General features: G+C 39.7%; 5 protein-coding genes, 2 long non-coding RNA genes, 1 other non-coding gene and 3 pseudogenes across 32 annotated transcripts in view; 4 read left to right on the top strand and 7 right to left on the bottom strand.

Moving 5' to 3' along the window:
• Positions 1-59,238: 59,238 nt before the first annotated feature.
• On the bottom strand, positions 59,239-391,257 carry STAU2 (staufen double-stranded RNA binding protein 2). 9 transcript variants are annotated; one of them, XM_078352633.1, is made up of 13 exons: positions 391,176-391,257; positions 332,501-332,660; positions 307,648-307,783; positions 253,015-253,174; positions 251,663-251,770; positions 249,884-250,096; positions 235,722-235,859; positions 229,955-230,086; positions 217,598-217,658; positions 194,787-195,094; positions 169,810-169,923; positions 61,468-61,556; positions 59,239-60,329 (listed from the first exon to the last, which is right to left on the bottom strand). In XM_078352633.1, exons 1-13 carry the CDS (start codon positions 391,227-391,229, stop codon positions 60,236-60,238), a joined length of 1,767 nt encoding a protein of 588 aa, XP_078208759.1. In that variant the 5' UTR covers positions 391,230-391,257; the 3' UTR covers positions 59,239-60,235. The 9 variants fall into 9 exon arrangements, with proteins under 9 accessions (XP_078208759.1, XP_078208760.1, XP_078208762.1 ...); XM_078352634.1 differs by lacking the exon at positions 391,176-391,257 and adding an exon at positions 390,604-390,717; XM_078352636.1 differs by lacking the exon at positions 332,501-332,660.
• Positions 391,258-402,747: 11,490 nt separating this feature from the next.
• Positions 402,748-408,439, top strand: LOC108588653 (leydig cell tumor 10 kDa protein homolog pseudogene; annotated as a pseudogene). Its single transcript, XR_013527890.1, has one exon. The product of XR_013527890.1 is annotated as a leydig cell tumor 10 kDa protein homolog pseudogene (transcript).
• A 538-nt stretch (positions 408,440-408,977) lies between these two features.
• LOC103791227 (uncharacterized) lies at positions 408,978-486,679 on the bottom strand. Of its 3 annotated transcripts, XR_013527888.1 has the most exons (6): positions 486,549-486,679; positions 480,816-480,944; positions 477,345-478,277; positions 472,979-473,105; positions 433,189-434,114; positions 408,978-409,111 (listed from the first exon to the last, which is right to left on the bottom strand). XR_013527888.1 is itself a non-coding variant. In XM_054246663.2 (5 exons), the coding sequence occupies exons 3-5, from the start codon at positions 477,350-477,352 to the stop codon at positions 433,422-433,424; spliced, it is 828 nt and encodes a 275-aa protein (XP_054102638.2). In that variant the 5' UTR covers positions 477,353-478,277; positions 480,816-480,944; positions 486,549-486,679; the 3' UTR covers positions 433,084-433,421. The 3 variants fall into 3 exon arrangements, 1 of the variants encoding a protein (XP_054102638.2); XM_054246663.2 differs by lacking the exon at positions 408,978-409,111 and having other exon boundaries at positions 433,084-434,114; XR_013527889.1 differs by lacking the exons at positions 472,979-473,105; positions 477,345-478,277; positions 480,816-480,944; positions 486,549-486,679 and adding an exon at positions 450,178-450,322.
• On the top strand, positions 426,769-433,346 carry LOC100403374 (thyroid receptor-interacting protein 11-like; the record flags this gene model as incomplete). The annotated part of the gene is given in 8 exon segments (XM_035276785.3): positions 426,769-428,784; positions 428,786-428,869; positions 428,947-429,821; positions 429,823-430,025; positions 430,028-431,118; positions 431,121-431,211; positions 431,214-432,416; positions 433,222-433,346. Coding segments are annotated over 8 exon segments (5,688 nt in total), but the record flags the coding sequence as incomplete, so codon positions are not given.
• On the top strand, positions 452,558-453,764 carry LOC144579817 (phospholipid hydroperoxide glutathione peroxidase GPX4 pseudogene; annotated as a pseudogene).
• Positions 463,723-465,926, bottom strand: LOC144576495 (phospholipid hydroperoxide glutathione peroxidase pseudogene; annotated as a pseudogene).
• A 4,500-nt stretch (positions 486,680-491,179) lies between the features above and the next one.
• Positions 491,180-492,551, bottom strand: LOC144579713 (uncharacterized). Its single transcript, XR_013527891.1, has 3 exons — positions 492,474-492,551; positions 492,267-492,340; positions 491,180-491,314 (listed from the first exon to the last, which is right to left on the bottom strand). It is a non-coding gene; the product is annotated as an uncharacterized LOC144579713 (long non-coding RNA).
• An 8,249-nt stretch (positions 492,552-500,800) lies between these two features.
• Positions 500,801-504,911, bottom strand: LOC108588558 (uncharacterized). The gene is made up of 3 exons (XM_078352473.1): positions 504,830-504,911; positions 503,428-503,461; positions 500,801-501,253 (listed from the first exon to the last, which is right to left on the bottom strand). Exons 1-3 carry the CDS (start codon positions 504,909-504,911, stop codon positions 500,959-500,961), a joined length of 411 nt encoding a protein of 136 aa, XP_078208599.1. The 3' UTR covers positions 500,801-500,958.
• Positions 504,912-511,136: 6,225 nt separating this feature from the next.
• Positions 511,137-515,403, bottom strand: LOC128929906 (uncharacterized). The gene is made up of 2 exons (XR_008477193.2): positions 515,288-515,403; positions 511,137-512,788 (listed from the first exon to the last, which is right to left on the bottom strand). It is a non-coding gene; the product is annotated as an uncharacterized LOC128929906 (long non-coding RNA).
• Positions 514,006-514,146, top strand: LOC118148748 (U4 spliceosomal RNA). Its single transcript, XR_004735651.1, has one exon. It is a non-coding gene; the product is annotated as a U4 spliceosomal RNA (small nuclear RNA).
• A 15,868-nt stretch (positions 515,404-531,271) lies between the features above and the next one.
• UBE2W (ubiquitin conjugating enzyme E2 W) overlaps positions 531,272-576,716 on the bottom strand; it is a 91,611-nt gene continuing 46,166 nt past the window's right edge. For 13 of the 14 annotated variants that reach the window (XM_002759002.7, XM_002759003.7, XM_078352648.1 and 10 more), the window contains 5 exons: positions 571,472-571,563; positions 564,965-565,067; positions 552,883-553,038; positions 548,054-548,129; positions 531,272-534,804 (listed from right to left, as the gene is read on the bottom strand). In XM_002759002.7, the coding sequence (XP_002759048.1) occupies positions 534,791-534,804; positions 548,054-548,129; positions 552,883-553,038; positions 564,965-565,067; positions 571,472-571,563 (441 nt within the window). In that variant the 3' untranslated portion in view covers positions 531,272-534,790. Of the gene's footprint in view, positions 534,805-548,053; positions 548,130-552,882; positions 553,039-564,964; positions 565,068-571,471; positions 571,564-572,112; positions 572,275-576,716 lie in introns of those variants that run through there. The other variant, XM_008982789.6, reaches the window with a different exon arrangement.

Here is a 576,716-nt window from a genome sequence, read left to right on the forward strand (position 1 = left end):
TAGTCCCAGCTACTCAGAAGGCGCAGGCAGGAGAACCACTTGAACCTGGGAGATGGAGGTGGCAGTGAGCTGAGATTGCACTGCCACTGCACCCCAGCCTGGGCAACAGAGTGATACTCTCTCTAAATAAGTAAAGAATATAAATGAACAGGTAGGTAAGCACCAGAAGCAGGATTTGAACCTCGGCCATCTCTGTTAAATACTGTGAATAGTGCTTGCTTGCTTGTTTGTGTGAGACAGAGTCTCACTCTGTTGCCCAGGCTGGGTGCAGTGGCACAATCTCGGCTCACTGAAGCTTCTGCATCCTGGGTGCAGGAAATTCTCCTGCCTCAGCCTCCCAAGTAGCTGAGATTACAGATGCCCACCACCACACCATCAATATCAACTGATGATCATTTCTAAATCCATTGTTTCACTAGGGACTGCAAACTCATGATTTTCTCATTCTGTCATTCTTTCTACATTTATTAGGGGAAATTCTTACATAAAAATGATGTCTACCTTGTTGGCTCTTTGGGTACTCTGAAATATAATTCACAGAGGAAAGGTGGGATAGATGCTTGTCCTCTCTGTCAATTTTTAGAGAAATGAGTTGATACCCAAACATCCTCTAGTGGTGATCAATGAGGGGTCTCTTTTGATCATCATGAACTCATGGATTTCTACATTTACTACCTTTCCATATATCGCAGTCATTATTCTTCCGTGATGTTAAAAATGAACCATCTTTAGCCAGCAGGACTCTCCAGCTGGCTTCTGGACCAGTTTTTTAGAGCTCTCCTGCTTTCTGGCAAAATCACATGTGTAAAGCTCATCTTGGACACATCCTAACCCAGCAGGAATCAACTATTTCTCCAAAGAAGTCATGTTTATTTTACTGTTCCGGGCAACTCTAAATGATACAAAAGGAGTTAAAGAAAGGGAATTAGAAACACCAAGATGGTCGGTAGGACAAAGATGTCACCTTTTTGGAAGGAAGACAGCAAGGTTGAAGAGGCTCTTTCACGGCCCTACCTGCTCTGCTCATCCCTTTCTCTAAATCTCTGCTCTTCTCTCCCTTTACTCTTAGGACTAGAACTCTTGCCATTAAGGGCAGGTGAAAGTTCAGCCAACTTGGAACCCTGAGGCCCCACCTTACCTCCCTTTGTGAAGAGCCCAGAGCCTTTGTCCAAAGCTGCATCACTCCCCACCCAGCCCTTCCTGAGCCAACTCCCCGAAGTCTCCAGAAGAACACAGTCGGCATCATCCTGATGACATCAGGGAAACTCCTCATTTCAAGCAGTTTCTCCTTCAGCTGCAAAAATGTGCAGCGGTAGACAGGGTGTGGGTTCTTGAAGTCTCCGCAGGAAGCAGAGTTGTTTTCTCAGCAGCCCTCTGAGCGCATCTTCTAAGGGTGGCCAACTGTGTGGGAGCTGCAGGAGCTCAGCCGGGTGCAAGCCCTCCCATTCCCCACCCCGTCCACCACCACCACGCCTGGATCCCACAGGGAGGGCAGGACCCCACACCACGTGGTGACTGTTAAGGAAAATAGAGCCAGGTGGGAGGGATGCCTGATACCTCCTGGTATTCCTGAGTGTTCTCTGTCTCCCCCACTCCCACTCACGATGAATCTCACTACATTTAAACTTAAATCATCATAAGAGAGTCCCCAAATGCCCACCATCCTCCACTGCTATGATCATGAATCTAGAATGAACATTTTATATCAATGCCACAGTCCCCTGGGACCATCAGCCAGAAATGTTATCGCAACTCCCTCGCTTTGGCCCCTGTTCCCAGAAGGCAAAGAAAGAAGGGACCCAGCTTCCTAGCACCCGGATGTCTACTAATCCTGGCACACAGCTCGAAGCTCAGTTACATTAAAGGTGGGCCTAATGTCACTAAGATGTGTACCTGGACCTATGGGTTTTCCATCAAGCACCTCTGTCTTTTGAAAAGTAGGTAATTTCTCTACCTCTCCTAATTCCCATTTTCTGAATCTGTGGCACATTAAATGCATATAAAAGCAAATACAGATGAAGGTATCTCCATGTCTGAAAGGTAGTCGACATGCATGGCTGGGTGCTTCCCTGTGTGTGTTGTGTGGTCCTTTCAGCAGTCCTGTGGATAGACATTGTTAGCCCCACGGTACAGTTGAAGTTGAGAATCCCTAGAGGTTAAGTTACTGCCACAGGTCACATGGATGGCAAGTGACAGAGGCAAGACCCAGCCTTGGGTCAGGTATGAACATCGGGAAGACTTGGATCTATCTCCACGTGTGTGATTGTCACACCCAGACCTGCACTGAAGCTTACGCTGGCTGCCATGGGCTGTGAATACCTTTCCTCAGTCAGGCACTTTGTGTCTATTATCTCATTTAATCTTCGTTCCATTTTATAAAGTGGCTTCTAACATGCCCCCTCTACAAACGAGGCACCTTGTCTAATGTCACTAAGATGTGTACCTGGACCTATGGGGTTTCCATCAAGCACCTCTGTCTTTTGAAAAGTAGGTAATTTCTCTACCTCTCCTAATTCCCATTTTCTGAATCTGTGGCACATTAAATGCATATAAAAGCAAATACAGATGAAGGTATCTCCATGTCTGAAAGGTAGTCGACATGTGTTAGCCCCTGGAATCACCCTGCTAGAAGGCTAGAATCTGGGATCCAACATAGTCCAGCATTTAGCAGAGTGTGCTGCTACTCCAGGCTCCAGAGCATTCTAGGTGCCATGGAACATTTTACATTTTGATATGGGCATTAGAAAAAAAAACAACTAGCGCACTAAGGCCATCATTTCAAATATTGATTGGGATAAAAATATGTTAACAAAAAGTCATTGAAAATAATAAGGACTTTTCTGTCACTCAGGCTGGAGTGCAGTGGTGTGATCTTGGCTCACTGCAACCTCCGCCTCCTGGATTCAAGAGATTCTCCTGCCTCAGCTTCCCAAATAACTGGGATTACAGGCGCCCACCACTACACCCAGCTAATTTTTTATATTTTTTGTAGAGGGTGTTCCCCATGTTGGCCAGGCTGGTCTCGAACTCCTGACCTCATGATTTGCCCACCTTGGCCTCCCAAAGTGCTGGGATTACAGACGTGAGCCCAGCCCAATAAGAAGCTTCTTGTGAGTGATTGACAGATTTGACAAAAATGCAAACTGTCGATGACAAGCCTGAGAAATTCATGTACTCCAAAGCGTAATGAGGGAACAGTCCTCCTGACATCTTTACATGCCAGGTAGTGTCCTGGCCTTTTAGAGAAATAGGGATAGCAGTTGTAAAGCCGCACTGGGTCCCCCAGCTAGAATCGTCCATTGCTGGCTTTTGTCACTTACTAAATAATGGGGTCATGGTTTCCTTTTCTCTGGCACATTAAAAAGGGCGTCTTTTCCACTTCACGTAGGCATCTGATGAGATTTACCAAAACCCTACCTTTAACGCTGGGAGAGTTTATGGGAAAGAGTAATCCGCCCCAAGAATAAACAGTAAATGGAATGACGATTTTCTAGGAAGTGCTGTGTCTGGCTGCGGCAGAAGCAGCAATGAGCTAAGGGAGGTTTTTTGGCAGCCCTGGAGGGCTATTGAGAACTGCGAGCTGTGATGAAGAAAGCATTCATCCGTTTCTATCTCTGTGGGAGTGCCTCCTGTGAGGCATCGGGGTGTCTGCCTTATCTGGGGATTTCCTGTGGCATTACAGAAAATGATGCAGGTTTGCCTCCGTTCCCCAGTACAGGAGGTGAGAGGCTGGCCTGGCTGGGGTGAGATTCTCACTCATGGTCATTCTCACTGAGGTTGGCTCAGAAATCTGGGTGAAATGATTCACCCGCTGCCTTGGCATGGCTTGGAGGGCAGCTTAAAGCTGAGTTTCCAAAGTGAAGCCCCTTTGCCCAGGAAAACTCATTTCTGTTCTCTCTCTTCCTGAGGACAGGCTGTGGTCAGCAAGCTCAGTGGTTCATGGAATGTACACAAGAAACTGGTACTCAAAGCTGGTCGTGGCAGTAGTTGCAGCAGCAAAAGACTGGAAACAGTCAGTCTGTAATTCAGGAGTTGGCAACTGGCTTATGTGACGTGATGAAATATAATGCAGCTATTTTCAAAAGATGCCAGTACACCTCTGTCATTGACAGTGCCGGGTCCAATATATTTCGATGGAAAAGGTGAAGCAGGGAATGATCTGTAGAGTGTGATTCTATCACCTTGTACAGTACACCTTGCCTCTGGAAGGGGTGCAGGACTGCTTGATGAACTTAGGGTGGGTGGGGTGAGAGATGGATCCTTTCTTGATTTACTGTCCTATAAGGGGCAGGGGGACCCTTCCCTGAATAGGAGAGGACCGGTGGGTAGCTAAGCTTACTCCCAGGGCCCTCGGGGAAACCTGCTCCTTTTGCCGTTTTCCAGGACTGGGGAGAATCCAGCCTTGGTCTTCACCAGCAGGCCTCACCCATTGTCTATGAGGTGGCAAGGTTCACTGTGCCTAGAGGGCCAGACGCCACAGGGTGCTGCTGAAGAGGATGGTGCCCATTCTATCTCCATCTCTCCCTGGGAGCAGGGCTGCTTCCGCTGCCCTCTTGGGTGTTGGTATCCTCCATCCTGCGCTTGAGCTCCCCAGGGCCCACTGCAGCTCCCCCAACTGTGTCCTTCAGTCCCATCAAGTCTCAACCTTCAGAATCCTGCTCTCCGCGAAGGAACCAGTGCACGAGCTCCATGTGTCTCTGTCAGGCAACACATTTGCATTTTAACTGGAATTTTCTGGGGGAAAACTCCTTACCAGGAACAAGCTCCATCCAGGTCAGGTGTGGTAATAAACAGTGAGCCCCCCCAACGAGAGCACCTGCAGGGGTGGAGGCCACGGGGGACTTCAGACAAAAGGGCATGCAGATGCAAAAAAGGTTTGGGGGGAAGCGAGTCTCCTCCATGTGGTCAAAACAGACCCAGCAGGCACCACCTCGGCACTTGTGGGAAGGTATGCTCCTGGGAACCAGAAAGCTTGGACTTAGGGAGGGAAGAATTGGGTTGGATTCCAATCTTGTCTCCTCCCTCTACCCACTAGAGGACCCTAGGCAAATCAGTCAAGGAACTGTCAACTCCTCATGAGTAAAACAGTGATAAAAACAGTGCCTTCATGTCAACTTAACTTGAAATTGGAAAAAAAGAAAAAAATAAAAGTTAAAAAAAATAGTGATGGGCACAGTGGCTCACGATTGTAATCCCAGCACTTTGGGAGGCCAAGATGGGTGGATCACCTGAGGTCAGGAGTTTGAGACCAGCCTGGCCAACATGGTGAAACCCCGTCTCTACTAAAAATATGAAAATTAGCTGGGTGTGGTGGTGGGCACCTGTAATCCCAGCTACTCGGGAGGCTGAGGCAGGAGAATCAGTTGAACCCGGGAGGTGGAGGTTACAGTGAGCTGAGATCACGCCACTGTACTCCAGCCTTGGTGACAGAGACTCTGTCTAAATAAATAAACAGTGCCGTCATGCTAACCTATGGGATTCTTATACTAACTAAGACATGCTGGAATTTACTTTCCACATTGCACTGGCTCTGATGAATGTGATTCAAATGTCTACTCTCTCCTCCCTGAGGTGGCAGTGTGGCCTGATAGCTGGTGCCCCTCCTGCCTTAGGGGGCCCGTGACACTGCAGGGAGCACAGTGGTCAAATGCACAGACTCAGAGGCCAGGCAGGTGTGGTCCACCTCTGAGACTTTAATCTCTCAGGACCCCAGCTTTCTCATTTTAAACTGGAGATAATAATATGACCGTCTACACAGACTGCAGGGAGGATTAAACACTTGTAAAAGCAGGTGAGCAGTGTGGACTCGGATTGGCCCTGTGTGGGCTCCTGGAGGGACCACTGAGGCGGAGTGAAGCAGCCGGTCTCTACGGTGACCAAGCTGTGGGAGGCTGCCCCAAGCACCCCAGTATCGGAGAATCCTGCTCCATTTCCTAGCAGGAGTGAGCCAGGCAGAAGCAATGCGTGACTGGTGGTTCCTATCACACTGATTCTCTAAAGTTACAATGAATTAGTCACAGATAAAAATGGTCAGATTCCAGGATTCGATGCTTCCCTTTCTTTTTCAAAGCAAGGATGAGGGCTGAATGATAAAACAAGCAGTAGGGTATTTAAAAGAAGCAAGGCTAGAAACTTTCACAACCATTTTTCAGGATAAATAAAAATCAGTAGAATAAAACTATTCTAAAATGAATTACATTTATGAAGCTATTGAATTCTGAGAAACTGTCTCCTGCCTATCTGGTGGGGGCCAGAGGATAGCCCACGAATACCGGGGCTTCCAGTGTCACTCAAACAGCCCTGACTATGTCACATATAATTACGTTGGTCCTGGATATAGAAGGGGAATACAGAGAGGAAGGAAATTGGCCTCAGCAGTGAGGGGGATGCCACATGCTGGGGACAGGGGCAGCAGTATATCCTTTGGGACTTTGGAGGAGGCCCTGAGTTGTGAGGCCAGGAATGAGGAGGGAAAGATTCAAGGAGTGTGTGGACTATGAGTCAGACAGAATGATGAGAAATGAGGCTTCCTCCTAGGGAAAGATCTTTGGTACCAAAAAAAGGTCCATTGTAAGCTTCGTTAGATTTAGGAGATGGGCTAGAAAAGCACGAGAAAAGGAGAATTGTAGCTTAGAAAGCAATTCATATGGCAAAGAATTCATGGGTAAGGTCTCTTGGCCAAAGTGGAATCAGAAGCTCTCAGTGCAACATCTTCCAGGGAAGCTGGGGACCTGAGGCTTTAGATCACTATGCCCATCCGACACACAATCAGACAAAGGGTATGTTTGGACCAGGACCCAGTTTACTTTCCAAAATGAATTTGTTGGGGCTGGGTGCGGTGCCTCACACCTATCATCCCAGCACTTTGGGAGGCTAAGGCAGGCAGATCACCTGAGGTCAGGAGCTTGAGACCAGCCTGGCCAACATGGAGAAACCCTGTCTCTACTAAAAGTACAAAAATTAGCTGGGCATGGTGGTGGATGCCTGTAATCCCAGCTACTCAGGAGGCTGAGGCAGGAGAATCACCTGAACCTGGGAGGTGGCAGTGAACCAAGATCACGCCAATGCACTGTAGCCTGGGTGACAAGAGCAAGACTCTGTCTCAAAAAAAAATGTGTCAGATGTTCTGACCCCATAATATGTCCTCTACACTGAAAGACAGTTCACAAGAACTGTCAACCGAACTTCAACAGAAGTACTTTGTGGGAGTGTTTCCCTGATCAACAGGAGAACATTATATATAGACTTGAGACACAGACTGGGTTTGAGCTTTGCTTTGCTGTTTTTCTTTTCTTTCTTTCTTTTTTTTTTTTTTTCCTAGTAAAAAACTAAGCAAGAGCTGGGTGTGGTGGCTCATGCCTGTAATCCCAGCACTTTGGGAGGCTGAGGTGGGCAGATCACAAGGTCAGGAGTTTGAGACCAGCCTGGTCAACATAATTAAACCCCATCTATACTAAAAACACAAAAATTTAGCAAGGCATGGTGCTGCGCACCTGTAATCCCAGCTACTCAGGAGGCTATGGCAGGAGAATCACTTGAATCCAGGAGGTGGAGGTTGCAGTGAGCCGAGATAGCACCACTGTACTTCAGCCAGACAGAGTGAAACTCCGTCTCAAAAAAAAAAAAAAACTAAGCAAGGGGGTACATTTATAACCCCCAAAGGGAAATTCTATGCAACAGCAAATGTAGGGACATTTGCAGTGGTAGGTCTGGCTGGGATGCCGGGGGACGGAGCTGTTTCCCACACAGGTACCAGTGGCTCCTGTTCAAGACAGATCTGAAGTTCAATCAGCAGCCACTGTCACTGATGGGCTCAAAAGCTCAAAAGGACCAATTTGGAGGGCAATGCTCCCAGTCAGTCATTCACCACGAAGCCTTGGGGTGAGTGGACCCCAAAAGATACATCCTGCCCAGAACCTGTGAATGTGACCACCTTAGTCTGTTTTCTGCCATTCATGACAGAATACCTGAAACTGGATAATTCATGAAGAAAAGGAATTTTATTTCTTACAGTTATGGAGGCTGAGTCCAAGGTTGAAGGGCTGGGTCTGGTGAAGGCCTTCTTGCTGGGGGGTACTCTGCAGTGTCCCCAGGTGGCACAGGCCATCACATAGCAAGGGGGCTGAATGTGTTAATGTGCTAGCTCAGGTCTCTCTTCTTCCTCTTATAAAGCCACCAGTTCCCCTCCCACAGTAACCCACTAATCCATGAGCCTATTAATTCACTAATCTATGAATGGAACGAATCCATTCATGAGGACAGAGCCTTCACAATCCAACCACCTCTTAAAGGCCCCATCTCTCAATACTGCCACACTGGGGATTAAGCTTCAACATCAGTTTTGGAGGGGGCATTCAAACCATAGCAGTGACATTACTGAAAAGCATATTTTATAGATGTAATTAAACTATGTGTGAGATCATCTTGGATTAGAGTGGGTCTTAAATCCAATGACAAGTGTTGTCTTAAGAGAGGAGAAGGTGATACGAAGGCGTAAGTAGAGATTGGAGGGATGTGTCTACAAGTCAAGGTATTGCCATGAGCCACCAGAAGCTGGAAGAAGCAAGGACGGATTCTCCTTAGATCCTTCAAGCAAGGGCCACGCTGATTCGGATGCCTGGCCTACAGAACTGTGAGAACAGAGATTGCTGTTATTGTAAACCATCTAGTTTGTGGCAATTTGTTACTGGCAGCCTCAGGAAGCCAGTATGACCCCCTAGATTTTTCTTCAAACAGCATTCAACAGAAGATGTTAATTTGAAAGGGGTTCATTGGTTTTTAAAGGAAGTTCCCCCCTCCCCATTTAAATTTGCCAAGGGTCAGAGAGTTTAGGCCAAGGAGAGAACAGAGGCCTTGGAGAGAGAACAGGAAAACAATGGCTCTGGAATTAGAGCTTCAAGAATGACTCTGAGCTATGCAGTTGGAGGGGTCACTTCACCTCCTGCTCATCCGTCAGCTGGGAATATTATGAAGAAGAGCAAATTAGATAAATTTCAGGAATGCACAATGTCAACATAACAAGTTGGCTGGGTCCCCACCATCACTCTTGCCCTGGGGGGGCCCTGCTGGAAAGACCCCCTTGCTAAAGCTATGGATCAATGGCTATAGAGTTAGTGTGAGCTCTGCAGGCAGACAGCCCAGGATTTGTGTCTTACAGCTTCGTGACCTTGGCAAGTTCCTTCCTTGAGCCTCAGCTCTTCATCTATATGGTTGACACCTAAACTAGGTAAATTCATAGAGGCAGAAAGTAAAATAGGGGTTACCGGGGAGTGGGGAGGGAAGGATGGGGAGTTATTGGCGTTAGTGTTTAATGGGTATGGGTTTCTGTTGGGATGATGAAAAAGTTCTGTAAACCAATAGTGGTGATGGTTGCCTGAGACAGCAAATGTACATAATGAGACTAAAGTGTGCACTTGAGATGGTTAAAATAGTCATTTTTATGTTATTATAATTTTAAAAAGCAAGTTAGTGGTGTTTTCCATCCCAGGGCACTGTGGCAGTAGATGACCAGGTAGCCAGTATGGTGGACAAGCCTGGCCAATGGGCTGGCTGTACTGGCTCAACATTTGCATAAATGGAACCTTAATGATATAACCCCAAGAAGAGACTAATGTGGGATTTCAGGATCATAGAAATTTCAGGGCCCATGAATCATAGGGATTTCAGGGCCCAGGAAAGAAAAACCTGCTGAATAACTTTGAGTAGAGGAGAGGGGTAAGGGTTGAGAAACTCTTCCTGTGCCCTTCTAAGTCCAGCAGTGGCCAGGCACAGTGCCTCACACCTGTAATCCCAGCATTTTGGGAGGCCAAGGTGGGAGGATCATTTGAAGCTAGGAGTTTGAGTCTAGCCTGGGCAGCAAAGGAGATCCTGTCTCTATAAAATAAATAAATAAATAAAAATTTTTTAAAAAAGAAGAAAGTCCAGCAGGTAGGTGGAGACTTTTCCTTTTCCTTTGCAAAACCAGCCAAGAACCTTGGGCTACTCTTGGATCCCTTTGCTCTTTATCCTCCCATTCAACTAAATGTTCCATTTTTGGCTCAATTCCAAGTTTATGTTCGTTTGTCTGGCCTGGAGCCTGCTGTCTTCCAAGGAAGTGCAGTCTTGCACTATCCGCTCTCTCTCTCTCTCTCTCTGAGGAAGACAGATGGATCAGCAAATCGTGGGCTGGAGACAGGAACTCGGGCCCCACCTCCGGCCTGTCAATTCCAAGCCTCTCAAAGTCTTTGTTGTACATCGCTGCCATGGCGACTGCTGGGGACAACACCTGGCTAGCAGAAGCCTGCCAAAGCCCACTGCAGCAACGGCAAGGGACGAAGAGGGTATTTCCGGGACAGTTAGTGAGCAATTAGAGACCGGGGCTAGAGCCGAGCCAGCCTGAGCAGTCGGGAAGTTTTTGACCCAGAATTTAAACCACAAAGGCTGAAAATATAATTTTAAAAAATCAATATAATTGCTTTTGTAAGTGCTAAACACTGCAGGACTCTTCGTAAGTTACTTTCTGATTCTTTATTCCGGGGCATGGTGACCAATAAGCATGCTGGCCTCCATTCCTGGCCCTTCGTGGGGTTTATAATTACAGCAGATCCACAGAGAGCTTGCAAACACCCTGGCCCGGTCAGGCGGAGACCAGCTGTTTGCACACAGACCTCGAAGTGAGCAGGGCTTGCAGACAGTGAAACATGTTCTCATATTAACGTCTTTCTCACAAGCACTGCCCCCTACGCTGCTGACACAGTCAGAGGAGTCAAAAGTGGCTTCCCCGTGTGTTTCTCCATTGCACTCCCCGTTATTTAAAAAAACAAGGAGTTTTAAATTTCACGTTCTGTGATCTAACTTCCCATTTCCCACTCACAAACAAATGACATCTGGCCACTCTCAACAATAAACTTGGAAAGATGAGACATTTCCTGTTAGTTCTCCATGTAACCCCTGCTTAAACTTTCAAATTCCTGAAAGAATTGCCTGAAAAATAAATGGATCATTAAAAAGTGAAGAAAAGGGAGAAGGGGAGGGCTGGGGACCTGCCAGGAGAGCCTCTGACAGTCAATGCTGATAAGTTTTTAGCAATATTCTGGCGTTTATTTTTAAAAACATGTTTTAACACTGGGAGATGAAAACAGATTTGTTATTCTGTACAACACTTTGTGGAAATCGCAATTGGAAAAACCTTCCAGGCTGCTAGATCCAACATCACAGCTAATTGCTCAATTCCTTGAAGTGGTGGTAGAAAATATTATTTTAAAGTCCTCATCTGTTTTTTAGCACTCTGCTTATCTAGCCACCTAATTCCTAAGAAATAGCATATGGTCTCACAACTTCAACAGTTACACAACCCCCCTATCTTTCAAAGCTACGTTTCCAAGACTGGATTTTCTTCCTCATCTTCAGCTGCCAGCTGGACATTTCTTCCTGGAGGTCCTGCCCTTATCTCCCATTCAGCATGACTAAGGCTGGTTACTCTGCACCAGCCTCCCAAACCCAGCTCCCCTCTCCGCACTTCCTCTTTCTGTCAATGATAACAGCTTTCTCTAAGATCAGGCTCAACCTATGGTGATATCGTGGAGGCCTTGGATCTTCCCCTCTCAGCCCATATACACAGCGATCCATCCTATCACATTACATGTGACCTTTCTTTCCGTTCCTACAGCCACCAACCTTGACAAGTCCAGTGATTTCCCAACAGGTGTCCCTCTTCTGCTTTCTGTCCCCATCCATCCAGGCAGCACCCGACAGCTAATCCATCTCATAGAACATTCTAATGCACCATTTTCCTGCTCAAAATCTTTCAATGCTTTTGTTTTTGAGTCTTGCTCTTATTTTCAGGCAGGAATGCAATGGCTCAATCTCAGCTCACTGCAACCTCTGCCTCCCAGGTTCAAGCAATTCTCCTGCCTCAGCTTCTCCAGTAGCTGGAATTTACAAGCATGCAACACCACACCTGGCTAATTTTGTATTTTTAGGCTAGATGGGGTTTCTCCATGTTGGTCAGGCTGGTCTTGAACTCCCGACCTCAGGTGATCCGCACTCCTCAGCCTCCCAAAGTGCTGGGATTACAAGCGTAAGCCCACCGCGCCTGGCCTTTCAACGCATTCTTAACATAAGGCTTACACACAAGGTGGGCTTCATGGGTGTAGGACCTGGCCAGTCGCACAGGGCCCCATGCTTGGAAGGGCCCTGCACTTGGTTCGATCTTGAAATCCTTAATCATTTTTGAACAAGGGGCCTCATGTTTTCATTTTTCACTCAACCCTGTGAATTAAGTAATGGGTCCTGCTTACATGCTGAGTCCAGAACCCTTAGCTTGGCATTCAGAACTGTCACAGTTTGGCTGGCCCCACTCTGTAGTCTAATGAGTACATCTGGATTCAGCCCTCCAGTTCAGCCATTCATACTGATAATTTACTGTAACTGAGACATGCTCATTCCTGCTTCCAGCTCTTTATTCATCCAGTCATCTCTCCCACCATGCCGTCCCTACTTTCTCTCTCTCTCTCTCTTCCTCCCTCTCTCTCTCTCTCTCTCTCTCTCTCTCTCTCTCTCTCTCTCTCACACATTTCTATTCTACTTGACCAAGGCTGTAGGAGCCCACCTCTTGAATCAGCATGACCTGGATGTGTGACATGGAGTCAAAGGAAATCACTTTGGAACTTTAAGGTTTAACGACTGTACCATTTGGATTTCAGACTTGCATGGGGCCTGCAGCCTCTTTGTTTGGGCCAATTATTCCCATTGGGAATATGTGTATTTACCCCATGCCTGTACCCCCATTGTATCTAAGAATAACTAACTTGCTTTTGATTTTACAGGCTCATAAGCAGGAGGGACTTGCCTTGTCTCAGATGAGACTGTGGACTTGGACTTTTGGGTTAATGCTGGAATGAGTTAAAACCTTGGAGGACTGTTAGAAGGGCATAACTATGTTTTGAAATGTGAGGACATGAGATTTTGGAGTGGCCAGGGGAAGAATGATGTGGTTTGGCTGTGTCCTCACCCAGTTCTCATCTTGAAGTATAGTTCCCATTATCCCCACGTATTTTGGGAGGGACGCAGGGATAGGTAATTGAATCATGGAGGCAGTTACATCCTTGCTGTTCTCCTGATAGTGAGTTCTCGTGAGAACTGATGGCTTTATAAAGGGCTTTTCCCCCACTTTGCTCTGCATTTCTCCTCACTGCTGCCATGTAAGGACGTGTTTGCTTCCCCTTCCACCCTAATTGTAGGTTTTCTGAGGCCTACCTTGCCATGCTGAACTGTAAATCAATTAAATCTCTTTCCTTTATAAATTACCCAGTAGCAGGCATGTCTTTATTAGCAGCGTGAGAGCAGACAATCACACTACTCATATTTGAAGATCCTCCTCTCCCATCTTCTCTCCCTATACTATTTTCCCCCGCAATGGCGGTCAGCCTCATTTGCCTTTTATGCTTATTTTTCTGTTACCTTCTTCCTTTATTTCATAAGTCTTATTCTCCCAACCAGTAAATATTTGGGTACAAGGAGCATGTTTTGTCATTGCCATCCCAGATAAACAGTGCCTTACAGCATGCATGGTTGATAGTCGATTGCAGTGAGGGTATTAGGTAGTTTCCACTTTACATATGAGTAACAGGCACGACATGGATTAAAATTTGCTCAGGCAAATCATAAAAAACTGGAAATGGTCATTGAGCAGCTCTCTATATTATTTTCATAAATATGTACTAAATGCCTGCTTCATGCCAGGCTCTGTCCCATGCTCAGCAATAGGGAGGCAGCTGCAGAGTGGCCAATCTCACTGGATCTGCAATGAAATGCCAGGGTCACAACTCCAGCCTCATCGGCTAGGAGCAGTATGGTCTTGAACAAGCAACTTAAATTCTATGTGTCAAATTTTTCCATCTGAAAAATGGGGATAATAATACTGAAAGCACAGACAAGGAAAGAAAACACTGATAAATAGGATTTCATCAAAATTAAAAACTGTGCATCGAAAGACACTGTCGAGTGAAAGGACAACCTACAAAATGGGAGAAAATATTTTCAGATATTTTCCTATAACTCAACAACAAAACCACAAACAACCAACTCAAAATAAAATGGACAAAGAGGCCAGGTGCAGTGGCTCGCACCTATAATCCCAGCATTTTGGGAGGCAGAGGCAGAAGAATTGCTTGAGACCAGGAGTTCAAGACCAGCCTGGGCAACATAGCAAGATGCTGTTTCTAAAACTAAAAACAAAGACTTAGGTGTGGTGGCATGTGCCTATAGTCCTAGCTACTTGGGAGGCTCTGTGAAGCAGAACGAATCTCTTAAATCTAGGAGTTCAAGGCTTTAGTGAGTTATGATTGCACCACTGCACTCTAACCTGGGTGAATAAACAGGAAAATATGCTCAACATCACTAGTCGTTAAGGAAATGAAAATCAAAACCACAATGAGATAACACGTCTCATCCATTAGGATGGCTTTCATCAAAATGGTGGAAAACAATAGCAAAGACATGGAATCAAACTTGATGCCCATCAGTGGTGGACTGGATAAAGAAACTGTGGTACAGAAACATCACGAAATACTACACAGCCAGAGGAAAGAAAAAACGATGTTGTTTGCAGCAACATGGATGCAGCTGGAGGCCATTGTTCTAAGTGAATTAACACAGGAACAGAAAACCTAATACCCCATGTCCTCATTTACAAGTGGGAGCTAAACACTGAATACACAGGGATGTAAAGATGGGAACAACAGACACCGGGGACTAATAGCGAGGGGAGGAAGGGAGAGAAGTGAGGGTTGAAAAACTACCTTTTGGATATTATGCTTGCTACCTGGGTGACAGAATCATTAGTATCCCAAACCTTAGTGTCACACAGTATACCCAGGTAACAAACCTGCACATGTACTCCCAAAACTAAAATAAAAGTTGAAAAAAATGGCGGGAAATAACAGATATTGGCAAGGATGTGGAGAAAGCAGAGCCCTTGTGCTTTGCTGATGGAAATGTAAAATGTTGTCCCCATGTGGAAAACAGCATAACAAGTCCTTAAAAAGTTAAACATAGAATTGCCATATGATCCAACAACCCCACTTCTGGATATATACCCAAAATAACCCAAAGCAAGGACTCAAACTCTCTGAATACTTGTACTAGTAGCAGTATTAATTCACAATAGCCAAAAGGTGAAAGCAATCCAAATGCCCCTCAATGAATGAATTGGATAAATAAAATGTGTATCTATGCATACATAATATATATGCACACATACATATATATGAATATTACTCAGTCTAAAAAAAGGAATTAAATTATTTTTCCCTCCTCTACTCTGGAGGAAGAAAAAGTAATGAAGTTCTGATACATGCTAGAACCTTCATGCTAAGTGAAATAAACCAGTCACAAAAGGACAAGTATGATTCCACTTATGTGAGGTACCTAGAGCAGGCAAATTCATAGAGACAGAAAGTAGAATGGTGGTTGCCAGTATCTAGGGGGAGGACAAATGCACAGTTATTGGTTAATAAATATGAAGTTCTCGTGTGAGATGGTAACAAGACTGGAAATGGTTAGCGATTATGGTCGCACAACACTCTCAATGTATGTAATGCACTGAATAAAAATGGTTACAGTGGTACATTTTATGTGATGTATATTTTAACACAATTTAAAAAGCCTAGGTAATAATAGTCTACCTCACAGGCTGTTTTAAAGATTTAATAAATATTTGTAAAGGGCTTAGAAGAATGCCTGGCACATACCAAGTTTGGTTAAATAAGTAGGTGCAAGGGTAAGACCAATCAATGTAATTCTAGGTATTATTTCCCCAAACTGAGGCATGCTGCTGCCAAAACCCTACGATCATAAGATATTGCCTTTTTTTTTCCCCTCCAGTCCATGTAAGTCCCACTTTTCTCTGCACTTCTGATGAGGTTTGGCTGTGTCCCCACCCAGATCTCATCTCAAATTGTAGCTCCCATAATTCCCATGTGTCATGGGAGGGACCCAGTGGGAGGTAATTGAATCACAGGGGTGGGTCTTTCCTTTGCTGTTCTCTTGATAGTGAATCAGTCTCATGAGAGCTGATGGTTTTATAAAGGGGTGTTCCCCTGCACATGCTCTTTTGCTTGCTGCCATGTAAGACATGACTTTGCTCCTCATACACCTTCCGCCATGATTGTGAGGCCACCCCAGCCATGTGGAACTGTGAGTCCATTAAACCTCTTTCCTTTATAAATTACCCAGTCTCAGGTATGTCTTTATTGTCAGTGTGAGAACGGACAAATACAACTTCTGCAGTAGTCAAGTCTGTAGCACCTCTGTCATCTTCTACTTGTTTCAGCATGTTAGTCCTGTCCACTCAGGCTGGCTGCAGGTTTTTGAGGATAGAGACAAAGCCATGCATCTCTGTACAGAGCTTGGCAGTGCTGGGTCCATTGTCACCAATAAAGAAACAAGTGTCATGTAGTAGATCCTCTGAATTCAGTTCTGTATTTGTGGGTTATCAGAATAAGGTAAAAAGGGATGAAAGGAAAGGTGAGCATCTGTCATACAGTCTTCCCATGGCTCATTTGTTCATTCATTAGTAGTGAGCGTGATTATTTTCCTATATACCCTGTTATGAAATAAAATAAATTAATTTTCTTGTAGCTGATCTGAATTTCTAGCAAGGCTCCCTGTGTAGTAGGAGAAATTTACTTGCAGTCAATCTAGAGTTTTCCTTCCATCTCCCCAGGCTGGATCTAAGAGCTGGAGAGCCTTCCATTGCACTACAGCTGGGGAGGGGAGCTGGAGCTGGAGGCCCAGTCCCAGGTGTGATCTAACCTCTATGAAGGACTTGCTGAAACATTCCGGGCTTCTATGGCTGGTCACAGCTGTGCCCACCCACTTTGCCAGCCTAGAAGCCTCCAAGTGACTGTCAGGTCCTTGTGCACTGAGGATACCACGGCCAGCCTGAGGGATGTTCTGCAGTTGGGCCCACAGAGCAGGCTGTCTGCTATTTATGACACCCTTGGGCTCACAGGGAAAGCCTACAGCTCCTAGGTGAGGCCCGCACAGCCATGTCTGCTCTGGGGCCTCGGTTCCACCTCCTCCTGGGTTTAACCAGAGGCTGGGGCTCAGCTCTCATCTCTCTCAGGTTTCTCAGACATACCTGGGATGTGGCTTATGGTAATGATGTGGGAGAGAGGTCAGGGGGCTCATCCATGCTCTCCTGGCCTCTCACTTCTCTGCAGGACATCTAGATCTGATTCAAGCAATACTTGTCCTAATCAATGGTTTCTGCCCTGAGTTTCCTCAGAAGCTCTACCTTTCCAGTCACTCATTTCCCAAGGCAATCAGCTCCATTCTGTGGCTGCCTAAGTGAGGTGCAGCAAGGGTTATGAGGTAGAAGAAACTGTTGGGAAGAGCAAATGTTAATATTTTTAAATTATGAAATGTCTCATTCATTTAGCAAATATTAATGGAGCACACCTTCTACATGATGGGCACAGTGCTAGTGCAGGACAGACCGCAGAAAGAAAACTGGGGACATCACTGCCCTGTGGAGCCAACAGCACAGTGCAGAGCTTCCAGTCCAGAGGCAAAAAGCTATGGATCCCTCCTGCACAGAAGAAACTCTTAGCTAGCGCTTCAGAAAACTGCAATCTCAAAGGATTTAAAAAGGATTTCTTAGACACATTCTATTTTTTTTTTTTGACAGAGTCCTGCTCTGTCACCCAGGCTGATGTACAGTATGTTCTGGGCTCAGTGCAGCCTCTGTTTCCTGGGTTCAAGGGATTCTTATGCCTCAGACTCCTGAGTAGTTGAAATTACAGGCATGTACCACCATACCCGGCTAATCTTTTTTTTTTTTTTTTTTTTAGTATAGATAGGCTTTTGCCATGTTGGCCAGGCTGGTCTGGAACTCCTGACCTCAAGTGATCCACCTGCCTTGGATTCCCAAAGTGCTGGGATTACAGACATGAGCCACCATGCCCAGCCTGCCATTCAATTTTTATTATAAGTAAGAACTAAAAGAAAAGACAGCCCCTAGAAGAAAGAAAGCATTGCATGGGTCACATTTGTGCACTTACAAAATGTACACACACAAATATGTGGTGAATAAAATACTCACCAGACAGAGAATAAAATGTCTCTGAGCAGTGGCATTCCACTTCCTTCAACTCTCCTCCATTAGGATGAAGCTGCTTGGAACTGGGGAAATGTGTGTGGGTGCTGCTGCTTCCCTGATCCCCTTTTTGGAAATAAAGGGATGGAGGATGGGGTCCTCTCACTGGCCGGTGTGTTTCAGTTCCCAAGGCCTCCAGCACTGGGAGCAGTCAGAGAGGCCATGGGCATCAACTCAGGGGAAGAGAAAGTTGAACTACAATGAATAAAGGAAGCCAAGCCCTGCAGTGCCCGGGGGCCAGCCTCAGGGTATCAGGCCAGCGTGGTCCCCAAGAAAAACACTGCCCAGAAAGATCCTCATGGAGGGGCAGGGGACAAAGAATGAAGGAGGCCAGCTACATTCTGAGACAAGCGGAAAAGAGATTGTGAAACTCCCTGATGGCCCAATACAGAAAAGAGGGGTTTGCTTCTCTAATGCCACAGAAATGCATACAGAAAATACTATGTTTTTACTCTGATTTATTGATGATTGCAAAGGAAAGGCATGTTGATTTCTGGCTCTCTGGTGATATGCTTTTGTTGACGGAATTTTTTTTTTAAGACAGTACAGTTGACCCTTGAACAACATGGGTTTGAACTGCACAATCCACTGAAATACTCAGGTTTTCTGCCACCTCTGCCACTCCTGAGAAGGCAGAGCCCACCCTTCCTCCTCCTCAGCTTTCTCAGCGTAAGGAGGATGAGGATGGAGACCTTTATAATGATCCACTTCCACTTAAGAAATAGCAAATATATATTTTTCCTCCTAATGACTTCCTTAATACCATTTTTCTCCAGCTTATCTTATTGTAAGAATACAATATATAATACATGTGACACACAACATTTGTACTAATCGGCTGATTACATATGGGGAAGGCTTCTGGTCAACAGTAGGTGCTAAGTAGTTAAGTTATGGGGGAGTACAAAGTTATACACATATTTTCGACTGTGCTTTTGGGAGGCCTGGGCGGGCGGTTGACCTGAGGTTAGGAGTTTGAGATAGCCCGACCAACGTGGCGAAACCCCGTCTCTACTAAAACTACAAAAATTAGCTGTGTGCAGTGCCACACGCCTATAGTCCCAGCTACTCAGGAAGTTGAGGCAAGAGAATTGCTTGAACCTGGGAGGCAGAGGTTGCACTGAGTGGAGCTTATGCCACTGCACTTCAGCCTGGGCGACAGAGGGAGGCTCCATCTTAAAAAGAAAAAAAGAAAGAAAAGAGAATGAAATGTGTAAAATATTTATTTAAGGAAGCCTGCATTTTTCTCAAGCAGTTCTTGGCAGCTTCTGTGAGAATCATGCCAGAAGAACACGGCACCATTTGTCAGTGTTGGCTGCGTGGCCCTGGGCATTGCTCGATAGTGGAGATGAAGATGGGTAAGGCAGAGCCTGGGTCCTCGAGGAACGTACAGCCAACAGGAAGAGGAAGACACTCGGTGAGGAAGAAAAGAAGCCTATGAGGAAGGAGTAAGAGGTGCCCAGGTTCCTGGAATAGTGTGCATCCTTCCACCTACTCACGCTCTCCAATGGCTCCCATCTTGTTTTGAGTAAAAGCCAAAGCCCATCAATGGCCTCCAAGACCCTGCTCCATCTGCCTGGCTCCTGTCCTCTCAGGCCTCATCTATTGCTCTCTCACTGCTCTCTTTTTCCCCTTCTTTCCTCCAGCAAGCCCACCACACTGGCCTTCATTGCCCCTGTGAGACTCTCCTCCCATCCCAACATCCTCCATTATTCCTTCCTGCATCACATATCCCCCCACAGCATATGGGGACCCTCAGGGGCCCACGGACCCCACTTTGAGAACCACTGAATTAGAATTTGCTGGGAGGTTTATTAAAATCCAGCTCTTCTGCCTGACCCTGAGAGATGCTGTTTTAGTAGCTCTGGAGAGGAACCTGGAACTCTGTATTTTAACAAGCAGCTCAGGGCTAGGCACAGTGGTTCTACTTGTAATCCTGCCACTTAGGGAGGCTGAGGCAGATCACTTGAAGCCAGGAGTTCAAGACCAGCCGAGGCAACACAGTGAGATTCCTTCTCTACCAAAAATTAGCTGGGTGTGGTAGTGTGTGCCTGTAGTCCTAGTAACTTGGGAGGCTGAGATGGGAGGATCAGTTTTAGGCCAGGAGTTCAAGACTGCAGTGAGCCATGATCACACCTCTGCACTTTTATTTTGAAACAGAGGGAGATCCTGTCTCAAAATAAAAAAGAAATAAATACATGAAGCAGCTGAAGTGATTCTAATGACTCATAATATGATCCAAGACCACTTTTTGCAACAATAATGAGAAGCCATTGAAAGGTTTTAAAATTGGGAGTGACAAATTAGATCAGGCCTACAGGGAGCCCTGAGGGTCTTAACTCTAAAGAAAGATCCTAGGAGTCTAAATCAGATGCCAGAAAACTACACCCTGGCAGGTGAAATCCTGCCCGCCACCTGATTTTGTAAATAAAGTTTTATTGGAACACACAACCACATCCATTGTTTTATATATTGTAATTGTCTATGGCTGCTTCTGTACTAAAATCACAGGGTTGCATCCAGTAGTACCCCCTTATCTAAGGGAGATATGTTCCAAGACCCCCAGTGGATGCCTGAAATCCAGGCTAGATATACACTATGCTTTTTCCTATATGTACATACGTCTGATAAAGTTTAACTTATAAATCAGGCATAGTAAGAGAAGGACAACAACAGTATACTGTGATAAAATATTTTATCATACTATACTCACTTATTTTTGGATTGAGGCCAGGTAACCACAGAAAGCAAAACCATGGAGAAGCCGGGAGCTACTATAGTTACAACAGAGTGTAAGGTTGGCAAAGCAGGAAATAATTACCTGACACTTCCCAGAGAGAGTCTGCTGACTTCTAGTCTAACCCAACGGCTGGAAGGCAGGGAGAAAAAATGATCAGTATTTAGAGCCAAGAATAGAGGAGTGGCTGGGATGCGGTGGGGGTGGGGAAGGGAGCTGAGCCCTGAGGATGGGTCCTGGCTTTCTAGCTCAGCCGGCAGGGGGAAGGTGACAGCAGCAGATGAGGTACATGTTTTTGCAGGAAGAAGCCCAGAGTTGAGTGAGGATGGTAAGTATGTTTGGGGACACATATTCCATATATTCTCCAGGCTTAATGTACAGCTTCATTGAGGTTTTCTGTACTTTATCCCTATTGCCTTGGTATTCGCTTTCAGAAATAACACTAATAGCTATAGCAGAGGAACCCTAGGCACTAAGAGAAAATGTGTTATCTCATTCATCCTCATCACCCTAATGAAGAGGTACAATCATTTTCATTTTACAGACCAGAAACATGAGGCTTATTGGTTAAATAACTTCTTCAAGGACAGATCTGTCAGACTCTAGAGTTCTAAACATCACCTTCTGTAAACTTGAAGATCCGCGTGCTTTTTGTGGTTTACAGAAACACTTTTTAAAAGGCCACTGCTGAGTACAGGTAATGGAGGATCCTGTTGTGGGTATGTTTCTGTCCAGTTTGCCTGCACTCTTTGCTTCGTTTCTAAGTCAGTTTCTGATCCATAACAAAACATTACACTTAATCCCATCTACGGTAACTGAATATTTTTATTACTAGTTGTTGTGGAGCCTCGCCAAGGCTTTTGATAAGCTAAATAAAATAAGCTCCATCCAATGGTAATTTTTCCCCCTCATTGATACCATCACAGCTGGAGGAGGGGATGAGCCTCGGAGCAACGGAAACTTCTGCAGTCAAGGTCTAATCCTCGCTGCCTCCCACAGCAGCATGGGAGCGAGCACTTTAGAAAGGAAATGAAATGCCCCCCAAGCTGGTGATGGTCCCACTGAGTTTCAGCACAAACTCTACTTTCATCTCATTAAAGCCTGAGTTTATTTCGCAGCCAAGAGGAAGAAAAAAGAAATATTGCTCAGATGCTGCATTTCTTTTCCGTCTTAGCTAAATAGCACTGCAAACCTGCTACCAAGCAGTGAAAAAATGAAGAGAACTGGGTTTATTTGCCAGGTTACTTCAAGAAAGGCCATAGAAAAAAATCTCTTGATAACTTGGGATTACTTTCCTACAAAAGCTCAAGATTGAAAAGAAAGGAGGGGCTGGGCACTGTGGCTCATTCCTATAATCCCAGCACTTTGGGAGGCTGAAGCGGGCAGATCATGAGGTCAAGAGATCGAGATCCTGACCAACATGGTGAAACCCCATCTCTACTAAAAGTAGAAAAAATTAGCCGGGCGTGGTAGCACACACCTGTAGTCCCAGCTACTACTTGGGAGACTGAGGCAGGAGAATTGCTTGAACCTGGGAGATGAGGGTTGCAGTGAGCCGAGCCACTGCACTCCAGCCTGGGCAATAGAGCAAGACTCCACCTCAAAAAAATAAATAAATAAAAAAGAGAAGGTAGTAACGAGAAAAGCAGTAAATAATATTTTTTAAATAACACAGTAAATGATAGTTCTAGAAGACATCCACTTCCAAATTTGTTACAGTTAAGAGCCTGCCCCAGTCGCTGACTCCTCCCTTAACTCTTCCCTTCCAGGCTTCTCACTGCAAATAAAACGAAATTTGAACTCCATCCTGTGGCCTATGATCACCTAATGATCTGGCCCTGGTCTCCACATTGGCTTCTGTGGGATCCTCAAGGCCACATCCTCTCCACCTCAAGCTTCTGACTCTCAGACCTCTGTCTAGAACACGCTCTCCTGCTCTTCATTCTTGGGGTCTTGGCTCCAGCAGGACTCCTGGAGAGGCTGCCCGGAAGTGCTCAGTCTCTCAGCAGCCTCGGGTTTCTTTCCTTGTAGCATTTAGGACAATCAGCAATATCTTGTTTATGTGTTGGTTTAACTGTCTCTTTTGTCTGCTCCACCAGAATGCAAATTTCCTCAAGTTAGAAACTGTGTTTGCTTTTCTTCTGATAGATCTTGACTAGAATAATGTTGGGCACATAGTAGGCATTCAAAAACTATTAGCTGAAATTCCACATCTTTGCCCTTACATTTTATTTTGTCTCATTTTTGTAATTCTTTGAAAAATCTGTGATATTTCCCAAATTAATGTGTAAGTTTAAAATAGTTTTAATAAAAATCTCAACATAGTTTTTCATAGCCCTTGAGAAACCAATTGTAAAATTCACAAAGAAGAGTAAATGTTTAAGAATAACCAAGATAACTGTCTCAAAGGGAAGTGGAGTAAACATGTACTGCATGAGAGATCAAGATACATTACAAAGCTAAGGTAATTGAAACAGCATGGGAGTGGCACAGGAACAAATAAAAAACATAGATCAGGAGTATAGACATAGGACTTCGGTGCATGGTAGAGTTGATGTTTCACATCAGTGGGGAAAGAGCATTATTCAATAAATGGATCTGGGACAATTGACTAGCTGTGTGAAGGAAACAAAAATCACCATTTTACACCACACACCCACACACCCACACACACATACACACTTCACACACTTTGGATGGCTTACCACCTAAGTGTAAAAAATAAAACATTAATATTATTATTAGGAGAAAAACATTATTAGAAAATGTAGAAATTCTTATTATGATCTTGGTAATACTAGGGAAGTAATATTAGGGAAGGCTTACTAATCTAAGGCCCCAGAAATAGAAACTATAGAGGAAAAAAATGATTTTTGACTACATCAAAATTAAGTCTTCTCTCCAACAAAAGGCATCATAAACAATGTTAAAATTTTAGCAACATGACCTGGCTTGGTGGCTCATGCCTGTAATCCTACCACTTTAGGAGGCTGAGGCAGGCAATCACTTGAGCCCAGGAGTTCGATATCAGCCTAGGCCACATGAGAAACCTCATCTCTACAAAAAATACAAAAATTAGCTGGGCATGGTGATGTGTGCTTGTAGTCCCAGCTACTTGGGAAGCTGAGTTGGGAGGATCAATTGAGCCTGGAAGGCAGAGGTTGCAGTGAACCAAGATCATGCCACAACACTCCAGCCTTGGCGACAGAGCAAGACTCTGTCTCAAAAAAAAATTGGCAACATGGTGAGAAATTTTTTTTTTATATTTTATGTAACAAAGGACTATGAAAAAATTTAGGATATAAATTAATAAGAAAGAGACCATCAATTAAAAGTGGTCAAAAAAATATACACAGTTTTAAAATGGAAATATAAATGACCAGTAGACATATAAGTTACTCAGTCTCCTTAGCAAACAGGGAAAGGCAAATAAAACAATGAGATGCTAGTTCACACCTATGGGCCTGGCAACATTTAAGTCTGATATTATCTAGTGCTGGTAAAGATAGGAGCAAAGAGAAATCTTCAACTGAAATGTTTCAATTGTAGGTTAGCATACTCTGCCCTTTGGGGGCAGTAATTTAACAGTATGTGTTATAACCAGAGTTCCCACTCTACCACCCAGCAATTACAGTTCTAGGCATCTTCTCTAAAGAGACCTGAGCACATGGAGGCACATGCAAGACTGTCAGTGCAGCATTGCTTGTTAATGTGAGAATTTTAAATGTATATCATGGGGGAAATGCCTACATAAGACAATACACAGTACATTAAGAGAAATGAATTCGATCTATAGGGATTAATGCAGATAACCCTCAAAACATATTGCTAGGTGATAAAAACAACCTTCAAATTATATATACAAAGTATGGTCATCAGTTATACAAAGATACCCACATGAAACAATACTATGCATTTTCTGGGGTGCATATAAGTGTATGCAAAGCGGTGAAAGTGGTCTGGCTGTATACCCACCAGTTCATGACCACGGTTTCTCCTGGAGAGAGGAGAAATGTAAGATTGTGTGGCAAGGTGCTTGAAGGAGACATTTGCTATGTGCAGTGCTCTATGTTTTTAGAAAGATATATTCATCTATCTCTTGTGTAATTGAAATGGTTAGTAAAAAAAATTTGCATTTAAGAAAATAAACTAGTCTTCAATGAGTTGGATACAGAAATTGAGAGTAACACATTAGAAAATTGTATAGCGATTTGACATTGCCTCAGTCTCATGCCTTCAGTCTCATGATCAGTGGGCTCGTCTCAAGAGTGTAGGCCAGCCGTTAAGCTCAGCAAGAGGTTTTCCCAAGCTGGGGACACAAGAGAAAGGTCAAGAGATTCCAAGTCAGAGCAGGATTCAATGCATTGTTTATATGAAGATGGAGCAGGCTCCTGAGAAGGAATGTGAATGGCTTTAGTGGCTGAGGGAAGGTCCTGGCTGATGGCCAGCAAAGAAACAGAAACTCCAGTCCTGCAACCGCAAGGAGCTGAACTCTGCCAACGGCCTGAAAGAGCCTGAAAGCAATTCCCTCCCTGAGCCTTGAGATAAGCCCAGCTGACATCTTGATTTCAGTTTTGTAATACTCAGTGGAGCCCAGCTGGCCTTCTGATTTATGGAACAGTGTGCTAATAAATGGGTGTTATTTGGAAAAAACAAACAACGACAATAAAAACTAGAGTAAAACACCATAATCAAGAATATGTTTTCCTGGGACCAGTCTGTCCCAAGTATTAGGAAGTTGGTACCCACATAGCCCTTCCTTCTGCTCTGTTTTCTTTTGTTTAAGCCTGTGGTTCTTAACTGGTATTGGGAAGGGGAGTGCTCCCTTCCCAGGGGATGGTTATTGTTTTTAGGAAAAAAAATTTGTAGGCATTTGAGATCATCACAATGACTGGTGGAGGTCTTTCCTACCACTTACTATGAGCATTGAAGAGGCTAAACCCTAAACATCTTATACAGTAGGCACTATGCTGCCCCATGAATGGTCTTGCCAGTTGAGAAACATTGGCTTGAGGTGAACCAAACTGAAACTTACAAATATTAAAAGGTCTGGGATTTTCTTTTTTGTTTTTAATCCACAAATGTAAAATTGGTATGAACAGGCTGCTCTTCTGTGCAGCTGGAGGCTTATCATCATCTAACAAGACTCCATAGTCGCTGAGCGAAGCTTACACATCACTTGAAATCAACAGGAAGGAGGGAGGATTAGTGCCATTGGTGGCCAAATTACAGTCCTATTTACTTGCAGGTTGGTGTGAATTTACGAGGTAGGCCACGGGCAGGGCGTGAAACAATGAGCTGCTGCTTGTGGTGTAATAGATTTGCTGCTGAATACGGGTTACTGGGAATGGAAACTGGAGTCTGGAGAAGGCACCACAACATCCTGGGGTGCAGGGCAGCATGTTGGCAGCCTAAACTCAGCCCCACAATAACTCAGCCCCCATGGGCAGTCGGGCCAGAGAGATTTATAGACCCCAAGGAACGCATGCAACCAAGGCTGCTCAAAGGAGGCAATACATTGTGAGATTCTGACTGTCAAATAGCATGTTGGGGTTTCTTCAGTGGTCCCAAGACTTAGAGATTACATCTTTAACACATCAATAACTTAGCCTCTGGTTAGCAAGGCTCACTGGGGCATGACTAATCAGTGGATGAAAGTGTCTTTGTGGGGATTAACTTTAATGAAAAGAAAAAGGATAGTTATTTGGGGAGTTTGAAATCTTCCATAAATCAAAGGGAACACTGACAAAGCAGGTTCATAAGGTAAGAATGAAGCCATTGTGGGGAAAATTAAAGAACAGCTACTTTTTATATAAATCACAGATCAGGGCTACATTGGTTGAGGATTCCATGGGAACAGGACTGTTTGACTTCTTCAGGTGTAAAGGGGGTGATACTTGGGGAAGCTCCACTCTGCTTAAGGAAAAGCAGATGTCCTGTGTCCTTATTAACACCTTCCCATTGGCTTCCAGAGCATCTGAAAACTGGCTGATTAAATCTTTGAGGGAGTATGTCCACTTATTCCAAATGCAGCTTTCAAAATATATCCTGAACCTATCCCTTACCAAAGGGCCCTATCATCCAAAGTCTATTCAGGACACCATGGGAATGACTCCATGAAGCCCATGGATTGTATAAGAAAGATGATTCTCTGTCTCCCTGAGAGCCGTAAGAATGAACCAGAGATGGTCTCCCCTGTAATCCAGTGATCAAGTTTACTCCACCAGTAATGGCTGACATCATGCCCCTCTGTGGATGCCCTGAGAGGAACACATCACCAATGTCCTGTTCCTGCCAAAACTGTGTAACCTAAATCTAATCACAAGGAAACTACCAGATAAACCAGGTTCAGGTAAATTCTACTAAACAACAGGTCTGTTCTCTTTTTTAAAATGCCAATTTCATAAAAGACAAAGAAAGTCTGAGGAACAATTCCAGGTTAAAGAGATAGGATGACTAAAATGTAAGGTGTCAACCTGGATTGGATTCTTGTCAAGGACAAAAAAGTATTTCCATAAAACAGCACTGAGACAATTGCTGAAATGTGCAGATGGCCCACGCTTTAGATGATGGTGCTCTATCAATGTGAAATTCCTGAGCTTCATAATTGTATAGTGGTTATGTAACAGACTATCCTTGTTTCTAAGGGATACACATGGAAATATTTTGGGGTTAAATTTCATGGTATCTGCAACTGACTTTCAAAAGGTTCAGAAAATGACTTTCATGTATGCAGAGAAGATGAGAGAGAGATGCAGCAAAACATTAACTGACAATCGGTGACTCTGGAAGAAAGGTACCCAGAAGTTCATTATACTACTTTTGCAAATTTTGTGTAGGTTTGAAATGTGTTCAAGACAAAAAGTAAAAAACGGAGCCAGATATGTTGAGGAACAGTAAATGCAGTGTAAATGCATAGAATCTTAAAACAGCAAAAATGCAGTAAATGCACAGAATCTTAAAACAGCAACCTTTCTAGCTGAGTTCTGGTTGTTGCAGTCAGAAACAGTCTACCAGGGAATGTGTGTAGCATGAAAGAAATGGTTCAAAAATTTCCATTAAGAATGCTTTTGGGCTCAGCATGGTGGTTCACACCTGTAATCCCCAGCACTTTGGGAGGCCAAGGTAGGTGGATCACCTGAGGCCAGGAGTTTGAGACCAGCCTGGCCAACATGGCCAAACCCTGCCTCTTCTGAAAATACAAAACTTAGTTGGGTGTGGTGGCGGGAACCTGTAATCTCAGCTACTCCGGAGACTGAAGCAGGAGAATCGATTGAATCCAGGAGCCAGGGTTGCAGATGAGATGAGATGAGATCACACCACTGCACTCCAGCCTGGGTGACAGAGTGAGACTCTGTCTCAAAAAAAAAGAAAAAATGCTTTTGACTTCAAGTTTCTTACAACCCAGCTTGAGCAAATAGGAGTCTAGCCATTCTCGAGCTGGGGAGGAAGCTTCCAGACTCCTCTCTTTTCACTGTGCCATTTTTAGTGAATTGGCCTTTTGCCCGTAGATGCAAAGTGCTTATAGCACTCCAGGCATCAGTTCTCTCCAGGAGGGAGGAAGATAGAAGAAGAAAGATGGAGCAACACCTGTTCAGAAAAGCAAAAACTGTCCCATAAACCTCTGTGATGCAGTTTTGGTAAATGTGCTCAAAATACATCTGTTCTCTGGTTACCCCTTCCCTTGACATGAAGTTATGGATGGTCACGTTTCAAAGAAAGATAACTAGAAGCCCAGGGCCTGGGATCAGTTCTGAGGTTCTGTTTTTCACTCTGTAGGTGTCACTCAGCTTTTCTGGGCCCCAATTTTCTCATTGCAAAATGAGAGAGCTTTCCTTTCCAGCAATAGCGATCTATGACTGAATAATCTTTGCGATTGTTGAAGGGCGCTTTTGTCTGAAGTTCACAAAACTCTGACTTAAACTGGCTTCGACAATTAGAAAATTTGCTATCTCACAAAAGAGGAAGGCCAGGTAGGCCTGGACTCAGGGTGTTTGATTTAACTGCTTAAAAGCAGCAAACATCAGCCTGCCCGGTTCTTTCTGCGTCTTGGCTTCATCCTTACACAGCTGATGCGGCTATTTTTGGTGGTGGATCCAAGATAAGACAGTGTGCATAGGAAGAAAAACAGTGTCTTTTCTTTCGCTCTCTTAGAGGAGATGGGTGATTTCCTCAGAAGCCTCCTAGCAGATCCTCTCATGGCTTGGTTTGTGTGTGGGTCCTGAACCATCATTGGCAAAGAGGACAAAATTATATACGGTAAAAGGTTTGGAATGGACAAATAGGTACAAACTCTGTGTCCTCCCGTGGCAGAAGAGAGTGAACCTACTCCCACACAGCCTTTGGCAAGGGCTTTCCCTCATCACATCATGACCTCCTAAAGGCTCCACTTAATGCTTTCACATTGGCCATTGAGTTTCAACATACAAATTTTGGGGAGCACCTTCAGACCATATTACCCCCCCACAAATTCATATGTTGAAATTCTAATCCCCCAAGGACAGAGTATTAGGAGGTGGGGCCTTGTGGGGTGATTAAGTCATGGGGGTGGAGCCCTCAGGATTGGTTCGTTATAAAAGAGACCCCATGGGCCAGGTGCAGTGGTTCATGCCTGTAATCCCAGCACTTCAGGAGGCCGAGGTGGGTGGATTGCTTGAGATCAGGAGTTTGAGACCAGTCTGACCAGCATGGTGAAGCCCCATCTCTACTAAAAATACAAAAATCAGCTGGGCATAGTGGCACGTGCCTGTAATCCCAGCTACTCAGGAGGCTGAGGCAGGAGAATTGCTTGAACCCAGGAGGCGGAGGTTGTAGTGAGCAGAGATGGCGCCATTGCACTCCAGCCTGGAGACAGAGCAAGACTGTCTCAAAACAAAAAAAAAAAAAAAAGAGAGAGAGAGATCCCAGAGAGATCCCTTGCCCCTTCCACCATGTGAGAATCTTGCCAGGAGCCGGCAGTCTGCAAGCCAGGAGACAGCGCTCACCAGAACCCAAGGGTGTTGGCGCCTTGACCTCGAACATCCAGCCTCCAAACTCTGAGAAATACATTTCTGTTGTTTACAAGCCACCCAGTTTGTGGTGCTTTGTTATAGCAGTCCAAACAGCCTAAGACGCGGTCTGTGTAGCCACAGGGGTGATTACGGTTTGTTTTCGTTTCTGTAATCTTTAGCTATATGATCTTAGTCCTACACATTCTTTCTTCTTACACGTATGATAAGAGCTACAAATCTGCCTCAGAACATTGACATTGAGTCCCTGCAGTGTCCCATCTCTAAGAGTCTCCCTTTTATATCTATGGGTTTTCCTATTCTAATCATTCTCTGCCTACCTCAAGAAACAAGCATCCTCTAGGAAAATTTGGGGCTCTTCTCCCTTAAAAATGACTTTCCTCAGAGAACCACAGCTGGTCTTCCCTGGACACCATGAAACACACTGTCCAAACCTTCTTCACTCCCGCCAACAATGACCGTCTCCCCAGCTATGAGATGCTGAAGGAGGAGCATGAGGTGATGCTGGGGGCACCCCATAACCCGGCTCCCCTACATCCACCATGATCCACATCCGCAGCAAGACCTACGTGCCGCACCATGTCTTCTGGCCCCTGTTCAACACCCTCTTCATGAACTCCTGCTGCCTGGGCTTCATAGCGTTCACCTACTCCGTGAAGTCTAGGGACAGGAAGATGGTTGGTGACCTGACTGGGGCCCAGGCTGATGCCTCCACCACCAAGTGCCTGAACATCTGGGCCCTGATTTTGGATGTCATCATGGCCATTCTGCTGATCATCATCCCAATACTGATTTTGCAAGTCTATCAATAGATCGAGAGGAATCATCCAGGCCAGGGGCTCTGCCTGTGACCTGTTTCCCACATAACCTTCCATTCCTTTCCTGCCCTGGAGCCAAGTCCTGTATCAGCCCTTTATCCTCATGCACTTTTCTACAATGGCGTTTAATAAAGTGCATATGTTCCTGGTGGGAAAAAAATGACTTTCTTCGTAGCCTAATCAATATCCTTTCTCTACTTAGTTTTGATACTCTCTCAAGAGTACTTAATGACTTGGGGTGAGTCTCAGTTTTCCATTTCTTATATGGAGCTCAGAATGTCAACTTTATCGACTTGTAAGGATCAAATGTGACAGTGCTTTGTAAACTCTTAAATTATATATTGATATCAGTTATTACTAAAAGGAGGTTACATTATCAGTTGTAGTGGTAGGAACCTTCAAAGAAGGGTTTAGCTTTGAGAGGATTCAAGTCTAATAGACAAAGGCCTGCACTGATGTTATGCATAAGTGAAGTAGTTTATACTCTAGGGACTGGGGAAAATGATGAGGCAAAGAAGTAGCCCCAACAGCCTCCTAAGGGCCTATATTCCACCATTTACTTTCATTGTTTAGCCTAAGTCTTTGGTTACTCTTCAAATACAAAAACTCAGTTTCAGGGTTTTTGGGGGACAATCATTTTTGGCATGTGTGCTAGGAGCTATGGATGCTAGGAGCTGGGACCAGAGGAGTAGACAGATGGTAATAATATCTTGCCCTGAGTGTAGATGCAACCATGTGATCAGATTCCGGAGTTTTGGGCCTGAAGCTATGTGGGGAAGCTGAACCTTGGATTTCAGTGCTGAGCCGAGACTCTTCAGGTACAATGATGCCTGGTCTTGCACCAGGAACCCAGGCTTTGCTGGTGGTACTGGTGCCAGAAGCAGCTTGGGTCAAAATGACAATGTCAGTACTGTTTCGGTCCCCTCAGCCTCCGCATTCTGATCCTTCTCTTCATGAAGAAAAAATCCTTTCTTGAAGAAATGTTGCTCAGTATAGGTCTGCAGGTGTCCCAGAGAATAAAAACAATGAACTCACAATCAAAAATCAGTAAACACATGAGAAGATAAACCACTTTCAGTGAGAGTAAACAGAAACAATATACAAGAGATTTTGGATCACAGGGATTAAAAATATTGGAACTGTGAAATATGCATAAAATGTGTTTTAAAATAAAGACTGCAATCACAAAGATAAGTAAGTAACAATTGATATCAGGACAAGGCAGATTTTGAAATAAATATATCACTTATAAAAATTAAAAATATAAAATTTTAAATGTAAAGCCGAATGGAAGGGTTAAATATTAGACTAGACACATCCAAAGAGAGAATTTGTGAAATGAATGCTATGTTGGAAGAAATTACACAGAATACAAGGCAAAGAAAGATTGTCAGACTGGATTAAAAATGCAGGAATAGGTTGGGCACAGCAGCTTATGCCTGTGATCCCAGTACTTGGGAAGGCTGAGGCAGGAGGATCACTTGAGCCCAGGAGTTTAAGACCAGTTGCACGCAACATAGTGGGACCCCATTTCTACAAAAAAATAAAATAAAAATTAACCAGGCTAATTAATGTTCCCCAGGCTGGTCTTGAACGCTTGGGCTCAATGATCCTCCTGCCTCAGCTTTCCCAAGTGCTGGAATCACAGGCATGAGACACTTTGCCTGGTGCATTGTGACTTTTATATTATAAATATTTTACCACAATTTTCAAAAAGTGAAAAAAAAATTCACTAGTAAGGCAACAACTTGATTTTCAAATAGTCAGAGTTTTTAACTAGACATTCACCAGAGAGATATGTAAGTGACCAGTGAGTACAGGAAAAGATGCTGCCTTTAGTTAGCCATTATGGATATGCAAATCAAAACCGCAATGAGATACTAGTACACAGCCACTGTGATGTCTGTAATTTTAAAAATCAACACTACCAAGTGTCGGTGAGTATGTGGAAAAACTGGAATTTTCATATATTGCTGATGGGAATATAGAATTACACAGCCACTTTAAAAAACAGTTTGACAATTTTTAAAAATTAAAACATATACTTAACTATATATCCCAGCAATTTTACTATAAGTACCTACACAAGAAAAAGTTGTCCACGCAGACTTGCATAAGCAGCATCATTCATCATAACCAAAAACTAGAAACAACCCAAATGTTCATCAATAGGTGAATGGATAATGTCGATGTAGCCACACAGTGGAATAAGAGCAATAAAAACAGACACACTACCGATGCACAAAACAACATGGATGGACCTTAAAACGCTAGATTCGATTTTTTTAAAGCCAGATACAAAAGTCTGTATAATGCATTTGTATGAAATTTCTAGAAAAGGCATATTCATGGAGATCAGTGGTTGCCTGGGGTTGGGAGTGAGAGTACATATTGGCTAAAGCAGGTAACCAGGGAACTTTTAGGGGTAGTGGAAATGTGTGGTTTCACAGCTGCATATATTTACATGTATCAAACTGTACACTTGTGATGGGTGAAATTTATGGTATGTAAATTACATTAAAAAGCTGTTAAAAAATGAAATAGATTGAAGAGGTATAATAACCAAATACAAATGATCTTTGATTAAATCCTGGATCCAAAACCAAAACTTATTCAAGGAAATTTGGGGACATTTATGGAAATATGAATTTGGGCTCTAAATTAGATGGAATGGTCATTTTTATAGGTATGATAATAGTAGGTTATGTAAGAGAAAGTCTGGCTTAAAAAATGTCTGCTGAAGTTCTTAGGGATGCAGTCTTATGATTCTACAACTTATTTTTTTTTCCTTTTTTTTTTTGAAATGGAGTCTTGCTCTGTTGCCCAGGCTGGAGTGCTATGGCACACTCTCGGCTCACTGCAACCTCTGCCTCCCTGGTTTGAGCAATTCTCCTGCCTCAGTCTCCTGAGTAGCTGGGACTACAGGTGCATGCCACCATGCCTGGCTAATTTTTGTATTTTTAGTAGAGACGGGGTTTCACCATATTGGCCAGGCTGGTCTCGAACTCCTGACCTCATGATTCACCCACTTTAACCACCCAAAGTGCTGGGATTACAGGCGTGGGCCACCACGCCTGGCCCTACAACTTATTTTGAAATGACTCAGAAAAAAAAAGAGAAGAGATAAAACAAATGCAGCAAAATTTGATGTGAAAACAGATGAAGGGCAAATAGATGTTCATTGTATTAATATTCAAGTTTTCTTTAGATTTAAAATTTTTCCAAATAAAATTTGAGAAAAGAACAAGAAACCCATGCGTATTCAAAATAATGAAACTACGATACCAAAGAAAAGTAGGAGGTATTAACAGTAGACGGGGTGGGGGGAGAAAGATTAATTACAAAGGAATAACATTTAGAATAACAGCAGATAAGAGTAACAATTTTTTAAATTAATTAATTAATGTTTTTAAGAGACAGGGTCTCACTCTGTCACCCAGGCTGGAGTGCAGTGGTGTGATCCCTGCAGTCTCCACCTCCTGGGTTCAAGGCATCCTCCCACCTCAGGCTCCTGAGCAGCTGGGACCACAGGTGCACACCACTACACCTGGCTAATATACATACACACACACACACACACACACACACACACATACATATGTGTATAAATATACACATATTTATATATATATATTTTATATATATATTTTATAGAGATGGGGTTTCACCACATTGCCCAGGCTGGTCTAGAACTCCTTGGCTCAAGCAATCCACGCAACTTGGCCTCCTAAAGTGCTGTGATCACAGGCATGAGCTGCACCCAGCCTTGATATTTTTTAAGGTTTGAGAGAAAATAACTTAAAATCTATATTTGAGCACCCAGCAAAACTATCTTTCCCAAGAGAGTGAACTGACTGCACAGGATGTCTAATAAGAAACATCTAAATCTAAAAGACTGTGTTCCAGCAAGAAGGAAGGTTTACCCATAAGGAGTTTGAGATGGAATGCTGGGAAAGAAAAACATACGTGTAAAAAAATCATAGCAAAAATTGTCATGCCGTGTCACATTTGCATGGTTAATAAAAGGACAGATTAAGACCCTGGACCATAAATATATTGGAAAGGGATGTTTGAAGGGAAAATATTCTGAGATTGTTGCATTCGTTTGGGAGGGTAAAATATAGTTTAACTTTAGACTTTGTTAAGACAGATGGGCATTGTAATATTCCAGGAGAAACTACTAATACAGCAAAAGAAAATATAAATTCCAAACTAGTAGAAAGAAAAGTGGGGGGGGGGAGAAAAAGAACCAAAATACCTAATCAAACCAAAAAAATATCAAGTTCAATAAAACAGAACAAAGAAGCATAGAAACCCCGGGAATTACAGACATTTAAAAAGCAAGATGGAGAAACTAATTCAAATGTACTGCCAACCAAAGTAACTGGAAATGAAGTACATTCATCGGTTACAAAAATACACATTGTCAGATTGAATTAAAAATAATTCAACTGTATGTTGTTCACAAGAGATGCACCTAAAATAAAAGAACATGGAAAATTTCAAAGGAAATGAATGGAAAAACATGTGAGGTAGATGCTAACCAAAGGAAAGCTGGCATAGCAATATTAATATCAGGAAAAAATAGTATCAGGACAAAACCATTTTAAAGTGTATATGAGGATGGGTACCGTGGCTCACGCCTGTAATCTCAGCACTTTGGGAGGGTAAGGTAGGCGGATCACCTGAGGTCAGGAGTTCAAGACCAGTCTGGCCAACATGGTAAAATGCCATCTCTACTAAAAATACAAAAATTAGGCGGACATGGTGGCAGGTGCCTGTAGTCCCAGCTACTCAGGAGGGTGAGGCAGGAGAATCGCTGGCTGGGAGATGGAGGTTGCAGTGAGCTGAGATCGCACCACTGCACTCTAGCCTGGGAGACAGAGCAAGACTCTGTCTCAAAAAAAAAGTGAATATGACAATAATGACTCAGTTCAACAAGAAGATAGCAATTCTAAACATATAACTAGAGTCTCAAAATACATAAAGCAAAAAGTGATAGAACTATATGAAATTTATAAGCTCATCTTGAGAGTGGCAGATATCAACGCATTTCTTAAGTATTGATAGACCAAGCAGACTGTATATGTTTATGTGTATATATGAAAAAAATATGTAAAAAATAGGAACAACTCAAATAACAATACTCTAACTGACATATATAGGGCACTATGCCAATTAAGGAATATGGAGTCCTTTGAAGAATATAAAATATTCACACAAATGGATCACCTAATGCAAGTCTCAATGAATGTCAAAGATTTCTGTTTATTTTTCCTTATTGCAGTTAGTTAGAAATCAATAACAAAAATATAAATAATTAAGAGAAAGATACTTAGATCTAAACAAATTAGTAAAAATAATATATGGCAGATATTGTGGGATGTAGTCAAAGCTTTACTAAGAGTGATATTTAGCCCCACCTTTTTTTTTTTTTTGAGGTGGAGTCTTGCTCTGTTGTCAGGCTGGAGTGCAGTGGTGTGACTCCAGTTCACTGCAACATCCACCTCCTGGGTTCAAGTGATTCTCCTGCTTCAGCCTCCCAAGTAGCTGGGATTACAGGCACATGCCACCACACCCAGCTAATTTTTGTATTTTTAGTAGAGACAGGGTTTCACCATGTTGACCAGATGGTCTTGATCTCTTTACCTTGTGATCCTCCCACCTCGGCCTCCCAAAGTGCTGGATTTACAGGCGTGAGCCACTGTGCCCAGACTAGCCCTTAAATATTTGTATTAGCAAAGCAGAGTCAGCCAGACATGGTGGCTTATGCCTGTAATCCCAGGACTTTGGGAGGTTAAGGAGGAAGGATTGCTTGAGCCCAGGAGTTGCAGGCTAGCCTGGGCAACATAGCATGACCCCCATAACAAACAAACAAATAAAAAACCTTAGCCAATAACAAAAGAAATCAGTGCTGCATGTGGAAACTTGAAAAGAAAAGCAGAAAAGCTGGAAGTGTCTAATTTAAGAAGTGAGAAGAACAAAATAAATCCAAATGAAATAAGATGATAAGGGTAAAAATAAATACGAGGCAAACATACAGTAGCAAAGATCAAGAAGCCAAAGTGTCTGCTCTGTTCTGAATGTTTGCCCATCCCTCCACAGCCTGCATGCGGATGTTGATACACACTACATATATGTACATACCATCAGAATATATATACACACACTACATACATGTATATATCATGTATATATATATACATACAACAGTTTTTTTATTCACTCACTGATATAGATATGGTATGTACATATATGTAGTGTGTGTGTGTGTGTGTGTGTGTGTGTGTGTGTTGGACAGTTTTTTTATCCACTCATTGATTGATGGGCTTTTGGGTTGGTTCCATATTTTTGCAATTGCAAATAGTGCTGCTATAAAGACGTGTGTGCAAGTATCTTTTTCGTATGATTTATTTTCCTTTGGGTAGATACCCAGTAGTGGGATTGCTGGATCAAATGCAAAGCAGTGATACACCCCCATATTTAGGATAATGATGGCTTCTGTGGAGGAGACCTGGGGCTCCTGGATGGAGAAAACATCAGGTGTATGCCTTATTGGCAATGTCCTAGTTCTTTGGGTGATTGGGCCACATATTTTCATTATATAAGGAATCTGTATAAACACATAATGTGTGTGTGTGTGTGTGTGTGTGTGTGTGTGTGTGTGTGTGTGTTAAGGTGATTTTTTTCAAATTAAAAAAAAATTCTGTGGCCGGGCACGGTGGCTCCTGCCTGTAATCCCAGTACTTTGGGAGGCCGAGGTGGGTGGATCACTTGAGGTCAAGAGTTCAAGACCAGCTGGTCTACACAGTGAAACCCGGTCTCTACTAAAAATGCAAAAAATTAGCTGGACGTGGTGGCTGGCGCCTGAAATCCCTGCTACTTGGGAGGGTGAGGCAGGAGATTCTCTTGAATCTGGGAGGCAGAAGTTACCACTGCACTCTAGTCTGGGTGACATGAACAAAATTCTGTCTCAAAAAAAAAAAAAGAATTCCACAATGTTTTGATATGGGACTGCCCTTTCTCTGTGCAGCTGCACTGCATTTCTTAGAAATCACAGGGTTAAGTGCCCAGGATCCTGACTCTACAATTATTCTGTGGGTTTGAAACAGAGCGTGTTTTACCAGGCCAAGAGCCCACCCTCTGGCACCCCTCCTGATTCCTTCTCACTATTCATCTCAATCAGTCTGTATTCAGTGGCCTTATAATGTTCCAGAATTTTCCATGAAGATAATTTCCAGAAGAATGAGCAGTGTGGTTTGGACAGCAAACTCACTGGCTCACTCCCTGCCTCTACAGGACTAGCAGGGAATGATCTGGCCATTCTCACCACCTACATGACCTGCCCAGGCCTTAGAGCTCACCAGCCTCATCTCCCAATGTCTTGGTAAAAAGGGGGAAGCCGCAAGCCACACTCTGCCTCCTATAGCTGAATTCAGTCCTCACCACTTTCTAGCCTTGGGCACTACACAGCAGGCTCCCCTGGGCTCTCCACACAACCACCAGTGCATGGAGAAGGGGTGGTACTCAATGGAGTCCTGGCCCAGACCTGTGACCTAGGCTGACCTTACTCCAGAGCAGGACCCTAGTCCCACACCTAAATCCGGCCCTCCACTACTTTTGTAAATAAAGTTTTACTGGCACACAATCACACTCATGTATGCATTGCCTGTGGCTGCATTCTTGCTGTAATGGCATAGTTGAGGAGTTTTGAGAGACCCTGTGGCCCACAGAGCTATTTACTATCTGGCCCTTTTACCAAACCGGTTTGCTTACCTCTACACCATTCTGCAGTGCTGAGGACTCTGTTTACCCCTTAATGGGGAGCTCCCTGTATCAGACCTGGTAGTTGACAAACACGAGAGGCCCCATGGGGGATGAGGGTAGTTGTGAGTGACTTTCCTCACCTTAGCCTTCAGAAGACTTGGGTTTGGGTCCCTTATCTGCCACTGATTGGTGAATCACTGAATTTCTCTCCACTTCATCTACCCATCTGGTAGATGGAAAAGACAATCCCTGTGGCAATACCAGTCACTCTGCCTTTCCCAGTGAGGATCAGATGAAATACTATCTGTCTGAGCTTCTCAAACTGAGAAGCACAGAGTCAAGAGCAGCAGCTCTCCAACCTCAGCAGGCATCAGAATCACCTGGAGGGCTTGTTACACCTTAGCTGAGGGCTCCGCCCCCTGAATTATGGATTCAGTAGGTCTGGATAGGGCTGGAGAGAATTGCGCTTCCCTGAGAATCTCTGCCCTAGTGAGTGGTGCTTTACCATGGCTGCACATTAGAGTTACAAGAGAGCTTTTAAAATCCACAAAAAAGTAAAATACCTAGGAATACAGATAACCAGGGAGGTGAAAGATCTCTATAAGGAAAACTAACAAAACACTGCTCAAAGAAAGCAGAGATAACACAAACAAATGGAAAAATAGTCCATGCTCATAAATAGGAAGAATCAATATTGTGAAAATGGCCATTACCACCCAAAACAATTTATATATTCAATGCTATTCCTGTTAACCCACCAATGACATTCTTCACAAAACTAGAAAAAACTATTTTAAAATTTATATGGAACCAAAAATGAGCCTGAATAGCCAAGGCAATCCTAGGTAAAAAGAACAAGGCTGGAGGCATTGTGTTACCGAAATTCAAACTATGCTACAGGGCTACAGTAACCAAAACAGCATGGCACCAGTACAAAAACAGACACATAGACCAATGGAACAGAATAGAGAAACCAGGAATAAGGCCACACACCTGTAACTATACAATCTTTGACAAACCTGACAAAAACAAACAATGTGGAATGGACTACCTATCCAATAAATGGTGCTGGGATAACTGGCTAGTGTTAGAGACAGAATGCTTGTTCCTAGGTACCACAGGCATTTAGAAACTTAGTATTTAGACAAAAAGTTTTCTCAACAAGTCCATTTTATTTTCTGCAGAAAGGGTACTGCTCATCAGCAGTCTTGCCACAAGAGTGCAATGAACAAAGGAAAGGCAGGCATATTTATTCCTTATGCATTGGGTTCTTACTGCTGTGTCCAATCTCTGTTGGTTGGAGCCAGACCTTACAATTTAAAACTGAACCCAGTTGGCTAATAACTTAAAACTTTTCTAAATAGGTAAAGGCAACAGAGAACAAAGGAATAGAGGAAGTTGCTTGTGAAAGCACTTAGAAAAGTAATAACATTCCTAAATAAGGAAGGGGCATAGGCTGCAAGCTGGGACATGCCTGTGAGCATGTCCAGCACAAGTATCTTGGTTAAAGTACAAGGACATAGAATATACTTATTCCTTTATTTCTGACAGTTACATAGGATAGGGCTTAACAAAGAGTTGTTAGCAAGAAGCAAAAGGCTTTGAAGAAAAGTAGTCTTTAAAAGAGACTATTATTTCTAACATTTATTATTATTCTTCTTTAACAAGAAGGAAAACTTTGAAGAGGAACTTTTTATTTTCTCCAACTAGCCATACGCAGAAGACTGAAACTGAACCCCTTCCTTATACCATATACAAAAATCAACTCACGATGGATTAAAGACTTAAATGTAAAACCCAAAACTATAAAAACCCTGGAAGACAAGCTAGGTAATACCATTCAGGACATAGAAACAGGCAATGATTTCACAACGAAGATGCCAAAAGCAATTGACACAAAAGCAAAAATTGACAAATGAGATTTCATTAAACTAAAGAGCTTCTGCATAGTAAAATAAACTATCAACAGAGTAAACAGACAACTTACAGAATGGGAGAAAATATTTGCAAACTATGCATCTGGTAAAGGTCTAATCCAGCATCTATAAGAAAGTTACAAGGAAAGAAAACCAGGCCAGGCATGGTGACTTATGTCTGTAATCCTAGCACTTTGGGAGGCCAAGGTGGGCGGATCACAAGGTCAGGAGATTGAGACCATTCTGGCTAATACGGTGAAAACTGGTCTCTACTAAAAATATAAAAAATTAGCCAGTCATGGTGGCATGTGCCTGTAGTCCCAGCTACTAGGGAGACTGAGGCAGGAGAATTGCTTGAACCCGGGAGGCAGAGGTTGCAGTGAACCAAGATTGCACCACTGCACTTCTCTCAAAAAAAAAAAAAAAAAAAAAAAAAAAGAGAGAGCGAGAGAAAGAAAAGCAAACAACCTATTAAAAAGTGGGCAAAGGGGTCAGGTATGGTGGCTCATACCTGTAATCCCAGCACTTTGGGAGGCCAAGGCAGGCAGGTCACTTGACCTCAGGAATTCAAGATCAGCCTGGTCAACATGGTGAAATCCCATCTCTACTAAAAAAAAAAAATATTAGACAGGCATGGTGGTGGTGGGCACCTGTAGTCTCAGCTACTCAGAGGGCTGAGGCACAAGAATTGCTTGAACCCTGGAAACAGAGATTGCAGTGAGCTGAGATAACACCACCTGTACTTCAGCCTGAGCAACAGAGTGAGACTCCGTCTCAAAAAAAAGAGAAAGAAGTTGGCAAAGGACATAAACAGATATTTTCCAAAAGAAGACATACATGCAGCCAACAATCATATGAAAAAAATCTCAACATCACTGATCATTAGAGAAATGCAAATCAAAACCACAATGAGATACCATCTCACGCCAGTCAGAAAGGTTACTAGTAAAAAGTCAAAAAATAACAGAAGCCAATGAGGCTGTAGAGAAACAGGAATGCTTTTACACTGTTGGTGGGAGTGTAAATTACTTCAACTATTGTGGAGAATGGTGCGGTGATTCCTCAAAGACCTAAAAACAGAAACACCATTTGACCTAGCAATCCCACTACTGGGTATATACCCAAAGGAATATAAATCATTTTGTCATAGAGACACATGCATGTGTATGTTCATTGCAGCTAATTATCCACTATAATTCCATAGCAAAGATATGGAATCAACCTAGATGCCTATCAGTGGTAGACTGGATAAAGAAAATTTGTTATATATACACCATGGAATACCATGCAGCCATAAAAAAGAACAAGATCACATCCTTTACAAGAACGTGAATGGAGCTGGAAGCCATTATCCTTAGCAAACTAACACAGCAACAGAAAACCAAATACATGCTCTCACTTTAAGTGGGGGCTAAATAATAAGAACACGTAGATGGAAACAACTCACACTGTGGCCTATCAGGAGGTGGAAGGAGGGAGAGGATCAGGAAAATTAACTAAAGGCATTAGGCTTAATACCTGGGTGACAAAATAATCTGGACAACAAACCCCCATGCTGCAGGATTATCTATGTAACAAACCCGCACGTGTACCCTTTAAGTTGAAATAAAACTCAAAAAATCCAGACACCGAGGTCACCATTCAGGACAATTATATCATAACCTCTGGAGAGGGACCCAGGAATTAGCATTTTCTGAAGCACTTTGGGTGATTTCAGTACACAGCCAACATTAAAAACCATTGACAGAGAGTATTAACCAGTGACACGGGGAGGAATATCTGGGTCTTTTTCTTGTTTATTTATTGATGCTATGAGATTTATACTTTTAAAAAATCAGATTGAATACAGATACATTTATGAAATAAAATGCAAAATATGCATGAATTTTCAGGCATTTTCTGTTTGCAATAAACTGCTTAGGTTACATCCTGCTACCAAAAAGTATCTTGCATTTTGAAAGAAGCTGAGGTCAAGCTGCCTTATCCTGAGCAATCTTTGTCCAAATCCCTACACAGATGTGTATCCAATGCAGCCACTGACAGCATCCCTAGGGCTACTTTCTCTTGCATCCACTAAATCAACTTCCTCCAAAGTGCACTTGCATCTATTTCTCTTCTCCACCATCCAAGCCACCGTCCCCTCACCTGTATCCTGCAATGGGCTGTTAATGAGACTTCTGGCTGCTCTTCCCTACATTGCCTACCAACAAGAGCAGTTTTACAAAACGTAGAGCCGGCATGTCTCTCCCTTGCCCCAAAACTGTCAGTGCCTTATCCTTTACCCAGAATAAAATCTAAACTCCTCATCTGGTTTATAGCTCCCACCCACTGCCCACCTCCACACTTGTTTCTTGATTCACTCTCACTGAAATGACACAGGGTTTCACTCAGCTCCTCAAGAACCCAAGTTCAGCCCCACCCAAGGCCTTTCCTCCACCCCAGCACTCTTCCCCAAATCTCTGCATCCTTCAGGACTCAGCTGGAAAATGCTGGCCCACGAGCACTTCCCACCACCTTAACTAAGGGAGGCAGGCACTCCCCACCTACATTACACTCCATCGCATGGCCTCTTTCACCTTGTCTCTTTCCTTATAACAATGATCATAGCTTGTAATCATTTTCTTTTCTTTTTCTTTCTTTCTTTTTTAGATTGTCTACCCCTCCAGAATCAAAGTTCCTTTAGAAAAGGAACTGAATCAGGGCTGGGCACGGTGGCTCATGCCTGTAATCTCAGCACTTTGGGAGCCCAAGGCAGGTGGATCGAGACCACCCTGGCTGACAGGATGAAACCCTGTCCCTACTAAAATACAAAAAATTAGCCGGGCATGTTGGTGCACAGCTATAGTCCCAGCTACTCAGGAGGCTGAGGCAGGAGAATCGCTTGAACCTGGGAGGTGGAGATTTCACCCAGTGAGCCGAGATTGCACCGGCACTCCAGCCTGGTGACAGAACAAGACTCCGTCTCAAAAAGTAAAACAAATAAAATAAAATATAAAAGAAAAGGAACCGAGTCTCTTTGTTCTCCATCCTGCCCCTAAAACCAAACACTGGTCAGTCAATATTTACTGCATTAAGGTTACTGTTTTTATCGACCACCCTTGACTTCTCCCTCTTGTCACAAAAGTGACATGACATGCAAGGGTGCAGCACCCATGTCCGTGGTGGGGAGGTGGGAGTGGGTGAGGCTCAGGCTCCAAGGGGGCCACTGCCCTCATTCCTGACAACTGTGGCCAGGTAAGCTCATGGTTGCCGGATCCAGATTTTTATGTGATTTTAAAATCTTGGCAACTAAACTAAAATTTAACAAAAACCCACTGGGAGGCCAAACAAAACACACAACACATCTGTGGGCTGTATTCAGCCCGAGGGCGGCAACTTCTGCTGAAATCCAGATGGACCGAATTTCTCCTCTAATCTACCAGTTCAGTCACCCTATCAAAGGAGGAATGAGGTTAGATGTGGGTCGGTTATCAATGTTTCCTAAAAAAGAATAGTCCTTTGAACCATGAAGTTGCCTATGAACTTCAGGGGCTGTAGGCTTGGTGATGAGGCAAGCTTGGCCAGCCTGTCATTCAATCAACATTCCTTCATCCCTGGTATGTGCCCAGGACCAGGCAGCCCTTTGAGTAATGGCTGATCAAAGCCTCAAGCTGTGCTGCTTCCAGCCAGGCTCCAGTGCACCCCTTCCCCACTGTGGCCCCACCGAAGACCAAACTTTACTCCTGACCTGACCCTTCTCCCCAGCAGCAAAACTCGTATCTCCCACCTCACATATCCCCTTCCTGGCCCCTTAGAAACCTGCTTGCCCTCAAGGACACCACCTCCTACCCCACATCCTTGTCAGAGGAGATGTTCATCCTTCCAGCTTCCCCTTCTCCCACAGTGGCAGCCCTTAAGGTACGTGCCATAGTTTGGGGTAGGGGGTGGCCAGCACAGTGGCTTTGTTTTGTTTGCTTCGTTTTACTATGATTCCTCCATCACCTATCTAACTTTCCATCCCTCTCTCCATCCATCAATAAGTGTTTCTTCCTGATGCATTTCAAAGCAAATTGCAGACAGTACCCTTCACCATGCACATCACTAATATTCAATATTTGTTAGTGTTTTTTTCTTTTGAGATAAAATTTGCCTTCGATGAAATGCACAAACCTTAAGCGGATAGTTGCTAAGGTCTGACAAAGGCATACCCCTGGGAAACCAAACTCTTGTTGATATACAGAAATTACCATCATCTCAGGGAGTTCCTGAATGCCCCTTTCCCACTCACTGTCCCCACCCCGTCCCCCAAGAAGCAAGCACTGTTTTATTTTTCACCATACTAAGTTTGGATGATTCCAAAACTTCATATAAATGAAATCTTGCAGCATACACTATCTCGTGCAAGGCTTCACACAGGGTAATGCACTTGAAACTCACCCGTGGTATTTTGTATATCTGTAAGTTGTTCCTTTTTATTGACGACTATTCCATTCTATGTTTCTCTGTTTTCCTTTCTATGGGCATGTGGGCTGTTTCTAGTTTTTGGCTCTTGTGAACAAAGCTATTCTGAGCATTCGTGTGCAGGCATTTTGGTGTTCATTTCTCGTGGGTAAATACTTAGGCGTGGAATTACTGGGTCACACAGTCAGTAGATGCATGTGTCACCTGCCTGTGATGGGGATTTCTGTTTGATCAAATGATATTGGCAATCACTACTCAGTTTCTTCTGTGGGCCAGACTTGGTTGGATATCTCCAGCAAACGAAAGACCAAGAACTTGCCCTCAAGGTGCTTGTAGTCTAGTGAGCAGGACTAATGAGCACATGGCCACTTAAATGACAACACCTGGGACACGGGGCTCTCCATCTGCTAAAGAGAGAATGAATGAGGATGCCCAGCTGAGCCTCATGTTCTGAGCAGGGAGAGGTCCCAGCTTCCAGGAGGACTTCTTGCAGGAAGCAGTACTTAAGCTGCACCTGGAAAGGGAGGCTGAGAACTGGGCAGGGGGAGGAGAGTCATGCTAGGCGTGGAAGGAAGGAAAACCTGGGGGCAGGAAAGGCCCAGGTGTGTCCCAAAGACAATTGGCCTGGCCTAGAAGGGCCTGGGGAGTACAGTAGCCTAAAATCAGGCTACAGGATGTTCAGGGCACAGATCTTTGAATGTCAGGGTACGTTTTATGTTTTGTTTTGTTTTTTGAGATAGAGTCCCTGTCTGCCACCCAGGCTGAAGTTCAATGGTGTAATCTCCGTTCACTGCAACTCCCTACTCCCAGATTCAAGCGATTCTCTTGCTCAGCCTCTCGAATTGCTGGGATTACAGGTGACCACCACAATGTCCGGCTAATTTTTTGTATTTTTTTTTTTAGTAGAGATGGGATTTCTCCGTGTTGGCCAGGCTAGCCTCGAACTCCTGACCTCAGGTGATTCACTTGTCTTGGCCTCCCAAAGTGAGTTTCAGTTTTTGAAAGACTCTTCTTCTTCCCCTTGTAGGACACAGTAAACTGAGTTATCAGTCCTTTTAGCCCTCAAAACATCCAGACACAGCTATGAAATGTTTACGTTTCTTAGAATTTCCAGTTGCAGAAAAATGATTCTGTCATTCCAACACTGCTCCAGTGACATCTTGGTTTTACTTCTTAGTTTTTCAGTTAAGTGGTTAAGCTTCACAAGAACTGCATAGAGCTGGGAGTCTCTTTTCCCAGGATTAAACGGTTCCTACAATTGCTTCTTAATCACCCCCAATTTGGGGCTTCATGCCCTGCTCTCTGCTCTGTGCTGCCTACAGAACTGAAGGCTGGAAAAGCAGGATTTTGGCCACAGTACTTAAGTGAGAACATCTCTGATGCTCATGTTCCATCCTCAGCAACCTGGGCCACAGAACAACATGCTCCAAATGACCGGCATTGTCTTGAGGCTTCCACGTGACAAGAACGAGATTGTGCTTCAGGGTTTTTGCATTCTTTTCCGGTAGGACAAATCGTCTCTGGGCAAGAACAAATGTCTCCACTTCTTAAAGTCTGTGTATCTTTTCCAGACTTAGCAAAGAAACTACCAGCGATGAAGCCTAGCTGGGTCTCTGACTCAGAATCCTATAAAGAGACTTAGATGGCCTCAGGCAGGAGAAAAATCTGTTGACCAGCTCTTGCAGAACTTACAACACACTTGGGTTGGCAAGGCTCCAAAGTGACCTTCTGATGTGATTTGCCAGGTTGTAGAAAGTGGGCCGCCTTGGGGAGGTGCTCCCCCGAAGAAGAAATGGAGGACCACCGTGTAAATATCCAAGGTACCTGCAGGCCTTCACACCACCATTTATTCTATTTAGAAGACAAACCTTGCCGAAATAACTCAGATAGGTTCCCTGTGTACAAACCTCAGCTTTCATCCTGCTGGAGAGTGCGGGGAATAATTGCCTAATTATTTATAAATTTCCTGAGGTGGCCAGACAGCCCACAGCTAGAGGGCAGCTTGCATGGAGTTGTAGAACCTTTATGATTTCCTCTCCTCTGCCCCTATCAAGTAGACTGTCCCAGTTTGCTTGGAGTTTGTGGTTTCCGCACTGAAGTCCCATATCCCAGGGCACCCTTCAGTCTTGGGCAGACTGGAACAGTTTGGTCACCCTGTAAACAGTAGCAATCCTAAAAAGCACTTTCTCTAAATAAAACTTGGGCTTTCTAGAGTGTTGGTTAAAAGAATTCTCAGAGGTATGGGCTGACAGCTACTGCCCCAAATCCACAGCCATCTTGTCGCCTACCAGCGGTGGCTGAGTGGGGCACAGCCATGACCCTCTTCTAGCCAGACTGTCAATAACTTGGGCCCTGGGCCCTGGAGGATGTGCCGGTGAGTCAGGGGGAAGAGTCAGGACCATGGTTTCGGCTGCAAAGATTGTTTCTGGATAAGTTTCCAGTCTTTGAATGAGGCAATAGATCTTACATGTTTTATTTGTAGATTTCAGAGGAAGCAAATGATCTACACCCAGTAAACCTGACTGTGACCTGCAGTTAGCAGGTCAGGTCATTGCAGGCCTTTGGAGGCCTTTGTTCTGTGCTGGATTGGGAGAATCTGTCCCCTCTCCCACCTAGAAGAAAGATTACACAGCTTTGGAGGGTGATTTGTTGCACCCTGCAGAGTGAAAAGGAGACAATTCAGCTATGTAGGTTTTATTTCTGGAAGGTCATTCTCTTTTATGCCTATTCCTCTCCATTAGACTTGAGGGATCTGAGATTTTTGCCGCCAAGGAGGCCGCTTTTGTCCTCCACATATGTGAGTGTTGCTCCTCAGGCAGCAATCGCAGAAGCCAGTGCAGATCAGAGCTCTGAATGATCCCTCCCCTAAGCCGCATTCGAGATATTGTAGAAGTTTGGGAAATCCCATCGTTCCACAGGTATTGGGCCAAATAGTCTGAAGCAGATGTCGGTCTAAACACAGATAAAGAGTTCTAGGAGCTGCCTCCTATCCTCTATCCCACCCCCCACCACACACACTTGATACTGTGACAATGCACCTTTAACAACATTACCAATTGACCTCGAGGAGGCAAAGCTGAGCTCAGCGCCCACGGCTCTCAGACAATTGTGGGCATCTGTCCTCTCCCGCTCATGCCAGCCAAGACACACAATGTGTTCTACATTACGGACTAGACAGGGGGTCTGAAATACAAGGAAATAATTCAATCTTGTAGGCTGGGGTGAAATTGTGAATCAAAAGAACAATTTATGAGATCATGCAAACCTGGATGTGAAATTAATGCCACACGGGATAAGCCACTGCAGACCACCTTGTTTGATTTTATTTTTTCTTAGGAATAGGGTCTTCATCCTGCTATCATTTATGCTCCAGACACTAGAAAAACAACCTAACCCTCTTGCTAGAAATTCCTGTAAGTCTGATGTGTGAAGAGTTATGACAGTAGTGTGAGCTTGAGACAAATTTTGTCCATTATAAATGAATTCACTGTAGTGGAAGAGACTAAGCATGTTTATTAACAATTATCACGACCCAGCAAGAAAAGTGGAACTTTGGCCAGGGTAGTTGAACCAGAACTTTTCAAGTCATTTGTTTCAAGCTCAAAGCCCTGGTCCTCAGGACCCCACTCTCCTGGTGAACTGGCGTTTTCTCTGGGCTCCCATGAGACAAAAAGGAAGCCACTTCAGCCTTTTGCCATTCCTTCCTAACCTGCCACACAGGGTCCAGGAGCCAAAACCAGTCCTGGTCCCACCCTGGAGGAGCTCAGGACTGAGGTTCTGAGGGGTTCGGAGCAGGCCACAGGGCTGAGCATGGTTCACAGGGCTCCGGTAGCTGCAGAGACTCGAATCCATGGTGCTGAATAAAGCCACAACCCCATAGTTACTGGGATCAAGTGTCTTATTATGTCACTAAAATTGGCCATCAATGCCAGAAAGAATGGGAACCCAGCCATCTGGGCCCACCTACTCTTGGCATGGGGCCCTGTCCTATGGAGACTGACTGAAACACAAAATCACTGCTGCCTTCGGCCGTCCAGGTAAAAGTGGCCCCACCCCAAGCAGCTCCGCTAACCCATTTGTAGCAGGCCCTCTCTTCTCCAGGTGGCTTTTCCCAGTCCCTCTGGGCCTCCACCCCACACCTGCGCCATTCACTGCACTGGATGCCCCTACAACAAGAAGACAGAGAGGCCAAAGGAACACCGGCTCCCTTGAGCTACTGAAAGAGATTGTGGGCAGGATTGTATGCCGCACAGATGGATGCTAATGGGTAAAATTTGCTTTTGTCCGTTTAGTCCAACAATTGGGTAGCAGCTCTATGGAAAATAAAAATGAAAATGGTTCTGGTTATCTACAAACCATCCCCACACTTAGTGACCCAAACCAGCAACTCTTGCATCGTTTCTCAAAAGGCCAGGTGCTGACTGGGCTCTCTTGAGGGCATTTCTGCCCCGTGTGATGTTGGCTGGGGCTGAGGTCATGTGAGGCTTTCTTAGACTGGCACATCCCGGGTGACCGCTCATTTGACTGGCAGTGGGTCCCAGCAGTGAGTCTGGAGCTGAGCGGAGGCTGCTGACCACAGTGCCTACGTGTGGCCTCTCGTGTGCCTTAGACTTCTCATGGTGACTGGGTTCCAAGAGTGAGAGTCAGAAAAGGGAGCGCCCCAAAGAGGAAGGAGGCAGGAGGCTGGACTCAGAAGGCTGGTCCTGAGATGGGCACAATGCCACTTCCACTGGGTCCTACTGATTTAGCAAGTCCAGGGCCACCCCAGCTTTAAGGGGAGGGAAATAAACTCCACTTCTTAGTGAAGAGAGTGACAATTTACAGCCACCTTTAATCCCGCGCCATAACCTAAAGTACAGCCTTTCCAGAGAAGACAATGTATGCTAGCCCGTGCCCACACGAGCCTATTCTTTCAACCTACGCAATTCTTGCCAAGGGTCCCGAAGCCAGGCTGACTTCCCATGGACTTTAAAACCAGTATTCCCAGCTTAAGCAAATGGCAAAACCCAGTATCTACAAAAGATATAAAAACTAGCTGGGCATGGTGGTGTATACCTGTAGTCCCAGCTACTTGGGAGGCTGGAGAGGAAGGGTCACCAGAGCCTGGAAAGTCTAGGCTGCAGTGATGCAGTGAGCTATGATCACCGCACTGCACTCCAGCCTGGGCAATAGAGTGAGACCCTGTCTCAAAATAAAATAAAATAAAACCAATACTCCGCTCATAGCTCTTCCCTTGAAGTGGATACACTGTCCTCAGAAGGTGAATCAAAACAGGCGGAGCTCAGACCAGAGCCACCAGAGCAAAGGACAGCTCATTGTCAAGGTGGGAAGGAGCCTCCCCCTTGGGGCACCTGTGTTGGGCAGCACCCATGGGCTGGGCAGCAGCAGTTGCCATCTCCAGGGTCAGCCACCACACTCCCCAGTCACAGGCCACTGGGGAGGCACTGATCTGACGGAGAGTCACTTGTTTTCAAGTTCCTGTGAGCACTGACTCCTACTACAGCATGGACAGCCCAAACAGGTGCCAGCACTGGGTGGCGAGTGGGCAGAGATCGCTGACAGCAGCATCGTTTCTTCCCTCAATATTTGGATGCACACTGCCATGTTGTCCTCTAGAAAAGCCACACCAATTGCTAATCCTTATATCTAGTGTACTGGTTTAGCTAAAACCTGGACAACAGTGGGCTTAGGACTTAGCTGGAGGAGCTGTCTAGCATCCCAAAGGAAAGTCAGGCTCCCTTCCTTGTGTCCTCCTCCTCCTGTCAAAGTCACCCATGACCTGCTGGTGCCAGTCCTGACAGGCACCCTTCCATCTTTGCTCGCTCACTCACCTCCTCATTGCTGTGATCAGTGCTCCTGTCCACCCCATTCCCCATGGCTGGCCTTTCTCATTGCTCCGATTCCTTCTCAGTTTCCTTCATGAGCTCCTCTCTTCTGCCTACCCTTTGAACATTACATAGATATGTCCCAAGGCTTTGCCCCAGGCTTTTTGCTCTTCTCTTATTCTAAGGGGGGAACGCTGTAATTATGTCACTCATTACCACCCAGGGGCTTACTGCTCACAGATACCCATTCTTCAACTTAGATGTCCCTTTCCACGTTGCTTTTTGTTTGGGTTTTTGTTTGTTTGTTTGAGACAAGGTCTCGCTCTGTCACCCAGGCTGAAGTGCAGTGGCGCCATCACAACTCACTGCAGTCTCAACCTCCCAGGCTCAAGCAATTCTTCTGCCTTCCAGCTGGAACTACAGGTGTGTGCCACCACCCCTAGCTCATTTTTGTATTTTTTTGTAGGGATGGGGTTTCACTCTACTCAAGCAATTCTCCTGCCTCAAGCAATGCTCCTGCCTCTCAGCTGGAATTACAGGTGTGTGCCACCACACCTAGCTAATTTTTGTATTTTTTTTTTGGTAGAGATGGAGTTTCACCATGTTGCCCAGGGTAGTCGTGAACCCCTGGCCTCAAGCCATCCTCTCACCTTGGCTTCCTAAAGTGCTGGGATTACGGGTGTGAGCCATAGTGCCTCTCTCAATGGTCGATTCTACATCCTTAGTTACCAGTGACGATCTTTCTTGGAATGTCTCACAGGCATGTCAGACTCAACAAGTCCAGACTTGAACTCCTTGCCAGCGTGCTTTCCCTTGGATTTCCTGTCTCCATGACTGGCATTGCCACTGGGCCAGGTCCCCACGCCAGGGCACTGGAGCCAGCCTGGGGGACCTTCCCATCTATCTACACCCCCATATCCATTTAGTGATGAGAGCCTGTTGAGCCTGCCTTCTTTGTGCTTCCAACTCTTCCTGTCCTCCCTCTCTGCTACCATTGCCCTCATTCAGACCTTTATTACCTTAAACCCTTTGAAAGCACCCACTATGCAGTGCTCTCTGGGTCTCTAATCTTTTCTCAGTGCACCAAGACACAATGTAGAAGGATGATGCAATGGCACCATTTGTGACCAGATCAAGTCACAGACAGTGTGTTTCCCATACTGGCCGGGAGCGATGGGCTATTTACAGTTCCTTCTCTTTACCTCTAAAAAACATGCCAACAGACACCAAACCCTGCGTGGGCCTGATATTTCAGAACCACCTCACCAGCCGTGGTTTCTCTGACTCTGGGGCTGTGTGTGTGCCTTCCTGGGTCATTGATAGGCTTCTTCTCCCAGCTTCCCCTGGCTCCCTGGGGAGCCTAGGTCAGGAGGCACAGCAGGAGGTGTGTGGGAAATGTGTCATCACTTTTTCAGGAATATTCTCGGACCCATGCATCACACTCACAGGCCCAGGACGCATTTGCTTTGTGGAGAAGGCATCTCAAAGATGATCCTAGGGTCTGGGTGGCTCACAGGACTCTCCTGCAGTTGCTCCCTATTCTGGGTCTGAAATCATTCAGTTTGGGGTAATACTTGCTTGCATGCATGTTTTTTGGTTTTGGGGTGGGTTTGAGATGGAGTTTTGCTCTTTTCACCCAGGCTGGAGTGCAGTGGTGCAATCTCTGCTCACTGCAAGCTCTGCTTCCCGGGTTCAAGTGATTCTCCTGCCTCAGACCCTCAAGTAGCTGGGATTACAGATGGCTGCCACCGTGCCCAGCTAATTTTTGTATTTTTAGTAAAGACGGGGTTTCACCATGTTGGTCAGGCTGGTCTCAAACTCCTGACCTCAGGTGATCCACCCACCTCAGCCTCCCAAAGTGCTGGGATTACAGGCATGAGTGACCACGCCTGGCCATTACTTGTATGCTTGTTTTATGATTGTCTTTAAGAAACCAAAATTTCATGAAGCAAAGCAGCTGTGCCTTGTTCATCTCTGCCCCTTTCTCTTCTTAGCACCTGGTTCTAGTTTCTGGCACACGGTCATTGATCAATAATTATTGACTAATTCATTGATTGGGTTTTGGTCAATCATAACTTACGTTTATTGAGTACTTACCTGTGACACATACAGTTCAAAACACTAGATATATTAACTCATAAAATTAACTTATTGAGTCCATGTAACAACACCGGTATCCTCATTTTAGAGCTGAGAGTGAGACTTGGAGCAGTGCAGGTAACTTACTAAACACACAGAGTGAGTTAGAGGGAAGGCCACGAGTTGAACCTAGGCAACTGGATTCTGGAATCCAACTCTTAACCATAGCCAGCACTGCTTTTGTGGTACAAGGTGAATGAGGATTATGCATCAGTAGCTGGAGAGGTTGGTGGTGGTGAAAGTGGTGTCGTAGGGGGGATGTTGGCTCATAAAACCTCAATTATCACAGTGATTTACCCCAGAAAAAGGAAACCTGTGAACTGGATTCCTATAGCTTTGGTTGTATTAGGTTGGCCAACCCAGGTCACAAATTAGAAAAAGCAGGAGTCTGGGTAGACATTCTAATATTATTTTTTAGACAGGGTCTCATTTTGTCGTCGAAACTGGAGTGCAGTGGCATGATCTCAGGTCACTGCAACCTCCACCTCCTGGGCTCAAGTGGCCCTCCCACCTTAGCATCTGAGTAGCTGGGCCTACACGTGTGCACCACCATGCCTGGCTAATTTTTGCAATTTTTAAGAGATGGGGTTTCCAAGGCTCCATGTGTCCAAGGCTGGTCTTGAACTCCAGGGCTCAAGCAATCAACCCCACCTTGGCCTCCCAAAGTACTAGGATTATAGACATGAGTCACAGTTCCCGGCCAGGACACTCCTTTCTATATTAAAGCCTGGGTGATTGGCCCAAGTGTCCCCGTGAGGCTTATGAGAAGCAGAGAAGCTGAAATAATTCCTTTTGAAGTGCATCGATTTCTACCTTCTTACATTTTCTCTCCATTTTTCATTCCTATTTCATCTCCCCGTTGAACTGGAAGCTTTTGAGGGTAGAGACCTTACTTCAGGCTTCATTTTCCTCACAGTGATTAACTCAAGGATGGAGACTCAATCCATATTTGCTGACTCACTGATAGACTAGAATTTGGTTAAGTTTGGAAATTGGAAGGCAAGATATGGTTCACCAGACATTTTCAGGCTAGTCATCTCTTCTCTTCCTAAGACAGAGGGAGTAGCTGCAGCGGAGCTGAAGGCACACACAGCTGCTGTGCATTATGTTGTGATGACTGTGAAAGCAACTCTGGTTCCATACCAAAAAAAAAAAATGTAAAGGTGCTGACTTTTTCTGATGTCAGACATAACCCATTGGCTAGATTCTCCTTGGACTTAACATCCAGACCCGGTCTTTGCCACAGATGGAAGTTTATTAATTACCCTGAGCTGGTGAAGCAGGATCTAGTTCCTTCCCCTGCACTCAGAGAATTAAGAAGGACTAGTGGCCAAACACTACTCTGGAAAATTACTACCGACGTAGGAGATTTTGTGCCAGGCTCAAAAGGAAATGGAAGATTTTGACTGCTCATTCCTGAGCTAAGGAGAAGGCATTTAAAGACTTACCTGTACGGAACACTTAGTCTGCTCCCATCACAGACGCTTTCTCCAGACCTTCCTGTTTCCTCGTTCTTCTCCAGTGCATCTTTTTTTTTTTTTTTGAGATGGAGTTTCACTCTTATTTCCCAGGCTGGAGTGCAATAGTGCAATCTCAGCTCACTGCAACCTCCACCTCCCCGGTTCAAGCAAATCTCCTGCCTTGGCCTCTGGAGTAGCTGGGATTACAGGCATGTGCCACCACACCCAGCTAATTTTCTATTTTTGGTAGAGATGAGGTTTCACCATGTTGGTCAGGCTGGACTTGAACTCCTGACCTCAGGTGATCCACCCATCTTGGCTTCCGAAAGTTCTGGGATTACAGGCATGAGCCACTACGCTCAGCTCCAGTGCATCTTGGCTTCCTCATCCATTTCCGTTTTCAATTCAAATTTCTGATTCTTTCTATCATCTGCCTTCTCCCATCACCTCAAATAACCAAGTCTCCCTTCTTCTTTGAAAACTTACAAGCAAAATTCGAAAGAGAATTAGATCAAGTTTGCCTCTATCTTTCCCAACCTCAGTTGTAAGAATCAGAAAGTTCCTTCCAGTTAAAATCCACTCAGGCTAACAAAGCAGGGAAGTGGCCTTTGGTCTTTGGGTCTATACACAACACGGAGGATGAACAACCAGTCCACTGTCTACGTTTCTCATTATCCCTGTGTGCCTGAGGAAATGAGGCTTTTTAAAAATATACTAATTTAAGATCTGTGGAAAAATCTCAGTTTTTATTCTAGGTAATTTTATGACTCACTCAGGATAGTTCTGTTTTATCAGACCCTTGAAACTAAAGACTGAAAGGATTAAACAAAATACTACAGACTTCGCAAACCTGAGAGCAATCTATGACATTTAGGAGAAATAACTCCTTTAAGCTTCACCATTAATGTTGAAAATAAGAATTTGCACACAGTTATAATGAGCTTTGTCCTCTGAAAACTGTGGGAAGTAGTTGAGGCAGATATTTATTGGGTTGTCTCCCAAAACAGTGATGATCTCTTCTCTGATGATTACTCCACCGTGCCGAATAAGGGTAGGCTTGGGGCAGCCATATTTGTGCAACGTGGACTGGAGTGAATGGCTGGTTCAAGACGGGTCAGTCAGTGGCTCCTTCCTAAGACAATAGGAATGAAATCAAAAGAGACATTCGGTGTTTCTGCAGGTGGCTGCAAACGGGTTCTATTGGTAACCATGTTCTCTGATGTGTGTACTTGAGAAGCAGAGGTAGCTTACAGAAAGACAGAAAGAGGAAGAGAGGGAGAGGGAGACAAAAAGCCTGCAGAACTAAGAGAGAACTTCCAGGTTTCCCCACAGCCTTCCACTTCCTGGCCCCAGTTTCTTTCTACATTTCTGCCCGTAGGTTCTGTAAATCATCCCTCTGGCTTTATAATACATTTCCCCTTGCTGGTTTGAACCGGTTTTTATAACTTGAAATCAAAAGAATCCTAATTGATATGAGTGATATTTTTCTTCCAGGTATTTGATTAAAAATTCATATGTATTAGAGACAAAATTTAAATATAAGCATACCACTATCGAGGTACTAACAGAACAGCCAACGGGAAGATTGGTCTAGAGCTGCAGTGCTTTTAGGGGGTCATCATTTAATAACCATGGAAACTGAGGCCCAGGAAGGCCACATCCCTTTCCAAGGTCACATCTATGTCCAAACCGGGCCCCTAGACTTGACTCCTAGACCATTACTCTTTCGCTAATACTTCTTCACTTTGATTGAAGTATTGTATTTACATTCACAACTTGGGCACTTTTAAAAATACTCCATACATTATCTCTAGTTTTTGCTTGAAAATCTGAAACTGGAAGATGCTAAATGACATCAGCAAGGCTACACACTAATGGAACTAGAACTAGAAGCTTTCACCCAGGCAGGAGGCTCCGCCCAAGAAGCCAGATTTCTCTGTCCACGAATTCAGGTCAACGTTGTTGCAGTTAGATGGGCAAATCTATCAGGCAGAGTTTTGGGGGCCATTCATCTATTCAACAAACATTTATTGAGTACTTACTGAATTAAGGTGGGCATTGTTCCTGGTTCAGGAGATATGGTGAGGAATAAATTAGGATGATTGGTCTACTGAGTGTTGGTGAGCTTAAAGAGCTTTAAACCTAATATTTATGTATGTGGGGAGGGGGAGTCTATGGATGTTTGGGCTTTGAGTGGCAGCAAGAGTTTACCACTAGAGTGTAAGTTCCATGAAAGCAGAACTGGCTTATTTGACAGTGTCACCAGAATAAATACCATGGTGGCCAAAGCATGGTAGGGTGAGTGAGGGAATGAATGTGACTGACGCAAAGAGTCAGGGAGGTAAGCAACGACTACAACACGGTGACTCTGAGTACAGAAAGTTCAACTGTCCAGGCTCATCTCCTTAGCTGTCTTTCCCAGTTGCTAGAGCGTGGCTTCTTTAGAGTGAAGTTGTTTTGTTAGTGTATTTATTTTCTGAATTTCCAGCATACATAACAGTGAACTGGGGATATAGTCAAGGAAGCTCTTGCTCCTGTTAAGAGGTTGGGACATAAGAGGAACGCTTCCCCAACGTGGTAACTTTTAAACAAGTCTTGACAAGGTGAGAGAGAACTTGGGTAGTGTCTGCCAGAAAAAGACAGTTGGGTTTGATCAGGTCTAAGGCAGTCTCTGTTTTGACCCAGTTATTACTAAGTCCCTCCTCACAAAGACATGCACATGTGATTGTGGAAACAGTGGAATGTATCCGGGATTAGAATGAAATCTACCAGCCGATAGAAAGAATATAAATACAGAAGTGGGAACATGGGGGAAGCATGGTTCCATAGGTCCAAAGTCCGCTGAAGTGAGGGTTTTTTTGACTTGCCATGTTCTTGATTAAGAAATGTCACAGTTCCCCTTGGATTGCAAATACAATATCTGACCAACAGTAACACCATTGATTGCCATGGGTGCCTGCCTCTGTGTCATGTAAAAAAAAACAGTGAGATTTAACATTCATTTCTTCATTGAGTGTTGAATGATAAATCATCCATTCGTTCATTTATTCAATGTATGATTTCTACATTTATCTGGTGCGTATATTATGGTGGGTCAGGCTGTGAGCAGCTTAAAGATAAATTCACACAGGATTTCAGCTTGTCAGCTCTGTGTACAAAAGTGTTAGGTCCTCTATCATTCTTGGCCATAGTGGCAGGAGGTGGCCTTTGGAAATTAAAAGTACAAAACAAACTTTAGGCGGTTGCAGTGATAACCCACCTGCAGCAGGATTTAGATACCAGCCAGCTGGTCTGGACCACGTTTTCAAAGTCACTAGGAGTCCTGAAAACCTCTGTATAATAAGGTAGATTTTTCATTAAGTTATTTTTATTTTATGGTGCAGGAAATTGGTTGAAGCTGTCAAAAAGAATCACTATTAAGGATGCTTTCTGGAGAGAAGAATGCTAGGACAGCTTATCAGAGGGGTCACCCCAGGAAAGGGGAGGGATGCCTGTCACAGCCTGATGGGTGGTGTCTCCCCGTTGATCTCTGGCAAGTTGTCCTGGAAAGGATGGTCTGAGTTCCAAAGTGCAATATTATATTTCCAGTTAAAATGTAAAAATAAACCTTTTTCATAAAACACATTGGCCTCGGCATTGGAAAGCAGCTACAAAGCCCAGTGCTTTGATTGAGGAAAGCTGAAAGCAGACACTGTAATTGATAAAGGAGATAAGTCAATCTGTGTCCTTTAGAGAATAATGAGTTCCATTTTTCATCAAAAAGATCTTCTTGTGCCGAAGAAACATACTTTCAATAAATCTACTTAATGGTTTCCCCTCTAATGATATATAACATTGCTCTTCGGAACCGAGTGTTGCAGCGAGTCCCTGCCAACAACTGCAGGCCACCCATCATCTGCATTGGTAATTCAACCCAAAGAAAACCCAGGCAGTTCCCAGGAAGTGCTGCTGTGCAGGGGAAAATACCCAAAGGCCTTGCTGGGCTCTGTGAGCAGGTAGAGAGAGGATGGAATTTTGTATAAATAAGCTATCATTAAGCTGGAGCTCTTATGCAAATTTCTATTCCCTCACCGCCCTCGACCACTGCTGTATTCACGGATATATCAGTTCTAAGGAAGACTGTGTCAGACAGTTCAAGAGTTAAATCCTTCAGACACTTGGGTTGTGAGAACTGATTAGCTGTGTTTGTTCCTGGAGCTCACTGCTCTCCTACAGACCTGACAGTCTTGGTGTAGTTCGACGTGGACTGCAGGAGGGAGCCTATGTTTATTGCGTTGGGTATACTGAAGATCCCCTTCAACGATCCTGCCCGAAGCAGCCCCTTGCCCCATTGGAAGGTCTAAACCTCAGGTGACGCAGGCCTAGCAGAAGAAAGGGCTCCTGCCCTTCAAAGGGAATGATTTAGGGCCATCTGCACCCTGGTGTCAGGCAGCAGGACTGAGTTTCTATCCAGTTTATCTGTGTGAGCCCCACCTTTATAAATGTGCTGCTTTTTTTGCAAGGACCCAGCTTTATGTAACATAACCTATTTCCTCCAAGGGCACCCAGCCCTCCCAATACTGGCGGACTTCCCCACGTGGGAATCATTAAAAACATCCCTAGAGTTATTTCCTTATGTTGCTGTTTGTTTATTCTCCAGTCGCATGTGAGTCAGCCAGATCATGATTTGTGGCAGTTTTGCTTGTGAAATCTTACATAATTATATTTCTATTGTCATGTTGGGTCGAGCAGTTAGACCATATAGTGTTTTCTCATTGCACAACGTTTGCAAATCAATAAGGAGAAAGCCTGAACAATGTGATGACGTTGGCCAGGAACCTGGCCCGAGTCACCCAGAGGCGGCTCTGCAGTTTCGCAGGTACAGCCTATCTGTCCTCTAATTCCACTGTTGGGCAGGGTGACTAGGCTGGGTGGTGGCCTTTTGGATGGGTTTCACGGAGGTGATATTTAAAAGATGAGAGTGAGAGAACGAAAGAACAACAACAGCGCTTCACACAGAAACCAACCACATTTTTACTGCATTTGCTCCACGCTGGATTCCAACATGCTGGCCCGGAGCGTGGCTGGCTGGAAGCAACTCCAACAGATTTTCCCTTCCCCGCCATGTACATTATTTATTTTTTATCCTACTCACTGTCCCTAGTCCAGAGGCAGTTACGAAAAACACTCTTGATGCAAACCGTGAGTGGCTACAACACACGGATGGAGGTGGGCGCGATTCCCACAACTGGGAGTGGATCTGGGAAAATGATATATAGGGGCAAGACGCCCCCTTACTTGCTAAGTGTATACGGAGCTCAAAACCCACAACTGCTTTGTTTTGTTTTCAGTTCCTGGAGTATGATAAAACTACTTGCTCCTAACATTAGTTTGTATTTTTCATCAAATATCAGACCTGATTTAAAACATGTTTGTTTGCATACATCTTTTCGTAGTGCACCTTATAGTTATTCATACTGATATAGGATGAAGATAATTAATATCTGCCTAAAAAGAGGAACGATGTGACTCTGTATGAAGACAACAACCATCACATTCCACAGCACATCATTGGTTAGTTTTCAAATTGTCAAGCATTATTTAAAATGAGAGAGAATATAACTGAACACAAGCACCACGACAAAACAATCATAACAACAGAACCGAACCCAACTTCTCTATTATTAATCATGTTAAAATTTTAGCTCTGTTTCTAACACTTTTCTTTACTTGTTATTTTAAGCTCCAGTAGCAGGATCAGATTTCTGCTGCCTCTGGGCAAATGAGTTATGATCTGATCTTGAGTTCCAAGGGAAATGCTCAAAGTTTTATTTTTCCCCAGTTGAATAAACAGTACCATGTATATTATCTCTTGTGTTAGAATAGTGTTGTCTTCACATAAGACTCAAATAATGGTATTAGTCATTCATTTCCCTGAACACAGACACCCTCATGCGTGCTGACAGGTTTATAAGGATGCGGTGGCAGCCGCGGGTTCTGGGAGCTGCTAGACGGCCGAGTTTGATTTCTTGCAGTCCTGAGCGATGGAGCCCGGGGCTGCCTGGTTATTGTCCGCTTTCTCTCTCAGATGCTTGGCTTGTCTGAAAGATTAATACATTAACAAGAGCTGAAGGTCTGGGGTTGCACATCTTCAGACATGTTTATTAGCAGATGGCACAGAGGATTCAAAGGTCACCACAAAAGTGACATTTTAAAGTGAAACAACAATATTTATGTTCAGATAGTCTACTGATGAGATCATGTGGAAATGTTTTTGATTAAATTAGCTTATAAATGGTTGCCAATCTATAGAGAACTTAACATGCCACGTCTGTTTACCAAATGTTTTCTTCTCACGCTCTCACCTTCTAAATATTAGTGACCAAATGCTGTTTTATCTTATTTAAAAAATGTTTTTTGGTATGCTCATTTTAACTGTAGGATCAGCGTATCTGGTTTTTACTCCCCGAGTTGACTATTTTTATTTTCTCTTAAATCTAAGGATGTTGTCTCTTGCATGTGTTCTGAGATCCCACTTGCTATTGTTGCTGCTTTGAAAGAGTTTGAATTCTACTATGTAAATAAAACCGATTTCCTTTTTTTTAGTATAAATTGGGTCTCTGGAGAGACCCCAAATTCAGTCTCTTTGATGAAACCTTCTGTTCACATCTCATTAAAACAAAGCTATGAGCTAAATTTCAGAAATAATTATGATAGCTGCATTTTTGCCTTTGTAGCCCTTGGAAGCCACGCTTTGGTGGCAATGTGTGCTGGTGTTTCATAGACAACAACGTGAAAAAACAAACGCAGCTAAGGAGGGGGCGCCTCCTCTCAACTTCCTTTTCTTTTCTCTCGGCTTTGCCCATAACTTAGCAGGCGGAGTGTGAGTGAAAACTTTTACCTCGGAAAATGGCTTAACCAGACAATGCTCTACAGTACGAAGTGAAAACCAGTCACTTCGTACTGTAGAGTTTTGCAAGTCTCTACAGTCAAGACAACACACAAGTATTTCCAACAAAGGCAACGAAATGCAAAAACAATGATCGATTAGTAGGTTAAAACTTTCACAGACACATTACCCGAGATGTATATGGCCTTATATATTGTTTTGCATTTTGGTAATTGTGTAAGATGTAGATACTATTGTCTTGACTTTTTAAAAACATGATTATCTTTGTCTTATCTTTTGTACAGTTACAGAATTACAAATGAAAGGATACTGACAGGGGATTTACTCACTTTTCAAGAGGACCTTTGTCGATATTCATTGTTCCATCGATTGGATCCAATCCTTGTTCAGAAAATTGTTTCAAGGCACTTAAGGCTGCCTAAAAATGAAAAAAGAAAACAAAACATGGAGAGCCATTCACTGACTTTAATATAATGAACAATTAACTGTGAAAGAAAGCTGAGATAGAAAGACTCTCGTTTCCATAAGTCTAAAGAAATGCTTTTTTTGCATTGTTTAGCGAAAGTGCATCAGAAAGGCTGCATTACCAGGCAGCATTGTATATACATAGCCGGAACTAGAAGGGCTTTATTTCAGTCTTCTGCCTTATCCCTTCTCCACAATTTTGCAAACTTGTGATGTTTTTTCTGCTTCAATGGTGACATTGCATAATTTCTTACGTTACTGAAACTACAAATTCTTTTCCCTCAGACGTAACATCCAAATTTTCCACCTTGAGTATTCTTTCCAAACTGAGCATAAGGTATTGTTCAAATTTATAGACATTTAGCCCCAGTCAAGCTACAGAATGTCAGCAGAGGAATGGAGAGCAGGTCCTCGTGCAGTTTGAGGGGATGGATGGTACCATGGGATCCTGAAAGGATGAGGACAGAGAGAAAGTTCGGGCTGGTCATGCCCTGGGGAGACAGGCCTGCTGGGCAGAGCCTTCCAAGGTGTTGATAGGCTCGGAGTGCGTGGGAAGCCGCAGGGTGTGAACAGGCTGGTGGAGCCTCTCTGGATAGCTGGGAGGCACCAAAAATGCCATGCTGATAAGATCTACATAACATGTTGACACTCTTGTGCACGTTCCAAACTGTTATTTCTTTGAGGAAGAATTTGGGTTTTCCTCCCCTCCCCCAAGCCTGACACTGCTGAGCGAGATTGGAAGGCTCTGTTGAGTCTGAGATGGGCGTGAGCAGGCATGGCTGTTTTCACATTGGGGCATCCTGCTGGGTCACACTTGGGGCATCTGTGTCTTGTCAGCTGCCTTTGAAAACGAGCTAGTTCTTGGCAGTTTCCCAAACTTTTATCTGCCAAGAGCTCCTTTTGGGTAGCTAAGTGCCTGATTTCCTTTACATTTTTTTATTCAGAATATATTTTGGAGGTGTAATTTTTTTAGTTGATAGACTTGTGAGGTTACAGAAAACTTGGGTAGGTAGTACACAGAGTTCCCATATTCTTCCCTCCCCTACATACAGTTTCCCCAGTCATTACCATCTTGCACTGGTATAGTACATTTGTTATAGCTGATGAACGAATATTGACAGCTTCTCATTAACTGAAGTCCATGGTTTACAATAGGACTCACTCTGTGTGGTATTATAGTCTATGGGTTGCCTAATGGCATGTGTCCACCATTAGAGTAGAATACAAAATCATTCCACAGCCCTACACATCCTCTGTGGCCCACCTGTTCACCTTCCCCCACACCCTGCCAACCCCTGGCAATCACTGATCTTTTTCACCATCGCCACAGTTTTGCCATATAGTAGCTGGGATCATATAATATGCCACCTTTTCAGATTGGCCTTTTCACTTAGCAATGTGCATTTGAAGCTCTGCTAAGTCTTTTACTTTTTTTTTTTTTCTGAGACAGAGTTTCACTCTGTTGCCCAGGCTGGAGTGCAATGGCATGATCTGGGCTCACTGAAACCTCTACCTCCTGGGTTCAAGCGATTCTCCTGCCTCAGCCTCCCAAGTAGCTGGGATTACAGGTGTGCACCACCATGCCCGGCTAATTTTTATATTTTTAGTAGAGATGGGGTTTCACCATGTTGGCCAGGCTGGTCTCGAACTCCTGACCCTAGGTGATCCACCCGCCTCGGCCTCCCAAAGTGCTGGGATTACAGGTGTGAGCCACTGCACCCAGCCCCTCTATGTCTTTTTGTGAACGACATGCCTTTTCATAAATGAGCTTCATAGCTCCTTTCTCTTTATTGTGGAATAATGTCCTATCCCATGGATGTACCACAATTTGTCCATTCACTTATTGAAGGGCATCTTGATTCTTTCCAGTTTTTGACAACTATGAATAAAGCTGCTATCAGCATCCATCTGTGGGATTTAATGTGTAATATTCATAATACTTTTTCTTTCTTCTCTCTTTTCTATTTTTTTTTTTAATCACAACTCCTATAACCAAACAAAAGTCAGCATGTGTCCTTTATTTTCCTTTAGATTACTCCTTCCTTTTGAATCTTTAAACTGGGCTTCCTAGTTCAGAGGTGCTAATGTGAATGCCCACGCAGGTCTGCAGCCCTGGCCTGAGCATTTCCAAGCAGGAAGATGCAGTGCTCACGTCTTGGTAATCATCATAATCTCTGTGGACCAGTAGCGCTGCAGGGAGAAGGTCGGTGATGCCACCCCAAAGCTCCTGATCCTCACCCATGTTCATGCTGGGCAACAGCTGAGTAGGTTATGATGGGAAGTGGGCACTGACTTCAGTGGGGTAGGAGCCGTGTGGCCACCTCCCTGGGTACTATTTTAGGTTGAATTGGGCTCTTCTACATTCATATGTTGAAGTCCTAACCCCCAGTATCTCAGAATGTGGCCTTATTTAAAAAGAGGGTTGGTACAGATGTAATTAGTTAAGACGAGGTCATACTGGAGTAGAGTAGGTCCCTGATCTAATATAACTGGTATCCTTCTAAAAAGAGGAAATTGGAATACAGACACACACAGGAAGAACACCATGTGAGGATGATGGCAGGGACTGGAGAGATGCCACAGCAGCCAAGGAAGGCCAAAGATTGCTAGCAAAGTACCCAAAGGAGAGGGGCCTGGAACAGATTCTCCCTCACAGCCCTCAGAAGGAACCAGCCCTGCAGCACCTTGATCTTGAACTTCTAGCCTCCAGAACTGTGAGACAATACATTTCTGTCGATGAAGCCGCTTGGTTTGTAGTACTTTGCTCCAGCAGCTCCAGCAAATGGTAGAGGGTCCTCATAGTTTCTCTCTAAGGATAGCAAAATCTCAGTCTCTCTCTCTCTCATGTTTCCCTGTATTATTTTTTATTTTTTGTTATAAAAAATGGTTTTGTTTTTTTTTTCGAGATGGAGTTTCGCTCTTGTTACCCAGGCTGGAGTGCAATGGCGTGATCTCGGCTCACCGAAACCTCAGCCTCTTGGGTTCAGGCAATTCTTCTGCCTCAGCCTCCTGAGTTTCTGGGAATACAGGCACGCGCCACCATGCCCAGCTAATTTTTTGTATTTGTAGTAGAGACGAGGTTTCACCATGTTGACTAGGATGGTCTCGATCTCTTGACCTCGTGATCCACCCACCTCGGCCTCCCAAAGTGCTGGGATTATAGGCGTGAGCCACCGCGCCCGGCCTAAAAATGGTTTTTTTGTCATAGAAAAGTGAGAATATATAGACAAGCAAAAAGAATGTAAAAATATCCACAATCCTGCTCACCATTCACAACTTGTGGTATGTCTTTCCATACCACTTGCTTTTTTTTTTTTGACAGAGTCTCACTCTGTCACCCAGGCTGGAGTGCAGTGGTGTGATCTCAACTCACTGCAACCTCTGCCTCTTGGATTCAAGCAACTGGATCAGGGACATAGCCTACCTCCTCCTCCCAAGTAACTGGGATTACAGATGTGAGCCCCACACCTGGCTAATTGTGTACTTTTAGTAGAGACAGGGTTTCACCATGTTGGCCAGGCTGGTCTTGAACTCCTGGCCTCAAGCGATCCACCCACCTCAGCCTCCCAAAGTGCTGGGATTGCAGGTGTGAGCCTCTGCCCCTAGCCTCCATATCACTTTCTATCCCCTCCCCACGTCTACAAACTTTAGTCTGGATCACATCTTCACACCATAGGTAATCTGCTCTTTTTTTTCATTGATAATACTTGTACACATTCATGGGGTAGGTAATGATGTTGCAATACACATAATGCACAGTGATCAGATCAGGGCAATTAGCACATCCATCATCTCAAACATTTATCACCTCTTTTTGTGGGGTTCATATAATGTCCTCCTTCCAGCTGTTTGGAACTACATATTATTGTTAACTATAGGAATTCTACAGTGGTATAGAGCACTAGAACTTATTCCTCATATCTAGCTATAATTTTATATCCTTTAATAAATTTCTCCCTATCCCTCTCTTCCCCCTGCCCTTCCTAGCCTCTAATATCCTCCATTCTACTTTTTACTCCTACAAAATCAACTTTTTTAGCTCCACACATGAGCAAGAACAAGTGGCATTTAACTCTGTGTGCCCAGCTCATTTCACCTAATGTTGCCCAGCTCCATCCACATGGCCAGGAATGACAGGATTTCATTCCTTTTTACAGCTGAATAATATTCAGTGACCGCACAGTATCCTGTCGACTTTATATGCCCTTGTAGGTTTAGCCAGTCCTACTGTTGGACATTCAGGCCAGTTCAAATTTTTAAGCTGTGACCAACACTGCACCAAACTTTCTATTAGTTGAATCTTTATGCATAATCCCAATATTTTCCTTATGATAAATTCCTAAAAATTGCATTTCTGAGCCAAAGATGAAGCCCATTTTTAAAGATTCCCACCCCCCCCCCCTTTTTTTTTGAAACAGAGTTTTGCTCTCATTGCCCAGGCTGGAGTGCAGTGGTGCAATCTTGGCTCACGGCAACCTCCACCTTCTGGGCTCAAGTGATTCTCCTGCCTCAGCCTCCGAGTAGCTGGGATTAAAGGCATGTGCTATCATCCACGGGCAATTTTGTATTTTAAGTAGAGACGAGGTTTCTCCATGTTGGTCAGACTGGTCTTGAACTTCCGACCTCAGGTGATCCACCTGCTTCAGCCTCCCAAAGTGCTGCTATAACAGGCGTGAGCCACCATGCCCGGCCTTAAACATCTTAATATGAGCTCTCCATCTACCCTTGGAGAGGCTATGCCAGCAGCAGCAGTGGGAGGAGGGTGTTATTCTGGGTGCTGCTGGAATTACCTCTCAGAACCATTTTGTGGCTCAGAGAAGCAAACCTGTTTTGTCATTTTTTTGGTCCCACCTTATTTTAATGTATTCATCCTGGTTGTTGACCTTCTTCACTAGACCTGGCTTTGTCTAAAGTTTTTCTGTTTTCAAAAATTAAACTCACTCTCAAAAGACTGATGTTTGGACAGTTCTCCCCACCCTCCCTGCAAGAAAAGAATTCACAGAGGAATTTGACTCTCATGGAACTTTGATTCAGTGACTCTGAGGTCCTTTCAAGTCCTGAAGTGCTGAGGCAGCTATGCTGAGAGCAGTCCCAGGTGTGCACGTGCCCACGGGCTGGGCCCATCAACCGGGCCGCTGTTCCACTTCACACATGTGCCTGGGATGCAAAAGGCCAGCCTTGCTTACTTGTAGGCTCCAAGGACCAATCCATGCCAGACCTTTTTCCAGATATTCCCAATTCACAAAGTGGGCTCCTGAACTTGGAGTTATTTGTGTATTCAACAATTTGAACAAATGACCAGCTATTTTGTTCTGATCCATTAATATGTGAATTATTGGCATAAATGCTGTTATTTATCAATTTCTTCCTAAATGGACAATTACATTTTTAATTCTATTATTTTTTGTAATACACTGATAACTTACTTAACATTTTCTGTGATGAAAACATTTGAAATATATTCTCAGAGCAATATTGAAATGTACAGTATCTATTCTTAGATCTATTCACCACATTGTGCAGATTTCCAAAAAAATCAGACTTATCCTTTTTATCTAACTGAGATTTTGTACCTTTGACTATCGTCTTCCCATTCCACCTGCACCCAGCCTCTGTGCCTACACTACTCTCTGCTTCTGCCAGTTCGATTGTTTTCTATCCCACATATAAGTGAGAACATGCGGTATTTTTCTGTTTGGCTTATTTCACTTAGCATAATGTTCTATTCATGTTGTTGCAAATGACAGAATTTCCTCCTTTTTAAAAGGTGAATAGTATTCCATTGTGTATATATACCACATTTTCTTTATCCATTCATCCGTTAATGGACATTTAGGTTGATTCCACGTCTTTGCTGTTGTGAATACTGTTGTAATAAATGCGGGTGTGCAAATAGTTCTTGACATCCAGATTTCAAACTTTTCAGGTAAATACTCGGACGTGAGAGTGTTGGATCCCAAATGCACTATCACAGAGGGCTACCAAGAGCCAGGAAATGGAACTTTGCAATGTGATATCGCTGAATAGGGTTCCTAAGGACTCTAGGGCTTCTCAGTCCTGTTTTATTCCTAGCAAGAACAAGACAACAACTAAAAATGATTTTTTAAATATTTTTAAAAATCGTTTCTAGGCTACTTGTAGCCTGTTTTCACTAGGTGCACTGGGAATACTTGGTTCTTAGTGTGGCCTAAACACCAGAACCAAAGGATCTACTTCACCCAGACCAGGACCCATGGCACCTGCTCTCTCCCATCGGAAGACAGCTGCATATATGAGACAAAGACCAGGTCTCAGGGAGCAGCTTCAGTGTTTTAGCTCTTGCAAAATCTCCTGGATGACTTTATCAACATGCCAGGCAGGTCCCCCATGTGCTGTCAAAATGATTGTCATCACTCCAAGAATGTCCTATAGTCTGGAATGGTGGCGTGCTTTCTCACTTGACACCATGAACGGATTTTCAAAATTCTTGTGTGGCTGCTCTCCTCCACAGGTATGCTTAAAGGCTTCCAAAGGACAGTCCATTATCTACCTGATCAGATAACTCAACCCACATCTCACTGATAACCCTGCATACAATAGCTTATAATCATGAGAGGGATTTCTTTCTAATTGATAAGAGGCAGTGGTGACCGATTTATCTTAACCTGTGTAAACAGTAATAGCTACCATTTGATGAGCATCACTCCGTCCTTGTCATAGGACCAACCCTTTACCTGCCATGACCTGAGGTGTTATCACAGCCTTGTGAGATAGTTCCTACCCATTAGGAAACAGAGGCTCAGAGAATTCAGTAACCTACTTAAGGTCACTGTGGTGGAGCAGAGATTTGAAACCAACATATATTCTTGGTCAGATCTCTCTCTCTCTCTCTCTCTCTCTCTCTCTCTCTCTCTCTCTCTCTCTCTTTTTTTTTTTTTTTTTTTTTGAGACAGGGTCTCACTCTATTGCTCAGGCTGGAGTGCAGTGGTGTGATCACAGCTCGCTGCAGTCTAGACCTCCCAAGCTCAAGCGATTCTCCTACCTCAGCCTCTCAAGTAGCTGGGACTATAGGCAGGCACCACCATATTTGGCTAAATTTTTTTGATTTCTAGTAGAGACAAAGTCCTGCTACGCCATCCAGGCTGGTCTCAAACTCCCAAGCTCAAGCAACCCTCCCACCTTGGCTTCCCAAAGAGCTGGGATCACAGGCATGGATCATGTCTCTTATTTCCTCCAAATTTAAAACTGCTCACATTCAGCATACCCTGTTTCAGCAGAGCTTCTTTTAATATTAATATTTCAAAATTACTCTTATTACCTCTTCCATACCCATTCTGTTAATTGTTTCTCATCAATAATTACTTGAGGTAAGCTCAGAAAGTTATCTCCACTTTCTAGAAAGGGATTGTTTTGTGGGGAGCACACGGTTTCCCGTTGGCAGTCCGCTCCCAGCCCTGGGTTGGCTTCCGAGGCTTCGCTCAGCACCTCTGTAACACTTGCAATTTTGGCTAAAACTGAATGACTAGAGTAATTATTTTGTCACTTGGGTTTTATTACCCAATGGCCACAAACAAGACTACTGGATTCTTCCTTTCTTCAAATTCTGAGGGTCTTGTTCCCTCTACTTGTCTCTCTTCTCCATTTTTCTGAACAGACTTTCATTTCTTACCTTCCTGTGGCTTCTGGCAGGAGGGAGAAGCCTCAGGGTTTTGCTGGGTGCGTGACATGTAGGACGTGGCAGCGAGAAGAGGTACTGGGATTGCAAAGGTGAAGCGAACAAAAATCAAGGGTGAGGGTTTAACTGTGATGTACAGAGAGCGACAAGCTCAATACCTTCAGGAAAACAGTGGGCAGAGCTGCCCGTGTACCCCTCTCGCAGGTACGGGCAAAACCCTTCAGAGCGACTGCCTCTGCTGCTCGTCATGAGCTCAAGGAATTAGGGCTCTCCTCTCACACTTCGTCACCCCCTACTTTCCCAGAAACGACACTTTACAGATTAAGGAATGGCATGGAAAGAGATGAGTTTGCTTCTCTTTCTATAGGAAAACGTCCACAATAGGATCACGTCAGTACCTGTAAGAGCCAGGCTACCTTTAGCAAGACCCAGGTATATACTGAAGTCGGCAAGCAGAACGAGCTTTTGCTACCAGATCGATGATTTCAAAGAACATATAATGCAGTGGCTTTGTGAACAATCACTAAAATTTAACAGTCCACAAAAATGTTTTACTACACATCTCCAAACCTGTCCAGAAGATGGTAAAATCAACAATAGCCTCAGGTTTAAACTAGAGGCCAGTTGCTTTAAAATTCAAAAAATGATAAACATGCTGTATAATGTTAAAAGACACTCTGGAGTGAGGGAAAAAATCAAATAACCTTCATTTTGGAAACCTACTTGAAGCCTAATTAAGAAGCAAGCTCTAAACTTTATATTTACTGAGAGAGTAAATTGATAACAAGGTGTTCAAATCCTACGGTCTGCAGCTCATTTTCAACATGGACAATTTGCTATGTAATAAATGTAAAGTAATCTTGGGGAGTTGTGGGCAGGAGGCAAATCTGGGTTCCTTAATGAGGAACATCCTGAATGATGCTTAAATCCAAGCCGTGTAACTTCCCACATGCTGAGGATTAGAGAATTGCAAAGATACACTAACATAAGTATCCAGAACTCCCCATAAGTCTTTGGCCATAAACAAACAGACAACTAAATGATTTCATTTCCAAGCTCAGAAGACATTTTCCTGGCAGATCAAACCAACACATTTAGCATCTACTTGCATGTTACCGCAGCCTAACTGGAATCCTAAACTTAGCTTTATGACAGTATGTTCTAGGATTTTGAAAAAAGAAAGAAAAGGTACATCTAAAGCAATAAATGTAGCTTCATTTGGAAGGAAAAAATTAAACAAGTTTTTTAGAGAAGTGCATGACATTTCCTTTCCTTATTTCTGTCTTTTCAGGTAAACACATATTCATTTGCATGTGATTGTGTGCGTGTGTGTGTCTGTGTCCCTTAGAGAAAAGCATGTGTATAGATACACAGAAATATTTTTGTCCCCCGAAGATTTTACAACTGTTTTGTGAGTAAAGCCCCACAGATCCTAGAACAGATGTCACTACCGTTTCATGTATCGCTTGCTTTGCATGTAGTTATAGCAATGCCAGAAACATGATGCCAATAAGATACTTTTCATGCCTATTTGTTGGCCTTCCTTTGTGCACACACGCACGTGCACATAGAATGCCCATAGAATGGAGGTGAGTCCAGTCATTTTTGTAATTTCTTACTTTCACCTTGTCAATTAGCAATCTGCAAATAGTGTTGAAACCAGCCCTGCTTCCTTCTTCAGAATTAAACAGTTTGTAACCACAGTGTAGCAGCATTTGGCCATTCTCTGAGAGATAACAGCAGGCTTCATGAGCAAAATGTGGGTATTAACCTATCCCCTGACATGTAGTTCTCTGTGGGTCTGTGAGCATTGATGCCCAGCGCATCTTTTCATTTTTTCTTTTTTCATTTCAGACTTCCCCGACCAACGTCACATTCTGGTTCCCAGAAACAGACAAATAGTTCCCATTAAAGTAGATGGTAACCAAACGTGTCTAAATGTGGCTTTCATTTTTTAAGTGTTCAAAGTTTTGGTTTGTTTTGCCCTCTCTGCCCGAAGAGCTTGTTTATGTTGAGCTCTTCCTGGGAGCTGATCTAGCTGCTAGATTCACCCCAGAATGCACACAGTGGTCATATATGCAGTTCATTAAATCTGTCTCCTTTCACAAGGAAATGAGAGGTTTCAAACGTAAATGTCTTCATGTGCAGGTGAGTATTCTCCTAATTTCTCATCCCAACAATCTCTGATACTGATTCTATATTAAATCATCAAAATAACTCAAAAACCAGGAGGTTCTTCAATAAGCTTGAAAGTCTATTGCCCAAAGTATATGAATATTAATGTTTCTAAGTCATCCTTTTCTCTCTTTGAAAGGTTGGTAATTAAATACCATGTACCATGTCTCTTTTTATATAAAATAAGAGAAACCAAAAACAGACGTGTATGTTTCTAAACTTACCACATTACGACAGGCTCTTCAGTCTATTACATTTCAGATGAATCAATGATATGACCATTTTTTTTTAATAAAAAAGGATTATATTGAACTTTACCCCATTTGTTTCCCTGTTTTCTAATAATTTTATCATAGCCTGCACTTTTTATTCATGCTTCCACAATCCTCTCAATTCAGATAATTTCCATAAAATTGGTACTTTCTACTTGTCTATTTCTAAAACTTACTCTCGGAACAAAGGAGCATCTGCCTGCTAAGGTGATGGTTACTCATGAAAAAAATAGAGTAGGTGGTTGGAAAGACATGCAGATTCTAGACAGTTGCCTCAGACAAAGAACAGGTGTTTTAGCTCTAGAATTTGGGGAATTCACTAAAATTGAGCACTTAAATCAGACTTAGCCACTGCCTTTATTTCTGTGGTCAGGCTCTTAGAAGGGGAATGGCGTAGCTGCTAGCCTTGACAAGCAGAGTGGAACTGACCGCAGGAGTAACTGCACGGAATGTGTTCTGTGCTTAGAACAACGTTCAGTGCAGCATCCTTGCTACTAGGTCTTCCTCTAACCAGGCGCTTCCTGTTTTCTGAATATTATTCCTTTTCAAATTCTGCTTTTTTGTCCTTTACTTAATTTCTTTTTTTTTTTTTTAGACAGGGTCTGGCTCTGTCTCCCAGGCTGGAAGTGTAGTGGCACGATGTTGGCTCACTGCAACCTACACCTCCCAGGTTCAAGCGATTCTTGTGCCTCGGCCTCCCAAGTAGCTGGGATTACAGGCCGGCATCACCATGCCTGGGTAATTTTTGTGTTTCTAGTAGAGATGTGGTTTCTCCATGTTGGCCATGCTGGTCTCTAACTCCTGGGCTCAAGCAATCCATCTGCCTCAGCCTCCCAAAGTGCTGGGATTACAGGTGTGAGCCACTGTGCCTGGCCTATTTAATTATTTTTTATTCAACACAAAGTTCCCTTTGTCATGGGGCTTACTGAAACAGAGCTATGGGTACATCCGTCTGCTGCGAGGTACGTGTCCACACAGCAGGCTCATCTGTGTGGTGGGCAGCATTGCAGGCTCACTCCTTGTGGTGGGCAGCATTGCAGCCCCCCAGATGCCTACATCCTAATCCTCGGAAGCTGTGAACACATTACCTCCCATTGCAAAATGGACTCTGCACATGAGATGAAGGTATGAACGCTGAGGTAGGAAGGTTAGCCTGGGTTCTCCAGGAGTCCGCTTCAAATGACACAAGTCCTTTAAATCGGAGAACATTTCCTGGCTCTGGTCAGAAAGAAGGATGTGGCTAGGGACAAAGGGTCCAAGAAAGGCAATGTTGCTGGTTTTGAAGATGGAGGAAGGCGGATTCCAGCTTTGAGAGGTCACTCACATTCCTTGTGTTGAGTTAAGAAATGTGAGTGGCCTCTAGAAGCTGAAAAAGGGAAGGACGCGGATTCTCCCCTAGAGCCTCCAAAAATGCACTGCTGACGCCTGATTTTAGCCCAGTGAGAACCTTGTCTGACATCTGGCCTACAGAACTCCAAGATCATACAATTGTGTTGTTTTAAGTCACTAGGTCTGTGGCAATTTGTTAAGGCAGCAAGAGAAAACGAACAGACTGTTGCTGTCACCTGAACAAGGAAGGGAGAATGCTTGGCATGTGGAGTCGGTTAGACCTGGATCAAAACTCCACCTCCACTGCAGACCAGCTGTGTGTCCTTACGCAAGTCATTTTATCTCTCTGACCGTCTTTTTCATCATTTGTAAGTTGAAGACTACATGAATACAACAGATTATTTCAGAGGTGAATGCCTTGACCCTAGTGGTGTTTAATGAATGAAGGTTTTCGTTACACATCTTTCTCTCTTTTGCTCTCTTGAGTCCAACATCCAGTCATGAAATTCTTTACACGCCCTTTCTCACTCCATGTTAAGTTCAATTTCCTTTGTATTTTTCTTCATTCCTTCAGCCTGTTGCTCTCTCACTGGTCTTCCTAGGATAAAATTATCATTAAGCCAGTCTTTCAATCAAAAGCCATTAGTAACTCCCAGCCCTACAATCACATTCCATATCTTTGGCCCAGTGTTCAAGGACCCCATTGGCTGGCCCCATTCAATCCCACAGCCTCACCGAGTGCCAGTCCATTTCCCAGAGTGTGACGCCCCCAACCCAGGAGACCAGTCCCCAGCCAGTCTCCACCCAGCCAGCTAGTGTGGAGATGCCCCATGGACCTTCTGCCCTGCTGAGGTTGGTGTGCCCACTGTCTCCACACCTTTGCCCCTGCAGTCTTTTCTGCTTCTCCAGGTGGATGCCCCTAATTCCCAGCCTGTCTCTCTTTGGATTCTTAACAGTGCTTGCCATTTGCCTCTCTAAACTGTGAATTGCCTTTGATGTGTTTACATCTTAACTCCCAGGTAGCTGGTCAACCCTTGGCTGGCGGGGTCACTTCCCCCTTTGAAATCTCCACAGGGTATCTACAGAACATCCTCAAAAAAATATTCCTCAGCTGATGACCATTCACTTCTATCTGAAGTTCCCCCAGGCAGACAGGTGCTTGCAGATGGGGGTCTTATTCTGTTCTCTCCGTTCTCAGAGTCAGCATCTTGCCCTGGTTGGCTTTCCTCTCGGCAGGGTGTGCTCCACATGTCTCTCCACCTCTAACACACCCCTCCACCCCACCTCTGGTCTCTGTGGCCAAAATGCAGTCCCAGGAAGCAGGACTGGGTTGTATCTATCTGTCCAAGAAAAATGTAGGAGCCAAATAATTTACCTCCAAAGAATATGGATAATAGTTACTGTTTGTTTGAGATGTTAGTCATTTGAGCTGTCAATCATCCGTCATCTTTGAGGTCTGAAACACGTTCTTTGCTCTCTCCAGACCAGTCTGGGGTCTGCAAAGGAGAGGCCTGGGAAACTTTATCTGGGAAAACTCCACCATTGGGGTTTTGCCCAAGACCTTGGTGGTGGCATCTCCTGAACCAGAGGGACCCGAGGGGAGCACCTCTCGCCTGAGAAGAGCCTGGCTTTGCAGGGCAATTATGGCAGAGTTCTGCCTCCACCCCTCACCCCTCACTGCTTGGAAGGTCCCTTTGAGATTTCTTGGTCCTCTTATATTCAACTCCAACAAAAATGTGAAGCATTCCTGCTGAACATGGGCACAGACAGCTCTACTTAGGAATTTCATTTTGGTTTGAGTAATTGATAAAACCTTACATTATGGTTATTTCATCATTTTTGCTGCACTTAACGTACTCCTAGAGTGCATGTGGGAATGTTGGGGAGAGGGGGTGATGGTCAAACAAGATAACCTTTCAATTTCTGTTTAATTCTGAATATTGGTTTTATTGAAATAGAGGTCCTGGCATAAAAGACAGTAAAGGCAGGTGACTCACTGGTCCTCTCAGTGGGTGACGGATGCAGCAAGCCTGATGTTTTTCTTGGGACATCTGGTGGCCATCCTAGTGGTAGGAAGACAGCAAAGATGGAGCCAGAACAGACCGCTCCATTCCAAATGTGTCTCCTTAACCTCTTACATCTGATTTTACACGTTTATTCCTATTTTTCTACTTTTAAAAATAAAAGTTCTAAATATTTGCAAAAGTACAAAGGACAATAATACACTGAAGCTCCCTCATCCATCATCCACATGAATTATCAATATTTTGCCAATTTGTGTGTGTGAGTGTGAGACAGGGTTTCACTCTTGTCACCCAGGCTGGAGTGAAATGACACTCTCTCAGCTGACTGCAACCTCTGCCTCCCAGGTTCAAGCAATTCTCCTGCCTCAGCTGGGATTACAGGCACGCGCCACCACGCCCGGCTAATTTTTTGTGTTTTCAGTAGAGATGGGGTTTCACCATGTTGGCCAGGCTGTTCTCAAACTCCTGACCTCAGGTGATCCACCTGCCTTGGCCTCCCAAAGTGCTGGGATTACAGGCGTGAGCCACCATGCCTGACCTATGTTGCCAATCTTGTTTCAGGTGTCTCACTCCATATTTTTCCTGTAATATTCCAAATCAAATATCAGATAAAGATACATGCCATTAACACACCTGATAATATCAACTCTAAATCCTTTGTATCATCTAAATACCCACGTGAACATTTCCCTAATAGTCTCAACAATGTCCTTTAAAGTCAGTTTTTGAAACTACATCCTGACAGTTCACACACTGTGTTTGATTGATCCTTTAAGATCTAGGAGTCCTGTGGTGGGCAGGATAATGGCCCCCAAAGATGCCCATGTCCTAATCCATGTTACCTGTGATACGTTACTTTACCTGGCAAGGGGACTTAGGGTAAGAAGCTGGAGGACAAGTAGCCGGGACTACCCAGGTGGGCCCAATCTAATCATACACATGCTTAAAATTAAAGAACCTTTCCCAGCTGAAGGCAGAGATGAGGACGTGCTGATGGGAGAAGGATTTGAGGGACGTGTCATTACTGGCTCTGAACATGGAGGAAGACGCCATGAACCCAGGAATGCAGCAGCCGTTAGAAGCTAGAAAGGCAAGAGAACGGCTTCTCCCCTAGAGCCTCCAGAAAGGAACTCACCCCTGTGGACACCTCAATAGCTGCAGCGAGTCCATGGGATTTCTGACCTGTAGAACTGCAAGATCACACGTTGGTGTTGGTTTTAAACCACGACATTTGTGGCAATTCGTTACCACAGCCATGGAAAATGAATATACAGCTTTTAAAGAGGGACTGAAAGTCACACTGAGGTGTAAGGTTGGTGTTGGGTCCAGGGAAAGGGGAGAGTCTGGCTGAGATGCCTGGGGAGGGGAGGCTGGGCCTGAGAAGAGAGGCCGAGGTGCCAGGGGGTCCTTGGTTGCCTCTGCCCATTCCCCATGGGCCAGTCAGGCAAGAAGAGAAGAGCTCACCCCACTCCTGCAGAAGGAGGATCAGGCCACCTGCCCGCTACACCCTTCAGCAGCCTCCCCTGCACTTGGAAGGTAATCACACCTCTTCCCAGGGCCCACGCACCATGCCCCCTTCACTGCTCTGCTCTGTGCTGGGCTCTTTTCTGTTCCTCTCCTGGGACAAGCTCCTTTCCACCTCAGGGATTCCCACTGGCTGGTCCCTCCAGCCATCCCTTCTCCACCAGCTACTCATCAGCTCTAGGTCTTAGCTCAAGGGAGGTCTCCCCCAACCACTCTGTCTAGAGTGTTGGCCCCCAAAAAATCACAGCACTGTGCTTATGGCACTTGTCTCAGTCTGTCATTATTTCCTTGAGGGAGGGGCCTGGCCTCTCTGACTCACCACTGGGTGTGGCCACACATTCAACAAATACTCATGGAGAACCAGGCACCACGCTAGGCGCTAACAGACTGTCACCACCTTTTTATGGCATGCATCGCAGCAGGGAGACAAGCAGGACAGCAATGGCAGTGGAACCAAACGGCTGTGAGGAAAGGACATATAGCAATGGCACCAAGAGGTGTCCCAGAGAGGCAGCATTTGGGGTGAGCCACAGGGAGCTGGGGTGCAAAGTCACTCAGATTGGCCGCAGCCTCGAGGGTGAGTGGGAATTGAGGGCACCGTGAGTGTCCCAGGCAGTTTCAAAGTGCTGATGTAGAAAAGAGCAGTGCCTTATTCTGGGGAAGGCTGGGCCACATCCAAGGGATGGAAGCTGCAGGTAAATGGATTCAGGCTCAAAACAGGAAGGAGCCTGGCATCCGGCAAGGGCATGCTAGATGCTAAGACTGGGTGATACCCACTGCCTTGGGCCAAATGGCAGGTGGCTGTGCAGGCCTCTCATCTTTCAGGCTCCCTGATTCTCAGAGTTAGGCCTGCTCACAGGGACAAGGCCACACAGGTAAACAGCACCAGCAAATTTGCAACGTGAGAAGGGCTGTTGGAGACTTGGTGTTTAGAACTACCTAATGTGCGGTGAGCGTAGTTTGCTGGTGGAAGCTGTCTTCGCACTGTTAGGAGGACCCATTTGTACCTGAACTTTGCCACTAGTCGTGTAAGAAAGCCTCTATACCTGGTTCCTCAACGTCTCCGTTTAGAAGACTGCATCAGCAAAATCATCCTACCATGGGGATTAACTGACGGACTTCTGGGGGATTCTCCATGGACAGTACTGTGACGGACTTCTGGGGTGTCTGGACTTCCTGCAGGGTTCTCCATGGACAGTACTGTGACTGACTCTTGGTGCGGGGAGAATCCCTAAATGTAGCATCTGTTGACACACCCACCCTGGCTGTGGTGCAGTTGGGAAGATGCGTGCACAGCTGGTGCCGTGAGCTGGCAGGAGCTGCGCCAGCACCCCTATTGCATGCAAAAGTCAAGCACTATCTTCAGTTCCCTGAATCCTGTGTAGAGGCAGGACAGCAAGCTGATTAAGAGGCTGAGATTTGGCTGGGAGTGGTGGCTCATGCTGTAATACCAGCACAGGGAGGCTGAGGCGGGTGAATCATTTGTGGTCAGGTGTTTGAGACCAGCCTGGCCTGCATTGTGAAACTCCATCTATACTGAAAAATAAAAAAATTTGCCTCGTATGGTGGCGGACACCTGTAATCCCAGCTACTCAAGAGCGTGAGGCAGGAGAATCGCTTGAACCCACCAGGTGGAGGCTGCAGTGACAGGGGTGGGAAAGAGGCTGAGATTTTAAGATGAACAAACTTGGGCTCAGTAGCAGCTATGCCTCTTACCAGTCATATGACCTTGAGCAAGTACAAATCCTCATTAATAAACAGGAAAGCGTCTTCTGCTGATAAAACATTCACCCTGTTCTAAGGACTTGTCATCTCCTAACTCACTTCATCTTCACAGTAACTACAAGTTGGTTCGACTCTCATTTGCAGTTAAAGACAAAGAGACCGAGACATAGAGGAAGTCATTTGTGCAAGCCCCTATGGCTTGCTCCTGATAGATCTGGAATGTGGACTCAGGCTGCCTGTCTGGAGCTGAATTCTGAACTACCTGTATCATCCCACCTCAGTCCAGGAAGAGGATGTGTCACCTGAGTGCTCAAGATACAGCGCAGGTCCTGGAACCTCTTAACAGCGAAGGTCAGGGTGCAGGACCTGAGAGGGTGTTAATCAGCTGCTTCCATTTTTTCTTAATATTGAAAGACTAGATTTTGCTTGACTTCTGGGACTCACTGCCATCCTGCTTTTCCTCCTACTTCGGCTCTCAGCCTCCTGTGTAGCTGGCTTTTCCTTCTTGATTTTTCAAGCCCATCCTTGAATCTCTCATCTATCAATATTCTCTCCCTAGATGATTTCACTGAGAACAATGGCTTAAATCTCTTATAAATACGGATGGCCCCAAATTCCTATCTTTAGCCTGGCCTCCTGCCCTAGAGTTCACATATCCAACTGCCTAGTGGATTTCTCCACTTAGATGTCTAATAAGCATTTCAAAATTGCCTGAAATGAAACTTGATTACCAACCCCAAACCACTTTTCCCCGAGGAAATGGTGTACTCGTTCCACCAGTGGCTCAGGCAAAAACCCTAGCAATCAGCCTCACTTGCTTCCATTCTCTTTTATTTCCCACATCAAACCCATTAGCAAGTTCTGTTGGTCCTTTTTTGAAATGCACTCAGAGTCTGCTCACCACCAGCTCTATGGCTCTAGCCCAAGCCACTGTCATATCTCTTGGAGGCCCAAGCTGTACCTTCCCAACTCGCAACCCTGTGTCCATCCCTACTCACCCAAAGCTAACCCTTTGCATATATCCAGTGATGTTTTTAAAATGTAAATAAGAACCGGTGGCTAGCCTATTCAAATCCTCCAAGAGCTTTTCATTCCTCTTACAACAAAAGCCAGACTCCTGACTACAGCCCCAAAGCCTTATATGATCCTACTCCAGGATCATCACCTGCGATGTGCTCCCAGCCCACAGATCATCAGCTACGATGTGCTCCCAGCCCCAGGATCTCCAGCGCATCAGCCTGTTGGCTCTTATTAGAACTCCCTGAGTTCACTCCGGTCTCAAGGATTTTCCTGTGATTTTTCCATGTGAGCAAGTCAGTTCACATGACTTGCTCCCTCACTGTATGCAGGTCTCTTCTCCAGTGTCCCCTCCTTGCGACCCCTGGATCTAAAGGTGTCAAACCACCCCACTCATACCCTTATATTCTCATAGGTCTTCATGCTGCCTCACTTTTAGCAAAGTTTCTTAAAATTTTATTGCTTCCTAATATTCTATTATATATTTAACCATGTACTTGTTTAGTATCTGTGTCTCCCATTAGCAAGTAAGTTCTGTCAGGCGTGGTGGCTCACACCTGTAATCCCAGCACTTTTGTGGGCGGATCACCTGAGGTCAGGAGTTCAAGACCAGCATGATCAACATGACGAAACCCTGTCTCTACTAAAAATACAAAAATTAGCCGGGCATGGTGGTGTGTGCCTGTAATCCCAGCTACTCAGGAGGCTGAGGCAGGAGAATTGCTTGAACCCCGGAAGGCAAAGGCTGCAGTGAGCCAAGATCATATCACTGCACTCCATCCTGGGCAACAGAGCAAAAGTTTGTCTCAAAAAAAAAAAAAAAAAACAAAGAAAAAGAAAATAAGTTCTATGAGGGCAGAAATTTTCTGCTTTCTTCATTGCTGAGCGTTAGCTTAGATCCTCCATACTTATTGGCTGAATGATTGAAAGAACAAACGAGTGGTTAAAAACAGTACCCATGTGCAAGAATATCTAGCCACCTCAAAGCCCCCTCTTACATACAGTTTCATTAATTTTCAGAAGTTTGGAAATTAGGGAGCAGATTATGTCCCCTGTTTACAAACCCAGAACGAATCATTCGCTTGATGTTTAAAGACAAATCGGTCTGGGGTAAGGAGCTGCTGCACTTTGGTCGGCCTTTCAAATGAAGTAAGGTAAGTGTTTATGTCTCTAAAATGTTTTAAATTTATGTCAATTATATTGTCACAACTTTGGAAGAAACTTTATTGGGACTTTAATATTTTTTTCTAGTAAGTATTTTTTTTTAAACTAACACAAATGCAAAGTCACTCTCAAGTTCAAGAAGTAAATTATATCTTCTTTTAGCTACAACTGAAAGGAAAGCACATCACTAGTAATACCACACTCGATTTGGCAATTTTTAGAAACCCCATTAAAAGTAGTGTTTAAAGTCTATACTTAAACATTTCAAAGAAGAAGCTAGTATCCTGATTTCTGCAAAACATCTTCATTAAGACAATGTAATCATACAAAGAGATTTACTCTGTGTTTGAATAATACGGTCACAAGTGGTCCCCCTTACCTACCTCCACCCCCAAATGAGAAGAAATTTAGTATACTCATGGGGATATGAGTTAGGCCTGCCAAATACTTTTGGAAAAAATTCTCCTAAATTGTTTCTAGAAACTGCTAGTACTGTAAGAGGGTTGACACATTCTAATATATCCTAACACAGTTTTTTTTCTAATTGCTTGGCTGCAAATGAACATGTAAGGTTAAAAGCATAAGAATTTATTTCATGATCAGTGATGGAATCCTAATCCATCTTAAGCTGCATGCATGACAACTGGCATTTCCTAATGTGTATTACGAAACAGAGAATTTTTTTAAATTTTTGCCTAAGGGTACATTCCCTTTCAAAAGCAGAATATTTTCTTTTGCTTTCTCAAGATATCATGCTAAACTTCATTCTTGATGGTTCATCTATTAAGGAGGCAAAACAGAAGGGAGAATCCATGATAGATTCATAAATTTAGGGCAAAAATTCCAATACTCAATTTCAAATCAAAACCTTAACTTGGGCAAGGGATGTTATATCAACTAACAGCATTCTTTAGAAATGCCTGACATTCAATTGGATAGAATCATATATTGAAATAGATTGTAGGCATATTATGAATATTTTTCCTCTAGCATCTGGTAGCATCAAAGCCCAGGAGCGAAAAAAAAGAGTGACTGTGTCAGAATTAAAAAGCTGCCTCTTTAGATAAATATGTGGAAAGGATATGAATTAAGTTATCAAAAGGATAGAAGAATTTGCTGAAAGTAGGAGGGGGAGGCCATTTCTAAAAGCAATAAGCTATTTGGAATTTGGCAGCATGCAATTTAGTGCTTTGTATAGCTAGTATTATTAGGGTAAAATGACATTTCAAATGAGGAAAATGAATGAATGAATACACGCATAGAAAGCAACAAGGCAATAACCTGATTTGTAAATGTAAGTAGTACTCATAGTATTTGAGATGTAATGTGGGATGAGCCCCAAGGGAAATCAGGCACCTTCTCTATGAAGAAGCCTTTTTGGATTTGAAAAAAGTATCAGCTGGGCTCAGTGGATCATGCCTGTATATACAATGTTTTGGGAGGCCAGGATGGGAGGACTGCTTGAGGCCAGGAGTTTGAGACCACGTTGGGCAACACAGTAAGACTGCCTTTAAAAACTAACAATTAGCTGGGTGTGGTGACATGTGCCTGTAGTCCTACCTATTGGGAGGCAAAGGTGGGAGGATTGTTTGAGCCCAGCAGTTTGAGGCTGCAGTGAGCTGAGATTGCTCCACTGTACTCCAGCCTGAGTGACAGAGTGACACTTGTCTCTTAAAAAAAAAAAGTAGTGACTTGTGATTTCTGTGCCCTGGATACTAGTGAAAGTAAACTAACTGCTAAACAAACACTCAAGAATCTCAATGTTTATGAAAAGCCCAAGTGGGTATTCCTGGGCAGTGGATCCTGGTCAGTCAGCGACCCAGACTCCTTCCATCTTGTGACTCTGCTCTCCTCCAGGCTAGCATTATGGTCCTTTCCTTTCAGCCAATAGAAGAGAAAATAAAATGGAAGGTAGTGCATATTTGGATATTTTGAATGAAGAGTGAAAGCCTTCATATTCCATTGACCAGAACCCAGTGACACAACCATACCTAACTCCATGAGAGGCTGAGTAGTGTAGCTGTGAGCTGACAAATCTGAGGGAGCAGGTGTGAATAGTTTCTACTGCAAGTGGTACCATGGCATTGTACTCACTTCTGAGGAATTTCTGTTCTATCCCTCCATGGTAAATTGTAAGTTCCTAGAACAGGACAGAGTTAGGTCTTATTTGTCTTGGTATCTATAACACTAACACTGGTATGGAGTTGAGGCTCCATCTGTAGTCAGTGGATGTGGCTGCCTGGCTCACAAAGCCCAGCAGGGTGACCTGGAGATGTTAAGACTGGTGTTCTGTGTTTTTTTTTTTGAGACGGAGTTTCGCTGTTGTTACCCAGACTGGAGTGCAATGGCGCGATCTCGGCTCGGCGCGATCTCGGCTCACCGCAACCTCCGCCTTCTGGGTTCAAGCAATTCTCCTGCCTCAGTCTCCCAAGTAGCTGGGACTACAGGCATGTGCCACCATGCCCAGCCAATTTTTGTATTTTTAGTAGAGACGGGGTTTCACCTTGTTGACCAGGATGGTCTCAATCTCTTGACCTCGTGATCCACCCGCCTCGGCCTCCCAAAGTGCTGGGATTATAGGCGTGAGCCACTGCGCCCGGCCAGGTGTTCTGTGTTTTAATATTGCCAAGAAATACTTGCATTTTCCTCCCCTCCTCAAGATAGCCTCCCTGTGAAGACACTTCCAGAGGACACAGGGACCACATGCTAACAGTGGGCTAGGGGCACATCCTTTGTTAACTCTCACAGTGTCTTCAAGCTAGGAGAAGCCTTCAGAGGAAGGCATCCTCACACCCTTCATTTCTAGAAAGAGCTCCTAGAGGGGAGGCTATGTTCCTGGAAGACAAAGAATAGGGTGGAGGGTTTCCAGTGAAACCCAACCTCAAGAATACAAAGAGAGCCAAACTCGAACCAGACGTCCTTATCAGCCAAGAGAGAAGTCAGAAGTTCCAGGTGAGTGAGCAGGACTATAGAACTTTAGACAAATCCAGAATCTTATTCTGTCTCCATTTTGTTTCACTTAAGACAGGAACAGCCCCTGTGTGAGTATTCAGGGACAACAGAGGAAGGGGTTACTGCAGGGCTGCACTCCACTTTGCAGTAAGGCTGGGGGAAGATGAATCCTAAGGAAGAGATGGCGGCAGCAGTCCCTTATTCATTTTTTTATACAAAAGTACAAAACAAAAACCAAAATCACAAAACACAAAACAAAACGCCTAAAACTACAAAACAAAAAAGCACAAAATTACAAAACAAAAAACACAATTTTAAGCTTTATTTTATTATTATATTATTCTGTTTTTTATTATTTTTTTCTGAGAAGGAGTCTCACTCTGTCACCCAGGCTAGAGTGCAGTGGTGCAATCCTGGTTAACTGCAACCTCTGCCTCCTGAGTTCAAGCAATTATTCTGCCTCAGCCTCCTGAGTAGCTGGGATTACAGGTGTGTGCCACCACACCCAGCTAATTTTTTTTGTATTTTTAGTAGAGACAGGGTTTCACCATATTGGCCAGGCTGGTCTTGAACTCCTGACCTTGCAATCTGCCTGCCTCAGCCTCCCAAAGTGCTGGTGTAAGCCAATGCACCTGGTGTTTTATTTTTTAAAACACAATTACCATCAAAGAAAAACAGATAAATTGGACCCTATCAAATTATAACTTATGCTCTGTGAAAGACTCTATAAGAGGGGGAAAATGACAAGATACAGCATGGAGGAAATATTCGCAGACTACATTTCTTGACAGAGGACCAGTGTCTGGACTATATAATGAACTCTCAAAACTCAACAGTGAAAACAAAGAATCCAGTAAGAGAATGGGCAAAGGGCATGAAGAGACATTTTACCAAAGAGGAATTATGGATGGCAAATAAACATGAAAAGATGCTCACCATCACTAGCTATTAAGGCCATGTTATACACCATTAAAACAGCTGACATAAAAAGTTGTGACACCACTCTGTGCTAGAGAAGATTTGGGGAACTGTATCCTCATCCACTTCTGATGGGAATGTAAACTGGTTCAGCAACTCTGGAAAAATAGCATGGCAGTTTCAAAAAAACTAAACATATACTTACCATACAGCCTAGCTATCATTTACCCCAAAGAAATGAAAATTTATATGCATACCAAAACCTGTACACAAAACTAGAAACAACCAAAGTATCCCCAAACAAGTGATGGGTTACAAATGGAGGTGTATGCATCCTGTAGAATACTACTCAGTCATAAAAGAGCAGAAACTATTGATACAACTTGGCTGGACAGGAAGCTGAGTGAACAAAAGTCCATCTCAAAGAGTCACACTATTACAATTCCATTTATCTAACATTCTTAAATGATAAAAGCATAGATATGGAGAAGAGATTCATGATTGCCAGGGCTGGGGATGGTGGGGAAGCAGGGGTGAGGGGAGACTAGAAGGGAACGACAGCACAAGGGGGAACCTCCTGGTGACAAAAGAGTTCTATATCGGGAGAGAGATCCAAGATGGCTGATTAGCAGCAGCTCAGGATTGTTGCTCTCAGTGAAAGCACGGAGAGTGAGTGGACGCCACACTTCCAGACAAATTTTTGTTGCCCACAGACCAGGAGATTCCCAGCAGAGGAGCCCCAAGGGTCGCTAAAGCAACTCTTTTGGCTGGCGCAGCTATTTTGCTGGCGCCCCAGTGTGGTAGTTCTCAGTGCAGAGTATATGGGACTGGGTGCCCTTTTAGTTGGCATTTGGAGCTCCGGGAAGGCAGAGTCGCCCATTCAGCTGATTGAAAAGGGGACTGAAGCGGGGAGCCAGACCAGGAGATTCCCAGGCAGAAAAGCACCATGAATCTCAATGCTGCTGTTTCAGCCAGCGCAGCGAGTTGCCGCAGGGGAAATTACAGATTCTGGCACCTTTTCAGAGGGCGACTGGAACACCTGGGAGAGAGTCAACTGTTCAACTAAAAGAAAAAGAAGAGGCTCTGAAACAGGGAGCCAGGTGATCAAGCTCAGCTGGTCCCACCCCCACACACACAAAAAAAGCAATTGGAAGCGCTGAGGATTGAGAGTTTCACAGCAAGCACAGCTGAACCCGGGAAGGTCCAGCTCTGTGAGGGAGGGATGTCCACCGAAGGAAAACTAAGAAACAGAAAAAACTTCATCACCAACAAGCTGGACGTCTACTCAGAGACCCAATCTGAAAGTCAGCAATTACAAAGATGACAGGTGGATAAATCCACAAAGATGGGAAGAAACCAGCACCAAAAGGCTGAAAACACCCAAAATCAGAATCTCTCTCCTCCTACAGGGGATCGCAGCTCCTCATCAGCAATGGAACAAGACCTGATGGAGAATGAGTGTGATGAATTGACAGAATCAGGCTTCAGAAGGTGGATAATAAGAAACTTCTGTGAGCTAAAAGAACATGTTCTAACCCAATGCAAAGAAACTAAGAACCTTGAAAAAAGGTTTGACAAAATGCTGAAGAGAATAGACAATTTAGAGAGGAATATAAGTGAATTAATGGAGCTGAAAAACATAATACAAGAACTTCACGAAGTATGCACAAGTTTTAACAGTCGAATTGATCAAGCAGAATAAAGGATATCAGAGGTCAAAGACCAACTTGATGAAATAAAACGAGAAGACAAGGTTAGAGAAAAAAGGGTAAAAAGGAATGAGCAAAGTCTCCAAGAAATATGGGACTATGTGAAAAGACCTAATCTACATTTGATAGGTGTACCTGAATGTGACAAAGAGAATGAATCCAAGCTGGAAAATATTCTTCAGGATATTATCCAGGAAAACTTTCCCAACCTAGCAAGGCAGGACAATACTCAACTCCAGGTAATACAGAGAACACCACAAAGATATTCCTCAAGAAGAGCAACCCCAAGGCACATAATCATTAGATTCACAAGGGTTAAAATGAAGGAGAAAATACTAAGGGCAGCCAGAGAGAAAGGTCAGGTTACCCACAAAGGGAAGCCTATCAGACTCACAGCAGATATCTCAGCAGAAACCTTACAAGCCAGAAGAGAGTAGGGGGCCAATATTCAACATCCTTAAAGAAAAGAACTTTCAACCCAGAATTTCATATCCAGCCAAACTAAGCTTCATAAGTGAAGGAAAAATAAAATTTTTGTGAACGAGCCAGTACTCAGAGATTTCATCACCACCAGGCCTGCTTTACAAGAGCTTCTGAAAGAAGCATTACATATAGAAAGGAACAATCAGTATCAGCTATTCTTAAAACATACCAAAAGGTAAAAAACATCACCATAATGAAGAATCTACATCAAACTAATGGGCAAAACAGCCAGCCAGCATTAAATGGCAGTATTAAGCTCACATATATCAATATCAATACTAAATTTAAATGGACTAAATGCCCCAATCAAATACAGACAGGCGAATTGAATAAAAAGTCAAAACGCAATCGGTATGCTGCATCCAGACCCATCTCACATACAAGGATACACAAAGACTCAAAACAAATGGATGGAGGAAGATTTACCAACCAAATGGAGAGCAAAAAAAAAGAAAAAAGAAAAAAAAAAGCAGGAGTTGCAATTCTCGTCTCTGATAAAATACACTTTAAAGCAACAAAGACCAAAAGAGACAAAGAAGGACATTACATAATGGTAAAAGGATCAATGCAACAAGAAGAGCTAACGATCCTAAATATATATGCACCCAATACAGGAGCACCCAGATACATAAGGCAAGTTCTTAATGACTTACAAAGAGACTTAGACTCCCACACAATAATAGTGGGAGACTTTAACACTCCACTGTCAATATTAGACAGATCAACAAGACAGAAAATTAACAAGGATATCCAGGACTGGAACCCAGACCTGGAACAAGTAAACTTAAACAAACATTTACCGAACTCTCCATCCCAAATCCACAAAACATACACTTTTCTCAGTATCACATCACACCTATTCTAAAAGTGACCACAAAATTGGAAGTAAATCATTCCTCAGCAACTGCATAGCATTTCACAGGTTTAAATGAAATATTGGTTGGCTGCTTGTTTGTTATTTTCCTCCCTTATTCCTTCCTGTCTCCATTGTTAAGCACATTTATTGGCATGAAAGAGGTTTTTAATACGCATTTTTAAAATGCATTCTAGCCTGGGCAATAGAGCAAGATTCCCGATCTCTGTCCCTCTTTCTCTCTCTCCCTTTTATTCTTTTTTTTCTTGCTTTCTATTTTTTTCTTTCTTCTTTTCTCTCTTTTTCTTCCTTTCTTTCTTAAAAAAAAAAAGAGTTCTGGGCGGGCACAGTGGCTCACACCTATAATCCCAGCACTTTGGGAGGCCGAGGCGGGTGGATCATGAGGTCAAGAGATCAAGACCATCCTGGTCAACATGGTGAAACCCCGTCTCTACTAAAAATACAAAAATTAGCTGGGCATGGCGGCGCATGCCTATAATCCCAGCTACTCGGGAGGCTGAGGCAGGAGAATTGCTTGAACTCAGGAGGCAGAGGTTGCAGTGAGCCAAGATTGCACCATTGCACTCCAGCCTGGGTTACAAGAGCAAAACTCTGTCTCAAAAAAAAAAAAGAGTTCTGTATCTCGATCACTGCAGTGGTTGCACAAATCTTACACATGTGATAAAATGGATCAGAACTGCAACAAATGTGTTCTACTAATATGAATATCCAGGTTTAGACACTGTCCTGCAGGTCTGTGAGATGTAACCACTGGAAGAGACTGTGTGCAGAGTACATGAGACCTCTCTGTACTATTTCTACTATGTTCTGTGAATGTCTATATCTAAATGCAAGGTAAAACAACAGCAAAACTAGAACTGTGCCTTTGGAAAATATTCTTCAGGATATTATGTAAAATACTAGTAGTATTTTACATTTTAAAATTAAATTAAATTAAAATTTTTTCTTTCTTTTTTTTTTTAAGACAGGGTCTCACTGTGTTGCCCAGGCCAGTCTTGAACCCCTGGCCTCAAGTGATCCTCCTGACCTGGCTTCCCAAAGTGCTGGGATTACAGGTGTGAGCCGTTATGCCTATTTTTAATTTTAAAGTGAATAATTCTCATTGTAAAATGTTTAAGACTATTTCAATGTTAAAGGAAATTCCCCCTATTGTCTCACCCTTCAATCAACTCCAGTCTCATGTCACAGAGAAACTACTATGAACAGTAGGGTGTGCATTTTTCCAGGTATCTTATTTGTTATATTCTTATATACACATATATGGACTTTGTTTTTTTTTTCCTCAAATGGAATCACTGTGCTAATTCCTCTGCAACTTGTTTTTTTTTTTTTTAATGTAAGAATAATACATCTTGAACATCTTTTCATGATACCATAAACAGCTCTCATTCTTTTTAATAGCTGCATGGCATTGCATTGTATGGCTGTACCATGATTTATTTAATCAGTCCCATGATAATAAACATTTAGATTGTGTCCAGTTCTTACCAAAAGTGCTGCAATGGATATTCCTCTACAAACATTTTGTGCATATACTATATCTATAAGACAAATATATGCTTTTGATAGATACTGTCAAATTGCTTTCTTAAAAATTTCTAACAAGTTGTGGGTAAAAGCAGCTTTAAAGAGAACACGAGGGCAGCTGCATCCCCAGGACCTGGAAGGGAAGGGACCCGAAGTCGCCTCGCTGACCACGAGGTGACCCCTGGAAGAACCAGGGCGCCTCCCACCTGCACTGGTGGGGAGGCCAGGCTGATGGGAAGTAAGCAGTCGTGTTCCTTTTCCTCCTGCCTCTGGGCAGCTAGGGGACACTTCATCTTTATCAGGAAATGAAGTGAGATGCTCTAACATGAGAGGATCTACCTTCCCACCCTCTGGGAACCGACAGCAGCATTGGCCTTCCCTCTCAACTCACACTGGGACATCCCCATGAGTGCATACACTGGCTAGGGCATCCAACGATGGGTTTTTAGCCAACATCATCCAATTTCACTTCCTCGTTTCTAACCACCGACCCATTCTGGAAACAATTCTAGTTTGACTTTACACTGGACTAGCCTGGGTGCAAAGTGACTGGACCCTCCCAAGGAGGACCCTGGGCAAAATCCTAAAAAGGGCCTGCCATGCACTGTAAGAGTGTTAAACTAGAGAAAGCAAATGTTGGCATAATCATATTGGCTTACAGGAATTCATGGGTCCAGGTTCATTTTGGGAAAGGATAGGATATTGTGACATTTGCTAAAAGGAGACACAAGTCTTAATAGGGTTGAGGGACACTGATCTGGTCCTGAGCTTCTAGTTGCTCAGAAACTGGGGTCTCAGAGAGGCCATGGGACTGTCCACGTCACAGGGCTGAGAGATGCCCCACCTGGCCTTGAACCCTGGTTATCTGTTTCCCGAGTCTGCGTTGGTGGACAGAGCAAGGGCAATCCGGCTGGAGGGATGGCTCGGGGTTTGTGTTCACCCAGCCCTTTCGGGACGCTGCGTACGTGCACTGTGGGAACGCAGGCGGAAAGCTGGGGACTTCCGCGAGCGCTCGGGGCCAGTGCGGAGCACGGGAATGTTCCCACCACCACGTGCGCGGACAGCGGGTGCTCTGAGGAGGGACGTGCAGCCTGGCCGGGGCTGTAAAGACTTCCTGGACAAGGGCAGCCCGCCTTTTCCTCAAGGATGAGCTGGAGTCGGCCCCGGGCGCAAGAGCGAAGTGATGGGACAGTGCCTAGCGGGGTGAGGGCCTGGGCCAGCAGCAGCTGCCTTGGTGCAGGGACCGCGCAGCTCCGTGTCCCCGCGGTGGGAAGGCGACGGGCAGGGGCCAGGCGAGTTAGGCCGCAAGCATTTGCTGGGGCCGCCACAGCATCATCCCACAGACGGCCACTGAATCAACAGCAGCCGAATCTCTCCGGGTTCTGGAGGCCGAAGTCCAAGAGCAAGCGGCAGGATCGTCCCTCTTTGGCCTGCAGGGGGCGGTCTTCGGGCTGCGTCCTCCCAACGCCTCCCTTCCAAGCAGCACACCTGCTGCTCTGTGTCCTGACCCCCTCTTCTGAGGACACCAGTCAAGTTGGACTGGGGCCCACTCTTATGATCTTATCTCCACTTTACCTCTTTCAAAGATATTATCTACAAATACAGCCACATTCTGAGGTACTGGGGGTTAGGGCTTCAACTGATGAATTACAGAGGTGAGGGCACAATCCAGCCCATAACAAGGCTTTTGTGTCATTTAGAGGGGCACAGACTCTCCCAAGCACCAACTGGAACCAGGACAGCAGCGAGCTCAGATTTGTTTTTGGAAGGCCTGTCTGCCCTGTGGCTGGGGCGGGGCAGTGGGATCCCTGCAAGAGGCCTGCAGGACAGACTAAGCTCCCCCTTGACTAAGCTCCTACATCAGCCTACTCCTCCTTGTTACAACCACTTTTGCTGGTTGGCTCTCTGGACTCCTGAGGCCTTGGAGGGCTTAGTGTAGGGGTGAGGCGGGGAGAGGCCTTTCCCAGGGGGCTCCCTTACTACTCCTGCCTCTCAGGAGGAGCTCTGCAGGGTCCCTGTCTGGGGACCTTCAGAAGGGAGGAGCACCTTCCCTGCAGGGATACAGGGAGGGCCAGATACCTTCCAAGGTATCAGTCCTGGACAAAGGTGACAGGATACGCCAGGCTCGAGGAGGCAAAGGATCAGTGGACAAACAAATGGCCTTCAAACCAACCCAGGCGGGTCACTTTGGGTGCGTGGATTTGGGAGCTCTATGACATTTTAAAACACATAGTAATAAGTAACAAACTTACTTTTTTAGGCACAGTATTAGAAATATTGGAAGCATATTAGAAGTAAAGTTATTCAACCAACTGGAGATCTTTTTAGCCAATATCTTAAAGACATTTATGACTATAGTGAAAACTTCTTTTCAAAATACTGTGACAGCTGTATGGCGACATAACTTAGGGAAATTGCATGTATTTTTATATTATGTCGTTTAGAAATATTCTTCTGTGGAAGATGTCCATAAGTTTCACCCTATTGCCAAGAGTCCATTCAAAAAAAGTTAAGAATCCCTGTTTAACCAAAGCTATGGATGAAATGAGATGGCATTCAAGGAGAGGAAACTAAAGACTCATTTTACCCTCTAGTAATAAGATATTTGGGGGCTAGGACGGGGAAAGAAAGGCAAAGTATCAGTATTCTTCTGATGACAAGTGTTCCTTGATTTTCATCATCCTTCTGAAGCCAAGTCACACGTCTGAAACCTTTATGATGCTGATCATCTCAAGGATCCCTCCACCTTCAATCTTGGATGTGTTTATTTGAAACCTAACAATGTGTGCCAAACCTGGAGAAGGCTAGGGAGTGAGGGATTTTGCTGAAGTCACACAAGTGTGTGTGCTGTCTCTGCTCCAAGCTGACTAGATGCTTCTATTGTTATGGATGGAGACATCTCAGGGTGTGGTTGCCCTAAAGGGGACAGTGAGGCAAGAAGGTGACGGCATTTGTAGTTACCAGCCACCCTCCTGCTCTTTTAGGATGTTTGTGTATACACACCCTAATGCCAGCACAGGAGGATGTGAGACCAGGCCCAGGAAGAGTCTATCTTCACAAATACCGAAGGACCCAGTTATCTGTGTGCTGACCCACATGCTGCCAGACAAAGCCTGTTGTTGGCAGGCGTCATGCCACATCTCTCTCCCAAAGCAACCCTGTAAACGTAATCCTTGGACAGGGCCTTCTCATTTCCAGCAGCTCTTTCATAATTTTGTGCTTTCTACTTCTTGAGATGTTGTCTTGGCTCATCCCACTTGAAACTACGGCCGTCAGCTTCTTTAATAGGGGTCTATAAAGAACTGCCCTAAAATATGCTTTTCCAGTGCACTTAATGTCTTTCCAATTACATCCAGATGTGAATAGCTGAAGGAACAGTTCTCAGGACTGGACAAGATGACATAAATCTTGCAGCTGACAGAGATCCCACTGAGCTCAGTTGGGGAAACTCACAGAGAACTTGTTTGGGGCCAGAAAAGCGGCTGGGTATAAAGACAGATGTGTACACTTGGATTCAAAAAAATATGTTAAGAGAGAAAGCGTTCCTCTAACACAGTGCCTCCAAGTACGGCTGAGGCATGAGCAGGCTGGGCTGCATCCCCCAAACTAGATCAAAGGAGGTGACTGAAAAGGCTTTGGAGAGAGCAGACCAACTCAGCGATGCTTCCTGGTCTCCTTAATTGCTCTTCTCAGGGTGAGGAAGGTGGGCACTCCTGACAGACCTTGCTGGAGGAGAGCAAGAGCTGTTTGTGCAGCTGAGGGCTTGGCTTTTATTTTTTTAATGATCAGGTTTTGTACACTTTCCAGAATGTTCCTTTTAAAAATAGTATATTCTTCCTTCTCTTCTCCAGATGCTAGGAAGTCCAGGTTCAACCCAAACCGTGTCTATTTCAAAGGGACAAAAAAATCAAGAGCCGGAGTTAAAGGAGTTTGGTGGCATGCCGTCCAAGGACTGAAGGCTTTGGTTTTCTTTTACTCTCCCAAGTAATTTTGTTTTTGAAGGTTGGAAAACAAATTCCATGGAAGGATCAGCTGCTGCAGGATGCAGCATGGAGCAGGGCAGGGCTGAGCCAGGACCAGGGCAGACCCAGTCCCTCAGACAGGTGCTGCCCAGGATGGACAGCTCCTGACACATCCAGGGGCTCACTTTCTAGTGTTTCAGGTTCCCAGAGGAGAAATTGAAGGTTTTCTTTTTTCTCTCAAGAGGCTCCCTCCAATTATCCACTGCCTCTTTTCCAACCCCTCTCTCTCCCCATCATGACACCCAGCTGTGTGACAGAGGACACAGGGACTTTTCTGGACACTTGCTCTGAGGCAGTTCACAGGGGCCATTTACAGTGCCTGGTCAGGGCCATTCTTGCAAACCTCTCTGGGGCCCAGCCCACCCAGTGCCAGAGGAGCCCTGTCCTCCTTCACTGAGACCTTTTGCTTTTTCCTGCCATGCATCCCACAGAAAGCCTGATGATGGTGCATTTCGTTGACAATTTTATGACCCTGGCCATTTTCCCCGAAACAGTATCTTTAAAATGGCTCCTCGTGTTCAGGTGGGTGAGAGCAGAGCTGTGCTCCTCCCTCTCCTTCTTGTCGCCGAAGGTCTCTGCCTGGAACAATCACACTGAAGCAGCAGAAAGTGAGCTCTGGATCACAGAACTGCACACATCACTTTGACCATTCCATCCCGAGATAAAAGCCAAAACATATTTTTTAAATTTATGCTTTACATCTTTTAATTGGGCATTGCTTTTCTCAGCGAATTCTAAGTATTGTAAAGATGTCTTCAAAGATAGACAACCTCGACTCTAAAGAAATTAATGCAAATTACAGTGTATCTCGGTGACATACTAATTTATAGCACCGTAAAGGTACAGTTCAAAGCTCCAACGAGCCAGAAGGAAGTCGGTGGATTGATGGTTTGCAGTAAGAAAGGTTTAGAAACAATAAAATGTAACTAGGATTTTTAGTTTGGAAATGAACTAGGGGTCTATTTGTTCCACGTTACTGAGTTTTTAATTTAGATCTGCTGTTAAAACCTAATGCGTTTTGTATTTGTGGCTAGTAAATGACTCTGACTCGATGTCTTCAAGGAAACGTTGAAAAAGAGCAGGCATAATTCTCAAAGATAAGACTTGCAGCTGCAGGTTTCCTATCAAAAAATATAATCTCTAGATCTCACCTCTCAAATGTGGTTACAAAGCAGAAAAGTAAAAAGAAAGAAAGAAAAAAAGAAAGAAAAGAAATGCCTGTGATTTTTTTAAAAAGAGATTGGCAATTATTGCCCTAGAGGCAAAATTCACTTGTAACAGCATCTAAAATATTACGCTGTATTTTCATGAACCATTGCTGGCGATTATGAATCCCAAAATCTGAATTTGAGTAAGAATGTAAAAGCTATCATTTGACGTTACAAACAATAACTACATAAGCATATCTTCCCATTTCTTTGCTCAGTATTCGTGTCATTTACACTCTATATGGACACCTAATGTGCAAATATATTCGGCAAACACACTCTAGATTCTAAGAGCTGTCTGGGAAAAATCAAAGGGCGCTTTGCTACCTACCAAATCCAAACTGGTGAAAACTGGCACAAGTGCTTGGGTGCTTTGAGGCCTGAGTAGCTAAACCAGTTTGAAAATAAATACCATTTTTTTAACTCAGAAAGAGAAAAAAACTGTCTTAAGAGGCAATTAATTTCTTAGGATAGGTAGATTTTTGTTTTCAGTTTTATACCAACAAAAAATATAAACTCTAGTTTGATAACACGAATAACATCTTTTTTAAAAAAGATATAGATCAGGCATTTTTCTTTATTGTTTTAAGAAGGCAAGGCTGGGCGCGGTGGCTCATGCCTGTAATCCCAGCACTTTGGGAGGCCAAGGCAGCAGGCGGATCATGAGATCAGGCGTTCAAGACTAGCCTGGCCAACATGGTGAAACCCTGTCTTTATTAAAAATACAAAAATTAGCTGAGTGTGGTGGTGGGCGCCTGTAATCCCAGCTACTTGGGAGGCTGAGAATCGTTTCAGCCCGGGAGGCAGAGGTTGCAGTGATCACACCACTTCACTCCAGCCTGGGCGACAGAGCAAGACACCATCTGGGAAGGGGCGGGGAAGAAGACAAATGGCAAATGTCCTAGGTGTGGGTTAGTGTACCCTCTCCCGGGGACGACACCAGTTCTCTGAACTGACGACTTGCTCCAGCAACCACTCCACTCCAGAGGGCTGAGCTTCAGGCTGTCACTCGGAAGCATGCCTGCATAGCCAGAAAACAAGTGTGCACTTTTACTAAACATTGTGTTCCTTTTACTCAAGACCACCCAATTCTAAATACATTTTTTCCAAAAACTCAGAATATAAGACTATTTAAAAAATAGTTATTCTTAATGAATGTTATCTATTCATAGAGGTTACTAAAATTATTTCTCAATAGAGCAAGCTGTGAAAAAGGAATTCTGTTCCCCAATCTGGCAGTCACAAATTCTGCACTATACGCTGTTAGTTTTTTAAATGCCACACATTCACATCATTGTGTTTTACGACACATGCCAAAACATTAAACGGTAACTGTGATACGACACTGACCGGACAAATTTAACATTCATGGAACCCTGAATAATGACATCTCTTCCTGGATTATCTGAATTCATTTGCGGCTATAACCTAATCTTTACGATGTTAAGAGAACCTGCCCTCAATTCACAGTTACTTTTGCTGCTTGATAATATTACCATAAAATTGGATGTGGAAGACTTCTTTTTGTGATCTGTGTATTTGTATGGAGGGAGGCTTTCTCAATCCCTGAATCAGAGATGGCAACACACAAGGGCAGTGAAGATTAGGACTCACAGAATGGGGTCCTGGGTCACTCTGTCCCAACAGGACATGCCAATCATTTATCCATCCATTCTCTTCTTCGACACAGAAATAGCAATAACAGACCATGATGATAGCTTCCATTTGGATGGCATTTTCCATTTTCTTATTTTTAAAGAGAGACGAATAACAGTATTAGGCAAGGAAGAGACTATTGAGGGTATTCTTTCAAAGGCGATTCAGTATGACTTCAGCCTACTGAGCTGCAGAGGTTACAGACGTATGGTCTGTAGTTGTATGTTAACACACGGAGATTGTAGCTTTAAATAACTTCATAGTAAAGCCACAGTGGGCCTGTGGCCCCCACAGTACAGTGGTGCCCAGTGAGAGCTGCAGCCTGTGCAGGTCTGGGAGGTGGTGGCTGTGGAGCAGTTGAGTGGACCCACTATTAGGAGAGAGAGGTGGTTGAGGCAGGACCTTGGAGTCCAAGCCAGCTCACGGTTAATGATAGGATTCAGCTTCAAGTGGAGACGGAAACATTTAGCCAGTTCATCCTACGCAGTGTTTGCGGCATGATCCTAGAATTCTACCATGTGCAAGCCTACCAAAAATATGCCTTGCTGCGGGCAGCAGAGCCATCTGGATCCCATCTCCTCAGACAACGGTGCAGGTCACAGAGCCTACTGTCTGCTCTGCTTGGGCTGGCTCTGAGTCTCACAGCTATCTGATGGTAGGGAAGTTTACACTTGCAAAGGCTCAGGAAGGAGAGGTTGTGACGTTGATTTGGGGAACTTAGCAACTTGGTCTGTGGTCAAACTACTACTCTCTCAGGGTCTGTGTGGCCAGGGCTGAGGGCTCGAGAGCCAGCAGTATAAGTTGGGAGTCAAAGGCCATCATGTTTGGGAGGCTCACTGTTGCTGCAACAGACACTGAGAGAAGACCTCTTTTGACCTAGAGAGACTGTGGGAACTGTCCCCACTGGGCTCAGCTCAGGGCAGGTCAGAGCAGCCCAAACCAGGAGTGTGAGGTATGTTCATAATCCTCAGAGACAGGCCCGGGGGTGCTCTGTGCCTCTGCTGAGATTATTCCCTATCCCTAAAAGGCCTTTCCCTCTTATCTTCACCGAAAAAACCACCATCATTTCCTCCCCTTAAATGCTCCCCAAATTCCCTGAGTGTCTGTCCTTTGCACTTCCAGAATGCTTTGCCCATGTGTCTGTTATAGTTTTTTTTAAATCACACTGATAACATGTGAGACTACAATGTGTCTCTGTATGCCACCTGGCCATGGTCAAGGGGAGTCAGGTACATATCTCTCTAGCCCCAGCACAGAACCTAAAACACAGTTGATGTTCAATATATAGGAGATGGATGGATGGATGGATGGATGGATGGATGAGAAGCTGAGGCTTAGTGTCTGAGCGTGTCATCCAAATCAAAGTTCACTGGCTGTTTTCAGAGTTTAAGAAGACAGATTAAATGTCTAGGTCCATATCAGAAAGGGATCCGTGTACTGGCATAAATGAATGAGATGGGACATGCTCTTCAGTGGGCAGACTCAGGCTTAGCAGAGAGACCAATACCCTTAAAACTGTCAGATCTGTGAACTGTATGTGTTTCTAGCTTATTGTCATGGAGCACTGTTCAGTTAAAAACCAAAAGTCAAACAGGGCATAAATAAATGGGCCACATGAGGGAAATCTAAAATATACAGTGTGGTCTATTTAAAACAGGTCCCAGTTGGCGATATAGAAGACTTTAAATAGGGCCTCTTTAAAATAGGTGAACCTGAATTAATCCAGTGTAAGAAATGGAACCTCTCATCTTGCATTACATGGAGAAAGAATAACTGAAATCTGCCCAGAGTTATCAATCATTCATTCAGTCAGGTATCTTTTGAATACCTCCTAAGTGTACAGTGTAGTCCTGCTTCAAGGAGGATATAAAGAAATTGGAAATGTGGTCATGGAGGAAGAAGAGTTTGTTGGGTGGGAGGGAGAGGGAGCAGGTGCTTCTCATGGCAGGAAGGGAGGGGGCAGAACAGTCCTAGTGTGGAGGCAGGAATGGGCATGGGGCCTAAATTCGGAGGTCTTGGGGAGTTTCTATTGCATTCCATCTTACCAGATAACTATTTTCTTCCTATTGTTCCTGTGTGGGTTACGGGGGCTGATAACGTTCTCTATGTTTAGGAGCCATTGATATTTTCTCTATGACAAATTTTTCAAGTATGGAAAAATGTACGTGCAAACACATTTGGGCATCTATTTAAAAATGGAAATATAGGGGCTGCTGGATTCAAATTCCAGGGGTTGTACAGAACATTTTATTAGTAGTGAATCACACACAGTATACTGAGTAACATTTACCAAATGAAACCAAGGTCTTTTAATGTTCCCAAATCTCTAATTCTCTGATACAATAAATATATTGCTACTCGAACATTCTTTTAGCCTGGACATCTTTCTTTAACTTGCATTGGGAACTCTCTGGAGTTTTCCTCCAGTCATATTATATCCATGAATTAAGATTTTTTTTTCATTGCGATCTCGGCTCACCGCAACCTCCGTCTCCTGGGTTCAAGCGATTCTCCTGTCTCAGCCTCCCAAGTAGCTGGGACTACAGGCGTGCACCACCATGCCCAGCTAATTTTTGTATTTTATAAATCCTCTCTGGCCTTTTCTAGCTCATCCAGGGCACTGAAAGGGATAGAAATGATGACTCTACAGTCGGATATCTGTTTTCCAATGGAAAAAGGTAAGAAAAATAAATACACAGAAAGAAATCTCAACAACCAAAAACCACTTCCCTTCAGATGCTACTATAAATGACAATCAACCATCCAATACGCTGTAGGTTGGTGCCCAAGCCCATGCCCTTGGAGGCTGCAGACCCTGCAGGGACCCGATTCGGGTAAGGGGCAACAAGGCTGCCCCCAGGGGCTGTGTGACCTCCACGATCTTACATGTGTAGTTGAATCTTCATCTCGAATGAAACACTTAGGCTTAGGCACCCTCTCATATTTCCATTGGTGATGTTGTCAAAAAGGAATTTCCTTTTATACTGTCAAGCCTAAGAGATTTGGTACAAAAAAGCTATGCTGCCAAAAAAAAAAAAAAAAAATGGGGGAGGAAAAGAACATCTTCTCCCACGTCCCTATGACGCCAAGTTTTTGTCAGAATTTATTTAAATCTGGATTTTAAATACCATTCTTAGTTTTTTCTTTGGTATGATATTTGTATTTGTCTGACTTCCCCCTACTGAAGTTTCCCCATTTTAGCTGTTTTGATTCATATAATTTCCATTAGGATAGGCATGATATGTAAAGTACTTAACAGGTAGGGAGTGCACAGGCACCATCCCAGCAGAATGAATTGCCACGCTGGGCTGGGGCGGAGCCTGAGATACTCCCTTGTTGCACTGGGTGTGACCCCTTGAGTAGCTGGGTCTTTGGGAGGCAAAGGAAGTCTCAGTAGAGGGACCTAGGCATGGGGTTGGTGAAGGGCACTGTGGTCTTAAGGACATAGCTACTACTTACCACTAGCAGATATTGGCAACATGGAAGTATTTCGATATTTTAACAACCTGCATGGGCACACTAAGGCACACTCACTTCAACCTGCTGAATATCACCCCCATTAAGATCTACCCTGAATTTTCATTACTAAACTTGACTTTTAAATTTCCTTCCCAGGAACCTCACAGGAAGAACTATTTCATTAAAATTATCAGCTTTACTTCCATAAAATAAAATTGGTCCTAGGATTGACTTGGAATTTTGGTTTTCGCCATTACAGTTTTCCTCATCAGACGATTCAGCTTCACGATAATGGATATGAATCTCATGGTTTCCACTTTGATCCCTGTTGAGTATTATTCTAAGAAATTCAGCAATAGTACTCTTTTTTTTTTTTGAGACGGAGTTTCTCTCTTGTTACCCAGACTGGAGTGCAATGGCGCGATCTCGGCTCACTGCAACCTCCGCCTACTGGGTTCAAGCGATTCTCCTGCCTCAGCCTCCCAAGTAGCTGGGACTACAGGCTCGCACCACCATGCCCAGCTAATTTTTGTATTTTTAGTAGAGATAGGGTTTCACCTTGTTGACCAGGATGGTCTCGATCTCTTGACCTCGTGATCCACCCGCCTTGGCCTCCCAAGCAACAGTACTCTTATTCCTTCTTTCATTTAATGTACAAGCAGCTTTTTACTTTATCAGTTCTTTGAGCTTAATCCCATTTAGTAAGTTTACAGAAACAAGAAAGAAAGAGAAAAAAGCAGTTTCAGTAACAGTTGCCAGACATTCCTCTCCCAATACTTGTCAAGCAAGCCTCAAGGAGAACGCTAAAAAACTGAGAACAAAAAGAATCTCCCCCGAAGTACCTACAGTGTAGAAGCTTCTTTAAAAAAAAATTCACTAACTTGAATATTATCTCTAACTGCAAACACATTGGCTTATTCTGAGCCCATTTAACAAAGATATGAGAAAGTTACTTCTTGTTACATGAATTTGATTCTTGCCATGTATATTCTCAAGAGGGGAAACCAGCATTTTATCCAGATATATTTGGAACCGAAAAGGTGTAAACCAAGCTCTGAATACAGAAAGAACAGGAAGAAGTTGGTGCTGGTCAGTGGGTGGATGGCACTGGAGAAGGGCGGTGACACTTGACATTAATTATACATCGCCCCATCCGATCCTAGTCAGGGTATTTGCCAAGAAGTTCTTACATTCCTGTGGCCGGGGAACAGGGCCACACTAGAGTTTCGTGGAAAACAACAGTGCATTATAAAACATTTAAATCACTCCAACTACCTACAATGACTAAAGAATTTGACATTTCCATTCAATGAAAATTATTTCACTGAATGGTAGCCTACTTTCATGAAAGTAATCACACTTTCACCTTAAAGGTTTTTTTCAAAAAGAACTTTACTATATTCATTTTTCTTTAACAACTAACGGCTGGTGTTTTAGCGTTAACTTGCCAAGGTTTTTACATTACTAAGGTGGATGCAGAGACATAATGTGAAAAAGAATGATAACATTTAAAGGATGCCCTTACTTTGAGAGTGTATAGTCACAGAAGAGGAGCCAAGAAGCCAAGCTCCTTTTCTAACATGAAGAATAAATTCCTTGTGAATACAGATAATATGAACTATTTCAGATAGGCTTTATTATTAGATGTGCACCCAAAAAAAGCCATACTTTTCCAGTCTATATAAATAGCCTTCGAGAATACATTTTCCATATAGAAATCAGAAACCCCTAAATACATTCTGAGAGCCATCTTGAATGTCCAAACTTTTTAAAAGGGGAACTTCAGTTGGGAAGCATTCTGGTTTCTGGAGCTGCGCTTTTACCCTTCATCCTGGCAGGAAGTGGAGCCTCCTATGTGAAGTTGCCTCTCATTAAGATGATCCCCTCCACAAAGACCTCAATCAACAGCCCTACCATGTGCAGAGCTCCCAATGAAATAAAAACCCAACCTCAAGCTCACGCAGCTCCGCTTCCACATATCGCCACATCCCACACATGCTGCTGTCATCACGCCCACGCTGTTGTCACAACACCCAGCGGGCTGTTACTAAGGGCCCTGGTATGCTACTGAATATATGCATTCAATAGGAATTTCCAAAACATATTTCAGGAATACTTGTCCTTAGTTCCACATCTTCATCTGCTCAATGCGGCCACTGTCTCTGGAAGGAGCAACTCCTATCGGGCACAGCTCTTTTGACTCTTGGGGCCTCCTGCGTCCCCAGCCCCAGCCGTGAATACACAATGGAGATCAGAGGAATGCTGCAGGAGGAATCTAGGGCAGTGCTTAATTGGATCATTCCCCTTCTATTAGACCATTCATACAGGTCAGCACATCTCACTTCACCCTCTCCCTCTACTCAGCAGCGGCTGCCAACCCAAGCTCAGATGCAATTCATTTTGTATCTGTATCTTCTTAAGGTTCCCAAGGTCTTAGCTTGAGGTATCTGACAAGTTATGTGTCTGGCAAACATTCCTTCCAGCCCTTTCGATGCTACAGAGTAGCTGTGGTCTTTATATTCAATCAAACAAAAACTAGAAGAAAATGGGGGAGGGAGGGCAATATTGTTGTTTTGATTTAAGTGGTTTGGCCAAGGTCATCTGTTCCATGCTAGAAGATAGACAGCGCAGATGACTAAATCAGTATTTGGGGGCTCTTAATTCTTGTTAAACATGTATGGTGAATTACTATGGGGGAGGAAAGAGGTTTTGAACAAGTTTATACACATTTGATGACACCTAGCTTAAAAACTCCTTTTCACTTTTCCTGGAAATTGATGTGAGTGACCCAACAGAGGTAAAGGATGGCTAAATAATCACTACCTTGGGCTTTTTGGAGGAAAATGCTTAAGTGGGAGGGATGCCTTGTTCTCTGCTAAGGCTCTGAGTACTCTTAGATCCATGGTCTTCTAGACCCAAGCTGTCTTGTGTATTCTCTAGTTGCTTTGCAGGTCTCCATTGGTGACAATAGAGGCATCATCAGTTGCTGCTGGAATGACAGCCATAATTACTACCAGACAATGTACACAGCTTTATTTTTATATTTTTCAAACCAAAGTCACAAGGAGCTCTAAGATTGTTTTAACATTATCTTACGATATGTTGGTCACATCCTACAGATATCTCATGCTTCTGAGAGCTATTCATTCCAACAGTTTAGCCATTGACACAAGAACCAGCTTAACACTGGGAACCTGACCTGTAGCTCTGAGCTTCTGTTTCTGCCTGCTCCTCTCCTCTCCCCACAACTACTTTCCTTCTTTCAGTAGAGTTCAACAGCATTCACTGGGTGCCAGGTTCTTTGGTATGTACTGGGTACTGGGTGATGATACAGGCTGTAGAGTCAGACCAACCTGGCCTGAGACCTGGCTGGGAGACTTAGGGGAAGTTACTTTACCTCTTTAAGTCTCAGTTTCGTCAATGAGCATCCTCAAATGAGACAATGCACACGAAGTATTTAGCGGAGTGCTTGGCCCACAGGAGATGTGCAGGACATAGTAGCTGTCACTATTACACAGATCTACATGACAGATCACAAACAGCTCATGAGCTAGTGGGAAGGAAAACACGACAGGCCATCTGAATTATTTCCTAGTAAGGGCTAGTTTCAAAGCAGTGATAATTATCCCAGCCTTAGTAAGTGGGTAGGTGGAAGATGGTACTCAGAGGAGTAATACAGGAAACAACACCTGAGCTATATTTTATTGGATACGTTGTGGAAGCCATCCCCTGTGGTTTGAAAGAGACAATCACAAACCTTGTAGAGTCATAAGTAACATGGCAAACATGAGGTGACTTTGGAAGCTCCATATCCTTTCTTCTATGTATTAAATGCATCCACGTGCTAAGGAGATACCACTGGCATCATGTCATGCTGATGGCAGCAAAGAGGTCAACAGATAGCATAAGCACAAGCACAGCAGCAAGTAGGAGGAGTATGGAGACTGTGTAGGAGGGGGAGAATGAGGTGGGGAGAGGCAGAAGCTGGTCAGGAACGCAACCGCGGGCTTTCACCAATCTGTGGAATGTAGGGGAACTCAAACTCAGAGCCTGCAGGGATGGAACCGAACAGTCCCCAAGAACTCTGCACTTGGGACTCTGCCCAGCCGTGTGGCCACACCCAGGGCCCCAGCTTTCTGGTTCCCAGCAGCTCTGCCCAGGCTCTTCCCCTTTGTCAATCCAATCTTCCTTCTTCTTTGTCTGCTTCGATTACCTAAGCCAGGTCTAGCACATCACCCCCTCTCTATCTTTTCTCTTATTAGCTCCCATATAGAATGACTTTTTGTTCATATCTATCAGTAAACAAAACATTTTACCTTATATTATATTATATGATATTATATTATAATTTATTTATTGAGATCGAGTTTCGTTCTTGTTGCCGAGGATGGACTGCAGTGGCATGATCTCGGCTCCACCTCCCAGGTTCTGTAGTTCTCCTGTCTCACCCTCCTGAGTAGCTGTGATTACAAGTGCAAGCCACCATGCCTGTCCTATTTTATTTTTTTGACAGGGTCTTGCTCTGTCGCTTAGGCTGGATTTTAGTGGTATGATCATGGCTCACTGCAACCTCCACCTCCTGGGCTCAAGCAATTCTCCCTCCTCAGTTCCCCGAGTAGCTGGGACCGCAGACATCCACCACTATACCCAGCTTATTTTTGCATTTTTTAAATAGAGACAGGGTCTCGCCATGTTGCCCAGGATGGTCTTGAATTCCTGGACTCAAGTGATCACCCTGCCAGGCTTCCCAAGGTGCTGGGATTACAGGTGTGAGCCACTGTACCTGGCAAATAAAACATTTTAAACCTAAAAAATATGTAAAAGATTTTCCCTAGTCCTGCTGCATCTATGCACTTCAACCCTTGTCTATATTGGGACATGTGAAAATATGTGTCTTTAGTCAAATTTAATGTCTTTATGATTCCTTGTATTAAAAAAATAGACAACTTCTTTGAGTGCCTTTAGTGTATACACACAAAGACTATGGGATTCCAGCGGGCGTAGCTAACGATGCTGAAGAAACCTTTGAACATGTTTTTGCAGAATAATGACCTTGAAGGCAGTCATATGCAGAGGCAATATGACTTCTTCCTTCCAGGATGCCTGCCTGTCTGCCTGCCTCCCCACTGGCACTTGCTGAGGCACAGTGGAGAAGCAGAATCTGGTAGAGCTGGTTTTGACCCCTGGCTGTGTGATTGTGGACAAGTTATTTAGTAGTTATGATGCTTACTAGAGAGTGACAAGATGAATACTCTCCAGTTTGATCTGACTTTGTACCTTCAACGCAATATGCTGGTCTTTGGAAATGAAAATGGCCACAGACCTTGTGTATGGCAAGGTGTGTGTGCTGGACTTTCGCTGGCCTATTTTTACTTTCTTTTGACCTGCCTCAAACTGGTAAAATACAAATTAAAAACAGCATTTATAACAATGTTGTCCAGAAAAATTGTATTCCCTGTATCTACTTCATTTCCTATGTACCAGTTCTGAAGAGTAAATATGGTTTCTGTATGAATTGCTGAGTACTTTTTCATAAAGGATACTGCTTCATAAGAAAGACTACAGAAAAATAAATCACCATAGTTATTACGGAAGCCGATGTTACTAATGTTCACAGTTCAGGTGGCTAAGTCTAAGTGCTCAACGCCTTAGTCTGATGCTCTTCCCATGACTTTGCTATAGGTCTACGAATTGATGTGCAATCTAACATTTGGACCCTTACTTTTATGAAAAGCATGTTTGGAAAAAGAAATCAAGGTATCTACTCCATTTGAGAAGGAGGCTTTCAAACAGGTAGTTTTCTCTGGTTCTGGTTTATCCCATATCTGGAATGAGTAAGTTTCATTTTTGTAAAATGATTTCTGCTCTGTGAGCAACCACAAGGAATAGTCATGAGCTGTGGGATGTATGACGAGATAAGGACAGGACCTTATGTCTCCTGGAACTGACTTGGAGGGATCTTTCATTTTCATGTCTCACACAGATTTGCTCACCTGTGTGTGCTGAGAAGGAAGTGGGGTTGGTGGCTACAAAAGACTTCCAAATGGTGTGAATACATCATGATTCTTCTCACTGAAGGCCAGATTTGTTAGGAAACATTTTTAGCATACCTATTTTTTCTTTTTAGTAAAGAATTTGGATTTTGAGACAACAGTTTACAATTGGCCTGACAGTCTAGCAATTTTTAGCTTTTGAATGAACTTTTCCAGGATATTGCCTGAAGTAAAGGACCCTGTTTTTTTGTTGGTTTGTTTTGGATTTGTCTTTTTGCACACAAGCTCCTAAGAAACAGGCTGGCAGATAGATCAAGCAGAACCCGATTTTGAGAGGCTATCCAATCTTCTAAGCTCAAGTCAAGCTAAAAAATTGGTTCTCAGAAGTCTCCATTTTCCCTCAGAATCGTCTCTGAATGAGGTCCTTACGGCTGCTTACTGTTCTTTTAGATGGTGACACCTATTCTCTATTCTCCTTCACTTTGAATATCATTTTTCAAGCTTTCTGAGAAGCGCTGTTACACTTCTATGAAGAGACTCCAACTGCCAATCTTGAAATATTCTTTGAAATCAGTAACACCAGGTGCTCTGTTCAAGAAGCAAAGGAGGCAGCTCCATATATTATACAATGCAACATTTGTTCGCAGGCAGCACTGGATTTAAATACACACACAGATGCACATGTGCACACATACACAGGTACACACACACACACATACACACACTGCAGCCTTAATAGCTCAGTGTTTCTCTTGAAATGCAAGGAAACTTTCAAAAATAAAGCATAAAAATAAAAGGAAACAGAAGAATCAAAGGAAAGATTTTAAAAGGAATCCAAATTGAATATGTCTTGTAATAACATGCTTAACAGAAAGGAAGCTGGGAGGTTAGATGAAGTTATATCACCAACCTGCAAATAAAAAGATCTCTTTCAGAATGATTAAAGATCTACTCTTTGTAAGCAATTTTAGAGACATGGATTTGTTTTGTGAAATTGTATTAAGAAGATACAGCTAAAATGAGGTCCTTGCCCAATGGAGGATGCCACTATTTTCTCAGCATAATTTATGTACGAAACCAAAAAACATGTAAGAATAAACAGCAAACTGATGCCCTCTATTCCTGCTGAGCAAATACTTACCTTTGAGTTTTTAGAGAGCCTTGCTCATCAAAGAGCGGAAAAATGCAAAGGAGAGAAGTCAGGTGGAAGAGAAATAAGGCAAATAAGCCCACCTCAGCCCATACTGACAGCTGAGCTGGCCCCTCAGCTTCCAGGCCATGGAGGCAGTGAGGCTGAACAGCGCTGGGGCAACCTCTTCAGTGCTCAAGAGTCATTTCCATTTCTTTTGGATGCCTATTTTGTGTTTTCCAGCACATGCAATAATATCGTAGTATTTAATGGCACATTTTTTTACCACAGTTCCTTTACAATATCCTAAAATATAGCCCATCGTCCTTGATTTCTATATTTAATAGGAATGTTTTTGACTAGAAAATGTTATACTCATTTTTTCTTTGTTAGTAGAGGTATTAGAATGCCTCATGTATTATTTTATTTCTTAATTATGTCTTCAAACTAATTATCTCTTTTTAACTAGGCATGGGTGGCTGCATATACTTTTTTGTTTGGGATGATTAACTTCCCACTTTGCTTTTATAGGACAGTGTTTTTAACCTTTTCCTGCTCCTAACCTTCCCCAGGTGTGGCCATTTTCAGTTTGTTGTTACTGACACTGAATACCAATAATTCTATGCCTCCATCCCTGGCTTGCTTGGGTGGAATCCTTGTAACTATACATGGTTACTCCCGTGTGCATGTGCATTGCTTGATTAGACCATATGGGACTTGGTGTCTCCTTCCCTTGTCTTTCATTCTATTGCTGCCTCTTCCTCACCCCTGTTTTCATTTATTACTTATTTCGAGATGGAGTCTTGTTCTGTTGCCCAGGCTGGAGTGCAGTTGTGTGATCTCGGCTCACTGCAACTTCCCTCTCCTAGGTTCAAATGATTCTCCTGTCTCAGCCTCCCAAGCCGCTGGGATTACAGGTGCACACCACCAAACCTGGCTAATTTTTGTATTTTAGTAGAAATGGAGTTTTGCCATGTTGGTTCACCCCTGTTTTCAAAGGCAGCGTATGCTGGTGCAGAGTCATGCCCAGAGGCTCTCATCTTAAACTTGACTAATTCATCAAACACGAGCAATGCATTCTTGCACTTTAGGACAGCACACCTGTAGACCTCACAAATATGAATGGCGATCCATACATTATATTCCTTTAAGCCAAAATACCATGGTTCAATCTCAGAACTGGTTTTCTGGGTTTTAGACTCACAGAGTTACCCACTCATCTTTATTATTTCCAGGTTCTGTTTATCTTAATATGGCTAGAAAATGTGTTCATCCTTCTTTTCACTGGAGTTCTGTGTCTTTAAAAAAAATAATCCCTGGTCTTTGTAATAAAATTCCTCTAGAGGAGAGGTGAAAGGGCTTGAGCAACGCCTTTCTCCCCTCTGGCTTAGTAGAGAGGATGAAGGTTTCTAGGCAGGATGAAAGAAATAATCCAGGAAGGAAGCCAGGAAGAAAAAGGGGGTGGAGGGAAACTTAAGCCAGTGTCAAGAGGTTGGCGAATGGAAGAATGTGACACAGAAGAGGGGGAAAGGAGAAGCCACTCTGATAAATCTCACCATCCTTTCTTAAAGGCCTGTTTCAAAGGCCTCTCTTCCCGTGGAGTCGCCCCGGCCTTTCCCGCTGTCTCACTCTCCCACCTCATCTGAGGCTCCACTGAAATCCCAGAACGTTTTACCTGCGTCTCCCTTACAGCCTTCACCAACTTCTCTTTTGTGCTGTGGATATTTATGTAACTTCCTGTAAGCCCTGACTCGCCATTTAATAAACCATTATTGAGCACCTCTCTGGGTGTTGGGCACTTTCCTAGATGCCAGGGATACACGGGTGGTTGTGGCACTGCCCCAGCTCTCAGGAGCCTCCCAGTCTTGGCCTGGCTCTGGACTACACCACCAGGCTCACTATGGCCTGTCAGGGAAGTCTCCCTGCCTGTAATGGCCTTCCTCTCCTTTTCTCTTGTCTTTCAAGGTCTTAGACATAAACTCTTCAGGAAGATTTTTCTGAACGGTTGAGCTCCTATAGAAGATGCACATGTCTCTTTCAGGACTTATGGGAACATAAGTCGACCTCTTCCATTTACAAGTCTATCTCTGCCAATGGACCCAGAGCAGAAGTCTCACTTTCTAATCTTTGATTCTCCAACTTCAAGAGCTATGCCTCTTCCATGGTAGATAGCCACTCAATATTAGTTGAATGAATAATTGATTAGTTCTTCTCACACTGTCCCTCTGAGGTGGGGTGGGAAAGATATCACTTGTCCCGTTTTACAGGTAGGACAACAAAGGGACAGAGAGCATCAATAACGTGTGTCCTAATTTAAATGATGGTTGGGCTGGACAAGAAGTGTGTCTGCTCTATCCTCCAGGCTAAACAGATCTATTAGAAAACGGTATACCTGTTTCCCCTGTGTCATTTTAGAAAGTGTGTCTAGATGGAGACTGAGTAGAAGGACAGAGAAAAAGGACAGGGGGCAGATGTGGTAGGAGGCCTATTTGGCAAAAGAGAGAAGTCACTGAATCACAGTCACTTCTTGTCATTTCTAAAGAAGACAGACTGGGGGTTAGTGCTGCTGCATGGATTCTATCCACGGTCAAGTGAGAAAGGAAAAGAATGTGGGCTGAGAAAAACAAGGGTGAAAAGCAGATTAACAAGTGGCTGCTACTGGATAAGAACTCATAAAAAAATATCCAGACAGAGGGCACCTGGGGAGAATCAGATTAAACCTTGAATTAAAGCGAGGCTGTTTGACAAACAACACGGTGACCCAGGAAATATGGGAAACTGCTGAGCAGATTTATGAGTGAGTTTCTAATTGAGGTGGCTTGTAAATGTGCAGATATATTTTTGTTTTCTGTAAGGGTAAACGAAAGGCAGGCAGCACAGGCAGATGGAGGAGCCTGACTGATCCATTTGAAGCAAGAAGCCCTGGATTAAGGTCTCTCAAAATGTACAGGCACTGTGACTTTGGGCAAGTGACTCAGCTTCTCTGAACCTTAGTTTCTTTTTAAACAGCGGGTAAAGGCGATGCTTTTGCAGGGATGTGGTGAGATCAACTCTTCTTTTCACTGGTAAATTTGGATTTGTTTTTCAAATGACTGCATTCAGGGTTGGATTAGGTTGCTGGCCAGCTTTCCCAGAGGCTTCTAGGCAGATGTGTCTTCATGTCTCCCTGGGAAGCCGTCAGTTGTGTAGCTATCCCTCACTGCAAGAGAGTTTGGGTTTTCCTTTGGTTTGGTTTCTATAAAGGGAAGAATTCAAGGCAGAAGAAAATCAGGAAAAGCTTTGGATTAGTCAACATAGGCTACAGTACCCAATTCGGGGTAGCAACAGCACAGAAGGAAGGGATTAGGAGACTAGTAAAGCAAAGGCATAGGCCAGGGAAGGTGCATCTAATTAAAGAGTGAATTAAAAGTAGTAGAGGCCAGGCACACAGCAGCTCACACTTGTAATACCAACACTTTGGGAGGCCTAGATTGGAGGATCGCTTGAGGCCAGGAATTTGAGACCAGCCTGGGCAACACAGTGAGATTCCATCTCTACAAAAAGAAATTTTTTTAAATGAGCTGGGTGTAGTGGTGTGTGCCTGTAGTCCCAGCTACGCTGGAGACTGAAGTGGGAGGATTACTTGAGTCCAGAAGTTTGAGGCTGAAACAAGCTGTGATTGCACCACTGCACTCCAGCCTGGGTAGCAGAGTGAGATCCTTCCTTTAAAAAAAATTTTTTTTTTTAATAATAGAGATAGTGGCACTAAGAATCCACTAAGAAATTACTGAAGCAGTGCCACCACTAGTTTCTAGGAATAATAACACACAGGCACGTTTCTGCAAAACTGAGGAGAGATTGAGTTACTTTTTCTAGGGTCTCCCTTTCTCAGCATCTGATGTTACCATTTGCTTTTTACGTCTTCTCTTTAACCTCTGCTCCACTCCCCAAATCCTAATGGTTTTTAGTTCCTCTAAATCAGTACTCCCTAATGCCATTTTATAGTGAATTCTGTTTTCCAAGGTTTTTTAAATCTTTCTTTCCCCCAATAACTCAACTGTCTTATATTTAATTTTCTCAGATTCTCTTTCTTTTTTCTTTTTTTTTGAGACAGAGTCTCACTCTGTTGTTGGAGTGCCATGGCACATCAGGGCTCACTGCAGCCTTGACCGCCCAGGTAGCCAGGACTACGGACACACACTAATACGCCCAGGTTATTTATTTATTTATTTACTTATTTTTGGTAGAGACAGTTGTTTCACTATTTTGCTCAGGCTGGTCTTAAACTTCAGGACTCAAGCAGTCTGCCTACCCAGGCCTCCCAAAGTACTGGGATTATAGGCGTGAACTACTGTGCTCAGCCTCAGATTCTAATTCTTGATTCCCGCTTCTGTGATTAAAAAAAAGGGGGGGGTGGGGCTGGGCGCAGTGGCTCCCGCCTATAATTGCAGCACTTTGGGAAGCCAAGGCGGGTAGATCACCTGAGATCAGGAGTTTGAGACCAGCCTGGCCAACAGGGTGAAACCCCGTCTCTACTAAAAATACACAAATTAGCCAGGCATGATGGCAGTTGCCTGTAGTCCCAGCGACTCAGGAGACTGAGGCAGGAGAATCGCTTGCGCCCGGGAGGTGGAGATTGCAATGAGTCCAGATCGTGCCACTGCACTCCAGCCTGGGCAACAAGGACGAGACTCCATCTCAAAAAAGAATAAAAAGATGTAGGTAGGTTAACACTCTCTTATAATACTTGCATTTTAATAGCAGCCATTAATCCCTGAATGCAAAGTACAACAGATAATATCAGTATGTTTGGGAGCCTTGTAGGATAGAACCAGTGGAAGAGGGACTTTCAGATCATCTGAAATGTGTCAGATGTTACATACCTACACTGTTTGAGCTAAATGCTAGCCCTGTTAACAAAGCCCAGGAGTGGAGGAGCAGGAAGGGAATGCAGAATGGATTTGCCTTTCATCAGTGTGTGGTGTGATAGGACAGGGCGGTAGTGTACTAGAATTGGGTGGAGAGGGACAAATCTGTCAAAACATGAGAAGAAAAACTGATGCGCTAAGAAGAGATGACATTACATTTAAAATAAAGCTTCAGGAAAAGCTATACAGTTGGGTAACACCCAATCAAAATAGTGCTGCTAATGGACTAATGATGAGCATGGAGACATAACTGTGAATTATACACGGAACTGAGGGACGGGGATAGGTGTAGGGGGAACAGGACTGGGGGAAGATATTTTAAGGGTAAATGAAAAGTTGGTCCCACTTAAACCAGGCCAAAGTTACAGAAAATGCCTTTGCTTCATTTATTCTTCAGTAAAATATATTATTTTTTCTCCTATGTGTTTAACTCTAAGTGTGCACTATTAGAAAACCATCAATAAAAAATATGGATAAATGAGGGAATAATTACTTAAAATATAAAATAATTACCAGCTTTACAAAAGAATTTTCTTCAAGGCTTAAGTGCCATTTAAAATAATGTTCAACATACCAAAGAAGTTTTTTGTATGCAGTACAAACTTTAAAGAATTCTATTTCATAAAGTAAGGCTAGCTCATAAAAGAGAGAGAGAAAAGTTTCAGTGAATTTGGTTCAGCATTAAAAAAAAACAACCCAAAAAACATAGACTGCTAACGGATGAAGGAGATAAAGAAATGCAGCCCTCCTTCAGCTGCACCAAGGAGTCATTTTATAGGCTGTGCCAGTAAGCTCCTGTTTCACCAAGAAGAATTCATTAAGTGAGAGCAAGTCAGTGAAAATGAGCTTTATTAAAAAAAAAAAAAAAAAAAGAACTGATGTAATTAAAGGTATTGGTGAAAACTAGCTCAGTTATGAAGGGGAAATGACTCAGCAGCAAAGAAATGAAACCATATACCATAGACTCTTCTCCCAGTTTTAAGTTATTTGGGGAAAAAATATACTCCACACAATAGCCAAGGTGCATGCCAGCATGAAGGAGGAAGAAGTGCTTATATAAAACCTCATTCTTCACATACTAGTGAATTATAGTATTAATGTGCTGGCAGGCCAAGCAGTCAATGAGGACAGTAAGAAAGGCTGAGACGCAGGCTGACCCGGCTTCAGATGGGCAGCGCTGACCTTCATCGGTGCTGTTCTGCATGGTACAGTCTAAACGAGAATATGTGGCCTCCGGAATACTTAAAGGAAGCTGTATCCTGGGGAGAATATGCCTAAGACACTTTGAGCACTCCAATAATATCTCTGTGGAAAAAATGTGTAGGTAAGTTGAATGATAAAATATCCACAGCAGAGTGGCTGTGCAAATACGATTTTTGGAAAAAGAATCATCCTGGCTGGGTGCAGTGGCTCACGCCTATAATCCCAGCACTTTGGGAGGCCGAGGTGGGTGGATCACAAGGTCAAGAGATCAAGACCATCCTGGTCAACAAGGTGAAACCCCGTCTCTACTAAAAATACAAAAATTAGCTGGGCATGGTGGCGTGCGCCTGTAGTCCCAGCTACTGGGGAGGCTGAGGCAGGAGAATTGCTTGAACCCATAAGGCAGAGGTTGCAGTGAGCCGAGATCCTGCCATTGCACTCCAGTCTGAGTAACAACAGCGAAACTCCATCTCAAAAAAAAGAATCGTCCTATCCAATTTTATGTGGTCTTAGTCACAAGGCCTGAATATGGGACAAAAATCCACATGCCTGAAGTTTAAGCAGTGTGCACACTGGGCGTTTTTGCAGACCTCAGATATATGGATATGGGATGGAGCCAGATTGCTGTGTGAGGACTGGCACCTTCTCCCTCGGGAAGCCTTCAGCTCAGTGTTGTCTTGTGATCTGAGCACTGGCCTGGGAGGCAGAGAAACAGCCAGAGGCTTGGATTTGCCAGTGAGGCCACTTGATAAGCCACTGCCTAGTCTAACACCTCCTTATATAGCACCATCACAAGGATTAAGTGCTCACTAGCTAAAAAATAAAATTAAAAGGTGGATCTGAAGGTGCTTTGAGTATTAGAACACAGACCCTCCCCACCCTCGTGCCAAGGATGTCAGGCAGAAAGCGGCGAAGTAAAGAGGAAGATCATGAGAAGAAAGGAGATGGAAGAAGGTTGGAAATTTCCAGCTACAACATAATAAATAACTCATAGTAAAATAAGTTCCAAGTGGGCAGTGCTTTGCAAATGAGAATACCACGTTCTCATACACTCTGTGATTCACATAACCTTTTAGAGAGTTGCTAAGACGAGTGAATAAAATATTGTCTGCAAGAGTGGTTTACGAGCTACAAATCCTTTAATAATTTACTGTGGGATGTGGTCTAAATGGTTAAAAAAAAAATGCACAAAACCTGGGAAGCTTGCAGAGGAATATCTGAAAATGGTTATTCCTTTATCAAGTCCCTAGAGTCTGCAGGCATTTTCCTCTTGAAATGTCTGCCAACATGCATTGGAACTCAATATTCTGGGGTAATAAAAGGAATATTTCACTTATAAAACGTAAATCAAAGTTGAGTGATCAAGTTTAGGGGATGGGTTACTTCATGATCTAATTACTGTGGACTTACTGTGATATGTAAGGAAAGAGCACTAGAAAAAGTCTCCGGTGCATCTGAAACTTTATCTTACCTAGAGAATGAAAAGACCATCAACACTTTCTACCCACAATCTGCGGCTCTATTAACAAACAAAAAGCGAAACCAAAGCTCACCACTTTCTATCTCTGAGCAGTATTCATGGTCGGGTGTCTCATAGCTTTGTTCTGCCACTCCTCAGGTAAATGAGGTGTGTTCTGTTCATCCTAATGGGTGAGTCTTTTAGGGGGAGAAGGAAAAAAAGTAGGCTGGTTTGAATGTAAGTTAATCCTACCTTTTGATATTTATACAGCTAATTTCTATTTAATCTTCCAACAAACAAGTAGTCTAGATGCCAAAGCAGCAGAAAAGGCAACATTTAAAAAATGGGCCAGTCTCCTCAATAGAACTGGGTACACATATTCACCAAAAGATAAAAGTAACAGTGTACCTCACAATATTATTCAACATAGCTAAAATTTAGAAAGGATACATAAATTATGAGATAGCCACATAACTGAATATTAAACAGGCATGAGAAGAATAACCTGTGACTATAAACAGATATAATATCAAGTGAAAGAAACAGAAAACAGATTCAATATTGAGTCACCGAAAAGTATTTACAGTAAGATTTCACTTATGCAAAGTACAAAAACAAGGACCACTAAATTATGTTGTTGGAAGACAGAAGAGAAAAGAGTGGTGACCTTTGGGGAGGGGGTGCGACTAGAAGGCGATGATGGGGTGGGGGCTTCTGGTAGACTAGCGTGTATCCTGAGCAAGATACTGATTACACAGGTGTGTTCGGTTTATGAAAATACATTAAATGTACATTGATGTACACTTTTCTGCAGTATATTGTATTTCAGTGAGAAGTTTTCTGTTTTTTTTTTTTTAATGGAGCAGCCTCTAAGTTGGCAGGATTCAGTTAGACTTCCTTTGACTAGTGCTCTGAGGCCATCTGTTCTCAAACCCCCTTGTTCCCACAGATCAGGATGCAGGTGAGGCACAGAAGCTTGATTTGCTTCGAGGCTTTACAGCTGAGACCTGGAACATATGAATGAGTATTTTATTCTTACTGTAAATCATGAAGCCAGTAAATAGATCTATAAATTCAGTGGATGCTATTTTAGCGATGTGGATTTTGTTCCATTTTTGAGATGTCTTAAAAACCTTAGAGATGTCACATCTCCTGTCCAAAAGAAATCTATAAAAATGGTCTATTAAATTTATTTAAGTCAACGAAGGATTTTCTTACGGATACGTGAGCAGGGTCTCATTTCATACTAATTTAGAAGGTCCCTTTGGAAACAATCATGCTATGACTTTAACTCCCTCATTTCATGGATCAGGAATCTGATACCCAAAGAGGTTAAATGATATGCATATGACCGTGCAAATACTCAAAAGCAGAATAGGGACTCGAATTCAGGTTCCCTGACTTAAACCAATTCACTTTTCATTCTAGCTTCTGGCTTCCACGTTATTGTTGATTCACAGAATTACGAACAACTAAAAAGAGATGATATGAAAGTAAGTGACATGTAATGATACTAAATGTTTACTTCATTGTGATATTCATATTTTCTAAAGAGCAGAGCCAATAAATTTATGTGGCCCTGAGTGATTACTGATTTTTAGAAATTAGCTAACAGCAGTTTAGAAATTGATATGTTAACAGTATCCTGAAAAAAACCGAATACTCTTATATTGGAAATTATTGTTACCAATGGGAGCTATAAGGACACCTTTATTTTCTTATTCAAGAACATACCTTGTCAGAGGAGCATGAATTACCTCGGACCAGCTAGAATAGAATTTATCAGGCCCTTCTACACACATCTGAGGACATTTATCTGAGATGAATCTGGTGTTATTACAGAAGTTCTTGCTGTCTACAAGATCATCGGGATTTCCAGAAACATTTGGATTATTTTTATCTTATGATGCTCTTTCAAGGACTATTTACCTGCTGTGGGTCATTTCTATTTGTAAATGGTAATAGTCACCTGAAATCAAAACTGTATTTACCCATGCCCATTCTGTTTCCCAGAACCTAGATGGCTCTAACTCACTCACTATAGAACAAAAGAAATTCATTATTTTTCAACTGACTTACTTTCTGTATTATGGGTAATGTACTATGACTTTGTATTATGACCCTTATCAGATTAAAAATATATGTTTCCTTGATCATGGCTGTAGAACATTTATGGTCTGGTTCATACACTTCCAATAATAGGAAATGCAAGATTAAACTAGGCTTTAAAAACAACCACTGATGAAAATAAATTAGCAACATAAAATATCGAGGCAGACATTAGTATCTTACCGCATTCTCACCCTCAGGCCCTCAGATCACTGGGTGTAGACTGTACTTTCCTCTCAAATCTGAGGAAGTGGTTACATCTCTCATGGCCCTTGTACCCACAGATGACCACTGGCCAAAGGCCCAGTGGACACATGGAGACAACAGCTCACGAGAGCAGCCAGACTAAGAAGTGACTTGTAAGTACCATGGAAATGCCAGCATAGTGAGAGTCTTACATGTATACCATTCCAGTTCCAAACAACTGCAGGGGCATAATGTGAAGTTAATTCATTCAACAAGTATTACTGAGCACCTCATCTGGCAACTGGAGCGCAAATGAGATAATCCACCTGAAGGGTTTGGCATAGTGGCTGGTATATGATAAACGCTTTGTATAAATAACTACAGGATAACACTTCCCGTGACATTGAAGAACTGGAAGAATTAACCAGGTACGTGGGGGTAAAGTGGAAGAGAGTCGTCAAAGGCCAAAAAGAGCAGTGCCACTTAGGGACACTAAGAGGCTCAGGACAACGGGGCCATCAGGGGAAAGGGAAGAGTTGGGGCTACAGAGATGATGAGCAGGTGGCAACATATGGAAACCCCATCATTCTTGTTACAGAGGTTGGTTTTGATCTTGTAGACAGTGAGAATTATAAAAAGCAATGCTTTCCACACTGTAGGATCTCATCTATTAGTTAGCTCTGAAATAACTTCCATGGGGTCCAACTAGCACTACTTTTTCAACAAAAGAGATCAAAATAGAATATGATAGGAAAGGATGGAAAACATAAAACTTGTTTATATATATACTGATGTGAGTATTGAGTCATGATGTTAAATTTATTTTTTATTGTGAGTCACAGTCCAAAAAGTTTGAAGGTCATTTCTTTGAAAGCATTTAAGCAGAGGAATGATCTGAACAGGCTTGTGCTTGAGAGAATCAATTTGGCTGCTGTGCAGAAAGGACTGGAGGGTGGCAGGCCTGACTACAGGAAGAATAGTTGCCGCAATCAGGCTAACGATGAGAATGCTAACTGAGGGTAGGGCCAATAAAGATGGATAGAAGGTCTACAGAGGAATACCAGGAGGGATACACTGAGGAGGACAAGATTTAGGTGAGGAAGGTGTCAAAAATGCAACCTGGACTGTCTAGGTTTCTGCGTTAGACAATTGGGTGGGCCTTGCCCTTCTTTGTGGCAAGCAAGGAATGCCATAGCAAAAACAGTTTTAGGGACAGAAGATTATTAGATTGGGACATGTTGAGATAAAAAGTTGAAAACATAGAGAATAAGTATAATTCGGATAATTTTATAGAAAAAAAATCATTATATTCCTCTACAAACCAATCATGATCAAGTGTTTATTGTCTGTTGCACTAAAGTGTGGTACTAATGTTAGAAATATATATATGGCCGGGCGCGGTGGCTCACACCTGTAATCCCAGCACTTTGGGAGGCCGAGGCGGGTGAATCATGAGGTCAGGAGTTCGAGACCAGCCTGGCCAATATGGTGAAATCCTATCTCTACTAAAAATACAAAAAATAGCTGGGTGTGGTGGCGGGTGTCTGTATTCCTGCTACTCGGGAGGCTGAGGCAGAAGAATCGCTTGAACTCAGGAGGCAGAGGTTGCAGTGAACCGAGATTGTGCCACTGCTCTCCAGCCTGGGTGACACAGCGAAACTATGTCTTATTAATATATACATATATATATTAATATATCTATATATAGTTATATGTAGAGAGACTATATAGGTGTATAGAGACTAATATATATAATACATATATAGAGAGAGACTATATTTATATATATATATTTAGTAAGAAAATGTAGTAAGTATAGAAGGGATTTGCTAGTGCCCACAATTTGGGGACAAGTTTTTAAAAAGACACTTTCTAAAGCAAATGAAAAGAAGAATTATTAACCATTAAGGGTTGTAAAGATTAAAGACAAAGTATATGAGCACTTATAGAGCACTCATTTATTATACAGGAGTATAATGAATTTTTTTTCTATAAAATTATCCAAATACAGGGGTGTCCAATCTTTTGGCTTCCCTGAGCCACACTGGAAGAATGGTCTTGGGCCACACATAAAACACACTAACACTAATGATAGCTGATGAGCTAACAAAAAAAAAAAAATGAAAAAATACCTCAAACTGTTTTAAGAAAGTTAACAAATTTGTTTTGGGCTGCATTCAAAGCTGTCCTGGGCTCCATGTGGCCCATAGGCAGCAGGCTGGACAAGTCTGATCTAGCGTAATACCTGACACATAGCAGACGCTCTAAAAACAGGGTTTTGCTTCCCTCCACTTTTCTATACCTTGTCACTAGGTCTCAAGATGCAGCAATGCGAACTATTTACATGAGTATATTTCAAGTCACTTGACAGCTAGAGTTAGCAAATGATGCTCTGATTCACAAAACGGTTCATGTTCTTTGTTTTACAAGGGCTGCCAAGAAGTTAATGGGCAAATTCATAAAGCATCACTAGTAAATGTAGAGAAACTCATCATATGCATTTTGTTTATTTCACCTATCCTACTTTTAAGCCCTTTTCTCAATTCCTTCACCCCCAAAATCATTAAGAATTGTAAAAAATCACTTTAAATCTCTTTCTGAAATAAGCCAAAGCCTATAGGCAGGTAGGTAGATGGATAAATACACTAGATAGGCAGAGGGATGGCTGAAACTGATGGATGGCTCTATTTTCAATTATTAATCAAAGATCTGTGAGTTTGGGTAGCTGAATTGGTTCCCTGAACCTTGTTTCTTTCTGTTATTAAAATAATGTATTACACATCAAATGTAGAGAGAAGAGTGTAATGAACCCCTATGAACCCATGCCCAAGTCAACAATTATCAATTCATGTCCAATTTTGTTTCATCTATGCCTTCACCCACTCCTCCAACCCCTGGATTAATTTAAAGCAAATTCTAACAACTACATCATTTCATTGGCAAAATGTTTTAGTATTAATCTCCAAAGAATAAGGACTCATAACTACATTATTGTGATATCTTTAAAAAGTTAATAATTTCTTAATACCATAAAGCATCAGTGTTCACATTTCCCTGAATGTTTCTTCATTTTTTATTTTCTTATTATTTTTTTTGAGACGGAGTTTCGCTCTTGTTACCCAGGCTGGAGTGCAATGGCACGATCTCGGCTTACCGCAACCTCCACCTTCTGGGTTCAAGCAATTCTCCTGCCTCAGCCTCCCGAGTAGCTGGGATTACAGGCACACACCACCATGCCCAGCTAATTTTTGTATTTTTACAAAATTTTTACAACGGGGTTTCACCTCGTTGACCAGGATAGTCTCGATCTCTTGACCCTGTGATCCACCCACCTCGGCCTCCCAAAGTGCTGGGATTATAGGCGTGAGCCACCGCACCCGGCCTCTTAATTTGTTAAAATAATTTGTTTGAATTTTAGATACTGATTATTTCTGAGTCAACTTATAAAACCATTTCTCTGAAAGTTAAATTGAGGACCAGAATAAAACCTTCCCAAGGAATCTTCTCTTCATGGCATGAGGCTCGGATTCCTCTAGCTGTTCATTCAACTTCCTTCTCTCTTCCTGCTTTGACTAAAGCATGCATACACACACACACACACACACACAAACACGCACACTCACACAATGGGAGAAGCTTTAAAAGTTGTGCTACGTTAGATTGTATGAAAATGAATGTTTGACATAAAAATAAAAATAGTGATACAGCAGGAAAAAATGAATAAATAAGCACTTAAGAAAACTAGTCTTAAGAATTATCAAACTTTTAATTAATGACAACTGTCAAAACTTTGAGCAGAATATCTTCCAACAAAGATATACTTAAATACAATGTGTGTGTGTGTGTGTGTGTGTGTGTGTGCAGATCTAAAAAGGACACTTTACTGCACATTTTGAAATAAAATATCCTACTCCAAAGTTTCTGAAGTTTCATATCCATTATATCCCTCAAAACATCTTCAGGAACATAGACATATTAAAATAAACTGCTTAAGGAAAAAAAAAAGAAAAAGCATCCTATACTGGCAGGTGCATCTTTCCTTCTACTGCTCCCGTCTTCCTACTGGTTTCCCTGTCTCCAATCTTTCCCTCCTCTGTGTCATCTAACACATAGATGCTAGCAAAGTTTGTTTTCTAAAACACAGAACCAAAATGTCATGTCTTACTTAAAAGTCTTCCATTGTTCACCACTGTCTGCATAATAGAGTTCAAATTTCTAACACTGGCAACCAAAGACTGATAAAATCTATCCCCATCCAATTCTCCAGTCTTCTATCCCACTGCTCTTTCCACCCCGATATCCTCAACACCCTGGCTATGCTGAAATAGTCCCATTCCCTGAACATGTCTTCCTTATGTCTCCTATGGTGCTGTTCATGTTGTTCTCTCTGCCTGAAGTACAGTATTTCTTATTTACCCAATGTATAATAAATGCGAGCTTGCAATGAAGAGATAAAGGTATAAGACATGAGCTTTGCTCTCAAGAAGCTTACGACCTCATGACAGACAGAGATAACTTTCAAGAAAGGTGTGATAAGTACAGACATATTAAGGTTTGGTGATGATATGAAGAGGGATTTTGCTGTGGACATGAGACTATTAGCAGTTGGAAATACAATGTGCAGAAAACACATGGAGAAAGGAGAGTCCAAAGGATGAATTAAAATCCCCCAAAAGTAGACATGTTGAAGTAATATGTAGCCATAGGATGGTTACATCTAAGAGATAAATGAAAACCATTTCATTATCTACGAGATGAATGAAAATCACAGGTAAGGCCTATGAGAGATTGTAATTGCAAACTCAAATATAATCAGTTTGCTTCTTTTCAGAAGCCTTTGCTATCAAATAAACACGAAATCTGTGGGAACCAAACTAGAAGTGTAGGATGGTAAAGGAGTGTAGGAGGCTGAGCAATCTGACTTAGGCGTGAAGAAAATGAAGCAGTTACTTCCAACAAAGAATGAAGCATGTTAAAGTCCACACTCACAGAAGGAAGAAGTTCAACGTGATGCTAACAAATCAAGGCAGCCTAAACTTACCAGTGTGCCATCCTTGCTGCCACATTCGCTCTGGCATCATTTAAATAATGCAAATACTTTAAAACTCTTTTCATAAAAAGTATAATACATACAAAAGAACGTATATATGCTGTGTTATTTCAAACTCACGTATACCACACACAAGTATTCGTGTACCCACCTACCAGGTTAAGAAACAGAACATTATCAGTACCTTGGGAGCCCTCAGAATCCTCCTGCCCAATTGCCTTTCACTCTCTCCCTCTGAGTGGAAACCACTGTCTTGCCTTTTGTATTCATCATTCCTTTACTTTTCTTTATAACGTCACCACACACATTTTACCACCTAGAAAACACTTGGGGTTTTAATTTTGGAATCCTGCATAGCCAGCGCAAAGCCAGAGTCTAAGAAAAGCGCAACACTGCCATTATATATCAATGGAGCGCTGGGGGAAGAGAGACACTCAGGTTCTCTGAGAAGTCAAATTGCACCTGGGGATTCTGACGCATGCCAGAGTTTCAGAGTCACTGCCTAGAGTCCCTTCTAGTTTCTGATTCTAGAATAAGTATTTGGATCAAAATAAGCCAAAAATAAAACAAAACAAAACTTTCTCTGAGGAGAACCAAAGAATTCTCTAGCTAGAACGAGATTTCCACAACCCTGCATTTATAGAATGTTGCTCCAACCAAACAAAGACTGAGTTGTATGTTAGTTACATACTAGTAACAACTATGCAAAGAACTAAAACGTTTTAAATAGAATTGTATTTCAAAAATATGGGGAAATATTTCCTGCTTTGACTTTTTAGCCGTGATTTTTAAAGGGAGGAAATACTGCTTGTGGTAACATAATAATGAATTTTTGCTACATGTGACCAGTGAGTTTTGGGGATGAATCAGAGCTCAGTATGACTCAAAAATCCCCTCCTCTTAAAACAACTCTACAGGGCAGCACTTGTGTCCTCCTTTAGGTCTAGTACAGTAGGTGGGCCATTTTCTGAGTCAAGTTTCCCTACCGTGCAGTTAGTCTGTGTATAGTCTTTTGAGTGCTATCCCACAGAGGTGGGGTTCTTTTTCCTTTTATTTGAATTTACTTTTATACCTGGAGAGACTCTTTTGCTGGCTGCTGGCTTATACCGTTTGAGCGCCTCCCAGGTGTGGGGCCACACTTGGCACTTCACACCTATTATCTCATCTAATCCCAATTATAACCCTGCTGGGTAGGTGTTGAAAGCCTCATTTCAGACAGGTAGAGCAACTGGCCTGTGGTCACATTGCCAGGAGTCTCTTGGTGAGCTGGCAGATAAACTCCGTGACTCCAGCTCTTGGAGAATTCCCACCTGGGCCACCACAGCTACTGGCTACAACTTCAAAAAAGTAGAGAATAAAGAAAACAAAAAGATTTATGGTCTAAAAAAAAACCTGCCTTTTTTTAGTTGAAAAATTTAATAGACACTTGAACATATTAACAAGTTGGTTTATTTTTAGGTATCTCTAGGTATGAAAGGAATCCAAAGGAAGGAGAAGAAATCCTTTGCCTTGGCACTTTGCAAATTGACTACATGCAAACACACACTCTCAACACGAGCACTCTACGCCACAGAAGCTCTTTTAGGAGACAGTGACAGAAGTGATCTCAGTATTCTGCCCTGCATGTAACATAGGCCACTTATTTGTGTTAAAATGTATTTAAGTTTTATTTTTAACAGACGTCTTTTATTTGGGTTACCAGCTATGTATACGATTAGGAAATTTATTTTCACAGTCAGAGAAATTAAGAATTACTAATTGTGACACAGATATTTTATCATGTAGAAATAACAGGGGGATTATGTTTACAGTTTGTTAATTGATTGAAAACCACTCAAAAGTAAGATTTCACAACTTCATTTGCACGATCATGTTGAGAAATTAGGACCAACTACTGTGTACTTACACCAAGGCTCAGGCGTTAAAGTATGAATGCTATCTAGCTAACTGGGATGACTTAATTGGTGGTTTTCTCTACAAAGAATGGTAAACAGAGCTCTGATATCTCTTATAATTTCCTTGTATCAAAACCAAAAATAATATTTAATATTTGCTTTGCACCTTACACAAGAAATTTTTTTAAAGCCCCATATACAGAGTAATCAGTGGTCAGCAAAGAGTATGCAGGCCTCTAACAGACTCTGCAGGATGGATTTGTTGAAGCTTTTCCTCTGGTCTCTAATACCATAAAAATGGAGTTACAGAAAGAGTGCTTTCAACATGCTGATAAAAGATTAAAAAGAATCACTTGGCCTGAAGGAATTTTAACAACATAACATTAAGGAGAAAAGAAGCTGTAAAATAAAACCAAAAAGCATGTCCACAAGAACACGAAAAAATCAGGGGGAAAAAAAAACCTCACAAATTGCCCAGGCAATCATGAGCAATCATTGACTTGGTTTGTTATAATTTTAAATTAACTTCCCTTAAAATATGTGATTTATATGTGACCATTTACATAGCTCTTATCTATGATTTCAAAGGTGATCAGTTCAAAGCTTAATGAATTTTCTTGATATTGAATTTGTAAACCTTTGAAATCTTATATTTCAGTAATGTACTGTTACCTTAATATTTAAGCAAAGCTGCATGATCTAGAGAAAATTCAATCTCTTCTGATGATTAAATTTCAGTAATTGAACATAAAAACATTTGGAACAAGAAGGACTGTATAAATGAACTGTCAGCATATATTACAACATTACAATGTTGCTTAGGTAAGAAAATGCTCCTTGAAGAAGTTGGCACAATGAGAAGCCAATAGGAAAAACAGAGGAAGTCAGCTATCACTGAAATAATGAGCAGGAATTCCATTAAGGCTCCAGGCCAGGTATGCGAAGGAGGTGTGATTGATATGCAGGACTGAGAGATTAACTGTGTGGGACTTGCTGAAGCCATGCCTACATGCATCTAACATAGTGCTATATTTGGTATCAGACTTTGACTGAAGCGGTGTTTACAGAGTCACTGCTCTTGCTAGTTCTTTTCTTTTAAATGCTAAGGATTTTGTTTCAGCCACAGTGTCAGGAAGGGAGAATTTTCACGAGGCAAAGAAAAACCGCAGTCACATCCAGTGTTAGTCTCACATTAAGATGCAATTAGTGTTCTCTTTTAGTGTCACCAACAATTTAAAAAGCTACATTTCACACCAACACAGAGATGACAATGACCATGAGGTCATCAAGTCCCTGTGTTCCTCTCAGTAGGTCCCTTTGGATACTGCTAATAAATGATAAAGTTTTAAAAGCCAACATAATGATATGATATAAAACCAATTTCAAACATTTGATATTTATAAGTATGGCAGTATGGAGGAAGACATTGGATTGGGATCTAGTTCAAGTTAACGTAACATCCTTGAAATGTTAAAAGACAAAGGTTACTTCTGAATATATTATTTCTATTGCAAATGACTACATCATGGAATAGAGGTCAGCTTGGTAGATTTGGAAATCCTGAATCTTTAAAACATTCTTTCTGGAATAGAAATGAAGCCCTGGAAATCTTGCAGAGTAGACTTGGCTAATGAGGCTTTCTATTACACGACTTGCAATATACTGAGGGTTAAATAATGTTCTACCAGATTCACCTATTACTTACAATAAAATATGTAAAAAAAATATGACAAAAAATCTTAGTTTGTAAGGCAGGTATCAGTCTCGCTTACCAACACCCAAGTTATACAAAAGGATCCCATTTTCCTGTTTATGGCTCCTGCTTTTCACTAGAAGAAATGAACAGTCTGTGATTCCCAGTTCTGCTGCTAGCTCACTGTAAGACCCTGATCAATCAATCACTCAGCACTCCATGGCAATCACACTCAGACACAGGCACACTGGAGGTTAGTTCAAATTACCTACAAAGGTTTCTCTAATAAAATAAGGATTGACAACTGGGGTCCTGACAGAAGAGAAGTCACTTTAAAGTATTTACCTTTTCCATACTTTATTAATTAGTTGGTAATTTCACATCATAATTATACTTGATCCTTCTTCTTAAACCAAATTCAGGTAGATACATTCTAATTTCACAGGCAAAAAACCCAGAACAGCCCCTGTTGTTTGGATTCTATGATGCATTCCTCAACCCTAGCAACTGGTATTACAGGTACTGTTTAAAATGTTGCTTTGTTATCCTGAGAACTACATCCTTACTCTTTTTTTTTTTTTTTTTTTAAAGAGACAGAATCTTGCTCTATCACCCAGGCTGGAGAGCAGTGGCACAATTAGAGCTCACTACAGCCTTGAACTTTTGGGATCGAGCAATCCTCTCACCTCAGCTTCCAGAGTAACTAAATTATTTGTTCCAAAATTATTATCTATATAACACGTAAGCATTGATTCTTTCTAGGACAGGCACAATTCTGTGAATGTAAAAGACGATGTTCTGCCCCCAAGGAGTTTACAATCCAATTACCAAGTGGCCTTGTGAGAAAAGTGCAAAGTGCAAATAGGGCCAGGGAAGGGAGTGATCTGAACCAGCCAGAGAACTAAAATACATGCTTTGGATAAAGGTGGCCACTGCAATGAGATTTCAAGAACCAATACAATGGCAAGCTCGGTAGCTCAGACCTGTAATCCCAGAACGTTGGGAGGTCCACTCCAACCTGGACAACAGAATGGAACCCTATCTCAAAAAAATAAGAACAAACAAACAAAATATAGGCAAAAATAGGGAGAAAGGAATCCAAAATGAGGATAGGCAGAGGAAATAAACAGAAAAATTAGGTAATTTGGCCAAAGCAAAGGACTGTTTGTGGGGCCAGTAGAGGAAGAGGCTGACAGGAAGTTCAGGGAATACCCTTCAGGGTCTTGGCTTCTTCTCTTAAGGAGTCTAGACAGAGGGAAAAACATAGAGGCCAGGCCTCTTTCTATAAGCAACTAACCTTAACTATGCCAATTAGGTACGTAATACAACACTCTTCCTTTTATCGATTGTGTGAACTCAATGAACACAAGAGTCATGTTTTTCCACTACTGAATCCCAGGTTGAATAAATAAGTAAACGAACAAATAACTACATCAATTCATTAAAGGTAAATATGAAAACTTTAATTTTGCTACTAGTTTATCTCTTATTGAAAATAAGTTCTTGTGTAATTTATTTCAAATAAATGAGCACTTGAATAATCCAGCAGAGTTTCTTCCCTCCACATTACTTCCTTCCCAGGTTACTCAAAATGTCGTATAACTAGAGAAATATTCACAAATTTTATATGCAAGAGATGATGTCACAAACTTGTACTTGAGACTGGTTTTGCATGTTATCAACTAGTTATTAGTATAAAGAGAAAAATGGCGACTTTATCAAACATGACAGCTAATTTTAAAAAATCATTTCTCTTTTTCCTGAAAAATATCCATTACTTATATAAATATTTGAGACAGAGTTTTGCTCCTGTTGCCCAGACGGGAGTGCAATGGTGCAATCTTGGCTCAACGCAACCTTCACATCCCGGGTTCAAGTGATTCTCCTGCCTCACCCTCCTGAGTAGCTGGGATTACAGGCATTTACCAGCATGCCTGGCATTTTGTTTTTTTAGTAGAGATGGGGTTTTTCCATGTAGGTCAGGCTGGTCTCTAACTCCCGACCTTAGGTGACCTGCCTGCCTCGGCCTTCCAAAATGCTGGGATTGCAGGTGCGAGCCACTGCACCATATTTTTTCTTTTCTTTTCTTTTTTGAGACAGGGTCTTGCTCTGGTACCCAGACTGGAATGCAGTGGCATGATTATGGCTCACTGCAACCTTTGCCTTCTGGGCTCAAGTGATCCTCTCACCTCAGCCTACCAAGCAGCTGGGAATATAGGCTTGTGCCACCACATCTGGCTGATTTTTTTTTTTGGTAGACATAGTGTCTTGCTATATTGCCCAGGCTGGTCTTGAACTCCTGGGCTCAAGTGATCCACCTCCCTCAGTCTCCCAAGGCACTGGCCACTGTGCCCCACCTGATATGTTTTTAACAGGGTTATTTTAAGCTGGAAACACAAGCAAATATTTTTATAATGGCAACAGGAAACTATATCTATTATTTCAAAATTTCGCTTTCTCACTGGCCATTGAACTCTTGGAATGGTAAACACAGTAAGCTCTTGTGACATCATCCAAGCACAGAAGCATTTTCATGAAATCATGGCCTAAGAACACTCTTGTCCACAAGGCTGCCAGTGCTATCTGTGGGCCAGTTAGGAAAATGATGAAAGAACTTATTTTGAAAGGATTCTCCAGAATTTCCTCTAGGAAGGACTCTGGGACTCGGTGCCTGTAATTAACTCTGGTGGGTAGTAGAAGTGGAGGTTGGCAAATGTGTCTTGACTGGTATGGAAGAGAGGGAACCTGGTCTTTCTCTCCCACTGAAAACCTCTAATAGCCATTGGAAATTAATAAGAAAGTGAAGAGGTGACTTGTGAATTTTCTGTAATAATAGAGGAGGCGCCCAAATATAGCAATGATTAGGATGAAGAATTTGCTTCTTTCTCCTTTTTCACATAAACACACAGAAGTGCTCTTCCATTTGATAAAGAGGGTGACAGATCTTCTGGTTTGTTTGTTTAATGTCCAAGTCTTGCCTGATCCTGCTGCACTCCGCAATTTGAAAAGGAACACTTTTCTTATACATAGTCCACATAAGGCATCTTGGCACATCTCAAGAGCTTTGCACATATCTGTACAAGGCCATATTGTGGCATTATTATCAATATTGAACAATGGTTCTAAGAATCCCAGGACAAATTAGCTTAATACAGATTAACCACTGGTACAAAAGAAGACCAAAATTTGGTATCCAAAAAAGGAGAGGTTAAACTCCACTTAAAAACCAAAAAATAAATTCTCAGGGGTCCAAAGTGGCTCCCGCCGGAGCTCATGGCGCTCGCGAAGGCGAGGTCATCAGTTCAAGGCTAACCTGAGCAACCTGATTAGCTCAAACTGATTGGCAAAAAAAAAAAAAAAAAAATTCTCATTAGCTACAAACTATAATACAAAAATTAGTAAATCACAACCTATGTTAGCTGATTGAAATAAAATATTCGAAAGAGTCAGTAATTCTGAACAGTCTTACATAAATGCTTTTGGAAAGAAATCTGTTTACCATGAACAAAAAACATTTTATGTGGCTCAACTATTTAAGCCAGGCCAATTAGTTTGTTTCATGGCATACACTTAGCACTCAATAAATGTTAGGGAATATATGTGTGAATAAATTAAAAAATTTACCATAAATACTTTTTGTCTCTTGAAAACACAAAGGGGTAATATGATTGCACTCTTTTACATAGTATGAATTTTTAAATAACCTTAACTCGTAAACATAATTTCAAATTCCAAATAAAATGATAGGACTAAAATCAGAAAACAATATATCATTTTCTGAATTTTTACAGTGCTTTTGACACTATGTTTATATTCCAGTTGTGAATGTTCCAATACAAAAGTGGGTTCTAGTTTTCTATTTAGAATACCGAATTCACCATAAAATAGCTTTTGATCAGACAGATCCCAGCATTTATGTCTTGCTGGTTCAAGGAAATAAAGCTGTAATAAATCGCTCCAAAGCAAAGGCAAAATGACCACCCAATTAAGCTATAACTTTAAAAATCACCTTGAGGTTACACTGGGAAGAAATATGAGGAAAAGGGCAATTAAAGATCAGTCTTTTAAATCTGAGGTCTCCTCATTGACAATGAAAGATTCAGTTACTTAAACTGTTTTTCACTGTTTCATTATGAGTTGCTTTTAACAATATTTCATCCCTCAACAGGGGAAATCAGGAATCCTTGGAAAAAAAAAAAAAGCCATACCAGGCTATCAAAATCTTTGCTAAGGAAAATAAACTAATCAAGATTGATCTCCTGGGTCTCTCAGAAGTTCACCAATTCCAAATGTTCTCATAAGTTTCAAAAGAGAAGAAAACAATAAAGCTTCTATATAATACAGTGTTTAATAACTCATTGCGGGGCAGAGGAATTAATGACAGTGGCATTGTGTAAAATACATTGAGCTCTAAATTCAAATAAGTACTCATTTATTTCTTTTCTGAATAATCTAACTTTCTCTTTCCCAGATACTAAAAAGTCTGAGTCAATTTTTTTTTTCTATCAATTCTTAAGGAATTTTCTAGAATAGCTGTAAAGAAGATTGCATGTACTGCTGTTAGCAATAATTTCAGCGGAAGGAATTGGTTTTTCTCAAATTTATTACTTTTTAAAAACCAACAATGTAACTAAAGAAAAAATGTCTACAAAGCAAACAAAATAGTGACTTCCTTTATGTTTAAGCACAATGATCCCTTATTTCCTTTTCAAGAGGCCTTCAATATTAGTTACTGAGAGGGCAAATGACAATGATAAAAAATATTAATTGCATTGCTGAAAAGAGATTATAAGGCAATAAGCTTATTTTCCCTCATTTAAAAATGCTCTTCAGGCTTCTTTTAAATTCCATTTAAAAAAAAAAAACGTAGTTTGCTATAAATGACACACAAATGAGATGGATAAATAGTTAAGTACAACCGATGGAGGTCTTAATCTAATGTACCGTTGTCTGTCAGCTAATCTCTCCTGGTTTAACAATCTGAGTTTAACTACTTCATGATGAATGAGACAGGGTGCAAATGACCTGAGTGTTTCAGCCCATAAAGCAGGCTTAGGGAAATAAAACCTGCAAATTTGATCACCAGACTTAGACTGACCACCATTGGCAATACAGTTAGGGCTTTAAAGGAATTGTCTATGTGCAATATTAAGTAATGAAATTCCAAATCATTTGTACTTGAAGTACCATTTGCTGTAAAGCATCTTACTGCTACATGCAAGATTTGCCGTTACATAACCGAAATTTGGATAGCTCTGAATTCAAAGTTGGTGAGCTAATTGTCAGAGGACCTACTGAGGCTGAGAGTTTTATAGACTCAGTTCTGCAGAAAGTTTCTTAGGAGCATTAACATGTACTCACATTAAGCAAGAAAGACTCCAGTTGTTAACAGCAGTAGGTCTATTGTTCAGGAAGTAATACTTTTCATGAGATTCATTATGAAAGAGAGGGGGGAAATCCTTTTTGGCATTCTGCATATAAAATCTTCTCAGAAAGACATCTGCAGTTTTAAAAAATTCCACCTACTTTTACTACTACAACCTTTGTTAATTTTCTACAGTTCTCTGCTCCAGTAACTTAAAAGTCATTTCCTTAAGAAAACAGATGACAGACAACTTGAGTGACTGATTATATTGTGCCATCACTTTGTTTTTCTCAGAGGCCTTGGTTTAAGAGGATGGATGTTAGTGTAAATGACAGCAAGGGGAGCTTCGCATAAGATTTCACTTCTGTTCAAAGACAAGCTAATGTAACCTCACTGCGGTGCCATCAACTTGACAAATGGACGCCGCGCAACCCTCTGCCTCCCACAGAAACCTGAGAGCCTGATTTACACAATATTCTCCATGTAGATGGAAAAAGACTTCATGCTGCTAGGCTGTATAATGGGTTGATCTGATAATTCTTTTCATGTAATGAAATTTGATAATATGAAGGTGAAAGGCATCTCAAACAACGAAGCAAGCTAATGAACTTATAAAACTACACTTAAGTCTTTTAAAACCCAAATAAACATTAAAAGGGATTTAGCTCAATCCATGTTGAGACAACGTAGCAGTTCTCATGTTTAGCTCTGCAATCAAAGATACATGGCCTTTACTTAGAAGGAATAAAAGATTCCAGCTCTAAGGAGTATAGCTGTATTCAAACAATTCAATATAATCTGTAGAAGTTGCTGTGCCTTATCTTTACCATCAGATTTTGCTGGTCCTCAGTTCTTTACCACAAGAATTCTACATTACTTTATCCTGTTAATTCCTCTGGAAGCTCAACATTTTCCTTCTAAAGTAGGAAATTTCTTAAAGCATTGATAAATAGTGCCATGCAAAATTAACAAATAGTTCATCTGGAGATTTAAATGTACCCTAAACTGGTACAAAAATGACACAAAAATTAGAGCTTCATAAGAAACATACACTTCTGCTTTAAAGTCGTTAAGTTCTTACATATTTAAAGTATGAATGTTTAAAGGATTCTGAAAAGAAATTCATGGTATAGTATATTTTACAGGCAAGGCTGATTTCAAATCCTCTGCAGTAAAACTGGCTGTTAGTATTAATGCCTGGAAATAAACACCATGAATGTAAACTACAATCAGAAGCAGTTTTAACACATGTAAATGTTGAATGAGGTAGAATTTTAGTCTTATATTTACTTTGCTGTTGTCACAAATAAAAAAAGCACTTATGAAAACATTTCATGCTGAAGTGAATGGATTTCAACAGCTGCTGATTTGGTGACATGGAGAACCCCAGAGGAGACATCCTGCTGAATTAACGTTTTGGAAATGTTAAAAAGAAACTTCAAACAGACCTTGTTTAGCAGGCGGTCAAAGCTTTTGCTCTGTGGGGATCATGTGAAGGCTAGCAGAGCAGTCACTCAGCCATGAATCAGACTTGTCAATAGTTGCCTATTTTCTCAACAGGTGACTTAAACAGGCAGGCATACAGTCTATTTCCCCTAACATTTCTGTGTGTACTTGTGCACAAAAAATTGTCCCAGACTTTACTCTGGGATTATTTAGGAAGGCACAGCATGTAGGGATGGGGAAATAGTTGTTCAAGGCATTTAGATGCATTTTTAAAATGTGTACTTTTGCTTTTTTTTTAACTAAAAAAATTAGCTAAGTTACATATAAAATCTTATTTTCAAACAAACTTTTATCCTAAGTTAGAAATTTGGAACAGATTCAATAAAAGAATTATTTAGGACAGTAAAGAATCTAGAAGATAACAAAGATCAAACCCATGATTTCACAGATGGGGAAACTAAGGCCTACAGAGCTTTAAGTGATTTGCCAAATATTTACTTGTTGATATGTTCGAACTAGAACTTCCATTTTCTGACTCCTCAGTTCAAAATTAGTTCACTATACTTATCCTTAAGAAGTAGCCTTCTTTGAGCAATGTAAAAAATACTCAAGGGAAGAAACCATTAAACTGAGTAAAATCTCATGGTTCAGTGTTTTTCTGATTGGGCATGTTTTGATTATTTTCCTTTAAGCTGGCCACAGAGAAAGAGAGTTAATGGAAAATTCCTTCTCCACACCACCAAGATGTAGAGGTGGGGGCTGGGGTGAGAAGAGGCCCAGTACCAAGATGTGTTTTCTACTTTCAACATTTAGGAGTTTAGTGGAAATATAGAGTACAAAAACAATAAAGCATTTCTTTGTTACTGACTCAGATCAGCATTGTAAACTATGCCATACAAGCTGCTATTATGTCAGAAAATTACCAGGTATCCATTAAATGAGCTCAGACTGTTTTCTATTGTTCAATAATTTTTTTAGTTGTTTTGGAAAGCCTAAGTACAGAGTTCAGTGAAAGTTCTCAGAGGTGACTCCACAATCACAGCAGTCCTCATTACCTTAGTCAACCTCTCCTACTGCCTCCATCAATGCACGGTCATTACCAGCCAACGCTAAAATGGAATCCGAGGCTTGGTAAATCACCTCCAATTGACAAGATGCTTCCTAGATAAGTACCCTCTTGAAAATACTTTCTACATGATTCAGAGTTAAAAAGTAGGAAGAAAAGTAAATGCCAATCCCATCAACATACACACATGCATAAATACACAAACCTCTTAGGGTCCAAGTTTACTAATTCTTGTTATTAAAATTCATCTTTTGGAAGTTTAATTCTTCATATGCTAAGCAGGTACTCTAATGCAAACGTTGATGGGAAAGTAAAAGACAGACTGGATTTACACATCAAAATGAAAAATGCATTCATCCTTTGACCCAACATTCCTACATATAGAATGCTGAGGAGATAATTCAACAAGTGAGGAAAGATATATTTGCAAAGATTATCATGGCAGTATTTTTTATCGTAAGACAAAGCTGGAAATTAAACTGGTGGTAAGATAAAGGTATATATACATACTGGATACATGCAGCTGTTAAAAATCACAATTCACTTAATATAAAGCTACTTAATATAAAGCAAAGGGATCAATGCAACAGAATAGAGAGCCCAAAAACAGACCTACACTTATTTGGTCATTTGATTTTTTTTAAAATGCCAAGAAAATCTATTTATGTCAGAATAACTGAATATTCATGTGGAAAAAATAGATTTCAACTTCTTCCTAACATCACATACAAAATTTAACTTGGGGTCTGCCTTAGACCTGAATGTAAAAGCTGAAACTATAACGCTTTTAGATGAAAAGAAAGGAGAAAATCTTCAGAAATCGAGAACAGGAAAAAGTTTCTTAAAGATAATCATAAAATAAAAAATATAAATTGAACTACATCAAAATTTAAAAATTCTGCTCATGAAAACACATTGATAAGAAAATGAATAAGAAAGCCACAGACTAAGAGAAAACATTTGCAAAACATATAAAGAACTCCTGTAACTTAATAATGAAAAGACCTAATTTAAAATGGACATAAATTTGAATAGAGTTTTCACAAAGAAAGATAACTAATAAACACAGGAAAAAGTACTCAATGTTATGTCATTAGGGAGTAACAATTTAAAACCCTAATGAGATACCATTACACACCCACCAGAATGGCTAAAATTAAAAGGTCAATACCAAATGTTGGCAAGGATATGTAGCAACTGAAAGTTTCATACATCGCTGGTGGGAGTGTCAAATGGTCTCTTATATAAAACACACAGCTACCCTATGACCCAGCAATTCCACCTCTAGGGATTGATGTAAGAGAAAAAACCATATCCGCAAAAGACTTATGCAAGAATGCTCACAGCAAACTGGAAACAGCTCAGGTGTCTATCAAAAAGAAAATGAATAAATAAACTGTATTTATGCAATGAAATACTATTTAGCACAGAAAGAAACAAATCATGGATACACACAACAGGACCGAATCTCAAAAACACTTTACTGAGTAAAAGGAGGATTACAGCTCATTTATATAAAGGTTGGAACAACGGTTGCCTTTGAGGGTCGTGTGGGCTGAGATTTGCTGAAAAGGGACATGAAAGAACTTCTTATTGTGATGACAATGTTTTATATCTTGATAGGAGTCTGCGCTGCACAAGCATATGATCAGAACTTGTCAACTGCTACACTTAAGATCTGTATACTTTGTTCTTTATCCCAAAAGATAAAAGGAACCATAAGCAAATACTGAACTCACACCCATGCTAAAGAACTTGCGGTGGAGGGAGTATACAGATATCTATTTACTTCTTTGAAATCCAATTCAAAAACGAGAGGGTTAAAAGAGACCCACTAAAATAAAGAGATGAGATGAAGAAATATAGCAAAATATTAGTTATACAATTTAGGGGGTAGGTGTGTGGGTATTCACTACAAAATTCTCTTTGTCTCTCTTACTCTCTCAGTGTGTGTGTGTATGCATGATGGCAGGTGATTTACAAAGAGCATGTTTAATTTCTCAAAATACCATTTTTCCAAACTGACATTTTAACCTCTATTAATAGACACTTGTTTATTTTTGTACTCAATGAAGTTTAACTTCTTCTAAAACATAGAATGACTGAATAATTTTCAAGTTCATCTATGGCAAATGTCAAAAGAAGACATAAAATAAAACTGGTTCTGCTTGATCAGTTGATTTGAGTATCAAAGTTTTCCACATTTTTAGACAATATGAAAGTACAGCAGTGTTTGTGCCACCTTCTATTAAAAGTCTACAGCATGGCTCAGAACAAAGACTCTTTTAAAAATAATCTATAACAACAGTAAATTGTATGCCACTTGCATTGTAATTAGAAATCCCAAAACTTTCATGAAATATGATCTTAAATTTTAAGGGAAGTTTTGTTAATAAATAACGTTTTAAATTTTGTAGATGACTGATTTGCACGTATGCAGAAGGAAAAGCAAAGTCCTTCCATTTGCATTGAGCCATTAAAATGGAGATGAACCATAAGATGCTGCAAAGCCCAGAAGGTCATGTGTAACTAAGCACATATTATCAGGATTTTTCTATCATATATTCATTTTAAAAGCTTAAACTGTATTCCCATTTATAAATCAATGGATTCTACGGATAAAGAGGGGAGTTTTGATTCTTGTTTGTTTTATTCTTATTTGTTGGGTATGATAGTTTTCATTTTTTTTTTTTTTTGAGACGGAGTTTCGCTCTTGTTACCCAGGCTGGAGTGCAATGGCACAATCTCGGCTCACCGCAACCTCCACCTCCTGGGTTCAGGCAATTGTCCTGCCTCAGCCTCCTGAGTAGCTGGGATTACAGGCACGCGCCACCATGCCCAGCTAATTTTTTTTGTATTTTTAGTAGAGACGAGGTTTCACTATGTTGACCAGGATGGTCTCGATCTCTTGACCTCGTGATCCACCGGCCTCGGCCTCCCAAAGTGCTGGGATTACAGGCTTGAGCCACCGCGCCCGGCCGATAGTTTTCATTTTTAATGGAAACAATAAATCTACTTTGTACCACATTCTAAGATGGTTGGGTGTAAATCCTTAGATCATGCAAGGAAATTGATATATTCAAATTAGTAGTGAGTTGGCCTGTCCAGGTATTTTAAGTACCATGTACATTTCTATATATAAAATTTGGTGACATATAAGGGAATATGCTTATGCTAGTCAGTAATTTATACATATTGAGTATCTATAATAAGTTAATATTATACTGTATAGTAGACCTCAGAAGGATTTCTTCATTTTGCAGGCTGTTAAATTATGCTTTTCCCTCTCAGGTATACAAATCCTTAGCATCAGATAGCAAATAAAGTAGAAGTATTCTGCCACTTAATTGGATTGAGGATTTTTTAATGGTTAATAAGAAATAGTCAAAATGTTAAAGGAAGTTTATCTTAAACATTTACATTTTTCTTCTAACAAGTTATTTTTAAAAACACATCAGTTACTTTGCCAAATGATTTAATTCCTTATTACGTTCAAATAAAATGTCAATAAAAATTTAGACTTTTTATTGCTTAATTTGCCCACATTTGAATATATTAAATATTAAATATTGCCCTTACTTAAATCATAAAGGAATAATTCATAAAGCCAAATATATACATATAATGTATAGTCAACACTATTTATGGATTTATCTAATGAAAAATGTGACTATAAAACAATGATTAAAATATCTAAAAATTATGCATATAAATGAGTATTGTTTTATGAACATTCATCTAGGGAAGTGACAACTGGTTCATATAGTTGTAGAATTCCATTTTGGAACCCTCTCTTTCATGACTATCTACCTCAAGTTTGTAGTCTGTCTTTTGTCTCACCCAACACACATATGTACACACAAGAAGCTGCTCTCTTTTATGAACACATTTTCAGACACAGCATTACTTAGCAGACACCTGCATATAATTTGTAGCTATTTCAAAAAATCAAAGTCACCTCAAATATATACAAATTTCCTATCAAAAGAATGTTTAGAAAATTCCAAAGATGTTTCTGAAAGTGGAAACCTAAATGTATCACTAAAATATGCATACACAGCCTCCCAAGATGCAAAGATGACCACTTTGGAGGAGCTGAAGCTTACTTAGATGCATATGTTCTGGAATGTATATGTGTCTGTGTGTTGTAACTGCCATATTTGAAGGAAGTGTGCTAGAAATGAAAGAACTGTATCAGGTATCACAAAGCCTGGGTTTGGGTATCAGCTCTGCCATTTATAGGTTGTACATGTTTAGATTAATCCCTTTACTTCTTTGGGCTTTAATTTCCTCATCTTTGAAATGAAAGTGTTGATCTAGGCCAGCACAGTCCAACAGAAATATAATGCAGGTTACATATATAATTTTTATAGCCACATCTAAAAAGTAAAAAGAAACAGATGAAATTAATTTTAATAATATTATTTATTTAAGCAACACAGTATATTACCATTTCAACATTTAATTAATAAAAAATTATTAATGAGATCATTTACATTCTTTTGTTTTTGATGCTGCCTTTCAAATCCAGTGTGCATTTTATTCTTAGAGCACACATCCCAATTTGGATGAGCCAAATTTCAAATGCCCAATAACCACATGTGGCTAACAGTTAACATACTGGACAGCACAGACCTAGACAGTTGCTAATAGTCCTTTCAGTTTTAAATTTTTAATACTTTATTATCAAAATTGATATATTAATAAAATTAGCATAAAATTCAGCACAAGTATATGAAAATCATAGATCAAACGCTTCCATGGAACATCTACGTTCATCAGGAAAGGTTCATTAATTCTTATCTGGCAGTTTAAAATTCTGGATGATTTTTTTTCTAACATTGAACAATCATTAAGAAGCAAAGAACTGGCAATTATCTTCTGAACTCAACCTCACAGAAAGTGGATTACTTCATCTATTAAATTGGCTTAAGTCTATTAAATAATTGCCAAGTCCCCATTTCATATTCTGTGATGCAGATTTGGCTTTAATCTGAAGCTTTAGATCTTCATGTAATCATAAGGATCGTAAGACTGGTTTTAAAATGAATAAACATCCAAAATCACGGCTACAGCAATAAACCTTATTTAATTTCTGCTTTGTTTCATGTAGTCAAATTATTAAGATTATTAAAGGGCTTTATTTTAGTGAACCATATTTGTATAAGCAAATCAATATTCAATAAAAAATATCATTATAATTCTTGGCAACTCATTATTGGGAAAGGCCATGTTCATTAAAACAGGTGATACAAAAGCTGATACTCAGGTCGTAATTGAGAAAAACATATAAACTATTAGCTATGGCCGGGTGCAGTGGCTCATGCCTGTAATCCCAGCACTTTGGGAGGCCAAGGTGGGCAAATCACCTGAGGTCAGGAGTTCAAGACCAGCCTGACTAACATGGAGAAACCTCCTCTCTACTAAAAAAAAAAAATATACAAAAAATTAGCCAGGCATGGTGGCACATGCCCATAATCCCAGCTACTTGGGAGGCTGAGGCAGGAGAATCACTTGAACCCAGGAGGCAGAGGTTGTGGTGAGCTGAGATTGCACCATTGCACTCCAGACTGGGCAATAAAAGCGAAACTCTGTCTCAAAAAAACAAAACAAAACAAAACAGCTATTAGCTAGGAAGTATCACTCAGTAATAAAGACTGAAGTAGAACCTACTTTCATCACAGGACAACTTTTCAAGTTATCAGTTACGCTTGCAATAGAAACACTGCAAGTGATTTATCTCCAGGTACAATCATACATAATTTCAACTAGCTTATTGTTTTTTATACCAAACTTTACAGAAATTATGTAAATGTTCTCCCTAATGTTACTATAATCTTTTGAACCTTATCTTTCCCCCTCAAACTTTTAACAGACTAGTAATAACACACTGGAGTGTTTCTGTATCACTATAATTACCATAACAGAATTGCTTGAAGAGAAGTGAATAAAACATCTCACATGCTTTGTCAAAATACAAAAGGTGTTTCTGAAATTCTCTATATTTTAACAAATACACAATGAAAGCTGGTAATGATAAAACATATTTATAGGTGGCAACAATTATATACCGCTCTCTTAATATCTAGCACAGGACACACTGTTTTTGCAAATTTGCCAATAAGATAAAAATCGCATCAGCTGAAGTTCACTTTCTACATGATTTATATTATTTAATGAACATTTAGCAGAGCCAGCCTGCCACATAAGATTACCTTATTTCTGGGGGGAGGAAAATAAACATTGCTATGCTGTAGTCCCCTATAATTCCTCCAGACAATTATCTATTACATGTCAGAGACCAGTGAAGCAAGTAATAAAGGCAAAGGCAAGGGAACTCTGAAGGTAGTATGGCCCATGCCTAGCACATTGCCTGGCATTTAGGAGACAGTCAGTGTTCGTTGAACATATGGCCATAGAGCATATGTACACAGTACAGTCTATATGTGTGTGGACACTGTGGCCTGAATCGGTAAATAAATACACTATACATTTAGTAGGTATGCATGTTTACTTTTTTTGCTAGAAAATTTTGTGAGTCAAAAACTTTATCCTGATTCTGAAGAAGTCCAAATCTAGCTCTCCCTTGGGGTGACATCAAAACTCAAGTCTCTTTACTGCTTTCATCGTTATGTACTTCATTTGTTCATCAAGTATTTGTGTAACTGGCACTATGATAGGTATGGAGCTGACATAAAAAGAAAATCATAAAGACAAACACATAGACTAATAATTACAGTTCTTATTTTGTAAACAAGGGAATTGCTATTTGGGGAGATTAAGAAACGTGCCCAAGGCAACCCAGCTGGTGAGTATATGAACCAAGTGTCAAAGCTGTACCCATATGCTTTTCAGCTATTCCATGAGACATAAATATTGAACTATTAAGGGAATGTGAGGGTTAATTTTATGTGTCAACTTGGCTGTGCTGTGGTGCCCAGCTGCTTGGGCCTACACTAGTCTAGATGAAGATATTTTGCAGATGTGACGAACATATATAATCAGCTGATCAAATAAAGCAGATTACCCTCCATAATGTGAGTGGACCTTATCCAATCAGCTGAAGACCTTAAGAGCAAAAACTGAGGATTCCCAGAGAAGATGGAAGTCTGCCTTAAGACTTTAACACAGAAATCATGCTTGAATTCCATCCTCCTGGCATACCTTCAACTCAAGACTGCAGTATTAACTCTGCCTGTTTCCACCCCACTTACCTGCAGTATAGATTCTGGACTTGCCAGCCCCCACAATCATGTGCAACAATTACTTAAAATCAATCAGTCTCATCCCCACCTACTCTGGCAATACATACATATCCTGTGAGTTGTTACTCTGGAGAACCCTAACTGATACATGGTGTCATGGCTAAACATCAACGTTGAGAGGGCATCAAAATGTGGCCAGTAGTGCACTGCTTGGAAGTGGATAGAACCCAAGTGGACCCAAGATACCAAGGGTAAAGCCCTGGGCACAACAGCATTTAAGGGGCCAGTAGAAGACAAAGAGCCAAAAGGAAGAGATAAGTCAGTCATGGCAAAAGGCAGCTCCACAAAAGAGGGAGGCAATCCTGCAGAAAGGGCAGGTAGGAGGAAGTCTGAGTACAGGCAATCAGTAGGGCAAGGGTGACTGCAGCCAGGGCAGTTGCAACGGTGTCTAGGATGGTAACCATCCTGTATTCACTATATTGTCTAAGAGTGAAGAAGAGGTGAGAAAGTAGAGAAACGTTGGCAATTGAGGAAAGGAAAAAAATAATAGCTCAAAAAAGACAGAATGGTGGAGGTGGAAGACTGTGTTGGAATTAGGAAGACATTTGTAAGTTTAGGGAGAGCTTTCACTGGAGAAGAATATAAAGGTAAAGGGCAACTACTGAGAAAACAAGTCCCAGAAGTAAGATATCCTTGTATATGGGTTCTAGACCACAGGGGTATGGAATAACTAATCAGAAGTGAAATACCTCTGTCGAAGACAAGCAGCGATATGGATTGGTGCTCTCATGGATTGAGCTGACGCTGGGGGGCCATGCCTTTATTTTATTTATCTTATACTTTCTCAGAAAATTAAGAGATGAGGTCATCACTGAGGGTTCTTATTAAATAACATATATGTGTCCAGTACCATATGGGGTTCAAAAAAGCGTAAGACCCATTCTTTGCCAGTCTATCTGTCAAGCTATTTTTTAGTCATGTATATATTTAGTCATTAAGCAAGAAAAAAGTTCAAACTATTCCTATACAGTGGTCTCTCAGAAGCAATGGAATATTGGTTCCAGAAACGCCCATGGATACCAAAATCCACAGATGTTCAAGTCCTTCATATAAAAGGGCATAGTATTTGCATATAATCTATGCACATCTTCCATATACTTTAATTTATCTCTGGATTACTTATAATACCTAATACAATGCCTACACATCACTTCATTGGTATGGATTCAACATACTACTTGACACATGGTAAATTCAAGTTTTGCTTTTTGAAACTTTGTGAATTATTTTCCAATTATTTTTGATCACTGGTTATTTGAATCCACAGATGTTGAGGGCTCACTGTAGTTAAATTATCCCTAGTATTAAGTTACACAGTATTTTGTGGGAAACCTTTAACAAAATATGCTCATTTCTGCCAGTGATTAGTAAAAAAGATATTGTTGGCCCTGTTTTTCATCATTGGTACACTTGTTAAAAAAAAAGTTGAAATGTGATTTCTGCTAGTTATATTTTCAATTTTAAAAATAACCATATGATCTTAGTGGCAATAAGAAGAGACCAGTGTTATATTCCATGATAAAACTGCGCAGTATATTTTGAACTTTTAAATGTTTAGAAGACTAAAGTAAGACTAATGATATGATCAATGTCTTCTGTTTTATTATTTTCTTACCTCTGAATATTAAAGGGATTACCCAAATAATAAGTAATACTTTTTCATCAAAATACAAAGGAATTTGCATAATTTTCTCACATTCTGCTAAACAAGGAGTTGAGTGGTTAGAGGCTAAAATCTTTAAGTTCTCCACTGATGCATTAACTAAACCAAAAAGACAACTTTACTCATTTCAAAATGTTGTATTATAAAAGCAGTCTTCGAAGGCAAAGACAAAAGATTCTACTATGCTTCGATTTTAAAACATAAATAACCAATTTAATGCATCACTAATGATGTACAATAGATGTCTTCTGTAGTACCAATTCAAATAAGAGACTGATGTAATCTGCCAGATACTTCAAAGTAACTAATTTGGTAATAAGAAAATACTTCTTTTGTGCAAACTTTGCTACTTAAAAAAAAAAACTGCAGAAACCCTCCCAGTTGAATATTTACTAAATAAAAGTACTGAACCCTCATTAAAATGTGATTTAATAAGAAAAAGAGAATGACGTACTTTAGGCCTTCAAAATTTATCTTGAGTAACATTAGGCTTTTAAATGGAAATACATCTCTATACAAAGAAAACAGATATTAATGGCAAATTATGATCTATTTTAGAATTGTATATTTATATTCGACATCTTAAAATTTTAAATATCTATTACATTTGTTGGTATTATGTTATACACCCTATATACACACACTCCAGATGCCTTATCTGTGAAAGTATACTAGTACATTTCACTTCTCTATAAATCTTCCCCAGTATGTGTAAGTAAAACATTTCCCAGACTCTAAACCTCTAAAGGTAAAAGCTTAGGTCAGAGCTTCCTGAGCATATTCTACGATGATATTAACATGTTTTTCTGGGGAAAGAATCTTGGACTTCTCTTTGCCTTTGTTCTCCCTTACCCATCACAGAATTCATAATTTTGGCCTTAATGAAAAAAAAATATAAAATTCGACAAGTATTTCCAAAAGCAAGTTTAATAAAATTATTATTTATTGGCCAAGACATGTGTCAACTGCTCTTTTGGCTCACAAATTCAACCAAAATATAAATGTAAATTAAGATGTTTTCAATTATTTATTGCTTCTTCTCCAGGAGCAGCTAATCCTGAGAAAGTACCTATTTGGAGAGGTGAACGAAAGCAGGTTTCCATTTCTGTTAGCCACTTGGGGGTAGAGTATGTGTGCAGAAGTAGGACACAGGAGATGCTTCTTAGGGCTCCTTCTGCTGGTATTCAAAAAACCCAGAATCCAAATTACCTAATTTGTGGAAAGCATTTTCTTAACATTTGATTTTTTAATGGCTAATAATTGGGCAGAACTAACACCCATGAAGTTACAGTAAGATTTTCCTTTATTACATAATATTGTAGGATATATGTTCCCAATTAAATAAAAATTACTGATTTGGACCATTTATAATAAATGTTACCAACAGAACATTATTATGATACCTATTCCACAGAATTGCAGAAGCACCAGAAAAGACATTCCTCAAATGAATTTGCTAACTTAACTCTTGCTTCACCTAATTGTTGTACACGTCCTATACCAGTACATTAGCCATAATGCTTGCAAATTTTCTTAACTTCCCTTGACCCACTGGATAGAATTCAAATTCGTCATCCTGGTGTCTAAGATGCTTCACTGTCTGACCTGTACCTCATGTTCTAACCCTTGTTTCCACTCATATCCAGAGATCAACACTATACCTCAACGAAAAGGTCTGTCAAATAAATGACCTTGTGTCTCCCCACTCAGTGTCTGGGCCCATGTTAGCTCTAACTAGTAAAAGGCCCAAATGCCTTTTATTAAATGACTATTTTCTCTATTTCCTAGAGGGAGCCCTGGTTCATCCTTCAAAGGTCATCTTCAGCATAAAATTTTCTTAGTGCAAATCATTCCTGCCCCATCTCTAAAATTACTTGAGCATGTTGCTTATATATCTTACCGGCCAGCTACATATTGTTGTTTACATTACAGATTTTCTTCTAATTATAATTTAACTTTGGAGGACAGCATCCATTTTTTATACATGCTTAAAATCCACATGGGCACATATTGTCACACTGGCTTACATGAGGCAGATATTCAACAAAGGTTTATTGAATACCTAACTTTTATGTTACCATAATTTTTTAGTTTGGATTTATTCTTATTTGAGCTATCACTGTAGAAGCCAGTGGAAAAAACTGTTATTGCAATCTCCTTTCAAAAGCAAACAATAGGAATGATTAATCTCTTAAGTTATAAATTTGATTGGAGGTAAGAATAGAGATCAGTCTCATTCATAAAAGGAGACAGCAGAAGCCCATAACAAGACTGACGTTGGGAGCTAAGTAAAGGTCTGAATGATAGGTTCCTTCACAGCTGTGGAAAAGACACGCCGCATAGCACAGTGTACATGGGGGATATCATTTGGCATAAAACATAAATGAATACATAGTACACCGAAGTGCTTTATAATGAAGTTTTGCTGAATATATATTTTTTACTACCCTATTGAAGTGGTCAAATTTTAAAACCTCCAAATCAATGAGGCTTAAAGTAATAGCAAGGCTCATTTCCTGGGATGATACATGATTCTCTGTTGGGAGTTCTATCATCTACATAAATTGAGAAGCCTGGAATGGAAGAATTAATAAAATAGGATTTCTTTTCATGGAACTGACCTAAACAGTGAATTACAATTTGCAAATTACTTATCTAAAATAAGAACAAAACACTCGACTGCCTTGATTCTTGTTTAAAAACCAACAGTACTTTTTTTTTTTTTGGCACATAGGGATACTAAATAAATGTTTGTTGATTTTGTTGAATCAATAAATAATGACTAGCTGCTTTTTAAAATTAGAATATTAATTGCTTCTTGAACTTTTGGTTTAGACCAAGTGTAAAATTAGAATATTAAATAATTAAACAAGTGATGCAATGTTAATATCTGAGCAGGTACTTCAGGGAAGAAAGTGAAAATTTGTCTCTTGGCTGAGATTGAGACATGTCCCCGTACATTTTATACTGTTTTCTGGCTTTGTAGGACACCACCTCCAGGGCAACTCGATTTCTCTTTGACAGTCCCAGCGGCCTGACCAACCTTAGAGAGGGAGTCACTTTCTATTAGAATAAAAGCAATAGTCTGCTGCCATTCTAAAATATCTGGAGACAAAAAGACAAAGTAAAAGACATATAAAAAGAAAGAAGAGGGATGTCGCTATTGATGTCAACATTAACATGAAAGCAGACCATTATTTGGTGACCTTAATAAATGTCTCGGGCCGGGCGCAGTGGCTCACGCCTGTAATCCCAGCACTTTGGGAGGCCGAGGTGGGTGGATCACGAGGTCAAGAGATCAAGACCATCCTGGTCAACATGGTAAAACCCTGTCTCTACTAAAAATACAAAAAAATTAGCTGGGCACGGTGGCATGTGCCTGTAATCCCAGCTACTCAGGAGGCTGAGGCAGGAGAATTGCCTGAACCCAGGAGGCAGAGGTTGCGGTGATCCGAGATCGCGCCATTGCACTCCAGCCTGGGTAACAAGAGCAAAACTCCGTCTCAAAAAAAAATAAAAATAAAAATAGAATAAATGTCTCAGGTCATTTTTCCACATACCCTAAGACCCATATAATCAGAAGGACCTCCAAAAACGTTTCAGATTCATGAAAGCCCGGAAGGGGAAGCAACCTAAACTTCTAACAGCTTCCTACCAGCTACTACCAGATACAACAGCTTCCTTACAATAAAACTGATAATTTGGCACCGGGTTCTTCAACACTTGGCATTTCCCAAGTACTCCTGAGACAAAATTATTAACGACCACAGTCGTTTTTTCTTTAGTGTTTCATGTGAAAGAAATACTGTCACAAAATCTTCACATTGCTATCAAAAATCAACCCGAGTTATGGACTCACTTTTCCTTCCTTCATTTTACAGACTTTAAGGACTGCATAGACCATATATTTCAAATACATAGAGGGTTTGAATTTTTCAAAATGACAGTTTTGGGGATGCAACACAGGAAGCAGTGACAACTGCTCCCACAGGGTTAGGAGCCCAGCTGTTCGGTGTCTCTCTGGCAGCTTACTTTTGCCACCTAGTGGGTGAGGCAGTTTCAGAGTCGGGTGTATGTTTCGTATAAATAAGGTTGTCTTTTAAGATCTAATGACCAGCTTATTCAAAAAAACAAAAAAGACACTTGTTTTTCCTAGTGAGGGTTTTATATAGACTTTTTAAAATAACCTTAAATAATTTCTTCAAGTTGGTCTATTCTATGACTCTTGGTTTTCTTTCAAGCAGTTAGTATTCACTACACTGATTAACTTAGAGAATTCAAGGTAAAAACAAAACCTCTTTATACACAGCTCTAATTTGTAACTCCTAAAAAAAAAGGCCTTTTTCTGGTTTCTAGTTATTTTCTATCCCTTGGCTTTGTAGTATCTACAAGATTTATCTTTTGGCTCACTGTTCTTTTTACTCAGGTGGGGACCAAATCTGTATCTTAATCCCTGATTTCTCACTGTGGCGCTAATTTTCAGTCTTCAGCTGTCTACCGAATCATCTCTGGAAGACATTTAATACGGCAAAAAACTAAGTCATCATCTTCCAAAAGAATCAAAGAATGGCCTTTCCTTTTGAGCCAGTGTGGCAGGCTTAATCAGAGCTAGAGTGCAGCCCAGGGCTAAAAATGGCAGAAGAGATTTTTTTAAGCAAGTAAAAATTAATATAACAGTTACACAAAAGGAACAATCAGAAGTCAGGATCAGTTTACTGGGTGGGGTGGGAGGAAACACAATAATGAAGAGAGGTGGAGCAATAATAATGAACAAGAATTGAGGTCGGGAACATGGGAAATTTAAGGCAGGTCTACAAAGTTCAAGTTTAAAAAAAATGGAAATAAGAGGTAAGAGAGGTTGGAGATAGTACCACAGCTCAAGTCCTTAGGCTTGTAAATGTCAAGAGGACCCCAGAGACATGGAAGGTTTGGGCCTAAAAATGCATAGTGACGTTTTTCCACTCTTTCTTCAAAATATACAAGCCCCTAGTTTCCATGGAGAGTCTGCTAAATTTCTTGAAGTTTCTGACCCAAATAAATTATTGCTCATGAAAATTTCCATGATCATGAATGACCTTACAATAGAATTTTAGAAAGCTACTTCTTAACAGCTTTATTAATAACATGAATATACCGTACTATAACGTTCTTCTGATATGGTTTGGGTATTTGTCCACTCCAAATCTCACGTTGGAATGTAATCCCCAGCGTTGAAAACAGGGCCTGGCAGGAGGTAACTGGATCATGGGAGCAGATACCTCATGAATGGTGTAGCACCATCCTCTTGGTGATTAGGTGAGTTCTCAGTTCATATAAGATCTGGTTGTTTAAAAGTATCTGGCATCACCTCCCTCTCCCTGTCGCTCCCATGTCCGCCATGTGACATGCCTGCTCCCACTTAGCCTTTCAGCAGAATTGTAACGTTTCTAAGGCCTCACCAGAAGCCAAGCAGATATTGGTGCCATCTTTGCTGTACAGCCTACAGAACTATAAGCCAATGAAACTGCTTTTCTTTTATTTTGAGATGGAGTGTCGCTTTTGTTACCCAGGTTGGAGTGCAATGGCGCGATCTCGGCTCACCGCAACCTCTGCCTCCTGGGTTCAGGCAATTCTCCTGCCTCAGCCTCCTGAGTAGCTGGGATTACAGGCACGCGCCACCATGCCCAGCTAATTTTTGTATTTTTAGTAGAGACGGGGTTTCATCATGTTGACCAGGATGGTCTCGATCTCTTGACCTTGTGATCCACCCGCCTCGGCCTCCCACAGTGCTGGGATTACAGGCTTGAGCCATTGAGCCCAGCCGAAACTGCTTATCTGTAGAAATTACCCAGCCTCAGGTATTTCTTTGTAGCAACGCAAGAATGGGCTAACACGTTCCATTGTGAGTAGTTTTAATAAATTTAGAAAGCTGTGCAAATGTCACCATAATCTAGCCTGAGAACATTTCCATCACCACAGAAGTTCCCCTATGCATGTCTGCAGTGAGCCCTTGCTCCTATTCCTCGTCCAAGGCAGCCACTGATCTGCTTTCTGTTTTGGAAGATACAGGCTTACCTCAGAGACATTACAGATGAGGTTCCAGACCACCGAAATACAGTGAAATTGTATTGCAAAAGCAAATCACACAATTGTTTTTGTTTCCCAGTGCATATGAAAGTTATGTTTACCTATAAGTGTGCAAGAGCATTATGTCTAATAAAAGTACACACTTTCATTTTAAAAACAGTTTATTGGTAAAAAGTGCTGACAATCATCTGAGTCTTCAGAGTTGTAATCTTTTTGCTGGTGAAGGGTCTTGCCTCAGTGTGGATGGCTGCTGACTGATCAGGGTGGTGGTTGCTGAAGATTGGGGTGGCTGCGGTGGGTTCTTAAAATAAGACAACCATAAAATTTGCTGCATGGACTGACTCTTCCTTTCACAAAGATTTCTCTGAAGTATGCAGTGCTGCTTGATAATATTTTACCCACACTAGAAATGCCTTAAAAAATTGGAGTCTATCCTCTCAAACCCTGCTGTTGTTTTATAAACTAGGTTTGTGTACTATTCTAAATCCTTTTTGTCATTTCAACACTTTCACAGTGTCTTCACCAGTAGTTTCTGTATGAAGAACTTTCATATGCACTGGGAAAGTAGTTTCTGTATGAACAAACTACTCGCTTTGCCTATCCATAAGAAGTTCAAGTTTGATCACGAGATTGCAGCAATTCAGCACTATCTTCAGGTTCCATGTTTAATCCTACTTCTTTTACTATTTCTACCACATCAGTAGTTACTTCCCTCACTGAAGCCTTGAACCCCTCAAAGTCATCCATGAGGGTTGGAATCAACTTCTTCCAAATCCCTGTTAACGTTGATATGCTGACCTCCTCTCATGAATCACAAATGTATCTCAATGGCATACAGAATGGAGCATCCTTTCCAGAAGGCTTCCAGTTTACTTTGTGTAGATCCATCAGAGGAATCACTAGCTATGGAAGTCATTGCCTTACAAAATGTGTTTCTTAAACACTAAGACTTGAAAGTCAAAATTCCTCCTTTACCCATGTGCTGCAAATGAATGCTGTGTTAGCAGGCATGAAAACCACAGTCATCACCCCGCACATCTCCACCATGGCTCTTGCATGACCAGGTACACTGTCCATGAGCAAACATCTTTTGAAAAAAGCCCTTTTTTTCTGAGCATATGGTCTCAACAGTGGGCATAAAATACCCAGCAAACCATGCTGTAAACAGATGAGCTGTAATTCAGGCTTTGCTGTTCCATTTCTAGAGCACAGGCAGAGCAGAGTTAGCCTTAAAGGCCCTAGGATTTTCAGGATGGGGAATGAGCACTGGCTTCAACTTAAAGTCACCAGATGCATTCTCCCCTAATGAGAAAGTCAACCTGTCCTTTGAAGCTTTGAATTCAAGTACTGACTTCTCCTTTCTAGCTATGAAAATCCCAGATGGCACCTTCTTCCACTAGAAGGATGTTCTGCCTCCACTGAAAACTCGTTTAGCATGACGACCTTCTTCAACGAGCTGAGCTGGATCTTCTGGTTAACTTGCCGCAGCTTCTGCATCAGCATTTGCTGCTTCACCTTGCTCTTCTATGTTATGGAGATGGCTTCTTTTCTCAAACCTCAGGAACCAGCGTCTGCTAGCATCTATCTTTTCTTCTGCAGCTTTCTCACCTCCCTCAGTCTTCATGGAATTGAACAGAGTTAGGGCCTTGCTCTGGATTAGGCTTTGGCTTAAGAGAATGCTGTGGCCGGTTTGACATTCTGTCCAGACCACTTGAACTTTCTCCGTATCAGCCATAAGGCTGTTTTGCTTCCTTATCATTTGTGTATAAACCGAGTAGCACTTTTAATTTCCTTCAAGAGCTTTTCTTCTGCATCCACAACTTGGCTATTTGGTGCAAGAGGCCTAGCTTTTGGCCTCTCTCTACTTTTCACATGCCTTCCTCACTAGGCTTAATCATTTCTAGCTTCTGATTTCAAGCAAGCAACATGAAATTCTCAGTTGAACACTTAGAGAATGTTGTAGGGTTATTAATTGGCCTCATTTCAATATTGTTATGTCTCAGGGAATAGGGAGGCCTGAGATGAGGGAGAAAGATGGGGGAATGGGTGGTCAGTGGAGTAGGGAGAACATACAAAACATTTATGAGGTTCACAATCTTATATGGGCATGATTTGTGGCACCCTAAAACAATTACAGTAGTAACATCAAAGATCACTGATCACAGATTACCATAACATATAATAATCATAAAAAAGTTTGAAATATTTCAAGAATTACCAAAATGTGGCACAAAGAGTGAAGTGAACACACGTGGTTGGAAAAATGGTGCTGACAGACTTGCTCGACACAGGGTTTTCACAAACCTTCAACTGGTAAACAATACACTGCCTGCAAAGCACAATAAGGCAAAGCACGACAAAACAAGCTATGTCTGTAATTTACCTTTTCTGGAAATTCCATATATATGTAATCATACAATGTCATCTCGTCTGTTTTTAATGTAGCATGTTAAGGTCATCCTTGTTGTAATATTGATGTAGCTCAAAATAATGCAGCAGTTCCTTCTCATTGCCGAATAATATTCCATTACATGGATATATGACATTTTGGTTACCCATTAATCAGTTGGTGGACATTCGAATTGTTTCCAGTTTTTGACTACTATACATAATGCTGCTACTATTATTTATATACAAGTCTTCATGTAAACATATGTTAATTTTTCTTAGGTAAATACCTTGAGTGAAATTGCTGGATCATGAGGTAAATTTATGTTTAACTTTTTAAGAAACTGCTAAACTGTTTTCCAAAATGGCTGTACATTCCTACCAGCAATTTGTAAGTTTCCTATATAAAGTTTCTCCACATCATCACCAACATATGTTATAGTCTTTTTGAGTACAGCCACTCAGTGGGTGTGAAATGGTGTGTTACTGTGATTTTAATTTGCATTTCCCTGATGGCTAATGACATTCAGCATCTTCTCAGGTGCTTATTAGCCAACTCTATATTTTCTTTGGTGAACTGTGTATTCATATCATTTATTCATTTCAATTGGGTTGTCTTCTAATTATTTAGTTATAGGAGCTCTTTATATAAACTAGATACAATTCATTAATCAAAAATATAATTTGTAAATATTTTCCTCTAATCAGTGGCTTTTTAAAATTTTTAAATATTTTATTTTAAAATAAAATTTTAAAAGCAAGAGGGAGAGAAAACATTAGTGGCTGCCAGGGGTGGGGAAGAGAATAATTGTGAAGGGGTGGAGGGTATATTTTGGGTGATGCAACACTTTTGCGTATTGATTAGTTATATAACTGCAGTTTTTAAAATTCACACATTAGATATTAAAAAGGGTGACTACTGGATGTAAATAATAACTTTCTTTCTTTAAGAGAAAGATACTGAAAAGACAGGAGCCAAATATTTTCCTTACATAAAAAAAATATAGAGTTTATGGTTTTCTTTGGTAGACAGTAGAAACAATTACTGGGGAATTAAAGAACAGTAGGATGAGAGATATCTTCAATATCCAAAAGGTAAAAAAGAAAAATTAAGAACAATTTGCTTATGCAGAAGTAATCTCTTTTTTGTATTTCATCTGATAATTTGACTTGTAATTTTTCTCTTGGAAGAAAACTGTTAGAAATGCTTGTTTTTTAATTTCACAAAATTCTCAGGTAGTAAGCAAGCATTAGAACAATAGAGGGCTCTACAACTAGTTCCATATAGCTTTTTAGTGTAGAAATATGCATAAATCTTTAATAGGAAAGTATATTTGCTTACAGAAAAAAAAATTTGTATAAATAGTACAATTCAAATGTAACACACTACCTATAAACTATGTATTTAGCTAAATAAGTTGTTTACAATAATTTCAAAATATACATATGCGGATGTAGTAGTCTGTTCTTATGTGGCTAAAAAAGACATAGCTGAGACTGGGTAATTTATAAAGGTTTAATTGGCTCACAGTTTAGCATGACCAGGGAGGTCGCAGGAAACTTACAGTCATGGCAGAAGGGGAAGCAAACACATCCTTCTTCACAGAGCAGTAGCAAGAAGAATGAGTGCCCAGTGAAGGGGAAAGCCCCTTATAAATCCATTCATAAAATGGATTTCTCAGGAGAGAAATCCTGAGAACTCACTCACATCATGAGAACAGCATGGGGGAACCTGCCCCCATGATTCAATTATCTCCACCTGGTCCCTCCCATGACATGTGGGGATTATAGGAACTACAATTAAAGCTGAGATTTTGGTGGGGACACAGCCAAACCATATCAATGGATTTGCACAACTGATATTTAGAAGCTCTTCAAATCTATTTGTAAATTTAAAAGTTAAGCAGAATCATCTCTGTCGTGCAGTTTGGAGCTGCAGCAGATCAACTGCCAGTGCCTGCCTATGCGGGCAACATTCTTGGTGACCACCAAGTGCAGTGTGGGCTCATCAAAGAGAGGCTGCTCTCTGGGTTCTTCCTCTTTGGCTACTTGTGTCAGCGCATTAGATGCTCTATCTTATCCATGAAGGGACACAACCTACTGGACATGAAAACGTAAGGAGACTAAACATGCAGTGTTGTGCTTGCTTCTAAGCAATGGAGCTAATCTAGAAAGGTCCACACCAGACTGATAAAGCATTTTGCTTTTGGTTTAGTATTCGCCTTCATCAACATCACTTTTACCATCATACTCCTTCCCCACCCCCATCTTCTTCTTTCCTCTTTAAGAACTTTCAGGTATTTACTAGTGAAAATCTTCTTTGGCAATAATAAACCTTCAAGAAACTGAAAATTTTCTGATTCCTCAGCTGTATTTGCTAACTCACTGTTAGTGCTTTCTTCCTTCCACTGTCATGTCTGTAGGAATAGGTGGCTAGAGACTTAAAGAGTTTCGTGGCCTTGGCCGGGAGCACCAGCACTTCCAGGTTGATGCTTAACACCATGGGGGAGCTCTTCATAATGACTGGATGTGGGACAGGGACAACAAGAGGAGCCTGCTCCCTGTGCTTGTCTTTGCCCACAACCTCATCTCCCACTTTTCTGCCCCTCCCATGTGCGTGGCAGCTGGTGCACCATGAGGTGGCTCTCAATTTTCATTTTCTTAATGGTGTCGTCAATGCACAAAAGTTTTAAATTTTGGTAAAGTCTAATTTACCAATTTCTTCTTTTATGGATCATGCTTCCGTATCTAAAAACTGTTCACCTAATCCAAGATCATGAACATTTCTCCTATGGTTCTTTGAGAAGTTTTACAGTTTTAGGTTTTACTATCTATTATCTGTTTTGAGTTAATTTTTGCATATGGTATGAGGTAAGGCTCCAAATTCATCTTCTTCATATGAATATTTTACTTTCCCAGTACCCTTTGTTGAAATCATTCTTCTTTCCTGATTAAATTTCCTTGAAACTTTTGTTCAAAATTGAAGGCCAGGTGGGGTGGCTCACACTTGTAATCCCAGCACGTTAGGAGGCTGAGATGGGTGGATTATGAGGCTAATAAGCCTATTTGAGAACAAGCCTGACCAACATGGTAAAACCCCATCTCTACTAAAAATACAAAAATTAGCTGGGCATGGTGGTGCACACCTATACTCCCAGCTACTCAGGAGGCAGAGGCAGGAGAATCACTTGAAACCCACGAGGCAGAAGTTGCAGTGAGTAGAAATCACACCATTATACACCAGCCTGGGTGACAGAGCAAGACTCCCTCTCAAAAAAAAATATTTTTAAAAAAGATAAAAAATAAATATAAAATTTCATTTCTGGACTCTCAATTCTGTTTCATTGATCTATATGTCTATTTTACGCCACTGAGTACTGTAAAATTTAAAATTGAGTAGTGTAAATGTTTCAATTTTGTTCTTCCTTTTCGAAACTGTTTTAGCTATTCTGGTCTCTTTGTATTTCCATATACGTTTTAGGATCAGCTTGTCAATATACTGCTGGGATTCTGAGTGGGATTGTATTAAATCTATAGATCAATTTAAGAAAAAAGTGCCAACTTAACACTAAGGATTCTTCTAATCCATGAACATTGAACACCTCTCATTTGTTTTAGATCTTTCTTTTAGCAATGTTTTCTATGTACAAGTCTTGCACCTCTGTGTTTTAAACTGATTCCTAAGTATTTTATTCTTTTTGATGCTATTGTGAATGAAATGGTCTTAATTTCATTTTTGAATTTTTTTCCCAGTATATACAATTACAACAAATTTTTGTATATTAATCTATAAATTGTATTCTGTTTGTAACTGAACTTATTACTTCTAAGAGGGAGTGTGTGTGTTTGTGTGTGTATGTCTGTGGAGGTGGTTATTTTTCAGGATTTTCTACATACAGAATCACATCATCTGGAAATAAAGAAAATTTTGCTTCTCCCTTTCAAAGCTACATGCTGATCTATCTTGAAGTCTATGGGTTCTTTCTTCTGCCATCTCAAATCTGTTATTGAGTTACTCTAGGGAATTTCTCGTTTCAGTTATTGTATTTCCATTTGATTTTTAAAATAATTTCTCTTGAGTTTACTTGTCGAGCCATTGTTGTTATACTTTCCTTCAATCCTTTAAGCATGGTTTTCTTTAATTCCTTGAACATATTTTAGCTGCTTTGAAGTATCTTTCTGCACAGCACATCTGAGCCCACTCAGAAACACTCAGTTTCTACTCACTGCTTTCCCCCCTAAGTATTGGTCACCCTTTCCTTTCTTCAAATATCTTGTAATTTTTTTAAGCTTCAATTTTTGGTACAATATTGTACTAACTCTGGATTTTGACATTCTTCCCTCAGGATTTTGTTCTTGCTGTGGTTTTCTTTATTGGTCCACAAACTTGCCTAAACTAAATCTGTGGAATTCAGCTCCTTCATAGTGCATGGCTGCTTGTCTCTCTACTTAATTTTTTAAAACATATTTTCATTTTTAAATCTGATTTCTTGGGGGTCACTCCCACGTCTGCAGAGCTTAGTGGTCAGCCAATAATTAGTCGGTAGTCATGCTCAAATACCCTAAGCTAGTAAAGGTTTTACCCTCTGCCCTTGGGTCTATGGTTGGGTTGGGAGAGCCCATTAAAAACTCAGGCAGTTTTCCAAGTCTGCCCTGGCATTTACTTTCTGCCAGGCCTTTTTGCATCTCCTCTGCATATGTGCAGATTTCACAGTCATCCAGGGTGTATAGTTAGCTTGAGCCCTCTCTGTTATCTCCTGCTTGTGTTTTAAGCATTTTGGTGAGTTTATATCAAGGCTCCCTATCACTGCACCATTTTCCTGACTCTCCCTGATAAATTTCTGGCTAGTCTGCTGATACCCTGTTGGCCCCAACTAAGAATGTCACCTCAGGCGCACTGAGTTGCTAGCTAGTCTTTCTTGTCTGTTATCGAGATGGCTACTGTTACTCATAATGTTGGTGGGCACAGGGCTTTTCACATTCCATTTCATATTAAGGAGGCCCACTCCATCCGTGAAACTGAGGTTTTTATGGCCTTCTTTACCCTTGTGGAACTACTGTGCTGAGTTGGCAGGTGGAGGATGGAAGAATCCCCAGGCAGAAACACCACAAAATCTTGATCAGCTTACTTGGAGCACTATAGATTTTCTATGATTAAATGATTCTCAATTTGTTGAGTGTCTTTTATCAATTTTCAGAGTCCTTAAGTTGCTGTTTTTGACAATTTTGTCTAGTTCTATTGTTGCTTTTTGGAAAGGGAATTAGTCCAGCTTTCACTCTGTTCTTTTGGTAGTCTACCTTTAGAACTATTTTTAAGAGCTTTTTTTCACTCTTTCATACTCGGCTGCTAATCAAGGCCTGCTGATTCTTCCTCTGCAATGGCTCTCTGGAAGAGACGCTGCTTTTCTTGTCATTTTCAGAGTCACACCCATCAAGGTGATCAGTATCCATTCCGAAATTCCTGTGATAGAAGCCTTCCTCCTCATCAGTCAGTCCTGCATCTGGCTGTTAGATTGATCTTATAGACACCTGCATAATCACAGCCCTTGTTCCTGAATAAAGAATCACTTTGTTGCTAAGAACATAAATTTCATACTGCTCAGCCTACCTTTCAAGAATGTATTCAACTGCCTTGATCTCATGTACAATCATTTATGTCTGGAGCTCCCACCAAGTTGAGTTTTTCTATCCCCACATATTCTTTGTCAACTTCCACTTTTCTACCTTTTCTCATGCTGTTCCCCCTATGTGTCCTTATGATTTGCCTTTCAATTTTTGGTCCATCAACTCCTCAAAGAAGCTTAATCAGATTACTTCTTAAGTTCTTGATCATTCCTATACTCCACAGCTCTTCAATATTCATATGCAGATTTTTAAAACATTTCTGGCACAAAATCATATTGGTTTGCAATTGGTCCTCAATTGCTTTCTGTACATGTTTTATTTTTTCTCCAATTTTTTTTTCCTTTTAAGACTTTATTTTTTAGAATAATTTTAGGTTCATGCAAAATTGAGCACAAGTTACAGAGAATTCTCATATAACTCTTGTCTCTAACTTTTAATTGTTAAATACAATTAAATATTTAGGACTTCTTTATTTACAAAATAGAAAATACTTCTTAGCATCTAGTACAGTGGTGGACATGTAGGTGGTGCTTAAAACATGACTGTTGAGTGAATAAACTAAAATGTTTCTTTATCTTCCATGAAAATTCTCAAAAATCTTTGAAAATGAACACTGTTGGATTTTTTTTCTTGAATAACTCTTACATATACCTCTGAAAGTAGTAGTATTAAAACTATTTAACAGCATAGCATGAAAACAGACAATAAAATTGGACAAGAAAAATTCCTGAAAACGGCTGGGCCAAAATTAGTTCCTAGACCATGGGAAGTCCGAGAGGTCCTGGACACGAGGCCACGATGGCAGGGGGTGAAGAATGAGGCAGCAGCTATTTGCCAAGTGGTATAAAAGTATTTAAACAACTGGCACAACAATATCAGTGGACAGATTGAATGTCAGTCCTGCCAGCAAGTAGATTGGTACTTTCTGGATTTCATAATGGCTATAGAATAGCTGTAAAGTGGAATTCTGTCAACCTTCAGCAGTTTTGGATTTGGAGAGAAATATGAGAGTAAGTCCCTGAAATGTAAAGTGCAGACAAGAATAGTCATAAGCCAGTGTCCAGGATCAGCTAAGATCACAGTTAACAGCACAAGATCACAGAGTACAAAAGTACCTGTAGGCCAAGACAAACCAACAGTGAAGACCCAAGGGAAGTAACCGGAAGTCTGATTAAGTAGGTGGAACAAGCCAAACAGTAAGGAAATTCTAGGTGAGGATCCCAGCAAACGGTTGTCTAGGAAGCAGAAATGTATCAATAAGGAGACTCTGATCTCAAGGCAACCTTCTCCCTGAGCTGAAAAAATTTCTTTTTTTTTTTTCTTCTTTTTTTTGGAGACAGGGTCTCACTCTGTCGCCCAGGGTGGAGTGCAGTGGTGCGATCACGGGACTCACTGCAATCTCCACCTTCCAGGCTCAAGCAATCTTCCCACCTCAGCCTTCTGGGTAGCTGAGACTACAGGTACACACCACCACATTCACTTTTTAAAAATTCTTATTTGTAGAGACCAGGCTTCACAACGTTGACCAGCCTGGTCTCAAACTCTTGGGCTCAAGCAGTATGCCTGCTTTGGCCTCTCAAAACGCTGGGATTACAGGTGTGAGCAACTGTGCCTGGCCTGAAGAACTTCTTATATTTCTTGTTTCTTATGGCAGGAACCTATGTGAAGGCATGACCTCTCTGCAGGTGAGGTTAGATGAGCCAAGGAGGAAGCCAATCAGCATATCAGTCTTTTAGAGTAAGACATTTAAATGTGGGTCTTGATAGGGTAGTGACTCTTTTTTGTGTTTTTATTTTTGGAAATAGGGTCTCACTCTGTCATCCAGGTTGGAGTGCAGTAATGTGATCACAACTCATTGAAGCCTCGAACTCCCAGGCTCAAGCAATTCTCCTACCTCAGCCTCCGGAGTAGCTGGGACTACCGGCACACACCAGCACACCTGACTAATTTTTTGGTATTTTCTGTAGAGATAGGGTTTTGCCATGTTGCCCGGGTTAGTTGTGAATTACTGGGCTCAAGCAATCTGCCCGCCTTGGCCTCCCAAAGTACTGGGATTACAGGCCACCAGCCACTATGCCTGATTCTAGAGCAGTGATGCTTCTTACCCAACAGTAGAGACCCTGACCGAGGTTTGCTGTTAGCAACCTGCTTCATCTATGTTATCACTGTTTCATCTATGAAGGGTAACAGAAGACATTTTTTATCACTACCTTGCCCTTAAAATTTAAATTCACATTCACATATGTTAAATACTTGGGGGTTTAAAAGTGCCTTCAAATTTCTTCCATCAGAGGATACAAAAGAGAAGCCAATTAACTAAAGAGTATTAAAAAATATGCAATCTGAAAAGGCATTCAGTGCCAACTTAGAAACAAAGAGAGCAGGCCAAATAACTATTAGCAATGAAATAATAGTATCGAAAATTTTGAAAAATAACCAGTAACTGGTTTGTCTAAAGAGGAATTTTGGACATGGGGAGAGGCATGACTCAATTGAAGGTGTATTGCTAAGGGAGAGAAGGTTACCGCTTTTCAGTTTTAAATAGTGTAATAAATCATACACAACACCATAATTTAAGTTTATGAGGAAGGTAATACTCTTTAGGTTGTAAAAGTGACCTCCAGTGGGCAATAATGCTCTCAATTCCGTGGCCTAGGGAACTATATTCCATTGATCGTCACTTTAAAAAAGTCTATATAGGCAACAGTTTTCCACTGTAACTTTCACATCTATTTAGCCAATTCTACACATATGGTATTTATTGGTTTAATAATGTATCTGGTTTGATTCATTAGTATTGAACTGTTAACAGAAAGGTTTTTAGAATATTTCCCCAGTGATCTTCAAATCAACATCAAACACAGAGACATTCAGAATAGTAGGACTAATAAATTCCTACCTAAATATTTTTAATTTAGAGGGGACACTGAGAATTAGAATACTGAATTTAAAAGGAAGAAAATGGCCAGGCATGATGGCTCATGCCTGTAATCCCATCACTTTGGGAACCTGAGGTGGAAGGTTCAATTGAGCCCAGGAGTTCAAGCCCCAGCATGGGTAACGAAAAAAAGAAATTAGCTTACTAGGCGCACTGGTGTGTGCCTGTAGTCCCTGCAACTCAGGAGGCTAAAGTGAGAGAATCGCTTATGCTCAGGAGTTTGAGGTTACAGTGAGCTATCATTGTGCCACTGCACTCCACCCTGGGCAACAGAGTGAGTTCTTGTCTCAAAGAATAAACAAATAAAAATGAAGGAACTACCAATAAAGAGCATATATGCAGGTCCGAAACTGAACAAAACTTACTAGAAAATCTAGAAAACACTTTGGGTTCTATTTATATTTTGTCTTCTAAGAGATCATGAACATAAAATTATCTTCAGAGATAACCTGTTATGAAACACCAAGCTACAGATAAACTGAGGTACAGATTAAATAACCACATTTTAAGTCTTTTTTAGTGTGGTAAGTCAGGGTTTTTTAATCCTAAAATTTCACACTTTTTGCTGATTAAAATAGTTGTTATTCATCATTTCAGGAAAAAAAAGTGTAAGAAGGAAAGCAGTAAGTTCGTGGGTTTTGACTCTAGTCCAAAATTATTTTATAGCTCAAATTAATAAGTCACTTATGTGCAAAATATCACTGGATATATGCAACCTCTCAGAAATGTGGTCATGCTGTTCTAAGCATAAATGAAATTATAAGTCAGTTATAAAATACACAATATTCAATCTTCCCACTACCTTCCCCTATAACTTACTGTTGGTTCTGGAAACTGCTTATACATCTGAAATGAAAAAAGTGAAAGATCACTGTGGAAATAACAGAATATTCTTTATTACTTAAAAAAAAATTCAGCTCAGAAGTGTTTCTAAATGGAATTTCAGCAAGGAGAGAAAAGTAACCTTTGCCATAGGCAAACCTTCTTTTAGTGCTCTGATAAATACTAATGAAGAGTCTTATTTATTATTCCTTCAGAAAATAAAACTGGTTTCCACTGCAGAGTAAATAAATTCAAAACTCACAGTCACAACTAATTGTGCTATAAAATGGGCAGTATTTCCAGAAAACTGGCTTCTTTCCAAAAGAGAAAGGATTCCGAATAACTATGTTTAAGGAAATATTTGACACAAAATTCAGAAAGTGAATGCTTAAGACTTCTTCCTTCTAATCCCTGAATTGAACTGGCAAACTTTTCCTGTAAAAAGACAGTAAATTAGGATTTGCAGGCAATAAGGTCTTTGTCATAACTACTCTCTGTCATCATAGTGTGAAAGTGGCCACAGGCAATATCAAATCAATGGTTGTGACTGTGTCCCAGTAAAGCTGTATTATGGGCACTAAAATTCAAATTCGATATAATTTTCACATGTTATGAAATACCATTTTTCTTGTGATATTTTTCAACCATTTCAAAATGTAAAACCCATTCTTAGTTCAGGTGGTGGACTGAATCTGACTCACAGGCCATGGTTTACTGACTCTTATTTTTGTCCAGAGTCTATTTATTTTTAGTCTATTATTTAGGTAGAATAATATCTATCCAGTGGTGAGACGCTCCTGTTGACTTTTCCTGTTGTAATTTTTTTTGAAGATATGATTAAATTCCTTAACTATAAGATATAATTTGTGTAAAATGAAAATTGTATATAATAAAGTTAAATGTCAGCAGGAGACATTTTAGTTCTAAAATCAAGGGACAAGTTTCAGAGGGAGGACACATTTTGAAATATATATTTTTTTAAAAAGTCAACAAATATGAAAGCACTTTCCCAAAACAAACATTAAAGTTGATGTTCCTTTTTAATATATCTATCTTAGCACTCTAATTCAAGTAAACAAAAATCAACTTATATTTTGAAGTTTGGCAGCTTGAGGACCTCCTGGAAGTTGCCAGCGACAGTGATTATACCCAATCTTTCCACACCCCACAGCACTTGGCACTGCTGATGTACAGAGCAAGCAAAGCCGCTAAAGTTCAAAACCTGCACTGAATCTATCTCAAACAAAGAATGCCAGGACTCACTGCAGTGGCCCCTAGAATGATGACGTGGGACCTGTTATTATGCAGTGCCAGTAAAGTATGTCTTTTATATTAGTAAAAAACCTCATTGTCTTGGTAAATTCTTGCTGAAACCTATGATGTTGTGTCTCTTTAGATTCTGAGGAATGCAGTCACGAATGACACTATTTGGTGAACAGTGACTTGTATACTCCATTGCTAGAATAAGGAGGAAGCCCCCGGTATTTGAAGAAAGTAACTTAGGACACCATGAAAAATGTACTCATATGCAAAACAGGTTAGAACAGTAAAAGAAGTTATAAACAGATAAAAGAACTAATGGAGATATAGGATGGACTCCTAAGGGCACTTACATATATTTAGAGTATGTGACTACACTGAGATCAAGCCCTGGGATTCTTTCACAAAAAAATGTCCTTATAGGGCCACCACTAGAGAAAGCTTACTAAGTCAAACATTCTGTTTCTCTCACTAATTTTACCAAGTGAATTCTACCAATCTAATTTTCTTAGAAATTAATTTAATCCCATCCTATAAACATATATCGAGTGCCTCTTAAGTGCAAGAGCATAAACACTGAGAATACTGAAGTGAATAAGACTCCACCCTGGGCCTCAAGGAGGTTACTGCCAGTGGGATAGACCAGCATGAAAAAACATCATGTGAAACAGTTTGACAAGTGTAACAATGGGATGAAGTACAGGTAGAGCACAAAGGAAGCAGAGTTGGTTTTTTTTTTTGAGAAAGAGTTTGGTTCTTGTTGCCCAGGGTGGAGTGCAATGGCACGATCTCGGCTCACTGCAACCTCCGCCTCCTGGGTTCAAGCAATTCTCCTGCCTCAGCCTCCTGAGTAGCTGGGACTACAGGTGCGTGCCACCATGCCCAGCTAATTTTTGTATTTTTAGTAGAGATGGGGTTTCACCATGTTGACCAGGATGGTCTCGATCTCTTGACCTTGTGATCCACCCTCCTCGGCCTCCCAAAGTGCTGGGATTATAGGCGTGAGCCACCGTGCCCGGCCGGAAGCAGAGTTTTAACGCTCTCTTGGTTTGGGGAAGGCCTACTGACTGGAGTGGCATCTTGGTTGAATCTCACAGAACAGTTAAAATTCCCCTATGAGCAAGGAGAGAATGGGCCAGGCAGAGGGAACAGCGCATGCAAAGGTACAGATATCAGAGCATGAAATGCGGTAACTCAGGACCACTAGAGCATAAAGCATGGGTGTAAGTACAGGGTGAATGGTAAAAGATGAGATTGGAGACACAGGCAAAGAACCAAATCAAAATCTCCTGAGATTTCATCCTGTAGACTTGTGCATCCAACACCCATGTGGCTACTGAGCTCCTGAAATGTAATAGTTTCAAATCAGATATTCTAGAAGTGTAAAATACGTACCAGATTTCGAGTATGAAAGAATAGTATCTCAGTAATCTTAAAAGTTGATGATACGCTGAAATGATACTTTAGATATATTGGGTTACATAAAATATTATCACAATTAATTTTAACTGTTTCTTCTGACTTTATAAAATGTGGCTACTAGAAAATGTAAAATTACATATGTGACACTTTATCTCTGATGTAGTAGTCCCTGTGGCCGATTCCTCAACAACTACTTTACCCCAAGCATTTAAACCAGAAGTGGTTACTTCTCTTGCAGGCAACTGGTGTAGAGATGGGCACATGACCAACCCAACCCAGGCTTATAAATTACGAGGGAAAGATAGCTGGAGGGGTTCCTGGTACAGATGTCTTTCCCCAGAACACAAGAAGATCAGCTCTCTCCTTCTGGATGTGGTTATACTGTGCATGACCCAGAGAACTCCTGTGGCCATCTTTCTGAGTCAGAGGATGAAGTGGAGGATGGCAGAGCTAAGAAATGGGAATAACCTGAGTCCTTGTTGACATCATTGAGCTGTTTTATCAACCAACCCTAGAGCTCACCCTTCCTGTGAACTCCCTGTTACATGAGATACCAAAGTTCCTTATTATTTAAGCCAATATAAGTCAGGTTTTCTGACTTATACTTGTAGTCAAAAGCATCCTGGCTGATATACTCCGTTAGACTATAATTACCTTAAGGGCAAGGAGCACAGATCCTGTTACTTAAGACCATCTAGTATTGCAAAAGTTCTGTACATAGTCTACAATCAATATATTATTGTTGTGATAATATGTATTGGGGTAATATGTGGGAAAGCTTTCCCTCTCTTAATTCTAAGATACCATTAGCTGTGAGACATTACAGCCTACTCACGCAAAGAGACTTTTAATTAATCAGAGAATAACCTATAAGCAGAACTTAATAAAAAAGAGAATACCTATTAGATTTGTAAATTGTTATACTTCATGCATATCCTTTCATTAAGAGGCCTGACTTGAATTCTAGTCAAAGCATGCACATTGGAAACAATTCAGCATAATTTTACTAATTGAACATAAACTCTTAAAGGTGGTTTAGGAGATATATAACCTCTAGAGTTTATACCTCATTATCCTGAGAATTAAGCAAAATAATATATGGAGAGCCTAGCACAATATCTAGCATATGGTAAACATACTACATATAGATTTGATTCTTATTTTCCCTCGTAGAATTGCTTCCCAACTTATAATGATTCGACTTATGATTTTTTGACTTTAAATGGTAATACACATTCAGTAGGAACTGTATTTCCAGTTTTGAATTTTCCTGGGCTAGTTGTACGCATCTCATACTCTCTTGAGATGCTGGTGGCAGCAGCAAACTGCAGCTTCCAGTCAGTCACTTGATCATGAGAAAAAACAGCTAATGAGGTAGGCTAGGCTAAGCTATGACATTCAGTAGGTTAGGTGCCTTAAATGCATTTTCTACTTAATTATATCTTAAACTTAGATGGGCTGAAGAGCATTTGCAATGTATGAACTATGCAGTCATTTACTCTATGTGGTAATCTTGCTTTTGTTGACTAGAAATCAGATTATGTCAAATACTAATAAACATATGTTAAACTTCATTGGCTAGTTAATGCTTGGTTAGGTGGTTGATTTACTAATTCATTCTTCCATTTATACGAAGCAATTAAGTTCAAGATTAACCTCAACACAATAAGGTAGGCAGCAAAAAAAACGACAAACTAGAAATTGGAAGCTATAGTGTTTTTACTAAGCTACACCTAACTAGCCATTCTGTGAGATTTGCTGATATTGACAATACAATCAGAATGAAGATGAATAAAAAGAAAACAAAGATAGAGAAGGATGTTTATGACTTTGAGACTGTAAGTAGAAGGTGATTAATGCATTTAAAGGAGATAGACAGGAAAAGAACTCAGTAACATCTAAAAGTGATACAGAAAATGTGTCATGACAGAATCAAGAATAATACTTGCTGAGTTACACCAAGCTAGATTACAACACCCTCCTGCACTATTACTAAGAATGTGGCTCTTAATAACACACACTAACCAATACAACCAATTTCCAAATAGGATATGCTGAAAAATATTGAGCAAAACTCTCACTAGCTCAATCTTAAAAAATAAATGATTGACAAGCTCTAAATTTCCTAAGACAATTGGCTCAGCAAGGACTAAGAGTGTAAATCAGTGACCTTTGCATGTGCCAGTGTCTAAAGGAGTATTCCCACACACACAGTTGCTCACAGTTAGCTCATGTTTGCTGAAGAAATCTGTATCTGAAAATTTAAGCTAAGTTTTTGTTCTGGACAATTAAACTAATTTGAATGTGAATTTCTAATACCGCATTTGTTGTGATGAATAAGGTAAACACGCACAGAGCATTCTCTCCAAGACACCACAGGGACCTCCAGGTAAACCCAGCCTGAATGACTGCCGACTGTCTAGATGAGAGTTCAGGATTCCAGAATGGGAAACTCTGGCCTACAGACCTCTTCCCTAAAGCCAGACAGAAAAGGGCTTAGACTACTTTTTGGAGACTAATAATTACTTTAAGAAGTCTGAAGCATGCCTTAACCAATCACCGGCATTTGGAGAAGCTCTAAACCAGGCTACAGGTTAAATTTAGTGCATTCCAAGGCAGAGCCAACATACCAAAAGAGCACAGGAGAGGCAAGAGGATAGCATCCTTCACATTTCCTTGGAGTCAGGACTGCGTGAGTAGATGATAAAGCAATGCATCTGGTTTTTTGTTGTTTTTTTTTTTGTTTGTTTGTTTGTTTTTGAGACGGAGTTTCGCTCTTGTTACCCAGGCTGGAGTGCAATGGCAGGATCTCGGCTCACTGCAACCTCCGCCTCCTGGGTTCAAGCAATTCTCCCGCCTCAGCCTCCCTAGTAGCTGGGACTGCAGGTGTGCACCACCATATCCAGCTAATTTTTGTATTTTTAGTAGAGACGGAGTTTCACCATGTTGACCAGGATGGTCTCGATCTCTTGACCTCGTGATCCACCAGCCTTGGCCTCCCAAAGTGCTGGGATTATAGGCGTGAGCCACCGCGCCCGGCTTGTTTTTTTTTTTTTTTAACATTAGGTTTAATCAAGTATTATCTACATACAGTAAAATTTACCCTTTTTAGAGTATAGTTCTATGAGTCTGACAAATGCATAGTCATGTTTCTACCACCACAATCAAGATATAACACATTTCCATCACCTCCCCAAATTCCCTCATCATACTTTGTAGCTAATCCCTCGCCATGCCCTAGTCCTCATAACCACTCATCTGTTTTCTATCCCTATAGTTTTGATTTTTCCAGAATGTCATATACATGGAATCTATAGTACATAGCCTTTTGAGTGATTTCTTTCACATTCCATTGTGTAACTGACAACAAGGCCAGTGAGACTGGGACACAACTGATGAACAGGAAGTGGTAGGAACTGAAGTTGAAGTGGAGGGGGCCAAATCAGATAGGAGTTAGTGTGTCATAGCGAAATTTTTTTGCATTTTATAGGTGTGATGGGAAGCCACTGGAAGGTTTTGTGTAGTTGAGTAATGTAATCTGATTAATTTTTCACACCTGTAATCCTAACACTTTGGGAGGCTAGGTAGGAGGATTCCCTGAGCCCAGGAGGCTGAGGCTACAGTGAGTTGTGATTGTGACACTGCACTCCAATCTGTGTGACAGGGCAAGACCATATGTGAAAGAGATCACAGTAGAACAAAAGTAGAAAAACAGAGGCTAGTTTAGTGACTGCTACAGTCATCTGGATTAATAATGATAGTGACTTAAACTAGAATGGTAAAATTGGAGGTGGTGAGAAGTGGTCAGGTCAGAGACATTATTTAGAGGATGAGATACTGGGACAGGGTGTAGCATATGAGGGGTCTAGGGGTTCAAGGAAAGCTCCAAGGATGGTCTGAGCAACAAAGTAATGGTAGTGACATTCACCGGGACAGAGGAAGGAGCAGGAGGCATGGGAGGGGGAGGCAGAGAACAGAGTTCCAGAAATTTGGACGTCATCAGCATATAGATGGTACCGAATCCTTCCCCTCATCATTTTGCATATCTGTATCAACTTCTGATAGAGAAATTTCACTTAAGTCTGTTCTGTTACCCTTTAATACAGTAAGTGAATGCACCAGATGATATATTTAATCTCCACTAAGTTCTTAGAGTTAAATTGTTTTTTAAATAAGAAAATAAGCTGTAAGGCTTAAGTCTAGAGAGTTCTTCCATTTCTTACCTTCGTTTTCTATGCAAGTAAGAACAACCTGAGTTTCATAAGAAGGATCACTTCCAAATTTCACATATTTTTTTTCCTCAGAATACTGTTTGTTCAACTCCATTGGCTCAAATGGATTACGAATAGAAACTTTAAAAAATTAGGCTGGGCGCAGTGGCTCACGCCTATAATCCCAGCACTTTGGGAGGCCGAGGTGGGTGCATCACAAGGTCAAGAGATCAAGACCATCCTGGTCAACATGGTGAAACCCTCTCTCTATTAAAAATACAAAAATTAGCTGGGCATGGTATAGTCCCAGGTACTTGGGAGGCTGAGGCAGGAGAACTGCTTGAACCCAGGAGGCGGAGGTTGCAGCGAGCTGAGATCACGCTGTTGCACTCCAGCCTGGGTAACAAGAGCGAAACTCCGTCTCAAAAAAAGAAAAAAGAAGATTACATTTTTCCTTGCTTTAAAATGTTTCCCTGTTTAGTATCATTTACAAATTAATGGGTGAAAAAGGCATTTAGTGGTCCAAGTTTGCCATCTTATGAGATCAAGTTGATGTTGATATGGTGAAGGGGTACCTTTTGCTTAAATAGACCCTTGGGTTGGGGAGAGGGTAACATAATGTAGAAAAGCCAGAGGGTGTGAAGTGGAGGTTTACTTTGTGTCTCCTTTCCCCATGGAGCCTAATTATCCAAGTACAAGAGAGGAGCGTGATCACACCACCCACTTTGCACCTTTTAGGCCACTACAATAGTGTTTGATGTACAGGATTATTCCTGCCTGTCATTTATTCCAGCCATTTATTCATCTACCAATTCATCACCAACACATTTCCTGGAAGTTTCTTTTTTATCTTAAAATTTCATGCAAATTTATAATCTATAACATAGTTGTATTTGCTTTAATACAAGAAGTCTTTATTATTGAGTGCAACTGACAGTTAGATATAGTATGAGACCACTATGTACAGGTGTGCAAGTGTACACTGCACACCTCAATGGGGTACATTCACACTGCAGTTATTGTGGATTTGTTTATGACAAAACTTTTCTGTCACACAGCAATAAAATGCCTTGAGGAAGAGGCACTTTTTTTCTAATTTGTAAAGGTGTCATATGGGTGAAAAGTAGCCCTGAACTTTGACCTTGTGTACCTTGGTACACAAACTAAGCATAAGCCTGAACCAGCCTCATTATCTTATGTATGAAGAAGCCAAGTCCCCAAGAGGTGAAGAAACAAGGTCCCACAGCTAGTTCAAGGCAAAGCTGCATTTGATCTCAGTCTCCACTGGCACTCCAGTGCTCTTTTATAGCAACATGCCACCTCTGTGGGGGTTGCTCTTTTCAGATGTGTGGGTTACTGATAGGCTCTTTCATTTCTTTGCTCAGCCTTAGAAGAGACCTTTGCAAGACAGGTATCCTATGCTGCTTTTGATATTTGCCTCTAACATAAGTGAATACATAGATAGATATAAAATTAGCTACACTGTACTTGCCTAGTATTCAAAGAGGTGAAGTTGCTAGACTGTAAGCTCCATGAGAGAAAGAACCATGTCTGACAGTCTCCTCATGTATCCTTAGCACCTAGCATAGGGTCAATTTACAGTTTATACAAGGAAACGTAATACTTTTCTATAAGCTAATTTAGGCCATGCCCCTCAGGTTCCTACTGCACTCTCTTCTACAGCTAGAGCATACGTCAATGTAAAAACCTGAGAAGCACTGGAGTGGTCTCTAAGTGGCTTTCCATATTAATATGCTACATTTGTTTATTTTTGGTTGGGCTCATTCAACCTGGAGCAAGAAGATCAGTTATAGAATCATAACATAGCACTGGAATGGATCTTGTAAGTCATCTAACCCAACTCCTTCCTTTAACATAACCAGGAAACACAGTTGCGAGGAAGTAACAGAATCTATCCAGGTAGCTGCAGCAAACCTATGCTATGGTTCATTCCTAAAACTCAGATTTGCTGACCACCAATTACTTGATCTTCCCTAAATATCACAATACTTCCCCACCAACCAACGAATAATGATTGGAAACAGTGTCAGAGACATCATGAACTAGAAAGGTGTGTCCTTAAGAATGTTTTCCAAGGTCTTGTTTGAGTTGGACGATGATAAATCATGAGTTTGAAAAGATAGACCACTTATTCTTTCCAAGCAAGAGGCACTACTGAGATAGAAGAAAAAAAGATTAGTTAGGTAAGACTATTAGAAATCCTCAAATGTACTGAAAAATGGATATAAAACTAGATTATAGTTGTTCCGTACGTGAATGGTTAATTTAGAAAGCATAATTGGTTAGTCATACAGCAAACTATGTATGTCTATTTACTCTGACTCCAAGCCAGAAATTCTATAATCTAGAACATTAGTCTAAAGTGATGATTATTTTAATGAAAAATACATATTCTCTTGTAAACAGGATGTATCTCAAGCTACTATCTAAACAATAAAAGGAATTTGTTTACTAAGAAACAATACACTTCTCAGATTTTTAGCTTTATTTCAGAAATAAAATTTTAAAAACAACACAGGAACTTCATTTCAATAATATTCCAAGTTATGGGACGAAGTTGATGGTTCTGAAAGTTTACACAGCCGCAAACTCTATATATACAGTTTCATACAGAACTGTATGTAACAGTCACGTGCTGCATGATGATGTTTTTGGTCTACAACAGACCGCAAATATCATGGTGCTCCCAGAAGATTACAATACCATATTCTTACTGTACTTTTCTATGTTTAAATATACAGATACCGTTGCATTATAATTGTCTACAGTATTCAGCACAGTAACATGCTGTACAGGTTTGTAGCCTGGGAGCAGGTGGCTCTACCATATAGCCTAGGTGTGTGGTTGGCTCTAGCATCCAGGTTTGTGTAAGTACATTCTGTGGTGCTCGCACAACAAAATCACCTGATGATGCACTTCTCAGAATACATCCTTGTCATTAAGTGACACATCACAAAACTCTTTTCAACAGAACCAAATGAGTATATTACAGTGGGACTCCAGTGTTATCTATATTGTTTTGTTGGCCCCTCCTCTCATATATAACTATTAAAGATAAAAATAACCTGTGGGACAACTATTTCTTTTTTATAAAATAATTCTATATTTAAAAGAATAAAGAACTGTGAACAAGAAGCCTAAAATAATTTAAATCTCCTATGATATCAATTTCCCAACACAAACCATTTTGATTTTTCAAGTCTAGCAGATAGTGCCAGCGAATAATGTATTAGGGAAAGCAAAGCTGCATGTGTGCACATAGCTTCCATTTTGATGGCCTTCCATTTCCGAGCTGGGCCATAACACAGCAAAATGGCAGTGGCATATTATACCTGATCATGGCTGGCTTCAATGGAGCTTCCAATAGCATGGAAAGTCATCTGCACAGGGGCTAATGTCAGACAGGTCACACACTCTTTGCCACTTTGTCTATCACAGTAGTGAACCTATAACAGAACACACGCAATCCACTGAACACCATTTTCAGAGGGGACAAGATGCAACAGATCCTTTTTCAAAGGGTCTAGATTTCAGGAAAATTCAAATAACTTACACAGAACACACTTTAAATATTTAAAACCTTATTAAAACTCTCCAACATCTGGGACTTGAATTGAATCTATTAATCCATCTAAAGTCTTTTTGAGGTTTTAAGGGAGTTTAGAAAAAGCTATACAAAGTGCTTTACGTTATAGCTAGTAGAAAAATTCACAACTAAATGCTACACCTATCTTTCAAGTCCAGATTTTTATAATGCACGATCCATAAAGGGCTCAAGCATAAGCTTAAGTCAGAGTTCATTTGATTCTAATGTAACTTTGTCAACCTGAATTTTCTCTGCTCTTTGACTCCATGTATATGTACATGACTGTCATATAATTGGTGGTGACACTCTTCTATTTCTCCAGTATAGTCCCTATAAAATCACTGTTGAATATGTATCACTATATCATGTTCTGTTTGAAATTTTGACAAACTGAATTAAATTGAAATGATTTGCAATATGCAGACTAGAATAAATGGTCACAATATTATCTTTCATTTAGTTAATTACAACTAACCATTATTAAAACCACATGTAAGACACTTCACATTAGAGGCAGGCTACATGGGGAAGGGGGAAGAGTGTGAGTCCATCTTCCCATTAAGAAAATTTCCATCTTTCCATTGATCTAGTGTCAAAAAAAATCCAGGTTTTTAAAATTGTAAGCTAATAAAGTAAAAAGAGCATCATTTTTGTTATACAAAATTAATGAAAATATGCCTATAGAATAAAAAGGGGTTCCTACTCATTATATTAAACTGGTTTTACTAGCTATAACTTGCTCAATTTGTTAAATGTGTATAGATTTGGGATAAAGGCTTAAGTGAAAGTCTTGAATTTGTGAGGAAGAAACTTAAAACACATACCTGAGTTAGTTCCTTATCTTGAGTTTTATTCTAATTGCTGCATAATGTCCATATATTTTTATTGCAGGATATGGCCTTCATTTATTTTATCATGTACAATACGGATCTGACTGAAAATTACAACAATATGAGTCCTAGTCTAATGGTTTAATAATTCAAGTTTTTTAAACCACCAGGGTTGTTAAGAATGGCCATCATTTTCCCTGGAGGTAAGGAAACTTCCTCCTGGGAATCTATAAAAGTAGTTTAGCGCTCAAATCGAGTCAATATAAAAGCCTTATTCCCAAAGTACTATAAAGATTTTGTTATAAAAAATAGTTTTACCAAGTTAACCTTGGGGAAAAAGATTTGACGACAGTTCTAATTCATCGTACTATACTTCCTGAGCATATTAAAAGCTCAGCCAATGTACATGAGTTCAAGAATGTGGAAGTGTTGTTTACTATGCAGCAACTAGGTATGAAGGGGAAAAATGAAACATCACATAACAGGTTTATATAGAAGCCAATAAATGCTGACACTATAATAACGACAGTTCACAACCATTTATGGTATGGTTAAACTATTAAGTCTGATATAGGGCTATTATAAAACATTTTTTAAAATTTAATAAAATATAATTACCCTTTCGATACCAACTGAGAGTCTGTATGAAAGATATGACAATCCTCTAAATATACAGTGACACTAAACACACTTATATGTCAGCTGACTTACTGCAGCTCTATTCTTTCTCCTAGAGAAATGAAAATTAGAAAGGACAAAAATAGGACAATTCTAGTCAAAAAAATTAACTTTAAACTTTGTTTCCATTGGTGACTCAGATACCACTCTTGACAGAGATAACTTTTCTCCTAACTGTATACAATTCACTGTGAAGCCTGCAAGTACCTAATAAAATACTGTGTCCTGTAGACATTCAGCATTAATGTGTTTACATGGATAACTCATATATGAAAGATCAATGTAAAGGTGCAAGCTAGCACACAGCTCCAAAGATGTCACAGCTCCCAGTGATGTGACAGAGACCGCTAGTTGCCCTCCAAGATTCTTCCACAGTAATTCTTAGCCAGGTACTTAGATGTTCAGAATAAAGACCATATTTTCCAGACTCCCTTGCTGGCCATATAACTAAGTAGACTGGAAATGAAAGAATTATGAAGCAGCTTCCTGGAAACTTTTAAAAGAGATTTTAGGTGCATGCCTTTTGCTCTTCTTTACCCATTTTACCAACCTGCTGTTTGGAATATAGATATTATCAACCTGACCATGAGGACAAGGACCAAAACCCACATGAGAGTAGTGAATTGGAAGGAACCTGGGTCCATGAGGACTTCATGGAACAGAACCATCATGCCAGCTGTAGCCTGCAAGCTTATGGATCTTTAAGTGACCAAAAAATAATCTCTGTATTAAGTCAATGGGCTTTTTATCACTCACAAAAGAACATAATCTCAGTGAGATTTTTTTCCTATTGGCCCAGAACTGACAACAAGACCCATGGCCAAAACCAAAAGAAGCTGCCAACATTTAGGGCTAGGCCTTCCCCGAAACCCCCTTGTAAAACTCAGTACAATTGATCTAATCACAAAGCACACAGAGGAACAAAGAATGGGGAGGAGGTGCATCAGGAGGGAATCATCTGGAATGTCAGCCTGATGAGAAATACAGTATTTCCAGTGAGTGGGTAGCTCTAAGAGAATAGCTAACAGCGAGTGGAAATACCTGCATGAAGGGGAGGCTGACATTTCACTCCTTGGTGGGAGGCTTGCAGAGAACCGAAACTGTAGGCCCCTTTTGAAAAGAAATTTTGACCGAGTTTGCTGTATGTCCCTGGCAGTTTAGAAGCATTTGAAAATATAGAAACTAGGCTTGGAGATAGATGAGAGCTTACTGGAGGAGTCCCAGGTAGGTAGTATACCAGAAAAACAAAAAGATAAAGGAAGATATGATCACTTCCTATCTCCATGGCCCTTGAACGGCACGAGAGAATCCCAGCAGCAGCGAAGGGGCTACTCAGGCCAGCCAAAGTAACACTCACCAACAGAGGAGGTCAGAACACAGACCACTGGGAAAGCCCGAAGGAAAGATGGCTGTCCCTCAGGGCCAGAGGGGGCCACTGACTCAAGAGACATGGACGTAGTGTACCTGGAAAGGCACAGTGGAGGCCACCAGGAGTGAATGAAACCAGGATGAGTAGCAGCTTCCTCTACCCTGGTCACCCTGTAAGCCTCGAGAGCAGGAAGGCCATGAAATAGAGGTCTAGTGTGCAGGAAGGTGTCTCAGAGTCAGGTTAAGCTCCCACCCCACCAACCACAAATGAGAGATGCTGGAGTGAGAGGAGGAGTGAAAGTGATCAATGTATACTCTCCCTGCTCTAAGTCTCTTGAGCTAAAATGAATGGCTTGCAATGGAGGATGTTAACTTGGGGTTTACACAAAGCTAGCCAGAAAACTATGGGATTTGCCAAAGATATTACAAAGGAACATGAATTGGAGCTATGACAGGCCACAGAGGAAGGTGCTAACTGGAGAAATACAAAATCATTCTGTGTTATATCCCCACTGCATTGAGACTGCTCAGTAACCCAGATAAAAATATGTGGGAAAAAACATGAAACTATTGCTTGAGAACCCAAGTTCAAATTAAACGTACTAATATGCCGATAAAAGACCTTAAGAAAAAGTCACATTTTACATCGTTAACCAATGACTCATAAAAACAAGTTACATATGGCTTTACTCAGGCATACATTTTTTTTCTTGGAAATAAAAATATCAGTGTTCATGAAATTGTGAATTTAAAAAAATATGTGAATAACATTTTGAAATCCACCCTTCTAAGTCTAAAAATGCTTATGATTCAAAGCATTTGCAGGAACCAGGAATCTTATAACACTATACTAAAATAATTAGGGCAATAAAATTCCATTCATTGTGTCTGTAACACACAAATCTTCAGAACTGACTGGGTAAACTCTTTCTGCTAGAACAAAGCAGTGTGTTTCTACAAATGTGGCCCTAAAAATTTTGATACACAATGTCACAGGACCTTGATTTTGATGAAAGAAGGATGAATAAAGGTAATTATAGAAAGTTACAAAAGAGTCATCACCCTATGTTTTGTACACCAACAACAAAATCCTAAGGCCCCCCCCCTCCCCGCCCTGACTCAAAGAGGAACCTCAGAGAAATATAAAAAACTGAATTCCCAGCCATGATAGAAACAGGGGTTGGATATGTGCAGTCATTTTAGGCACAACTAACCAACATTAAATGGAGATCATGAGACTGATGAAACATATTCTTTGTGGCAGTAAGATACTAAGTTCCAAACTGACTATTTGCTATCACACAAGAGATAGCAAACCCTGAAGGAAATCAAAATATTTCACCTCTCTATATATTTATCTGACATACTTTAAAATGGCCCTGCAAAGCAGTTTCTTGTGGGGGAAATGCATCTGTAGAGAATCTCCATTAATGTGGCCAAGCACCTGCTTTTTAGGCCTTTCCTGGATCTAAGAGATTAAATGAGAGTCTGGGCTGAGGATGGCGGCTCACACCTGTAATCCCAGTGCTTTCAGAGGCCAATGGGAGAGGTTCCCTTGTGAGACCAACCTGGGTAACACAGGGAGACCATATTTCTACAAAAAAAAACCCTTTTTTTAATTAGCTGGGTGTAGTGTGCCCAGGAGTTTGAGGCTGCAGTGAGCCATAACTGCACCACTGCACTCCAGCTTGGGTGACAGAGTAAGCCCCTGTCTCAAAAGTATAAAAAATTTAAAAAATGAGAGTCTAACAACTTTAAGGTCTGAAAAGAGACATTTACCATCTATTCACTCTGAAGGCTGTTACCTATGAGGCTTCATCTATGTAACAAGAACCCTGGCCTCCACAACCATTCCCTTTATATAAGCATTTATTTCTAAACTGAATTCAAATCTTTAGACAAAGCTTAACTCTTTCAACCAACTGCCAATCAGAAAATCTTTGAATCTATCTATGACCTGTAAGTCACCCACCTCCTCCGCTCCCCACCCAGCCCCTCCAACAGCTTCAACACATTCTGCCTCCTTAGGTTGAACCGATATACACCTTCTAAGTATCGATTTGATTTTACCTATAATTCCTGTCTCCCTAAAATGTAACTCCAGTGCCTAGGGCGCACTTTCTCAGGACCTCTTGAGATCACTCACTGGCTCAGAATAAACTTCTTTAAAAATACTTCAGAGTTTGGTTTTTCTATCTACAATTTAAGATTTATTTTTTATGAATTATATCATTTTGCTGCCTTTGGTATTCTAACATGTGAGCAACCAATCTTAATTTTTATAATGTCATAGAGCTTCTTCTGGATTTATAAACTACTATAAATTGGCATTTTGTTTGTTTCTCATGTCTTTACAAAAACTATTCCACTGAAAGGTGAGTTATAAATTTCAAAAAATAAATAATATGACTTTCTTTGAAATTTGCAAATCTATAATTTTCAAGATAAGTTTCCTAGTTTGATTTGTTGTTGTTGTTGTTGTTTTGAGACAGAGTTTTGCTGTTGTTACCCAGGCTGGAGTGCAATGGCGCAGTCTCGGCTCACCGCAACCTCCGCCTCCTGGGTTCAAGCAATTCTCCTGCCCCAGCCTCCCGAGTAGCTGGGACTACAGGTGTGCGCCACCATGCCCAGCTAATTTTTGTATTTTTAGTAGAGATGGGTTTTCACCTTGTTGACCAGGATGGTCTCGATCTCTTGACCTCGTGATCCACCCGCCTCGGCCTCCCAACGTGCTGGGATTACAGGCGTGAGCCACCGTGCCGGCTCTAGTTTGATTTGTAATCTCATAAACCTAGAAGAGATACTATACTTGAGATGCTATACTAAGTTTCCTAGTTTGATATGTACTCTTCTAAACCCAGATGAGATACTATACTTGTGCATTTTGATATTGACTTTGCCAGTCTAAAGACTTCCTTTTTCCCTGGAGAGAAAATTAGGAAGTATTCATAGAATCACTTCAAAAATTCATAGAATTTGAGAAATAGACCAGGCACTGTGGTTCACACCTGTAATCCCACCACTTTGGGAAGCCAAGGCGGGAGAATTGCTTGAAGCCAGGAGTTTGCAACCAGCCTGGGTAACATACAGAGATGAGACCCTGTTTTTATTTAAATGAATGAATGCATGAATGTCTTAAAATAGATTACATAAAAAGCTAGGTGTGTGTTTTTTTTCATGCTGGTTTAAAAATATGAGAGACCATTCAAATAAAAATTTAAATTTCCTACCCCCACCTCTGAAAAGAAGTTAAATCTAACTATTTCCTGCAGGGCTAAAAGTCCTTGATGTTGCAGGACTACTAAGTATTTTACTAATCTCAGCAGGGACCTGGGCTAACTGCTTGTCTGTCAGATGTTTTTCATGGCTACCCTCTAAGGAACAGAAGAAATGAGGAGGGTATGAAAAAGACCTATGTTTAAAGAAAGTTGCTTATTAGATCATTAAGGAACTATAATAAAGGCCTGTATAGTCATATGTGACATACAGCATAATCACTGTGTTAAAAAAACATATATTTGATTAGTACACTTCAGATTCATTAGCCATGGAGTTGACTTCACAGCAGTAGGTAGCAATTCCACTGTAGCTACTGCACAGAAGCCCTGCACAGAAGAGTGCAGGTAGCAAGGAGCTGAAAAGTGACAGTTTAACACTAAATCTTAGGAGATTCAAAACATGCTCGATTCTTGCAGCATCTGTACCCCAGTTGTACAAAAGACCTAAATCTTTATTAACACAAAATAGCATATTCTTGGCAAGACACAGAGGAGCTTTCTTTCATAAATATTGACCTAAATAAGTAGATTAAGTTGGCTTTAAAACTTTCTTAACTACCAGTTTTTTGGATCACTTGATGACATGCAAATTATTGTATTTATTTGAGTTAACTACAATCAACAGTACAAATCTACATTATGTTAGCTCTATTTGTAACTAATGAATTAACGTATAATAAGTAAACAAAATTAGTTTATCCAGGGAAAGTATATAGAACTGTAGCTGGGTCATGATTAACATTAATAATAAATATCAGATAATCTTATTATTATAACACATCCATTCATAATGTAATAAAATAAATGACAAGATATATAATTATTGAGAATAATATTAATGAGAATATCTGTTACTGTCTCTTCAGTTTTTTTCCAATCCTTTTTATAACTAACACCATATCCACACCTTTGTAATAAAAATGTGAACATATATTTAACATGCTCAGTCACGTACCAGTGTTTTAGTTGATACGTAACATGTTTCACTCTAAATGCAATATGCTTGTCACATTAATGCCTCTAAAGGGACAAGGATAAATAAATGAATGAAATCATTTTACACACATTGAGACACAACTTGGAATTATCTTTTCTCTCTTTCAAAATTCCTGTTTTAGATAAGTTTTGAAAATTACATGCTTATATTTGATAATCAAAATCTGGCAGTGATGTATGAAGATTTATTTTTTTGTATAAGCCAGGGATAAAAATTGTCTAACAAATGCAACAGATGTGTTGTCGGCATTGTTTAGTGGTATAATAACATTCTTACTCTAAGTGACAAGCATGTACATGGCAAAAATCCTAAATATTTGCTCTTTGCTTTTTAGTTTCTGTTAACTATGCCAGTGAAGGTCTAGGGAGACAGCCTATTAGCACATAAATTATACTTACACACACATACACAAACAATTATTTTAGTTTTACATTTCCATCAAAAGAAAATGCTAAGTAATTTTTTTTTTAATAAGACAAGGTTTCACCATATTGGTCAGTCTGGTCTTGAACTTCTGACCTCATGATCAGCCTGCCTTGGCCTCCCAAAGTGCTGGGATTACAGGCATGAGCCACCACACCCGGCCAATACTAAGTGATTTTAACAGTCAGCTTCATGCATACCAGAAAAGGAACTTCCCTCTTTTATATATGTAAATGAATGTATATGGGTATGTCAAAATATGAGTGCATACTGCAAAAGAAGCCACATTAAAAGGGCTTTGTAAAGAACTAACCTTTTAATAAGAAAAAATCTTTTCAACATTAAAGGAAAATTACGGCTATATAGGCAGTCAGTACACCATCAAACTAATATAAATTCTTCTCTCAATGGGGCAAACTCTACTATTTCTAATGTATTAGAACTCTACTGCATTGAATATTACTTCAAAAAATAGGTATCAAAGCCAAGACCTTACAAATTTTACTATATACTGGCTTAATTAATAATAGCTTTTTTTTTTTTTGCAAAAATATTTTAACATGGAATCACAGATTTTTTTTTTCTACTCAGGAATAATAGATTTTTCAAACTGTGTAATATATATTTGAATTTAAAATACAGTTACATTTATAATGACAGACCATTTATGATTTTCACATCCAAACAAGATGAGATAGATTTAGTTTTCCCTATTTTTCCTGTTTAACTACAATTAAAAGCTCTGGACGTTATACATAAAATAAGCATAAGAGGAATCAGAAATGTGGAGAGAAGGAGGAAGGCTAACTAGGGTCTTTGGGACCATGGGAATAATACAGTGGTGAATTCCTGCATTTTCTTTTTGCTTCACATACCCTGAGCTAGGTACTAGAAAAGCCAGCAACTTAAAAATGCCAATGGGTATAGAGGGGAAAAAAAACCCTAAGAAAGTCTGCTCTTTCTAACCAAAAAACCAGAAAAATAATAATATAACAAGATAGAAATCTTTTAGACAGTAACCGCCTTACTCCAGGCAAACACCATGGAAAAAAATGGCAGATTCAAACCTCCATCCCCAATAGCAAAGGTCAGTTTGGAGGCCTACACTTTCAACCTTGCCAGATTGTAATGAGGTGACCCAATTTCCTTGCTAAAGTTGTGACAGAGATGGCCAAATGGACAATCAGGACTTTCATCCCTGTTGGATCCCTGGACAGTCACCTCTACCTGGGAATGATGGGGCATCCTACTCCTCCGTGTCAGGACAGGCACAGTGGAAGGTCAGGACTTTCACCACCGCCTAGCTAGAGCAATATCTCTCCCTCCTAAAATGTCAACAGAGGCTACCTGGAAAATGTGAACTTCCAGTAGCAAGGCAGTACCCCCATTCCCTAATTGGTACAATGTCAGAGGAGGCTTATTGAAACAGAAGTTTTAAGAACACAGTACTCAAAATGTCCACAATTCAGCAGAAAATCACCCTTATACCAAGAACCAGAATAATCCCAACTCAAATGAGAAAAGGCCATCATCAGATGCCAACAAGATTTCACAGATGACAGGCTTATCTGACAAGTATTTAAAGTAACCATTATAAAAATGTTTAAATAAGCAATTATACACACACTCTTGAAACAGATTTAGAAAAACAGTCTCACCAAAGAAATACAAGGTAACTCAGTAGACGGGCTTAATAGCAAAATGGAGAAAACATAGCAAAGTACCAGTGAACTTGAAGATAGAAAAATATAAACTCCAAAAAACAGACTGAGAAAAAAAACAGAGCTTCCAGGGTCTGTGAGATCATAACAAACAATATCATACTTGTGTTATCAGAGTCCCAGAAGGAGAAGAGATAATGAGTGGGACTGAAAAAAAAGGGGTTAAAATTTACCCAGTTTTGGCCGGGCGCGGTGGCTCAAGCCTGTAATCCCAGCACTTTGGGAGGCCGAGGCGGGTGGATCACGAGGTCAACAGATCGAGACCATCCTGGTCTACATGGTGAAACCCCGTCTCTACTAAAAATACGAAAAATTAGCTGGGCATGGTGGCGCATGCCTGTAATCCCAGCTACTCAGGAGGCTGAGACAGGAGAATTGCCTGAACCCAGGAGGCGGAGGTTGCGGTGAGCCGACATTGCGCCATTGCACTCCAGCCTGGGTAACAAGAGCGAAACACCGTCTCAAAAAAAAAAAAAAAAAAAAAAAAAAAAAAAAAATTTACCCAGTTTTGGTAAAATATAAACCTACACCTTTAAGAGGCTGGGGAAGCCCCAACAGGATAAAAACAAACAAATTGACACACAATCAAACTTCTGAAAATTAAAAGCTAAGAGAAATCTTGAAAGAAGTGAGAGAAACAACTCCTGACCTACAGAAGTAAAAGAATGACAGTAGTTTCTCAACAGAAACCACAAATGCCAGAAGGAACTGGCATAATGTTTTTCAAATGTTGAAAAACTGTCACCCCAGATTTTAATATCCAGAAAAAATATCCTTGATATAGGAAGAAAAACCCAAAACATTCTCAAATACAAAGAAACAGAGTTTGTCAGGAGCATACCTATCCTGAAACAATGGCTAAAATTAAGTTACTGAAAAAAAAGAAAATGATAAAAGCAGGAAGAACAAACACAGAAAAGAGTATGAGTATTGGTAAATACAACAGGTTTTCCTTCTCTTTTTGAAGTTTCTAAATTATATTTGACATTTGAAGCAAACACTATAGCACTGTCTAATGTGGTTCTAAAAGCATGTAGAGGCAATATGTTACAGAGTCACATAAAGAGGGCTGAGCACAGGATATCACTTCCATGATAGTCTTACCAAAAATGGACAAACTCAATCTAATCATTTGAAAACATCAGGAGAACTCAAATTCAAGAACATTTTACAAAATAAGCGATCAATTTTCTTCAAAAGGGTTAAGATTATGAAAGACTGAAGAACTGATACTCGATTGGAAGAGACTTAAGAGACATGATGACTAAATGCAATGTGGATCTTAGACTGGATTCTGGACCAGAAAAAGACATTAGTGGAAAAACTGATGAAATTTTAATAATATCTGTACATTAGATAAGAGTTATTATATCATTCTAAATTTCCTGGTACCGAAAATTTTACTGTGGTAATATAACTAGTTACAATAAAGTCAGCACTATTTTTTTTACTTTTTTAAAGTTTAAAATCCCTTTTTAAGGGCCATTTACAATATGAAATAAAATAATCAGTGCTATGAATTAAGGAGATTTGCAGGTAGCCAAGAGCCTGTTAAGAATAGATAATAAACAAGTTTTTCTGTGCATGCCAGAATTTTATATTACAAGAGTCTTAAAACAATGAGAAAAGGGAATTTGTGGGGACTAAATTTTCTCTTAATTAGAAAAACAAAGTCAATGAGGCAATGTGGTACTGTCTAACTCTCATATGGAAAAGAAAAAGTTTCTAGTACAAAGGCCTGTAAACCTGTAATACCAAAAGCTTCAAGAAAAAGGGTAGTAAAAGCTTTCTCCTTAAGTCAAAGTTTTAGAGAAAAAGAGATAATAACATAGGCCTATGCATGAGAATCATAGTAATGGGGACCAAGAAACTCGAACCAAGAAACATCTACACATGCTACTTGATTTGCAAAAGAAATTAAGTTGGTGCTTAAGCTACATATTCAAACTGGTAGCAAATACTACCACCTACAACGGATTCTTTTTTTAGATAGTCCTATTTTTACTCTAGGAAAGCTTTTCTAGCACTACCTCAACCTTCTTCCCTATCATTCACTTTACTGCAAAAAGTATATACTAGATCAGGCATGGTGGCTCACACCTGTAATCCCAGCACTTTGGGAGGCCAAGGTGGGTGGATCACGAGGTCAAGAGATCAAGACCATCCTGGCCAACATAGTGAAAGCCCATCTCTACTGAAAATACAAACAGTAGCTGGACGTGGGGGTGCGCACCTGTAGTCCCAGCTACTTGGAAGGCTGAGGCAGGAGAATCGCTTGTACCTGGGAGGCAGAGATTGCAGTGAGCTGAGATTGCACCGCTGCACTCCAGCCTGGGGGAGAGCGCGAAACTCTGTCTCAGGAAAAAAAAAAAAAGTTTGCACTAAAGTTACCCTAATGGGGAACAATAACCACATAAATATCAACTCTATTAAATTTTTCCATGCAGCATTTGACACCAGTTTTGATAGAGTCAGGACAGACTACTGTCCCAAAAGCTAATAGAAAAGAAAGTCCAAGAAGAAAGTTTGGATTTGAGTCCCGCCAGATTAAGTGCCTCCAAAAATAAAACTCAAAACTATTCAGAGGACTGTAAACAGAATCCAGTCTCTATAATGTATCATTCACAAATGTCAGGATGCAATCCAACATTACTTAACCTAGAATAAAGAGAAAAAGGTGACTTATACTCAAAAGAAAAGGCAATCAAGACACCAAACTCAATACATCCGCTGTTGAAATTAGGGGGGAAAGTGGTTTTTAATGCACCTATGCCAACTATATTTAAGGATGTAAAGGCAAATATATCTGCAATGGATGAATGGATAGAGAATCTCAACAGAGAAACAGAAACTAATGAAAAGGACCATATAGAAATTCTAGAAATGAAGAATATAATTATGCAAAGTAAAACAAAATACTGGATTAAGGAGACAGAAGTCACTGAACTTATAGGTCAATAGAAATTGCATATTCTGGGCCAGGTGTGGTGGTGGTTTGTGCCTGTAATCCCAGCACTTTGGGAGGCCAAGGCAGGTGGATCTCTTGAGGTGAGGAGCTCAAGACCAGCCTGACCAATATGGTGAAACCCCATCTCTACTAAAAATACAAAAATTTGCCAGGAATTGTGGTGGGTGCCTGTAGTTCCAGCTACTCGGGAGGCTGAGGCAGAAGAATCACTTGAACCCAGCAGGCAGAGTTTGCAGTGAGCCAAGAAGGCACCACTGCACTCCACGCTGGGTGACAGAGTGACTTTGTCAAAAAAAAAGAAAAAGAAAGAAATTGTACAATCTGAAATTAAGAGAAAAAACATAATATAAATAATGTCTCAAGGAATCTGTGGGACAATATCTAAAATGCATGTAAATGAAAACCCAGAAAGAAAAAGAGAAAAAAGGAGACAAAAATTATTTGAAAAAAATGGCCAAAAATTTTCCCTAATTTATTAAAACAATAAATATACAGATTAAAGAAAGGAAGAGACACATTGAGTTGAACAGTGTACCCTAAAAGATAGGTCCAAGTGCTTAGCCCTAGTACCTTTGAATGTGACCTTATTTGAAAATAAAGTATTTGCAGATGTAATTACAGATCTGGGAATAAGATCATTCTGAATTTAGAGTAGACTCTAAATCTAATAACAAGTCCCCTTATATGAGACAGCAGAGAAGAATACACACACACACACAGAGGAGAAGGCCATGTGAAGATGGAATCAGAAACTGGAATGATTAATCCACAAGCCAAGGAAAACCAAGATTTGCTGTGGTAGTCACAAAAAGCCAGAAAAGAGGCACAGAAAAAGACTCTTCCTCAGAGCCTCTAGAAGAAACCAACCCTTGCTGATGCTTTGATTTCAGACTTCTGGCCTCCACAACTGTGAAAGAATAAATTCATTTTGTTCAATCCAATGTGTTTTTATATAATCAATTATATAATGAATATCTTACATTTAGAGATTTTCCCATATTTTACATTGTTTTCTTTTAACAGATGTCAAGGTTGCCAGTTAGTAATTAATCAATTCAATGAATATTTGAAAATTGGTAGAGTTCCAGCTCTGACAACAGAAGAATGAATTCACTGGACAAAATATTTTGCAGATATCAAAGTACAGACAAAATAAAAGAAAAAATATTTGAAGACACTAGAATGTCACCAAAATCAGGCAGATAACCACAGCAGATATTTTCCTTGAAAGATCAAAACTTATGCAGTAAGACTTACGAGTTTATGAGTTTTTTTTCAATCTTGTGATTCCTATAGTTCTACTGGTGGAAAACTGCAGTCTTACCCACTGAGGGAGGCAGAGGAAAGAGTTTAGGGTTGGCAAATGAGCTAGACATTTTGGGAAGAAATCCTAGGAGAAAGATGCAGAAGTGGCACAACATTAAATCTGAATCTTTTACCCAAATTCCAGCTGACTGATAAACTTCACATGCACATGGGAGATTTTGGAATGCTCAAGGTAAAAGTAGACAGAAACCAGTGAGAACTGGTTGATATTTGAAAGTCTGCTACTTTTTTAATACAGTGCAGACCTGGTCTGAATGTAGTTCAAATGATTGAACACCAAGGCTTTACAGGTCTGGAGTATTAATGGGTGTGTGGCTGGCAGATCAGCTAGAAATTTAGGGGAGAAAATGCTAGAGAGTACAAAAGGCAAAGAAAGTGGACCCCAAAAATATAAGCATTTAACAGCCCAAATAATTGGCTTTCGCTATTTGATGCAAGCACAGGGAGACCATAACATAAAAAGCTGCAGTTATAAGGTAGAAATACTGAGTAGAGTATAGCAGCTAAGGGATCCCACCATGGGGAAGATAAAGCCTGCAGTTTTAGCTCAAGCGACTTAACCAAAAACCAAAACCAAAATAAAAATATTAATCTGAGGAAGAAATGATGATCCAGAGTTGCAACATGTTATCCACAATGTCCATTTTCATTTAACAGAAACTAAAGACATGCAAAAATCAGGTAAGGGGCAAATCACACTCATGAATAAGGCAGTCAACATAAATTGACTCCTACCAGGCTCAGCTGCTGGGTTTAGTTGACAAGAAACTTCAAAGCAGGTATGATATAGATGTTCAGAGAATTACAGGAAAACATAATCTCAATAACTGTACTGATATGAAATCTCAACAGAAAAAAGGAACTATAAAAAACAACCAAATGGAAATGTCAGATGTGAAAAATACAACAAAATGAAAAATTTATTATAGGGGCTCAAGAGCAAACTGGAGAGGATAGAGGGAACAATCTGGAAGAATCTGTAAACGTGAAGGTAGAACAATAGAAATTACATAACCCAAAAGACTAAAGAAAAATAAATGGAGCCTCTGAGACCTGTGGGAGAGTAACAGAGGTTTAACATATGTGCAACTGGAGTTCTGAAAGGAAAGGAGGAAAAAACTAGAAAACATTTTTGGAAAAAATAGTGGTCCAAAACATTCCAAAAGTGGTTAAAAAAACAACAGCATAGCATTATTTTACAGTTCTAAGAAGCTAAATGATCCCAAACTAGATTAAAAACACTCCTACATGTAGTATAGTCAAATTGATGAAAAACAAAGATAAACAGAGTATCTTAATGCTTTAAGTATTAAGAGGAGAGATTTCTTACACAAGCCTAGACAAAACATAACACATGACGTATATGGTGCTGTAACAACTGGCTACCCTATGAGAAAAAAACAAATTGCAACCCTTACTCCATACCATACATTAAAAATTAACTTTAAGTGGGTCTTAGCATTAAACATAAAAGCTAAAACCATTAAATGTCCATAAGAAAATTTAAGATAAAATGTTTGTGATCTTAGGGTAGTAGAAGATTCCTCAGAGGAGACCAAAAAGGCATAAACCTTAGAGGAGAAAATTAAAAATTTTACTATATTGAAATTGAAAAAGCTCTGTTTTTCAAAGGATCACATTAAGATAACAAAAGACAAGTCAGAGGAAGGGAGATAATATTTGTAATGCAAATGATTATGACCAGAATTTAAAGAACTCTTATAAATCAATAATTATGGGAGAAAATACCAATTAAAAACTGGGCAAAAGATGTAGACACTTGGCAAAGATATACAAATGACCAATAAGCACATGAAATGAAGCCCAGAGCATTTGTCATCAGTGAAATACAAATTAAAATATCAATGAGAAAACCATTATACTCACAAAAGAATAAGACTGACCATACTAACGTGTACAACCCTCATACGTTGCTGGTAGGAATGTAATGTATGTAATTCATTTTTAAAGAATTGAAAGTTTCTTATAAAATTGTATGTACACTTACCATATGATCCAGCAATTCCACTCCAAGGTATTTTCCCAAGAGAAATGGAAACAAATTTCTGCACAAAATCTTGTAAATGAATGTTCATAAACAGCTTTATTCATAATAGCCCCCAAAGTAAAAACAAACCAAATGTCCATGAACAGGTAAACTGAAACAATGTGTGGTATATATGCATACAATAAACTAATTCCTAGCAATAAAAACTACGGATACATGAAACATGCATGAATTTCAAAATATACCAAGTGAAAGATGCCAGATACAAAACTGTGAATACTATATGATTCCACCTATATGAAATCCGTGAAAAGGCAAAACTAATTTTTAGTGCCAGAAAGGATTGTGTGGTTGTCTGGAGGTGAGGAAAATCAGTGGCAAAGAGTCAGAGGAAAATTTTTTTGTAATAGAAAGAGTCCCATCTTGATTATGGTGGTAGTATAGATTTTGGTTAACTGTATACATTTTTCAAAACTCATCAAACTATACAATTAATAATGGGTGGGTTTTATTACATGTAAATTATACATCAATAAGTTGATTAAAACACATGTAGTTATCTCTGGCACAACTGACGACACTAAGTCATGGTTTAAATTTTGCATAAATAATCATAATTAACCTCATAATTAACTAATTTTCAAGCAATTGTTACTTTAGGAGCTTAACACCACTTAAAGTGATTGTATGTGTTCAGATGTGTTCAAGGTGCCCTTGCACCTATTTCCAACCCTCCCCTCTTCCACACTACCATTCTGATGTTAGCTGATTGAGAGCGGAAACCCTGGCTATCATATTCATGCTATATACTCAGTGCCAAGTTGTGTACCTGGTCCCTAGCAGGTGCTCATTACATACTGGTTGAATTCATGAATAAATGAATCCCTTACATGTTAATATGCATCCAGAATATCTTGCAGGCCTTTGTCCACTCTCCCTGGGCAATATTATCTGTTTTTGTGGCTTCAGTTACATATATACACTGATGACTCTCAAATCTGTATGTTCTATGTTCATTTACTGATCACTAGACCCATTTCAATTGCCTACTGGACAACTCCATGTGAATGTCCCACAAGCAACTCAAATTCCAGTTTAAAACGGAACTCATTAACTTCCTCTAAGCTTATTCATCTCATCCATACTAAAAACAAAACTTTGCCTAAAACATCTCACACTCATACTATCTCACTTACCCCCTCAAATGGTCTCTACTTACTTTTCAACACACGTAAATCTAGCTTCCACCCTAACCATTAGGCTAGTGAAAGCATCCTCGCTGAAGCCAGCACAAGAGATCATTTAATTTCCTCAACTGAAGCTTAGAAGACTATACTCTAGATAACACTCCTCCATGCCCAATAGCTCTGTCTTAACGCAATCTCTACTTTTTCTTCCCTGGGTTCATGTAAACCAGTCTAATTGGTCTTTCTATTATCAAGTCTGTCTCTTTCTTGTCTAGTTCATCTTTTACACTGCTGTCAGAATTATTTTTCTGTTAACCAGTCGTATCACTTCTCTTTTTAGAGATAAATCAGTGGTCTGTGTTTAATGGCTAAAAAAATTCTAACTCAATAACACACACATTTTTTCAGCCTCTTCACTAGCCACTTTCACTCTATTTTCTAAAACATTATGCCCTTTTGTCTTCAGTACTCTGATGCTATAATTCCTTTTCTTCTTATACACCTAAAAATTTGAAGTATTCTTTAAAACATATCTCAAATATTCCCTCTGCTATGAACTCTTCCCTAATTCCTTCAGTCAGAACTGTTAATTTCCATTCACAATTCTTGACATCACTAAACCCCATTTCCGAGTTAACACTTATACCAGGTTACACTTACTATGTCATTTATTATATGGGGTAGACATTGCATACAGTATTTCTTGCACCATGCTACAAACATTTAATTATTTTTTATCTGACCATTGTGTAACGTTTGAGCACTGATCCCTGAAGATAGAATTAATTTTTGGTAGTGGTTAATCTTCTTCTGCATATTGGTTTTATTAGCTTGTCAGTCCCCAACTTGACCATAACTCCCCGTGTTCAATATTTAGCATGCTACCCAGCATTTGTAGGCCCTTAATGAGTACCGCCTAGTGTGAGTAAATAAATGTTCCATGTCCTATGCTTCAGCTGAATCAATTCCAAAGTTCAATGGGACGGCATTCTATGGCCAGATTAACTTCATATCCATCTAATTCTTCATAGACATGCTGAAATTACGGAAACCGGTTGACAATGTACTACCTACCACCTATCTTTCCCTTAAGAGTTTTTCAAACTAAACCTAGTACTATTTTCCAGCAATGGTTCAAATGTTCCATTTTAGGACTTGATTCTGGACTGTGAGACAGAGTCTTGCTCTGCCTGTTGCCCAGGTTATATTACGGGTGTGAGCGACCTCTTCCAGCCTGTACTTTTCTTATGCTAAAAAAAAAAAAATAGTAAAGACTGTTTTTTAAATTGCAAGTTTTTCAAATATCTGTTTTCTTTGACAGTTAAATCTGCTTTTTGATGTGACTATGTTAAGATGGCAGAACTTTCTAGAACCTAAAATCCATCAGGGTTTAAAATTGAGTAAAAATAAGTAAACTACATTACTAATATGATGTTTTAGGTATGTAGTCTCAAATATGTATTCACATATAAAATTTTATCTTAGAATAAAATCTAAAGTTCCTTCCAACTCAAAGGAGTCAGAATTTTTTTTTTAAAGGTATTTATTTATTCATTTATTGAGGCAGGGTCTTCCTCTGTTGCCCAGGCTGGAGTGCAGTGGGGTCTTGGCTCACTGCATCTCCACTTCCCTGGTTCAAGCAACTCTCCTGCGTCAACCTCCCAGTATCTGGGATTACAGGCACCTGTCCCCATGCCTGGATGATTTTTTTTTTTTTTTTTTTTTTTGGTAGAGACACCATGTTGGCCAGGTTGGTCTCAAACTCCTGACCTCAAGTGATCTGCCTGCCTCAGCCTCTTAAAGCACTGGGATTATAGGCATGAACCACCACACCCACCCAAGGAGTCAGAATTCTTAAATGGCTTACTCAGTTGTATATATAGTTGGGGGCAGAAATAAATTTATTAATAAAATCTATGACAGAAACAAACCAATATCCAGAAGACTATGGGTCACCATCACACATTAGTCCTAATTACAGGGACTGGTCTTCAAACATTATATGATAGTTTTTTTCAAAATAAAATAAGATTTGTGAGCAAAAATGTACCAGGTATTCTGAAATAATGTATGTAATCTTCACTATCTTATATATGAGTCCATCAGTAAAGGTCAGTTTCCTCCCTAGTTTAACCATGTATCTCCTAAAGGCATGCCCCTGTTATGTTAGAGCAATTTTTTTGAGTGTGCAAAAAATCTTTTACATGCAGTATTCCACATGCTTGTTCTTTCTTAAGAGTTGCCTTGAGTTCTCGAGAAGAAAACAATACACATGAAATTTCTGCCACTGTCATTTGTCGGGGGGAAAAAAATCTCCTTAGTTACAGCCGGATGCTGGAGAAAGGGAAATGCTGGAGTCACTTCAACATGACTTGGAATGAGTGTAGGCATGCAGCTGCCAGACACCTGATGAGTACTATAATTAATTTTATGTCCTTAAATAAAAAAAATCACATCATCACCATTGCCAATCCTATCTAGCAAAAGGAAATATAATCCATCTTTAGATGAGAAATAATTTTTTTCCTTCAAATACTTGATTTTCAAATAATTCAAAGTAGTAAAATTTTCATGTTGAGTTGAAATCTCTTCTGATACAAACAGAAAAGATTATCAGATAGTTCTACTTGAAAGGATGCAAAATGACAATCTTTTTCTGCATCATGATGGCTCACTTCAGATTTACGTTAAAGTTTCTGGGGTTGGAACAGCTCTTACTGTGTTTATATATTACTTATACTTTGAAGTATCTTGTGTTCCTTACTATGTATGTAGGCACTGGTGCATAAAAGCTCAAAATGAGTATCTTTATTAGTGCCTCACAGCAACATAGGGTGGGTGGTTAGTCCCAAATAGTCTCTGCAATAATAATGGACTGCTTTACTCAAGGCCTGCTTGATTCTTACCTGAATTACTGTTACTCATTGCAGTTTTTATATGCACCAGGATTTCTTTCTACAAACACATTTTTTTAAATGGAGTTTAAAATTTCAGCAAAATGAGTTGATCTAAAATTCCACTTTTTTTTTTTTTTTTTTAAGATGGAATCTCAATCTGCCACCAGGCTAGAGTGCAGTGGCACTATCTCGGCTCACTGCAATGTTCGCCTACCAGGCTCAAGTGATTCTCCTGTCTCAGCCTCCTGAGTGGCTGGGACTACAGGCACATGACACCACGCCCAGCTAGTTTTTGTATTTTTAGTAGAGACAGGGTTTCACCATGTTGGCCAGGATGGTCTTGATCTCTTGACCTGGTGATCCGCCTGCCTCAGCCTTCCAAAGTGCTGGGATTACAGGCGTGAGCCACCATGCCCGGCCCACTTCCCCTGGTTTTTATGGAAGTACAGGTATGTGTTATGTTTGAATACCTCATGGAGTTTGGCCAACGTATCAAAGTCTAAAGACACCAGACACACAGGTCAATTTGTATGAACTGGGGCTGCCCACTGGAAGAACAAACCTGAGTGTTAAGGTCACTAAAGGAAGAGCAAGCCTTCAGGAGAGTTCTAACACAGGGTCTTTCCAGGGTCGTTGGAAGGTAGTAGAGGTCAAATTCAAGAGAGCTTTTAAAGAATTTTTAAGATTTTAATGGCAAATCAGAGCAGCATCTGCTGACCAAACCCACAAATATGTTTTGCTCATTGTAGTCTAAGTAATTTCTTATGGTTTTATACCATTTGCTTAATAGCCTAAATAAACATTTGAGCTCAGAGGCAACATGGTAAGTTATGTTTCAATTACAAATTAAAAATGGGGGGAAAACACACAATTGGCCTTCCATATCCATGGGTTATGCATCCAAATATCAAAAATATTTAAAAAGAATAAAAAATACCAAAAAAGCAATATAGTATAACATCATTTACATAGCATTTACATTGTATTATCATAAGGCATCTAGACATGATTAAAAGTGTAAGGGAGGATATATGTAAGTTATATGTAAATACTATAACATTTAATATAAGGAACTTGAGCGTCCATGAACTTTGGTATCCTTGGGGGTCCTACAATCAATCCTTCTGGTAGATACCAAGGGACAACTATATTCCTAAGTGTGGGTAGGTATGTACATGGATGATTTCTTTCTCCATATTCTCCTAAGAGAAATCTACAAAGTTGAACTTGTATTGATCTCCTATCAAAAATAAATACCTTATTCTTTAAAAAAAAAAAAAAAAAGCTGCTGCAAATAGCCATGTTGATGGTAACTATATGTATTGGAAAACATGAGCTATAGGAGAGATATGAATAAACAGAAAGGAGAAAGGTTGATTCTCAGATTCTCAGGGAGACCAGCCGCTCCTACCCCACTCCCACCAGCCCCAATTCAATGTAATCTAAACTAAAGTCATATTGTTAAAACATAAATACTTAAAGACGTCTGTGGCTACAAAAGAAGCCTGCTATCATCATATTAAACTCAACAAAAGGAGGCACATCAGTTGAAATGTATTAAGCATGAATTATATTTGAAAAGGAAGATTTTAATTTAAGTAGACATTCTCATCTTGCTGGAAATGGCATGATTATAATACAATAATGAAATGCCCCTCCATAAAACACTCCTTGATTTTGTTAAATAAACTAATCATAGTTTAAGTAAAACACCGACTAAGTGCTTCTTTATATTATTTGTGTGAGAAAAAAACTAGTGTGTTATACTCTGAAGGTTTCACAAACAACACTGTTTCAGTGGATGACGCTCATAGGAGAGTCACAGAACAGCAAAATGAGATGAAATCCATCTAGAAGGGATGATTTACTAAATAATCCACTTTCATTTCCAACCTAGTTTTTAACGACTAATTTAAACAAAGAAACCACTTGTATTTAGTTATAAAGAGATTTCTAATATAATTAGCATATAAAAGCATATTAAAGAGGTGAAAACTTAGAATAATGTAAAGTACAACATGAAACAAATTCTTTCACTTCAGTTCAAATGCACAGCATTTCAAGAGTGTCTTTTGAATAATAATTTACTTTAAAAAAACTGAATGATTTTGAAACATTTTGGCATTATAATAAAAGAGTACACAACAAGGAACCCTGAAACACTATGGTAGGACTACAAGTTTGAATGAGTTTTTATAAAATGTGTAGAAGTTATAGAAGTATATGATTAGGCTGAATAACAAAGTCTGAAGTTCACAGAACTACTGAATAAAACATTTAAAAGAAGGTAAATAAAATGTATTAATACTTGATAAAACTTGAAAGAAATAAACATTCATTTCTGACAGAGATCTAAAAGGTTCGATTCTAAAATATGATAAAAACTTTAGGTGAGACCAAACAAGAATAAAAGAACTGCTGAGAATGTGCAAGTGTTCAGTCACATTCTGCTCTGTTAAGTCAATTTTATTAATAACTTTAATTGTATATACGTTTTACGTATTTTGTAGATTTAAAAGAAAGGATTTGAGCTTGGATACCTACAGTCAGTTGAGCAAAGTAGCTTTTTGTAATTTATAAATTCAAATTAAAGACTGGGTGATGAAACAAAATTAAAGGTTAAAACAACTTTGTTTTCAATACACTCACATATTTTTACTTTGTAATACAATATAGCTGTCACATACAATGGCTCTAGTAGGCTTAAATCAAATTGCAACGGGCAAAGGAAAGCCAAGGAAGGGTTTACAAAATATTCAATAACCAATAATATCTGTTCAGTGTGCAATAAAATAAAAAAGTTCTAACCTAGAAACACAGAAAAAGAATTTATTGTTTTTAAGTTCCAGAAATAAAAGTAACAGAATATACTGCATATAATCTGTAACAAGCTGGTCCTATAATTTCTAAACTACAGTCCAATTAAAATGTTTAGGTAATAGAAACAATCTACATGTTTTCCTACCAGGTAAATATGCCTGAAAGAGTTACCTATAAAGAAATAGGCTTTAAAACTCTTAACCACAAAGAATCTTTTGCTGTGACATTATGAAGATGGGCTATACATGTGGCTGGACTAAGCCATTTCCCAGAGATTCTGCTCACTGCTTAGCTGCAGGTGGTGGTCCATCAGTGACATAGTATTTCACATGAATACCAGCTCATTCAACCGAAAAAGCACAGTAATATTTTAAAACCATCTGTTTATATTCATTAGTATGTAAAAACCACAATACACAGATTAGGAAATGTGTAATGTGTCCATAATAAGAGTATATTATGTCAGCATAAGCTTTTTAAAAAGGCCTAAGCAATGCAATAATGAGGGAAGCAGACTCTGTGTGTTGACTACAGTGAAGATACGTTAAAATTATAATTATTGTCATTGCCAAGAACTAACAAATAAAAACAAATTTAAAAAATTAAGAAGTTCTGGTAGCACAATTACATCTATGATAACAACAGCTCCAAGCAAAAGACCAATTCAGAGCTTGAATGAAATTTGTGTTTTGTTTCTATGAGAATACAGTGTTACTCTCAGGTATTTCTACATGACTAGATTCATAAATAAGCAGTGAATTTCTTTTCATCACAATTTATTTCTAATTCATCCTATGCAGATTATAGATAGAACTAAAAATTACTTATGTTTTTTTCCAGTACTTTATATAAATCGAGATCTTTTTTTAAACAGTGATTTATTGTGTTTCTTAAGGTAAAACAACAAAAACAAACTCTAAAATTATAACTTTAAATTAAGTGGTTAAAATTTCAGATGACAGAGCCAATAATTCGTAACAGCTTCTTTAAGTTCATATTAATAGTCCAATTAAAAACACTAACAACTACCTGGCAATAGTTTGAAAGAATCAGAAGGGTTCAGTGAAGGGGGGAGGAAAATCCAAACATGCGAAATACCCCCAAACACACGATCTTTTTTTTTTTCATTTTATAATCTAAACTTGTAAAATTTTCATAAATACATGATCATTCTACACAATACAGATCTTGTAGAGCATTTCTAAAGGATATTACAGTTTTTGGTCTTAAGGAATAAAGACTAAGATGGAAAAAAAGATGAAAACAGTGAAATCTGAGGAAGCAATACACTCTCTACACACAAGCAAACTGTAGTTCATCCAGTCAAGTTAGCGGTTACAGTTCAGTACATGATTTTCAAGGCAACTAAGAAATCAGGACACAGATATTTCCCCTTCCTAGAGTTAACAATTCTTTTAAAAGCTCTGATGTATCTATAACGGAGTGTTGATTTTTGTGGGGTTTTTTCCAAAAGGAAACAAAGAATAAACAGGGAAAAAAGTTTCCATCCCTAAATTCACATACACAACAAGTTAAGTTAAACTATATGGTAGTTTTAGACTACCCAGTGAAACAGAATTGCTGGTACCATCTGAAGCAGGTGCTACCCTCCCTAGTCAGTTCAAAACATGATCCAGTAAAACAAATACACATTGTTATGCCTCAAACAACTATAAAGCATTTCATTATTCTTCAAATACCATGTTTAATTAACTCCTAAGGTAACTTTTAGAATGTTGTATCTTAATGGTGTACCTGAATCAATACTAGCAACAGAATTCAAAATTCAAAACCGCTAAAAAGTAAAATCATCATTAAAAAAAGAAAAACTCAATCCTTACGTAAAAAGAGAACTGAGTGTGAAATACTAACACCAAATGTCTGAAGGCAGAATTTTTGTTTGTGGAAGACAGAGTGAAGAGATAGATGCACCTAATCAAGACCAAATGGAAGACAGTGAAGAGTATGAAAAATGTTTGTAAAAGAAAAAGAAGGAAAATGGAGAAAAGTCAGCTAAAGAATTACTAGATAGAACAAAAATAAGATAAAATGAAGCATGTGCATATGGCTCTTTTTTCATGTCCATTGTGTTCCTAAATAACTTAAAATGTAAGTGGCATGTAGGCCACACTAGCAGGCAAGAATGAGCCTTGTGATGGATAGAGATGAAGGATCTGAGGCTAATGAATTGTTTTGTTTTTGTTTTTGCTTTTAATTCATACCTGAAAGCCTTGAATCCTTGCTAAATATTCCAGTTGTTTTGAAGGTTGTACTGGAGAACAAGGGGGAGTAGGAGAACTTCCTTTTAAACCTATGGCTTCAGCTGTAGAAGATGTTCCATTCATAAGGAGTTCCCTGGCAATTGTAGCTGAACTATTTGATGTGGGAGATATACTGAAGAAAGAGCTTGAAGGTTGGTTCATATCTTTGGGTGACAGATAGCCTAGAGTAGTGCCAGAGATTACTTTGTGGCGGCTGGCTTCCATCTCTTGATAAACATCAGGAGACAAATGAAGAATTCCTTTTGGAGCTATAAATAAAATGAAGGAATACTGTTATTACACTTAAATAATTAAGATAGAAACATGTTATAGCATTATTAACTCAATGGCTTTACTTGGTATAGTAACAAAGAAATGAGAAACACTGCCAATCAGGTATCTTTGTCATACTGTAGAGGCATTTGCAGCTTCTATTCAAAGGTGAATAATGTTGTTTCAACTTTCCTAAAATTACAAGTTTAAAAAAATCCAAAAAAGTGGTTTTATTGGGACTTGTGTGTAGCAGGGAAGATATAAAGGGACAAGGGAAACTGATGTGTGGAATTACAATGGGGGAGAAAACTAGGAATCTGCAGTGTCATCACTCTGCATTTTAATATTTGATATCTCATAAAAGAGGCATGAAACCCCAAGATATACAGCTACTGAGGCACACCAGGTAAAATGAAAGCTGAATCCATCCAAATTTATTTGGAGCTATAAATGCAGGTATTCAACAGCCTAGTGGTCCTCTCACCTCCACAAGGATGTCCCACAGACAACTCTAACTCATGAACACCTAAAAAAACAACAGGGTATCATCTCTAAACTAGCACTCTCCCTAACTTGCTTTGCTCATACCACCGTGAGGCTACTCATGACCTAACCTAGACTCCTGGCAACCATCTCTGATTTACTAATAATCAAGTAGTTATCATGTTGCTCAAACATCTCAAGAATCTGACCATTCTAGGGATTATCTAGTGCATTAATTCAAGCCACGCCATGGACAGATTCTGAAATCAATAGGAGTGAGCCTGGGGCTCAGAGCTTTGAGACAAGCAAGACTGAAGCCAAGTCTTTAGGCAACTCCCAGATAAGTTGGGTCACTGGATACATGGTGCACCTCTTTGCATCTCCAGGAAAAAGCTGAATGATGGAGCTTTTCAACTATTAGCTTTGTGCTGGGCTGAGGAGGGGATAGTTATGGTGACCACCACCACCACCCACCTCTGTATTCATTGGCCCCAGGTTGCTAAAATATGCCATGTCCTATCAGCACTCTGAGACTGGCCAGACAGAAGCCAGTCCTCTGGGTAGCCCCAGAAAAGCTAAGGCATTGAATGTATGGTACACATCTTTCCCCTTCCAGGCAGAAAGAAGCTAGGAGCTGGGGGTAGGGGGCAGTTGTACTGATTGTATGGCACTGCACTATAGATAGGGATTATGGCATGAGAGTATGCCAATTAAGATCTGGCTAGCTTCATGCTCACCTGGCACACAGGAGCCTCTTAACTGATTTCTGACGAAGAAAATTTGCCTATAAATATATACTTAAATTGCTGTGCTCCAGGGCTTCCTATTCTACCATCTTGCCAAGGCTAGACCATTCTCTTACTTAAAGGTCTTTCACTGGTTTCTCAATTATGCTATAGGACCCAAAATCCTTAGGACGACGTAGGAAGCCTTTAATAATCTGGCTCCTACTTATCTCTCTATCCTCATCTACTAAATATTTCACAAAGATCCCATGCTCCAGTCATACAGATACATCCAATACTCCAGGCTATTTGATTCCAACACATCTTTATTTCTATTGTTCAGTTACACACATGCACATACTCTCTTAGTTAAGCTCCAACTGCTTTTGTGCTAGTTAAGCTCCAGGTATTGTGCCAACCAATACTGTCCCTGTATCAAGTCATGCTCAGTCTGTCAGGAGAGGAACGAAAACGAATAATACAATGTGATAGGGGTCTCACTAAGGATGGGTATACAGAGCAGTGGGAATGGGAAAGGAGAAGTGCTAAAAGCTCAGCAAAGGCTTGCTGGAGATGACAATGACAGTAAATTTCAAAGGATGAGGAGAACATAGTCAAGGAAGAAGAGGACTGATGGTGGATGGCCAGCAGGAGCAAGGGCAGGGACCTAGAGAATTTGTGTTCTAGGAAACCTCAGGGCATGCCTTACCACAAGAGCATACAGAGAGTAGGGACTGCAAAAGGTGCAGGCAGGCAGGGGCCAAGGTCCAGGGAACTTTACTCTGATGCCATTCAAGTATAAAAGAGTTTTGTAAGTTTTTTTTTTTTTTTTTAAACTTTAAATAGCTTAAAATAATACAGACAGCCCTCTGCATGCTTGAATCCTACATCCCTGGATTCAACCAACTATAAATAGAAAATATTTCTAAAGAGAAACAACAATAACAACAAAACAACATAAGGGAACCCCACACAATAAAAAATAACAATACAACAATAAAAAACAATACAAACTTAAAAACCAATACAGTATAATAACTACTTACATAGCATTTACATTGTATTTGATGTTATGTAATCCAGAGAGGATTTAAAATGTACTGGAATATGTGTATAGGTAATATGCAAACATGATGCCATTTTCTATCAGGGACTTGAGCATCTGTGGATTTTGGTATCTATAAGGAGTCCTGGAACCAATTCCTCACAGATACCAAGGGATGACTGTCTATCAACCCTATTTTATGCATTTTCTTTATTCCTTTTATGTCAGCTTTCGAATTCTCTATATTAACATGTGTTAGCTTTTTATAATCAGGAAGAAATTTCAATAAATTTTTTTACAAGAAAACATTATGTACTGCAAAAACTTAAGATAAATATCATCATCCAGAGGACACTACTTTCAACATTTTGCTTTAAAGATATATTTTTAATCCTGTTTTATCTATGTACTTTTTAGTTGTTGTGTACTGAAAAAACAAATTAAAAACATAGGAACACCATATGATCCTGTCATTGTTTACAAAACAATATACTTCTACTACTAATATTAAACGCATAACATTTCATTATATGTATGAACTGTTTCTTTAAACAATTCCATAATATCGGACATCTAATTTATTGCCAGTTTTTTGCAATTATAATCACAGTGATGAACATTCTTGTAATTCAATCCTTATTCACATAACAATTTATTTCCTCAAGTTAGAAGTGGAATTGCTGGTTGAAAGGATATTTAGGGTTTTTGAAACTAATAAATTGCCCTCCCAATATCAGACTCCCACAGAGATATATGAAAGTACCTTGTTTCCTATTTTGGTATTGGATATTACTACTAAAAAATCTTTGCCAGTGATCAACAGTAAAGAAAGCAGGTCAGTGGTTGCCTGGAGAGTGGAGCTGGTGGGAGGGATAGATTGCAAAAGGGTATGAAAAATCTTTTGGGAAGATGAAAATGTCAAGACTGATTAAACTGTACGCATGATGTGCAGTGTATTATGCTTCAATTATACCTTAATAAAGTTGTAAAAAAAAATTTGCCAATTTGATGAAGTGTCATATTACTGATTTTTGTTTTTTTACTATCTGCATAAACATTATGTATATTTTAATTTAACAAATAAATGTTATGACTCTAACTTCTATACTCAAAAAAAATCAAGAAACTTAACAGCATTACTTCAATATTGTTATTATACAGCACTAATGGGTTTGCCAATAGCAATATTATATAGCAACAAAAATGCTCTCTCCACACTCAAAAGAGGCATTACCTCACAGCATAAGAACGTGGAGTTCAGGCTCTCTTATTCTACAGTAAAGCCTGAGTCCACTTTTCTTCACAAATAAAGAAGATTCATTTCACAGAGTTTAACTAACAGAACTGTCAAAGAAATAGTATAAAGACATAGATTTATATGGTCAAGAACTGAATGACTTTTAACTTGAACATCAGTAACAGTGTTTGGATGGGTCATAATTCACTTAGGATCTTCCTGTTGCAAATTAAGTTGCTTCTCAATAGTATAAAGCTCTAAAAGGAGAATCATGAGTAATTTAGGGTATGCATATTTAAGGACCTTAAATTTATTTTGCCAATTAGGCTTCTCCCAAAAAACTATCCCAATTTATACTTCTATTAGTAGGATGTGACTGTTCTCCCACACTTCTCCCACAACAGGTTTCAGTTACTCTAAATAACCATTGCCACTCTACAGTAATTCGTTGTTAATTTATTTTTGTTTGGTTACTGCTCAGGATAAACTTTTTCTCATGTAAATACTTTAGGTCTGTGCCTTCTGTGACCTCAGTTTTGCTCATGGACTTCAACCACTACACTTTCCTTGCTCAGGCTTATGACATCCGTTATATTCATTAACCCTTTATCTGAAGAGGTCCTGAACCCATTCTGCCATCATCTATCTTTTGTCCCTGATTTTGCCTTTGATGCTCCCATTTCATATAGTCTATAACCACGGTACACTACAATGCAGTTACAACATGGGCACTATTCTAGTACTTTACTTCTCATTTAATTCCTGTAACAATCATATGAAATGGGCATTATTTTTCTATATTAGAGATTTAAAAAACTGAAGGCTGGAGAAGTTATGAAACTCTCCCAAGGTCGTATGGATAATAAACAGCAATGCTAGAATTTGACTCCAGGGAGTCTGTCCCTAGAGTCTAGATGCTTAACCATTACATTAAACAGCCTCCTAAAAGAACAGGTAGGAAACTAAATGCCATCATCCCCGCAGTTCTAAACCCCTAAGGCTTAATCCAGTAGGTAAACTCAATGCCTGGAATTTGCCCAGATTGGCTCCAAGGATGACCCATGTCATGATTGTCCCTAGATGTTCCAGAAATGAGCTCACGAAAATCTCACTGATGTATGTGAAGTTCATACATAATTTTAAAGGTCTAAAGTTGCCAGGGACTGTGATATCTTATAAGAAATGCCAGACTATTGTGCCCACTTGACATGTTTTTGCTCAGTAGGTCTGTGCTTCTTTCAGATGGGTATATGAATCCACTAGCACACAAATCTTCCATCTTCATGGAGCTCCAGTTCTTACTGAGGAGCTGTAGAGGAAGTTATGAATTAGAGATCTCTTAAAAGGTTTTATAAGTGAACCTTGCCTTTCAATGATCACTGATGTCATGACTCTTTCAGAGATGCTGAAGAACATAGCAAATGGTATCAGAGGTATTAAAACACGGCACACAAATGCAGCAAGAATTATAATCTACCACAATGATCCAAATGGTTAATGTCACTCCACTGGAACTCCCAGTTTCTCTGGAGGTCCTTGGAATGAGCATAGCTATTTCACAATAAAATAATTTCTTTTCATTTTCCACGGCAAAGCTGTGAAAAAATCTTTATATTTCCATTGCCAGATTGAATTATGCCTCAAAAATGGTAGACTATAAATCTGTTTATAACTTTCCAAATATCCGATAATACTCAGGCCCACTTTGCCACAGTGAGTTTTTCACAATAAAAAATTCTAATTAGCCGGGCGCGGTGGCTCACACCTATAATCCCAGCACTTTGGGAGGCGGAGACAGGTGGATCACGAGGTCAAGAGATCGAGACCATCCTGGTCAACATGGTGAAACCCCGTCTCTACTAAAAATACAAAAAGTAGCTGGGCATGGTGGCACATGCCTGTAATCCCAGCTACTCAGGAGGCTGAGGCAGGAGAATTGCTTGAACCCAGGAGATGGAGGTTGCGGTGAGCCGAGATCATGCCATTGCACTCCAGCCTGGGAAACAAGAGCGAAAGTCTGTCTCAAAAAAAAAAAAATTCTAATTAAAAATTCTTAAGAACTAGAAACAAGGGGCTTCTGGTTCAAAACAGGAAATGTGAGAAAAGTATGAACAACAGCATGATTATCTGTCTTACAGTGATTTTTAAAAATCATTGGTACGAGAACTGGTAGGCTTCAAATAAGGTCTGTAGTCTAGTTCATTGTGTTGTGGCAATTTCTTGGTTTTGAAAATGTACTATAGTTATATAAGACAACACTACTGGAAGAAGCTGAGTTATGGGTCCATGCAATCTCTCTGTACCATTCTTACAACTTCCTGTGAGTCTGTCATTATTACACTTAAAATAAATTTTTAAACACTGACACAAAAGCACCACTTTATGCTGCTCTGGGCCTCTCCCTCAATATAGAGACCCTGGAACAGGGCGGTACTGGGGACACCAAAGTGGCAAGGACTGGCGGCAGAACCAGTCCTAGATATAGCCCTGAGGATAAGCAGGGCTGGCAATGGCAATGCCTGCTCCTTAACAGCTTTGCTCACGGTATTTGCAATGCACAGGCCCTGGCTCCCCAGGCTCTGGGTGCTTGACTTTTAGCTGCATGAAAGCAAGAGAGATCCTGATGGCAGTGTGGGCCTCATAGCTGGGACCCTGTTCTTTCCTAGGGTGGCCTGAGGCCACATATTAGGTAAGAGTACATGTGACCCAAGGGAACCTACTGGACCACCATGACCACCATAGTCATATCCCTGAAGGTCAGGGACAGACGGAATGCATCCTTGGCGTGATCTTTAGGTACTAGACTGATGTGAGCTACAGAAATCCCCCTTGCTGCTGCCCTGTTGTTGGGATCCAGTGGAACAGGGAGTATTTGTATGTGACTCCACCTCTTCTTTTTCACACAGCTCACTGCCAATCTGGTCTTCCAGCTGACGCCCTCAGACCCTTAGTTCTGCCTAATTTTTAAGCCAAATAAACATTACTTGTGAAACCAAAAATCAACAATGCAAAATTTAAAATAAACTTTTGTGAAAAACTAAAAAGAGAAAATGTTAGCTAAGAGCAAAACAATGAAAAAAATTAAAAAGGTAAAGAATTTGTTAGAGGTTTCTTCTTAAGATCAGTTTTAGAATCACTTGGAAGATAGTTAGAAAAAGACATTAAAAAAAGTCATTATTGAACAGATGAACAAAATGATGTGTTTTAATGTGCTCACAAAGCATAACTCTAACAGTGGTGAAAATTAACCTTGCTCTTACCCTTAGAGTTGAACGGAAGCACTGATTTAGTTAACTTGTGCATTTTATTGGTCCTTTTTTTTTTTTTTTGCCATGTTTAACATAATGATGTATATGAAGGGTTCTTAATTTGGTGAACATTCATGAATAAAATTACTGACAAAGAACTTTTCAGGAAGATATTTGTCTTTTGGTGAACGCAGTGCCAATAGGAAAATGCACTTAGTCCAGTCTTGCCCCCAAAAAGGCAGAATCTCACTCCATGACACAGCATCCAGCACACCTCCAAGAGGAAGAAGGAGGAATCCAAAACAGTAAATGACACATATTCCTAAAACCCTAAAAACAAACAGCAATAACAATGATAAAGGTTTTTTCAAAAATGTTTTAAAGATCAATTTATGATGAACCGGGAAATGCCTCTGGAAAGCTGGTGTACCTCCATCAAAGAAAAGTGCTAGTCAGAGTTTTCAAATCCATGGCTGTTATTTTTTCTTTTAAAACAGGAAAATCAAAAGTATATAATAATAAAGAATATAAACCTGGGTATCATGAATAAATTAATCATTTATCTTTTTTTTTAACCTTACACAAATGCAGTAACTTACACTTTTGTCAGAAATGCTCTTTAACAAGAAGATTCTGGAGCCCAAAATGAGCCATGTAAATCAAAGAACAGTCTGGCACATGGATTTTTAATAGTAATCCAAGGGTCCCTAAATAGTCTGAAATAGGCTGACTTCACAACAAAATAGGGCAGTGCACATTGTCTGTGACTCAGTGTAGTGCAGGGAAGTGATTGGGGAGTTCAGGAATTCCCCAGAAGTGCATTCACCACTCATCTTAGTAATAAGGAAGATTTCGCTTAGTTGGCTTATTTAGAAGCCTTTTTCCAAGGCTCAGTTTTTCAATAAAGACACAACTGTGACTATTTCTACAAAGTAAGACAAAATAGTTGCAGTGAAAATGATGTTTGAGAGTAGCCTGTGAGAATAATAAGTCCTCTTCAATTTTTAGTTTAAGTGGGGTTAAAATGTTGCTCGTAAAACAAAGATCATTCTCCTTGGTTATGTTTCTTCACAGAAAATCTCCATTAGTTATGATTTCCCCTAAGACAGAAAAACACCAAAAAATGGATTATATAAGGCTGACATATGACACAAATGACCTGATCTCTCAGCAGGAAGAAACACGTACTGAAATGTCCACCACAGCAGCTTCCAAACACTGCACCACAGTACTTCTCTGCCAGGATTCCTATCGCTTCCTAGTCAATACCTGCAGAGCTCACAATACAATAACAATAATAATTCTAGCTAAAACTCATAAAGTCCTTACTGGGTTGTTCCAAATATTTTGCATATATTAGTTTAGTAATCCTCACAATGACCCCCAAGAAGTAGAGATTATGAATTTCCGGATTTTACACTTGAAGGCCCTGAGACACAGGTGATGTGACTGGCTTAAAGCCACAGCCAGTAAGTGGCAGCTGTTGGGGCCAATATCCAGGCATCTGGCTATAGTCAGCACATATAACTACCTTTCAGTAGTAAAACAAACAACAGACCAAGAACTACTGTTCTTTATATCTACACATTTAAGAAGCTCTGGCATCTGGATTCTTGAAATATTCTAACACCATGATACAGACAAGAAACTGTCAAGATAATTGATCTTCATTTCTTCATTTCAAACCTATTTTCTAGGCTCAATGAACCTCAGTCTCCCTCTCACAGTAAGAGAAAATATGAAGGCCAGTACAGTGGCTTATCCCTATAATCCTAACACGTTGGGAGGCCAAGGCAGGAGGATCACTTGAGGTCATGAATTCAAAACCAGCCTGGGCTATAAAGTAAGATGCTGTCTCCACAGAAAATTAAAACTTTAGCTGGGCATGGTGGCATGTGCCTATAGTCCCAGCTACTCAGGAGGCTGAGGAAGGAGGATCCTTTCAGCAGAGGAGTCCAAGGCTGCAGTGAGCTACAATGTCATCTCTGTAGTCCAGCCTGGACACACTGTCTCTTTAAAAAAGATAGACAGACAGACATTCTTACTGTGAAACCACCACGAGAAAAATGTAAAAATAATGTACTTGGCCGGGCGTGGTGGCTCACGCCTGTAATCCCTGCACTTTGGGAGGCCGAGGCAGGTGGATCACAAGGTCAAGAGATCGAGACCATCCTGGTCAACATGGTGAAACCAGGTCTCTACTAAAAATACAAAAAATTAGCTGGGCATGGTGGTGTGTGCCTGTAATCCCAGCTACTCAGGAGGCTGAGGCAGGAGAATTGCCTGAACCCAGGAGGCGGAGGTTGCGGTGAGCCGAGATCGCACCATTGCACTCCAGCCTGGGTACCAAGAGCAAAACTCCGTCTCAAAATAAATAAATAAATAAAATAATGTACTTGACCATTTTCATAATTTTGTTTGTGGGGACAAAGTAACTTCAAATATTAGGTTCACATAAAAGAAAGACTTAAGCACAGCCTTAGAATGAAAAAACTTAACCCACAAAACACTTTCTTACAATTCTCCTTATATGATCTAATTATGATTTAACAATTTACTACAAATTATACATTATACAGAAACTTAAAGAAAATTCCACAATATTATGAACAAAAACAACTAACTGGAACTGTGTAAGTATTAAGAACTGGGCTGGGTGCAGTGGCTCACACCTATAATCAGTACTTTGGAAAGCTATGGCAGAAGGGCTGCTTTAGCTCAGAAGTTTCAGACCAGCCTGGCCAACACAGCAAGACCTCCACCTCAAAATTATATTTTTTAAAATAAAAAAATTAAATAGTAAGTACTTACTCAATTTTTAAATTTCTTTGTAAAAATTCACTTTTTAGAACCAGGAAACAAGCAGCATGGCAAAAAAAAATTTACATAAAACACACCTTATTCCAGCCAAATACACACACAAAAACCCTTTTCTCCCACTTTAATCTATGTGCCAAAGGCAGAGAGGGGACTTCACCTTTGTGAAACTGTAACAAGGCTCCCTAACTTCCCTGATATGGTAGTGTCAGAAAAAACTGAGTAGGCAGCTGGGACTTTCATCCTAGCCCTGTGGTGTCAGTGAAGACCATGTAGGGACACCAAACTTCTACCCCTACCTAGCAATAATAGGATGCCCCTTCCCTACCTGGAGTGGTGTCAGGAGAAAAATAAAGGAGAATCAGAACTAGTGCAAACAAGGTCACCTCACTACTAGTGGAGACCATGTGGAGACCAGAATTCCTACGTGATCCAGGGCTGGCAGTCGGGGAGACGGTATGGCTATAACACAGCAGCATGAGGATGACAGAACTGTTCTGTATCATATTTATATTAATACCTTAGTTTTGATATTATACTATAATTCTGTAAGATGTTACCAGAGATAAACAAGGCAAAGGGTCCACAGGATCTCCTTGTATTAATTCTTAAAACTGCATGTGCATCTAAAATTTTCTCAAAATAAAAAGTTTAATTAATTATTTTTAAATTTATTGTACAGACAGGATCTTGCTATGTTGCCCAGGCTGGTCTTAAGCTCCTGGGCTCCCACTTCAGCCTCCCAAAGCACTGGGATTATAGGCATGAGCTACCATGCCTGGCCATCAAAATAAAAAGTTTAATAAAAAAGAAGTCTTGTGTGACACCAGCAAGACGGTAGAACAAGAAGTCTCAGCCCTTATTCCCTCACTCATACACTGATTTAACTATGATATATAGACCAAAATACCTTTCTGAGAATTCCAGAATCCAGTTAGGAAGCTGTAGTACCCCAGATGAGCACAAAGCCAAGAACGGCAACACTGAAACATGTAAGAACAATTTCATTTTACCCACGCCAGCCCCCTAAGTCAGAATAGCTTAGTGCTGGGAGAGAACATTCCAGATCACAACTTCTCCCTTGGAGTAAAGATGAATGGAATGTGCACACAACATTTCAGGCTTTCAGAGGGCTTCCCAAGGGACTGATTTTTGTCTTGCTTCGCTTGGAGTGCCAACAGAACCAGCATATTTTGGATACCTGGAATAGTTAGTTTTCCTAGCACCATTTGTTGAAAACGTAGTATACATACAGGATGGAAGACCATGCAGCCATAAAAAAGAATGAGATCATGTCCTTTGCAGGGACATGGACGGAGCTGGAGGCCATTATCCTTGGCAAACTGACACAGGAACAGAAAATGAAATCCTGCATATTCTCACTTATAACTTGGAGCTAAATGATGAGAACACATGAACACATGAGGGGAACACCACACACTGGGGACTACTGAAGGGCAGATGGTAGAAGGAGGGAGAGGATCAGGAAAAATAACTAATGGGTACTAGGCTTCATACCTGGCTGATGAAATAATCTGTATAACAAACCCCCATGACACAAGTTTACCTATATGACAAACCTGCATTTGTACCCCTGAAATTAAAATACAAAAGTTAAAAAATATATATATACTCAGTGGGTCCTCAAAAAATGTTGTTTTGTTCAACATCATTTTGTTATAATATTGAAGAGAAAAAAAAAATCAAATCCCACCTGGGTCCACGGTCTATGTGGAGTTAGCATGTCCTGCCCATATCTGCATAGGTTTTCTCCAGGTCCTTCAGTTTCAGCCCACATTTCAAATATATAAATATTAGGTTCACTGGCAGCTCTAAGTTGTCCCAGTATGAGTGTCCCAGTGTGAGTGTCATGTTGTGTGTGTGTACACCCACACACATGTGACCTGAAATGGAATGGCATCCTGTCCAGAGTTGGTTCTTGCCTTTGCTCCCTAAGCTGCTAGGATAGGTTCTGACCAACCCCAATCCTGAAATGGAGTAAGTGGATTAGAAAATGACTGACTGAATGAATATAAGTTAATGTAAAATTAAAATCTGTAAAATACATAATAATCATATAATATGGTTTGGCTCTGTATCTGCACACAAATCTCATGTGGAATTGGAATCCTCAGTGTTAGAGGAGGGGTCTGGTGGGGGGTGACTGAATCATGGGGGCAGACATCCCCCTTATTGTTCTTCTAAAAGAGTTTTCACAAGATCTGCCTGTTTGCAAGTGTATAGCACCTCCCCTGCTCTCTTTCTCGCTCTCTCTCTCTCTCCTCCTGGCCATGTGAAAATGTGCTTGCTTCCCCTTCACCAGCCACCATGATTGTAAGCTTCCTGAAGACTCCCCAGAAGCAAAATCCTGAACAGCCTGAAGAACCATAAGCCAATCAAACCTATTTTCTTTATAAATTGCCATCTCAGGTATGTCTTTATGGCAGTGCGAGAACAGACTAATACATTACACAAATGCACAACAATAAACAATGCAGTATGAAAGAGTTCAGTGAACCCACCATATTTGTTATTGTTTTTGAATTGTGTGGTGGTAGGAAGTGCTCCTTACAATTTTCACTTTGCAAACATTCTTTGATTTAACCCACCACCACTATGACTGCCATCACTCACCACACATTGAGTAAACAATTATCTTGTTTTTTTTAATCTTTCTTACTATTGTATGTATAAGCTTATATTTATTTCAATATTTAATATTACAATTTGGGTCTTTATTGAGAAGTCTGGTGATGCTTCTGTAAACACAAATATGTTGTAAGAACTTAACTCTTGTTTGTATCAATCAGCCTATGGTAAAATTGATTTTGTTATGTCATTTCACTTAAAGCAGTGGTTAAGAACTTAGTGTAATTAATTTTTTTAAATGGTAAAGCAGAAAAAAGTATAATGCTCTGTATTAACACAAAATGAAATAAAGTAAAAACAACAATAGTACACTGGTAAATGCACCAGACTGGAGCCCGGCTATCTGGGTTTGAGTTGAGGAAGCAGATACTCTCTTTATCATGCTTTCTTCATCTGTAAAACGAATTAGTCTTAAGGAACTTGAAAATTTCTTTCAGGTCTAATAATCTATGAATCATCTTAACACAAACCAGAAAGCTTGGAATAAAAGAATACACTTGAATAACATCACCCAAAAAGACAGATTTGAGTGTTTTTAAAATTTGACTACTACTAAAGTTTTTTAAATCTTAAGAAAAATCAAGTAATATAGATGGCAGTATCACTGATGTAATAATAGTTAAAACAAACATTTCACATGGTTTCTCAGCCATTTAGTGTTTTTACATGATCCACCCAAATATGAATCTGGTATCTGAAATAATAATTTGAACATTTTCCATGTAATAAAACATTCTAAACATTTTATAAAAAAAGATTCCAGTATACGATACATAAAACATTCTTTCAAAAAATGCATACTTCAGTGGAATTTCCTTTCTTTTTTTTTTTGAGATGGAGTTTCACTCTTGTTTCCCAGGCTGAAGTGCAATGGCGCCATCTCGGCTCACCACAACCTCTGCCTCCTGGGTTCAGGCAATTCTCCTGTCTCAGCCTCCTGAGTAGCTGGGATTACAGGCACGCGCCACCATGCCCAGCTAATTTTTTGTATTTTTAGTAGAGACGGGGTTTCACCATGTTGATCAGGATGGTCTCAGTCTCTTGACCTTGTGATCCACCCGCCTCAGCCTCCCCAAGTGCTGGGATTACAGGCTTGAGCCACAGGTGGAATTTCTTAAAAACACTGTTCTCTTTTTTTCCCTTTTCAGCAAGTGATATATATAGAAATAAAGGTTTTGCCTAGTGGCAACTGCGGAGACCCTAGAGTCAGAAGACATGAGTTCAAGTCTTCACTATCTTTAACTAATGAGTGTCTTTAGATCTGTTATAAAATCAGCTGAGCCTCATGTTTCCTGTTTGTAAAATGTGAGGCTGGACATTCTCCAACCTTATCACACTTAGGACTCCTTATGTTGTTTTTCTTCTATGCAAACCATGCTTAAAGGATCTGTCTTTCTGACAGACTGCATTTATTAAGTAATAAAAAATCATCTTTCAAAGACTGCCAACCTGAGATTCAGAACATCTTGAGGTCTGAATGCAAATAAAATCCTAACCCAAAGCAAAGCAATCTACTAAGAATGATTGTATTATTTCCATTAGTTGCTGAAATACTAATTATGACAACCATTATTATTATTATATTGAGTCCAGCAATACCACACTGAGAATCTCAGGTCTAGATGATAATTCTAAATTCCTAGAATTCTAATTGTTATATGTTATAAACTACTTAAAAGATCATTAACACAGTGGGGAAAAAAGTGAAAACATTAATTCTTTCATTTGTTCAAATACTGAGCACCAACAATGCCAGACTACGCTATATGAGTAAGAAAACTGATGATTTTTTTTTCCAAATAACACTTGCCTCATTTTTGGGGGGTTTTCCTCTTTTTTTTTTTTTTGAGATGAAGTCTTACTCACTCCGTCACCCAGGCTGGAATGCAATGGCACAATCTCTGCTCACTGCAACTTCCATCTCCCAGTTTCAAGCAATTCTCCTGCCTCAGCCTCCTGAGTAGCTGCGATTATAGCTGTGTGTCACACCATGCCTGGCAAATTTTTATATTTTTAGTAGAGACGGTTTTTTACCATGTTAGCCAGCCTGGTCTCAAACTCCTGACCACAACTCATCTGCCCAAGTGCTGGGATTACAGGGCATCCCTCCTTTTCTTATTTGCTAGGGGGTGCGGGAGGAGGGTTGGGTGAGTGGGTGAGAGGGATGGTGGTGTTTATCTTATAAATGGACTTGTCTTTCAAGAAGCAATTTCATCTTTAAAAAGTACTCAAATCACCAATAATACCAAAAAGGGTACAATATAGTCAACAAATACTTTCTAAGGAAATAAAAAAATTAATGATTAATTAACATGATACAAAGAAGTTTTAGGGAGACTATCCACACTGCCTTCCTGAACCTTAATAGCTTTCAACCATACAGTCAGTTCCCTGTTGCTTCTTTTAATGCTTCATAATTGATGCTTCGACTACTGTCACACCTTTTATTTATGCTGCCAAGGAGATTTTTTGTCTTTTCAATTACTTGTACTCCATGTAGTATGTGCAAGAAGATTACAGACTGAGCAATTCTTTATTCACATCTGTTTAAACACACATTGCTTTAAACTGACTCATGTTAAAACATAAGAAAGACTCAATGATTCAGCCGGGTGCAGTGGTTCATACCTATAATCTTAATACTTTGGGAAGCCAAGGCAGAATGGCTTGAGGCCAGGAGTTTGAAACAAGCCTGGGCAACTCCACAAGACCTTGTCTCTAGCAGAGGGAGGAAAAAAAAAAAGGTGGGTGTGTTGGCATGTGCCTGTAGAACTAGTTACTAGAAAGGCTGAGGCAGGAGGATTCCTTGAGCCCAGGAGTTCGAGTTTGCGGTGAGCTATGATCATGCCACTGCACAACTGACAGAGCTCCGTAACAGAGAAGAGACCCCTCTCTCTCACACACACACACACACACACACACACACACACACACACACAAAGACAATGATTAAAACTGGCACATGAATAGTTAGATGAACAGAGGAGAATAGAAAGTCTGGAATAAAGGCAAATTCATACAGAATTTTAGTATACGGTAATAGTGAAGTCTCAATGCAGTGGGGAGTAAAGCTGGGTCCATACTTTCAGTATAAATCACAGATGGATCAAGACTTCAAGATTTCAAAAAATGAAACTACAAAAATTCCAGAAGATAACTTAAAAGAAATATTTTTAATTTCAGAATCGAGACAGTATTATTAATCATACCCAAATTACAAATGCTAGAAAAGCGGTGGCTCACGCCTGTAATCCCAGCACTTTGGGAGGCCAAGGCGGGTGGATCACGAGGTCAAGAGATCAAGACCATCCTGGTCAACATGGTGAAATCCCGTCTCTACTAAAAATACAAAAAATTAGCTGGGCATGGTGGCGCGTGCCTGTAATCCCAGCTACGCAGGAGAATTGCCTGAACCCAGAAGGCAGAGGTTACAGGTTGCCGAGATCACGCCACTGCACTCCAGCCTGGGTAACAAGAACGAAACTCTGTCTCAAAAGAAAAGACTGTTTCAACATGTCACTCAAATATATTAAAAAGAAACACCAAACTTTAAAAGAAAATTCCATCATAAACAAAGAAAACAGAAAAGTATTTTCATGTCATAAAGGCACACAGATGCACATACCTAGTCCTACTAAGTTAAAAAAAAAAAGAAAAAGAAAAAAAAAGACTAATGAGTTTAATTTCCAAATGGACAATAGATATGGTTATGCCATTCACAGAAAACGTATAAAAATGGCTCATAGATATACCAAATATATACTTAGTCTCATTCTTAATAGGAGAAATGCAAAATAAAACTATACTGAAGACCATATTTCAACTATCAGATTGGCAAAGATTCACAACTTTGATAGCACACTGTGTTACCAAAGCTGTAGGGAAATAGGAAATCTCATACATTGATGGTAGAGACGTAAATTGGTGTCTATTAAGAGTATTCTGGCAACATCTATCAAAATTGAAAGTAAACATACTCTGTAATGCAGTAAATCCATTTGTAGGGATTTATCCAACAAATATGCTACTACATATGTAAAATTACTTATGTATGACACTTTTACATGGCAAGATTACTTATAATAGGAAAATACTATAAAGAATCTAAATATCCATCAGTGAAAAACTGATTACATAATAAGAAAGCCCTATACATATCAATAGAAAAGGATCTTCAGAAAATAGTAAGTTTAAAAAAAAAGGTAGAACACAGCATGTCTGAAAGGCTAGGGGATAGAATAATATATATTTGAATTTGTTGGTGTATATATATGTATGTGTGTGTATATGTATATAATTTATATATGTATATAAATTGGGCAGTGGGTTCACGGGTATTTATTATCTTGCTTCGTAACATATAAATGTTAAATATGTAATGTATCAAATATTGCCTATTTTTCTTTATAAATAACAGCAGTTAATGTTTCTTCACAAATTGTAATACACTTTCAGATTTTATAAAACTCCATCTTTCTAGACAAAATTAGGAACATTATTTTCTCCTTATGCTTATTGTACAGTTTCTTTGGTAACCCAGAAAAGCAATTAAATAGTTCTTAATGCTTCAACTTTCCATTTCTCCAAGATATTTATCTGTTTATCATTATAGTCTGCTCCTAGTTTTGGAAATACTAATTTTAAATACCTTTTAATCCCACAGACCTCTTAGAATACACAGCTCACATTAGAAATATCCAGCATACATTTCAGAAATTGAAATTTCATTCAGACTTTAGAAAACTATGTTTCCTCTTCTTTACCTTCAGAAAAGATTCCTGAAGACTTCAGTACACAGATCATTCTGCTTCTCTAGCTGTTTAAATATAATACTTATGTTTAAATTCAGCCAGATTATGCATTTCAGGCCAAAGTTTGCATATCTGTCAGTGTTTTAAATATTCTTGATTTTTTCCTGATTATAAAACCAGTATATGTTCATTACGAAAAACGAATCTATTTTTCCATACGTTTTAGTTAAGCTCTAGAAAGAAACGGGCCTAAGTTCTGTATACTTAGGGCTGATTCCCTTCAGAATGGCAATAAGTCAGAGTCCTGACAGCAGCATATGACGGCATGTTTCCCCAACAATTGGAAGTACCACTTTTAAATCCCTGACAATTTGCATGGATCAGAAATTTCATAACATTTATTTTTAATCTGCACTTTCCTGATTGCTGAACATTTTTTCATAATTTCTTGTCTGCTCTTTTTAACTGCCTTAAGATCTTTGGCTATTGAGGTGTTTTCCTTTTTTTTTTAAAAAAAAACTGACTTTTATGTGTTCTTTGCATATGTTCAATCTGTTGCTATGCTGCAATTTATGCTGCTCGTCATTTGCCTTATTTTCTTATGCTGCTCCCTGAACTTGTTTTTAGCGTTTATGTATATAAATCTATCTTTTTTACTGTATGGTTTTAATCCTTTGCTCTTATGCTTAAAAACACCATCATACTGCAATAAATAAGTGTATCCTAAAAATGCTCATATTTCCATTTTTTAAAAAAACATATCTGATATCTTTTTACATGTAAAAATGAGTCAAGTAAGTTTTTAAAATCATTACTATTTAAATTCATTAAATCTTTCCTGAGAATATTTCAGAAAAACATTTATCTGTGCTAATCTGATTAAAAACTTACTTTCTAATTTCAGATTCTTTTTCCTTTAAATCAATGGATGTTTAAAGACAGACTCAACTGGTATGACTAAAACAGAGGCAAGCTTAACACTACCTCTAACCTTCCTTCCTAGATTCAGTAGGCAAGAAAGGAGAATTTTTGTCAAAGTAAAATTTCAAAGCTTTTTTTACAGCTTGTCACCACTCAGGTAAGTCTAATATACAGTCATCATGTAAAGGAAGGATAATGTCATTCTAAAATATTTGGATCTTTCCTCCTGTATTCAGGGGAGGAGGAGCAATTCCACCGGCAGCCTCATATGGACAGCAATGAGAAGGTGTATGTTCCCATTGCTCCCAATTGCTGCAGATAGCCCTTTGTTTACAGGATCTTTGATTGAAAGTAACCCAGGTATTCAGGGACTGGGTTGCCCAGCACAAGTAACTCACCAATCCTTCTAAATAAGATCACTACAAGCTTGCTACATTCTTACATTTCTAACACAATACTTATGTCTAAAACAATATTAAGTTGGATCACTCAGCTTTGTATTTAAATCCAATTGGCTCCAACTGTGTTAATGGTCTCACTACAAAGTGGTTTCTGCTATGGGAATCCCAAAAAGAATTTGTTCAGGGAACTCTCTCAAAACACTATTAAAGAAAGTACATATTACTCTATTATCTCAAAAGTACAACACTTACACAACAACTATCTCTCCACCACCCCCAACAAAACTAGGGAAAAAAAAACACTAGAAGTTCTAAATATAGTACACAGTATTTGGGAAACCAGCAGGCAATCTACCCAATGTCATATCACTAGGATAATGTAGCCTCCTGGTTTCAGGATGGGCAGTGTTTAATAATACATGTATATGAAACAAAAGTGACAAAAATCTTGGTAAGTCAACTAAGATCCTAAAGAGATCAACAAAAATGCTACTGCATCCACAAGTATTTTTGTCTTTGGTCATCTCTAATGAACCTAGAAGTGCCAGCATATTTCACAGAGGCTAAATAAAACTTTTTAAAGGTTAACAGAAAAATATTTATGTGAAAAATGCCTCCAAATAATCTTTTAGTGGGTGGATTCGGCACATACCAGTGAATACCTTTGAGCTTAGTCCAATCTTGAATTAAGCTACAGTTCACCTTTAAGAAACAATGAACCTACTTTTAAGTAAAAGCCTGTATTAATAAGAAACATGGAATGTGAATACAAAAAGAGATATTATCAGCTGAACTGTATCTAAATATTTTACAAAGTTTTCCAAGAGCCATCAGTAGATCTTTAAAACTCATGATCTTTAAAAAAAAAAAAAAAAAGGGTTAGTCATTCATCTGTAAAAATCTAGGTTTTTATGTGTACACCAAGCATAAAATCGAATTGTCCCACGCTAAACTTAACATAAACCTCACATTACAAAGTTACGTGTTCTTATACGTCAATATAACTATGACAGTGATTCAAAGGGTAAAAACACACTTAGAATAGTCTACCTTCTGCTGCATTTCAGTACAATGAAGAAAGCCTGAGCAGCACCCAAAAATTAGGTCCATATTTTAAATCTGCAGGCAATCAAGCAAGGAAAATAAATTGAGGAACCAGGCTATGTAATCACAATCACTTGAAAATCATTTAAACTATTTTCTAGTTGTAATTGTTAGCAGTTTCCTATGACTGTAGTCTTTTAAAAAATATCTTCCACTTCGAAAATTAAATGCACATGTATATTAATGTTTTTTATCTATTTAGTTAGGTGCTAGCTATGCCAGATTAAAATTCCTCTTTTTCCCCTTTCCAATTCTGCATTCCCTTCTTTTCATTTTTGCACATTATGGTTCCAAGTTAATTACGTATTATTTATCCAAATAATGAGTGGCTAAAAATTTAATCTTTAAAACTACAATTTTTAAGCAATGTAGAGTTTGACAACAACAAAAAACATAGTGAAGAAAGCCATTTCATGATGACAGTGTTTTTTCACAAAGTAGTATGTTACCTTTTTAGATTTTATTCAAGGATAATCATTTTATAAATGTTACAAAATTAAAGATCCTCAACATTATAAATTAGCATGCATAACACTTAACAGAGAAAAGTGAATAGTAAGAGGTAGAATGAGTTGTTCAAGGTCAGACAGCATGTCAGTGAGAGAGCCAGCACGGCAATCTCAAATTCCCGTCTTCCCTCACATGTGCCATCCCACAAGATCCCTGCCCTAACTTTTGCCTGCAAAATGCTACCTCCAGTATTCTTCACAGGACAGAAATCACTTAGAATACAATTTCAAACTTAAGAAACTGATTAGGTAGTAAATAAGTTAACCTAAATATCACCATGATATATGAATTTAAATTAATTTTCAGCTAATTGGCTCATCACCTGAATGATCAATTCCTAAGCATAGACCAACTTCTTCCTAATGTTGTATTTAAGTGACATTGAGCTGGCTCAAAGGGACTCAGGCTTCACTTGTGAGAACCAACCCCTGGAAACTGAAACAGCTACTTTTCAGGGTTGGGCTGCCCTTATCCTCTATGGTAACCTGAGGAAGAGACAATCCAGTGTTCATTCAAAGAACTCTTAGAGCAGCTTCCTCGCCTCCTTACAGCTGGAAAGGGATAACAGAACATTCTTACTTCAAAGGTTTAATCTGAACCATTGTAGACCAGGAATTCCTAAAGCATTAACTGTCTGGTTAAGTTTTAAGCTGGCTTCAAATAGTTTTCTTCTAACTTTATGTCCCAAGGGAACCCGTTATGTATTTTTGCACATTTCTGATCACTTAAACTCATTGGCTTCTTTATGATATTCTTCTCATATCTGCACAAGACAGAAGTATCCCCCACTTTTCATTCCATGAGATATATACCTTAGCAAGTTAAGAAAACAAACACATAAAGCTAGGGGCGAAAACATCACTGTTTAATGATAGAGCTTGCAGGTTATCTATAAAGTGATTTCAAGTTAAAATTGTCAAGTTAATAACTATTTGATTTCTATATTAAAATACATAATATTTATATTCTTTCAAAAATATGTTTAGTGCCAAAATGTAACTATTCAATAATAAGCTATATATTCTTGGACCACCATGTGTAGGCACAAAACATCTGATAGACAAAAGTATAAGAATGGAATTTCTGGCAAGCCTACATAGAATAATATCATTTTTATAAAAGAAAAGAAGGAGGAGGTATGGAAGGAAATCGACATTCATTACGTGCTTACTAAGTAACAGGTACTATGCTAAGTACTTTACATAAAACTGCAATAAATTTGATATTTATTATGTTCCCTCACCAAGTCATTATAAACTAATATATTCAAACATCAAAGGAACTGAACACATACTCTAGGAATCCTGAACTGATTCCATTTTTTCCTTGGGCTATGTGCTAAGCCCATCATACTCATCACCTCTATTTATATAAGGCCAAGGGCTCAGAGGCACATTAATTTAAATTATTCCCAGAAAGCAAACCCAAAATACCATTACCTCACTGAAATATTCTTTTCAAGAGGCTAGTTTTGATGATCCAATAATTCAATTCTTATGAGCATATTTTAATAAGAATTTGTTACTAATTTCATTATACATCAAGAGATGAGCCACTAATATTAAAGAATAAAACCATGGATTATGATAATTTACAAATTTAAGCTTTTTCAGTGTCCAGAGGTTGTAAGGAAGACAGACAGGGTTGGTAACTTCAGTGAAATACATGCTTTTTAGGAAGTGAGGGAGGGTATTAAGAAAAAGTGTCTGAACGTTTAAGTGTATGTTGATAAGTCTATTAGTGCTTTAGATCAAAATATCTTGATCACATACATTTGAAAAAAATCAGTAAACTGATACTGATTTTTAAGTGTTTGACAATACTGTTAGTGGAACAAAACTGTGAGCAATTTTATTCTTACATTTCTGACATTTCACTTAGCAACTTTAATAAAATATTAAAATTCTAGTGACTCAGCAAAATGCAAAAATGCTTATAGCAATGTTAAGTGAAAACAGAATAAAATTTTATGTATATCATAATTACATAAAAACCTGTGTGCATATAAAAAAACTGGAACTCTGAAAGATGATCTGACAGCATAATCAGTTTATAAGTAATTACTTCTATATATTTCTTACTAGGATTTTTTTTTTTTTTGAGACAGAGTCTTGCTCTGTCACCCAGGCTAGAGTGCAGTGGCACAATCTCAACTCACTGCAACCTCCCCCTCCCAGGTTCAAGCTAGCTGTCTCGGCCTTCCAAACAGCTGGGACTACAGGTGTGCACCACCACGTTCAGCAAGGTTTTGTATTTTTAGTAGAGACAAGGTTTCACCATATTGGCCATGCTGGTCTTGAACACCTGAGCTCATGATCCGCCCACCTCAGCCTCCCACAGTGCTGGGATTACAACAACTTTAAAAAAACATATGATCGCTACATGTATTAAATGGCACTTTGTCTGCAATGGCTTAACTATGTTAAGTGTTATGTTGATAAGTATATCTGTGCTTTAGTTTTCCAGCTATTCTGTGAGTTCCAAGAAAGCAAACACCAGGACTCCTTTGTACCCTCCACAATACTTAACACAGCCTGTCAGACCCAGATAGACCCAACTGAGTCACTGATGAACACCAAGCGCAGAAAACATAAAAATGAGAACTTACTATTATTTGTTGGTTCAGGAAACCCAGCCTTCGGACCACTCCATCCTTTGTTTTCCCCTGTCTGAAAGATTAAATCAATTGTTCAAATCCAGAGAAACAGGCTTACTCAAAAAGGAAAAAAAAAAAAAAGGGTAACTAATCAATTCAGCAAAGGCAAAGTCCTCTCACATGGTTATTCTGCATATTCTCTCCATCTCTGACCCTGGGACAATGGCTACAAAAGAAACTAACATGAAGAGTATCGTTTATTCCTTTTCTGCACCTGAATCTATTTCTTATATCTTTCTGCTTTTATCTGAGCATGTACATTTATAATTTAAGGCACAAATAAACAAATATTCAATATATGTATTATATAGAATACAAGTTCTAGCTGATTAAAAAGCAATTTTTTTTTTGAGACAGAGTCTCACTCTGTTGCCCAGGCTGGAGTGCAGTGGTGATATCTTGGCTCACTGCAACCTTCACCTCCTGGGTTCAAGCAATTCTCCTGCCTCAGTCTCCCAAGTAGCTGGAACTACAGGTGCATGCCACCATGCCTGGCTAATTTTTTTGTATTTTCTTTCTTTTTTTTTTTTTTTTTTTTTTAGTAGAGACAGTTTCACCGTGTTACCCAGGATGGTTTCGATCTCCTGACTTTGTGATCTGCCCACCTAAGCCTCCCAAAGTGCTGGGATTATGGGCCTGATCCACCACGCCCAGCCCCATGGTCATATTTTTCTTTTTTAAAGTTGTTCTTATTGAATTGTTTCCTTTACATTATACATCTTAGGGTGGCAGGGAAAGATACAGTGGCAGACAGCAGAAGCAAAAACCAAAATAAAGAATCCTGAAAAGTAAAATGACAGTATGTTAGAAACGACCAGCAGCTTCTTATGGACCAGGGAGTATCTCTTTCTCTAATTAGCTCTTTTATCTCTTTAAAACACAAATTCCTGTCTTCATCCACATTTACCATCTTGAGAGACTGCTGCTATAACCTTTGACTGCAAAATGCTAGCACAGGCATCCGTCACAAAACAGAAATTATTATGTAATAAAATAGACTGATAGAGGTAATAGCTAATAGCTAACACTCAAGATTTAAAAGTGTGGTTACTAATGTGCTAAGTGTTTTGCATGGATATGGATTCTCTCATTTTCATGCTCACAAAAATTTGGTAAGATAAGCGATATTAACATTCAATTTTACAGACAAGCAAACTCGGGTTACAGAGGTTCTGTAATTACTCTAAGGTCATACAGATAACATGTAGAGGTGCCAAAATGTCAAACTACAACTTCCAGCTAGAGGAGAGTAACCATGCTACCTTTGTACTATTGTTATTAGGAGAAAAAGAGGAAGCTGAAGAAAGGAATAAACAGAAAAGTTACAGATGAAGTAAAACTGTGCCATCTAAGAATGAAAAGAAAAACAGTGAGATGAACAACAGAGTTTGGAACTGTTAAGAAGAATGCTCTAGGTACAGCTGGGATGGAAAGGACTACTGCAAAAACAAATGAGAGAAAACAGAAGTAGATAGTTCCAAGGGATGAAAGAAATTTAAAAGATTTTGAAAAGCAGCTAAAATCATTATTCACAGGAAAACCTGGTGAACAGAAAGAAACAAAATATGTTCAATTTTTCTCTTATATTCCTACCTTATTTTTAATTGCATTCATACCTCCAAGACAGAGCCTGTACTTACCAAAGTGCTGACGGTTGTTTAGGTTCTTAGAGAAGTATGTATGTTTCGGGAATCGTGGGGCAGTTCTACAAGTAGCCACAGGATTCTAGTCTATCTAAACAAGTTTTTCATTTTTAATGAGTGGAATTAGTAAAATCTGTTTTATAGGACTAAACCAATTTCTTCTATCTTTACCTTGTTTTTGTTACCTTAATAATATACAATTTATCCAGTTGGTAACATATGATTTTCATCTGAGAGCTATGCCTAACTTCAAAATTTCTTTCTTTTAAAGATCACTGTTTGAAGAGGAAGAGGAAGAGGTCAGGAGAGACAAGGTCAAAGTAATTACTAATGAGAACTTCTCTCTTGGAAAGCAGAAACCCAGCAGACACAAAGCACAGCTCAGTCCTTATTTTCTGTATTTCTTCTATTGTACCCCTGAGATACACACAAGAAATATGAAAGGAGATGATAAGGTTTGGCTCTGTGTCCCCACCCAAATCTCACCTTGAATTGTAATAATCCCCACATGTCAAGGGGAAGACCAGGTAGTGATAACTAAATCAGGGGGCCGGTTCTCCCATGTTGTTCTATTGATGGTGAATGAGTCTGACAAGATCTGATGGTTTTATAAGGGGGCTTCCTCTTTTACTCTGCACTCATTTCTCTCTCCTGCTGCCCTGTCAAGAGGTGCTTTTTTGGCACAATTGTAAGTTTCCTGAGGCCTCCCCATCCAGCCCTGCAGAACTGTGAGTCAATTAAACCTCTTTCCTTTATAAATTACCCAATCTCGGGTAGTTCTTTACAGCAAACAAACTAATATATGAGACAACAGTAGGAGGTAAGTCAATCAAAGTCTGGAATTTGAAAAGCAGATGAACAAGTTGTGGCTAGCTTAACAGATGTGAATAACTGAAACCTAACCTGCAAAGGAAGAAGCTAACAAAGAGCTTACAAACAGTAAAGTGATGTGTCACCCACAACCCTAGAAAGCCTCCAGAATTAGGAGTACACCTGGTACGTTTAAAGATAAATCCTGGAAGGGGCTGAAACAGAAAGATTGGAAGTCTTCTCAAGGTCTTATGAAATCTTCATATCACCTCTTTGACCCCAAGCAGCCAGGTGCTTACCCCTTCCTAATAGGAGTTTCCTGCTGGGAGAAGCTAAAACAGGGAGACTGTGGACACCAGGCACAGTTGAGGGTGAAATCCCTGTGTCACCCTGCAAATAAGGAGATGGAGTTTCAAGGTTCCATACTGAAAAATAAGATTCCCAGCCTCTTTTCTCATTTGCCCCTCAGAAGACACATCCAGGCTTCTAACCCACAAAGAACAGGAAGATAATGCGGAGAACAGAAGAAAAAGAAATGCAAAAAATAAAAATACTCAGGCACATAAGAGAAATACTATACCCATTAAGCAAGAATAAGAAGACATAAAAAGGAATATGAGGAACAACTCTGGGAAATAAAAAATGCAATAGCTGAAATGAAAATTTCAAAGAGGGACTGGAAAACAAACTTGAGGAAATCTCCCTACAAAACAGACCAACAACAAAAACAGAAATAGGTGGAAAAAAGAAAAATCACAAGACCATTCATAAGATTAACAGGCATCCCAGAAATAAATAACAGCAAAAATAAAAGGAAAGAAATTATTAAAGAAATGATATAAGAAATTTCTCAGTTCTAAAGTATATGCATTTCTAGATTATAACTTAAATGTCCAGCACAATTTATCAAATAAACATAAAATACACACATCTCAGAACCCCTGGGAAAATAAAGTCAGAAAAGCATTGAGAGGGAGGAGAAGGGTAAAGGTTTCATATACGGGCTAAAGAATCAAGTGTTGAAATTTTAACAGCAATGCTGGGAGGTACAAGACAAGGGTGCAATGCCTTCCAAACTGTGAAAATGTACTTCCAACTCAGAATTATATCTTAGAAAAAAACTATCAAGTGTGTGGGAAATATAAAAAAAATGAGACCACAAGATCCCAAAAAAAGTTTACTTCCCATGTATCCTTCATGAGGAAGCCCCTAAAGTACGTACTCCGTCAAAACAAGAAAGTAACCAAGAACAAGAGAAACCATCCAGAAAACAGGTAACTCAACAAAGGACAAGAGGCCAAGGAAATTTTCAGGATAATGGTGAAGAGAAGAACCTAAACAGTAGCTCTGCAGCAGGCCTATCAATCAATCTGCAATACAAGAGGAGGATAAAGAGCTCTAAGGGTGGAGTAGGGTGGAGGTTGGGAAAGGAATGGAAAAAAAAAACAACTGCATGATGTGCTTAAGTGGTAAAGGCTTTGGGGATAAATTAGAGAGATGCGGAAAAGTGTATGTACCAGAGTTAAATCCTCATTTTCCAGAGCAGAAAGTATATTTAATTTTCTTACTTTTATATTACGTCTCATAATATTTAAACATGGGAAATCAAGAGATAGCCCAAATTACCCACGTTGATAAATAAAAACATAAATAGTTAAAACAGGTGGTAAAGTAGTTGCCTCTGGCAAGGGGGAAGCAGAAATGGCCAGTGGCAGGAAAGGAGAACAGGATATTTTGCTGTTTTAAATTATAAACTTTGAGTTTTTAAACTATTAATCTTGTATAAATTCTGCCTTTTTATATATGTATTACTTTGAGTATGAGTACTACTTTGATGAATGACCAAATACAAAAAAAGAGTAGTCATGTCTGACTTGCAATGAACTCCAAGATATAAGAAAAACTCTAAGATAGCCTAATGAAAAAAACTCAAGATGCAAGCGTGGCATATAAAAAAAGAGGTGAAGAGAGTATTCCACTTTTCCTTAGAATGTAGAAACATAACAGTGACAAAGAGGCAACCTGAAAAGAAAATCATAACTTTTCTTGAACCCTTCAGAGACTGAGATTACAAGACAAACAAGCAAAATGAATTCTGGAGAGTAACAAATCCTCTGGGAGAGACAGAACTCACAAAACTGTTACAGCTTTGGCAGGGCAGGGATGACTGCCATAAATATAAGTAAGAAGAAAGTAGATGAAATGTTAATAAATTCCTAAAGCCTGAGTATGAGCTAGCATGATAGTTTAGAAAAACTAGGAGCTCCAGACAGGAGTGCTTTTCCATAGTCCTGCCCTGGATTCTCTGGAGGACAACTAGGAGTATAGCTGCAGACAAAAGACAGCCCAATTTGGTGCAGGCATGCAGCTGGTTAGTAGCTGCACTGAGGGACAAGCTCAGAACCTTGCCACTTCTCTAGGGTCTTCTCCAATACAAAACAAAAGGTTTAAGCCACTGGAGGAAGGGTAGAAACAAATCCTATCTGCCTTTGGGGCAAAGGCAGGAAATTCTCTTGTCCTAAGAGCTCAGTAAAGCCTCACTGCTTCAGAAGAAGGATTAAAAGCTCAAAAGCTATATGCTCCTGGGGAAAAAAGATAGAAAACCTACTTTAAGAGTAAGATACTACACCAGTATAAATCAGAAGTCTTCAAATGCTGGGAAATGTACAGGAAACCCTCTCATGCCCGAACTGCCCACAGATCCAAGACAAAGTTTGGTTACCACAGAGAAGAGACCAAAAGCTGAGAAAGATCTACTTCTGAGACCCAGACCCACAGAGTCTGCCAGAAAATGAAGCTGGACAAAAAAAGTCAAGAACTATGACACCCATCACAATCCCAAGATTAAATAGTAAACAACAGCAGTCCACTACAGCATGAAGAGAGATAACCCCCATGCCATAACACAGCAAAGAAGAGACCTCTAACCTGACAGTGCAACAAAGAAGCTATGAAAAACCCCTCTCAAAACCTTACCCTACACAAAGCGCAGGTAACAGTATATCACTGCTGAAGGAATTTGTAGTTAATAGTGATTATGGCAACAACAAAACCCAAAATGAATTCAGTTACTAACTAAACTGATGCAACCTTCCATCCAAAAAATCTGATAGAGAGAGACATATGCTGATTTCTCAACAAATACTATTTGACTTAGCCTCTACTATTTTTCTGTCACAAGGTCCAACACTTGTTCAACAATTATGAGATACCCAAAACTGCAAGAAGAAACAAACTACTGCCAAAACTAAGCAAGTCAACAAAACACGGCCTTGGGATGACCCTGGTGCCAGAACTTACAGAAAGTTATTTTACAACACCTATGACTGATAGGTTGAAAGACCTACTGGAAAAAGCAGACAACATACATGAACATATGGGGAATTTCAGCACAAAAATAGAAACTACAAATACAAAAGGAAATACTAAAGGAAAAATATTAGTGATCAAAACATTTATGTCTTTATTAATAGTGCATTAATTCAGACTGTACACAGCTGAAGAAATATCATTGAACTTGTAGACAAATCAATAGAAATTATTCAAACTGTTTAAAAAAGAAAAAAGAGTGGAGAAAAAAGAAACTGAAAATCCTAGAACTATAAGACAATACCAATGATCTAATGAATGTATAAATGGAACTCCAAGGAGAAGAGGGAGAAAACAAAAAATAAAATATATTTTAAAAGTTAATAGCTAAGAACTTGTCAACATAACTGAAAGCCATCAAATCACAAATCCAAAATGTGCAGAGAACCCTATTCAAAATAAGGAGGATCGAAGGATGACGATGTGAAGGATGAGGAAGGAAGAGAAATAGGAGGAAGAAGAGGAAGAGGAGGAGGATAAAGAAGAGGAGGGCTGGGCATGGTAGGTCAAGACTGTAATCCCAGCACTTTTGGAGGCAGAGGTGGGCAGATCACAAGGTCAGGAGATTGAGACCATCCTAGCTAACATGGTAAAACCCCAATTCTACTAAAAATACAAAAAATTAGCCAGGTGTGGTGGTATGTGCCAGTAGTCCCAGCTACTCAGGAGGCGGAGGCAGGACAACTGCTTGAACCCAGGAGGCGGAGGTTGCAGTGAGCCCAGATCGCACCACTGTACTCTGCCTGGGTGACAGAGCAAGACTCTGTCTTAAAAAAGAGAGAGAGAGAAGGAAAAGGAGAAGGGAGGGAAGAAGGAGGAGGAAGAGGGAGAAGGAAGGAGGAGGAGGAACAGGGAAGAAGAGAGAATAGGGAAGGAGGAAGAGGAGATGGAAAAAAGAGGAGAAGGAAGTAGGAAGAGAAGGAAGGAAGAGGAAGAGGTGGAGAAGAAGAAAAGGAGAAGGAAAAGGAGAAGGAAGAAAAATAGGAAGAAGGGTGGGGAAAGAATGCAGGGGAAGAGAAGAAAGGAAGAAACAAAAGAATCAAACTTAGATACATCACAGCCAAATTGTTGGGAAACAAAGAAAAAAATATTTTGCTTTGGGAGGCTGAGGCGGGTCAAGATATTGAGACCATCCTGGTCAACATGGTGAAACCCCGTCTCTACTAAAGATACAAAAAATCAGCTGGGCATGGTGGCGTGTGCCTGTAATCCCAGCTACTCAGGAGGCTGAGGCAGGAGAATTGCCTGAACCCAGGAGGCGGAGGTTGCGGTGAGCCGAGATCGCACCCTTGCACTCCAGCCTGGGTAACAAGAGCGAAACTCCGTCTCAAGAAAAAAAAAAAAAAATATTTTGAAGGCTGAGAGAGGTGAAAAAAATACATCAACAAGGAAAAGCAAGTAAGAATTACAACAGACTTTACACTGAAAATTATGCCTATCAGAAGACAATGGAGCAAGATCTTTAAAGTACTAAAAGAAACAAGAAACCCAGAAACCTATATCCAGAAAAAAATAACTTCCAAAAATGAAGGTAATTCATTGGAGGCTTAGAAAAGAAAAAGAGGCCAGCCACAGTGTCTCATGCCTGTAATCCCAGCACTTTGGGAGTCCAAGACAGGTGAATCACAAGGTCAGGAGTTTGAGACCAGCCTGGCCAACATGATGAAACCCTGTCTCTACTAAAAATACAAAAAATTAGCTGGGCATAGTGGTGGGTGCCTGTAATCCTAGCTACTTGGGAGGCTGAGGCAGGAGAATTGCCTGAACGCAGGAGGCGGAGGTTACAGTGAGCCAAGATTGTGCCACTGCACTCCAGCCTGGGAGACAGAGTGAGACTCCGTCTCAGAAAGAAAGAAAAGAAAAGTAAAATTTTCTGCTACAGTAGTCACTAAGGAGCAGCAGCCATAGTTCTGCATTATCCCATGGCATGGGTATCAACCAGGGCCCAGCGTGAACAAGAATGTGAGCAAGCTGAGGCAGGGCTGCCACCCTGGATACCTCACAAAAGCACACAAAGTGTGTGTAAGACATCATCTGGGAGGTGTGTGGCTTACCCCAGAGAAGTGGCATACTATGAAGCTGCTCAACGTCTCCAAGGACAAGCAGGCCCTCAAGTTCTTTTAGAAAAGGATGAAAACACACATCTGTACCAAGAGGAAGAAAGAGGAGATGAAGCGGTATCCTGACTGCCATGAGGAAAGCAGCTGCCAAGAAGGTCTGAACCCCCACCCCACTTTATGCATAACAAAACCTATAAAGAAAAAAAAAATGAAGGTGAAATAAAAACTTGTTTGGCAAACAGAAGCTGAGAGAATGCACATCCTACAAATCTGCTAAAATAAGTAATATTAAAGGAAGACCTTCAAGCAATGGAGGGGCATGATACCAGAAAGAAATTTGAATCTACACAAATAAATGAAGAATATTGAGAATAATAAAAATGAGAGTAAAGATAAAATATATTTTCCCCAATTTTAATCACTTAAAAAGACAACTGACTATATAAAGCAAAATTAGTAACAACGAATTGTAGGGTTTAAAAAATATAGAAAAGTAAAATGTATAACCACAACAGGAGGTCAGAGAAAGTTAGAGAGATAACATATGTGACCACATTAGACGTCAAAGAGAAAAAAAAGTAAACAGAGTAAGTGAAAAAAAAAGGCAATTAACACAATGATGAGCCTCAATAACTTCAGTAAGTGCAAATGGTCTAATCACCCTAACTAAAGGGCAAAGTTTGTCAAATTAAATTTTAAAGAGGAAGACCCAATTATATGCTTTCTAAAAGAAGCCAATTTAAAGATAGGCTAAAAGTAAAACACAGGAAAAAAAAATATTCCATGCAAACACCAGTCAAAATAAAACTGGAGTAGCTATATTAATATCAAACAAAGCAGATTTCAGAACAAGGAGTAAAGAGAAATATGCAATAATAAGGTGGTGAAGTCATCAAAAAGACACATCACCACTAACTGTATATGTATATAACAACAAAACTTCAAAATGCATAAAACAAAAACTAATAAAACTGAAAGAGGTAGACAAATCCAAATTTATAGTTGGAGACAATTGACTTTAACACTTGGGCTGTGCCCACGTAGACAGAAAATCGTAACAGATATAGAGCCTGAAAGAAGAAATCAAGAGGGAAATTAGAACATATTTTAAATTGAATGAAAGTAAAAATCCATATAGCATGTGTCCCAGATGTAAAAAATAAGAGAAGAAAAACTCATCTTGTCAAAATTTGTAGAACAGAGCTAAATCAGTGCTTAAAGAAAAATTCACAGCATTAAATGCTTGTATTAGAAAAAAGAAAGCTCAGATGTATACCCTAAGCTTCAAAATTACAAAAGAACAAAAAATTAAAAACAAAAACAAGTGAAAGATAAAATGGATAAAACAGCAGAAATCAAAAAACTGAAAATAGAGAAAAATCAACATAACTAAAACCTAATTGTTTGAAAAGACTCAAAATTCTATAAAACCCCTAGCAAAACTGAACAGAAGAAAGAGAAAAGAAATAAATGATCAATATCAGAAACGAAAGTGAGTATTATTACAGATTCTGCCACTACTAGAAGAGTAAGGGAATGTTATTTACAGATTCTGCCACCATTAAAAGAAAAAGGGAATGTTAGAAACAATTTTATACTAGTAAATTCAGCAACTTAGATAAATAAACCAATTATTTTAAAGACTCAAACTACCAAAGTTCAATTCAAGCAGAAGCAGGTAACCTAAGTAATCCTACTTATTTTTAAAGTCTAAGTTTGTAGTTAAAAAAGTCTTTCCAAAGAGAAAATTCTAAGCCCAAAAGCCTTCACTGATAACTTCTACCAAATAATTAAGAAATATTGACCAGGTGTGGTAGCTCACGCCTTGGGAGACCAAGGCAGGTGGATCATTTGAGGTCAGGAGAGCAAGACCAACCTGGCTAATATGGTGAAACTCTAGCTTTACTAAAAATACAAAAAATCAGCCAGGCATGGTTGTGCACACCTGTAATCCCAGCTACTCGGGAGGCTGAGGTGGGAGAACTGCTTGAACCCAGGAGGCGGAGGTTGCAATGAGCCGAGATCACGCCATTGCACTCCAGCCTGAGTGACAGAATTAGACTCTTTCTCAAAAGAAAACAAACAAAAAAATTCTGTTTTGCTGGTCTTAAAAACTGCTTTTGCCACACTCAACAAGTCTTCTTATTGATAAACCAATATATTCAGTCCTTCTCTTATTTGATCTCTCTGCAGCATCTGACTACCTCCTAGTACTTAGTCATTCTCTATTCCTTTTTTGCAGGTAGTCTTTCCTCCTCTCTTTTTTCCTATACCTTTCATGCATCTTTTCTGCTACTCAAATCTCACCTATTATATTTCTAAAATATCTCCGGAGTCTTTCCCTTCCTCCTCTCTGCCTTCACTGTCACAGTTCAGACCCTCAATATCTCTTACCTAAACAACTCCCCTTGCCTCCTGACTGGCCTTCCTGCCTTTGGTTTTGCTCTGCTCAAATCCATGCTCCACAGTACTTAACAGAACTATCTTTTGAAGAATGCCAACCAGATCAATTCACATTCATGCTCAAATCTTAAATGAGTGATTCTTCAAACTTTCTACTTTGCATGGTAACCGTGACCTCATTTTTTCCTAACTTTCCAGGTTCATCCTCATGCTCTCTAGGCGCTGGGATACTATATTTTGTTATATGGTTAATTCCACACTCCCTCCTGCACTTAAAGATCAGCTCCTTGAGTGCAGAGACCAAGTTTTGGTTATCTTATTATCTTCAGTCATTTTAAGTGTCTGGCATTTAGTGAGTTTGATGATTAATTTTATATGTCAATTTGTCTGGGTCACAGTGCCCAGATACTTGGTCAAACATTATTCTGGGAGTTTCTGCAAGAGTGTTTTGGAGTGAGATTTACATTTAAAGTGGTGAACTCTGACTAAAGCAGATCACCCTCCACAAGGTGGGTAGTCCTCATCTCAGCTGAAGTCCTAAACAGAACAAGATGCTGACCTTCCTGAGCAAGTGGGAATTCTCCAGTAGACTGTTTTTTGGAATGAAATGCCCAACTTTTTCCTGAGTCTCTATCCTGTCAGCTTCCCTCATCAGATTTTACACTAGCCAAGCCACCACAATCACATGGGCCAATTCCTTAATGTATATTCACAGTCACACAGATACAGATACACATACACATACATACACATACACACATACACACGCAAACACACACACGTTGATGGTTCTGTTTTGGAGAACCCCCACTTATACAGTGGGTATGCAAAAAATGTTTTTCAAATTAATGAAATTAACTAATGCTGGTTTTTGTTCTGTTTGCTTTCACTTAATTTACAAATAAAAGTGTCTGTGAGGAGATTTATTTTGACATGTTTTTATAGATAACTCACCAGTTTTAAGTCAATATAAATGTGCTAAGTTAAAACAACATATATACAATATAAGGACTACAGAAACTGGAACACATGTTAGGTTTCATGTTACAAATACTTTTAAAAGAAGAAAAAGTGTTGACCAGCCAGGTTACAAAAACAGAACCACACAGACAAAGGTCTTAAAATCATTCAAAAGAATTGCCTAGAAAACAAAAAAGTACATCTAAGTGTTTTTACAAGATAATTTTGTTTCTAACTCTAAAATTCTAAAATGTGTTCCAGTAGAAACTAAAAATATCTCTGAAATGGAATTCTTACATGAGAAAATGGCCTGGTCTAAAGCATATTACTTTTGATAAAAGTAATTAGTAAGTCTGTTTTGTGAATGTTCATATAAATAAAGTGTTTGATAGAAATAATGTCTACACATCCACAAATAACAAAATGATACTTAATATAAAATGAAAATAAGCCAGTTTCTACCAAGTTAACTGCCAAGTTCTGAATTCAGGGTTCTCTGCTTCCCTTGTAACAGATGTAGGTGTTAATGATGTCATTAACTGCTGCAGAAAAAATAGGGGACCATGAGCATAGGTCTTGGCAAAAAATAAACACCCCATGAGTTCACCTTTAAATTTAAAGTAAATAGAAAAATTAGTTTATAGAGTGTCTGTCCAATATAGTTCCTGCCCTAAAGGGATGTCAAAATTTTTATTTCCAGTGTTTTCAGCTGTATTCCCCAAAAAAAGGCTAATAACCTGTGTTCTTAAAAGGCACAAATTAAGACTGTGTCTGTATGGCAAAAACAACAAGTCAACAAGTTAAAAATGTTAAACTGGTATTATATAAAATATGTACAGCCATAAAACAAACTTTCTGTATTTTCTAATCATAAGATTATAAATCCTCATTAATATCTCATCTTACTCTGTAACTAGATGTTATTTTGTGCTTGGATCATCTATCTTTCGTTGCCTTAGAAAAGTTAAAACTGACATCTAGTTTAATATCAATTAAGATCAAAATTTATTAATCACTTTGATATTATGACAGATAGAATACATACATGTAAACGTAACTCTTACCTTATCAAGTTGATCCTGAAGATTAGTGGATGCTTTATAACCAAGCTGTAATAGCATTGCTTCTGCAGCATTTTTTTTGGCTATCTTTTTATTAGGTCCTGTTCCTGTAGCAACTTCATTGCCTACCTTCACCTGACAAGATTAAAGAAATAAATTAATGGTAATTGTTTTGGTAAACAGGAACTCCTTACATCATAAAGCAATTCTACTCTCCAGCATTTGAAAATATAAAGCTCAGACTAAAAAATGGCAACTAAGATAACATTTATATAATGTTATATATGTACATAGAGAAAAATATGAAAAAAATTGTCCTTAAAATATTGATGGAGGATTTATCTCAGGATGGTAGAATTTTATAGGATTTTTATTTCCATTTACATTTATGTTATTTGATTTTTAAACACTGAATTTATATTCATATAAGCAGAAAAATAAAATTTACATTTAACAGAGTTCATGTTGATTATGACTCCATTTTAGCATTCTTACATTTCAATTAATAAACTGAAAGGCTGAAGTTCATATTGGTGCTATTTAAAATACTGTTCACATGGCAACATTATATAAACATTCAAGTTTACAAAGATTTGTATTAAATAGTTCCTGAAGAGACTCAATAGACAAGTGTTGCTACAACAACAAAAAGAAAAAGATTCATGACAAAGTTGGGTTTACTGCAGGAATGCAAGGTTGGCTTAATATTTGAAATTCATAATGAAAACTATTTGCAAATTAGGAAAAGAAGAAAACTTTCTTAATATGATAAAGGTCATTTTACAAAAACCTACAGCAAACCTCAGGAAACATTATACTTAATGAATGAAACTGAAATTAGAAACAAAACAAGGATGTTTGCTATTATTTCTACTGTTTAACAGTTTACGAAAATCCTAGACAGAGAAAGAAGGCAAGAAAAAGTTAAAAAGAATCAGAAGGGAAAAGAACTCATTATTTATAGATATGATTTCATATATAAGGAATCTAAGAAACTCCACAGATGAATTATAAGGATTCGATTGTAACAAGCTCAGTATGAAAAAGAGAACTGCATTTCTACGTTCTATCAACATTCAAGTAGAAGATGAAAAATATTAAAGGATACCATTTATCTTAAATGAAAATCAAATACCTAGGTGCAAACCTACATAGAAAACAAAGCCTTGTTGAGAAACTTTAAGAAAAACCTAATAAATTGAGTGGTATGCCATGCTCACAGATTGAAGACAATACTAATGTAATGATACCAGTTTTCTTCAAATTGACCTAAACTCAATTAATTAAACTCAATGAAAATTCTATACATCTTTTTACAAGACTTGAACAAGATGATTCCAAAATTTACATCGAAATGTGAAGTGCTAAGAATAACCAAGATCCTTTTGAGGAAGAAAAGGTGGGGGGCACTTGTCTGATATTTATACTTATTATAAAGTCAATATAAAGAAAAATTTAAATTTGACTGCATTAAAAATTACTCCTGTTCTTCTAAAAGTACTATTTAAAAAGGAAAGTCACAATGCAAGGCAAGGTATTTAAAATGCCATATAACAGCAAAGGACTTGCATCCAGAATATATTGGAGGTTCCCATATATCGGTTTTTAAAAAAGCGACCAGAAAAATGAGCAAGAAAAGTGAATGGGCAATCCATATCTGAAAAGTTGAATTGTTTTACCAGATGTCATTTTGTTTAAAAAAAAATTAGAAAGTTTCAATAACAGCTTCATGCCACTTTACTAAACTTCACAATGACAACAAAATTCAGATTTCAGCTATACAGAGTGATACACCTAGCCATACTTTTCTGTCTCTTGTGTAAAGTCCTAACATTGGCTGTTTCATCTGTCCCAGAACACACAGATTCTCATTTGGTATCCACACTTGGGAACTGTTTCTCATTTATTCTCACATCCTTATTTAGAGTTTTGTTTGTGTTATTATTTCCATTACTACTTTTAAGCTTCAGTGAATCACCCAATTTTAAGGAACTGGTAGAATATACAACAAAATGGTAACAAAACACAAACTTAAACATAAACTATGTGCAAATGACATGAAAAAGGAACTCCACTCTCTTTTAACAGTTTCAGTAAAGACAAACCAAATGACAGTTCATATAGCACATGAAACACTGAAAATTTAGTCATTACAGAATTTCTGTAACAGCTATCACAAGTTGTATAGTTCAAACCTGTGAAATATTTTTGAAATATTTCATTGCCTTTTCTTCTAAAACTGGAAATTACCACATTGTGACAAATCAGAATTAGTCTTTGAACCTCACTTTGAGAAGGACAAATCTAGTAGAGTCAGACAAGGTCCTTAGAGCTAGACGAATGCATACCACCTGCCATATCAGTGTCTGCCTCAACACGGAAGGCCCTATGGATAATCTACTCAAATCCCTGACTAGAGCTACCTCTGCTACCTGTTATTTTTTCCAATGCTTGGTTCATTTCCCCAGCTTCATCAGTCTCTATATGTTGTTGCTGGAATCCTTGTTAGTGAAAAGATTAGGTCAGTTATGTCAGAAGCTTCCTCTACTGCTCTGAAGGTCAAAAGGCATGCCAAAGTAAATAGAAGCCAAAGATCTCTGAGCAGTAAATAACTGTAAAACCATTTTAAATCTGTTTTTACATGCTTTCATATCTTACTCACTCTCAATTTTTCTGCTACTTCACCCCTAAATCTTAATTATCTAGCAAGGCCTGATGCCCTCCGGCTCCAGGCTCCTGCTCTTGGACTTATCAGCTGTAATGCTGTTCCCATCCCTGTAATCACCTTGTCTCTCTGTCTGCTAGATTTCCATCTGGCTTATTCTGATACCTTCAGGACTTACTTTTTCTAAAACAAGTGCTTTCCAGATTCATTTTCCCATTTACTCAGCCCTCGCCTCATGCAAATTTTAATGATCGCATGGTTCAGTAGTTTGAAGGAGTTATCCCAAAGTAAATTGTTAATATAATAAGACCACATTGCCAAAGGACTTTCATTCCCTGCTAATAAATACAATGGTCACTCAAAATGTCACTTTATTATAAAAGTTAAGTAAGTATATAAATTTCACAAGTCATCTTCCTTGAAAGGTCACAAATTTTATAACTATTGTAAATAAGGCCTCTATATTTAAATGTTAATTTCTGTCTATAAAGAAGTTTAATTATTTTACTATGCGGTAAATTTAAGACTGCCAAATGTTTATCTTTAAACAGCTCATTTACATAAATCAAATCCTCAAAAACCTAAGACACTGAAAAGTTCTGAAATAGGATTTACCAAAAATTTAATTTTTATTTATATCTTAACAACCTGGGGATCTTAATCACAGGCTGAAAAGTATCATATAACACAGTGTGCTGATAAGGAATTTGTTTAGTTATCATTATTTTCTGCTGGAAAGATTAAAAATACTCCTCACCAAAAAAATGAAAATCTTTAAGAAATCTGCTTTGGAATAAAATACCCAAATAATGTCATGAGAGATTTTCTTTTGTTTATCTAGCAATCAACACAAGTAACTGCATCCATTTTATAATATACAGACTTTTTCTTTGGTAACAGATAAAAATGAACATCTCATCTCTAGATACTTTGCTTCTACATTCAATTATAACAAATGATAACATTGCCTAAGTAGTTTATACAAAAGCCTTTAACTTTGATAAAATTGCTGCAATACTGTAATGAATCCACTGGGGCTTCCAGAAGGGGAAAAAACAATATGAATTCAGTGCGAAAACATTTAAAAGCACAGCCAAATGTCCCCATTTGACTAGAATGTTTATGAATACCCATAAAATGGAAGCTAGCCTAAGATACGCTAAATTCCTCTTTCAAAAGGGGTACTCAATATACTCTGTAGAAAAGGATTTGTTTAATAAAGCCAAAGCCAGTTTATATTCCCAATATATGTCTAAAATTTAGGTGATTTTTTTTCTTCAAGTTTTGTCATTCAAAGTATATGTTCCAGAATTCTTCAAAGCTAAGAATGTTAAGGAGAAAAATAGTGAACTTATTTTACCAGCAAAAATAATAAAACAATCATGTGCTGGATCCTAATAACATCTTGACAATAATGTGTTTACTAACCAGAGAATTCCCCTCATTTTGGATATCTGGGTTCCCAGGAGTGGCTTATCTATGACTACATTATAAGTTTACATCTTCAAAAAAGCCATACAGGCAGGCAGGCAGGCAGGAAATATCTATCAAATGTTTATTAAGGTCCTACTATTTACAAACTACTGTCTTGAGTACTGTAAGATAAAGAAACACTGAAATTATAAATTGGGAGGGAAGTCATAACTTAGCTATACATTGAAAGTTAATCAATACTGTATTTGAGTGCCAAAATGTCTACCACATGGTCAGCACTTAATATCTGTTGATTTTATCTAAATTACATAAAATGTGAGATCCTTGGATTTGACTAACAAGTTTCTTTGACTAACCAATTATTTAAAAAACAGTTTGAGACTAGACACGGTGGCTCACACCTGTAATCCTAACACTTTGAGAGGTTGAAGCAGAAGGATCACTTGAAGCCAGGAGTTCAAGACTAGCCTGGGTTACATAGTAACACCCTGTCTCTATAAACAGCAGCAATAAAACAAAATTTAATTAGTTGGTCATGGTGGTGTATGCCTTATAGTCCTAAGCTATTCAGGAGGCTAAAAAGGGAGGATTTCTTGAGCCCAGGAAATCAAGGTTGCAGTGAGCCATGATCATGCCACTATACTCCAGCCTGGCTGAAAAGACCCTGTTGCCACACCAACAAATAAAATAAAACAAAAAATTAAAAAACAGTTTGGGGAAAATAATAATTTAAATACAGACTGGGTATTAGATGATTCTAATGAATCAAGTCTAATGTAAGAAAAGCTCTCATATTTCTTAGAAATATACACTGAATATGTAAGGCTGAAATGGCATGTGGTTAGAAATTATCTTCTAAATACTTCAGAAAAAGAAGAAAGAAAGGAAGAATGTGAGGGAGGAGAGAAAAATTCATAGCTGAATCAAGTTTGGCAAAAATCTTAATAACTGTTGGTTTGGGTGATAGGCATATTAATGGTCCATTACTATTCTCTCCCCACCTATGGATATGTTTGAAATTATAATAAAAAGTAAAAGAAAAATTTCTTAAGACTAGGGTTTGAGCTGGCAAGTGAAGATGAATAGGTAGGAGTTGAAAAGGAGAGCATTGTAGACATTCTACCTCATTCCCAGCCCATCTGTCAATACACTAGCAGCCGTTCCTCAATTTTCTTGGCCACACAATGCAGCAGTCAGATCTCAGCAATTCTGAATGCCTCAGCCCCCACTATGGTTAGCTAGCCAGCTTGCTGTCTTTTTCTAACTTTCCTGACAGCCCACAAGCTCAGGCTTTTGGTCATGATCCATCTACTACATCCATCCTTCTAAATTTTGTTTCTAATTCCATGTGTCTCCAATTCCCAGTAGTTAATAGACTCTGGCTACAAAATGTAACACAAAAAGTTAAGAGATAGGCATTATATGATAAACTCCATGGTAAATAACCTGTGTGAACTCACAGTCCCTTGGAAAACTCACGTTATCTATTTATTGTAACATGTCCTTGGCACTCAAATGTTTCCACCAAGTCAGTAGGTGAGCCTGGACTGAAGGAATGCTTTAACTGGAAACACAGTTTTACTTTCTGCTATTAAGTCCTAGTCTGCCCATATGTCATTTCCATCCTGGGATTTCTAAATCTTTTCAATAGTTTTAAAAGGTTAGAAATACCTGCATCACAAATTCTCGACGTCGAGGCATTCCTCTTTCAGAAAGCAAAACATAATCTGGCTCCTTTTCCTTTTTGGCCTGTTGAATTTGTGCCAGGCGGCTAATAGGGTTCATCCCTTGGCCATATTCTGGTCCAGCCTAAAAATTAATTTAAGACAATGTTTTAAAATATGCTTGTGAAACTTGTTATTCAATCCTTAAAGAAATGGTGCTCCTCCTCTCCACCACCATACCCAAAACTGTGACTAGAAAAGACAAATGAGTCATTTATGAGTATTTATAAAGGAAAAATCATAAAATAGACCTGTTACCAAGATGTCTGTGGGATTTGGGGCTCAGAGGTATCAATGGCAAGCTGGGTCAACTATGCTTTTAAAATTGGGCAAATGCTTCAGTATACCAGAGGTGCTTCACAATTTCTGTTCATCAAGAAACATCAAAAAGAACGTAAGGGGCCGGGTGCGGTGGTTCACCCATGTAATCGCAACACTTTGGGAGGCCGAGGAGGGCGGATCACGAGGTCAGGAGATCAAGACCATCCTGGCCAACAGGGTGAAACCCCATCTCTACTAAAATATAAAAAGTTAGCTGGGCATTGTGGCGCACACCTGTAGTCTCAGCTACTCGGGAGGCTGAGGCAGGGGAATCACTTTAACCCGGGATGCAGAGGTTGCAGCGAGCAGAGATTGTGCCACTGCACTCCAGTCTGGTGACAGAGAAAGACTCTGTTTCCCCCGCAACCCCACAAAAAAAAAGACCAACCATGAACTGGGAGTAGATATTTGCAACACTTCATTTTTATTTTATCTTATTTTATTATTTGAGACAGAGTTTCACCATTTTATTTTATTTATTTACTTTTACTTTTATTTTTATTATTTTTTGAGACTGAGTTTTGCTCTGTCACCCAGGCTGGAGTGCAGCGGTGCAATTTCAGCTCACCACAACCTCTGCTTCCCAGATTCAAGCAGTTCTCGTGCCTCAGCCTCCCAAGTAGAGGGGACTATAGGCGGACACCACCATGCCTGGCTGATTTTTATATTTTTAGTAGAGAAGAGGTTTCATCATGTTACCCGGCTGATCTTGAATTCCTGACCTCACGTGATCCATCTGCCTTGGCCTCCCAAAGTTCTGGGATTAAAGGCATAAGCCACAGCACCCACTGAAACAAATATAATTTTAAAAAGATATATCTAGTATCCAAAATATTTTTTAAAACTCCTAAAAAGCATTAAGAAAAAGAGAATATAAAAGGGAAATGGCAAAAGAGATAAACATATGCTTCACATAAGGAAAAATTAGCATATAAAATAATTAACCTCTACAACACAGAAAATACATATTAAAAACCTTAGTGAGTTACTATTTCACATCCAACAATTTAGCAAAATTTAAGAAGTCTAACAGCTCCAACTGGGAGTTACAGAAACTTTTATAGAATACTGGCAGTACTATAAATGGGAAAACAAGCTAGCAATATCCAGTGAAGCCTGAGGTGGTACATCCTACCCCCAGCAGCCTATTCCTAGGCACATATATTCCCTAGAAAAGTAACTCATGTGCACAAGCTCATATGTATAGGAATATCCACAGACGCATTATTTGAAATAGAAAAAAGATCTAGAATATTCATCAATAAAAGAAAAAATTACAGCATGTTCATCAATGGAATGGTATACAGCAGTGAAAATGAATTGATTATTGCTGCACGCATCAAGATGAATTTCAGAAAGATAATGGTGAGTAAAACAGGCAAGCACACAATATATATAGTATGATACATTTTATGTAAAGCCTGCTAAAACTACAAAATACTGCTGAAATTAAGATCTAAACAGTCAATACATCATGTTCATGGATCAGAAGACTCAACAATAAGATATCAATTCTCCTCAGAATCCCAGTAGGCTTTTTTCTTTTTTTTGTTCTGAGACAGAGTCTCACTGTATTGCATGATCTCAGCTCTGGAGTGCAGTTCCCAGCAAAAACAGAGGGTGAGTGATCACTGCATTTCTAAATGAATTTTTACTGAAAACAGACCAGGAGATTCCCGGGCGGAAAAGTGACACGAGTCTCCAACGCAGCTGTTTTAGCCGGTGCAGCAGGTCTCCTAACAAAAACTCACACAAATCCAGGAGCCATTTCAACTGACAACTGGAACGCCTGGGAGACAGAGTCGCTTGTTCAACGGAAAAAACGGGGCTGAAACAGGGAGCCAGGTGATCTGGCTCAGCTGGTCCCACACTCACAAAGACCAGCAATCTGAAACACTCTGGACTGAGTTTCACAGCAAGCACAGCTGGAGCCAGGACATCCAGCTCTGTGGGAGGAAGCATGTCTGCCATTACTGAGGCAGTCCACCACTACCAAGGCAGTCCGCCATCACTAAGGTAGTCCAACATTACTGAGGAAGTCTGCCAATACCAAGGCAATTCACCATTACTGATGCAGTCCGCCATTACCAAGGCAATCCACCCTTACAGAGACAGTCCGCCATTACTGACACAGACTGCCATTACCAAGGCAGTTCTAACTATACCCCTATAAACAAAACTGCAGGGAAGTTCACACAGCAGCTGGGCAGAGCCCATGGCAGCTCAGCAATGCCTCTGCTGCCAGACTGTGACTAGGCTACCTCCTTGCTGGGCAGGGCATCTCTGAAAAAAGGCAGCAGACTGACAGGAACTTATAAATAAAGCCCCACCTTCTCGGGGCAGAGCTCCTGGGAAAAAAAGGCAGTTATGAGTTCCACTGAAGCACACATAAATGTACCTGCCTAGGAGCTCTGAACAGAACAACAAGAGCTCACAACTCAGCACTTGATCTCGTATAAGGGACAGACTATCTCCTCAAGCAGCTCCCCAACCCCCATATAAACAAACAGACTCCTCATAAAGGATAACTCAGGCTGACATCTGGCGGTATCTTTCTAGGACAAAGATAACAGAAGAAGAAACTGGCAGCAATCCTTACTGTTCTGTAGCCGCTGCAGGTGCTCCCCAGGCAAGCAGGGTCTGGAGTGGACCTCCAGCAGTACTACAGCAGAGGTGCCTGTTAGAAAGAAAAACTAAAAAACAGAAAGAAATAACTTCATCAGCAACGAAAAGGATGTCAACTCAGAGACCCCATCTGAAAGTCACCAACCACAAAGACCACGTAGATAAATCCACAAAGATGAGAAGAAACCAGCGCAAAAGGATGAAAATATCCAAAACCAGAATGCCTCTCCTCCTCCAAGGGATCACAACTCCTCACCAGCAAGGGAACAAGGCTGGATGGAGAATGAGTCTGATCAATTAACAGAAACAGGCTTCAGAAGGTGGGTCTGAGCTAAAATATCATGTTCTAACCCAATGCAAAGAAACTAAGAGCACTGAAAAAAGTCTGACAAAATGCTAACAAGAATAAACAGCTCAGACAGGAATATAAATGAATTGATGGAGCTAAAAAACACGAGAACTTTGCAAAGCATACACAAGTTTCAATAGCCAAATCAACCAAGCAGAATAAAGGATATCAGAGATTGAAGATCAACTCGATGAAATAAAATGAGAAGGCAAGATTAGAGAAAAAAAGAGTAAAAAGAAATGAACAAAGCCTCCAAGAAATATGGGATTATCTGAAAAGATCTAATCTACATTTGATAGGTGTGCCTGAATGTGACGGAAAGAATGAATCCACGCTGGAAAACATTCTTCAGGATATTATCCAGGAGAACTTCCCCAACCTAGCAAGGCAGGCCAACATTCAAATCCAGGAAATACAGAGAATACCACACCACAAAGATGTTCCTCAAAAAGAGCAACCCCATGGGCACATAATCATCAGATTCACCAGGGTTGAAATGAAGGAGAAAATACTAAGGGTAGAAAGGTTGGGTTACCCACAAAGGGAAGCCCATCAGACTTAAAACAGATCTCTCAGCAGAAACCCTACAAGCCAGAAGAAAGTGGGGGCCGATATTTAACATCCTTAAAGAAAAGAACTTTCAACCTAGAATTTCATATCCACCCAAACTGAGCTTCATAAGCCAAGGAGAAATAAAATCCTTTACAAACAAGCAATTGCTCAGAGATTTCAGCACCACCAGGCCTGCTTTACAAGAGCTCCTGAAAGAAGCACTAAACATAGAAAGGAACAACCAATACCAGCCACTCCAAAAACGTACCAAATGTTAAAGAACACTGACACAATGAAGAAACTGCGTCAACTAATGGGCAAAACAACTAGCTACCATCAAAATGGCAGGATCAAATTCACACATAACAATATTAACCTTAAATTTAAATGGGCTAAACGTCCCAATCAAAAGACACAGAATGGCAAACTGGACAAAAAGTCAAAACCCATGGTGTGCTATATCTAGGAAACCCATCTCACATGCAAGGAAACACAAAGGCTCAACATAAAGGGATGCAGGAAGAGTTACCAAGCAAATGAAGAGCAAAAAAAGCAGGAGTTGCAATCCTAGTCTCTGATAAAATAGACTTTAAACCACAAAGATCAAAAGAGACAAAGAAGAGCATTACATAATGGTAAAAGGATAAATGCAACAAGAAGAGTTAACGATCCTAAATAGATATGTACCCAATACAGGAGCACCCAGATAAATAAAACAAGTTTTTAATGACCTACGAAGAGACTTAGACTCCCACACAATAATAGTGGGAGACTTTAACACTCCACTGTCAATATTAGACACATCAATGAGACAGAAAATTAACAAGGATATCCAGGACTTGAACTCAGACCTGGACCAAGAGAACCTAATAGACATTTACAAAACTCTCCACCCCAAATCCACAGAATATACATTCTTCTCAGCACCACATCCCACCTACTCAAAAATTGACCACATAATTGGAAGTAAATCACTCCTCAGCAAATGCAAAAGAACGGGAATCATAACAAACAGTCTCTCAGACCACAGTGCAATCAACTTGGAATTGAGAATTCAGAAAATAACTCAGAACCACACAACTTCATGGAAACTAATAACTGACTCTTGGATGTTGACTGGATAAACAATGAAATGAAGGCAGAAATAAAGATGTTCCTCGAAACCAATGAGAATGAAGATACAACATACCAGAATCTCTGGGACACATTTAAAGCAGTGTCTCGAGGAAAATATATAGCAATAAGTGCCCACATGAGAAGCAAGGAAAGATCTAAAATCGACACCCTGTCGTCAAAATTGAAAGAGCTAGAGGAGCAAGATCAAAAAAACTCAAAAGCTAGCAGAAGACAAGAAGTAACTAAGATCAGGGCAGAACTGAAGGATATAGAGACACAAAAAACCCTTCAAAAAAAATCAATAAATCCAGGAGCTGGTTTTTTGAAAAGATCAACAAAACAGACAGACCACTAGCCAGATTAATAAAAAAGAAAAGAGTGAAGAATCAAATAGATACAATAAAAAATGATAAAGGGGATATCACCACAGATTCCACAGAAATACAAACCAACATCAGAGATTACTACAAACAACTCTATGCATGTAAATCAGTAAACCTGGAAGCAATGGATAAATTCCTGGACTTACACCCTCCCAAGCGTAAACCAAGAAGTCGAAATGCTGAATAGACTAATAACAAGGGCTGAAGTTGAGACAGCCATTAATAGCTTACCAACCAAAAAAAAGCCCAGGTCCAGACTGATTCACAGCCAAATTCTACCAGACATACAAAGAGGAGCTGGTACCACTCCTTCTGAAACTATTCCAAACAATCCAAAAAGAGGGAATCCTCTCCAAATCATTTTATGAGACCAACATCATCCTGATACCAAAACCCGGCAGAGACTCAACAAGAAGAGAAAACTTCAACCCAATATCCATGATGAATATAGATGTAAAAATCTTCAATAAAATACTGGCAAACTGATCGCAACAGCATATCAAAAACCTTATCCACCACGATCAAGTAGGCTTCATCCCAGGGATGCAAAGCTGGTTCAACATACGCAAGTCTATAAATGTCATTCACCACATAAACAGAACCAAAGACAAAAACCACATGATTATCTCAATAGATATAGAGAAGGCCTTCGACAAAATTCAACAGCCCTTCATGCCAAAAACTCTCAACAAACTAGGTATCGATGGAATGTATCTCAAAATAATAAAAGCTATTTATAACAAACAAACAGCCAATATCATACTGAATAGGCAAAAACTGGAAGCATTCCCTCTGAAATCTGGTACTAGACAAGAATGCCCTCTCTCACCACTCCTACTCAATATAGTATCGGAAGTTCTAGCCAAAGCAATCAGGCAAGAAAAGAAATAAAGGGTATTCAATTAGGAAAGGAGGAAGTCAAATTGTCTCTATTTGCAGACGACATGATTGTATATTTAGAAGACCCTATCATCTCAGTCCAAAATCTCCTTAAACTGATAAGCAACTTCAGCAAAGTCTCAGGATACAAAATCAATGTGCAAAAATCACAAGCATTCCTATACACCAATAACAGACTTAAAGAGAGCCAAATCAAGAATGAACTGCCATTCACAATTGCTACAAAGAGAATAAAATACCTAGGAATACAAATAACAAAGGATGTAAAGGACCTCTTCAAGGAGAACTACAAACCACTGCTCAACAAAATAAGAGAGGACACAAACAGATGGAGAAACATTCCATGATCATGGTTAGGAAGAATCAATATCGTGAAAATGGCCATACTGCCCAAAGTAATTTATAGATTCAACAACTATCCCTATCAAGCTACCAATGACCTTCTTCACAAAACTGGAAAAAACCACCTTAAACTTCATATGGAACCAAAAGAGAGACCGCATCGCCAAGTCAATTTTAAGCAAAAAGAACAAAGCTGGAGGCATCACATTACCTGACTTCAAACTATACTACAAAGCTACAGTAATCAAAACAGCATGGTACTGGTACTAAAACAGAGATATAGACCAATGGAACAGAACAGAGGCCTCGGAGGCAATGCCACACATGTACAATCATCTGATCTTTGACAAACCTGACAAAAGCAAGCAATGGGGAAAGGATTCCCTGTTTAATAAACGGTGTTGGGAAAACTGGCTAGCCATGTGCAGAAAGCAGAAATTGGCCCCCTTCCTGATACCTTACACTAAAATTACCTCCCGATAGATTAAAGACTTATACATAAGACCTAACACATAAAAACCTTAGAAGAAAACCTAGGCAAAACCATTCAGGACACAGGCATAGGCAAGGACTTCATGACTAAAACACCAAAAGCATTGGCAACAAAAGCCAAAATAGACAAATGGGACCCAATTAAACTCCAGAGCTTCTGTAAGGCAAAAGAAACAATCATTAGAGTGAACTAGCAACCAACTGAATAGGAAAAAAATTTTGCAATCTACCCATCTGACAAAGGACTTACATCCAAAATCTACAAAGAACTAAAACAGATTTACAAGAAAAAAAAAAACAAACCCATTCAAAAGTGGGCAAAATATATGAACAGACACTTTACAAAAGACAACATATATGAGGCCAACAAACATAGGGAAAAATGCTGATCATCACTGGTCATTAGAGAAATGCAAATCAAAACTACGCTGAGATACCACCTCACGTCAGTTAGAATGGCAATCATTAAAAAATCTGGAGACAACAGATGCTGGAGAAGATGAGAAATAGGAACACTTTCACACTGTTGGTAGGAGTGTAAATTAGTTCAACCATTGTGGAAGACAGTGTGGACATTCCTCAAGGACCTAGAAATAGGAATTCCATTTGACCCAGCAATGCCATTACTGGGTATATATCCAAAGGATTATAAATTGTTCTATTATAAAGACACATGCACACATATGTTCACTACGGCACTGTTTACAATAGCAAAGACTTGGAACCAACCCAAATGCCCATTGGTGATAGACTGGACAGGGAAAATGTGGCACATATACACCATGGAATATATGCAGTCATAAAAAAATGCGTTCGTGTCCTTTGTAGGGACATGGATGAATCTGGAAACCATCATTCTCAGCAAACTGACACAAGAACAGAAAAACATGCATGTTCTCACTCATAGGCAGGTGTTGAACAATGAGAACACATGGACACAGCGAAGGGAGCATCACACACTGCGGGTCTGTCAGGGGGAACTAGGGGAGGGACAGTGGTGGGTGGGAAGTTGGGGAGGGATAACATGGGGAGAAATGCCAGATATAGGTGATGGGGATGGAAGCGGCAAACCACATTGCCATGTATGTACCTATGCAACAATCCTGCATGTTCTTTACGTGTACCCCAGAACCTAAAAGGCAATAAAAAATATATATATATAAAATAATAAAAATAAATAAATAATAAACACTTCATTTGGCCTCATGTGACACTAACCACATAAAAAATTCTCAATATCATCAGCCACAGAGGAAATGTAAATTAAAACCAAAATGAGATATCAATACCCATGTAGGTGAATATCTGAAATTGTAAAAACTGACTACACTGTGTTAGCAAGGATGTAAAACAACTGGAGTTCTCATACTCTGCTGATGAGAATGTAAAAGAGCACAGATGCTACAACTTCAAAAAACTAAAGTTGACTATATACCTACTAAATGACCAAGCCATACCACTTCGAAGGACTTACCCATAGAAATGAAAGCATATGCTATTAAGATATATATACAAATGTTCATCGCTGTTTTATGAGTTTCTAATTTTTAACAACTAAAAATTAGAAACACCCCAAATATCCACTGACAGGTGAACGAATAATCAAGTGGTGGTATACCAATACAATGAATTATTACCTGCAAAACAAAGAACCACCAATTCACACATGCAACAATAAGGATGAATCTCAAAATAATTATGCTGGGGTAAAGAAGCCAACAAAAATAAGAGTGTTATCTTGGCAAATGAAGGTAGACGATTACAAAGGGGCATAAGGAAACTACTGGGAGCAACAGATGGGTTCATTATCTTGATTGTGGTCACGATTTTACACATGTAAACAAATATGAAAACACATCAAACAGTGCACTTTAAACATTCCAAGTCACTCTATGTCAATTAGACCTCAATAAAGTTGTTTAAAGGAACTAAAAAAATGCCACTTTTTAAGAAAAATAACATTTCTCAATAAGGTTTGAAGCTCTCTGTATGCTCCCCTTCCATCACATCCTCATGCAACCTTCCCTAGGCAACCACTATCATTAGTTTTGCATGATCATTTCCTACCTTACAGTTTTACTATGTTATTTTAATCCTAGCACTTTGGGAGGCCAAGGCGAGTGGATCAACTAAGGTCAGGAGTTCGAGACCAGCCTGGCCAACATGATGAAATCCTGTCTCTACTAAAAATACAAAATTAGCCCGGCATGGTGGTGGGTGCCTAGTTACTCAGGAAGCTGAGGCATGAGAATTGCTTGAACCCAGGAGGCAGAAGCTGCCGTGAGCCAAGATTGCGCCATGGTACTCCAGGCTGGGCAACAAGCAAAACTCCATCTCCAAAAAAAAAAAAAGAAGTAGTAGTTAAAAATGATCTCCAGCAGTTTCTGCAGCTAGATGTTAGTGCCAGTCACTGAGATAAAGAATGCTGCAGAAGAAAGAGGTTTAGAAGAGAACATGATGAATTTGGGCTAAAATTTGATGCACCTGTGAAACAGTAAGTGGAGATGTGTAATAGGCAGCATAGAACATAGAGTATTTGGGAATCATCTACATAAAGATGGAATTGAACACCTAGAAGTAGAAGAACAGCTTAGGGAAAGAGTAAGAGGAAAAAGACTTGAGAACTTCACTGTTGCAATGGTTAAATGAAGGGAAAAGAAAGAGCAAAAGGAAACTTTTAGCTTTTGATAAAATGCTGGTTTCAATTTCTACTTGTATCCTGAAAAATAAAAATTAAATAAATTATAAAGGGAATGAAGAAGGACTGATGAGAAAAGACAAATCCACTTAATTTATAAGTCTAAGATTGAGATGCCAATGAAAAGGTAAAGAGAGGAGCTCTGAGTCCAGCACTAGAAGTAGTATGCCCAGTTCATGAAGATGTTTCCAGTGGCATACTGTCTTTATTTCTGTTTAATTTGACTCTAAGAATGTCTTTGAGTTCCAAGAAAATTATTGTTGATATAGATTCCACAGACAAAGAAGCAGATACACAAATCCATTTAGATAGTGATGGAATTCTGCATACATCAAGAATGGTTTGGGGCTGGGCGCAGTGGCTCTCACCTGTAATTCGAGCATGAGGTAGGCAGATCACTTCAGCCCAGGAGTTTGAGACTGCCTGCAAAATATGGCAAAACCCTGTCTCTACAAAAAATACAAAAAATTAGTTGGGCATGGTGGTATTGTGCCTGTAGTTCCAGAGCTGGGAGGGTCACCTAAGACCAGAAAATCAAGGCTGCAGTGAGCCGAGACAGTACCACTGCACTCTAGCCTGGGCAACAGGAGTCAGACCCTGTCTCAAAAACAAACAAACAAACAAAAAAACAATTTTGGGAGGCCAAGGCAGGCAGATCATTTGAGGTCAGAAGTTCAAGACCAGCCTGGGCAACATAGTAAAACCCCATCTCTGCCAAAAAATACTAAAATTAGCTGGGTGTGGTGGCACATGACTAGTCCCAGCTACTCTGGAGATGACATGGGGGAATCGTTTGAACCAGGACGCAGAGGTTGTAGTCAGCAGAGATCATGATGCCACTGCACTCCAGCCTGGGACACAGAGTGAGACCCTGTCTCAAAAAAAAAAGTGGGGGTGGGGGGACTTGGTTTCTTGCTCTGACTGAAATGAACTACCAGCACCCTTGACAATTAAGTTATTCCTTGGACAGCAAATCTTCTATCATTCTATATACCAATAAGGACAGTCTTGTAAAAACTGTGTCCAGAACATTTGATCTCCAAGATTGGAAAGCTCTGTTTGAAGTCTCGTCTTATAGAGAATTACACTTAAAAAACAGAATGTAAACACAAAGATATTATCAGGGCAGTTGTACATGTTAACAGGATAACCCTATACAGTGAATCTTAAAATCCAGAAGTCCACAATTAACCAGTGTCAAATGGGCACTGGAGTCAGACATGACAACTGGATTTGAAAGCTGACTCTGCTACAGGATCTTGGATAGTTTTCTTAAATATAAAGGACTTCATCTGTAAAGCAGAAATGAATGCTACATTACAGAGTGATTAAGAGAATCAACTGAGACAAAGTGATTGTTTTATTTACTTTAAATAAAACCAAGGCAAACCATCATAGATATTTTTCTCTGCTTCCACTGAGTATAAGGAACTATACACCCTTGATGCATACGCCATATAAGGAAGTGAGGACAATGCTGAAAGTCAGGAGACTACTCCAAGCTGATCCATTTACTGGCACATTATAAGTGTGAACATACTTAAAATTATCTAGATCCCAACTCATTATACACATGTTGTTCTCTCAATCTTACATTTCAGAGGGTATCTACAGGATTTAACAAAAGACAGACATGGCAAAAGTAACTCCAAATGTGGTGTATGTGAGGGAAAATGCAGAAGGCTAACCTAGTCAGGGAGTAGGAGAGGACCTAAAAAGGTCAAATTTACGCTGTGATCTAAAGGATGCATAGGACGGAAATTCTGGGATAATATTGCTTATATACTGGAAGCAGTAGCAAATAATTAAGAATTCAAAATGTTTCTCCTCTCTCCTGCCTCTAGGGAATAACATTTAAATTATCATCTTGCTTTTAATAGCTACAGTTAAAACAAGAGTTAGATTTATATGCTACTATAGAAATGTACAGATCTTTTCTAGCCTAATAGTTGTTGTTATTATTATTATTATTATTATTAATTATTTTGAGACAGAATCTCACTGTCTCCCAGGCTGGAGTGCAGTGGCAGTGATCTCGGCTCACTTCAACCTCCGCTTCCTAGGTTCAAGTGATTCTTGTGCCTCAGCTTCCTGAGCGGTTGCTAAGATTATAGGCACGTGCCACCAGAGCCACCTAATTTTTGAACTTTTAGGAAAGATGAAGTTTCGTCATGTTGGCCACACTGGTCTCAAACTTCGGGCCTCAAATGATCCACTTGCCTAAGCCTCCCAAATTGCTGGGATTACAGGTGTGAGCCACCACATCCAGCCTGCTTTATTATTCTTAATTTATCAAGACTTAGTTTAATAGATTAGATGGAAGTTATTGTGACCAGTTTAGGGCCACCATTCCAACATAAAATGCTGTTCTTCCATTATAGAAAGGCCAAAGATTTTATATATTAATAGATTTAAGAAAACAGTTTACACAGTATTAGATACAAAATACCAATAGCTAATATGTATTACTTATTACAGTAGTTGCATTATCACTAATAACAATGAATACTTAATAATTACTAATGCATTTTGTGTATTGTTTTAGTTAATACTTACACTTATTGTATTAACTGTATAGTTAATACAATCCCATGTAGCAAGGTCAATTATTATTCCCACTTTATAAATGAATAAATATTTTTAAAAGTTAGGTAACTTGCTCAGGGATTAATACTCAAAACTGACTCCAAAGGTCATTCTCTTAATAGCTATATTCTACTCCCTGACTGTATAAGAAGAGCATCTGAAATGAAAGCACCAGTCCTCTTGGGAACCACTATTACTCATAATAAGTGAGTCTATTTGCATTTATTTTTAGTCTACCTTACATATAATATATAATGCCAGTTCAGGGAACGCATTACCTACTATATCTTCTAAGTGAAGTAATGTCAGTATTCATTACAAACAAGTATTTAAGTAGTTATTTTTATATGTACACATGTAGGTGTTTTTAAATACAACAAAGGTACAAAGGTATAAAACTGTAAAAACACCTCAATTGTGCCACTGTGCAATCAAAATAAAAGAAATCATTGAGACTAAATTTATTTCTTATCTGTAATCCTTTGTTTGTACAGTCTAATCAGAAGTCTGCTAAATCAGTGAGGATGAGCCAGCAACTGAAATGCTGGCAATTTAAGGCTTTCTCTAGAAACACAGAACTCTAACTCCACACATGTCATACGTGTCAAGCATTCATGGACACTGTCCTATTTTAAATGCTGATTCATCTCATTCCTCTGATATTTATCTTTTTTCTCTTATTAATGTGAATAAACTCTGATCCAATAAAAGAAAGAGTCATAATATCTTAAAAAGCTGTATTCTCCATATTCTTCTTTGGCAAGGTATACACATCTGAACGAATGACAACAAAATAACACCATCTACTTCATATGGTTGCTATGTGGATAAAATATGACTAAAGCAAAGTGTTGGGACAAAGTCTGGCAGATGGAGTGCTTTACGATTTCCAGTTGCTGTAGCTAGTCTCATTATATTATTCATATGTTTTTTTTTGTATCCTGTTTAAATTTCATGATATCCTAAGAAGTTACTATGTAACAGCCTTGCGTGCAGAAAGAACACTGGATTAGAGATCAGAGCAGTTCAGGTGGTTTGATAACGATTGCTGAATTAAAAATGAGCAAACCCGGCCGGGCGCGGTGGTTCAAGCCTGTAATCCCAGCACTTTGGGAGGCCGAGGTGGGTGGATCACGAGGTCAAGAGATCAAGACCATCCTGGTCAACATGGTGAAACCCAGTCTCTACTAAAAATACAAAAAATGAGCTGGGCATGGTGGCACATGCCTGTAATCCCAGCTACTCAGGAGGCTGACGCAGGAGAATTGCCTGAACCCAGGAGGTGGAGGTTGCGGTGAGCGGAGGTTGCGGTGAGCAGAGATCACGCCATTGCACTCCAGCCTGGGTAACAAGAGCAAAACTCTGCCTCAAAAAAAAAAAAAAAATGAGCAAACCCTTTGAACATGTTTTACAAAATCTTTTTTGTAAAATGAGGGCTAACATCATTTACCTTACATGGTCATGAAGATTAAGGTGACATAAATGGAAAACCACTTTTTAAACAACAAAAAAAACACTATAAATATCTAAGGTATTATAATTATTTGATGAACAAATGCAGGTAAAACAGGTGTCTAAAAAGCAAAACAGAATTGTCATTAATTTAGAGTCACATGTCCTGCCCTGATTTCAGGACTATATATAATCCCTAAGTTCAGGGACCTGCCTTATAGAAAAACGCTTATCTTTAGCTACTATAATATTTATTTAGTAAAACTGACTGATGTTCACAAATATAAACTTACCTTTACTATTGTTTTAGGGCGTTTTTTAAAAAATAGTTTTGGCTTTTCCACCACAGGAAGAGGTGGGAGTTTCTTAAGCTCCTGTAAGACGGTAGTTGCAGCGCGCTTCTTGGAGAGTTTTTTGCTATTTCCTTCTCCTTCTGCAGAGAACTCTCCTACTGACACTCGAGTAACAAAGCTTTTCATATGTGGTGGTCCACTTTCTTTAATAACCTAATAAATATGAGTAAAATATTAAATAATGTATAGGCACTTCAGATGTATTCTCATAGAATGATTTAATATTCATACCAAAATCAAAATTGGTATTATCCCAAAATTATAGTATTTCTTTAAGAAAGCTATTATGAAGGTATTATACTGGGACTATTTATTTATGACACAATGCTAAATGCAGTTGAGACAGAAGAAATCCAAATAAACACATTTGATTCATAGTCAAAATGATTTTTTATTACTTTAAAACTGACAATTCTGATTATAGTTTTTCCATGTCTTAGGAAGCACAAATTTAAGAATATCAAACATATCATTAGATACGGTGTTAGACTGGCCATCTAGAATGAGAGTTTGTATACAATTACAGACATACCTAACTTTCTCCTATGTATGAGTAAGTTACTGGAGAAACTTGTAGTTCTATAAACCATAAGGCACCATGCCTGTGGAAGCCTCTCAAAAACAGCTGATGGATGAAAAACAAGCTGTTTTTGATAGAGATGGCAAAGGCTGTTTTACAGAAAGGGATATTTATTCTTGTGACATGATTTTAAAAAGATAAGTAGGTATGCCAAAAATACCTAGCTCCTAGAGTAATGAGTTACAGATCTGTCAGCTATGAATGTAATGTTCCTAAACCTTGTTTAATCTGCTCTCACTTTTTAAACTATGCCAGCTTTTGGAGGAAATATGCCTTCCAAAACCTGAAGACTCAAAACTTTTAGTGTCCTTCAAAATTCTGACTTATACAAGATACCCTATTAAAGTAGTTTACTATTTAACATTACACTGAAATTTTGTCTTCTAATATTGGATTCCAATTAGGAAAAGGAATGAAAGTACTACCAAATCTCAATAATGCAACATTATTAGGGAGAAGGAATTTATCATAAGCATACTTTCCAAGTAATTTAGGTTTACTAGTAACTTGAATAAATTTAATTTAATCCTATTTAAAAGACCAAATCCTGGCCTGGCACGGTGGTTCATGCCTGTAATCCTAGCACTTTGGGAGGCCAAAGTGGGAGGATCATAAGGTCAGGAGATCGAGACCATCCTAGCTAACATGGTAGAACCCCGTCTCTACCAAAAATACAAAAAAAAAATCAGCGGGGCATGGTGGCACATGCCTGTACTCCCAGCTACTCAGGAGGCTGAGGCAGGAGAATCGCTTGAACCTAGGGGGCACAGGTTGCAATGAGTCAAGATTGCACCACTGCACTCCAGCCTGGGCGACAGAGCAAGACTCCATCTCAAAACAAAAAACAAAATCTACAGGGTACCACAAATTATCTTTTACCCAGAAAATAACTTTTATAATTAAAATTGAAATATCATGTGTACAAAGGCTTAATACAGAAAAGAAAGAAAAATCAGAAGAAATCTGTGATATCATCATGATTCCTATTTTCACCACAGCCTAGATCATTTCATAATACTGAGTTTGAACATATAGAAGCACATTAACTCTTACAGGATACTAGTATACCAGTTAATTTGATTTGTTTAAAATAAACAGAGCAGGGGGAAAAAATGGGAAGATCTCTACCAAGTACATACCTCAAAACTGACAGGCATATTTCGCTTCAGAGCAATTTCAAACACCAAGCTGATCTCAGACTTATTTGCATCTTTGTCATCGTCCATATCCTTTCCTGATTCACCATTCTAAATCACAAAAAAACAGGATAACACTGAATCTTGCCGTTATAACAACTTTAGGTTTATTCTACAGTCAAGATGGCCTATTTAAAATACAAGAAGAAACAACAAACTATAGGCTGTATCTGCGACATTCTCCTGTAACCACAGTACTCAAGGGCTTTGCTGCCAGGCTTTCTGTTATTCGGTTTTGTTTTTAGTTTGTTTTCCTTGAAGGAAAAGCGTTTAATGCAAACTTTGGAAATCTTTTACAACCATACACTTATTTGAGTTTAGCCTACATCCCTAGACCTGGCTCTCTTGTTTTAGAGTTCTCTACCCCCCAATCCCCAACACCCAAGAATTCCTCCACTGGTGTTCTAACGTGATCTATGAGGATGAAGTTACAAAAAGAGTACAGGATGCAAAGCAAGAGCATCCTAGTTGGAACTCTACGTCTGGCACAGGTATCGGTTTACTTTATTCACTTAACACATACTTCTGGAGGGCCTCATGCATGCTGAACCTACTATAACTATTAGAGACAGTATTCCTGCTGTCAAGAGGTGTATGATCTAGTGGGAAAACAGGTAAAGAAATAGGAGCTCTCATGAAAGAGTACAAGCAGAAACATACCTATCATAATCTATCCATTAAGATAAATGTCAAAGGAGAAATAATCAATCGGTTTGGAGAAAGGAAAACTGTAGAGGCTGAATTGTAGAGTCTGAAATAACTAAGTGGAAAAGTCCAGTAAGAAGCTCACTGTACTATGTATAGGACATGCCTGAACTAGAGATACTGTTTTGGAGTCAATCGAGAAAGTAGCTGAAGCCATGAGAATGACTGAGATTACTCAAGAATAGCCTCAATATCCTCATTTGTAAAACAAAGGAGGACTGAAAAATCCATAAAATCTCCTCCACTTTAATCCTTGATTCTAGATTCACACAATGTAATCCATATGCAATAGACACAGTATAAAATGTAAGGCAAATCAATGTTATTTCTCATCATCATATACATCCCCAAATCCCCAGCTGCCTGGGAAGTGAATGCAAGGGAGGAACCAAAGGTAAAGTCATCTTGCAGGAACACGAGTCAGTTATAGAAGACCATCTGAGACGCAAATCTTAGCAGGTCTTCACTCTAATATTCTTCCCTATCAGAACAGATTATTTATTTTAATTATAAAATGCACGGATTTGTCTTCCCAATAATCTCACTGGGAAAGTTTAAAGAAGAGACTGTCACATGCAGCAGCGCCACACCTGAGGCGACTTTTCTGGAATAGGTTCATTCTGTAGTGCTTGGAGAGCTTTCATTGCAGCATTGTGTCTAGCAGCTTGTCGAGTCTTTCCTTCCCCAAAAAATTCATTATTTCCTACAGTGAGCTGAACGTAAAAGATCTTAGGCATTGGGCAATGATACCTAAAATAAGAAAATAAAAACATTAAAGTTAGTTAAATAAAACCATTCTATAATGATTCACAAAATCTATTTTGTTTAAAATGATACCAATTATATAATGTACTATACTCTTAATAAAATTTTAACCTCAAAAATATACATTTTGGATAAAATGTGAGTCGATACATCTACAGATAATAGCTTATCCTGATCTCCATGAAAAACATATATAGAATACAACATTAAACATAAAACAATACAGTAAAAATTATTTAATCATATCATCACAGCAGACTTCCTGGTGAGAAGTTTTCAGTTAGATTTTGACAGAAGTAAGCGAATGGTCTGGTGAAGCTACAACAGAGTCTGGGACAGGCAAGACTGTTCAGGTGACAACATGTAGATTACTGGGCTTTTTTGCAGAAGACAATTATGATTAGAAATACAGGGGCAGAGAAATGGACTGAGTACAATGCAAAGTAATAAGGAGAGTAGATTCAGCATAAGGATAAGGAGTTTAGGCCAATTCTTAAGCAGGGAGTGCTGTATTCATACATTTTACAGTGACTGAGGTAATGATGCATGACTAAAAAGCTGCAATAATGCAGATATGAAGAAATAGCAAAGGTGGTAAGAAGAAAGAAAAACCCAGAAGAAATGAAGGAGAAAAAATTAAGAAGATATGTAATAAAATCCATTAATTCAACAATTATTTATGGAGTGTCTTCTGTATGAGAGGGGACTATGGCAATGAACAAAAACACATTAGAGTAGGAAAGATAAACAATAAGATAAATATGTAGAATTATCTAGTATATTAGAGATAGATGTATGAAAAAGTAAACAGGGAAGGGTTCAAAGGTGTCAGGGAGGTAGGTTTTAGATAGGGTGGACAAGAGAGGTTCCCTTGAGAAAATATCAATTGTGTAAAGACCTGAAGTTAAGTGAGGGAACAAACAAGCCATGAGGGATCTGGGACAGTATTTGCGAAGCAAAGAGAATACCAGTAGCAAGGGCAGCAAGGCAGGAGTGTGCCATGCACGTTCAAGTAACTCGGAGGAGGCCTGTCTGGCAAAAGTTTAGAAAATGAGGAAATAAAAAACTAGGAGATGAAAACTGGTAACCAGATTTCCATAAGGCCTTCCCTACAGATGGCTGTAAGTAAGCATCTTTAACCCTGAGTGAAATGACGAGCCACTGTAAGATTTTGCACAGAGAAGTAACATAATCTGACTTACCTTTGAGAATAACCATCTACTATTCTGAAGATACACTCTAGGGGAACAATGCTGGAGGCAAGGATTATCTACTAGGCTACTGAGATAATCCAAGGGAAAGGTGACTGTGGCCTGAACTAGAGTGTAGCAATGAAAATAACGAGAAGTGATGGTTTCTAGACGAATTTTGAAAGTACAGATGATGGGTTTACCCAAAGACTGGCTATGGAATATGAGAGGGAAGTCAGGGTGACGTCAGGGATTTGGAACTAAGTAACTGGAAAATGGAGTACCCATCTATTGAGACAGTGAGACTGCAAAAGAAATGGGTTTGCTGGGGGTGGATTTCAGCGGCTCTGTTTTGGAGATGTTCAATTATTAGGCCTATCAGCTATCCAAGTGTAGATGTTAACTGGACAACTGAATTTATTAGTCTGGACTTCAGGAAAGAGGTCCAAGATAGAGAAAAAAGTTGGGAATCACCAATATAGGTGGTATTTAAAGGCATAAAACAATGAGAACTGCATGGGAGGGTGTGATAGGAGAAAAGCCAAGCAAGCACAACATCCTTCCTGAAAGCCAAACAGGAAAAAAGTCTGTCGAGGAGAAGGGAGGGATTAATTGTATCTAATGCTACTAACAGGTCAAGTAAAATGAGAACTGAGAAATATGACCACTGAATTGAGCAACTTAGCAAAATAAACAGAATCGATTTTGATGAAATGGTGGATTTACAATTGTAATGCTGAAAAATCACTGGAGCGATTTTTAACTCCAGTGCTAAAAAATGTTTGTTTCCAAGCAAAAAGAAGTGCAGCTGAGGTCCTACTATATTTTAGATAATTACTGGACATCCAAGTAGTGACACTCTATATTCAACCTGAGATAAACTGGAAAGAGCCCATCATGTAGGAATTCACTAGGCAGATGGGACTAATCAATGAAGGTTTACTGAAGGTGAGTAACTAGAAACATTGATTGGTACTGAAGATGCAGATTTGCAAGGCAATAATTGAAACCATGCAAGTGGATAAGCACCTGGAAAGGGTAAGTGTAAAGGAATCAAAAAGGAGCCTAAGGGTAAGAACTGATTAATGCCTATGATCAAAGTGCTAGGGAAACAATAGACAGCAGTGAAGGAGATGAAAAGGGGTCAAAGTTAGAAGAAAAATTACAACACAATGTCAGGGACAGGAGTAATTAACAGAGTCAAGAGAAGGGGAGGAATTCAGAGCATGAAAAAAAGAAACAGTCAATGTTTAAAACACTTAAATTTTCTTTAACTATAGTTTTCTATTAAATTAAGATAAAGCATTTTAAATGTTTTCATTATATGTCATATGTTCTTTAATTAGCAAATATAAAAAGTTAAATTAAAAATCATGGTATTTTAACATGCAAAGACTAAATAGCATTAAAAAATCACAATCTTTTTTGTTTTTTTTGGTTACGATAACTAAATAGTGTACTGAAGTGCACAATTTCCTATCATCTATTTTATTTTAATCCCTTTAATGCAGAAATTTATTTTAATCCCCTTAATGCAGAAACCTGACAGACTATATGAGCAATGCTGCTCATCTTTACTTTGTGTTTCACTAAATTCAATTTTCCCACCTCCACAGAACTTTTGTTCATTTGTAACTTTTGTTTATAAACTTATGTTTATTTTTAACTGGTTCTATTTTAAAACTTTAAAACAGACAACTTGAAATCAGAAATTTACTCCTGAACTGAGATCTTATATGGCAAACTTTCACCACAGAGCAAATGTTTACAATTAATTATAAACTTCTGAAAATAGAAGGTCCACAACTGAAATGCTAACAGACCTTTAACTGCAGTAGAGGGAGTGGGCGCCACTATAATCACTAAGGCCTGCTGACAATTACAAAACTCATTTTGGTTTGCCACAGAGACAAACAAAATTTCTGTTCATTACAACTTTACTGGAATATGATGTCATAACACATAACCATACTGAAACAATCTGCTGATTTTCTGGCCAAAATATTAATTGCACACCAAAGAGCCCTTGGGGCCTCTCCCTTTTTGGTCATCAAATATGGCTCGATGTATGTGTATGTGCATGTACATGGATATATATGTATATATAAATTGTATTGTATAAGTGTCAGAGGAAAAATTAAGTATGCTGCATTTTTAACATAAAAAGTAAAAATTCTAGCACTAACAACAGGAAATCCCAAGACTGGATGCCTGATCTATTTCATTCTGTTTCACTTCATCCTCTTACTTAACAATGATTCTTAATAATATACCCCACATGGTTTGAATATCTTATATATCACATCTCCTCATACTATCATGACAATTAAGATTAGCCAGAGCACTCTCATTAATGGCATCCAGATTGAATTACAGGGAAGATGATGCAGAATGGTTCTTGTGTGTTAGGTCTGGTCTCAAAATACTTATTTCTTTTGGTAAAGAAACATCCAAAATTTATTAACTATACAGATTGATATGTTCTACTTAATGGAGTTCCTTCTATTTTTACTTATTTCAAATATTAGGCTCACTTTTGGTAAGGTACTTGATAGAGTTTGGCTGTGTCCCCATTCAAAATCTCATCTTGAATTGTAATCCGAATTGTAATCCCCATGTGTTATGGGAGGGACATGGTTGGAGGAAAGTGAATGGTTTCCCCCATGGTGTTCTCATGATGGTGACTGAGTTTTATAAGCGTCTGGCATTTCCCCTACTGGCACTCATTTCCTCTCCTGCTGCCCTGTGATGAGGTGTCTTCCACCATGACTGTAAGTTTTCTGAGGCCTCCCTAGCCATGTAGAACTGTGAGTCAAACTAAACCTCTTTTCTTTATAAATCACCCAGTCTCAGGTATTTCTTCATAGCAACATGAGAACAGACTAATACAGTACTTATAAGTGCTGCACGTATTTTACAAATTAGTATATTTACCTAATCAGACAGAGCTATTCTTAAATGATTTTTCTCAAGTAGAATTTTGTGGTCAATGTTTAGATCCTCATAATGACTACTGATAAAAGACGAACCACAAAAACTCACTCACCCAGGTTATTTAAGTTTCAGGGTCAAATGATTGAATTTCCTCCGGATCCCAAAAAAGTCTTGAGATTTGGCCTACCCCCAGCCTCCAAAGTGTAATCCTACTTTCATCAGAATTATCTTCCATGCTTGTTAAAAATGCAGATTCCTGTGATCCAACCCTGATCTGCTGCATCAAGGGTTTCTAGGGATGGAACCATAGTTTTAAGCTGCCCTGCTGACTCTCTGCACAATAAAGGACCAGAATTATCACCACATCCCACAATGTGGCCTATGTGACTTGGCAATTGCTTCAAATGCCATTCAAGAAAGAGACCACCCATATTCCTCACTGCACAATGGTTAGGTCTTTCATATCTCTCTTTCATTTAATCCTCCTGCACCCTGGTGAGACAGGAGATGTTCCCAAGGTCCCCTCAAGAATGTCCCCAAAGAGTTGCTGCGAGTCAAATTTAAGTCTGCCTAACTGCAGAATTCAGAAAACTCCTTATGGACTTTCCTTAAAATCTGCTTTATCTTCTTCCATTTTTGTTCATTAAATTGTCTATCTTCTTGGCAGGCCAGAGAACCTAATGCAAGGGATCTAAACTAAGACCCACTAATAGACTTCAGAGATGTTTTATTGAATGAATGGCTGCTGAAACACCATGACAAAACACTGTGTTTCTGCAGCATGTCAGATCAAAAAGAGACACAAGTGCATGATATAAAATCAAAGTGAAACATCAGAATGATGAACATTATGTGCAACACTACTTAACAGCCTAAATTTGAGAAAGGCTGCTTACAAGGCCTTTTTATCCCCATGCTTCCTTCTCTTCTATCTGCTGGAAGTCTTGCAAAAAAAAAAATAAAATTGTAAATCAAATAAAATAAAATCTTCCTTTTCTTTAGATCTCAAACAAACCTTGAGATGCAGCCTATCTTCAAGATACCACAAGTCAATATAACAGTAAAGAAAGAATGTATATTGATTCCTTTCATTTAATACTTGCCATTCTGTTAGTTTTGTTTTTTGAGTAAAGGAAAGATCTTACATTCACTTATATCTGACTGTTAGTTGTAATAACTTTTTATACCACATATCCTTGCCATCCTCCCTAAAGTTACTTCATTTAAGGCCCTCTTTATGGACTCATTTCCTATTATCTTTCTAAACAACTAAAATCTGTATGTCCTCCCTACCATTCTGTGACTGCTTTATACTCCAACATCTCCACTTTCCTAAGTATCATTTTTACAAGGTGAGAAAGACATATTCCAAATAACATTAGGATTTTTACAAATTGAAAAATAATTACCTCATTCTATTTGATAGCATTATTCATAAATCTCAACCCAGCTTAAACATTCATATCTCCCTTACATACTTACGTCTTAAAATATACGAAAATGCTATCTTCTAATCTAATAAGGAGAGGCTTTGGATTTCTGTGTTTATTTCTAACATTGACTGGAAACAGAAATGTCACTTAACCTTTCTATCTCAGTTTACTTATCTACAAAATATTTGTAGAATTTATGTTTAAAGAACCCTAAAGGCCAAAACTAAGAATTCAAATGACATGTTGATTATTTTGACTCTTTGTACACGTTTGGAACTGCTAACCATTCTTTTTCCTGCTGCAGAAAAATAACAGGTTTTTATCATAAAGCTATAAAATAGTCCTTGGCACATTTTCAAGTTTGTATGTATATAAAATGTCTAGATAGGAGAGAGTTCTTTCTTTATTCATATCTATAAATTTTGAAAAATATATCTTTTATGAGATCTGTTAATTCTTGAGGAATTTCAAATATTAGGACTGATTAGAAAAGATTCACAGGTCAGCTGAAAATATGCTTTAAGAGGTGTATGGATATTCTATTTTATTTGTAGAATTACTGTAAGTATGTTTTAAATGCCTAGAGGAAAATATAGTAAGATATGCACTAAAAGCTAGGATAGGATGTTTTGAAATGATAGAATTATAAATGATGTTCTTCCTTCCATAATTTCAAGTTTTAAAAAATAATATGGTAAACTAGAATAAAAATGGAAAAAAAACATTTAATTGAAGGAAGTCCACACAAAGGTAAATCTGTGTTCAAAATTAAATTTGATGAATTAGTGAAATGACTTATGGAATACAGAACACAAACCAAGAGAATAAGTAACTTGTACTGAATCACTGACAGTAGTGCCATAATCAGGACTATGCAAAGCACACAGTATGTTAGCAAAGAGCCCCATTATTGTAAACACACAATCACCACCCTCAGTCCCATACTTGGAACCAACATAAACCTATTCTTGCCCCTTCTCTAAATGGAAATATAGATAAATTATTATCACATCACCATTATCATAATTAGGGCAAAAACATACAAAGCACTTACTATGTGCCAGGCACTATTCCAAGCATTTAGATACTAATCTGACTCAATCTTCACAAGCCAACTTCATTTTACAGATGAGGAAATTGAAGAATAGAGACATTCAGTAACCTTCCCAAGGCCACCCGACTTGAGCCCGCATTTGAGCCCAGGCAGTTTCACTCCAGAGCCCATGCTCGTAACTGCTGCACTATGCTGCCTCTGAATGAACTGGATAGATGTGCACTATAAACTGCAGAAGTATTACTATAAACTCTGCAGAAGTCATGCTGGACTTGGAATATCAAAGCAACTTAAGTTTCACTAGATGTATGAGATCTGGCAGATTCTGAAGATCTCTAGATCCCTGTATGCCAAAAGTCAAGTGCAGGATATCAGTTGCCAAAGGGAATGCTGGGACACTCTTTAAGTCTAGAGGACCAAGTTGAATGCAAAGTCCTAGTTCCTCTCTGCTCATTCTTTGTCTCCTCTTAACCCACCCATCTGGAGCCCAGGCTTAAATGTTCCCATTAGGGGAATGCAAATCAAAACCACAGTAAGACACCACTTCACACACCCACTAGGATGGTTATGGTTTAAAAACAAAAGTCATAGAGACATGCAGATTGGAACTCTGATACATTCTGGTGGGAATGTAAAATGGTACAGTTGCTACAGAAAATAGTTTACCAGTTCATCAAAAAATGAACACAGAATTACCACTTGACCCAGCAATTTCACTTCTAGATATATACCTAAGAGAAATGAAAACTGGAGTTCAAACAAAAACTTACATGTAAATGTTTATAGCAGCATTATTTCTAACAGTCAAAAAGTAGAAATAACCCACGGATCCTGATGAACAGATAAACAAAATGTGGTATGTTCCTACAATGGAGTGTTATACAGTCATACAAAGGAATGAAGTATAATTACATGCTACAACATGAATAAACTTACATTATGCTAAGTGAAAGAAGCTAGACACAAAAGGGTACATACTCTATGATTCCATTTAGACAAAATATCCAGAATAGGCAAACCCACAGAGACAGAAAGTAGATCAGTGGTTGCCAGGAGCTAGGAAGACGGAGTTTGGGGAGTAACTGTTAATAGGTATGGGGTTTCTTTTGGGAATGATAGAAATGTTTTGGATTAGACCATGGTGATGGCTGTACAACACTGTGAATGTACTAAATGCACAATGAATTGTATACTTTAAAATAATCTTGTGTTATGTGAATTTTATTTCAAAAATCATTTTTTAAAAAAATGTTGATACTCCCTAGGGTTCTATTTTGTTTCTCACTGACAAGACAGCTTCTGTCGGTGATCTCAACTACTCCCATTCACATTCTTGACGGACTCTCACAAACTAGCCCACCAAATTTTGTAAATGGAGGTGTAAAACACTCCCTTTTACACTCTAGGAAGTTACTGACCTGGTCTTCTTCCTACTCTTGTGTAATTGCCAGGGTGTATGTGAATTACATTAATTCAACTAATATTTATTAAGGGCCTACTTCATGCTGGGATGGAGTTTTGGTTTCTAGAGATGGAGGACTGCACTCAGGAAACCATCAATCAAGTAAGTACATACACACACATAGACATATCAACAAATGAGATGGGCTAGAAGAAAAATGAAGCACAGTACAGAAAGAGAGTAACAGGGGCTCCTTTAGACAGTGACATTTGAACACATATTTTGAATAAAGTGAGAATTCTAGGCATGGAAATGCCAGAAAGAAAAAGTGTTCTAAGCAAATAGGACAGTAAGTGCAAAGGCCCTGCAGAAGTAACCTGTTGGTTGGTCAATTTTTGAGAAAGAGCAAGTGTTCCTTGTACCTGACAAGCCCTGAATCAAGGAATGATTAGTAGGAAACGAGGTCTGAGAAGTCACCAGGCAGCAAATTAGGACTTGATTCCACATGATGGAAACCACTGGAAAGTTTTAAGCAGAAAAGTGGCACAATCGGACATGATTTGAAAAAGATCTTGTTGCTATTTACCCAAAGAGAGGCAAGAAGAGAGCAGCTGGCAGGCCACTACATAGTACAGGCAAAGTCATCTCTAAAAGCAGGAGTCTGAATTGCCCAAGAAAATATAGTAGGATTGCAGGCAGTGCTACAATTTCACGTAAGGATTAAGCGGTCATTATTTCAAGGTGGACCAGTTAGTGCAGATGTTTTTCTGTAGCTTCCTAGGAGCAAGTACAGCAGAGTCAGAGGAGCTGGAATTAACCAGTTACAGTTTTGCCAAACATTGCTCCTCATTCCAACTGGGAGGTAGTAGAACACACAGGATTAAGTGGCCACAGGACTGGTGAGAAATGGGTAATCAACTCCAGTGAAAAGCAGACACGCTGAATCTGGCAGGTAAGGAAAGGGTGCACCCACCCTGGAAGTTCTGCTCAATGTCTTCAGGTGCTAGAGGACACCACCCTATTATTTCCTGCCCTCCCTCTAGATGCAGGTGGTCAGACAGTATATGGCAGAAGCAGTAAGGTGCGCCTCCCTGTGGTGGCTGATAAGCACAGCAGTGCTGGAAGTGTTCCGACTTTGTAACTCTGTAGAAGGGTCCCGGGCAGGGTAACCGGGGGCCTCTTTTTCCAGTGTGCTGCCACTGTGTTCCCTTGGGTGCTGCAGAGGGCCTGTCTGAGAAATAAATGGCTAGCACCATGGAAACCAGCAGAATTGTGGAATGACGCTGCAGCAATGTGGCAGGGCAGGGGCGATGCTGAGGGGGCCGTTCCTTGGAGCACCATTTCTCAAGTGGAATCCCAAACAGACAACACCAGAGTCCTCTTAACCCATTAAGAGGACTAGAAACACTTGCTAAAAAGTAGATTCAGGGCTGACTGAAGTGATTCAGGATGGAGTCCAGGAATGTGCACATTATCTAACAGCCTACGTGGTTTTTACACATGCTACAGATTGAGAATGGCCTCCTTACAAGGACCTTCTTCCCTGTTTGTGAATATGAAGGCTTCTGATTCCTGAATATCAACTTTGTACTCATCTGCCTTACAGAGTGCTCTTCCTATCTTTAATGGTATTTTAGTTAATTCTCTCACAGTTTCATAAGAAAAAAACTATGATTTTTCCTATTATTTCCAGTATTTGTTTTTCCTATTTCTTTCCTCAATTTACTAATTTTGTTAGTCCAAACTTACAAAATACTAAATAGCAGCTGATAAAGGATATTCTTATTTCTTACTTAAATGAGAACAAAGCTAGGATATACCCATTAAACCCTGCAACAAAAAAAAAAAAAAGAAGAAAGAAAAAAAAACACTGACAGTGTAGACAGAGGAAAGTATTTTTAGGTTTAGAAAAAGATCTACTGGATTTAAGTTCCAGCTACTAGATCTATAAAGACTTTGGGCAAGAAGCCTTACATTCTATAGGAGCCATCAGTAATAAGAACAATTTTGTCTGTATCAACTTTAAATTTTATTCAAGTGGCAAACCAGTTGAAAATTATTACACTTTTCATGAAATACAGCATACTTGTGTACTGAGGGACAATTTTCAAATAGATATATACGTACACACATATACTTTGCAATTCAAAAACCAACATTTTTTTAAAATAGAAGTTTTGTCTGTGTTTTGGTTTTTTGTTTGTTTGTTTGCTTTTGAAACAGGGTCTTATTCTATCGCCCAGACTGAAGTACAGTGCATGATCACTGTTACACTACAGTCTCAACCCGCTGGGCTCAAGCAATCCTCCTACCTCAGTCTCTCAAGTAGCTGGGACCACAGGCGTGTGCCATCATGCCTGGTTAATTTTTTCTTTTCTTTTTTGAGAGACAGGGTCTCCCTATGTTGCCTAGGCTGGCCTTGAATTTCTGGGCTCAAGTGATCCTCCCAACTCAGGCTCCCAAAGTGCTGAGATTACAGGCATGAACCACTTTGCCCAGCCACTTTTAACTTTTCGATACATATTTATATTAAATACTGCATTCCAGTAATCTAATAGCAGAATCTTAAGTACTAAAAAACTTATGGAAAATATGGCTTATTATTTCTTTGAGTTCTAAGAATATTCCTAATATTTAATTCCAGCACCAGATATCATCTTTGGTTAAGAGTTCTCTGAGAATGCACTTTGAAAACAACTGGTGTGAAAATCTCACAAGTCCTTCCCAGCAACAAAAGGATTCATGAAATGAGCTCTAGAAAATACTTATACTGTCTCTCCATTAAGTCCACAAGCATATGTTTTTGAGAAGTGTTCAAAGTATAAAAAAGCAAGAAAGTACAAAAGATGCAAACATACTGGATTTTTTAAAAGGGGGTTTACACTCTTTTTAGATAAATTAATTTTATAATGTCTGTAATAAAAGATTCAAATGGATGATTACATCTGCACTAAAATCTTCCAAGAAGTTTAGAAACTGTTTGCTTTATTACAATGTCCAGCCTAGGCATCTACTCCAGTGCTTTTGCTGATCAGAATTAACTATCAACTTTGGATGTTTGCCCACTTCATATACTCCCAAAAGTAACATGGAGACATTACATCAGTGGTACTGCAGAAAGATTAATGTGCTTTGTTTGGAGATGCAAAGTAATTATACTTGCTGCATACTTCTAGTACTCTGTCTCTTTCACTCAAATCTAAATGAATTTCGTCATACATTTGCATACAGTTTAATGATAACAATAATGTGTAGTTAATAGACGCTCACTGGAACATAAAAAATTTACTTGGCATTTTCCCAGCTAATTGTTTTTACAGCTTGACTTCACTTTATACATTAGGTGCATTCATAAAAAGGTTTACATAAAGCAAATATTTTCATACTAAATCCCATTTTCCCACTGTTGCCCAATATTAAATCTTGAGTTATATTTCTATAGGAAAATGCCGGCTCCAACACATCATAAAAATTATAATTAAAAATCTAAACATGTATGCCAAGGAATAGGTATATTTAATACATTATTTTATAAAACACTTTATCCTCTCACCTGCAGTAAGAATTAATCTGAAAGATAATCATTGTGTTTCATAGTCTCACGATCATTAGAAGGACATATACGTTTAAAAAAACAACTGCAGGGTTTTAAAGTGGCTTCATAGAAACTAAAAGTAGAAATATAATTTATTCTGGAATTGCCGCATGGTGATGTCCTCTCAGATTTTAGGCAATGCAAGTAGTCTCAGATTATTGACAATAATCATTTAAGGGTCTTAGAAATTTCTTCGGCTGAAAGTAATACATTTTGGGGGTTCATTACAATCCATATCAGATGACTTACTGAAATTATACAGATTATTTGGAGCCAATACCATTCTGACTCGAAGGCCACTTTTCTCTTCTGAGGCAGGGTCTCCCTCTGTCACCCAGGCTAGAGTGTAGTGCTGCAATCATGCCTCACTGCAGCCTTAACTTCCAAGGCTCAAGCAATCCTCCCACCTCAGCCTCCCAAGTAACAGGGACCAGAGGCGTGCACCACCACACCTGGCTAATTTTTTTTATTTTTATGTTTTATAGAGATGATTTTCAGAGAAACGGGAAAAAGAACTTTGCTCAACTACCGGATCTTTTCATACTATTTAATATTAAAAGTGTAAAAAAGGCAACATTTGCTTAAATAGTACAGTACTTGGAACTTTTAGAAAAAACTCTTCCACTTTTAACTTAAAGTACCTTGGATTAACACTAAATAATTTACAATTTTCAGTTATTTTAAATTATTTTTAAAATTTTTCCCGCACAAATCCTCTGGGAAATGCAGTAGGTGGATTTCAATTATCTACGCTCTCCTTTTCCTGCATTGCTGCAGATACACAAGGTATGCTTTTACATCAGTTCATCAGCATGAACTGTGGCTCTTATTCCAGGAAGCACATCAGCTGACAACTATCCAATCCTCTTTATCTTTGCCATGTACCCTGAAGTAAAACACAGCAATGAATAAGGGAGACGATATTGGTAAAGAGACGACACTGATAGCCAGTCTTACTACCACACATAGGAAGAGGCTGAAGTAATACTTAGAGCTTTGAACAGCTAACAGTTCTGGCCTCGTATTATGATGGTTTATTCCTATTCACAATACGAATACGTATATTTTAGTCACACTAAATACAAAGTGTGACAAAGATATTCTTGGCCACACTTTGGACAAAATAGTTTTTGAAGATTTTCTGAAATAAGTCAGTCTTCATGATATCCTACTATTGCCAAAGAGTGGATGTTTACATGAGTTAGTATAATGTAGCAGAAAAAGCACGCGTTTTCAAGACATATTACTCATGGGCTAGAGAGCCAGCTCAGTCCCTTACTGGCTGTGTTACCTTAAGTAAGATACATGCTGTGTTAGAACATAGTAAGCCCAGGAAATCATAGTTGGTTGGCCTCTTCCCTTCTTGGTAACTAAACCAACAGCCTCCTTTTGATATTTACAATGTTTCTATGAAGCTTCAGCATCTCTCAAGCTTTTGGTTATTCCCTGTAAAGTATACCCTTAGCCACCAGCTCCTGGGGGAGGTCCATGAAATATCTGCGGTTATGCTGGCAGAATCTCTAGACTTTCATTTTATATGCTCTGTGGCATCCCTAGTTTCCCATTAGTACTTGTACCATACCAGGGAAAACACCACTTCATGATTGTCTAAGAGATCTGACATTTGGTTCACTGGTCACTCAAGGGTACCAATCTAGGCCAGGCACAGTGGCTCACACCTATAATCCCAGCACTTTAGGAGGCCAAGACAGGAGGATCACCTAAAACCAGGAGTTTGAGACCAACCTGGCCAAAACAGCAAGACTCTGTCTCTACAAAAATATGAACAATTATCTGGGCATAATGGTACACCCTTGTAGTCCCAGCTACTCAGGAGTGGAGGCAAGAGCACTGCTTGAGCCCAGGAACTCAAGGGTCCAGTGAGCTCAGCTTCAACTGTACCCTTGCAATTGGGTAACACTACACTCCAGCCTAGGCAACAAAGTAAGCTGTCATCTCTTAAAAAAAAAAAAAAAAAAAAAAAAAGAGGAAAAAAAAGAATGCCAATGTACTTCAAATACCAAGCAGTGTGCAGAAGATAAGCTCATAAATTCAGATATTATAAAAACCAATAGAAACCAACTAAATAAATCTCTGGAATAATTTACTATAAAATAATGAATAACATTGCTACAATTTTTTAAATTTCTCTTTGTCTTATGTCTTAAAGGCCATTTATTTACATGTTTGGGGTTCTGTTCTATACTGACTGCTCTGTGACCCATCAGTCAATTACAATACAGGAGTCTAGTAACTCATTTATCTTTAAAGAAGTGCATCTTGACCAGAGAACATGAGAATGTCAACAAATCATAAGGAAATAGATAAAGCAAACTGGTCAAGGTCCTTGTAACTCAAGCCAAGAAAAAGCCTGGGAAATTAATGAATAATAAGCTCCCAGGAAACTCAAACTGAGAAAAGCAGTAAGCCATGATGAGACTAATACCTGAGATGATTAAATATATAGTCCAATCATTACTGCCTATGATCCTAAATCTTACCCAGCTGCAAAAGAGAACAGCCAAAGAGCTGAGGTGCTCATTTTGATCTCAATGAGACAGAGGAGGGATAAGGTGGAAGAAAGGAGCGGGAAGAGAGGGAGGGAAAGAGAGAGAGCACACAAGCATGTACAAGAGAACAAGGGCAAAAAATACCTGCTGATAGTAGGTATGATATTAAGAATATTTTATTATATTGTATTAAAAATATAGACTATTTAAAATCCACAAAGACTGATTTGGATTTATAAAAGGTGAGAATATAAGATCGTTTTATTTTCACTTTAAAATGAATATGTAAACAACTAGTAAGTTCGGTACATTTAAAAAAAAAATGTCTTGCTACCTTTACTGATTTGGAGAAAGCCTGCCACATATTTTTACAAAGACAGGATGTCAAGCAAACCAGTAAGTCATTCAAATCCAGTGTATATAAGGTTCCTTAAGTATTTGAGGACACAACATGGAGAGTTCTGAAAATCTGAGACCCACATGGGAGTAAAGAAAGAATGTTAACTGAAGCAAATTTGCTTATTGTTCTCCTGAAAAACTCACTCAAGTAAACAAAAAAAGGTTTGCAAATAAGACCAAATAATCCTATTTACAGAAGATGACACTTCTTATGAGACAAACAGAAACCTGCAACACAATCTGATCTTAAAGACTCTGAGAACTCCAAAGCAGGAGAGTAATCAAGACTGACAAGAACATGACCATGGTAATCTCTCAGGAAGCTAAAATCACCCCAGTTATGCATAAGAAATTCTGGCCAGAAACTGAATACTTCAGAGCTGGTGAACTCATGATAAAATCAAACAGATGAAGAGCTAAACTTATAATCTTAGTTGTCACTTGACTCTTATTTTATCAAAATGTAATTCTAATATAATCAAAATAAGTATATCCTGTTACTTCCCAAATTTAGAAAGTCCAGACTCCCTTACAAATGCTTGAGAACCCTCTATTAGACCTCATAATTCCTCAACAAAGAAAAAAGTTTAGAGTACATGATATGCATGCTATTCCAGTAGTGTTCTAGGAAGGCTACAAAAGGGACTGATTTCTGTTTGTACACAGGGAAAAAGGGAGTCGTATTCACTGCAGCCCTAGTGTATGGTATCTAGCATTGTACTTAGCACTTAAAAGGAGTTCACTAAATATTTGTTAAATGAAGGAGAGGTTATAGCTGACAATTACTGAGTGGTTTACTATATGCTGGCACTGAGCATACAGTAACTCATCTAATCCTCACAATAGTCTGATAAGGTAAATACATATTGTTATTATTTCCATTTTATAGTTGAGGAAACTGAAAGAGAAGATAAGTTGCTTGCCCTAGGTGGGGCCAGGCTTGAAATGAAGGCAGAGTGGCTCCACAGCCCCTTAACCACAATATTACATTACTATATTCCTCTCAACATAAAAGTGAGTGATTACAAGAGAGACAGGACCAGCAAGGGCCAGGTTTTCAGCTATGTGGGAGTAAAGCAATCAGGACTAGGAGGAGAAGGATAAGTTCAAAGTGAAAGTGAAGAAAGAGACCCAAGCATCTAAGATCACCTCCCTCTTCTTAACTTCCACACTGCATTTCAATAGAAGAAAAGGCTGGCCAACTGGCACCTCCTTAATCACCTTCCTTTAGATAGCAGGTATAGTATGGGGGAATCTTTCCAGAAGGCACTGTTTTTACTTAAACAAGATCAAACCCCCTCCTACTCCATCCACCAGGACCCTTTCACCATGTAATTTCTAAAACTGTAAACCCAAGACCCTTTCACGTGTAATTTCTAAAGCTGTAAACCCAAGACCCTTTCATGTGTAATATCTAGAGTTGTAAGGCTATATAAAGGCAGAGCTTCTCTTTGTTAGACAAGCTTGGCTGTTAGACAACTATGTCGCCTTGCTCCCAGCCGAAATAAATCACCTCTTCCTTCCTAGTTTGGTGTTCGATTCTCCCGCTTCAAAAGGATGCATGTGAGATCCTGATGGGGAAATGCTGGGAGTGAATGTACTTTGTGACTATAGGTTCCAAGGACCTCTTAACATTAGGTGTGATCTAACCTTAGGATGGGCTAGATCACTGCTTTCATCTTTGCCTATACACTGAAAGTACATGAGGAGCTTTAAAAAATACTGAGGACTCTGCACGAATTGGGTAAATTTATTTAAAAAATGCTGAGGACAAGTCAGTAAGAAAAAGACCATTGAGGCCAGGCGCAGTGGCTCATGCCTGTAATCCCAGCACTTTGGGAGGCTGAGGTGGCTGATCACCCGAGGTCAGGAGTTCAAGACCACTCTGGACAACATGGTAAAACCCCGTCTCTACTAAAAATACAAAAATTAGCTGGGCATGGTGGTGGGTACCTGCAATCCTAGCTACTCGGGAGCCTAAGGCAGGAGAATTGCTTAAACCCAAGAGGCAGAGGTTGCAGTGAGCTGAAGTCATGCCGCTGCACTCCAGCCTGGGTGACAGAGCGAGACTCCATCTCAAAAAAAAAAAAAGAAAGAAAGAAAAAGACCACTGAATCAACAGAAAAAATAGCACAGGTTGTAAACTTAAGACCACAGAAAAGGAAATAAAAATGACTTTAAGATGATGTTCAACCTCATTCATAATTAAAGAAATGCAAATTAAAATGCCAAAGGGATACCATTCTTCACCTAATTATATTGGTGAAAAAAATCCAAAACACTCAAAACAGCCTCATCTCTAGTCTAGATTATTGTAATAACCTCCCAACTGCTCTGTTAATCAGCAAAATGTTTCTTTCAAAAATGAAAGTCAGATCACATCACTATGTTGCTCAAAACCTATACTGGTTTTGCATTTCATTCACAGCAGTAGCGAGTCCTCACAATGGCCTACAAGGCCTTACATAAATCTGGTTGCCAGTCATATCTCCGGCTTCTTATACCCCTCATCACTTCACTTACTCCTCCTCTAGCTACACTGTCCTCCTTCCTGCTCCTCAAACTTAGCAGACAAGTCTCCACCTTAGAGCCTTTACAATGGCTGAACTCATTCTTCTCCCCAGACATCTTCAAGGCTCACGCTCTCACCTTCTTAAAGTCTTTGCTGAAATCTCACCTCTCAATAAGACCTCTCAATTTCAAATAGTAATTCCCATCCCTTTACTCAAATAGGGCTCTACTCTTCCTATATAGCACTTTTCACTTTCCAATCTATTATACAATGTACTCGTATTTATTTTTCATTGTCTAGCTCCCCCAACTAGAACGTAAATTTCATGAGGGCAGAAATGTCTATTGATGTACTCCAAGTACCCATAAGAATGTCTCACTATGTGTATGCATAAAGTTATATTCTGCAATATCGATACAGCTAAATGTCCATGAATGTAGGACTAAGAGGTTAAATAAATTACGGAGAAATCACACAGTGGGATACTAAACAGTTCTTAAATTTAAAAAGCAGTATTGCCTATTTCCAGTATTGCCAAGCCAACTCTTACTGAACTGATTCTCCTTCAGGAAACCTTAAACTCTGAACAAATTGTGAAAAGCAATCATCTACAGGTACCAAAAAAGTAAATAAAACAGGTGGCTACTGGAGGAGAGTTAATATCTCGAAAAAGGGAACAGCATAGGATGCATTTCTCTCCCCCTTTTTTTAAAATTTTAATAGCTTGAATTTGAAGGCGAGCCCCAGTCTGTTCCATGTGAGATAGCTAAAATGCCACTAGACAACAGTCTTACTGATTTGAAGACCTAGAGATAAGGGCTCATGTTCCACAGCCTCGGGAATATGAAGGAGGAAATCTTAGAAATAAAAAATCTGGAGAGAGAGGGAGCTTCATATTCTATGTATAAAACTGTCTCAATCTCTGTCTGACCCCTGAACTACACACACACACACACACACACACACACACACACACCTGGAACAGATTCAAAGAAACTTAGCTAACAGATTAGAATTTGAGGTACCTGCCATCTAGTGCAGAAAAAAAGAGACGCCAGCCAACTAACTGCCTGCTTAAAAAATTTTGGGGGCAGGCATAGTGGCTCACGCCTGTAATCCCAACATTTTGGGAGGCCAAGGCAGAAGGATTGTTTGAACCCAGGAATTAGAGACCAGCCTGGGCAACAAGGCAAAACCCTATCTCTACAAAGATAAAAAAAAATTGGCCAGCAGGTGCCATGGCTCATGCCTATCCCAGCACTTTGGGAGACCGGGGCGGGTGGATCACGAGGTCAAGAGATCGAGACCATCCTGGTCAAAAAGGTGAAACACCGTCTCTACTAAAAATACAAAAAATTAGCTGGGCGTGGTGGTGCACTCCTGTAGTCCCAGCTACTCAGGAGGCTGAAACAGGAGAATTGCTTGAACCCTGGAGGTGGAGGTTGCGGTGAGCTGAGATCGTGCCATTGCACTCCAGCCTGGGTAACAAGAGCGAAACTCTGTCTCAAAAAAAAAAAAAAGATACAAAAAATTAGCTGGGCATGATAGCACGTGCCTACAGTCCCAGCTACTCAGGAGGCTGAGGTGAAAGGATCACCTGAACCTGGGAGGCAAAGGTTGCAGTGAGCCAAGATTGCACCACCGCACTCCAGCCTGGGTGACAGAGTGAGGGCCTGTCTAAAACACACACACACACACACACACACTCTCTCTCTCTCTCTCTCTCTCTCTCTCTCTCTTCAGAGGAACATAATAGAATCTAGGTCCTACAGCATATAATTTACAATGTCCAGAATATAATCCAAAATTATTCAACACATGAAACAAGAAAAAATGATCCATTCTCAAGAGAAAAAAACTGTCAACAGAAAACTACCTTGAAATGATGTAGATGTTAGAATTAGCAGCAAAGAGCCAGGTACAGTGGTCACGCCTGTAACCCCAACACTTTGGTAGGCTGCAGTGCGTGGATCACCTGAGGCTATGAGTTCCCTGACCAACATGGCAAAATCCCATTCTCTACCAAAAATATAAAACTTAGCCAAGTGTGGTAGCACACAGCTGTAATCCCAGCTACTCAGGAGGCTGAGGCACGAGAATCGCTTGAACCCAAGAGGCAGAGGTTACAGTGAGCCAAGATTGTGTCACTGCACTCCCCTGGGTGCAGGGGAGACTCTGCATTAAAAAAAAAAAAAAAAACAGCAGCAAGGTTATACTGTGTTCAAAGAGATCAAAGAAAATATGCTTTCAATGAATAAATGTATGGAGAATTTCAGGAGAGAGAAGTAACTATAAAAAGTAGCCAAACAAATTCTAGATATAATACAAAAATTTAAAATTCACTAGACAGACATAATAGCCAAAAGCAGATGACTAAGGAGTCAAGATTAATCAACAGAAATTATACTGTTTAGAGAAATTAGAGAGAATAAAAGAAGTAGAAAAAAAATGAACTGAACCTTAGGGACCTGTTAGGCAATATTAAAAAGTCTAACAGAAGGAAGGGAGGAAAAGCAGGGAGCAGAAAAATATTAAAATACATAAGACCCAAAAACTTTCCTTTGGTAAAAGGCATACTTACATATTCAAGAAGCTCAATGAACTAGATTAACATAAAGAAAACTACACAAGACATGTTATGGTTTAACTGCTAAAAACTAAAAAGACATACTATATTTGGGGACAATTCAAATGATGGCTGACTTCTCAAGAGAAAAATATGAGGCCAAGACATCTTTAAAGTTTTTAAAATGCTGAAAGAAAAAAAACCTGTCAACTCAGAATTCTACATTCAATGAATATATCCTTCAAAACTGAAGGCAAAATAAAGACATTCTCAGTAAATGAAAATTCAGAAACATCATTGCAAAAAGACCCACAATACAAGAAATACTAAAAGATGTTCAAGCTGAAGAGAAGTAAAGCCAGACAGAAACCTGAATCTTCAGGAAAAAAGAGAGAGAGAAATGATAGATATGTGGGCAAACAAATTCAAGATATTTTTCTCTTAATTTCTTTAAGATATATAGACTAAAGTAAATAATCATAACATTGTGGAAGTTATGATCTACACAGATGTAACACAAATGACAACTATAGTAAAAAGGATGGTCAGGGAGTTAAATATGCCTGTATGGTTTCAGGGTTTCTAAAATTTTCATAGACAAGTTAGAAAAATAATGCCACTTCTTATACATTGACATGGAATGCTGTTTAAGGTATTTTTCAAGGAAAAAAAAATTCAGAATACTATTACAGAATGATACTTTCTTAAAGTAAATACATATACATATTCAGAGAATATCCTAAAAGGATAATACATGAAACTGGCAGAGGGAAGGGGAAAAACTGGGTAACTGGAATGCAGGGGTGGTCTATTTACATTAAAACTTGAATTTTTAAAATTTCATACTGTATAGAATACAAAAAATTAAATACCCACAAAAATAAAAAAGTAAAGGCTCTGAGAAGTTCTATAATAAGAAAATATTTAGATTTTCCTTGATCCAGCATTTTACAAACCTATATGACTGTAGGAAACTGACTCCTCTCCCTTTTTCAAGTAATAGCTATTTCTATCCCAATACCAGTGACTGGTATTGCTTACATCATATTAAAAAAACACTCTTTAAAATCAATTTTTTACTAGTTGTATCAACTAAATCTATTAAGAATATGACTCAGGTCATTTGAAATACTCTTTTTTAAAAAAAGAGTCCATCAGAGTAACTTTAAATATAATTGGAATTTCACTGGCAGTCTAATAAAATTCCATCCACTAAAGTTCTAGACTTAATATTTTCCAAGACATTCAAGAATTCAGTCACTGTTCTGTGCTTACTTATTTTTAAAAACTCATTAGGTACCCCTGTTATTACGGTCCAAGCTGAATGATATCAACTATTTCTGAAAACATGAAAAATTGCTTGTTGAACCTACAAATGGTTCTATCAGATGCCACAATTTATTTTAGTTGCTAAAGATTAATATAAAATTAATATGAAATATAGCCATTATTTTGATTCAAAAAGAAAAACAAACACACAAATTCTTATTTAAGTTCAAAAGATATTATTTAGATTGTATTACCTTGGTTTTAACAATTTAACAGTTTAATAGTGAAATTTTTTCCTGTGATACACTAATTTCACCAGTTCCTTTGAGTTTTTAAATCCACTTGACAATTTTCTCTAACAGTGTATTTTATTCAATTCATCTAACAAAGGAAAAAGAGCACACAATTTGTGAATACCCAGACATTCCTTAATTATAGAGATTGTATATAATTGTTTCTATGCCCTGTGAAGAGAGGACATGATCCTAGTTTCATGTGTGCTAACAAGGAGAATTACTAAAAGATCAGGTAGAGGACTGAGATGCTAAAATGAAAGACATGGAAGCCTAGCAACACATTCTGGCCTAGCTAACCCTTCCTAAGAAAAAAAAGAAGGCACTAATAGTAAGGTGTTAATAAGCCATACATGGTATCCTCATACTCGACAACCTTCTCAGATTACTCAGGATGAAAATAATCTTCTGTATTACAACTAAAACTAGAAATTACATTGAAAAGGACGTGGTAAGTACCTTAGAGGCCCCTGAATATTTAAAACTACTTTTTAAAAAAAATTTCATGTTTTAGATGTTTGAGCAAGACGTCAATAATTCCATTACCCTTGCTCTGATTTGATAATATTTTTACCTCTCCAAAACCATAAAATTTGCAAAAGAAAAAATTAAACTGCAAAATTATTCAATATTTGGAAACAAAAATGTAACAAACCTTCTTTAAGAACCAATAAGAGAGATATTAAATAGAACATAAATCGATACTTACAGTTTTACAAACTGGTAACAACATTCGAATCAAAGAGGTGAACTATTCTAAGAATATTTATTCCCATTGTGTTAAGAGCAAACTAAATTATGACTTCCTTGGGCCAACTAAATCCAGTAAGAGTAACATTCTGTTGCTAGTATGATCATTTGAAATAATTATTTTTAAAAAGAACTTAGCCTACCAAAGTCAACTTTTTCCCCATCAATCAAGTATATAGGAAAATATAAAATTATTCAAATTTTCTCTTTATTTTACAAAGATACTTCTCAAACCCAAGTGTTTCCTATAACAATAATGACATCATATACTGTTTACTAATCAATAGGAAAAAAGAAGAAAATCAAATGAAATTAGAATATAATATACAACTTTTACCAGAAAAAAAAAAAAGAATAAAATCAACAGGGACAAATAAATGGAAATTATTAGAAGATACCGACTTAAAGAACTAGTTATATATAAAACATAGCTCTCTCTATTTCATATACCAAACTTATAAAATAATACCTAACTCTATTATTCATTAATATAGACCAGGGGTCAACAAACGTTCTGAAAAGAGCCAAATAGTAAATATTTTAGGCTTTGCAGGCCATAAGGTTTCTGTCACACCTTCTCAATACTGCTGTTGTATTGAGAAAGCAGTCGTAGACAATACATTAACAAATGAGTGTGATGGTGCTCCAGTAAAATTTTGTTGTTATGGACACCGAGATCTGACTTTCATATAACTTCTACACAACACAAAACAATCTACTCATTTTTTTTCAATGATTTTTAAATATACAACCTTAGATCATGGGACACACAAAAACAGAAAGCTGTGGGCTCTAGACTGCCAACCCCTGCCTCATCTAGATACATATGAAAAGTAGTTACTAGAAATGCTTTCCAAACATTCTTTTTAATAACTGAATATCAATAATGCATTTTTATTATGCCATTATTTTTACCATATGTAAGTTCTAAAACAGTATAATCTGCCAAAATAATGACTGAATCAAAGCTAAGAAAGCTAAAATGAAGTATTAATATTTTAAAGCCACAAAAAAGAGGCAATAAAAAAAAAACAGAAAAGTCTTGTTTCATTACACATTCCTAGGTCATAAATTTCACATAGACTTAAACTAACTATACAATACTTGCCCACTGAGTGACACAAAGTTATTATATTATGCCAAATTTAGAATTTCATCATTCCAAATGTAATGTAATATTAAAATGTGGCCAAAAAAATCCTGGAGCCTGAGTGACATGATGAAACCTGGTCTCTACAAAAAAAACACAAAAATTAGCCGGGCACAGTGGCACTTGGACCACCTGGTGTCTATTAATGAGGCTGAAGAGGGAGGACAGCTTGAGCACAGGAGGTGGAGGTTGTAGTGAGCCAAGACGGTTGCCACTGCACTCCAGCCTGGGCAACAGAGCGAGGCCACTATCCCCCTACCCCCGCGAAAAAAAAGAATACTGGTAGTTTCATAGTTAACACTGTTTCATATGGTAATACTGAAATGTCTTAGAAACTCAAAGTCATGAAAACTGTATTTTAATTATAGCTTACCTTTAACTAGTTGTTAAGATCTTGAGCAAACCATGTCAGCCAGCATTTCCTAAAGTTTGCCCTATATCCACAGATCATTTATTAATGTCACAGATCAATGGTCAACTGAGTCTGAGAAATACTACACATTGTATACATTTCTAGAAGATTTATAAGTACCTAAGTATATCATAAATTCTGAAAAGTTCTGCAGTAAAGAAAACCATTGGTTTAATCTAGTATTGTCCAAATTTAACTACTTTTTGTGTGCCATACTTATTAACATCAAAAAAAAACCCTAAAATTTCTTAAAACCCACTATAGAAAATTTTCTAATCTCTAGTCAAAATCAGATAAATATCCGTTTGGGTTCTAAATTTTAGACTTCTGTGAGACTAATTCTAAATAGTAATTTTGTGAAAGCTGTTCAAATATTTAGCTTGGTTTACAAACCTGGAACCTCTGGATCAAATGTACTCCTTTATACTCCAATACTATGACCTTCCTCTTCTAGAGCACTTATCTTTAAGAAGAAATCATTTATCTACCCTTCTAGACTTACTCTTTAAGTGGGAGATAGAACCATCCTAGTTTCTTCAACACCTAGGAGTGCCTGGATCACTCACTAAATGTGTGTGTGTTTTTTTTTTTTTTTTTTTTTTGAGACGGAGTTTCGCTCTTGTTACCCAGGCTGGAGTGCAATGGCGCAATCTCGGCTCACTGCAACCTCCGCCCCCTGGGTTCAGGCAATTCTCCTGCCTCAGCCTCCTGAGTAGCTGGGATTAGAGGCACGCGCCACCGTGCCCAGCTAATTTTTTGTAATTTTTAGTAGAGACGGGGTTTCACCATGTTGACCAGGATGGTCTCGATCTGTTGACCTCGTGATCCACCCGCCTCGGCCTCCCAAAGTGCTGGGATTACAGGCTTGAGCCACCGCGCCCGGCCACTAAATGTGTTTTTATTTTGGTTTTGTTTCCAATTCATTGCAATAATCTCCCACCCGATCGACCCATAACCACTCCTGCCTTTCTCCTACTGCTCCTCTACGCAAATGTGGTTAGGTCTCTTCCATTTAAAAACTTTCATCTTCCACTCTTCTGAAAATGAAGACCAAATTTCATAAAACAGCACTGCAGGATTCAGTCTCTGCATACCCTCTCCTGCTTTACCTGTTTTATTACTACTTCTCTTTATTTTATCTGCTTTAGCGATACAAAGCTAATAGAGATGAAACAAAATGGCATAGAGAAAAAAGCAGGGCAGGGGCCTGGGCACTGTTAGGGTAGGATAGAGTGGAGTGGATTGGAGTGAAATGAAAGGCCAGACTGAAAAGGTTACTTTAGACCTTGGCAAATGAGAGGGAACAGAAAATAAATACCTCTAAAATGGGAGTATACCTGACTTGTTTGGAAAATGCAGTCGGTGTGACTGAAGTGAATTTGGAACAGTGGGGAGCAGTAGGTGGATTAGAGAAGTAACAGCGGTCTGGAAGAGTAGGGCTTTGCAGGGTGATATAAATGCAATCGATGCCCATAGTTACTTCTCTCATCTAGATCTCTCCTGAGTCCAGTCTCCTACATGAAACACATATTCAACATCTCCTCTTGGATGCTGTACAGACATGTCTATCCCCAAAGTCTTAACTGCACACCAAATCTGTTTCTTCTCCATACTTTCCCATCTCAGTAAATTGCAGTAACCTCTACCCACTGGCAAATGCCAGAATCCCAAAAGGCTCTCCCACTAAATTTAGAATAGACATGAAATTCTAGTTAAACATCCTCCACACTCAGTAACTATTGCCTTTAATTAATATAGCAAACATGTTAAAGACTCTAATCTCATAAATACAGTACTCCATTAAGTATTACCACCCACTCACATATTACACACATACTGAAAGGAAATCACTTGCATCTGAGTACCAAATCAAGGAGTTCACATTCCTATGGGGCAGAGGCTAGGTGAAGTGGGACACTGAACCTGCGTATCCTCTGAAATGCCTGATGTTCATCTAATACAGAATGGTACATGTACCCAGAGGGTTAGCCCAAAGAGTGTAATAGTTTCAAGCTAAGAGGTAGTCATCATAAAGGAAGAGGTCCTTATGGCCTCTGACAGTATCAATTTAAAAATAGGAGGTCCAGTGAGCCCCATCAAGCAAGATCAACATCCCATATACCTGTACTTGTATATTCTAAAAAGAGATAGGAACACAGACTAGGAACTACTGTTGTGTTTGAAAATGTCCCCATGTTTGTCTTCTGTGCTACTGTGTTATTTCAAGGTGACTAGAAACAAACTCCACAACAAAAATGACAATAAATTATGGTGTATTACTACAGCAGAATACCATGCAAGTTTATTAGTTGTCCACTTAGTTACATGAAAACTCATAATACATTCTGAAGTGAAAGCAAAGTATATGATTTGCATAAATAGATACACTCATATAAAATGCTACAGCTGCACCTCTAGTAAGCCAAAGGTTTGTGTGGGTTTGTCTTAGAAAGCAGGAAAGTGAGGAACTAAGAAGGCAAAACAAAAAACTAGACATGGATTTTGAAGAGTATGTTTTACCAAACTCACTTGACAAATTTAAAAGAAGTGAAATTATACATAGTATATTCACTGACCAAGATAGAATCAGACTAAACATCAATAACAAAGATAACAGGGAAAATCTCCAAACACTTGGAAACCACACTTCTAAAATAATCCTGGGGTTAACGAATTATCAAGGGAAATTTTTTAACTAGATGAAAATAAAATACAATATATCAAAATTTGTGAGATGGTGAAGAGAGAAAAATTCATAACACTAAATACATACATCAGAATTAGCCAGGTGTGCACCTGTAGCACTAGCCACTCTGTAAGCTGAGGCAAGAAGATCACTTGAGCCCAGGAGTTTGGGGCTGCAGTGATCTATGATTATGCCACTGCACTCCAGCCTGGGCAACAGAGTAAGATCCTGTTTCTTTTAAAAAAATTTTTTTAAGTTATAAAGAATGGTCTGAGAAAAAAAGAAAGAAAAAAGGAAACGTCTCAAATAAATATGTAAGCTCGCACCTCAAGAACAAAGAACAAGAAGGGAAAGTAAATCTAAAGAAAGCCGAAGGTAGTAAATCTAAGAACAGAAATCAATAAACAGAAAAAAACTACAGATAAAAGCAATTAAACAAAATCTTGGTTCTTTGAAAAGAATAATAAAACTGACAAACTTCCAGCAACACTGACAAAAAAAGAAGAAGACACAAATCATCAATATCAGAAAAGAATCAGCGATATTACTAGAGACCTTGTAGACATCAAAAGAATAAGGGAATACTAAAAACAATTCTACACACAGAAATTTTACAACTTAAGACAAAATGAGCCAAATCCTCAAAAAACACAAGCTATCACAACTTACCCAACATGAAGATGACTTGAAAAGCCCTTTAAGTATTCAATAAATTGAATTCATAAATTTAAAACTCATATAAAATAAATCTCTAGACATTGGTGCTTTCAGAGAAGAATTCTGCCAAACTTTTAAAGATGTAATGTCAACTTTGCACAATCTCTTCCAGAAAACAGAAGAGGAGAGAATGCTTCCCAACTTTTTTTATGAATTCAATAGTATCCTGACACAAAAAATCAAAAAAAGAATGCCAAAGGGGGCTTAGGGAAGAACTATAGACAACTATCCTTCATGACTATAGAGACAAAATGCCTTAATAGCGTATTAGCAAGTAGAATTTAGCAACATACATGAAGAATCTTAGACCATGACCAAGTATTGTCTATTGTAGGCATACAAGGCTGGTTCAATATTTAAAATTCAATCAATGTAATCTATCACATTAAAAGATCGAAAAAGAGAAATCATATGATCAGTTAACTGATGCAATAAAACATTCAACACAATTCAACACCCATTCATGATAAAAATTCTCAGAAAACTAGGAAGAACATGTCCAATTGGATTTAAAATATTTATTAAAAATCTACACCTAAAATTACACTTGATGGTGAAAGACTGAATGTTTTGCACCCAAGATCAAGAATGAAGCAAAGATGTTCACTCCCCACTACTCTTACACAACACAGTACTTGAAGATCTAGCCAGTGCAATAAGGTAAGAAATGAAACATGTATTAGTCTGTTCTCACATTGCTATAAAGAAATACCTGAGACGGTTCTGCAGGATGTACAGGAAGCATTGAGGCTTCTGCTTCTGGGAGGCTTCAGGAAATGTACAATCATGGCGGAAGGCAAAGGGGAAGTAGGCACCTCTTACATGGCCAGAGCAGGAGGAAGAGAGAAAGGGAGGTGCCATACTTTTAAACAACCAGATCTCATGATAACTCATTCACTCACTATCATGAGAATAGCACGAAGTGGATGCTAAACCATGAACGAGAAACCACTCTCATGATCCAATCACCTCCCACCACACCCAACCTCCAGCATTGGTACAACTGAACATGAGACTTGGGTGGGGAGACAGATCCAAACCATACCAAAATAGAAAGGCAAGCAGATCAGAAACAAAGAAATGAAAATGTCCCTATTTAAAGATGGCATAGTTGTCTATGTAGAAAGAAATATATTTTTTAAATTACGTAGAACTAATACAGCAAGTTCATAGGACACAAGATCAAAATACAAACATTGAAATGTATGTCTATAAATACAAGGAAAGTGACAGTAAAACAACAAGATAAGATTTATTCTAAAATTTACATAGAAAGGCAAAGTAGAAAAACTCAAACAATTCTGAAAAAGAAGAACAAAGTATAAGAAACCACTCTATATTAACACTTACTATGTAACTTCAGTAATCAGCACTGTGAGGAGTTGGCAAAGAGACACAGAGTTCAACAGAACATAATGGAGAACCCAGAAACAGACCCACACTAGTGTGGCCAACTGTCTTCATACAAAGGTAAAAAAGCATTTCAATGGAGGAAGGATAGTTATCTAACAAATGGTGCCAGAATAAGTGGATAACCATAGGCAAAAAAAACCCTTTGACCCAAACATGACACCTAATAAAAAGAAGCTACCTCAAAATGCAAATTTAAATGTAAACCATAAAACTTTTAAAAGAAAACCTTGGGGGATCTAGGATTTGGTGAGGCAATTTAGACATGACACCCAAAGCACACGCAAAGAAACTGATAAACTGGACTTCATCAAAATAAGAAACTTTTGCTCTGTGAAAAACCATGTTAAGAGGATAAAAAGACAAACCATGAACAGGGAGAAAAGGTTTGCAAACCACACATCTAACACAGGATTCATACCCAAAATATATATGAAACTCTCAAAACTCAACAGTCAACAAACCAATTTTATAGAAAATGTGCAAAAGACAGAGACATTTCACCAAAGACACACAGCCAGAAAAACACACATACACACATGAAAAGATGTTCAAAATCCATAGCCATTATGGAAATGTCAATTAAAACCATAATGATAATCACTACACACCTATCGGAATGACTAAAATAAAAATAGTGACAACCACAAATGCTGGGGAGGATGGGAAGAAACTGAATCTCTCACACATTCCTAATTGTGATGCGAGACAGTTCAGCAACTCTGGAAAATAGTGTAGTAGTTTCCTAGAACACTAAACACAAATTTACTACAAAACCCAGGTATCATACTCTTACGTATTTATCCCAGAGAAATAAACATTTATGTCCATACAAAATCCATATGTAAATATTCATAGCAGCTTTATTTGTATACCTAAAAAGCAAAGAAAAACAAAACATCCCTCAAGAGGTGAAGGGTTCAACAAACTGTGGTCCACAGAACACTACTCAGAAACATAGACTACCACTAAAAAAAGTCACATACTATGTGATTCCATTTATGTAATATTCTTGAAATGACAAAAGTATAGAGATGGAGAACAGATTCATGGTAGGGAAGGAGGGGTAAAGGAAAGACTAGTAAGGGACAACATGAGGAAGAGCTCTGTAGAGACAGAATAATTCTGTATCTTTTTTTTTTTTTTTTTTTTTTTTTGAGATAGTCTCACTCTGTTGCCCAGGCTGGAGTGCAGTGGTGTGATCATAGCTCACTGTAGCCTCAAATTTCTGGCCTGAAGCAATCCTCCTATCTCAGCCTCCCAAACAGCCAGGACAACATACATGTACCACCATGCCTGGCTAATTTATTTTTATTTTTGTAGAGATGGGGTCTCACTCTTATTGCCCAGGCTGGTCTCAAACTCCTGGCCTCAAGCAATCTGTCCCACCTGAGCCTCCCAAAGAACTGAGACTATAGGCATGAGCCACCAAGCCCGGCCAAGTTTTGCATCTTGATTGCTACAGTGGTTGCATGAATCTACATGTGATAAAATGAAACAGAACTACAACACACACATTTACCAATGTTAGTACACTGGTTTGAAATACTGTCCTACAAGTCTGTAAAAGGTAACCAATGGAGGAGACTAAGTGTAGAGTACATGGGCTTCTGTGTGCCATTTTTACAACTTTCAGTAAATCTCTAATTACTTCTAAATAAAAAGTTTTTTTTAAAAAAGAAATGAGGGGCCGGGCGCGGTGGCTCAAGCCTGTAATCCCAGCACTTTGGGAGACCGAGGCGGGTGGATCACGAGGTCAACAGATCGAGACCATCCTGGTCAACATGGTGAAACCCCGTCTCTACTAAAGATACAAAAAATTAGCTGGGCATGGTGGCGCGTGCCTGTAGTCCCAGCTACTCGGGAGGCTGAGGCAGGAGAATTGCCTGAACCCAGGAGGCGGAGATTGCGGTGAGCCGAGATGGCGCCATTGCACTCCAGCCTGGGTAACAGGAGCGAAACTCCGTCTCAAAAAAAAAAAAAAAAAAAAAAAAAAGAAATGAGACAGAAAGAATAACTAAATCAGTGGTAATTAGCAGTATCGACATTCTGAAGTTTCCAAACATGTATCTTAAAACTTTACATCCCACATATACTATCATTCCTATTATTTTCTTGAATTTTATTTCATGGTGATTTTTATTCTAGAAAAAAACGTTTTGAAGTGAGGCTTCAACTGTCTTACTTTACAGTATCCAAAATATCCAATAACAAAATTATTTTATAAATGGGTTTTAGAGTTTTGCAGAAACAGATTTATGATCCAATTCTATAACTTACCACATATATGAAACTAAGCAAATTAAGCTTGAGTCTCTGTTTTTTCATAAAATGGGGATAAAATATATACACCTTGGAGAATTACCATGTCTGTGTATACAGAAACTGGCAGTGTTCTACACACAGTAGACTACATAACTTTTACTGTTATCATCTTATCTCCCTGAGGGGAACAGACATTCCTATGGGCAGCAGCAATTTCATGTATTTCCCTTGAATCACCTTACTGCTGTCAGCATGGTGATAAGTATACAAAAAATACCCAACATGCAATTTTCTTTGAACTTTTAACCTCTGTCATTAAAATTACCATTTTTCTTTACTGTAAATGGTTATACCCTGACTTTCTAAAAAGGGTTAGGTTTGGAGTTTTTCAGGGGTGTTTTGTTTTTCAAATGAGTTTTCTTGTTTTGTTTTTTAGAGATAGGATCTCTGTCTGTCACACAGGCTGACAGTAGTACCATCACAGCTCCATGTACCTTCAAACTTGTCGGCTCAGGTGATCCTCCTGCCTCAGCTTCCCTAGTAGATGGGACTACAGGCCTGCACCACCAGGCCCAACTTACTTTTTAATATTTTGTAGAGATAAAGTCTTGCTGTGTTGTCCAAACTGGTCTCAAACTCCTGCCTCAAGCAATCCTCCCACCTTGGCCTCCCAAAGTGCTGGGCCACTAGGCCAGCCTTGAATAAGAGTTTTTTGATGAAACAGTTTCTAAAGGCAGCAAGCCAAGAAAGAGCAGTTCATTGGTGTAATAGTTCAGATCTGGACACAAAACATAGACTGAGATTTCCAAACATTCTACGCATCCCATATTCTTGTTTCTAACTCAGCCAGTGTAAAATATTTTTGAATAGCCAATGAGTGGCATTTTCCAACGTCTCATCATTTCATACAGATAATTATTCTTGCTTACCATTTAAGTAAAGAATCCTATTGTATTTAAATTGACTAACACTGCTCACCATTACCCCTTTCCCAACAGAGCTCCAGGTTGCTGACTCTGATCTTTTAGAATTTTCTAGAAATTATTTTTTATTTATTATACTTTAAGTTCTGGGGTACATTGTGCAGATTATGCATGTTTGTTACACAGGTATAAATATGCCAAAGTAGTTTGCTGCATCCATTGCCCACATCATCTATATTAGTTATTTCTCCTAATGTTATCCCCCCGCAATCCTCCCACCCCCTGCTTTACCTCCCCAACCCTCCACCCCTCAGGCCCCAGTGTGTGATGTTCCCCTCCCTGTCTGTGTGTTCTCATCGCTCAACATCCACTTATGAGTGAGAACATGCGGTGTTTGGTTTTCTGTTGTGTAAGTTTGCTGAGAGTGATGGTTTCCAGTTTCATCCATGTCCCTGCAAAGGACATGAATTCATCCTTTTTTATGGCTACACAGTATTCCATGGTGTATGTGTGCCACATTTTCCTTATCCAGTCTATCACTGATGGGTGTTTGGTTTGGTTCCAAGTCTTTGGTATTGTGAACATTATATTTTTCCATCACAATAGAAAATATTAAAAAGATATTAAATGCCAGCTCCCACTATGTAATTTGGCATCTTCTTTAAAGAATTTATTCTACTAATTCTTCTCCTAGTTCTAAACTCCTAAAAAGAACTATAAAGTAGCTATCAAATAGGATAAATAAACTCAACTTTAATACTGCTTACTAAGTTTCTTTCTCTTACTCATAAATGTCATATTAAAATGTACTGTTAGGGACAGTGCAGTTTGTATAGTATCATCAAGGTATGACAACAGAAGTTCCAAACAAAACACTAAGGTTTTAGACATCTTTGAGAGTACACTACTCAAAGATGCTCTTCTATACCTTTTAACTTTTTATAAAAATTAAAATATATACATCTTCTATGTAACATAAATGTATATGTATATGTATATATATATATGGTGCAAAGATAGTACAAAGTTCCCATATACCCTTCATCTAGCTTTCCCTCATGTTAGCAACAACTAACAAAAACACAGTAACACTGGTCAAAACTGGAAATTCAACACTGGTACAATAGTTTGAAGTAAATCTCAGATTTTTTCAGAGATTCTATCCTTTTTGAGTAACTGGTAACACTGGACTTCCAGGTATGTTGGGGATAACTGAATATCCAGATGTCTTGGGGGAATTTCTATTATTCCTAATTTAACATCGTTCCAGCTGTTCTATGATGAACTTTGATTCTCTATTAGAGCATGGAGTCATGGTAACATTGAATCTTATGTTGAATGGAATCTTGGAAGTCTTTTAGATAAATATTTTTTAAAGTATAAATTATGACCCATTAACAGGTCATGAAATAAATTTAATAAACCACAACTACAATTTTTAATAAAACAAAATAGAAAATATTAGAGTATAATACAGATGTTAAGCATACTACTGCTTCATAAATCTTTTGTTTTAGTGAAATATGTATAAATGTGGATGTGTGTGGATGTATCTATATTTCTATGTACTGAGTCATACTATTTTTAAAAATTCCTTAGCAAAGGTCAGAGTCAAAAATGTTTCAAAAGTCACTCATTCACATCAAACCAAAGAGAGTTCTCTTTAATACTGCTGACAGACGATAACCCCATCTCTAACTAAACACTATTAAAGGTAGAATATTTGCTACTTATATATCAGACAGTGATACATACGTATTAGAAAATTTTCAATGTGGAACTAACATTTCTCTGTTGACTTTTGATCTACAATTCACAAAAAAGGCGAGTTTTTTCCTTCTAAAGAAAAATATTGTGCAATCTTATTTCTTTTTTCTTCCTTTTTTTCTTCAAATTAGTGAACAGACATTGTTACACCTAGAAATCAAAAGTTCCAAAAAGAAAGTTTCCTTTTCAGTTCCCAAGAAGAGACTCTGAAAACAAAGGGCAATAATAGAAGAACAGAAAAAAATATCGTAAAAAATATTGTAAGGACATAAGGACTCTAAATCAAAGAATAAAAGCAATGCCAAGCAAAAAGGTCAAGTCAATAAAGGAACATCTTTGTAGAAATTATATAAATAAAATTATCAAACTCAGGCAGATGATTTCATAGAAGTATGCATTACTTACTAGCAAATCTTCTCATTTTGGAATGTTTTACTTTTTAATTTTTTTAAAACACATAAAGAGGAAGAAAAACTTCACATTCAAATGGAAGAAGAAACCATGCACAAATGAATCCTTTCTGCTTCCTTTAACATACAAGGAAGTGATTTCATGAAATTTATTAAAACTTATTTCTGTCCAATCTCAAGCAAAGTACTTCATCTCGTTAAATATATATGTGTGTAACACACAAACACACACACATATATACACACACAGATATTCACCAAACCTATCCACTATCCACAGTATTCCACTATCTGGCCACTTCATTCTACTCAGGAGGCAGATTCTTAGCAAAATGTATGAAAGAAAAAATAAATTCTTAAGTAAAAATATTCAACAACTAGATAAAACTCAATGTACTCCATGCTTAAGGGGACATTTTAGGGCCTAATTAAAGCCCTGCTACTCTTACTATGCCCCAAATTCAAACTCTATTATCAGTTTTCAAGATAATAGCAATTTAAAAGCATTAAAGAAAGGAGAAAGCACTGCTATGCAAAGGTGCACCGACAAATAGGAAGACAACCTGACTGACAAGAAGGATTTGGAAAGTAACTAAAAGCAGACTTGGGTACTCTAGAAACAGATGTCTAGGATTATCTGGTATAAGGACAAACCATGTATATATCTCATGAGGCTTATGATAATACTTACGGTTTATAAGTCTGACAATGAATTAAGAGAAAGGATTCTTTAAGATAAGAATTGTGGCATTTTCTACTTAAGGATATAAAAATATATATACTCTATAACTTTTAGAAAATTTTCTATCCAAAATTACTGAATTAAATAAAGTTTTAGTTTCCAAAAAAAAGTGAATCCACAGCAATGTGAGGAAGCTGGCTGTCCAGAACAACTGCCCCTGAGGAGTGTGGTTAACTGTAATTCTTACCTTCTTCTTTATTTCTTTCAGGAGTTCTAAGACTATTTAAACCATCTCATCTTTGATGTGAATAGAGGGTAATGTGTTTCTGGGTTGTGGGGAGCAGTATTTAAATGACTTGGAATTACCTGGGAAAGTTTAAAAAAAAAAACAATGGAGTTCAATCTCCCCAGCCAGAAATTCTGATTTAATTAATCAAGATAAAGCCTGGGCATCAGAATTTTTAAAGCTGCCCAGGAAAGCCAGATGTTCAGCTAGGGTTGGGAACCACTTAGGTAAATAGTTTTCCTCATGACACCTTTCGGAATCATTAAGAGAGATACTGTACATAGCATTTCCAAAATTTGTCTTCAAATCCCTTTTAACATGGAACATCTTATAACACTGATTTAGGTAACTCTTCATCTGAAAATCAAGGCAAATATTAAGTTCAGAATCAAGTTGTATAACTTTTCAAACTTAGTAAAAGTTCTAATGTGGTTAGGAAGAGAAACGGGGAGGGAAAAAAGAAAAGGAGGACTGACTTTTATCTTGCTACGACATTTTTTATATTACAAAAATTCCAAATAAAATATTTTAATTTCAACTTAAAACTTCCTAGTTTATTTTAATCATGCTTATATTAAGCCTGGCACTCAAAGCATTTATATGCTGTGAAAGCTAACTCCAAAGATAAAATCGTGCTGCCCTCTAATGGTTCAAGATAAATATTTTTATCTATAATACCAGTAAGGTGACAAACACAATCTTATTATTTTATAAATGAGAGAATTACATTATACACAAGAAAAGAAAAATAAGATTTCAATTTTTGGTATAACGGAGCTCAAAAAATTAACTATGACTGCTATGTTCAAGTTCAAGACCCTTTTAATTGTCCAGGCATGCTTGCTGACCCCTGTAAACTCCCAACACTTTGGGAGGCCAAGGCAGGAGGACTGTTTGAGCCCAGGAGTTTGAGACCAGCCTGAGCAACATAGTGAGACCCCATCTCTACAAAAAATTAAAAATTAGCCAGACATCATGGTGTCCCAACTACTGGAGAGGTTGAGGTGGGAGATCACTTGAGCCCAGGAGGTTATGGCTGCACTGAGCCATGATCGTACCACTGTATTTTATCTAGCCTAAGCGACAACAAGACTGTCTCAAAAACAAAAACAAAAAATTATCAAGCCATTTCTTAAACTACTATATTTGCCTATCCATGCGTAAATCAGGACAAAAATGTATACCTCCTCTGCATTCCATAGTAACCATCTCTAATTTAGTTTCTTTTTCAAATAAATCTATGGCAACAGTGTTCAAGCTTGAATAATCATACTCCACAAAGGAATTTAGAAAATTACACATATGCTTGCATATTTCTTAAAAGTACGTAAAATTTTTTTAAAGGTAAAGTTCTAATTCACATTTTAGTACTTGCAAAGGATGTACTTTCTAATTTACTATAAATATTTACATTTTAAAATAAAATTATGTCACTCTTTTAAGTGTATCCAAAGAAACAAATATCATAGCAAGCTGACATCCACCCTTATCTAATAGAAAAAATACACAAATTCTGTTAAATACATCAGAAATTTTATACCAGTTGTTCTTGTTTAACCTGCATTTTACTGTACTCTCTCCAAATAATTTTATCTTAATTTGATATTTTATAACTAAAAGTTTTTTTTCTCATTCTGCCATAATTCTATCCATCAAAAACAGGCATATTAATTAAAATTATAGAAGTTTGTATTTCCATGTAAGTTAAAAAATATTTTGTGCAATGAGCCATTATTGCTATTAGCAGATAATAAAATAAATATTACAAATTTTAATACAGAATTTTTAAACAAAAAGTAAAATACTGGCCGGGCGTCGTGGCTCATGCCTGTAATCCCAGCACTTCGGGAGGCCAAGGCAGGTGGATCATGAGGTCTGCAGATCGAGACCATCCTGGTCAACATGGTAAAACCCTGTCTCTACTAAAAATACAAAAAAAGTTAGCTGGGCGTAGTGGTGCATGCCTGTAGTCCCAGCTACTTGGGATGCTGAGGCAGGAAAATCGCTTGAACCCAGGAAGTAGAGGTTGCAGTGAGCCACGATCACACCACTGCATTCCAGTCTGGAGACAGAGCAAGACTCCATCACACACATACACAAAAAATTAATGGCTATGAATCTCACTAAGATTTATAGACCTTTTTTTTCTTTATACTGATGTATATAAGAAAGAATATATCTTACTGCCAAAATGGTAGGTTCTCAATTCTACTCTTACTTCACTTATTTCAAGTATAATCACTAAGAAATGTAATTCACATTAAGAAGTAAATCACTCTGAGTTTTGTTATAACAAGGTCGCTCAATTTTTTCTATGCCAAAATTCACATTGTGATCTACTACCAGAAATCATTTTTAATGTTGTGGCAATTGATGTTAGGTCCTCTTACAATTTGTTGAAAGCAAATAACTAGAATACATGACTTACAATAGGATGCATTACACATTTGCTACAATTACTCAGTTTTTCCATTTCTGGGAAGTATTCCAAAACAGTATTACTAGGACTTGTCAAATGATTTTTAATTATACCTACTACTGTTTCCCTTAGCAGTTTAATTTGATATACTCGGAAAGGTAGAAAAACATCAAAATATTGTTAATTTCAGTATCCTACTGCCAAAATAGTATCTGTTTTATAAAATGCTTTTGTCTTATTATATGTTTCAAATATACTTTCACCCAAACCATACAGCAGCAAACAGCTTATTCAATTTATGGTAAACAGCCACTATCGACCAAAGGCCAAATCAGGCTATCAAAAAAAAAACCTGCCTTTATTTTGCAACTCAAATACATTTCAGGCTTAAACAAAAAAGATTTTAAATTTGTCTCCTCAAACAAGGCCCAAATATACACTATATACAAGAGACACCAAAAACAGAGAAAGGCTAAAAAGAAAAAGTGACACTAGATTAATGAAAACAGAAAGCAGTGATTGTTATGCTGATATCAGACAAAGCAGAATTCAAGCCAAAAGGTATTAATGGCTAACACTAGGTATTAATGCTAAAATCTACAATTCTTAAGTGAAATACAACAGTTATGAATACCTATGTACCAAATAATGCAGCAACCACCTGAAGCCAAAAACTACAGGAGATGCAAGGAGATCTAAACAGAAGCGCACAAATACTAAGACATTTTAACACATCACTCTCAGTACAAGACAGATCAAGCAGATGAAAAAACAGATATACAACACTGAAGCAACAAAATCTTACGGAAGATCTTGTGTTGTCTATGTGTATACATGTGATCCTCCATTGGATCTCAAAGAAAGCATGAGTAAGTCAGTCCCACAAGGTAGAGATATTACAGTCTCAAATCGAAATACAACAAACTAGATATTAATAACAAAATTTTAAAAAGCAAAAGGCCTTTCTACTTGAAAATGTTTTATTAAGCAATTTATACATGAAAGGGAAAATACAAACTAGACTGAAAGATGATAATGAAAATACTACATAACAGAAACTATAGTACAAATGTAAAACAATGGTCAAAGGAGAATTCATAACCTTCAACAGTTTTATCACTAAAAGTATTCAAATAAATGAATTAAATTCAACACAAATTTTAGAAGGTATATATTATTGCTAATTCTATATTAGACTTTTTTGCTCATTTTGTTTTTTCTTCTATATTCATATTCATATTAGACTGTAATTTTCTTTTCTGTACTGTCTTTACCAGGCTTAGGTATCAATGACAACTTTATTTGCTAAAAAGAATTCAGACACCAGGTGCGGTGGTTCACGCCTATAATCCCCACACTTTGGGAGGCCAACACAGGCAGATCACCTGAGGTCAAGAGTTCAAGACCAGTCAGGCCAAAATGGTAAAACCTCATCTATACTAAAAATACAAACATTAGCTGGGTGTGGTGGCACACACCTGTAATCCCAGCTACTCAGGAGGCTGAGGCACAAGAATTGCTTTAACCGAGAAGGCAGAAGTTGCAGTAAGCTGAGATAGTATCCCGGCACTCCAGCCTGGGCAACAGAGACTTTATCTAAAAAAAAGAATTCAGAAATTCCTCTTCCATCTCTTACCTTTTTCTATTCTGTATAACATTTAGCCTATCTGGTCTTTGATATTTTGGCAGATAGAATTCCCCCGTGAAACCATGTGGGCCTGGTGCTTTTGAGTTTGTTTCTTCTAACTTTCTCTATTTTTTTTCCAATGGATACCACCGCTTTTAAGCTTTCTGTCTCAATTTTGGGTAACAGTATTTTCTATGAAATTATCTCTATCACCTAGGTTTTCAAATATATTTGTATAGAGGACTGCAAAGAAATCTCTTATACTGTGTTAAAAATGTTCACTGTTCCAAATATCATCTCATTTTGCTTATTTGTGCTTTCTTTTTTTTTCCCTTTGCTTGATTGATATTCAGTGGTTTCTCTATTTCCTTAATTTTAAAAATCAGGATTTTGACTATCAATTACATCTACTGTTTTCTATTCTCTTCATTTCTCCTTTAATCTTCATTATTTCATTTTCTGTACTTTCTTTTGGCTTATTTTTAAACTACCTTTTACAATGTTGAATCATCCTATGTAACAGCAAAAAAAAATGTCTTTTCAGAAGTACGCTAAAGCATTCTTCGTAAATTTTCGCACATTTCTTGATAAGTTTATTCCACAGTTTATCTTCTTTGTTGTTGTTAAAAACGGTGTTTTCTCTATAACTGTATGCCCTACCTGTTAATTGCTTGTATATTTAAGGTTACTGATTCTAAACGTTAATTTTTAACATGCTACCTTACTGAATTATTTTATTATTTAAATTATTTTCTACATTTTATTCCTCTAAATATATCTCTTTTCTCCAATTGCATCAGCTAATACTTGTAAAGCAATGCTGAGCCCTGTTTCTTTGGGGGCTGCTAAAAAAAAAAGAAAGAAAAACAAAGCAATGCTGAATATTTATGGAGGTAGTATGCCTTATTCCTGTTGCTGGCGTTACATAAACTAAATAACCCTCTACTGTACTTTCAAAGCATCTGTGGTAACTACCACTACAACATTTCTCATTCTGAGTTATCATCTATCATCCCCTACTAGGATATGAGCTCACTCAAAAGCACAGGAAGCATCTTGCTGATCTTTGTGTCCACCACCAACTCACTTGTAAAGAACTATTGATTGATTCATTCAATATGCCAGTGTGAATCTATGAATAAGCGTCAATGAATCAAAGAAAAAAAAATGTGTCCCCAAAGAAAAATCCAGAACTGAGAGTGTTACAATTGGTAGGACCATTTCACATCCATTAGGATGGTCATTAAAAAAAAAAAAAATGAGAAGAAGAAGAAAAGAAAACTAGTGTTGGTGAGGATGTGAAGAAACTGGATCCCTTATACATTCCCAAATTGGGAGGATCTAGATTTTATTTTATAAAGCAGAAATGGCCTATAAGATGTAAAAATTGTTTCATTATAGCATGTCATCCACACTCCTTAAAACTAAGGGTTGCACTAAATCTCACATTCTGTATTCTTGCTATAAAAGTCACATCTTACTCATGGTGCCCTGGACTAAGTATTAATAACCTCCTTTCACTTCTACCTCCAGCTGTCTCTCTGCTGCTTCTGCATCTGATTATTTATCCTACTCCTATCTTTAAGCCTTCTTCTCCTAAAACATGCCCAACCACTTACGGCGTCCTGCTTCCTTTCGCTAATTAGACTTGCTTCTATTAAATAATTTGAAACTAATGCTGCAGAGGGGGCAACTGTCTCAACCCCTGATGGCATCTGGAACATTCCTCTCCTCTCCACTCCTGCTACTGTTAGAGCTGCAGAAGACTCACTCTTATTCATCAAGGGGTACTGAGGGAAAAGTGTTCCTTTGAAGCCAAAGTTAAAACTATTTACAAGGCACACTAGTCACACTCAGTAACATGGGGTAACAAGAAATATCTTGGGGAGCTGGGGGCGGTGGCTCATGCCTGTAATCCCAGCACTTTGGGAGGCCAAGGTGGGTGAATCACCCGAGGTCAAGAGTTCAAGACCAGCCTGACCAACGCAGTGAAACCCTGTCTCTACTAAAAAATACAAAAATTAGCTGGGCATGGTGGCGCATGCCTGTAGTACCAGCTACTTGGGAGGGTGAGGCATGAGAATAGCTTGAACCCAGGTGGAGGAGGTTGCAGTGAGCCAAGATCATGCCACTGCACTCCAGTCTGGGCGACAGAGCAAGACTCCCGTCTCGATTAAAAAATATCCAGCACTTTGGGAGGCCAAGGAGGGTGGATCATGAGGTCAAGAGATCGAGACCATTCTGGTCAACATTGTGAAACCCCACCTCTACTAAAAATACAAAAAAATTAGCTGGGCATGGTGGTGCGTACCTGTAATCCCAGCTACCCAAGAAGCTGAGGCAGGAGAATTGCCTGAACCCAGGAGGTGGAGGTTGCGGTGAGCCAAGATCACGCCATTGCACTCCAGCCTGGGTAACAAGAGCAAAACTCCATCTCAAAAAAAAAAAAAAAAAAAATATATATATATATATATATGTCTTGGGAACTTCACTATCATTTATCACAATGTTTCAATAAGAAAATACATTCTAAGTTTCTAGTAATCAACATAAAAACAAACTTTGGAACATGGCCTATTTTGATGATCACCCAAAATCTTACCCAGAATTTATTAGACACAATATTACATTTCCAAGAAATTCTTTTATTGAAGAAACTTCTATAAACATGTAACATAAACTCTCATTAATAGTCACAGCACTTATTTTAAAAACCATACTTAAATGTGTTTCTAAATCCAATGGACATTAAAAACTTCACAAAACCCTCATTGAAAATCAATATTTGAAGAAAATACAGAGAGTGATTAAGTAGAAACAGCTGGTGGATAACCTTGTTTTTTGATTCCTAAGGGAAACCTCCAAAGCAAAGCAGGAAAAAAAATGCTTCAAAAGTTTTTCAAAATTTTTAGAGCAATGAATAGCAACCTATATAAATAAATCTTTTAGAATTCTGAATACTGAAAGACTACGTATTTATGTCAGATGACATATTAAAAAGAGCTTCATAACTTAAACTGTCATTTTGTCCAGATTTTTTTTAAAACACAAGTAAATAAGCATTGCTAAGCAAAATTTTACTCAACTGAACAAAAAATAAAGATACTGGTGAGAGACCGTTGCTTCAAAGACCAAGTAAACCAAGTATAGTATTTGTTTTTCAGAGCTTGAGCAACAGAGTAATAAAACCAGCCTCAAATCAAAGAATAGAGAATGCTATTTATTTCTCCCATTCTAGACAAAAGTTGTTAAATATTTTAATCACTTTAGGAATAGAAGATAGACCCCTTGTTGTAAAGAAAATTGTAAATTCAGTATAAATCAGATTTAAGTCACGGCTACATTTTCCTAAAGAATCACAACAAACTTGAGGGGATACAAACATATAGTAATTACCTTTTTGTGGCTATTTTGCTTATATCCACCTTTGTAGAGAATAATGCTTAAATTTTTAACATGAAGAACTCAAAAAGGACTTCAACTGCATTAAAAATAAGGTATCCAAATGAAAATCAGACTAAAGTCAACCCAAAATTAGAGACACTTTTAAATTTAAGAACTGCCTCTGTTTACTTCTGCTTTTGTTTTTGTTTATGGGGGATAAGAAAAATGTCAAACTTCTGTGACATGAAAAATAATTGTATTTAACAAACACACAGAATATTTGAAACAGTCTCTAACCCAAAATTAAGTGGTAATCCTTGGGCCTGCCTGGCTGCCTCTAAAAGCAGAACAAAGGAGCATCGAGTCCTGAATTTCTGTAATGGTAAATATATCACCAAGTTATTAGTACTTGAATACTAACTCTGTGGCAAGAAAACAAACTAGATATTCTTTGGGAATGAATGTGAGAAAGCTGACAGACTAAAGGTAAAATGAATGACTATTAAGCTAGACAAGGAAGAAGAGGTATGTGTATAAAATGCTGCACATAATTATACGAAGGTCACAGATTTTCCAAAGCTCATGTTTAAATCCTAACTTAATAACTCCTGATATGCACAGTTTTCTAAGGGAGAAATGATTCTCTGGTTACAGTGGCAGTATTATTCCAGGGTCAACTAAATTTTAACACAGGCCAAAAACTATCCGTGTGTAATACAGAATCAGCCATTCCTCCTATAAAGCGTATACCCAGAAATAATAACAGAATCACAGCCTGATTTCACTAATTTTTTTAAATTAAGCAGAAGTAAATTCTTTAAAATCTCCCACAGTTGTACTGGATGTATAGCATCCAGTACAAATACACTGATATTTAAATTCCTTTAAACGAACTCAAAATACTATGGTAAAGTAAGGTAAAGGGCCATGAATGGTCACTGAATACTTTATTAAAACCTAAAAACAACACTGTAAGAAAGAGTTACTCATTCTTCTAACTTACAGGTGAGTTAACTGAGAATTAGAAGTCGAATAACTTGTTCGAATCCACATAGCTATGATTCCAAACTCCAGAGTTTGTAATTGTAACTAAACAAGCTAAACTATAATAAAAGCTAACAATTATAATAACAATTAGTGCACAAAAGCAGAAGCTAAGCAACTGAACCAGCCTATCACTCTGTTCTCAAACACCCTATAAGGTAAATGTTATTCTAGCCTCCAGAAAAACATTTACAATGCTTTGGCCAAATGCCTGCAGAGGCAAAAATCTGGCACTCAGAAATATTTTTAGTCTTAAATAAAATGATTACAAAATGTATTTTTAAAATCCATGTTATTGAGGTCAAATTTACATTTAAAGAAGTGTGACTATTTTATGCTCATAGTTTGATGAATTTTGACACATACTCATATTAACAATCACCAAAATCAAAATATAGAACATTTCTATCAGCCCCAAAAGTTTCCTTGTATTGGATATTCTCACCCCCAAATCTAGGCAATCAAATAACCTCTTTCTGTCACTACGTACTACTTTTACCAATTCTAGAATTCCACAAAAATAGAATCTTATAGTGTCTACACTTTCTTTTGCTCAGCATATTGTTTCTGAGATTCATGTATATTGTTGAATGAATATCAAGTTTTGCTGTTGAATAGCATTCAAGTCATGGTTATGTTACAGTGTAACCATTTACTTGGTGGTAGATATTTGGGTTGTTTCCAATTTGGGGCTACTATGAAGAAAAATGCTACATTCATGTATGTACAAGTCTTTGAATAGCCATCTATTTTTGTTTATCTTAGGTAAATACCACATGGAATTGCTGGATGGTAAGGTAAGTACTACATGCTTAACTTCATAAGAACATGACAAACTCTGACAAGGTGCCTGTACCTGTTGTCAGTCTTTTTAAACTTTAGCTATGGCTTTAATTTGCATTTCCCTGATGACTAATCACTTTGAGCATCTTTTCATGTGTTTATTAGCCATTCTTATCTCTTCTTTATTGAGTGTCGATTCAAAAATTTTGCCCATTTTTGTCTTATTAATAAGTTGTAGGTATTCCTTTATATATTCTGGAGTAAGGTCCTCTTTCAAATATTTGTATTTCAAATGTTTCCTTCTAATATACCTCTTGTTTTCATTTTGTAAAAAGTGCCTTTCAGGTACAGAAGTTTAAAGTTTGACGACATGTAATTTCTCAATTTTTTCATGATCCATGTTTAAATTTTGATGACATGTAATTCCTCAATTTTTTCAATCCATGTTTTTTATGTTCTAAGAAATCTTTGTCTATCTCCAAAGCAGAAAAGTATTCTGAAAATTGTACTTTAACTTTTACATATAGGTCTATGACCCATTTCTGATTTATATTTGTCTGTGGTGTGAAGTCAAAGTTCAGATTCTTTTTTTTCTGTCTGAAAGGCCAATTATTTTATCATTATTTGTTGGAAAGAGTATCCTTTCCCCATTAGCATCTTCACTGGAATTAATTTTAAAGAATTAAATTGACCATATGTGGATTGATCTTTCTTGCCTCCTCAATATTCCAGAGATCAGCAAACTTCTGTAAAGAGCAAGATATAAAATATTTTGGGCTTTGAGGACATATATCTATCACATCTATTCAACTTTGCTGTTGTAACACAAAAGCAACTATGTACAATACATAAACAAGTGACTATGGCTGTGTTTCAACGAAACTTTAATGACACGTACCAAAATTTCAATTTCAACTAAATGTCATGTGTTATAGAATATCATTTTACTTTTGATGTTTTTCCAACTATTTACAAATGTAAAAAGCATTACTTAGCTGGCAAGCCATACAAAAACAAGCAAGTCAGATGTGACCCATGGGCTATAGTTTGCCAACCACTGTTTTATTCTGTTCCGCTGATTCATATATCTCTCCCTATGTCAATATTCTGCTATCTTGAGTATTGTAGCCTTATAGCAAATCTTAAAGTCAAGTAGTGTGGGCTAGCCAATTTTGTTATTTCTTTTCAAAATTGTTTTGGCATCTTCGAATGTCAGCACTACCTTATTAATTTTACCAAAAAAAAAAAAACTATGATTTTGATTATGATTGCATTTCATCTTCACATGAACTTTGGGAGAATTGAAATCTTAAATAATAGAGTCTTCTTTAATTTGAGCGATATTTTATAGCCTTCAGTATACTGGTTGAGCACCTATTTAGAATTAAATAGCATAAAAACATCATTTTCGAAGATAAATTGAAGAAGCTCTTTATCAGATTAAGAAAGTTCTCTTCCACTCCTAGTTTGTTGAGTCTGTATCATTAATGAGCACTGAGTTCTGTAAAATGCTTTTTCTGCATCTAATGAGACGCTCATATGGTTGTTCTCCTTTATTTTATTATCTGATTAATTACTTTGATTATTGAATACTAAACCCATCTTGCTTTCCTAGAATAAACTTCATTTAATCATAACATTATTTAAATTTTGCTGAATTTAATTTGCTATATTTTGATAAGAATTTGTATATCTGGCCGGGAATGGTGGCTCACGCCTATAATCCCAGTACTGTTAAGAATTTGTATATCTGGCCAGGCATGATGGCTCACGCCTATAATTCCAGTACTTTGGGAGGACGAGGCAGGTAGATCACTTGAGATCTAGAGATTGAAACCAGCCTGCCCAACATGGTAAAACCCTGTCTCTATTAAAAATACAAAAAAATTAGCCAGCCGTGGTGGCACACGGCTGTAGTCTCAGCTACTCAGGAGGTTGAGGCACGAGAATCACTTAAACTCGGAAGGTAAAGGTTGCAGTGAACCAAGATCACACCATTATACTCCAGCCTGGGAAACAGAGCAAGATTCTGTCTCAAAAAATAATAATAATACTTTTTATATCTGTGATCATGGGGGATACTGACCTTAAGTTCACTCTTCCTCATCCTTGCTTTGGTAACCTGTTCAAATTTTCTTCTCTGGTTTATAAGAGTTTTTAAAAGACAATTTATTTTTAACACATCTTTGTTATAGGTTTAGGTTAATTTCTCCCAGATAAAAAACATCCTAATTTAACAATACGATTCTATGTAAAAAAATATTTTAAAATTTATCTTGCTATCTTTCAGTTCTATGTCTATTCTATAAAGATATCCACATGAAGTAGTATCATTTTAAGAGTTCTGACACACATTCTACGTGTAAAGCATATGATAATAGAGAAAAGAATACACTCCCCAAACCAAGGGATGTAGTATACAAAAGGCAAAGTTATATATAACTATTGAAACAAATAGGGCTTTTTACCACTTTATGCTTATTTCATTTATCCAAGAGAATTTAATATTGTATACTTGGATGACTTCTTCCTGTTAGGTTGAACATATGAAATTGACATATTTGTAGGTCAAAGAAACGTCAAATATTGGCAGTTTCATATGGTTTAACCTTTAATTTAATGGCCTTGGAACAGTAACCAAAGTGAGCTCACCCAATCGGTAGGTTGTTTGATCAGTATACAAGCACCATCTGGTGGCAGAAACTGAAACTGCAGGTTTGTAACTTCATATCATGCTGGTACAAATACAGTCATCCCTAGGTTATCTGTGGGGAAATGGCTCCAGGACCTTCATCCTACCGATTACAGATACCAAAATCCATGCTTCTCAAGTCCCTGATATAAAATAGTGTGGTAGTATTTGTGTATTATCTATGTACATCCTCCCATATACTTTAAATCACCTCTAGATTACTTATAATATCTAATACAATGTAAATGCTATGAAAACAGTAGTTAAATTGTATTGTTTAGGAAATAGTGACAAGAAAAAAAAAGTCTGTACATGTTCAATACAGATGCAACCACCCTTTTTTTCCTGAAAAAAATTTTTTTTTGAGACAGAGTCTCACTCTGTCGCCCAGGCTGGAGTACAATGGCGTGATCTTGGCTCACTGCAACCTTCAGCCTCCAGGGTTCAAGCGATTCTCCTGCCTAACCCTACCAAGTAGCTGGGATCATAGGCGTCCACCACTATGCCCGGGTAATTTTGTTTTCTTTTGAGTAGAGACAGTGTTTCACCATGTTGGCCAGGCTGGTCTCAAACTCCTGACCTCAGATGATCCGCCAGCCTTGGCCTCCCAAAGTGCTTGGATTACAGGCATGAGCCACCAAACCCAGCCTTCCTGAATATTTTTAATCCACAATTGGCTGGATCCATGAATGCTGAACCCATGGATACAGAACCCAGGGATACAATGGGCCAACTGAATATTCAACATCAATTGTTCTACTTTCCAGTATGCTTTTTAAGAGGGCATTACAAATGAGTAAAGAATCTTGTATTCAAAGTGTGAACAACCTCAGAATAAATAGCACACCAACATCACAATACCTCGCAACAATTTATCAGCCTATATAACGTAAACTGAAATATAACATACAAGCTTTCTTCTTAAGTCAGAATCTTGGCTATTATTAATTTTATTGATAACATAATGAAATAAAGTCAATTTGGATGCTTAAAAAAAATTCTTTTGCCCTATCAAATTTCCACTGATAGCCATCATTATCCGTAAAATTATTTCTGAGTCTCACAAATTTATTCCACAGGGGTACAAGGAGAAACCAAGAAGCCTTAAGTATGTGTCTAACTCTGGCCATAGAAACAAGTAACTTTTAGGCAAAATAGTCCAAATTATTTTCTTCTTGTTTAACTTGCTATAACTCAACACATGTTAAAAGAAAACAACTTGACCAACCTAGCTATAAGAGATTAGACCAAGAATTGGATATATTAGCAAAAGGTAACCTTGACACAAAATATACTAAACACATCTAATGAGGCCATAAAATTGTTTCAAACTGAGTCCTAACAAATAAACATAAACAAATCCTTTGGGGAAGGAAGGCTACATCTTTGATGAACAAAGAGCTGATGGGTCAAACTTGAGATGAATCCTAAATAATGTCATTTTTTTAAGATAAATTACACAAACCTATTCTGAAAGCTCTAGATGCTCTACTACCTCTTGCCATGTATACTTCCAACAAGTCTTCAAAATAAAAGATAATCCTTGCTACCCTTCATTGTGGCCATAAAGAGTGATAAAATGACTCCCAAATACTTCACAGGCAATTTAAATGCAACACAGTGCAAATTAAACTCTTCATCTTTCCAAAAACCTGCTCCAGCTACTCTTGCAGTGAACAGTATTATTAGCCATCCAAACATCTGAAGTTATCCTTAATATCCCAAGTGCAATCAAGTCTACCTTCTAAATCTATGGACACTGTCCCCTCCTCTCTATCTTCACTATTCCAGACCTGCATCACATTATGCCTGAATTACATCTTCATAATTCTTTCTCCTTTGAAGTTTCAACCTGTCCAATCTACTTTCCACATACCGCCAAAATAGTATTTCTAAAACATATATCCAACTATTTTATCCCTCAGCTTAAAATCCTTCAGTGGTTCCCAATCACCTTCAGGATAAAATCCAAACCTTGTGGCGGGGGCACTTCGGGACATTCAAATCAGGGCCCTGCCTAGACTTCAGTCTTCTCATTCCAGACTTACTAAACTGCTTGTAAGTCCATGAATGAACTCAACTTCTCAGGATTCCTAGCCTTTGTTCCCAAAATCTAAATTACTTTTCCTTGCCCTCCTCACCTGGCTAAATCCTAGTTAACCTTAAAGTTCATTCCTCCTGAAAGGCTTCTTTGGTGCCCCAATCTGGGTGGAGTGCTTGTACTTCCTTCCTAATGTTTCCATAGCACCACTGGGGCACATCTATATCATTCAGTCTTTCTTTTGTTTTCCTCTTCTACTAAACTTAGTCTATTAGCCTGTCTGTCTTTCCTCAAAGTCTCTACTCAACACAACATGTAGCAATGACTAGGCATGCAACAAATGTCTGCTGAATGAAGATCACTTCACAAAAGTCCTTCATTTGCTATTACTATCTCTATTTTGCAAATGAGGAAACTAATGGTGGTCCAGAGCCTTGTCTAAGATCACACAGGTAAAGGCATCACAACTAGGAACTGAACCAAATGTTCTGACTGTAATGGAAATAATTCTCTCTCAGAGTCTTTGCTTTTGAGGAACCACTCTATAAAATAATTGTGCCCTGCAGAGTAGTTTGCATTGGGCTAACCTGTTTCTACAGGCTGGGCATATAACCCAGGCCTTGGCTAAAGTGAAGTATCCTCCTACCCTCAACCCAGTTTGAATGATTAATTCCAGGATGGACAGTTTACTCCAAGTGTTTGTGGAGAATTTTCTAAGGACTATCAGGAAAAAAAAAATTGCACCTTCTTCATTATAAGTACAGGATATACAGTATATGAAGTACAGCAAACGGGAATCAGCTTATTTGAAAACAAAGTAGAGAAAAAAAGAAACAAGAGCTAGAAAGAGAGAAATAGAAAATGAGGAAGAATAACACTAAAGCCCTACATCCAACCATGCCTGACCATCTCCCCAAGACATATCCCAGGTTACATAGGTCAAAAATTCCCATTTTCACATCCTAGTTTGAGTTGTGGCCCTTTGGAAATCTGCACCAGCAGACCAAGAGGCCATATGGTCTGCTGGTCTGCCATTCTAGCCATTTGCCAAGCAATAATACTTTTTTCATCAGTGAATATACAAAACTGAAAAACTGTCTAATTTCAGCCATTCTATTTCTCTAGATAATGTACATAATTTTTATAAGAAAAATGGGAAAACAAAAGCATAAATTGTTCTACAAGCTTTACTCTGTACTTTGTCTAATGAATTTTTATATGCTTTCTGCTTTATAATGTATCTGTTAGTGAAAAGTGCCTCTAATGAGAAAGAAAAATACGTGACTGAATGTAATTATTGTCAAACATCTTGGGCATAACAAAAGGAGATAGGTACTTCAGAATCCAAGTCATTTCTACAGAGTTTGCTCATGCATAAATGCTTTTTTTCTCTATTCATCATTAAAAAACAAGAAAAGGATCAGTTCTTCTTAGGCCTTTGAATGAGTTCAAGTGGAAAAACCTCATCAGTAAAGAAGAGGAGGAACAGCATAGGTAATACCTAATTTTGCTTAATATTACTTTAAGTAGAAAATAAAAGGACCTTTTCAAAACTCCTTCCCTGCCTTAAGAAGCTAATGATTAATCTGGGTTCTGACAAGGAGAAGAGTGTCTCCTTGCATCTTTGATTCCAGAGTCCCTATAATCCATTCAAGTGTTGTCATCTATAAATTAAGGTCATATGCAAAATCATGACTGTAACAGTCTACTGAGTAATGGTTAGGTCTGTGCTTTTGTGAACAGAAAGAGCTTTTCAGTTGAAACACGGCATGGCAGCTTACTAGTACCTTCCTATATTCTTTTTATTCTTTTTGGTGATCTGCAGAAAATCATAAAGACACTCCAAAAAACTGAAGGGGAAGTCCAAATTATCTATTCATGGGAATGGCCTAAGGCACACCCTTTATTTATGACTCTGGGGAAGTCATAAATAAAATTCTTGTACCCCTCAAGACAACCATAAGAATTAGATCTTGGAACTAGAAACTGCCAATAAAGAAAAAATGCAAACATTCTTAACAGAAAATTAAGAAAAAAAAAAAAAGAAAATCAAAACCACATGACCCCTGCGTAATTTCACATACTGTCTTTTCTCTCCCTGGGCTCTGATCAAGCTACACTGGCCTCCTGAGGCCATGCCAGGCACACTCCTGCTGCAGGGGTTTTGTACTTGCTATTTCTTGAAACTGGAACACTCACTCTCTCTCAACACTCACATGCTTTTTCTCTCTCTTCCTTTGAGGGCTTTATCAAAAGTAACCTTCTCAGTGACTAATCACTTCTTATTGACTGACTACCTCCCCTACAAGAATATGAGCTCCATAAGGACAGGGATTAGTGTCTGACTTTTCATTGCTTTACCATCAGACTTTTTAAAAGTAATAAAGTTAGAAGTAGTAAAATTAGTCTATTTCCATTTAAAAGTAATAAATTCACTTGTCAGAACTGTAGCAAAATTTCAATAAAGGACTGTAGATATCAAAATACAACAACTGTTAAGATATCATACTCTCATAAATCTATTCATTATAGTACATTAACAATAAAATAAGTATACAATAGACTAGCTGTTCCTTACTTAGGTGACCAAAAGTATTTACTGTGCTGAAGTGGGCAACTAGCTTTATTTATTTATATTGAGGAACCTCACACTAAAGATAAAGGCAATGGGTATATTATATAGAAAAAGATAAAGTAAAACAACTACAAGAGAAATGTGTTGTCCCTTGTGACTTCTATGCAGTGTGAACACCAAGCTGAGGTCTGGGAAGCCTGCCACTGGATGCGTCACAATTAGAAGCAGAGATGCTACAGGAGAGAACGAAATATACCAAGGAAGCCAAGAAAAGCTGAGGGTTTAGGCTAGTTAGCAAGGGGAAGATGGTAGATACACTCTGGAAGCATTACCCAGGGGGAAAAAGTGGACTAGAAGCTGTCAACTGCAAGTTTCCACACCTGGTGGACAAGGAACATGACCACAAAGAAGAGAGGAACTAAAGGACAACACAAGATGCTTATACAGAGGCAAGGTGTATAGGTGCCTCTCCCTTTCTAGCATTCAGCAAGTTCCCCCCAGGCATAGCTGAGAAGAAAAGGGAATGGCAGAAGTCTAAGAGTATGCAAATTCTCCTTGGAGAATCTAAACAATAATAAACAATAATATTTAAAGAAACTATTTACAATTGAATAGGACTGAGTTTTAAATGGGTAAGATTAAACGGTAATTTTTCCCCTATCAAGCAAGAAGTCAAAAAGTATCAGATTATGTATGTACTAAATATTCTCTCTACACATCTAAGTTATATTATCAGTAAATATACAAAACCATAACAAAAATATCAGCAAATATCTGATCAAATCTAGGAAATAATTTCTTAGGCATAAAACCAATGAGAGAAATAAAAAGAAAAATCAATAGATTAGACCACATAAAATTTTAAAACTATAGGATATTAAAAACAAATACACACTTAAAAGCCAAATTTTTTAAAGTAGGAAAATTACAACAAACAAAACATACTGAAAGTTAACTAACAACCTCAACATATAAACATTTGAAAACTGGTGAAGCAATGGAATAAAAATTAGCAAATTATAATAGAAAAATCAAAAAAGATAAAAAACTAACAAACATCTAAAAAGAAAAACTGTCCAGCCTCACTAGTAGTCAATAAACTGAATTTTTAAAAATACTACTTTATGGCCAGGTGAAGTGCAATCCTAACACTTTGGGAGACCAAGACAGGTGGATTACTTGAGGTTGAGAGTTTGAGATCAGCCTTTCTAACATGGTGAAACCCTATTTCTACTAAAAATACAAAAATTAACCAGAAATTGCTTGAACCTGGGAGGCAGAGGTTGCAGTGAACTGAGATCGTGCCACTGTACTCCAGCCTGGATGACAGAGTAAGTTAAAAAAAAAAAACAAAAAAAAACTACTTTTTAACTATCAAAGACAAAAACTTTTTAAATTCAATGTTGTCAGAGTAAAATAAGGATTCTCATACACTGTAAGAAATTAGTACAAACTTCAGTGTAATTGGGCAATACTTTATTATTTTTAAAGAATATTCCCCTTATAGTAATAGAAGGAAGGAAATAAGTGATATAAACAAAATATTTACGTAATGATTATTTACTGCAGCAATCTTAACAAAAAGGGGGCACCAACAACCTAGATGATTAAAAAATAGGCACATATTTATTTATATACCTTATAAAGCCATATGAAGCATTATGCAGCCATCAAAAACATTTCATGCCAGGCACAGGGTCTCACGCCTGTGATCCCAGCACTTTGGGAAGCCGAGGTGGGCAGATCACTTGAGGTCAGAAGTTCAAGACCAGCCTGGCCAACATGGTGAAACCCCATCTCTACCAAAATACAAAAATTAACCGGGCATGGTGGCATATGCCTATAATCCCAGCTACTGGGGGGTGACGCACAAGAAATGCTTGAACCCAGAAGGCAGAGGTTGCAGTGAGCCAAGATCACACCACTGCATTCCAGCCTCGGTGACAGAGTGAGACTCTGTCTCAAAAAAAAAAAGAAAAAAGGAAAAAATTTCTTAAAATTAAGGATATGACAAATAGCCATAAGTGAAGAGAGAGTACTATATTGCATATAGAAGATACACAAATTACGATATATCCATACAAAGAACACTAACCAGCAATAGAAAAGGGCAAAACCCAGATATAAGCAACATGGATGATTCCCCAAACAAGAAAATCATTATACAAAGTGAAAGAAGCCACACATTAATGCTATATGAGTTTAGTTTTAAAAAGTTCAACCACAGGCAAAAACTAGTCTATGGTAAAAAAAAAAAAAATAGTGATTATTTCTGGGAGGAGGGTGTGTCAAGCACAGAGAGGTCTGAAGAAACTCAGGTGATGTGAACATTTATATTTTGATCTGAGTGGCAATCACAGGAGGATATATATATATCTGTAAAAAGTCATCAAATAAAGTATAAATACATATACACATAAAATAAAGTCATCAAGAGGTACACTTAAGATTTCTACATTTTACTGTATGTCTATCATATTTTATTTATCATGCTTTATATTTTGTTTATCATGTTTATTTTGTAGTACTTTATCTCATAAACTACTAAAAATTTGCATATAAAGGACAACTTCAACTTGGTTAAATATATTTAAATGCAAAGAAAAAAGAATGTAAAGTACATGAATATATAAAAAGTGGCAAAATTTAGCCTTATTTCTATTTTCTTTTTTCCTTTCTGCATTTTCCACATACCTACAATGAGTTTTATGAACAGAAAAAATAAACACTAAACTTTATTTTGAAACTTCTGCCATGTTTCTAAAAGAAACTTCTGTTATACTTGTAACTATCACAAAGTGAAACCCCATCTCTACTGTTACTGTGCAGAAAGACAGTAAATGCTTCCTCCCTCCAATAAATTCCCTGTAAATTACAAACATTCACATTCATTCATGTATTTGGGCAGATCAAAAAAAAACTGAGCTCTGCTTGGTAAATGAATGAGAAAGTCAACTGGAAAGTCAACACTACCAACTGTGAAATGACTTTAAGACTTGGTCTTCTCTGCAACAAACACAGGGCCCTCACGACACAATAAAAACTAATTCCTTCAAATCTTTTAGGTTTGTGGGGTAGAGAAAAAAAAACAGTTCCTGAAAACTGGTTTTTTTTTAAGTTATTACTTTAAATATTCCTTGTGAACCTGCTTTATCTAAATTCCATGCAAAATGCCAAGCATCAATTGGATTTACAACAAAAATACTCTTTTGGGTTTGAGAAACTTTTACAACATGCATAAAATATTAAGAAAAAAAAAACAAAAAAGACATACAAACCTCTGATTGTACATGCCCCGAAAGTTGTAATTAGCTCTATAATTTGGGAATGGCTTTGGATCTAATGGCCTGTAGATGGCAGGCTCTCCCCTTTTCATAGCAAGCCCATTCAGTTCCACAGTTGGAGTTATACTGCCTGTTTAAAAAAAAAAAAATATTAAAGGCACACAAATGAAATATCTTCACAATAAATCATGCAAGCTATATTTATGCTACATTTAACTACTATGGAAGAAGGTAAGAATGATGGACCACTTGTCAGAGTTTCTAAGAAACTCCATGAACAAAGGCAAAAACAAAGAAAACAGTTTCTAATAAAATTTTCTTGGAATTTTGCAATGTTTTCTGTACATTAAAATTTGTGTGTGAAATCATTACTATTAAAACATAGTAAACAGAAGATCCTTAGACTGCTTAGCGTGAATATTATTTTTTAAAGTACTGAACTTTACCATTACTTACCCCAGAAAGCCTGCATGTATTTAATCATTAAAAACATCATCTGTGAATGTTTTTATTTATACTTTGGTAATTAAATAACTAAGCATTGACAATAAAGTCATCAGTGGTTCTTGGACTTAACTACCTAAAAAGGTTTTTTGAATTTTCTTCTATAACCACCAAGACAGAGTAAATATAAGCAGTATTTCCTGAAACTAAAATGTCACCTATTCCTCACAAATATTAAACATATGTACAAGCAGCATTATTGATAAAAACAAAAGACTGGAAACAACCTAAACAACATCAGTGCAGCACCAGTTACATAAATGTCCATACCATAAATCACTGAACAGCCATAAAAGGAGGAAGAATACTACACACCTTGCTTTTTTTTAAACTTAACAATATACCTTGGAGGTTATACCTTAGCAATGTAGGGTATAATGTTAAATGAAAAAAAAGGCAAATTATCAAATACTGTGTGCTTTAACATTATCTTTTGTCTAAGAAAGGAGAAAATAAAATATAAATACATATTTGCTTACTTTTTTTGGCATGTGTTCCTACATATTTGCTTACTTTAAAAAAAAAACCCAAAACTAAAAGAGATAAAAAGTTACTTTTAGCTTGGCAAAGCCACTGTAGCCATACTGCCTCTCTAGATTCCTCCTCTCTAGGCAGGGCGTCTCTGAAAGAAAGGCAGCAGCCCCAGTCAGGGGCTTTTAGATAAAACTCCCATCTCCCTGGGGTAGAGCACCTGGAAAAAGGGGCAGCTGTAGGCACAGCTTCAGAGACTTAAACGTTCCTGCCTGCCAACTCTGAAGAGAGCAGCAGATCTCGCAGCATAGCACTTGAGCTCTGCTAAGGGACAGACTGCCACCTCAAGTGGGTCCCTGACCCCTGTACCTCCTGACTGAGAGACACCTCCCAGGAGGAGTCGACAGACACCTCATATAGGAGAGCTCTGGCTGGTATCTAGCATATGCCCCTCTGGGACAAAGCTTCCAAAGGAAGGAACAGGCTGGAATCTTTGCTGTTTTGCAGCCTCCACTGGTGATACCCCAGCAAACAGGGTCTGGAGTGGACCTCCAGAAAACTCCAGCAGACCTGCAGCAGAGGGGTCTGACTGTTAGAAGGAAAACTAACAAACAGAAAGGAATAGCATCAACATCAACAAAAAGGGCATCCGCACAGAAACCCCATCCGAAGGTCAACAACATCAAAGACCAAAGGTAGATAAATCCATGAAGATGAGGGAAAAAAAACACACAAAAAGGCTGAAAATTCCAAAAACCAGAATGTCTCCTCCAAAGGATCACAACTCACCAGCAAGGGAACAAAACTGGACAGAGAATGAATTTGACAAACTGACAGAAGTATGCTTCAGAAGGTGAGTAATAACAAACTCCTCCAAACTAAAGGAACATGTTCTAACCCAATGCAAGGAAGCTAAGATCCTTGAAAAAAAGATTAGAGGAATTGCTAACTAGAATAACCAGTTTAGAGAAGAACATAAATGACCTGATGGAGCTGAAAAACGTAGCACAAGAACTTCCTGAAGCATACACAAGTATCAATAGCTGAATCGATCAAGGAGAAAAAAGGATATCAGAGATTGAAGATCAACTTAATGAAATAAAGCAAGAAGACAAGATTAGAGAAAAAAGAAGGCAAAGGAATGAACAAAATCTCCAAGAAATATGGGATTATGTGAAAAGACCAAATCTACATTTGATTGGTGTACTTGAAAGTGATGGGCAGAATGGAACCACGTTGGAAAACACTCTTCAGGATATTATCCAGGAGAACTTCCCCAACCTAGCAAGACAGGCCAACACTCAAATTCAGGAAATACAGAGAACATCACAAAGATACTCGTCAAGAAAAGCAACCCTAAGACACATCATCATGAGATTCACCAAAGTTGAAATGAAGGAAAAAATGGTAAGGAAAGCTAGAGAGAAAGGCTGGGTTACCCACAAAGGGAAGCCCATCAGACTAACAGTGGATCTCTCTGCAGAAACCCTAAAAACCAGAAAAGAGTAGAGGCCAATATTCAAGATTCTTAAAGAATATTCAAGCCAGGATTTCATATCCAGCCAAACTAAGCTTCTAAGGAGAAATAAAATCATTTACAGACAAGCAAATGCTGAGCGGGTCTGTCACCACCAGGCCTGCCTTACAAGAGCTCCTGAAGAAAGCACTGAATATGGAAAGGAAAAACCAGTACCAGCCACTGCAAAAACATACCAAATTGCAAAGACCATTGATGCTATAAAGAAATTGCATCATATTTGCCTGCATCAACTAACAGGCAAAATAACCAGCTAGCATCATACTGACAGGATTAAATTCACATATAACAATATTAACTTTAAATGTAAACCGGCTAAATGCCCCAAATAAAAGACACAGAGTGGCAAATTGGATAAAAGAGTCAAGACCCATTGGTGTACTGTATTCAAGAGACCCATTTCACGTACAAAGACACACATCAGCTCAAAATAAAGGGATGGAGGAAGATTTACCAAACAAATAGAGAGCAAAGAAAAAGCAGGGGTTATAATCCTAGTCTCTGATAAAACAGACTTTAAACCAACAAAGATCAAAAGAGACAAAGAAGGGCATTACCTAATGGTAAAGGCATCAATGACACAAGAAGAGCTAACTATCCTAAACATATATACACCCAATACAGGAAATCCCAGATTCATAAAGCAAGTCCTTAGAGACTTACAAAGAGGCTTAGACTCCCACAAAATAATAGTGGGAGATGAAGTCTGTCAATATTAGCCAGATCAACAAGACAGAAAGTTAACAAAGATATTCAGGACTTGAACTCAGCTCTGGAACAAGTGGGCCTAATAGACATTTATAGAACTCTTCAGCCCAAACCAACAGAATATACATTCTTCTCAGCACCACATCAACTTATTCTAAAATTGACTACATAATTGGAAGCAAAACACTCCTCAGCAAAAAAATGCAAAAGAACAGAAATCATAACAATCTCTAAGATCACAGTGCAATCAAATTAGAACTCAGGATACTCACTCAAAACTGCACAACTACATGGAGACTGAACAACCTGCTCCTGAATGACTACTGGGAAAATAATGAAATTAAAGCAGAAATAAATAAGTTCTTTGAAACCAATGAGAACAAAGACAAAAACGTACCAATCTCTGTGACATAGCTAAAGCTGCGTTTCAGAGGGAAATTTATAGCACTAAGTGCCCACAGGAGAAAGTGGGAAAGAGCTAAAATCGACACCTTAACATCACAAGTAAAAGAACTAGAGAAGCAAGAGCAAACAAATTCAAAAGCTAGCAGAAGACAAGAAGTAACTAAGATCAGAGCAGAACTGAAGGAGAGAGAGACATGAAAAACCCTTCAAAAAAAAAAAATCAATGAATCCAGGAGCAGATTTTTTGAAAAGATTAACAAAATAGATAGACCACTAGCCAGACTAATAAAGAAGAAAACAGAAAAGATTCAAATAGACACACAAAAAATGATAAAGGGGCTATCACCACTGATCCCACAGAAATACAAACTACCATCAGAAAATACTATAAATACCTCTATGCAAATAAACTAGAAAAATCAAGAAGAAATGGATAAATTCCTGGACATACATCCTCCCAAGACTAAATTAGGAAGAAGTCGAATCCCTGAAAAGACCAATAACAAGTTCTGAAATTGAGGCAGTAATTAATAGCCTACCAACCAAAAAAAGCCCAGGATCAGACAGATTCACAGCCGAATTCTACCAGAGGTTAAAAAGAGGAGCTGGTACCATTCCTTCTGAAACTATTATGAACTATAGAAAAAGAGGGACTCCTCCCTAACTCATTTTATGAGTCCAGCAACAACCTGATACGAAAACCTGGCAGAGACACAACTAAAAAGAAAATTTCGAGCCAATATCCCTGATGAACATCGGTGCAAAAATCCTCAATAAAATACTGACAAAACGAATCCAGCAGCACATCAAAAAGCTTATCCACCAAGATCAAGCTGGCTTCTTCCCTGGGATGCAAAGCTGGTTCAAAATATACAAATCAATAAATGTAATCCACCACATAAACAGAACGAATGATAAAAACCACGATTGTCTCAATAAATGCAGAAACTGCCTTCAATAAAATTCAACACTCCTTCATGCTAAAAACTCTCAATAAACTAAGTATTGACGGAACATATCTCAAAATAGTAAGAGCTATTTATGACAAACCCACAGCCAATATCATACTAAATAGGCAAAAGCTGGAAGCATTCCCTTTGAAAACCAGCACAAGACAAGGATGCCCTCTGTCACCATTCCTATTCAACGAAGTACTGGAAGTTCTAGCCAGGGCCATCAGGCAAGAGAAGGAAAGAAAGGGTCCTCAGATAGGAAGAGAGGAAGTCAGCTTATCTCTGTTTGTAGATGACATGATTGTATATTTAGAAAACCCCATGGTCTCAGCCCCAAATCTCCTTAACCTGATAAGCAACCTCAGCAAAGTCTCAGGATGCAAAATCAGTATGCGAAAATCACAAGCACTCCTTTACACCAATAACAGACAAACAGAGAGCCAAATCATGAGTGAACTCAAATTTGCAATTGCTACAAAGAGAATAAAACACCTAGAAACACAACTTACAAGGGATGTGAAGGACCTCTTCAAGGACAACTACAAACCACTGCTCAAGGAAATAAAAGAGGACATAAACAAATGGAAAAACATTCCATGCTCATGAACAGGAAGAATCAATATCGTGAAAATGGCCATATTGCCCCAAGTAATTTATAGATTCAATGCTATTCCCATCAAGCGACCACTGACTTTCCTCACAGAATTAGAAAAAAACACTTTAAATTTCACATGTAACCAAAAAAGTGCCCATATAGCAAAGACAATGCTAAGCAAAAAGAACACAGCTGGAGGCATAATGCAACCTGACTTCAAACTATACTACAAGGTTACAGTAACCAAAACAGCATGGTACTGGTACCAAAACAGATATATAGACCAATGGAACAGAACAGAGGCCTCAGAAATAATGCCACACATCTACAACCATCTGATCTTTGACAAACCTGACAAAAACAAGCAATGGGGAAAGGATTCTCTATTTAATAAATGACGTTAGGAAAACTGGCTAGCCATATGCAGAAAAGTGAAACTGGACCCCTTCCTTACGCCTTATACAAAAATTAACTCAAGATGAATTAAAGACTTACACCTAAGACCTAAAACCATAAAACCCTAGAAGAAAACTTAAGCAATGCCATGCAGGACACAGGCATGGGCAAAGACTTCATGATTAAAACACCAAGAGGAATGGCAACAAAAGCCAATATTCACAAATGAGATATAATTAAACTAAGGAGCTTCTGCACAACAAAAGAAACTATCATCAGAGTGGACAGGCAACCTACAGAATGGGGGGAAATTTCTGCAATCTATCCATCTGACAAAGGGCTAATTTCCAGAATGTACAAAGAACTTAAACAAATTTACAAGAAAAAAAAAATCAAAAAGTGGGTAAAGGATATAAACGGAAACTTCTCAAAAGAAGATATTTATGCAGTCAATAAACATGAAAAAAGGCTCATCATCACTGGTCATTAGAGAAATGCAAATCAAAACCACAATGAGATACCATCTCATACCAGTTAGAACAGCAATCATTAAAAAGTCAGGAAACAACAGACGCTGGAGAGGATGTGGAGAAATAGGAATGCTTTCACACTGTTGGTGAGAGTGTAAATTAGTTCAACCACTGTGGAAAACAGTGTGGCAATTCCTCAAGGATATAGAACCAGTAATACCATTTGACCCAGCAATCCCATTACTGGGTATATACCCAAAAGATTATAAATCATTCTACTATAAAGACACATGCACACATATGTTTATTGTAGCACAGTTCACAATAGCAAAGACTTGGAACCAACTCAAATGCCCATCAATGATAGGCAGGATAAAGAAAATGTGGCACATATACACCATGGAATACTATGCAGCCATAAAAAAGGATGAGTTCACGTCCTTTACAGGAACATAAATGAAATTGGAAACCACCATTCTCAGTAAACTAAAACAGGAGCAGTAAACCAAACACCACATGTTCTCACTCATAAGTAGGAGTTGAACAATGAGAACACATGGACACAGGGAAGGGCACATCAGATAGCGGGACCTGTCAGAGGGTAGAGGGCTATGGGAGGGATAGCATTAGAAATACTGAATGTAGATGACAGGTTGATGGGTGCAGCAAACCACCATGATACATGTATACCTATTTAAGAAAACTGCACATTCTGCACAGGTATCCCAAAACTTAAAGTACAATTTAAAAAAAACATTACTTATAGGAAGAAGGCACAAACAGGAGGAATAGAAGCTATATGTCTCTGAATGTACACTGTTTTATAGATTTTACTTTGAAAACATGAATATTTTTATATAATTATAGAAATCAAAATTTCATCCAAAAGGGGTAGGGGAGCAATCCCTAAAATCGAAAGAAAACTGGAACTAAATCTATTTATGGTGACTTAAGCACAGAGAGAAGTTTTTCAAAAGACTTTAAACACTGTAAAATAGCCATAAGATCCTAAAGAGAAAAAAAAATCTTAAACTGTTTTCAGTAATCACATTGTTAGTAACAAGTAATATGCTTTTAACTTAATTCAAACAAAATTAAATCAAAATGAAGACAAAGAAATCTCTAAAAAGAAAACAAGAGCCGGGTGCGGTGGCTCACGCCTGTAATCCCAGCACTTTGGGAGGCCGAGGCGGGTGGATCACAAGGTCAAGAGATCGAGACCATCCTGGTCAACATGGTGAAACCCCGTCTCTACTAAAAATACAAAAAATTGGCTGGGCATGGTGGCGCATGCCCGTAATCCCAGCTACTCAGGAGGCTGAGGCAGGAGAATTGCCTGAGTCTAGGAGGCGGAGATTGCGGTGAGCCGAGATCGCGCCATTGCACTCCAGCCTGGGTAACAAGGGCGAAACTCCGTCTCAAAAAAAAAAAACAGAAAACAAAGCAATTAAAACTGAACAGTAAATAAAATTGGTGGCCTTAATCATACAAAGGGTAATTATTTCAAATAACTTTAAAATACAGTCAAATAACCACATATCCTAAAGACATTTTTAAAACCCTGAAAACAAATCATAAACTGTTTCCAGTAATCATGGTGTTAATAATACTGGTGTCCCTCTGTCTCAGTGCAATTGCTATTATAAAATTATTATATAGAGAGACATAAAATAGATTAAAGAAGTAATTAACCGGCCGGGCGCGATGGTTCATGCCTATAATCCCAGCACTTTGGGAGGCCGAGGCGGGTGGATCACGAGGTCAAGAGATCGAGACCATCCTGGTCAACAAGGTGAAACCCCATCTCTACTAAAAATACAAAAATTAGCTGGGCATGGTGGTGCGCGCCTGTAATCCCAGCTGCTCGGGAGACTGAGGCAAGAGAATTGCTTGAACCCAGAAGGCGGAGGTTGCGGTGAGCCGATATCGTGCCATTGCACTCCAGGCTGGGTAACAACAGCGAAACTCCATCTCAATAAATAAATAAATAAATAAAAATTAAAAAGAAATAATTAACATTAGAAAGATTTTTAGTATATAAAGAGACACAAATATAAAATCACATACAGTACATAAAACCCTGTAGTCTTAAATCTGAACTGAAAACATCAAAACGAATTCATGATGTATTTTCTCCTAAGAAAAAAAAAAAACGCATGGTATTTCCTAGCTTAAGTATCCACTTAAGAGGCCTAAAAGCCATAAGCAGTCCTTTAAGCAAAGAGGATCACCAGCATACAGAGTCTGGTTTATAATTATCATTTCCCAACTTCAGAAAAACAACAATTCTTGAAGAAATGGTTGCTTCCAAAGCATGAGACTGGTAAATAAAAGGAAATAACTAAGTACTTACCTTGACTTTACAGAACAAATCATACTCAAAGAAAACAGATAATGAAGGAAAAGTTCTTCATTAGCTAGAAGGATTCCAGTCAATAAATGCAGAAAAGATGACCCTCCCATCTAGCAACTATTGATAAAATAATGGATCTTCTTGGCAATGGGCATTGACAGGCTTCTACGATCATTAGGTCAACTGGAGAACTTTATGGGAAACATGATAATGGACGAACCAGCTAGGATAACTGGACCTACTGATCTATCTAAAAGAATCACAAAATAAAAGATAACAAGAAATTAAAAAGCCTTCTGATGTAGTACAACATGAAGTAGACAAAACTACCTATAAAACAATTACCAAAAACTTCAAACCTGAATCTGTGTAGCCTCTAGGTTATCAGTTTACAAGAAATACAAAACCAAGAACACAGAAATTCTATAGGACTAATGAGCTGGTTTCTTAAACAAATAATTATGTAGAAAAATAAAGATGAAAAAGGGATTCTATACCTTAAAAATTAAACTAAACAGACATTATCAACCAAATGCAATAAATGATCCTCATTTTAATCTTTATTCAAATAAACCAATTATAAAAAGAGTGAGGCCGACGTGGTGGCTCATGCCTGTAATCTCAGCACTTTGGGAGGCTGGGTTGGAGGAAAGGGGGCAAGGAGATCACCTAAGACTAAGGGTTTGAGTTTATGGTACTTTCATAGAAAACATTTACAGAGTAACTTCAAACTATGAGATGCCTCCAAGTAATGTTAAGTATTATTATTTTGAGTATGTGAGAGTTGGATCCAGGTTTCAGAAGGATAATCATCACATAGGGTTTCTTGTGTATCTTGATCACAACACAGCACTCTAGCCTGAGTGATGGAGCAAGACCTGTCTCTAAAAACATAAAATAATTTCTTAAAAAATTTTAATGAGGCAGTAAGACAAATCTGCACTCTGGACATTTTTAATATTAAGGAGTTATTGTTTTGTTTGCTTGATAGTGATATTGGGATTTGTTTTTTAAGAGTTATCTTAAAATTCAGTATGAATCTTTAAAGACACATTTACGGATGAAATCATACATCTGAGATTTGCTTCAAAGTAATCTAGGGAGAGACAGATGAGAAACAAGATTGGCTGGCTGCCATGAGCTGGTAATTGTTGAAGCTGGTGAGGGATACTAGGGACATTCACTATCTTATTCTCTTGTGTAAAATTTGAAAAATTCCACAATTAAAAAAACACACAATGTAAAATTATGTCACGCTATTTTAAGTACCAGAAGTTTAGTTAAAACATATGTATATATGTTCTAACTAATCATGAAGATGAATATAAAGCTTTTATAGAAAGTGAAATTCACTGTAAATCCTCTGATATTTTATTTGAATCATGCCTTTGTACCATACATTTAAGATCCCATTCATTACATATAAAAATGGGTCCACTTATCGCAGCAGAGAAATTGGGGCTGGCATAAAGTACCAGCCAAGGGGAGGCAGAGCCTGACACAAATGTAAAATTGGCATCCAGGTTATAAGCAACTCAACAAGAGTCAATACACTGCCCATTTCATTTCTAAAGAATTAATGTGAAAACACTGAAGAGCATAATAACAGGAATAAAATCAAAGTTAAGAAGAAGGAAAAGGGAAAAATAAAGCGAGAAGGAGGAGGACAGAGAAGGAGGAAGAAAGAAGAACAGCAAAGAAAAGTTAACCTAATGAATATTAAGTTCAATTAGTCCAAATCCCTGATTTAATATATTCACTTAACAGCAAAAGAAAGTCAAGCATAAAGAGGTTCTCTCTTCTTCCTTTCTTTCTTTTTCTTTCTTTCTTACAGAATTTTACTGAAGGGTAAGTAAAATTCACAAACCTTAAGCATGTAGTTCAGTGAATTATTACATATGTAAACACTTATGACTGCCATCATATCAAGATATGAACATTTCCATCACCCAGAAAGTGCCTTCAGCCTCTTTCCAAGTCAATATCCACCTCCCCAGGTTACCCATTCTGACTTCAGGCATTATAGATTCGTTTGCTGCTTCTTCATATCTAAACATGTCCCACTGTCTATCTTGCTTCTTTCATTCAACATAATTTTGTTTGCATATATTAGTACTTTAAACTTCTTAAAATCACTACATAGTACTCTACTGAATGAAATACCATAATTTGCATTTTGCTGTTGATGGCACATTTGGTTTGTTTCTAATTTGGGGCTATTATGTAAAAAGCTACCTTCAACACTATTTAATAGGCCTTTTAGTTTTAGATAAGGAAAAAAATTAACAACAACAACAAGAAAAATGCTGAGTCACAGAGCAGGTTTATGTTTAACTTTATTAGAAACTGCCTAACAGTTTTCCAAAGGTATTTTTTAAACACCATACCTGTCTATGCCTTTAGTTTAAATTTTAAATTTCATAAAGACTTCTGTTTAATAATTAACGTGTTAATCTGTTGTCCAAGATTTATGTCATTTTGAATTCTACTTTGCAATCATCATATAGTCACAAATAGCGTAAGATTCAAATAGGGAAAAAAAGGAAAACAAAAAATTTGAAAGATTTCATCATTTAAGGAAGGCAATAAATAAGTAATATGATTGAAAATCACCAATGAGGTGATTTGAATATACTGTTGAGATGTACTGTCTGCCACTCATATCATAAATTGTATTTTAAAATAGGTGAAAGTGTTGTATTCATATCATTTAAATAAATAAATAACCTCATATAAATTCCTCATTTGAAAGTAAGACTACAGTCTTAGAAATGTTACAAACTGGTCTTTGTGAAGGAAAGTAGAAGAGAAGCAGAAAAGCAAAACCCATGCTAAAATATTTCCAACTCCTAGAGCAAAGTATCTCCATCTCTTTCATACAGAACTAGACTGACACCCCCACATGTGCATACAGTAATGCTTTCACAGAAAACATTTATAGAGTAACTTCAAAATATGAGATGCCTCCAAGTGATGCTCCAAGTGATGTTAAGTATTATTATTTTGAGTGTGTGAGAGTTGGATCCAGGCTTCATAAAGATAATCATCACATAGGGTTTCTTGTGTATTATAAGGCTATAATGTTATTTTATTTTGGGTTTTTTTGTTGTTGTTTGTTTATTTTTTTGAGACAAGGTCCAGGCTGTTCTTGATCTCCTGGGCTCAAGTAATCCTCCTGCCTCAGCCTCCCAAAGTGCTAGGACTACAGGGGTAAGCCACTGCTACCAGACAAGGCTATTGTGTTGACACTATAAACACACCATCAATATTTTGTGGTTCTTAGATATATTAAAAGAAATTTCTATATTTCCAATAATAAATATAAAAAGGCTAATTAGGAGTACACATATACATAAGAATTTTGAATTCCTATATGTGGTGTGTAAAAAAAAATGCTACAACTAGTTTTCAAAAAACAACATGTTACTAACACTTAGAATAGCTCTATAGAAAAAAAAAAAATCCCTGGAAAACAGCAGTCACTGAATAAATATTTGTTGAATAAATAAATTGATTAACTGAGAAACCAGATTTCCATGGAGAAATGGCTGGCTCCAGGGCTGGGGCAAGGAAAATACAAGATAACCTAGGAACACTTTATTGTGCCAAAAAGTAAGAATGTCCAGAGCATGACGGAGAAATATCAAAAGGGCAAAGGAGTCAATTGGAGAGTCCGTACCACTAGCCAAACCTGGAATATTTAAGCAACAAAACAGATAATGATAGTCACAGATTATAAACCTTTAAGTAGAATAGGAATCCAAGAGTCTACAGTGAGATAAATAAGCAAACAAAAAGATGAGGGAAAAGCAAAAGTGCTACCCTTGGGTACAATGCCAATTAATAAATCTGAAAAAGATAGTGGAATTTTAAAAATCACCCTTCGGCAAACGTCAGAGTCACAACTGATTCAGACAAGAATCATTAACAGATGCTAAATCTGGAAGGTTAAAGAAAGCTTGGTATGGAGCAGAGTATTTATATATACAGATATACACATACACACATAGTCTCCTCAGAAAACTTATCACTTATTATTCAATAACAAAACATACAGCTTAATTGACTTTATAGCAAAGAAGCCTGGCATACTCCTCATCACATGACAAAAGTCGTCAGTGATGGGAAAAGTTAATCTCAGGTATCTCCTGATACAAAGCACCAAGGTAAGTCCAAATCATTTTTGTGGTATTCATGCTAAAATGCATAAATCATGAGCAAACACCAGAAAAACTCAATTGAGGGGCATTCTACAAACTCTGTGATCTCATATTCTTCATAAATGTTAAGGTAAGAAAGACTGAGGAACTGTTACAGATTGAAGTAGAATGGAGAGAAATGTACATGTAACACATGGTCTTGATTAGATCCTGGAGCTGTAAAGGTTTGGGATGATTAGTGAAATCTGAAATGGAGTCTGGATTAAATGGTAATATGGATTAAAGTTAACTTCCTGATAGAAGAGTGTCCATGTCCTTAAGAAATACACACTGAAATATTAAGGGGTAATGGGACACCATGTCTACAACTTATTCCCAGATGATTCAAAAATGCTATCAATAGGGAATCAAGGTGAAGGATAAATCAGTAGTCTATGTAGTATTTCTACAAATTTTATATAAATCTGAAATTACTTCCATAGTTTAAAAACAAAAATAAAAGGGAGAAAGCAAAACAATCCTGTAACATATTCCCAATTACTGACAGATCAACCATGCTGTAAATGAACTTAACTCCTCATTAGGATATAACTTCTTTTTAAGACCCATCTACATACAGTGGAGTCAACACTGCATCTTACCTCCACAGACCCATTATTTCTCAATATGAGTTACAGTCACCAGGTTTACAACAAAGGTGCCACCACACTGCAGAGGGGAATAGACTATCTTTTCAATAAATGCTGCTGGATTAAATGAATGTCCATATATTTTTTAAAGAAAGAAAAATATTGAACTCTACTTCACATACATAAAACTCAATTGCTGACAGATTGTAAATCTAAATAGGAAAGATACAATAATAATGCTTCCAAAAACAATATGAAGTTATCTTCATAAACTTGTAGGAGACACAGATGTCTTAAATGGTATACCAAAAAAGCATTAACCATAAAGGAAAAGGCTAATAATTTAGCCTCCATTAAACAAGAATAGAGTTGGGTTTTACCATGTTGGCCAGGCTTGTCTCAAAAAAGCGATCCACCCACCTTGGCCTCCCAAAGTGCTGGGATTACAGGTGTGAGCCACTGCACCTGGCCTCATTAAAAAAGAATTTCTATTCACCAAAACGTACCCTTAGGAGTATAGAAAGATATTTGCAATATACATATCTGACAAATGATATGAATCCAGAATATGTAAGAACCCTGTAAGCCAATGAAAGGTAGAAAAAATTTTAAAACAGACAATGCAGATTTTCAAGTGGGAAAAACATTCCAAATACTACCTTACAACAGAGGCTAGCCTAAGGCCAACCAGCATATGAAAAGATGCTCACCTGAATTAGTTATCAGAGAAATACAAATTAAAACTACAATGAATTACTTTTTTTTTTGGTGAGAAGGTATCTTGCTCTGTCGCCCAGCCTGGAGTGCACTGGCACCATCTCAGCTCACTGCAACCTCTGCCTCCTGGGTTTAAGTGATTCTCCTGCCTCAGTCTCCCGAGTACCTGGGATTACAGGCATGCACCACCACGCCCAGCTAATTTATGTATTTTTAGTAGAGACAGGGTTTCACTACGTTGGTCAGGCTGGTCTTGAACTACCTCGTGATATGCCCTCCTCAGGCTACCAAAGTGCTGGGATTACAGGCATGAGCCACCACGTCCCACCTTAATTACTATTATACCTCTCAGAATAATAGCTAACACTTTGAAAGTTGAAGATATCAAATGTTGATGAGGATGTGGAGAGTTCTCATACTGCTGTTGGGAAGATAAACGGACATTCTTTGACATTATATATGAACAACAAATACATTCATAACTATGACCCAACAGTTCCAATCCTAGATATATTCCCAAGAGAAACGTATGCATATAAGAATACTGTTCATAGCAGTATTATGTCTAATAGCTCAAAACTGGAAACAATTCAAATATGTATAATAGCATAATGAGTACAATGTAAATTATAGTATACTCATGCAATAGAATACTACATAGCAATAAAATATTATACCATTAAATGCAACATAGGTGACTGTCACAATGAAATACTACACCATTAAATGCAACATAGATGACTCTCACAAGATAGATGACTCTCACAATATTGAGAAAAATGAGCTATCACAAGAGTCTACTGTCTGACACCAATGAGAAGGCCCAACTAAGCTGGGAGAAATCAGAATAGTGGTTTCCTTCAGAGTTGTTTAACCAATTGAAGTGGGCATCAGGGAAGCTGCCATGATATTGGTAAAGCATGTGGTAAAGTGTTCACTGCATAAAAATTCATCAAGCTCTTTAACTGTAATATGCCTTTGTCTGCATAAAATATTATACCTTATTTTAAAAGTTTGCCCCAAATAACCTATTCATTCTCTCAGCTCACTACAACACTCAACCATGGAAATTCTTATCTCCACTGGGGCCTTTCAGACACTCCCTGTTTCCTTCCTCTGACTCTTGCTGGTTTACTTCCTGCTATAATCCTCTAAACATGGACTTGACCCAGAGATCAGCATACAATTAACTGCTCTTGCTTTACATTATATGCCTTAGACAGCTTGTTTTGTTCCATTCCAAACGTCACTCTCAACAGTCCTGCAGAGTGGGAGGCACAGAGTACTCAATGCACATGAGTTTCTTTCTTTCTTCATCCGTAAACTATGGCAATGGTTTCCTTGCTTTTACATGTCAAACTGAGCTTCCTAAAATACTCCTTTAATGCATCATGCACTGCTCATAAATATTAATTCCTCTCAACTACATATAAAACTTAATCTTTTGCAATGCTGTCATTCGAGTCTGTCCCAATGTAGACTAACTACATTTCCAGTCTTATCTCCTACTAGTCATTTACCTGCTCTAATTAAAAACCATCTATAAATTTTTTTTAGCAAATCCATTGTCCAGATCCCTACTTGAAAGCCTTTCCTCACAGTATTCCCTCCATCTAGAATATTCTTCCCTCTCCTCTATACTTGCCTACTTTCATTCCAAGCCTGTATCTTACTTCAACTACTTCAGCCCATGTTTATCATTACCTGCAATACTGATGGCTGTTATTGTCTACTTAGCATTTAATCTTCACCATCAAGTTACGTGTTCATATACAAGACTTTAAGACCCTCACTGAAAAGGACAATGTTTTATACCTCTTAGATACGTAAAAAGCGAGTGTAAAATAAATCGTGGTGGTGGTAGTACTAATGATCAACCAGTATTCTGAAGAGGCTTTTAAAAATTAAATCTTTTAGGAACTTAGGAATTTTTTTTCTACTTCATAAATACTGCAATCAGTTGAAAAGAAGCACAGAGCCTTGTAATCGGAAAGCCATGGATTCTGCAAAGAGTAGTCCTTGAAAGAGCAGAGTATATCAACTGAGCAAGGACCACATGAGAATGAAACAAGTCTCTATGTGATCTGATTATGAATAGAAGCAAGTAGAAAATGATTAAATAGATTTTAGAGTTATTGTTGACAGGCACAAAACCTTTTTTTTAACCTCCATAAGAAAAATACCTAAGGTGAAATTAATACTGACTGGAAGGTAACCACTTGAATTAATCAGTTAACAAATAAGTAAATGAATACATGGCTGGTACTCAAATTATAGTAATTCCAATAACCTAATGTTATCAATTAATATACTATGTCCAAAATACAGGTTTGCCTTTCCCAATAGATAACTGGACATATAGATTTACGGAGGTCACCTGGAGAAAATGGTGGGTATCAGGCAGGACTAACTTGCAGCTCCCACTTGGACAGACAAAACAGCATGTGGAGACTCACAATGTGAACTTTGCTCCAAGAACCACCACAAGAACATAACAGGAAAACCTAAAGAATTCACAGACCCTTTGAAAGAAGCGACTTGCTGCTGCAAACCCTGTGAGACAGCCAAAACACTGTGAGTGCCCAAAGTGTGAGAGGGGGAATGTCTGCCTCCAAACATACATCCTCACTGGAGAACCTGAAAATCCAGATCACGGGAGAAGAATTTAACCTTACCTAGAGCGAAAACAAATTTAGAGAACTGAGCAAAACATAAAAGCAGAAGAAGCAGGCCAGTCATAGTGGCTCACACCTGTAATCCCAACACTTTGGGAGACTAAGGCAAGTGGACTGCTTGAGCCCAGCAGTTTGAGACAAGTCTGGCCAATATGGTGAAACCCCAGCTCAACTTAAAATACAAAAAAAAAAAAATAGCTGGGCATGGTTGTGCACACCTGTAATCCCAGCTACTTAGGAGACTCGGGCAGGAGAATCACTTGAGCCCGGGAGGCAGAGGCTGCAGTGAGCCAAGATCATGCCACTGTACTCCAACCTGGGCAACAGAGTGAAACCCCATTTAAAAAAAAAAAAAAAGCTGGGCATAGTGGCTCATGCCTGTAATCCCAGCACTTTGGGAGGCTGAGGCGGGCAGATCACCCAAGGTCCAAAGTTCAAGACCAGCCTGGGCAACATGGTGAAACCCCATCTCTACTAAAAATACAGAAACTTAGCTGGGTGTGGTGGCGGGCACCTATAATCCTAGGGAGGCTGAGGCAGGAGAATCGCTTGAACCCAGGAGGCAGAGGTTGCAGTGAGTGAAGATTGTGCCATTGCACTCCAGCCTGGGTAACAGAGTGAAAGTTCATCTCAAAAAAAAAAAAAAAAAGAAAAGTAGAAGAAGCAGTGGTAAGAGAGCCCTAAAGGCACTCCCAGTCCCCAGGGAAGCCATTTTTTTTACTTTTATCTCACAGGGGTCCTTCAGGAGGATAGCCAGTGGAATTGGAGAAGGGCCACACTGAGAAAAAGACTTCCAGCTGAACACTATAATAATTTTGACAGAATGTAAATTTTCCTGGGCAGAGGCAGAGAATAGGTGACTGATAGAAAGTACAGTTATAAGAACAGAAGCCATGGCAGGCAAGAAGAGGCAAGGCCTGAAAGCCCTGCTTACTTTCTCAACAGGAAAGCTTGTAGCCTGGGGTAAATGCTTTTTCTGCAGACACTCCCCAATACCAGCCTGAAGCCCAGTAGCTCCACTGGATAGCTAGACCTAGAAGAAAAATAACCATCGATATAGTTCCACTCTCAGGAAGCCCCATTCATAGGGGAAGGGGGAAACAAACCAGATCAAGAGATCACCTTGTGGTTTAAAAGAATCTGAACAGCAGCTCTTGAGTCCAAGATCTTTTCTCTGACACAGTATAAGAAGGAACTAGAAAAACAATTCTGGTAATATGACAAAACAAGGTTCTGTAACACCCTCAAAAATCACACTAGTTCACCAGCAATGGATCCAAACCAAGAAGAAATCTCGGCATTACCAGAAAAAGAATTCAGTAGGTTGATTATTAATAGCTCAAGGACACACTAGAGAAAGGTGAAAGGCAACTTAAAGAAATTTTTTAAATAACACAAGAAATGGATGAAAAAACTTCTAGAGAAATAGAATCATAAATAAAACAGTGGCTCAAGCCTGTAATCCCAGCACTTTGGGAGGCCAAGGTGGGTGGATCACGAGGTCAAGAGATCGAGACCATCCTGGTCAACATGGTGAAACAAGTCTCTACAAAAAATTAGCTGGGCATGGTGGTGCGTTCCTGTAATCCCAGCTACTCAGGAGGCTGAGGCAGGAGAATTGCCTGAACCCAGGAGGCGGAGGTTGCGGTGAGCCAAGATCGCGCCATTGCACTCCAGCCTGGGTAACAAGAGCGAAACTCCGTCTCAAAAAAAAAAAAAAAAAGAATCATAAATAAAAAAACAGTCACAGCTTCTGAAAATGAAAGACACACTTAGACACATGCAAAATATACTAAAAAGTTTCAACAACAGAACCAAACAAGTAGAAGAAAGAACTTCAGAGCTTTCGAAAGACAAGGCTTTCGAATTAACCCAATCCGGCAAAGACAAAGGAAAAATAATTTTAAAACATGAACAAAGCCTCCAAGAAATGTGGGATTATGTTAAATGACCAAACCTAACAATATCTGGTATTCCTGAGGAAGAAGAGAAATCTAAGTTTGGAAAACTTATGTGAAGAATAATCCAGGAAAACTTCCCTGGTCTTGCTAGAGATCTAGACATTCAAATACGAGAAAGTCAAGGAACACCCGGGAAATTCATCACGATAAAGGTCATCACCTAGGCACACAGTCAATCAGATTATCTAAAGTCAAGACAAAGAAAATAATCTTAAGAGATGTGAGGAAAAAGCACCAGGTAACCTATAAAGGAAAATCTATCCGATTAACAACAGACATCTCAGCATACAATCTATAAGCCAGAAGGGATTGATTGGGGTCCTATCTTTAGCCTCTTTAAATAATTATCAGTCAAGAATTTGATATCCAATGAAACTAAGCTTCATTAATGAAGGGAAGATAAAAGTATTTTTCAAACAAACGCTGAGAGAATCTGCCAATACCAAGCCAGCACTGCAAGAACTGCTAAAGGAGTTATAAAATCTTGAAACAAAGCCTCAGAATAGAACCTACTTAAAGCATAAATCTCGCAGGGCCTATAAAACAATAATACAATGAGAAAAAAACAAAAAAGAAAAAAAAGTTATTCAGGCAACAACTAGCATGATTAATAAAATAGTACCTCACATCTCAATACTAACACTGAATGTAAATGGCCTAAATGCTCCACTTTAAAGATATAGAATGGCAGAATGGGTAACAATTCACCAAGTATCTGCTTTTTTCAAGAGACTCACCTAACACATAAGGACTCACATAAACTGAAGGTAAAAGGGTGAAAAAAGATATTTCGTGCAGATACCAAAAGCTAGCAGGAATAGCTATTTTTACATCAGACAAAACAGACTTTAAAGCAACAACAGTTAAAAACGACAAAGAAGAACATTACATAATGCTAAAAGGACTAGTCCGACAGGAAAATACCACCTAACATATAATATGCACCTAACACTAGAGCTCCCAATTTATAAAACAATTACTTCTCGTCTTTAATAAATGAGATAGAGAGAAACATAATAGTGGGAGACTTCAATACTCCACTGACAGCACTAGACAGGTCATCAAGACAGAAAGTTAACAAATAAACAATGGACTTAAACTATACCATACAACAAATGGGTGTAACAGATATATACAGAACATTCTACCCAACAACTGCAGAATATACATTCTATTCATCACCACATGGAACATACTCCAAGATAGACCAAGCCACAAAACAAGTCATAATAAATTTAAGAAAATCAAAATTACATCAAGTACTCTCTCAGACCACAGTGGAATAAAACTGGAAATCAACTCCAAAAGGAACATTTGAAATCAGGAAAATACACGGAAATTAAATAACCTGCTCCTGAATGATTGTTGGGTCAACGACAAAATCAAGATGGAAATTTAAAAATTTGAACTGAACCATAATAATGACACAACCTATCATAACCTCTGGGTGCTAAGAGGAAAGTTTACAGCATTGAATGCCTGCATGAAAAACTCTAAAAGAGCACAAATAAGACAATCTAAGGTCACACCTCAAGAACTAGAGAAACGAGAACAAACTAAACCCAGCAGAAGAAAAGAAATAACAAAGATGAGAGCAGAACTCAATGAAATTGAAACCAAAAAAATACAAAATATAAATGAAACAAAAAGCTGTTCTTTGAAAAGGTAAACAAAATTGATAGAACATTACCAAGATTAACCAAAAAAAGAAGAGAAAAGATCCAAATAAGCTCAATTAGAAACAAAACAGGAGATATAAGAACTGATATCACAAAAATAAAAAATATTCAAGACTACTATGAACATCTTTACATATACAAACTAGAAAGCCTAGAGGAGACAGATAAATTCCTGAAAATATACAACCCTTCTAGATTAAACCAGTAAGAAACAGAAACTCTGAACTGACCACAGCCAGACTGAAATGGTAATTTTAAAACTGCCAACAACAACAACAACAAAAAGTCCAGGACCAGAGGGATTCACAGCTGAATTCTATCAGACATTCAAAAAAGAAATGGTACTAATCCTATTGGCACCATTCTAAAAGACAGAGAAAGTGGGAATCCTCCCTAAATCATTCAATGAAGTCATTATCACTCTGATACCAAAAACAGGGAAGGACATAACAAAAAAAGAAAGCCACAGACCAATACAATATCCCTGATGAACATAGATGCAAAAATCCCCAACAAAATATTAGCTAACTGAATCCAACAGCACATTAAAAAGATAATTGACCATGACCAAGTGGATTTCATACCAGGGATGCAGGGACAGTTTAATATCCACAAGTCAATAAATGTGATACACCACATAAACAGAATTAAAAGCAAAAATCACATGATCATCTCAACAGACAAAGAAAACGCATCTGACAAAATCCAGCATCCCTATGTGATTAAAATCCTCAGCAAAATCGGCATAGAAGGGACATACCTTAAGGTAATAAAAGCATCTATAACAAACCCACAGCCAACATTATAATGAACAGGAAACAAGTTGAAAGCATTCTCCCTGAGAAGCAGAACAAGACAAGGATGCCCACTTTCACCACAGCTATTCACCATAGTGCTGGAAGTCCTAGTTGGAGCAATTGACAAGAGAAAGAAATAAAGGGCACCCAAATCAATATTAAGAGGAAGTCAAACTGTTGCTATTTACTGATGATATGATCGTATACCTAAAAAACCCTAAAGACTCATCCAAAAAGCTCCTAGATCTCATCAATGAATTCAGTAAAGTTTCAGAATACAAATTAAATGTACACAAATCAGTAGCTCTGCTACAAACCTGCAGCGACCAAGCTGAGAATCAAATTAAGAATTCAACCCCTTTCACAATAGCTGGAAAAAAAAATACTTAGGAATATACCTAACCAAGAAGGTGAAAGAAGTCTACAACAAAACTTACAAAACACTCCTGAAAGAAATCACAGAGGATACAAACAAATGGAAACACATCCAAACTACGGGATAGGTAGAATCAATATTGTGGAAATACCATACTGCCAAACGCAATCTACAAATTCTTATCAAAACACAATCATCACTTTTCACAGAACTAGAAAAACAATCCTCAAATTTATATGGAACCAAAAAAGAGCCCACATAACCAAAGCAAGCAAACCCCACATAACTAAGCAAAATGTGCAAATCTGGAGTCATCACATTACCTGACTTCATACTATATTATAAGGCTACAGTCACTAAAACAGCATGGTACTGCTATAAAAATAGGCACATAGACCAATGGCATAGAATAGAGAACCCAGAAATAAAGCCCAATACTTAAAGCCAACCAATTTCTGTCAAAGCAAACAAAAAATATAAAGTGGAGAAAGGACATCCTATTCCACAAATGGTGCTGGGATAACTGGCAAGTCACATGGAGAAGAATGAAACTGGATCCTCATGTCTCACCTTATACAAAACCCAAATCAAGATTGATTAAAGACTTAACCCTAAGACCTGAAACATAAAAATTCTAGAAGATAACATTGGAAAAACTCTTCTAGACATTGAGTTAGGCAAAGACTTCATGACCAAGAACCCAAAAGCAAATGCAACAAAAACGAAGATAAACAGATGAGACTTAATTAAACTAAAAAGCTTCTGCACCTTAAAAGAAATAATCAACAGCGTAAACGAACAATCTTCACAAATTCTGTATCCGACAAAGGACTAATAGCCAAAATTTTCAAGGAACTCAAACAAATCAGCAAGAAAAAAATAATGCCATCAAAAAGTGAGTCAAGGACATGGATAAACAAACAATTCTCAAAAGAAGATATACAAACAGACAACAAGCATGTTCAACAACATAAATTATCCAAGGAAATGCAAATCAAAATCACAATGTAGTATCACCTGATATGGTTTAGCTATGTCCTCACCCAAGTCTCATCTTGAATTGTAATCCCGATAATCCCCATGTGTCAAGGGAGAGACCAGGCAGAGGTAATTGAACCATGGGGGCAGTTTCCCCCTTGCTGTTCTCATGATAGTGACTGAGTTCTCACAAGATCTGGTGGTTTTAGAAGTATTCGGCGAGTTCCTCCTTCAGTCATTCTCTCTCTTGCCACCTTGTGAAGAAGGTGCCTCTCTCTCCCTCAGCTTCCACCATGATTGCAAGTTTCCTGAAGCCTCCCTAGTCATATGGAACTGTGGGTCAATTAAATTTCTTTCCTTTATAAATTACCCAGTCTCAGGAAGTTCTTTATAGCAGTGTGAAAACAGACTAACACACAACCTTACTCCTGCAAAAATGGCCATAATTTAAAAAAAAAAATTGATGTTGGCGTAGATGTGGTGGAACATCTTTACGCTGCTGGTGGAAATGTCAACTAGTACAACCACTATGAAAAACAGTATGAAGATTCCTTAAAGAACTAAAAGTAGATCTACCATTTGATCCAGCAATCCCGCTACTGGGCATCTACCCAGAGAAAAAGAAGTCATTATATGAAAAAGACTCTTGTATACGCATGTTTGTAGCAGATTCACAATTGTGAAAACATGAAACCAGCCCAAATGCCCACCAATCAACAAGTGGATAAGGAAAATGTGGTATACATATATACCACAGAATACTACTCAGCCATAGAAAGGAATGATATAATGGCATTTGCAGCAATCTGGATGGAACTGGAGACCATTATTCTAAGTAAAGTAACTGAGGAATGGAAAACCAAATGTAGTATATTCTCACTTTATAAGTGAGAGGTAAGCTATAAGGACACAAGGCATTAAGAATAATACAATGGACTCTGGGGGCTCCAGGGGAAGGATGGGAGGGGGATGAGGGGTAAAAGACTATACACTGAGTACAGCATACACTGCTTGGGTGAAGGGTGCAACAAAATCTCAACAATCATCACTAAAGAATTTATCCAAGTAACCAAATATCACCTGTTCCCCAAAAACTATTGAAATAAAAAAAAAGATAACAACACATAATGTTGTTGGTATTGTAAGCAATTAGAACAACCCTTTAAAATTATTCTTAGGAGCTTAAAATTAAAACAGTCATTTCCTTAGCAGTATTTTACATGCAAGTGGTTTGGAGAATTTGTGGGTTTCTTTTATTTTTACGACAGAGTCTCACTCTGTCTTCCAGGCAGGAGTGCAGTAGCGTGATCTCGGCTCACTGCAACTTACACCTCCCAGTTCAAGCGATTCTCCTGCCTCAGCCTCCTGGTAGCTGGAACTACAAGTGCACGCCACCATGACCAGCTAACTTTTGTATTTATAGTAGAGATGGGGTTTCACCATGCTGGCCAGACAGTCTTGAAATTCTGACCTCATGATCCACCTGCCTTGGCCTCCCACTGCTAGCATTACAGATATTAGCCACCTCTCCCAGCCAAATCTGTAGGTTTCTTAATAAACAACATATAAATGTTCTAAATTGACTACCAAGGGCAAGGCACAGTGACTCATGCCTGTAATCCCAGCACTTTGGGAGGCCAAGGTGGGCAGACCACTTGAGATCAGGAGTTCAAGACCAGCCTGACCAACATGGTAAAACCCTGTCTCTACAAAAATAACAAAAATTAGTGGGCATAGTGCCATGTACTTGTAATCCCAGCTACTCGGAAGGCTAAGGCAGGAGAATTGCTTGAACTCAGAAGGTATAGGTTGCAGTGAGCCAAAATCATGCCATTTTACTCTAGCCTAGGCAAGAGAGTAAGAACTCTATCTCAAAAAGAATAGAATAAACTCATATCAACCACTTCTAACATTTTATACCAAGGAATATAACAAGATGCTTGGGCTAATTTTATAATTTTTTATTTAAATTAAGATGAATAAATAACTTTTTTACTATTAAAACCATATATTTAAAAAGAGAAATTAATCATTTTTTTCTTTTTTTGTAATCTTCTTTTTTTGTAATTTTTGTAATTCTTTTTTTGTAATTTAATTTGGTAGAAAAAAATTCTATCCCAGATTCAAGTGATTCTCCCGCCTCAGCCTCCTGAGTAGCTGGGATTACAGGCACCCGCCTAATTTTCTGTATTTTTAGTACAGACAGGGTTTCACCATGTTGGCCACGTTGGTCTCAAACTCTTGACCTCATGTGATTCACCCGCCTCGGCATCCCAAAGTGCTGGGATTACAGACACATGCCACTGAGCCTGGCTTCCTTCAGGTGTGTGTGTGTGTGTGTGTGTGTGTGTGTGTTCGTAGGCATGGTATATATGTACAATTAATACTTGCTCACTCTGTGACTGGCCTGCTATAAATGAAACATACAATGAGCAGAACACACAGCACACAATGTAACAGAAGGAAGCAAGTCAGTACCATACCTGGGTTATTGTTAACATTACTTTTGGGTGGCTTCTGAACTGGTTTGGGAAGCGTAGATTCAGTCAAAGCTTTATTAGCAACAGCCTGTTGAGCCTTCTTTATACTGCTGCCTTCGGATTCCCATGTCTGCTCACCAAGACTCAGCTGCACTGAGAACATCTTAGAAAAACATAAATAGATAAAGACAACATTAAGAATTTTCCAAGAAATAAAATGAGCTGTCTGAGAGAAAAATAAACACACCACAGAATGAGAATTTCAGAGCTAGACCTTACATACAGATTATTTGCAAGAAAATCTTACTCTACCTAATGAAGAAATTTTAAGAGAGTACCAAATTCTGTTCTATCCTATTCAAAAGCTTAGTAGCAGGTCTAGGTATACATTTTAGGTAGAATAAATCAAGAAGCAACCTTTCCTCTAAATGGAATCACAACGTTAATGTCATTGTGGTCCTCAGAAAAGTAGAATAAGTACAAAGAATAAGAGAAATTGTAAGGGAAGCCAAAAGACCAAGGGTCTATAGCACTTTTATAAGATCTAACTCCTTAAATGTTACATTTAGCACAATCTAGGCAATGAGTCAGGCAATTCTTTTAAATATTATACTACCAAAAACTCTGAATCTCCACAACAAACATTTAGCCAATCACTAAATTGTGTCCATTTTAACATCATGGATATTTCTCAAACCTTCTTCCTCTCTCTGCCAACAACACTGCACTGGATCCAGCCTTTCATCGTCTTTAGCTTGGACATAATATTCTTCCAGCTGATCGCTGCTAAACTATCTTTCTAAAATGCAAATAAATCCAATTTCATCACCCCAATCAACACCAGGTTAAAACCCTTCAACTGTTCCTGTTTTAGCATGGCACAAAGGCTCTACCTGTGCATCCTCATTTCACATACATCCATCCCCTCACATGTCTGACATTCCACTCACACTGTATTTCCACATAAGCCCCCAAAGTTATTATTCATCTTTAAAATGTAGAATCAAGTTACATGATATGGGCATAATTGGTTTTACTCCACAGACTGCTTATTATTTTCTAGGAATACAAAGTATTACCTCAAAATTACTTCTTAATTACAAAAAAGGATATTATCGCAGAAAGAAGATCAGATAGAAAATACCTTCACTAAGTTAGCATCACCAATAATCATACAAATTGATGTCATGTGCCCCTGAGATGATCCAATGAGAAGTACACATCAACAACCATGTAGTATTCTTGGCCAAAAATGTTTAATCTAATCATAAAGAAACAATCAGACAGATGTAGATTATGGAACATTCTATAAAATAAATGGCCTAGACTGCAAAAATATCAATGTCATAAAAGGAAGAAAAAAAAAGAAAGAATGCAGGGAGGTTGTCATAGATTAAAGGACACTAAAGAGACATGAAAAGACATGATCAATACAATGCATGATCCTTGATTATATCTGAAATGGGAAGGGAAAAAAGCTATAAAGGACATTTAGAAGACAACTAGGGAAATGTGACTATGAACTGTATATTAAGTAATAGGTTTAGCCAGGATTAAATTTCTTGTGTGATAACAGTATTGTGGTTATAAAGAAGAACATCTTTAGTCTTACAAGGTAGACATGTAAGTATTTAAGAATGAAGTGTCATGGTAGCTGAATTTTACTTTCAAACTGTTAAAGGAAAAAGTGTATGTTAATATAGCAAGAAATAAAGCAATGTTGCAAATAAATGATCAGTGAATCTAAAACATACATGAGTGTCTCTTACACTACTCTTTCCATTTTTTTCTGTAGATTTTCAATTATTGAAAAGAGAACTGAAATTTGTCATCTGAAATTCACAACATAAACATACCTGTTTAAAGTGATTAATTTTTCTTTTATTCTAATTCAGTTTAAAATATATACCTAAAATGTACCTTTAATACTCTATCTGGTTTCAAAACAATTTTTCAATGACTAGCTAGCTCTTTGTCTTCCTTCAAATTTTGGTATTTAACAAAGAACTTTGTCACAAAATAAGAAAGTTTAAAGGTTTCACATGATATATATTATATAATCTTACATACAGCCCATATGCTTGAAAACAGAAATACCCACATGAATGATCCTGAGATTCCTGACCGCATCAGGAAAGCACATTAAATTTACTCTGCATGTCTTCAGACCTGACCTCTCCTAAACAACAATCATATAAATCTAATTTTCTACCTGGTATTTCCACAAACTCAAGAAGTATAAGGTCAAACAAAACATCGCCTCCTCCACTCTACCCACTCCAAATCAGTTCATACTCCAAAATGTTTCATCCATTATCTCCCAACAGTTCAGGGTCAAACCTCATTAGTTGCATTTATCCTTGCCTATCCTGGCCTTCCTAAGGCTTATTTAACATCTTGTAACTCTTCCTTGTAATTTCTATTGTCACCTCCGTAGTCTAAGGCCCCTATAAAGTCAGACTCAGAATACTTCATTTAGCTCCTGTCTCTAATCTTTCCTGCCTCCTAATATCCAGATGTCACCATTTTCCCAATCTCATGAGCCAGACACCTTTGAGTGGTCCCCCGTTCTCTGCTCCTTCCAATTATAAACTATTGATGCAACTTAAATGTTTTTCAGACCTAGCCTCCTCTCCTTATACTAAAATTACTAAGATATATATATATGCACCAACGTCTTAGTGAAGAATATCAGTACCTCGCCCCTAAACTACCACAGTACCATCTGTGGCATATAAGAAATATGTATTTGGTCTCTGGCCCTGGTTCCTAACACAGAGCTTCCAAAACTTTGTAATTTCCCGAGGGACAGCAGAGCTAGGAGCATTTCTGTTCTAATATTTGGTCTTTGATTCCAATTTCTAACACAGAGCTCTTAAATTCCTTGGAATTTCCTGGGTGACAGGAACAGCTTTTTATTCTAATAAGCCAACTCTTGGCAGGCCCCTGGACAGAGAGGTAGTCTGAGGGCTGGTCATCAGAAAAACTAAGCCATGATTAGAAACTTCATTTTTCAGCCCCACCCCATCCCTATCCACCATGGGTAAAAGAGGCGCTGGAGACTGAGTTAATAATCAATCATGCCTACATGATGGAGCCTCCATAAATATCCCTAAAAGATAAAGTTCAAAAAGCTTGCAGGCTGGTTAACACATTGAGGTACTTCAGGGTGGTACACCCAGGCAGGGCTTGGATCACCATTTCCCTTCTCACACACCTCATCCTATGTACCTCTTTATCTAGCTGTTCACCTGTATACTTTAGAATATCCTTTATAAGAAACTGGTGAACATAAGTATATATTCCTCTGTGTCTTGCGATCTGTTATAACAAATTATAAAACCTGAGAAGAGGGTGCTGGAAAACCCAGGTTTATAGCCAGTTGGTCACAAGTTTAGAAGACCCAGACTTGTGACTGTCAAGTGAAGTGAGAGCAGTGTTGTGAGACTGAGCCCTTAACCTGTGGGGTCTGCACTAACCATGGGTAGTTACTGTCAGAATCAAGTTAAATAGTGGTATATCTAGTCAGTATAAGGGTACAATTAGAGAATTCATTGGTATGGGAAAAAAAAACCCACATTTAGTGTCAGAAGTGAAGTGTTACAACCAGGTGTGGTGGCTTATGCCTGGAATCCAGGCACTTTGGGAGGCCAAGGTGCGAGGATCACTTGAGCTCAGGAGTTCGAGACCAGCCTGGGCAACAGAGAAAAGACCTCAGCACTACTAAAAGTTTAAAAAATTATCCAGGCATGGTGGTGCACACCTGTAATCCCAGCTACTCAGGAGGCTGAAGCAGGGGGATCCCTTGATCCCAGGAGATCAAGACTGCAGTGACCTATGACTGCACAACTGCACTCCAGCCTGGCCAACACAGCAAGACCCTGTCTGGAAAACAAATTTTTTTAATTAAAAAAAATTTTTTTAAGTGAAGTGTTGAAGAGTATAGAAAAAAACTTCTTTTTACTATCTTAAAGCAATTCCCTTAATATCAGACTTTCCCATTCAAACTACCATTCTTACCACCATAAACATGAACATTCTGTAAAATATAAGTATTTCCAAGGCAATCCTATGCTTTTCTAATACCTCTCTAAAGACTCCTACTACAGTAAAAAGTTTAGTAGTTTTAAGACGGAATCTTGAAGACACACTGTTTATGAGTTTAAGTCATGGTTTGACCACTTACTACGTACAACACTGGGAAGTTAATTATTCTTTCTAACTCTGTTTCTTACCTCTTGAGTGAAACGGTGCTAATAAGAACACATGGTTAGTTGTGAAATTAGAATGAAATGGTGTAAATGCCCCCATTTGAAAGTCAGAGATTGTCAAACTAAATAAAAATGCAAAATCAAACTACATGCTATCTACAAAAACTGCACTTCAAATATAAAAGCCCACATAGTTTTAAAGTAATAGGACAAAAACCATATACTGACATAAATCAAAGAAAAATTAGAATGGCTATATTAATATCAGACTAAGTGGATTCCAGAGTAAAGACTATTTACCAGCGGTAACAAAGGTCATTTCATATGAATAAAGAGGGCAACAAGAAGACACTGATATCCTAAACATTTAGGCACCTAATAACACAGCTTACATAAATGAAGCAAAAACTGACAAAAGTTAACTAGAAAACTGACAATTAGAGTCAGACTCAATGCTCCTTCTCAAAAACCAATATAACAAGTAAGCCAAAAAATCACCAAGAATATAGTAGAGTCGAACAACACTATCAGCCAACACAATCTGATCAACACTGTTAGAACACTCCTACCGAGAGGAGTAGAATATACACCTGTGTTCAACTGTTCACAGAGTATTTTCCAAGACAGACCATATTCTGGGCCAAAAAATAAGTCTCAATAAATACAAATAATTCGGACAACACACAAAGTATGTTCACTGAGTAAAATTACAGAGGATAGAGCAAGATGGTGGAACAGAAGCCACAATAGAAGAAAACATCAGGTAAATTGTAAGGTTTTTGACTCTAATCCCTGGCTTTCAGATGGCATCTCTGGACACCCCTGGAGACTGAGGAAAAACCTGCCATCCTGAAGGGAAGCGCCTTGGGCAAGGCCAGTGCTATGCTGGCTTCAGATCTGACCCAGAGCAATCCCAGGGATGAAGACCACAGAGGTGCTGGCATCACCACACCCCAAATTCCATGTGTCTTAGCACTCCACTTGTTTGGGAGAAAGTAGGGAAAAAGAACAACAATGTCTGCCTAGTAATCCCGAGAATTCTTCCAGATCTTATCCAAGGCTGCCAAGGCAGTACCTCTAACAAGTCTCCAAGAATCACATCATTGTTGGGCTTGGGGCCCAAGTCCCTTCAAATAGCTGGAAAGCCTTCCTAAGAAGGACAGGCATAAACAAGCTCAGACTCTGAAGACTACGATAAATACCTAACTGTTTAAACCCCAGACACCAACAAATATCTACAAGAATCAACACCATTGAAAAAAACATGATCTATCCAAATAAAGCAAAAGGGATCAATCCTGGAAAAACAGAGATATATGACCTTTCAGGCAGATAATTCAAAAAAATTCAAGGCAACACAGAAAGGGAATTCAGAATTTCTTATCAAAGAGATCAAAATTAAAAAGAATCAAGCTGATATTCCAGAGTTTAAAAATGCAACTGATAGCCAGGGCACAGTGGCTCACACATATAATCCCAGCACTTTGGGAGGTTGAGGTGGGTGGATCACCTGAAGTTAGGAGTTCGAGACAAGCCTAAACAACATGGAGACACTCTGTCTCTACTAAAAATACAAAATTAGCAGGGCGTAGTGGCACATGCCTGTAATCCCAGCTACTCAGAAGGCTGAGGCAGGAGAATCACTTGAATCTGGGAGGTGGAGGTTGTGGTGAACTGAGATCACACCATTGCACTCCAGACTGGGCAACAAGAGCAAAACTCTGTCTCAAAAAAAAAGAATAAATAATAATGCAGCTGACATGATACGGAATACACCAGTCTCTTAACAACAGAACTGATCTAGAAGAAAGAATTAGTGAGCTTGAAAACAGGCTATTTGAAGTTACAGAGTTAGAAAAGACAAAAGAAAAAGAAATTAAAAAGCAATGAAGCACACCAAAAACATCTAGAAAAGGGCCTCAAAAGGGCAAATCTAAGACTTACTGGCCTTAATGAGAAGGCAGAAAAAGAGATAACAGTAGAATGTTTATTCAAAGGGATAATACCAGAGAAATTCCCTAACCAGAAAGATATCAATATTCAAATACAAGAAGGTTATAGAACACCAAGCAGATTTAACCCTATGAAGACTACCTAAAAGCATTTAAGAATCAAATTCCCAAGGTCAAAAATAAAAAAATCCTAAAAACAGCCAGAAAAAAGAAATAAATAACATACAATGGAGCTCCAATACAACTGGCAGCAGACTTTTTTTTTTTTTTTAAAGAAAGAAAGAGCAAGAGAAAAGGGGGAGAGAGAACAGAAGTCTTGCTCTATTGCCCAGGCTGGAATGCAATCTAGAAATAGGTATTAAAAACCTCTTTTATGCTGATGATTGTGCTTAACAGCGGAGACAGGAAGGAATAAGGAAAAAAATAACGAAGAGCCAACCAATATTTCATTTAAATCTGTGAAATGCTGTGCAAGTGCTGAAGAGTGATTTGCTTCCATTTATGTGGTCACTTTCAAAATAGGTGTAATGTGATACTGAAAAAAAAAGTATGTTCTGTGGACCTGGGGTGAAGAATTCTATAAATATTCACTGAGTTTACTTGTTCCAGGTCTCAGTTCGAATCATAAACGTCTCTGTTAATTTTCTATCTCGTTGATCCATCGAACATTAACAATGTGGTGTCAAAGTCTCCCACTATTAGTGTGGGAGTCCAAGTCTCTTTATAAGTCACTGAAAACTTGTCTTATATATCTGGGTGCCCCTATATTGGGTACATATACATTTATGATCATTGACTCCTATTGTTGCATTGATCTTTTGATCATTATGTAATGTCCTTCTTTGTTTCTTTTAGTCTTGGTTACTACTGTAGTCTATTTTGTCAGAGACGAAAGTTACAACTCCTGTTGTTGTTTTTTTTGTTGTTTGCTTGTTTTGTTTTTCTTTCCTCTCCATTTGATTGTTGAGCCTTCCTCGAACCTTTTGTTTTGGGTCTTTGTGTGTCCTTGCTTATGAGATGGATCTGGATACAGAGTGCCTATGTGTTTTGACTTTTTATTCAATTTGCGTGTCTGTGTCTTTGATTGGGGCATTTAATCCATTTAAATTCAGGATTAATATTGATATTTGTGAGTTTAATACTGTCATTTACTGCTGGCTGTCTATTTTGCCCATTAGTTGATATAAATACTTCATTATGGAGATACTCTTTATCTTCTGGTAAGTTTTTGGGATGACATACTGGTTGTTCCTTTCTGTGTGTAGTACTTCTTTCAGAAGCTCCTGCAAAGCAGGCATGGTGGTGATGAAATCTCTGAGTGCTTGCTTGTTCGTGAAAAATTTTATTTTTCCTTCATTTATAAAACTTAGTGTGGCTGGATATGAGATTCTGGGCTGAAAATTCTTTTCCTTGAGGATATTGAATATTAACATCCACTCTCTTCTAGCTTGTAGAGTTTCTGCTGAGAGATCTGCTGTAAGTCTGATAGGCTTCCCTTTATGGGTAACCTGACCTTTCTCTTTAGCTGCGCTTAGAATTTTCTCCTTTATTTCAACCCTGGTGAATCTAACAATTATGTGTCTTGGGGTTGCTCTACCTGAGGAATATCTTTGTGGTGTTCTCTGTATTACCTGGAGATGAGTATTGTCCCACCTTACTAGGTTAGGAAAGTTTTCCTGAATAATATCCTGAAGAATATTTTCCAGCTTGGATTCATTCTCTTCATGACATTCAGGTACACCTATCAAATGTAAATTAGGTCTTTTCACATAGTCCCATATTTCTTGGAGACTTTGCTCATTCCTTTTTACTTTTTCTTCTCCAATCTTGTCTTCTCAGTTCATTTCATTAAGTTGGTCTTCGACCTCTGATATCCTTCCTTCTGCTTGATCAAGTGTTAAAACCTCTGCATACTTCTCGGAGTTCTCGTATGGTATTCTTCAGTTCCATTAATTCACTTATATTCCTCTCTAAATTGTGTATTCTCATTAGGATTTCGTGAAATCTTTTTTCAAAGTTTTTAGTTTCTTTACATTGGGCTAGAACATGTTCTTTTAACTCACAGAAGTTTCTTATTATCCATCTTCTGAAGCCTGATTCTGTTAATGGAATGCACTTGTTCTCCATCAGGCCTTGTTCCCCTGTTGATGAGGAACTGTGATCCTCTGTTGAGGGAGAGGCATTCTGATTTTGAGTATTCTCAGCCTTTTCACACTGGTTTCTTCTCATCGTTGTAAATTTATCCACCTGTCGTCTTTGTAATTACCAACTTTCAAATTAGGTCTCTTAGTGGACGTCCAACTTGTTAATTCCCAGGGCCGAAATCTGAGCAACCCACTGCGCCGGCTAAAACAGTAGTGTCAAGATTCTTGGTGCTTTTCTGTCTGGGAGTCTCCCATCTGGCTTCCCTCCTGAATCCCTTCTTCAATCAGCTCCAAACGTCGGCCAAAAGGGGAACCAGTCCCGTTTACTCTGCACCAAGAACCACTGCGCCGGGGCACCGGCAAAACCACAGCGCCGGCTGCAAGAGTCGCACTGGCAACTCTGCTGGGAATCTCCTGTCCTTGAGCAACAAAAATTCATCTGAAAGTGTGGCATCCTCTTGTTCTCTGAGCTTTCACTGGGAGCTACAAGCCTAAGCTGCTAGTGGTTGGCCATCTTGGATCTCTCTGGCAGCAGACTTTTGTATTTTTGTTTGTTTTGTTTTGAGACAGAGTCTTGCTCTGTCAGCTTGGCTGGGGTGCAGTGGCACAATCTCAGCTCACTGCAACCTCCACCCCCCAGGTTCAAGCAATTATTCTGCCTCAGCCTCCAAGTAGCTGGGATTACAGGCATGCGCCACCATACCCAGCTAATTGGCAGCAGACTTTTCAGTAGAAACCTTACAGGCAAGGAGAGTGTGACAAGATGTATTTTAAGTGCTGAAGGAAGAAAACTTTCACCTAGAATCGTATATCTGGTGAAAATATCCTTTAAGTATGAAGGAGACCTTCCCAGACCAAAAGCTGAGGGGTTTCATCAACACCAGACTTGTTCTACAAGAAATGCTAAAGGGAGTTCTTCAATCTGAAAGAAAAGGATATTAATGAAAGAAGAAATCATCTGATGGTATAAAACTCACTGGTAATAGTAAGCATACAGGAAAAATACAGAAGAATATAACACAGTACCTTTGGTGTATAAACTACTCTTAACTAAAGTAGAAAGACTAAATAATGAACCAATCAAAAATAATAGCTACAACAACTTTTCAAGAAATAATGTAATAAGACATAAAGAGAAACAACAATAAGTTTAAAAGCTGAGTGGGGGATAAAGTTAAAGTGTAGAGTTTTTATTAGTTCTTTTTGCATGTTTGTTTCTGCAATTGTGTTAAGCTGTTACCAGTTTAAAATAATGGGTTATAAGATAGTATTTGCGCTGGCACAGTGTGTCACACCTGTAATCCCAGTACTTTGAAAGGCCAAGGCAGGTGGATTGCTTGAGGTCAGGAGTTTGAGACCAGCCTTGCCATCATGGTGAAACCCCGTATCTACTAAAAATACAGAAATTAGCCAGGCATGGTGGTGTACATGTAATCGCAGCTACTCAGGAGGCTGAAGTACAAGAATCACTTGAACCTAGGAGGCAGAGATTGCAGTGAGCCAAAATCACACAGGTGCACTCCAGCCTGGGAGACAGACCAATACTCTGTCTCAAAAACTAAAAAATAAAATAAAAAATTTAATTTAAAAACGATATTATCTGCAAACCTCATAACCTCAAATCAAAAAACATACAACAGATTCACAAAAAATTAAAAGAAAGAAATTAAAGCATACCACCACAGAAAATCACCTTCACTACAAGGAAGACAGGAAGAAAGAAGGAAGAAAAGACTAAAACCACCAGAAAACAAGTAACAAAATGGCAGAAAAAAGTTCCTACTTAGTAATACTAACATTGAATGTAAATGAACTAAACTCCCTAGTCAAAAGACACAGAGTGGCTGAATGGAGTAAAAAGCAAGATCCAATAATCTGTTGCCTACAAGAAATACACCCCACCTATGAAGATACACACGGATGGAAAAAGAGAGGGATGAAAAAACATATTACATGGCAACGGAAACCAAAAAGGAGCAGATATAGCTATACTCACATCAGAAAAAGTAGTACAGATTTCAAGGCAAAAACTACAAGGAAAGACCAAAAAAAAGGTCATTATATAATGACCATTATATAAGGGGTCAATTCAGTAAGAGAATATAACAATTGTGTATAAAATACATACGCAACCAACACTGGAGCACCCAGACACTTAAAGCAAATATTATTAGAGCTAAAGAGAAATATAGACCCCAATACAGTAACAACTGGAGACTTCAATACCCCACTTTCAGCATTGCACTGATCTCCCAGAAAGCCAATAAACAAAGAAACATCAGAGTTATTCTGCACTATAGACAAAATGGATCTGATAGATATTCACACATTTCATCCAACAGCTGCAGAATACACATTTTTCTCCTCAGCACATGGGTCATTCTCAAGGATAGACCACAGGTTAGGTCACAAAACAAGTCTTAAAACATTTTATAAAAGAAAACTGAAATAACATCAAGCATCTTCACTGACCACAATGGAATAAAACTACAAATCAATAATAGGAATTTTGGAAACTAAACACATGATAATTAAACAATATGCTCCTGAATGACCAGTTCAATGAAGAAATTAAGAAGGGAACTGAAAAATTCCTTGAAACAAACGATAAACCAAAGCATATGGATATAGCAAAAGCAGTACTCAGAGGAAAGCTGATAGCTACAAGTACCTACATCAACAAAGTGAAAAAATTTCAAATAATCTAACAATGCACCTTAAAGAACTAGAAAAACAAGAAAAAATCTTCTTTTCCTCCAAGATTTTCAAAGGAAAATTCTAGACAAATACAACCTACTAAGATTGAACCATGAAGAAACCCAAAACCTGAGCAGACCAGTAACAAGTGAGAAGATCAAAGCAGCAATGAAAAGTTTCCCAGTAAAGAAAAGGCTGAGACCCAATGGCTTCACTGCTGAATTCTACCAAATATTTAAAGTGGAACTAATACCAATCCTACTCAAACTATTCTGAAAAATAGAGGAGGAGAGAATGCTTCCAACTTATTCTATGGGGCCAGTATTACCCTGATACCAAAAACTAGATAAACATATATCAAAAAAAAAAAAAGAAGAGAAAAAGGAAAGAAACATACAGACCAATATCTCTAATGAATATTGATGCAAAAATCCTCAACAAAATACTAGCAAATGCCATTCAACAATACATTTAAAAGATCGTTCATCACGACCAACTGGGATTTATCACAGGGATGCAAGGAAGGTTCAACACACACAAATCAATGTGATACATCATATCAACAGAATGATGGACAAAAAACATACAACAATTTCAATTGATGCCAAAAAAGCATCTGAGAAAGTTCAACATCACTTTGCGATAAAAAAAACCCTCAAATAACTGGGTATAAAAGGAACATGCCTCAACATAAAAAAAAAAAAAAGCCATTATGACAGACCCACAACTAGTATCATAATAAATGGGGGAAAACTGAAAGCCTTTCCTCTTAGATCTGTAACAGAATAAAGATGCCCATTTTCACCACTGTTATTCAACACAATACTGGAAGTACCAGCTAGAGCAATCAAGAGAAAGAAATAGAGGGTATACAAATTGGAAAAGAAGTCAAATTATCATTGTTTCCAGATGATAATATCTTACATTTTTAAAAAGCAAAAGACTCCAACAAAAAACTATTAGAACAGATAAACAAATTTAGTAAAGCTGCAGAATACAAAATAAACATACTAAATCAGTAGCATTTCTATATGCCAATAATGAACAATCTGATAAAGAAATCAATAAAGTAATTCCATTTATAATAGCCTTCAATAAAAATGCCGAGGAATTAACTCAACCAAGGAGCTCTCTACAATGAAAATTATAAAACACTGATGAAAGAAACTGAAGAGGACATGATAAACTAAATTGGAAAAAGCAGACTCAATGCAATCCCTATCAAAATATCAATGATATTCTTCACAGAAATAGAAAAAACAATCCTAAAATTGATATGGTATCAAAAAAGACCCAGAATATCCAAAGCTATCCCAAGCAAAAAGAACATAACTGGAGGGACCACATTAACTGACTTCAAATTACACTACAGAGCTATCATAACCAAAACAGCATGGTACTGGCATAAAAACAGACACAGACCAATGGAACAGAACAGAGAATCCAGAAACAAATCCATACACCTACAGTGAACTCATTTTCAACAATGGTGTCAAGAACATACACTGGGGAAAAGACTGTCTCTTCAATAAATGGTACTGGGAAACTGGATATCCATATGCAGAAAAATGAATCTAGACTCCTGTCTCTTGCCATATACAAAAAAAAAAATTAAATCAAAATGGATTAAAGATTTAAACAGCAAACAGGATATAAAAAGGTGCTCACTAATGATCACTGATCATTAGAGAAATGCAAATGCAAATCAAAACTATACTGAGATATCATCTTGGTCAAGTTAAAATGGCTTTTATCCTAAAGTCCAGCAATAATCAACATATCCACTGGCAAGGATGTGGAAAAAAGGGAACCCACATATGTTGTTGGTAGGAATGTAAATTGGTACAATCACTATGGAGAACAGCTTGGAGGTTCCTCAAAAAATTAAAACTAGAACTACCATAAAATTTAGCAATCCCACTGCTATGTATATTCCCAAAAGAAAAGAAATCAGTATATTATGGAGATATCTGCATTCCCATATTTGCTAGAAGTGCTTACAATAGCTAAGATTTAGAATCAACATAAGTGCTTACAATAGCTAAGATTTAGAATCAACATATTATAAATGGAATTACTTTGATTTCTTTATCAGATTGTTCATTATTGGCATATAGAAATGCTACTGATTTAGTATGTTTATTTTGTATTCTGCAGCTTTACTAAATTTGTTTATCTGTTCTAATAGTTTTTTGTTGGAGTCTTTTGCTTTTTAAAAATGTAAGATATTATCATCTGGAAACAATGATAATTTGACTTCTTTTCCAATTTGTATACCCTCTATTTCTTTCTCTTGATTGCTCTAGCTGGTACTTCCAGTATTGTGTTGAATAACAGTGGTGAAAATGGGCATCTTTATTCTGTTACAGATCTAAGAGGAAAGGCTTTCAGTTTTCCCCCATTTATTATGATACTAGTTGTGGGTCTGTCATAATGGCTTGCTTTTTTTTTTTTTTATGTTGAGGCATGTTCCTTTTATACCCAGTTATTTGAGGGTTTTTTATCGCAAAGTGATGTTGAACTTTATCAGATGCTTTTTTGGCATCAATTGAAATGATTGTATGTTTTTTGTCCATCATTCTGTTGATATGATGTATCATATTGATTTGTTTGTATGTGTTGAACCTTCCTTGCATCCCTGTGATAAATACCAGTTGGTCGTGATGAACGATCTTTTAAATGTATTGTTGAATGGCATTTGCTAGTATTTTGTTGAGGATTTTTGAATCAATAATAAACAGACGAATGGACACAGAGTGATATTTATACACAATGGAGTACTATTCAGCCATAAAAAAGAATGAGAGCCTGTCATCTGTAACAACATGGATAGAATTAGAGGTCACTATGAAAGTGAAATAAGCCAGGCACAGAAAGACAAACATCACATGTTCTCACTTATTTGTGGGGTCTAAAAATCAAAACAATTGAATTAACAGAGACAGAGAATAGAAAGATGGTTACCAGAGACTGGCAAAGATAACAGGGAGGTTGAGGGGATGAGAGGATGGTTAATGGGTACCAAAAAAAATAGAATGAATAAGACTTAGTATTTGACAATACAAAGAGGGATGATTACAACAAGGAAGGAGAAAATTTTGTAGGAAAATGGAAATGTTTGTTCTTTTTTTCACAGAGACATTTTAGTACATGCAATGTACCAAATGCATTGTATGCATTGCATGTACCAATCTCATGTACCTCATAAATGTATATACCTACCATGTACCCACAAAAGTTAAAAATAAATTTTTCAATTAAAAAAGAGACATAGAACATTATTGATAAAACGGTCAATTCGTCGAGAAGATAAAACAAACTATAAACAGATGCACCAAACAACAGAGTAAAGAAGTTTCAGAACTGAACAATAAGAAAACAAACAACCCAATAAAAAATAATGGTGGCTGGGCTCGGTGGCTCATGCCTGTAATCCCAGCACTTTGGGAGGCCAAGGCGGGTGGATCACAGGGTCAGGAAATCGAGACCATCCTGGCCAATATGGTGCAACTCCATCTCTACTAAAAATACAAAAATTAGCTGGGCGTGGTGGCATGCACCTGTAGTCCCAGCTATTCAGGAGGCTGAGGCAGGAGAATCACTTGAGTTCAGGAGGCGGAGGTTGCAGTGAGAGGAGATCATACCACTGCACTCCAGCCTGATGACAGAGCAAGACTCAGTCTCAAAAAAAGAAAAAAATTAAATGTGCATCTGCTCTATGTTCCTGGCACTCTTAAGTTATTACCAAAGAAACAGAAAATTAAATAGAGAAAGAGAAAAGGTAATATATGTCTAATATGGTTTGGGTCTGACCCAAATTTCAGGTTCAACCACTAATCCCCAATGTTAAAGGCGGGGCCTGGTGATTGGATCATAGGGGTGGATTTTTGATGAATGATTTAGCACCATCCCTTGGTACTGTCCTCACCATAGAGAGTTCTCATGAGATCTGGTAATTTAAAAGTGTGTGGGATCCCCCCTTATCCCCACCTTGCTCCTGCTTTTACCATACGACATACCTTTTCCTTTCACCATGACTGGAAGCATCCTGAGATTCCCCAAAAGCAGATACTGCTATGCTTCCTGTAGAGCCTGCAGAACCAAGAGCTACCTAAACCTCTTTTCTTATAAATTAGCCAGTCTCAGTTACTTATAGAAATGCAAGAATGGACTAATACAATGTCATATGAAGACTTGTATACAGATGTTCCAATTAGCTTTATTATAACAGCAAAAAGCTAAAAACAATAAAAATATCCATCAATAGATGAATGTCCAAAAAAAAAGAGTGTGCTATATCCAAATAACGAACTACTCCTCAATAATAAAAAGGAAGAAATACTGACACACATAAAACATGAGCAAACTCAAAATAACAATACTAAGTGAAAATAGTCTGGTAGGAGTACATACCACTATATGATTACATTTATATACAGTTTTAGAAACTGCAAACTAATTTATAGTCACAGAAAACTGATCAGTAGCTATGTGGGGTCCCAAGTGCAAAGAGAGAGATTACAACAAAGAACAAGAAAATTCTGTGGGACCCTGGAAATGTTTGTTCTTTTTTTTCACATAGATATAAAGCAGAAACAGTACTTTTGGCATGGGTTAAATTATGAAAGAAATCAGTCTGCATTACTTTAAAAAAGATTCTCCCATTGTTTTAGTATATTCTCATGACTCTTGGCTACATTTCCCTTCTACCATCCTCACTCTTATCCTATACTTCCACTGCAAATGTACACAGAAAGCAAATGATGATTTCATTATGCCTGAAAATGATGTATTCAAGATGCACCTCCTACAGCTCAATATCTCTGCTCTAGCCCAATACTCATCAAATTGATGAAATCCCCTCATATAACAATCCCTACATACAATCAACCAAAGTTAAGATGTCCATTTTATAGGACAAATGACTCTATTTCTCCAGCAAATCAATGTCATAGGAAAAGAGGGGATGAGGATAAAGGGAGTGTTAGTATTAATAAATAAAAAAGACCAAAGAGACATGGCAAACAAATGTAACACATGATCCTTGTTTGGACCCTACTTGAACAAACCAAATGTAAAAAGACATCTCTAAGTCTAATAAAGAAAAGATGGATACAGACCATGTATTACATAATATTTGGGCTTATTAATCTAATCACAATGACAGCAAAGTGAGCAATTTTTTTAAAGGTCCTTATTAGTTACGAATGCACACCAAAGCACTTATGAGTGAACAGTTCTTTAAAAAACTTTAGTTGAAAAAACTGGGTATCTTGGCAAAATATTGACAATCTTGAAGTTCAACTTTGGTGTCTATTTCAAATTTTTCATAATAAACTAAAAGTAAGATCTGAAGAAGATGTTGCTGGTTTTCATAATGAATGTTATGAGTCAAAGCTCCTAAGAGCATAATATGCACCTTATTTGTTTTCAGTGCAGGAACAGTGCCCGTCACATAGTAAATACTCAACAGATGTTTTACTAAGGGGTTGTTTTAGTCCTATATATGACTAATAAACAATAATATAATTATTTGGGCACCTCCATCATCAACATAATGCTAAAGAACTTACAAACTGTCGCTCCATTATACCACTTTATGAGGTATTATATCACTCCATTTACAGATAAGAAAACTGAGACTTTAAATTAGTTGCTCAAGCTGGGCAATGAAAGGCAAAGATCAAGCTGGGCAACTCGACCAAAGTTATTTTTTTAGACTACTTGGCTTAAGGGCCAGTGGATGACACTGCCTCCTTCAGTGATAACTATTCCAAAGTAAGCCATCTCTAAGTACCAGCACTAGTGCAGTTTACTTGACACTTAATCATGCCTACCAACAAATTATCAGAATAGGAAAATAATGGAAAGGAAGAAAATATCATTTTATGTTATTCATGGCTCTCTTCCTCATATTCTAATTAAAACAGTCTTCTTTTGAGATTTGAGCAAACCAAAACAATAATCTGTAGAAAAAATAACTTCAGGTACCTAAGAAATAAAGCAATAGTACAAAAATTCACATTATTATAAGGTATACTAACTTGTTTCAGAGTTCAATTAAAAACTGAGCAGAAAAATAAAAGAAGGCAAGGCAAAGATTAAAATAAATAATTTTTACTTAATAGTCACATATTAAAAGTTGTTCAGAATATGTGATACTAAGTGAGGGAAACAGGAAAGCATGTAAACATGTAGGTCACTACCTGTCAACATGATGTATGAGAAGACAATTCCATGCCACTCTGAAGACATTAACTTCTGTTCCATGTTTCCCAACTCTGGCTGTACTTTTGAGTCATTTCAGAGCTTTAAAAAATTCCTGATGTGTGAGCTACACCCAAGACCATTAAAGTAAGAGGATGAGACAGAGGCATAACTATGTTTTAAACCTCCCAAAATTATTCCAATTAACAGCCAAAGTTGAGAACCACTTCCCACATATCTAAGCATACATGTAGTATGTGTGTGAACTATCATCTAACTAATGTACCAGGAAAAAAAAATTTTTTTTTTTTTTTGAGACAGATTCTCACTCTGTAGCCCAAACTGAAGTCCAGTAGTACGATCTTGGCTCACTGCAACCTCTACCTCCCAGGTACAAGCCATTCTCCTGCCTCAACCTCCCGAGTAACTGGGATTATAGGCATGCACCACCATGCCCCAGCTAATTTTTGTATTTTTTAGGAGAGACAGGGTTTCGCCACATTGGCCAGGCTGTTCTCAAATGCCTGACCTCAAGTGATCCTCCCACCTTGGCCTCCCAAAGTGTTGGGATTACAGACATGAGTCACCATGCCCAGCCCCAAGAAAATTAATGAGTTGAAACTAGGTTTAAATTTTTCTTACCAGAGATAATCATTAATTTCATTAAAATACATTTTATGTCTCACCTAAAAGCCACAGTTAACTGTTGCTGTATGTACAAAAGGATCTCCAAATCTCCTTAAAACCCAAGGGAATCCTGGCACTATCTAGAAATAAGAAGAGACCCACTATGGTCTACTCTCATCACAACAAACCTGTTTAGCCTTTAAAACCCCAGCAGTGAGAAAAGGAGATACAAAGTCAGTTCATAAACTCTTCCAAAAATTACAATGGATTCCTAAAGAATCTTAAGGAAATCCAAATCCTCCTAAGAGTCCTCCAGAAACTTCCCAAGTAGATTGGCCTTCCTTTACCACATATGGAGGATGGGGATGGTGTCAATAACTATTAAGAGTATTCCAGCTCTTCACTCTTGGGAGGAGGCAGAAGCAGCAAAACGAGAAATGGCCTTGAAGAGGTGAAACGGGTTGGGATCCAGGATACAATGGAGGACCTGAGCAAGACAGCTGAGGGTACCTACATAAAAGGCACACAACATTTAAGCAGATTAAAGAGTTATGTGAGGATTGAGGAAAGTGAGGAATAGTAAAAAGGTGGCAGAATCGGCCTGGCACGGTGGCTCACACCTGCAATCCCAGAACTCTGGGTCAGGAGATCAAGACCATCCTGGCTAACATGGTGAAGCCCCATCTCTACTAAAAATGCAAAAGTTAGCCAGGTGTGGTGGCGTGTGCCTGTAGTCTCAGCTACTTGGGAGGCAAAGGCAGTAGAATGCCCTGAACCCGGGAGGCAGAGATTGTAGTAAGCAGAGGTTGCACCACTGCACTCCAGCCTGGGCAACTGAGCAAGACTCTGTCTTAAACGGTGGCAGAATCAATGGATCAGCAGGATCAAAGGACTATGGAAGTCAAATTACTAGAGGGACTGAACTAGAACGGAGGGAAGTGTCACAGAAAGATGAAAGCTTGAAATTAACACTATGTAGTCACTGGTAATGATAAGGTCAAGAACGTGATTATAGGCATGAGTGGCTGAAGGAGGGTACAGAACAAGATCACTAGAGAAGCTAAAGGAACTTTAAATTCAACATGTTGGAACAATCATCTATTTAGGTGTTGAAATCACCAAAAATTAAAATGAGGAATGCTGAAGAGAGTGAAAGTGAGCCGTAAGAAATGTGATGGAATCACCCAGATGTAAGTGACCATCATGAGGGATTGCAGGGAGTTAAGTCTGATAACATGAAACTCAAACCTGGGAGATTGTCTCAATGCTTCATTGCCTATAATTGGCAATGAGGAACAAAGAGTATATTCCAAAGGGACCAAGAAATGTAGAAGAATAAAATACACACCCATAAATAAGCTCAGTCTAGCACTAAACCAATGACCAACATATATTACTGTACTACAACACAGAAACAGCGACCACAGACAACTACGGGTCCCGCTGGAGGCCCAGTAGAGGGATCAGAGGCTTCACAAACATTTGGAAGATTAACATGGAGCTGAGTGCTTAAAAATGAAGAAGGGCAAAAGGAACTTCAAGGCAGAAAGACCCTACAACTTAGGCAAAGGCAGAGAGATATGAAAAGAACATGAAGCATTCTGAGAAATGCAAATAACTCAACATGATTAATTAAGGGCAGAATGAGTCAGAAACAGAGTCAGGACATATACCTGGAATGACAGACCAAGGCTACGACTATTTTAGCAAGAACAAAAAATATGAACAAATTAAATTGTTGCTCCTAAATCCTTCATAAAAACCAATAATAGAAAACAACATTGACAAATTGTAGTTTCCTCTTATTTTCCTTAGTTTGAGGGAGATGCTAGAATGCAAATAACCCAACAGCCAGTTGCTTCATGAAGATTAATCAACCCTTAGAGAACAAATGCTGCCACATTATATGTTCATTATGATACTATCCAATATCCAAGATATAAATGTGCCACAGAAAATTATGCACAATTAAGATATTTTTAGCAACTGAACAGAGCTCAAACATAAATGCATTAGCTGTAGATTTGTAACATGTAAATATGCAAAATAAATATATGTAGTTATATATAAATAAAAATTGCTTTATATTTTAAAAAACAATATAAGTGAATGCATACATAATAACAACAGTGGTATAGACAACTTTTATAAATGATTAATGTTAGAATTAAGTATCACATTGGAAAAGATGGTAACTGTTGGTATATTTACTCTGCCTCCATTTCTACTTCGGCAGCTGTGATTTAGTGGAAAGCACACCATTCTTGGGAGCCAAAGAAAACATATTCAAGTACTGGCACTGGCACTTATGAACTATTAACCAAGTCGTTTAACTTTCCTGTGCCTGAGTTTACTTTACAAAATGCAAATCAAAAATCCATATCTCATGTGGTTTTATTAAGGTTTATATGAAGTACTATATCTAAAAGAGCTTTGTAAACCATGATGAGCTACAAAATAGTTTAGTTACATACTTTGAAATATTATTAATTTAGAACTAAAAGCCTTCAAGCCATCCGCCAAACCCCCACTCCCCAAAATAAAGCACAATTAAAATCTGAGATGATAAATCTGTTAGTTTGATAAGTATGTCTCACCACCTCTCTTCATAACCTTACCTTTGAATGAGCAGGCCCTCTTTCATTCAGAAGTTTATACTGGGGTTGGACTCTATTGAAACGGGCTAACTCATTTACCAGACACATTGCAGTTTTCTCTTTTGGGTTTGCCATTTTATCTTGGAGAGAAGCTGTAAATAAAAAGGCTATAAAGTTTTTGTGAAGAATGACTTTACAAAATGGAAGAAAAACTAGTTTTGACTTTGTTAGACTGAAGGCAGACTGTATATTTGGATTGTTTTCATGAATTTTGTATTTTAAAAATTCAAATTACCTAATGTCTTCCATTACATGCAATAGAAATATGTATCACATTTTAAACAATAAATTAAGGTAAAATTTCTCCTAAGTACCTAAGTTGTTCTATGTATATAACAGCATGCTTAAAGATTTTAAAGTAAAATTATAGTAATTTTTATTTCTTATAAACTTCTCGTTCCTCTCAAAAAATTTACTAGAAACACATACGTTTCCTGGTTCTTACTACTATGAAACTAAATTTTGTCTAGCTTCTCGATCCTTTCATCTCAATTTTTTTCCTTCTCATCATGAGGTAGCATGTCAGAAAAAGCTCTAGACTTGGGATTCAGGTCCTAAATTAAGTAGTAGGTCTTCCAACAATACTTTTTCGGTAACTCTAAGAAAATTAACTTCCCTTTCTTTCTGTTTTTTTAAAATACATTTTTAAAGTTGTAAAAAGAGTAATTTAACAAGTACCCATGTATCTAACACCCAATGCTTATTAACCATGTTCCATGTTTAACTCTTATTTTAAAAAAAAAAAAAAAAAAGAAGATGGTATTCCTTTCCTGTTAAGTTCCTTATATCTTTTATGGAGTACTGATGTATGTGGTTCTATATTCACACAAATGGTATTATAGCATTATAATAAACATTCTCACCATTTACTTTCTTCACTCTTCATTATGTTCTCAAGACTTTTACTTATTAGATCTAGCACATTAATTTTAACTACCATAGAACTTCTATTACAATATTACACCAGTTTTTTAATTGACTCCTCTACTGAGACACTGGGTTGTTTCCAATTCTTCACTCTTAAAAGAGCATGCTGCCAAATAGCTCTCAAAGTGATTGTACCAAATTACCATCCCCTGGCAGTTAGTTTCTCCTGAAGCTTGAAAACATAAAATATAATCAAGTATTTTAAATTTTGATAATTTGATGTTTGACAAATAGTATCTCATTATTGCTCTTTAGATATTTTTCTCCACTCCTATTTTTTTGTTTGTTTGGGGTTTTTGTTCAGAGACAGAGTCTCACCATGTTGCCCAGACTGGACTCAAACCCTGGGCTCAAGCTATTCTCTCTCCTCAGCCTCCCAAGTAGCTGGAACTACAGGCTTCTTTTTGTTGTTGTTGTTCATTATACGTATTAACCTTTCCTTTCATGGTTTGTGCTTTTTACATTTTGTTTAGGAAGTCCTCTCTAACCGTCAAGGTCTTAATGGTTTTACTTAAACTCACTAAGCCTTCTATTCTTTCTATAAAATGAGTGAAATAAATCTATCCTGCTTAAGACCCAAAGTTGTTGTGAGATTAAGAGTTGTAAATGTATTTCCTAAACTATGTCACAAATACAAGGTAATATTAAAGCTTCAAAATATTTTTCTAATACCACATTATTTTATCCTGTATTTTTCCTCATTTATAGACACATTTAACTACTTTTAATTTTTCGTTCACTTCCCATTAATGCCAAAAAATATTTTAAAATCTAAGCATAAAACACACAAGTGAATTACTTCCTGCTCATTTAAACTATAGTCACAATAAATACAGTTCAATTGTAGTCACAATGAGAACACTTAAAATAAATGAAAATGGCTGGCTTTAGGAACTTCATATACAAACTTCCTATGACAAAGTTTAATACTGAAAATAATACTCTTTTACATTTCTAATACTCTTAAGAGGCCCAATAATTTGTACAATTGCTTGACTGTGATCATTATGATTAAGAAATTATTTTATAAGAAAACTACATAAGTACCTGGTAAGACATAAGTAAAAAGAAAGAGAATCTAAGTAACCAATTGTAGGGCCAAGACAGCTGACAGTAGATTCTACAATTAAGCATTGTAAGTGGCTTGCAAACTAAAAACAAAAAAAACTAGTTATTATTACTTTTGGGAAGAGTACAAAAAAGAAAGAAGTCAAGACAGTTTTGAGGAAACCTGTATTTTACCTATTCCATTGTATATAATGCAAATTTTATAAAATGTCCTATTCAATTTGGAAAGTCAGTCATTATAAGAAAATACAAAGTAACCTGAAACTACAATCAGTTTTGGCTTTTGCATGCCATCACATGAATTCAAGTGTAACAGACAGCACAGACAATTTAATATCAAAAAGCAAAAGCAGAAAATTTTGTTTAAAATAAGAAAAGATTAAAATCTGATAAAAATCAGCCAAGTCTGCATAACACAATAATAGCATTTATACTACCACTGTGTAATTTTCATAATTCAGTAATGCTGCATATTCATCTGCTGCAATGCAAAAAATATTAGAAGCATGCAGTGTGAAAATTTTATACTATAAAAATTGTTAATAGCATAGGTTCTAAACATATTAAAAGCAATTTAAATGGTTCATTTATAGCTCTGTGAACCCTTGTTTGGTATGAAAATCTAATCTAAATCCTTTAAAGGAAAATATTAACAAATAACATGGTATAAAACTTATATTCCATTAATTCTGACTCCCTGTTTCATAAACGTTAACATGAATCCAATAAACAATTTAATGGGTGACTAAAGTTTGGCTGTGAGAAGTGTCCAAGATCCCACTTTGAAAAAGCTTCATAATTAAAATCAAAATGTTTAAAGTTGATAAATTAAGAAATAATTAGTCATAGTTGTAATATTTTATTTTAAAAAGGGATTAAAACAAATAGTTGTTCCTTTATTTAATCAGAACTCTTAATAGCATTCCTACTTGACAGAGAGCTCAGTGATACAGAAATAATTTATAAATTATACCAAAATTTGGTTAGAGCACCTACAAAAACAAAGTGGTCTATAAAATCTGAGACATATAAACGATTTATATAAATCTTTTTTAGAGAAGTCAACAGTGCAAAAAAGTGACAAATGCACATTATTTTACATACGTATACATCTGCAAATACCTGTAGATGTTACCACTGAAGGTATTTTTTAGGCTTCAAGTCAGTTTGGTGGTTGGAATGGTAGAGATCTACTTAGAAGTAAATAAAATTAATTAAATGGATTCACAGTTCAGACTCTGCCATTTCGAAAGAGCAACTGCCACATGATGGTTAAGAGTCTGTTTTGGCTATCTCTGTCACTTACTAGTATCTATGTGACCTTGAGAAAGTACTTAAATCTCACTTTCCCACAGAGTAAAACAGATAATAGTTGTTCTTATCTAACTGGATAATGGTATGGACTGAATGAGATGACAGCAAACACTGTTAACAATGATTAAAAATTCATTATTATTCTGGTTTAAACAATTGTTTAAGACAATTATACTATCATCAAATATTAAAACAGTGACATAGAAAGTCATGAAAAGAGAGTTTGCAAAACTAAGTAAAAACATTCTTAGTTAAAACATTCTGTTAGGATAAATTGATTTTATTCATACAAATATACTTCTTGGCTGGATCTAGTGGCTCACACCTATAATCCCAATACTTTGGGAGGCAGAGGCAGGAGGATCACTTAAGGCCAGGGTTTGAGAACAGCCTGGACAACATAGTGAGACCTCATCTCTACAAAAAAATTAAAATATCAGCCATATGTCATAGCACAAGCCTGTAATCCTTGATACTCAGAAGACTGAGGCAGAAGGATTGCTTGAGCCCAGAAGTTCCAGACTGCAGTCCAGCCTGGGTGAGAGAGTAAGATCTTTTCACAAAACAAAACAAAACACAAACATGCTTCTGTAGTAGTCTGTGAAAATCATGTATTTGTTATTATTTTTTCCACTGACCTACAAACCTGTAAGTTTGTTTCCACTGAAAAATTCTCAAATATGATATAAATTATATTAAAGGATTCTTTTGTGTGTGCTAGGAAATATTCTACATTTATTGACATGAAACTTGATTAGATATAATTTACAACTTTGATAAGAAACATTAGTAAAATACATATTTATAATAGCAGTATTTGCATATCCAACAAAAACATAAATATACTCTATTTATAGATTCACTCTATTTTTATGTCTTTACAAACTGTCCTGGACTCTGTGGAACTTGAATCTTCATTTTGCCTGTTCATTTATATGTGTAGGAATCAGTAAAGAAACATAGAAACTGTTCAAGTCACTGAACAAGCTACAAAATAATGTAGCTCAGAGTTTTCAGTGAACAGGCAAAACGATCCAACCCCAAAAGAGCTCACAGTCTCACAGAAGAAACAGACAGACAATAGACAAACACAGTATAAGTACTATAAGGCTGTTACAGGAATTCCATAGGCAAAGGGGGTATGGAAAGGCAAGTTTTAAGAGATAATGATTAGAAAAGGAAAGTAGAAATTCACTTAGGTAAGAAGGGAAGATGAGAGAAAGACAGTACAAGCTTTTCAAGGAGTGTAGACACAGAAGCACATGAAACAGTTAACTTTCTGGCAAATGCAAGCAGACCACTGGCAGAATATAGAATGCATGAGAAAAAATAGCAGGAAAAAACTACCTGACCAGAATTTACTAGAACATCAGTAGTTTCCTAAACCAGAACTTTAAAGTAGCAAACATTTTTTAAAGTAGCTATATTCCAGCCAGAACTGCTGCTAGGAAGGTCACAGACTACCTCACTTCACAAGGTAAATCATTCCAAAGAACCTTTTTTATCCCTGGTGGCAGAAATGACTTGAATACAGTTTCTATGTCTCTTTACTGGTTCCTCTTTCTCTATTCTCTGCTCTTGGAGGGAACTCATCCTAATTCCCAAGTAAAATAAGGAACACATGGACACAGGGAGGGGAGCATCACACACTGGGGTCTGTCGGGGGGAAATAGGGGAGGGACAGTGAGGAGTGGGGAGTAGGGGAGAGATAGCATGGGGAGAAATGCCAGATACAGGTGATGGGGAGGAAGGCAGCAAATCACAGTGCCATGTGTGTATGTATGCAACAATCTTGCATGTTCTTCACATGTACCCCAAAACCTAAAACGCAATTTAAAAAAAAAAAAGTCAAAAGAGCAAAGGACGCTTTCAGGGGCTCTTGCCTTCTAGGAGCAATGTGACTGTCCACAGCTATTAACTAAAACAAACCTTCTATTTTCAAATTAGACCCTAACCTAAGGCTGTCCAAGCAAAATTATCAATGAGCTACCCAGGCGTCAAACTGCTCCATTTTAGCAATCTATCCCCTTAGGAAAAAAATTTAAGTTCCTCTCTCACATAAACACAAAGATAAATGTCAGAAATATTAAAATGCAAAATACGGAAACTTGGCTAAATATCTGTCATATTCCTGTAATACAGAAGGCCTTCCTAGACATGAAAAGGAATCAAGAAGCTATAAAGGCAAAATCTGACAGTTAAAAACATAAAAATATAAAACTTCCATAAAGCAAAACATATCACATATGATACTAAAAAAAGAGTCTACATGCTGGGGAAGTAATACATGCAATATGTGAAGACAGGCTGGGCACAGTGGCTCATGTCTGAAATCCAAGCACTTTGGAAGGCCAAGGCGGGCAGATCACCTGAGATCAGGAGTTCAAGACCAGCCTGGCCAACGCAGTAAAACCCTGTCTCTACAAAAATGCAAAAATTAGCCACGCATGATGGAGGGTGCCAGTAATCCCAGCTACTTGGGAGACTGAGGCAAGAGAATGGCTTGAACTAGGGAGGCAGAAGTTGCAGTGAGCCAAGATCACACCATTGCAACATAGGCTCTGCAAGAGAGCAAGACTCCATCTCAAAAAAAAAAAAAAAAAAACATGTGAAGACAAACTGTTAACATTCATAAGATAAAAAGATAAATCAATTTTTTAAAAGCCAATAGAAAAAAGGGCAAATGTACATACAATTAATTCACATAATTTGTTGAGTAAACATACCTGTTCAAAAGAATGATAAAGAAATAAAAATTTGGCCGGGCACAGTGGCTCATGCCTGTAATGCCAGATCTTTGGGAGGCCGAGGCAGGTAGATCCCTTGAGGTCAGGAGTTGGAGACCAATCTGGCCAACATGATGAAACCCTGTCTCTACTAAAAATACAAAAATTAGCCAGGCATGGTGGCGAGTGCCTATAGTTTCAGCTATTCGGGAGGCCGAGGCAAGAGAATCACTTGAACCTGGGAGGCGGAAGTTGCAGTGAACTGAGATAATGCCACTACACTCCAGCCTAACAGCAGTGAGACTGTCTTAAAAAGAAAGAAAAATTCAAATTCCAATGATATATAATTTTTCCCTATTAAATCTGATACAATTTTTTTAAAATAATCATTTAAGGATAAGCAAGTATGTGGGGAAAATGGGTGCAAATTCTTTTGGTGCAAATACAAATTGGTACAAAATTTTTTATGGCAACGCTAATTAAAGTTTCAATTGTACCTGTCTTTAAACAGTAATTGCTAATCTGGGTATTCATACTACAGGAAGACTTGCATGGGATGTTTGCAATGATAATCTGGAAAACAAGAATATAATAGCAAGAACTATAAACAAGCTAAATATTAGTATTTATCAGAAATTGATTAAATAAACTACATGAATTATACAGCTCTGAAAAGCGAAAGAGGTACAGTGCTTATAAACCAAGATGGGAAAACACTGCAAACTGGTGAATGACAAAAGTTACAGCAGCTTACTGTCTGATCATATATTTACCTTCTTTAAATCAAACATGCATATATTAAAGGAGAAGTAAAAAGGGTTCTCACTTTTTGAATTACTGTTTTACTTGTATAGAATGAATATGTAAAACTTATATATCTTAAAAATTATTTCACAAAGCCATATCAAAATTAGGGAATGGTTTATAGCATAAAGTATTAAACACTAATTGCTATTGTTCTTTCTAGTCTTTATTTTAATTTACATTCCCCTAATGACTACTGTTAAGTATCTTTTTTTCATTTGCTTATATGTCATCCGTGTATCTCCTGTGGTGAAGCATCTATCTGAATATTTTACCTCATTTAATTGTTTTTTTCTTACTGCTGAATTTGAAGAGTTCTTTATACAACCTATATACAAGTTACCAATTAGACATATTATTGGTAAAGATTTTCTCTGAGGCCAGGCACAATGGCTCATGCCTAAATCCCAGCACTTCGGGAGGCCAAGGTGGGCAGATCACCTGAGGTCAGGAGTTCGAGACCAGCTTAGGCAATATGGCAAAACCCTGTCTCTACTAAAAATACAAAAATTAGCTGGATGTGGTAGTACGAACCTGTGGTCCCACCTACTCAGGAGGCTGAGGCACGAGAATAGCTTGAGCCCAGGAGGTGGGCGTTGCAGTGAGCTGAGATCATGCCACTGCACTCCAGCCTAGGCAACAGAGTGAGACTCTTGTCTCAAAAAAAATAAAGTAGTAGGAAAAAGAGGAATTGCTACCAGCATTGGAGCAAATGGAGAGTTATCTTGGAAAATAATAAAGGAGAATTCCTACCAAAAAAAAAAAAAATCTCTCCCAAACTGTGGCTTCTCTCTTTATTCGCTTACCAGAGTCTTTTGAAGAACGGATTTTAATTTTAATAAAATCTAATTTGTCAATTTTTATAGTTTGTATTTTTGATGCTGTATCTAAGAAATTATTACCTGAGGTCTAAAAAATTTTTCTCCTATTTTCTCCCACAAACATTATAGTTTTAGGTTTTACATTTAAGTCAAGAAGCCATTTTGAGTTAATTTTTGTATGCAGTGCAAGGTATTAATTCATTTTTTATATATCAATATCCCATTACTTCCAGTTGTGGAAAAGGCTATGTTTCTCCCACTACATTGCCTTTATGCCCTTGTCAAAATTACTAGTTATCTACTATGAGTTTATTTCTGGACTACCTATTCTGTTTTCACTGATCTATTTACTTTCTTTTTTGAGATGGAGTCTCGCTCAGTCACTCAGGCTGAGTGCAGTGGTGCAATCTCACCTCACTACAACCTCTGCCTCCTGAGTTCAAGCAATTCTCCTGCCTATTTACCTATTTTAATGCCAAACTATTTTTACTATAGCTTTATAATTCTTGAAATTTGGTAGTGTTGGCTCCCACACTGTTCTTTTTCACAGATGTTTTAAGTTCTTTTAAATTCCATATGAATTTTGTCCATTTCTACAAAAAAGCCTGCAAAGATTGAAATAGATATCTTAAATCCATAATTTGGTAAAAATCAACATTTTAACAAAGTTGAGTCTTCTAACCCATTAACAGGATTTACAGTCATTTCTCATTATTGAGATAACAATATGTCAATGGCTATTACGTGAGTTAGCAATTACTGAACCATTGCTTCCAGGGAAACTGAAGGATTGGGTTCTTGCAAGATTTTGGTCACATTTTTGTCAACGGATTGTATACCATGTTTTATGTGTTTCTGTTTAAAGACCTCTTGTTTAATATGTGCTACTAATATATGTTATTGATTCATTAGTACTGAACTCATGTCCAACAGCACTGTTTAACTCCTGCCTGAATAAACTTACCTAATACACATATTTTCTCCATAAGGCATATTAGAGCCTCTTTGTACTTACAAACACTATATGGCACTTAAACATTATACTTGGGGGTCCACTTTAAACATCAAAATAACCAACAAAAAGTGAAACACGTAAAAAATGTAGCACTCAGTAAACCAAGAAAGGGCTATTGCTTACAGTATGAAAGCCAAAATAAGAAAGCAGAGCACCGTCTTGTTTGATCCAGCTGGGAATGTGTGCACTGGGTGACTCAAAATGTTTTGCTCCTGCATGTGTCCAAGAACGACCACAAAAGCACTGCAAGTATTGGTTTGGGGGTTACAAAAAAAAAAAATTAGTGAGTAAGCCAATTCCCAAGTAAAGAATCCACAGATAGTGAGAATCAACTGCATCTTCTTTAGGTATTCTTCAATTTCTTGCAGCAGTATTTTGGAGTTTTAATTTTCTTTTACATATTTTATTAGACTTATCCCTGAGTAGTTCATATTTTTGATGCTTTTGAAAATACTACTCTTTCATTTTCATTTCTGATTATTCTCTGCTAATGTATAGAAACACAATTGGTTTTTGCATACCACTCTTCTACCCCACAATTTTGCTATACTAACGCATTCGTTCTAGTAGGATTCCTCAGATTTTCTACATAGAAAAAATCAGGTCATCTGTGAATAGGATAGTTTTATTCATTTATTCCAATCTGAATACCATGTATTTCCTTCTCTTGCCTGATGGCATGGGCTAGAGCCTTCAAAGCTACATCAAATTGAACTGGTAAAAGTGGACATCCCGTCTTCTTCTTTTAAAAAAAAAAAATGCCTAGCTGGGCACAGTGGCATGTGCCCATAATACCAGCTACTCAGGAGGCTGAGGCAGAAGAATCACTTGAGCCTGGGAGGCAGATGCTACAGTGAGCTGAGATATTGCCATTGCACTCCAGACTGGGTGACAGAGCGATACTCCATCTCAAAAAAAAAAAAAAAGTGTCCAGTTTTTCACCAGTAAGTACAAAGTCAGTTAATAGGGTTTTTCATAGAAGCGTATTAGCAGACTGAGAAAGTTCACTTCCACTCCTAGTTTGCTGAGAGTCTTTCTAATACTGAATATTGAATTTTGTCAGATGATTTTTCTGCATCTATTGAGATAATCATGTGATTTTTGCTTTTTGGTTTGTTAATATGGTGAATTACACCACTGATTTTTTTGAACATTAAACCAACCCTACATTCCGGGATAAACCCCACATGGTTATGACATCTTATCCTTTTTTTTTTTTTTTTTTAAGAAAGAGAGAGAGAAATAGCTAACTCTCACACTGAGTGAGAGAATCCAGAAAGATGGAATCCAGGGGAGAAAAGCAGCTTCTACATTGAGTGGAAGGGAACAGAGAGAGATGTATGGAGTTTAGGAGGGGAAGACAGGCTTCCACCAGAGAGTGTGGAAGGACACTCCAGAGGGAAAATCTAGGAGAGAGAAAGACGGCATCCATGCAGGGAGTGTCTGTGGAAGGGGACCCAAACATGGAGTCCTGACATCTTATCCTTATAATAAACTGTTGAATTAGATTTGCTGAAACTTTGTTTAGATTTTTGCAATTATATTTATGAAATATATTGGTTTGTAATTTCCTTAAAATGTATTTGTCTGATGCTGGTATCCCAGTAATGCTAGCATCATGAGTCTTGTAAAAAATTCCTTCCACTTCAGTATCTTTTAAAACATATAGAACTGATACTATTTTTTCCTTTTTTTTTTTTCTTTTTTTGAGACAGTTTCACTTTTGTTGCCCAGGCTGGAGTCCAAGGGCATGATCTTGGCTCACTGCAACCTTCACCTCCCCAGTTTAAGGGATTCTCCTGCCTCAGCCTCCCAAGTAGCTGGTACTACAGGTATGCACCACACCTGGCTTACTTTTTTGTATTTTTAGTAGAGATGGGGTTTTACCATGTTGGCCAGGCTGGTCTTGAACCCCTGACCTCATAATCCACTCACTTCGGCTTCCCAAAGTGCTGGGATTACAGGCATGAGTCACTGCACCCAGCCCTATTTTTCCTTAACTGGTATAATTCACCACTGAAACTATCTGGACCTAGAGTTTTCTTTGTAAGTAGACTTACTACAATTTTTATTCCTTTAACACATAAAAAGCTATTCAGGACCAGCCATGATAGCTCTTGTCTATAATCCTACCACTTGAGGAAGCCAAGGCAAGAGGACCACTTGAATCTAGGAGTTCAAGACCAGTCTGTGCAACATGGTGAGACCTCATCTCTATAAAAAATTTTTAAAAAAGACAAAATTAGCCAGGCATGGTAGCATGTACCAGAAGTCCCAGCTAGAAGGCTGAAATGGGAAGATCACTTGAGGTCAAGGCCACACTCAGTGAGCTATCACTGGACCACTGCACTCCAGTCTGGGTGACAGAGTGAGACTCTGACTCAAAAAAAAAAAAAAAGCTATTCATATTATCCAATTTCTCCTACTTCCCTTGGCATTAATTTGCTCTTCTTTTGCTAGTTTCTTAAGATGGAAGCTGAAGTCATTTGAGTTATCTGAGTTCATTCTCCTTTCAAAATATATACATTTGGTGCTACAAATTTATCCCTAAATACTGTTTTAGTAATATCTTCTAATGTTGTATTGCTGTTGTCATTTAGTTTAAAATATTTTCTAATTTACCTTCTTTTTAAACCACAGATTACTTGAATTTTTTAATTTCCAAATATTTAAGATTTCTCAAGAATCTTTCTGTTAATGATACCTAATTCCATTGTAATCAGATATCATTTTTTAACGACTTGAATCCTTTCAAATTATTTAAGACTTGTTTCATGGCCAGGCACAGTGGCTCATGCCTATAATCCTAGGAGTTTGGGAGGCAGAGGCAGGAGGATCACCTGAACTCAGGAGTTTTAGACCAGCCTGGGCAACACAGTAAGATCCCAACACCACAAAAAAAAAAAAAAGGAACATTAGCTGGGTGTAGTGGCACACATCTGTAGTTCTAGCTACTCGGGAAGGTGAAATGGGAGGACTATTTGAGCCCAGGAGGTCAAGGCTATAGTGACCTATCGTGGTACTACTTCACTACAGCATGGACAACAAAGCAAAGCCCATCTCCACAAAAAAATAAAATAAAATAAAAAATGTGCTTTATGGCCCAAAATATGGTTTATCTTTGTATATGTTTTGTATTGTTTACAAACTTGTAAACAAATGTGCATTCTGCTCTTTTTAGGTAGCGTGTTCTGTAAATGCAATCAGGTCAAGTTGGTCAACAGTTACTCAAGTCTACTATATTGCTGACGATTTTTCTGTCCACTTCTATCAGTTATTGAGAGGGGTTACTGAAATCTCCAATTATGACAGGATTTCTCAATTTCTCCTTGCACTTCTATTAGCTTTTGTTTCATGTGTTTTGAAGCTCTGTTATTAGCTGCATAAACATGTAACATCATTATGTCCTCTTAACTGACTTCTTTACCATTATAAATGAAATGACCTTCATTATCCCTGGTAATATTCCTTGTCCTGAAATTTCCTTTATATTATTATAGCTACTCCAAGTTGCTTTTGACCAGGTTATCATATCTTTTCCCATTCTTTTACCTATTTGTTTATAAAGTATTTCTTGTAGACAAGCATATAGTTGGATCTTGCTTTTATAACCGATCTGACAAATTCAGCCTTTAAATTGGGATGTATAGACTATTTACATTTAGTGTGATTATTCATATGGTCACCTTTGATTCTATATCTTGCTATTAATTTTATATTTGTCCCATTCAGTCTCTGTTCCTTTTCTCTTCTTTTATGGCTTCTGTTGAATTATTTTGTATGATTTTCATTGGCATATTAGTGGTAACTCTCCGTTTTGCTATTTTAGGGGCTAGAGTTTACAGAACACGTTTTTAATTTATCACAGTCTACCTTCCAGTGATATTTTCACCTCACACAGAGCAAAAGAATCTTGTAACAGTATACTTTCATTTCTCCCTCCCCACCTTTTAGCTATTGTTATCATGCATTTTACTTTTATGTAAGTTGTAAACCCCAAAACAGCTTGTTAATATTTTTGCTTTAAGCAGTCAATTATCTTTTAAGGAGATTTAACTAATAAGAAAAAAAAATCTTATGCATTTACCCAAGTAGTTACCATTTCTAGTGTTCTTTCTTTCATGTAAGTCCATATTTGCCTCTGGTATCATTTTCCTGCTGAAGGATTACTTTAAAATTTTCTTCTAGAGGGGAAATGTTAGCAATAAATTATTTCTGCTTCTGTGTTGTAAACATCTTTAACTCATCTCTGTTTTAGAAACATATTTTTTCAGATACAGAATTATAGATTGACATTTTTCATCTTTCAGTACTTTGAAGATGCTTCCCCAGTTTTTTATTTATACTGTTTTTGATAAATCTATTAAGATAATCATCTTTTTCTTTTTTCCATACACAAAATGACCATATCTCTTTCTCTGACTGCTTTTGAGATCTTCTCTCTATCATTTGCTTTCAATAATTTGAAATGTACAGTAAGTCCTCACTTAACATCACCAATAGGTTCTTGGAAGCTGCAACTTCAAATGAAACAAAGTAGAAAAGAACCAATTTTACCATGGTCCAATCAATATAAACAAGAGTTAAGTTCCTACAGTATATTTCTAGTTACAAAAACATCACCAAACTTCTAAATACATATGAAAACACTTTTAATATTAAGCAATGAAATAAATGTGAGCTACACACACACTAAAAAAATATTAATGAAAACAAGTAAGATAATTATTTACCTAATTTTTCTAGCCTACCCTAGCAGCTCAGGGCACAAGGCAGAAACCACCCTTAGACAGGATGCTGTTCCATACCAGAGAGTGTGCATGCGCATACACTGACTCACTCACTCACTCATACTGGAACAATCTAGTGAAGCCAATTAACCTAATGCACACATCTCCCTAATGTGGGAGTCCCAGAGAAAACCCATGCAGACATGGGAAGAACATGCAAACACCACACCAACAGCAGCCCCAGCAAGGAATCAATTTTTTTCTCTCATCAACATTATAAAATGATGTTGAAAGAAACATTATTTGAGGACCTCCTATAACTTGGTGTAGTTTTCTTTGTGTTTCTTATACTTCAAATTCATTCAACTTCTTTATCTGTAGGTTTATGGCTTAAGTCTAAAACTTTTTGGCCATTTTTTTTATTTTTAATTCTTCTCCTCTTTGTTATCAATGTAAACATTATTTCTTAAAACACACTCTTCTGTATATTACTTCCTTTGGGAACTACAGTTACTCATCTCTTTGGCTGCTTGCGTGTCCCACAAGCTCACTGACTTCTTTTTCTTTTTTCTCTGTGCTTCATTCTGGATGGTTTCTATGCTCTGCCTTCAAGTTCATTAGTAATATTTTCTGCAATGTCTAATTTACCATTAATCGCATCCAGTACATTTTTCATCTCAGTTGTAGTTTTCATCATTGTAAGTTTGGGTCCTTTTGTCTCTTCTACATCTCTAACTTCTTGAATATGTGAAATATGGTTATAACATTTTAATGCTCTCTGCTAATTCTAACATCTTTGTCATTTCTGTGTCAATTTTGATTGACAATTCTCCTAATTACAGGTCATATTTCATGCTAATCTGAATGACATACCTTATGAATTTTACCTTGCTAAATAGTTTGGCCCTTTCAAGTCTTGTTTTTATAATTTACTAGCCTGCTCCAGAGCAGCAGCATCTTCTCAACTCAGGGAGTCTGCCAGGCTCCACAACTCAAGTTTCCACTTTCTATGTCACATGGTAGAAAATCTCTCAGTGCAGGAGGCCTGGGGCAATTGCAGGACTCGCCTTGTTTGTTTCTGCTCTCAAGAATCACTGACCTTCACCATCTAATATCCAATGTCTTAATCACTGTAGTTTTTACATATTTTGTTTTTTTGGAGAAGATGGGTACGATTGTTTCAAGAGGACAGTAAACATGATCCCTGTTACACCACATGGACCAGATGCAAAAGTTCCCATTTGTCCTCATATATTTAATCTATCTGTGTCTATTTAAAATGAGTTTCTTGTAAACATCATAAATATATGATCCCTAACTTACAATGGTGCATCTTATGATTTTTCAACTTTACCACACTGACAGTGATATGCACTCAGTAGAAACCATACTGAAGTACCTATATAACCTTTCTGTTTTTCATTTTCAGTATTGCATTCAATAAATTATGAGATATTTAACACTTTATTACAAAATAGGCTGTATGTTAGATGATTTTGCCCAACTGTAGGGTAACGTAAGTGTTTTGAACACATTTAAGGTAGGCTAGGCTAAGCTATGACGTTCAGCAGGTTGTGTGTGTGGGGGGGGTATATATATATACATATGTATGTATGTATGTATGTATGTATGTATGTATTGTATATGTGTGTGTGTGTGTGTGTGTATATATACATATACATATATATATATATATATATATATATATATATATATTTTTTTTTTTTTTTTTTAGACAAGGTCCCACTGTTGCCCAGACTAGAATGCAATGAAGAACTCACTGCAGCCTCGACCTCCTGGGCTCAATCAACTCTCCCACCTTAGCTACCCAAGTAGCTAGAACTACAGATGCACACCAACACATCCAGCTAATTTTTATATTTTTTGTAGAAATGGGTTTTCACCATGCTGTCTGGGCTGCTCTTGAACTCCTAGGTTCAAATGATGTGCTAGCCTTGGCTTCCCAAAGTGCTGGGATTACAGGCATGAGCCATCAAGGAGCATCTGTACTTGAGTCTTGCTTTTTTATACAATCTGACAATCTTTTCTTTTTAAATTGAGTGTTTAAGTCATTTATATTTATTATAACTATCAATATTACTAGATTTACCTCTACTGTTTTGCTCTGTTTTTGTCCTGTTATTTGCTCATTTTTTTCAGCTTTGTCTATCTTCTTTTGGACTATTTTTTAGTATCCATTTTATATCCTACATGGGCTTACTATTTTTATTTTGTTGTATAGGAATTGTTCTAAAACATATACACAGCCTACCTTCAAATGTCATACCACTTCATATATGATATAAGCACCTAAAAATTCTATACTTCTCCTTACCCCTTTTTTTTTTTTTTTTTTTTGAGACGGAGTTTCGCTCTTGTTACCCAGGCTGGAGTGCAATGGCGCAATCTCGGCTCACCGCAACCTCCGCCCCCTGGGTTCAGGCAATTCTCCTGCCTCAGCCTCCTGAGTAGCTGGGATTACAGGCACGCGCCACTGTGCCCAGCTAATTTTTTGTAATTTTTAGTAGAGACGGGGTTTCACCATGTTGACCAGGATGGTCTCAATCTGTTGACCTCGTGATCCACCCGCCTCGGCCTCCCAAAGTGCTGGGATTACAGGCTTGAGTTACCCCTTTCTTTATGCTACTGACATCAATTAATTTCTCTGTATAAGCCCTCAAGGCATTGTTAGTATTTGTGTTTTAATCAATTATCTTTTTAAGAAGTTAAAAATGGGCCAGGGATGGTGGCTCACGCCTGTAACCCCAACACTTTGGGAGGTAGAGGTGGGTGGATTTCTTGAGGTCAGGAGTTCAAGACCAGCCTGGCCAACACAGTGAAACCCCATCTCAACTAAAAATACAAAAATTAGCCAGGCATAGTGGCTCACACCTGTAATCCCAACACTTTGAGAGACCAACCTGAGCAACAGGGCAAAAACCCTTCTCAACAAAATATACAAAAATTAGCCAGGTATAGTGGTGCATGTCTGTAGTCTCAGCTACTTGAGAGGCTGAGGTGGAAGGACTGCTTCAGCCTGGGAGGTCGAGGCTGCAGTTAGCCATGATAGTGCCATTGGACCCCAGCCTGGGTGACAAAGCAAGACCCTGTCTCAACAACGACAGCAACAACAAAATTTTATTTCAATACCACCAATTTGAAGCTATTTGATTATAATGTGCCTTGGTTAGGGTTTTTTAAAAATATTTTTCTCCTTCAGGTTGACTTCTTACCATCATCTATAGGTTTATAGTTTTCACTAAACAGAGAACAGAGGTTTAAAGTCATTATTTCTTAACGGCATTCACAGCAACCTAGATGGAACTAGGAACTGAAGTTAACTCTGGAATGGAAAAACCAAACATCATATGTTCCCACTCATAACTGGGAGCTAAGCTTATGAGGATGTAATGGCATAAGAATGATACAGTGGACTTTGAGGTATAAAAAACTACACATTGGGTACAGTGTACACTGCTTGGGTGATGGATGCACCAAAGTCTCAGAAATCACCACTAAAGAACTTATTCATGTAACCAAACACCACTTGTTTCCCAAAAACCTGTTGAAATAATAAATTCTAAAATGTCATTATTTATTATAATATGTTGTTGCCCCTCCCTTCTTCTAGGATTCTAATTACATGTGTCTTAGAGCACTCGATATTTCCCACAGCTCATTGATGCTCTGTTTTTTTCTTTAATCTTTCTACCCTGTGCTTCATCTTGGATAGTCATTATTATGTATTCAAGCCCACTGATGTGTGTCTTATCTGCTATTCATCCCATCCAACACATATATTTTATTTCAGCATTGCTTCTTCATCTATTTTTATATCTTCTATGTATTTCACATCATCGTCCTGTTTTCCACTCGCTTTTTGAACACTTAGAACATATGAGTAGCAACTCTTTCTATATCTTTGTCTGCTAAATTAATCACCTTTGTCATTTCTGGGTCTTATTATTCAGAAAATTTCTAAATCCTGGCTATGGGTCCATTTTCATTCTTCTAAGCATTTTAATAATTTATGAGATAAAATTAACATAATATCTAATTAATCCATTTAAAGTGAACATTCATCTGGGTGCGGTGGCTCACGCCTGTAATCCCAGCACTTTGGGAGGCCAAGGTGGGTGGATCACTTGAGGTCAGGAGTTCAAGACCAGCCTGGCCAACATGGTGAAACCCTGTCTCTACTAAAAATACAAAAATTAGCTGGGCGTGGAGGCAGGTGCCTGTAATCCTAGCTACTGGAAAGGCTGAGACAGGAGAATCACTTGAACCCGGGAGATAAAGGTTGCAGTGAGCTGAAATTGTGCCACTGCACTCCAGACTGGGTGACAGAGGGAGACTCCAAAGAAACAAATAAAATAAAGTGAACATTCCACTGGCATTTAGTACATTGAGTGTTGTACAACCACCACCTATACCTAGTTCTAAAACACTGTTATCACCCCAAAAGAATATTCAATATCCATTAAGTAGTTGCTTCTTGTTTACCCTTAACCCCAAGCCCTGGCAATCACCAATCTGCATTCTGTCCCTATCGTGCATATTTCACATAAATGGAATCATACAATATGTGACCATTTGTGTGTTACTTCTTTCACTTAATATGTTGCTGTTGTTTTTTTTTGAGACAGAATTTTGCTCTTGTTGCCCAGGCTATAGTGCAATGTTGAGATCTCAGCTCACTGCAACCTCTGCCTCCCAAGTTCAAGCAATTCTCCTTCCTTGGCCTCCCAAGTAGCTGAGATTACAAGCATGTGCTACCATGCCCAGCTAATTTTTTTTTTTTATTTAGCAGACGGGGTTTCACCATGTTGGTCAGACCAGTCTCAAACTCCTGACCTCAGGTGATCCACCCACCTCGGCCTCCCAAAGTGCTGGGATTACAAGCCTGCACCACCGCACCTGGCCTCAATATGTTTTCTAGGTTCATCTGCATCATAGCATGTATCAGTACTTAATTTCTTTATTGCTAGACATTATTTTATGGAATGTGGACTACTATAATTTGTTTCCTCATTCATCCACTGATGGACACTTGGGCTGTTTCCAACGTTTAGCTATTGTAAATACTGCTGCTATGAACATTGTGGTCATGTATTTATTTGAGTACCTGCTTTCAGTTCTTCAGCATACAAACCTAGGAGTAGAATTGCTGGGTTATATGGTAAGTTTATGCTTTCCTTTGAGGAACTGTCAAACTCTTTTCCACAAAGGCTGAACCATTTAACATACCCACCAGCAACATACAAGGGTTCCAGTTTCTCCATATCATCCTCAACACTTATTACTGCCCATCTTTTGATTCTGGCCATCCTAATAGGTGTGAAGTGGTATCTAATTGCCGTTTTCGTTTGCATATCCCTGATCACTAATGATGCTGAGCATTAATGATGTGTATATCTTCTTAGAGTAATTGTCTCTTCCAAGTCCTCTGCCCATTTTTTAGTTGAGTTGTTTTTTTTGTTGTTAAGTTTTCATTCTTATATTTTGGCCCTTGGTCCATTATGAGTTAATTTTTATACATGGCATGACGTAGGGGACCAACTTTATTGTTTTGCATGTGGATCTCCAGTGGTCCCCAAACCATTTGTTGAAGAGATTCTTCTTTCCCCATTGAATCATCTTAGCATGTTTGTTAAAAATCAATTGCCGGGCAGGCGTAGTGGCTCACGCCTGTAATCCCAACACTTGGGAGGCTGAGGCAGGTGGATCACAGACGGGGTCAAGGAATCAAGACCATTCTGGCCAACACGGTGAAACCTCATCTCTATTAAAAATGTCAAAATTAGCTGGGTGTGGTGGCACGTGCCTGTAGTTCCAGTAGTCAGAAGGCTGAGGCAGGAGAATCGTTTAAATCTAGGACTTGGAGGTTGTAGTGAGCCAAGATCGTGCCACCGCACTACGGCCTGGGTGACAGAGTGAGACTCTGTCTCAAAAAAAAAAAACTGCTTACAGATTTACTAATCCTGGACTCTTAATTTTATTCTATCAGTCTATACATCTATCCTTACCACACTGTTTTGATTATTGTAGGTTTGAGGTAAGCTTCATAATTGGGAAATATGAGTCCTCTGGCTTTATTCTTCTTTTTCAAGACTGTTTTGGCTATTTGGGTCTGCTGCAATTCCATGTGAATAAAAGGATCAATTTCCAATTTTTGCAAAAAAGGCCAATGTAATTTTAATAGAGATTGTATTCAATCTAGAGACTGCTTTAAACAGTATTGCCATCCTAACAGCAATATAAAGTCTCCCAATCCATGAATACAAAATGTCTTTTCACTTATTAAGGTCTTCTTTATTTCAGCATGTTTTGTAGTTTTCAGTGCACAAGTCTTTCATAAATGAGTCATCTCCTTTAGGCTTTTGATGTTATTATAAATAAAATATTTTAAAATTTCTTTTTGGATCATTCATTGCTGTTATACAGAAACACAAATTTTTTTGTGTGTTATCTCGTACCTACAACTTTGCTCAAGTTATTTATTAGATTTAGCAGAGGTTTTTCTGGATTCTCTGGGATTTTCTATATATAGGACCATGTCATCTGCAAATAGAGACAGTTTTATTTCTTCCTTACTAATCTGTATGTGCTTTTCTTGTCACACTAGTCTGGCTGTAACTTGCATGACAATTTGAATAACTGTGGTGAGAATGGGTATCCATGCCTTGTTCCTGATCACAAGGGCAAAGATTGCAGTCTTTTACTATTGAGTTGGATGTTAGCCACGGTTTTTTTTTCATAAATGCTGAATGTTGAGGTAATGTTTAAAAAAAGTTCCCTACTGTTCCTATCAGGAACAGCTGTTGGATTTTGTCAACTGCCTTCTGTATCAATTGAAACAATCACATGGTGGTTTCCCCCCTTCATTCTATTACATCACCCTTGCATTCCTGGGAATAAGTCCCACTTGGTCACGGTGCGTATTCCTTTAAATATGCCGTTGGATTCAGTTTGCTAGTATTTTGTTGAAGATTTTTGCATCTGTATTAATAAGGAATATCAGTCTGTAATCTTCTTCTTATGTCTTTGTTTGGCTTTGGTATCAGGGTAATTAATACTGGCCTCAAAGAGTGAGTTAGGAAGTATTCTTATCTTCTTCTCTCCAATTTTTTGGAAGAGTATGAGAGGGATTGGCAGAAATTCTTCTTTAAATATTTGGTAGAATACACCAGAGAAGCCATATGGTACTGGACTTTGGACTGGGAGTTTTTGTTTTTGTTTTGAGACAAGGTCTCACTCTATTGCCCTGGTTGGAGTGCAATGTTATGATCTCGGATCACTGCAGTCTCAACCTCCCAGGCTCAAGTAATCTTTGTTTGGGAGTTTTTTCTTTTCTTTTCTTTTTTTTTTTTTTAACTAATTCAATCTGTTCACTTGTAAGTCTCTTATATTTTCTATTTCTTCCTGAGTCAATTTTAGTATTGTGTACTTCTAAGAATGTATCCATTTCATGTAGGTTATCTAATCTGTGGCATAAAATTCTCATCGTATTCTCTTTAATCCTTTTTGTTTCTTTAAGGTCAGTAGTAATGTCCCCACACTCAAATCTAGTTTTAGTTATACTTATCTGTGCTTTTTCTTTGTCAGTCTAGCAAAAGGTCTGTCAATTTCATTGATCTTTTCTAAGAATCAAACTTTTGGTTTCACTAATTCTCTCCATTATTTCCCTAATCTCTATTTCATTTATCTCCACTCTAATCTTTATTTACTTATTTTTCCTGCTAGCTTTGCATTTTCTAGTTTCTTTAAAATGGAAACTAAGCTTATTTATTTGAGATCTTTATTGCTCTTTATCGTAGATGTTTATTGCTAATAATTTCCCTCTCAGGACTGTTTTCACTGCATCATTTAAGTCACACATATTGTTTCAATTTTAATTTATCTCTAAGTATTCTCTAATTCCCCCTGTGATTTCTTCTTTGACCTGTCAGTTATAGAAGAATGTACTGTTTAATTTCCACATAGTTGTAAATTTTCCAGTATTCCTTCTGTTAATGATTACTAATTTCATTCCACTGTGACTGGAGAAGATACATAGCATGATTTCAATCTTTTTAAATTTACTGAAAACTTGTTTTGTGGCCTAACATAGCCTGGAGAGTGTTTCATGTACACTTTAAAAGAATATACATTAGGCCAGGCTTGGTGGTTCAAGCCTGTAATCCTAGCACTTTAGGAGGCTGAGGCGGGCGGATCACTTGAGGTCAGGAGTTCAAAACTGGCCTGGCCAACATGGCGAAACCCCGTCTCTAAAAAAAAATTAAAAATAAATTTAAAAAAATATATACATATATATATATATATATTTTGCCCAGGCGCAGTGGTTCACACCTATAATCCCAGCACTTGGGAGGCCAACGCAGTCAGATCACAAGGTCAGTAGTTCAAGACCAGCCTGGCCAACATGGTGAAACCCCATCTCTACTAAAAATACAAAAATTAGCTGGGTGTGGTGACACATGCCTGTAATCCCAGCTACTCAAGAGGCTGAGGCAAGAGAATTGCTTGAAACTGGGAGGCAGAGGTTGCAGTGAGCCAAGATCAAGCCATTACACTTCAGCCTGGGTGACAGAGTGAGACTCCATCTCCAGGAAAAAAAAAGACAAAAAAAAAATACATATTTTGCTGTTGCTGAATGTTCTACGGATGTCTGTTAGATCTAGTTGATTTATGCTGTTGTTCAAGTCCTCCATTTCTTTACTGATATCTTTATCTAGGTGTTTTATCCATTGCTAACACTGAAGCAAGCACTGTAATTTTTGACTGAATGACAAAAACTAAATTTTACATTGTTGGGTTCTGAATTTTGTTGTATTCCTCTAAATAGTGTTCTGGTGCAGTTAAATTACTTGGAATCACTTCCAGCCTTCTGAGGACTCTTCTCAATGCCCCACATATTCTACAACATATTTTACTCTGCATAGTAGAAACACGACTATTTGAAGCCTTACGTGAACTCTGGAAATAGTTTTTCTTAGTGCTTTCCAGGTATTTTTTTCCTCTGGCCTCAGATAGAGCCTGTCAAGCATCTACAAAATCAGAACTCAGCAAAAGACTCCAGGAGAACCCTCTGGAGATTTCCAAAATGCATTCTCATTTGTTCATGCTCTCTTGCTTTTTAGTGTGTGTTTCCCCAACCCCAACCCCAACCCCTTTAACTCTTTTTTCTCTGGTACTCTGCCCAGCAATTCTAATCACCTTGATCTTCCCAAATTTTTATCTTTGTCTTTTTATCTCAATAGGACTGCTGGGCTGTTTTGGTACCTCCACACTTTGCATTGCAGCCAATAAACTGCCTCTAGGCTCTGCTGTAAGCTAGTGCAATTGAAGGGCTTTCCCTCACTTGTTCCTATTCTCTCAGTGATCAGAGTCTGGTGCTGCCTGTCATCAATGTCTAAAAGCTGCTGTTTATATAGTTTATAAATTCTCAAGTTATTTAAGGAGGAAGAGTAGTTTTTTGCTACATAACAATTACCTCCAATTTAGTGGCTTTAAAAAAACAGGCATTGGCCAGGCGCGGTGACTCACGCCTGTAATCTCAGCACTTTGGAAGGTTGAGTCAGGAGGATCACCTGGGGTTGAAACCAGCTTGGCCAACAGAGTGAAACACCATCTCTACTAAAAATACAAAAATTAGCCAGGTATGGTGACACACGTCTGTCTGTAGTCACAGCTACTCAGGAGGCTGAGGCAGGGGAATTGCTTAAACCCAGGAGACAGAGGTTGCAGTGAGCTAAAACTGTGCCACTGCACTCTAGCCTGGGCGACAAAGCACAACGCCATCTCAAAAAAACTAAAAAAATTTTAAAAACAAACAAAACAAGCATTTCTTTTTACACACAGTTTTTGAGGGTTAGCAGTCAGGGAATACCTTAGATGGGTAGTTCTGGCTCAGGATCTCTCATGAGGTTGAAATCAAGATGAGAGTAAGACTGGAAGCTTGATTAAAGCTAGGAGATCTGCTTCCAAGAAGGCTCACTTGCATGCTGTTGGCTAAAGGACTCAGTTCCTTGTTGGCTGTTGGCAGGAGGCCTCAGTTTCTCACCACATGGGCCTCTCCATCAGGCCGTTCACAACATGGCAGCTAACTATTCTCAGAGTGAGTAATCTAAGGCTGGGGGTAGTGAGGGGAAGGAGACAAAGCCACATTTGTTTCATAAATAACCTATCCTAAGAAATGATCCATCACTTCTGCTATGTTCTATCAGTGACATAGATAAACCTCAATATAATGAGTACGGGGATTACACTACGGCGTAAATATCAGGAGGCAGGGATCATTGGGGGCCATCTTGGAAGCTGGGTACACATAAAATAAATCCAGTTCCCGTTACACTAGCACAGGGGAAAGTAGAAGTCTTTCTTATACATTTTAACCCCCTTATGCTTACTATTTTTCTCATCCCCTAACTGTAGACTATATCCTATGGCTATAAGAGAGATGAGCAGATTACAATCTCCACACCCAGTCTTGGAAAGAAAAGTAACTATTACTAAGTAGCATCAACTTTTAAGAGAAAAGAATAGCGTTCCTGGTGCCTGTAGCAAGAAGCAGGAGGACCCTAAAGCCGACTTGGGCTTGAAAAAGTGGTTCATTCACCCAAATACTTTACTCAATGACCTACCTAAATGTCTGCCATCTGCCCTCCTTTCCCACCAATATCCAGAGTCAGGCAGCAATAGCCAACAGCAATTTTTTTTTTGACACAGAGTCTTGCTCTGTCACCCAGGATGGAATGCAGTGGTGCGATCTTGGCTCACTGCAACCTCTGCCTCCCAGGTTCAAGCTATTCTCCTGCTTCAGCCTCCCAAGTAGCTAAGATTACAGGCATGTGCCACCACCCCTGGCTTCCACGGTGTTAGCCAGAATGATCTCCTGACCTCGTGATCCACCTGCCTCAGCCTCCCAAAGTACTGGGATGATTACAAGCATGAGCCACCACGCCCAGCCCAATAGCAGTGTTAATGGTCAAATTAACAGCAGTAGTACCAGGACCAATGCTAAGCATTTTGCCTTTGTTACCTCAATTACTCCTCACAACAAACCTCTAAGATTGTGGTCACTATTCCTTCAACTTTGTTTCTTGGTAATTATAGTCTGGTCTTAAACTATCCAATGTAATAAAACCTTTTTTTTTTTAATGACTCCTTCTTGCCCTACAGGGTTCTCCTACTCTGACACAGAAAAATTCTGTCTTGTCCTGCCTGTCATCCCTTCCACTTCAGTTAGGCCTTAAAACTTCCTCTTAACTTCCATGTTCCCAACATCTACTACCAAACCTCACTAAAAGGAACCACCAGACTACTTTGATCCCTGTAATTCCCAGGGATCAAATTCCCAGTTGCTAGGCTCTCCCAATACTACAACTGCCTAATATAGACTTTTCCAGTTCCTTAGGGCACACTGACCTGTCAAGTCTGCCTCACCAGCTAATCTCCAAAACTTGGCCCTATTTCAGCTACTCATTTAAAAATATTATTTCACCACATGGATCTTTGTAATTTATATTTGCTATAGCTTACTGTTAAAATGAGTTCCTTTTACCGGGGGACTTACAATTAATGACCAGGGAGAAAGGCCCAAAATAGACCATACTTGTACTTATTAAAGTACCCCAGAAACTAGTATACTCCTATTAGTTATCTGTTAAATAATGAATAAAAAATATAAAGTAATGATTATACATACTAAAATATAAGTAATAATTATAAATACAGAAAATTCTCAGGGGGCATAATCCAAAGAATGTTATTTACAAATAAAAAGAAATAGATGACAGTAGACATATATAAGCAATTCACAAAAGGCAAAACACAAAGAACAAAAAATATTTAAATATTACATAAACACAAAGTAAAATACCACCTTGTGTCAGACAGACTGGCAAAGACTGAAATTCTGTCAAGGAAGTGAGGAAATAACTAGACATACTTCCAGCAAATATAGTTTTGTCTTTTTGGAATCTATACACCAAATATTTTAAAAATCCACATACATCTTTAACCAGTATTTCCATTTCTAATAATTAATTATAAGAAAATAATTAGATGAAGAGATGTTTATTTTAAAAATTCACTATGGCACTAACTACAATAAAAATCTGTCCAACAATAAGGGCTTGGTTAAATAAATTTTAGTACATCCAAACTAATAATTATTATTAAAGCACTTCAAAATAGTACATATTGTATGATCCTCGTTTTTAAGAAATAGCATATTCACACAAAAACATATCTGCATAGAAAAAAAAATCTAGAAGTATACACCCCAAAACGTTACCGGTAACATTTTGTTACCGGTAACATCTCTGTAAAAGAAGTGGAATTTTTTGTGTTTTTTTTTTTCTTAACTATCACACCTAACTTTCTATAGTAAGCACAGGTTGCACATGGATAATAACAACACACATTGTTAAAAGGCAAAACAACAACTAAGATCACAATTTAAAGGCAGAACAGTGCCACTATTAGAACAGGGAACATCCATGTTCCATGATAATACTAAAGTCAGGCAAAGTTAGTATCAGATAGCTTAGTATTCGATAGTCTAGTTTTTAATTAGTTTTAGTAATACATACGGAAGAATCTTTTATGATTAAAAAAGCACATAATTCAGGTACTTCAACAAAACAAAAGACTTCCCAAATAAAAATGTAGTACTAATCCTGGAGACAATGTTGAAAAATCACATAGTAAAAATCTCAACTGTTTCAAGTTGAGTATCAACTTAAACCCCCTTTGCATGCCTAGGGTCTCATTCTGTTACCCAGGCTGGAGTGCCACAGTGGCACTATCACAGTTCACTGCAGCCTCAACCTCCCTAGGCTCAAGTGATCCTCCCACCTCAGCCTTCCAAGTAGCTGAGACTACAGGTATGTGTCACCATATCTAATTTTTTTTCTTTCTTTTTTTTTTTTTGTAGAGATAGGGTCCTACTATGTTGCCCAAGTTGGTCTCAAAATCTTGGGTTCAAGCAATCTTCCTGCCTCAGCCTCCCAAAGTGTTGGGATTACAGGCATGAGCCACCACATCTGGCTCTTTTATACATTTACCTTGAAAACCCTCACTGTTATGAGAAAGTGGCTGCCAAGAAAGTAAGATTTAAAAATCACTCATGAGTTTAAGAATTCAGCTCTGTGTTTAGCTGAAGAGAAACCTATTATCTCTGACTTGAACAGTTCAGGCGATGACAAGTGAGAGTCAGTAACTCGAGGGGGCCTCTTAAGTTATTCTAGGACTACACATCTACTACAGGTTGAACATCTCAAATCCAAACAAAAATCTGAAATCCAAAATCTTCAAGATTTCAAAGTTCTTGAGTACCAACACAATGCTCAAAGGAAACGCTCATTGGAGCATTTTGGATATGGGATTTTTGGATTAGGGATACTCAGCCAGTAGGCAAAATTTCAAAAAAAAAAAAAAAATCTGATGAAATCCAAAACACTTCTGGTCCCAAGCATTTTGGATAAGTTATACTAAACCTGTACAAGCTAAGAATGTATATCCCCAGGCACTGGGTACAATTTCTAGCCAATATCCAGGGAATTGCTTATGGCCATGTAGAACGTTACCTAGGAACTGTCTGCAAATGCCTGTTTCAACATGACCTGCAACACAGCCAGTTAGTAAATCCTCATTAGGATTAATCCGTAAACTATAATTTTTCAACGAAGTTGGCTGGCATAAAATGTCTGTGGCAGAATATGAAAAATTATTTAACTGTAACCAAATAATTAATGGCAGGTATCCGTGGAAAGTTATTTAATGGCAACTTCACACCTATAAGAGTTTACAGATCAAGTCTTTTTTTTTTTTTTTTTTTTTTTTTGAGACGAAGTTTCGCTGTTGTTACCCAGGCTGGAGTGCAATGGCACGATCTCGGCTCACTGCAACCTCCACCTCCTGGGGGCTCAGGCAATTCTCCTGCCTCAGCCTCCTGAGTAGCTGAGATTACAGGCACGCGCCACCATGCCCAGCTAATTTTTGTATTTTTAGTAGAGACAGGGTTTCACCATGTTGACCGGGATGGTCTCGATCTCTTGACCTCGTGATCCACCCGCCTCGTCCTCCCAAAGTGCTGGGATTACAGGCTTGAGCCACTGCGCCCAGCCAGATCAAGTCTCACAATGCTTCCACTGGGATTTGATAGCAGCTGTGAGGAAACAGGAAGCACTAAGCAGAGGACAGCTCTATGATTTCTTTAATTAGTAACATTTTTGATGAAAGCAATTTTGTTGCATAAGGAAAGTTTCCAGTAGAGGAGAAAACTAAGTAACAACTTTACATGAGGGAGAGTTAGTTGAATTTGTGTAACACAAGCAGCATACAATACCAAAACTGACAACATAATTTCGTAGTCACCGTTGAAAATAATTATCTCCTTGCTTTAGTGACAACTCTAGCACCATTCATACGCTCATACACCCAACAAATAAATATATGAAAACTATTTACATTGTTTATTCTAGGACCTGGGGATGTAAGTATAAACAAGCATAGTCACTGTCTTCATGAAACATACTGTCTAGCAAGGGAGACAGATGTTAAAACAAATAATTACATATTTGACTATAACTGTAAATGTCATGATGTTATTAAACAAAAGGGCAGGGTGCTATGAGAGCATATAGTAGGACTGCAGGCAAGTAAGCCAAACACAGGGGAGGGGAAGAGAGGCCCAGGCAGAGGAAATCTGTGCAAATCCCTGCAGCTGGAACAACCTTACCCAACCTAGGAAATGAAACAGTAGTATAACTGAAGCACTGAGATTATTTCTTGGGCACACATCAAGTCTAAGATGTATAAAGACATCCAAGAGATCGAGATAGCAAATGCTGCATGAGTCTGGAACTCAGAAATATAAACTTAGAAGCCATTAGCTTAGAAATAGCATGGGATGCACAGGAACTGGAGATTTCTTAGGCAAGGTGAGGACTGAATATTGGAGGGCAGGGGGTAAAAATTACTTTCTTTTTCTTTTTTTGAAACAGAGTCTTACTCTGTCACCCAGGCTGGAGTACAGTGGTGCAATCTCAGCTCATTTCAACCTCCACCTCCTGGGTTCAAGCAATTCTCCTACCTTAGCCTCCCAAGTAGCTGGGATTACAGGCGTGCACCACCACGACCGGCTGATTTTTTTGTATTTTTAGTAGAAACAGGGTTTCACCATGTTGGCCAGGCTGGTCTTGAACTCCTGACCTCAGGTGATCCACCCGCCTCGGTCGCCCAAAATGCTGGGAATACAGGCATGAGCCACCACGCCCAGCCAAGATCACTTTCTTAATCACAGGAAAAAAAAATTTAATTACTTCTCTCCGGATTTGCATATCAAAAGAAATAAAGTATTTCGTCTGCTTCCTTATTTTTTTTGGTTTTTTGTTCTTTTTTTAGGGGGGAGAGGATCTCACTATATGCCCAGTCTGGCTCAAACTCCTGGGCTCAAGAGATCCTCCCACCTCACCTCCCAAAGTGCTGGGACTATAGGTGTGAGCCACCCAGCCTAGCCAAAAGTATTTTCTAACACTATAGTTACAATACAGTGTTTTATTTAATGGTAAAATTAAATGTATAAAGTTCTTGGAGAAACACCAAGAACTAGGAAAAACACTTCTTTCAGTGAGCCTAAGGTATTACGTGCTGTAGTTTAATGGTAAAATTAAATGTATAAAGTTCTTGGAGAAACACCAAGAACTAGGAAAAACACTTCTTTCAGTGAGCCTAAGGTATTACGTGCTGTAGTTTATCAGAGCACTTCCTTCTAGCATTTTTCAGTGACCTGGAAAATGAACCTTTTTTTTTTTTAACATAGATACAAGTACATCACAAGATTTGTCACTAAAAATGCTTTGAGTCCGCAGAACTGCCACCTACTGAAGCTATATCATGATCATAAGCATTCTGAACACATCAACAAGTCTTAAAGGGATGTGACATCAAGAACAGACAAACCTTCTGCCTTGCACACCCAGAAGTTATCAACTTTCAGAAAATCATTCTAATCCTTAAACAACCTGCCCTACACAGCTTCCAATGATGATTATATAGTACATAACTGCTTTAAAAAGTGATGAGTCACGTTACAGTTACAGAAAAGAAAAGCTGAGTTAAAATGTTCCACAATTTATGGCCAAAGCACCATGTAAGCATGAAAAATGCCTTAACACAAACTCACCTGATTTATTTGAAGCATGTTAAGACAATATTGACCAAACTGCTGTATCCCTCACGGCTCCAAAAACTGGAAAACGAAAATGAAGAAATAAAGTTCATCTTAGTTGAAAATCTCAATGACTGGTATTTTAAACACATGCCCTTGATCAAAATCAAGTATAAAATGTAATTTATCCAGATCTGCATAGAACTTTCTATGATGATAAAAATGTTCTATACTTGCACTATCCAGTCTGGTAGTCATTAGCCACATGTGGCTACTGAGCACTTGAAATGTGGCTAGAGCAATCAAGAAAATACATGTTTCTCTTTTATGTTAACTTAAGCACATGTCACTAGTGGCCACCATACTGGACAGTACAGATCTGAACAAAGCCCCTTCTGCTTCTAGACTTCTAAGATAATCCCAACAAAAGTGAAGCTGTTAAAAAACAAATCTGAAAGTTAATATTTAACGTCTACAGCCTTTTTGCAGCCATGTTTTAAACAGCTTTGTTCTCATCTTCTATATGATAAATTAATCCTAAGAAGATGCAACCCCACAAGTATTCTCTTAGATGGTATGGAAACAAGCATATAGTACAATCATCTTGCTGAATATTTTTTTTCTCTGTCATTTTGTCTGTTGTCATTGGTATAAAAATAGTATGCATATTAAAATTTCAGGTCAGGCATGGTAGCTCACACCTGTAATCCCAGCACTTTGGGAGGCTAAGGTGGGTGGATTATTTAAGGTCAGGAATTTGAGACCAGTCTGGACAACATAGTGAAAACCCTGCCTCTACTAAAAATACAAAAATTAGCCAGGCATGGGTGGTGCCCACCTGCAATCCCAGGTACTCGGGAGGCTGAGGCAAGAGAATCACTTGAACCCGGAGGTGGAGGGTGCAGTGAGCCAAGATCCAACCACTGCACTCCAGCCTGGGCTACAGAGACTCCCTCTCAAAAATATTTTCACATAAAATTTTCTGAAAAATTCACCAACATGACTATTGTTACATTTGGGTTTACTTCCTTCTGGGCCTGAACCCTTTTCCTTGGTTGTATTTCTTTTACATGGTAAATCTCTTTTACATGTAATTTAAAAACAGATACCAATGACAGGAAGGAAAGTCCAAATTATAAACAAATAAATCATGGGATCTTGTAACGAAAAAACGTTTATATAAAACATAAATTATGTACAGACCTCTCTCAAAAAAATTATCTACAAAGCAACAACACAGTTGTAATACACAGCAAAAGGGCTACATCTAATCACTTGTGTAGAAACTTTTATGCTGTAAAATTTCAATACTGAACTTTCTCTTAGAAGCAAATGTTTTGTTAACTACACACACACACATACACAAACACACAATTTGGCTACCATTTTTTCAAGATGACAAACTGGAGTCAATTCAAAATGGCTTTCAAAATTTTAATATTTTTCTTACAATAGTGTCCTCAGTATCTGCAACAATTTTTATTTCTTTTCTAATTACTTTCACATTTCCTATAAGAATGGGATGCTGTATAAAGAGCACAAGGCCTGGGTATTATTTCTTTTCTAATTACTTTCACATTTTCTATAAGAATGGGATGCTGTATAAAGAGCACAAGGCCTGGGTATTGGTGAATTTCACTTTTAGTCAAAGTTCTTCAGGAGATTACCTTCTGAGCCTTGGTCAAATTACTCTGAGTCTCTTTTGAGTTCTTCTTTTTCTGTCTTCTTTTTTTTTCTTCAATCTTTAAAAAGTAAGCTAAAGTCCTTGTGGTAGGCAGCCTCTAACAAATAGAATACAGCAGAAATAATGAGATACCACTTCCAAGATTAGGTTATAAAAATTCTTGGGTATCACCTTGTCTCACTCATTTGCTCAGAGGGAAGCAGACGCTAAATTGTGGTGCCCTTTGGAGAGGCCCACATGGCAAAGAACTGAGAAAAGCCTCTGGGCCAATAGCCATCAAAAATTGATTTCTTCAGTCCAAGAGCCCCAAGAAACTGAACCCTACAAGAGCCACATGAATGAGTTTGGAAACAGCTCTTCCACCAGTAAAGCCTCCAGATGCAACTGCAGCCTCAACTGACAGCTTGACTACCACCTCTTTTATAAGCCACAGGCACCCAGCTAACCTGTATCCCGATTTCTAGCTCACAGTAACTGTAAGATAATGTCCTTAAATGCTGGTGCAATGTGCTATGCAACAATAAATAAGACAATTCTATCCAACTCTATCATTCAATACTCCTATGGTGCTTTAGATATTAATTGACATTTGGATAGTCAAAAAAAAAAATCCCTGTTCAACATAAGTAATGAGTAACATTAGAACTTCAAAGTGGCAAATCATAAAATTTAAAACAGTTACATTTTCAATTCAAAAAATGAGGTTTTAAAAAGTGTAGCATTCGTCATATGGTGTTAAAATGCACGTTTTCAATAGGAATGGAGTATCTCATTAAAAACACTAGCTATAACTAAAAATACAAGCACAACTGATCATCTTTTTTTTAACTGAAAACAGTTCATTTAAAAGGTAAAGTGTGAATAACCACTAAAAGCATCTCAGTGATTTAGTGTCCCTTGCTTTCTAGAATTTAACATTATTGGTTGAGTACAGTGGCTCACACTTGTAATCTCAGCATTCTGGGAGGCAAATCACAAGGTCAGGAGTTCACGATCAGCCTGGCCAACATGGTGAAACCCTGTCTCTACTAAAAATACAAATGATATCTGCGTGTGGCAACGCATGCCTGTAATTCCAGCTCCTCAGAAGGCTGAGTTTGGAGAATCATTTGAACCTGAGAGGCCAAGGTTGTAGTAAGCCGAGATGGTGCCACTGCACTCCAGCCTGAGTGTCGGAGCAAGACTCTGTTTCAAAAAAAAAAACAGCATTTATCATTATTAATTAGGCACTCACCAACTTTGAAAAACTCCATTTTGTCTTTATTAGTATAAGCTTTTAAAGTTCTAAGTGCTTATCTACACACCTGTATGTATTTATTCAGTATTCGAGGCTGCTAACACTGGTGGCTGATTCCAAGAAGCACAGCAAGATATTGAGGTACCTTTTTGAAAGTTCTAATCTTCTTTTTATTTTTTGAGACGGAGTCTCGCCCTATTACCCAGGCTGGGGTGCACCGGCTCAGTCTCAGCTCACTGCAACCTCCACCTCCCAGGCTCAAGCGATTCTCCTTCCTCAGCCTCCTAAGTAGCTGGAGATATAGGCACACACCACCAGGCCCAGCCAATTTTTGTATTTTTAGTAGAGATGGGGTTTCACCATGTTGGCCAGGCTGGTCTCAAACTCCTGACCTCAGGAGTTTTGAGATCCACCTGCCTGGGCCTCCCAAAGTGCCAGGATTACAGGCATGATCCAACAGGCCCGGCCTGAAAGTTCTAATCTTCTGATATATAGAAGATATTCCATGAGGAAACAAAAACGAAAATTTCATGAACATAAAATTGACCATACGCTTTAAATATTCTGTAAGGCTTTCCTTTACAATATAAAGAGCTGTATAAATTAAAACGCATGAAACTAATATGTCTATCACAGCACTCCATAACTGGCTAACATTCTGAAAATTATACTTTTTTAATCAAACCAGTTATATTAAATTTATATCAATTTAAAAATTGTAATTTGTAATTATACCATGGGCAATTCAGAATGCCCACAGTGGTATATCTGAAAGACTCTGATTCTACTTTAAAGACATGCCCAGTCTACTGTCATATATTTTAAACAATTTGATAAAATATCAAGACATATCAAAAAAATGCAGAGCAGTTTTATAATACCTATGGTTAAAATCCATCTCCTTGGCCAGGCATGGTGGCTCACACCTGTAATCCCAGCACTTTGGGAGGCAAAGGTGGGTGGATCACCTGAGGTCAGGAGTTCGAGGCCAGCCTGGCCAACATGGTGAAACCCTGTTTCTACTAAAAATGCAAAAATTAGCTGGGTGTGGTGGCAGGCACCTGTAGTCCCAGCTACTCTGGAGGCTGAGGCAGGAGAATCACTTCAACTGAGGAGGCAGAGGTTGCAGTGAGCCGAGATTGCACCACTGCACTCCAGCACAGGTGACAGGGCGAGACTGTCTCAAAAAATCAAAAAATAATAAAAATAGGCCGGGCACGGTGGCTCACGCCTATAATCCCAGCACTTTGGGAGGCCGAGGCGCATGGATCACGAGGTCAAGAGATTGAGACCATCTTGGTCAACAAGGTGAAACCCTGTCTCTACTAAAAATACAAAAATTAGCTGGGCATGGTGATGCGTGTCTGTAGTCCCAGCTACTTGGGAGGCTGAGGCAGGAGAATTGCTTGAACCCAGAAGGCGGAGGTTGTGGTGAGACGAGATCGCACCATTGCACTCCAGCCTGGGTAACAACAGCGAAACTCCATCTCAAAAAAAAATAATAATAATAAAAAGCCACTTCCTCTATGAAAAAAGTTTCCAGCTACAGTTGATTCCAATTATAACCAAGTACTTTCAGAGAAATGTATCCATGTGTCCCAAAAATGCCCTCCAGTGATCTGGTCAGGCATATTAGGACAGGCAATACCAGATTCCAAACTACTAAATGAAAAGAGGCAGGGCAGTTTATGGGGAGAGGGCACTACAAACTGGGGAAGATGTGATACTCATGAAGAATTAATAAATCCAACCTGTAACTGCAATGCACTGCTGATATAAGTCGTACTTTACGAATTACATTTTGCCCATCTGAGAATTTAAAAGCTACACAAAAAAATGTATATAATCCCCAGTAATTAAACTGCTTTATAAAATTGCATTGTTATTAAACTAGTATTTATAATTTTTTATATCAGCACCCATCCTACAGTTGATAGGCAATTCTAACTTAAATGCCTTATTTGAAAACATGAAAAGCAAAACAAAATTTACTATCCCTATTCTTAGACTACAAACTGCTACAAAACTATCAATTCAATGCTTCTTACTCTAAAAAGGTCATGGGGTCCCTTAAAGAGCTTTTTAAAGTGTTTTTCATTTTGATTTTTTAAAGTAGGTACCCAAACACTGCTTTTATGTAAGAAAACGTAAGTCTTACTCCACAAACTATTCTAGTGGAAATAAATGCCACAGGCCAGGGGCAAAAAAAAAGGAAACTAACATCAGATACCAATTTTATATGTGAGGTGCCACATTTTGCCATTTTTACATTAACTCATTTAATCCTCATCATCTTGAGATGTAGGCATTATCTCCATTTTTCTAGAGGTTTGGTTATTTGCCTACAGTCACACTGCTAGGATTAAAACCCAGTTCACTCTGGCTCAAAGTCCTATTTTCTTCACTACATACCAAATTATAAAAGACTTGCCTTTTTTAAATTTTTTAAGCATCAGCGTGGTGAAAAATAAAAGATTTGCCTTCTTATTAAGTCAAGGGCTTTACCTCTAGGACAACATAACAGCAAAGCTCCTATATAGAACTAGGGGAGGATTATTTAAAATTAAACGATGCACACATAAAAATTATAATCATTATGATTCTAGACACTCATCTAATATTTTGTGTCCCTATAAGGGACACAAATATATCTAAGTGTGAATAATCACACTGTGCATGTCTCAAACTATGCAATAGAGAATTCAACTTTGCAGTATCTAGAGTTTTCCCTCTATTATGATCTGCACACATAAATGATCAGATACCCAGCACTGAACGTGTCTAAAAAAAAAGGAGATAACAGGAGTAAAGAGAAGGGTAGGCACAAAGGAAAAAAAACAAAAACCATTTGGAAGACTATCTCTTCTAGAACCTAAACAGTAATCCTCGATTTCTGGATTATCTGTATATTTAAAAGCTTGATGACTATCTCAGATTTTTTTATATTCATATTCTTTGTTGAAAAGCAAACCAAGTCACCCTTCCTAGCACTTCATTCCAGACAAGCCAAGTAAGCTAAAATGTAAAATTCACACGATTTTCCAAGCTGAAGTATTTAGGAGTTAAGGACCACAATGTATGTAACTTAAATGGTCCAGGGGAAAAATATTTTGTGTCTGATAGAGAGCAAATAATAAATGCAGAAAACATTAACAGGTGAATCTGAATAAAGGTTACCAAAATGTTTGTATTATTCTTGTAATTTTTCTGTAAAGTTGAAATTATTTCCAAATAAATTAAAATTTTTAAATTACACAGCATTCTATTTGAAATTAACAATACATACTTGGATCATACAGCAACATTCTTACAAATACAAAACACTGGTTTTTATGGAAAAAAATATGCAGTAATTTGTGAGCAAGTATGTACCATATCCTACCAACTAATCATCACTTAGGAATAAATTTCAGACTACCCTACCATATAATAAAATGTGGCAATGGTGACTTGACTTGAAACCATAGCAGGAAAAACACACAAACACACCAGATAGTTTGGCATAACTGCTTCACAAATTTAATACAGGCCTGCTGCAAAATGCAGCAATCTACAATTAAAGTGATATGTGATATCTCTGGTTCGCAGTAAAATACAAATTGAACAATGAAAATCTTGCCATATTACAAAACAGAAATGGAGAGTAAGTCTTGGTTTTGGTAGTTTTATTAAATAACATTTTTCCACCGCAGCTCAGTTCACAACTGTATACTTGAACCACCTAGAGAAAGCAAGGACGGGGAAAAAATATCCTGGCTTAATACTGAAATATTTTCTCCTCCAACGTTACTATCATCCTGCCTGCCCATCACAATTTTGATTTCAAGTATTCACTATGCTGGTCTAAAACAGAGGATGCATCAGAAACCAAGTAATGCTCAGCAAAAGTTCACTAAAATTATAAAATCAAACATAAAATAATAAACGTTTTTCAGTTAACAGTAAAGTATCTTTAAAGGATCATCTCCATCCTTTCTTCAGGATCCACCCACTTTAAAATCCTTTGGTAAGTTCCCAGGTCTATCCGAATTGAATGGTCCCTCTCTATCTACTTAAACAGTTCTTAACCCTTTGGAGTGGGGATGGGGGTAGGGGGACATCACAGACAATATGGACCCTTACCAAAGAAAATTATTCACAAATGCAAAATTCTACACATACATCCAAGGACTTTCAGAACCCCACGGCCATTATGCCCATCCCCTCCAGAATCCCAGCGTGGCGTGCTCCTCAATCGCCTCTGCGGAGCACCCCCCGCCTCCGGGCCACAGCCCCCGGGTTGCCCCCGGAGAGATCGGAGTTCCTGCTCTCACACAGTGGATTCCGTAACAGAGCTTTGTCTCCTCGCCCAACTCCCTTCACCCTGGCAAGGTCACTACCGCCAACTACCCCTTTAAGCCGAGCCATCATGGTATGAGTTCGTAGGAGCCACAGCAGAACTTGCCCGTCATAGGATATATTTTGTCCCCTCGGCCCCACCTACCTTCCCCATTTCGGCAAGTTACGTCTTTACCACTCACCCATTCTACAGAAATAGCCGCCGCCACCCCCCGGAGCGCCCCGGCCCCGTCGCTCCGCCTCCAGCACCCTCAGGCCCATTCCCCGCAGACCCTCCCCGGGTCGCCCTCCTCAGTCCTCCCCCAGGTGCTCCCCCTCCCTCACGGCCACACTGCGGCTGCACTCGCCGTCCCCTCTTCCGGCCGTAACCACCCTGGCCTCCGAGACCCCCAGCCTCCAGCGCCCACAGCCGCGCTCCTGCCTCCCCCACCTCTGCACCCCGACTTGGCCCGGCCTCCTCGCCTTCTTCCCGGCTCCTCCCTCAGGACACCTGTGTCGTCCCACCCCCTCCACCACACACGCCCCCCCACACCCCAATTGCTTCGCCTCCCGGCCCTCCCTCCCTCCCCCGCCGGTCTCCCCTCCCGCCGCCGCCCGGAGAGAGCCGGAGGAGGGAGGGAAGGCGCGGGGGAGGGGAGGCCGCGAAGGGGGCCGCTGTTCTCCGGGTTCACCGCGCCGCGGACCTGCAAGGCTCCCCAGCGCCCTCTGCCTCCTCCGCCGTAGGGGCGGAAGTCGGGGTCTCCCGGGCGCCCCAGATGAGGGGTATTTACCTTCTTGCCGGGGACACTTTGCCGACGGCTCCAACATTGGCAAACACTACAGTGAACTGACCCCGCTCGGCCGCCGCCGGCTTCCACCCCTCGGGCTCCCCGCCCCCCGCCTCCGCCCGCCTCCCCGGCGCTCGCGCCGCGCGCCCCCGCCTGCGCAGCCGCTCCCGCGCCCCAGCACGCCTGGCCGGCGCGCGCGCCCAGCGCCAGCTCTACCTCCACTCCGCCTCCCGCCAGCCCGCGACTCAGCGCGGCCATTGTTCGCGACGCCGCTCCCGCCCCCTGTCGGCTGCCGGGCCCCCGCAGCTGCAGGCTCTGCGGGGCCAGCGGCGGGGAGCTGGACCCCAGGGCGAGGGCCGTTCCCGGGGGCCTTGGGCACGCGGGCGGGCGAGTGCGCGAGGAGCGCGCCCCGTCCGCAGTCTCCTCGTCCCCGGCGCGGCTCCCCACCCCCTCGTCTGCCAAGGGTGGGCCTGGGGCAGCCCCTTCCACACCTGCACTCCGCAACTTCCTTCCCCGCCCGACTGACCGTCTGCTCTTTCTGATCTGCACCCTGTGCTCGGATTCCCCGCTCGTACCTTTCCCAGGCTCTCTGGCTGCCCCTCTCTGCCGTGCAGGGGACGCGCGACCATCCCGCGTCTGCTCCGGCCGCCGCTGTGCGACGCACGATTTAGCGGATCCTGCACCTTTCCAGACGGGGGAGGGGGCGGGGAGGAGTTTGTTTCACCGTCTCGCCCAGCAAACACCAGGGATCCGTAATCACCTGCTCGCCAAGACCGGCGGCGTAGCCAGACCTCCTCCTCCACCGAAAGAATGAGTCACATGAAAAAGAAATCCTTGGAGCCAAAAATGAGGACCATTGAAAACAATGCCCTAGATCCTAGATTTATGCAGCAAGAGTGCCAGAAAACACAAATTACCTCTTGATTCGTCCTGATTTTGATTTGGATTACTTTTGTCTGAATAACTTCAACCCAGTTAAGCTCGATGAAACTGAACACTTCGTTTATTAAACGGCACCAAAAATAATCTGACAATAAAAGAAATTTCGAAACCGAATTATTAGTGTGTTTTCGCAAACTTATCCATTTGCAACGTTATTTCTAGGGTTTCTTCCCAGTGTCGTTTATCTGACTGAGAAATGTCTCCCAGGCCGGTAATTTCAGTCATCATCTAAAACCAATCTCCTGTCTGCAACTGGAAAGGTAGGGTGTGTTCTGGTTAAGGGCCCGGGCGCCAGAGTCAAATACTAAGGCTGGTTATCCGCTTGCTAACTGGAGAGGAGACCGCAGAAATGTTACTTACCCTGTGCATCAGGAGGAGACTACATGTGATATTTTCTATTTAAATGTGACAATGCATATGAAGCCCTTTAAGTAGGGCCTGGCATGTAGTACCTCTCCCAGCACAATGTTAGCTACAGCTATATTTTTCCTCCCAGAACTCTTTGCGCGTTTTCACCTCTGCCAGTTCCCTCAGATTTAACATGTTGCATCCTCCCTAAATCTGTAGCGCTCCTTCTAGGGGCTCAACACCTAGTCAGCATTCTAATATAGTCAGTAGAATGCCTCACCTAACCAGAGGAAACTATGTTCTGAGGAACGTGTCATTAAGCGATTGTCATTTTGTGCACATCATAGTGTGTTCTTACACAAACCTAGGTAGTCTAGCCCACTATTCACCTTTGCTATATGATATATAGCTATTGCTCCTAGGCTACAAACCTGTACGGTGCATTACTGTACTAATACTGTAGGCAATTGCAACACAATGGTATTTGTACCTAAACATATCTAAACATAGAAAACATACAGTAAAAGAACTATATCTTTGTTTGTTTGTTTTTGAGAGGAAGTCTTGCTCTGTCGCCCAGACTGGAGCACAATCTGAGCTCACTGCAACCTCTGATTCTCCTGTCTCTGGTAGCTGGGATTACAGGAGCATGCCACCACACCCAGCTAATTTATGTATTTTTAGTACGGACAGGGTTTCACCATGTTGGCCAGGCTAGTCTCAAACTCCTGACCTAAAGTGATCCTCCCGCCTCAACCTCCCAAGGTGCTGAGATTACAGGCATGAGTCACCTGCAGTATTGTTGTATATGCAGTCCACGCATCCATTATTGACTGGAAGAAGTTGACCAAAAATTGTTGAATGTTTTGAATGAGTATCCTCCCTTCCCACCAGCCATACCAAAGGTCAAGCCACCTATCTCTGTGCCTTTCCATTGGCTATTATCTCTCGCTGCAGGCTACCCTCTACCCTCCTCTCACCTGGTGAACAAATTATCTCTCCCAGCATTCAAAAATCACCTTCTTGGCTGGGTGAAATGGCTCACGCCTGTAATCCCAGCACTTTGGGAGGCCAAGGCGGGCAGATCACGAGGTCAGTAGTTCGAGACCAGCCTGGCTAACATGGTGAAACCTCATCTCTACCAAAAATACAAAAATTAGCCAGGTGTGGTGATGGGCACATGCAATCTCAGCTATTTGGAAGGCTAAGGCAGGAGAATCAGTTGAACCTGGGAGGCAGAGGTTGCAGTGAGCTGAGATCATGTCACTGCACTCCAGCCTTGGTGACAGAGCAAGACTCCATCTTGAGAAAAGAAAAGAAAAAAAATCACCTCCTTGAGAGGCATTCTCTAACACTCCTCTAAGCAGGCCAGTGCTCTTCTATTGTTCCTCTCTTCTCTGATATTGTAGGTATGTTAGAATTGTGTTTTCTAGCCTGTCTATATCTGCCAAACATTGCATTGTTGAAAGGCAGGCTCTATGTCTCATACATATCTGTAGTCCCAGCATCCAGCAACAAGTAGGTGAATTGTAAATGCCTTTAGTGTAAATGGATGAGTTTATGCTTTTGGAAATCACTCTGAAGTGGTCAGAAATTTCATTCTCTTGGATTCAATCATTAAAGTTAATTGAAAACTTTATCTCCTATAACTGTTTCTCATAACTGATTTTCAGTCATTGGGAAACCCCAAATAGAATGAATTTTCCTACGTCACAATTATCTGAAAGGAAATTGTTTTTTAACTTAAATCAGCACGTTCAGTTGCTCAAGGTATATAGCATCCGTACATGAAATCACTTGAGTGACATGGAAATCCACACATCACTCTACAATCATTTTAGAATTTACTTTTAAAAAATTTTGTATAGGAGTTGAAAATAATGAATATTTAAAGAGCAGTGGGCCAGCTGGACGCAGTGGCTCACATCTATAATCCCAGCACTTTGGGAGGCCAAGGTGGGCGTGTCACCTGAAGTCAGGAGTGTAAGACTAGCCTGGGCAAAATGGTGAAAACCCCATCTCTACTAAAATCAGAAAAACTAGCTGGGCGTGGTGGTGCACACCTATAGTGCCAGCTACTCAGGAGTCTGAGGTGGGAGGATCACTTGAGCCTGGGAAGTGGAGGTGGCAGTGAGCTGAGATCACATTCCAGCCTGGGCAACAGAGCAATACCCTGTATTAAAAAAATAAAGAAAGAAAGAACAGTGGGCCAATTAATAGGCAGCTGATTAAAAGCAACTGAGGCCAGGCACAGTGGCTCATGCCTGTAATCCCACACTTTGGAAAGCTGAAGCAGGAGGATCTCTTGAAGCCAGGCATAGTGGTGTTCTTTTGCTGAGAATGGTGGTTTCTAGGTTCATCCATGTCCCTGCAAAGGACATAAACTCATCCTTTTTATAGCTGCATAGTATTCCACAGTATATATATATATATATTTTCTTTATCCAGTCTATCAATGGGCATTTGCGTTGGTTCCAAATCTTTGCTATTGTGAACAGTGCTGCAATAAACATACGTGTGCATGTGTCTTTATAGTAGAATGATTTATAATCCTTTGGGTATATACCCAGTAGTGGGATTGCTGGGTCAAATGGCATTTCTAGTTCTAGATCCTTGAGGAATCACAGATGCTGAAGAGGATGTGGAGAAATAGGACACTTTCACACTGTTGGGGGGAGTGTAAATTAGACCTGACTAATTTTTGTATTTTTAATAGAGACAATTTGTTTTTACATGTTGCCGAGACTGGTCTTGAACTCCTGGCCTCAAGTGATCCGGCCCCCTCAACCTCCCAAAGTGCTGGGATTACAGGAACGAGCCACCACATGGCCCTGAATTTATTTTTGTCATTTATGTGTTTCTTCTATTATATCTTAAGCTCCTTGAAGGCAACAACAATGACTTTCTCATCTTCATTTCTCTGGGATTTAGCACAGTGCTCACTAAATGCTTGTTGAATGAAGGGATTAGCGAATTTGACCAACATTTACTGAATACCTACTATGTGCCAAGTACTATTCTTGGTCTAGGGATTTACAGCTATGAAAAAAATCTGCAAAATCTTTGTCCTCGTGGAACTTACAGGGGAATGAATGAATAACGAATGCATAAAATAAGCACTTCGAAATACTGTATTTTACCTTTATTAGAATACCATTCTGAGGCTGGGTGTGGTGGCTCACGCCTGTAATTCCAGCACTTCAGGAGGCCAAAGCAGGCAGACCATGAAGTCAAGAGATCAAGACCATCCTGACCAATATGGTGAAACCCCATCTCTACCAAAAATACAAAAAAAAAAACTTAGGTGGGCATGGTGGTGCACACCTGTAGTCCCAGCTACTCAGGAGGCTGAGGCAGGAGAATCACTTGAACTTGTGAGGTGGAGGTTACAATGAGCAGAGATTGTGCCACTACACTCCAGCCTGGGGGACAGAGCGAGACTTGTCTCAAAAAAAAAAGAAAAAAGAATACCATTCTGAAAATGCCCAGTGTAGTTATGTGTTCACTAATAAAATGTTTGCTTGAAACTCAACTTGTTTTTATAACAATGTCAAAATAATTATTAGGGTATTAGCCACCTAAAGCACTGCTGAAAAAAAAACAGTAGAAATAAGTTATGTTACAAAGTAGGCTGGGTGCCAGGGCTTATGCCTGTAACCCCAGCACTTGAGAGGCAGAGGCAGGAGGATCGTTTGAGGCCAGGAGTTCAAGACCAGCCTGGGCAACAGGGCCAAATCCTGTCTCTACAAAAAAATAAAAAATTAGCCAAGTGTGGTGGTGCATTTCTATAGTCCCAGCTACTTGGGAGGCTGATATGGGAGGACCACTTGAGCCCTAGAGGACAAGGACACACTGAGCCATGATCACGCCACTGCACTCCAGCCTAGGCAACAGAGAAACCCTGTCTCAAAATAAAAAAAGTAATCAATTAAATATAAGAAACAAGCAGGTATATGAAAAAATGCTTAACATTACTAATCATCTGGAAAATGCAAATCAAAACCCCAATGAGCTATCATCTTACCTCAGTTAGAATGACTGCTATCAAAAAGACAAAGATAAACGATGGCCAAGATGCAGAGGAAAGGAAACTTGTGCACTGAGAGTGGGAATATAAATTAGGACAGCCATTATGGAAAACTGTATGGAAGTTTCTCAAAGAACTAAAAATAGAATTGCCACACAATCCAGCAGCCCCACTATCCAAAGAAAAGAAAATCAGTATACCGAAGATATATCTGCACCCCCATGTTCACTGAAGCACTATTCACAATAGCCAAGATATGGAATCAACCTAAGTGTTCATCAGTGGTTGATGAACAAATAAATAGACAAATAAATGGGTATAATGGAATATTAGCCTTACAAAAAGAGATACTACCCTTTAAGACACAATATATGAATCTGGAGGATATCATGCTAAGTGAAATAAGCCAGACACAGAAAGACAAATATCACATGTTCTCATATGTGGGGGCTAAAAAGGCTAATCTCGGGCCAGGTGCGGTGTCTCACACCTGTAATCCCAGCACTTTGGGAGGCCCAGGCAGGTGGATCACGAGGTCAAGAGATCAAGACCATCCTGGTCAACATAGTGAAACCCCATATCTACTAAAAATACAAAAAAAAAATTTAGCTGGGCATAGTGGCACATGCCTGTAATCCCAGCTACTCAGGAGGCTGAGGCAGGAGAATTGCTTGAACCCAGAAGGCGGAGGTTGCGGTGAGCCGAGATCGCACCATTGCACTCCAGCCTGGATAACAAGAGCAAAACTCCATCTCAAAAAAAAACCGCTAATCTCATGAAGACAGAGAGTAGAATGATGGTTACCAGAGGCTGGGAAGGGTGGGTGGGGGAAATGAAGAAGGATTGGTTAATGGGTACAAACATGCAGTTAGATAGAAAGAATAAGTTCTAGTGTTCAATAGCACAGTAGGGTCGCTATAGTTAAAAATAATTTATTATATATTTTAAAATAGCTAGCAGAGAACATCTGAAATGTTCTCAACACAAAGAAATTATAAATATTCCTGCCTTATAAGAGCTACTGAAGGAAGTACTAAACAAGGGGGAAAAAAAAGAAATTATAAATGTCTGAAGTAATGAATGATATCCCAGTTACCGTGATTGATCACTACACATTGTATGCATGCATTGGAATATCACATGTACCCCATATATATATACAGATATCATGTATCAATTAAAAACAACTCTCAACTAATAGAAAAAAGAATAAGGAAACAAAAATATACTTAATGAAGTATAGAAAGATTTTTTTTAAGTCTTTTCTTTTTTTCCCTGAGACAAGGTCTTGCTCTGTTGCCCAAGCTGGAGTGCGGTGGCACAATCATGGCTCACTGCAATCTTGACCTCCTTGGCTCAAGTGATCCTCCCTCCTTAACCTCCCAATTAAATAGGACTACAGGCACATGCCACCACACCTGGCTAATTTTTTTTATTTTTAGTAGAAACGAGGTCTCACTGCGTTGCCCAGGCTAGTTTTGAAATCCTAAGCTTGAGGCCAGGAGTTCAAAACCAGGGCTTAGTGGAAAGTGTGAATATCCCCAAGGGGAAAAAAAAAAAAGAGACAAGATGATAGATATAAAGGAAAAAGAAAAGTCATTACAAGCATAATCGGGTCCTATTATTCACTTACTTATTTTTTTGAGATAGGGTCTTTCTCTGTTACTAAGGCTGGAGTGCAGTGGCATGATCACGACTCACTGCAGCCTTCAACTTTTGGGCTTAAGAGATCCTCTCACCTCAGCCTGAGCAGCTGGAACTACAGGCATGTACCACCATGCTCAGCAAATTTTTATTATTCTTTAATTTTATTTTATTCTTTTGAGACAGAGTCTCGCTCTGTCACTTAGGCTGGAGTGCAGTAGTGCCATCACAGCTCACAGCAGTCTTGACATCCCAAGCTCAAGTAATCCTCCCACCTCAGCTTCCTGAATAGCTGGGACTACAGGTACAGGCCACCATGCCCAGCTAATTAAAAACAATTTATTTTGTTGTTGTAGATACAGGGTCTCATTCTGTTGACCAGGCTGGTTTTGAACTCCTGGCCTCAAGTGATCCTCCTGCCTTGGCCTCCCACAGTGCTGGGATTACAGATATGAGCCACCACACCTGGCCCAAATTATTCTTATTTTTAAAAAATTACTGAACACCATGTGACATAAGACTTAAAAGAGGACAAGTCCACCTGCGTCGACCTCCCAAAGTGCTGGAATTCCATGTGTGAACCACAGTGCCTGTCCTCTTTTAATTTGTTAAAAATAAAAATAATAGGGATTTCAAGACACCACCAGAAATTTGGTCTTCAACCAGTCTTTCTAGTATTCTGACTCTAATTTTTTCCCTTAAATTTGTATGGCATTATTTAAGTCTTGATTTCATTCTTAGTTAAAATACAAGATAAGATAGCTTTACAGTCTGCCCTTTCAACTCAATCTGTGGCTTATCATCTGTAAGTTGAAGGTTTTTTAATAGAATATACAAATTCTACAAACCCTGGCTTGTCAGGCAGCCCATCTGAAGAGTTGTCAGCTGCCACGTCAATGAGTCAGCGCTTTCATGACTAAGCCATCCTGGGACCCCATGGAGACCTTTAGTCCAGAGGAGAGTGAGGACTGGTACAAGCCAATATAGGGTCCCATCCTCTCTGTGCGTCCAGTGGTCACCAACAAGATAAAAGTGAACCAACTGCAGCTACAGGGGATGGCCCCCAAAAATTGCTCCCACCTGAAAGACGGCAGCGCACACAATGCAGGATTACACTGCTTGGGATTAGTGGAGATGGGAAATAGGTTCAGACACAAGGGGAGCATTGATAACTGGGTGGCTGCTCCATCTGTGAGGTGTGGGGGTGGAGGGTATTATACTCCCCAGACTCAGGACTAGTAAAAAGGCATCCAGAAAGCCCATCAGAAGAATATGTTACATTTTTCTGCAGTGCCAAGCCCTCATAGAAATAGTCTTCTGTTCCATGAGTTATTTTTCTTTTGGCTTGAGTTCTTCATCTTTTGAATACAGTATTCCATTTACTTATTTATTTACTTATTTAGCTATAATAACCAAATATAAGAAAGCTATTAAGTTGTACCTATAGCTTAGAAAAACAAGATACTAAATATTCTTCTATTGAATAAGGATCACAGTATAGCCTGCAGGTAGAACATTAACCATAAAAACTTGGTTGAAAAGCATAACATGAAGAGGTGTATATATACTAGTTATAATTTACACAATTAGAATAGAACACAAATGCTGACTTGGAAAACATGGATAGTATGTAGCAACTATCCACGTATTTCATGAAAGTACTTGGACTTTAAAATGAAGAAAAATAAAAATAGGGTTTAAGCGTAATCTAGTGGTGGCATATTACTAAATCACAACTTTCACTGTCGGCTGACTGTCCTGTTATCTATATATAATGCATATTAAAAGTTCCTGGACGAATCTGACATACATGTTCTTATGCTTTATGAAACTCTCAGGAAATCCATGCTTGTTCTAAATATGATGAACTTAAGATAGGACGCTTGGATTGCCTTCCTCATGAAAGAGCCTTCCAAAAGCAGGTTTCACACACAGCAAATTGGCTCTCCATATGGTAGAGACAGCGCCATTAAAACCCGAGACAAAGGGACTAATCGTTGAAGCATTCAGAGTCTGGAATATTCTGCTTAGCTCTGCAGGTAAAGAAAAAGCCTAACATGGAAGCTGCATCAAAATGAGCTTTCATTTCAGCTGTCACTAACAAGATGGCCAAAGTTTAGCAGGAAGTTAGTATGCTTGGACTTCCAGAGTAAATGCATTTGTTTAACTGAGCCCCAGGTAGAAGTCCAAGTTGGTCGTAAATAGAGCCTGTCACACTTGCGTTAATCACCCTGTGCTGTGTTAAAGGCCCACATTTTATACTGTGGGGAATCTAGAGTCTGGTGCCATCTTTAAAGATGGCTATACATACCACTATCATTTTTTCATACTTCAAGTTCTGGGATACATGGGCAGAACGTGCAGGTTTTGTCACATAGGTATATATATGCTATGGTGGCTTCACCCATCAACCTGTCATCTACATTAGGTATTCACCCTAATGCTTTTCCTCCCCTTGCCCCTACCCTCTGACAGGCCCCAGTATGTGATGTTGCCCTCCCTGTGCCCATGTTTTCATTGTTCAACTCCCACTTAGGAGTGAGAACATGCGGTATTTGGCTTTCTCTTCCTGTGTTAGTTCCTGTGTTAGCTTGCTGAGAATGGTTTCCAGCTTCATCCACATCCCTGCAAAGAAATGAAAACATCCCTTTTATGGTTGCATAGTATTCCATGGTATACATGTGCCACATTTTCTTTATCCAGTCTATCATTGATGGGCTTTTGGGTTGGTTCCAAGTCTTTGCTATTGTGAATAGTGCTGCAATAAACATACATGTGCGTGTGTCTTCATAGCAGAATTTATAATCCTTTGGGTATATACCCAGTAATGGGATGGCTGGGTCAAATGGAAATACCAATAACTTTCTTGACTGCTTCCAGTGACTAGAAGAGCTGTTAAGGGATAGGACTACTTGAACTTACTTCTTGTAAATAGGCACTTACACGTGCTTTTCTTCTTTCTTCCTTTAGAACCACTTTCTAGCCTGTTAATGCTCTGTATAGAAGGGCATCTAATGAGCTGTTGATGTCTCTAAGTATTGTGTTGATATCCTTGATGTGCCATGTTAGAAAACTGCAGCTCAAGCCACCAAACTACAAATGCTCTTCTGCTAGAGTTGGAATGGTGGAAATGTATCCTGCTTCTAAGGAGTTTGAGGCTTTCAGGACAGGAAGGCTGGCTATAGGAGGGGCTTGCTATTGGAGGATAAGCTTGAGTTCTCAAGGGCAATACCACTTAGATCTGTTGTAGGAAAATAAAGCCCTAGAAACTTGGTTTTTAGTGACAAGTAGATGCAGAGATAAACAACTCTAAATCCCAGATAGTTATCAAATTTAGCTGGGCTCCACATGATGGGGAGAACAGATTTACATTTCCTCTATTCCCCACCTCTCTCCACCTTGGAGATTAAAAGAAATAACATTCCCTCCAGACTTGCTTGGGTGCTCTCGAGTGGTCAGTTAGCATTACAAGGTAGAAAGCTGCTGCAGTCACCCAGCTTCATGGCTCAATGGATGTGACCAAGTCCTTGCCTGGTAGCTCCAGGCTTCCAATACTCTGTAATCAGTACTCAGACTCTGCAAGGACCCAGTAGCACCCCAGGGACTGCTTTTCTGTTGTAGATGGTATAATCTTACTCAGAACCTTATGTGCTTCCAAGTCTATTGGGGCTTAGCAAAGACCAAAAAAAAAAAAAGCTTATCTGCCCTTGATACCTCTGATTTGTTAATATGGCCTGAGTTTTGTAATACAGCATAGATCTTACTACTTTATTTCTTTGGGCCCCACTTGAAACTGACAATTTCAAGGACCCAAGAAATCCATTAAGGCAACACTCCTGAGGTTGGTACATTCAACTTTGCACTCATTAAAATGGAATAAAAAAGCCAAGAACAGTGTATGCCGTCTCCCAAATCAACATGCTCTTTTAGTGGTAAACAATTACACCTTTAAATGTATGCTTTTTACCTAACAAAAGATTTCTTCTCCCCTAAAGGAGAAAGAGCATAATCTTCTTCACCCTCATAAGTTTGTGACTGGGACAAACGTGTGTAACAAGACAGATTAATAAGAGAAGTTTAACACGTGCAATGTACAGCACATGGAACAAACGTCAGTTAAAAAGTGACTCAAGTGGTGGCTTAGAGTCCTGGCTGATGAAAATCTTCCATGAACAGTAAATTTTAGAAGTGGCAAGACAATGAGAAGTAGTGCCAGGCTGCCAAAGGCAGGAAAACTGGGAAGGAGTAAAGTCTGTTTTCAAATCTTGCTGGCATAGTGTGAGCTGATGTCTGCAGTAAACGGAGACTATCATCCTATCTTCAAGTGGACATAGGGGAAACGGTGGAAAGACCTTCTGACTGTATAAATCTCTGCCTGCCACCTTGTCCTAAAAGCAGGACAAAGTTCCCCGTATCTTAATTGCCTTTAACTCAAACAATTTGTCAAAGGCACGTTTTGACTTTATTTACCCAAATGTAAAATAAAAAACAACATGGAGTAAGCTGGCTCTACATCTAAACCTTTAATCTGGAGTTGATACACACATTGTACATAGTGAGAGGCAGAATCCGTACTCAAGGTTTCACCCCGTATGAATAGTGGCCTGCCTTACTCATTTGAGCATTCCTGTCCTCACCTTCCCTCCCACCCTTGCCCTGCTGTGCTAGGGCAACTATTCCAAACTTGATGTTCGAGTCTACCCTGGGTTCTTCATTCTGTCTTCTGAGTCTCGATTACTAAGCAAGTCTTGATCAGGTAGCACATGCCTCTAACTCATTGTTCAGAGCATTAGCTGACTTTGTCCCTGCAATTTTCCTCATAAACTTTAGAGCCAACTCGTTAATTTCTATGAAAAAGCACTTGTAGTTCGGGATCATGCTAAATCTATAAGATTGAGTGTCTGCTTGTGGTGTTGGGGGTTAAGGATCAGGGAGGTTTTAGTTTTGGTAGTTCTCAGCCTTTCTATCTCTTCATATACATCTTTTCTTTAGAGAAGTTTTGGCTTACAGCAAAGCTGAGCAGAAAGTAGAACCCCCCCCGACCTTTGCCTTTCTATCAAATATCTCTTGCCTCTTTGCTCTTCCTTCTTGGGCTCCAGTAATGTTAAATCATGAGATACCATGGTACATACTGTTCTATACCTCATAAATTCTGGTTTGTAGCATTTCTTTTAATTCTATTTTTCTTTTAGGTTTGTATTTTTATTGATCTTCAGGTTTACTGATGAGCTTCTCAGCTATGTCCAGTGTTGAGACACCTGAAGACTTCTTTTGATATCACCTCTTCTAGCTCTTCCACTTTTCCAACTTAGTTTTCATTTCTCTGAATTCCCTATCGATGCATGTTGTCCACTGTCTGTGGTAATTTTTTAATTTCAAAGTCCCTGCCTGATTCCAGCATCTGAGGGATCCCTGAGTTGATCTATCTCTTTACAATAAGCTTTCTGTTAACTTTTGTGCACCAGCTATTATGAACAAAATAGAATGAAATACTTGCAAGTGGGCTACCATATGTATAGAGGTGTGGGGTGGTGAGTCAATCTAGTCAGATGCTGAATTGGCTTGTGGCTTTTTGATGATGCTGGTACTTTAATTGCTTCCAGTTTTTCCCATGGGTCTGCCTTTTGTGCCTATGGTGCCAGAGGATTGTTTCCCTTTTCGTTCCCTCCATCTCAACTGGTCCTCTATGCCTGTGCGAGAAGGTTTCTCCATGCTCTGGCCCACTGTAGCAGTAGACAGCTGTGCTAGTTACAGTGCTCGGCTCATGGTTGCGGGCAGAGGGCTCCTCTTTTCTCCTTGCCCAGCCTTGCTCTCGTGCTGTTACTGTGTCTGGGCCTCTGAGGTGGCATTTCCTGAACAATTCTGCCCACCATCTTCATGCCAGCTGTACTCGATGTAGCCTTGACATTAAAGAATATCTTGCCCCTGTCCCCAGCAGTAGCAGCACACCTGTCGGTAGAGGAATAAAGAAGGGGGAAGACTGGAGTTTTCCTGCTCTTTTCCCCTGCAGAAGCTGAGGATTTTGCCTTCAGAGGCAATAGAGGAGAGAACATACTTTGCTCCTTACAAGAGCAAAAAAGCCCACTTGCAAGTATTTCCCTCCCTTCTCCAGAAGCTCTCTGGGTCTTTTGCAGACCTTGGTGGAAAGAGTTTTCCATGCATCTTCTCTTGCTGTTTCTAAGAATCCAGGGAATGGAGAAGTCTGTGCCTTGCCTCCAGCAGCCAGTGCTATCCTGCAAGGCACTCTGGTCTCTGTCGGTTGTCTTCATGCACAGCCAGTGGGGACTGTTGGCAAAGAGCTTGAGTGTGAACTTGGGTTTTGAGCCCCCAATGATTCCAAAATTTAGCCACAGTCTACCTTTAATAATTCTATCACTTCTTCCCTGACTACTACTTAGCTACCTCTGTGGCTGCCTCTCTTCCTCCTGTGCCATGCTGTGTTTGTCTTCCCAGAGGGGCTTAGCACTCCTTAGAACTTAATTCACTTGGTTGCCTTTCAACCTCAGCTCTGAGGACTCAAAAGATAGAACCATGTAGATTATCTGGCCCTTAGGGGGAGAATGTTCTCTTTCTACATATCTTCTATTGCTTCTAAACGGACGCAATACCTCACACTAAAACTTTCTTTGACTATGAGTTTCTTTTTGATCTATGGATTACTTTGTAATGGGACTCTCAGTTCCCAAATATAGGATGACTTTTTAATTGTATTTCTAGCCTATTTGCATTTACTCAGAACTCGCTTTGTGTGACTTGCCTCCTGAGGTTTTATTTGTATCTGACCTTTTTTTGGCAAAAGCTCCACATTGACTTGAATGGAACATGGTGTGCATTTACTGCGTGTAGTTTGCTATTTGTCCAAGTTTATTCTTTATGGTCTTCCAATCTTCAATATCTATCTTAGGAAGGTATATTAGTGTCCAAGTATACTGAAGAATTTTTTACCTTAAACTTCACATTTTGGTTTCTATATCATGATCAAGATAATACATGTCTCCAAACTAAACACTGTCACTTGGAGGGGATCATCCCTAATTTCTTGCCTCTATATTTCATCTAACATGTTAATACAGCTATACTAGCTTTTTGTTTTTTCAACTTGTCATGTTTTAGACATCTTAGATGACTAGATGTTCTGAAGCCTGACAGTATCTTAACTAAAGCATTTAGCCCTTTGAAGTTATTACTGATCCTTGGATTTAAGACTTACTAATTCCACGTGGTCTGCCTTTTCTTCCCCTGCTTGCCTCCTTTGATTACATTTTTGTCCCATTCTCTTCTGTTAATGGGTTTGAATATTCCAGGAGCAAATAAAGAAAACACGAGTGGTATCAAAACCTTAGTGCTCTATCTAAATCTAACATTTAAAGTTTATCTCTTAAGGTTCTGTCAAGATTATGTCTAGCCTGTGGGAGTCTCTGCAAGTAGACGAGATTTTGGAATCTGATTATTGACTCACCAGCTATCTATGGCAGCAAGACCACAATGGCAGATGTCAAGTGGAGTAATAACTTCCAGCATAGTGTAGTGATCATTCTTGAATTTTGGTACATATCAGAATCACCTGAGGAACTCGGAACACATAGAAGTCAGAGACTGTTGCTTCATCTAGCCTGGGCCTCTGCTTAATTGGCATACCAGGTGACTGCTGGAAGTTTGAGAAGTTCTGTATTAAAGCATCGTGATAAGAGATTTCTCCCCTGTGGAGAATGAGGATGACAGATGGAAGAGGACGTACAATTTCTCTAGCATTTGGGAGAGAAGCAGTAGAATCAGGACTGAGAAGTTGGTTAACTGCCAGACTATCACTAAAGACAACATGGAAGCCCAGACCAGCTACTTAAAAGCTATGATACCATTTAAAGGAGTTCTCATCTCCTACAGCCAAAGTGCAGCTGGTGCTGAAAGTCAAGCCTAGTGTATGACTAGAAAAACAGAGGCACAAGGAATATCAAGTTCTCGTACCTGGCAAGTCTTCTCAAGTCAGGATCTGACGAGAAAGGAGTAGAATGATACATCTTGGGAGACACACTCTAGATCCTTGAGTCCCCCAGAATTCACTGTTCATCTCCCCTTAAAAAACTTCCGCTGCTTGCCGGAACATGGTGCAGGGACAGCGCAAGTTCCAGGCGCACAAGCCAGCAAAGAGCAAGACTGCAGCGGCGGCCTCTGAAAAGCATCGGGGCCCAAAGAAAGGCAGTCATGTTATCGCTCCCAAGAAGGTGCGTGTCGTGCAGCAGCAGAAGCTCAAGAAGAACCTAGAAGTCGGGATCCGGAAGAAGATCGAACGTGACGTGATGATGAAAGCCAGCAGCAGCCTGCCCAAGAAGCCGGCACTGCCAAAGGCCCCAGCCAAGAAGAACAGGGCAGCTGCCGCCACCTCCTCCAACAAGGCGCCTTCCTGAGGACACTGGCCCAGCTCAGGCCAACACCCCACCCCCCACCTCTGTGATGGGATGTTGCAGTGATCCCACAAGCTGCAGTCTCAGGAAGAGGACCCTGTCCCCCAGCTCTGGGCCTTACCTAGAACTTCAGTGGGGGCCTGGCCCATGGGCAGGTGATCAGCAGATCTTAGCGTACTGAGAACTGTCCCCATGCCCCTTCCCAGGTCCTGCCTCCACAGGTTTAACCCAGAGTAATAAACCTGGCTTTGTCAAAACAAAACAAAAAAAATACAGAGGCCTCACCTGAGACACATGCATTAACCTCTTGAACTATGCCCCTGTCTTTCTGGCTACCAGGACAGTTGTGGGAAGTCACAGCCTGACCCAACTGGGTCAATCTTCCTGCTATAGGAGGAGAAGGGATTACTCACCAACAGATCTATGGGATCTGGCTATCTCCTAGGAAGGGAGACCTAGGAATGAGTCTTGAGGATGCTGGAAGAGGGAAGTCAGAATATAAGGCCTAGACAACAGAATATTTTTCCATAGGGACTCTCATGGGACTAACGAATGGTCTAGAGAGGATACGTGGAATCACTCCTAAAATGCTGCCAGCATGGGAAATCTTGGGGAGAAGGTTTTGAGGAAAATAATGGCCTATAGCAGCAGTTCTGAAGACCTATTTACATAATCAAATTCTGAAAGATTCAAAAACCTCATCCCAAAGCATCACACAACCTCTTGTAAAGAAACCAGTCTCTGGAGGTAGGGTACAAGCATCCATTTTAGAATTCCCTAGGTGACTCTAGTGTACAGCCATGTTAGAGAACCACTGATAACAAATGAAGAAGAGATGCCAGCTCTGCCTTGGTGTATTTTTTAAAAATTGGTCTGTAGGCCATAGTTGATAAGGATAGGGAGAGAGAAAGGGGCTCAAATGTAAACCTGATAAAATAAATAAAGTTCCAGAAAAGCCTCAATAATCTCAGGGAGGCCCCGGGGTTCACTTTATTCCATAAGAGTACTAGTGAAGTCACCAGCCTCACTAAAGCTAGTGGTGGCTTTATTATGTAGGCCCAGGTTGGTAAGGAAGGTTCCCATATAAATCCACAAAGCCAGAATGACCATTAGAAGTCCTAATTCACAGGGCTACTGGGCCACTGAAAATAGTGTAAAAAAAAAAATTGGGGGGTAGTGGTTAGCCCAAAAGGTGTTGCATGAGTTACCTAACCAGAAGAGACTAGTGAAGACTTGTCAATTGGCCCGATGGAAAGCCAGTATTTCTTGACCAATGGTCAAACCTGAGCCAGTACTGGCTAAGTCTGCTTGAGAAAGGACCCGCAATACCATATCACGTAACATCATAGTGATTTCCCCATGTCCTTCAAAGGAATTTATGGTCATTTGAGGAACTATACCCCTAGGGAAAAGTAAATACTCGGGTCTTTCAGAAGCTGCTAGATGCTGGGTTGGATATGTTACTGATATGAAGGGCCCAGATCCCCTCATGATGTTCCTTTTAGAGTGTGTGGGGTCAAAGTTCTCTCCCAAGCAGGTCTTGCAGTTCATCCTGTGAGTCTCTACATCTACTTTATGGTCATTCCATTGGCTGAATGCCTGGATGGGTGGGCTCACTTAGATGTTAGGTCAGGAGTAAATGAGATCTTTGCTAAGAGTAGAATAAGGATTCCTAAGGCAGGAAATACTAAGGAGAAACCCATGAAATTATCTTGCTGAAGACAGGAAACCAAGGTGGCTGCTCTATCTGGGTAGAATGGTAGAGAGAGTTTTCAAAGTCGTAAAGGATGCAGAAGCTCCCTGTCAGTTATACCCCCTTTAGTAATATCCCTTTCAGTGTACCTGTATGGCACCTGCAAAAATCAGATGGACTCGTGGTGGTGAATGATGAAGGACAATAATAGGCAACAAAGGATCACAGAAACTGCCTCGTCACTGTGTAGGTCAGAGGCTGCCAGTCTGGTAGACCTGAAGATGGCCTCCTGTCCACAGCTGATGCATCAGCTTTGCCTTGGATAAATGGCTGCCTTGAAATTCCTGTGTATTTTGAATAGCCATCATTTGCTATGACCAGAATGTAGAATACAAATATTGTTCTCGCCAAGGGTACAAAACAGGAGTGGCTGTCCTTGGCATCTATTTAAGAGAACCACTCAAGGAATTTGTGCTTTTCTTCAGTCAGTTCTGGTTCCTGGCTGAGAGGTTCCTCCCAGGGGTCTCAAGTCCCACTTAATACTGGCAGGTCATTTTGGATAAACAAAGAAAATGACTATAAATGACTGAGGTAAAGCTTTTGCTATAGAATGTGTCTAGGCAGTGGCTTGTCTGGGATTCACTAGGTGTGTCCTGGTGTTCTCACATTTGGCCCCCCAAAAAAAGTTATAGCCAGTCTGGTGCTTTTAATTGGGGTCTCAGACTTCTTGAAGTAATGTCTGGGTTTCCCCTCCAGGCAAACCAAGCTAGACCATACGAATGAGGGCTGAGGTGACAAATGTGGAATGGATGGTGGAGGAGGTGGGGACACAGTATTGGTGATCTTTTCTACAATGGGTTCTCCTAAAGGTGCCAGTGTAGTTTGGCATGTGAGGTTGAAGGATCCACACCTGTGAAAGGAACAGAGCAAAAGCAGATTAAGCAGATGAAGAAGGGAACACTGAAGCAGGTCAAAGCCTGAACCAACACAATAAAGGGAGGTGTAGTGTGCGTGTTGTCCATCAGGGTCCTCATACTTGGCCAGAGGGACCAGGCCCACATTTTTCCCCCTCACTGGGTTACAGGATGTAGGTTGCCTCAGGAAGAACACCTAGAACAAGGAGACTCTAACAAATGCAGACCCTGAAGGAGATGGTGACCTTGTAGATTTCACTCCCAGACTGGCTGGCAAGCAGAAGCATTGGCTTTGGTTCTGAGTGTGACATGGCTGAGCAGCGGGGAGCTAAAGCTACAGGAAGTGGGAGGGCACATAGACCATGGGCAGCAGCCTTGGTGACATTATTATACTCGCCCATGGCTCACCTTCCAGCTTGCTGTCCCATGGCCACCAAGATGATCCAGCTCTTGCTATCCATTCTTCTACTTAGTTTTGATGTCTCCAAGCAGATCTTGTCAGCGATTGTTCCCTGTTGAGGATGAGTTCAGTTACCCAGACCTGAAGGAGAAACAATGCTTGGTTCTTTCTCCAGGTTATCCCACTCTTAGAGAACGACAGTCTCCTATTGCTGTCTCACCACCTGGTAGTGATGGTCCCATTCCTACCTAAGCATGGATTTACCCCATGGTCCAGTATTATCAGAATCCTTGGGCATGATTATATGAAGCCATCCTGATCAAAGGGGATGGAAAGACTGGGACGTGGCCTGGATGGTTTGACTAGATGAACTGGGGAGAGAATAACTTTGTTTTCCAGGATGACCCTCTGCTTGCTCCTTCCCCCAAAACAAAAAGCACAAGTAAAGAGGGGCACCATCCATCAGAGAGATGCAAATCAAAACCACATTGAGATACCATCTCACGCCAGTTAGAATGGCGATCATTAAAAAATCTGGAGACAACAGATGCTGGAGAGGATGTGGAGAAAAAGGAACACTTTTACACTGTTGGTGGGAGTGTAAATTAATTCAACCATTGTGGAAGACAGTGTGGCGATTCCTCAAGGCCTTAGAAATAGAAATTCCATTTGACCCAGCAATCCCATTACTGGGTATATATCCAAAAGACTATAAATCATTCTACTATAAGGACACATGTACACGAATGTTCATTGCAGCACTGTTTACAATAGCAAAGACCTGGAATCAACCCAAATGCCCATTGATAATAGACTGGATTGGAAAAATGTGGCACATATACACCATGGAATATTATGCAGCAATCAGAAATGATGAGTTCGTGTCGTTTGTAGGGACATGGATGAATCTGGAAAACATCATCCTCAGCAAACTGACACAAGAACAGAAAATGAAACACCGTATATTCTCACTCATAGGTGGGTGATGAAAAATGAGAACACATGGACACAGAAAGGGGAGTACTAAACACTGGGGTCTATTGGGGGGAAAAGGGGAGGGCCAGTGGGAGGGGGAGGTGGGGAGGGATAGCCTGGGGAGAAATGCCAAATGTGGGTGAAGGGGAGAAGAAAAGCAAAGCACACTGCCATGTGTGTACCTACGCAACTGTCTTGCATGCTCTGCTCATGTACCCCAAAACCTATAATCCAATAAAAAATTAAAAAAAAAAAAAAAGAGGGGCACCATCCTCACTGAAGCTGGTATCTGTCTCCATATACCAGGATAGATAAGGGAGGTTGTTACAGAACTGGGCTCTCTGGTATCCACGGGAATGAGAGAATGCAGAAATAGCAAAGGTCACAGCACTCAACCATCAGAGAACATGGACTTCATTACCATGAGTCGCAAAACCAGGAACAGCAGAAGCCCTTATTCACAGGGCTGTGGATCACCACAGTGTATCTAGTGGAAAGAAATGGGTGACTGATGAAGGTATTTGCTTGACTTACATAACCAGAGGTGAAGAGTCGGTTAGTAGAAGACTGACGCCAACTGCCCCAATAGAAAGTCACCATCCTTTGCTCAATACTCACTTCAATACTGGCTAATTCTTAAAGGATGCTACAATACCACAGCAAACACATGTAGTACTCATGTATATCCTTCCCTGAAGGTATCTATGGTCACTTATGAGGAAGTAGACCATGAGGAAAGGAGAACTATAAGCTCTTTCCGGAGTTGGTGGATGCAGGGTTGGACTAACCAACATGAAAGGATTAAGACTTTCCTCATAGAGTAATGGTGTATGGCCCAATTAAAGTCCTCACCCAAGCTAGTCTTAGTCCAGTGAGTCTCTGCATCTGCTCTGAACACTGCACTGGTCTCTGAATGCCTGAAATGGATAGACCTACTTAGTAAAGCCCTTTGGCTTCCTGTTCGGAAGATGAACGGTTATAATGGTGGCAAAGACAATAAAACTGCTCTAGGGTCAAGGTTAGTAAATCAGAAGTAATATCACAACTGGGTTGAATGATAGAGATTAATGTTCCTTAATAGTCTCAAAGGATGCAGAAATAGTGGTCCAATCAATCATATCCCTGTTCAGTTTACCTATACAGTCCCTGCAAAAGTAAGATGGGCTTGTTGTAGACAATGGAATAGAGCAATGAACAATAAATGATTAGATTACTATGGTATACTGGAGAGCTCAGAGGCGGCTGGCATGACAACCTCTTGCCCAAAGTTGATGCATTAGCTCTAGTGCCTTTGATATCAGCTGTCTTGAAAAATGCATATATAACTTGAACCAATATGCATTAATTGCTGTGAATAATAGGTACAATAAAAGGGTGTTCTATGATTAAGGTGCTGTAAACAGGAGGGGCTACTCTGAAACATGTGCTTCACCTTGCCACAGCTTTATGCTCTAGACTAGACAGTGTTACTGGAAAGGGACAAACTTTCCTACCATGGGAGACAAGCTCTACACCAAACTCAGCTATGTGTGCCACAAGTCATTTTGGACCAACAGGTAAAAAGATAGATCATGAGAGCAAGGGCAGTTGCTCCAAATGCAGCCAGGCATGACTTTTGTGGGATTCACTGGACATCCCTTGTTGATCCTATGACTAGCAACAACCAGGAGTGTCAGTAACCATGGCCTGATAACCACTTTGTAACCAGGGACTCAGACCCTTAAAAGATGAATGCATCAATGACCCCTCTGTGCAAGTACCCTAGACCACACAAACAAGGGTTTCGGGTGAATGACTTCTAATAGAGGTGGTAGATAAAGAATGTAATAACAGCACTGACTTGTTGCAGGTTTTGGGCCTCCTAAAGCAGGTACCTATCTAGTTTGGGGTATAAGACATGTATACAATCCTGAGATTGGGTAGATGGGCAAAGTCAAACACTGGAGCTAAGCCAGAGAGCCTCAACCAACCAGAAATGGGGAAGCCATAATATGACTGTTAATCAGTGTCCCATGCTGGGTTGAAAGGACCCGGGCTTGTTTTTCCCCTACACTCAGTCACAGATACAGGCAGCCTCAGGAACATCACCTAGAACAAGGATATTCTAACAGAGCTGGTGACCCTGTACATCCCAGGCTAGGTGAAAGGTGGAAATAGCTATGTGAGCCAGGTCAGGTTGCCAGGATGGGTGTATGGAGCAGGGTTGCAGAAGTTAAAGGTACCTGGAAAGCCTAAGAAGGATCCCAGTAGTGGCCTTGGCCGTGTCCTTACACTTACTTGCCTGATTTGCTGTTGGCTCATGTGACCTCTCCCCTGGGACAACAGGATTGCCAGGTTGTTGCTGAGCTTTTTTTAATGATCTGAGGTCACCTACTGCCTCTCCTTTGTAGTTGGTATTTTTGCCCATTCTTTAGTTGACCCCATTCCATTGGTATGGCCTGAGGTTTCCTATTGCTGTCTTCTCACCTGTTAGCGGTGGTCCTCTTCTTGCTACCACATCTGTTCATATTGTTTGCCCAGAGTTAGAATTCCTGAGCCCATCTGCATTGGGTCTTCCTAATCTGTGAGGGTGGGAAAGGCTGGTAGGTGGCTTGGGTAGTTTGCATAAGTAGGGATTCTAGGGTACATGCTTCTGCCAAGAATACTCAGAGTTGAGGAGTAAATATCAACCCAGGCACCCCTGAGGCCTGGGAAGGCTAAGTACTGAAAGAACTACAAGCATAGTGAACCCTGTATAAAAACCTTACAACAGGCTCACTGGAATCTTCCTGTACCACAAATCAGTGATGGTTCTAGAGAATGATCATTAGTCTTCTGACCTCAGAGACATTCTGGTGCTATGTATCTAAAGTTCACAGCATAGTAGTTCTGGATTCAGATAGAGTCTAGACTCACCTGCCTTGAGTGGTGGCTCTGGCGGTTCTAACACTATTTTGGACCTTTCCTGCAGTCTTGGGAGAAAAGCTGCTACCTCAGTACCACAGAACAAAGGATCTGCAGGGCTTGCACGGGGAGTCTCCAGTTTGCTTACGGCATCGCCCAGTGACACTCCACCCTGTGGATGTGTGGCCTTTGAAGACCCTCTAAATGCATGCCAAATGTGCAGGGGAGTTTATCTTCTCCAGGGAAGACTTTCCAATGGGAGAGAGGAGCTAGTGGATGACCTTATTTGACTCATTGAGAAGGATTATTGGAGAAGACTTGGCCTCCATAAAGACTTAGGAGCAGACTGAGCAATTAGCTTGCTGGGTAGCAATGGCTCACACAGAACACTTTCTCTTACTGACTGTTCCTCTACTGCTGCCTCTTGTTTTTCTTTGGATTTGTCACTATCCTCAAATGTCAGCAAACATGTTTTTGCCTAAGGATCTATATTCTAGGACACCTGGCCTGAAATTTATTAACTGTACTTGCCAAAATTTAGATGTTGAATCTAATCAAGAACCTGAAGCTTAACTTAGGAGATAAACAACATGGTGGAGTAGGAAAATGGTGGCTAGGCAGCAGGACTAACTTGCGGCTCCCACTCAGACAGCAGCAAGTGGAGACTTGCATTTTGAACTTACATACCAAGAACGATTGCAGGAGTATACCAGACAAGCTGAACATACCAGACAAGTCTGAAAGCAGCTTGCCACTGCAGGCTCTGAGACAGCCAAAACACTGGGAGCCAAGTGAGGCAGGGGAACGTCCGCAGCTGAGCACACATCCTCACTGAGGAACCTGAAGATCTAGATCATGGGAGGAGAATTTAACCTTACCAGGAGCTGAGACGAATATAGAAACCTGAACAAAACATGGGGGTAGAGGAAGTGGCAGGAAGAGGCCTGTGGGTGCACGCTATCCCCAGGGAAGTCATTGGACTTTGTCTCACAGGGGTCCTTGGGGGAGGGCTGCCAGTGGAATTGGGGAAGAACCACAGAGGAAGAACTTTCAGCTGAAATTTGTAACAATTTCTACTGAAGGTGAGATCTCCTGGACAGAATTCGGGGGAGGCAGGTGAGCAGGGAATACGGATGCAAGAACAGAAGCGGTGGCAGGCCGGGAGGCATGAAACATTGAAAGCCCTCCTTGCTTTGTCAGCTTGGAAACTCCTAGTCTAGGGCGAGTTTTCAGCCCTGCTCATGGCTGCCTGGAAATAAACTCAGTGCTGTTGTCAGTGGGCATGGTGGGAGTGAGGCTGGTATTTCTGGCTATGTGGGAGCTGGGTAAGCCTGTCACTGCTGGCTTTCCCCTACTTCCCTGGCAACCTGCAGAGACAGCCATAATTCCCCTAGGAACATAACTTCTTTGATCTTAGAACCACACCCGCTCCAATCTTCCACAGCAGCACCAATAGCAGCAAGCCCCATAATTGTATACCTAGAAAACCCAAACATGTATCTAAAAAGCTCCTGAAACTAATGAATTAACCGAAGTTTGAGGATACAAAACAAACATACATAAATCAGTAGCACTGCTATACACCAACAACCAAGCTAAGAAATCAAGATGTCAATCCCTTAATAGCTGCTAAAATAAAAAACTTAGGAATTTATCTAAAAAGGTGTGAAAGATCGCTACAAAGCAACTACAAAGCACTGCTTAAGGAAATCATAGATAACACAAATGGAAACACATTCCATGCTCAGATGGCTAGAGTCAATATTGTGAAAATGACTATATTGCAAAAGCAATCTACAAATTGATTGCAATTTCTATCAAAATACCATCATTCTTCATAGAACTAGAAAAACAATCCTGAATTAAAGAAACTAAAAAAGCTTGCATAGCCAAAGCAGGAATAAGCAAAATGAACAAATCTGGAGACATCACATTAATCGATTTTTAAAGTAGACTATAAGGCTATAGTCACCAAAACAGAGTGATATTGGTATAAAGTCACGCAGACCAATAGAACAGAATAAAGACCCCATAAACCCAAATATTTATGGTCAACTGATCATAGACAAAACAAAGTGGGGAAAGGATACCCTATTCATAAATGGTGCTGGGAAAATAGGCAAGCCCCATGTAAAAGATGAAGCTGGATCCTCATCTCTCACCTTATACAAAAATCAACTCAACATCAAGTACTTAAATCTAAGATCTAAAACCACAAGAATTCTAGAAAACATCAGAAAAAAAAAACCCCAGACACTGGCTTAGGCAAAGACTTCATGACCAAGAACGGAAAAGCAAATGCAACAAAAATAAATAGGTGGGACTTAAACTGAAAAGCTTCTGCACAGCTAAAGAAATAATCAGCAGAGTAAATGAGACTACCCAGAGAGTGGGAGAAAATCTTAGCAATCTATATATCTGGCAAAGGACTAATACCCAGAATCTACAAGAAAGTCCAACCGGGAAGAAAAAAGAATCCCATCAAAAAGTGGGCAAAGGACATGCATAGGAAATTATCAAAAGATGAGATACAAATGGCCAAAAAAACAAGAAAAATGCTCAACATCACTAATTATCAGGGAAATGCAAATCGAAACTACAATGTGACACCACCTTTACTCCTACATTAATGGCCATTAAAAAGGCAGGGTGCAGTGTTTCACACCTGTAATCCCAACTCTTTAGGAGGCTGAGGTGAGTGGATCACCTGAGATCAGGTGTTTGAGACCAGCCCGGTCAAAATCGTGAAATTCTATTTCTACCAAAAATTCAAAAATCAGTTGGGTGGGATGGCAGTTGCCTGCAGTCTCACAAAAATTGGCCTGGATGTGATGAAAAGGGAACACTTCTACACTGCTGGTGGGAATGGAAACTAGTACATCCACTGTGGAAAACAGTGTGGAAGTTCCTTAAGCTAAAAGATCTATCATTTGATTCAGAAATCCCACTAAGTATCTACCCAGAGGAAAAGTCATCAATCGTTTGATCCAGAAATCCCACTACTAGGTATCTACCAGAGGAAAATCATCATACAAAAACTTGCACATGCAAGAACCACAGTATTATTGGGCTTGGGGTGCACCCTAATTCAGATATGGCTGCAGTAACCAAAAAATTAGATCACTATACCCATGTCCCTTCAAATACCTGGAATGCCTTCCCAAGGGATGGGGATATACAAGCCCAGACTGTAGAGACTACAATAAATACCTAACTCTTCAATGCCCAGATACCAATGAACATCCCCAAACATCAAAACCATCCAAGAAAACATGACCCCACTAAACAAACGAAGATTGTTTTAGAGAAACTTCAGACAGAATTCAAAATAGCTATTTTGAGAAAACCCAAAGAAATACAAGATATAAGGAACTCAGAATCCTATCAGATAAATTTAACAAACAAGTAGACATAAAGAATCAGATATTCTAGAGTTGAAAAATGGAATTGACATACTAAAAAATGTGTGGGTTTCTTAACAGCAGAAGGGATCAAGCAGAAGAAAGGATTAGTGAGCTTGAAGATGGGTTATTTGAAAATACAATCAGAGGAGATAAAAAGAAAGAATGAAGTATGCTCAAGGGCATACTTCATTCTATTTGCCCATAGACTCAAGGGCAAATCTAAGAGATACTGGCTTTAAAGAGGAGGTAGAGAAAGAGATGGGGGTAGAAAGTTTATTCAAAGGGATAAGAGAACTTTGTAAACCTAGAGAAAGATGCAGTATTCAGGTACAAGAAGGTTGTAGAACACCAAGCAGATTTAACCCAAAGAATATTACCTCAAGGCATTTAATAATCGTACTCTTAAAGGTCATGGAAAGAATAAGAATCTTAAGGGCAGCAAGAATAAAAGAAACATACAATGGAGCTCCATCCAATACATCTGGCAGCAGACTTTGCATAGAAACATTACATGCCAGAAAAGAATGCCATGACAAAGTGCTGAAGAAAAAAAACTTACCCTAAAGTATTATATCTGGTTGACAATCTCCTTTAAACATGAAGGAGAAACACTTTTGCAGACAAAAGCTCAGGGAATTTTATTTATTTATTTATTTATTTTTGAGACGGAGTTTCACTCTTGTTACCCAGGCTGGAGTGCAATGGTGTGATCTCGGCTCACCGCAACCTCCGCCTCCTGGGTTCAGGCAATTCTCCTGCCTCAGCCTCCCGAGTAGCTGGGATTACAGGCACGCGCCACCATGCCCAGCTATTTTTTTTTTTTGTATTTTTAGTAGAGACGGGGTTTCACCATGTTGACCAGGATGGCCTCAATCTCTGGACCTCGTGATCCAACCGCCTCGGCCTTCCAAAGTGCTGGGATTACAGGCTTGAGCCACCGCGCCCGGCCAGCTCAGAGAATTTATTAACAGAGGACTTGTTCTACAAGAAATGCTAAAGGGAGTTCTTCAATCTGAAATAAAAGAACAATAAGCAGGAAGAAACATCTGAAGGTACAAAACTCAGTGGTAATAAGTACACAGAAACACAACATTGCAACACTAATTGTGGTGTGTAAACTAATGTTTTAAGTAGAAAGATGAAAAGATGAACAGATCAAATAACTGCAACTTTTCAAGCAGATAGTACAATAAAAAATAGAAACAAAAAACAAGGAGACAAAGGTTTTAGTAGTTTTCATTGTTTTATGCAGTCGGTGTTGTCATCAGTTTAATAGGTTATATTGTAAGCCTCATAGTGTTAGTCTCAAATCCGAAAACAGATACATAAAAAGCAGAAGAAAAAAATTAAAACATACCATGAAAGAAAATCAGGTAGAAAACAGGAAGGAAGACTCCAAAATCAAACAAAACTGGTGTAAGTCCTTATCAATAACATCGAATGTAAATGGACTAAACTCTCCAATCAAAGGACAGAGTGAGGTTAATTACAAACCCAAGACCTGGCTGGGCACAGCGGCTCATGCCTGTAATTCTGGCACTTTGGAAGGCCAAGGAGGGTGGATCACTTGAAGTAACGAGTTCGAGACCAGCATGGCCAACATGGTGAAACTCCATCTCTACTAAAAATAGAAAAATTAGCTGGGCATGGTGGCAGGTGCCTGTAATCCTAGCTAGTGGGGAGGCTGAGGCAGGAGAATCACTTGAACCTGGAAGGTAGAGGTTGCAATGAGCCCGATATCTCACCATTGCACCCCAGCCTGGGTGACAGAGTGAGACTGTCTCAAAACACACCTATACATGACTCAATGATCCATTGTCAACAAGAAACACTCTTCACCTATAAAGACACACACAGACTGAAAGTGATGGGACATGGAAACCAAAAAAACAGGAGTAGCTACACTTGGATTAGACAAAATAGATTTCAAGACAAGAACTAAAGAGATGAAGGTCATTATATAATAAAGGGGTCAATTCAGTCAGAGGACATAAAAACTGTAAAGGTATATGCACCCACCACTGGAGCACCTAGATATATGGTAAATGTTACTCAACCTGAAGAGAGAGACTGCAATACCATAATAGCAGGAGACTTCACCCCACTTGCAGTAATGGGCAGATAATCCAGACAAAAAACCAACAACCATCAGACTTCAACTGCACTATGGACCAAATGGACCTAGTAGATATTTGCAGAACATTTTGTCTAATGGCTACAGAATACATTCTTGACAGCAGATGGATCCTTCTCAGGAAAGACCATATGTTAAGCCACAAAAGTCTTAAAACATTTTTTTAGAAAAATAATGTATTTTCTCTAACCACAATGGAATAAAAGTAGAAATTAATAAAGAAATTTGAGAAAGTATACAAATACATAGAAGTTAAATACACTTCTGAATGACCAGTGAATGGTTATTTGGTGAAATTTGCCACCAAATTCTTTTCCAGACATATCTGATGATCTCTCTCCTGGCCAAATGTATGTCCTTGCCCCTTTTGCTTAGTTGGAGCCATAGGTCTAACTTTGGCCAATACGTTCGGAGTGGAAGTGACATGTCTCTTCCATGCCAGGGCACAGAAATGTTGATTCCAGATTCTTCAGAGCTTTTTTCCCTCTGGCAGCTACTGTCAACCTTTGAGATAGTGACTGTTCTGTCAGCCCTAAGTCCTTGATTGAGTATAATACATGCTCTTTCCTGTTGAATGCAAAGGACATACAGCATATGTGAGAAATAAGTCATTGTAGATTTAACTGCTGAGATTTTGAGGATTGGTTTTCATTGCAGAATACCATAACCTATTCTGACTGAAACATACACAACAGGAGACACGGACAAGGCTGTTTTATAGTACCAATGTTCACAATGGCTTTGGAAACAACCCAAAAACCTGTCCCCTGGAGGAGGATGACTAAACTGTGGTGTATTTACTCAGTAGGTTATTCAACAGTGAAAGTAAAATAACTAGTGACATGTATCAATACATACGAGCTTTAGCAATGTAAATAAAGTGACAGTAAATCCAAAGGATAATTTATAAATATAACACATATTTTCATATATGTAACAAGATGCCCTTTGAGAAAACTAAAAATCAAATACTTGCTAAGAATACACATAGACATTATAAAATCATAGAAAAAAAGCAGAAAAGTGACAACCACAGGATTCAGAAGTAGTTACCTGAAGTAGGAAGAGCCATGGAGTAGGATGAAAATGGCATTGTTATATGTAGACTATTATCAAGATCTCGATTTCTGAGGAGTAGCAGGGGAATAAGTATATTATAAGTACAATATTATTAAGAATAGCTAAATGGCAGTTTATTCATGATTAAACACTTTAGGAACTAGAATCATAGCTAATTCATAAACTAAATCTACATACCTGAGATTGTTACACATAAAGAAATGGTCCCATTGTTTCTATCTTCACAGAAAGAGGAACATATATGTGGTTGGGTTCTCAGTCACCCAGGGTTCAGTTAAATACAGATGTGCACCTTTTACCAGCATTAAGTTCTGAGAGTAGGATGACCTGTGACCAAAAGTATCTTTTTGGTAGGATCCAAATCAGCCAGACTGAACATTCATATTTTTCTTCTATAAGGTTCTTAGTTATATAAATGCTTAAAGGCTGAGCAGGAGGTAGTTTCTGCATGAAACAAAAAAATGAATGATGCAGCGATTACCTGTTGACCATTCTTGTTTGTGCCTATAACTCTGCCAGGCATTGCTCCAAAGAAAGACTGGGGCTAGGATAGTACATGAGAGCTCTGAAGGCAGAAAAATCTGTTTGTTGGGACGTGCAGGCAAACAAAATATATGTTATGGAAAGTAAAGGAAAGTCCCTAATCCAGACTGCTAATGGGAGGAGAGGTGACCCCACCGCCACTATCGCCACAACTGATGCTTAAGGTACAAATAAGATCTATCCAGGTAAAAGGGTTGGAATCATAGAGATTATGGAAGATAAAATAAAAAGACGGGTATCTCAGGCTGAAAGCAGTATGCATAAAAACTCAAGTGGGGCCAGGCGCGGTGGCTCAAGCCTGTAATCCCAGCACTTTGGGAGGCCGAGGCGGGTGGATCACGAGGTCAACAGATCGAGACCATCCTGGTCAACATGGTGAAACCCCATCTCTACTAAAAATTACAAAAAAAAATTAGCTGGGCACAGTGGCGCGTGCCTGTAATCCCAGCTACTCAGGAGGCTGAGGCAGGAGAACTGCCTGAACCCAGAGGGTGGAGGTTGCGGTGAGCCGAGATCGTGCCATTGCACTCCAGCCTGGGTAACAAGAGCGAAACTCCGTCTCAAAAAAAAAAAAAAAAAAAAAAAAAAAAAACTCAAGTGAAGCTGGTTTTGGTCAACTCTAAAGTTTAGTCTGGCTGTACAGAAAACAAAGGGGAGAATGACGAGGAAATGTGAAGAACAAACAGATCATGCAGCACCTTGCAGGAGTTGGATTTTAGCCTGAGGACAGTAAATCAGACTGGGTGTTAATCAGAGGTGTGATGTCAGATTTGCATTTCGGAAAAGTGTCTCTGGGCTGCTGTGTGCAGGGAGATGATTTACAGGGTGGATGAGAGTTCCCACAGGAAACAGCACACTCATGGGGGTCAATCAAAGAAAGTTTAAGAAAGAGCTACTTACGGAAGTGTAGGCAAATCAAGGCACCATGAAGGGGACAGTACAGCACCCAGGAAGTAGCGAGAGCAGAGCCTTCACCACACACCAAGCCAAGAGGGTCAAGGTAGCATAGCTGTGTACCAGGGCTTGGTGGGAGCTGGAGCCAGGAAAGTGGCCACCTAGCAAGTTGTGGCTCCAGAGGAATGCCACTTGCAAAAACCGTGCCTGGAAGGAAGAGGGAGGGATACCCTGACTGCCATGTCCTTCTAACCCTTGACTTTTCTGCCTATGCCTCCCACTGGCCTAATCCTACCAGAAGACTGATGGCACAGGAGTCCAGGTGATGCAATCCGTAAAGGTCAGCCTCCTGGATACAGAAGGATGTAGAGGAGAAAACATGCACAGGAGGCTTGTTACGGACTGAATGTTTGCATCCTCCACTTCCCAGTTTGTTGAAGCCCTAACCCCCAGTGTATGGTATATGGAGGTGACCAGATTTAGATAAGGTCATGAGGGTAGAGTTCGCAATGGAATTAATAACCTTACAAAGAGCAAGAGAGATGAGTCTCTTCCTCCCATGTGAGGAAAAACAACTGTGTCTGTAAATTAGGAAAAGGGCCCTCACCAGGAACAAAATTTGCTAGCACCTTGACTTTGGACTGCCCAGCCTCCAGAACTGAGATATGTCCATTGTTTAAGCTACCCAGCCTATATTATTTTGTTATGCCATCCAACGTTGATGAAGACAAAGGTCTGGTGTTAATTCCAGCATTAGGTGGGCTTGAACTAGGGACATGGCATAGCAGATAAATGGTAAGATTTGAATGAGATTTAGTGAGTCCATCCAACTAGAGAACTTGTGTCCAAGTGATGATGGGCACAGAAGCACTACAGACATGGTCCACAGAAGGGACTTCCTTTCCCCCTCCATGTGGGAACAGGAGGGCTCAGGAATAACTACCACCCTTCAGCAACCTTACTTCTCCCTAGGAGAGAAATGGTTAATGCAGTAGGTCAGAATCTGACATTCACAGTGCCATGCTTCCCTAGTGGATAGAGAGATGTGTCGGTGCTCTTACACAGCAGGGCTTTTCCTTACTTCTTCACATCCAGCATCCACATCTTATCATGGCCTTGACCATGGGTAGAATTAGTCAGCTGAGTCAGGGCCCATCCTATCCTCTGGCCATATATCTCACCCAGTGATCCTGGGCATGTGCTTCTGCTCTAAAGGCCAGATCTCCCCTTTAAGGGCATAAGGTTAGACTTGCAGGGTTGTAGGAGGGGAGGATGTTTGGAAATCTGATCATGGTTTAGACCCAAGTTACATTTTTCAGGTCACCACCATCAATAAAGCTCATAGCTTGATCTCAACTGAGATATTCCTGTTGTTTACTTTCAATTAGTTGTGAGATAAGAGGAAATACCTCTGAAGACACCAGCATATGTTCCAGGTTTTTCAACCAGCAAATGTTCACCAATGTCCCGCACAACACTTAAGACTTCTAAATGGTAGTCGGGAAGCTGCCTTTATATCCAAAAAGGAGAGCTATGTTACTGGGGGCTTGCCACTCTTTTCACAAAGTATACTGAAGGGAAATGGTTGTGCTCCAAACCAGAGGGGTGTGTGGTTACCAAATTACATATGACTAGAATCATAAAAACAGCTGAGTGTTAAATACATATTTGTGTCTGTAATCACTTGGATAGGGAAAGTTTACCTTACACCTGTTTACTGCAATAGAAAGGTTCTAATACAGAACTGTATGGGGTATGGAACAGCATGGGCCCGGAGGAAGATCAAATAATGCAGACCAGAATGGAGAAAGAAGTCCAATAAGGGCTGCAGCACTTGAAAATACAAAGTTCGTGCCATGCATATGTAGCTTGAAATAATGTTTGTAAACTGAGCTTAATCGCCTACTAGCCACTTTAATTTTATCCATGCCTACTTATTCCAAAACTGATTGAGTATGCATATTATAAATTATTTGCAATTTGTAACAATCATTCTCTTTATAAAGTCTAAAGGTCAGGAACCCCTTTGAGTATTATTGACAAAGATGTTTAGTGCAGATATCTGAGCACCAGACCTTCTCTGTAATGAAAGATGTGTATTTCTAATCCAAGAGCATCACATTTAAATAAGCAGAAATAGCTGAGATACAAACATTGGTGATTAGTTACAAGAAGCTGGCAATCCCAATGTCTTTGTCTTAGCATCTTTTTGTGAAGGAACTCAGACTAGGGTCTGAGTGCGCACAGTTTATTTTGGATGTGATCCCAGGAAACTGGAGTGAGACAAAGGCAGCAGCTGACAAAGGCTAACTTACTCACCATTGTAGCTTCTGGAGCTTAGTCCTGTTGAGGGATTCTAGGAGCTACAGCAGGAAAGAAGCCTCAGATTTATCCCACCCAAGAAACAAGGGAGCCAACGCCAACTCCCATTAGTCACTAATTAATGGCTCCTACTGTACATGTTAATTAACTGTTGGACGATAGGGGAAGTCCTCAGGCTGAGAAGCAGGTGCTGGTGAATGGAAGTCAGGCCAGCATGCCCTGACATGGAAGGAGCTGAAGGAGCCCAGGGGAGGGCAACAGCAGTGTCTGCTACACTCAACCACAGACCTTTGGCCTCCTCTACCATTATTTAGAGGGCCTGGATGGAATGAGTGCCTCGATGACACAGAAGGGCACTGGGTGATAATACTGGACCAGACCAGGAGGGCATAACCCACTGAGTATCCTGATAGGAGTCAAGGACACTGTGCTAGAGACTTCACAGCAGGATGTTACTAAGCACCTTACTTATGTTCAAATGTAAGAACCTAGGATTATGAAGAAACAATAAACTAGGGCCCTAGATAATCTGGTCTAAGTCTGGTTTCCTGTGGTCATGTCTAAACAGTTCAGACCTAAGGGTCTGTTTTACAGGGGATTTCATGTGTTTGGAAGGATTCTTTCTATCTAAGCCTGTTGGCTTAATAGTAGTGTCCTGAGTTCTCAAGCAAACCTCAATCCATAATATTGGCAAGGAAGGGCCTCTTAGCTCCTTATGCGCTTCACCCTCTCCCAATTTCCCAATGCTGGACTCCAATCTAGATAAGCTCTGCCTTATGGTGCAAGTAAGTGAAACCAGCCTTAAACAAATGCCCAAAGATAGGCATCCAAACACTGCTTCTCAAGTGTAGTTCTGAGACCCCTGTCCCAAGAGTTGGAGGAACTTGTTTAAAAGGTAGATCTGCGGCCAGGCGCGGTGGCTCAAGCCTGTAATCCCAGCACTTTGGGAGGCCGAGGTGGGTGGATCACGAGGTCAAGAGATCGAGACCATCCTGGTCAACATGGTGAAACCCCGTCTCTACTAAAAATACAAAAAATTTAGCTGGGCGTGGTGGCACGTGCCTATAATCCCAGCTACTCAGGAGGCTGAGGCAGGAGAATTGCCTGAACCCAGGGGGCGGAGGTTGCGGTGAGCTTAGTCAGGTACTGACTAAGTAGAGGTGATGTCCTTTCACTTGCGTGTTCAGAGTTGATAAAATGTGAATATGCTGCCATCATGTGGTTGATTAGGGAAATTGAACTAAGCATTTTAAGTTTGCATTTACTTTCTCAAAATCCACCAAATGACCCAAACCTTATATGTACCAAGGGACACTTTACTCTTAGAAAAAAATATTTTACCATCTTTAATCCAAACCGATGGTCTAAACTGGTTACATAGTTCAATGGCATAAAGTGAGATGTCAGTGGGCCCCAAAAATAGTTTCATTGAGGAAGAAATGTAGACTAAAAAGTAAAAGTATCTCCTTAATTTGTGTTTTTAAAGAAATCATTCTTCTCATTGGAGAGTAGTAATGTTAGCTTCTACTGATAAACAAGCATCAGTAATTATCACAAAACATTAAAAAAAATAATAACTATCATAAAAATGACTTAAAAGTTAAAGGTAGGAATTCACTACAAAGCTCATTTCCTATGGTACTTAATACTGCCTTTGATAATAAAATCATGGTTACCATGGTGATATGGTTTGGGTCTGTGTCCCCATCCAACTCTCATGTTGAAATGTAATCCCCAGGGCCAGGTATGGTGGCTCACAGCTGTAATCTCAGCACTTTGGAAAGTAAAGGCAGGTGTATCACAAGAGGTCAGGAGTTCCATACCAGTCTGGGCAATATAGGGAAATAAAACCGTATCTCAAAAAAAAAAAAAAAAAAAATAGCCAGGTGTGGTCACAAACCCCTGTCATCTCAGCTACTCTGGGGGCTGAGGTGGGAGGTTTTCTTAAAGCTCCAGGAGGTGAGGAGACTCTGTGTCTGCTTCCCCTCACCTTCCACCATGGTTGTAAGTTTCCTGAGGCCTTCCCAGAAGTGGAAGCCACTATGCTTCCCATACAGCCTGCAGAATTATACACATTACCCAGCCTCAGGTATTTCTTTAGACCAATGCAAGAATGGACAAATAACACACATGGGGATGCTGGCCAGGTGGAGGAGGCTGCTAGCCTGGCTGATTCAAGCATGGCGAGGCCAGCTGGCACATTGCTTAGGGATATCAAGTGTCTGCTTAATTGGCAGCAACGTGCAAATGGCTAATTCATTTTCTCTCTCTCTCTCTCTCTCTCTCTCTCTCGGGGTGTGTGTGTGTGTGTGTGTGTGTGCGTGTGTGTGATCCCAAATAACTGGTATAGTTGGTTTTTCTGACTTGGCCAACCCTATAATAAAAAATAAATTCTCAGCTTTGCAATACGAATCTATAACAGTCATTAAATAGTCAACCAGTCTACAAGAGTAGTGGTGAGAACATAAGGAGAAGGGAAATGAGAAAGAAAAGCAAAACATAAAGGTAGGAAGAAGCTACTTAGGAAGAGCTGAAAATCTGTTATTCTGAAAGTGACCAGAAGGTAGCAGCAGAGCTGTGGCTAAGACGGCTCGCTCTTTCTAATAGGAGGAACTGAAGCAGGCGCACAACCGATTCTCTTCATGATACAAAGTCAGTAGCACAATCTAAGTACCCATATCCTAAGGAGAAATCTGCTTTCACCCTGACGATGACTGGTTTTAAGCATAATTTACAGAATTTACACATTAGCTCTGCTTTAAAGGAGTGAGGGTGGTATGGGGTGAAAACAGGGAGAAAGAAGCCCAGCATAAGAGAAGATGGGACTATGTCCCCCCCAGGAGAGGCCGTCCTGGAGAACAGGTTCCTATTGTAAGTGGTTACATGAAACCATTCCAGGCGGCTCCGTGCATAGGGAAGCGCGACTTGAAAGCCATCTCTCATACAATCTGGGATGGAGGGACTGAGCCACTCAGTGCTGGCGCGCATGTCACTGATGTGCACACAAGCAGCTTGTATTAGGCCTGCTCCTGGCCAGAATGAGCAGCTCCTGATAAGGTGGTGCGGATTACGGAGGTGAAAAGCAGGTGGCAAGCAGGTGCTGAGGCAGATATCAGAACCGAGGTCCTCAGTCAGAGTGAGGAAGACAACGTTTTGAACTTGGGCTGCACAATAGGATCCTATGGGGTGTTTTAAAAGAAACACACCCATGATCAACCAAATCAAAATCTCCAGGAGCAGGGCCAAGACATCTATAGTTTAAAATCACCAGAAGATACCAAAGTGCAGGCAAAGTTAAAAACTGAGGGCTTGGAGTGGACGTCTAAGACAAGGAAGGGGAGAGAGAGCTGGGGCGAGGGAGGAGGCGGCAGCAATGCAGGAAGGAACTTTCAGGTGGGTCAGTGGTGTTCAAAGGAGGTACACATTTTTAAACATATCTGACCATTCATTTATTCACTGCTTGGTACAATTACATGATGCCCAATATTGGATTAAGCATTGAGTCCGTGCAAGCAAATACGACTTGGACATGAGCTCTTGGAAATGTACCAACCTTGTAAATATGTGGTCAAGTCAGGGGCAGCCTGGCTTCCCTCGCTGGCCAGATTTCAAATTTTACAAAGTTTGTATTACCTGATTTTATAAAGGAAATTGAAGTCATTCGTGAAATCTTGAGATCAGAGAATAAAAGGTATAAGAAACTTTGTATTGATCTACAAGAGAAACATGAAGCATCAGAGCTTCAAACGAAACAGCAATCTACAAGTTACCAAAATCAACTTCAACAAAAAGAGGTAAAAAGCCACCACGGTGAAGCCAGACATACTGTGCTCCAGGACCAGATGCTGAAACTGCAGTCAGCTGCTGAGTCAGTACCTTCAGGAGCTGGCGGTGTACCAGCAACCACTGCATCTTCTTTCGCTTATGGGATTAGTCATCATCCTTCAGCTTTCCATGATGACGACATGGACTTTAATGATATAATTTTGTCCTGACAAGAAATAAACCAACTCCCAAATGAAGTTTCAAGACTTGAGTCTGGAGTTGTCTATTGGAGGGATATTGGTCACACTTCAACAGCATGAGGAACACATAGCACTGCTCAAAGAGAAATAAACAAACTACAAAATATTAAGGAACTGAAACAGAACCAAAGTCAGGAAATAGATGACCATCAACATGAAATGTCAGTACTGCAGAATGTGCACCACCAGAAATTGACAGAAATAAGTCAACAGCATCAAGAAGAATTAGGCGACTATGAAGAACGAATTGAAGAACTCACAAATCTGTTACAACAAGGTGGCCTTGGAGTTACAGAAACCAATCACTCCAAAATCTATGAGATGCAAAAGCCTGTTCAATTTCTACAAACAGAAAAAGTGGAGTCTCCCAAAAAAATTGAAGAACTTGAGGATAAAATAAAAGATATAAATAAAAAATTATCTTCCGCACAAAATGATAGAGATATTTTGAGGAAAGAACAAGAACAGCTAAATGTGGAAAAGAGACAAATATTAGAAGAATGTGAAAACTTGAAATTCGAGTGTAGTGAATCGCAGCCCTATGGTATGAAGCAAAGTGATACTGTGACAGAAAAGGGAAGAATTATTGCACAGAGTGCATCAGTGGAAGAAGTGTTCAGACTACAAGCACTGTCTGATGCCAACAATGAAATAATGAGATAGAGTAGTTTAAACCAGGATAAGAGTCTTGTTGAAGACAATCTGAAACTTAAAATGCATATTGAAGACCTAGAAAAAGATAAATCATTACTGAGTCAAGAAAAAGAAGAACTTCAGATGTCACTTTTAAAATCAAACAATGAATATGAACTACTTAAAAGTGCAGCTACAAGAGACATAAGTTTGGATTCAGAATTATATAGTTTAAGACTTAATTGGGAAGCAAAGGAACAAGAACTCAATCAGAGTATTAGTGAAAAGAAAATCCTGACAGCTAAGATAGGAAAATTGGACAGACAGAATCAAGATGCTAAAATGCACATGCTTCTGATAAAAGATCATCTATCAAAACAACAAAATGAAGGAGATGACATCATCAGTAAACTGAAACAAGATCTAAATGATGAAAAAAAGGAAGTCCATCAACTTGAAGGTGATAAAATGGACATTACTAAAGAGTTAGATGTACAAAAAGAAACACTGCTTCAACGTGAAGTGGCCCTAGATGATTTACATTTAACCAAGCAGAAACTTGAGGACAAAATAGAAGATTCAGTACATCAGCTAAATAAATCGCAAAAATATAATGTAAGCATCCAGAAGGAGAATGTGGAACTTAAAGAGCATATTAGACAAAATGATGAGGAGCTTTCTAGACTCAGGGATGAGTTAACTCACTCTTTAAATCAAGACTCTAGTAGTGATTTTAAGGACAACTTAATTAAAGAAAAAGAAGCCGAAGTTAGAAACTTGAAGCAAAGTCTTTCAGAATTACAGCAGCTCAAAGTTGCTTTTGATGTCAAAATGGAAAATGAAAAGTTAGTTTCAGCATGTGAAGATGTGAGGCATCAGCTGGAAGAATATATTGCTAATAGAAATCAGCTTTCTCTTGAAAAAAAACACCATTGTGGAGACTCTAAAAATGGAAAAAGGAGAGACAGAAGCAGAATTGTGTCAGGCTAAGAAGAAGCTATTGTGTGTACCTATGCAACTATCTTGCATGTTCTGCACATGTACCCCAAAACCTAAAATGCAATTAAAAAAAAAAAGAAGAAGCTATTGGAAGAAGCAAACAAGCATGAGAAAACCGTTGGAGAATTGCCAAATGCATGTCACTTGATTACCTCTGCCTTGCAGCTGGAACATGAGCATTTAATTAAACTCAGTCAAAAGAAAGACATTGAAATAGCAGAACTCAAAAAGAATATTGGACAAATGGATACTGATCATAAAGAAATTAAGGACATGTTGTCATCTAGTCTAGAAGAGCAGAAGCAAATGACACAACTTTGAAACAAGAAAGAAATTTTTATTGAAAACTTTCAAGAAAAAAGTTCAAAGTTGCAGGAGGAATTGGGTAAATACTCTCAGGCCTTAAGAAAACATGAAATTTTAAGACAGACCATATGGGAAAGGGACAGAAGTCTTGGATCCATGAAAGAAGAAAATAATCATCTCCAAGAAAAACTAGAATGGCTTGGGGAACAGCAGAGTCGAACTGTACCTGTGGCTGATCCAAAAACCCTTGATAGTGTTACTGAACTAGAATCTGAGTTATCTCAACTGAACGTGATCAAGGATCATCTTGAAGAGGAAACAGAACACTATCCAATGATAACTGAAGGTCAAAACCAGAGTAAGATGCAACTACTTCAGTCTTTACAAGAGCAGAAGGACATGGATGAGTTGAGACACCAGCACACGCAAAGGAACGCCACGTGCACCCAGCTCTGTTTAGAGAACAGTGAGGAAGTTAAGTGTTTGCAAAAAACAATTGAACCAATCAAAACCCAGCTTTATGAAGAAAAGCAGAAGATTCAAACAGGTAACTCTGATGTTTTTCAAGAAACCAAAGTTCAGAGCCTTAATATAAAAAACGGAAGTGAGCATGATTTATCTAAAGCTGAAACGGAAGGATTAGTGAAAGGAATCAGAGCGAGAACTGGAGACTAAACTTATAAATGAAAAGAATGTAGCTTTAACTGAACTGATCGATCACTTGTCCAGAGATGAAGTTGCTAAACTAAATCAGATCATTCAGCAGAAAGATTTGGAGATACAAGCTCTTCAGGCTAGAACGCCTTCAACTTCCTATAATCAAGTTATTGTTCACCTTCAACAGCAAGTGCAGGCCTATGAGAAACAGAACAGCTATTCACTGTTCTGAATAAGAAGACTACGGAAAATACCCATCTAAAAAGAAAGTATCACAAAATGATGGATACAGTTGCTGCCAAAGAAGCAGCTCTCATCAAACTGCAAGATGAAAATCAAAAATTGTCCACTAGATTTGAAAGTAGTGGCCAGAATTTATCACGTATCATTCGAGAGAAAGACATCGAAACAGATGTACTAAGTCAAAAATGTCAGACCTTATTGGCAGTTTTACAAACATCCAGCACTGGTAATGAGGTTGGAGGTGTTAATCGTAATCAATTTGTGGAGCTCTTACAGGAACGTGACGAGTTAAAACAGCGAGTAAAGAGAATGGAAGAGTGGAAACAGCAGGTGATGACCACAGTACAAAATATGCAACATGAGTCCGCCCAGCTTCAGGAAGAACTTCACCAACTTCAGGCACAAGTTTTGGTTGACAGTGATAATAACTGTAAATTACAAGTGGACTATACTGGCCTGATCCAAAGTTATGAGCAGAACGAAACCAGACTCAAAAATTTGAGGCAGGAATTAGCACAAGTTCAGCACAGCACTGGGAGTATTTGCAATACCAAGGATCTTCTTTCAGGAAAACATGGTATTATTTCACCCCAGCTGTCTTCAGCATCATTGCTGACTCCCCAGTCAGCAGAGTCTCTTAGAGCAAGTAAGTCTGATGTATTGAATGAATCTTCTGAATTGCTACAGCAAGAGCTAGAAGAGTTCAGAAAATCACTACAGGAAAAAGATGCAACAATTAGAACGCTCCAGGCAAATAATCAGAAATTGTCTGATTCAATTGATGCCACCTCAGAGCTAGAAAGAAAAGAACACGAAAAAACTGATTCAGAAATTAAGCAGCTAAAGGAGAAACAAGATGTTTTGCACAAGTTACTTAAGGGAAAAGACACCTTAATCAAAGTCAAAAATGATCAATTACTTTCTTCCAATGAAAATTTCACTAACAAAGTAAATGAAAACAAACTTTTGAGACAGGAAGTAACAACCCTGAAGGAGAGAATATTAATTCTAGAGATGGACACTGGCAAAGTAAAAGGAGAAAAGGAAAACATATAGTAGAAACATCCAGAGAAAAGGAAACAGAATATCAACCATTGCAAGAGACTAACATGAAGTTTTCTATGATGCTGCGAGAAAAAGAGTTTGATGCCATTCAATGAAGGAGAAGGCTCTTGCTTTTGAAGAGCTATTGAAAGAAAAAGAACAGGACAAGACTGGGGAGTTAAATCAGCTTGTAAATGCAGTTAAATCAATGCAGGAGAAGATAGTTGTGTTTCAACAGGAGAGAGACCAAGTCATGTCGTCCCTGAAACAAAAGCAAATGGAAAACACTGCCCTACAGAATGAGGTTCAACGTTTACATGACAACAAATTTCAGTCAAACCAGGAGCTAGAGAGATTGCGTAATCATCTTCTAGAATCAGAAGATTCTTATACCCATGAGGCTTTGGCCGCAGAAGATAGAGAGGCTAAACTAACAAAGAAAGTCACAGTATTGGAGGAAAAGCTAGTTTTATCCTCTAATGCAATGGAAAATGCAAGCCATCAAGCCAGTGTGCAGGTAGCATCATTGCAAGAACAACTGAATGTAGTCTCCAAGCAAAGGGATGAAAGTGTGCTGCAGCTTTCTGCCCCTCAGGAACAAGTAAAGCAGTATGCTGTGTCACTGGCCATCCTGCAGATGGTACTACAGCGTTTCCAACAAGACGAACAAGCTATGTATTATTCTGCTGAGCTAGAAAAGCAAAAACATCTTAGAACTGAATGGAAGAAAAAGGAGGAACATCTGCAAAGAACAGTGTTATCATTACAGGAACATTTGGATGAAGCAAATGCTGCATTGGATTCAGCATCAAGACGTACAGAACAAATTGAAGAACTTAGAAAACAAAACGAGGTCCGACCAGAAATGCCGGATGATGTACAAGAGAAATTGATGCACTTGGTAGACACCTCAGAAGGAAAAGTGGACAAAGTCCTAATGAGAAACCTGTTCACTGGTCCTTTCCAGGCACCGAAACATCAGCGTCATGAAGTGTTACGGTTGATGGGGAACATTCTGGGTGTGAGAAGGGAGGAGATGGAGCAGTTGTTTCGTGACAGTCATGGAGGTGTTACCAGGTGGATGACTGGGTGGCTCGGAGGAGGATCAGAAAGTGTTCCCAGTACACCTTTGAAATCAAATCAGCAATCTGTGCCTCATAGTTCTTTTTCAGAACTTTTCGTTAAATTAGTAGAAACAGAATCTCATTCATCTGTTCTACCACCAAAGCTTTCTGTTCATGATATGAAACCACTAGATTCACCGGGAAGGAGAACACTAGATACAAATGCACCAGAAGAGTTTTGTTTGTTTGTTTGTTTGTTTGTTTGTTTTAAATGAAGAAGTGGCTTCTCTGCATAGTGTGAAAAGTGGATCTGAAGCATATATTAATCATCTTTAGAGGACTTTGTGTGAACAGGCCAACAAGATTGTCCCTGAAGGTTATAGGTGCCCTGACACAAAGTATGTATTTGGTCCTGTGCAATGTTATGTGTGTAGATTCTGTTTTTGTAGCTGTTTTAAATAGAGATGGGGTCTCAACTATGTTGCCAGGCTGGTGTCAAACTCTGAGGCTCAAGTGATCCTCCCTCCTCAGCCTCACAAAGTGCTTGGAATATAGGCATGAGCCACTGCGCCCAGCCCTGTATGTAGATTCATGTGATTACCACCATAGTCAAGATACAAAACACTTCCATCACAAGCATCCATCCCCCCCACCCCTCAGTTGCCCTCTCATAATCATAGCCACCTCTCTCCCTGTCCCTTTCCTGAATCCCCAACAACCACTAACTTTTCTCCATCTCAGTCATTTTGTTATTTGGGAGTGTTATATAAATGCAATCAGTATGTCACCTCTTGAGACTGGCTTTTTTTCCACTCAGTAACTCCCTTGAGACCCATCCAAGTTTTGGGGTGTGTCACTTGTTTTTTTCTTTCTGTTGTTGAGTGTATAGTCCAGATATATCACTCAGTTTTAACAGCTAAGATATCTATTTAACATATCAACTTGTTCTGCCACTCTCGCTCCGGGATCCCCGCGCCAGAGACGCAACCATGCTCCCACCACCCACACCCACCGCGCTCTCGCTCGCCTCTCCTCCGGGAGCCAGTCCGCACCACCGCCGCCACCCAGCCCATCGCCATCCTCCGCAGCCATATACACCAGGTCTGTGTCCTCGTCCTCCTACCGCAGGATGTTCGGCAGCCCAGGCACCGCGAGCCAGCCGAGCTCTAGCCAGAGCTATGTGACCACTTCCACCCACACCCACAGCCTGGGCAGCTCGCTGCGCCCCAGCACCAGCCACAGCCTCTATGCCTCATCCCCGGCGGCGTGTATGCCATGCGCTCCTTGGCAGTGCGCCTGCGGAGCAGCGTGCCCGGGGTGCGACTGCTGCAGGACTCGATGGACTTCTCGCTGGCCGACGCCATCAACACCGAGTTCAAGAACACCCGCACCAACGAGAAGGTGGAGCTGCAGGAGCTGAACGACCGCTTCGCAAACTACATCGACAAGGTGCGCTTCCTGGAGCAGCAGAATAAGATCCTGCTGGCCGAGCTCGAGCAGCTCAAGGGCCAGAGCAAGTCGCGCCTGGGGGACCTCTACGAGGAGGAGATGCGGAAGCTGCGCCGGCAGGTGGACCAGCTCACCAAGGACAAAGCCCGCGTCTAGGTGGAACGCGACAACCTGGCCGAGGACATCATGCACCTCCGGGAGAAATTGCAGGAGGAGATGCTTCAGAGAAAGGAAGCCGAGAGCACCCTGCAATCTTTCAGACAGGATGTTAACAATACGTCTCCGGCACGTCTTGACCTTGAACGCAAAGTGGAATCCTTGCAAGAAGAGATTGCTTTTTTGAAGAAAATACACGAAGAGGAAATCCAGGAGCTGCAGGCTCAGATTCAGGAACAGCATGTCCAGATCGATGTGAACGTTTCCAAGCCGGACCTCACGGCTGCCCTGCGTGACGTATGTCAGCAGTATGAAAGTGTGGCTGCCAAGAACCTGCAGGAGGCAGAAGAATGGTACAAGTCTAAGTTTGTTGACCTCTCCGAGGCTGCCAACCCAATGATGCCCTACGCCAGGCAAAGCAGGAGTCCAATGAGTACCGGAGACAGGTGCAGTCCCTCACCTGTGAAGTGGATGCTCTTGAAGGAACCAACGAGTCCCTGAACACCAGATGCGTGAAATGGAAGAGAACTTTGCTGTTGAAGCTGCTAACTACCAAGACACTACTGGCCGCCTGCAGCATGAGATTCAGAACATGAAGGAGGAAATGGCTCGTCACCTTCATGAATACCAAGACCTGCTCAATGTTAAGATGGCCCTTGACATTGAGATTGCCACCTACAGGAAGCTGCTGGAAGGCGAGGAGAGCAGAATTTCTCTGCCTCTTCCAAACTTTTCCTCCCTGAACCTGAGGGAAACTAATCTGGATTCACTCCCTCTGGTTGACACACACTCAAAAAGGACACTTCTGATTAAGATGGTTGAAACTAGAGATGGACAGGTTATCAACGAAACTTCTCAGCATCATGATGACCTTGAATAAAAATTGCCCACACTCAGTGGAGCAATATATTACCAGCAAAAATAACAAAAAAATCCATATCTTAAAGAAACAGCTTTCAAGTGCCTTTCTGCAGTTTTTCAGGAGCGCAAGATAGATTTGGAATAGAAATAGGCTCTAGTTCTTAACAACCGACCCTCCTAAAAGATTTAGAAAAAAGTTTACAACATAATCTAGTTTACAGAAAAATCTTGTGCTAGGATACTTTTTAAAAAGTATTTTGAATATCATTAAAACTGCTTTTTTTCCTAGCAAGTATTTGACCAACTTGTTTCTGCTTCAATAAATCTTTGGGGGGAAAATATAAATAAAGATATCAACTTAAAACTAAATGTTTCTTTACACAAATTCGTACAACTTTCATGTAAGTGTTAAGCCATACAGCTGCATCTACATAACTATAATTAGCAATATCACTGAACATGCCACTTCCTGATATATGAGGTACAGCAATCCAGCCTGAGATTGGGTAGTTTATAAAAGAAAGAGGTTTAATTGACACAGTTCCACATGGCTGGGAGGACTCAGGAAACTTACAATCATGACAAAGGCAAAGAGGAAGCAAGGCACCTTCTTCATAAAGTGGCAGGATGGAGAATGAATGCAGGAGGAACTACTAGACACTTAGAAAACCATCAGATCTTATTAGATCTCACTCAATATCATGAGAATAGCATGCAGGAAGCTGCCCTCATGATCTAATTACCTCTACCTGGTTTCTCCCTTGACACTTGAGGATTATTGGGATTATGGGAATTATAATTCAAGATGAGATTTGGTTGGGGACAAAAAGCCTAACCATCTCTCTCTCTCTCTCTCTCTCTCTCACACACACACACACACTCTCTCTCTCTCTCTCACACACACACTCACACACACACTCTCTCACACACACTCTCTCTCTTTCTCTCACAGAGGAAGTGTACACTCTAGAAAGTATATGAAATGATCAAAGACTAAGGAAGACCATTGCATTTTAATGGAAGAGGGACCATATAAAGAGCCAGAACTAATGGGTGCTAATTCTAACCATGCCTGGGCTCCCCTCATCTTCATGAGTATTCTTCCTGTGTTATTGGCAGGTTAATTTCCCGTCTAGAATAAAATGATAAATTTGCCCTGAGTATCAGTCTAGGTTTGACTCTAACCCCACACTGCCTTCCCATCTGATTTCACATATGTCCATGGATGCAATTACTACCTAAACACCTAAACACAGAATGCTCAGCAACTGAAACCTCACCCTTAATCTTCCAGCCCCTACATCCAGCTGCCTACTTGACATCTCCACCTGCATTGCTTTGCCTCACATTCAGCATATTCAAAAGCAAACTTCACTGCTTCCACATTTCACTCTCTACTTTCATATCCCTACAGGAAAAAAAGTGGAAGAATCCTGGTCCCTTTCTAAAGTTGCTCCTTGCGGCAATGCCAGCACCATTCATTAGCCTGTGCAAACCAGCCACCCAAGAGTCACCCCTGACCTGTCACTTCTGCCTCTTTCTCCCCTCAGTCTGGTTCATCTGACTTCCTGGATGGCCTGTGCAAGTCACCATTTTCTCTTGCTTGAACTCCTCGAATTAATTACCTCACTCTTGGTCATTTCACATCTACCCTTGATCCTCTCCAGTCAACCTATGGAAAAGATACTAAATTAAGACAAGATGTATTAAAATAACATTTCAGAAATTTCTCCAGGTGAAACTTTGTTGATTGGTTGAGTTATATTGGATAATGTGCAGTGCAGTTAATTTAGATAATTAACAATGAATCTAGTATGAAATACCATCTTCCATGATGGGCATTTCTCATGAAATTTATAGAACAATTCAGCTAAGCCCCCTTCTAAACAATTTCCTACCCTAATTTACTCCTCTTCTGTTTTATTTGCACATGCTTTTGTCTGATAAAATGTACAACTTCATTTCACAGCTCTTTATTCACATGTCTGTTTCTCTCAGCAGATTGTGGGTTCCTTGAGGGTGGAGCTCTGCTTTATGTATATTTGTGCCAGTGGTGGTTGAATTTTGGCACATGCTCAAGAAAAAACTCCTGAACTGAATTCAATTGGAGTAACTATTATTTTTTGATCCCACAGAGTCTATTCTAGTTTTTATTTCCCACCCAAGAAATTACACAAGAAATACCAGATGCTGATACATCGTTGGAAATTGAAATATTAACGCAGAAATACCAGTATGTATTTTTCATCTATCTGAACTTGAGAAATTTAAAACTCATAAATAATAATGCACAGTATAAGGTTACATTTTATATTGGTGTTTATTTTATATTTTAAGTCATGCTTTATTGATGGCTGTAGCTAGTATATTGAGAGTCATTGAGGCATTTTTTAGAATCAGCAACTTATCTGTCACTATCACCAATCAGTTTGCCTTCCAATAATAAGTGAATAAAAATTAAAACGCTGATTTCCTTCCTCTTGGAGGCAATATCATAAATTGTATTATTCATCTGAATTCATAAAGTAAAGCTCTGAAAGCTTTTGAAGATCCCTGGAATAACTATGTGGTAGGCGGTGTTTCAACATGAGGATTTTACGGTTAGTTTACCTGAGTTCAAACCCCTATTCAACTATATACTTAGTAACCGTGACCCGGCACAAGCTGATTAACCATTCTCTGTAATAGTTTCTTTTCTGTAAACTGGGAACAAAAATAAAGTAGCCATGAACTAACAGTGTAACTTTGGGAAAAATGATTTAAACTTAAAAAAAAAATGTGTTTCTTGGGAGGATTGTAACTACAACGAGGTTAAAACGTATGCCTTCCCACATTCAGAAGGGCTAAAAGAAGAACTGAAAGTGAATTCATGAAATGTGTATATCCTCTTAGGCTGAAGGATCTCACTTTCCTCCTGAAAAAACAGCATGATCTCATTAAACTGATCATTCAGAAGATGGAGATCATCTCTGAGACAGAGGACGAAGATAAACATTGTTCTTTTCAAGACAGGTTTGAGAAAGCAGACGAGATGGAACAAAGGAATATCAAATGGAATCATTTGTTTTTTGAGAGTAGTCAAGGCAAAAACACACCACTTTGAGCATTATCTTCCCAGACCTTCGATGAGGCTTCCAATGTGGTGGGGTGGAAGGGGGCGGTACATGACTTGCCGGTTCTAATTTTCCATTTAAAAAGAACGAAAAAGAAGCAGAAATCCAATTCATTTCACTACATATGAAATCATGGTTCCTGCATGCTATACAAAAGTAAAGCATCTTTTATCCTGTATTCATATTTGCTGCCAATCACTATGTATTAGAGATATCTTTGCAGATACCTTCAAGTTTGACTTTGATGAGAGATAATCTCATTATTTGAATGGATAGAAAATGAGTTTAATAGGACACGCATGTTTATTGCTCTGGAGTAATAAATGTAACTATTAAGCTAAGAATGCTAATTAAAGTACTGTATTCCTGCTCGCTAATTGCCTGATACGTGATGCCTTAGAAAATAGTCACAAATATTAGTAATGCCTTAGATGACAGTCTTTAGTTGAGTTCTACCAGGCGGAAGCTTCTTTGTGCTGGAAGAAACTGTGGGTGGCACACTGTGTACTCTTCTGTCACTACAGTGAAGAACAGCCCCATGCTTCTTCCTGTCCCCAACACACCTGATGTCACTTTGAGCCATAGAATTGAAGTACAAATTAATAGACCTTAATGAGATGCATGAATTTTACTATAGATAATTTACGTTGTTTCTGTGTTTTTGTTTCCCAATGAGCATAATACATGTAAAAGCTATATAGTATTCCTGTCATAGCAAAATTGCATTTTGCCTTGAGATTTGAAAAAAAAAAACACTTTTGCCGCATATTCCCTTCATTCTTTTGATGTCTAGTATAAAACATGAATTAATCACATATGTCATCATTGATCTTTTCAAGGTCCTTCTCTTGTTTTGTCTAATTTTTCTCCTTTATCCTGATTCCTAAGTTTATGCCCTCACTACCCGCAGGAGACAACCACCATAATATATGTGTCTTTGGCTGTGTATGTGTCTTTATGTTATGCTCAACAGTGTTATTCTGAGTGTGTTTTTATTTACACAGATATTATTCTGCTAAGGTTCTTATTTCAGTTTTTTAAAACTTTTTTTTTTTTTTGAGACGGAATTTCACTCTTGTTACCCAGGCTGGAGTGCAATGGCGCGATCTCGGCTCACCACAAGCTTCGCCTCCTGGGTTCAGCCAATTCTCCTGTCTCAGCCTCCTGAGTAGCTGGGATTACAGGCACGTGCCACCATGCCCAGCTAATTTTTTGTATTTTTAGTAGAGATGGGGTTTCACCATGTTGAGCAGGATGGTCTCGATCTCTTGACCTCGTGATCCACCTGCCTCGGCCTCCCAAAGTGCTGGGATTACAGGCTTGAGCCACTGCGCCCAGCCTCAAAACTTTTTAATTATGTCATACTTCTCACTTATTTCTTGTATTTTTACTCATTTCTGTTTCTTACTTTCACTGGACAAGATGTTTACAAGATACAACTGTGTTACCTTATTCCATCTAGTACAGGGTCATTGATGTGGCTTACTGCTTCATTGTGTGCACCCACCACAGTGGACTTTTCTAGAGATGAACATCTTGGTTATCTCCACCTTCCTGCACACATTCTCAAACATACTGACGTTCATACAAACCAGCAGAGTGCTGAGGGACAGTATGCACTATTACAAAACCAGACATTTTTATATTCATTGTCCAACAGAGCACATGGCCTAGAAGCAATGTTGTATAGGCCTTAATATTTGATACAAATAATACCTTTGTTCTTTATATTTCTTTTCTTTTTTTTTTTTTTTTTGAGACGGAGTTTCGCTCTTGTTACCCAGGCTGGAGTGCAACGGCGCGATCTCGGCTTACCACAACCTCCGCCTCCTGGGTTCAGGCAATTCCCCTCCTCAGCCTCCTGAGTAGCTGGGATTACTCAGGAGCACGTGCCACCATGCCCAGCTAATTTTTTGTATTTTTAGTAGAGATGGGGTTTCACCATGTTGACCAGGATGGTCTCGATCTCTTGACCTCGTGATCCACCCGCCTTGGCCTCCCAAAGTGCTGGGATTACAGGCTTGAGCCACCGCGCCCGGCCTATATTTCTTAAAACAGAAAGGCTGGAAAATCACAATACGCGATCAATGGCCAAAGATCTCCTGATCATAAAGACAAATGGTCTTTTCAGTCCTCACTGTCCTCAAACTTTGGGTAGCACTGCACAGTATAGACCTCAGTCCAACATTCACCAAGTGCTAAGAATGTGAGAAACACGGTACCTACCATGCCTGTTGTGGGAAATATTTAAATAAACATATTGTCTTACAACAACCTCACTCTCAAGAAGCTTACAATTTCATGGGTCTTCATTCATTTTCTGCAGTTCTTTTGTCCTTTACTCCCAAATATGGAACTGCTTTTCCACTGTTTCCATGATTGCTTCTTCTCTCTTTCCCCACTGGCTTCTCTTTCCTGCCGACTAACTCCGTGTGTCCCTCCCTGAGGTCTGTGTCGGCTCTGTTTCCTCTCTTTCCTCTCTTCTGCTGCTTCTCCTAAAGTCCAGTTCATCATTTCTACAGTTCTTCAAATTAAATACATATAAATCTGAATTCGGTGGTGAGAGAAACAAACCAGCTCCTCCAGATTTCCTATTTTCCATCAGTGGTACCAGGATTCTCTCAGGCTCCTAGACTCTAAAGGAGTCAACACACTAAGTTGATTTAATCTTCCTAAAGCAGAGCTCTAAGCCTTCCCACCCATGCTGAAAGCTTAAAGGTTTTCTTTTCTTCATAAGTAACCTAATCTTAACCTGCCTTCTCAATCTAAATTAGCCTTATCTTCCAGTATTCTTCAGTTCATCCAAATTAGAAGACCACTGTTTCATGAAGACACTATGATTTTATCTCCCCACTTCCAACTCAACTCTCTTCCAGGAAGAATGTCCTTGCTCTAGTTCTTAAAGCTCAGTTTAAACGGCATCTCCACCTTGAAGTCTTTTCCTAATGCTCCCCACTCATTATGCTTCCTGCCTCCTCAGAACCCACACAGACTGCACCTGTCCTCTGGTACTGAAGCCTATTATGGTGACTGTGACTTGCCAGGCCCTTCCCCAACTAGAGGGTAAACGCCCTGAGCTTTATGGCTTATCATCACCCGTAGTCTCAAGGGATGCAGAGAATTACATCTTACTTTTTTTTTTTTTTTCCATCCTGTGGAGCTTCTAGCACTGTGCCTTACACGTAACAGATGCTCAACAAATACATATACACAAATAAGATAAATCAGTGAAAATAATAAATGTCATAGGCTGGAGAGAGACTGCAAGAAAACTGGCTAGTCTGCCTCAAAAAAAGTAGTTTAGTATCTGATGATACTGTGTCCTAGAGAAGTTGAATGACTTGCCGCTAAGTGGTGGAAGAAGCATTAAACACCACTTTTCTCCCTTTTTCTTCCCACTGCTTCAATCTGGGCTACTGTTTTAATGATTGTTAACTGCGGTTAGCATGGGCAGTTGAAAGGTTTGTGTTTTGCAAGAAGACAACTTTCGCCTTCACACTGACTCTACTTCCTATTATTGGTTGAGCAACTCTGGGAATGTTTCTTCCTCTCTCAAATGGTGATGATAGAATACATTCTTTATGGTGTTGGTAGAATTGGACAATCACAGAGTATCCAGAGTATACGCCTACAGAGTATCCAGCTCAGTAAACCACACTGCAATGGGTTTATGAAAACCAATTTACCTAAGACAAAGGGGCTTCGAAACACTACAATTTTCATATTATATCAATTACCCATATAATTTTATTGTAAGATTTCTTTCCCATTCCTTTTTCCAAGCAGTTAAGAACCAGAATCTTGTTAGTTTTAGTGAGGTGATGGGAGAATAGAGAAGACAGGAAGTTGTGGGCTACCCCTTGTCATTCCCAGCTCCAGACCTCCCACAAAAGTAGTTCAGCATTTTCACGGGTTCCAAGAAGTAAAAGGAGACAAGATTCTGAGCCGCAAACCGTCAACAAGGAAATCGCTGGGGAAAGTAGCGCCCTCTAGTGGTGTGATTGATACTGAACTGGAACCAGAAGATCTCATTGACTGAGACCTCGTGTGCAGGAAGATCTCTCATCTCTGGAAAACCTGCAGTGATGTTACCTGTGATGCTGCTCCTCTTTCTTCTGAGACTTACTGGGCATCTGCAAGTCCAAAGTCACGTGATGGCACTTATTTAAAGGTTTCAATGTGAATTGCCACAGAACAATATATAGATACACAAGTCAGGTGTATAAAGTAGTACAGTAAATAGATACACAAGTCAGGTGTATAAAGTAGTACAGTAAATAGATACACAAGTCAGGTGTATAAAGTAGTACAGTAGTCCTCCCTTATCCCCAGTTTCGTTTTCTGAAGCTTCAGTTATTCACGGTCAACCACGAGCAGAAAATAGGTGAGTACAGTTCACTAATATATTTTAAGAGAGAGCAAGAGACAACAGCCACATAAATTTTATTACAACATAGTTATATAATTGCTCTATTTTATTATCAGTTGTCTTCTCTTTTGCCAAATTTATAAATTAAACAATTATAAATATGCATGTTTAGTACAAAAACATAGTATATATGGGGTTCAGTACTATTTATGGTTTCAGGCATCCACTGGGGGTCTTGGAATGTATCCCCAACAACGAAGGTGAGGACTACTATACTTTTATGTGAATCACAAGTAATTAGCAGTTTACATGAGACATAATCTCCTTTCCAGAACCAAGCCTGAAAATATATAAGTATTGAGGGAGAAAACTCTCAGAAGATAAAGTTATCAGAGGTAATAGGTGGTTTTAAAAATTGATAGAGAAGAGGATGAAGAGAACGGATTATGGCTCATGAGAAATGTCCGGGTGTGAGTCAGTACCAGCAAAACGTGAAAGGAAAACTCCACCTGCAATTCTAAACTTGTAACAATCTAATTCTGAAGCAATGACAAACTCAGGTATCTGTTAGAATCCTCCCTTTTCTTTGCCAACCACGTGTACAGTAAGGGGAAGACAATACAGCTCTGGCCAACTAGAGACCCCATTTGCATAATAAAGTATGAGAGTGGGGTGGCCAGCTTCTTCACGTGCTACGTAAACTTCACACCTGGTCCAACCAATCTTTCAGACCTCTGTAAATTAGACACCACCTCCTCAAGCCAGTCTACAAAATCCGGTGCACTTTGCTATGGGCTGAAAGTCTCCCTCAGGTGACCCTCTCTCTCTACAGGAGAGAGAGCTGCTCTCCTTTCCCTTTCTTTTGCCTGTTAAACCTCCACTCCTAGACTCACTTCTTGTGTGTCTGCGTACTCAGTTTCCTTGGCGTGAGACAATGAACCTCAGGTGTTTACCCCAGACTCCGACATCACTTCAGTATCACTGATCAAAAAAACAACCAACACTCACTAAGCAGTTATCATAACCTTCAAAGGAGAAGCTTTCAGGCAGCACAAAAAATATGCTTTCAGCTGAACCTTGCATGTAAATGTTCTGAGAGTCTGTTCTAGACAGTGGTTTCAATTCTGCACCAATAATGCTTGTGACCCACAGAATGCCCAGCTGGATTTAGCTTGTCTACACTCAACTTCTTTAAAAAGCTAGAAAAAGGCATACTCCCCGTTCTTCTGGTGCCATATGTGTATATTTTGGCTATTTCAGGATATAGGGTAATGGGAAAAAGCGCCCTCTGTTTCATTTTTCATCCCCATTTGACATGTATGACAATTGTACCAGATAATACCAGAGCAACACAACACAGGGCAGAAACAAGAGAAAAGAGTATTTCCTAAGGTCTTCTTGGGCACTACATAGTTGTTTTATGATATTTTAAATTTTATTCTTAGCTGATGATGCCCAAAGCCAAACTTTGTCACCAGAAACACCTATAAATACTTACTAATACTTGCCTTTCATACTATTTATTGCTCTACTAATTTCTTAAGGAATATGTATGAAAGGTTTCACTTTAATCTGCATTGGGCAGGAAAGACTGAATTCTCAGAAAGTTTCTGCCTTTCTCTCTCAATGCAAGAGAGGTTGTGCTAAACCTCACAGCTTTGCTTATGGCAGATTCTGCTCAGATATCTGATGTATGATTATCGTAAAAGTGAACCAAAAATGGCTTGATTCTGTGCAAATGCTTTCGTTTTCATGATGCAAGGATTTTTTTTTTTTTTGGTAGGAAGGGAGGAAGGAAGGAAGGCAGGAAGGGAGGAAAGGAGGAAGGGAGGGAGGGAGGGAGGGAGAGTAGGGAAGGAAGGAAATCAGGCAGTGAGAGAGAGACATTGCCGACCTGGATCTAGAGGTCTACAAGTTGATTTCTTTTTTTTTTTTTTTTTTTTTTTAGAGAAGGAAAGAAAAAAAAAGGAGTGAAGGAGAGGAAGAAAGAGAAAGAAAAAGAGGGAAAGAGAACGGAAATGTTGCTTTATTCTAAAAAAAATGGGTATTAATAATGGCCAATCAATATTTCATTTAAACCTATGAGTAGGTGTGATATGGTATTGACAAGAATGTATATTTTGTGTATTTAAAGTGGAGAGTTCTATAAATATTTAATAAGTTTACTTGTTCCAGATCTGAGTTCGAGTCCTGGATATCCTTATTAATTTTCTGTCTCATTGAGTCTAAGTCTCTATGTATCTGGGTGTTAGGATCATTAGCTCTAATTGTTGCATTGATCCTTTTACCACTATATCTTTGTTGCTTTAAAATCTATTTTATCAGATACGAGAATTGAAACTCCTGCTTTTTATTGGTTTATTTATTTTTGCTCTCCATTTGGTCGGTAAATCTTTCTCCATCCCTTTGAGTCTTTGTGTTTCCTTGCATGTGAAATGGGTCTGGTTGTAACATACCATTGGGTTTTGGCTGTAGCTTTTGATTGGGGGATTTAGTCAATTTAAATTTTGGATTACTGCCATTTGATGTTAACTGGCTATTTTATCCATTTATTGATGTAAATTCTTCTTTATGTTGATGCTCTTTACTTTTTGGTATATTTTTAGAAAGGCTAATACTGGTTGTTTCTTTCTATGTGTAATGCTTCTTTCAGAAGCTCTTGTAAAGCAGGCCTGGTAGTAATAAAATCTCTGAGTACTTGCTTGTTCATAAAAGATTTTATTTTTCCTTCAGTTGTGAAGCTTAGTTTGGCTGGATATGAAATTCTGGGCTGAAAGTTCTGTTCTTTGAGGATGTTGAATATTGGCCCCCACTCTCTTCTGGCTCGTAGAGTTTCTGCTGAGATCTGCTGTAAGTCTGATAGGCTTCCCTTTGCGGGTAACCTGACCTTTATCTCTGGCTGCCCTTAGTATTTTCTCCTTCGTTTCAACCCTGGTGAATCTAACGATTATGTGCCTTGGGGTTGCTCTTCTTGAGGAATATCTTTGTGGTGTTCTCTGTATTACCTGTGGCTGAATATTGTCCTGCTTTGCTAGTTTAGGAAAATTTTCCTGAATAATGTCCTGAAGAGTATTTTCCAGCTTGGATTCATTCTCTCCGTCGTATTCAGGTACACCTATCAAATGTAAATTTGGTCTTTTCACATAGTCCCACATTTCTTGGAGACTTTGCTTATTCCTTTTTATCCTTTTTTCTCTAATCTTGTCTTCTCGTTTTATTTCATTAAGTTGGACTTCCACCTCTGATATCCTTTCTTCTGCTTGAACAATTCAAATGTTTAAACCTGTGCATACTTCTCGGAGTTCCTGCATTGTATTCTTCAGTTCCATTAATTCACTTATATTCCTCTCTAAGTTGTCTATTCTCATTAGGATTTCGTCAAACCTTTTTCCAAAGTTCTTAGTTTCTTTACATTGGGCTACAACAGGTTCTTTTAACTCACAGAAGTTTCTTATTATCCATCTTCTGAAGCCTGATTCTGTTAATGGGATGCGCTCGTTCTCCATCAAGCCTTGTTCCCTTGTTGATGAGGAACTGTGATCCTCTTTAGAGGGAGAGGCATTCTGATTTTGAGTATTCTCAGCCTTTTTACACTGGTTTCTTCCCATCATTGTAAATTTATCCACCTGTCATCTTTGTAATTACCAACTTTCAAATTAGGTCTCTGAGTGGACGTCCAAGTTGTTAATTCCCAGGGCCAAAATATGAGCAACCCACTGCGCCGGCCAAAACAGCGATGTTAAGACTGATGGTGCTTTTCTGCCCGGGAATCTCCAGTCTGGCTTACTTCTTGAGTCCGTAATAGGCGACTCTGCCTTCCTGGAGCTCCCAACGTTGGTCGGAAGGGGAACCAGTCCTGTTTACTCTGCACCAAGAGCTGCCGCACCGAGGTGCCAGTAAAACTGCTGCGCTGGCCACAAGAGTTGCGCTGGCGACCCATGCGGCTCCTCCACTGGGAATCTTCTGCTCCGTGAGTGACAAAAATTTGTCTGAAAGTGTGGTGTCCTCTCGTTCTCTGAGCTTTCACTGGGAGCTGCAATCCCGAGATGTTAGCGATCAGCCATCTTGGATCATTCTCGATGCAAGGATTTTTATGCGGCTTCTCTTAGAGACCCTCTTGCTTATGACTTCTCAGTTGAAGTTGTCACAAGCCTGTAGCTGACTCATCGTATTGTCTCACATTGGAACTACTGCCTAGTATTTCCAGTAGTTATTCATAGGACTCTAGAGGATAGTGTGTGGTCACTTTCTATTTTCAGTAACAGAAAGCAGCTAGTGGTAGGAAGGTACTAGGTTCTGCAGCTTTTAAGTGATTCATTTGTTCTTGCATTCTGTTTATGTTTACTCTTTTCCTTTCCCAAGACTGTGAGCTTCTTAAAATTGGGACAGTGCCTCTTAGAAGTGCAAGGCCAGCCCCTCTCATAATTAGTTTAGATGATCTTTCTTTCTAAAATGCTGCATTTAAGAGAAATCACTGCTTTCTATTTCAGATGCTTGCCTTTGGCCTTGTCCTGTTACCTGCACTCTTTATAAATTACAGGGATTGTGGTTGCTTTACTATATGGAGTGAAATGTTGTGTCTTTGCCCGTAATAAAACAGAAGGAAAGCCAAGCCTTCCCTAAGACTTTGTGGCTTCAACTGTTGGGCAGTGAAACATTTCACTTTGCCTCAAAGTTCAGACCCTGCCTCATTTGGACACATAGTTACAGTGATTTATCAAGTTCTTTATTCTGCCTCATCTGTGGCTTGGCGCATTATATTCACATCAAGCAATCTAAACGAATATTTGAGCTGCTGTTTACACCAGCTGCTGTTAGCTCAAGCCTCAAGAGTACGTTAATTTTGTTGGGTCTGCCCAGATCCAAACATGACTCTCACAACCTGGGTACTTTAAAACATAAAGTGCCTTGTCTTTGCTATAGAAGACTGCCCAGTAATCTGCTGAATTAATGCTTTCTATAAAGACCTTAGAGTCATCTTAACAAAGGACCCCCACTCTTGGAGATCGTTGAAGCTTACATAACCTCAGTAGGACCACAGAAATCGAGCGGGGTATCAGCAGTGGTTTCTGATTCTGACTCTCACACTGAGAGTAGGTAGGAGTAAAATTCTATTGTGCTAACTCTCAGTAACTGTAGTGACCTGGGGCTAATCCATAAGCTACTTCCCCAAATCAGAAGATGGCAGCCACATTCTTTTTTTTTTTTTTTGAGACAGAGTCTTGCTCCGTTACCCAGGTTGGAGTGCAATTGCGTGATCTTGGCTCACTGCAATCTCTACCTCCCAGGTTCAAATGATTCTCCTGCCTCAGCCTTCTGAGTAGCTGGGATTACAGGCACATGCCACCATGCCTGGCTAATTTTTGCATTTTTAGCAGAAACAGGGTTTCGCCATGTTGGCCAGGCTGGTCTTGAACTCCTGACCTCAGGTGATCTACCTGCCTCAGCCTCCCAAAATGCTAGGATTACAGGTGTGAGCCACCATGCCCAGCACCTTCCTGTTTTGGGAGTACAGGTCCTCAATTCTTTTTTTGAAATGCTTGAGACCAGGTGAGTTTCAGATTTCAGAAGTTTTCCAATTTTAGAAAGGCATTATGGAGCATACACCATATATTATATAATGCTGCTAGGAGGCCTGAGCTATCCCTCCAGATCAAACACCCTAATATTTCTGCAGAGAAATACATAATCACTCACATTTGAGGGCAAACACAAAGATAATCAATAGCCTTCTTTCATCTCAGGCCAGGTTTTTGCTGCCAAATGAGTTCAAATCAGATAAGGCCAGGTCTTGCTGCCAAACAAGTTACCAAACACATTTTCCAATTTTGAGAGACTGGATTTCGGAATTGGAGGCAAGAGGCTGTGGACCTGTTGGAAAATAGGCTTCCCCTATTGTTCCCATCTAGGGAACCTAAGACATCCTCAATGCCCTTTCTAGTGGTGGCATGTGCCAGGCACTCATCCAGTTTGTTAAGTGAATGACTAAAGCCATGGACAAACTCCTACGAGAAACAAAATCCCTTCTTCCACCTCCCTGCTCATACACAGTGCCACCTGGGAGATGGCCCTGCTCCCAAAGTGCAGCTCAGGTTACTGATGGCTCCTGCGACTTAACACTAGGTAGGTGCTGTCATCATGACACTGTTTCAGAAAGTCATACATGGACCCAGCCAGCACTCTTCCAGCCATCCTGAATGCATCACTGGACTGGAAGTGAGAGTATCAAACTCTCCTATCAACCAGCAGGGAAGGATGCCAAATGACCATCTTGGAGTTAATTTATCTCAGAGTTAAGAAGCCAAAGGAAAAAGATACCAAAAGGAAAGAGATACAGCGGCAGAGAGGGTAGAGGGAAAGGAGGGGGAGGGTGGAAGAATGCAGCAGATGGAAGAGGAATAATGTCCAGAAAATGCTGCTGAATACACATGAGCAGAACTCAGGTTAACTGTCTTGAAAGTAATGAACAAAAGCCCCCACCAGCAGAAATGTGAATCATGGATATAATGAGTTTGACAACTCCCCACCTTCTACCCAGATAGCCACTCATGCGGAGACCAGATGGGGAAGTCTAGGAGAAAAGGAGGCTGCTGGCTTCCTGAGACAGATCTGTGGATAAACCCATGTATGGGACGAAGACTCTTCCCCTTGGCATCTGATCTGCTCTGGCCCCAAAGTTCTCGAGCTGCATTCCTACTACTTTTGGACTGGGCCACTTCAGCCTCTGGGACTTTCTGATTGTTTTTCACCCAGATGTCCTCATCCCTCCTTCTCTCACCCACTTCAGCTCTTTACTCAATGGTCAACTTCTCCATAAGGCCCTCCCTGACCACATCCTAACATCGCCACCTTCCCCCACCAGCATGCTGCACCTTCCCCCTCTGCTAGATTTTTCTCCATAACGCTGAGCACCACTGATATTTTAATCAGTGCACTGTCTGCCTTCCCACCACTGAAAGGTAAACGTCCGGAAGGCAAAGATTGCCATCTGTTTTGTTCACTGCTGTCTCCCCTGCTCCCAGAATAGTGCCTGGCACTAAGTAGGCTTGCAGTAAGTACTTTTTGGAATGAATGAAATGACTCACACGTACTCAGAGGCATGGAACACAGAAGTTAGAAGGAACTTTAGTGTTTTACCGGTGAGGAGCCAGAGATGAGACCTGCCCCAGGAAATGCTTCTAGTTAGCACCAGAGTTGGAAACATGTTAAGTAAAGCAAGGCTTTCCATTCATTCAGTCACCCTCCTCACATGCAGAAGCGGACACAGACCATTTGGCACAACCTCAACCGATTCTAATAGAAGATGAGATGATGGGGTTCAGTTTAGGTTCTCCTGAGCCCTCCCCTGCTAACCAGCTGACTTAGTTCTCAGTCTTGGTGACTGCCTCTGGCTCCCCTGGGACAGGCTGCCTCCACTGGAAAAGGCTGCCACACAGAACCCAAGAGGAAGAAATGCTAGAAGCCAAGAGGAGGAAAGGGAGGAGGAGTGGGAAGAGGAAGAGTGAGGGGAGCACAAGAGTGTTGAGGAGGAAAAGGCTGGCAACCTGGGGAATCAGCCTGCAGCTTCTATGCACAAGTGACCCACACTCGCTCCCTGCAGGTGCTAGTCAAACCAAAGCAGCTACCTTTCCACCTGAACTTTCAAGACACCTACACCAAGATTAAAAGGCAGCTCCGGGAGACCGAGCTCTTTCTAAGAACCTTCTTGGCTGTCAAACATCCAGGTTCAGGCATGAGGACAAGGTTTCAGAGCTGCTGGCAGGCCACTGAGCTGGCTGGACAGCACCAGCCGGGACTGAGGGAGCCACATAAGGGAAGCCAGCGCACCCTGCCAGCCTTTGCCTCTGGCATGACTTGCCGGGAGATGGCCCATCAGAAGTGCAGAGAGACAAGTGGATTCCAAGATGGGTTGGAGGAGAAAATGAGCAGCGCAGTGGGAAAGGGAGAATTTCAGAGGAAGAAGGAGGGATCTAAGAATCGGGGAGACAGAGGGGACCCAGCACAGAAAAGAAGTGGCGGGGGGGGCGGGGGAATAAAAATAAATGCACCTTACGTTCCAGCGTCCCTTCGGATCAAAAGGTGCGGGGCTTCCCACAGCAAAGCAACAGTAGAGGCTGCAGAAACAGAGCAGAGGAAGGGAGATTCTCATCCTGCACCGCCACACCCACTCCCCTGAAACAAAAGTTTTACAAAACAAAAACCACCTCTCTGTGTTTCCAGCAGTCCCGGCAGGTAAGATCAGAAGAGGGCAGCCTTCTCTCGGCCCCTGACCTAGGAGCTGGAGGCGGAGACGGTGGAAGATGAAAACTTGGCAGCACGAAGCCGCGAGTGGTGGCAGGGAGCCAGTATGAACAGCTTCCACCAGAACCAGATCTGCCCTCGCCCCGGAACCACTTAGAGAGAAGGGCTCGCTGCTGTCACACTCCTATAGAGGTAGTTTTTAAAGTATAGGAGCCATGTGACCCATCGCCAGATGGTGATTTGCATAATTTATTCCCGTCTCTGGACTCCGATTAGTCACATCTTCGCTGACGCCAGAATCGAAACTGGAGAAAGCTTGAATGAAAGAGCTGTGCACTCACCGCTTGGACGCTGCGCGCTCCGCCTCGCTTCCTCCCGGGCCAGCTCCGCAGGCAGCTGCGACTCCAGCAACCCTAGCTTTCCTCTCACTCCCCTCCCCGGGCCCCCCAGCTCCTCCTCTCGCCCCTGCCACTCTAAGTGGCTAGGCGGACATTTCCCCGAAACCCTGCGCCCGCTGGAAAACCGATCCCTGGAGAGGAAGGAGCAAAGCCACACTGTCTCTGGGAGTGGTCTGTCCGCGCTCCAGGCCGGGAGTCCCTCAGGGGAGCCACCTGGTAATCCCTTGGTCCTTCTCTTCTCCGTCCCCTCCCGCCCATCGAGGGCTGCAACAGATGCAGACCATGCGGCTGCACAAGAACCCGGCAGAGCCTAGGGGCTGTGGGCTGTGGCCGCTCTGGAGGATCGCACAGTCCCTGTTCGGGGTTCTCGCTCCGCCAGTAGCTGCAAAACTCGAGCTTCTCTCCTCCGCAAGAAGTGAATGACAACGTATCTCCGGCTTAGGGTTGTGGGGAAAACTGAGTTCACAAAGCAAAGCACTTAGTGCGGCGAGGGGCTTGTGGCAGGCGCTGTCCTCCGGTGGGGTGGAGGGCTAGAGGAACACCAGGCGGCCTTCTTAAAGGGATCAGTAAGCCGAGATTTGGGGGCTAAGACCCGCGGCCAGTGGTAACTCCTTGGTGATGAAATCAAGCACCTCCTTTCTCTCTTTTCTCCATCATTTCCCCCCGGCTCTCCTTCCCTTTATTGATCCCGGTCCTGGGGCAGAAAGCAGCCAGCGAAGCAGAACTTGGCCCAGAGTCTGCATCTGACGCTGGGAGCTGGGACTGAGCCCGGAACACTGGAGGGGCGGCTGCGCCAACAGCCACGGCGGAGGCTCAGCTGGTGCTAGAGACTGAGAGGTTGCGCCCCCTCATCCAGCTTTGCTCCAGCCCGGAGGAGCCAGCTCTTCAAGGAGACACCCTTGACCGCGAGTAACCCTGCAGTCGCCTGGAACAGGTCCTGCCCCTGCCTGGGGAAGCATCAGCCCCGTAGCAGCCCTGCACCCCTTCCTCCCTAGCGTAGGGGCTCCAACTGGAGAGACCTGTGTGGGGAAACAGAGCCACGGCCAGCAGAGCCTGTTCCAAGACCACTCCTCCTTACGTTTGTTACTCCAGCTGCCAGTAGACCAGCTTTGTCCCTCGCGTGTGCTCTCATTCAACAAGATGCAGTCTGGCTTTAGTTTTTGAGTACAGAACTCAGTGGTCTGTATGGGATGGTAAATGTCACCCCAGATGTGTTGTGTTCTCTCTCTCCCCGCTGCCGCCCCGCATTGGCAAATTAAACAGATATGGGTCTGATGTTATCTCCATTTTACAGTTGGGGAAACTGAGTCATGGGGGCAGGCTGCAGATTTGAAGAAAGTCTCAGGACAACCAGGTCTTGCTCCTCTACTCTGGGTTTGATTTTGCCAATTGACCTTTAAATATGAGCCTTTGGCAACTCGGTCTCCATCTCTTTAGTGGGTGAGCCGGGGGTAAGCTGTAGTCAAAAACCTTCTTTCCTAGCCTGGCAACATAGAGAGACCCTGGTCTCTACCAAAAAAAGTTAAAAGAATTAGCCAGGCAAGGTGGTACACCTGTAGTGCAAACTATTAATACTTGGGAGGCTGCAGTGGAAGGAGTCCTCCAGTCCAGAACTTCAGGAGTTCAGGGCTGCAATGTACCATGATCACACCACTGCACTCCAGCCTGGACAGCAGAACAAAAAAGAAACCTCCTTCCCTGTTCTGAGTTGCTCACAGCCATGGTCTCTAGAACATTAACTGGATAATGTAGAGGGTGTGTCTTTAGAAGCTTTGGCATAGGTGAGATAACCCCATGGAAGCTAAGGTATTTTGCAGGGTATTTTTGCAAGGTGGTCCTGCAAAGTTGGTTACTCTGCTTAGAAAAAAAGAAAACCTGTGTTTTACAGGTTCAACAAAATCAACATCCATTTTTTAATAGGCAAGTCTATGAAACCATTTAGGTTTTCTTGTTTGTTTGTTTGTTTGGTTGGTTTTTGAGACAGAGTTTCGCTCTTGTTACCCAGGTTGGAGTGTAATGGCGAGATCTCGGCTCACCGCAACCTCCGCTTCCTGGGTTCAGGCAATTCTCCTGCCTCAGCCTCCTGAGTAGCTAGGATTACAGGCACGCGCCACCGTGCCCAGCTAATTTTTTGTATTTTTAGTAGAGACGGGGTTTCACCATGTTGACCAGGATGGTCTCGATCTCTTGACCTCGTGATCCACCCGCTTCGGCCTCCCTCACACCTGGGATTACAGGGTGAGCCACCGCGCCCGTCCTATTAATGAAGTTTTTATCTTAAGCATATATTCCAAAAACTGATTTACATTCAAAATACTGTGTACTTGTGCTGCTTGCTGAAGCCGGCGCTGCTCTGTGGGGCCCTGGCCGTGCCCGGCCGGCACCGTGTGTGTGTCCTAGGATGACTGGCGCTGTGCGCACTCCATGCACGAGTTTTCCGCCAAGGACATTGACGGGCACATGGTTAACCTGGACGAGTACTGGGGCTTCGTGTGCATCGTCACCAACGTGGCCTCCCAGTGAGGCAAAACCGAAGTGAACTACACTCGGCTTGTCGACCTGCACGCCCGATATGCTGAGTGTGGTTTGTGGATCCTGGCCTTCCCCTGCATCCAGTTTGGGAAGCAGGAGCCAGGGGGTAATGAAGAGATCAAAGAGTTTGCCGCTGGCTAAAATTCAATTCGACTTGTTCAGCAAGATCTGGAACGGGGATGACGCCCACCCGCTGTAGAAGTGGATGAAGATCCAGCCCAAGGGCAAGGGCATCCTGGGAAATGCCATCAAGTGGAACTTCACCAGGTTCCTCATCGACAAGAATAGCTGTGTGGTGAAGCTAGGATTACAGGCATGCGCCACCAAGCTCAGCTAATTTTTGTATTTTTAGTAGAGACGGGGTTTCACCATGTTGACCAGGATGGTCTCGATCTCTTGACCTCGTGATCCACCTGCTTCAGCCTCCCTCACACCTGGGATTACAGGGTGAGCCACCGCGCCCGGCCTATTAATGAAGTTTTTATCTTAAGCATATATTCCAAAAACTGATTTACATTCAAAATACTGTGTACTTGTGCTGCTTGCTGAAGCCGGCGCTGCTCTGTGGGGCCCTGGCTGTGCCCGGCCGGCACCGTGTGCGTGTCCTAGGATGACTCAGCCTCCTGAGTAGCTGGGATTACAGGCCCGTGCCACCATGCCCAGCCAATTTTTTGTATTTTTAGTAAAGATGAGGTTTCACCATGTTGACCAGGATGGTCTCGATCTCTTGACCTTGTGACCCACCTGCCTTGGCCTCCCAAAATGCTGGGATTACAGGCTTGAGCCACCGCGCCCGGCTGAAACCATTGTTTTATTGCTAGATGGCTAGAGAGCCCTCCTGTGTCTCCATATTAAAATATTATGCAAGAACTTTCAAAGGACATCACTGAACTCTAATTGTAGCGTTAGAATATATGACATCAACTGTTCTGCTTCATATTTCCCAGAAGAACAAGGAGATCTGAAGAGCCTCCTGTGTGAAGGATTTCTAGCTGAGGGGTCTTGGTGGAAACTTCTGCTGTGCTGCAGTCAAAAATTCAAGGTCTCAGGCAATACACAGAAAGGTTTCCAGTCATTCTTATTTGGCAGCCCAGTATCTAAAGACCCTTCCTATGTTAAAGGAATAAATCTGCTTCAACACAGGAATTTGACGGGGTCCTGATTCAGTCCATAGCATCACATATATAATTTTATGTTTTCTAGTAGCCATATTATAAAGATAAAAAGAAACACATGAAATTAAAACTAAGTGACTGGGTGCACTGTCTCACGCCTGTAATCCTGGCACTTTTGGAGGCCAATGAGGGAGGATGGCTTGAAGCCAGGAGTTTGAGACCAGCCTGGACAACATAAGAACACCTCATCTCTACCCAAATAAATAAGTTAAAATGGTTTTTAAAAGAAATAATTATTAATAATGGATTTTACTTAACCCAACATATTCAAAATATTATTTCAATATAAAAAATTGCCCATATAAAAATTTTTTGAGATATTTTACATTCTTGTTTTGAAATCCAGTGTGTATTTTACACTTACAGAACTTGTCATTTCAGATTAGTCATATTCAAGTGCTCAATAGACACATGTATCTGGTTGCTACCATATTGGACAGCATCAATCTGCAGTGTTAAAACTAAAACAAGCCTTAGAGATCATTTAGTACAACATCTCACTTTACAGATAATGATCCCAAGACCCAGCCAGATTCACTGACTTGCTCAAGGTCACACAGTTGGTAAGAAGGCAGAGATGGAATACAAATTTGGGTTACTAATTCCATTCTTTTTTTTTTTTTTTGAGACAGTGTCTCATTCTGTCACCCAGACTAGAGTGCAGTGACACAATCATGGCTCACGGTAGCCTCAGATTCTGGGGCTCAAGTGATTTTCCCACTTCAGCCTCCCAAGTTGCTAGACTACAAGTGCAGGCCGCCATGCCTATTTATCTTCTTTTATGTTTCTGTAGAGACAGGGTCTCACTATGTTACCCAGGCTGGTCTCAAACTCCTGGGCTCAAGCGATCCTCCTGACTGAGCCTCTCAAAGCACTAGGAGTACAAGTGTAAGCCGTGGCACTCCGCCTCTGATTCCAACATCAGTGCTTTTCCCATGGCCTCTCCCCATTCAAAGACAGAAGAGATGATGAAGGACTGAGAGGGCCAGACTTACTGGAAGACCTGAAATAAAGACATACCATTGCCTCAAAAAAGGAATGCAAACATGACCCCTTCAAACACTTACTCAACATCTACCACATTCCTGCCTTGTGCTAGATACTGTAGGAAATGCAAAACAAACAAACAAACAAAAAGACATATAACTGAACGCAAAGCTTACTCACACTCTGAATTCCAAGTGCAGAGAAGAGGAAAAGTCTAAATGAAGCAAATGGATAGAACAGACCATTGGATGAAAGAAAGACTTGGGGAGATCTTAAAGGATGAAAAACCCTGACTTTATGGCTCTTGGCTAGCACTTGGGTCCTCCTGAGTTATTTGCTGCCTGCAAAGTTTAGAAAGGGAGTGCCAGGCTTCCAGCAACGGAGCAGCTTCTCTATGTTTACCTGGTCTTCGTTCTCGGTAACATGTAGCCTGGATATTGCCTCAGCAAGTTAAGAGGCCTGAAACCTCCAACTACTGAAGAGTTTTACAGGGGGTTTTCTGGGTTTTTTTGCGGCAGCATCTCGTTCTGTCTCCCAGGCTGGAGTGCAGTGGCTTGATCATATAGCTCACTGCAGCCTTGAACTTCTGAGCTCAAGCAGTCCTCCTGCCTCAGCTTCCCAAGTAGCTGGACCCATAGGTGCATGCTGCCATGCCCAGCTTTTTATTTTGATTTTTTTTATAGAGACAGAGTCTCACTATGTTGTCCAGGCTGGTATTGAACTCCTGGCCTCAAGCCATCCTCCTGCCTCAGCCTTCCCAGTAACTAAGACTACAAGCGTGAGCCACCGTGCCCGACTCTTGCTTAAGTTTATTAACAGCAAGACTTCCTCTAAGTGTAGTCAACTAGAGCAGCATTTCCCAGTGTGTGGCCTAGGACATTGATAGGTGTTACATGGAATAAAAACGGGAACACTGAGTTAAACAAACAAGAATGGGCCTTTTCACTGCACGACTTCTCAGGACTTTTAATGTTTTATGCTATCAGTGGCTAAGCTTCATGATCAAGATCCTAACATGCCTACACCGCCTTCCATGGATGGGCCAGGTGAATGGTGGCACCTCACCTCACCCTTGTCTAATATACCCTTGTCCCTCTGCCTTCCTGCCACACTGGCCTTGCTGCCAGCTCCTCTAGATCCATGTCATCAAGTGCCACATTCATAGGCCATTTGTGGCTACTGAGCACTTGAGACATGGCTAGTTTACGTTGAGATGTGCTGTAGGCATAAAATACCCACCAGATTTTAAAGACTTAAGACCAAAAAAGAATGTAAATTCTCACATTAATAATTTTTATGTTGAATGCATACTGAAATATCAATATTTTAGACAGACTGAGTTAGGTAAAATATATTACTAAAATTATTTTCACCTGCTTCTTTTTACTTTTTATACTGTTGCTGGAGAAACTATAATTACATATGTGGATCACAGTATATTTTTATTGGGCACCCTAAAGCCTCGAGATCTGTCCATTGGCCTAGTTAATGCTAACCCTGCAAGCTCCAGACATCTGTTTGCGTCCTTTCCTCAAAGACACGTTCCCTGACCCCTTACCTAGGTTTTCTATAAGCACGTTCCTTTCTTTTGTAGAATGTACCTTGGTTTTTAATTATACTTTTTTTTTTTTGAGACAGAGTTTCGCTCGTTACCCAGGCTGGAGTGCGCTCGTTACCCAGGCTGGAGTGCAATGGCGCCATCTCGGCTCACCGCAACCTCCGCCTCCTGGGTTCAAGCAATTCTCCTGCCTCAGCCTCCCGAGTAGCTGGGACTACAGACGCGCCACCATGCCCAGCTAATTTTTGTATTTTTAGTAGAGACGGGGTTTCACCACGTTGACCAGGATGGTCTTGATCTCCTGACCTTGCGATCCACCCGCCTCGGCCTCCCAAAGTGCTGGGATTATAGGCGTGAGCCACCGCGCTTGGCCAATTATACATTATTTGTTTGGCTGTTTGATTAATGTCCCTCTCCCCATTAGGGTAAAAGATGCATAAAAGCAGCAATTGGGTTTGCTTTCCTTTATTACCATTCTCCCAGAGCCCAGAATAAAGCCTGGCACATAGACAGAAAGAGCTTATTACATGACTGTATAGTGTGTTGTGAATCTCCAAGAAAAGGACAGAGTTTTCAGCTTCTACTAAATTGATCTGACCACAGAACCCTTGCCCCACAGTTTAGTGAGTGTTAACGCAAACTAAACATGGCCTGAGAAGTACCCCTACTTCCTTTTTTTTTTTTTAAGACGGAGTTTCTGCTGGAGTGCAATGGCACGATCTCAACTCACCGCAACCTCCGCCTCCTGGGTTCAAGCAATTCTCCTGCCTCAGCCTCCTGAGTAGCTGGGATTACAGGCGCGCGCCACCGTGCCCAGCTAATTTTTTGTATTTTTAGTAGAGACGGGGTTTCACCATGTTGACCAGGATGGTCCCGATCTCTTGACCTCGTGATCCACCCACCTCGGCCTCCCAAAGTGCTGGGATTACAGGCATGAGCCACTGTGCCTGGCCAAAAAGTACCGCTACTTCTATATTTGAGTCCTTGTAGACAATCCATAACCTAACTTAATAGGTAGACGAGATTGAAAGCTCAACTTAGGAGTATGTGCCTGTAACAATAGCTGAGTTTTGGCCTGTCCCAGCAGACACACTTCAACTGCTCATAGACTGCTGAGTATTCTGCGTTCAAATAAGGCAAACGCCAACCTGTAACTAATTCAGTTGTTTCTGTACCTCTCTTCCAATTTATCTACATCACTCTCCTTTTTGCCTGTAAATTTGTTCTGACCACGAGGCATCCCTAGAGCCTCTCTGAATCTGTTGTGATTCTGAGGGCTGCCTGATTTGTGAATCATGCATTGCTCAATTAAATACCTTTAAATTTAATTCAGGTGAAGTTTTTCTTTTAATATGAGGGGTCAGAATTTTTCAGGAACACGGTCTGGGAAGCATTGGGTAAAAAACTACAGAAGGTGATTGAGCCTAAATTGAAATCTCCACTTGCTGTATGACCTCGGGTCTCCTGAATTGATGAAGGTAGCTGCTGATAGATGTATTTTGGTTTCTTTCTTTCTGGTTTTTGTCTATTTGACAGGTTTCACTCTGCCATGCTTTTTTTTTTTTCCTTTGTAGAGACATGGTTTTACCATGTTGCTTAGACTGGTCTCGAACTCCTAGGCTCAAGGGATTTGCTCACCTCCACCTCCCAAAGTGCTGGAATTACAGGTGTGAGCCACCATGCCTTGCCTAGTTTGTTTACTTTTTATGTTTCCCCTCCTTTGCAAATCATGAGCTCCAATTTCTTGAAGTCTTCCCATCAGAAGACATCTAGGGGAAGCTGAATAATTTTTTTTCGTGCAACTTCATGCATGCTGTTCATGCATCATTGTGTGTTTTTCTCCTGCATTTGTACAGGCAAGGAGCCGGTGAAAAATTAGGTATAATGAGCGTTTGGGGGAGTTCAAACGGATTTACTTGAGAAACCAGCCAGGCCTTGCCCATTTCTTTTGGGAGAGGTTGTGCATGGTAATTGGCCACATTATGAGAGGCTCAGGGAATTGTTATAAAGCTCGATTCAGGCCGGGCGCGGTGGCTCACACCTGTAATCCCAGCACTTTGGGAGGCCGAGGTGGGTGGATCACGAGGTCAAGAGATCAGGACCATCCTGGTCAACATGGTGAAACCCCGTCTCTACCAAAAAATACAAAAATTAGCTGGGCGTGGTGGCGCGTGCCTGTAATCCCAGCTACTCGGGAGGCTGAGGCAGGAGAATTGCTTGAACCCAGGAGGCGGAGGTTGCGGTGAGCCGAGATGGCGCCATTGCACTCCAGCCTGGGTAACAAGATCGAAACTCCATCTCAAAAAAAAAAAAAAAAAAGCTCGATTCACCCCACCATCTTCACTCCTATAGAAAACAAACAAAAAATATCCACAGTGGTTCAGCTCAGGGTGTTATTTTATTCACTCATTCATTCATTGAGATGGAGTCTCACTCTGTTGCCCACACTGGAGTACAGTGGCACAATCTCGGCTCACTGCAACCTCCACCTTCTGGGTTCAAGCAATTCTACCTCAGCCTGCCAAGTAGCTGAGATTACAGGTGTGCACCATCATACCTGGCTAATTTTTGTATTTTCAGTAGAGACAAGGTTTCTGCATGTTGACCAGGCTAGTCTTGAAATCCTGACCTCAGGTGATCCTCCCACCTCAGCCTCCCCAAATGCTGGGATTACAGGCATGAGCCACCTCGCCCAGCCCAGAGTGTTATTTTAATTTACCAGATTGATAATCTTCTCCTACTTGTCTTATACACAAAAGCTAAATGACCACTGATGAGATCAGCCAAGAACTTCATGATTCTGAGCAAGCCTAGAAATCAGCAGCTCCTGTTAATGGCTGATGTGATATCTTGGTTCTTGTATTCTTGGCTTAAAATAATTTAAACAGGAGACACACAGCAAAGGAGGTATAGCATAGAGTAATCTATTGCAAAAGAAAATATTTTGAAAGTTAGGTGCGGAATAGACAGTTGATATGGTTTGACTCTGTGTCCTCACCCAAATCTCACCTTGAATTATAATCCCCATAATCCCCACATACCAAGGGCAGGACCAGGTGGAGGCAATTAAATCATGGTGGCAATTTCCCCCATGCTGTTCTCATGATAGTGAGTTCTCACAAGATCTGATGGTTTTATGAGTGTCTGGCACTTCCTTTGCTGGCTTTCAGTCTTTCTCCTGCCATCCTGTGAAGAGGTGTCTTCCACCATGATTTTAAGTTTTCTGAGGCCTCCCCAGCCATGCAGAACTGTGAGTCAATTAAACATCTTCTTTTTTTAATAAATTACCAAGTCTCAAGTATTTCTTCATAGCAGCCTAAGAATAGACTAAAACAACAGTACACCCTGAGGGAGTTCAAGGCAGGCTGTGTGTAAGGATGAAACAGCAAAGACTGGCACTAGGGGACTCCCTTTTTGGGAGTCTTACATGATTATTCATAAGAAGGCAGGAAGACGTGTTGCTAGTAAGAATGTTCTGGGGGGATCCTCTGGGTGCACATGTGCAGTAGCCATACATGTTTATTCATATGTTGCATGTCTCATTAGCATCTTAATTCTCCACGCAGAATTTGTGTCTTTTACTATTACAATGAGCAAATCATCAGTCTGAGGACAGATAAAATCAAAATGCATCTGCTCTTTAGAGGGGAAGGTCCCTACTGAAGATAGCTTTGCTTGAATGAGCTCAGTTACAATGCAAATGCTGAGGCTTATTGTGTTGACTATACAGTCATCATGGTTGCTGCCTCCCAAGAACATGGTCGCTTCCTTGACTACCTATCCTGCCTCACTCCTGGGGACCGGACTGTAGCTAACACTGTACTGATGAAACACAGCTGACAAACCATGCAACCTTCCTGCTGACATGCTTCTCTCTAACATTTCCACAGACTGGAAGAGAGCAGGGCAAATGGCAAACTGGAGGCCTAGATCACCGAGTTAAGTTCAATGCCCAGATGCGCTGGGCATCTCCAAAGTTCTGCTGGGGAAAATATAGAACAAAACAAAAAATATCATAAAAAATGATCTATTTTCTAGCAAAATATGTGATAAAGAACTGAGACTAGAAGATACAGAGTATCTAAATGGACCAGTAAACACACGAAAAAAATTAATAAAAATGACTATCCTATCCAGCCTCCCACACCAAAATGTCAAGAGCATGTAGTTCCTCGGGTAAATTTCTTTAAACCACCAAACTCTTGGTTAAACCCAATTTTTCACCTCTTCTGGTACCTACACCATCACAGCAGAACAAACTAGAAAAAAAAAAAAACACTGCTAAATTCAATTAATGACCACTAACCTCAACAGGTCTTTTAATTCTGCCTAGCCACAAAATTCTATTTCCCTGGACCATGTACCCCACCCCATCTACTCCTTCTAGACCACCTTCTTAACATCTTCTTTCTCCTTCAACCTCCATCATCTCTCCCATCCTAACCCTCAGTTGATCTGACTTCATATTGTACTAGAAAAATAAAAACCAGAAGAGACCATCTGTGAGCCCCCCCTCTATCACACCCATCCACCTATTTGTATCTGTACCATGTCCTCAGCCTCCCTTCCTGTTCAGACTGTCTGTGCTTCTATCTAAACTCACACCCCCTCCATTTACATATCAGATTTCCATCCCGTCTCTCTTACACAAGGACACCACTCCAACTATTTTTTGCACTCTGATTTTTTCCCATTTGCATACAAGTCAATTATAATTTCTCCCTCTTTAAAAAATGCAATTAACTCCACTTCCTTCTCTAGACTTACCCTACTCTCTGCCTGCCTTTACAGTAAAATTCCTTTAAAGAGTCCTCTGTGCTCCCTGGTTCCAATTCTTCTTTATTACCTCCTATTAGGCTCCAGCCAGCTTTGCCCCCTGCCCCAATAGCTCTCATCAGGGTCCTCCATGGCCTCCACAGAGCCACAGCTCTCTGCTCTCACCCCCGCACCCTGCTCATTGACCACTCCCTCCTCCCTGAAGCCCCTTCTGGTTTCCCTCCTCTCTCACTGCTCCCTCATCTCAGTCTCCTCTGTTCACTGATTCCTTGTTGCTGGAGAAAAAAAAAGAAAAGTGATATTTAATTTTTTTCCCTCAGTGTGTGTGTGTGTGTGTGTGTGTGTGTGTTGGGGGGGGTTTCCTTGATAACACATTAGGATAAACTGAAATTTGTTTTTCAATTATGATCGTTTAGACTCTGCCCATATTCTCCAGTTAGAATATTTGGCCAAAAAAATAGTGTTTATGAATTCATTATCAATCTCTGGATAAATGTCATTCTCTGGCTGCTGTTCTGTTAATGAGCTAGCCATCTGACTTCCTTTTAATTTTAATGGGAATTGAGTAATCCAGTATCTATTGGATAGTACAGTGGAAATTCAACCCCACTATTGGTAAAACCAAAAACCACACTTTTTATAAACACTTAAGTTAAAAATTATTATTTAAAGGTTTATATAAGGACATAGTAAAACTAATAGGCAAAAGATTTTCTAGCTGTTTTAAGCTATTTTATAGCTTCAATGTATTTACAGATATCTTGAATATAGAAAAATAGTAATAAAGTTAATTCTAAGTTCCAGGTTCTTGGCACTATTTATCTTTTAGATTTCTAATTATATCTAAATCCAATCTAAGAATACAATTTATTAGGTTGCAGAACTAGGTTAAGATTCATTTAGTCTGCCCTATTTGACAGTGTATAATGACCTTGAATGAGGTCATAAAATCGTCTATTTTTTTATTTGGCACTGAGCCATTTATGGTAGTGAAAAACCTTAGTGTAACAAAAAGCCCAACCATTTGATATTGTGTGATGTCGAAGGTGAATTCAAATGTGGTTAAGAACAGAATTGGCCCGGCGCGGTGGCTCAGGCCTATAATCCAAGCACTTTGGAGGCCAAGGTGGGCGGATCACCTGAGGTTGGGAGTTCAAGACCAGCCTGACCAATATGGTGAAACCGTCTTAAAAAAAAAAAGAACAGAATTACACTTTTAGCAGAACTCTGGATAAAATTGTGCTTATACGATGTTGAGCTCTGTCATAAGAGAGGGAATGAGGGGGATCGTTGTGGACCTCTTAAGATGCTTAACCAATTTGTGGCTTTAGTAATATAATGCTAGCAAAACAGAGACTGCTACCAAAGATAATTATGTTAGCTTTAACCCCTAAAACAAAACATAACATTATTTGAATTAGATGATTGCTGTTGACTTAATAGGAATTAATGTCTGGTTTTGCTATTGCAATGCTTCCAAATTTATCTTCCAATATTATATTTATTGGCTCATATGAATATTTTGATGCTTTATACTACTTTATTTCCCATATCCGTTTTGTAACCCTAGTCATGCTTTGCCTGTCTGTAGTGTTTTTCCTTTTTGGCTGAATATCCTTCCACCTGACCATCTTCAGAAACTTGCGACTTGTACATATTCACTTAATTCTGCAAATAGTCGATCATTTTAAATTTAATCTGACTCTCCATAGTGTTAACTGTCCCATTCAACTTGATTTATGTAAATTTAATGAGCATGCTATCTTGTAAAATCCACAGCCATGAATGAAAATATTGAGTCTAATGTGTGTATTTCAGTTGAGAAAAGTACACAGTAATTTTTTTTTTTTTTTTTTTTTGCCAATCTGTCTTGTTTATTCCCACAAGGCAGCCAGGGGTGGGGGCGCCAAGCCAAGCCCAGCGGACCACAGGACCTTCCTCCTGTGGGGTGCATGCCCGGTTTTCAGGTCTGCTCTACCATCAGCTGGTTTGCAGGCAGGCCGTCATGGGTGCCGGTGGAAGGCTCCAAGGGCAAGGGCAGGGGCTTGGACAGGGCCACACACTTGTGGAGCTAGAAATAGCAGGGCAGGTCCTTCTCTATCACTTGGGGTTCCTCCATGGGTCCGTACCGCTTCACCACACAGCTATTCTTGTCGATGAGGAACCTGGTGAAGTTCCACTTGATGGCATTTCCCAGGATGCCCTTGCCCTTGGGCTGGATCTTCATCCACTTCTACAGCGGGTGGGCGTCATCCCCGTTCCAGATCTTGCTGAACAAGTCGAATTGAATTTTAGCCAGCGGCAAACTCTTTGATCTCTTCATTACCCCCTGGCTCCTGCTTCCCAAACTGGATGCAGGGGAAGGCCAGGATCCACAAACCACACTCAGCATATCGGGCGTGCAGGTCGACAAGCCGAGTGTAGTTCACTTCGGTTTTGCCTCACTGGGAGGCCACGTTGGTGACGATGCACACGAAGCCCCAGTACTCGTCCAGGTTAACCATGTGCCCGTCAATGTCCTTGGCGGAAAACTCGTGCATGGAGTGCGCACAGCGCCAGTCATCCTAGGACACACACACGGTGCCGGCCGGGCACGGCCAGGGCCCCACAGAGCAGCGCCGGCTTCAGCAAGCAGCACAAGTACACAGTATTTTGAATGTAAATCAGTTTTTGGAATATATGCTTAAGATAAAAACTTCATTAATAGGACGGGCGCGGTGGCTCACCCTGTAATCCCAGGTGTGAGGGAGGCCGAAGCGGGTGGATCACGAGGTCAAGAGATCGAGACCATCCTGGTCAACATGGTGAAACCCCGTCTCTACTAAAAATACAAAAAATTAGCTGGGCACGGTGGCGCGTGCCTGTAATCCCAGCTACTCAGGAGGCTGAGGCAGGAGAATTGCCTGAACCCAGGAGGCGGAGGTTGCGGTGAGCCGAGATTGCACCATTGCACTCCAGCCTGGGTAACAAGAGTGAAACTCCGTCTCAAAAAAAAAAAAAAAAAAAAAGTTAGGAGATCGAGACCATCCTGGCTAACACGGTAAAACCCTGTCTCTACTAAAAATACAAAAAATTAGCTGGGTGTGGTGGCACCCTTCTGTAGTCCTAGCTACTTGGGAGGCTAAGGCAGGAGAATCACTTGAATCCAGGAACTGGAGGTTGCAAGTGAGCCAAGATTACGCCACTGCACTCCAGCCTGGGTGGCAGAGCGAGACTCCATCTCAAAAAAAATAATAATAATTCTTAGAGTATTTTTTAAAATCTATGAAAATCACAAAACGACAAAGGAAAGGCTGACTCCCGACCTTTCTGGGGCTACTCTTCTAATTTTTTGCTGCTGTTGCCATGTATTCATACCCACTGGGTACTAAAAAGATTGGCATCCCCTTAGATCTTCTCGTTAGCTCTTTCTTATAATCCCACTTCATTCCTTCATTCACTTATATTTAAACAGGGTAATGTGTACACATACATACTTCAAAAAATTTGAAAATGTATATATAAAAACTTGTGGCAAAATCCCATTTATTCTTATTCAATTCCCTCCACACCCACTTTTAACTAGATATACTAATATATAAGGCTTTTATATATCATTTCAGAATTTATCTTTGAAAGCACACAGGTATATTGTTATTCTACTCTTCTCTCACGACACAAAAAGTGGTATACTATATACATGATACCATAATTCCTTGTTCCTTTTTAAAAACAATATATCTCAGTTTTTCTACATGAGTACATAGGTCTTCCTTACTCTTTTTTTTCTTTTTTGAGACAGCGTCTTGCTCTGTCACCAGGCTGGAGGACAGTGGCGTGATCTCAGCTCACTGCAACCTCTGCCTCCTGGGGTCAAGCAATTCTGCCTCAGCCTCCCAAGTAGTGGGACTACAGGCGCACGCCACCATGCCCAGCTGATTTTTGTATTTTTTAGTACAGACGGGGTTTCACCATGTTGGCCAGGATGGTCTCGATCTCGTGACCTCGTGATCTGCCCCCTCAGCCTCCCAAAGTGCTGGGATTATAGGTGTGAGCCACTGCGCCCAGCCTCCTCTTTACAACTACACAGTATTCCATCATTTGGATGTACCACTGTTTACCTAACCAGTTTCCTGTTGGCGAACACTGAAGTCATCCCTATCATATTAGTACAAACAATAATGCCAAACATAACCAACTACACACACCAAGTTCATTTCGGAATGTGCCTGTGATGAAGCCTCTATTTAAATTAAAAGGTCACAAGGCAAAAAAGTTAGCCCTCTTTATAGTTTTCATTATGTACAGCAGTATGTAGCCAAAGACTCCCTTGAGCAAAGCAAATGTACTCTTTGGAGATTTATTTCATATGCTAAGTGCTTCATAAATACATGAATAAATAAATAATTGAACTATCAAAGAAGCTAAAGAAACATTCCACATTGCCGGTGGAAGGTGTTACTATGAAACAGACCCTAGCAGTCACTTACACATACAGTTGATCCTCGTTATTTGTGGATCCCATATTGGCACATTTGCTTACTTACTAAAATGTCTTTGTAATCCCCAATACTTGGTGAGCTTTCAAGGTGACTCATGACTATACACACAGTAGTGAAAAATCTGCCACTCCTTGCACATTTCCCAAGCTAAGGTCAAATAAGATGATCTGCGTTCTTCTGAATCTCATAGAAAGATGACCAGAGGGCAGAGACGAGGGCAGTGCAAGGTAGTGCAAGAAGCTCTGGTTCTGGAGTCAACTGGGCGAGCTCTGAATCTTGACTCTGGTACCTGTTAGTGGAGTGGCCTTGAGAAAAATCACTTAACACTTCTATACTTCCTTTATTCTTTTGTAAATGAAAAAAATTTAATCTACCAGGATGAGTTGTTCTTAGGAATTCAGATTATAACCTATGTGAGATAGGTACATATGTACATACTTTCCCTGGGAACAAGGGTTTAGTATTTGATTAACTCAGTGTTCTAGGCAACTTTATAGAATTACTGAAAATAATGAGAATTGACTCTCAATATTTATAAAGAAATAACAGAGATGTAGACAAAACAATTATTTCAATGAGGTAGAGGCAGGCTTCAAGAAGATTTTGAAGAAACAGAACTTTACTGGGCACATAAGGTGTGGAAAAGGCTTGCAAGGGGAGAGAATGGCAATATAATTTTGAGATGGAGGGGAAAAAAAAATCAGGCAGGTTCAGGAAATGGACTTTGGGAAGTCTAGGGCAGAAGATGAAGCCAGAACACAGTGCCATAGTGCTTCTCTGCACCCTGTACACACCCTGTACTGCAGAATCTCACTCTCTGCATTAAATTTTTGGTTTCTAGTTCTCCCTTCCATTTAACTGTTAGCTCCTAAAGGTTAAGGTCTCTAAGAAGCAATCATAGAGTCCTCTAAATTTGCAAATATGTTATTATTAAACAGAAATACACCCCAAAAGACTATACAAAAATAACTTTGGTTTTCAACTACAGTCACAGCAATTTACAACTGGTATAGATTTGGAACTCGTCCAGAATTTTTCTCTGATGTGACTGCTGTAACTCTGTCATAAACTCTTTTCATTGTTTTAGACACACAAACATTTGTTGGGAGTTTTAAAATCTTGCTCTAATTTTTAGTGTAATTGATTGATTGGTTGATTGACTGACATGGGGTCTCATTATGTTACCCAGGCTGGCCTTGAACTCCTAGGTTCAAGTAATCCTCCTGCCTCAGCCTCCCAAGTGGCTGGGATTACAGGCGCACATCGCCACGCAGAGCTCTAGAGTGATTTTTTTCACAAGGCTTAGTAATCATGGGCCATTAGACAATGCTGCCATGTCAGAGTAAAGATGTCTTTTAATTCACTCTAATAGACTTCTCTATATGCAAGATACGACTTTCCCATAGCAAAATACAAGGAAACATACTGATATATATATACTTGTTACAAACAGGATAAAGAAAGCAATAGAATTTGTTCCACAAAAGCTTGCTATGTCCTGATCAAAACACAGTAATTATGATGTTAAACTCACAGCTTACATTTCTCCACTGAGAACTAGAAAAACAATCCCAGTTTTTGTAAGGTCACAAAACCAAGCCCTGTGAGAATTTACAAGATTTTGTAAACTTGTGCATTTTCCCCACCCCCATACACAAGTAGCCAACGGAGTCTCCTCCAAGTACCCCAATCTCCTACAACCTCCAAAATAAAACTCACTGTCCAATACTAAATTTACTTTTTCAAATGTCTGAAATTTTAATAAAAAGTAGGAGCAGTGCATTGGCTTTTCCCCATAAAATTCTTGGTATAATTTTACTTGGGCACAACATCGTTACATGATCTAAAAACATATGGATAGAACCAACATTACTAGAAACCAAACAAATATGCTACAAAGATGCAAAGAGAATATGGAATGTTGTTTTTAAACAGATTCAGTACTATTACCCATTCATAGGTTGGGTGTGATCAAATCACATTGTGTTGTACAGCTAAGCATGCCATCTATTTTATGACAAAGTGGGGTAACATATTTATTGAAAAACTGTTTGGTACACAGAGGCATGCTAAAAGCTGTAAGATCCTTGATCCTTGCCCTCAAAAAACTTCCAAGGTTATCGACAACTCCCAAAACAAAAAATGAGTGATGTTCTCTCAAATATAGATACTCAAATGTGAAATGGAGGTGAAGATGGGGAAGACCTGAGGCTCAGAGATTGTATTTGGGCCTATAGAGTGGAATTTCTTTGATATAATTCTATGCATTTAAAAATCAGTTAAATTGTCATCAGATCAGACAGAATTTTATAGAAGATGTTGTTGGTGAGAAATACATTTTTGATGTAACACTGACCCATACGAATGTTTTTAATATTATCTGTTGAACATTTCAGTTCACAATGTTTCCCCTGTTAATAGTCTGTATCTTTTTGGAGCTGATCTGGAGAAGTCATGGACCACCTGCTAATTACTATATGATGTTATTATGGGAGGACAACTGATTGGCTTGGGGTTGAGGGAGAGGGTTGAAACTTAAAGACCTCAAGGCAGGTCTAGACATCTTGCCACTGACTTTTGGCAAGTCTGTCAATTCTACCTTTGGAAGTGGCTTTACATGCCTTATGGAAGGCCGGGCACGATGGCTAATGCCTATAATCCCAGAGCTAGGGGAGGCTAAGGCGGTCAGATCACTTGAAGTCAGGAGCTTGACACCAACCTGGCCAACATGATACAACTCCATCTCTACTAAAAAAGATACAAAAAATTAGCTGGGTGTGGTGGCACACACTATAGTCCCAACTACTCAGGAGGCTGAGGGAAGAGAATTGCCTGAACCAGAGAAGCGAAGGTTGCAGTAAGCTGAGATCATGCCACTGCACTCCAGCCTGGGCAACAGAGTAAGACTCCATCTCAAAAAATAAAGAAGTAAAATAGTGGATGTTACTGTAAAATAATAGTGACATCACAGAACACACTTGGGGCATTGTTTCTATAAGTATGGGGTTAATAGTTACTAGGTTAAAAATGTAATATAAGTAATAGAGGTAACAATAAATAAATAAATTTGGAAACACTTGTTAAATTAAACAGGACTTCTCAGAACAAGGAATTTACATGGCCATGACTTTTGTTTTCAAAGAGCATTCACAAGACTGTTATTTGTAGAACACTAGTTTGGGAACTGTTGATGTTGCAATTAGGGTAATTACAATGTGGACTATTCAAGGTAGAGGTTGTCACCATATATGGGAAATTGTTCTTAGTCTTCAGTCTTTCTATATATCAGAATTACCTATAGCAAATTAACAAGCAGAAATACCAAAACTGGGCCTTGACTCAGGCCTAACAAATCAGAATATCTAAAAAGTGTGGGTGTGGAAAAGCTTCCAGGTAAACCTGGAACTGAAAACCACTCAATCAGAATAGACCTTCTCACCATGTGCTAAATGCATTCTTCTTAAGCCTATTTGAGTATGCTTCTGCTTTGTTTTCTTGGATCTGGTCCAGGGACTAGATTGTTGCTATAATTAAGTTCAATTGTATCATTCTTCCCAGAGTATCTGTATCCCAATTTTCAAATTCCATTTCATTAGTGGGGCAAATTTCTACATCAGAATACGACAAGTTTTGAACATTAATGAAAAACACATTGTATTATATTTATATTGTCTCTCTATTCCGGCAGCCCTGAGTTTAATTTAGAAAATGCCTCTATTTATAATCTACCTTTGTTTTGATATATTTTACTATTAGGGATCACAGAAATGATTCTCCTGTTTTCTTGACTTGTCAACTACTACGTTTTTGAAAACTTCTTGTTAACTTCTAATTCCAGGTAAGTTCCGTTTTCTGTTTGCTTAACAAGCTCACTGACATTATTCTATTTGCAAGCACTGTTCTCCCATCAAATGGAAGGTAACAAATGGAACGTATGTGCGTTGTGGTCAATATAGGAAAGCTTAGCAAAATGATTACTTTTTTTTTATTCCTTTAAGGTCCATGCGGCTTCTTTGGAAATAAATGAAATGCAAGTACAGGGGAAAAAATCACTCTAATTAGAGATTTACCTGGAACCTTCAAAAGAAATGTTATATGCAGGTCCTACCTTTCCTCACCCAGCCAGAAGCTGAACTATTCCCCTGCCTCCCTGACCCCCTCCCCCGTTTTCCTTAATCCACCACCAAATAACGGAGAAAATCTGATGGGTTTATTTACTTAGTAAAATAAAACCTTGTAATACAAGGAGACAGAAAAATAATTTCAGTGCAGTGTATAACATGGTATCTAAAAATATGTTCTACATGACTTTAACAGGCTCTATACAATTATTTCTTGTCTGGTCATTTATAAAATGTTTCAAGCCTAGTTTTTCTTAAAATCTCACTGTTAGAGACAAAAACTCAAAATATGTGCACTGTGAATAAGATGTCAACACAATTTAAAGACCACTAAAGTTTATGAATGATATTTTAAGAAAGATTTAATTTTTTTAAAATTGACAGCTCAATACTCAGGTATAAACGGAAATGACAACTATTCTTACTGAATAGACACCTATATAAGATTGTCACAAGCATTAAGTATATAGTCTGAAGATGTTTCAGAAATGGCAGATTATGATCCTGATTGCATTTACCCAGTTACAACAACAACAACTCCATTTATAAAGAGTTCCCTTTAATTCAACCCGTAACCTAAGACCATTAATTTCAAGTAAGTAAAGTTAGTCATTCATTAATCTACTAAAAAAAAAAAATCTTGATTCTGATTCCAAGATACCTAGGACAAGGGCACAGGATACAAAGATTTCTGATTGAAGCATAGTATTAAAGATTCATTAAAATATTTTGTATGCAGCACAAGTTAAGTTTTTTTCACTACGGTGACAGTACTTTTTAACAAACTAAACCAAAAACAGAAAAATAACAGGTTATATATCAATACATTATATAAAACTTCTTAAATGGCAATAAATACATTGAATTAAACTTAGCATTTTTCTTATGTATCTGTACAATAGGACTGTTGGGCTCTTGCTAGATTATAATGACTCTGAAAGTAATTACACAGTTTAAATCAAAACTAATTAGGTAAAAATTATCACAATAAATTTATGAACAGATCGCCCCTGTAGCTAAAGGTACACAGGACAGGACAGCCACAGTGGCTCACACCTATAATCCCAGCACTTTGAGAGGCGGATCACCTGAGGTCAGAAGTTTGAGACCAGCCTAGCCAGAATGGTTAAACCTCGTCTCTATAAAAATACAAAAATTAGCTGGACGTGGTGGCGCATAGCTGTAGTCCCAGCTACTCAGGAGGCTGAGGCAAGAGAATGGCATGAACTCAGGAGGCATAGGCTGCAGTGAGCTGAGATCACACCACTGCATGCCAGCCTAAGTGGTGCAATCTCAGTGACAGAGACAACGTCTCAAAAAAAAAAAAAAAATACACAGGACACTGAATATTTCCATTTCAAAAGCAACTGTAATAACCTCATTTCTCAATTTCATTATTCTCTACAATTTTATAAGAATAACATAAATAAACTGTATCCCAATAAACATCAATAAGCCTCACAGTTCATTATTATATGTCTTCCTACTACTGGACAAGTACAAAGCTTTCAGGTTCTAGAGTCCATCTCCACGTTGATGAATCAAGTTAAAAAACACTGTCTGGATGTTAATAAAACTCAAACTCTTCCTCATCATGTCTATTAAAAAAAACCCTATAAAATATTACTTTCAGATAAGAAAATATTAAGCTTCCATGACTACACATACAAATGACATTTTAAGTTACAAATCTAAAGAATGCCCATTGGAGTGCAGAGAGAAGCAGAGCGCCCTGAGCTCCCCCTGGGCCGGAGGGTGAGCCTGTCTGAAGGACAGGCCGTGCCCTCTGCCCTTCAGACACTGGACGCCTCCACTGTGGCTGCCCACTGGCCTGGCCAGGCTCAAGACTTGAAGCCGTGGCGAACCTCTTTACCCTACCCCACTTCGGTGACTGTTGACAGCAGCGGCTTCTCCCAGCCCGTACCCCAGCCTGGACCCCACTGGCCACTGGGTCTCCCAGCCCAAGTGTGCCAGGCCTCGACAAAGCCCCAGCTGAGCTGCCCGGATGCAACACCGTTGGGTGGCGGCAAGAATGGTGGACCAGGAAACATGGTGGCCGCTCTAATGCTGCGCAGCAGAGGCCGTTAGGTTACAGAGGGCCAGGGAAGGCAGCCTAAGGACGCAGGCAGGTTCGGCGGCCTCTTTAGGCCACGGAGTCATGCAGATCTGGGTCCCCAGTGACCACTCTGTCCCCATTGGGTGAGACATACTTAGTCCTGACAACGGATAAAGGCCTTGACAAGCCTGGGAGATGAGTGAAGTTCCGAACAAAGACGGGTGGAACGGGCCGGGTGGAAAGGTTAGCGGCCATCGAGCGTTAGTCTTCATTCTACCAGACCTTGCTGTCGGAAGAGAGAAATGGTAGAATAACAGGCCACGTTTGGCCCATTGGAAATGCCCACCACCCTCTGGGAAGATTTACTGGCCGTTTATGGAAAGCCTGTGTATATAATATGAAAAAGCTGCTCTCAACTCCACCCCAACCTTTTAATAGAAAACATGTCACATCTAGCCATTCTAGATGTAGAGGCTGCTGACGTATGATAAAGTACAGTTAGAAAACCACACATCTTGTAAATTCTCACTTGTTTAAAAGGAATGATAGAACACACATGTCTTCTGGAGATGAGTTTTGGAAATGTTGTTAGATGGCCTCTGGAAGCAATACGTCCACGTTTGTTTAGTGGGTTAGATGACATGGAGCTGGAAGACCTGAGAAGGAGGAGAAGAAGGTTCTATGCTAGACTGGTCATATTTAGAAGACATTTTCATATTTTAGCCATTGTTTTGTGTGCATTTTATTCTTCACTACTGTACATATAGTTGACAATGCTAAACTTTTTTGAAACGTCTGTTTTTACATGTTCCGAAGTGCCTGATGTTAAAATCAAAGGTAGTAAAATCACGTTTTGTAATTATCTTTTTGTTACAATTTGTAGGAAATGTTTTTTGGGGGGAATGGCCAAATCACCTGTTGAGTAATACTCACTGTGTGTGCAGTGGTTCAGGGGAGCAGAAAGGAGGGGGAGGTACAGACAGTTCTATGCCACCCTGCTTACAGCAAGGCAAGATGAAATACTATCTCTGTGCATTTTGTTTTACTTACCTGTGCATATAGTGTACATAAAGGACAAACGAGTCCTAACTTTAACAACATCTAGTCTTTCTAGATGTTAACGAGGTTGCCAGTATACGACAGAAGTAGAGTTAGTAACCTAATGTTTTGTACATTTTGTTTTATGAGTCTAGGAAAGATTGTCTTCTGAAAATTTGAGCATTCTTGCCCACTGCCTTGATGGATATGGGAAGGGTTCTACGCCAAAATGTTCACATTTAGAAGACTCTTTCAAATTATAACTGTTGTTACATGTTTGCAGTTTATTCAAGACTGCTGTGTACCTAGGGACAAATTAACTCCTTACTTGAAACATCTAGTTTATCTAGGTGCTTAGAAGTGCCCGATGTATGTTAAACGGACTTGTTAATTAGTTGGCAGCAGGGGGCAGAAGGAACTATAAAGGAAGAGATGTATGCAGATGTGTCCATATTTACATTTTGATGATAGCCATTAATGTATGCATCTCTTGTGGCTATACTATAGGAATATATTAAATAATTCAATGGAAATATACCTTGCTAATATTTTAATGTATAAATCTGCTAATGAGCTCTCTTAGAAGCGTTATACTTAGTGTATTCTATTGCTGTATGCTTCATTTTAAATTGAGCATTAAAGGAATGCAGTATTTAAATCGGAACTCTGCCAATGCTTTTATCTAGAGGCATGTTGCTATTTTCGTCTTCTATGAAATTTTTATCCCAAGAAAGACAGAATTACATTTTTTTAACAGACTGAGTTAGTGTAGTGTATTTTTGGTCATCAAAATGCTCATATAGTTTTGGGATTTTGAATTGGTAAATATTCATGATGTGTGAAAAATCATGATACATACTATACAATCTCAGTCCCACAAAATTGGATATTCTGCCTACAGACACACAGGACCTAGAATAATGTGTCAAACTATAAACTGCTTGTGATTGTGACTTTGTTCTTTGCTTCTTGTGTTTTTCAGTTTCCTCTAATGTACTTAACTTTTTAAAAGTAAAAGTTATTTTAAAAACATGTATTAAGCCCTCGTTGCTTGTAGAATAAAGTTAGTATACTCCACAAAAAAAAAGGAATGCCTGTAATTGGCACTATGCCATTTACTAAAGAAGTCCTTTTTTAGTAAAAATATACAATCTTTTTAAGAAGCCAAATCTAGGATTACTTTTGTGACCCTAAATACAGCCAATCTATATCTTAACTTCCAATTAATATACCATCAGCATTCTCCGTAGTGGTGCACATCTATCTACTAAAAGATGTCACAGAATTTTTTTTTTTTTTTTTGCGTAGTAAATTCAGACATCACAACACTCAAAAATGTCTATATCCTAAGTAAAATTCTGCCTACTTGTCCCCTAACCACCCAGTTTCCTCCTATTCATCCCCCTTCCTCCACAAGTTAGCCACTATTATTAATTTCGTGTATGTTCTTCTTTTTTTTTTTTGAGACGGAGTTTCACTCTTGTTACCCAGGCTGGAGTACAATGGCGAGATCTCGGCTCACCGCAACCACCGCCTCCTGGGTTCAGGCAATTCTGCCTCAGCCTCCTGGTATGTTCTTTAAACCACAGTGGACAGCCCACTGTTATGAGCCACTGTCCCTGGCTTTCCCTCGCAGACAGTTGCATGCTACAGACACTGTTCCAAAATCCTATTTTCTTTGATATTAAAGCTTCATCACTTGTTTGAGACGAAGTCTCACTCTGTTGCTTAGGCTGGAATACAGTGGTGTGATCTCAGCTGAATGCAACCTCCCACTCCTGCCTCAGCCTCCCTAGTAGTTGGGATTCCAGGCACATGCCACCACATCCAGCTAATATCTGTGCGTTTAGTAGAGACATGTTTTCACAATGTTAGTCAGGCTGGTCTCGAACTCCTGACCTCAAGTGATCCACCCACCTCGGCCTCCTAAAGTGCTGGAATTGCAGGCATGAGCCACTGTGCCCAGCTACATCACTTGCTTTTGGTTAATGTACACTGGCATATCTTTATCAGTCTCTCTCCTTTATAAAAACTTACAATCTTTTGGCATCTTCGTATTTTAAATATGATGGACTAAAATGGCTGGATTTTGTTTTATTAATTCAATCAGTTTAATTTCAGTCCATTTACATTTGTTGTGATTGATTTATGTGCACTGCTTCTATGACCTTTAGAGTTTCTATCACCTTAAGAACTTCTATTTCTCTCACTTTGTGTTTTTATTTCTTTGTTTTTGAGATGGTGCTTTTCTCGTCACCCAAGCTGGAGTGCATGGTGCAATCACAGCTCATTACAAACTCCATCTTCCAGGTTCAAGCAATTCTCATGCCTCAGCCTCCCAAGTAGCTGAAATTACAGGTGCCCACCACCATGCCCAGCTAATCTTTGTAATTTTTTTTTTTTTTTTTGAGACAGTCTCGCTCTGTTGCCCAGGCTGAAGTGCAGTGCCACGATTTTGGTTCACTGCAACCTCCACCTCCCGGATTCAAGCAATTCTCCTCCCTCAGCCTCCTGAGTAGCTGGGAATACAGGTGCATGCCACCACACACGGCTAATTTTTGTATTTTTAGTAGAGACAGGGTTTCACCACGTTGGCCAGGCTGATCTCAAACTCCTAACCTCAAGTGATCCGCCCACCTCTGCCTCCCAAAGTGCTGAGATTACAGGCATGAGCCACCATGCTGCCTGACCTTTGTATTTTCAACAGAGATGGGGTTTCACCACGTGGGCCAGGCTGGTCTCGAAATCCTGGCCTCAAGTGATCCACCTGCCTCAGCCTCCCAAAGTGTTAGTATTACAGGTGTGAGCCACCACACCCAGCCTCTCTCTCACTTTCTAATATAATATTTCCTTCTGGTTCCACTAAGACATATTTTACACCTCATTCTGATATCTCTCTCCACCACCCCACCTATTTCTGCCCTATCATCCATCCTCATGTGTCTCTGTGTAACATTGTGTCTTACGTTTTTGGAGACAATTGTCTAATCAATTAATTCCCTCTTCTGATGTCTAATCTACCTACTGAGTTTCTTATTTCAAAAATTACATTTTGTATTTATTTTATTTTATATTAAGACAGAGTCTCACTATCACCCAGGCTGGAGTACAGTGGCACAAACATGCCTCAGTGCAGCCTCAGCCTCCTGGGCTCAAGTGATCCTCCCACCTCAGCCTCCTGAGTAGCTACAACCATAGGCACATGCCCCATACCCAGCTAATTTTTTTGGGAGGAAGGGAGCTCTAATTTTTTGTAGAAATGAGTTCTCACCATGTTCACCAAGCTGGTCTTGAACTCCTAGGTTCAAGCCATCCTCCAGCCTCAGCCTCCCCAAGTGCTGAGATTATAGGTGTGAACCACCATACCCAGCTATATACTTTTATTTCTGCAAGTTCTATTTCATCCATTTTCTTTTCAGGTCTTCTCATCATTCCTGATGGTCCTACTGCTTGCTCAATTTTATGATTCCTTCTTTCTTATATTAGGTGTAACTATTTTCTCACATTTCTAATAGCTGAACTCGGTGTTCTGTATCTGATTTCTGATACCTGAACTCTGTGTTCTGTATCTAAAACCTATAGTCTTTGGGAAACATATCTATTATTGATTATTTCTGACAATTCTCAAAGATGTTGGGTGGACTACTTGAATGCTATGATTTGACTGAACTCATAGTTGCCTACTTTTAATCTCTGGGAATCCTACAGGCTTAAGTTACAGATGCTTTCCTAGAAAGACTGTCTGTGTCTGCTTCTGATGAGACCTGTGGATACAACTACATCTGCGGGGGCTGTACTGGGAGATTTCTTGCTCTCAGGCCCCTCTGCTCCCTTCCCCAAGACTGCCAGAGTCCTACCTGCTCATGGGGCCACTTCAGCCTCTCCTATGGGGTCCTGGTCTTGGGCTTGAAGCCTCTCTGGGGGGTCTCCACAGTGCTTAGCCTCAGGAGGGAGGTTCAGTGAGTTGGGCCTCGTCTCATGCCTGCTGGGGCCTTGCTGGGCGAGCAGGCCTCTGCAGAGTCCCCAGGCCGTGGCTCAGGCCCATGCTCAGGCTCATCTTGATCTCAGCCACAATCTGGTTGATGTCCTCCTCCTGGTCCTCCAGGTCCCCATCTCCACACCTCAGGTGGTAGAGGGAGGCACTCACTGGTGTTCCCCTTGGTCTCCGTGAGGTTGCAGTCCTGGTAGCCTACTTTGCTGGGACAGAAGTGGCCATCTTCTTCCTGGTCACGGGCCTCCAGGACTGAGGGCTTAACCTCCAGGATGGGCAGGTGGCCGTCTGGGTAGTTCTGGTTTCCCTCAGCCCCGTGACTGTGAGGGTGCAGGCCTGCCAAGTCCACCCACTCCTCCACTGCCTCCTGGCACTCGTCGGTGTCCATAGGGTGTGCGCCATGGGCCAGGTACTCCTATCCATTGCAGTCCATGCCCTCCAGGTAGCTGTCATCCTCGGGGCAGTAGCAGATATAGGTGATGCCCTCCTCCTCCTCAGGCAGGCCCTTGTTGTAGTACTCCTCTTAGGATGTGTTGTTCACATAGCTGGAGCTGGAGTCCCCATTGGGGCTGTGGTTGTGGAACTCCTGCTCCTTGGGCATGGTGATCTCTGTCCACAGGGCAGCCAGCTCCAGGCCCTTAGGCACCTAGCTCCCCTAGGGCAGCTCCACATCCTCGTTTCTGGCCGTGGGAGATGGCCCAGCTTCACCCTGTGGTCCAACATGCCGCTCCCCATGCTCCCACACTTCTGATGGGCCATGGCAGGCACTCACACAGCCATCATCACCCAGGGGCAGCCACTGTAGGAGGAACATTGGGAAGGACAGAGTCAAAACCTCACAAAGCCTGGTCACGCATGGGGTCACTCACCCCCATGGCACCCACCACAACATTCTCCCACAGCAACGTGAAAAATGACAGCTGAAGGTTTTCATTGCAGCAATCTTAAAAAGCTGGAAATGACCTAAGTACCAGTAAATAAAAGAACAGTTAAAAAATTATGGCAGAGTTTGTATGCTCTAAGAGTCAATGGCGTTTTTAAAGAGAGTGGGCAACACACGTTACAGTGAGGGATCTTAAAGGCCTGTTTTGGAGGGAAAACAGCAAGTAAGCTACAGTCAGCGTACGTCTGTAGATCCCAGTTCCAGCTCCGTCAAGATGTCTAGAGAATACACACATACTCACCAGCCCATACATGGACCCAAACACATGCAGAAAGGGGGAGCCCCCCAAAGGCTTATCAGCCATGTCCTCTGCGGAAGCAAGGGGAAAGAGGTGGGAGCAGAGGGGCCAGGCACATTTTACTTTATTAAAGACGTATGTACTGGTTGAGTTTTTTACCAAAATGCATTGATTATTCACCAGCATTATAATCAAACCCACTCACACACCTTTGGGGGTCTCTTTTCTAGCTGGGGAGATGTCAGAATTAAGAAAAGCATCCCGTGGGAAAGGGCAGACACCAAGGGAAGGAAGCGGGACTTCCTGATCAGCTGCTGCTCTGAGCATCAGGAAGGTGGCAAACAGGCCAGTTTCCTCCAGAAAAGCGGCCACTGAGCAGACGGGCCAGCCTCCTACGTGAATAGGACATGAGCACGCCACAGAGCACAGCCAGAGACACCCGAAACACAGGAGGTGGTGCTGACCGAAGGGAAGGCGGGACCAGGGGATGCGCCAGCCAGGACAGCTGGGGGCATACGGACGAGCAGTATTAATTTGGGAAAAACGAAATCAATTTCATTTGAGTAGTTTGAATGCAAAATGAGTAGTTTGCATGCAAATGTGTGGCAGAGTTGTGTGCTGTGTGAGTGAGATACAGTGTGTCTGGTGTAGTGGGTAGGTAATGTGTGCTGTGTATGTGTATATGGTGGTATCCTGGAGGGTGCAGTGAGTGTGTGGAGTCTACTATCTATGGTGTGTGGTATATGGTGTGTGTGATGTGAATGTGGAGTGTGATGTAGCGTGGAAGGGTTGAGCGTGTATGCATGTTTTATGTACATGGTATAGTGTTTGTGATGTGTGTGTGGTATCTGTGTAGTGTGAATAAGTTGTCTGTGTGAAATGTAGCATGTTGTATGGGTGATGTAACATGTATGTGGAGTGTGGTGTGGTGTGTATGTGGCATTTATGAAGTGTGTAGCAGGGGCATGTATGGGGTGTGTGGTGTATATGAAATGTGTATGATGTGGGTATGTATGGTATTGTGTGATGAGTGTGGTATGTGTGTTGTATGTATATTAGGTGTGTATGGTGTGTATGGGGTATACATATGTATGGTATGTGTGAAGAGTGCATGGTGTGTATGAAGTATGTGTGTGGTATTTGTGAGGTGGACATAATATGTGTGTGGTATATATGGGGTGTGTGTGGTGTGTGTGAGGTGGGTATGTGTGTGATGTCTGGTTTATATGGGTTAAGTTCGTAGTATGTGTGAGGTGGGCATGGTATATATGTGTTGGGTGTCAGGTGGTTATGATATGTATGTGGTGTGTAGGGGGTACGTGTGTGGTGTGTGCAGTGTATACGGGTTGAATGTGGGGTGTATGAGGTGGGCATGGTGTATATGTGGTGTGTGGTGTGTGAGGTGGGTATGATATGTGTGGGGGGTATGATGTGTGTGGTGTATATGAGTTAAGTGTATGGTGTGTGTGAGGTAGGCATGGTATATATGTGGTGTGTGAGGTGGGTATGTGTGGTGTGTTAGGTGGGTATGATGTATGTGTGGTGTCTATGGGTTAAGTGTCTGGTGTGTGTGACGTAGGCATGGTATATATGTGGTGTGAGGTATGTATGTGTGTTGTGTGTGGCATGTATGGGGTATGTGTGTTAGGTGGAAATGATTTCTGTGTGGTGTATATGGGTTAAATGTGTGCGGTGTGTGAGGTGGGCATGGTTTATATGTGGTGTGTGGTGTGTGAGGTGTGATATGTGTGTTGTGAATAGGGTATGTGTGTGGTATGGGTGAGGTGGGCATGATATGTGCCTGGTGTGTTTGAGGTGGGTATGGTATGTGTGTAGCATGTGTGGTGTATATGGATTCAATGTGTGGGGTGTGTGAGGTTGGCATGATGTATATGTAGTGTGTGAGGTGGGTATGATATGTGTTGTGTATGGGGTATGGATGTGATGTGTGAGGTGGGTATGGTGTATGTGTGGTATGCGGTGTATATGGACTAAGTGTGTATGGTGTGAGGTGGGCGTGGTATATATGTAGTGTGTGGTGTGTGAGGTGGGTAGATGTGTTTGTTGTGTGTGGTGTGTATGGGGTATGTGTGTGGTGTGTGTGAGGTGGGCATGGTATGTGTGGGGTGCGTGTACATATGCACACACGTGCATACCTGTGCACCACAGATGACAGGCAGGCCGGCAGCCCAGGGCACGCAGCAGTGACCAGCTCAGCCAAGGCAGGGCTTGGGGCAGGAGTGGCCAGGCCCCTGGCAGCTCAGGATCCTGGATGCACTAAGAGCCTAGGAGGAGGAGAGAACAAGCTGTGTCACCATCTCCACCCAAGTTCATCACTAACATAAACTTTTATCTGCACTGAAACTATTCCATTTCTGATTAGAACCAGAAACACTCCAGATGGGCTCAGCACAGCAAAGGGGGGACTGTCCTACAAGGCCACGGTGTAGTATAGGGATGGGTGAACGAATCATGGAAGCAGCTACCTTTTGTTTTTACAAATATGAAACATTTCTGAATGGCTTAAGCAACACATATTTAATGTAAAAGCTCAACTGAGATGAAGAAAGAAAATGAATACATGCTCAGCTCCAGAGACATGCAGATGAGATTGGGGGACAGAGGGAAGTGCATTAATTCCTTCCATGACCCCTGAACAGCAGCAGTGGGTCTGAGCATCTTATCTCTACCAAGCAGGCCAGCAGGCAAGCCAGCTGCCACCTTGTCCTGTGCAAACCACAGGCACCATTCCCAAAAGCAGACAAACGACTATCTCATTTGTTGAGGGATAGCAAAATGGTCCAGTGGTGGTAGCCATGGTTGCTTCCCAACAAGACCTAACTGCTGTCATCTTTCCCTGGGACCCAGCCTCCCTGAATAGAGTAGAAAGGCAGCCAGCAGAACCCAAACTGTTCTGCCCACAGGCTCCTCCCTACAGACCACACCTCAGTGCAGCACAGTTTCCAAATCCAAGATGCAGAATCCATGAACAGAAAGCCTTCTGCTCCAGAAGACACTTACAGGAAGTCAACATTAAAAACACAACTTATAATGGCTTTTTTTCTAATATAACCAGTATTTCTTACTGCAACTACCAGAAGATGTCTACCATTTATGACCATAAATACTGTTTCCCATAAAGTATTCATAAAATATAAATCATTCAGTGACCCATGTTTCTGGAAAACAATGAGGCTGTATGAAATTGAGGTATTGCCCCAAAAATCAAGTTGATGGGCCCTGAATTTCTAAACATTTGAATTTTTAAATAACTTCATATCAGGCCATTTAATAAAAACTATGTCAAACACACTACTAGAACTGATATGAAAATAAAATTTCAGCCGGGCGCAGTGGCTCAAGCCTGTAATCCCAGCACTTTGGGAGGCCGAGGTGGGTGGATCACGAGGTCAAGAGATCGAGACCATCCTGGACAACATGGTGAAACTCTGTCTCTACTAAAAATACAAAAAATTAGCTGAGCACGGTGGCCTGTGCCTGTAATCCCAGCTACTCAGGAGGCTGAGGCAGAAGAATTGCCTGAACCCAGGAGGCGGAGGTTGCGGTGAGCTGAGATCGCGCCATTGCACTCCAGCCTGGGTAACGAGCGAAACTCCGTCTCAAAAAAAAAAAAAAAAAAAAAGAGAGAGAGAGAATAAAATTTCAAACTGTATGGCAGGCAGATCATCTGAGATCAGGAGTTCGAGAGCAGCCCGGCTAACATGCTAAAACCCCATTTCTAGTAAAAATAAAAAAATAAAAATTAGCGGGGTGTGGTGGCACACGCCTTTAATCCCAGCTATTCAGGAAGCTGAGGCAGGAGAATCGCTTGAACCTAGGAGGCAGAGGTTGCAGTGAGCTGAGATCACATCATTGCACTCCAGCTTGGGCAACAACAGCGAAACTCTGTCTCAAAAAAAAAAGAGAAAAATCGCTTCATTGCTTTTTAGAATTTCCAAAGATGATGTTAAACCCAGAAACAGTTCTAATGTCTAGGAAAGCAACTACTGTGGTATAAAAGGACGACAGTTTAAAAGAGATCGGCAGGAGGTCTCTTTCCCAACTAACCCAGGCAGTGTGAGTGGAGGCTTTCAGCACAGCCCAGGGTTCCTGGGATTGAAAATTCCATCAACCCCTCCATGGGTGGGAAATGCTGAGATCTTCATTCCTATGACACACAACCTTGAAAGTTGCTGAAAAATGCTAGCCCCATCTGACTGGGGCAGCATTTTAATTTATTGCACACCATTAAGGTTGGTTTTGTTTGTGTGTTTTTTGTTTTGTTTTGTTTTGTTTTTAGACAGTCTTGTTCTGTCCCCCAGCCTGGAGAGCAGTGGGGCGATCTCTGCCTCCTAGGTTCAATCAATTCTTCTGCCACAGCCTCCCAAGTAGCTGGGATTACAGGTCCATGCCACCATGCCCAGCTGATTTTTTTTTTTTTTTTTTTTTTAGGTAAAGATGGGGTTTCACCATGTTGGCCAGGCTGGTCTTGAATTCCTGACCTCAAGTGATCCACCTGCCTTGGCCTCCCAAAGTGCTGGGATTACAGGCATGAGCCACCACACCCAGCCACTATTAGATTTTGGCAGGAATCCTTGTGCTAGATGCCATTATCCCAACAATCATTGAGCACTTCTCATTTCCTGCCCCTGGCGCTGCTGGATACTTTAGGGAGAGCTGCTGTCCCTGCCCGCCCGAGGACAGAAACCTCCAACTCTGCCTTGCCAGGAAAACTGACCAGTGTGTCTGATAGATGGTGAGTCCTTTGCTGTACATGGCCCTCAAAAAAGTGAGACAATTCTTTCACTTACACCAAAGTAAGCGCATGCTGAAAGAGCTTATAATGAAACATCACATTCCCCAATCTGGACTTACCAACTCCACTGGCCAACCTTGTCATTATTTCTAATTTTAATTCTACTGGTGGCTATTTTCTACCTCTCTAAATATTTTTTAAACTCTCTTTCTGGGTATCAACCTCAGATAATATTTATTGGCATCCCATTATGACAGGTGCGCTTGGCAGGCCACAAACTCCCAGGCTCTGGTGCAAGTGACCAGATATCACACCAGCTACTGCAGTCACAGTCACGCAGAGGGGCTTTCCATTCTTAGCGGACTTGGGGTAAAAGAGATCCTTCCAAGAGCTCTCACCTAACTCTGGGAACACAGAAGTATCCATTAGAAGGCTGGGGGTCACAAAGCCTTCAGGATGGACAGAGGGCCTTTTTTTCACTTTATAAAGCCCCGGATAGGCTGGCACTAATATGCCATGTCACTGACGCACTTTGAGGGCAGGAACTGGCTCCTGCTCCAGTTTGCATCCTCTGCACCCAGCACTGGCCGATCTGCTCCATGCAGGATGAGCAGGTAGCTTCAGGCTGTCCATCCAACCCGCACAAAGAGTGGAGACGCAGGGAGCATGAGCGGCCAAGATAAAGTCTTCACAGGCTTCTTTGATTGTTTCTACTATGAGATATTCTCGATGTCTGAGGGATGAACAGCAAACAAAACGTCCTCTATCCATACAATGGGGACAATAATCAGCCCTAAGAAGGAAGGAAATTCTGATGCATGCTACAACACAAATGGGGCTTGAAGACATCATGCAAAGTGAAAGAAAGCCAGTTGCAAAAAGACAAATGACTATGATTCCACTAAGATGTGGCACCTAGAGTCGTCAAACTCACAGAGACAGAAAGTAGAGGCTGGGTGCGGTGGCTCATGCCTGTATCCAGCACTTTGGGAGGCCGAGGCAGTTAGATCGCCTGAGGTCAGGAGTTCGAGACTAGCCTGACCAACATAGTGAAACCCCATCTCTACTAAATATACAAAAAATTAGCCCGGCATGGTGGCAGGACCCTGTAATCTACCAGCTACTCGGGAGGCTGAGGCAGGAGAAACACTTGAACCCGGGAGCCAGAGGTTGCGGTGAGCTGAGATCACGCCACTGCACTGCAGCCTGGGCAACAAGAGCAAGACTTCATCTCAGAAAAACATAAAAAGAAGACAGTAGAATGGTGGCTGCCAGGGGCTGGAGGGAGATGGAAGGAAGAGCTTTACTTCCTTCCAGCGCCCACTCCACCTCTCCTGCTCACACACACTCATCCCACGGGACTCAGCCTGCAGCTTCTCCCAGCGCAGGAGTCCAGGAGCCAGACAGTGAGGAGGGGCACAGACCTCTCTTCCTAACAAATGAGAGGGAAGACTCCGTGCCCCATCACTAGTGCCATCACCCAGTCCCAGCCCCAGCCCAGCCATGGAGCCCACTCCAAGGGTCCCCCTGCCAGTGCTGCTAGCACCCACCGACGGAGGGCTGCCGGCACACAGCCGCAAGCTCCAGCTTTAACCACTCACGCCCTGGACACTGCCCAGAGCCCCGGCAGGTTCCATGTCCATGTCACCCCAGCCCTCCTGCCTAGGAGATGCTAAGTTCAGGAGACCCTCTCTAGCCCAGGCTGCAGGGGAAGCAGCCCCCAAGGTCACCTAGGAGTGAGTGCAGAGGGAAGGGCATCCTGGACGCTTCGGACTGGGAAACACAGATTCTGTCTCCTACGTCGTGGCCACATCTGAGGAGAAACCCCTGCCTCACCTCACTGGACAGACCCTGACCTGGAGGCCTGAGAAAAAGCCACCTGCAGGCTCCCGGCACCTACCAAGCTGCACCTTAGGAAAACCTGTCCCGTTTCAACCTGCAAAGCTCTCAAGTCCTAATTTCTAAAATTTGCCCTTTCTCAAAAAGGTCGGAAAACAGTAAACAACAACAACAACAACAAAACGAACAAAAATAACAACAACAAAAAAAGAGGCACAGAAGGTTGACGAGGCCAAAGACAGTTCAGCCCCACCAAAAAAAAGTTCCAGACGCCTGGTGCTGAGTTTGGGGTGCTTGACCCTCCACATGCCCATTTAGGAGCTGACTGCGCTCAACCACAGATTTACGTCTGGTGCCTGCCAGGTCTTATCCAAATAGATCTGAAAAAATAAGCCTTCCTCCTTCCAGTGAATACTAAGGTAACACTGGCAGGCCCCTCTAAGGCTCTGCTCTCCACTGTGGTCCCGCAGGGCAGGCCCCTCGCAGGTGTCCTCACCCTCATCCTCCCTCTGCATCGGGCCAGGAAAAAAAGTTCGCCCAGGCCTGGGCACATCGAGGCCCGCTGCCCGGCCCGTAAAGCCCTGCTTGGGGACCGGGGGCCTCAATATTCTCCTTCACCATCTGCGGCCAAACCTCCCACCAGCAGCCTTGCCAGGCAATGCCTGCCATGGGGAAGGGGCCCGGCCGCGGGACAGGTCCGCGCCGCGCCCCCAACCCGGAGCCTGCAGCCCAGAGGCGACGGGGTGTTTGAGAAGTTTTTCTCTCTGGGCTTTATTATAAAGGAAAAGGGAAGAGGATGAAGATCCGGGCTCGGGTTCCCTGAGGGCAGCGAACCCATAGGCGACCCCAACCCAGTTGCCGCCCGGCACCCGGGACTTCATGCATGCGCCAAGAGGGGCCACGGAACGCACCCGCGGCCCGGCCAGTCCAGCGGGACCCGAGCGGGCGCCCGGGCACCCTCAGACAGCGCCTCTTGCCGGCGCCCGGTGGCCCTTTGCTGCGGTGCCCCCTGCCCGGGATTCGAGAGCCGCCGTCCGGTCCCCGCTGCACCCGCCTGCCTGTCGTGGTAGGGGGAAGGGGCCGCCCGAGAGGAGTAGGGTCGCGGGGCTGCACCCCAAGATCCCAGCAACGGCCGCCTCCAGCCCCGCAGGTCCGCCACCCCGCCGAGTCCAGAGGACAACGCTCGGAACGCTCTAGCCGCAGGTTCCACACCACCCCCGCCTCGTCTGGGTACGCAACCGTCTACACCGTGGGTAGAGCCAGCGAGTCAGGCAGCCCAGGTCCCCCAGCTTACCTGGCCAGGGCGCAGGCTGTTCCAGGACGCTGCCTGAGACTCCCGCCGCCGCTCCCTCAGCCCGTGAAGTCCAACTCCTGACGAGCCCGCGCGTAGCCGCACACCTCAACTACTGACGGCCGGCAACTGCTAACGAGCCCCCAACGTAAAGGGCGGCGCGCGCGTCCCCGAAGCGGCCTACGGCAAGCCCGCAGGGCCGCCTCTGACGGGCGCACGCGCACTCACCTGCGGCCCCTGGACCCGCCGCCCCCGCCCGGCCACTTCCCCTCACCAGAGGGGCTGGTTCGCCTCTTGAATCACTGGAGCGGGAAAAGCTTCCCGGGGACCGTGAGCGGTGGGAAGAGGGGAAAGATAAAGCTGCGACCTTGCAGGGCGTGCGGGAGGCCCTGAGCCCCATGGCCCTGGGACAGTTGGCAGAGCGGGTGGGTGCACCCGGGACCCGGTTCTCGAGCTGGTCTCCGGAACTGGGGCTGGAGCCCCAACTTTGGAAGGCGCGGCGCCCCGAACACCCGCCTGTAATCCAGCACTTCTGGAGGGCAATCCCAGAACTGTGGGGAAGCCATTAAATGGGTTAAAAAATTAACGAAGAGGCCAGGCGCGATAGCTCACGCCTGTAATCCCAGCACTTTGGGAGGCCGAGGCGGGCGGATCACAAGGTCAAGAAATCAAGACCATCCTGGCCAACACAGTGAAACCCTGTCTCCGTTAAAATACAAAAATTAGCTGGACGTGGTGGCACGCGCCTGTAGTCCCAGCTACTCGGGAGGCTGAGGCAGGAGAACTGCTTGAACCTGGGAGGCAGAGGTGGACAGTGAGCCGGGATTGCGCCACTGTACTCCAGCCTGGTGCCTGGAGACAGAGCAAGACTCTGTCTCAAAAAAAAATTAAAGAGGTAGGGCCGGCCACGGTGGCTCACGCCTGACGTGGTGGCAGGTGCCTGTATTCCCAGCTACTCAGGAAGCTGAGGCAGGAGAATTGCTTGAACCAGGAGGCAGAGGTTGCAGTCAGCCGAGATCGCGCCATTGCACTCCAGCCTGGGTAACAAGAGCGAAACTCTGTCTCAAAAAAAAAGATGAATGAGGCCGGGCGTGGTGGCTCCCGCCTGTAATCCCAGCACTTTAGGAGGCCTAGGCGGGCAGATCACCAGGTTGGGAGATGGAGAACATCCTGGCTAACATGGTGAAACCCCGTCTCTACTAAAAACACAAAAAATTAGCTGGGTGTGGTGGTGTGCACCTGCAGTCCCAGCTACTAGGCGGAAGGCTGAGGTGGGAGAGAATCGCTGGAACCTGGGAGGCCGAGGTTGCAATGAGCTGAGATTGTGCCACTGCACTCCAGCTTGGCGACAGAACAAGACTCTGTCTCAAAAAAAAAAAAAATGAATATTAGAACAACTTTGAAATTTGAGATTAAATGAACAAACTGATTCAGCAAACACGGCTTACCAAAATGAATAGTCATATAGATGTAATTGAATCTGTAACTAAAAGCCTTATAAAGAAAACTACAGTCTCACATGGCTTAATAAGTGAATTCTTTCCAAATGCTTAAGGAAGAAATGGTACACATCTTCTGTCAGAAATAGGAGAAGAAACATTTTCCAAATTGTTTCAACAGCATAGCCTTAATATTTCTTATTGAAACCTAACAGGACATCACCAGAAAGGAAACTTACACTCCACTTCCTCTTGTGAACATAAGTACAAAATTACCAAATAAACTATGAGCAAACCCATTTCAACCACATCTAAAATGGTGTTCATCATACATCACAACCAAGTTGATTTACCAGAAATGCAACGTTAATTAACATTCAAAAGCCAATCACTGTAAGTTACCATATCAACATAAAAAGGTAAGAAAAAATGCTTAATCAAGAAAGAAAGAAAGCAATTGATAAAATTCAGTACCTATTCATAAATTTGAAAACTGAGCTAACAGAGAGGAGGCAACACGCCCCGTTAAACACTCCTGCAGCTGAGAAGAGTGACACAACTTATTTGCAGCCGAAAGATAAAAATTGAAGTATAATCTTAAAACTTTTGAGAAATCTCTGTTTTTCAGCTAAAAAGAGACAGACTTGCCTTTGAACCTTCCCTCTTTCCCTCCCAGGAATGCAATCCAAGGCCTGGAAAAACAGCAGCCACATTGTAACCACAAAAACAAAAGCTACAAGGTTAAGGAAGTATCAGGAAACTGACAAGAGCCTTGGACTGCCTTCCTCTGAACATTTTTTTGTTTTGGTTTCCAATTGTCACTATATGAGGGTGATTATAAACATTACCACCATGTAAATGTGTGAGTCTCTCTGGAGCCCACACTGGGAAGTGGAAGGGCTGGGCATTGAACAAGAGTATATTTGACTTCAAGATACAACATTAATTTCTCTCCAAACTGGCAGCATCAGTTTGCATCCCCAGCAGCAGCTGATGAGTGCTCCTGCTGCTCCACATCCTCACTGGTACTTGCTATTACAGGGCTTCCAAAATAAAATGAACTGCCAGGCACAGTGGCTCACACTTGTAATCCCAGCACTTTGGGAGGCCAAGACAAGAGGGCTCCTTGAGTCAATGAGTTTGAGGCCAGCCTAGGCAACATATTGAGACCCCTATTTCCACAAAAAATTCATAAATTAGCCAGGTGTGGTGGCATAGCTGTGGTCCTAGCTACTTAGGAGGCTGTGGTGGGAGGATCACTTGAGCCCAGGAGGCTGACGCTGCACTGAGCAGTGATTGTGCCACTGTATTCCAGCGTGGGCAACAGAGTGAGACCATGTCTCAGAATAATAAAACAATATGTTCTTATGCGGCAGAAGGAACAGATTCACCATTACCCACAAGCCCTTTTATAAGGCACTAATCACATCCATGAGGACCCACCCTTATGACTTCATCACTGCTTAAAGGCCCTAAAGGCTCCACCTCTTAATACTAACTTCCTCTCCTTTTTTGTTTTGAGACAAAGTCTCCCTCTATAACCAGGCTGGAGTGCAGTGTCGTGATCCCAACTCACTGCGACTTCCGTTTTCTGGTTTCAAGCAATTCTCCTGCCACAGTCCCTCAAGAAGCTAGGACTACAGACACGCACCACCACACCTGGGGAATTTTTTGTATTTTTAGTAGTGACGGGTTTTCACCATGTTGGCCAGGATGGTCTCCATCTCTTGACCTCGTGATCCACCTGCTGTGGCCTCCCAAAGTCCTGGGATTATAAGCATGAGCCACTGTGTCCAGCCTCTCCTTGTCATTTCTGTGTCCAGTTCCCTCATTCCTATTCATGCTAAACCTCTTACTATGTTTGCAGATGAGATCATTCAAGTTTCCTTTTCTTTCTTTCTTTTTTTTTTTTTTTTTTTGAGATGAACTCTTGCTCTGCTTCCCAGGCTGCTGTACAGTGGTACAACCTCCGCCTACTGGGTTCAAATGATTCTCAAGCCTCAGCCTCCCAAGTACCTTGGATTACAGGCATGTGCCATCATGGCCAGCTAATTTTTGTGTTTTTAATGGAGACAAAGTTTCACCATGTTGGCCAGGCTAGTTTCAAACTCGTGACCTCAGGTGATCCTCCCACCTTGGCCTACCAAAGTGCTGGGATCACAGGCAGGAACCACCGTGCCTGACCAAGTTTTTTTCCTATGAATTGTATGTTCATATTGTTTGCCCACTTTTCTTTTGGTTGACTGACTTTTAAAAATATTAGTTTATAAGAATTCCTTAAATATTCTACATATATATCCTTTGTTGATTATATGAACTGCAAATACCTGCTCCTGATCTATGGTTTCTCTTTAAACTTTGTTTGTGGTATGATTATTTGAATAGAAGTCTAAATACTTTAGTGAAATCAAATCTATCACCTTTTTTTTGAGCTTATGCTTTTAATATTTTTTTCTTTTGAGACAGAGTCTCACTTTGCTACCCAGGCAGGAGTGCAGTCGCTCAATTGTAGCTCACTGCAGCCTCAAATTCCTGGCCTCCAGTGATCCTCCCTCCTTAGCCTCCTGAGTAGCCAGGACTACAGGCACGCAGTGGACCAACCAGCCAATTTTGTGTGTGTGTGTGTGTGTGTGTGTGTGTGTGTGTGTGTGTGTGTGGAGAGAGAGAGACAGAGAGAGAGAGAGTCTTATTATGTTACCCTGGCTGGTCTGGAAGTCCTGGGCTCAAGCAATCTTCCTGCTTCAGCCTCCCAAAGTTCTGAGATTACAGGCATGAACCACCACGCCCAGCCACTTTCAGTACTTTATTTAAGAAATTACTTTCTATGTATTATGGACTGAATGTCTGTGCCCCTTCAAAATGTATATGTTGAAATCCTAGCCTCCAATATAATGGTGTTAGGAGGTGAAGCCCTTGAGAGGTAATTAGGTCAGGTGGGTGGAGCTCTCATGATGGATCAGCACCTCTGTAAGAAGAGATGCAGAGTCAGGTCCCTTGCTCTCAGATCCCTCTGCTCCCTTCTCTGGGACAGCCGAGTCCTACCTCCTCGTGGGGCCACTTCAGCCTCTCCTCTGGGGTCCTGGTCCTGGGCTTGAAGCCTTTCTGGGGGTCTCTGTGGTACTTGGTCTCAAGGAGGGAGGTTCAGTGACTTGGGCCTTGTCTCGTGCCTGCTGAGGCTGCAGCTGGCCTTGATGGGTGGGCAGGCCTCTGCGGAGTCCCTAGCTCCCGGCTCAGGCCCATGCTTGGGGCTGGCCTCACTGGCACTGGTGATGCTGGTCATTCTCAGGCTCCTCTTGACTTTAGCCAGGATCCGGCAATAACCTCAAATATCTGTTATTTCATGAAAGCAATTAAAATAAATTGTGGCAAAATTTATCAAAATCCAGCGTTTCAGAGCTTTGGAAATTAAAGGTTTGCAACACTTCAAGGAGCGTTTATTTAAGAAAAGTAACTGTTAAGAAATGCCAGTAAGAAGAGCAAACTTTGTAACATTTCAGTGTGTCCTAATTCTACCTATCTCCATCAGTGTTACAGTAGCCTTGAAAACCAAGTGCCACACAATGATGTTATCTATTCAAACAAAATACAAACAAAGCTCAAGCCTGTAATCCCAGCACTTTGGGAGGCCAAGGCGGGTGGATCACGAGGTCAAGAGATCGAGACCATCCTGGTCAACATGGTGAAATCCCGTCTCTACTAAAAATACAAAAAATTAGCTAGGCATGGTGGTGCGTGCCTGTAATCCCAGCTACTCAGGAGGCTGAGGCAGGAGAATTGCCTGAACCCAGGAGGCGGAGGTTGCAGTGAGCCGAGATCCGCCATTGCACTCCAGCCTGGGTAACAAGAGTGAAACTCTGTCTCAAAAAAAGAAAAAACCACAAACAAAAACAACAAATCACTGGAGGGTCAGAATGTGATCAGAACCACCTCAAAGCCCATCTCCAGAGGACTGTCACTACTTGCTCTGTGTGGATGCCCGCTTAAAACCTCCATTCTCAGAATCTGTCTTCATTGATCTGACTCAGAGCTTTCTCTGGGTAAACAACCCTTCCACTGAGGGCTTCTGTCCAAAAAAAAATAAAATAATAAGGTCAGAAGATAATCACTTCCTATTGCCACTTCCTGAGGTAGTGATGCCAGCTGGGCAGACAAGTGGCTGACCAAAAACTTAGAATGAAAAACTGGGGAATAAGCTTTCTCTTGAGGCTTTTATAAAGCTCCGATATAATCTTGGGAGTTTAGCGGGTCGGTTGCCTTTTTGTGCAAGGCTACAGGCACTTACAGGATTGTTGTGCTGTTTTATCTCAAGAAGATCTGAGAAGGCCCCATGCTTTCACTTCTGATGGCTTAGAAGCTCTAGGTAAGAAAGAATTGAAGGTAAAGTTGTAAACAACCTGTCAGATAATCCGAGCATTGAAGGTGTGTCCAACACACACACACAAGCACATACATAGACACAGATTCCTTCAACGAAGGATGGGAGATTTACCGAATCAAGGTATTTAAGGAAATGTACATCCATTCATTATGTGGTGACTCAACTAATCAGGCAGAGACTTCAGTGGCTGGATACACAAAGACACAAAGATTTTATAGATCTCATTGAGGGAAGTCCCTGAATAAACATTAGTAATAACCATTAGTAAAAACAAATTTTGAGAATGAAATCTGATTTCCATATTATGCCCGTCACTTCATAGTATGTAACATTTCCAATGTCCAACAAAAAGTTACAAGACATGCAGAGAAACAAAAAATTATGGTCTATCCACAGAGAAATTTGCAGTCAATAGAAACTGTCCCTGAGAAAGCCTGGAATCAGACTTAATAAACAAAGACTTCAAATCAGCTACACCTTTCCATAAAACTAAAATAAAAATCCATGCCTAAATAACCAAACAGAACTATAAGCAGGACATCTCAATAAGAGAGAATACCAATTAATCTATAAACATTATTTTAAGAACATATATTTTGAATATAGTAAGTATAATCACCAGGATAAAATATTTACTAAAACAGCTTAGCAGATTTGAAGTGGCAGAAGAAAGAATCAAGCAACTTTAAGATAAGACAATTGAAATTATTCAGTCTATGGAAAAGAAAGATAAAACTTCAATAAGAATGAAAAAAATAGACATAAAATCAACAAGCCTGGAACTTAAAAAGAAAATCAAGGAAATTTTTTTTTTTTTTTTTTTTTTGAGACGGAGTTTTGCTCTTGTTACCCAGGCTGGAGTGCAATGGCGTGATCTCGGCTCACCGCAACCTCCGCCTCCTGGGATCAGGCAATTCTCCTGCCTTAGCCTCCTGAGTAGCTGGGAAAATTTTTTGAAAAAAAATATGAAAATCAATCAGACCTAACATACATCTACAGAATGCTCCACTCAACAACACAAGAATATACAATCCCCTCAAGTGTATATAAATGTGAATAAACCACAAGTTAGGCCACAAGACAAGTCTCAATAAATTTTAAAGTATTTACATTATACGTAATATGTTCTCCCACCACAAGGGAATAAAATTAGAGAAGTGATGGATGTGTTAATGAGCATGACTTGTGCAATCATTTCACAATGTACATGAATATCAAAACATCACATTGTACATCTTAAATATCTACTTTTTTTTTTTTTTTTTTTTTGAGACCCGTTCTCATCATGTTGCCCAGGCTGGTCTTGATTCCTGAACTCAAGTGATCCATCTGCCTTGGCCTCCCAAAGTGCTGGGATCACAGGCATGAGCCACCATGCCCAACCCAAATACATATATCTTTTATTTGTCAATTGTACCTTAATAATACTGGGGGCAACAGCCAACAGAAGAAAAAGAAAATTTAAATAAGCCAGTTTTTATTACATAAATCAAAACTATTACTTTAAAACCCCCACCCCAAAACTTCCAGATCTAGTTGGCTAAAGAAATATCCCTGATATTTGACAAAGTTCTCTGGAAAATAAAAAAGAGGAAAGACTTCCCAACTTTTTGATACCCAAACAAGACAATATCAGTACCAAAAAGAAAATTATAAACTAATTGCTTTTATGTATACATCAAAATTTCTGAATCAATTAGCAAAATAGAACTGACAGTAAAGAAATAATGTATTATGGTCAAGTGTCATCGAGTCTAGGCATGCAAAATTGTTGTAACATTCAGAAATCAGTTGATAAAATTTACCACATAAATGGTACATTGCAAAATGGCAAAACAATCACATAATCATCTTAAGTGTAGAAAAAACATTTCCCAAAGTTCAATAACCATATAAAATAAAAAAGTTTATCAAACTATAATTAAAATGTGGCCAGGCGTGGTGGCTCACGCCTGTAATCCAAGCACTTTGGAGGCTAAGGCGGATGGATCACCTGAAGTCAGGAGTTCAAGACCAGCCTGATGAATGTGGTGAAACCCCATCTTAAAGAAAAAAAAAGAAGAACAAACTATAACTAAAAGGCAATTTAATTAATTTGATTTTCAAATGTACAAAAATCATGCAGCAAACATCCTACTTAGTGTTAAATTATTGAAAGTTTTTCTGCGAGATCAGGAATGATACATAGATGCCTAATACTATGGTTTCTATTCAACATTGCAATAAATGTCTTAGAAAGTACAGGAAGATATGAAAAACAAGTGAAAGGACTGAGTTAGAAATGAAATAAAACTGTCCCTGAACCCAGATGACACAATTGGATATCTAACAAAGATACTGAAAAAATTATCAGAGCCACTGGAGACAAGTGAAATATGCTAAATACAATTGCATTTCTATACACCAGTGGCAACCAAGTGGAAAATACATTTTTGGTGATACTATTTGCAATAGCAATAAAACCTATTATGTATCTAGGGGAAAAGATCTAGCAATTTATATGTGAAACCTCTACATGGAAAACTACAAGTGCTAATAAAAGAAGTCTGAAATAGGTGAAGGGATATACAATGTTCATTGACTAAAAGTCTCAATGTTGTAAAGATGTTAGGTTCTCCCCAGTCAATCTATACATTCTACATGATCACAATCAATCCCAGCTAGATTTTTGGAGCAGATAGTGAGAAACTGTTTTCAGGATTTTCATAAGAATGAAAAAGAATCAAAAGAGCCATGCCAATTCTTCTTGCATAACATCACTATCAGAGGGTTTATAATATCTGCTATCATAATCTGTTATAAAACTGTAATGATTACAGTGTGGTTGCGGTACATGATTAGACAACTACCCAATGGAAAAAATGGAGTCCAGAAACAGATTTACACATACAACTTCACCCAGTTATTAACAAAGAGGACACTACATTTCACCGGAAAGGAATGGCCTTATCAATACGTGTTGCTGAGTCATCTGGATAATCATACTGAAAAAATGTAGCTTAATCTCACATTGTACTTGAAAACGTTGTGAAGGTAGATCTCAGTTACAGTCTTGGATTAGGCAAAGACTGCTTAAATAGAACACAAAAAGAAATTGTTTAAAGGGAAAAAAGGACATATAAATTACATCAAAATTAAGAATTTCAGCTTATGATATATAGATCCCATTAAGAGAGTGAACATAAAATCTACAGATTGGAAGAAATTATTTATAATATATCATTTCTGACATTATTGATATCTAGAATATAAAGAGAAATACTATATTACAAATAAAAAAAGAGACAATTCAATTTAAAAATATTCAAACAAATTGAACTGAGTTCAAAACTACATTGGTCGATATACACAGAAAAAATGGTGCTATGCTCCATTCGTTGTCGATGTGCTGTATATTAAAACCACAGTACATATTCACCAGAATGGCTGTAACGAAAAGCCAAAAAAAAAAAAAAGTGAAATGCTGACAGGGATTTAGAGCAACTGGGACTCTCATATACTGTTAGTGGGAAAATAAATTTGCACAATCATTTTGGAAAATTATTTGGGATAATGATCTAAAATGAACAAATGAAATGTAGAATCCAGCAATTTTATCTTTAGTTGTATAGCCAACATAAATGTATGCCTACATTCAATAAAATATGAGTATGCTCATAAGCAGCACTATTTATAATTGTCCAAAACTTGAAACTACGCAAATGTCCGTTAACAACTGAATAAATGGGTAAATACATTGTGATATATTTACAAAATAAACTGCTATACACAGCTATAAGAATTAAGAAACTATAATTGCTTATTTACAATAATGACTCTCACAAACTTTATATTACTCAAAGGAAGCCAAATAAAAAAAGTATACTCTATACAATACAAATTTATTTTAAGGGTAGTTACTGGGCTGCTCTTAATTTTTATAGAGCTATACATTTATGACAATATAGTCTTCTGCATGTTTATTACATATCAATTACAAACTTTAGTAAACAGGTAAAGTAACTCTAAGGAAATCTCAATGGTCATCACTAATTTAAGTTGGTGGCACTTTATGTTTTTTGTTTTGTTTTGTTTTTTGAAATGGAGTCTAACACTGCCACCTGAGCTGCAAAGTCAGCGCCCCAGGTTCAAGCAATTATCCTGCCTCATGCTCCCCAGTAACTGGGACTACAGGCACGTGCCACCATGCCCAGGTAATTTTTGTATTTTTAGTAGAGACGGGGTTTCACCTTGTTGACCAGCGTGGTCTCGATCTTTTGACCTCGTGATCCGCCCGCCTCGGCCTCCCAAAGTGCTGGGATTATAGGTGTGAGCCACCGCGCCCGGCCGCATTTTTTCTTATAACTAGCTCATCGCAGAAAGCAGTAGGGACATAGTGAAGTGTGGGCTCCACCTCGTGGTAACCTAGGTAAATACAAGCATGGGTTCTGTCTCTTCCGGAAGGTCCTAACAGCACCTCTGTAAGAGACAAGAAGTTTCGTTCCGTCCTGGAGACATGAGTGTCTGTATCCATCAACCACTTCATCTTTGGGGAGGAGGGGAGAGAGAGAGAGAGAGGGAGGGGGAGAGGGGAGAGGGGAGAGGGGAGAGGGGAGAGGGGAGAGGGGAGAGGGGAGAGGGGAGAGGAGGGGAGGGGGGGGAGAGGGCGGAGGGGGGGAGAGGGGGGAGAGGGGGGAGAGGGGGGAGAGGGGAGAGAGAGAGAGAGAGAGAGAGAGAGGAGAGGGAGAGAGAGAGAGAGAGAAAGAGAGAGAGGGGAGAGAGAGAGAGAGAGAGAGAGAGAGAGAGAGAGAGAGAGAGAGAGAATGAGAGAGGAGTCTCTTCAGTGGACTATTTTTTTCTCTTGACTTTTAGAAGCACGTGTTTTGTGCTTGGAACAGATCTAACTATTCTCATTATTTTTAGTATGCTTGCTATGCAGAAAATTCTTAAATCCAAATATTAACCTTCCCCGTGGACAGCTGTCTCAGGCATAAGTCTCCTTTTGCATTTACCACTTCAATGTCAAACTCCACACTCCAAAGTCAAATATCATCTTCAACACAAACCTGCTTTCTCAGCTTCAATATCCTCCTACTTAAGCACGTAGGTGGCATGCACACAGGGCACTGCTTTCTTTTCTTTTTCCTTCCAATAGGCCCCATCTTACTCCAGAACTTGTCTCTTTTATGACAATAGTATATTAATTGAGTTTCTTTGTCCTTATAACATGTCCCATCTACAATCCCACCCACTAAACAGTTATTTTTTTCTAAAATACTCATCAACATACTCTTCCTAACTTTTGATGATTATTTAGCCCCTTTTCAATACTTTCTCTGCGTCAGACACTGTGCTCATCGTTTTAGATTGATTGACTCTAAGCTTCACAATTCAGCAAAGAAGAACATGCTTAATTTTAAGGGAAAATATGAGTTCAGAAAAGTAGTGCCAGCTGGACATCCACAAGAGAAATGCATCACAGAGTCAAGGTAAAGGCCCAGGGTGAGCATATTAACAATCTTGGTTTCTGTTTGACAGCACCAGGGTAACTTCTCCTCCACGAGGCAAATTCACACTTTGTTAACTCTGCATCCAAGGAGTTCCAGGACACAGCTCCCACCTTCCTTACAAGCCTGAACTTGCACCATTTCAGTGGAAACCATTTGCTTCTCTCTCTAATCTATTCACTGTTTCTTGAACTACCACATGCACTCCCATCTGTTCCTTTTCACATGTTGTGCTTTACCTGGAATCACACTAACGATATATCACGTATGTTGTCTTAGACTCATGCCAGGACCTCAGTGGTGGAGAAGAGAGGACATTTAGACTAAAAAGGCTGAGGAATACAGACCAAGGTGAGGTAGAATGGATTAAAATTGGGTTCTGATTTGCATGCCAACTGACCCAGGTTTTCAGGAGGATTCTAGTTCAATGTCCACACACAGGGAGGTACCCCTTGTTGTCTAGGACAAGGTAAAAGGCAGGCATCTTCAAACAATCATATCATGGCTCCTGATGGCCTGGCTGGCTCAGTGTAGGATCCAAGGTTTTAGAAGGCAAAGCCACAGCCCTAGGGAGCCATAAATGTCTACACAGGCTGAAGAGCCCTGAGGTGTGCAAGACTGAGTGGGTAAGTTGACACGGATTTTGGAATCTGAGGTGAGGGTGGTGGGAAGGAGAAAGGAGGCCACTTGTTACAATAAGTGGAGTGTGCACCCTCCACTCCATTTCTTCCCAGGATCCAGGAACCTGGCAGAGGAAAAGTAGAATTCTAAACCCCATCCCTGGCTGACCTGACCCTGCATATGTATATATTAGCCACTGTTATTTGGTTCACTGAGTCACCTAGTGCCTGTGAATGAGAAGATCTAGGTAAAGCAGCATCTAATACCATCTTTCCCTCCAGTCCATGTCTCTTATTAATCTTTCGAACCCAAATGAACACAAAATACCACCGTGGTATGCTTTCTAACATGACATCTCAGAGACTTTTCTGCCAGCTTTACATAGCTAACACGTCATCAGTGTAGACTGGGTTTTTAGTACTTATACATGGCACCCACTGCAGACATTTATATTTCAACTTACATTGTACATTAACTTTATTTATCTCTATGACTTGAGATTCAAAACATAAGTATGACGCTAGCCATGCCTTAGAGATCTCACAGACCGATGTGGAGGTCAGACTCAAAAATCCATAATAATAAAATAAGGTGGTGTGAGCTATGGCAGATCAGTGCCCAGGCTGTCATCGGAGACCAAAGAAAATATTTTTTTTTGTAGTGGGGTGGAAATTGTTTCTTCAGAAAAAATTTCCAAATGTTCAAGAATAGAATTAACCAGTCAAAGAGAATCCTCACATTTACTTTCCAGAAGGTTTACAGAAAATGTTAACATTTGTTACCATGGTAGATGCTTCTAGCATTTGACTTTCCTCTCCTTTTGGGGTACACAGATGATCAAAAATTCCAGCCCCTTTGCACTTTGCCAGGGACACATAACTAGTTCTAACCAGCGGACAGTGATCTGAAGGATCACTTCCAGGCTGAGGCAGTGAAAGCCCTCGCTTAACGTTTAGTCTCTTTACTTCTCTTTTAGGATATATATGGAGATGGGAGATTATGAAGTCACAAAGCAAAGAAGGCTGCTTAGATGAGTGACCATGTGGAAGACAAAAGACTTGAAGATGACCTTGAGCTACACTAATATTGCATGAGCAAGAATCATTCCTGTGTTAATCGACTGAGATTTATTGCTGAGTGCTACCATGGCATAAATTTGCTCAGTCCTGACTAATCCGGGTATTATCCTCAGTAATGTGCAGTTCTCTTAGCTTATCTCTTTGTAATTCATACTCATGTGGTACAGAATAAAGAACACATCCGTACGTTGTTATCAAAGGAGCATCTAAGGAGCAAAACCAGTGTGTTCACTCTGGCCTCCTTCTGAATGAATGGCCAGCAGGAAGGTGACACATGATGATTAGCAGGAGCAATGATCGTTCTTGAAGAGGGAGACCTTAATAAGCAAAGGGAAGGCAGGTGCACAGTTGTTTTTATGCAGTAAATCCAAAAGGCAGTGGCAGATAAAGGAGGAGCTCAGAGATGAGGGATCAGAGGAAAGATGCCACCTCTGATATCTGAAAGGGAGCATCAATGCCATGTCATTGCAGTTCATTTCCTTAGAATTTCTGCCCAATATTTCCCATCAAATTATATGGAAATGGGCAGGTGCAGTGGCACATGCCTGCAGTCTCAGCTACTCAGGAGACTGAGGCAGGAGGATCATTTAAGGTTAGGAATTAGAGAGTGTAGTGAGCTATGACCACACCTCTGAATAGCCACTGCTGTCCAGACTGGGCAACATAGTGAGACTCTGTCTTTAAAAGAAAAAAATAGTAATTCTCTGAAAATGATAAAAACAAAAATACTGTCAGCAGGTGAATCAACACAAACCAAGTATATTAGCATGCCTATAATCTTACCCATCTCCCCAGTTTACCAACCATTTAAACGGCAGAAATTCTTTCTTCAAGTAAAACATTACACAGAACCAACATTCTGTGTTTGTACAAACAAAAGTGGAGCTGCTCTGGTTGAAGTAGAGGAAGGAGAGCCAGACCTCTGCTTGCTCCACTTCCTGTTGCCCTCACTCCTCAAATGATCTCTCCAAGCTCTAGAAGAGTCAGTATCACTGCAAACCATGGCACACTTTATCAAACACTCTGGCCGGGCGTGGTGGTTCATGCCTATAATCCAAGCCCTTTGGAGGCCAAGGCAGGCGGATCACCTGAGGTCGGGAGTTCAAGACCAGCCTGACCAACATGGTGAAACCCCATCTTAAAAATAAATAAATAAAAATATCAAACACTCACCATGTATCTTTCCACCTTTACCATATGCCGTATGTGCTACTAAAGGATTGTCATTCCACATTGAAGTTCCTGTAACCTGTTTTTTTTTTATACAAAAGTTTATTCTTAAATGTACAACAGCTCCAAGACAACACTTAATTCCAGCTATAGGTGGCAAAAGATGCTATGGCAGGGAATACAGATGTTTAAATATGGATGAAATAAAGGGTCACCATCTCCTCAGGGACAAGAAACAACTTACTTTTTGCCAGATTTCTTAATTCCACCTGTGGCCAGGGGTCCCTTCCCCACGGCCTTTGCTTTTAGCTCTTCGAGTTTCTTCTGCTCTTCTTTTTGTTTCTGCTTGAAAGCCTTATCTTCCTCGTCCATTTCCTTGCCCTGCTTCTCAGGCTGTTTCAGGGGCTTCTTCTTGCCACCTTCCCGCCCTGTAACCTGTTTTTCAGAATTCCTGGGTTTATTTCTTATGTGCTTATGAAAAGGCACAGTTTTGTTGTTGGGCAGCCTTTGTGATAGATCAAAGACTGACGTGATGCTATGTGATTTCCAGGGCTAGGTGTACACCTTCCTTGTTGCCTTGAGAAGCTTGCTCTTGGAACCTAACCACCACGCTATCAGGAGGTCCTGGCCACAGGGAGGGGCCTTATATAGGAGTTTTGGCTGCCAATGCCATGTTCTGCCAACAGCCAATATCAACTTTACATCTGGGGTAAGGAAGCTTCAAGATGAATCCAGCTACAGCCAGCATCCAACGGCAAACACACCTTGAACAAGAACTGCCCAATCAACTTTTCAGAACTGCGAGACATAATACTAAAATGATAGATATTGTTTGGATGAGACTTTTATGCAGCAGTAACTTCCAGACATTAAAAACATTTACTGAGAATCTGCAATGAGCAAGGCAGTTTTAGGTATCAGAGATTCAGCAGTGAACAAAGAAAATCTCACAAAGGTAACATTCCAGTACAGCAGATAAACAAACCGCCACTTATTCTCTTCCATCGCTCTTAGTCTTCTGTTTGTTCTTTAACGTATGGTTAGAAGTTTACATCTGGACTAGATGTAGATTTTGGAATCCTCCTAGAGTTTCTTAGTTGTAAGTTCTCTTGGCTAGAAGAGGTAATTACAAAGAATCTGTTTTTTTTTAAAAAATAGCACTTTATTCAAATATGATTGACGTAAAAATTGTACATATTTAATATACACAACTCTGAGTTTGAAGTACACAGGTATGAAGCTATCACAACTATGTATCTAACCCCTCTCAAAGTTTTCTCCCAGCTCTTTTGTTATTACTTGTAGGTGTAATTACAGTGCATGTGTGTGACAACACTTAACACAAGATCTACAATTTTTTACCAATTTTTAAGTATACAATATAGTATTGATAACTATAGACCTTGTGCTGTACAGTAGATCTACAGAACTTATTTGTCTTGCATAACTCATACTGCATACCCCTTGACCATTGCCTCCCCGTGTCTTCTCCCCATAGGTCCTAGCAAACAGCATTCTACTCTTGGCTTTGGTGAGTTTGGCTTTTTTAAAGTTTTATTGTTTTTAATTAACATAATACTATTTATCTGGCACAGTGTAATGTTTTTGATACATACATTGTGTAATAATCAAATCTAGCACACCTATCACCTCCAATACTTCTTATTTTTCTGAAGATGGGCAAGTGCAGTAGAAAGCACATTCAGAATCCTCTCACTTGGCTATTTTGAGGTATACGATGCATTATTGTTGAGTACAGTCATCCTACTGTGCAATAGAATTGTAGAGCTAGTTCCTCCTATCTCACTTTAACTCTATATTCATTGACCAATCTCTCCCTATCCATCTACCCACTACCCTCCCAGCCTCCGATAACCATTATTCTATTGTCTACTTCTGTGAAATCAACTCTTTTAGATTCCACACACGAGTGAGATTAGTGGCATTTGCCCCTCTGTTATTAGCTTATTTCACTTGACAGAATGTACTCTAGGTTAATCCGTGTTGTCACAAATGACAAGAGTTTCTTCTTTTTATGATGGGATAGTATTCCACTGTGTACTTTAAATCCATTAGTTCATTGATAGACACTTAAGTTGATTCCATGTCTTGGCTACTGTGAACAGTGCTGCAATAAACATAGGAGAGTAGCTATGTCTTCATCACACAGATTTTATTTCCTTTGAATATATACATGGTAGTGAGAATAGTGTTAACTTATTTTTAGATTCCACATATAAGTGAGATCCTAAAATGCCTTTCTGTGCTGGGCTTATTTCACTTAGCATATGTCCTTTGGGTTCATTCATGTTGTTACAAATCACCAAATTTCCTTTTTTAAAGGCTGAATACTATCACACTGTATGAATACACCACGATTTCTTTTTCCATTTGTTCACGGGTGGACATTTCGGTTGTTTCCCTATCTTGGCTGTTGTGAATAATGTGCAATGGACAGGGCAGTACAGATCTCTATGAGGTGCTGGTTTCCTTTCTTTAGAAACATACCCCAAAATGGGATGCTGGATCATATGGTAGTTCTATTTTTAATTTTTTTTTTAAGAAATCTCCATACTATTTTCCATAATGGTTGTACCAGTTTACACTATGAACTTTATTAAGGAATACCACATGATGTTATGAGAGAAATACATTAAAGTGATTATTACAGAGAAACAGATTAACAGATCCATTATCTCAGAGAGTTACTCCTTTTTCTCCCTGTAGCAAGCACAGTTATAATCTACAAATTTAACAAAAGTTCTGATTATTATACAGGAACATTTACTATAATCTCCACCTTCAAAACTCAATCTTTGCACTTGTTCATTGTCTGTATCGGCTGCTTTGCATTCTTTGACCTAATCTCTCAATTTCCTCCTCTATCCCTCTCCCAATAATCATTGTTTTACTCTGTCTCTGTATATTTCAACTGTTTAAATTTTTAGATTCCACATATAAATGAGGTCATGAAATGTTTTTCTTTCTGTGTCTGACTTATTTTGCGTAGAACAGTATCACCCAGATCATCCATGTTGTGGCAAATGGCAGAATCTCTCCCATTTTTAAGGCTGAATATATTCAATCCTGTGTGTGTGTGTGTGTGTGTGTGTGTGTGTGTGTGTGTGTATTTGTGCCGGTTTTTTATCCATTAGTCAATTGACAGCCACCCAGGTTGTTGACACAGCGTGGATATTGTGAATAATGCCGCATTGAACATGGGAGTGAAGACATCTTTATGAGGTGGTGATTTCAGTACCATTGGGTATATGCCCAGAAGAGGAACTGCTGGATCATATTGTAATCATATTTTTAATTTATTTAGGTACCTGTATACTGTTTTCCATGACAGCTGTATCAATCTACATTCCCATCAATAATGTATAGTTTATCTCTGGAAGAAAATCTGTTATAATAACATAAGGAATTCATTAGATTAAATAGAAAAAAATACAAGAAGTATAAGATACTGCATTTTTGGCCAGGCACGGTGGCTCACGCCTGTAATTCCAACACTTTGGGAGGCCGAGGTGGGTGGATCACGAGGTCAAGAGATTGAGACCATCCTGGCCATGGTGAAACCCCGTCTCTACTAAAAATACAAAAATTAGCCGGGTTTGGTGGCACACGCCTGTGGTCCCAGCTACTCGGGAGGCTGAGGCAGAAGAATTGCTTGAACCCAGGCAGAGGCTGCAGTGAGCCAAGATTGCGCCACTGCACTCCAGCCTGGTGACAGAGTAAGACTCCTTCTCAAAAAAAAAAAAAAAAAAGATACTGCATTTTGTAAAGATTAAATGTATTTGACTATATTTTGTTAAATCAACTGTGTCAGAAATTATTGCTCCAAATCATACGGAAGGAAATGTGACTTGGTTAGCAATACAGATCTATCTTAACAAGATATTTAAAAATGTAGGCATGGAAAAGAGAAAAGTGGTTGTTTGGCTTTTATATTCTTTTCACTGAAATAGTAGCAGTGGGGTGGAACTGGACAGTGATGGGATACCATGGGGAAACTTGCTCATAAGCCATTAAGAATTCCACTCTATCACTTTCTGCTCCTTTATCATTTCATTGGTCTCTGAAACCCACTTTTCCTTCCCTGTCTTACCTCCATTATGTAAGAGAAGGCCTGGCTGGGGAAAGCCAAAGCTGGTGATTTTCAGAACTTCACTGACGTGAAGTGAAATCATGTCCATTGGAACAGAACAGAGGCCTCGGAAGTAATGTCACTCATCTACAACCATCTGATCACTGATAAATCTGACTAAAACAAGCAATGGGAAAAGGATTCCCTACTTAATAAATGGCACTGGGAAAACTTGCTAGCCATGTGCAGAACGCTAAAACTAAATCCCTTCCTTACGCCTTATACAAAAAATTAACTCCAGATTGATTAAAGATTTAAACATAAGACCTAACACTATAAAAACCCTAGAAGAAAACCTAGGCAATACCATTCAGGACATAAGCATAGGCAATGACTTTATAACTAAAACACCAAAAGCAATTGCAACCAAAGCCGAAATAGACAAATGGCATCTAATTAAACTTAAGAGCTTCTGCACACCAAAAGAAACCATCATTAGGGTGAACCAGCAACCAACAGAATGGGAAAAAGTATTTGCAGTCTACCCATCTGACAAAGGACTAATATCTAGAATCTACAAAGAATCTAAACAAATTTACAAGAAAAAAAAACAACCCCATCAAAAAGGAGGTGAAAGATATGAGTAGACGCTTTTCAAAAGAGGACATTTATGCGGCCAACAAACATGAAAAATGCTCATCATCACTGGTCATTAGAGAAATGGAAATCAAAACCACATTGAGATCTCATGTCAGTTAGAATGGCAATCATTAAAAAATCTGGAGATAACAGATGGTGGAGAGGATGTAGAGAAATAGAAAACTTTTACACTGCTGGTGGGGGTGTAAATTAGTTCAACTGTTGTGGAAGACAGTGTAGCGATTCCTCAAGGACCTAGAACTAGAAATACCATTTGACCCAGCAATCATATTACTGGTATATACCCAAAGGAGTATAAATTGGTGTGTTATAAAGACACATGCACACGTATGTTTATTGCAGCACTGTTTACAATAGCAAAGACCTAAATGCTCATCAATGATAGACTGGATAAAGAAAATGTGGCACATATACACCATGGAATACTATGCAGTCATAAAAAAATGAGTTCATGTCCTTTGCAGGGACATGTATGAAGCTGGAAACCATCATTCTCAGCAAACTGACACAAGGATAGGAAACCAAACACTGCATATTCTCACTCATAAGTGGGTGGTGAACAATGAGAATACATGGACACAGGGAGGGGAACATCACACTCCAGGGTCTGTTGAGGTGGTTAGGGGAGGGTTAGCAGGGGATGGGGAGATTGGGGAGGGATAACATTAGGAGAAATACCTAATGTAGATGACGGGGAGGGGATGGATGTAGCAAACCACCATGGCATGTGTAAACCTATGTAAAAATCCTGCATAATCAGCACATGTACCCCAGAACTTAAACTATATATATAAAAAAGATATGGGGCCTTTTTGAAAATGACTAAGTTACAAGAGCTCTGCCCTCATGAATGTGATTGCCATTATAAAAGAAGCTCCAGAGAAAAATATCACCAGCTCACTCTATCAACTTGGTTAAAGATAAGCATAAGATAATTTTGGCATTTATACCCTTAAAATTAATATACTCAAAATCATGTTTTACTAGATATGTTTACATTAGGAATATTTTGTCTCAAAATACAATTGAGTAAATCTAAATGACTTTTCTGAGAGTAATGTATTAGAAGCCTATTTTTATCCAAAACTGTGTGAGTACTATAATTTTAAGAGAGAAAAGCCTTAGAATGTCAATATATTAGCTTTCTTTTCCTATGCTAAGCTTCAGTTTGATTATTTCTGAATTTGAAAAGGTACATTTAAATTTTTCTTTTTGGATATCATTATAACCATCTCAAAATATAATTAATTCCCATAGACTTAGAGAAAAAAGTTGGCAGGCCTCTATTTTTCATAAACATAAATATTCTGTTTGCTTACCAACAGAGGAATATAACGCAAGAAACACAGATGCTGAATTAAGGAGATGGAATGATACAGGAAATGAGATAACTGCCAATCAGAAAAGGAAACAACAAATGCCAGATGTAGTTCAATAAAACAGCCACTCAGGAGTGTTCGTATGAGGCTACTCTGTTCTTCTGAACAATCAACTTCCACAAAAAACATGTTCTGTTGGCATGTGTTGTTCTCAGTCATCTCTTGATCAATTTGTGCTTGGATTTTTAAGTGACTTGAATGTGCTTTTAAGTTGTTCTGTGTTTGACTCTTAAATACATTCACATATTGAACAATTAGAATTCCTGGTGATAACATACTTTTAGTTGATCTGTGATTTTGTTGTTGTTTCTTTCTTTTTTTAAAAAAAAAAGATGGGGTTTCACCATGATGGCCAGGCTGGTCTTGAACTCCTGACCTCAGGTGATCCACCCACCTCGGCCTCCCAAAGTGCTAGGATTACAGGCATGAGCCACCATGCCCAGCTGATCTGTGTATTAACTTACTTAACATATGTAGTTAAAATATATATCAGACATTAATTTGGTGAGCTTTGAAATGGTAAAAGGAGTTTTACCATCACACAAATTCATGGCCCATTTGCACACAAAAATTGTCAAATATGTGATATTAAACAGAAAAAAAATATGTATTTGTTGACCTAAGCATACTGAGAGTATTGCACATGTGAAGGAAGTTGATATAGTTTGGCTCTGTGTCCCTACCCAAATCTTACCATGTAGCTCCCATAATTCCCATGTGGTGTGGGAGGGACCAGTGGGAGATAACTGAATCATGGGGGTGTGTCTTTCCCATGCTGTTTTTGTGATAGTGTCAGGAGATCTGATGGTTTTTAAAAATGGGAGTTTCCCTACACAAACTGTCTTTGCCTGTTGCCATCCATGTAAGATGTGACTTGCTCCTCCTTGCATTCTACCCTGATTGTGAGGTCTCCTCAGCTACATGGAACTGTAAATCCATGAAACTTCTTTCTTTTGTTAAAAAAAGAAAGAGAAACTTTAATATATAAATTCACAAACAGTATAGACAAACATGTTTGAAAAAGATACAGCATGCTAATCTTAAAAGAATGCTAGAGTGGCTCTGTTAATAAAAGAGCAGATTTCAGAGCAAAGAATATTACTATAGATAAAAGAAAGAAAATGATACAATTATCTCAATCGATGCAGAAAGGCATTTGGCAAAATTTAACATCAATTCCTGCAAACAGTATTAGAAAACACCTTCCTGAATCTAATCAAGGACATATACAAATAAAAGTGGCAGTTAACAGCAGCTGACATTATTCCTAATAGTTGAAGAATGAATGCATTTCTTTCCCCTATGGTTAAAAAAAAATGGATGCCTCTGTTCTATGCAGTAGTACTGGGGTTTCTAGCCAGTGCAATAAGAAAAGCAGAAGAAATAAAACACATGGAAAATGGCAGGAAAAAGTAAAACTGTCTTTATTTGAAGATTATGTCATTGTTTACATAGAAAATCCCAAGGAATTTACAAACATGCTGCCTGGCTGAATGTTAAAGGCGAGCCTGACACATATTCAGACGCCCTTGGCAAAAACTGGGAGACTCTGCTTCCCACTGTTTAAGAAAATCTCTCCAATAGTTTGCTGACCACTAAGTGAACTGATCCAGAACTTCATTACAACAAAAAATACAGACTTTATAGATTTAGCTCAGAAATATTACTCAAACAATGCTAAATAATCACAATAACAAAACCTGGGGCAAGGGGCAAATCTGATTTCCAGAGCTGCCACATAATTTAAGGTGTCCAGTTTTCATCAAATACATATGATGAATCATGCAAAGAAATAAGAATATATGGCCCCAAGGGGGAAAAGCAGTCAGTAGAGAACTGTTCTTGAGGAAATTGGACTGATTAGACAAAGTCTAAGTCAGCTATTCTAAATGAGTTACGTCAAAGAGTTAAAATAAACCATGTCAGGAGAACTATAGGAAAGTATGAGGGCAGTGTCTCACAAAATAGTAAATACTGGATCAGGAATAATAATTAATCAGTACTAGGCTTAATACCTGGGTGATGAAATAATCTGTACAACAACCCCCCCATGAAACAAGTTTACCTATGTGGCAAACCTGTACATGTACCCCCGAACTTAAAGTTTAAAGAAACAGAATGTTTTCTTAAAAAAGAACCAAATAGAAAATATGGAGTGAACAACCACAGTAACTGAAATGAAAAATTCACTAGATGGGCTAAACAGCAGAGTTGAACAGTCAGAAAAAGAATTAGGAAACTTCAAGTTAGATCAATTGAGATTATATAATTAGAGTAACAGAAATAAAAAGGTAATGGTTAAAAACTTCCAAAATTTGATTTTTTTAGAAATATCAAAAGCTCAACAAATTTCAGAGAGGATAAACTCAAAGATACCTCATGATAAAAAATTTGATAGACCTAACATCATACAAAGTATGTTCTCCAATCACAATGAAATAAAATTTAAAAAAAAATGACAGAAGAAAAGCAGAGAAATTCACAGATATGTAGAAATTAAACAACACACAACTCAAAGGACAGTAGGTCAAACAAGAAATAATAAAGGAAATTAGAAAATGTCTAGAGATGAAGAAAAAGAAAACAACAAAACTTACGAGATGCATCTGTAAGTGCATAGCATGAAATAGTGCTTAGCATGAAATACACAGCTGTAAGCACCTATATGAGGAATAAATTACCAAAATTTGACTACAAGGAAGTAAAAAAGTCCTTACACCTTATACAAACATTAACTCCAGATGGATTAAAGATTTAAACCTGACCGGGCACAGTGGATCATGCCTATAATCCCAGCACTTTGGGAGGCCGAGGCGGGTGGATCAGGAGGTCAAGAGATTGAGACCATCCTGGTCAGCATGGTGAAACCCCGTCTCTACTAAAAATACAAAAATTAGCTGGGCATGGTGGTGTGCACCTGTAGTCCCAGCTACTCGGGAGGCTGAGACAGGAGAATTGCTTGAACCCAGGAGGCGGAGGTTGTGGTGAGCCAAGATCGCACCATTGCATTCCAGTCTGGGTAACAAGTGCATAGGCATGGGCAAGGACTTCATGACTAAAACACCAAAAGCAATGGCAACAAAAGCCAAAATAGACAAATAGGATTCGTAGGGAATCCATGAGCCCCACACAGTGGGGGCCAGAATGTAGGAACCCATGAGCCCCATGTTAGGCACCAGAATGTAGACAGCCTGCCCTATATCACCCATGGGTATCCCGAGTTTGGTGGTGACAAAGGAATGAGAAAAAGACAGATTAAGAGAGACAGTGGGACCAGGGTGCCATCCCCAAGCTCTGATCATCCACTCTATTTATTGGGGTTACAATTACTTTGATCTACAGGGTAGAGGTGAAGCGATGGTAGGAGAGGGTGATGGTGGGGTGAATCAGTGAGCCAGAACTGGTGTATCATTCTAAAGACAGATAACAGTGGCAGTTTGAGAGTTTCACAAAACAAGAACATGTGGTTATCTTTAACTTATTACCTATGTGCAGCTGATGGAACTCGGGCCTTACAAGGAACCTACAAGTCTGGCTACGTCATAGTGCTACAAAGGGGTTTTATGTCCTTGAGCACAATGTTTATGGTAACAGAGCCTACGTCACCCTGTACCAGAACATGAGGCATAGAGAGGCCTTCCTCCCCAGAGGCCTTCTGTGGCCTTCTGCAGTTGGTTGCCCCCTATTTACATGTTACTCATAACCAATTTATGTAGGCACTCTGTAAGCCCTTTCTCCTTTGCTGCTTTTCCCAACAGGATCCAATTAAGTTTAAGAGCTTCTGCATAGCAAAAGAAACAATCATTAGAGTGAACTGGCAACCAAGAGAATGAGAAAAAAATATTTGCAATCCACGCATCTGACAAAGAGCTAATATCCAGAATCTACAAAGAATCTAAACAAATATACAAGAAAAAAAAAAAACCTCATCATATCCTTTGCCCAAAGGATATGAACACATTTCAAAAGAAGACATTTATGCAGCCAACAAACATATGAAAAAAAGCTAATCATCACTGATAATTAGAGAAATGCAAATCAAAACCACATTGAGATACTATCTCATGCCAGTTAGAATGGTGATCATTAAAAAAATCAGGAGACAACAGATGTTGGAGAGGATGTGGAGAAATAGGAACGCTTTTACACTGTTGGTGGAAGAGTAAATTAATTCAACCATTGCAAAAGACAGTGTGGCGATTCCTCAAGAACCTAAAACTAGAAATACCATTTGACCCAGCAATCCCATTACTGGGTATATACCAAAAGGATTATAAGTCCTTCTATTATAAAGACACATGCACATGTATGTTTATTGCAGCACTGTTTACAATAGCAAAGACTTGGAACCAATCCAAATGCCCATCAAGGATAGACTGGATAAAGAAAATGTAACACATATACACCATGGAATACTATGTAGCCATTTAAAAAAAGTTCATGTCCTTTGCAGGGACATGGATGATGCTGAAAGCCATCATTCTCAGCAAACTGACTCAAGAGCAGAAAACCAAACACTGCATGTTCTCACTCATAAGTGGGTGTTGAACAATGAGAACAGATGGAAACAGGGAGGGGAACATCACACACCAGGGCCTGTCAAGGGGTGGGGGATAGGGGAGTAATTAGCAGGGGGTGGGGGATTGGGGAGGGATAACATTAGGAGAAATACCTAATGTAGGTAGTGGGGAGACGGATGCAGCAAACCATCATGGCATGTGTTTACCTATATAACAAACCTGTACATTCTACACATGTACTGCCTGGTGTATTAGTTCATTTTCACACTGCTATGAAGAACTACCTGAGACTGGGTAATTTATAAAGAAAAGAGGTTTAATTGACTCACAGTTCCACATGGCCTGGGGAGGCCATGGGAAACTTAAGCAAAGAGGAAGCAAGGGACGTCTTACATGGTGGCAAGAGAGAAAGAGAATGATGAGAAAAGTGCTACACTTTTAAACTATCAGATCTCATGAGAACTCACTCACGATCATAAGAACAGCATGGGGGAAATCTGCTGCCATGATCTAATCCCCTTTCACCAGGTCCCTCCCCTGACACATGGGAAGAGGGTCCCCTGGCCCAAGGCAGGTCCAGAAATGCTAAGAGCCTAGGCCTAGACTCAGGGACCCCCAAGGGCCTGCCTTTTGCTCTGCCGCCTTGTGGCCAGGCTGGCACCTAAGGTGCAAGATGAAGTTCCCTTTAATTTTCCCTCTGCTTTTCTCAAACATCAGGGGTCTTTTGCCATAGCCATCACAGCTGCAAATATGCTGGGTTACCCCTGAAGCCAGCATGTCTAGAGCCCAAGGCCCATAGTTTACTACCTAGGTATCACTACTGGTTATTCCGGACCCTAGGGCTCTTAGGAGATAAATCCTGCCAGGATGGGGCCTTTCCTTCAAGGCAGCAGGTTCCCTTTTGGCCCAGGGTGTGTCTAGGAATATAGTCTTGGAGTTAGGGCCTGGATTGGGAGCCTCACAACTCTACCCAATGCTGTATCCTACTGTGTAAAATTCTGCCCCATGATACTTGTTAGAACTAACAGATAAATTAAACAAGGTAGCAAGATTTAAAAAACTACCACATAAAAATCAATTGCCAGGATGGATATAGTAGGTGATGCCCTCTTCCTCGGGCAGGCCTTTGTCACAGTCCTCCTCCTCAGAGGTGTTATTCATGTAGTTGGAGCTAGAGTCCCCATCAGGGCTGTGGTAGTGGCACTCCTGCTCCTCGGGCATGGGGATCTCTGGCCACAGGGCAGCCAGCTCCTGGCCCTCGGGCACACAGCCTTCCTAGGGCAGCTCCACGTCCTCGCTCCTGGCCACGGGAGACAGGGACTGGCCTCACCCTGTGGTCCAACATGCTGCTCCCCATGGTCTCACACTTCTGGTGGGCCATGGCAGGCACTCACGCAGCCATCATCACCCAGAGGCAGCCACTGTGGGAGAAACATTGGGAAGGACAGAGTCAAAACCTCACAAAGTCTGGTCACACGTGGGGTCACTCACCCCCATGGCGCCTCCCATCACATTCTCCCACAGTAATGTGAAAAATGACAGCTGAAGATTTTCACTGCAGCATTCTTTTAAAAAGCTGGAAACGACCCAAGTACCCATAAATGAAAGAATGGTTAAATAAATGATGGCAGAGTTTGCATGCTGTAAGAGTCGAATAAGTATGGACTAAGTAAGGAAAGGTATGGGTGCCCCTCCAATTGGTTAGGGACTCTTACCAACAGCCTCCTAATTTTCCAGCAATTCCCAATATGCCACTGTAATCAAGGCTTCAGCCTACATCAGTGTAGACTACAGCCTTGAGAAATAAGGGAAGGCTTCCACATCTGTGTAGATGAAAGCCTTGTGAATCTACTTTTTTCAGCTAGCATAAGTCAGTAACAGCTAAATTTACTGAGCTATGTCATTTATGCAATGTTATATTATAGGTGATAATTTAGTACTACGTCCCAATCACTGTTCTACATGTTTTCTATGTATTAACTCATTTAACCTTCCTAATAATCCTGGGAGGTACTATTATAATCATAATAATCCCCATTTTATTTATAAGGAAACAAACCTAGAGAGATTATGTAATTTGCACAAGGTCACACAAGGATGGATGGTTAGTAAGCCACAGAGTGAGGATACAAATCCAGAATCTGCAGGTTTAAGCATTATACTATACCACCTTCCAGGTTCTTAAAGTTTATTCATACCTGTGTCAGGTAGGACTTGAACTCACAAATTGAGAATAAGGGAGAAGAGGGCTAGTTCTTGTCCTGAAATCTTTTCCCTCTATAATTCTGGTAATCTTTGCTCTTCCTGATCTTATAGGCCAGCTTTATGTAGTTGAAGCCATTTCCAAAGCCCAAGAAATGTCAGAGTTTTCTCTAATGTCATCACAGGACTCAATTCTGAGGCTACAGATAAAATATTGAAGAAGGCTGAATTTCATTTCTTTGCAGCCATCTCCTCTCATCCATTCATTCATCCATTCAGGAAACACATGTTACATTTGTACCACATTCTTGGCAGAGTTGAAGTCATTCTACCACTTTTCCAGAACTCAAAATATAGTGATACAGCTCAAAATGATAGCAAAAAATGCACAGAATAAAGCGTTGGAGGTAGAAGTGATGCTATAATAGAGCAAAGCAGCTTTGCGCAGTGGCAGTATCATAGCCAATGAGGTTTAGCCGAGGCGCGATTATTGCTAATTGAAAACTTTTCTCAATACCCCACCATGGCGACTTGAAATATAGTCGGCGTTGGCAATTTTTGGCAGTCTCTATGGAGACTGAATCATAAAAAAAAGGGGGGGGGGCTTGCTTCTGCAGCACATATACTAAAATTGAAATAGAGCAAAGCAAAGAGCAGTTTATTAATTAGGGTGTCAGATTCACTAGAGAGAAGACCAGACCTGGGCCATCTCCATTCCCAAATCACCTGCACCTCAAAAACTGATAAACACTTGATGAGCCAGGTAGAACCAAACTGGGAAATTAGAGAAGACTCCCACAAAGATTTAGCATCTCAGCTGAGTCTCAAATAATCACCAGAATTTTAATTTGTGGACATGAGAGAAAGGACAATCCAGGTTGAAGAAACAGGAAGTTAGGAAAATGAAAGAAACTTTGCAAGAAACAGTGAATTGACTGTTATTTTGATTAGGAAACGATGACTACAGAATCAATTTGCAAATTACTACCTACGGCATTTAACCTTTGCTCTTCCTTGGAGCATGTCTGATACTACGGTGGGTGTAAATCAAGTTCTCTTGCCACAGCCCATGATACACAAAAAGCCACCTTCTTCCCAAAAGTATTCCCACAGTTTTCCAGCTGCCCAGGCCTGCTAGTAAGGTCCTAAAACTTTCTCATTCCACACCCCAGTTCCCTCCTTTAACAGGCCTCTGCCTACACTATCGCCCTACTCATCTGGAGGTTCACTTTAGGGTCACAAACCGATCCAGCAGAACAGGCTGATAAAGGATACCCCACATACATCTGTGGCTCACTGGTTGAGGAGGTGGCAGGGCGTCAGGGTGTACTGCGAAAATCAATACTAGCCAGCTGCCTCTTAAACTGTTGCGCTTCCCTTTCCAGGAAAAACTGCTTATTTGTGGGAGCTGCTGGAGAAGCTCAAATCTAAAGGAGCAACTAATAGAATATTAGGATAAACGTAACAGAAGCGATTTCTTGGAAAGAAACGTTTGAATACCAACTGTTTAGTATTATGCCAACTTCCCCAAAGAGCAAATCCTAGAGGTGCTTATTAAAACCGCAGACTCGTAGGCCCTCCCCAAAGACCTTCTGAATCACCATTTCCAGGGTAGAGCCCTGAAACTCAACAAATTTTAGGCATTTCAGGTGATTCTTAACAAGGAAGCAGCGCGAACCCACAGGACAATGATATATTTTTTCAGCAAAGAAGCTCACGCTCGTTTTCTGATCACAGCAGCCGCTGGCGGTGGGAAGCTACCTTTCCGGCCTGTGCTGTGTACAGCCGGACAACAAACCTCCACTTCTTCTTGCCGCTATTGGTCACGTGGACCAGGAAATGCTTGGAGGGGCTGGGAACGAGCTGTTGATTGAGAGTGAGAGAGCCAATGAGAAACCAGAGGAGTAGCGGCTCACCCAGAGTGCTCTGGGGCTGGGGGGGGCGGGAACTTCGCCGTCTATAAAATGGCGAAGGGTAGCCAAGCTACCTGCAGTTGGTAGGATCTGTGACTGGGCGAGGTTGTGAGCTTGCATGGGTTGTGGTGAAAAAGTAGGGGAAAGCTGGGAAGTGTTGGTATAAAGCTTTTTTCTTTCATTCTAAAGAAGAAGGCTGTGGGAAGGAAAAGCGGGAAAGTGTTGGCATAAAGACTTAAGAGGAAGACTTGTAGGAAAGGAGATTGGGGGGCAGAGTGGGACGGTGGTCTCTGAAAGCCGACCTCCTTGAATTTTCTTGGGTGGGTTTCTTCTCCTTGTGTAGTAAACCACAGTGTGTGAAGCAGCCTCTCTTCGCTGGCCTTCTTCATGTGACTTGCAGCGTCCTAACGCGCAAGCTGGCTTACTCTAAAGGCAGGAGTCCTTATCAGGGTCTGCTAGAATCCTGCTCCCCAACCCCCTGCTTTTTCTGCTTGCCCCTTTATGGGGGAAGCCCTCCTCACGGGCATTACATGATGGGGGAAAACGCCTAAAACTTTAACGGTAGCTAAAAATGAAGACTGGGAAAGCTATTCTTTCTCCTATAAGTGAACCTCATTTGGGAGTGGGTTGCTTAGGAACTAGGTGTGCCCCTGTGTGTTCTTGGAGTGGGGAGGCTAGCTCTACTAAAGTCCTTACATCTGTAAGCTTTCCTAGGCAATAGAGTTTCTAACCTGAAATTTCTTTTTTAAAACTAGGAAGATTTTGCCACTGATCTCAAAACAGTTATGTCAACTAAAATACCATCTTTATTCTAAATAGAAATCATGTTTCCCCTTAATTTTCAGTTCACCGCTTAAATTACTTATTACATATTGTTTACTTCAAGCCCAAAGTCAAGTAAATTTCCATGACTTAAGTCAAATTTCCAGAAGTACTGTTATTTTTGCTCCTGTTCAGTTTTATGTACTGACATTCAATTATTCTTACGTACTACAGAAGGCAATGTTTTCCAACTACATTCATAGCTAGGAATTATCACTAAAGATCTTTAACATTACTTTTTAGGAAAAAAATAAGCTCAAGCAAAATTAGAATGTATTCTAGTCTAAACCATAAGAAATTACCTTGAGTTGTCAATTCTGGATTGTTGAGCTGGAAATCAGGGTCAACTGCGCCTACCAAGATGACCTTCTTTGCAGCCTGCTTCTGGACACAGGAATCCAAGTACTAAGACAGTAGCAATAATTTAAAGTTCAATGGGACTCTAGCAGCGTTTCCTGGCAAGAATGGAATCCCTTGGATGGGACCATTGTTCCAGGACCCATATATTCTTCCTGTTAGAGACAATACCCAGTAAACAGGTCTGTGAGTCAAGATGCATACAGCGGCCGGGCGCGGTGGCTCACGTCTATAATCCCAGCACTCTGGGAAGCCAAGGCAGGTGGATCACGAGGTCAAGAGATCAAGACCATCCTGGTCAACGAGGTGAAACCCCATCTCTACTAAAAACACAAAAATTAGCTGGGCATGGTGGCGCGCGCCTGTAGTCCCAGCTACTCGGGAGGCTGAGACAGGAGAATTGCTTGAACCCAGAAGGCGGAGGTTGCGGTGAGCCGAGATCGTGCCATTGCATTCCAGTCTGGGTAACAACAGTGAAACTCCGTCTCAAAAAAAAAAAAAAAGATGCATACAGCATCTTGGAAGATGGCACCCATCTTTGCAGAGTGTTGCCTCTGAACCGGTAAGTCAGCTGTTTCTCCAGGAAGCAGTCCTGATGTTCTTTCAGGCTGATTACTTCTGGGTGGTGCATGTGTGATAGGGCCAGGTGACTCCTGGAGCTTTGTTGTGATGTCACCTCCTGGTCAGATGCTGTGTTGTGTGGGATCCATGCCTGTGAATCAGGCACTCCATGAGATCCCAGACAGTAATGCTGGCTGATAGACTTTGCAGGCAGAAAAGGTAAACCAACACCCAGAGAGTGTTATTCCAGCACGACCAAATTGCTTGCCCTTTGTGCTCCTTTGCTAGGGTTGTTGTAATCAAGTACCACAAACTGGATGGCTTAAACAGTAGATATTTATTTTCTCGCAGTTCTGGAAGCTAGAAGTTCAAGATCAAGGTGTGGGCAGGGTTGGTTTCCTGTGAGGACAGAGAGGGTAGGGTCTGTCCCAGGCCCTTCTTTGGTTTATAGATGACCATCTTCACATTCTTCCTGTATCTCACATCTTTGTCTCTTTGTGTGTGTCTCTGTGTCCCAATTTTCCTTGTTTATAAGAACACCAGTCTGGACGCATTGGCCCATGCCTGTAGTCCCAGCACTTGCAGAGCCTGAGGTAGGTGGATCACTGGAGCCCAGGAGTTCAAGAGACATGGCAAAACCCCATCTTTACAAAAATTAACCAGGCATGATGGTGCGCACCTGTAAACATGGCAAAACCCCATCTTTACAAAAATTAACCAGGCATGGTGGGGCGCACCTGTAGTCCTAGCTACTCAGGAGGCTGAGGTAGGAAGATTGCTTGAGCCCAGGAGCTGAAGGCTGCAGTGACCCGAGATTGTGCCGCTATACTCCAGCCTGGGCAACAGAGTGAGACCCTGTCCCCACTGACAAAAAAGAAAGAAAAACAGTGCCATTGCATTAGGGCCTGTTCTAATGACTTCATAATGACTTGATCAACTCTGTAAAGACCTTGTCTCCAAATAAGATCACATTCTGAGGTTCTAGGTGTTAGACTTCAACACATGAAATTAAGGGGCATAACCAAGGACCATGGACTAATGGAGAAGGCATCTGACTTTGAATTTGAAGGACACACAGTTCAACCCACAACACCCTTCTAGGACAAAAGGATCCCAATGTAGTTAACATGACATCAGCAGAAATGTTGGGTGCTGAGTGTATATACATATTTTAATTATATATATATATACTAAGTATATATACTATTCATATATATGAATTTATATATAATCATTTTTTATACATATATATAATTTTTTTGAAACAGAGTCTCAACTCTGTCCCCCAGGCTGGAGTGCAGTGGCACCATCTCGGCTCACTGCAACCTCTGCCTCCCAGGTTCAAGCAATTCTCCTGCCTCAGCCTCCCGAGTAGCTAGGATTACAGGTGTCCACCACTACACCCAGCTAATTTTTTGTATTTTTAGTAGAGATGAGATTTCACTATGTTGGCCAGGCTGGTCTGGAAATCCTGACCTTGTGATTCGCCTGCCTTGGCCTCCCAAAGTGCTTGGATTGCTGGTGTGAGCAACCACTCCTGGCCTAATTATATATTTTTATATAAAATTTATAATATATAAAAAATATATATAATACTTACAAGAAATACTCTGCGTTGTAGTCTGGTTACTTGGAAAGAGTATAATCCTCTTGAGACTTGCTTTTTAAGGTTTTTGAGATAATTCATTAAGGATTAATTTTTCCTCAATACTAGACAATACTTTCTGAATATTCCACCTTATGCCACCTGAATTGCACGATTTTGCACTCTGGCTGGAGGGAACACAAGCTCTTCCCAGCTTGTGTGATCTCTGCCTATCGCTCATTTTGGATGATTCCTTCCCCTGCTTCATGACCTCCCGCACATGCTGAAGCTGCACTGGCTGCTCTCTGAGATCCTTGGGGACCTCTCTCTACAAAGCCCTGTCCTCTTTAGTACTCCGAACTGAGGACTCCAGTTACCCTGGGCCTCTCTGGACTTCCGACTTTGCTTCCCCAGGTCAGGAGGATGGCTGGGCTCCATCTGCTTCCCTTCACTCCAGCAGCTGAGAGCACCATCCAGGCAGGGAGCAGGGGTAGGTATAGGGCTCACTCCATCTGTTTTCCTTCTTTCAGAGACTGATGCCCTTTTTTGCCTGCTAGCCAATGTTCTGAAAACTGTTGTTTCAGCTGGGTGTGGTTGCTCACACCTGTAATCCCAGCACTTTGGGAGGCCAAGGCAGGAGGATCACCTAAGGTCAGAAATTCAAGACCAGCCTGGCCAAGAAAATAAAATCCTGTCTCTACTAAAAATACAAAAATTAGCTGGGTGTGGTAGCAGGTGCCTGTAGTCCCAGCTACTTGGGAGGCTGAGGCAGGAGAATCTCTTGAACCCAGGAGGCGGAAGTTGCAGTGAGCCGAGATTGAACCATTGCACTCCATTCAGCCTTGGTGTCAGAGCAAGACTCCACCTCAAAAAAAAAAAAAAAAAAACAAACCACTGAAAAGATGTAGAACAAATGCTTAGATGTGCTATTAATCAAGAGGGATAATGTATATTTTGCATGATAGAATAAGAAAACAAAACACTATTGGATACAGGATCAGAAAAAAAAACAAAATCAACAAACAGAAAGTCTCAATAGGAGGGTAAAGCCAAATGAGAGGAAATCTTCTTTTTATCTAGACAAGATCTCACTATGTTGCCAGGCAGGAGTGCAGTAGCTATTCACAGGCTCCATCATAGCACACCGTGACCTCAAATGCCTGGCCCCAAGCCATCCCGTAGCTTTAACCTCCTGAATAGCTGGAACTACAGACATGGGCCTCCAACCCTGGTGTAAGATGACATCTTATAGGAAGAAGTAACATACTTTACTTTGGACCAAAACAAATAAACGAAACAAAACTACGTACACAGATATAACCAACACAAAAGACGTGGCTTTTACCAATCAAAATCATGAGTCAAGTGGCTGCCAAAAAAAGTGATTTCAAGCCTGGGCAACACAGTGAGACCCTTGCCTCTACAAATAAATTTAAAAATTAGTCTGGGCATGGTGGCTCATGCCTGTAATTTTCAGCACTTTGGGAGGCCGAGGTGGGCAGATCACGAGGTTAAGAGATCAAGACCATCCTGGTCAACATGGTGAAACCATATCTTTACTAGAAATACAAAAATTAGCTGGATGTGGTGGTATATGCCTGTAGTCCCAGCTACATGGGAGGCTGAGGCAGGAGAATCACTTGAAATCGGGAGGCAGAGGTTGCAGTGAGCCAAGATGGTGCCATTGCACTCCAGCCTGGGCGACAGAGTGAGACTCTGTCTCAAAAAAACAAAAACAAAAACAAAAGAATTAACCAGGAAGTTCAGGCATGGTGGCTCATGCCTGTAATCCCAGGACTTTGGGAAGCCGAGGTGGGTGGATCACCTGATTTCAGGAGTTGGAAACCAGCCTGGCCAACATGACAAAACCTCATCTCTACTAAAAATACAAAAATCAGCAGCTGGGTGTGGTGGCATGTGCCTGTCATCCCAGCTACTTGGGTGGCTGAGGCAGGAGAATTGCTTAAACCCGGGAGGAGAAGGTTGCAGTGAGCCAAGATGGCACCACTGCACTCCAGCCTGGGTGACAAGCGTGAAACTCCATCTCAAAAAAATAGCAGTGTTTTTCAAGTTTGTTTTACACAGCAAACTTTCTTCTAATGCAAACTTCTATAGAACATCAATGTGAAATATAGTCACGTGTGTCCCTGAGGTAACTGCAAGAAACTCCTAGCGCTCTGAGAAACAGCTTGAAAATCCTTGGCCTAAACCACAGAGCAAGTTCTATTCTCTTGTATCTTGAGATGAAATATTTTTATTTAGACAAGATCTCACTATGTTGCCAGGCAGGAGTGCGGTAGCTATTCACAGGCCACTATTTGAAGTGGTAATGTCAGTTCTGGTTACTACACTTTAAAGCATCTTTGAAAATCTTGGTCCTACAAAAGAATGATGCAAGGATTTGAAAATGTATCATATTAAAAATCAGTGAGGGAGATGTTTTCCTATGTTATGAAATACGTTCTTGAAATACATACTCAAAAAACCTGAACATATCTGGAAAAGAGACCAGGACTTATTCCGTGTCTCCAGAAGGCAAAATTAGAAAAAAGACATAGTGTGTGTTAGTTTGTTAGGGCTGCCATAACAAAGTAGTTCAAACTGGATGGCTTAAAAGAAATCAGAAATTTATTGTCTCACAGCTCTGGAGGCTGGAAGTCCATGATCAAGGTGTCAGCAGAACCATGTTCTCTTCCACAGCTCCAGGGAAGAACCTTGCCCTGCCCCTTCCAGCCTCTGATGTCCCCAGCAATCCCTGGCATTCGCTGGCTTGTCAATATATCACACATGACTACATGGGCTTCTCCCCTTTTGTGTCTGTGTGTCTGCATCTCTTCTTCAATTCTTAGGACACCAGTTATATTGGATTAAGGGCACACTCTACTTTGGTATGACCTCACCTCAACTAGTGACATCTGCAATGACTCTATTTCCAAATAGGGTCACAATTTGAGGTACCGGTAGTTAGGCCTGTAACACATCTTATTGGAGGACACAATTCAGTCTGTAATAGATAGTATGAAGGCAATCTGAAATATATAGTTTCTGAATATCACAGAAACGTGTCTTCAAAATGTGCTGTCAGGTGTCAGTGTGTGTGTGTGTGTGTGTGTGTATGTGTGTGTGTGAGAGAGAGAGAGACAGAGAGACAGAGAGATAGAGACATGGTCTCATTCTATCTCCAGGTTGGAGTGCAGTGGAACAATGCAACCTCCATCTCCCAGGCTGAAGCAATCTTTGTACCTTAGCTTCCCACATAGCTGGGACTACAGATGCACACCACCACACTCAGCTAATTTTTTTTTTTTTTTTGTAATTTTGTAGAGATGAAGTTTTGCCATGTTGCCCAGGCTGGTCTTGAACTCCTGGACTCAAGCAATCCACCTTCCTTGACCTTCCAAAGTATTGGGATTACAGGTGTGAGCCACCACACCTGGCCTGCAAGAAATAACTTTCTAATAATCAGATTTATTCAAAAGTGCAATGATTTCTGAGTTAGGTTAATCCCCATAAATGAAGGTGATCAGGGTGATTACTTCAAAGACATTCAGAAATAATTTATTCATTGATTAGGCTTTTGGACTAGAAAGTATTAAATTCCTGGCTGGTCACAATGGCTCACGCCTCTAATCCTAGCACTTTGGGAGGCTGAGGCAGTCGGATCCCTTGAGGTCAGGAGTTCAAGACCAGCCTTACCAACATGGTGAAACGCTGTCTCTACTAAAAGAAAAAGAATTAGATTCTGTCACTAACTAAGGTTGCATTTTCTAGAATTCTATATAAGTAAAGCCATATAGGATATATGCTTTTTTGCCTGGCTATATTCATTCAGTATAACCAAGATATATCAGGATACATCAACTTCATTACATGTATCAATAGTTTCTTCCTGTTTTATTGCTGAGTATTATTCCATTGTATGGAGATTTTGCTTATCTGTTCACCTATTGATGGACATTCAGGATGTTTCTAGTTTGGGCAGATTACATAAAACATAAATGTTTGATATAAACATTAGTGTACAAAGACTTTTGTGGACATATGCTTGTTTTTTTCTCTTGGGCAAATGGCTAGGTGTGAAATGGCTCATTTGTATACTAGGTATGTGCATAACTTTTAAAGAAACTGCCAAATTATTTTCCAAAGTGGTTGTACAATTCTAAATTCCCACCCGCAGCATAGGAGAGTTTCCATTGCTCCACGTCCTTGCCGAAACTTGGTATGGTCAATGCAGTGAGTGTGTAGTGGTATCTCATTGTTTTTATTTGTATTTTGCTAATGACTAAGAGTGTTGAGCAGCATTCCAGATGTTTGTTTGCCATTCCTGTGTTTTCTTTGGTTAAGTATCAGTTCAAGTAAAAAAAAAATTACCCATTACTTCATTGGGTTTTGTCATTGAATTTTAAGGGGTTTTCTTAAGTATAAATATATCATTTATCAGATATATCAATATAATTTGCAAATATATTCTGTCTTGTTTTTATAGTTTGTCTTTTGAAGAACCTGTTTTAAATTTTGATGAGTCCAACTCATTCTTTTAAAATTTGTGTCATAGTTAAGAAATCTTTGCCAAATCCAAGACATCAGATTTTCTTTCTTTCTTTCTTTTTTTTTTTTACTGTTTTGGTCACAATTTAGTAAAACTGGTCTACGATTCAGTTTGGGCTAATTTTGTACACAGTGTTAGGTAAAAATTTTTTTTAATATAGCTTTCCAAATGTTATTATTTATTTATTTTTTTTGAGACGGAGTTTTACTGTTGTTACCCAGACTGCAACCTCCGCCTTCTGGGTTCAAGCAATTCTCCTACCTCAGCCTCCCGAGTAGCTGGGACTACAGGCGTGCACCACCATGCCCAGCTAATTTTTGTATTTTTAGTAGAGATGGGTTTTCACCATGTTGACCAGGATGGTCTCGATCTCTTGACCTCGTGATCCACCCGCCTTGGCCTCCCAAAGTGCTAGGATTATAGGCGTGAGCCACTGCGCCCGGCCACTTTCCAAATGTTCTAATGCCTTTTGTTGTATGAACTATTGCTTCATAGAGAAGTGACTTGACATCTTTTTTTGAAAATCAGTTGGCAGGTATTTCTGGACTCTATTCTGTTCCATTATATCTATCTTTTTTTTGAGACAGTCTTGCTCTGTCGCCCAGGCTAGAGTGCAGTGGCACAATCTTGGCTCACTGCAACCTCCACTTCTTTGGTTCAAGCAATTTCCCTGCCTCAGCCTCCCAAGTAGCTGGGATTACAGGTACCCGCCACCACATCTGGCTAATTTCTTTGCATTTTTAATAGACACAGGGTTTCGCCATGTTGGCTAGACTGGTCTCGAACTCCTGATCTCAGGTGATCCGCCCACCTTGGCCTCCCAAAGTATTGGGACTACAGGCATGAGCCACCACGCCTGGTCATAAAATGGGTTTTTACAACTCAAATTCAACACTTCCACCACACTGTTCTTTCTCATACCCGAGCCATCGCAGTGTGTGCTTTATCTCAGATGCTCTCATCTTCACTGTCCCACCTTTACCTGACAAATACTCATCCTGCATTTCATCATGTCCCTTTAATTCTCTCTTGGATTCCCTGTGTTGATTGTTCCTGCCTTGATGGTCACCCAGCACTTCGTGATTACCCCAGGACACCAAGTGTCAAACTGTATTTCAATTACCTGTCTGCCTTTCCTGCCTGATCACAGTTCATTGAGACTCAGTAGGCATTCAATATTATTCAAGTGAGTATAAAGACAAACAAGATAGGTTCTCATTGAGAAGATCCCGTTATGCTAGGCAGATCAGCAAACCATGTCAGATCATGTCAAACTCCTCTAATGCTTTCTAGGTCTGTTTACATTGTTTCTGCTGGTTGCTTATCATGGTATTTTATTTCCTAGAATGTGATTAACTTTATGTCCTAGGAAGAAACTATCTTCCTCCAGAGAGGAAGATTTTCATTTGCTTCTGCATGTCACCTCCTGAGGACACTGCCAGTTAGGAACCACACCTTAATCCAAGTACAAGGCTTGACATTCCCTGAACCACCCTCAAGTGGATGCAAGTCTGAATCATGGCTGGTTTACTTAGCTGATCTTTACTATGAAGTAGACCTACTGGGTCTAGCTTTAAATTATTTCTTGGCTGGGTGGGATGGCGCACACCTGTAACCCCAGCACTTTGGGAGGCTGAGGTGATCATGAGGTCAAGAGATCAAGACTGTTCTTGCTAATACTGTGAAACCCCATCTCTACTTAAAAAAAAAAAAATCAGCTGGGCATGGTGGTACGCACCTGTAGTCGCAGCTACTCAGGAGGCTGAGGCAGGAAAACAGCTTGAACCTGGGAGGTGGAGGTTGCAGTGAGCTATCGCTCCACTGCACTCCAGCCTGGTGAGTGTGGGATGCTGGGGTAGTAGTTCAGGCTTCTTGTTTTAGGCATATCCTGGGCAAGTATCCTTGTGACACTACTGCCCATACAGTGGGTCAGTTTCATTACTATTTCTTCCCAATTGATAAATGCTCCGAGGACAAAAGCAACTCTTCGTTGCTGGGCTCATCTCTCCGCTAGTGGAAAGTGAAGGACCAAATTACTTAAATCTTACCCTGCTTCACAAGGACCTACATCATTCCAAATATCCTGCTCACCCTGAACCAGCCACGCAGTTCTTTGTGCTGATTTTCATGCAAGCTCCTCTCCTGTCCTAGCTTTTTGTACTTGGGAACTCTTAAACCCATCTACAAAGTTTACAATTTTCACACCATGACAGAGTATTTTTATGAAATGGAGTCTTGCTCTGTCACCCAGGCTGGAGTGCAGTGTGTGGTCTCAGCTCACTGCAACCTCTGCTTCCTGGGTTCATGTGATTCTAGTGCCTCAGCCTCCTGAATAGCTGGGATTACAGGTGCGCGCCACCACGCCTGGCCAATTTTTTGTATATTTAGTAGAGATGGGGTTTCTCCATGTTGGACAGGCTAGTCTCAACCTTCTGGCCTCAAGTGATCCGCCTGCCTCGGCCTCCCTAAGTGCTGGGATTACAGGTGTTAGCCACCAAGCCTGGTCCATGACAATATTCAAAGAAAATAAATCCACAGTGTGCACGTGCAGATTGGTTACACAGATGTATTGCATAAATGCTGAAGGTTTGGGCTGTATTGAACCACTCTCTCAAATAGTGAACACAATACCCAGTAGGTGGTTTTTCAAACCCTGGCACCCATCCCCCACTCCCTTTTGAAGTTCCCTGTGTCTATCTTTATGTATGACTACTTTTCGCAGACCTTTCTGTGATACTCAGAAACTATCTGCACCTCTTAAGGCTTGTCACATTTCATATGATATGCTTTTCTATTTATTACCTCCCATATTACATAGGCCCTTTGAAGATACATAACCTCATCTCCCACCCTTCTTGGCATAGGAAAGGTACACAATAATTATGTTTAATGTTGGTTTTTAATGTCTATGACTGTCAGGTTTACCTTTATGATTTTATGGTTGAGATGCATTTAGTTTAAAACAATTTGTGACAAGCAATTTGCCTTGGAAATAAAGATACAAGAAACACCTATAAAAAAGAAGCCAAAACCAATGAAGAATGATTAATGATTTATTTAAAAGTAACTTTCTCAAACTCTCTGGGATAGAAAGAGCAGGGTATTCTGCTGTAACATTTTACTCAGATGGTGGTTTCAGACTTGTTTCAAAATTGCTAGCACCTAAGTTTCTTTGAGAAAGCTAGGATAAAATACAAGTATAATCAAGTTAATTCAATACACAATTAAATGCCTATATGCTACAGGTACTGTATGCTAGGTACTGTGTGCTATGTGCTAGGGCCACAAACACAATTTCAACACTGTCCCTACTGTTAAAAAGTTCAGGATAGATGACTGGCAGGGGGTGGGGAGAGAAGAAAGGACAAAGATGACCACCTTTCAGCTACCTCTGAACTAGACATTTCATGTAGAAACACAGATCATGAACATTCTAGGAACAGGGAAGAACATTAGCAAAGGACAATGGAGGCTTACACTGCTACTGCTTATGAAACAAGGTTTGTGAGGCTGAAGAGCAGCCCAGGGACACCCAGGCTGGGCAGTGAAAGACCCTAACAGTAAGGAGACTGGAGAGAGGGTAGAAACCTCAGAGATGTTTTCAAGTTACACTCAGCAGGACTTGAAAAATGCAAGAGGAAGAGGACTTCTCATCAGTGTCACTGCTTGGTTAACTAGGTTGGATAGGTATGTCATAAAATTATAGCAGGATAAAAGAAACATTTTCATTGGGTTATGGAGACATAAAATTTTAATGTTGAATTGGCTATCTGCAAGATACAGCCATCTATATCAGGTACTTGCCTGATGAAACATATTCACCCACATGAAGTCCTTGAAGGCCAGGTACAGACATGAAAAGATACTTCCTTAGTTGATAAACCCTTTTTATTAAAATATTTCCATAATCCACTTAACTGTAAAGGGTATAGGGATTCCCACTTACATATTTCACGTTATCCAGGCAAACATTAAAAATAAACTAAAAAAATGGTTGAAAGGGGCCCCAAACAGGAGAGAGAACCACTGTGGCTTTGAGCTTTACTATCCAAGTACACAGAACTCTTAGCTGTCACTTGACCCTTCAATTCAGCTTATGTTTAATCTCGTTATATATTATGTTAGTGTGAAAATGAGTAAGAAATACAGGAAGGACATCAACAGAATCACTTATCCAGAGTAGCTAAAACTAGTGGAGAAGTCAAATCTTACCATGGGAGGTAGAAATTACTTTAAGGATGATAATAAAGGAAAAGGGCACTATCAAAGTACAGAGGAAGACGGATCATATATTTATCTAACCATCTACTAACATAGTTGTGTAGGACGGCAGGAACAGCTTGAGACACGATTGTTTTTATGGCAGAATGCCTGCCTCAATGACTAAGGTGCTCCTGAGGCAGGTAGATCCCCTGGAGAAAGGAAAACTTATAATTACCAGCAGAGCATATTTAATTGTCGGGAATAACAGATACTGAGATAGCCCCTTCTTGCGATTATTTCCTTTCTCTTCTTGCAGCTTCAAGAGTCACTCATTTAAGTCAATTAGTTGATCTGTTTGTATACTCCAGAAAGCATCCAGAAATTCTTTACAGTATGTCCATAATTAATTGTACAATTTGAAGTTCAGCAACATCAGACTCACGATAACTCTAAGCAAGTGCCTAGGTCTCCATTTCCATCTTCTCTGAAAACACTGTCTTTAATTGCGACTTATTAAAACACAAAGAAACACTAACCTATTTAACACATCATCATATTACACAAAGATGATGTGTTAAATAGGTGGTTTAAGTGACTTTCTTCATTCTGTTGCACTCATTTTGGAAATGGACATGCTCCTGTTTCCATAATCCTTTAAAATACAGTCTTTTGCAAAGAGAAACTACTGTACAAATAAAGTTTTACATCATAAACTAAAAAGAGGTCTGGTATCTATCCAATTTAGTATTCAAGTCTACAGAAAAAATTCAATGACAACTGCTTTATTATTTAAAGTTATGAAATTCCATAAAGCACACAAAGTAATCTGCATTCAACAGTCTGATACATGTATTTAAAAATATATAACAGATTTATCTGTTTTAACATTTATATTCTATTTAAAAAGTAGTGACTTTACATATTTTGCAACTTGAATTTATAAAATACATAAATCCACCTTATTCGAATCCTCAACCATGAGCTTTCATTCCTATTAACAAAATGCATAATCTGTAGTTCTGAATGATGAAACGAAAATGGTACCAACTAAAATGAACAAATTCATTTTGACCTGAACATGCATTTAGTTTTTGGCTACTAATCAACTCGATAATCCATTCAAATAATTATCTTACCTTGAGCCTGACCATCAGTTTGCCTTTACATAAGCCATCTGTGGTTAACTATGAAGAGATGCATTTTCATGGTATCTGACAAAATTTACCAAGTTCCTTATGGGAGATTTCAGGCTTCAAAAGAGGCAGGATAATTCAATCTTTCCACATACCAGAAAATCTGATAAGTGATGTCATTGTGAAATCATGCTTTTGCCTTTGAGAAAACTTAGAATTGTTGTAGGACCAATCTTTACTCAAAACCCAGAGAGTATTATGTGCCAAGAAACAGAACAAGAACTGGATCTCTCCTTTTCCCAGTCACTCATTCACCTTATAAAACCGGAGTTCTTGAGGTATGATAAGATAGATCAGCTCCTATTCAGCATTCCTTCCACATATGCAAAATACCCTGATATTTTAACAAACTTTTTTTCATTAAAAAAATAGTCATTTAATCATTCTGAAGACTCATCACAAAATACAAGTCACAATATTAACATGTGAAAATTAAAATTACAATTAACATCTCACCAGGATAATCAAACCCTAACTTCAACTTTCAGGACAAAGAGCTGTTTCAAGTACTTCTAGATTTTATGTGCCTCTAATGATAATAATGCAATAAACCTATCTTTAAATTAGCAAACAGACCAGACATGGTGGCTTGTACCTGTAATCCAAGCACTTTGGGAGGCTGAGGCAGGAGGAATGCTTGAGCCCGGGAATTCAAGATCAGCCTGGGCAACATGGTCAGATCTCGTGTCTTAAAAAAATGTATATATGTATGTCTCCAGGCATGCTGGCATACACCTGTAGACTCAGCTACTCAGGAGAGGCTGAGGCAGAAGGAGTGCTTCAGCCAAGAAGGTCAAGGGTGCAATGACTGTGCCACTGCACTCCAGCCTGGGCAAGACCCTGTCACATAAACAAAAACAACCCATACACAATTCATGTTGAGAAAGCAAGTCTCCCACAAATTATTTTAAAAAATAATTCCAGGCTGGGCACAGTGGCTCATGCCACTTGAGGTCAGGAGTTTGACACCAGCCTAGCTGACACTGTGAAGTGTCGTCTCTACTAAAAACACAAAAATTGGGTAGGGCACAGTGGCTCACACCTATAATCTCAGCACTTTGGGAGGTTGACGTGGGTGGATCACGAGGTCAGGAGTTCGAGACCAGCCTGGCCAACACGGTGAAACCCCGTCTCTACTAAAAATACAAAAAATTAGCCGGCATGGTGGTGTGCACCTGTAGTCCCAACTACTTGGGAAGCTGAAGCAAGATAATCACTTGAATCCAGCAGGCAAAGGCTGCAGAGTAAGCTGAGATCATGGCACTGCACTCCAGCCCAAGTCTGAGACTCTGTCTCAAAACAAAACAAAACCAAACCAAGTATTAGGTGTGGTGGCGCAAGCCTGTAATCCCAGCTACTTCGGGAGGCTGAGGCAGGAGAATCGCTTAGACCCAGGAGGTGGAGGTTAAAATGAGCCAAGATCATGCCACTGCTCCAACCTGAACAACAGAGCAAGACTCCATCTCAAAAAAACATAAAAAATAATAATAATTCCACATCTCAAAATGACTTAGAAATTTAAAGGGAAAAATAATTTGCAAGGGCAATAATTAGGCTTTGGGAGTCTTCATCCAAAAATAAAAATTTCTTTAATATTGTAATGAAGAACTAATTACAGCAAACAGCTCATTTACCAAGTAATTATTCAACAAATTTAGCCATCCATCTACTGATGAACTGAAATCAGTATCAGAAATTCCATGTGTTTTATTTGTACAAAGAAGAGCTTTTTTCCCCCACACCCCGAGACAGTTTCACTCTTGTTGCCCAGGCTGGAGTGTGGCGGGATCTCAGCTCACCATAAACTCCACCTCCTGGGTTCAAGCGATTCTCCTGCCTCAGCCTCCCAAGTAGCTGGGATTACAGACATGCACCACCATGCCCGGCTAATTTTGTATTTTTAGCAGAGATAGGGTTTCACCAAGTTGGTCAGGCTGGTCTCGAACTCCTGACATCAGGTGATCTGCCTACCTTGGCCTCCCAAAAGTGCTGGGATTACAGGCGTGAGCCACCACACCCCACTGGAGAGAGAGCCTTTTCAAATTTTTTAAAAATTTATGGCATAATTTTAATATCGTCTTTCTCTAGATTCCCTAACCTCAAAAAAAAAAAAAATTAGAAGTGAGAAAAGAAAACTGCTGAAGACTAATACATTGGACCTCTGTGGGAAGACAGAAAAATAGGAAGAAAAGAAGGGATTTTAAAAAATTTAAAAAGGACTAGGAAGAGGACTGTGGCCAGTTGGTGCAGATTAAAAGATACCTAATTCACAGACCTCAATCATGCACAGGCAGTAAGGGCATTACTATAACATAGAACAGTACAGTCGCCAATTCTGATAATGAATCCTCAGAAAAGAATAATATTGGTTAAGCATCAGTTCTTTTTGAAAAGCAATTTACATACACAGTTACACGTAATTGGACATTTTAAGCATTCAGCTAAGATATGTACAAAAAAATTAATGAAAGTGAGATCAAGAAATATAAGCAGCAGCAACCATAAAGGCATAGAAGAACTAGTGACACTGAATTCTTTATTTAAAAAAATTTTTGAACACACAGTACCTCCTCTTCTCTTCTGTTTTTAGGAAGAAGTTATAACAAGTTTAAAATATCTCAATTCTCAAAAACAATAGGCTTTTTAAAAATAAGACTTAATTACTAGAAACAGTATGTAGTCACATAACCATTTTCATATCACTACTCATTTCCATTATTTACCAATTCATCTTTGATGCAATTTGAAAACAATTAAGCAGTTACTAGACACCTGTTTTAGAATCTGAAGAAAGGATTATCCACCACAGGAATCTAATGATATATATATTTGCATACATTTAAAATTTCATAAGGGAAAAATTAATAAACTATTCTAGTTACTTTATACCAAATATTGATATTTCTAGTCAAAACAACAAGGATTCAGATCTTTCTCCAGGTGAACTGTTGACTATATAAAAGCTATTTCCAGCACTTTCTTCCGGGGATTAAAAATGCTTTATTTCCCTGCTGGCTAAAATGATAAATTACATATCACAAGTAAGTCTTTCAAAAATGAGTATTAATTCCTTAAGAGAGCAACCATAAAATGTATTTAAAAAAAAATTATCTTAAAAGCTGAAAACAGTCCTTCTGCTTAAAATCTATGGCATTAATCCCTACTTGACCAAAAAAAGAAAAAAAAAAAGGGAAGGGCACCATGTTCATGATCTAAGCATGCATAAATAAGGAAGTGAATGTTATCACCGTCTTAATAGAATTTGGCAAACCAGAAAATGGACTAAAAATAAATAAATAAAAAAGAAAGAGTGTATATTATCTTCTAGGTATGAAAGTCTAATTCTGTAGGCCTATGTAGCAAATAGTGCCCACCAAGGGAATGCAGGGAGAAGGCAAGTAGCATATTCCTATACACATTCTCTTGATATTCTGGTTGTCGTTCAACAATACATTACAGAGAAATATTCTTTTTACTATTACAAATTGTTCATTTATTGCCCTCTGTAGAGCAATGACTCAGATAAATGCCTTATGACTTTCCATAATGTAACTTACATATAAATTAAATCTAAGTGCAAGGAGTTTTCAATGATTCCTAAATTCAAGAGAGTGCTGTTAATCTGACTATGAATTTTGAATGTTTGTATTCCTATATTTTAGAATATTTCATCTTATTTTCTTCTCTTTAAACTGTAAGATGACTGAAATTATCTCATTTTCCTCTACTTTCCTGTTTCATTTTAGTTTACGGTATTTATATGTAGAGAGAGAGGTATGTTAAAATATTGTTATAAAAACTCAATTGAGGCTATATATGACCTATTACTCTATAGTATAGCATTGTTAATCTTTGACCCAGTATATTAATTCCTTTGGTGAATAAATGTCACCAGTCATTTCTTTATAAAAGCATTTTAGTAAGAGGACTAGCAATATGGAGAAGAATTTCTCCCTCACTCCCAGAAAAAGATCAAGTCAAACAGTAGTGTAGAGCAGTTATGTAAAATATGAAAATACATAATTTACCACTGCAATTTTCATATTAAAAGCAGTTTAAAACTATGAGGAATTCAAAGACTTTCTATCTTGGTTAAACCGGCCAACCAATAAAACTGACAGAGATCACTGTGAGAATTTACATATATATATACACACATATATATATATAGAATCTCTAGTCAAGACAGAACAAAACTGTATAATTTTTTAAAAGTGGTCATTGTTAACTAGCAGTATATAAACAGTGTTCACAATTTGGTGGCTGGCCACGGCTTTAATTTTTTTTCAAGTTATTTCTATAGCAGACATATTTTTGAAGTCTACCCACACCCCTGAGTTCAGTAATTATACTTTTAGAGTGTAAAATTATATGCCCTTAATTAACAACATGTACAAAGCTACAAAATGTCATCTATACAGATTAAAAACAATTTTAAAATATTATTTACCAATTATTGATTGAATGGTTTTACTGGGTTACATATTTCAAACCTTTCAGCCAACTGGCTTTTAGTTTTAAGCCCAAATTGATTCATATATTCACTGCAGGATATTTCAAAAAGAGTGCAACAATAAGGCATTAGTAAAAATAACATTGCAGTAGAAACAGATTTTGCATATGTGAAAAGGTAATTTATAAAATACATTAATCACTTTTTTTTAAAAAGAACTTAGTTGTAGTATCATTAACTCACATGGTACTGAGAATTGGACCTTTCAACAATTTTTTTTTTTCTATAGAAAATTTTATCTTGCTGTAAGCAAAGTCTTTTCAACAACAACAAAACAAAACCCTCCAGGAAAAACTATATGGCTGTGAGACAAATAAGCAACATACCATTTGATAGTGATTTTTGCCTAAATTTTAAAATAAAAATGTCCACACTCTTTAGTTAAAACATTAAGCCTCTGTCAAAAATGTATTTCTTATTTTAGGGTACAGGATTAAAGGACAAGATGATACTTACAAGTAAAGAAAATTTACAAGAAAAAACTTAACAAATGTTTTTCAATAAAAGTATTATAACATTCAAACTTGACTTATAACAAAAGAAACAAGATTGCAAACAAAAATGTTTACGGGTTTTCCAAACATAAATAAATGAAATAGTGTTTAGGCAGTAGGGCTCATGCTGATGGCTAGCAGGAAGTTAACAGACTATAGTCTACTTGAAAAAAATCTTTAATGTACAAATAAGCCCAAATTATGGACTGCAGCAATTTAATCATCACTGCCATTTTTCTTGCTTCCAAAATAAAGCCTTGATTAAACCATTCATACCCTATATTACTCATACCTTTACTTCAGAGATTGAGGAACTATATACAACAAATGAATTTATTTTCACCATAGGGATAACATACTGTACCTCTCTGCCAATGTTACTTGAAAATCTTCCATGTCAAAACAAATTGACAGCAGATATAAACAATTAAATAAATACGCAATGATCTTTCATTACAGTCCTCTAAAGACGCATGTTAATTCATGCTGTTAATCTTAGGATCACAGTGCATAGAATCCAAATATAAACAGTTGGGGTAACTTTTAAAGTAATGTTGGATCCCTCACTTTATTTATATTCCCACTATAACTGATAAGTTCATTTCATAGGCCCTATCATGCATTAATCATTGAGTGGCAGGAGTTAATGAAACCTTTTCCTGTTACAACGTCCATTGCCGGCAATGAACGTACCAAAACTGCCAAGGAAGTCATTGTTATTGCACAATACATGAGGACCTGGAGCTTTTCCAAAAGCTTAAAAAAATAAAAATAAAAAATGGAATTATATTTGACGTTTCCTGACACCTGCATTAATACTGTATGACTAATAAAAGCATGTCAGTTGCTTGGACTGAACCAGCGATCAACATGCGCCCAGAATGCACACGAGTAAAAATGCAGTAAAAGGAAGAAGTCTTCATTGCCTATAGGTCACTTCCAGTCAAAGGTTAAAGTTCAAAGACTGAATGATCAAAGTGCTCATTTTCTCAGTAGGACTATCTTCTGCTAGGAGGATGGTAACAGTGGCATCAACAAGTATCATCTTTAAGAAAAGGAGAAAAAAGATAATTAAAAAGTCAAGTATGTTTAAGTAAATTCTACAAGTTTGTTTAATGTAGAAATAACTTCAATTAGCAAGAAGTACATAGTTTAAATGTCTGATTTGCCTCCCCAAAACCTGTGAATATAACATGCAATATGCTTTCAATTATACAGTGACAAACAAATTAGTTCTTTCAGGGAAATAGTAGTTCACACAAACCTTAAAAAGATAGGTTATTAATACATTCTATTTAAAATTATAAACTGATATGTTACCACATATTCAGGATGTATCAATCTTAAGAGAATTGTTTTATGAGCAATAAGTTAACACTGCAATAAGATAGGAAGTAAACTCCTAACCAACAGTGCCATGCTACTGAACACAGAATAATATATGATATGTCTTTTTTTTTTTTTTTGAGACGGAGTTTTGCTCTTGTTACCCAGGCTGGAGTGCAATGGCACAATCTCAGCTCACTGCAACCTCCACCTCCTGGGTTCAGGCAATTCTCCTGCCTCAGCCTCCCGAGTAGCTGGGACTACAGGCGTGCGCCACCACGCCCAGCTAATTTTTTGTATTTTTAGTAGAGACGGGGTTTCACCATGTTGACCAGGATGGTCTCGATCTCTTGACCTCGTGATCCACCCGCCTTGGCCTCCCAAAGTGCTGGGATTACAGGCTTGAGCCACTGCGCCCGGCTACATGATATGTCTTTAGACATGAAGTAACCATTTCTTCAATGAGATACAATCTCCAAATCAATAAATTGTTGAGATTAATTTCCCTTTAGAAAATAAGCTTTCAGGCTGGGCATGGTGGCTTACCTCTGTAATCTCAGCATTTTGGGAGGCAGAAGTGGTGGATTACTTGAGGTCAGGATTTTGAGACCAGCCTGGCCAAAATGGTAAAACCCTCGCTCTACTAAAACTATAAAAATTAGCCAGGCATGGTGGCACAAACTGGTAGTCCCAGCTACTCAGAAGGCTGAGGCAAGGGAATACCTTGAACTCAGGAGGCAGAGGTTGCAGTGAAAGAAAATAAGCTTTCAGCAAGTATAGATACATATGCAAATAGGGTCATTAAAAAAACTCATAAAATTATTTAACAATAACTTCTGATAGCCTCAGCACATACTTATGTAACATAGACAACTTTAGGATTATTTATTTTACAAAACATATCTGAAGGATTTATTCTGAGGATGAGTTATTCTTCAGAAGAAAGCAACATAAACTAGGCTGGGCGCGGTAGCTCACACCTGTAGTCCCAGCACTTTGGGAGGCGGGCGGATCATGAGGTCAGGAGATAGAGACCATCCTGGCTAACACAGCTAACTCATCTCTACTAAAAATACAAAAACTTAGCCGGGTGTGGGGCTCACACCTACAGTTCCAGAGGCTGAGGCAGGAGAATTGCTTGAACCTGGGAGGCAAAGGTTGCAATGAGTCAAGTGCATGCCATTGCACTCCGGACTGGGCAACAAGAGTAAAACGCCATCCCCAAGAAAAAAAAACAAAAAGAAAGAAAAAAAAGAAATGAAACTGGTGGCCAAGAGTTGTGAAAGTAGTCAAGAAAAAAAATTCTGAAAATCCTAGCCAAAATATTTTACAAATTGTCTGATATGGTTTGGATAACTCCCCCTTCAAATCTCATGTTGAAATGTGTGATACCCCATGTTGGAGAAGGGCCTACTGGAAAGGTGTTTGGGTCACTGGGGCAGATCCCTCAGGAACGGTTTGGTGCCCTCCTTGCAGTCATGAGTTCACATGAGATCTGGTTGTTAAAGAGTCTGGGACCTCCTTCCTCTGTGTCTTGCTCCCTTCTCTTGCCATGTGACTTGCCTGCTCCCCCTTCACCTTCAGCCATTAGTAAAAGCGTCCTGAGGCCTCACCAGAAGCAGATGCTGGCACTATGCTTCTATACAGTCTGCCTAACTGTGAGCCAAATAAACTTTTCTTCTAAGTTAGTCTTAGGTATTTTAGAGCAACACAAAACAGATTAATACACTATCTCATGTTAGAATTGATATACTGCTAATTAAAAAATCAGTAAAATCTGACTTCTAAGCTCAGCAAACTCTAGAATATTCCATGATCCAGTAATTTCAAGGGGGAAACAGACTGGAGTTTAAAAATAATCATCCCTAATTCATTTGAGGCTTTTAAATAAGTAAGAATACTATCTTTAAGAAAGCAAGTAGATAGTTTACATTCTTCCTCTAGGTTCACTCAAAATTTTCTTGGCAATGCACAATGGCTCACGCCTACAATTCCAGCATTTTTGGAGGCGGAGGTAGATGGACTACTTGAGCCCAGGAGCTCAAGATCAGCCGAGGCAATATGGCAAAATCTTGCCTCTACAAAAAATACAAAAATTAGCCTGGTATGGTAGTGTGTGCCTGTAGTCTCAGCTACTTGGGAGGCTGAGGCAGGAGGATCACTTGAGTTTCAGTGGTTGAGGCTGCAGAGAGCTGTGATCCCTAGGCAACACTGTCTCAAAAAAAAGTGATGTTCCGGCCTGGCATGGTGGCTCATGCCTATAATCCCAGCACTTTGGAAGGCCGAGGCAGGTGGATCATAAGGTCAGGAGTTAAAGATGAGCCTGGCCAAGAAAGTGAAACCGCGTCTCTACTAAAAATACAAAAATTAGCCAGGCACAGTGGTACATGCCTGTAATCTCAGCTACTCAGGACGGTGAGGTAGGGAATTGCTTGAACCTGGGAGGTGGAGGTTGCAGTGGGCCAAGATCATGCCACTGCACACCAGCCTGGGCAACAAGAATGAAAATTTCATCTCAAAAGAAAAGAAAAGAAAAGAAAAAAAAAAGAATAGTATATTTAACCTCTTGGCTACAGTATCTGTGACAAGATAATGGCTTAAAGAAAAATCTAATATTAATCATTTATATCTTTCCTGGAACTACAGAAGCCTCTACTAAAATTACAGTTTCAAACATAACATGAACTATCATATTCAAAGTGGTAACACCCACCATAGCTAACTTCACTGGGCTTCTGGGAAATGTAAATGAGAGAGAACTGTATCAGAAGGAGGTCATTTAGTTTTCTCCTGAGAATAAAAACTATCAAACAGTTTCCAACTATCATGGAAACCCATCTCCTTGGATATCCCCAGGGACAAAGGACTAGGAAAAAAAAAAAGGAACACAGTAATATAGGTCAGTAGATATGAAGTAGATGCTACCCCCAAGAAAGAAAAGAGATTTATAGTTTTGCTCTCAACAATTTAGGGCATTAACATTTTCCTTTAATGAACCAATTCAAGAAATATTTCAAAGTAGACAGACAACAGACTTATTAACCAGCAGCAAACAGAAGGCACAAACAGAGTATAAGTCTAGAGTCAGGAATTTAGTAAATGGTTTTGTAACTCTAAAAGATAGTACAGATAAAGTTCACAACACAGGTAAATCTATGGACAGCAACTATATAGCAAGAAAAAAAGGAGTTTGATACTGCTAGTCTGAGAAAATTTTATGCTCCTGCCCTCTTGCAATCTTTGTATTTCTATAGAAATGTTCCAGCTGAACAGAATCAGAATGTAGTCCATGGTTTTTAAAAAATGATATTCCTCTACATCTCCCCCAAATTACGGAGTCATTTTGTTGGACACACTCTCTAAACATTATGCCAATTCATTTCCTATAAGCCTAGGTCTCTGAAGCCAGTCTTCAACAGCAGCCTTAAGTTACACATCCCTAATCTAGTATCTGACACTTTTTAAGCGTTAACATGACACCTAAACTGGAAAATTCCAGGCCTGACCTCGTGTGACAGGTCACAGTTAAAATGTTGTTTCATGCAAAAAATTACTTAAAATGCTGTATAGGTCCGGTGCAGTGGCTCATGTCTGCAATCCCAGCACTTTGGGAGGCTGAGGTGGGCAGATTGATTGAGTCCAGGAATTTGAGACCAATCTGGGCAACATGGTGAAATCCCATCTATATCCCTCCGAAAAGATAAAAAGATTAGCTGGAAATGGTGGTATATTGTCTGTAGTCCCAGTTACGAGACAATGAGGTGGGAGGATCACCTGAGCCCAGGAGGTTGAGGCGGCAGTGACTATGATCGCACCACTGCACTCCAGCCTGAGTGACAGACTGCGATTCTGTCTCAAAAAATAAATGAAGTTTTGTGTAAAATTACCCTCAGATCATGTCTTTAAGGTATATGGAAACATACATAAATTTCATGTTTAGATTTGGCTCCCATCCCCAAGATAGCCCATTATGCACATGCAAATATTCAAACAAAATAAAACAAAACAAACTGAAATCCAAAACACTTCTGGTTCTAACCACTTCAAATATTCAACCTATAGTTTAAAACCAACCATTCAATTTTCTAAAACTTTAAAAAGAAGAGTTCCAGCCACAGATCTGTTCTCCTCTCTGTGGGAAGCAAATCAGTTATGAATTTAAGTTGTATATGCCCGAGACTGACCTCAGAAAACAAATAGATCAATATAAATAATGGATTTTAGTTACTACCTCATTGAAATTATTTTTATGGTCTCACAAAGAGACATACTTTCTAACTTCCTCAAAAACAATGATTGTGTCTGTGTTATGATATAGAACTTTGAGGTCTCATTCATTTATTTGTGCATGGAACTGTATGCAGATCTGTTTTCTAAGGAAAATTCTAGCCCTGAATCATAAGAAAACTCTTCAGTCCATCTACATGCTGAGGTGAGCTGTCTACTTCGAATACCTATTTTGGTTAGGCTTCTTTATTTCTTGAACCCTATTCTACCTGCTCAATTGATTATTCAAAGCCTAAGAATCCCCTCCACTCCCCTACAGCCTTAACTGGTAATGAATATATTTGCATTTCAAAGCAGGTGTGACTTCAATTCATTAATGAATAGAAATGATAAAAGAATTCTGGAAAACAAGTTGATAGTCAACTTCAAGTAACAAAGAAATGTGCAGTCACTATCAAGACAACTTTTTATTTAATGTATCCAAAGACCTCTAAACACAATTGGGGTGATTTTTACACTGTAACAAATCACTGTGTGCTAAGTAAGAACCTCAAAAATAAATAAATAAATATAAGGTATGATGCATATAAAGACAGTAACAGTGGGGTAAACAGTGACTGGCCTAATTCTTAAGGGATTCTAACTAATAATCTAGAAAACCATAAATTTAAGCTGAGAAAGGTCGTCTCTTCCAAGAACTTTAGCCCTGGTATCTGGTAGCTCAGCTTTAGCATGTCAGTAGAGTCCTCCTCTTACAAAACCAGGAAATGAAGTGAATTTCAGATTTGTTGTTTTTCATTAGCTGTGCTTCCATCCTGCATCCAGCATCCAGGAAGTCCCCTTTGGAGTATATATATAGTCACTAATCTAAGCCAAAACCTCTCTTGCCTCTTGCTTAGATCTGACAAACACTGACTCACCTTGACGGAAGTATGTTGGGAAACACCACACAGAAGACTGTGGACCTTGAGACCTGAGGCATACCATTCCACTAAGTTTCTAGAAATTGAAATGCTAAGTGTTTCAGTGAGTTTATCCAATTCTTAGTAAGCCTTTGTTCAGTCTCTGATCTTTCTGCCTGGAAGGTCACATAAGGAAACTGGCCTGTTCTGTAATCCTTTGAAAATTAGGTGATGCTAAGAAACATCAAGAGTCCGTATTTCTTGGTAACTTGGTGTTATACTGGAACTAAAGCAGGTAAACAGACAAAGGTATGCTGACTTGTGGAAAGTTCTAAAAAACAAAATTAATGTGTTAGGCTTTTTATAAGAGTATGATTATCTTTGATAAGATTATCCAAATTTATCTATAATGCCAGGAAAAGCTATTACTCACATTGCCTGTGACTGCTATTCTGATATATAAAAAGAAGACAATATGTGCTACACAGCTGAAATGCATTAGCTTTTTAAAAGTAAAGGAAAAGTTCAAAGAAGATTCTCTGCAGCCATCCTAGTGGGATGATAGAAAAACTGCTTTACCATCTCGATGTATAACAAATATTACCATTCTTTGACTGCCTACAAAAGTCACTTTCAAAACAAAGTTCTCCCTTAAAGGGAGAATGGTGGAGGAGAATGACTCAAACATTCAGTGTTCAGGGAAGAGGAGAAAACATATGTTAAGAGATAAGACCCATAATCCTAGCACTTTGGGAGGCCGAGGTGGGAAGATCACGAAGTCAAGAGTTTGAGACCATCCTGGCCAACATGGTGAAACACCATCTCTACTAAAAATACAAAAAAAAATAGCTGGGCGTGTGCCTGTGGTCCCAACTACCTGGGAGGCTGGGGCAGGAGAACTGCTTGAACCCGGGAGGCGGAGGTTGCAGTGAGCCAAGATTGCGCCACTGCATTCCAGCCTGGCAACAGAGCCAGACTGTCTCTCAAAAAAAAAAAAAAAAAAAAAAAGGAGTTAAGAATGGTCATTCCAAGTCAATGAACCAAAGATTTTTAAAGAGAATTATCTTTAAATGAAAAAAAAAAATGTACCCAGGATTGGGGGACTGGACTAGAACAGTCATAATTTAGGTGAATAAGAATCCAGTGCCTTTTTAAAAACAGCTTCTTTGCACTGGTGGGGAGAGGTGAATGAAGAAGGTAACTTTAGTGAGTTTATAGGAAAAACAAATTACTGTATGAACTTCAGACTATTTTATATTATGTAAAAGGTTAATTTGGTTTGAAAGCCTTTGTTTTGTTTTTGGTACTTCTCAGCTTACTTGAAAATTATGTCTCCAAACTACTAAAAAGAATTTTCTACTTCTGTCATGAAAGTGTGGATTTCTCAGTAACGTAAAAACTGTTAACTCTGAAAAATAACTTCTATTATAAATTGTAATTTAAAGAACTAATCCTTGTATTTCTGGTTTTATCTTTCCCCATTTCTTTTTCTTTTTTTTTTTTTTTAGAGAAGGAAAGAAAAAAAAATAAAGTAAGTAAAGGAGAGGAAGAAAGAGGGAGAGTAAATGGAAATATTGCTTTATTTTGAAAAAAATTGGGTATTAATAATGGCCAATCAATGTTTCATTTAAACTAATGGGTGGGTGTGATGTGGTATTGACAAGAATGTATATTTTGTGTATTTGAAGTGGAGAGCTCTATAAATATTTATTAAGTTTACTTGTTCTGGATCTGAGTTCGAGTCCTTGATATCCTTATTAATTTTCTGTCTCATTGAATCTAAGTCTCCTATCTGGGTGTTAGGATCGTTAGCTCTTGTTGCATTGATCCTTTTACCACTATATCTTTGTTGCTTTAAAATCTATTTTATCCGATACAAGAATTGCAGCTCCTGCTTTTTATTTATTTATTATTTATTTCTGCTCTCCATTTGATTGGTAAATCTTTCTCCATCCCTTTGTTTTGAGTCTTTGTGTATCCTTGCATGTGAAACAGGTCTGGATGTAACATGCCGTTGGGTTTTGGCTGTGTCTTTTGATTGGGAATTCAGTCAATTGAAATTTAGGGTTACTGCCATTTGATGTTGACTGGCTGTTTTATCCATTCGTTGGTGTAAATTCTTCTTTATGTTGGTGCTCTTTACTTTTTGGTGTATTTTTAGAAAGGCTAATATTGGTTGTTTCTTTCTGTGTGTAATGCTTCTTTCAGAAGCTCTTGTAAAGCAGGCCTGGTGGTGGTAAAATCTCTGAGTTCTTGCTTGTTCATAAAAGATTTTATTTTTCCTTCAGTTGTGAAGCTTAGTTTGGCTGGATATGAAATTCTGGGCTGAAGGTTCTGTTCTTTGAGGATGTTGAATATTGGCCCCCACTCTCTTCTGGCCTGTAGAGTTTCTGCTGAGATCTGCTGTAAGTCTGATAGGCTTGCCTTTGTGGGTAATCTGACCTTTCTCTCTGGCTGCCCTTAGTATCCTCTCCTTCGTTTCAACCCTGGTGAATCTAACGATTATGTGCCTTGGGGTTGCTCTTCTTGAGGAATATCTTTGTGGTGTTCTCTGTATTACCTGGGGTTGAATGTTGACCTGCTTTGCTAGTTTAGGAAAATTTTCCTGAATAATATCCTGAAGGGTATTTTCCAGCTTGGACTCATTCCCTCCGTCGCATTCAGGTACACCTAACAAATGTAAATTTGGTCTTTTCACATAGTCCCACATTTCTTGGAGACTTTGCTCATTCCTTTTTATCCTTTTTTCTCTAATCTTTTCTTCATGTTTTATTTCATTAAGTTGGACTTTGACCTCTGATATCCCTTCTTCTGCTTGAACAATTCGAGTGTTTAAACCTGTGCATACTTCTCGGAGTTCCTGTATTGTATTCTTCAGTTCCATTAATTCACTCATACTCCTCTCTAAGTTGTCTATTCTCAATAGGATTTCATCAAACCTTTTTTCAAAGTTCCTAGTTTCTTTACGTTGGGCTACAACATGTTCTTTTAACTCACCGAAGTTTGTTATTATCCATTCCTTGAAGAGTGGTTCTGTCATCAGGAGGCGCTCGTTCTCCATCAAGCCTTGTTCCATTGTTGATGTGGAACTGTGATCATCTTTAGAGGGAGAGGCGTTCTGACTTTGAGTATTCTTAGCTTTTTTACGCTGGTTTCTTCCCATCATTGTAAATTTATCCTCCTGTCGTCTTTGAAATTACCAACTTTCAGATTAGGTCTCTTGAGTGGACGTACAGGTTGTTAGTTCCCAGGGCCAGAGCAGCGGCGTTAAAACTGATGGTGCTTTTCTGCCCAGGATTCTCCTGTCGGGCTTCCTTCTTGTTTCCGTAGTAGGCGACTCTGCCTTCCTGGGGCTCCAAACCTCGGTCAGAAGGGGAACCGATCCCGTTTACTCTGCGCCGAGCACTGCCGCGTGGAGGTGCCGGTGGAACCGCTGCCCCGACCACGAGAGTCACGCTGGCGACTCGTGTGTTTCCACCACTGGGGGATCTTCTGCTCCGTGAGCGACCAGACTTTGTCTGAAAGTGTGGTGTCCTCTAGTTCTCCGCGCCTTCCCTGAGAGTTGCAATCCCGGGATGTTAGCGATCGGCCATGTTGGACCGTTCTCCTCTTTCCCCATTTCTTAGTCAAAAGCAGTATGAAGAAACTGTGAAGATTTTTTTTTTGAGACAGAGTCTCAAGCTTTCGCCTAGGCTGGAGTGAAGTGGCATGATCTTGGCTCAGCTCACTACAACCTCTGCTGCCCAGTGGGTTCAAGCAATTCTCCTACCTTGGCCCCCGGAATAGCTGAGATTATAGGTGCCTGCCACCAAGCCCAGCTTATTTCTGTATTTTTAGTAGAGATAGGGTTTTGCCATGTTGGCCAGGCTGATTTCAAACTCCTTACCTCAGGTGATCTGCCTGCCTCGGCCTCCCAAAGCACTAGGATTACAGGCATGAGCCACTGTGTCTGGCCACAACTCAAAAGTATTCTTAGATAAAAGACTTCTTATAAATCCTTTCCATATAAGCCAGCATTAGAGGGACTAGAAAACCAATTATCTTTTGGAACTTTCTCTACTAAGTAGTAGTAAATAAAGGAAAAATAGGAATATCCCCTAACAATGTGGTGAGAAAGTAGGAGAGAGGGGTATATTTTTAAAAATATATACATCATAAAAATAAAACAATGTCTTCTCAAGTTGCATGAAAAATCTCAAGGTGGTTTAAAAACACTTGTGGAAAAGAATTTTTCTATTACTAGTAAGACTGAATCTGAATCAGAATTACTAGTCTTAACTTTGACACTAAAAAATAATTATGTTTGGCTGGCCAGGCGCAGTGGCTCCCACCTGTAACCCCAGTACTTTGGGAGGCCGAGGCGGGCAGATCACCAGAGGTTGGGAGATCGAGACCAGCCTAACCAACATGGAGAAACGCCATCTCTACTAAATACAAAAAATTAGCTGGGCGTGGTGGCGCATGCCTGTAATCCCAGCTACTTGGGAGGCTGAGGCAGGATAATCGCTTGAACCCAGGAGGCGGAGGCTGCGGTGAGTAGAGATCGCACCATTGCACTCCAGCTGGGGCAACAAGAATGAAACTCCATCTCAGAAAAAAAATAAAAAGTATGTTTGTCAAGATTCCTAATTGGCTAATCTTAATTTTTGATGAATGTGGTAACTTACTACAGTAGGATAAAGGGGTCTCTGACACTCAGGATTTTGTTTGTTTGTTTGTTTTCTAAAGCTTTTTTGTGGAGGCATGGAGTGAAGAGGCTTAGTGTTTGGTCCTAAAACGCAAGAGAAGGTAAAAAGAATGAGAAGCCAGCAATGTAAACTGAAGTAAAAGGCCATTTAATTAAAGTTGGGTTTTATTAACAATTTGAAGGGAACTTCAGTGTCCAGTAAGAAGCCTGTTTATTAATGAGTCTACTTGGAAACTTTGTCAAAATAATAGTTCTCACATGACTAGCTACATCAGAATTATCTGGGGTATCTTAAAAATGAAAGCAAAACCAGCATTCCAGGCACCTTAACAAAGTTTATTAGGTTCCTCAAAGGAGGGAGTACTTAACAAGACTTTGGTGAAAGAGCTCCTAAGAAGAGAGTTGTGTGTGTGGCAGAATTAATTCCAGGCAAACAGCACATGTAGAGGTAACAGATGGCAGACTAAGAAACTGAGTATATAATAAAGTGCTACACTGAATATTTCACAAATAAAACTTTTCTTTTAGGACAGATTCTCTGAAGTTTAATAACTGAAACAAAAGGTTTGCTCTTGAACTTTAAGCTTGCTAAATATTGCTAAACTGCTTCCTTGAAGGTTATATGAACTTGCTACATATCAGCAGTAAGTATGAAAACACTATTATTCTGCTCTTTACTTTCCTTCAGTATAGCACTTGTTTTATAAAACTCTGCAGATTCAGAAAATGAGTTTCAAAATCTTAAATTGGTAATTATTTTACTAAGCTGCACTTTTTTGCCTATGTTGTCATTTATCCATAAGTAACTTTCATAAAGTCTTTATTTTTAATAAGCTATAAACACTTCATAATTTTTTTCAAACTTTATGATAGTGGTTTAAAGTTATAAAAGTTGTAAATTTTCATATAACTGAAGATTTAATTTCTTTGTGATTCCTTTTATATTCAAAAATTCTTCCTTCCTCCAGAGAGCTGATACTCAACATTGAAAAAAACATTTTTTTGTTGTATTTTAAAAATACTTAGGCCAGGTGCAGTGGTTCACACCTGTAATCACAGTGCTTTGAGAGGCCAAGGTGAATGGATTGCCCTGAGGTCAGAAGTTCAAGACCAGCCTGGCCAACATGGCAAAACCCCTGTCTCTACTAAAAATACAAAAATTCCGGGTATGGTGGTGTGCCTGTAATCTCAGCTACTAGGGAGGCTGAGTCAGGAGAACTGCTTGAACCCAGGAGGTGGAGGATGCGGTGAATCAAGACTGCACCACTGCACTCCAACCTGGGCAACAGAGTGAGACTCCATCTCAAAAAATAAATAAAAAATAAATACAAATACTGAATCTACAGGAAATATTTTATGCAGTGAAAATATTACTTTTCCCAAAGGATTACCACTTTTCCAAGATGATTACTTACTAAATAATCCTTCCCCTTCTCACTTATTTGTAACGCCTTATTTATCATATATTCAAATGTTATATACTACAGGGTCTAAATAAGAGGAATTGTATTTCAGTGATCTATTCTTCCATTAATATGTTTTAGTATCCTGTCTGATAGATTAATTCTCCTCCATTACTTTTATGTTTCAAAATTGAAACTCTGCTCTTCTTGTCTACTATTTCTCCCCAACCTTTTCAAACATCTATCTCCCTCCCCACCCTGCAATCATTCACTGGATTTTTAATGAACTCCATTGAACCTGTAAAATATACGTATTTTTATATGACAGCTCTTAAAGTTTTGTCATCTTCTTCTAAGTCATATGTGTTTCTCACTGATAGTACCCTAATTTTTCACATTCCTGTCTCTCAGGAACAGCATTTTTCTTTGTGTTTTCTAATTTGTAACTTCTGGCATAGTTCTATTGCACTGACTCTGGTTAGCTACACCAGTTCAACACCTGAGTAACTCTTAAGTTTTTAATTTACTCAACTTAGGTGAGGATACAGAAGGTTTCACATTGGATAGAAGAAGATAAGTGGGGAAGGTCATAGTTGAATTCGTTTTTGCTAGTTATAATTTCTTAACAGGTTAACATTAAGGAAAAAAAAAAACCTGCTTCAAAAAGTACACTGAAGAACATACACTTTTTGTTTTTAATTTCAAATACCTCTTCGGGGAAGCACTAAGGTTAGTTTAGAAATGCCAGCAGCTCTGAATTATAAAGCTATCATTAGCATCCCAACAAGTACAATAGAAACTTAAAATTACTGAGAGTACTTTATTAATAAAACTACAATCAGCAGAACCTCACATTTTGTTAGAGATAATGATTAGAACTCCCCTCCCTATATCAGATCTTCTAATTAATTTTTATATAGGCCTCTTATTTATATTAGCCACATCAAGCCTAACAGTCTACTCTATTCTATGATCAGGATGAGCATCTAAATCAAAATATGAACTAACTGGTACTTTACGAATTAGAGCCCAGACAACTGGAATACAGAGCTTTCTTTAATTTAAGGAGGTACCTCTAACTTACTGTTATTCTCCCTCTCCCCAGCCATGAATAGTACCAGAACTAAATGAATACACAAGGCATCAAAACTTCTATTTCAAACAACAGGTTTCACAGTAACTAGTTCACCCAGGCTGGAGTAGAGTGGCACAATCTCGGCTCGCTGCAACCTTTGCCTCCAGGGCTCAAGAGATTCTCATACCTCAGTCTCCGGAATAGCTGGAATTACAGGTGCATGGCACCATATCCAGCTAATTTTTGTATTGTTAGTAGACGGAGTTTTACCATCTTGACTAGGCTAGTCTTGAACTCCTAACCTCAAGTGATCTGCTTGCCTCAGTCTCCCAAAGTGGTGGGATTAGAGATGTAAGCCACCATGCCTGGGCTCCCAGTAACTAGTTCTAATTTGATCTAAAGATTACTAAACACTTATTTGTTGTAATAAATGGTAGAGTCTCAGAATATCAAAGTAATTTTACATTTTACTTTTATGATGGTTATGATTCTGTTTGCCCCATTAAAATTCTAGTGTAATTCATCCATTAAATATATCAGAATATTTTAAATAATTTTTTTCATATTACGTAAATGTAACACCAATTATATCTTCCCTTCTTTTCCCCAAGTCTTAGCAAACATAATCTTCAAATCAAAATGCTAAAAAGTTATTACAAATTCAAACTGCTTACCATGATACCACCATTTTGTTTTCTTTGGATTCTTGTTACATGTTCGCACATAAAAAGAATTATCTGGTGGTCGTCTCTGAAACAAAAAAGAATTTGTTAGACAAAGTCAAAAAACAGTAAAACTAAGAGGGAGGCAGTTTTAATAAAAGCTTAAGCAAAATTAACCTAAAATGCATGAAACAATATAAACATGGAAAGCATATGTAAAAGAATAAAAACTAAAAATGTATTCCAGGAAATGTAGATGCTTAACAACTAAATTAAAAAAAAAAAAAATAAGGGTGTTTGTGTGTCACCTGTGTTAGGTTCCAATGTTATCAGGAGAGAATGACTATTACACCAGAAGGGGAAACATTAAGTTGCAAAGAATTTTGGTCTGATGTATCTTGTTAGTTCCCTGGAAATAATTTAATAAATACCTTTGTGAGCTCATTAAAAGTCAGGTGAGGTGGCTCAGTCTGTAATCCTAGCACTTTAGTACGTCAAGGTGGGAGGATCACTTGAGCCCAGGAGTTCAAGACCAGCCTGGGCAACATAGTGAGACCTCATCTCTATTAAAAAACAAAACTGGGCAGCTACAGTGGCTAACGCCTGTAATCCCAGTACTTTGGGAGGCTGAGGTAGGTGAATCACCTGAGGTCAGGAGTTAGAGACCAGCCTGGCCAACATGGTGAAACCCAGTCTCCACTAAAAATACAAAAAACATAGCTGGGCATGGTGGCGGGCACCTGTAATCCCGCTACCTGGGAGGCTGAGGCAGAATTGCTTGAACCCAGGAGGCAGAAGTTGGAGTGAGCCCAGATCATGCCACTGTACTCCAGCCTATGTGACAGAGTGAGACTCTGTCTCATAAATAAACAAACAAAACAAAAAACCAGAAAAAGCCTACTAGATTTGTCTAGAGAAGTCAAGCAATGTACAAACCTCCACAAAGAACTATTTTTTTTTTTTTTTTTGAGACGGAGTTTCGCTCTTGTTACCCAAGCTGGAGTGCAATGGCACGATCTCGGCTCACCGCAACCTCCGCCTCCTGGGTTCAGGCACTTCTCCTACTTCAGCCTCCTGTGTAGCTGAAATTACAGGCATGTGCCCACCTAATTTTTTTTTTTTTGTATTTTTAGTAGAGACGGGGTTTCACCATGTTGACCAGGATGGTCTCAATCTCTTGACCTTGTGATCCACCCGCCTCGGCCTCCCAAAGTGCTGGCTTGAGCCACCGCGCCCGGCCAAAGAACTATTTTTTTACTATAATAGAATAACATCAAAGATAGACCAGAAGATTCAGTTTCTAAACAATACTCGAGAAAAAAAGGGAAAAAATATATATTGGCATTTCTACTATAATTGGCCTCTCTGCTGTACTTTACGCCCTGACTAGAACAATATGAGAAATATATGGCAGTTCTGCAAGGGAGCTACATCAGATAAAGTGATGCCAACAACACTGAAGATATATTATGGAAGAGATTTTTCCTGAAATCTATTGGATACTAACCAGACAAAATAAAATGTCACTCTCTACATAGAATTAGAAATGTCAAATTTGTATCAGAGCTATATTAAAGTTTATAGATATGACAGCTATCCTTATCCTTTAGTGTCCTTTATGCCTACTTTCAGAATCATCCTGATAACTTTTTTTCCTATCCTTAAATATTTTATAGTGTATACATAGAATTTATTTCAGACATAAATCTGCTTAGCTAAACTAATGAAAATAAAGATTAGGGGAATCATTTCCTCTGAGGCTAATGAAAATAAATGTGTTTGGTATGATATCATTTAAGGAAAGTCTAACCAGAAAGCAATGGTGAGTAGGACTCTGTGATAGCAGGACGGAAAACAGCAAGTCAATTTGACACTTCTAAAATTCATATATATACATAACTTTCATCCTAGTTGAACCTCATAATGCCCTGTGTGTTAATATTAATTTAACAACAATAAAAAAATGTTACAGCACAAGACATGAAAGTATCCCAAGTTAATCTGGGGATACAATTAGAGAAAATTCCTAAAAAATTAATATTATGAAATTAGATACTTCAAGGAAGGGATGATTCTACAAAGTCAAATCTATGTTCATACGGAATTGGTACTACTACAGCAAATAATTTCACAAATTCATTTTATGTATATATTGATTAGAACCCAAGAATCATCAGAAAAGTCTTCAAAAAATATTTAGAAAAAAATACCCATTCTCATTTGCTTAAATCACCAATCTCCCTCTTAAGTGATCAGGGAGATATTGTTCTTAGAAAAGAAACTAAACAAAAGAAAGCTTATGAAATTGTTTTAGGAATGGGATACAAACTGCAAAGTGTGAACGATGTAAGTGTATTATAAAGGCATGTGAGTAAAGTGGCATTTACTGAAAGGCCCATGATCAAAATATCAGAAATTATCTTTAATCCACTGTAATCTAATGACATACTGAATTTAAATACCTTCAGCTCATGGAACCACTCCTGACTGTGTAAAAGGAAACTGGAATAAAAGAATTATGACTAGAGTCTCAAACACCTAAAGTAAAATATTTTAATAGTAATAGAATTAACTATCAAAGTAAAGCCCATAGAACCATGTCTACTACAGAATAAACTTTACCCATTTTAACAGTAAAACATGTAAGTGGGTATTTAAAATACTGTTTTGTTTTGTTTGAGGCAGAGTCTTGCTCTATTGCCACAGGCTGAAGTGCAGTGGTGCGATCTCAGCTTACTGCAACCCTGACCTCCTGGGTTTAAGCAATTCTCGTGCATCAGCCACCCAAGTAGCTGGGTCTACAGGCATGCACCACCACACCCAGCTAATTTTTCTATTCTTAGTTGATGGCGTTTAGCCATTTTGCCTAGGCTGGTCTCGAACTCCTGGCCTCAAGTGATCCACTGCACCTTGCCTAAAAGACTTTTTAAGGTTTCTTTGGAGCTGGATCCTCTCAATGCCAAAGAAAATTTCCTTTTCATCTTTGTAACTTATCACTTAGCACAGTAAAAGTAGCACATACTAGTAAATTTTTTGAATTTTATCATATTTGATGGAAATCCTGACTTCCAGATCATCTTGTTAAACATATTATACAATGGTAACAGTAAAAATACAGTTTATTAGTGCTTTAAATGGAATGATTAGTCTTATATTAAGTATGCAAGAAACACTATTAGCAGACAATTAGAATGTAAGGGGAACCGTGAAGGTTAAATGATGATGAAGAAAACATACAGAATATAGTCATTCTCTAGTTTTTAATAATAATACATTTAAATGTAAACAAAATCTAATAATCATGAGGCACATGCAAGACTATATACAGATATCGCTGATGTTCACCTCTTCATAACTTTCTTATTAAATCCTGTTGTTACCATCTTACCTTTCTATAGACTTAAAGCATAACAGGAACATAGAAGGCCTTATACCCACAAACTGCTTTGCCCTACACATAAAAGTTTAACACTTGTATGTGCTGGGGTGGGTGAGAGGAGAAAATATAAAAGCAATAAGCAACAAATGAGTAAAAACAAAACAAAAGCAATTTAACCCATTATTTCATATGCTGTGGCTTAGAGTGCTTCCGGTTCTAAATAACCTATCATTTTAAAATGAACTATTATCTTAAACGTTCTCCAAATACTAATTTAATAAAAATGGCAATCAGTTCAATTTGGAGAACAGAGAAGAAAACTGCAAAACACAAATAGCTCCCTAACTACGAGGGCAAATTTGTTTTTCCTTTAAACAGAATGCAAAAGGAAACCCTCATGGGGATTTAAGAGGGATTTTAAAATGTAGAAATACATGAATATTATGCTATACTAACCCTCAAGCAGGAATAAGAGGATCAGAAATGCACAGAGGATTCAGACACCTTTAAAGGGTATAAGGGTATCCTAAATTTATGTATGTATTTTAAATTTACTGTATTATTTTTGAGATGGAGTCTCACTCTGTCACCCAGGCTGGAGTGCAGTAGCACGATCTTGGCTCACTGAAACCTCTGCCTCCTGGGTTCAAGCGATTCTCCTACCACAAGTCTCTCACACAGCTGGGATTAGAAATGCACACCATCACATCCAGCTAATTTTTGTATTTTTAGTAGAGACGGGTTTCACCATGTTGGCCAGGCTGGCCTCTAACTCCTGACCTCAGGTGATCTGCCTGCTTCGGCCTCCCAGCAAAGTGCTGGGATTACAGGCATGAGCCACGGAAGCCAGCCTACATTTTAAATTTAGTAAGTGATTTTTTCTTTCTGTTTCTCACCCCCCCCACCGCCACTTCCATTAGACAGACACAGAATCTGTGGATTAATAAAGGAGAACAGGAAGAAACATCCTGAAAATTCTACTGGTAAATTGGTCTTCCTCCTTCAACCTAATTATTAGGATAGGAAAGCTCTGGTTCCTGAAAAATTCCCTGAAACATGCTGGTAGGGTGGGAGCTGGCGGAGGGGAGAAGGAAGCTATGATGCATATTTCTGAGGCTTTCCACTGTGAAATCCACAAAAAGAATTTCTTGTACACTTTTACCCTGTGCATGCTTTTGGGAATAAAATCAGATTATTTAAGAACATGTGCACACATTTCCTGTTTAAAAAAATATGAAACAGTAAGTCTGGCTTCTACCCCATTCAACATTTAAAACTTCTATTTGGAATGAAAGGTATCAAAATAATTTTCCAATTTATTATTAAACGTGAAATTCCCTATAGTTTTAAAATAAAAAAGTATAAGTCCTTTCTCCAAATAAAAATAATTACATATTAAAATTGTTTATCTACCTAAAGTGAGAGAAGAGATATTTTCTGGAATAATTCTGAAAAGTCCTACCTTTTCTTTGCAGCTGGAAAGCATGCTAATAATGCTAAGACAAACTGATTGGACTGAGAGCGCTGGGGACCAGTCTTCTGTTAGAATGGATAAACAGATATGACCATTGCTATAAACATGAGGATGAACAGGAATATTTTCACCAGTAAACATGACCTAAGAGAGAATAAAATTCCATTAAAACTCAAATATTCTCTATAACCAAAAACTAGTCTCCACATATAACAAGTATTGACTGTACAAAAACAAAATAAAAACAAACCAAAATCAGTGCCAGGAACATGATAAACAACTGCTTATTTGTTTACTCTCATTAACTCAGTAAGTACTGGTTTCACTGAATGAATAACCATGTAGTAGGGAAAAAAAATCCAAATTATTTTTTATTTTGGTTATTTTTGATAAATTCTCCTTAAAAATTCTAAACTACTACATATTTTTTCACTGTAAGAATGATATTTTCAAATTCTATTCATTGCTCTCTGCATATAAAAATCAAGTATGTTAAAATTCCAAACGAAAATATTCAATTTTGGGAAAATATGAATGACAGGTGGTAGGAACACTCCTACTACTATTACCTGTAACAATGTTAGCGCTAATATGCATGTACAAAGGGAAATGATTGCTATATATTCCACCTCCTCTAAACTCACACATCCATTATGACAGGCACAAGTTACTAGCTGTTAATCAGTATATAACTATGTGCCTAGACAAAAAATACAAAAGCTGACCAAATCTCCCAACTACTTGCTGTTCTACTCTCCTTTTGCTTTCACTCAATTCTTGTACACTGTTTGTCCTTTCTCTACCTTGCCTCAGCAATGTTTTGAATGGTAATACATCCATTATTTTCTTCCTTTGCCCTAATAATTCAATAAATATCCTATAATATTTTTTCTTAAACTTGTTTACCTACACAAATAGGCAGGAGAATAAATTCATATATCCTGAGGAATCTGTAAGCATAGTCCAAAGTTGTTCGAAGAAAGCAGATGTCTTATGTTTATACTGTGAACTATATATCTTCTGCAGGTTAGCAGTAATTCCTAACTCCTGATCTCGCCATTAAAAAAAAAAAAAAAAAACATAGCTGAGGATCTGGCTAAAAATACAAATTTGAGGCTGGGTGCGATGGCTCATGCCTGTAATCCCAACACTTTGGGAGGCTAAGGGGGGTGGTGAATCACCTGAGGTCAGGAGTTCGAGACCAGTCTGGCCAACATGGTGAAACCCTGCCCTCTAATAAAAATACAAAAATTAGCTAGGTGTGGTGGCAGGCACCCGTAATCTCAGCTACTAGGGAGGCTGAGGCAAGAGAATTTCTGGAACCCAGGAGGTAGAGGGTGAGCTGAGATCATGCCACTGAACTCCAGCTTGGGCAACAATAATGAGACAAATTCAAGTGTCCTACTTTCACAGATTCTGATTTAGTAGATATGATATTTTTATAAAGCTCATCAGATATAAACCAACAATTCCTAAATCAGATTTACAGCATCTCTCTCAGCCCTGCAACCTGCCTCATAACCAACTACAGCAGAGTATTAGTAAGGAGAAATCTTACCTTAAATTATAGCAGAAACTGACAAAAGATATACGAGTATTGCTTTAGACATACCCTTTTCTCTTTAAAGAGCAGAAAAAAGAACCAGTCAGGTAAGTATAAATAGAGTAAAGTATGCTGTAGTTTAATATGGAATATGTTATAGGAAATTACCATAAGCTAAGGTTTTATAGATATTCTAAGTATCTAGCTATGAATCTGATTTTGTCACAATTTTACAAAGACTTACATGTTAACAAAACAGTCTTTCATATGAGTAGGAGTCTTCTAATTCAAATATATTAACTAACATTGGGACACAGTTCCTTGGCTGAGGCTAAATAAGAGAGCAAAAGGCATTTTTTCCCCCAAAGGAATGATTTTCCATACTTGCACATTTTTTTTTTTTTAATTTAAATTATGGACATCAACCCTCTATTCCCACTTAAAAAAAAAAAAAAAGTTAAAAAGCAAAAGTAAAGTCTCAAAATAATAGAAATCAAGTCGCTCATCCTACCTAATTACACAAGGCCCCTGAAAGGACTTTGACTTTGTAATGGCTATGCTCTAAGCATGCCATTTATCCCAATTATATTCTCTCAGTGCTAGTGCCCTCTTCATTACTTTTTGCTAAAAAAAAGTATCGCTTTGTAAAAGAAAACATGCTTAAATGGTTTTATAGTTCTACACTTTCAGTCTGTCCACAATATTTAATAAAATTTTATTTTTAATAAATATGAGCTATTGTTTTTACATCATATGCATCTAATATTACCATGTGTTACAGATGTGGAAAATGGGAGTTTACAAATCTTACAGACTGTGTATCTGCATTGGGATATTCATTTTGCCATAAAAAGCCATTTGACCAGTAGGATATTTTCATTAAAACACAAGCAATACCCAGGAGTTCATTATCTGGCCACAATTGTTTTTTAAAAGAGATTTTTTTCCCCAGTAAGGTCTGTCTCAAGAAGTCAAGAACAATAGTGATCTGAAAGTACAAAAAAAAAAAAAACCAAACAAAAAAAACTGCCAAATTATCTTCTTTGGCAAAACTGAATCACCAACCTTTTAAGAAAAAAGTAACGCTAAGGTTACCACATGTTTCCACCAGCCAATTCAGAGCACAAAGAAGCAGTATTTATCCTAAAGAGAAATGATTATAAACTAAATCACTTGGCCTGAGAGCCAGAGGTAGGCATGAACCAAAAACAACTCAGGAGAAAGGAGAAAGAAGAGTGATGAGCAGCAGTAGAAAACACCTACAGCAGAAGCAGTAGACACTCTAAGCAAAAAAGAGAGCCAGAAACAAGAGGACAGAAACAACTCTGAAGTAAAACGGGACTAAGATAAAAATAATTCAGATCAGATCTCAATAACCTTTAAATAAAACAGCAGGGGCTTTTTAACATTCTGCATGCAGGGCAAATTCATGAAACTTTTAGCAACTTGAAAATTTTAGCAACCAAAACAAGGGAAATTAATTATTTGCATATATTATAATAGGTAACCCCGAGGGCCTAACTGGCCAGATACAGAATTTTAGAAGTTTATCTAAACATGTAAAGGGTGAATTTACATGCCACAGGTGAATTTCTGGAAGGAAAAAAAAAAAAGGAAAAATTTTTTCAATAGTTCATTCATATAAAAGGCAAATAAGCACAGATTCCACAAATAGTATTTTTTCTTTTCGAGACAGAGTTTCACCCTTGCTGCCCAGGCTACAGTACAATGGCACGATCTTGGCTCACTACAACCTTGTCCTCCCCCGTTCAAACAATTCTGCCTTAGCCTCCCAAGTAGCTGAGATTACAGGTATGCACCACCACACCCAGCTAATTTATTACAATGACTTAACAAAAATCAGTAATTGAAAGTAGACTTGTAATTGTACACTTCTATATGTTTATACACTTTACCAGAAACCTCTGCATTATTGCTAAGAACAAAATAAAGGATGGATATTAGGTAACTTTCTAATATGAAATTCAAGAATTTCCAAACATCAAACCCAGTACTGAGATCTTACCACAAAATACTGTTCAGACTACTGGTGCAGAAGTAGTTCAAAAGTCAATCACCTAACATGGTGTCAAGCTAGGTCAAAACACAGTATAAGCTGGGCGTGGTGGCTCATGCCTATAATCCAAGCACTTTGGAGGCCAAGGTGGGCAGATCACCTGAGGTCGGGAGTTCAAGACCAGCCTAACATGGTGAAACCCAATTTAAAAAAAAAAAAAAAAAAGGAAAACACAGTATATACAAATGAGCAGTACGAAACAATATAATTATAAAAGCCAATCTACAATATGGATACCAACGTTTTTCCAGGGACAGTATGAGGAAAATGTGTTCTCTGATTACAATTATAAGCAAATGATAGTACTTAATGTTTAACTACATAAACTGACCATACAAGCAATGAGTTTATTGTTGTAATGGAAACTAAATCAGATATTTAATTATGTATAACATATGATATGGGTAGTCTACCATAAATGGCAGGTATTTGACAAAAATGATTGAAGATTGGAATTTTAGCATAGCTTTCAATCCAATTTTCTCTTTTTAGTCCTCTCATATATATCAGCAAGCATCCATAAGTGTTCCCTGATACTCTGTAATGACCATTACCATGCAACTATAGATGTACTGCAAAGACAAAATTATTGGGCACAATGAAACTAAACTTGGATTGCCTTGGATGGTAATCATTCTCTTATACTCTGTGTTCTCTCAGCCTACCAGTCTAATCCTCTGTCTTCCTTCTCCTTGACCCCCAAGTCTTCAGTGAATAGGGTTCACTGTTCACCTTCTTTCTGGGGGCCAAAGATGCTTGACAATTTAAGGCAATAAAAATTGTTACTCAGAGACTTTGGAAAGCTTGAACATCACCTCATGAAAGAGGATGGAAAATCAGACCAGGAAAAAAAGACAAGATGAGGACATCATGAAAATAGTTCTCGATCTCTTCAATAAATGAATTTTGAGCAACAGAAAAGGGTCTGTGGTAAGGGGGCATAAACAGGAGAGGGTTAAAGCTTTATAATCAAGACAATTGTACTTCCAGCACCACTCTTAGTATCAAAAGGGCTTCAAATAAAAGAGACACTGTTCCCTTCCCTCTAAAATAAGTATTTACCCTACTTCTAAAATACTGAAAATTTTCTCACCAAATAGTTAAAAATCTCAAAAACAATAACCCTGTGTAACTGGGAGGTTTAAAGGTAGGATAAATCAGCTGCTGTGACTCACGCCTGTAATCCCAGCACTTTGGGAGGCTGAGGCAGGTGGATCACTTGAGGTCAGGAGTTCCAGACAAGCCTGGCCAACATGGTAAAACATCATCTCTCCTAAAAATACAAAAATTAAATGAGTGTTGTGGTGCATGCCTATAACCCCAGCTGCTCAGGTGGCTGAGGCAGGAGAATCATTTGAACCCAGGAGGTGGAGGTTCCAGTGAGCAGAGATCATGCTACTGCACTCCAGCCTGAGTGACACAGTGAGACCTTGTCTCAATAAAAAATAAGTAAAGGTGACATAGATGTATTTCAGATTTGTTCAACTCAAATAGAATGTTTTAACAGAAAAAAAGGGTATAACTATTGGACATGTAAAGTAATAGAAGAATGTTATCTTGGATGTAGACACAAAAAATAGTAGTGTCAAGATACTAAGCTTGTGGACTTCAGTTGTTTTTTTTTTTTTTTTTTTTTTGGTTTGGTTTGGTTTTTGAGATGGAGTCTCACTCTATTGCCCAGGCTGGAATGCAGTGGTGTGATCTTGGCTCACTGCAACCTCCACCTCCTAGGTTTAAGCAATTCTCCTGCCTCAGCCTCTGAGTAGCTGGGACTACAGGTGCATACCACCACGCCTAGCTAATTTTTGCATTTTTAGTAGGGGTTTCCCTGTGTTGGCCAGGCTAGTCTCAAACTCCTGACCTCAAGTTATCTGCCCTCCTTGGCCTCCCAAAGTGCTGGGATTACACCCATGAGCCATCATACTCAGCTGTGCACTTCAGAGTTTTGATGGAGATGGGCCATTCCTCCTAATACCAATGAGAGAAACGTCAAGCTTCTTTCACACTGCAAGACCCTTTTTGATGAGCCGCAAAATATCATTCCACTCTCTTCTCCTGCTGTAATCCCCACATGTATCGACACATGAAACTACAACAGCTAATATGCTCACAAATCTGAAGAGGCCAAGTCCTTTCACACCTTGCCCTGTATTTTTCACATAAACTCTTTGTCCTTTAAGGCCCAGTTCAACCTTGGTTGTTTTCCCTTTTGCTCCCAAAGCATACAATTCAAACATCAGTTAACTGTCTATACATCTGTATACACCAAAAATCATGGAGTCTTCCTTGACTCTTCTCCCTCAGTTATACTCCAAATTAATCCATAAGCAAATCCTGTTGATTCAACCATTAAAACAGATCCAAAATATGACCACCTTCCAAAAAGTCCACTTCTACCCTTCTGGTGCAAGTCACCATCATCTCTCACCTGCGTTACTGTAATGTTCCATCTCATCTCCTTGCACCTTTAATGCCCTGAACAGTTTTTATGCCACACACAACAGCCAGACTGTTCTTTTTAACTTTAAATAGGATTACATTGTTCCTCTGATCGAAATCTTCCAAAGGCTTCCTCATCTCACTAAGAGTAACAAGTCAAAATTCTTCCAATGGGCTGTAAATGTCCTATGCAATCTGTGATGACCCCTCCAGTCAAAATGATCTCTCTGACCGATACAGTTTAGATGTCTGTCATGTCCAAATCTCATGTTGAAATGTAACCCCCAATGTTGGAGGTGTGGGAGGTGTTTGTGGCACTGGGATGGATGCTCTTATGAATGACTTGGTGATGTCCTCAACAGTGAATGATTTCTCTTGAGATCTGGTTGTTTAAAAGTATGTGGCACCTTGCCACTGACTCTTGCTCTCACACTCACCATGGGAGACACCTGCTCCTTCTATATCTTCTGCCATGACGGTAAGTTTCCTGAGGCCATCACCAGAAGATGGCAACACTATGCTTTTGTACAGCCTGCACAACTATATAAATCTCTTTTCTTTATAAACTACCCAGTCTCGGGTATTTCTTTATAGCAGTGCAAAAATGGCCTAATACACTGACCTAGGCCTTACATTGCCCTTCCTGTTTATACACTACTCCAGGGACCCATCCTGAATGTTCCAGATTTCGAGCCTTTGTATTTTGTCTTCACTTGTTCTCTCAACTCTTTCAAATGGCTTACTCCTGCACATCTTTCAGATCTCTCCTCCAGTGTCACCTTCTCACTGAAGTCTTTCCAACAACTATCCAATATTTCAATACCCTCATCCCCCGCACCATCTTCCACACTATATGTATTTAACTCATTGCTTACTGTCTCTTCCCACAAGAATGCAAACTCCACATAAGCAGGATTTTTGTTGTTTTTTCAGTTTTGGTTATCACGGAATCACCGGCACCCAGCACAGCGTCTGTCTCATGATACGTGCTCAAGAAATACAGAATAAGTATTTACCTATCCAAATACTAAACAGATTATAGACTGTTTAAAGGCAGGCCCAATGCCTTTTAAATCTCTGTATTCTCTCCCCTCTCTGAGGAAGAAACAGTATTTGATGTCAAATAAATGCCCAATACATGTTGAATTAACCAACGATTTCGCTGTATCCTAAGAAAACAGAATATATACATTGATATTTTCTGTATGGCTGACAGTAAATGTACATTAGTGGCAAGCAGTGATGAAAAGATGCCTCATCTCTGTTTCCATATTAACTGACAAATTATTTCTTATTATTCTTTCTTTTAAGGCAAATGACTGAGCCAAACATTTTAGAAAAGTGACTTTTTCATTGTAAGGCAGGACACAATATGAGATATTAATACAACTGGGAAGAGGAAAAACACAACAAACCATAATGGTGTGTAACAGTCTTATAGATCTCATTTACAGGTACAAAAGCAGTATTTTCACAACGAGATTAATCTATTCTAGAAATACTTCCCAAATTCTACTCTTGTAACTAGTGATAAACTCAGTATTGCTCATGTCATTGAAAGGTGAAAGACTTCCTTTTCTTTCTTTTTTAGAGATGGGGTCGCCCTACACTGCCCAGGCTGGTCTCAAACGCCTGGGCTTAAGTGATCCAGCTGCCTCATCCTCTCAAAGTGCCTGGACTACAGGCATGAGCTACCCACACCTAGCCAGAAAGATGAAAGACTAATTTATCTAACAAATGCTAATGCTACAGAGTTTCATCAAATAAAATTGTGGGAGAATTTTTTTTTTTTTGAGACGGAGTTTCGCTCTTGTTACCCAGGCTGGAGTGCAATGGCGCGTTCTCGGCTCACCGCAACCTCCACCTCCTGGGTTCAGGCAATTCTCCTGCCTCAGCCTCCTGAGTGGCTGGGATTACAGGCATGCATCACCATGCCCAGCCATTTTTTTGTATTTTTAGTAGAGACGGGGTTTCACCATGTTGACCAGGATGGTCTCGATCTCTTGACCTCGTGATCCACCCTCCTCGGCCTCCCAAAGTGCTGGGATTATAGGTGTGAGCCACCGCGCCCAGCCCTGTGGGGGAATTTTACTGCCCTGGAAGACTGATTCCAGTTGCTTTCCCAGGGCAGTGGATCTCTGGAAAATTTCAGTTATTGGAAAAATCTTGATGTCTATAAGCACATCAAGCATTGATGTTTGACCCATTATAATTATGTTAAAACCATATAGATTATGTATAAATACATTTTTAAAAATTTTAAAGTATTGCTGGCCTCAGAGTAGTTTTGTTATTTTCCTAATCAATGGATATTAGAATATATAGCCTCTATGCCATGAGAGGGACTAACAGAATTAACTGATACTAAAAAAGGAATCCTCACTGGGCCTGCCTATGATCCCAGTACTGTGACAGGCCAAGGCAGGTGGATCACTTGAGGACAGGAGTTCGAGACCAGCCCAGTCAACATGGAGAAACCTTTTCTCTACCAAAAATACAAAAAAATTAGCCGGGCATGGTAGTACATGCCTATAGATGCAGCTACTCAGAGAGGCTGAGGTGGAGGGAGGATGGCTTGAGCCCAGGAGGCAGAGGTTGTGGTGAGCTGAGATCATGCCACTTCACTCTAACCTGGGCAACAGTGAGACTTTGTCTCAAAAAAATAAATACACAAATAAATAAAAACAAAAAAAACCAGCTAGGCATGGTGGCACATGGCTGTAGCCCCTGCTACTCTGGAGGCTGAGGTGGAAGACCACTTGAACCCAGAAGCTGGAGGCTGCAGTGAGCTATGATTATACCACAGCATAGGTAGGTTACTTTTTTTGATCTGCCCCATCAAAAAAAGTGAATTTAAAAAGGAATCCTCATATTTCAAAAAGGGTGAAAATAATTGGCCTAGAGCTTTCAAAGGTATCATTTATTCCACATATAATCTTTGACTTTGAGAAAAAATAACTACATAGATAAGTAGGCATTTTTTCCACAATGGTACTTGCATCTAATTGGCAGTATGGTAAAGGAGGAAAGAAAAGACTTGGGTTTGGGTCTTGACTGTTCTATTAACTAGCTATTAAAACATGAACAAGCTTCAATTTCTTCACATATAAAATGAGGATGAGTTTACCTCCCCTGACCACATCATTAAAAGATATTAGAAGACAAAATCAGAATGGAAGTTAAATTATAAAGTATTATAAAAATATTGCCATACAGAATGCATGGAGGTACAAAAAAAGTTAAGTTTGGATGTGACTACACAGGGGCTTGAATGCCAGGCTAAAAACTTGATTCCATAGGAAATAAAAACCATTAGGAGGTTTTACTGTCAACGGGTGGGGAATTCTGGGGAATGTGGGGTGAGACAGTGCTGTGGAAGTGAAGTGGGGGTGGGGGGTGTAGTGTGGTATATAACCAATAAGATAACTGTGCCTTCAAAGAAATCTAAGGGCACCATGAAAGGATTCAAAGGAATCCAAAGACCTAAAGGCTACTGTAACTGTTCAATTAAAAGATAAAAACCTGGATTAGGCAGGCACGATGACTCACATATGTAATCCCAGCACTTTGGGAGGCCAAGGAGGTAGGCTTATCGCTTGCACCTGGAAGTTCGAATTAGTCTGGGCAACATGGCAAAACCCCATCTCTACAAAAATTAGCTGGGTATGGTGGTGGCATGCACCTGTAGTCCCAGCTGCTTGGGAGGCTGAGATGGGAGGATCACTTGAGCCCAGGAGGCAAAAGCTGCAGTGAGCCGAGATCGAGATCACACCTCTGTACTCCAACCTGGTGACAAACTGTCTCAAAACAAAACAAACAAAAAAACCGACTACAGCACTGACAGTAAGAAAGGAGTGCGCTGCCTTTCAAATGCAGGAGGGAGGAGTATAGAAAAAGAGAAAAATTTAATACAAAACAGACAGGTGGACAGTAACCCAGAATAAAGAAAAAAAAATTTTTTATTATTGGAAAGATCAAGTTTAGTTGTGTTAAATTAGAGATGTCTGGAGGTACTCAAGTATTTCAACAGGATATGAAATTAAGTCTTAAAAAAAGAGGTGTTCCCAGAACTGTAGTTCTGGGAGTTAGCTGCTTAAGGCGACTGAAGGTGAAGGAAGAGTGAGAAGAGTAACGGAGAGCTGAATAAAGAACCTGGATAATACCAATGTCAAAAGAGCGGGCAGAAATAAAATCAGGGAAGGAGAATAAAATGAATTTGAGGTAGAATGATGGAGAAATTATTACAAATGCTTGTAACTTACATAAATATTAAAAAAGAAATTCAACATTTTTAGATTTGATTTAGAATTAAATATTAAGGAAAGAGTTTAGAGAACACATTTTTGACTTGGTTTCATGCTTTACAAAAATCTGTAAGCTCCAAGAGTAAGCCTTCCCACACTCCCTAGTCAAAAGCTTCTGAGTTGGTGTGACATAGTCTTCCTTCCCATACCATCAATGAACTTAGTTGAAGGGAGACAAATAGGCTGAAGATGAAAAGGGATTGAGATTCCGTGTCTTCACACATTATAGAAATGATCCTGACCAGCCAGAATGCAATAAGAGAAAGTGATGACAATCTTCTGGAGAGATGTTTGTTTCGACTTTTTATTATAGTCTATAGATGCTTATTATAGACATCTAGAGATAACAATAGCACATACCCTTTCACTTAAAACAATTATCTCTTTACTTATAGCACAATACAATAACTGACTTCTATCTCTTCTCTTACATGACTAAGAAAAGACAAAGCTGTGTTTGGTATATTGTTTAAAGTGGCAATGAAATACCATTTTCCTCTAAATAGTATACTTCAGCATCCAACAAGCTAAATTTTCAGTATCTGGGAAATATTTCAGTTATTTGGTTCTATTTTCCAGAATAGCTCATTAGCTAGCAATACCAGAAGGAGCTGTCATTACACTTACCACTTTAGCCAACAGATATCAAAAGCCTCAAAGTTTAAAAATGAAGTGCTTTGTTATAATAATTCTCTGAAGAATAAGTAATTATAGTAACTCAGTCACCTATCTTACAAAGCCAGAAATCTGCAAGTCATCCTAAAGTCTTCCTTTCTCTAACCTCTGATTAATCATTTACCATATTTAAATAGCTCTCAAAAACATTCCTCTACCACCATTATCCCTTGTCTAAGTATTAAGCTATTAACTAAACTGACTGGGCATAAAAATTATCATAATCAGACTTTGGGTCGATGTTTAGATATTTAACATCTGGTGATGTACTCTGCCCTTCCAGTACTAAGAGGCTGCAAAGACAGCAAGTCAATGCAAAATCAAAGTACTACTTCCAAAGAAAACTTTTCTCTTCACCATGTGATTGATTCTATTATCTGACCAACAGGAAGTGCCTCCAGTTATTCCAAAATGCCAACTTGTCCCATATCCTAGAGCAGTTGTCCCCAATATTGTTGGCACAAGGGACCAGTCTGGTGGAAGACAATTTTTCCATGGATGGAGTGGGGTGTTGGATGATGGTTTTGGATTAAACTGTTCCATCTCAGATCAGGCATTAGATTTTCATAAGGAGCACACTACCTAGATCCCTCACTTCTGTAGTTCACAGTAACGCCTGTACTCCTATGAGAATTTAACACCACTGTTGATCTGACAGGAGGCAAAGCTCAGGCAGTAATGCTGCTCACTTCCTGCCGTGTGGCCCGACTCCTAACAGGCCGTGGACCAGAACCAGTCTGAAGCATGGAGGTTGGGGGGACCCCCGGCCTAGAGGCCTGGTTAGATTTCTATTCCCTTTTCTGCTAGCATTTATGGATAAGAAACAAACAGAATAATTTTAGAAGCACAAATGCAGTAAAGCCCTAATCCCAATGAAGTGTAATGTTCATAATATCTTGCTTATATTACAAATAAGATATTGAAACAGCAAATCCGTCTACATACATATAATTGATTTATATGTTTTTACTTAGTCAGACATCACTGGCATTTAGCTATCTAAAAAAAAAAATTTTAAAGCAAGGCAATTACCTGAGGAGAGTCAAAAGGATATCGACTACTAAATTTAAATAGAAGTTGAAACTTTTCCCCTTCATATAAGGTACCTGGTGCACCTTCCATGTCTACAATCCACCTAGAATAGAGGAAAGGCAAATTAAAAACTTAAGATAATAGAGACTGGGGTAAGGAGGAGAAAAGAGAACACCAACTACTTCCTATATACTAAGCACTGGGACAAGAGTTGTTTATCCATAACAGCACATGCTAGCCTCACAATAACTCTGAGTGTTAATACTCATGACATATCCCTTTCTCTGACACTCAGGGGTTAAATAACCAGATCAAGGTGAGACAGCCAGCAAGACAGAGCCAGGTCTAAAAAAACAAAATAAAAACTCAAACTTAGGTGTGCCAACACCAAAGCCTGTGGTCTTCCTACTTGATTTATACTACCTCATTTTTCCAAAATATCATTTCTACAATGCTAATATTATGTATTTTATATATAATATCAAACTAATCAACTGCTTTTCTGATTATTACTGGTGGAAGCCATGGAGAAGTACGTATAGACAATGACTACAAAGAACTGTAGCTGTCAGACTTATTTTTCTCGTCAGCATTCTACAGAAGATTAACAAGGAAAGGGGAACTAAACTGACATCAGTCCACTTACTCTGAGAGTTAAGCAAAGCTTTGTAGTGCCTTTCCTTTATCTCATACTATGTTTCAATTGTTTAATAAAGCCCAGAATAGATTTCTATGGCATCTATGCAAGCCTACTTTATTTTCACATGTAACAATCATATATATAAATGTGTTTTTATTTTTAGTCTATATACTATTTCTTGCTATTTTAAGATGGGGGAAGAATAAGGGAAAATGACAAGCAAAGATAACGGGGCAGCAGCCAAGCACAGTGGCTCAAGTCTGTAATTCCAGGACTTTGGGAGGCTGAGGTGGATGGATCATGAGGTCAGGAGATCGAGACCATCCTGGCTAACATGAAACCCCATCTCTACTAAAAAAAAAACACAAAAATTAGCTGGGCATGGTAGTGTGCACCTGTATTCCCAGCTACTGAGGAGGCTGAGACAGGACAATCACTTGAACCCGGGAGGCGGGAGCCAAGATTATACCACTACACTCCAGCCTGGGCAACAGAGCAAGACTCCGTTTCAAAAAATAAAAAAAAAAAGGTAACAGGGCAGCATTCGAAGCAAAAGTGAACTGAAGTCATTAACAATGAGTTCCTATTTATAGCTCTGTCACTTACAATTATTGTACACCTAGCCAATTCTCTTGAACTTTTCAGGTATTAAAACTTTCTTGTATTTTAAAACACAAGAAAACAAAATGAAGACAGAAAACACAGTGCTGGGATTCTAGTCATCACCATGTATACCATGAACTTAGGAATATGTAAAATGATAAATACGCCTATTCTCTAAAAGAAATCAGCTACAGTATACAGACTCTTAAGAGCATAGCTATTCATTTTTAGAATGCATGCTGAGTACCATACATGGTAATGAAAGATATGACCACAGACCCGAGAGACAATATTTTATAGTGAAATTAGACAGTTATAACTTAAGTTATACTGAAGTGGCAATTATAGTTAATCTTAACTAGTTGTGTAAGGCCTCTCCAATTTTAACTACCTCAATAATAAAACAGAATATAATTACGTCATAGTGTTGCTGGATAAATAACCCTACATATGTAAAAACCCTAGCACATTCCTGACTCTGAGCCAATGCATGGTAAATTAAATACACGACAAAAGCTGCATACAGAACAAAAAACTATATCTCTCTCTCTCTTTTTTTTTTTTTTTTTTTTTGAGACAGAGTCTCACTCTATTGCCCAGTATGGAGTGCAATGGTGTGATCTGGACTCACTGCAACCTCTGCCTCCTGGGCTCAAGCAATACTCCTTCTTCAGCCTCCCAAGTAGCTGAGATTACAGGCGTGCACTACCACGCCCACCTAATTTTTCTATTTTTAGTAGAGACAGGATTTTGCCAGGTTCCTTAGGCTAGTCTCCAACTCCTGACCTCTTGATCTGCCTGCCTCGGCCTCCCAAAGTGCTGGGATTACAGGCATGAGCCACCATGCCAGGCCCAAAGAAACTCCCCCTTTATATATTAGGTCCTTCATAGTCTTTTAAATTCCTTTTTGATTTTTCCACCCACATCCACTAGGCAGAGTGATATTCCCAAGAAAAATGGTGGTCTTTCATTCTGTTTAAATGGTAATTTTAGGACACTCAACGTAAATTTACATATGACCTATACTAACAAGCACAGCTTTTAAATAAGAGCTAAGCAAGTATCTCATCAATCCTTGTAGTATCTGTATGACAGGTCAAAGACAGCATAACTTCCAAGAGTTTCAGGTACTTTATAATAACTTTTTTTTGAGACAGGGTCTTATTCTGTCACCTAGGCTGGAGTTCTGCGGCACAATCAGGGCTCACTGCAGCCCTGACCTCCTGGGCTCAAGTGACTCCCACTTCAGACTCCTGAGTAGCTGGGAACACAGGCGCACACCACCATGCCCAGTTAACTTCTTAAATTTTTCTTTTTTTTAAGTAGAGATGGGGTCTCCCTATGTTGCCCAGGATGGTCTGGAACTCCTGGGCTCAAGGGATCCTCCTGCCCTGCCTCAGTCTCCCAAAGCATTGAGATTACAGGCATGATCCACCATACCAGGCCTAATAACTTTTTATTAGTTAATAAAGTAAGATATGTTTAGTGTAGAAACTTCAGAAAGGTATAAATAAAAATCACCCAGTGACAACCACTTTGAAAGTTTTTGGGGGTACACTTCATTCTAGTCATTCTGTTTCCTAGCCTCTATGAATGGCAGTCCAGTAGCTGTATTTTGTGCACACTTAAATTACATAAATTTAAACCATCAGGGTTTATGATTCCAATCATGAGCATATGCCCCAGATTAAGAATGTGACGAGACTACATAGGTTGTTCTCTCAATCAGTCTCAGTTCTTTAACACCTGTGAGTACCTAGTGCTCTGTAATTCTAATGTTTAAGCATTAGAATTTTTTATTTCTTCATACATCATGGTTCCTAATCGAAGATACAACCGTCTATTCCACTGTGGAGGAAAAACTGGCTCTGGTGGATTTATTAAAAGAGAATACATACCAATAAGGTCTTACTTAGGGATTTTTCAAAGATAATTATAACTATACAAAATTTTTACCTTACATGCTGACTACAGACTATAACTCAAGTGATGCCATTTTTCACTGCACTGCCTTGACAAATCTTTTCCATATTATTGGTATTTACACCATTGCCAAATTATCCCTAGAATTAGTAATGTTGAAATGAATCTAGTTAGTTCTAAGTCTTTTTCTGTATCTGTTCCTTTTTTAGGATGGTGTGTAGTAGGTCAAATAGGATAGTATTCACATTGTTTAAGGTCTCGATACATGCTACCAAATTGTCTTCCAGAAAGTTAAAAAAATTTTTTTTTTCTTTGAGTTCAAAGTAGGTGTATAGGTCTATAAGGCACATAAGGTATTTTGATACAAGCAAACAATGCATAATAATCCTATCAGTGTAAATGGGACATCCCATCACCTCAAGCAGTTATCCTTTCTGTTACAATCCAATTATACTTTCAGTTATTTGAAAATGAACAATAAATTACTGACTATAGTTACCCTTTTGTGCCATCAAATACTAGAGATCTTATTCATTCTATTTTTTGTACCCATCAGAAGCTTCTTAATGTGCTTTCAACATCCTCTTTATGCATCTTCCACACCCATATCCACATTTCATATACTCTTAACAATCTGGTTCTTTATAAGACTATCTTTATATCCTAGAAGATGGCACAAAGGTAAAACGTATACAGTTCATTTACAGTAAATCATTAAATCATTTTAAAAGAAAAATTCTTACCTGACCGATATCTCTAAATGATAGGATTTACTCTACAACAAAGGTATTGTTGCTTTGGCTGCTATAATTTGTGGCACTACCTGGTAATCCATTAAAATGTTTCTATTTGTAAAAATTTAAAACATTCCTTCAACTTTTTATAAATTGTGTTGTATGGTTTCCCCATCCTCTCAAAAAAGTAAAGGATGAAAGAGGAAGTAATTTCATTATTATCAGTTTCCTTGAGAGCTATAGAGACAGCTAATACAGAGACTTGGGATACTCTGAGGTAGGCTAATAAAAGGAGTGAGGAAAAAGATTAAAATGGGACATAATCTGCATCAGGAAGAAAAAAGTGTCAGTTTCATTTGAATAATAATATGCAACACAGCTGGGTGCAGTGGCTCATGCCTATAATCTCAGCACTTTGGAAGGCTGAGGCAGGAGATCACCTGAGGTCAAGAGTTCGAGACCAGCCTGAACAACATGGAGAAACCCAGTCTCTACTAAAAATACAAAAATTAGCCAGGTGTGGTGGCACATGCCTGTAATCCCAGCTACTCGGGAGGGAGGCTGAGGCAGGAGAATCACTAAAACCCAGGAGGCAGGGGTTGCACTGAGCCAAGATGGCGCCATGGCATTCCAGCCTGGGCAACAAGAGCAAAATTGTCTCAATAATAATAATAATAATATGCAACAAATGCCACTCTAAACGTATGCTCCATTTTTGGTTGTTTTAGAATAAGAGTTTCATATTTTCTATGTATTATATAAACAAAAAAATCAGTTTAAAACTCAACAGTTTTTTTTTTTGTTTTGAGATGGAGTCTCACTCTGTCACCAGGCACCAGGCTGGAGTGCAGTGGTGAGAACTTGGCTCACTGCACCCTCCACCTCCTGGGTTCAAGCAATTCTCCTGCCTCAGCCTCCCAACTAGCTGGGACTACAGGCGCGTGCCAACATGCCCAGTTAATTTTTGTATTTTTAGTAGAGATGGGGTTTCACCATGTTGGCCAGTATGGTCTTGATCTCTTGACCTCGTGATCTGCCCGCCTCACCCTCCCAAAGTGCTGGGGTTACAGGCATGAGCCACTGTGCCAGGCCAAACTCAACAATATTTTTAAATGATTGTTACAGAACTAAAGATATGTATTACCTTTTTTTCAAAAGAGTCTATACATCTATTCATAATATTCTTGAATGTTTTTAAAGCTTTGACTCCTATCTTAGGTATAAATACCAATGTCAAAAGTACCCAGAACTGTTTCCTCTGCAAGTTATATGACTTTTGGTCACTTATACTCCCTGGACCTAGAGTACACTAAATATTTGAATTCGCTCATTGTCCTATAAGTTGGTTTATAGTCAATTTTTACCTTATTGGCTACTTTTCTTTTTAGAGTTTTTTCTTAGTGAAGGATAAATTATTTTAGATTTCTCCACAATTTCAGAACATTTACAAAATTATTACAAAATTACTAACAAAATTATTAAATAAAAAAGATAAGGAGACTGAGGCGGGCGGATCACCTGAGGTCGGGAGTTCAAGACCAACCTGACCAACAAGGTGAAATCCTGTCTTAAAAAAAAAAAAAAGACGATAAGGACTGATTATACTGATTGTTGAGATCTTAAGATGATACCATTAATAACATTTCAGACTCAGATGTTCATTTTTCAGAGAGGCAACCCCCTCTACTTTTCTTGATGTATCTGGGAAGGGCTTTCTGCTTCACTCCCAAGTAAGGACCTGAATTAGAATACTTCTGTGTCCCCTCCTATCCCTCACTTTCTTTTTCATTCTCATGGCATAGATTTTTATATATTCAATGACACTGCTAAGAGTCACACTTTCTCTTAGTTGCCCTTCTGTAAAGGATGCAATTAATGTTTTTAGGGCATGGGATATCTCTTGACTATTACTTTCTTCATATCCCTAAATCGATACATATTTTTAATTTGATAAACATCCTCACACCAAACGGTTCTTTAATATTATAGATGAGAATCACTTCATAAACAAAGTCAGACAAAAACACTGAAATGCTACTCAGTTAAACAAAACTTTTTACAAATTTACCAAAGAGGTAGGGCGTGGTGGCTCCCAACACTTTGGGAGGGTGAGGTGGGCGGACCACAAGGTCAAGAGATGGAGATCATCCTGGCCAACATTATGAAACCCTGTCTCTACTAAAAATACAAAATATTAGTTGGGCATGGTGGCACGTGCCTGTAGACCCAGCTACCCGGGAGGCTGAAGCAGGAGGATCTCTTGAACCCAGGAGGCAGAGGTTGCAGTAAGCCAAGACAGGGCCACTGCACTCCTGCCTGGCAATAGAGCAAGATTCTGCCTCAAAAAAAAAAAAAAAGAAAAGAAAAGAAAAAGAAATTTTAAAAATTTACCAAAGATAGTTAAAAAAAGCTTTACAAATTATGCAATAATGTGTATAATATGATACTGATTATATATATAAATGCATAGAATAAGAGCTGTTTACTGTATTTACCTCGGTGAAAGAGAGTAAAATGAAATGTGAAAATAATTTTGTAATTTTAAAAAGTAGGTGAACATTCATACATTATCGATAACAAAGAGCAGTTTAAAAACTAAATACTTACTGTGTAATTGAATTCTGAACACTCTTTTCATTTAAAGTCATCCCAGGTGGTGGGTCATTTTGCAAAGCCAACAGTTCTTTCTGTAGTCGTTTCTAGAAAAGAAAATGAATAGTAATTTGTCCCTTTTTTTTATTTTGAGACTGTGTTACCCAGCTTGGAATGTAGTAGTGTGATCACAGCTCACCACATCCTCAAACTCCTGGGCTCAAGGAATCCTCCCACCTCAGTCTCCCAAGTAGCTTGAGACTATAGGTATACACCACAATGCCCAGCTAATTTTTTTTTGGTAGAGACAGGGGTTTCACTTTGTTGCTTGGGTTGGTACTGAACTCCTTAAGCGATTTTCCCAACCTCAGCTTCCCTAAGTGCTGAGGTTACAGGTGTGAGCTACCACACTTGACCTGTTTTAAAAACATCCTTCCAGTTATCCTTGATAATATCCTTCTTCAATCTGAAATTATTGATTAAATTTCCTCCAAACGTCCATATCTTTCCCCTTTACTAGTCCCTTATATATTCTGTATACCTATTGCTCAAAATTTGAATAGCCTGTCCTATAATTCACAATCTATTGTCAAACTATTTCAACACTGGAGCTTCCAGGCAGCTGAACATGAGGAGCTTCCTGGAGGGTGGCACACCTGGAAAGGACATGAAAGCTCCACATTTCTTCCCTCATGCATCTCTTCATCTGTATGCATTATAATATTCATTACTAAAAACCAGTAAATACATCCATGACAGTAATAGCAGTTCAGGCAGCAGCCAGCAGAGCCTCAAGAGCACAGCCAAATGGGTAGCTTTCCTGGAGAATCTGCTGGAAGACTTAGAAGGCATGAAAAGATTTAGGGAATTTAAAAATAAAAATATAAATGAAGAAAATATTTTGTTTTGGTTAGCATACGAAAATTTTTTTAATGCATGATAAGCAGATGCAGGAAAAGGCAAAGGAGGTCTACATGACCTTTCTGTCCAGTAAAAAAGTCAGTCTTCGCTCAATTAAAGGATCTTGGAAGAACCACATCCTCTGATGTTCCAGGAACTCCAGACTGGATCTTCAATCTCATGAGGTACAACAGCTACAATTTCTTCTTAAAGTTTGACTAGATTTCTGTTGTTTATTTTTTAAGAGACAGGCCTCACTCTGTCACTCAGGCTGGCATGCAGTGGCATGATCGCAGCTCACTGCAGCCTAGAACTTCTGGGCTCCAGCCATCTTTCTGCCTCAGTCTCCCGAGCAGCTAGGACTACAGGTGTGCAATACCATGCTTGGCTAATTAAAAACAATTTTTTTGTAGAGACAGGGTCTCACTATGTTGCACAGGCTGGTCTTGAACTCCTGGCCTCAAGTGATCCTTCCACCCTGGCCTCTCAAAGTTCTCGGATTACAGGTGTGAGCCACTGTGCTGGCCCTGATTTGCTTTTAAAATACAAGCAAACTGCAAAAGAGGAGAAAGTTCCGCCTGATGCTTAAACTACAAGTAGAAAAGCTTCTAGAATTTTTAACACGAGTTCCCAAAGACTGGCAGATTTATGAAGGAAACAAGTAGGCTGCATGTGGTGGCTCATGAAGATAATCTCAGCATTTCAGGAGGGAGAGGCGGAAAAACTGCTTGAACCCAAGAGTCTGAGACCAGCTTTGGCAACATAGTGAGACCCTGTCTCTATTTAAAAAAAAAAAAAAATTAGCCAGGCATAAGGGCATGCACCTGTACTCCCAGCTGCTTCAGAGGATAATGCAAAAGGATCTTTTGAGCCCAGGAAGCCAAGGCTGCAGTGAACTGTAGTTGTACCACTGCACTACAGCCTAAGTTAGAGAATGAGATTCTGTCTCAAAAATAAGAAAAATAATAATAATAAAAAGCAAAAAACCTTACAATTGCCTTGTTATGTACAAAAACTGAAAGGAACAAAACTCTTCAATGGGATTTGTGTATTAACTGCTTGACCAGTTAAGCTTTGCACAATGGCTAATCCTACATTTAAAAAAATCGCTTTGAAGTTTCAGTTCACAAAACAATTTCCTCCACAATGGAAAAAATATTTCAACACTGATGCTAAAGTAGTTTAAAAAAAAATTTTCAACAATAAAGCAGTTATGAAGAATAGCCAGTTATCAAGACTTCATAGCTACTATACTGAGGTTATAGGTTGAGTAACCCTTATCTGAACTGCTTGTGGCCAGAATTGTTTCAGATTTACTGGATGAGCATCTCAAATGTGAAAACCCAAAATCTGAAATACTCCAGTGAACATTCCCTTTGAGTGTCATGTTGCTACTCAAAATGTTTCAGATTTCAGAGCATTTCACATTTCAGATTGGGGATGCTCAACCTGTGTAAGATCTTAACAGCTTGGGTTAAAAGTGCTTACAAGGGCTGGGCATGGTGGCTCAGGACTGTAATCCCAGCACTTGGGGAGGCTGAGGCTGGCGGATCAGGAGGTCGAGAGATGGAGACTATCCTGACCAACATGGTGAAACCCCATCTCCACTAAAAAATACAAAAATTAGCTGGGCATGGTGGTGCAAGCTTGTAGTCCTAGCTACTGGGGAGGCTGAAGCGGAAGAATCATTTGAACCGGGAGCCAGAGGTTGCAGTGAGCAGAGATTGTACCACTGCACTCCAGCTTGGCGTCAGAGCGAGATTTTGTCTCAAAAAAAAAAAAAAAGTGCTTAGAAGTTTTAGCAGTGCTTCGTTTGCTGCTTTCTAATTATAAAAGCCACAGTTCTCCATAATGCTTAAAGAGCCATTTCACAGACAAGCTTTCCAGAGAAGTTCTAAAAGTAACCCTTTACGCAAAAAGCCTTTTGAAAATGTTAGACTTTGTGAGGAGAATCAAATCAGAAGAAAAAAAGAAAAGAAAATATTAATAAAATGTTAAAAGATTCTATATATATAATTAAAAAAATTTTAAGTAATTTAAATCTATAATCCATTTGTTTTCTTAAATAGGATCACCTGCACATGGTTTAATATTTCAAGGTTATTGTTATGAATACCATTTATAGAACATCATAATACAACATATTATGATCTGAGATATGTTGAGGTTTTCTTCCTGCATACTAGGTAACCTAAAATGGCTATGTATTTTGCATACTTATTTGTACAGCTTTTTATTGTATGCCTCTTCCCTTGTTATCATCAGTGGCCATTCTTTTTCAGTGTAGAACAAGGCAAAAACAAAACAAAACAAACAAAAAACACAGTAGTCCCTAATTTATGAATTATAAAACAACCAAATAAACAATGTTATTAAAATTGCATGCAAGATTATAAAGATCTTACTATGTCTTTTCTTTTTTTTTCAGAGATAGGGTCTCACTAAGTTGCCCAGGCTGGAGAGCACAGGCACAATACCACTAGTGATTGGCATGGGAGTTTTGACCTGCTCCGTTTCCGAACTGGGTGATTCACTACTCCTGAGGCAACCTGGTGGTCCCTCACTCCAGGGAGGTCACCATAATGATGCCGAACTCAGTGTGGACACCCAATCAGCATAGCACATTACAGCCCAGAATTCCTGAGTTCAAGTGATCCTTCTGCTGCAGCTTCCCAAGTAGCTGGTACTACCACCACTGCACCCAGCTTAAGTCTTTTCTTAAAGTGAAGAAGACAAGTATGGATACTTGTTCATTACTTACGAGTTCTCTGCTTAAAAAGTGGTTCCTTCAGGCTGGGCGCAGTGGCTCATGCCTGTAATACCAGCACTTTGGGAGGCCAAGACAGGCAGATCACCGGTGGTCGGGAGTTCGAGACCAGACTGACCAACATGGATAAACTCCGTCTCTACTAAAAATGCAAAAATTAGCTGGGCACGGTAACGCATACCTGTAGTCCCAGCTACTTGGGAGGCTGAGGCAGAAGAACTGCTTGAACCCAGGAGGCAGAGGTTGCTGTGAGCCGAGATCATGCCATTGTATTCCAGCCTGGGCAACATGAGTGAAACTCCATCTCAAAAAAAACGTGGTTTCTTCTTTTTTTGAACAGTGAAATACTACTATCAGTATGGTAATGTATCTAGGTCTTTTCAATTTATGACACTTTAAATAAGCTTAGCCATCCAACACCACTACAGATAAAAAACTCTGTTGTGAATCGCTGTAATAGTCTTTAAATTTGCTTAATTTGTTTTGAATAAAGACAGACAAATTTATGGCAAATTTCTATGTTAGAATAAGGTTTTCATTATTTTCTACTGATATTAACAAATGAGGGTTCTGTGATCAAGCATATTTTTTTAAAAACTGGGTCAAATAAGAATTGGCCTCTTCAACAGAACTTTTCAAATACTAACTTGTACAGTGATTGTCCAAAGGGAGAAAGATGACATAAAGAGGTTTCTAAAAATAGCTGGGCACAGTGATGCATACCTGTAGTCCCAGCTACTCAAGGGACTGAGGCAGGAGAATTGCTTGAGCATCAAAGTTGAAGTCCAGCCTGGGCAATATAGCAAGAACTTGCCTCTAATAAAATTAAACAAGGCCAGGCATGGTGGCTCAAGCCTGTAATTCCAGCACTCTGGGAGACTGCACTGCAACCTAGGCTACAGAGTGAAACTCCATCTCAATAAAATAAACAAAAAACACAACAACAACAACAACAACAAAGGAGGTTTCCAAAGATAACAGAAGAATCAATCTGCATAGCTACCAAGCAAAACACAAGAAAACAAAAGCAAACTAAAAAAGTGCTTTATTGGTATCATTATCCCTGATCTCCTGAACATAATGGTGAAGTCTCCCCACCCTTAGACTTCTTACATAGCCACAAAGAAATGGGTCTGCGGTAGCCAACCAGGAGAATTCCCAATGAACTGTAAAGGTCCTAGCAGTCACACCCTTGTGTACTTCCCTCCCAATGAAATACAACAGAAATAGTATGTCACTCCCAAGATTAGATTATTTTTAAAACTATGGTTTCAGTCTTGGTAATTATCACTTGCTCTGAAGGAATCAAGCTATCATGCTAAGAGCCTAATTTAGAGGCCTTCCACAGTGAGGAACTGAAACCTCCTACCAAGAACCATGTGAGTCATTTGTAAGCAGATCCTTCAAGTCAAGCTTTCAAGATGACTACTGCCCTGGCCAGTATCTTACCTGCAAACTCAAGAGGGACACTAAGCCAGAACCAACCAGCTATGCCTCTCTGATTCCTGACCCTTGAAACTGTGAGATAACATTTGTTGCTTTAAATCGCTAAGTTTAAGGGTTTGTTATGCACTGCAAAACACTTACCTATCA

This window comes from Callithrix jacchus, chromosome 16 (genome assembly GCF_049354715.1).
Source record: "Callithrix jacchus isolate 240 chromosome 16, calJac240_pri, whole genome shotgun sequence".
NCBI classification, from domain to species: domain Eukaryota; kingdom Metazoa; phylum Chordata; class Mammalia; order Primates; family Cebidae; genus Callithrix; species Callithrix jacchus.

Bases quoted from the DNA above. Each gene is read 5' to 3' on its own strand.
- STAU2 (XM_078352633.1), bottom strand. From the start codon at position 391,229: ATGGTCGCGCGTCCCCTGCACGGCAGAGAGGGGCAGCCAGAGAGCCTG. The intron at 332,661-391,175 runs GTACGAGCGGGG...TGTTTTTCTAAG, and splicing joins AGCCAGAGAGCCTGGGAAAG to ATGTTCTCAGTGCAGCTGAG. The intron at 217,659-229,954 runs GTAAGAGTTACG...TTAATCTTTCAG, and splicing joins TTCAGGATCAACTTGATAAG to ACAGGGGAAAACAAAGGATG.
- LOC103791227 (XM_054246663.2), bottom strand. The intron at 434,115-472,978 runs GTGAGAATTTAC...TGCCTCCTGCAG, and splicing joins CTATCATTCCTTTTAAACAA to GTTCTTGGCAGCCACACTTT.
- LOC108588558 (XM_078352473.1), bottom strand. From the start codon at position 504,911: ATGATTTCACTTCACGTCAGTGAAGTTCTGAAAATCACCAGCTTTGGC. The intron at 503,462-504,829 runs GTAAGACAGGGA...TTAAATTTGTAG, and splicing joins CCTTCTCTTACATAATGGAG to ATTATAACTGTGCTTGCTAC. The intron at 501,254-503,427 runs GTAACTCTCTGA...GAAATCACATAG, and splicing joins TGCTACAGGGAGAAAAAGGA to CATCACGTCAGTCTTTGATC.